Raw genomic sequence first — 435811 nt, forward strand, 5'->3', positions numbered from 1 at the left:
CTAGGGTGTGGGATTTTCGCTTCGTCTAAGCCCGCCACCGCAGGAACCTCGCCTCTGAGGGAAGAGCCGGAGCGGGGGGGCGGGAGGGGGTGTCGGGGCACAGAAACACGCACGTCCCAGGCCCGCCGGGCTCACCGGGGGCCAGGCGAGACCCCCCCATCCGCCCGGGCTCACCCGCTGGTAACGGTCGCGCTAACGGTCGCGGCGGCGCGCGAGGGCAGGGCGAGCCTGCTCGAGACACCGCCCCGCCCCGCCCCGCCAGGTGCGCGGGACAACGACCGCCACGCCGGGGCGGGAGGGCGCGCTCCGGGAACGCGGTGCAAGCGGCGGGCAGGGCCCAGGGGGAGGCCGCCCGGCTCCCGCCTTTGTGTGAGGCGGAGGGGGTGTGGAGCTCGGGGCGGGGAGGGGGGACGACGAACAACGACTGGCACCGGCCCCGCCGCCGCCGCAAGTGATCTCCTCGCTCCGCTTCCTCGGCCCGGCCTGCCGCGCGTCACCGCCGCCGCCGCCGCCAATGGGCGCACGCAGCCGCCCCGGTGGGGCGGGGAGAAGGAGGGGTGGGGCGGCGAGGCAGCCAATAGGCTCTGAGGATGTTTCCTGGAGGCGAAGCCGCCGCCGCCCCTCCTCCGCCGCGCCGCTCCGGCTGGGGGCTCGCCGGGCGGGAGAGTTTCGGTAGCCGGGCGGGAGATGCGGCGCGGGCTCCTTCTCCTCACAGGTAACGCCGCGGGGGGCTGGGAGGACGGCTTGGCCTCGCCCTCGCCCCGCTTGTTGGCAGGAGCGCTGGCGGAACTGGCCCGCACGGCGCGGCGGTGGGGCTGAGGGCCGGGGCGGGACGGGACGGGACACACACACACCCCCCCCCCCCACACACACACCCCCCACGGCTCGGCGGGTCCGCCGCCAGGACAAAAGGGGAGCGGTGAGTGAGGCAGGGGCCACCGCGAAACTCCCGGCGGGGTTCGCCCGCCCCGCAGCCTCGCCCTTGTTTTGCCGGGCGGGTTCCTTCCCCGGTACCGGCCGGCCGGGACGCCCTCAAGTTTGCGGGGCTCCGCGTAACGGCCGTTGTGACCCTTGGTGCGAGCCTGCCCGCGGCGCCGGCTCTCTCCGGTGGGACACACGGTGCCGGAGCCGTGCCCCCCCTCACACACCACCGCCACCACCACCCTCTCTCCGCGGGGGTGTCCGCGGTGGGTCGGTACCGGGCGGTGGGGGGGGGTGGGGGGTGGGCAAGTCGCCTGTGGGCCGGTCGGTAAGGGGAGAGAGCCCTTCGGGGGGTGGCGGTCCCTCGTGGGTGCCCAGCCCGCCTGGGCGGTTAACGAGTTGCCCGGGTAAGGCAGCCCCCCCCCCCCCCGGACTGGCCTGCTCAGGAGATGTGCATCGGATAAACAGAACGAGCGTAATGGGAGAAACTTTAAAGGCAAAATGAATTTTGAGTAGATCGAACGTTTTAATAGGGTAGCGGGCATTGCTGCTGTATCGGTGCTGTTAGGAGCAACGCCGTACGCTTCCTTCTGATTAACAGCCTTGCTTTTTAGTCTTTGTTTTCGTCAAACTAAGAGCGCAGGGGTGAATTACTGTGAGGAAAGGTTTTGCTCGGAAAGTGGCTGGTCTGCTTTGCTCTGCTGAGGAGCTCCATTCTCTCTCAGGTTGCGCAGCTCCGTGTTACTGACTTTATCCGAATTTGGGAGCACCGCTATGTAGTCCCCAAAGCAAGAAGGGGCACTGGTGTGACAGGGAGTACTGCCTGTCCGTGTGCATGTGTGTGTACAGGGATTGGGAATACTTGGAGACTGGAATTTAGCGTTGCAAACGGAAAGCTACAAAGCAATTGCCTTAGCAGCTCTATTGGTCAGGTCTGTTCAAGAAGCCGAACGACTGGAGCTTTTTCCTAGATTGTGTGAAGACATTAAATGCGATATTTTCAGCGGTGCAGCCGTCGATTTAAGAAGCCAATAAATAAGAAGAAAGTGTGAAGCTGGGCTACTATATGTGCCTATCATTCTGGGGGCTTACAAATAAAAACTTTGTATTCTGCCCTGCTTTTACTGTAGTTTTCCATTTGTAACCTCCTCCCCCTGCCATTTATAGCAGCACTTGATAATAAGACCACTCACAATACTGTCAGAGCACCAGAGAAGCAGAGGCAGAATTGGTGTCCAGGCAGAGGGCTGGCTTTGGAGCATCAGAAGAGACCCCTCCAAGTAAAGGTGACTCACGGGTAAACTTCTAGCCTTGGTACCTCCACACTGATGTATCACTCCATGCTGTTGGATTGCATGGCCTTCTTCATCTACCTCAACAACCTCATAAGCCCATGAATACAGCAGTGGAATTTAGCCTATACTGTGCTTGCGGTGTGCAGAATGAACAAAGTAGTGAACACTACTTTGGTCTTAATTGTATGCGTCTTGTTGTCTCATTGTTTGAATTGTTGAGATTTAGGGCCTAGTCCATTAACTGCTGCCTGTATATGTCTACCTGTGATGTTTGTATGAATTCCCTATATGGGCTATATGTAAGACTAGATCCTTTAATTCGATTAACAGAAGAGAGTTCAGCTCTTTCCGCAATTGATGGTGTTTGTTTTTCACACTCAGAAGGAAATTATAGTGCTTATCATTCTCTTAAGAACTTTATAAATGCTCCACAGTCCCAATGGTGCCCCTGTTTGTTACACTTGAAAAGAATAGTAAGAAACAGAAAAACAGTGATTTGCTCAAGGTTTTAGAATTTACCAGTGCCAACGCTTTAACTTAGAATCTAAGAATTTCTTGGCTTTACCTCTGTGCTCTGACCATGAGAAACTGTGCCTTTCTTCCACATTTGAAGTACAAAATTATGTTTAGATCTGTTCCAGTAATTATGAAATGCACCGAGAGAAAAAAATGATAGGTTGTATGAAACTTCATTCTCCTCTCCCAACACAACTCTCCATTTTTAAATTCTTTTTTAGTGAAGTGCAACTATGACCGTGCATTTGTATGTTTTTCTTTCAGATCTGCAACCAACATAATGCTGAAGCTCCCAACTCGGAACAAGCATTTCACAGAATGGCACAAACAGAGCCTAATCTGGACCATGACGTATCATGGTTCCTGCTTCCATCATACTGGGCTAAAATGGTTGTGGCATTAATTTCCTTCCTCTGTTTTGCTAACAGCTATGATGGAGATTTTGTCTTTGATGATTCTGAAGCCATCATCAATAATAAGGTTTGTCTCTCTTCTTTCCCCCCACGCCCTTTGACATAAATGGTCATAGGAAAAGAAATAATGACAAGAGTTGATCCAAGTAAGCCCAAAATAGTCATCCTAGTGAAGAGCTTCCTTCTGATATTCCTCTTTTTGAACTTCATTTTTCTGTTTTGTTTTATTGTTTTTTTTAAAGTAAGCCTTATTTAAGGTTGGCAAACAAGCTGTTCAGCAGTACTCTACCAAAAAGCTAGAAGCATAAGTATGCTTAACAGAATCTTATTCCTAAAGCTATTTAAATAACATGACTTGGGTGCTAATACATAAACAACAGAGTGAACAAATTAAACAGCTTTTTTTTTTTTTTCTCCTCAGAATGTGTCCCTTTCCATTCTTTTGCAACTGAGATGCTCTGCTTAACAAGTGTTGATATGTGGTCGAGGGGAAGGGAGCTCTTTTTGCCATACCAAATGGACTTTGTCTGCTTGTCGTCTAAGAAAGCATTATCTAGGGTTGCAGCAAATTTGGATGTGATGTTTAGTAACGCTTATTCACAGGGTACCTGTACATCAAGACTGTCTATAGATTTAATGTTATGCTCATTTCTAAGTCAGCGAGAGTATGCAGTAGACTTCTCTAATACCCGTTGATGTTAATAGGAGATTTTTTCATTATCTTCTCAGGGTGACAGATGAATAAGCCCAATGAATAAACTTACTCTGCTTCCAAGATACATAATGCATCACTAAGCGATTGTAGGGTGCAAGGGTTCTCCAGCTGTGGTTTATATCATGAAAATGTTACAGGAGCAAGGAAAGCTTCCTTTTCCTATGTGCCTTCCCCACTTAAAAGTTCCTGTGACAACAGTATTTTTTTGAAATAGATGCAGAGTATTCTTGTGCTGTATTTAAAAACTTGATCATACATGCAATGAACAATCCTTGAAATGCTTAGAAATTAACATGTGACTCAAACCTCTAGCTGAGATTCTTCTGACTTTGAGAAGCTGAGTGTCTTTAATTGCTGAGACACTTCATAGAATCACATGTAGCAGTTAGTGAGCCTGTGCTCATGGGTGGGTCTTGCTGTTACAGCTCTTATGCTGTTCTAGAAGATACTTAAGTGTTTGGAAAGAGAAGAACAGGGTAAAAAGAATTGCCCCCATCTGTTGGTTCTGTTTTCCTGAAGCCATGGGGTTACAAGGAGGGTAATCTGGAGACTCGTACTGCTAGAAGAACACAACTCACTTTTTTTTGCCTTGCACAAGACTTAGAGGCAACTTACCGCAATGTGCCTTTTAGAATCCCACAGAATTACTGTTTCCTCAGACAAATTTGTATTATGCTTGTGTAAGTCATCGTATCTTGAGTTATAAATGGGGGGGGGGGGGGGAGTGAATACATCTGCTAAATTGGAAATAAATCTCAAAGCTTCTAAGAGAATACTATAGACAAATTAAGAACCTACAGTGATTTTTTTTTTTTTAATTTTTTTTTTTTAAGAAGCATTATATTTTAAGTTACACAGCTCCTGGCAATATTTCGTTCTGCAAAGTTTTATTTGGGGCACAATTATAATAACCTCCTGAAAGAATGAACAAAAGACTGATGTTGAAACAAGGCAGGCTGTTTTGTTCATGTGCAATTGCCACGCTTGTGATACTTCTTCATTTCTTTCAGTCTTTACTTTCAAAATGTTTCAATTTATCTATACAACACAACAACCTGCACCAGGATTATAGCTGTTGGCAATGCTGAGAAATTCAGCCAACTGCTTAAATAGATTAATTCATACCTACTCTGCATGTTTGGAAAACTGTGAGGCTTACTTTATTTTGCACATCAAAATCCTCTATTATTCCCTAGAAATTAAATGAGTTTTTTGTGACAGTATCATTTTAACACAGGGGTCGTGTGGATTTTTTTATTCCCATATATTCATAAGAAAAATGCAGAGACAGAGTTTACCAGTTTAATGGGGAGGGAGAGCATCTAGCAAAGGCACAGTTTATTAAAGTGTAGCATATTTTATTCCTATTCAATAGGAGAGACAGCAGGTGAAGTAATTCTGTAGATTTACTGAGCATTACTATACCAGTATTTTCTTGGGTACCACACAGTGACCTTTTTGTTAATTTACTAGTTTCCCCCCACCACATCGCAATCTTTCAATATTTTACTTATTTATTTATTTAGCAAAAGATACACTGTTAGTTGACACCATGCCTACTGTATTGTGGAACATTCTGTTATTAGATTTTATTGGGGTTCAAGGCTGTTTTCCACATGCTTCATTGTCATTTTAGGCAGCATTTTAACTGGTACACAACAGTGACTTTTTATTTATTTACTAGCTTGGCAAGACAAGCAGTTGGATTAGGAGGAGCTTCAGACACAATGTCATTTCCATAAGCCTTTATATAGAAAAACTGACCTTTCTTAAAGTATTGAACTCTGCTGTCTGTAATCTGCTGCTAATCAAATCTTTAGATATTCTTTGATATCTACTTTCAGTTCTTGAAGACAAAATCATACATAACTTTTAAACAGCTGTGTCTCTTAGAGCAAACCATTCCTGTTTTAGGGTAAGTCCACTGAGTGGGAAAATTAATGTAAGAAACTTTTTCTCACAGAACTTGGATACAAGAGCAAGATACATGACTGAAGGTCTTTTAGGTCATATGGAAGTATAATCTAATCACTCAATAATTCCAGGTATTTAGCTTTTCCTGCATTCTTCCTATGGAAGACAAAAGAAGACTGATTCTAGTGGGAAGGGAAATCTAGCCTTGCACATCTCAATATATTTCCCATCTCAAGTTATTGAAGACCATCTGTTACATAGAAGATACAATTTTAAAATTTTAATACTAAAAAAGAAGTCTCTCTTTCATAGTCCCTTTCTTTGGCAAATGTACATAAGGAGCAGTGCTGTTGGTTGGAAAAACAGTCTGAGGGCCACAACACCCACTAACAGCTGTCCCCTGCAGAGTACAAAGACTTCAGTAGATGTTGGTGTACAATCCAGTCCCAACTTGCCCCTGGAAAAGCAAGCTATATTGATTTAGTGGGCTGCTGGTTGAGTGCACTCCTGCTCTGAGAGTCAAATTATGACCTTTAGGGTTTGTGCATACCAGTGAGGAATGGAACTGGAATTTAGGTGCCTAAGGCCAAAATTGGAGTCCTGGGAGAAGAAAGACATTTGTAGCTCTTGCTTGGCTGTAGAAACATCTGTGAGAGTGAAGAAATTTCGCACCTTGATAATTCTTAAGCCCAAATAGCATCCCTCATGAGTCTTGATTTCTTAAGATTTGTCCCTGAGAATGCCTTAATTGACAGCTGCAGTATAGGACTTTTCAAAGACTACGGTGTTAGCCCTGCTCTCTTTTCTGCGTATTGATTAGGAACCTGTTAGAGCATGCTTCACTTCATTTGACAGTGTGCTAGGATTTTTAGCCTACTTCCCCTTCCTGATTTTTTTTTTTTTTTTAACCAGTTGTCTAATACTGGCCAAGTTTGATCAAGTGATAGAAAGAAATCTCTTCCTGCATTTTTTTTGATGGATGAAAGTCAGAATGTGTTAAGAGGGAAGCAAGAAAAATTAAGTTATTTTAAGTTCAGTTTCTCAGCAGCCAGGTAGCGTGGCCCAGACATTTGGCTGTACTTTGGCAGGCCAAAAATGCTAGCTAAGAATGAGATGGAAGGTACTGGAGACCACAGGAGGTGCTCAAGATACTGTAGAAGCAAGTGAGATGGTAGCAGCATTTGAGAGGAACTGGAGTTAGTGAACCAAGGGTATTGTAATGAGGGAATCTTGTACGTAGATGGAGATATGGGAGGAATAAGACATAGGACCCCAGGCTTTGTAAGACTTTTCATGGATTTAGCAACCCGGTTTGTCTGGTTACTTGTGTTTGTATTGGCTTGTTAATTTGCTTTGGTTCGTTGGTCTCTTGAACAATTTCAGGGGAGAAGGTGGGGGTAGAGTAACTTGTGGTTGATTGCAGGTGTAATACCAGCATTTGTATGAAAGCTATTCATTTGCTAGTACAATTTTGTTCTTAGCTTCTGTCTTAAGTGTATTTAACCTGCACATTTGCCATAGCATAAATTGGTATTTAATTGCCCCAGGGAAGCAGGGGAAGAGGAGCAAGTAGAAGATGAATATGTTAGTTTGAGCTTCCCAGCTTGTCCTCACAGAAAACTGAGGTGGGTGCTACCAAGGTCCTTTTTTTTTTTCATCACCAAAGGGTATGTTTTCCCTTCAACAGTCTAGGTTATTTGGATTTTTTCATTATCAGCATGGCTTTAAGATAAAAGGAAAGAGGGGACTTTTCCTTTGCAGTGTTTTTTAATATTGCCCTACCCCACCTGAAATTAAAATAATGCATTACTTTTCTGTCTTCCCCATTAATCTTTTAGAGCAGTATATAGAGATATTGATTCTTGGTTTCATGTATTAAGAATTTAAAAAAAAAAAAAAAAAAAAGAAAAGCTATTTGAATAGTGTCCTGTGTGAAGTAAGGCTTCAAAACCAGCTAATTGTTGTTTTCTATCTTTAGTCTCCTTGCTTTCATGCTTTCATTGGTAGGTGTGCTACTGACACTGGTAGAAAAATAGCTATTTGTAGCAGTTTGTAGTTGGTCTCCTTCACAAGATAACCTAGACCTAAAATCAAAGACTTTTTCCAAAACTATAAGGTAAAGGGGTTTTTTATGTGTTTCATATCTCAGCCATTGACCAGGTCATCAACTGATATGAATACGCCTATCTCTAGTAAATTCCATGTAGTTATGCCTACTTACAGAATCCAAGCATCTTGGCCTTTATGACAACAGGCATCGAAGGTGTGACCTTCATTGCAAACTTGGGTACCTTGTCAAATGTCCGTAGTGAGCCAACAAAACACCTGCTATGTCCGTGTTGGCATGAGCTAGTATTAGTTACAACTTGTTTGTGGTTTAGCTGCTTTGAACAAAACAGAAATGTTAAGAATCTGATAATTTATGATGTTTCGTTTCAGGACCTCAGGGCAGAAACCCCACTTGGTGACCTGTGGCATCATGACTTTTGGGGTAGCAAACTCAGCAGCAATACCAGTCATAAGTCATATCGACCACTAACTGTCCTAACTTTCAGGTGAGACTTGTCTTTTTGCTTGAGGTCTGAATTTTTTTAACATATATTGGCTCAATTGATTATAGGGAGGAGGCAACAGAAAAGGAGAGAGACAAAATATTTGGAGGGTAGCTGGATGCCTTTCCTGAGTATGATTTTCCTGCTCACTACCTTAATCTCAAATTGAGTTTTAATTTTCAAATTGTTTCTTTCCCAAAGTATACATTATTTTGACATTCTGTATTTCAATGTACCTTTCAGAGATTGCATCTTATGGTTTCATATACCTTGGTACTAGGGGCAGTATGGTTCAGTATGTAGGTCCCATCATCAAAGAACTAGGAGGTGTACGTTCCCATTATTTAGCCACACTGCCACTTATACTGCTATTGTAGTTTCTATTCTCTGCTTTCCTGGTCACCTGTCAAATGATTTTTTATAAATAGCATCGATCTCCTGTGGCCTTTTGCCACTAGGTCACTGAATAATCTTCCCACCTCTTCCCCCCTGATACTTAAGATGAGTGTTTGTGTCCGAGAATCCTAGTGAGAGAGGTGTCTGCCTGTATATATGACTTGCTGGTTTTCTCAAATAACTAAAAGTTTATGAGGATTACTTCTGTAGATGCTTAGCTCATGTTTTTTTGCACAAAGGTTTGAGCAAGTAGTAGACCATGTACAAACTGGGCACAGTAATGCAGAGAATCTTTGAGGACTCAGTCTTAAGCTTCTTTATTTTCCTTGTGCAAGTCAGTGTTGTGGATGGGCACCTGGCACTGGTTCTGCAGTTGTGTCCAGTCTAAGCCAGGGACTAAGTGATTGTGAAGAAGTACTCCCACTCATAGTCCTCATATTCAAGCAAAAACTTTGACTCTTGACTGCAGTGTCAGTGTTTTAAGTACTTAGTGCTGTGGATTTCACTGTCTGTTGGGCTTTCTTCACATTTTCATCAAGGAAAATACACAACTGAATAGAATGTGTCAGAGTCTTACACCTATTAAAGCTTTCAATGCGTTACACAGCACATGCTTTCCTTTCTTTTCAAGGTCTCTGTGGTATATTATTCTCTAGTAACATCCTGGTTAGTTTAAAGGTCGAACTGGGATACAGTCACTACTATATCTGAAAATATAGACGAGCATGTGGAGGTGGTCCATAAAATGCTATTTTCACAAGTAAGAAGTGGTTTTCTTAATTTCCCTAAGCTCCAATTTTTATGTGTATCACATTTATAACAGGTTAGGGTTTTTTTAATAGATTTCACTTAAGCCAGATGCAGACTGACCAAATGAACTATATGAAATCCCCTATCCAAACTGAGTTTCTGTATATCTCACCTACTGATAAAAGTGTATGGATAATAACAAGATGTTTCTCCCTTTTCTCCTCCCTCACCGTTTTACCGCAGAGTTCCTATCTGGAATAGGGTTTTAGACTGAATTTTCACTTACACTTCCTTCTGGTTCTAATACTTGCATGAAACCTCTCTCTAACCAGTCTCACAAATTGGTTACTAAGATGTGCTGACTGACTACTTTCTGGATTGATACTGATTGTACCCAGATGGTTTCCACATTGTCAGTCAAAATGCTAGGATGCTTTTCAGCTAGAATGTCAGTGTAAATCATAGTCTCAGTGCATATTAGTTTCCTCACTGTGTGGTTTTAATTAAAATAATTTCGTCAGGTTGGTTTTGGACAGAGTTCCTGTTAAGGCTAACGGTATCCCCCCAGTAGGCTGGGTTGTTTATCTGCAGGATGCTCCTGCATTGTAACATTGAAGTTATGTTGCTGACCAAAAGCCAGTTCTGAGTAAGCATAGGTATGATTAACATAATAGCATTAACATATGTCTTTGGAGAAGACAGATATTATGCTGACTATGGTATCCCATATGAATACCTTTGAGAAAAGATCAGGACATTGTTTCTAGCTGACTGTGGTGGCTAAGTGGTAATACCATGCATGCTGGGATTTGCTGGTATTTTTCAGCCTTTTTTTTGTGGGGGGGGGTCTAGTATGATCTAGCTATGGGGTTGTTTAGGTTTTGTGTTTGCATCTCTCTAACCATTGATTTAAGTCCTAGCCTTAATGTTTTTGTTTCTATATAGAATTAATTACCTTTTTGCTGGAGGCTTCTATCCAGTTGGTTTCCATGTCATCAATATAATACTGCATTGTACTATCTCAGTGTTGATGGTTGATGTGTTCTCGATATTATTGGGTGGACTGCAATTCAGTAATAAAGGAAGAAGGCTAAACCTGGCTCCAAAGACATCTCTTCTAGCTGCTTTGCTGTTTGCTGTACATCCAGTGCACACTGAATGTGTAAGTACTGAATAACTAGCTCCAACGATTTATATCTTAGAAGTTCTTGACCACCTTGACTAATTAATTTTGACATAGCCTTATACTCTACACATTGCTTTTATATATTATTAACGCTTCTCTTGGCACATGTCTTACGAGAACAATCAAATATTATGGTTAGTACCAAAAGCTTGTAATTCCACAGGGCTGGACCTTATTAAGGAAGATAAATTAAATCATTTAAGTACAATAACTAAAGAAGGATAGCCCTAAACTACAGAGTTTCCCTAATTACTGGATTAAGAATTCATTACTAGAAACATTAGCTCACGAGCAGCCAAGGAGAATGGAAGATAAACTGAATGCAAACACATAACCACTTTTCATTTCCATTTGCTTTGATAAAAAAACAAAGAGATAGAAAATTGGAGTAGGGGCATTATATGAACTCTGTATGTGACTGGATTAGAATACTGCATCCAGTTTTGAATCCATGCTGCAAGGAGGACACGGGGAGAAATGGAGGGGGCTCAGAAGAGCCATGAAAATGATTAAAGGACTGGAAATCATCCTGTGTCATGAGAGATTGAATTCTATGGGTTTATATTTTTAATATGAAGGAGAAGATTAAAGGATGTTGTTTTTTATCACAGTCTATAATTATGTACATGGGGAACACAAATTTGATAGTAGTGGGCCCTTTAATAGTGCAGATAAAAGCATAACAGCGGCTAGAAGTTGAAGCTGTAAAGATGCAGAATAGAAACATGGCACGTGCGTAGCAACCAATTAAAATACCTGACCAAAGATCAAAGTCCTTGTGTGGAAATTCTAGTGGAGAGAAGATGGTTTTCTTAGAAAGCTCTTTTGCACTCATAACTAACAAAATCTTATGGCCTTATGCCAGTGGGCTTGCTGGATGTGATCCCTGATGGCTCGATCTTGTAATAATGAATAAATGAAATATAAAATAATTACAATGCAGGAATAATTTTTTTTTAGAGTTTCAAAGGACTGAGCTACTGAAAAAGTGCTGACTTTAACTTTGATCTTTGTGCTAGTTTGAACACTGAATCCTCAGTGCACCTTGTTCTATATATGTGGCACTGATATTTATTTATTCACAATATGCTATGGTTTGGGCTTTTTTCATTTGCTTTGCACGTGACTGATGGGGAAGAGGTTATGGAAAGCTATGCCTCTCAGTTGACTGGGGACCCTGCCTATATTGGAAACCTAGACACAGTGCAAAGTTAGGTATTAGTAATTTGGCACCTTTTTGGGCAGTATGGCTAAAACATCCTGCCAGTCATTCTCTGGTGTTTGCTCACCTGCAGAATAACTTTGTGAGAGCACATTGTGCTAGTGTCAGAAGGGCCCCTTGTATTTGTTCTCCAAAACCAGTTCTAGATGTCAAAGTGAAGTAAAACAAGTCCTCAGTGCTTTTGATGTTCTGACATGTAAAGAGAAATCTCACTTGAGTCTTAACTTTTTAATAGACCTACTATTGTCTCCTTTATCAATATCCATAATTTTATTCTTCATTCCATTTGACTCTCAAAATATATTTAAATCAGCAGCCAAATGTTAATAAGACCTTGGTCATGTCAAATAAATTACAAGTGATGTGGTCTGCGAGGTTTGAAGACTTGCATATGCTTTGGGCAAACATTGGAAGAAGAGGAAAAAAGTAGCATGCTTACATACTATGTCTCTTCTAAGATCCAGGAGTGAACAAAGGCCTCTAATCATTTACACAGTGAATAATAAATCTTGCTGCACTGAAGCAGTCACGATACTGCTGTGCTTCTAGTATGAGTGTGTGTCAGGCAGCATCTCCTCGAAAAACATTCCTCATGATTTTAAAGCTGTGAGTTTTAAGTATCATGACATCCTGGTTTTGAAATGAGATGACATATTTTGACATAAAATTGTGAAGAATCTGTCTGCTGCTTTGGATTTTGGTATATACAGCACAAAACAAACTGTCATGTAAAACAGATCTTGAAAAGTTTAATGCTTTCAGTACCTATGTAAGAAAAATATCTGTCATTATAATTTTTCTACCTACAAGTAAACACTCTTGTGGTGTAGTTCTCTCCTCTAAAAAATGCTTAATTTTTTTAACGCTTGAGTGATGAAATACTAAATGAAATGCAGACATAAGAATATACCTGATACTAATTTAAAACTATTTTTTGTTTACCTTGTTACCAGACATTATAGGCCTGATCCTGCATTTGAGGTAACATTGTACTGTTGGAGTCATCTGAGGCCATATGTGTGTTATTAGCCCTTTAATCTCTTTGTTGTAACAAGTTGGCATCTATTTTCAAAATTGTGTCAGTTCACCTTTACTTTTATCTCATTAGCTGAGAGCAGCTCCCGAAACAGAATGACACTTCATTATTTTCACCTTTCAAAGTACTCCACAGCTATCGAGTTAATTCTCATAATTCCTTTATAAGATAGAAGAAGAAGCAGGAAAGTTAGATGCCTGGCTTTGGATAAATCAAGAAGTTTTTCTGAACCGAATTTAGGAGTCCAACAGTTTCTCCTTTTACAGTGCTTGAGTGAAGCTGAGGGGGGAAAGTGGGAGGGAGTCTCTTCAGTGGATTCAGTCCTACTCTCATGCCTCTACACTTCTCTTTCTCTCTCTAATGTTCTTTAGAAAGAGTTGTTCCATCATGTCAGACTGACACAAAAAAATGCCCTTTTCCTAAGAGAGGGTTAGCAGGTGCCTTTAAACAAAATGAAGATGCAATTTATCTCTTTACTTTCCTCTTTCTGTTCCACTCACAAAATGGGACAACTGGTATACTACACAGGAACCAAAGTTTCTGCTTTTGTCCCTGAAACATCACCTCAAAAAGTGGATTAAAAAAAAACAAACCTGTAGCTCTTCTGCCCTGCTTCAGAAAGGCCTCTGTGTACACCTTCCCCTGGAAACATGGAACCCAGGACTCCAGGAAGCAGAGGTAGACTGAAAAGTAAGGGGTGTTTCTATGATCCTTGCTCTGGGTGTATGTTCTAGTGAGGTGCCAACATCAGAGCCTATACAGTTCCCTGCCAACCCCCTGTGTCGTGATTTCAACAAAAAATTCATGGTGTATCCCAACACTTCTGTAATTGAGGAATGAAGATCCAAAAATATGTCATGCTGTGTCTCAGCAAGTTATTGTAAATACAGTTTAAGGGCTTGAACCAAAGCTTGTTGATGGCCCTGAGAATGCTCTTGATTTAAGTAGGTTGGCACAAATCCAGAGTACAGAGGTCCCAGAATGCGCTTCTCGTTTTCTTTTGTGTTAGTACAGCTTCTGTTACAAGATGTGTTTGGAGGTACCTCTAATAAAATCAATTAATATAACACAAGAAACTGCTGGAGGGGTGGGGTTTTTTTTCCTGTTTTTGCAGGCTGGAAACTATTTGTCCATTCTAAGTGTTCAGACTGAAATTTGAAGGCTGGCTTGTCTTCTGGAAGTGGACAGTCTTGATTTGCATTTCAGCAGAGCTGCCAATTTTGTTGGATTTCAGGATGTTTGCTAAGCGTTCTACTGAAAGGCAACCTGATCCAAAAAACAGACAGAATTGGGCAGAGTCTACATTTTATTCAGTGAGGTCCTTCTTCACTTCTTAAAACAGCAGTTTTTCATAAATTAAAGCCAAATCATTTACCTAGTTGATACTAAGCAATACCCAATCAAAATTAGGGTGCAGCTTAGAAAACTGGGTGTCAATAATCCAGTAAACCAGGTTAAAAAAAAGAAGTGGTAGTGATACAGCGATATTCTTCGACAAATTTCACTTTGTATATGTGTGTGTACCTGTATCTCAGGTGTTCTAAGAATAAAATCTGGTAATCTGAAACTTTTTTCTTTTTTTTCTTTTTTTTTTTCTTTTTTTTTTTAAGGTTGCTGGGATTGTTGGCAGAGCAGACCTACTGTGTGCCCTGTTCTTTTTGTTGTCATTCCTTGGCTACTGTAAAGCATTTAGAGAAAGTAAGCATTCTGATTGCCCCTTTCATTTTATATTGTGTATGTTTTCTGCATTCATACATTTCAGTGAAGTATAGCAAAACTAAAAATGTCAGCTTGATGTGGTTTGAATTTATTAACGTTTATAACCTCATAAGATATTAAAAAAAACCCCAACACCCAAACCCCCCAAAAAACCTGCTTTAGCTGGTTGTTGTTAGAAGAGCTGGAAGAGTTGCTGTCCCTAATTCCCGTTAAACACTAAGAATTTATTTTAAGAGAAGTCTGTTTTATAATAGGCTTATTTGTTAAATGTTTTATTGCTTAGAAGCATAAAGAAATATTTTAATAAGTATTTTAGAAATCAAACCTATAAATGTATATTCTTAAATATTTTAGTACACTTCATGCCCTGATGTTGGGATGGCTTAAATGGGAGCGAACTTTAGGAACCTTACTTGTATTTTTAATGAATTGTAAAGAATTATTCATATGAGTAAGCCCTCTAAATTCCTGCAATATGCAAGTGCTGGCATATACATGCTGAATATAGTGTTACTCATAGAGTTTTTGTAAGACAGCTGTATTTAACATGAACATTTCCTTTCGTAGATGTTTTTTCAAGTGAGCTTTTAGATCTGTTGTATTATTTGATCTGAATGCAGGTTGGCAGTTCAGATACAGTTCTGGAGAAATTATCTTGGGGCTCTGTTAAAGAAACACACAAGAATACATGAATTCATGATTATGAAGAACTTTACAGGACATGCAATCTGGTATCTGAATGTGCCCCACCACAGGAAATATGGGAATCATTTGGTGAACTCATGAGGAGGTGTGTTGTGAAGAGCTTGTATAATATCAGTTCAATAGGCATGGCCTGTAATGTTTAACTAGAGTTGGCAGTGTATTACAGAGGTAAATACACCTGAGCTGGCTTTAGGTGATCTAGCTTAACAACATAGTCATGGCATCATAGAGCTTAGCGTAGGCTGAGAGGGGTAAGTTAGTCCACAGTGAGCTCTAAGATGCTGTGAATAGCTCCTGCTAATTGAGTTTAGATTGTTTAGAACTATTTTGCATATTTCTATAGCTAATACAATAAGTTTAACTTAATCTTCACCACTTAAAATGATACTTCCGGTGATTCCTGTTCACTTTTGATATTTCTCCTGCCCTTTGAGTAGGTTTCATTTCTTTCAACTGAACTAATAATTTCTTGATGAAAATTGGCCTTGGGATCTTGCTTGCTCATTTATTCTTTTCTCACCTTTTTTACTGGGTATGATTGTGCTTTGATGTTTCTTCTGTTAGTGCCAGAGTAAATTAGATAAACCAAAATATCGGCTCTGTGCTTTCCAGTTTATTGATACAGGCAGGGTAATAATCTTTGCTTGAAGAACTCCGGAGCCAAATTCTTAGGATGACCATTGGAGACTTTTATGTAGGACTCTATAATTATTTTGTTATAGAGGACATCTCAGGGATGATTAAGAATGTGATGTGTACTCTGTTTAGGGATATTCTGAGTGCTTGTACAACTTGCAAAGGCCAATTTGGTAGCTTTTTAGAAGTCAGTGTCATTTTAATAGTATTCTTGTACTGAAATTCTCATCATTGAGAGAGAGGAAGGAAAACATTGTGAAGACAAGATACTAAGCAGCACTTGGTATTTTTTATTGGGCATTACATCATAATAGGGTCAGAGCTGTGTCTCTTAAGCAGATTTGCCAAGGAAAACTGTAGTCTGCCAGCATAGTTGTGCCTTTTGTCTTTCAAATCAGTTTTCAGTCTTTACTGTCACCTTCACTGCCTGCTTTTCCCTCAGTGACTTATTAAAGAAATGTAGACTTTCTTTGTACTCAAGAATTTGTATCCAAGTTACATACTTGAGTCTCTCCCAACAGTTTCCTCAAAATGGGTAGCTTGGTGACAATTTCAGGTTCTTGCAGATCCTATCTGGCACGTCCTAAACGAGAGATTGAAAAGTTATTTCCAGCACTGTGGAGAGCAGTAGTACGTTCTTTAGCAGATCTTGCATGGAGCCTGAAGGGAGGAGCTCAAGCTTCACAGTATTTCTTTCGTCTGAACCTTAGATGATCTGGTGCAGGCTGATGAGCAATGTGCCAAAACCCAGATATTTCAGAGTCAAGGTTTCAGGTCAGAATGGTTCTGGTCTGAAACCTGATTTTGAAATGCCTAGGTGAGATTCATTGCTCCTCCTGGATGTGCCTTGCTGTGAAAATCACTCATTTGTAAATGGAAAGGTGGGTGAGATAGGATAAAATAGACTACTACAGTTGGAAGGGACTTACAAGGATCATCTAGTCCAACTGCCTGACCAATTCAGGGCTGACCAGAAGTTAAAGCATGCTGTAAGGGCATTGTCCAAATGCCTCTTAAACACTGACAGGCTTGGGGCATTGACCACCACTCTAGGAAGCCTGTTCCAGTGTTTGACCACCCTCTTGGTAAAGAAATGCTTCCTAATGTCCAGTCCGAACTTCCTCTGATGCAGCTTTGAACCACTCCCGTGCGTCCTACCACTGGGTACCAGGGAGAAGAGATCAGCACCTCCCTCTCCTCCTCCCTGCCTCAGGAAGCTCTAGAGAGCAATGAGGTCACCCCTCAGCCTTCTTTTCTCCAAACTAGACAAGCCTATGAGGTCCTTAGCTGCTCCTCATAGGACGTTTCTTCCAGCCCTTTCACCAGCTTTGTTGCCCTCCTCTGGATGCATTCAGGGACCTTAACATCCTTCTTAAATTGTGGGGCCCAGAACTACACACAGTACTCCCGGTGAGGCCGCACCAATGCTGAATACAGCGGGATAATCGCCTCTTTTGACCGGCTGGTCAGCTGTGTTTGATGCCCCCAGGATGGGGTTTGCCCTCCTGGCTGCCAGGGCACACAACTGACTTGCACTGAGCCTGCTGTCGACCAGCACCCCCAGATCCCTTTCTGCAGGGCGGCTCGCCAGCCACTCCTTTCCCAATTCATGCTTGTGCCTGGCATTACTCTGTCCTAGGTGCAGAATTGGACATTTCGACTTGCTAAATTTCATCCCATTAGTCATAGCCCAATGCTCCAATCTATCTACTTCCCTCTGCAAGGCTTCCTGTCCCTCAAGAGAGTCAACAGCACCTCCCAGTTTGGTATCATCAGTAAGCTTGCTAATGGTGCATTCAACTCCTGCATCTACATCATTGATAAAGATATTGAACAGGACTGGCCCTAGAATTGAGCCCTGAGGTGCTGGTGACCGGTCGCCAGCCAGGTGTAGCCCCATTCACTACAACCCTTTGAAATGCCCTTCAGCCAGTTTTTCACCCAGCACACTGTGAACCTGCTCATCCCACAGTTGGACAACTTGTCCAGAGGGATGCTGTGAGGGACAGTATCAAAAGCCTTACTAAAATCCAGAAAAACTATATCCACCACCTTCTCTTCATCAGCTAGGGGGGTGACCTTATTGTATAAGGATATCAAATTAGTTAAACAGGACTTGCCCTTTATGAATCCATGCTGACTGTGCCTGATGATTGCATTATTCTTTCAATGCCTTTCAGTAGTACTCAGTATAATCTTCTCCATAATTTTTCCAGGAACTGAGGTTAGACTAACAGGTCTGTAGTTCCCTGGGTTGTCCCTCACATAGTTTTTGTAGATTGGAATAACATTGGCTAGCTTCCAGTCAGCAGGAACCTCCCTAGACTCCCAAGACCTTTAGCAGATGATCGAGAGGGGTCCTGCAATAACATCTGCTAACTCCTTCAGTACTCTGGGATGAATCCCAGGTTGTCTCTACCACCAGTATCCCTACAAACTTGACCTCCAGCCTCATAAGCCAGCTGCGTTTTGCCTTATGTCCGTTACGTATGTGGTATTCTCAGGCTTTACCGGCCGAACCTTCAGGAGATTTGCCTACTTTGTCACCTTACGTATCTAACTTGGGCATGCAACTTAAGCCTTTTCTCCCTGCTCCCCTTCTGTGTAGTCACTGCTAAGACACAGACTTCTTTTGATGGCCAGTCAGAGAAATAGCTTATCTTAGGCACTTGCAGTCATCTTCTAGAGGTACCAAAATCTCTCAGTTGTGTAGAAGCTTAGGGAGACTAGGCTTGTAACTTAGGGTGCATTTCCATTGTCATTTCAATTAGGCAGAAGTGCAAGTGGCTGCTAAAATGGAGCAATCTAGCCTCCTTTTACCATAGATCATAGAGCGAATTAGGTCTGAAGGAGACTCTGGAGGTCATCGTTAGTCCAACAGTTTAAAGCAGAGTTAACTTCATAGATCACATTGCTCGGGGCCTTAGCCAGGTGAGTTGCAAAAATCTTCAAGGATGGCGGGGGGGTGACACATGACCAGTTCGCCTCAGCCTCTTTTCCTATGTTACATTCTTCAGCCTCCTAACCATCTTAGTGGTTCTTTACTGGACTTCCAGGTTATTGATGTGTTTCTTGTATTGGACACCACGTTGAACACAGTACTCCTGATGTGGCCTCATAAGAGCTGAGTAGAGAGGAGCAACCGCTTTCTCTGACCTGCTGGGTATGCTGTAGCTAGTACAGCCCAGCGTGCATTTAACCTTCATTGCTGCAAAGGCACACTACTGACTCATCTTCAACTTGTCAGCCAGGAACTCCAGATCCTTTTCTGCAGAGCTGCTGCCTAGGCAGTCCCCAGCCTGGACTGTTGCATGGTGCTGTCTTTGATTTTCATGAGGCTTCTGCCAGCCCATTCCTCCAGCTTGTCATGGTCCCTCCAAATGGCAATCCTGTTCTCCACTGTACCCACTTATCCTCTAGCTGAACCCCACCACAGTTTTACTTTCTGCCCTTGCTATAATTTTTTTCCTTTGGGAGGGGAGGTTGGTCCAACCCATCAGGCAGCTGTTTGAACATCAGTGTCTGTATAGGAAAGGGTAGTGTCTGTATTGGAAAAGGCAGCTACAAAGAGAATGGAGGCTCCTCTCTGCACAAGGAGCCACATGGAGAAGACAAGGGGCAATGGGTACAAGTTGCACTGGGAGAGGTTTCACCTTGATATAAGGAAGAAATTATTTACAGTGAGAACAATTAATCACTGGAACAACCTCTCCAGAGATGTGGCAGAGTCCCCATCGCTGGAGGTTTTCAAGACACAATTGGACAGGGTGCTAGGTAATCTCATCTAGGCTCCCTTACCCACAAAAGGTTGGACCAGGTGATATTTGGCGGCCCCTTCCAACCTGGGCTGTTTTGTGATTCTGTGTTTGTATGAAAGGCTTTAGGAAAAGGTAACCAAATACACGGAAGTGGCTTTCTTCTCTCAAAATGTTTTCCTTCTGCTGGCAAATCCACAAGATCCAGAAAGTCTGTGATACCACCAGTGCACATTGATAGCTCTAGTCCAAGTTAAGGGTTGGTATTGCATCACTTGCTAGTCGGATCAAGATGGTAATTTATCTTTGTGGAATAATCTTAGTAAGAAAGAGGGGGAGAAAACCAAAAAACCCTCTGTGCATTCCATTGCATCAGGCTTATGTTTCTAGTCAAATATAGCTGCTTTATGATTATCCTACAGAAAAGTTGGATCTACCAGGTTGTTCTAACATCCTATTTCCTTTTGTCCTGCTAGATTTTTATATATTAAGGCAAGCATGACCCAAAACCCTAGGTCAACTGTATGTGTCCTTGTTTCTGGATTTGGCTGTCACATGTATATAGCACTTAGGTCACCAGCTTTTTATAAACAGTAGGAGAACTATCGAAGGTGGATTTTTAAAATTGTTATTAATAGATGCATGGTAGCATGACTCTTGCAGTACTTAAAAGAGGGTACAACTCTAAGGCCTTCAGGATTTGTGGACTGCATTTGTACTGTCTTTCGAATACAGTTACCAAAACATGTTTGATGCCAGTTCACTTTTACTGATGAACTTTGAGTGAACGTCAGAGTAAAACGAACATTGAAAAGCCTGAGTTGATGCTACTGTTATGGTTGTGTCCTCAGTAACAAACACTGTTTAGTCACCAGCAACATCCCAATGCTACTACCAGACAGATTATCTAAGTCTTCATAAAGAACCTGACTATTCTTGCAGCAAGGCAATGTGAGATTTGTGTACAGCTGAGTTACAGAAATCTGTTTGTGTTTCCCTAGCGTAGACATAGTTGTTGAACTGTCTTTCTTGTCTTGGTCTTCTCTAAAGGAGACAGAAGTCATAGAAGAGAGACTGGTTAGTGCTTGTTTTCACCTGATGTCTAAGTGAATGAATGTAGGAATATTTTTTTTTTGCTTGGGAGTAAGGACTCATAAAATGTCTGAGGAGGATTTGGGGGTACTGTGGGGAAAGTATATATAATACTGAAAACGATCAGGAGATCAGAAAAATACCAGTGTAAGACTGGAAAACTTCCAAAGGAAATAAATGGTTTTTGTAAAGCTCAAGATATACTGCAGCTTGTTTGCCTGATGTGGTTTATTTGTGGGTTTGGTGGATTTTTGGGTAGACAGCTTCTTTTAGCCAGAATCTGTAGCATTATTATATATTTTTTTAAAGTATAAGCATTTAACACGCTATGTGGGCTATAATTATGTCTTACTGAATTTCTACAATTCTGTTACTTTTTTCCCAATATACATTTTTTGATGTTACCATCTTTGATAGGATACATTTATACTTGCAAGGAACTAATCTGTTGTTCTCATTCTGTCCTGCTGTTTTAAAACACAACTGTGGGGACAAATCTACTGCATAGGCTTTGGAGACAGCAAGAGCTGACAACCTAGGTATGTTCTGAAGGGAATTGTGGGTTATTAACTTTGTTGAATTTTAATGCAGCTTCCCTGGGAATTCATAAGGCGATTTAAAACGGCTGTAGTATTCATTTTGCCTTCCTTTGTCTTCAACTTTGACAGTGATCCAGTTGCATGTATTTGCCATCTGCATTGGCGATCTCCGAGTGATGTAAAATGATGAGTTCATGATTTGCTTCATGTGAATAATATTGGCCTGGATATTAAATAGGGGATCATCTGTCTGTTCATATGCTATGACTTCTAAAAATGATTTTGTTCTGGTTGTGTGTTTCTGTTTTGTTCTGTTCTGTGTAGTTGCCCGTTAATCATCTACTAGTTCATTGCTAATTTAATAAAGCATGTGAAGTAGACTGTAGTGATGAGTTTTGTGAATATTGGAGGTTTGTATTATGGAGGTTTTCCTATAGATTGGAAATGTTTAAGTCTCCTGTGTGAAAGAGATTGTTGTGAAGATATGGAGAATTTGTTAGCTATTTTGCAAATGGTCAAGAGGTATTTACCATTATTAAACATGTGGACCCTGATTTTTCAACTGTGTGCTCTACTGTTCATATTTGAACACACTGGAAAGAAATAGTTGTATGTGGAAAACCTAACAATTTTATTATTTTAGTGGGCAGGGGAGAAACAATAACCTTTTTTGTAGAATTAGTGCTAACTTTGGCTTGTCCAAGATGATGTAATTCAGGGATGGATGACCCCCTTGCTGTAGCCTATATGTGATGAGTTTGAGATGCTTGGATATATTTAGGAATGGCATTTGCTATTGTAATTTCATTATTAAGTGAAACACTGAGCTGAGCTGCAGTAGTATGTACATTTGGAGATACACAAGGAGATCTCAGGCTTAAGTTAATTCTAACAGTGGTTTCTTACGTGATCCTTTAAGACTAGGTAATTCTTCCCCCTTTGCTTAGCAATTCACAAGCAGGGAAATCTTAGAGCTTGGTTAGATGAGTATTTGTAGTAGTTTAGTTGGAAGATACCATCCCTGCAGGCAAGGCACATCAATGGAATATATGAGCGTTTGTGATCTATTTCAGTTAAAAATTAAAACTTCCTGCAGAAGCAAAACATAATTTACTTTGCTTCAACTTTCAAAGGAGTAGGTGCTTTCACAGAATCAATTACTGAGTTTCACTTGAAGATGGTGACTTCTTAAACTGCTCCAAGCTGTCACCTGGCTGAGCCCTAAGTTGCCCAGTTAGCTTTGAAGAAGGAGATGCCAAATGCCTAAATGTCTGACTTGGTAATAATTGTTTGGGATATTGTTAGTTTGACTTTAGAGTAAGACTGAGCTTGGTACTCTAAATGTAGTATTTTCTTCATATCCTTAACTTCTAAGGAATTTGTTTTCATTGACTTGTGGATTTAGGACACTGCAAAATAAATAACTCGAAAAAAACCCACCTCGAAATAGAATTAGCATTTAGGAAGACAGAATTGAGGTGTAGTGTCAATGTGCTGCCCATAAATTTAGGATCAGTCAATTCCACACTGTAAAACACTTTGTGTATGCATCCTTGCTCTAGGAATGCTTATACTTAAGTCTAGCAGCCTAAATGGAGGAGGCCTCATGGCTTGTTTATGGTTTATATAGGTATTTCATTGAATCCCCTCAACTTTCAGACTTAATGTACTCCTAAAGAGGGACCATCTGAGCAACCCTATTTGGTTTTGTATAGAAACACTATATTTTTCTAGCTTAAAAAAAAAAAGCAGCAAGTACTCTGTTTCTTTGGCATGCTTACAATTTTGTCCATCTGTTAGAGTGGCACAATGCCCACTCACAATATGGTGTACCAGTTTCAACCAGGCACAGGTGCCAATGAAAGATTGGTTTCGTTTTCTGACACAAGATTTTTCTGGTGGGAAGCAGCACAGTATTAGGGGAATGTGCTTTGTTCGACTGATTACTTCTGTTGGCATGTGTGTATCGCATAGTAATAATTAGCACTTATGCAGTGCTTTACATTTTCAAATCACTGTTAAAGAAAAAAAAAAAGATTGAAGGCATTGCTGAATGACAGTCTTTTGTATCTGTTTTTCCAGCCTAGTTTACTGAGATTTCTGCAGGCGGGGGGGTGTTGTGCATATTGACCCAGAAACAAGCATAAGATAAAATGTTCCTTAATTGAAATTCTTTCTCTTTTAAGTTTAATCACTGATGAATTTTCATAATATTACAATTCTATGTATGACTGTATTGACCTTTTGAGGCTTCAAAAGAAAACAAAGGAACAGAGATTATGGTTTTCAGGAGGAGATCTTGATACCAGGATCACAGAATGGTTGAGGTTGGAAGGGACCTCTGGATGTCACCTGAGCTGGATTCTCATGTGTTTTTCATGATTTCTCAGCGGTAACAGTTGAGGTTACTCTGGGTTGTATAGGACCTGTTGGAGTAAATTTAACCAATCATTGTAATTTAAAGCAGATTAACTTCTCTATAAATTCTGTGTCTTGTAGTTCACTATTTTTGCTTTTGTTCTTGCTCTCTTTCTGCTCGTGTTGTGCTTGCCATCTGATTGCAGCTGACCTCTTTGTGAAAAAATGAAGCAAAAAGGCACAGAACACTTCTGTTTTCTTGGCATTTTCCATTTTCTTTCCCACTGAGTATTGGAATAACTCCTTCCTTGTTGCTGTTCTTATTAATATACCTATGGAATTATGGGGTTTGTTCTTTACATACATTACCTTTTCTTGTTTTGTGATGTGACCTTTCTGAGTTTGTTTCTGTATGAGTGTGCTGCTTTTACACTTGTCCTTGATAATTTGACCTAGTTCCTTTTTTCCTATTACTCTTACGTTTTGAGTCATCAAAGCATTTGTGAATCGCCAGCTGGTCTCTTACTATATATACTTCCCATTGTCTTCCGTGTTAAGATAGTTTGTATTCGAGTACTGAATATTGCTTCTCTGAGCGGTGCTTAGTTGTCCGGACTTCTCTCCACCAGAATTTGATTCTGGGAAGCAGAAAACTCTCACTAGAAGAAAGTATACTTCAGTAAACTCAGTGAAGTCCATTGGCTTTGTTCACAGTTCTCCCTTTTACACTTACCAAGAACGACTGATCGTTATTTTCTGAACACAGTCAATTACTTTGCCTTCCATCTTTGCATTCTCTCAGCTCATTTATTTCTACATTTAAAAAAAAAAAACCAAACCAATACTGAATTTCAAGAACTGGCTGAACAGTCTGTTGTATTGCAGAGTCTGAAGAGTTGAAGAGCTCCTTCAAGGGATGTATTTAGGACAGATTCCTTTTATTCTTAGCAATACTCTTAGAACGAATTTTGAAGCCCCTTCCTCCATGAATTGCAACACTCAGTTGTTGTTCTGTATAATTGATGTGAGCTGCAGTCTCCTCATTGCATTTTTTTTTCTTTTAGTTGCAATATTTCTTTAGTTTAGTCATTATGTATTTTGTATTTCTATGTTTTGTTTTGGTATTATTGAGATGCGTATGATTTCTTTCCTTCAGAAGGCTTTCTTTTCACTTCATAATATCTGCACCTCTGATGTTAAGTCTTACCTGTGAGGACATAATTTGGAGTGGAGGGAGAAGGAATGAATGCCTACTAGGTATTGCAATGATGAATCTAAAACATACTAATATTTGCTCTGTTGAAGCTTTAAGTCTTAAGTAAGAAAGGAGTACTAGAAGCAACCTCAAAACCTGTTCTTCCACATATTTTTATGAAAACTTCTGCTCTCTGCCACAAAAGAAGTAGTCTGCTTCAAAATGAGAGAGGAGGCCCATGTCAGCAGATCCTTTTTACACTTGAGGTTATGGTTTATATCTGACCCAACAACATCTGAGCTAGTATACTAGTTTCCCTTTATAATCAGTTAAGAGAGCAAGCTACTTCTCTGAAAGGTGGACAACTGCATTTAATTAGGTAACTTAATCCCTAAAGGTGTCCCCTTCTTTCAGCCAGTTAGAAAGGAAGCCTAGTATACTAGCTTAGGTGTAGGTGCCTACTTCTGGTGAAATTAATCTTAATTCTGCCATTTACCCTTTCCATAGACCATTATTGCAGTTCTGTTTAAGTACTGAGGGTCAAACCTGCATTAGCAGTAGGGAAGAACTGCTCTAGAGATCAAAGAAAGTAGGAAAGGGATTCAGTCAATTAATGTGGAGTTCAACTTTGTTTTTTCACGTGCCAAGTCAAAGATTGATTCTTGTGATGCTTGTAGAGGCCATGTTGCTTGAATCAAGAAACTGCCTCTGAATGAGCAGTGTGCCTCCCTCTGTTGCTTGCACCTGTGGAGTAGAGGTTGTGACAGATATGTTTTTATGTGAAGTACCCGTGTACTCTGTGTGTGATAGTACCTTGGTTGAAGTAGGGCTTATTGTTATATTAATCTCAGAAATGCCTGCTTGTAGTACCCAAAATCAGCTATATGGGCAGTCTTTAAAGACTCTTTGAGTAGAAGCTGTAGTTACTCTTGATCTCTTAACCCCAGATTTCCTCACCCTGCTGTAAAACTGCTTCCTGAGTGCAAGAACTAACTGCTTTTCTGCTCAGATGCTGAAATTTTTGAGCTCCATGCTATTCCATTGCTGTGCTAATGAAATGACATGAGGTACTCGCTAAATGCAGCAGCCCTGGAGAAGCCGCTCATTGTGCCTTTGTAGATTAGACTACAGTTAAAACAGTTTGCATGTGTGACACTTCATGTGTAACCATTAGAAAGAATTTCTTGTTCTTACGGTAGCTTGGAAGAGAGTGGCCAGTAATGACAGAGCTCTAGCTAAGGATAATAAATGTGTCTAAATATTGGGAATTAACCTTTGCAGATAATGAATTGTGGAAACTATGTGAGGCTTCTGCCATTCTAATTAATCTGGCTAAAACGTCTAGCAAATAGGGAGATTTCTAATGTCTCTGAGAATAGAAAATGACTGCAATAAAGGGACAAATGCCAGCATATTGCAGGAGGTGCCCTATGCTTTTTAAGTCTGTGTATCCAGATCTTGACTGATAGAAAAGATTGTGATTAAATGCTGTATATTTTAAAAATTCTAATTTTAATTTCAATTCTAACTTTATCTTTAAATGTATAAACCTAATGTTATGGCATGCTTTATTTTGACAGATAAGGAAGGACATAATTTTTCTATATTCTGGGTGCTGGTGAGTGTTATCCTAGGTGCGATAGCCATGCTATGCAAAGAACAAGGAATTACAATACTGGTAAGAATCCTCTTATTGACTGAATTTTGACCTCAGCATCTGTCAGGTGCAGTTGTAAAGCCTACAAAGATTAATCTTCTCCACAGCTAATTGCATGCACGCCTTTTTGTCCTGTTCAGAAAACTAGTTAATGTTGACAAAAAGCAGTATTCTAGTAGATCTGTCTTGATTGTATCCTTGCCAATCTGTTGGAATTCTTCATTTTATCTTTTGAAAGCAGGTTGCATGTATATGTTAATTTTTTGCAAAATTTAAAAAGATTTAGGGTGTTAGTTTCAATGCATATCATGTTCATTGGCCTTGGTTTTGAATTTAGTTGTTGAGATAGCAGGCCTACAAACCTCTTGTTGAAGGCTTATGAAAAAAGATATAACTGGAGGAGAGCATTTTTAAAAGCTCCACCCTCTTGCTTTTGTGAACAGTGTAATTAGAAGTAGGGCCATTGTTCATGCATTTCTAATACTGAATCTCTTCCTTCTGTCCCTTATTTAAGGATCTGTCTATCCAAACAGATACAGTTAGTGTTCATGTTCATTGTGCTCTTGCTTTTTATTGCTTCAGTGAAGACATTCTATTTTGGGTGACCAAATCAGCCACCTGAAGTGCTACATCTGTGATTTTTACCTTTTATGTAGCCATATATCTTTATAAATAAATCCGACTTATAGCTTTAACTGACATAGATAAAGCAACAGAATCAGAAGAATTCTTTGCAGCAAGGACCCTCTTGTCCTTGCTAGAAAAAAAGGGAGAAGAAATTACAGAAAACTTCTTGCTTTAAGACATTATTTTTGGATAGATGTTTGTAGAGTGATGTATTTTTCAAAGATGTCTGTAAGGAAAACATAAGGAATTCTCTTAAAACATGGTGTGATTATTTCCTTTAGTGGTATGAAATAATTATTTGAGCTAGCAGACACAGAATTGTTATTGGATCTGGGTTTTTTATTTGTTTGCTGTTGCATTGCTAGGACAACTATATTTATTGTTGTGCTGAGGGGCACGGGTCAGAGGGATGAAGGGGTAAATCACACATTAAAAAGATTGCTTGTAGGCTGAATGTATTTTTCAGCAGGATTCTTGCCTTCCTGTGTCCATGCAAGTGAGCCAAAAGCCTTTTAGCTGCCAGGTGGCGTTTCTACGTAGAACTCTCCACTCTCTAACCTATTTTCTGTCTTCTCCCTTTGACTGTTAGAAAGAGACTTGTGGCCTCCCAGTGTACTAACTCTTTGCCTCACCTGGAACTATTTTTACTGTCTTTTTTCCATTTAGAACATTGAGGTAATTTCCAAAGTTATTAGGATATAGGATAAATATTCAAGGATTGTCATGGCTGGTGATTGCTGAAACGTTGAAGGGAAAAGGTTGAAGTTGGATTTTGCTGGTCATCTCAACAGAATTACCCCGGATATATTTTGGTTGCTTGCTTGGGGTAGTATGTGCAAGTGTAGTCCCGCAAAGCACTGAATATGCTCTAGTTTTATGTGTAGTGGCTGATGTCACGTAGAGCTTTACTTTTTTTCTTTTTTCCCCAGCAACTTCCACTGTGTATACTGGTATAATTGCAAGAAAAGCAAGCCTGATATCTCTGCTAAATTTTTTGGAGCCTTTGTTTGTTGTGACAATTTATATACCCTTTAAAAACAGTATTTCTGAAACCTGACAGTCAAAAGATACCATGCTGCACAGCAAAAAATAAGGAGAAGGCTTAAAGAAACTCCACCTTACTGACAGAAGCCTTACCTTTTGACTGCAGCATTTATGCTGTGGAACATTTGGGAAAGAAGATGGAGAGCAGAATACTGTTGTGACCATGCATATGGGGTCTAGCTTGCTGGTACATGGTATTCCCCGAAGGGTTATTCCATGTAGCAGAAGAATCCCCATTACAGTAACATGATATTCTACTCATCTGAGCTCAGGTTCTCAATTTACCATTCTGCCATCATTACTACCAATGTATCTCTCTACTTGTTTGGAATCAGAATTAAGATGTACAATAACTCATGGTAGAAGTAAATTTAAGATGTATTTAAAAAAAAAATATTTGTGGATAGCTGCTCCATCTTATGCTCTTAATTTTCTCTTGGTTGCTTAGGGTTTGAATGCAGTGTTTGATGCACTGGTGATAAACAAGCTAAATGTTTTGGAGCTTATTCAAAAGTTACTACATAAGGACAAGTCATTGGAGGTGAGTCCTCAGAGGTTTTGTTCATTCTGGCCATTCAGACAGTCATGTACTAAAAGACAAAGATAGAACTTCTGACAATTTTGTTGTTGTTGAGAATTAAAAAAAAAAAAATAGATGTATTTACACTCAGCCTAATAAGGCAACGTGCTATGACATCTTTGCAGCAACATGAGTCGTAATGGGATAGCATTAGAATTGCATTGGATAGTGAAATCCATTCCACACTTCTCTCAACAGTACGTTAAAAATATGGTATGGAAGAGCTGACTGCTTGATGCAAGAAGTTCTCCAGGGTCAGTAGCTATATGCCTGAAAGGGTTGTTTAGCACGGTTTGGTCAGAGTAAAGAGAGAGAGAGATTTATGCAGATTCTCAAATTAGTCATTTGAAAAAGTACATTAAAAAAATTATTATGTCTACTTTGCCAATCCCACTAAAAGTATTACACTGTTTTTTTCAGAATACAAATTACCAAACAGGAGACAGTTCCTAGTAGCTTGGGAGTTTAAAAGAAAAAATATGTAAGCACACATAGTCACTAAAGATCGAATTTCTGACTTTTGTTGATATTGCTTTATCTAATATTGGCTCAAGTGGAATCTGGCACCTAGTATTTGCACTGGCAAACAAATCACAGAAACAATCAGCTTCGGGTGAATGATTGATAGCAGCCAAATAGACTAACAGCCTACTAGAATGTCACTACTGTTCAAGAGCTACATCATTTGCCTCTCATCCAAGGTTCAGCACGGCAAAGGAATATTCATTGTACTTTGCATCGATCAGTGGTTTCACTGCAGAGAAGCCTTGCTCATGTTTCTGAGTAGCACAAGTCCTATGGGGCTTTTAAATTCCTTTGCAAAGAGTGAAGTGAGGAGCTTCAGAGGAAGATCAGTGAAAGGGGAATCTCTAGAACTGAAACAGTAGATTTGACCAAGAATGGCTAAGTGAGGGGAGCAGGAGTATTTCAGGCAACAAATAGGAATGCTGGAGAGTTTTGCTGTATAATGAGAGTAATGTCAACTAGCATATGACAAGGAAAGAGTCTGGAGCTGTAGGGGACTAAAGCAGAGCCAGTTCAGAATTAAAGTGATGGAAATAAAAGGTAATAAGGAGGACGCTGTGAATAAGTGGTTGGTCAGCCTCACATCAGTGCCTGGTAAGGTCATGGAACAGATCCTCCTGGTAGTTATGTCAAAATATATGAAAGACAGGGAGATAATTAGAGACAGCCAACATGGCTTCACCAAGGGCAGATCGTGCCTGACTAATCTAGTGGCCTTCTGTGATGGAGTGACTGCATCAGTGTACAAGAGAAGAGCTGCTGATGTCATCTACCTGGATTTCTGTAAGGCCTCCCACAACATTTTGCCACTAAAATGGAGAGATGGGGGTTTGACTGATGGACTGTTAGATGGGTAAGGAATTGGCTGGATGTCTGCATCCAAAGAATTACAATGGCTCGATGTCCCTGTGGAAACCACAATGAGTGGTGTCGTCAAGGGTCCATACTTGGACCAATACTATTTAATATCTTCATCAATGACATAGTGGAATTGAGTGCACCCTCAGCAAGTTTGCAGATTACACTAAACAGAGCGGTGCAGTTGAGGGAAGGGATGCCATCCAGAGGGACCTTAGCAAGCTTGAGAAGTGGGCCCATGTGAACCTCATGAAGTTCAAGGCCAAGTGCAAGGTCCTGCACCTGGGTCAGGGCAATCTCCAGTATCAGTACAGACTGGGGGATGAATGGATTGAGAGCAGCCCTGTGGAGAAGGACTTGGGAGTACTGGTGGACAAAAGGCTGGACATGAGCTGGCAATGTGCACTCGCAGCCCGGAAGGCCAACTGTATCCTGGACTGTATCAAAAGAAGTGTGGCCAGCAGGTCGAAGGAGGTGATTCTACCCTTCTACTTCATTCTGGTGAGACCCTACCTGGAGTACTGCATCCAACTCTGGGGTGGATGGAAGATGTGGCCCTGTTAGAGTGAGTCCCCAGAAGGGTGACAAAATGGTCGGGGCTGGAGCACCTCTCCTATGAAGAAGGGCTGAGTTGGGGTTGTTCAGCCTGGAGAAGAGAAGGCTCCAAGGAGACCTTGTTTTGTGGCCTTTCAATATATAAAAGGGTCTTATAAGAAAGATGGAGAGAGACTTTTTACCAGGGCCTGTAGTTACAGGACAAGGGGCAATGGTTTTAAAGGTATATTTAGATAGAATAGAATAGAATATTTGCACTCGGAAGGGACCTACAACAATCATCTAGTCCAACTGCCTGACCACTTCAGAGCTGACTACAAGTTAAAGCATGTTATTGAGGGTATTGTCCAAATACCTCTTAAACACTGACAGGCTTGGGGCATCGACCACCTCTCTAGGAAGCCAGTTCCAGTGTTTGGCCAGTAATAAATTCTTTGCAATGAGGGTGGTGAGACACTGGAACAGACTGCCCTGGGAAGCTGTGGATGCCCCATCCCTGGCAGTGTTCGAGGCCAGGTTGGATGGGGCTTTGAGCAACCTGGTCTAGTGGAAGGTGTCCCTGCCCGTGGCAGGGGGGATTGGACTAAATGAAGTTTAAAGATCCCATCCAACTCAAACCATTCTATGATTCTGTGAAATGTGTCAAAGTCAAACGTTTTTGGAGGATTACCCTTTAAGCATGAAGAGCTCAAAGCATTACGCTTCTGTCTTGTGACTTTTAAACAGTTCTGTCTGGATGAAGGAAACATCAAATGTGCCTTTTTCTTCTTCTTTTAATAGAAATAATTCATTTTAGCTCCTGCCACCTACAAAAATCTGTTCTGCTCTTTTCATGGAAGTGTATCTCTGTTTGTTTTGTTTTCTTTTGTTGAAATGCAGATCTTAAATTCTCTTACTTGCAGGTTTTTTTCTTCTCAACTGAGACAGGTTTCAGTTTCGTGACAGATTTCAGTTAACTCTAAATCAAAGATGATACGATAACACTTCTTCCACTTTTAAAATTCTGCCTACTAAGAGATTTTGTGGCGATTTGTGAAATCTGGCCTTTAAGAAGCTGCATGTACTGTTAAATGAAATGAAGCCTGATATAAGAGGTTTTGTGTAGTTAATCTGTCATAAGGCAGTTATAAATTGTCACTATATGGTTTTCCTTCATAGCATAATTCTCTTCCAAAAACAGGTTTTAGGAATGATTTTCCTGTAATCCTCATTGTAATGACTTTGGTTACTGAGATAAGTAAGTCAGAAGTAAACGTTTGAGCACAAAGGTTAACATGTAAAATCAATGTTACAAACTTCTTTATCCTTAGGCATTCAGCTACATATTTTATGACGACTCTGTTGTCAACTACAAATATTAAAAACCCATCTGAATATTGCTTTTAAACTTAACTTTTCCATCATTTTAGAGAATAAATATCTTCAGTCAGGGTCCTGTTGGATGTGTCTTTGTGCAGCAAGCCTACTATTTTTTTTTTAATCTTCAGAAATAACTAATATTGATCTCCTAAATAATTGTGGTGGTGCTTGCTAATCAGCATATTGCAATAATAGGTAATAATAATAATCAGTGTGCCAGCTCCCATGGAGGACATAGAACTGATCACGTATAACTATCAGGTAGGTTTTTAAAGGTAATAGAAGCATATCAGACTAAGGGAGGAAGGTAGGAATAAAGGAAACCTAATACTGGAGATCGCATGACCGTATTTTTTAGGATCCAGTCAACGCTTCCATGTAAAAATCCATAGTTTACTGAAAATTTCATCTTCAGTTGTGTAGAATGGAAAGAGAAGGGGCCCAAATGATCTCTCATTTCAGAGAAACTCTCGTCTTCCATCTTTTGCTTCTCTAATGACTTGTTGAGGCTGCATAGAATAATTTCAGTCATCAGAGAGCTCTAAGGCAGCCCTACAGCACTGTAACATAGGGGGTCAGAGAGAAGCTATGTCCTTCATATGTCCTGAGTTACTATTTGCTAGCTGGGTAGGGTGTTGGGAGCTTGGATTTGCATCTCAAAGCTGTGACAGGGATATCATTATAGTTACTGATGATTATGTTTCCAGTCTCTACTGGTGAAGCTTGAAGAATCTCTACAGTATACAGTGTTTTTCTTTTCATTTATGAAACTGATGTGTGCTTGGAGAAAATGTGTTATACTTTAGGGAGGAAAAAATGGAAAAGTCTGTCAAATTTAGCTTCTATGACATCACTTCTCTATGTTTTACGTGAATTGCCTTCTTTAGACCCTAAAGTGTATATTATAAAACATGTGATGTAAATCAACTGAGTTAATGTAGATAAAACACAATTTTTTTTAGATCTTGGGTAATTTTAGCCTGACCGAAGTTATTTGAGTGCCTGTCTGTCATTAACTTTTTAATTACGTTAGCGATTGTGAAAATTTTAATTCAGTTTCTAATTCTTCCCAGTTTCTAACTCTGCAGTTTTCTTTTGTATGCATGTAATTTTACCTCTAAAGAGACCTAAGTGGACAAAAACTTTCCGTGATAAGCAGTCAACTGGATATAGCTATTTAAAACAAAGTTCACAAAGTAACCATTCTCCATTTTAAAAAAACAAGATAGATCAATTTAATATGCTGTATATTAAAGGCTGTATACTGCTCAAATTCCCTATCAGAAATTGCTGTGTAAAAAATTACATCAGCTATAGAGTTACTGAGGATTTGTAGAAGAAAGACTTCTGGAATAAAAAAAGTTTTCTGATTGAGAAGGAAATGAAAATGTTTGCAAAAAATATTTTGCAACTAGTCAATGAAAGCATAGTGAAGTTTGAGAGCTTTCTAGTAACAGCAAAAATAATAACAATGTCAACTCTAATAGCAAAAATGCACAGGAATAGCCTCTTCTGTCTGAGGTAGTGGTGAAAAGAATGTGAATGTAGTGGGGAAGAGAACAAAATAATGGTTTTTATATGAGGGGGTTTTTTCTTTCTTTCCTGTAGAATGCTGTGCTGTTAAGAAAGGGGCTGCTTTTCAGGATAACTCTTCTGATGTCTGGAGGGGCCAGTATACTTTATATACGCTGGAGGATTATGGGCACAGGGCCACCGGCTTTCACTGAAGTAGACAACCCAGCTTCATTTGCAGACAGTCTGTTTGTGAGAGTAAGTTATGAAGTGGCTTTTTTCTGGCTAGCTCAGAACATTTGTCTTTGTCATCAAATTGAATTTTCTTTTCTGTGCTTCAAAGAAACAGTAAAGTGGGCAGTCTTTGTGTTTCAAGATGTGTGATGAGTCACCGTCACTTGTGCTGCTGTGATGATTTTCTGCAATTTTTTAAAATAGTATACCTTGTATATTCTTTGCATTCAATTTAGCGTGCACTGCACACATGGAAGCACATTTCCACTTACTATTTTTCCCATGCATTCAAGGATTTAGCTTTTGCTGGGTTTCATCCCTTCTCCACATACTGTGCTTGACTTTTCATCTGTTCTTTCACAATTGAAGAAAACAGCATAAAGTTCTGGTCTGGTGCATTTGGAGTATGTCTTGGCTTTATATCTCTGACTGCATTAAGGCTCTTTCTGGAGATGGAGAAAGAAGGGCAAAGACAGTAGGTGCTGTCTTTTGACATTTTCTCCTATTGTAGGCGATTATTCTTTTTACAGGTGGATATTGGTTGGACAGCACAGAACTGCATTTCCCTGCTCTGAATAGGAGACCCACTTAGCTATGTTTAAAAAAAAAATTAAAAATTAATTTCACAGCTGTAAAATAAATGGATATGTAACTAGTTGTAGTATAACAGTGTTTAAGGCCTTTTTATTGTATGAGATGTATTTTGTGATAAGAGAAATGATAGCAGAGAGAAGAACTAAAGTTGCCTCCCCCCCCTTAAGTTTAGTCTCAAATAAATGTTTGTTTTCTTTTTGACTGACAGGCTATAAACTATAATTACTACTATTCCTTGAATGCATGGTTGCTGTTGTGTCCCTGGTGGCTGTGTTTTGATTGGTCAATGGGCTGCATACCCCTCATTAAATCCGTCAGTGACTGGAGGATAATTGCACTAGCAGCACTCTGGTTCTGCCTAATTGGTCTGATATGCCAAGCTCTGTGCTCAGAAGACAGCCATAAGAGAAGGTAAGAGACAGTGATGAATTTTAAATGCCTGGCCAACTTGAGTACAGTATTATTTTGTTAAATCCACTACTGATAATTTTAACAATTCAGTGCAACCAGTGTCTAGCAAATGCAGTTCAAATAAATATTTATAGCTGTCATTACAGTTTTATCCCAATTTGGGCCCATCACTGTACACTGACTAGTGGGAAACAGAGTTGGAGGAGGAGGAGGAAGTATGGATGGCTGCTTTATTTTTCTCCTGAAATGGCATTTTGAGATCCTTAACACTGTAGGCGGTAAAAAGTAGTATGTGCTCAGAACAGAGTAGGAAATTATGTGTGTTGTTGCCCCTATTTCTTACAAGTCATCATCTCCTTTAATCTTCTCCTAATAATGAAAGAGGGAGGAGATGTGCCTTGAAAGGAGGTAGATAGAAATGCTGGCCATGGCCATACAATTAAAAAGTAAAATGCTGACCCATAGTATCTACTGAGGAAAGAACTTGTACTTTACCCAAAGGAACTAAAACATTCATTGTAAACTATTCTGGCTCACTAAGGGCTTCCGTTTAATTTTTCAGGTTCTGTTCCCATGGATTTTATGTAGAATTAATTTCTTAGTTCTTTAAAATTTTTCAACAGTTCAATCACAACAAGGTCATTCTGTTGTTCAGTGCTGAATATTTTCTTTTTCTTTTCTGTGGTATTCTGTAATTTCATCTCTTCCCCCTCCTCCCCTCCAATGTTAACACCCCACCTGCCTTCCTTTCTGCTGTTCCTGTACTCATTTGCACAGATAAAATCATTTTGCAGAGGGGCTGAATTCTTGCTACAAGTGATGTCATACTTTCTAGTAAAAACACACTCAGTAAGCTTATATTGCTGAACAGCTTTTTTAGTAAAGACAAAAAGTATAGTGAAGGCTAGGACTCTTGGGTATGAGAAAAGACTAAAAGGACATGTCTACATTAAAGTATAGAGATTTATTTGTAATAAATTAGAGTAGAAGACTACCATGCCTGTGGCCTTTATAACAAACACCTGACACAGACCTGGAGTTCTTGTTCCCTTACGTCAGCTCTGTAAAGGTAAGGTACCTCGTCTCAGTTGTCTAAGCTCTGTCAATAGAGAGTTCCCTGTTGAGGATTACTCATCCTCACATAGATACCTAAACCAAGGAAGACAAACTGCCCTCGAGAAGTGCCTCTTTCAGCTGACTGTAGAAACAGTGTAGATTACTAACTTTCAAGTGGTTAATCACAATGGATTCTACTATTGATGTATTTGTTAGGAAAACATGCTCTCAGTAGGATGTATACCTAAGTTTCTTCTTTAACAGTGACCTATATTTTTCCCCTGTTATTGTCTTACTAGTTCCAAAACCAGACAGGCAGCTTTTACCATTACCTTTCCTGCCTGTGTATTTTCAATAGGAATTATGTAATTAATGTGTAATTGGGATATTTGCTGGCCTGGAAGCATGAACATTGCTTTTCTGGAAATTATAGCTAGGGTTTTAAAAGTGCCTGATGGAATGAAGTGTCACTGGAATTTAACCTGATTAGCTCTCAAAGGCTGCTTTTGAATGCCCTGTTCCATACTCACATCTTTCTACGATGTGTAAATAAAGTTTATATGTTAAGTGGAAAAAGGTACTTTTGTTCAAATTTGTGGTTAATTTGAGAATCTGTTTCTTGTTTGCAGAATTCTTACACTGGGACTTGGATTTCTTATTATCCCTTTTCTTCCTGCAAGTAATCTGTTCTTCCGAGTAGGATTTGTTATTGCAGAGAGAGTCATCTACCTCCCCAGTATTGGATATTGTATTCTGTTTACATATGGATTTAGTCTCTTGAGTAAGCAAGCGAAGAAAAAGGTAACATCAAAACAATCAGAAAAGTTGATGATGAAGTGCTTCAACTGAATGGTTTGTTTCTTAACTTGTCTCTCTTTCCTTAAGAAAATTCTTGCTGTGGCAGTACTTGGAATCTTGTTGATAAATGTTATGCGCTGTGCACTCCGCAGCAGTCAGTGGAGGACAGAAGAACAGCTTTTTAGGAGTGCACTGTCAGTGTGCCCTCTGAATGCAAAAGTAAGTCACTCGTGGACTTTTAATCTTTTTTTTTCTTTTTTTTTTAAGTGTTTTGAAATTTGGGATAGAGGAGGTGTTACGCATAGTTAATATATTGTGGTACAGTGTTATTGACAGTCTTGCCTGGTGCAAGAATATGACATTGACATGCCGGACACCTAAATTACAGTGGTAGCATAGTCAAAATACCAGACAGTGCAAATTACAATATTGTAATTCAGAACTTGGGGGTGGGAGTGGGAAGGGGAGGGAGAAAGAGGAATACACTTCAGGAAAGGCATCCAGCCAAACTGGATGTACTGCTAATAAAATCCGCTAGAACAATTGTGTGTATAGTCATAGAATGGTTTGGGTCGGAAGGGACCTTAAAGACCATCTAGTTCCAACCCCCCTGCCATGGGCAGGGACACCTTCCACTAGACCAGGTTGCTCAAAACAAGTTATTACAACAAAATATTGAAAAGAAAGTACGGAAGCTGTAGCAATGTATTCACCTGAACACCTAGCTATGTTTTTAGAATCCTTTTTGTGTACCTTCCAGTGGTATATATAGCCAACACAACTAAGGGACAAAGCAGCATATCATCAGTGTAATCACATCTGCTCTTTTACAGTGGCTGAATGGGCTAGAGTCTTCGGGCATGGGCACTGAGGAAAACTGCAATATTCCCTGCAAGGCTTAGTGAGGGAACAAGTAAGAGGGTGGAACTGGATAGGATGTTTCACTGAGCTGAACACCAGCGTTTGGCATAGCAGACTGAATCTAGCCTGCCAATAGAGGTGACCTCCACAGCAGTCCTTTGGTAGCTGAGAGCGTGATCTGTTGGAGCATACCGCAGAGCCCTGATGTTGTCTGAATTTTAGCAGAGGCTCTCTTTGAAGACCCTAGGAATAGGAATGCACAGCTTGTCAATAAAAATACATTGATGTTTTAAAAGATTAGATTTCTGTCATCTAGAGTGGTATCTAGACAGTACAGATCAAGACACAGAGTTTAAAAAGGAACCTGTGAATGCTCAACTTTGCAAAGAGAATGATAAACTTAGCATCTACTGGAATACAAATATGCAGGAGTGAGCTGTAAAAAACATTTATGGCCGATATTTACAACATGGTGATGCCTTTCAATAATCTCAGATTTCAATACATAGAAAAAGAGCTGTTGTATTTTATTGTGTGGCAGTGGTCGGCAACCACCTTCTTTTTAATGATGACCTCAGTATAGCTTGTCTTCTGGATGACAAGCACATACTATAAATGGAGCAAATGCAATCTGTTTCTTTGTGTGTAACTCCATCCATCTGCCATGGTAAGAGTGCTTTAGACAGATCCACACTCTTTGCCTGTGCTCCAAGCTCCTTGGACTCAAGCCATGTCTGGGAAGCTGTGTAGCTGTGTTCACACAGTGCTGTGCTTGAGCCGATAGGCTGTGTGCGAGCTACTGAACTAATGCAGCTGGTTCAAAGCCAATGAGTGTACAGGGAAAATGAGCTTGTGTTTGTCAACATTGGGTCGTGTAGACACGCCTGAGCTGTATTGCTGCTAGTGACAGCTCGCGCAAATGGAAAGCCTGGTGATGTGAACAGGGAGGGTTTTGTAGGCTCATGTTCCAATTTTGCTGAAGGAGTAACTTTGAAATCACAGTAGTAGGGAACTTTTCTAGGCAACAGCATTAGAGAGTCCATGTGTGAGAGCCAATCTGTTTTTTTCTTTACGGACTCAGCTATATTTATTCAATTTTGACAAAGGTAAATGTAAAAATTGGAACTAGGTTCTGTTCTGATCTTCTGTTGTTGTCTTGAAATTGCAGGCTTCCTTTAAAAATGACTCCACAGGACTTTCTTTCAGTGGTCCATTTATTTCAGTGGGAGCCTGATGCAGGCCAAAAGATGGATCACAGATAATAGCTTTTTCTTGTTGTTCTTGGAACATCTTTAATACGTGTAATGTGGTCATGCTTTACTTCCCTTATGTAGCAGGGTCCCAGAATCTCCAGGTGTCTCCCAACCAGCAACAAAAGCTGCAGCTCCTAGTTCATGTTTTGTGATACAGCTCTACAGCTCTTTTCAATTCCAGATCGTCTGTATGTGAGCAGTGTAGAGTTAACTTAATGCTGAGTAACAAGTAGCTACAGCAGTGTTTTCTCTAATTTCAAGACTCATCTTTAACCATCTCTTTCGATAGAGGTGTGGAAACTGCATTAAATCAGATTGTCTGGCACAGTAGTGAATCTACCCCCTTGAGTGATGGATGCACCTGGTTCAAGAGGACGAAATTTAGGATCAACTTTGATACATGTTGCCCAGTGATTTTAAAATTTATTGGAAATAATCAGGTACCATAATGAAGTTACAAAGATTTTTACTTTAAAAAAAAAAGTTCACAATACAGGTTTTTAAACATTTTAAATATCTTAAAATTTATTTAAAATGTTTAAAATATTTTAAATATCTATGTTATATATATTATATAGACTTTTTTTTTTTTTTCCCAAGAGAGAGAAAGAAACGTTACAGATCTTGGTTAAACATGCCTAGGAGTATGTCACACATTTGAACTTGCACAGTCCTGCACTTAAGTTGGTTTCAAAGGTTGTTAGACTGAAACAGTATACATTTTGAATACACTTTGAATACATTTGGCAGTATTTTTCTTGGCTGAACAGAAGGTGCCTATATATTGATTCCATTTCCTCTTACCACCTTTTTTCATACCATATAGATTGACTTAATTCATGGAGGTCAGTGGTGATATACACTAGTATGAGTTAGAACCAGGCCTGTGTTGTTTCTGCTAAAGCAAATTTTGTGAGCAGTTATAGAGACTGTTTTCTCCTGATGTGTTGGTTATATGTTACAGGTAGTTTATAAATTTGGAATATTTCAGTGCTACTAGCTTAAAAGGCTCACTGGATCCAATTTGGCATCTTTTCATTTGATGGCATTACGTTGCAAGTTTATCCTGGAGTGCTTTGTTTAAGTACTAGAATATCTAATGACAGGTTATGATAAAAGCATAACTACTGTTTCACCATATCAGACTACTGGCTTGGATTTATCTCCTTAGCTTTGGACATCTACATCTGAGCGAGTCAGCCAGGCTCCCTTTATAACTGGGGAGGAGAAACCGTCCCTTTTACCACGTGGTTCATCATCACCTTGGACTAAATGACTGACTTAGGCCAGAAGGACTGCACCCTAGATCTGTGTGTTTCTCTCCACTGATGATAAAAGAAGTCCTGACAACTAGAGCAGATGTGGATACAGAAGGTTATGTGAGATTTTGCCCTTGCCCTACTGCTGTTCACTATTTCTAGACATTGCTGTATTGCTCTTCACCTTCTGAGGTCATTAAACATAGTTTCTTTTAATTTTAAAGATTATTCCCAAAATTGCTCATCTTACTGCCTTTTTTTGCCATGTGATAAGTTACTGTTGGAAGTGCTGAGTTACTTTTTCTCAGCTTTTAGCAAAGCCATGGCAGTTTTTAAAAATCCAGAGATGGTCTTTTTCTGGATTACTTCCTCTAATTGATTATCTAAATAAAGTTTTCAATTGCATTGTTAAATACATGGGAAATAGCCACCATTTTTCTTTTCCTAGATTTGAAATAACTGAATTGAAATGATTGTAAATTGTTAATATTCTGTATGTAATCTCTACATTCTCCTTGCTACTGGCTTTTCTTTAAAGCATAGAAATTAATAAACATAATTTTTAAAAAGCCACTTCAGTAGCAACTTTTCTGCAGTAAAATAAGCAAGGAAGTTATGATACTCACAACAGAATGTGTTACTAACCAGTGTGCCTTGACATACTAAGGGTAGTAACTTCGTACTTAATGCTTTATGCAAACTGTAATTATTATAGGTACCAGTTTGTCAAAGACAAGCTATGCTAATACTGAAAATGTACAACAGAATTTGGGAGATTGCTTTCTATACTTTCTTAAAAGGTCTTGTAAAACCTCTTTGTGACAGAACAAGATTTAGTGCTGTTTAAAGATTTATGAAACTGATCTAGAGAGCATTTCCTTCAGATATTGAGAATTTTTTTCTAGGCTATATATTAAAAGGGGATTATCTTCTGTAGAATTTACCTTAAGTGGTGTGGGCTATGTTTATAGGGGCTATCTGCAGTGTTTTGCCACATAGATACCATTTTAGATGTCAATTTTTTTTGTATATAAGCTCAGTCATGCAGAAGAATCTTTAGACAACATTAGCTGCACAAACAAAATGTGAAGATCAAAAAGGCTTTATTATTAATTTGAAAACAATTTCAGTAGTAGAGAGAAGAGTGTTTGATGAAAGAAGTTGGCATTGAACAGAAGCATCTGCATGTTTCTGTAGAAATTTTGACATCTGTGCTTTGCTTCCATCCTTTTCAGCAAATGTTCATATTTGCTGAAAAGATGATTATAAACAGCTAGGGAGAGAGAGTAAAAAAGTTGGTAATAGGGGTGCTCCAGCTGAGGGAGTATACCTCCTAGAAGATGCTACTACGTTTCAATTTCTTCCTACACTGCTTTGACAAAAACAAACAAACAAACAAACAAAAAGTCAGTTTGACAGTAATTTTGGTTTTGTACAGGAAAATATAATTTTTTTTTCTCTTCCTCATTTAAATGTGTGTGCACATTTAATCACTTAAATAAGAGTTCAAGCACTATGTGTGTCTAACATACAATAATACACAGTGCTTTTGCTTTTCTATACTGGCTTCTTAGGCCAATCGAGGTATTGCGAACAGACAAACACATGGAGCCAATTCTTTGGCTAGGCTGTGGTGCCATGGTTGTGTTAACTGTAAACAACGCATGCCTGTGGAGATCAACTAGGTTCCACCCTAGGGTATTTTTACCTAATTGCCCTGATTTCGGAGAATACTGGGTTGTTACGGATCCCTGAGAAATGTTCCCTTTAGAGCTATGACTGTAAAGTGATTACCTGTTTAAGATTGATAGAGGAGCAGGTGGGCTTAATGTAATACGTCATTTCCAGTTAGTATCTATCTTTAATCATTTAATAACAAAATGCTATGTCTGCTCTTAAATGCTTAATCAGGAAGGGAAAATCCTCCCTCCCAGGCTGGCATGCACAGTATCTGTTAAAGGCAGAAGAACCACATCCCCAGAGATGAAATTTAAACCATCACACTAGCTCCTCATTTTTAAAGGCCAGATTCTTCCTGCCCACTGGTATATAGAAAGTACTTGTGTCCCCGTGTTGTGCAGGTAGGGCTCATAGGAGAAGTCAAGGGGAGTTACAGCCTTGTGCTTGGCGGAGGGCAGGTGGTTATTGTAGGCTTGGTTTGGGGGAGTAGAGCTGAAGGCTGATCTTGGCAGCTCTCTGTCATGGCCAGTGAAGTGAGAGACATGGCTGTATGGCAAAAGTCACCTGCACCTCCCAAATGAGTGGGTATGCCTGGAAACCTCTTGCTGACTCTGTTCTTAAGAGCAGGATCTGTTATAATCCATTGTAGAGCCGGTTTTGTCACTGGATAATTACAGTAGGCTGAGAAGTTCTTTCGGTATGTTTGTTTTAGTTTTTCTTCGCTTCGCTTCTCTGTCGCCGCCATATTAAGGGGAACTAAAGCTACAATTTCGCTTGAAGGAAAATTGGGAAACTGACATATAACGAGAAGCTCTTCCTTTTCAGCGGTATTGTATAGAAACATCATTTCCTTTCACACGGAAGCTATATCTGAGGACAGAAGAAATACACCATCGAAAATGCTAATAGTTTATTTAAATAGTTTTCCTATCAGTTTTAATAAACTATAGTACATCTTTTTAGTTCAGTTCACAAAACATACATGTACACTTAATATTTCATTTGATGTTTTGACTTGAGGGAATTGATATCTCTCAGGTTTCTGCAGTCTGCGCAGTTCTGTTTACATGAGAAAAATATTCTTTCTGCTGCTGCTTTTGAGATAGAAATGCATATGAAGAAGTTACATGTTTCAGAAAACAGCTGACGTGAAATACTGAGTGGTTGGTGTATACCAAGTTTTTTCTCATATGCTCTGTCCCCAGTCTTTAATCAAAATTTCTTTTTTCAGTAATGCTTATGACTTTTGTAAAACATTAAAAAAAAAAAAAAATCAACACTTTTCTAAAGCTTCTTAAAGAAAAAAATTGAATCACGTTAAATGTAATCTTGTTTTGCTGATATTGAAATGTGAAGTCAGGTATTTTAAGGGCTAATATACATTATTGCGTGAAATCTTTCCATATGTCTTCTGTTTTGCCACAGTTTATCTTTTATCTGGAAACACAGCAAAGTTTAATAACCTAATTTACTCTGAATAAATTTTGAGTCTGTAAACTTCAGCATATATAATCAGAGCAATCCAGTTTGGTAAGAATGTTATCATAGTGTGCTGAAAAATTTCTGGAAGAGATATACAAATAGAATTCAGTCCTAAGAAACATCTTTCAGGGTATATCATTTGCTTGAATGACTCCTGGGAAAACAATGCTATTCTGTCTTTTTTTTTTTTTTTTGACACCGTCAACTGATCTTTATGAATGGCTATGTCTTGATATAAAGGTACCATTCCATTGCTTCTTTGGTGTGGGCCTTGTCGTATTTTTATGAATGTACAACAGAAGTGCCTGGATTTTTTTTTCCTGGAAGCTGTGCCAGAATTGTTTTTATGGGATGCTGAATTTGTGTGCTATTTTATATCTTGCAGCCTGAGGAGCTGCTTCTGTGTATGCTTAGTAAGCTTTATAGCATCTTTCTCACTGTAAAACCAGTGAAACTACTTTTTTGCTCATTCTAGAAAGCACGGAAAACGCTTTTAACTGTATTTGTTGATGGTATGTTACTGCATAGTCACAATCATCTAGAGATGGAATTCAACAATTAAATATCATAACAATTAGGTTCAAACATAATTGTGTGTGCTGGATCAATAGGTCCCAAGTATTGTGCCAAATGCAATTAGGATTTTTTCCTTTGATGGACACGTCAGATAAAATCCTTTTTTGAATGTAGAAAGTGAATTAGAGTTATCTAAATGCATTACAAACCTATCTTTTTGTACTTCAATCTGAAGTAATTCCTGCATAGTGTTTTTGAAAAGATTTAATTTAGATTTTCAAAGTATGGAAGAAATTACAATGTGTGTTTGTTTTAGATGAAGTATATACAATTTGATTTCAAATAGGTAATTTAAATAATGAGTTCTGATCTAGTTGCTGAGAAGTCTGTTTTCAGGAGTCAGTACTCACAGTACTTTTCTGTTATTTCTAAACTTGATTCTTCCCTTTGACCAGGTAATGTAGTCTTCTGAGTTTTCTCTTAAAGCAGGATTTGAGATATCTTCCAACTCAGATTTGTCCTGAAATACATTTATTCCTATCTAGTCCTTGCCATAAGTTCAGATGACGCATCTTCTTCCCTGTGGCTATATCTCAAAGCTCTAGATCCTTCCTTCATTCTCTACTTTTTAACAGGCAAGGTCTCCAACATGTTGCTATACTCGTTATTTTTATTTCAGAAATGCTCTTTGATGCATTTTTATCCCAAGACAATAACAGCATATGTCTGCATTTGTTTTTGAAATACGGAGCTTAGTTTTTCTGTTAATGTTGAGTTTCTGCTAGTTTATGCTATAGTGAAAGCAAAGTTTAATCAACACTTATATTGCTGTAGTGTTTCTTCTGCTATGGTGGATTTAATTTGAGTCAGACTTTCTCTTACTTATCTGACAAATACATGAAATGAAGAGCAGGAAGTCTCCATATAAAGAGTCTTGTGGAAAGTGTGGTGACCTCATTTATAAAATCAGGAAGTGAATAATCTTTCTTAAATAGCTGGAACAGGTAAACTGATTTATTAATTTATTCCTCAGATTTTGTCTTGCTCTCTTCATTGTATGTATTGTCCAGTCTTAAGTATCTGCCTCCAGCAAAAGTCAGCAGTGAATGACGCAAGTGCTGACTGTTTCTATTTGGAGTAAGAATTTTTAGCAACTTGGCTCCACAAAATATCTGACTGTATAGCATCTGGTAGAATGTTTATCTGTTTTCAGGTGCACTACAATGTTGGCAAAAACCTGGCTGACAAAGGAAATCAAAGTGCTGCAATCAAATACTACAGAGAAGCTGTAAGGTATTAGGAATTTTACTGCTTTAATGAACTGTCCTAAAATTGCTTTCATGTTTAACATGAAGAAAATGCTTAGGTATTCATTTTCATGATCTGCAGCATTGCAGAGCTAGCAATTTGCATATAGTAATACATGTCCCATACATAATAATCATCTCTTAAATTTTAAATTTTAGGTTGAATCCTAAATATGTACATGCCATGAACAACCTTGGAAATATTCTGAAAGAAAGAAATGAGCTCCAAGAAGCAGAGGAGTTGCTGTCCTTAGCTGTACAAATACAGTATGTTTAGAACAATGCTAAACCAAGTTTTGCACCATCTGAGCAGAAATGATACAAAAGGATCCTGTGTTCCAAATGCTCAATTGTCCTCTCTCTTGTTTTTTTTCCCAATTTGCCCAGACCTGATTTTGCTGCTGCTTGGATGAATCTAGGAATAGTACAGAACAGTTTAAGAAGGTTTGAAGAGGCAGAGCAAAGCTACTGGACAGCAATTAAACACAGGAAAAAATATCCAGATTGTTACTACAATTTAGGGCGGTTGGTAAGTGCTTTTGAATAAATGATAGCTGTGACAGGAATCTGTGTGTGTGTGTGTGCGTGTATATATAATTCCACTGTACTGTTAAATGCTGAGAGTTATTCCAGTTTGCTTGATTTGTAGTTCAGGGTGATTTCATATTTTTCGTCGCTTTTCCTGTTGCTTTCCCAGTATACTTCCTTCCATACAACCTGTGGTAGTCCTACTTTTTCCTATAAAGAGGTATAAACAAAAATATAGATTGTGGTCTTTTGTTCAAAAGATATTAATCATTTCCCAATATTAGACTGTTTTAGCAGTCATTAGTATATTGTTAGGTAGTAGAACTATGCCAAAAAATTTCCATTTAGATTCTTGGAAATATTGATATTAAATATTTACTTATTCTCCTGTGTAGATTTCTAAATTGTATGCTGGTTTTCTTCCCTATCCTATTGGTACATGCATATTTGAAAACAAGCCTGGCTCCCAGAGAAAAGCAGGGTAAAATTAGTATATAGCACTCTATCTTCCATACTACCATAGTATTCTCTTCGCATTTCTGATTTTTGTCTATAAAAACAAGTTCTACTAGAATAGAGTGAGACATTAACAACTCTTCAGTGGTTTTAGTGCATGATAGAAAAGTAAAGCCTATCAGAGTGAAACTACTGGGTTTTTCTTTCTTTTTAGTATGCAGATTTGAATCGCCATGTAGATGCATTGAATGCATGGAGGAATGCTACAGTTCTGAAACCAGAGCATAGTTTGGCTTGGAACAATATGATTATATTGCTTGATAACACAGGTATAAGCCTATTTGAATGTTTTAATGAATAATTCAGTGTCTAGCAATACTTAAAGCTTTATCTGTATTTATGTAAAAGGAGTTCTGCCTCTTCTTTGGCTACCCAGACACTGTAAAAATAAAAGAATACCTTCTGACTCAGTGGTTTTAAAGCATCACTTGAAATCTAGCCCATAAATTGAATTTCTGATACTTACTTGAAATGCCATCATTGTGCAAGCATGTTTGTATTATAGACCAAACTTCAGAACTTTTGAATCTGTGCTTTGTTGTTCTTCTGAAGGTGTTATCTGTTAAAAACAAAATGGAGGTTTTCTATTGTCTTATTCTGCGGGATTTTACATTTGTGTGTGTGTGATGCCTGGTTTTCTTTAAAAATGCATGTAATCAGCTATTCATACAATATGCGTGCTTGCAGCATGTAAAGTAACTAATAAAGCTGTGTTAAAAGATGCCTTCTCTTTTTCTACTGCATGGGCTCCCAGGCAATCTAGCTCAAGCAGAAGCAGTTGGAAGAGAGGCCCTGGAATTAATACCTAATGATCATTCCCTCATGTTTTCGTTGGCAAATGTACTGGGGAAATCGCAAAAATACAAGGTAGGTAACTAGAGCTTTCTGAGTGTTGCATTTTGAGTTTGGTTGGGTTTTTTCCTGTTTAAACTCTGTGTAAGTTTTTTGTAGAAACTGTTTGAGGAGGTCATTGTGGACTGTGACTTTGATACAGGTTTCAATGCCCATTTCTGTCACAGTATTGCTGTGTGATTCTGGCCTAAGTTCATCCCACCTTACATTAGGTGGGTTACGAATGTTGCTGCCCTCAACTATGTCAGTGGTCAGTGGAGGGAAATAGGCTCTTAAGCACACTAGAGGGCAGTTAGGGTCTTGTATTGCTTCACTGTCGACACAAAGAGCCAGCTCTCATTTAGAGGCCTTGGTTCAGGAACTAAAATTAGATGTGACCTGCTAGTCCTTGTGCTTTTGCTATGTAAAGGAAGCAAGATTTACCATTACCTGATATGAGTTCTAACCTCTTTGCCTCAGACGCTATCTAAAATAGAGATGCAATGCGCAGCTTTGCCAATTCCAGATTGAGGATGGGATACCTGGGTAATCCCAGAATATTATGAGAAAAAGTCCATACACTGAGCAATGTACTGAACTTTCTCTTAGATGCAGTGGACCAGCCTGTGAGTGGTACCTCAACATTAGCTACTTATATTTACAAGTAGTAAATGTAGTGGAACAGATGAGAACGAGTTATTTTCTAAAAGGAATCATATGAGCTGACAGAGAATAAATCATACACAGTTAATATATTTGGTTGTTTTAATTGACTCCGTAGTCACTGATTTATGCATGTGATATGGACAAATTAATAATAAAGGAAGTTTGGGTATTCCTCAGAAAAACATCATTTCCTGAACTATGGCTTTTGGGGGTTTTGATGGCTTTTTCATAGTGATTATGTTAGCAGTACTGAAGGAACATGCTCAGTATATGCAAAATAAGAAGATTTTATGATGTGAAACTTATCAGAATAGAAACATTTTTCCGCCAATTACTGTGTCCACTTAAATTTCTACAGTCTTGGTCAGCTGTGGAGTCATGACCTGTCCACATGTGAAGCCAGGGCCTGTGACAGCCCAGCGCTTGCTTTTGTTTGTGTTAGTGATGCTGTTAGGCACCCCATTACTGTTTCTCTAGACTGGCTGGGTTTTTTTCTGTACACTGTATTTCTTTTCTCTCTCCACCTGAGACTGTTATAAAATATGTGGTTTAGGTTACTTTAACAAAGTTCCAGAAGGATACAAATTAACATCCAGAATGTATAAGGGATGAGATTATGGAGGAGGTAATTGCTAGGATTATTTTGGTGAGTCATGACTGTGAAAGAATAGAGTGTATAGTTATTCATCAAGAAGAGTATGCAGCATGACAGAATAAAGAGCATTTATAATGAAATAAGTGGAAAAAATAAGTTGAAAACAAGCTAGAAAACTTCTCCAGGTGTAGGAGAAACAAGTCTGTCTTACTGGATTTAAAAAATAAAAAAAGGAGGTAGTGATTTTGATTGCTAGCTCTGAAAGGTCATTATGCTGCAGGGGAATGTGTTGGAGGCAAAGTAGAAATGATAGTGGGGAAAAATGAAGCTTTCGAGTCAGCATCCTGAATAAAGCAAAAGGAGCAGTGGAGCCCAGGGAAGAAAGCAGGGGACCCAGTGAGTGTTTTAATAGTTCAATATGGAGTAGTAGGTTTGCGTAGAGCAAAAAACTTAACTAGTCACTTGAAATTGATGGGTTGTAACAGGGAGAGCAAATTAAGGGTTTGATCTCAGCAGCTGTATTTTGCATCACCTAGAAGGAGGAGATACAGGGGTTTTTTTTAAGTGGGAGATTGCTAAATGACAATAAAAAGCATGGAAAATTCAGATTTCTTGTCCACCCCCTCACCATGTAAAAACAGAGAAGTGGATGGCTCTTTAAGGATTTTTATTGAGTATTTGGGATGGGAGGCGAGGAGGGGGGGATGGAGACCATCAAGGTGATGGAGGTAATTTTCAGAGGGCTGCCTGGCTGTGTCTGATGTGTTGTATAACCTCAGGCATTTCATTTATTAGGTTACTTGTTATGTGTCTGTATAAAAGTTGTTACTGTATTGGCTCTGTTGCTGTAAAGTAAGATTAGTTCTAGGATTTTTTGTTATCTCTTATTTTAAAAGACATTAAGTCAAAAAGGTTTTACTATGTTATGAGACATTTCCTTCCAATAAGCACACAATATTCTCCTTCAGTTTCAAATGCACTTTGATTTTCAGCAGAAGATGGTTTTCCTAAGCGACCAAAAAAAACCCCAAACCTTTATGATTTCTGTTTGTATCTAGTCATGAATGATTTATTGTTCCAGAAACAATAGCGCATAAAGGATGAGCTGTTTTGGTGGTTTGGTTTTGTTTTTTAATTAACATCTGTTATACCAAGTTAGAGTTCTCCTTTAAATGCTCGTTCTTGTCACAATGGGTGAAGAGCCAAGCTATCTTTAGTTCATTGAAAAATATGTATGCTGTATTTTTGTTATGTATAAATCTATGCTTTTTCTGTAAAAAGTAAAATAAATTGAAACCATTCAGCATTTTTTGTATTTGAAATAAAGCCAGGCTACAGTTTTGTGCTGTGGCCTTGGCAGCAGATGGAATGCAGTGTGCTTACCCAAAGCCTCTGCTATATGCAGTGTGCAAGTTTCTTGGCAACACTTGAAGATTTGGCAAGATAGAGCAATTTGAAATATCACCGATGTATATTTACTCCATATATCTACAGTAATATGAATATGATGCACCTTAAATAGCCTTTAATCAGCCAGTATGCTTCTACTAGCTGCTGAGCAAAGTAGTGGTGATTAAAATGTTTTCAGCATGCAGTTGAAGATGTATGGTAATGGCAGCCAACTCTGAGAATCTGTTTTATTAAATTTTCTGGGAACGCATTGCACATGTCCCATTGTGCTTCAGCAGTGAAAGCATGAGTCCATACATTAGGCGCTTCTCTATGTAGGTGGCAAATTTTAGGCATAAGACTGAATTAACTGGTCAGCCCATCTTTCTCTTTGCTGTTAACCTGCTGTCGTGGTTTAACCACCTGCCCAGTGAAGAAAGCAGAGATTTACTTATTAGACCAAAATACTAAAATTTGCAGTGGAAAAAAATACAACTTTGTGGGGCTTCTGATTACTAAATGCTTTCAAGTGGCAATCCACTGTTGATTTTTTTAGGCTTGGATGGTTATATGAAAAGAGGAGGTTGTCTTGCAACACCACTAGACTTGCCAAATGTTTGAGTCTCAGTATGTTTCTCAGGTGACTGAGTTAAAATCATAGAATAATTTTGACTGGAAGGGACATCCAGAGGTCATCTAGTCCAACTGCTGACCCAAACCAGGGCCATCTCCAGTTGAATCTTGAACACTTCTATGGATGGAGATTCTAAAACCTCTCTGGACAGCACCTTCCACTGCTTGACCATCCTTATGATAAAAAAAAAAATTGTTTCCTTTTATCTAATTGGAATTTCCCATATGCCAGCTTGCATCCACTGCGTCTCATCTCGTCTCACAGACTTGTGAAAAGAGTCTGTCTCCATCTTCTCTGTATCATCTGATCAGATAGTTGTAGATAGCAATAAGGTTTCCCCTTCGTCTTCTCTTCTGAAGAGATCCAGTTCTTTCAGCTGCTCCTTGTATGTCTTGTGCTCCAGCCCCTAACTATCTTGGTGGCTCTCTGCTGGACTCACTAAAGTATTTCCATGTCTGTCTTGTAATGGAGAGCCCCAACCTGAACACATACTCCAGATGTGGTCTCGCAAGTGCCAAGAGAGGAGAAGGATTACTTCCCTGGACCTGCTGGCTGTACTTCTACTTAATACAGCCCAGGATGTGTTTGCTTATCTTTCTGTGAGGGTACACTGATGGCTTTTATTCAATTTGCTGTCTACCAGGCCTACCAGATTAATTTCTGTAGAGCTGTTTCCTAGACAGTTGCCTCCCAACCTGTACTTCTGCATGGGGTTATCCCATCCCAGATGCAGGACTTTGCATTTACTCTTGTTGAACTTCATGAAATTCCTGCAGTCCAATCCTGTTCAACGTCTTCATTATTGATCTGGATGATGGGGCAGCGTGCACCCTCGGCAAGTTTGCAAATGAGACAAAACTGGGAGGAGTGGCTGATATGCCATAGTGTCATGATGCCATCCCGAGGGACCTCGGCAGGCTGGAGAAATGGGCTGGTAGGAAGCTCACACAGTTCAACAAGGGGAAGTGCAAAGCCTTGCAGCTGGAGAGGCACAGTACATGCTGGGAGCCACTCAGCTGGAAAACAGCTTGGCAGAAAAGCACCTGAGGGTGCCGGTGGACACCAGATTGATTGAACATGAGCCAGCAATGTGCCCTTGTGGCAAAGAAGGCTAACAATATCTTGGGTTGTGGTAGGAGTGTTGCCAGCAGGTTGAAGGAGGTGATCCTTCCTCTCTAATAGTGGGGCCACACTGTAGTCCTGTGTCCAGTTCCCAGAGAGCCATGGACATACTGGAGAGAGTCCAGCAAAGGGCCACAAAGATGATGAAGGGACTGGAGCATCTTTCCTATGGGGAAAGGTTGAGCCTGGAGAAGAGAAGTCTCAGGCGGAGGATCTCAATGTATATAAATACCCGAAGGGAGGGTGCAAAGAAGATGGAGCCAGGCTCTTTTCAGTGGTGCTGAATGACAGGATAAGAAGCAATGGGCCCAAACCAAAACAAGGGATGTTCCCTCTGAACATCAGGAAATGCTTTTTTACTGTGACTGTGACCAAACACTGGCACAGGTTGCCCAGAGAGGTTGTGGAGTCTCCGTCCTTGGAGATGCTGCCTGGACATGGTCCTGGGCAGCTGGCCCTGCTTGAGCAGGGAGGGTGGACCAGCTGACTTCCAGAGGTCCGCTCCAACCTCAACCATTCTGTGATTCCTGCTAGTCCATTTCTCTGTCCTGTCCAGGACCCTCTGAATAGCAGCTCTCCCCTCCAGTGTATTGACCACTCCCTCCTCTTAGGTGCTATCTGTAAAGTTTTTGAAAGTGCTTTCAGTGCCATCATCCAAAACATTCACGAAGACACTAAATAGTATGGGTTTCAGAGACCAATGCATCCAGGAACTTTAATAGACTGGGTATGAGAATGCTCGAGGTGCTGCTTATGCCAGGGAAAAGCAATGCTAAAACTTGCACTATGGAGTCATATACTCCCTAAATTTCCAGACATCTGGGTCCCTTGTTCACTCCTATCCAAGAATTTCTTCTCCTGAAACAAGATGCCCTGCAAACGGATTTGTCAAGAACCCTAGGGTTCGTACTTTCCTTGACCTGAGAAGATGAAGGCACTTTCTGCATCAGTCTCTCTTGGCTTGAGAGTGGCAGCCTGAGCTGTGCTCAGCAATGTTTTGAAAGGAGCATGTAGTTTGGGTTTGAATTTGGATATACTGGGAAGCTCTTAAGACACTCAAAGTTGAGTGACTCAATCTTGACATCAGAAATTTCTTGTCCCCTGAGGGACCCTTACAGAGACTTATTTCATGCTTCACATGAGAAGATGGTGGAACCAAAAATCTGGCTGACAGGTTTTCTTTTTCAGTAGAGCCTGTGTTGTGCTTTGTGGATATAAGTAATAAAAGCTTAGCGCAAAGGAAAGGTCTTTTCCCCAGGTTATTGTTCTCACATACCTCAGACAGCAAGTATGTGCATTCAGACGGAAGCCTACCACATTGAGGTAATTTTATCTTCAGGTCATTTGCATTGAAACTGAATGGGCAACTTTCCCTAAAACACAGCGCAGCATAGAACTCTATGTAAAATTCACTCTCTTAAAATATCTAAACTTGCATGCAAGTGAGTAAATATGCACCATTTGGATTGGGGGGGGTGTATCTTTTTAAACGTCTGCAAGAAATATGCTCTGGAACAGAAGTATCTATATTAGCAGCTAGTCTGGGAAAATAAAAATGTTTGAATTAGAGAATAAATTTAGCTGTAAATTGTTCTCTGAATATTTGGTGAGGGAGCTCAGGTTTTCTAAGTAGTACTCAGATATCAACAGTCCTGAGAATACACACCGCAAATGGGAATATGGAAAAGATAACTTGTGAGGAAATGTGAGGAATATTTCAGTTGGCTTGATTTTTTTTAAGTAACAGGCACTCACCTACTCTTCATTGAGAACCATGTTGAAACATCTGTTTGAAAGGGGTTTACGGGAATGCCCCCATTTTAAATGCTAAAAACTATTTTAAAGGGAAAGGTGTCTAAAAGCAGTCTGTTCAGATACTGAATTATATTATCCCTAAATTGATTGAATAACTGTGGAAAACTTCAGTAGTAATGTTTGAAAATATTGTAACTATGCAAAAAAAAAAAAATTTTAAGTAAACTGCTTTGCAAACTTCACTAGTGCTTAATAGCTCTCTGCTAAAATAACAGCAGCCTGTGAAAGCATGGCAATTATTTGTAGCATTATTACTGTTTTCTGGAGGCTGTAGCCACCTGAGATACAGGATCACGCAGACTTAGAATATATATATGGTGGTATCATATAGATATGGCATAATTTGGGAGGGTTTTGAATTACAATCGTGGGTAAGTTTTGCATTATTTCATATACTGCAAGAGTAGACTGTCCTGTTGACTTGTTCTTCTAAATTATTCAGGAATCTGAAGCTTTGTTCCTCAAGGCAATTAAAGCCAATCCAAATGCTGCCAGTTATCATGGTAATTTGGGTAAGAGCCTTTCTAACTCTTATCAGCTGTATTGTTTGTTTGCTTCACATTCATTGTGTGTAAAAAGAAAAAGCAATCTTTTGAGCCTTCTTCCTGCTGGGCAGGTTCCTATTTTACTTGGTAGAAAAACTGCCAGCCAGAAGAACAGGGCACTAAACCAGAAAAGCTGTCACATGGTATGACAGATCAAGAGGGCTGCACAATCCAGCCCAGAGGTAGCTGCACTTCAGTGTCTGCAAATTGGTTCATTTATGCTATGCTTGTAACCCGCAATGAGCTCACCAGATAAGAGCTGCCATTTATGGCTGCAATGTAATTCATTCCTTCATCATTCCCATGCCAGTTCTGCTCCCAGGCTTTGCTCGTGCATTTGGCAACAGAACAAGCAGCTACTGTGCCACCAGCCAGCAAGAGACCCTCACTGGAAACAAATGCTTTAATGTTGTTTTCCAAGTGATTGGCAAGATTGCACGTTATTCAACAATATTGCTAATGAAATTCCTTATTGATGTTCCAGCTGTGCTTTATCATCGCTGGGGAAATCTTGACTTAGCAAAGAAGCACTATGAAGTCTCTCTGAAGCTTGATCCTATGGCACCCGGGACCAAGGAAAACTACAACCTCTTAAGGCGAAAACTGGAGCAATTGCAAAAGAAAGGCAGTGCCTGATGTTTCTTTTCAGGTTGTCCGTGCATGCTGTTTACGATTAATGTTACATGGGTACTTTTGGCCATGTAAAGGATTCAGTCATTATTTCTCAAAAATACCACCACCACCAGCACTGCACGCTTGAATGTCCAATTATGCCCTCCCACAGATCCCAACATTTCAGCTTGAGGGTTCACTTTATTTTTACTCTTGAACTGCTTTTAAAGTCCCCTAGAACATTTTTATAGGTATATGAAAGCAATGCAGGTGGAATTTCACAGCTTTCACTTGTAATTTGATATCTTCATCTGACTTTTTAGTAGCAGGATGGGTATCAGAAGGCAGTTTTATTTCTGAAAGCGATTCTTAAAAAAGTGCAATTTCCTGTTTAAATCCTGATCTTTTTAAGTATGAAGAATATCTATCCACTTCAGTTTTATTACTGCCTTCTACTGCCCGTCCTGCAGAGCCAGTGGAAGAATGGATTCTCTGCAGCACGTCAGTCTACTCCTGTAATTTGGGTTATGCCCTTGTCCTTGTTTCTGGCCCCACCCTGTGAAGTGTCAGATTTGTACAGGAGTAAATGAGGACAAGGATTTGACCATATGTGTTTGTCAGCCAGTGTACTGCTTGAGGTATGCTTGAGTGGAGCAAATACTCCTAGACTAAGACAGAGATTTTAGTAATCAGCAAAGGGAAAAGAAGTGTGAGGCGATAGAGGAGTCAGCTAGAGTTTCTGTTCTTGCAGGCAGCCTCATCTACCATAGACAACTTGGCCAACAAGTCAGAATTGCTTTAGCTCCTGCAGCAGGTCAGTGGTCTGAGTACAGTGTAGCATTTACAGGACCTAATTCCTGTGTTCTCAGGCATTTCAGTGCTTTCTGGTTGAGGACATTACACCTTTCAGCTCCTATAGTGTTGGTGAATAAGGAGAGAATTTCTGTGAAAAAGTAACTGGGCAGAGGACCTGACCTTGGCTGTTCATGTATTAACTGGAAGGAACTCAACTTCACCTTTGTCTCCTGTGGCTCATGTGTTTGCTGAAGTGGCAGTTAAATAAGCATAGCTGTTAATACATAAACTGATCACATTGACCTGGGATGATTCAGATACAGTGTCACTTTTCAAAATATGCTATGCTTTAATACATGTTTAGACTCTGGCTGTCCAGAGTTGTTTTTCTTGTGCTAATATTTACATTCCTGCTTCAGGAAGTAGTCACATGTCTATTTATTTGTTGGGGTTTTTTGTTGTGTGGTTTTTTTTTTTAATTGGAAGATTGCTATTGGATGTGAAAACTGAGGAACTTTACCTCTCTTTTCATATTTCTTTATTCTTTCTGACTGTGTCCCCCAATTGATCAGTGCAGTATTTGCAGCTTTCCTAATTTGTCCAATGATTATTGTATGGGAGATTGTGTAATGTTCTCCGTACACAACTCATCGATGTGTGGAGCCATTTAAAGTGTCGGGGGAATGCCTGCCATAGGACAGGATGTTGCATGACCTTGCCATCTGACCACCATGTAACCCTTCTACACCTATACTATGTTTTGAACCTAGAGAGGCTACTTTTACATTATAAATTTGCTTGGAAATGACAGTTGTTTCAAGAACCAAGTGTGTCTACAGAGCACATTGCAATACTGCAGAGCTACCAAAGCATCCTCTGACAAAGCTAGTTTGGGTAGTACAAGTAGTGCAGCTACTTTAATGTAATGTTCTTGCCAGACTATAACTGTAAATCTAGCCAGCAAGGCTGTGGCAGTGTGGTGCTGTCCACAAATTTGGCTTTGGATGAATTAATATGCCTACATTATATAGGGTGTTGCCATACTGATTTTAGTTGAGGTACCAGAGGCACATATTTGTGCTAGTGCAGTGCTCCTCTCCTCCAAATACAGCCTTTTTCTCAGCAGGACAAATTAGTTCTGATAGGGTACTAAGTTGATGCAATTGTTTCCATTTCTTCTGGTTTCTGGAGAAAATCTTCAGAAACTAGTTTCTGAATATATTTGCAGGATATAAACATGCTCTTTGATAAGTATCTGTACTGATCCAGCAGAACACTGGACCAGTATGGCTAGTCATCTTCTGATAACCAGCATAGTTTAGTCAGTACCAACTTTTGTATCGGAAACATGCTGAAATAGATACACCCTTCGGTACAAACAGCAGACTTTTTAAGGCTTTCCATACATAGCCTATTATTCATCAGATATAGAGAACACTTAGCTACGTCAGTCATGAGGTATGAAAGAGTTGGGATCTGGCTGGATGAGCTAGTTTATAGCAGAAGATAAATGTGTTTAATATAATCAGGTCTTTTCTGTATATTTGGAATATGACATACTGAGTTTAAATTATTATTCTCATCATGAAGTTCACATGCATTGTTTTCCCTGTTGCCTGCCATATTAGCTTTACAGAAATCCACTAGATCAATACTATATATGGAGTATGAATTCTCTCTAGGTCATTATAAACCAAAGTTGTAGGAATTCCTGTGTGGAAGTCAGTTTGTCCTACTCAAGAATCTTAGATGGAAGAGACATGCCAACAAATTGGATGTTTTGTTGGTATTTGAAAATGGTGTTTACTCTTCAATACAGACAACATAACTTCTTGATTAGTTTTCTGGCTACCTGTATATATTTTGTGAAGGTTTATTTGTTTTGTATCATTTTCAGTGCTACAGAAATTCAATGTGATTACCTGTATGATGGTAATAAGAAGGATACACTTATGTTGAGCGTAATGTTGAGGCAGAATTGGGTTCAAAAGAAGCAACAAACAAGACAGCTTTTTTAATAAATTCCTTAAGACTTTCAAGAATGTTAAATATTTTTTTACTTTATTTTCCAAAATACTTTGAGAGTGCAAATAATACAGTGAGTTTTATTAAAATGGTTATAATGTTAACCTTTTGCTTGTTTTTTCATACCTCATAACTGACTCCTGGAATAGTACAGAACACCCAACCTGGAAGAGAGAAAGGCGAAGAAAAAGTGGTTTTGTACGTAACTGTTGTTACAAACATTGTCTGGCTTTCCAGCGTGATGGATTTTTTTCCCCACATTACTTTTCTACCATTGCTAATTACAGAAGATTAAAGTTTCCTGCTTATCAGATGGCCTGCTTGATTCTGTAGTGAAATTAAGAAACCTGGATACATTTTTTTTCAAAGATTGCTTGTTCAAATACAGTTCTGAGGAGAGAATTACAGAATGATTCAATGCACAGAATGGAGTCAGAAAAATATTCACAATGACTGCTACGGGTGACAGTCTCTTTTCGCCAAAAACTTCCAAGGGAGTTCCCTAACTGTATGTTTCTCTCATGTTTAGACCAATGCCATGTGCATGCATTTTCCTGTTACTTAATCTCATACTTTGGATTTAAATTTTAGAGATGTGGGTTGCGTGTGTGTGTTTATGAGCACTCCAGAAATAAAAATCTTCAATACTTTTGAATGGTTTGTTAAAAATACTGGGCTTATTCACTGGGAACTTCTTTCCTTCATATTTGAGATACCTGCATCTGAGCTATTTGTCCTAGTTTCTCTGTATAGTCACAGGGGAAAAAAACAGATAATCTGAAACATGATTCATCGCCTAAAGAAAGCACCTTTAGGATGTGAGGCATCATGTACTTGAAGCAGGTATTCCTCTTCGCTAACTTCAAAGGGTAACTAAGGTGATCAGCTCATATATATGAAGAAAATCTCACTGCTGCTTTCAGTTTAAGTAATCGGGTCCCATAACTCCTCTATCATTCTCGTACGTTATCTGCACCAAGAATATTAAAAGACTGCCATAGAAGCAAATTGGCGGGTACTTGCCTTGAGAGTCAGAGAGTTATAGGAGCTGGATGAGGGAGTGGGATGAGACAAGAGAGCTTTGGTTTCTGTGGGTAGTTAAATTTATAAAGCATCCAAATGTCAAATCTCTGCCTACAGAAACAGAATGTTCAGGTCATTTGATCCATTGTTAGCTTGTCTATGATCAGAATAACTGGTAACAACTTGGTATTGAATTGACTTTTGGAGTCCTTCACTTTGTTTTAAAAGCAATCTAAAGCAACTGTAAATTTGCAAAGGTGAGATTTTTTTCTTAAATTGAAGTTGCTATTTCAAGCTCTAGCTGTTAGAATGTTAAGTGTGATAGCATACCCTGTTTCTACATGGTGGGAGTTTTTTAGTTTAAATATCTTTATATTTATTTGCTGGTTCCTGCTTGTGTTCCACATTTCATGTGAGCATAGGTACATTTACATACCTGTCATTACCTGTAGATTCCCACGTGATTCTTGATTTGCCCTTTCACTGCATAGTGCTTCCTTCCACAGCTCTTGATATGTCTCTTATCAAGTACGTGTTTATGGGGGCATGGTTAACTGGAAAAAGACTAAAAGTTGCTAGAAACAAAAGTGAGATCACAGGGTTGGATTTCTGTGACGTGAATGCTGAGGGACCCAAACGTCTGTCATGTACCACCATGAGCAGCAGGTACCACTAGTAATGGCCACTTCAGACTGCGTGCTGGGCCCCACGATGATGTGAAGCGGTTGTACGTAGGTGTAATGTTATAAACACAGCAACTGGGATCCGATGCTTTAAGGAAAAAGGACCATACAGCCACTCCGAAGAAGAGGATGCGCGTAGCTGCGTGGGCTCTTGAGCACTGGAGGACTGATGACCTTCGTATTAGAAAGCTGCGCTGCGGTGTTGTGGCATGGGTGTTCGGTGTGTGTCAGTGACGATACGTCGAGTGGTTCAGGGCTTTTTAAAATAAGTATTTTTGTTAGAAAAAAATCCCTACAGATACTGAAATTGGTAGCTTGTGATTGCGGAGTTGAACAGTTTTTTAATGTAGTGTTGAATCATTTAGATTGCCAGTGGTATGTTCCAGTTTATTTTCAGCTAAGCAAGAAGTAAATACATTTGTAATGGAGCCATGTAATAAATCTGCATTTTGCTATCTTTTTGCATAGATTTTAATTGTGATACTGGTGTTTGTTTTTGCACTGAGTTTTTTATTCAGGGTTCTCCTATAAGCTAGGAAGGAAATCTAATGGGTGTGGTAGACTGGTACTGTGAAGGCATTCTTGCCCTTTGAGTAACCGTTCAAAATCTTGATTCTGCACAAGTGTATCGATGTTGAATGCATATGCCTAAAAAGAAAAGCAGCACTTGAGTAAACTGATGGAATACCTAACTAGTTAATTCAACCTCTAAAACAATAAACTATAGAACGAAAAGCAGGAGCTACTGCCTCGAACTGAGCACTCTTACCCTGCTTTAGAGCTGGAATAGAATTATTGAATGCTAATTGTGTAAGAAAGGGAATAAACAGTTGTGTAACGGATGCAACCCGGCTTCCAACTTGCTGACCGGTCAAGGAGGAGGGACCGAAACCCAAACATTACTTGCTGTCCCCATAACCCGGCTACAGAATGGTGCTTACGTGCTCCAGATAACCCCGTACCGAACTGTTCAGCGTCAAACGGAGCATAAGGGTATCTTACTCCTACCCGTGCACTTTTAAAGTTTTTTAAAAGTTCTCTAAAAGCCCGATTTGCTGCCCGGGGTTGCGTTGCTCGATGGGCGTTTGTTACGGCCGCCAGGACGGAAGGCAGGACCCCGGGGCTGCCGCTGTGGGGTTTGGCCGGGCTCCCCGCAAGTCCCTCCCGCAGCCGGGGCGGCTCGGGCGAACGACCCCAGCTCACCCCCGGCCCGGCCCGTTCCTCCGCGGACCCCCTCCCCGGCCGCCGGGGGAAAAGGAGAGCGGGAGGGCGCTGAGGGGAGGCTCCGCCCCCGCCCCGCCGCCCCGCCCCGCCGCCTAACTCCCCGGAGAGGCGCCCCGGCCCGGGCAGAAGGCGGCGGGTGCAGGCGGAAGCGAAGGCGCGGAGACCCCGGCAGCGCTGGCGGGTGAGCGAGTGCGTACGTGCCGCGGGGGGGGGGGGGGGGGGGGGGGGGGGGGTAGGCGCTAGGACCCGCGCCGCCGGGGCGGGGCGACCCGCCCTCGCCGCCACGTGACGCGGCGGCCCCGCGCGGTTCGAGCGGCAGGTGCCCCTCCGCGCGCTACCCCCCCCCCCCCCCCCCCCGCCCGCCATCGTCCGGCGGCGGCCGTTGGGCTGAGGCGTTCTCCGGGCGCCCGCGCTGCGTTTTACCGGAGAGCCGCGGGTTCAGCCGGGGCCCCTTCCGCGGAGCTCTGGCGGGAGGAACCGGGCCCCGCTGGCGCTGGCGGAGAGTACCCGGCAGCGCTGGCCGGCACTCCGCCTCCCCCCGCACACACACCACCCCCGTCTAGCCGCCGGTGGGCCGCGGGGCCGGTGTGTGTGGGTCGGCGGCGGTGTGAGGTGAGGGAGCTCCGTCCGCCTCGCCGGCCTGCCTGCCTTCCCCCGCCGCGGGCCTTCTCCTGGTATCCAGGTGCTTAGAGCGTCCTCCGAGGAAAAGTGTTGATCGTGACCCAAACACGCGGTTTAGTGGCCTTTACGCTGTAAGGATTAGTGACGTGGATTTGAAGAACGAGTGTCTAAGCTGGAGGGAGAACAGAAAGAAAATAGTTCAGGTATCATAGGTGAAGCTGTGACAGCCGCTACCTGTATCCTTACAAGATAAAGAACATTCATCTTTTTGCCTGCGTTGTTTAGACCGGATCGTTTTGGGGTTTTTTATTTTATTGTTTTATCCTCCTAAGGATTTCTTTTCACTATCTTTTCATTTTCTGCTTTTTCTGTATCCTTTTCCATTTTAGAGTTACGTAAACCTTTTGCTTTTGAGTTAAGGCTCATTTAACATGTGTTAACTCCAGACAATTAACTTCTTCATTTTTTGCTCCAGCGCTTTTTTTCATTTGCTATTTCTGTAACTTTTGCCATGCTCTGAAAATATCAAGGTAGCAACCTACCTAGAGGTTAACATACAGAGGCACAACTATAAATATCTCCATGACCAAGTTGTTTCGTGTAGGGCTGTGTGAAGAGTGGACTTGGTTTATATACACTAGTTTAAGCAAGCAGTCAGCCTGGAAAGGCAATTTCTTGACAGTTAAAATTGTTCATTGTGTGACATAGGCCATTAAGAGAGGCTTTAAATTTTGCATGTCTGAATGAAAAATGGGCATATTTCCATCTTTCTTCTCCCCTCCCCCTGAGAAAAGCCTTAAAAACCTAGCCTGTGTCTGTAAAGCGTATGTATCCTCAGCTAGCACTCATCTCCTGCCCTTGCTCCATCATAGCCATCAAAGCCATATGAAAACTAACACGTCTTTTTACCTCAGCCTGTTAACAGCGTTCTATTGCCATCGGTAAATAAAAGCTAAACAGAACAGATATCTCTGTTACTGTCTGTCTCAAAACACGAATTGTCAAGGGCGTTAACATGTTAAACAAAAAAAACAGACTTCCCATACATTGCTGATGTTTTAAAATCTTCACCCTATTGCTGACAAATATTAACCACTTAATATGTGTGTCATACTTCATTTTGCTGGGGTTCTTGCAGCCCGTTCGCTCCTCACTTTCCAAATTACTGTGGTGTTCTGCATCAGTTTTGCAAGCAAGTTTCCTTGAGCTTGTTCATGAGTTTGTTTTGAGACCGCTGGAATATTGAATGAAGCTTTGCTTGGCCATGGAAGAGAGTGTGTCATGTTGTTGATGTCATCTGCACCTTATAATTTTTCTTTTGGTGACTTCTTCGTATGTGTGATCAGTTTTTTGCTGATCATTTTCTCATACCAATTCAGGGTAGAAATACTGCTTTGAATGCTTCCTTTACTGCAGTGTCTGCTTTTTATCCTTTAGGAAGGATCATCATGTCAGTTTATGCTTTCCATAGCAGATTTTTGGTGTGGAAAGCTAGGTGCCTCCAGAGAGTACAGAGCACAAACCAGGCCTGGTTTTGCACCAGCCATCCCGCTGTCTCTCCCACCCACTGTTAACGCTGAGCACAGCCTCTTCACTTGAAAAAAGTGTCGTCTAGCGTTGGCTTTAGCCCTGCTCTGAGGGGGAGGCTGGGCTAGGTGACCTTCAAAGGTCCCTTCCAACCAACATTCTTCTGACTCTGTCTATATGTTTTCATGACTCCCAATAGTAATCCAACTACCTATTTCAAAAGAAGTTTCCTCTTGAAAACGACTTTCATCTGACTGCTGATGTAACCATGATTTTTGCCTGTTCTGTTGTTCGTATAGTTGCGTTTGTTCTTGGGGAACTTTTGGGAAGTAAGGTTTACGTGACTGCCTTACCTATGTTTTGAATTTGTGAGTGTAGGTACAGGCACAAAGGTGTGGTCATGAGGGCGTTGTGAAATGCAGTAAGAGAATAATAAATTCCAGAGGTATGTTGTGGCATTTGCCTTCTGGTACTAGCTCTGGTATGCTTTTACTCTTTGATGGATTAGCCGGATTATTTTTCTGTGTGATCATAAGCAGCATTAATAGTTACTGTTAGTAGCAAAAAATACACTACATTTCACTGTAGTTTTTGTTACCTCTTTTTTGGAGCAATGTACTCTTTTTCTATTCCTATTCAAGTCTTGTTGTATGGTTATAATGCTCTAAAAACATATGCTCTTTGAACTTGAACCTGGTCAAATAATTTTCGTAATTCTCTTGATTTAAGTAGAATTGAATGTGAAACTTGCATGACGTTTTAAGTGACATGAACTGCTTAAGCAGAGAACATGTGCCATGATAGGATGCATTTTCTATATGAACTGATGCTACCTTTCTTTTTCCCATCTTTCAAAATATCTTTTGCAGCATTCTGACAGAGAGGGTAAGTATTACATAAATAATTTAGTAAGAGACAGGGGAAATGTATGGATGTAGTCATATCACTGAGTTTGCTGATGTAATACCTTTTTCATTCTGTCTCTCTAAAGAGTGTGCTTAATACCTTTTTTCTCAAAAAACAGAACCATTCAAGCAGTAGTAGATCACTGTTCTTAAACGAAAATCTGTAGCTATTTAGAATTTTCTTTTTCTTTTCTTTTTCTTTTTCACTCCAGAAGTTTAATTACACTTTATGGACTATGTCAGGTACAGCTCTCTTTTCCTCACATCCAAAAATCAATTAATGCTAAAGAAGGACAGATCGTACCAGGATAATACAATATTCTATTGATTTACCATTACAGTGTTTTTCAAGAATGCCCTTTACATTAAGATTTTTGGCCGTTGTGATTTCTTTAAGCGTGTCAGCTGTTTTGCTCTTAACGTCTTGGGAAAGCATATTGAGTATCACTGTCACTCCTGATTTCTCTGTCTAACAAGACCTCTTTTCCTTTGGAATTACCTGTATAACCACCTCCCTCTGCAGTGTTTCGACTGTAATTGCTCATGTCCTTTACTAACAGCTGGAGATACCATCATATTGCTGATGTTCTGACAGAAGTTCTTGGCCACATAGAATCGCTTTTTTCTAATCCCTTCCCTGAAGCATTGCCTTTTTCCAGTGCTGTGTGTTACTGCTATAACTGTAAGGGATATCATCCCACCTGGGCAGGGCTTCAGCTGTGCCAGAGTATCTGTCTCAGGACAATACTGCAATTTTAAATGTATGTGCTATCAAATAACACCAGAGTAATTACAAGTCTATTTTTCTTTATCTTCTTTCCCTCCACTCATTTTGTCTAGCCTGATACAGTCCCACAACTTTTACCATAGTATAATTCAGGTTGGAAGGGACCTGGGGAGTCTCTAGTCCAACCTCCTTATTCAAAGCACCTGTGTGGGCAGACCAGGCTTTATCCAATGTGTCTTGAAAACGTACAGGGATAGAGACTACACAACCCCTCTGGGCAGCTTGCTTCGATGTTTGTCTGCATCGTGAAAACCCTTTTCCTTGAATCAAGTCAGGGCCTTTCTCTTACTCTGGTTTATACCTGTTGTTTCTCCAACTCCCAGGTGCACCACTGTGAAAAGCCTAGCTGCGTTTTCTGGGTAACTTCCTCATAGGTGTGGGAAGACTGCTCTTAGGTCACCCCAAAGCCATCTCTTCGCAAGTTGAACAGGCCCAGTTTTCTGAGCATCTTTTCACGGAGCAAGCATTCCTGCTCCATGACCATCTGAACTCACTGCAGTTTATCAAGATCTTCCTTGTATTGGGGGGCCCGGAACTAGATGCAGTGTTGTAGGTGTGGTCTAATGAGCATCAAGTAAAGGTAGATCATCCCTCACTCTGCTGGTTGTGCTCCTGTTAATACAGTGCAAGGTGCTCACCTTCTTTGCTGCTTTCTTTGTTCAGCAAGATGTATTCATGAGTCTTAAGGTAAGGATGAGGAAGGTAAATCATTGAGACATCAGAGGAAATGATGTCCCGGCTAGCATCATTTTGACTGCTGTGCTGCACTTATAGCTGAGTGCTGGCTCTCCAGCAATAGTCAGGGTTTAGCTTTCCTGTTAGTGGGGAAGGAGATGTAGATGTTCGTTTCTCATCACCGGTCTAAAACTCTCACTGTTACTTATATTTTCCACAAGTCTCAGGAATACTTGTTGGCACTATGTTACTTTCTGGTAACAGTATCATGGACAATTCAAATAGTATTTTGGAATGGTAGTATAAAAGACTTCTCTTTTTCTCCGAAATGTATTTTTGCTCTTGATCTGGACTCAGTCTGCTATAGTTTTGCTCTTTTTATCTCTCCATATCCTGGGTATCAACCTGTACCTCTGCTGCTGCCTTCTGCATCACGGGGACTGAAAGTTGTGTACAAATCTAGTGAAATAAGTCATTTAATACATTTTGCCTTCTTGTAGGCAGACCAGTTTGTGTGCAGGACTTTAAATAATTAAGGTTTTATTGCTTCTACTGACACACAGTACTGATAAGAACTGTGGGTTTGTACCTTACCACTGCCCCCGTCTTTCATCTGCTTCTTTAGATGACAGACTTGCATTTGAAACGTGAGTTTCATTTGTAGCTGGCGGTGAGAGATTCAGCTCATATCTCTTTACATCAACTGGTGAAGCCTGAATGACCAGCCTAGATTCCAAACTTTAGGAAATTAAAGTTAAGTGAGATGAATATCCTCTGGTTCATAAGAAGTTATTAATAGCATTCTTTCTGAATTCTTTTACATCGAACCCAAGTGTTTGTTGTTTAATTGCTTATTAAACAGGCTACATACAGTATGGACACTGACTTTTAGCACTAAAATCAGTATGTAATTTTAATTATGCCTATGGATTCTATCCACTGTAAGTTCTGTAAATAACAGTTTTGTTGTTGCTTGGATTTCAGAATGTGTGAATTTCTCTAGAAATGAAAAGTAACAGGTTAGATTATTTCCTATCAGGAGAGGCACAGTCCACATATACAATAATATTGAAAGCTAGAAGGAAAATAGAAATAAACCAATTTTCTTCAAAACATTGCTGAGAAAAATGATACTGGAAGTGAGACTAAGTAGTGAGTGAGAAATAAGGGTCTTGTTTTGGTTTTGTGTTGGAAGACTGGTGATTGTGGTGGTTTTGAGTGACATTTAGACCTAATGATGAACAGGGGATTCATGTTAGTTGTGATATAAGAGTAAGGCTATGACAGAATTTCATTAGCTAATAGCATCCTTAGAAGAAATAATGAGTTGTTTTAATGTAGAGGGAAATGGTAGGTAGGTAGGCAGGCCGAAGTACATAAAGGGCCCCACTTGAAGCTGTAATCCTCTTGTCTTTAATTTTCTTTTTATCCTCTAAATTAACTCTTTTAATTCTTTTGTTGTCTTTGTCTTTTTTAAGCTAATTTAACTAATTGCATGACCTGCAATTCACTGCAGGTGCTGGAGTAAAACATTTCAGATTCTGGTAGCACATAGTGTGCGCTTCAAGATCGAAGGCAAGTGATTAAGGCTGTTTAATGGTTGATTTAAGAGCTATAGTTGCAATTCCTAAACTAGAAGTTACAAAATAATTGGTATCACAAGAAGGCAAACTTGCAGGCTCAAGTGGTTTGCAAGTCCAGAAGTGCGATTGGAAGGTGTTGCCCAGTAAAGTAACTGGTTCTGTGTCAACATCTTTACAAGTGTCCAGTGAAGGGATATTGGCCCCTTCTTTGGGATCTCCCTAACTTCAGCTTGTAAGACACAGTGTGATTGCTCTTCCCTGCGCAGTCCATCTCCATGCTGCTAGGCACCAGCCTTCTGTTAGTCCTCCTGCGTAACTCCTGCCTCCCTTTTGTGATGACATTCTTCTGGCCTCTTTTTTATTTATTTTCCTGTGCTCAAGGGGTTACGGGGCTGTATGCTGGCAATATGTGGAACGAGTGCCAGAATATGCTCTCTTGTATGGATTTACCCAACCTAGCTCACCTGGACCGAGAGGACGTTGTTCTACAGCGAGGCAACAGGTTCTTGTCAGTGTTTCAGTCTGGGGAAAAATGGGAATCGTTCATGGGTTTTGTGAAAAGCTCATGGAAAAGGAAGAGAAATGTTGAGAGGCTAGAGAAGGGGATTAATAACATAAGCATCCATAGTAACAAATTGAAGAGAAAATTAATGGATTCAGAATTTTTTATTACTGAGATAAGATTTAAGCTTGCCATAGGACTTGTTCAGAGATGATCTGTTATCAGAATACGTGCCTGGAAAAATTAGAGACAACTGAAGAAAGGAGTTTTAAGCAATAGCAGTTGGGTACAGATAATCAGATGAGGGATGAAAAAAAAAAAATTACTTGCCATGGTTGTCAGGTGAGATGTGATGGTCTTGGGTTTATAGACAGGAGTAGAAGAAGAATATAGGTATTAGGTTTCCATATTCCCCTGACTGCAGGTGCTCAAGGGAGATTGTGGTCTGAAGAACAGCTTAGGCCCAAACTTATTCTGGGCAAAGGAAAAACTCTAAAGAGGATGCAACAACCCTACAGAGATTAGAAAAGTGAGGGGGAAAGATTACTAGATATTACTACGTGGAAAATATAATCTTTGAGTGAATGTCAGCCTTTAAATATGTTCAAGAGTGTATATCAATTGCTATTGATTTTCTTTGAGGCTATAGCTTAGAGAAGCCAACAAAACTTAGATTTTTCTGTAGAATGAGTAAGCGAGACTGAGCTCAATGTTGCATAATATTTTCGCTGAAAGGGGATGGAGTACAGCAGATGTACGGAGTGTGGCACGTGTACTTTGAAGGAATGCTTTAAAACTACATCACTTTGCAGAACGTTAAGTACTGCTTTGTCTTGTGTTGCCTGTGAGGTGTGGAGATACTGTTTGGGAAGTATTATGTTTGGATGTGGGCACAGGAGAATAACTAAATCAAATTTAGATGGGATTGCACAGAGCTAAGCCTGCACTATATTAGGAAAATGTATAAATAACTGAGAGAGTATATGAATGAGAGAAATGTTCAACACACTTTATGGAATGGAGCCCCAGGCTTAATTTTGCCTTAGCTGAAAATTACGTAGGGAATAAATCCCAGCAGGACAGTTATCATACACATACATGTTTCACACATCAAACCACTAACCTGCTCCAAGCTGCACTGCTTGCTGTGATGTAGTTCAAATATACTGGCTGTGAAAACTTTCAGAATATGAATCCAGCCACTGGCCAAATCTTACTGAGGCTTTCTGAAGTTCATTTCAAACATGAAAAGTAACACAAAGTTATATGCTTAGGAACTTTGTCTGGTCAAGAAGAGTGTCTTTGGGGAAGGTGATATGAAGGACTCTGAAGGAAGAATCTCTGCTTTCTGTGGACTCTGTAGATAGAAACCTGTTCTCTTATCTCTAACAGGAGTCAAATTCAAGAGAGAATGAGCTTAAAAGAAAATAAACATTTAAGAGATTTAAATTATATTTTAGGTTAATGATTTATTTCTTTTGATTAAACTGTCCTAAGGCAGTGGGCCTTATTTCATGATTGTGGTTCCAGACATAATAAATTTCTCAGTAATGTGATTATTTATGTAGTTATGTGAAGTTTTAGGAAACCTGCTTAGCAGAAACAAAACATCTTGGAGAAGACAAACAGGTGCAGTCAAGAGAATAAAGAGGTTGTTGGTGTTTTTTCATCTTTCTAGTATGGGGCTTCTTAATGAGATGTACTGGCTGACTGTTTCTTCCTCTCCCTTCTATTCTTGTTTATATTTACCTTTATCTTGTCGAAATATCAAGAAATTTAGGTCAAAATATATCTGGATCCATCTGCTCATCTAGTCTGTTCTTTTACTGCTAGTAGTTGTTACATCTTTTAATTAAGTATGCTTAATGACAGTTTACTACATTAATGGGTGGCATCAAGTATCTTTAATTTTGTACGTGATGAACTTACTAATGCAGAGAAGGTGGTTTTTTTTCTAATTTCTATATATCAAAACAATTATTTAATCTCTTTAATTTGTCAAATTGTAGTCTACATGTCTTACCTGTAACTTCCGTTTCACTGTTGTTTTAGGTGAAAACTCAACTAAGCTCTAATTTAGCTGCCTTTACCAGAGGTATATTATTACCACAGTCACATTATGAATACAGGAAATGTTTATTCATTGACCCAGTGATCCATTTCAGTTTTGAATCTTGTTAATTATTGTTATTCTTTTGGTATAAGAACTTTGTGCTCTAAATCGTAACAACAGACTTAAAAAATTACGAAGTCCATGACTGACCTTTCAATTCTATGTTCATCAAATATGTTTAAATTTTTAATTTTTATTTTGTTTTGGGGGGTTGACCATCAACGTTGATGTAACCTGATTTTAAGCAGGGTCTGCAGTGTGATGCAGCGGATGCTTGACCTGGTAGGTGTGATACTAGAAGGAAGGAGCAGATGATATTGCCTTTAGGATAACTTGCCTTTCATGACCCTGCCAAATCAGGTAATGTGGTTTCACAAATTATGTGAATTTGACCTGACGACAGGTCAAAAATGAATCTATTGGGCTGATTTTTGAGATTATATATGGGATGGATCATTTCTTTGACATTCTTCCCCACCCCTCTCCAGTTCTCTACGCTAGCCCACTAGGCCCATCAGCCCAACTACATTATCAGCTGGATTTTTACTTTAGGTAGTAGTGATGCTTTGGGAGTGCATTTAGGGAAAAGCGTTAGGAAATATTTTCAGTGACAGTGGAGCAGACAGTCTTAAGATTAATGATTTTTATGTCTTAGGGGAATAAAGTCCCCAGTAATCTTGTACTTTTGTGATCTGTAAAAACTCTGCCGTATTAACAGCATGTGTGAATTTAGTATTTACTTAGACAGCTCTTCTTGGATCCCAGCACTGATTATTTCTGTGTTGTGGGCAGCACTGCTGCAGATGTAACTTTTGTAGCATGTTGTCCCAGCTAGCACAATATAATCCCTTAACTATCTTTCTAAGAAACATGTATTAGCTTACATTGTTCTTTTTGATAAAACCTATGGCATTGCTTTGGATTACACCTGTATGCATGTGTAACAATTCACCTGTGAATCTCCAGTGAGATCACATATGCCGAAAACAGTCTGTGAATAAATGTGTGTGCAAGACTGTTTCCTGTATGTCTAGAAAAATAGTAGTATATCTTGGCTACAGTTGCCACATCGACAGCTTGGAGGAAAACTGCATGAGGGTATAGATTTTCAATTATTCTGTATCAAAGTGATTTATCTCACCAGCTTGCTATCGATAGAACAAATAAAATAAAGCATATGCCTATAAACAAAATATATTTTATATTTTAAAAATCTGTAATAAATAGCAATTATTTCAGAACTATTTGGGATTAAAAAGTCTCATATCTGTGATCTCAAAACAGTGTTTGTGAAGAAAAATAGACAAAACTAAGAGAAGGCTTGGTTTTTAGATACAGATTTATAGCTGCCTTTACGTACAGTACGTAAAACAGGATGGCCGTCTTGGAAACCCTGAAGGGCACAAGTGGGCGTAGCTTTCTACCCGAGAAGCAGAAGCTTCAGAGAGGGAATGGTAGCAGTGAACTGGGCAGCTATTCTTGAGGCTGTGGCGGTGCAGTCCTGGGTTGTTCTCGCACTTTGCCTTCTTTCAGTGCTTTTATCGGCCAAAGATGTACAGCTGGTCTGGCACTGCTGCCTTTGAGCCAGCCATACCTTGTGAGTGCCAGATCCGACCAAAGCCAGCTTCAGGACTAACAACAGCCTTTGACTGTGCCACCTCCTAGAAAGTAGAAAAATTAGATTCATGCCCTCTGTCCCAAGGGCTCTAACCCATGTCCCTTAGGAGCTTTTGGTCTTGTTTGGCCTTTTGAAGCTGGATCACAGTGCAGAAAGCAATGCAGGATTTGTGGGGTCAGAGAGAGTTCAATGTAGCGCCTCGGGATTGTATCTTTGTATTTGGGAAGCACTGTGTGGAGTGGGAATGGGTGGGAATCCAACACTTCATTCTCTCTTTCTAGGAGGTTTATTTGGGAAAATAAACGTCAGAAATCACATAATTGCTTAATGTACCATCTGTAAATAGGCAGGGAGTGGGATCTAGAAATCTCCGCTTGAGGTAGCAGGAATCTAATGACTGGAGCACAGAATCAGTCTCTTGCAGACTCTCTCTCTCTCTTAGTCTAGCATTACTTTCCATGCATAGCATATGAATCAAACTGCCTTTTAGTTTTACTTTTTAAAGGAGACCTAAAAGATTGTCTCATCCAGTTCCTTGGCAAAGGGCAAGTTTGGCAGTAGTAGTGTTATTTCTGATAGGGATTTGACTGACTTGCTGTTGAGGATAGTCAGCAGTGAAGGATTCCCAGCCTTCCTGGATGGTCTAGGCTCTTCTGGGTATTGTGCTTACCAGTAGATGGTTAGTCTTTCCTAATGTCCATCTTTGGAATTTAAGCTCATTGGGTCTTCTGTCCAAGTAGATGCAGAATGAAGCTTACTGCCTCTCTTTTTCTATTACAGTATGTTTTCATATACTTAAAGGCATGACCCTATTTTCTCTAAAATAAGAGACAGTACAGTCTCTTCTGCCCCCCACCACAGATTGTGATTTCATGACCTATGATTGCTCTCTCTTCTTTCTGTCCAACTGATCACATTTCTCTAGAAGTATGGTGCTCAAAACTGGACATACTACTCAATTTGTGACCAGATCACAGCAGGAGATTATGTTCACCTGTCTTACTAGTGATGTGCTTATTTTTACGTAAACATTAGGGTTTTTTTTTCCCAAGAGTACCACATTGTTGACTCATGTTGAGTTCATGATCACTATAACTGCCAAATCTCTTTCTACAGAACTGCTGTTATGCTAATCTTTTCCCAGATTTTGCTTATGCAGTTGATTATTCATGGCTAATCTTAGAACTCTGCACTGGCCTTACTCGAATGGCTGCTGCAGAGCAGCAGTTGTACAGGGGCTTGCAACTGTCTTGTCACCCTTGTGCACAACCTTTTGTGTTGTGGTATTGCCTGCATCTTTCACACCTTTGAGTATTTTCATTACCGGTATTTCCCTGCTGCTGGAATGCTGTACGTATGTCCAGTTTGAGATGAACCTCTGATAAATATTAAACATCTTTCTAAACAGATTTTTACCTAAGTACCAACAGTTCTTGTTAAATCTTGTTTTTCTAGCTTGCTGGTGGGAATATCATGAGCAACAGTGTCAAAAGTTCTACCAAGGTCAAGATAAATAACTAGTATAGATCAAGGTAGATGATTGTTTTTCAGCATCCATGCATCTTACCAGCTCTAGAGGTAGGACACTACCTCTGTGTGTATTCTAAATACTGGGTTTTATTACTAGAAGGTCTGCATCCCTTCTTTCTTCCATAGGAGCTGACACTGGAAATAGTGGGTGTCTCCTAGGTCTGTCTCGGCAGTCTTTTCCTGATCAGCCTCTCCTGCTGAGCGCAGGTCGGGCAGGAGATGTCAGGCTACTCTGCTGAGCATCTCTAGACAGACCTTTTTGACCTGTATATTACTTTACCAGTTGTACTTCTGCTCCTGTTCATGTCAAGTTTAAGCACATTCTGATTCAGTGACCACTGAATATTTTTATCTTTTGGGAGAAAGCAGTCCTTAAAGACCTGGGATTTTTAGTATTTTCCCTTTTAAAAAGGCATGAGGGGCTAGGGAGTCCTAAAATAATTGACACTTTGTTTTACAGAAAACTTCTGGTATTTGTTTTATTTTTTTGTTGTTGGGGGTTTTTTGTTCTGAAATGCTGAAGAAGCTGGAGAGAACAAGTGGTGTTGGTATGCTAAATAAATCATGCATGTAAAACCTGTCTGAACTCCATTAGCCCACCAGACTTAGGTAGTCTCTTTTAAAAATTATTTGTTTATGTTAACATCTGTTTAAATCAAGCAATTGGGAGAAAAGCTCATTTTTATTAATGACTCAGCATCCCTTTTCTCAGGCTTCAGCTCTTTTTTCCTGCTTTCCATAACTTTTTTTTCTTTATTTGGGGTTTATATGGGGTTATGTTACCTGATAACAGTATTCAAGGTTGCATTCCTTGCCTGTCTTCCTTTTAGGTGATTTGATCTTCTATCATCAAAAAGCTGTCCCCCCATAAATCAGTTGAGAGGTAGTAAGTGCCTTGCTGGAGCATAGGGATCTCCTCCAAACATTGTCTATGGATCCTAGATATGTGTTCACCTGAAAATAATTTGTATTTCAGTGTTAGCCTTTTTATTCTAGCTTTACAATCCACAATGGTTGGACTAAAAGCTGAAAGCCCCATACTTAATAGAAGTCCTTATATCTTACTGAAAAAATATTGAAAGACAATATGACTTTTGGAAAATCTGCTGTAGAAAACTAACGCATAATTAGTGGAAGGGAAGCGTCAGTCTGAATATGTTTTTACAAAATGAATTACAAATATCTTGACTACATCTTCCTCTGGTTTTTTTTGATACAGAATTTTCTTCCAAAATAGACTTCAGAACCTTTTGATTTTGTATAACAAGCTTATGACTCTTCTTTCAAAAGTTCAGGATTCTTTCATTAACTTATTTGAAAAGCTCTATTTTAAAAAAACGTAGCACAACTTATATCAGTTGATCTAACTGCCTGCCCTAATTCTATTTGCGTTTTGAAATAACCACCAAAAGCTGAGAAAGCTTTCATTCTCTTACGCCCATTATCTAAAGTTTAAAGCAAATAAATACATGTACTTTCTCATTATTTTAATGAAATACAGGTCACCAATTCTGACTCTTTGCATCTTCCATGAATTTGTCAATTTTTTTATTGGCACTCTCTTGCTGATGGAGTGGAAGGAAGAAGAGACTGAGATTAATTAAATCTTCTTTGATATTTAATTTTTTATTTAGTGTCTTGGAGATCCAAGGAGTTCCAAACAATAATCAATCAAAATCACTCCCCTCTGTCTATTTTCAGTGGAACTGTCATAATAACCAATTAATACAGCCCTAGACTGGGCAGAAAAGTAGTGATTAGCCAGTACAAAAATTGATTGTAATTAGCTAAATATTGGTGTAGAAGTCACCAGTTAAAACCTTTTTGTAAAACAGGTGTAGGATTTAGCTTGCTCAAAGTACGGAGATACAGCAGAATTTTTGCTTTGGTTCAGGCCTTTTTTGACTTGGACTAAGGGATGAAGGCTTTTAGACACCTTGAGTTTCATTTTTAAAATGACCTGTCATTGTCAGTTAACTGATGATGTATCAGTTACACACAGATGATTTTTGTGGTTATCCCTTCCCGTAATTTTCCATGGTTCCACTTCTTTTGAAGTATTACTGCCCTAAAATCAAAGCGCACACACACAACTGCAGAGCATTTTAGAAATATACGGCGTTATTCTGGTGACACCAGGTGTTGAAAGTAAAAAATGTAATGCATTATGTATTCACAAGCACGCCTTTATTAATTGATAGTTATCCTGGGGTAAACAGTGAACTAGTGAAGGTTTGTAATTTGAAAATAATTTGAGTTACCTACTTTAAAAAAAAAATGTTCACGTGCTGAAAATAAGAAGTGATTTTTTCATAACCTGTCTTTTTAAGCCATATAAAAAAGACAAAATGAAATTCTTGTAGTTTCTCTTCTTCCTATGGATTAAGTAATGCAGTGTTTCTTGATTTACATCTAGTGTAACTCTCACTAATTTTATTATTTAATTTTTCTTTAGTTAATTAGCATCACTAAGTAAGTATTTGCTTAAAGAATGCTGAAGTAAAATTAACTGGCATTTCCAAATGTCCCTTGATACTGTTTGTCAAATCTGGGAGAAACGGTGTTCAGAATAATAACATATTCCTGTATTTGGGGATTGGGGGTTACCAGAGACTGCCATACTACATGATATTTGGGTGGCAGGAGTGGCATTGGGAGGGCAGTGATTGATTTGCTCAAGAGCTGAAGTGTAACTTTCTACAGCCAAGTTGCACTATGCAGTTTATTTAAATAATGGTTTGTGCATTTTCAACATTGAATGGATAATGTTTATCTTCAAAATTTTCAGTTAACATCATCTTAAGGCCAAAAATGTGGTATTTGATTAATCTGTAAAATCATCCCTTCTTATCTGAGCTTTCCATTGTGAAATGTATTTGATGTGAGGGTGTACAAGTGTTTACCCAGAACTACCTTTTGAAATTCCCAGGCCATAGTTGCTATAAGCCAAGACCTTTTGGTGGAAGCAATCTGTTTTTAAAAGCATGGTGCTGACTTCTCCATGGTATTTAGTGAAGGTTCTTCTCTTTAGTTGTGGCGTAAAAATAAATTATAAATGGTGATTACAAATTTGCTTTAAATTAGGAGGAAAGTTGCTAACAAGAAGAGCAGTTGGTTTTATATCATATATCAGTTTGTGCTGAGGGGAGGTGTGTGTTGAAAATGTCTGTTGATCCCAATGCAAGAAGTTTTCACTTAGAAGGATAGAGAAGTCTCAGGACTTGCTATTCCTGTCCTACTCATCCTGTTCACTGACACTGAAATTGGAAAAAGTAAAGCATAAGGAAGTGAATTGGAGGATATTCTATATACTACTGGGTATTTGGGACCTATTTGGAAAGGTGGGATCTCAGTAAAGCAGAGAAATAAATAAAGCCCATTGCAGCAGGTATGAATTGCTTTCTCGTTTCCAGAGCAAACCCTGGAAAAGGGTGAATATCGTGTTTCCATTGTCACTTCTGCCTTGCGTCCCATGGTATAGGCAGTGGATACTAGTTTGGCAGTTACCCTTTTCATGCTGAAATCTGTGCATCCCCTTTGGTCTGCTCTGTTGACTGCTAATGTAGCCAGTTTAGCCATGCTCTTTTCTCATAAATTTGTCCCATGTTTGGGGGGTGTGAGGAGGCTGTTGTGGGGAGATACTAAAGCTAATTGGAGGATATGCTAATTTATACTTGAGGCTTAATGACCTTTGCTTGGGATCTGTTCCAGTCCTAAACTGGCTACATCTTAAGATCTAGCTTGAGGCATTCAGAACATTTTATATTGTAATATTGCCTTGTCTTCTCTCCATGCCTCTTTTCCCAACACAAAGTCTAGATTGATGGATAGGTGTAGTTGGACACTCTCCTAGATATTTGAATGCCTTAAGGTATGTGAGTTTGCTCTGATGTGCACCCAAAGTAAGTTTGAAGACTTATGTCCCTAGAATGCTCTTTTTATCAGAAGAAGAAATGCTTTTTCAGCTACTTTGTATGTTGTCATGATGGAGGAACGTATTGCAGGTGGAAACCGCGTGGTTTGTAGAAGTAAAATCCTTCACGAAATTACCTGGCACTGGAAATATGAAACTTTTAGGCACATAGGACCACCTTTGAGTCATTAAATACAGATATCCATAACTGCAGAAAAAGAAGCAATAGATGCTTGCCCTAAGATAATGCAGCTCGCACAACTGTGAAATACACAGTCTGTATTTGCAAGTCTAAGCCATTCCATCTCTTTGGTTTTAACCCTTTAAAATAGATTGATCAAGGAAACGAACAGCTTTCCCATCTGTGTACTTGTTGAACCTTTCTTTGATGTTTCTGATGAGGTCACTCTCTTGTGATTTTTCTAAATGAGATTTTACTGATACCTTTTCTGATGTCTCCAGTGTTTCCTTGAAATACTTGTTCCAGTTGTGCTGCCCTCTTACAACCATGTCATCTTGGTAGCTGGCTGGCACAGGTGTCTCTTGTAGCTGATGAAGACGATGTCCTGTGCTGGTATTTACTTCCAACATCCATGTCTTAATTCATGTGAGAAGAGGGAGATCTCTGAATGGGATTGGTTGAAAAATGAGCATGTGAATTTGAGGACTGCAAAACACACGATTCTTCTTGACTATTATTGTCTCCTGGCCTACAGCTTGGTTTTGTTCATTCATCATTCCACAATTTACCAAAATATACAGGAGTATTTCCTTTTATGACAAGGTCACCCATCTAGTTGACCAAGGGAAGCCAGCAGATGTGGTGGGTTTGGATTTTAGCAAAGCTTTTGATACTGTCTCTCGCAGTATCCTTCTGGATAAACCAGCCAGCAGACAGCTAGACAAGTCCATAATACATCGGGTGAGCAATTGGCGGATGGGTCGGGCTCCGAGAGTTACAGTAAATGGGGTTACATCAGGCTGGTGGCCTGTGGGATTCCCCAGGGCTCAATTTTAGGGCCAGTGCTCTTTAATGTTTCTATAAATGACCTGGACACAGGAATCGAATGTACATTAAGTTTGCTGATGATACTAAACTAGGAGTAGCTGTGGACTCCCACAAGGGTAGCAAGGCCTTACAGAGAAATCTGGGTAGACTAGAGAGCTGGGCAATCTCCATCTATATGAAATTTAACAAGAGCAAGTGCCAGATTCCCCACCTGGGACAGGGTAATCCTGGTTATACATACAAACTGGGAGACGAGAGGCTGGAGAGCAGCCGTGGGGAAAGAGATCTGGGGGTTTGGGTTGATAGCAAGTTGAATACGAGTCAACAGTGTGTCCTGGCAGCCAAAAGGGCCAACTGTGTCCTGGGGTGCATCAAGCACAGCATCGCTAGCCAGTTGAGGGAGGTGACTGTCCCACTCTACACCACACTGGTGCGGCCTCACCTCGACTCCTATGTGCAGTTTTGGGTGCCTCAATATAAGAAGGACATCAAACTATTAGAGTGTGTCCAGAGGGCAACCAAGGTGGTGAAAGGTCTTGAGGGCAAGACTTAACAAGGAGTGGCTGAGGTCACTTAGTTTGTTCACCTTGGACAAGAGAAGGCTGAGGGGTGACCTCATCGCAGTCCACAACTTCCTCAAGGCGGGCAGCGGAGCAGGAGGTGCTGATCTCCTCTCTCTGGTGACCAGTGATAGGACACAAGGAAATGGAATGAAGCTGCATCAGGGGAAGTTCAGACTGGACATTAGGAAAAAGTTCTTCACCAAGAGGGTGGTCAGTCACTGTAACAGGCTTCTCGGGGAACTGGTCACAACACCAAGCCTGTCAGAGTTCAAGGAGCGTCTGGATGATGCTCTTAGTCATATTGTTTAGTTTTAGGTAGTCCTGCAAGGAGCAGGGAGTTGGACTCCATGATCCTTATGGGTCCCTTCCGACTCGAGATATTCTACGATTCCTTCATTGCCTTCAAGTGGTGAGTCCCCAGAGGTTCTTGTCAGTGGTCCCTAAGCATATGTTTCTGCACTTTGTATCATTAAAAGCCATCTTATTTCAATTACGCAGTTCATAGGTCATCTAATATGTCTGTAGCATGAACCAGTCCTCCTCAGGATGCATCACGCACAGTTGTGGTAGGCACACAACTACTTGCTGTAGCAAGACCACTAATAAATAACATCAGTTCTTGAGGAATATGACCAGTAACTTCTGTCTGTGCTTATTACTCCTTATTTTAATGTAGTCCATTGTAGTCTTCCTTTAACTCCTTATTCATATACAGTTCTTCCCTATGACTTGGTCTGGAGATATTTTCACTGCATATTAAATAAAGTATTTACTCGACTCCAAGTCCACTGCATTATCCTTGTGGAAGGAGGTTGTTTTAATGACATTGGTCTGGCTTTTTTGCATTCGGAACCATGTTGCAAATTATTCCCCTTCTCATTTACTTCCAGTACTTGATTCTGTTCTTCCTTTATCAAGTTAGTAACAGAAATTCCTTCTCAAAGGTCACTGAAAAGAGGCTACACAGCATGTATAAAGCTATTTTCAATTATATAAATATTTTATTTTAAATAATTCTCGTATAAATGTGTTTATAATTCAGATGAATATTACATAACGTTTTCCTATTACAGCCATACCTCTGGTTTAAGATGCCTTTCATTAAGGCTTCCTTCCAGGCATCCTGGACACTGCCAAGAAGACCTTCAATTAGAGTAAATTCTACATGCCATTGTAAAACTAAAATAGCTTTTTTTGCAATTGCAAATATATATCTAAGTAGAGAGAGGGGATTATTTCCATCAGTATTTCTTGTGAGCCTCTTGTGGCTCCAGGAGAAGATGTAAGGGCTTGTGTAGCTTGTTTTCCTCATTCTTCAGTAAATACAGACCTGTGTTAAATTTTGCATCAGACTATAGAACCCATTTCTGCATCAGAGACCAAACCACTCCTTACCTGAAAGTAAACATTTCATTCAACGCATCCTTATAGGACACACACAAACAAATTGGGGAATTTCTTGTCTTCTTGCTTATCTTTGACTCTACCAGGCAGGAGGATATTTGGGATTCTGGTCAGTATGTTTTCAGGATCTGAAAGCAATTACTCCAGTGCCTTGCTGAGTGCCATTTCAGGCTTTTTTGGATGCCCCCAGAATACATATTTGTTTCTTCTGTGTAGAAGATAGCAGGCCAGTAAATGTATTTACTCTGAGATAAGGATGCTTTCCCAGTTGATGAAGGAGGTGAGGTATGTTTCAGATTTCATTGCGGGACTTTGCAAGTCTTTCTTGGAGAACAAATATCAAGACGAGGACAGTCGAAATAACTCATTAGTCTTCGTTTCATGATGATCTGTGACTTTTTATCTTTTCTGTAGTAAACTTGGTACTAATTTCTAAACAGAAGTGATATGCCTCGGTGGGACTGAAATAATTATATACATCTGTTCATGGTTCATTGTAGTTTTGATTTTGTGTTCTGGTTTGGTTTGTATTTTCTTACCTTTTATTACATTAGAAAATGGTGGAAGAGATTTGTTGCTGAGATATGGATTGGGTTTTTGTTTCTGACTTGTATGGAGCTACAAGCTGAAATTCACTTTAAAAAAGTCTCTTAAATAAAACTACCTGCATAGCTTATCAAAGTAACACTTGCATATACATTTAATTAATTAGGCAAATAAAATAATGGCAGTTAGTGAATTAGAATAGACTAGAATCATAGAATCATTTAGGCTGGAAAAGACCCTTAAGATCATCAAGTCCAACCATAAACCTAACACTGCCAAATCTACCATGTCCCTGAGCGCCATGTCTATACATCTTTTAAATACCTCCAGGGATGGTGACTCAAACACTTCCCTGGGCAGCCTGTTGAGCTGATTTGTTTTGTTACCAGTATGTTGCATGTTAAGTATTATGCTTTTCCACAAATTTGATTCATAGACTGAAAGGATGGTACAAGCCTCCTCTTTTTTTTTTTTTTTTTTTTTTAAGAAGAAGGAAAAAAAACCCAAAACAAACCATAATCAGCTTCTTAGCTTTAAAAAACTTGACCTGAATAAATTAAATAAAGTGGAAGGAAAATATTTCTGTGTGTCACAGAAAGATGATCTGTTGAAATTTTTTCATCTTTTCACATTTTCCACTGTTTGTCCTATGGCTGTCTCCAGACCAGTGGTTTGACTTGCTTCAGAGATGTAGCTGCAAACCAGTGATTCTACAATTCTCCCTTATTATTATATGAATACTCCACTTTTGCTTTTGTGCACCCTTAGTAACCTCAGTTGTGGTCCTCCAAATGTCAAGAAGGGCCTGTCCTTCTTCCACTGCTACCTAGTGGCATATGTACAAATAAAAAAGCATTAATATTAGTATATCTTCTATGACGACACTTATACCTTATTATCCACTACCCCTTACGAACCTCACAAAATCTGTATGACCCTGCTTCCAAGCAAACATGCTTGGCTATTACCCCATGCTGTCTTTACCCTTCCTGGTTGAATATTTAAAATATTTTTTGTGTTTAAATGTGGTGGTTTTTCTAGTACAGCTGGTTTTAATCTTCCTCTCTCCTTTTCCGTGGGTGACTAACACTTTACAAGCAAAGCATGGCTCTGTGTAGAAAATCCTTGTGTGTACACATGGATGCTGTAAATGCATATGAATTACCTTTCCTTGGCCCTTAAAAGCAGCCTGTAGTTTCCTAGGGAATCACGGGCTGAAAAAACCAGTCTGTTGGGGTTTCCTGACGCTTCATTTCTGCCACATTGGTTAAAGGTTTGTGTTTCAGTAGCCGGTCCACGCTGGGGTAGGTAGGTGGTTTCTGGAGGAAAAGTAGCGCAGCATTATGCGACACTGTTCCCAGATTTATACCTGGATTTTCTGTTTGGCCCATTTAGCAGAGCAGATTTTTGTTCCCTGAACATCTGCACTTTCATTTGTTTTTTAGCGAGGTTTGAGGAGCATCATGTTTCAGCGACACCTCTGTGTGGTGCTCCGAGGCTCTGGCACCTCAGCTCATCCCGGTGAGCCATCCTGCTGCCGCTGTCCGGAGCGGCTTCCCGCTATTGGATCGGGATGTCCGGCTGCTGTCTGGCCCGGCCAGCCGCACGGCGAGGCCCGAGAGCACTGCCGGGCGCTCACGGGGCTGCTGGGTCTCGCCAGCAGCCCCACGCTGTGGCACCTCACGCTGGCTGGAGCAAAGGCGTAAGATGGCCTCCAGAGCCACGGGCTCCTTCTGTTGGGAGGCTGCTGTCACTGAATGATGGGGTTTTATTTAACACCCCCTTTCCAGGCTCAGTCATGCGCCCGAGGGACGAGGGGACGGTGCTGTGCAATGACCTGAGCACCTCTCCCCTCTTTACAGAGCATCGCTGTGCAGCCGTTCCTCCATTTCCCTTGTGGAAAGGCACCTCGCGATCTCGCACAAGACCCCATCTTTTCTTTCTTTCCCCTTCTCTCTCTCGCCATCTTTTCAGCACAGAAAAATACATTCCCGTGCTTAGGTACTCAAAGTGTTTGCCGTGTTTTGCAGGCCGGGATGCTCTTCTCGGTCCAAAACTGCGAACTGACCGCTCCGGGTATTGGCATGTAAATCAGTGTGCTGACCTCGCGGGGAACCCGTCCAAGCTGCAGGCTGTGTCCTGAGTTTCAGGATGTCGGCGGTTTGAAACCCTGGGCTATGCTCTGCATGTCAATGACGGAAACCACTTCAAATTCACGGTAGCATCCGAAACGGTACCAGGAGCAGGGCTGGCATAGCAGGACTGCCCTATCAAAAGTGGTTTTCTACTTTTTTTTCCCTAACAGCAATCTGACATTTAAAGTTAATGCTCCATTTTGGTTTTTTTTTTCCTTTTGTGTAGATATAACCATTTAAGTATCTATGCTAAAGGTGCAAAGATGAGACATTTCAATGTATGTAACTTAAATTAATTGTCATGTACTTGAAACAGCATCATAAGGACCCACCACGCTGAGTGGGATTTTGAGAAGCCATCTAGTCTGCTACCTTTCCTTAAGGCAAGATTAACTGTAGCATCCATGACAGTTTGGAGAAATACCTGTTTTCAAGAGTTGCAGTTTTCAAGGCTTCCACACTGTTGGATTTTCAGTAAACACTTCACACCCTGGCTGGCACTCAAGAATAAGATGCTTGAGGTATCGCTGTGTTCTTTTGAAACATCAGTCCATTGCTCAATAGCACTCAAAAAGGCATTGGGGGAAAAGAGTGTGAACAAAACAGGAGGCATGATTTATATCCCTGTATAAATGCATGGTTTATCCACTCTCAAATATTTCAGTTCCGGTTTCCCTATCTCAAAAAACTATAGGAGAACCAGAAATGTTAGAGGAAGAAGTGGTAAAGATGATTGCAGGTAAGGAGTGTTTTCTGTTCTGTTAAATACACGTGGACTTGTCAGCCTGGAAGAGAGCAAGAGCTGAAGTATTTGGTGGCACTGAAGAGGTGCACAGAGATCCTGGACTCGGAGGAAAAGCCATCAGATGAAGCAAGCAGTCAGCAGGGAAAAACCCTAAAGCAATTTGCATCTCATGCACTCGAGTGGAGTCAAGGCATGGGGCTGCCTGCCGCACACTGCTGCCCTCGCTGACCGTTCACAAAAAGCGGTCCTGCGAGCTCACAGGAGGAAAAGGCCTTTAGGCACCACAGTGCTCATCGCCACTGGCTTAGGAAGGGTCTGGACCCAAGTCTGGAAACGCATCGCTGTTGCCTTGCCCTGTTCTTGCGCTCTTGCTGAGATATCTGCTGTTGACCACCCTCAGAGAGGGGACCCTGGGCTCACAGGACTTTTTGTGGTGACTTACTATGGTTGTTCTTAGGCCCTGTCTGTTCTTACGGTTAGAAAGCAGTTCTATCCATGTTAACTATTCTGTGTAGAAATTTTGCCTGGCTGTGTGTTCATGTATGTGGAGAACCAATTGCTCTTCTATAAAACCTTTACCTGTATTTGTAGGTGATCATGCCCCATCTCGTCAGCTCCTGTTTAAGCTCCTGCTTGTTCAGTCTGTGCCCCCAAAAAAACAGTCCTGGACTCAGTGCTCTGCCCTGAGCTCTTTCTAACTACTTTTGTAGTCCACAGGTTACTGAATTGTGGCAGCAAGACCTTGATATGATACTCTGTCTGGGGCTCATACAATATTACTTAATATTAGGACAAAACAGTCAATACTTAATAATACTGACACAATATTCTCCTGGGGGGACAACTTCCTCCCCCAACTCAATTTGTCCACATCCATTGACTTTCCATTTTCTTCATCTTCCTTTTCTTGTCCTCCTAATGTACTGGCAATCCCCTCCTGTCTGTGCACTGTCTAGAAATTTAGTCTGTTGGCCAGTCTAACGGCATGTCCAGCATGTTTCTGCATTGCATCCCTAGCATCTTATTGCACGTGGTGGTTTTATCTGTTTGTCTCTTACAGGCCTCTGTAGCTGCTCCTAACAGTCACTTTGGGAATGAAACTCTTTCTGGTAGTAGTAAAAATTAATCTAACAAAGTTTCTCTGTGCAGTAGAGTTGAAAGTGATTTGAAACAGTTTCAAACAGACAACAGGCAAATGTTTGCTGTGATGCTGAATAGGTGCAAGGCACACCAGCAATGCTGTGATTGATGCTTGTCCCAAGGGAGGGCATCCTCACTCTGCCTCCTAGCAGATACTCCGATATACCTCCAAGATACTCCAGCTTAAGCGCAGGCGTATTTGTTGGTTTGGGGCTGTAAACCATCCAAGGGTGAAGTGAAAGTTAATCTGCAAAGCAGGTTAAGTGGTGTTTCAGGTAGTGCCTGGTAGCATCCAGCGTGGCACTGGTTACTCTAATACTCTTGTTTATTTTCACAAACCAGCACCTCACAGTTTCTGAGCGGACGACTGCTGCGAGGAGACCGTAACCTCTTGATTTCAAAGGAGCCATCGTTTTGCTGGTGCCTCTGTGGTTAATGTAAGAAAGGTGTCTTGCCATAAACTTTTTCCGAGGTATTCAGCAAGGTTGGAAAGGGGTCGGCCCAGGCAGGAAGCCCTTGTCTGTGCCATAAAGAAAATAGCAAGCAACAAAATGAAAGCATCAAAGGACCAACAGGATGCGGTCCCAGGAGTCCTCTCTGGCATGTTAGTCTGTCTTGAAAGTTAGCATTGAGTGAAGAGTGACCTTAAAACTCGCTTCATTCAAAGAGACTGGGCTCAAGTTTAAAGTTCAAGGCATTTTGTTTTTTCACCTGTTTCCTACAGTTTTAAGAAACTTCTGAGGAATTAACGTGTAACTATATCTGGTCACCGAGCCAACACGGAGAATTTTTCTCAAGGGAAAATAATGTTACTGTATGGAGCAAAAGAAATGGATACTTTCTGAGTTGGGAGAAAAAGTTTCAACAGAATAAAACACAAACCCACGGCTACCGTGATCACAGACAGCCCTGGAGCCAGCATAATGCATGTGCTATTTCTTACTTTATTTTCTAAAGAAGCTGGTAGGATCCTGTAATTGTCTGAATCGTGGTGAAAGGATGTTTTTTGTTGAAGCTGCCGCTGCTTGGGAAGCGAGGTCTTGTTTTGGGCACAACCTAGGAGCAAAGAGCCTGGTCGCAGCAGTTCAGCTTCATCTGCGAGTGCGCGCTGCCTGAGCCAGCAACTGGCCCCATGGCCACCCATCCCTCTCGCCACGCTGGAGCTGTTGGGCCTTGAGAGGGAAGACTAAAGTCCTGACCCGAAACTTGTTGATAGGCAAGGGCAGATGTGGATACAGCGATGCAGCACTACCACCGCTAATGCCAAGTGGCAACCTGGGCTGCTGGATGGTGCCAGTTACAAGCCACTTCTTTTATTTTCACCTAACAGCATCTTCTACCTGCGTGATCCTGAAATACTTACTTTTATTTTCTGATCTTTGCATCTCATGTAACAAAGCAACCAGTAATTGATCATGCGAGCGGTTTGGCAGGTCGTCTTTCGTAGCTAAAAGAAATAGTTTGAAGAGATGACATACATGTTTCGCTCACGTTTCCCCATGCCATTAAATTTTAATGATTCTGGCATGAATATTTCATGAAAGTACCTTCTGAATGGGTTTGTTTTGCCCTGGCAGCTAATACTCAGTAGAGAGTCGGGGGGGGGGGGGGTGTTTGTTTTTTGGTGGGTTTTCTTTTCCTCTTAGGTGGTTTAGTGTAGGTAAGAAGTGTCAAACTGGATTAAGTGAGAAAAGGCAACTTCTTGTTGGTGATTCAGTGAAGGGATGCCATCTATAAGTCTTTTCAGCTGCTGAGTGGAAGTCTGTGAAATGACCCTCAAATAAAATTCTGCTCTTTACTCTCCTGCCACAAGGTGGCTAAAAACGTTTTGCAAGCCCACAATAGGCGAGTGCTAGAAATTAATGCCAGTATGTCTAACAGCCTTTCTGCAACGCAACACACGGTGCACAAGAGACCAGATTTATTGCACAGAAAATTGTGTATGTCTTATTTATATGGAGCAAAGTTCAGAAAATGTTTTTACCAAGTTCATTTCAATCACGACTCACCTGGGGTTGTCTGGGCTTGGCTTTGGTTTGTTGGGGTGTTTTTTAATAGAAGAAGTCATTGCGCCCATCCCACCCCCTGTGAGGGACAGAGCCGCTGTGGACCGCAGCAGTGTGATGGGGAACTCGACGGCCGCCTGCTCGCAAAGCCACAGCTGTATCAGTACATCAGCTTCATGGCTTTACACAAACTGTGGCTGAAACATCAGATTCCCACTCCATCTCCATTTATACTGCCTGCTGAATCCATCGACTCAAATGCTAAATAGTGTGATGCACTTAGCCGAACCTGGGTGAGCAAGTTCTTTTGTTGTTGTTGTTCAATTTTGTGGGTCCTGCACTAGGATGACGGGTGCCTTTCTCTAAATCAGTAACATTTTTGAATAGCTGGCTGCTGCGCCATCAGAAATGTGTACTTTGTTTTCACTGATTTCAGGAGTGGTAACACTCTTCCCTGCAAACTTTTTGGAAGCTTATCTCCAGCTGTACAGTAGGGATAGAGCTTTTGTTTAATGGAAATGAAGTGTATCTTTTTCTTACAGATGCACCACTCACTATTGAGCTTTTTATGTGTTTTATGTTTCCCTTTTTATTTTTTAACTTATTAACTCTGACAAGTAACCTCTTGGTTGTGAACAATTTAATTCACAATTCATTTTTCTGATTCAAAGTGAACACGAGTGCCCTAATCCCCTAATGGGAATTAATTGCATGTTTCAGTGCTTAACTCTGATCCTTTCTCAATCCCCACTGGGACAAGTTTCTTCCTGAAGGATCTGTGTTTGTTATTCAAAACACAATCTGAAAGGTAATGATTTTTCTTATAAAAGGGAGTCAGACCGACTGAATATTAATGCTCTTTTTATTGTGAGGGAATGAGCTGCGTCCAAAAAAAAAAAAAAAACTCGTTTATGTCATGAAGGATAAATTAAGCTGAAATATATCTGATAAAATAAGGGGGGGGGTGGAAATCAGCATGGTCTTTTTTCCTTAAGTGAAAGCGGTTTGCCAGTAAATAAGGGCACACACTGTTTTTGCTTGGAAAACTGTATTCTGCTACAGAGAAAAACTGTTTACTTCACCAAGGGGAAAATTGCTTTGCTACTGAGTATTTTAAATGACACTGCTCCTGGCCAGCAACATACCCTTTTGGATAACCCACCTGATCTAAGTTTACTAAAATAAGAGTAAATAGCAGAAAATAGATTAAGCTTCTACTTCCTGTCTGTTATTAAAGATTTTTTTCCAAACTTGAAATGCATTGTTTAATGACCCTCTTTCCAAAAGGAGCTGCATGTGCTCCTCTGATGCTGGGTGCCTGGCCCAGCCAGAGGACTGGGGGGGAGGCAGGCTCTGCCCAGTTGGTGACGGAGGGCAAAACGTGGGAAACCATCAAACAGTGCAAGAACTGCTTCTGTCCTACAGAAACAATGGGGGATAAACGGGACGCAGCGTGAAAAATAACTCGGGAACTATGAAGGTACCTTTTTTCCCCCTACCTTTCAGTAAAGCCAGCCTTTTATCCCATTTAAACCAATTTTGAGTGGTTTATGCTCACATATAAAACAAATGTTGAACAACATCAGTCAGGGTCTGTATTCAAGAGAGGGCTAGCACATGTGCAGATTGGCTACTTCAGGTTGCTTAGCACTTTGGGGTATTTGGAGAAGAGGGGAGGAGCACGGTGTTACCCCAGCTTGCTTTTCAGCATCAGTCAGTCAGCAAGCGGGACCTCGGCGCTGGGGTTACTGAAAATCCTTCAGCTTGTCTGTGAAATGACTCAACGCCAGGTTAAACTTGCCCTGCTGCCGCGCCGGCGTGCCTCATTGTCCTTGTAAGGTCTGACGTTGAAGCCTTTTCATCCCTCTTCGTGACAGACAGGTCCTCTGTTCGGCTCGGTGATGTCCCAGTTTGTACATAGTTAGCTTGCTGCAGTCACGAGCATTGTGCTGCTTGCTTTTCTTCTCCCCTTTTTTTTTTTAAGACTTTTTTTTGAAAAAATACCATCAAATGCATGCAGCTGCAGCACAACAGGACTAGAAGTTTGAATGTGTTAATTTGCTTTTGGATAATTAATGCCACTGTGCTTTATTTTACCATGAAACAAGAAGACACTCAAACTTCCAAACTGCCACCAGGCTCTTCTATCACCGAATAAAATGTTGTTTCTCAAATTGTGAGTGTGGCCACAGTGAAAGGAGAGCCTGAAAGCAGAGGGAAAGAGGAGCTTCCCTGGGTGTGCAATGCTGGGTGTCCCAGGTAGTGTGTGACCAAGTCCATCACCTCAGGCTTTAAAAAAAAAAAAAACCACCACCCTGCTCCAACAAGGGAAAACAAACTAACGTGGCTTCACTTCTGCAAGTTTTAGTAACTGGGCTTGACCTGGACTATTTAAACTATAAATGCAGTGGAGCAGCATAGGAAGGTGCCTGTGTAGCTGAGCTGAACCATGATTTTTTCAATTTTTTTTTTTTTTCTCCTCCCCCCCCCCCAAAGGATGTGCTAAGTGTAGTGTGTTTCCATCACAGGGATGGCTCCCTGGGTTGCTCTTGGGTTGTTACTGAGCATGACATCACATTACTTACTGCAGCATGGCTCCCATAATGGCGAGAAGGAAAAAAATTGAGCTTTGGAGCTTTTCCCAAGGCTCAGGGATGCATTGGCTGATGTTGGGGATTCCTTAGAGAAACCATGGGCTGTAATTCAATTACAGCAAAGAACTGCAAGGGTGACTTTCTCCTGGTGTCTGTTATTCACTGTTACAGTTTTTGACTGAAAAGTTTAGAGATACTTGAATTTCGTATGATATTTAAATGAGGTGTAGGACTACGAGACCACTTTTGCACACGCCCGAACAGTCTTGCACGTACAACATGGCATGGCTGCGGTTCTCCAGAGTGTTGGCCAAAGCAGCCATGTGGGTAACGTACACCTTTGTCTTTCAGCTGTTTTTGCAGGTACAATGGCTCGTGTCTTCGTCTACGGCACGCTGAAGAAGGGCCAGCCCAACTACAAGCACATGATCAATACGGCCAAGGGGCTAGCGAAATTCCAAGGAAGGGGCCGCACAGTGGAGAAGTACCCACTGGTGATTGCAGGAAAATACAACATTCCTTACATGCTGAACATCCCGGGGACAGGACATCACGTTGCTGGAGAGATTTACTCGGTTGACGACCAGATGCTGCAGTTCCTGGATGAGTTTGAAGGCTGCCCAGACATGTACCAGCGTACCCTGATGAGAATCGAGGTGGTGGAGTGGGAAGGGAAGGGCAGCGTGGGCGAGGCGCGGGCAGCTGCCGAGGGCATCGTGGAGTGCTTCGTGTACAGCACAACGACGTACCCACCCGAGTGGGTTGGCCTCCCCTACCATGACAGTTACGACTCCTCGGGGAAACACGGCCTGTCCTACGTCCTACGCGAAAGCCGGGATTAGAAACGGGAGATGACACAGCCCGGCCGAAGACGTAGTACTAAGCACGTGTCGATTGGTAACCCTTCCAGGAAAGCTGTAATACCTTTTTATTAAAAAACAGGTAACCTTCCCAACCCAGGAGCCGTGGCGCTAGTGTTGAAGTCTTGTAGGCCCAGAGATGGGGACTCGTCCCTGGCTAGTCAGTGTCCTCCTCCCCCCCGCTAACCTGCTGACAGTAACTGGGTTTGCATGAGGTGTAAAAGAACTGTATCTATCTGTGTACATTGGTTTTGGGGTCTAATTATTTTCTCAATTCCTCCCCCTTTGCCTCAGTGCATGACTGAGGTCAGTGAAAGGCAGAGAAACAGACTAATTTTTTTTTTTTTTTAAACCTGAATTGACAAATTTGCTTGTGTAGTGCTCCAAGGTGGGTGGAATAACGATGATACTATTGCACTAATAGCTGAAACTGATTTAAAAAAACTCATGTCTGCAACAAAGTAAAGCACAACTTGCATTTAATATTGACTTGTAATCATGTTCGGTAGGTTACTGAATGTAAAGAGGGAGAAGTGACCATATAGGTACTATGTGCTTAAGACAAATATGAAATGGCTGGAGAAATAGAAAAATTTTAGACTATTCTTACTGTGTATTGCAATGTTTTTCTGAACTGGAAAGGAGTATTTTTAAAACATGTTTAGTTTTATGAGGTACTGTGAAGAAATAAGAGAATTACATTTAAAATCATATTTTTAATTTAGCATTCTAAGCACTTTTGGTACTGCTTCAGTTCACTGAGTGACTGTAGGATTTGGGGGGGAGGGGGTGCATGTTGGGGACCAGGAAAAGCAAACCTGATTTCAGCTGCCCACCATGCTACAGCGGATGCAGCTGTTGTGAGCACTTACTATCAAGGTGACTTTTTGCCAAGCACTTTAATGCAGAACTTGCAACCATATGCAAAGTGAATTTCCTATCGGGGAAACATTTTATATACATTATAAAAAATATCCAAAGGACCTGTATTTTGATTATTGCAACATTTAAACTGGAGAAAAAAAAAAAGATGGAAAGACGACTATTGTCCCCCTGACCCAACCAACTGTGCCGGTTTTTGTACAATCTGGGAAAATCGTGGCTTTCTGTTGTTATGCTCCTGTGCCTTCTACTTTCCTTCAACAGCAATGTTTGGTAGATATAGATTGTACAGTATACAAAGCTGCCAAAGGGATGTGAGCAGGGAGTGTATGCCATGCAGTGAACCAAAGTACGATTAAATGTAAATGTACTAAGGATACCATTAAGAACAATATTGTACTTTTGCTTCACTGCCAGTAGCCCTGTGAGGGCTGGAGGAGATCTGGGGTAGGGAATCAGCCCAGGGATCCAGGGTAAGGAATCGGCCTAAACTTTATCAGTAGTAGGCACTGCTGCATCTCATTTAGAACAGACAGAAAGCTTGTGTTGCTGCAGTAAGCAAATTAAGTAATTTTAAAGTAGAATACTTGTGTCTCTTTACTTGTTTTTTGTTTAGGGCAACCTGCAGAAGCTGAACTGTGCTCCTTTTGGAAGGGGCAAGATGGCATTAAGGAGATCTGTAGGAAGATCCTCAGGGTGTCTGCCTCATTTTCTCCAACTGCAAAAGCATTAATTTTCCTGGAGGGCAGGTACTACCCAAACACTCTCCTTACTCATCTTGATGGGTTTCGTAAACTAATTAACAATGCAGATCCTTGTACTACATTATTCTGTATTGGCTATGTGATTTAGTTGGCAGCTTCTCAGTAACATGACAAATGCCTCTTCAGTCAGAAGTTTCAAGCAGAATCGTGAACCTTTCTGGTTGAACATGAGTCACCGGCCCTGTCACAGCCTGATTTTGTCCTTCGCCTTCTGGGAAAGGGCCCAGGCGCCTCTGGCCAGAGGGGTTTTTCTGGGAAGTGGCATGACTGCACATCCTAGGCAAGAAAATGAGAGCAGGCCCCCTCCTCTCTGGGGCGGTGGTAAAGGCACAGCAGGAAGGGTGACTTAGAGGTATGTAAAAAAAAAACAGCTGTAGGAGGTGAGACCAAAGGCAGGAGTAGCCCAGTGTCCTGGCCCAGCAGTGGGCAGCAGCAGAGGCCTAGGCAAGAGCACAGGGACAGAGATGATGCTTACAGCGTGCAGGGACTGGGGAGGTATCACTGTGTCCGGTGAGCTGCAGCTGCTGACTTAGCAAGATTAATTAAAGGAAGGAAGAGCCTCTGTTAACCACACACTAACTTTTTGAACCCAGCAAACTTCTGGTATCTACACCATCCTGGGGCACGGAGTGCCTGAGTGAGGAGGAAAAAAAAATACATCATCTTACCTGTTCTGACCAAGTCATCAGCCTTCTCACTTCTGTTCAAGTCTCTTAAATCTTCCTCCTCCGCAGGCCCTCTCTGGTTTCCCACACTGGATACACAGCTCTTCCAGCAGGATCTAGCCTTGTATTATGAACAGTCCTAGTTCTTCCCCCAGTCTTTTAGCAAGTGCCTCCAGCAGTACCTTGGGGTGGCTAAGGGGATTCAAGGACAGTGCCAGCTCCTTCTGTCAAGACTTGCATCCAGTAATCAACAGAAGATAAAGGGGGGGAAATTTGAGTATGGAGTCTGAATAAAAGAAGAAAAGTCCCTTACAACTGTAAATGAAAATGCATGGGGAAAGTCTGCACTAGCACAATAAAACATCTAACCTGTAATTTAAATCTAGGCTATACAAAGGCTTCAAAATATTACAATAAATCTGATCAGAATTTAAGCCGTCAGCAGTACTTGTTCAGCACTTACACAGAGTGTAGCGAAACTGCTCAGTTAGCCACTGAGTGGTTCATTTTTCACTCTTACCAACCATTCTGTACAATTTGGCTGGGCCCTCAAACCAGTGATATTGCCATGGAGAAGATGAATCAGATTCAGGCTTTTGTTGTGTTTTCTTTTTTAAAAAAGAGGCTTTTCCTGTTTTAAAGCAGAAATGGTATTTTATTGATTTTATTTGATCCTGAAAAATCAAAGAATTACAAAGATTATGTACAAGTATTTCTGGAAGTAAAAATCTGGGATCTGTTGCCAAGGTTTAACATCTGTGTTTGCTGTCTTAACCACTGATACAATAAATATGACTGTATAAAATCTCGCGCATAGGACTGTCCATCTTCTGTGTTGAATTGCCTTAATCTTAATTTACGGATGAAAAAATAAAGGCTTAGCTAACTCAACAGTGTGGAGGCAACCTTTCATTCCAGTTCCACCAGCAGATCTCCTTCTCCAACAGTATCACCAGCTTTGCAGTGCACAGCTTTCACCTACAGTACAGAAACAGAAATAATTTCCAATCTTCCTCAATAGCATGGTTAAATAAATGGTTTGCTTGACATTGCTTACATGGAGCATCACATCTGCGTGCACAGGGTAAATGGCCACTATACAGCACCGTGACGGCCACGGGGATCACAGGCTCCTGTATGTTGGAGGGGCCCTGAGCTGTTGCCAGCCTGACCTCCGACGCTCAGAGTCCAGCTGAGTTCTGGGTATCGCTGAGGATGGAGACGCCACCACCTCTGGGCAGCCTGCTGCAGTGCTTGACCAAATCGTGTCCCAACTCCACCAGGGTATTTAGGCACCTGCCACTTGCTGGTTTTCTTATTACCTAGGCGCTTGAAGATCTGAACGTCAGATCAAGGTGGCACTTCTAAAAATTAAAAAGCACATTTCTTCCACCTAAACAGTGGACTGCTATTCATTTACTACTAACATTTTAAGTCTTTTAGATGGCAGGCTGACTCTTCAACACCCACGCTTGCACGTTTCAATGAAATATGCCAGTATCTCTTGCATTACAGATTTTAACTGAATTTTGGGACTGCAGCCATGAAGTGGGTTTCCCTCAGTCCCCAGGCAGCTGAGATAGATTGATTCAAATCTGAATTTGGATCCTTTAACATAACTGAACTTGGCAAAGGGCTACCACTGTCAAATAAATGCAACTACATCTGTAGATGAGTTACATACTCACGTGCAGATTCCCGAATTTTAAAACACAAACATCGTATACTAGTCCCTTATTTCCTCTATAAAAGGCTGTAACGTGTCTGAATTCCCTTTCGGCACATGGAGCTCCAGAAAATAGAGTTTGATTTCACTATTAACTCAGAGCTCACACTAACATGCCCCAATCCTTGATCAAAACCTTGTTCAGCACTTGGCTCAGTTAGTCATCCAAATGTTACCTTGGGCTCCTAAAGGAAACCTGCAGCACACCCAAAATACCAGGCTACTACGGCCACGCTATTGCCCGCGTCCAAGTTTGATAGCCTAAGGCCACATGAGCTGTAAGCGCATCTCTGGCTCTGTAGCACAGGCACATTCACAAGCACTGCTCAAGAAATGAAGCTGAACACTGCAGACGGGCAAAGACACCGCGAGATGTACAAAAAAAGGGCTTTATTTCTAAATCAATAGCTAGGCAGCCTACCCGATTCTCGAGTCTCAATCTTTTCAGAGATGAAAGCAGTGTGAAAAATATTCTCCTCCTTTCTTTTCTTTGTCTACAAAGCCAAGGTTCAGCAAACATTGTAGCTGACTAGTGTTTCAAAACTCCCCAGTGATTTTTGACAGGCGGTGGGGCCAGCTCCCCATTCTGACCCACGCGCAGCTGTCCCGTAGGAGACAGGAGGCACACACCAGTTCCTCTCCATCTTTCCCTCATTTTTAAACCACCTGCAGCTGGAGTAAACTCAAAGTAGATAACAACAAGCCACTTTTCTCACAATTACAAACAGGAAGATGGGGTTTGATGCAGAAAAAGAATTCAGCCGGGAATGAAAATGGGAATGTCTTCCGGCTGAAGGCAAACGAACTGAGTTTCAAAACACGGCTTCAAAGCCTCAAAACGTGGACTAACAGCCAGTGCCAAACATCCCATTCCTGTGGAGGGGCCAAGCTGTTTTAGCACTCAGAGACATGACTTCGCACCACAGAACAGGATGAATTCTATTTAGCAGCTTCATTTCTACACAGCCCAAAACTTTTTTGCTTTCTCAAATTCTTAAAATTCTAAAGAATCAAATAATTTGCTTATTATTAAAATGGAGACGACAAGGGGACATTACAAGATGCACATCGGGCACACTGAATGGCCTGTGCACCATTCAAATCCCACTTTGAAGGATTAATAAGCCAAACGTGGGGTTTACATGGCATCTGTAGAGAGCGAGCGGGAGCTACTTATTGCTGGGAGAAGTACAAGCAGGATTTTAAGGAACAGACCCACGGGTTACAGCACACCTTGGTGGGAAAGGGAAGGTTAAAGTAAAAAATAAAAGGGGGTGGGTGGCAGAGGGAATAGCATTTTAATTACAAATACTCACTAGTTAAAAACAGGATGCAAAGAGCAGCAATAAGGGGTTAAACGAAGCAAAGATGAAAAACTGGGAAATATTAATCAAGTGAGAAATTATATAGGAATTAATGCATGAAATAAAATAATAAAGTGGCAACGTTAGAGCAACAGGAGCAGTTATGTTCTCCCTCTCTCTGCAATTTTTTTTCCTCGAGACCCAGTTTTGCACTAGCCGCACTGGAAGAGGCAAGCCCTGGGTCCCAGCCTCAGGGGCGATTTTAGTGCTGTGCCAACTAAGCCTTTCTTGTAAACACACAAACAGTCCTTGGCATACAGACCCGTCTTGAGATCTCAGCAAATCTTGCCAGTGGCTAACCTCGTCCCTGCCCTGGAGAGTCAGGCTCCTTGCTGCCTCCCTCTGGGCTAAGGGATCTTGCAGTGGGGTTTGTTTTGTTATTTTTAAGAGCAAAATGGCAGCGCTTCAGGGAGAGCGGAGGGGCTTGTCCCCAGGCAGAGAAGGGCTAGGACGGGCTGGGAAACACGAGACAGAAGAGAATACACGATCCACATCCAGACTCTGCTCTCCCTTTGGAAAGGATGGATCAGGGGCCCACGCCTAGGTGATGGTTTCAGGCTGTGAATTATAATCTGGCACAGGGATGCTCTGAGGCCCTGCCTTGGGGGCTGACGGTCCCCAAACCAGATGGGGTTTAAGGCATGTCCTTGTCACATAAGCTTAACCAGTTCCCTGCCCAGAGCGCTGGTTTTGGTACATCCCGCACTGCAGGAGAGTCCCAGCTCAGGGGCTGCAACACTGATCCCTCAGAAGAAAGATATCACAATGCACAGCCTTGCAAAGCTTAACGCATGTGCAGATCTAGGCTTTGTATTTAGCAGTCACAATAATAAAAAAAATTGCTTTTCTCATCTTCCTGCAAAAGCACTTTCTATGCCTTGTTCCGAGTGGTTTTTTTTAATGTCAAATTGTTTGCCATTAATGAATTAACTGGCAGAGAGATCCCTCTTCTTCAGTTGGTCTCTGGAAAGATGGAATTTGGAGAAACACTCTGCAACACCTTTCAATTCAACTTGGCATTGTAACGTCATAGAAAACAAATCATTTAGGAGAAGAAGAGTTATGTGAATTTCTGAAGCCAGTAAAACTATTTCCTGCTGTGCTATCTAAGGCTTGGAACTACTTAACAGCATTCACAGCAGATGCAAATGTTAAAAATTAAAGACACCTCACTTCGAAAGACTTACAACAATCAGACTTAATTCCTTAACAACCAGAATCCTCCTTTTTTCCTTCTTAAATTCTATCCTATTTGACAAGTTGCATATGGTTTTAAGTGACCCAAGGTAGCTTACCTTGCCTGTTTTAGCAGCAATCATACTGTTCTGCATTTTCATTGCTTCAATTACACAAATCTCTTGACCTTCTGAAACCTGGAAAAATTAAAGCAGTACAAAATGAGGATAGAGGATTTTAAACGCTCTAAGTGCGTATGATTTTTCTGCTGTAAAGACTTTCATGGCACAAGTCAAGTCAGCCAGCTACACAGTCACGACACAAACCACAGTCACAAATTGCAGTTGCTTTTGACAAAACTGGAAGCAAAATGGGGAAAAAGGAATCACCTACTTAAAACTATCACCCCAGACAAACCTGAAAGGCTCCTCTCCCATCCCATCCATTCGGGTCCAACTTCTACAGTTCACATTTCACACCCACCACAGTTCGACATCAATTAAATCCAGAGCAAAGTATAATTTGTGCGGTTTTGGCCAGGGAGCCCAAGCCTGATTCAGAAGCCAAAAGTTTCTTGGCACGTGTCCGGAGGAGCCTGGGCTGGAAGCTCCGGCAATACCCCACGGGCTAATGCTGAGCAGAAAGTCACACCTCTGCACGTGGCAGCATCTGGATGGCGGCTCGTGACTTCGGACTGATGGAAGGGAGCACGCCTGTGAGGAACCACCACCTCTCATCCACAGCGGAGGCATCACGGAGGCAAAACCATCGTTTTCACCACAGCTGATGGCTCTTAAAAGGAAACATTCAAGTTCCCTCTTTCTGCTTGTTTGCACTCTGCTAACAGGCATGCGCGAGCTCAAGGTCCCCAGTAACGCACTGGGCTGCTCTGCTGGGCTCCCTGTCCCTCCCAGTCAGATCCCCCCTCCGACACCTTGGACCACGCTGCGCAGAAGAAACAACCGCTCGAGGCTTTACAGTGGGCGGGGCGGGGGGGCTGCTTATACATGAGGGGAAAAACCCGGGATTTAGAATTTATCCCTCGTGTAAGCCAGTGATCAGCCAGTCATCCCACAAAGACGATGTACGCCAGAGAGGGAAGGGAGCTAGACCCTACATCCCGGTATCTAGGACCTGAACACCCCTCTGGGATGCCCAGCTCCGAGTGCCCACTGCAAGTCTTTTCATTAGGCTCTTCTACAGATGCAGTCTGCCATTCACTCATTATCTCAGCAAATTTGGGATACTTCCACTCCGAGGTCAAAGTTTCATTGAAGAGGGTGATTTGAGACCTGCAGAGATCTGGTTTATGCGTTGTTACACGTGCCAGTGCTGTCAAAATGTGTTTGTTTATACACATACATGTATACACATAGATATATTTCTCTAAATATATGTAAAATGAACAATACGTATTTAAGGACAAGCATGTCCCACTTTGGAGGAATATACTGTCTAACAGACAGGTGTGAAGTCAGAGATCAAATGCACACTGCATTAAATACATTCTGAAAATTTAAATAAAGCGTTTTTTCTAAAGTGTGCACTAGCAATGACTGAAAAGCACTGATGTCTGCCTATGGATTCTGAGCTAGACAGAAGAAAAGACATTAGGTTAAAAGGTGCTTACACACCCTTTCTCCAACAGACTGCCAACAGCAACATGACAGGCTTTGGGGGATAAATAAGGAAAGCGTTTGCAATGGGAACACGGTGTACTAACCGGATACAGAGAATAACCACCACCCAACACTTCACCTGCAGAAATTCCATCCTGAGCTTCAGGCAAGCATTTAAGTCATTAGCAGTGTCAAATTCGGTGAATAGTACCAAAGACTTGTTCTTTGTCCCCAGTTACTTCCCCTCTATTCCCTTTCCCCCTCTTTTGTCTCCATCCTTCCACACCTGCTACTCTGCCTGTAGCCTTGTCCCAGCAGCTCGCTCTTTTCTTCCTTTTTCTTTTCCTCTTTTTCTCCCTATCTCACTGCTCAGCTTTTCTTCCATCTGCTCTGAACTTTCCAGACATTGCTGAGGTTAAGAGGAAGCTATGAATATCTACTTCTGGTTGGAAGGGGCAGGGGGGGAAGGCAAGAATGTTTGTTGGAGGGGGGGGTTTATAGCATATTTCAGAAACAAATTTGCCCACCCTCTGGTTAAACTCAGCTATCACAGCACCAAGAACACAGGCCTCTAAAGGCTGCTGAAGATTGAGATGCTAAGGAGCGCAGGTCTGAATTGGGTGGCCTAATTTCAAGGGCACAAGAAACTCTTCTCTTGAGCCCCAGTGCAATTCAGCTCTAACGTGGCTTCATCAGGTAGATGGCATGCAAATGAACCACTTAGCAATTATCTAAACAGAGTTCTGGAAATACATCTACTGGAAAAGTACAGAAGCGGTGTCTGGGAAGGAAATAACCCCCCCAACCCAGAAAATATATAGACAAATTACCCAGTTAACATCTAGTCTTACTAGCTGGGAAGGAAGGAGGCACTTGCAGCAGGTACCACCTGTGAAAATGCTGTGTCAGTACTTGTGATGATCTGCAATTTGTTGAAAATTACCTTGGTGAAAGTGTCACTTAAGCACAGAAGTTTAATTACTGCTCTTATGTTAAACCTTTACAGCTCCACTCATTGTGTTGCAAAGCGACAAATCCTAAAATTAGGCACTTGTATCTCTCTTTTCTCTTTTTCAGTCTTTTGGGCATTGTCCAATTTCTTTCATTCCATAATTGCACATATCCTTTTGCCTGTTATTTAGCCCGCAAATGAAAACCGCAGCGATGTGTACAAGTTCTTGCTTTCTAACTTATTTAAGGATTTATCGGGACCATTTTTAATGTTGCATTTTCATCGTATAATTTATTTCTTTCAGTGGATGGTAAACCAATGTCAACCACCATCTTTACATTTTGATTTAGAGAGGCCTCAGCGATGACCCAAATCTGTCAAAACAGGAAAATAAAATCAAACAAAAAATCTGATTGATTGGAACCAAGTAAAATAAAAGGGCTCCTTTCCTTAAAAGAAATTAAACTCGGGTATCTTTCTCACAGAGTTGCACTACAGACAAATCTACCTTTACATTGCTTGGAATATCAAAATAAATGAGTGATTGACTGTTAGACCCACAGTCTGTATTTTAGTAGTTTATTTCTGCACGGCGCAGTTCAAAGTAGCTGTTCAGTTTTGTTCGCCACAGAGTGAAAAGGAAAAAGAAGAAAGAAAAAAAAAAAGAAGAAAAAAATCATTGAAGAGGAGGGTACTTAACATCTCGACATTGCCAACAATTCTGATGTGAATTTGGGAACAGTCAACAGCACTGGCTGAGTAACTCGGGGACTGCACGACGGTTGTTATCTCCTCTGGCCGAAAGGTTGCACACAGGACAGGGAACTGTCTCCACTCATTTCCCGAGCAAGCGACTCACGACACGGGGTGGAAGCTGAATTTGAGAAGCAGCAACCCCGAGCGGTTTTCGTCGCACCTACAGGAGGACCACAAAGACTAATTGCACTTACAGATAGGTCTCCTTAAAACTCAGAAACACAAAAAGACGGTGCACACCCGAGGGCATTGCTACCACGGGATCTTTGTGAATACGGTAGACTTTCCTCGGACTTTTGTGCGTCATCTGATAAAAGACTTAACGATTGTGACAGGACGTCTTCAATGTTAGGCTTACAAAATGGTCACAAGCCCCACAAGTCTTTCTGATAAACCCAATCGGCACTGATGTATTTCCCTGCTCTCTGTCTAATTGGTGTAAAGTTTGCAGCTCTGAATCCCCTATCTTTTATCCAGCTTGCTGCGTCCTCTCCTTTGACGTGAGGTCAGGGTTCACATTCGCATCCGATTATCGAAGTGGCACTCATTAACCGGCAGCCTGCCTCGCACCAAAATGAGTTCGCTGGAAGGGGAACTCGGCCCATTTACTCAGCAGATTTTAGCATTTTAAGGAGGCCTGAATGTCACACAGTATTGCTACGTTTTGAGGAGTTTCAGACATCTCCAGCTGATGATTAATTGTGAGTGATGGGAAATAAAATCCAGTAAAGCCAGCTGCTTGCCATGGTCGGCAAAATTACTATAATGGATATAGGCTGCCAATTTTCCAGTTTTACTGGCAAGTCTTCCAAGTGTAATTAAGGGAAGTTATAAATGATATGGAAATCTATCAAGTCCCATTTATTTTCAGAGGACTCTTTCCCCTGAGACTTTTATCTTCAAGCTTATAGTTTGCTTTGTTGTGCTAATGATTTAAACCACTTCTTATTTCTGATTAAAGCCCCCAATATCCTTCATAAGAAGTTAGATCCACTTTATTCAGAAGGATTTAAAGAAACAGAAACCTTTTTAAAGTTGTGTTTGTTAACTGTGCTGAGGTCTCGCTTCCTCTGTGGAGTCACAACAGAGCGTCCTCCATCTTAGGCACCTCACTACCATCTGGACTTCTGCTTCCGACAAATTCTGAGGATTCAGAAAGATCTGGGGGGAGGGGGAGGGAAAAGAGGGAATAAAAAAAATAAAATAAAAAAAATCCACCATCAACAAACCCCCAACTTCCCTCCAAATCCTAAATCCTCCAAAAACAAAGATCGTTAGGTGCTGCCTTAGAGGCTAGACATTTAGCGCAGGGTGGTGTTGCTCACTAATGTTGTTTGATTTGGAATAAAAGCATGAAAATTATGTGCAAAGGCCTAAAATTGGAGATGTAAAGGATGACTGCACAGTATTCCATTTCTCAATTTCATCCTTCAGAGCCACAAAATGGGGGTGATACAGTTACTGGATGAGATTTACAGTAACAGCTGTGGTCTTCCCACACAAGGGAGGACCTTCTAATGGGCTAAGGTCTGTTTTGAACAGACGGGGACTAGCAAAACAAGGTTCCCTATTAAGGGTGTGCAGTAATATTCCTGATAAAGAAAATGAGTAGTGGTAGTCAGATTGCTTTAAAAGACCTAAATCTCCTTTCGCTGTTTTTTTCTTTAAAAAAAAAAAAAAAAAAAAAAGAAGAGCTATTTTAGAAAGTGCTAACTGCTAAATAAATGAAAGACATGTAAATGTAAGGGTTTGGCTTTTTTCTTAATCTCCTCGCTACGAACTGTAAAGAATGCATAGGAACCAGTGCCAGGGGCATATGGCTTTCTCCTGTGCTGAACATTCATACAAAAGACAGGTTCATCAGTCATTGGAGTATCTGGATAAAAAATTAGCTCCTGATGGATGGTATTTAGAGCTTACCTGCTGCTAGTACATTACCAGAGAAACACAGGTTTTGAAACCCACATGACATTAGAAACTGCAGACCATGAAATACCCCACGTGCAAGCGCACTCATAATGTACGCCAGGTTATACAAAATAAGAAATAAGCTATTTAAAGCCTCTGCCTAAAATTGGGCCCGCTGCAAGGAACCCTGGGTCAGCCCTACACAGGCCAATTAATGCACAGCATCTGCTGTATAGAAGCCGTGCATGAAGCACTTCCGAATGATTTCAGCAATTAAAAGAAAACTGTTTCCTGCCTGTTCTGACAGCAACTGTTTCAATGCAAGAGTGAGCACCAAATCATTGTGTGCAGCTGAAAAAATTAAGTCTTTTTTTTTTTTTTCCCTACATCTTGTGAAAGGGGGGTGGGAGGGATGAAGATTTCTTACGGAATCGTATCGTTCTTTTGTTGTCCGACATTCTGTGTTTTTCTGCCAAATTAGACAGAAGGCTCCGAGGGTTTACGGGGCCCTCTACAGTATCACCTTCTGGTGCACTGTGGCTCCCTAAAAAGATGGATCAATATCAACCCTGCTGATTTGCCTACAAAAGTGAAAATCCCTCAATCACATTTTTAAGACCATTATATTTAGAACAGAGGTGCTCTGATAGGTAACATTTTTAAGGCTCTTGGAGCTGAAGGGGAAAAAACAATGACAGCCCTACGTAAAAACTATCTTAGATTTGGTTAAAAGTGAAGTGAGAATTGGATTTTATTGATATCTCCTTTCCCAGCTTTGGGAAGACACCAGTAAATATCCCTTGCAATTTCCACTATGCTGCGACTTGTGTCCCGATTGAGCCTTGTTAAGTAAGAAGGGACAATGCAAGACGGTGCCATACAAAATCCAGTTACCCTCTCTCGTAGCCTTCAGCAAAATAATTACAAACATCTTGTTTATGCTTGTACAAAACCGCTGAACAGTGAATTAAGTATGCATTCACTATCTAAAACCGTTATGAAGATACTGGGATTTCTGTTTGTTTATTTGTTGTTTAAACTTAGTCCATGCCGGTATCATTCCCTTCTCAGATTTTTTTTCTCTCTGACTTGTTGGCAATCTGGCAGCAAGCATCCAACAAGAAAACAAATCAAGAGGAATTGGATGAGCAGCAATTGAAATTCCTTGACATTGTCCATTACCATGTAAAATAATTAGTGCAGGTTTTCCCATCTTTCCAAATTAACTTTGAAACCGGAGCTACAGAGCTGCAAATATCATTAGCAGCAATTAATAGTACTTGACAAATCATTATTAAACTTTTTTTGCCACACTCCTTTAACGAATGAACCCGAAGATAGCACATCCCAAATTTTGTGACCTCTGACTAACCAAAGGTCAGTGACGTCCCCCTGACAGCAATCAGCACTGGTCATTGCACTCCCACTTATCCAAAACACGCTTCCCCGACTGCTGCTGAGGTCCCAGCGTGCTGGGGAAGTGATACGCAGGCAGAGCGCTTCTGCGGCCGAGTCTCGTGTACTCAGCCCAAGGCCAGGCTCAGCTGCCATCACACCAAGCTTTAGCAGTCAACTTCTTAAGTAACGGCTAAAAAGTTGCTTATCATTTGAAAAGGCAAAGCACTCCAATAAAAAAAAAAATAAAATTTTCTCTGAACTCTTTTCAAAGGACAGTAGCATTTTTCCCCACGGAGGAAACTCTAATAATATTGACTATTTGTACCTCATCATCGGAATAGGATTTCAATCTTAATTACACCGTCCTTGAACGCAAATCATAAGACTGTGCAATTGCATAAAGATATAGAAGAAAAATCTGTTCCAGTCAAATATAAAAAAATGACATAAATACGTTATGAGCAACTACTATAGCTACGGGGTTTTTTAATGTAACCACAATTATTACTTGAAGCCTGAGGTTATAAGAATGGTGAAATATTTGAATCCTTTTACTCTTGAAATTTCACAACTGTGAAAATGCTTTCATTTCCTGTTTACCAATAGTTTTTTCCCCCCACAAAAATACACCACAAAAAAATTATTTAATACACAAAATCATAAAAACTACATGAGGTTTGTGACCACATTTGGTCAAGTTTGCAAACTCCCTTTAACTGAAAAAATGCAGTTTATATTTGCTCTGGGATCACTGAAGAACAGGAGGGAGGAAAGGAGGTAAAGGGAAAGAAAAAGGAAAAACAACAATAAAAAAAAAGGTTCACACACAAGAGAAAAATCTTATCTGAATTTAAGAATAACTTACTAAATTATTGATACCATATTCACCTAAATGAAATGTGAAACTATTACTAAAGCAAATACATTTTTACTGTTTTTCCTGGGGGTTTTTTCTGTTATGAATTCCAACAAGTATAAGAAAGGGGAAATTTTTTTTTTTTTGAGGTATGAATGGCAAATATGATTTCAAGTAACACACAGCTGGCTGACGGCAACAGGTAAACTTTATAACTCTACCTTTTCTTTCACGAGAACAAACAATCTAGTGAGAAACAGAATCTAGGAAGCTGTTTTGGTTTGGGTTTTGGCAGTGAGCATTTCAGCAGTAGAGGTCAAGCAAAACATATCTTTTCCCATAGTAAGAACTTTCCAAGGCTTGTGAAATGGAAAATTATGGAGAAAGTTTTTTTTCTTAAACTATTCTTCTAAAGAATAACAAGAGAAATTGAACTAACGTGCACACAACTGAACTGGAAGAGGAACGCAGTTTAAAAGAATTGGAATGCAGTTTAAAACATCTTCCTTGGTTGTTCTGAAAACATGGGATCATTGACAGTAATGTGTTTTTTAAATTATACAACTAAAAGAGCAGGCTTCAAATTACCCGATTTTGAAATTACTGAGATATTAGCATATACATATAATAGCTGACATCTTGGTAGAAAAAATCATCCCATACAGTATCAATACCCATGGCTACACTAGCATCAATGTGAAATCATAAGAAATATTGATATGAAAAAAGTCCATTTAAAGAGTGGTTTGAATGGTGATAACTTCTAAAACCTGGGGTAATCTGGAATTGCTGGAAAGAAGAGAGGAAATTTAGAAACTTAGGTCAAAATAATTATCTGTCCTCTTCTTTTGGCCGTAGTCCTACCAAGATTCAGTAACGCTGGGGTGTTTACCCAGAGGTGCTTTCCTTTTACATATTTATGGCTGGGGTAATCATTAAAGCGATGTAGGCTACCAGCACTGGTGTTAGCTTATTGACTAATGCTTGTCTTAGTAATGCCACCTGTTCTGCCTAATTTACTTAAAAAAGAAAAACAACAAACAGAAACATACAGCTAAAAGAAAGACATCTTTGCATTCCTGACAGATAGAAAACTGAAAAAGCAAAAGCTATATTCATAGGTGAAAATATAGCAAAGGCTACAGGGCAATCAAGACAGTTAAGATCTTTTTTTGTTGCTGTGGACAGTTCAGGCTACCGAAGCCGGAATCAGTTGTGGAAGCACTTTGGGTGGCTTGCTTTGAACGAGGTATGACAACATTGCTTTACCTGTTCAACCATTAGGATATCTCGGGCTTTCCCTGCTCCTGCAGTTTCAGTGCATGGAATCCTACATCCACAAAGATCAAGCCAAGCAACTCAAGATGAAGAAGAAAATATTCGCAAGTGCCTGCCTATTTCCTGCCCTCTGAGCAAAGCACTGAATTTGTGCAGCTTTAGCAGTTTTTATGGTGCTGTATTTGTGGTCGTTGTGGTGAGATTAAAACCACGTGCAGTGCCGTCTCCACGCTCTGGCATAAAAATACTGCTGTGTGCTAGCAGGGCTGGCTTGTGCTGCCATCGGTGTCAGCAGAAACAGAGCGAGTCCCTTGCCTGGACTCTGGAAGCCCAGTGGTTTCTCTGGCCCTTGGCACCATGGGGAACCAAAAAGTAACTCTCCCCAAAGCAAATTTCACCCTAATGCACACTCGTCATTAACAATCTACTTATAAAATAAACACACAAACACCCTCACCCCGCAAACCAGACATTTCCTATATAATGTGACTGTTATCATGAGGAATGTATGCTAAATTCAAATCTTCTTTCCCTAAATAATATTAACCTCCTTTCCAGTCAGCCAGATTTCAAATTGTTTTGTTGTTTATGTTGCTTTCTGCTTCTGAGTGCCTTCATTGTGTTTCCAGGAATAATTGAGTGACAACTAATTACAGTCTTCTGATCACATGAAGGAAAATAAAGAAAGTAGAAAGTAACTAAAAAGCTAAAAAAACCAGCAACATCACAAGTTCTGCTTCTCTCTAAATGACAAACAGCACTTCCCCACTGTGTTACTAAAACTTATAGATCATCTTACAGACAAAAGAAAATAAATTCCTTGCATATGCAATATCTTTTGGCAAAAAAATGAATTGAAACTGCTCATCAGACCAGCTGGATAGAGGATGCTCACACAATCTTCTATCGGGCTTCATCAGGCCAAAGTATTCTTCAGCAACAGCAGCCAACTGAGAACACTACGCTTCAAGGAAAAACAATGACACATCGAGTGGGGAAAACTAACGCAGAGATTGGCGTCGCCTTCTCATTTGGCTAAGGACGCACAGGGAGGGACTAACAAACACCATATGCTTTACCTGACCGGGCATGATGCCCTATAGCCGAACCGCAGGCAATAAACACGAGTTTGCCAGCGCGGCCATTCAGACAAAGACGAGACGTCCCGCTCTAGGAGTTTCTTCACCATTTGTAAAGTTACACCTGAAGGAGGGGTACCGCAGCCCGGCTCCCCGTGCTCCTGACCGCTCGGAGAGCATCTCTCCGTGAGCACAGCACTGTTGCAGGGACTGCGCTGCACTAACGCTATTTAGCATAGACCACAGGTTCGGAGAAAACAATCTCGGAGTAGCTAATAACCAGACAGCGTTATTGTGAGCAGCAGCAACACCTGAGTGGAAGGATGGACGACTACCATGCGGCTCTCCCATTTTCCAGCTGTGCCGTTTTCACCCGCTGTGCAAATTCGAGCTGCCAAACCCAGTTGCAAACAGAGAATAGGAGCTACTTAAATTCCCATTTCTCCAGCACGCTAAAGAAATCAGACTTTTCCCAAGCAGTGCAACAAAAAGAGCTGTATTTATCAGGGAGCTACAGTTCCCTGCCCATCATGCCTTGAACAGCTGTAGTGAGTGAGCTGGTTTCTGACGGACAGCCAAGACATGTAATCTGAATCACACCATCCCACTGCTTATTCAGTGCCGATAGCTGGATGCTACCCTCATCTCGCTCGCTGGCTCGCTTTTTTTTAACGTTTTGACACTAGTCCTGAAAAGGAAGGATTTAAGTTAAACCCTTTTCAATAACGCAAATGTGTTTTTGCAATTAAAGCCACACAATTAGCATTGACAAGCTCAGGTCAGCAGAACATAGATTATGCCGTTCAAATGCTCTGCCACTCAGTGCCTCCAGCAAAAAGCTGCAAGAGAGGCAAAGAAGAAAAAAAAAATCTCCACACATTATTTAACAACTTGTGCTCTGACGCACTGCACCACTTGTGGATTTGTGGAGGGAGGTTCATTTATTTATTTACTTCAAATCTCTTTGGCTCTGGCCTCCTTCTCCACTGCTTCTATTCCTTCAAGACAACAAGAAATATTCTTCAGGGCAAGAAGGCTGGTAACGTTTAGCAGAATTAACTTCTCAAAAAAATCTCAAACAAATTAAAAAAGGTTCAAAATCCTTGCCTTAAAAATGTTTCCCTTCATTCTTCGCCAAAAAAGTATTTGCTTAACATCTCCCTCGCTCAGCCACTCTTACTGCCTAGACACAGAAATCCCAGATTTCTCTATCCATGTGATGACACAGTGATTAATTTTAATTGAATACTGCTGATTTTAAAGGTGTAAAAAGTGTGTGCACACGTATAGATCACAATACCAGAAAGCTAAGTGTAAAAGCTAAAAGAATTTCTCTTGCTAGTTTCTACTCAGCTGTACTTAGTTGTTTTCTCAGAAATGTCTTTATTTCATTAATATAAACATTTGCACCTACAGATCTTTAATATTAACATGATTACTCCCTTCTCTCTGTAAATAGTCAGAAATACCCATATATTCTAAAAACAAAAGTGGCATCATAGCAAAACATAAGCAAACAAATCACTTTACCAGCACAATTGATGACCGTCACATCATAAGTGCACTGCTGATTTTGGACTTGGGATCTTGATCCCATTTCTACATCATCTCTCAAGAAAACCTAGGTTTCATTGCTATAAATTATGAAGACTGCAACTGAAGCTTTCTGTTTGTATCTAAGTGCCACATATATGTTTATGTCATCATTTGACTGACAATAGTACTTTAAAATTAATCTGCACAATCTGATTCAAATATTCCTGGTCTGCATCACTCTATTGCTTTCAATGGTTATGAGAAATAATGGCCCTGACCTTGGAAATAACATATGATACAGTGTGATAGAATTTCATATAAAGCTGAGTTCAAGTGAGTATTTATATGTAAGTCTAAAACACCCTATTTACATTCGTTTCCAGCACAATGTGAGGTAAGAAGCACTGGAAATCCCCGGGACAGCAATGGCACGTTCTGTTGCCCTTCTCTATGTCAAGTTTATTCCTTCTGCAGGACAAAAGGATTCCCATAAGAGACTGGGAATTCCCAGATTGGAATTCCCAATTCAGGAAACCCATGTGTCTTGCAAAATGCTAACACAGGATTCTTAAAAAAAATAAAAGCGGGGGTGGGTGGATAAGAAAGTTAAATATCTATCTGACGTCCCTTGTGTTTAGTAATACGTTCACTGCTTCAGGGCAGAAAATCAACAGTCCCCTCCTGCTAGCACTAACAGCACATATATACTTACGTATATTTACACGCACATATACACACACAGTTTTTTTCCCTCCTGCCAAGGCACTTGTGATACAAAACCAAGCTATTTGTTGAGTTTCAGCTGTGGACTTGTACCCAGCTGAAAATTTTCTTTTTAAAGCCCGTTTAATTTGAATTGTGCTTCCTTATTAGTTTTTATAATTCAACTGAAAAGCAGCACACATTATTCAGCACACTTTATTCTACAGGTGACGTTAAAAAAAAAATAAAAACCCACACCAAACCTGTGACCTGTAGTTTCAGTTGCACCAAGGAGAAATTTGTGTGGAATATATAATGAAAATGCAGATATATAGATGACATTTCTTACCATGTCCCCAGGCTTGACAGAAACTGCCACCACTGCTCCAGGCATGGGAGATCTCAAAATGCTGGAGGTGTCCTCTGCTGCTTTCTCTGGCATGTACTTGCTCAGCTCTGCAGCAACCTTCGTCAGTATTTGTAATTTGTACTAAAGAATAGGAAGAGGAATGTTTTAGAAAACTGCACCTTGGTGAATTCCAGTCAATAATCTGCACTATTTTACGACGTGTTTTTATATAATACATCTGTTATCTGTTCTTCACAGGAGTGTCTGAAAATCACTGTTTGACATCTTTATTCAGAGTTTCATTTTTAGAATGCAGAAAGAAAAATATGCAACCGCAATCTGCAGCAATGAGCACATAAAAGGAAAAAATCAACTACAGTAAAGAAATGTCAGATACATTTAAAAATTGGGGGTAGAGAGGGGAGATACAAATTTAAAAAACAGAAATATCCTTACACTTGCTGCACATTATCTTCAGTGGATAAGGAATATTGAGGGATTTGCTTCCAGTGCTGTCCTGAATTTGAAAATGACCTTTTGGGGAAGTCTGCCAGATTTTTCAATTACATGATTGATTTTAAACATTGTTTACTTTTTAAACACTTCTTTTTATCATGTATTTAATGTTTGAAGTTAATAACTTGCTTAGGTTTTGTGATTAAAACATATTAAACAATTTAAATTCCTTTTTTTTTTTTCCATGCACAGGCAGACTGATGTTGTATTGAATATACTTTATCTGTAATAAAAACTGTTCGGCAGCTGTTACCTACCCTGAGAAAAAAGAATGGTTTTGCTAGTGTGTTTTATAGCAATTAGAAATGGAAAAGAATATGATGACCCTCGAGCGTCTGAGAGCACCCCTTTAAACAAAACCTTGCTGAAAACATAGATGTGCGTACCCTCATTTCAGCTCCAGGCTTTTAGTTTTTAAAAACTTGTAATCCCTTTGACAGATAATTCATTGCACTTAGACAGATGGCCTTCACATTTGTCCTAGTGCACTTGAAAATGAATACAAAAAGCCAGTAGATGGCAGCAGGTCTCTGCAGGAAACTCCTGCCTCACCAAGGCCAGCCCCACACTTCATCAATAATTTAAACAAAGGTTTTAATAATAAGCATTGGGTGAACGGCATTTACAATTCAAATGTGTATTTTGCTGATGTAAAGTTCAACACCTTGCTTTGAACAGTATGTTTTCCTCCAAAACAATTAGCTATTGTTTTATTAGCAATAGAACGTCTTTACTTTTCATTTTTACACAGACAGAAAAAATCCGATATCCTTATGGTGAAGGTAAAGGGGGACTCTACCTTCTGCTTCTGTAGAGAGTAGAACAAGGTATTTAGAAATACATGCAAAAGGTGATTAATTCTGCAATGACATCTTTTAAAAAGCAGCTTTCAAAGCCAAATTAAAAAGACACAACAAAGGATTATCATCCTCCATAAATGGCGTTTGGACACGCAAGATTACGTGCAATGAACAGTGCGGCCGTTCAGTTAGAAATACTTGCTTCTAATCAGAAATACCAGCAAATGGTTAAACGAACCAATCCCCCACCACCGCCCCAGTAAATGCAATAAAATGCCACAGCAATACTCCCTGAAGCTGTAAGTGGCACCCAAAGATTTGAGAACCCCTTCCCAAACATGTGCCTTGGTTAGAATTGATATGGCACAGAGAAACCAGCACCATTTCGTATGCAAAAAGCTGCTTTAAACTCCAAGCCTCCTGCAGGCATCATCATGACAATTAAGACTGTGGCACTCACATTTTCCAACCCAAAATACAGCTAGTTCTCTCCCGGCAGAAGCAACTACGTTCAATGCGGTGTGCTCCTTGCAGTTTCTTTTCCTAAAAGTAAAGTGTACGTGCGCGTGCATACGCATGCACGTATGCACGCTTGCATGTATGCTGTAGGGAGAGGGGAGGTGATGCCTATAGGAGATTTGATGACATAAGCCGCAAACAGAATTGCAGCAGTGTGACAAGTCAAATAATAACATCTTATGCGTGTTTCTTTACTCTTGAGTGTCTGTTTTGCAATCAAGACATACAAGTGTCTGCCAGTTTCTGAAGGATATGATCCTTAAGTGAAATTACTGTGCAAATAAAAGCTTTTTACTCCTATTAAAATTCATCTGAGTCATAAGTGGCAAGGAAAAAAAGCTTGCAGAGTGTATTCTGCTGTCAATCTAATAAACATTCTGTGCAGAGGGACTATTTATCAAAGATAAATTGTACTTAAAAGTCCTTCATTAAATCTATGGGGGGGAATATAATTACACCAAATTGCACAGTTTCAGTATCCATGGTTAGTGTCGTCTTTGTACTCAGAGTTTGAAAATAAAAAATAAAAAAGGGAAAAAAGGAAGAACACAGAAATAAGTTAGATTTGTGGACTGTATTGTTGCCTCTCGCAAAAGACTATTTTGTTATGATTTCAAAGGATTAGATTTAGATGCCATTTAGTTTTTTAAGGCACATATAACACTTCCGAGCTGCCCAATTTCAAAATTTAAACTTAAAATGAGAGCTAGTCCTTCTGCATTCATCTAGGTTACGGTATTTCACAGGGACTGAAATACGAAATTCCCTATGCGCTCCATAACGTACAGCCGTGGGGGAAAAACCATGTTCCTCAGTATGCTGCACTTTAAAGCTCAGTTCTCCACACCAAGTTAAAATATCCCTACCAAACATTGTTTTTACTATCTTTACAATTTTCATATCTTTTAGATTCCTTTCTCTGCAGGATTCCTGCTTTGCTTGGAGTGAGATGTAAGAGTCAGTACACTCAAAGCTTTAAAACGCGGGTCTTTGTTATTGATGAGCTGTTCCTTTTCCTTTTGTATTTGTTTATTGTTCTTTAGTCTGTTTGGGGGATAAGCAAGTTACTGTAATCAAAAAAGTAAAAAATAACAACAGTAAACTTCTGGGGAAAGGCCTTTTTTGGCACAGTTGGTTCACAAACGACCTTTCAGAATATAAAAAGACAAAGCCGCAAAGAAAGGTTCCTTCTTTAAGATTACCTTTGATGTATTTCTGCTGCTGGCCCCCACTAAATACCCACAAAAGTGTCCCTTTGTAAGGCTGTGTCTTATGTGCAGGGGGCTGTTCACCTAACCAAGGTGCAGCCTGCAGCTCAGCCAGAGCCACAAGACTCTGGAAGACCACGTCAAACAACGCCGGCCAGTGCTGCTGCAACAAAGACAATTAAGAATACACCACCTTTTTTCATTACATGATTCACACTGCTGCTATGCCTTTGATTTAGCAAGCACAATGCTGAACATACGAAGCAGAAGTTTTGATATGCTACTAACAGAGCGCAGTCACGTTTTCTTCCTCTATCCTCAGGAGGAGGAGGGAGATGGGAGAAAGAAGGGGCGTAAATTGGAGACGTTTGGGTTATAAATAGAGAGCAGAAGGCTTCCACTGGCCTAAACCAGAAGACACATCCGTGGGAGTCATAAATAGATCGCGAGTGGACTCTCGGAACACGAAAATCTGCTAGCCATCAGATCTGCGCTGATGAGTAGTTGTCACCAGCCACTGCTCTGCTCCGCAGGGTTCCAGAGCCTAATTCTGCCAGCCAAAGTCAAGTCAATAAAGAGGTAGCCGAAAGGAGCCACACAGCTGTTGATGGCACAGAAAACAGGGGTTGCTTTTCCACAAGACTGTTGGGAGTCCACAATCAGTCGACAAAAGTTACAGTAGGGAAAAGTGATGTTACTTCAGTTTTCCAAGGGTAACAGTATCCTGTCTTACCTTGCCCACTAAACGAATTGTAATACAAAACTGCCTCTTGCAACCAAATCTCCGTGACAAAAAAGAAGAAAACAAAAAGGTGTAACAATAGCAGTGCAAAGGGGGGGGGGGGGGGGGGGGGCAAATACAGTGAAAATTATACCTTGGGTTTTGTGGATGGTTTTTGTAGATCTATTCCGTACTGATCCCCCAAGTCAGTAGACAAGTAGTAGACCAGCTGCTACAAAAAAGTTGGCCAGGGCACATCTGACCCCATCTTTGCATAAAACCAAGTTCAGTAGTTTGCACAGATATGGTTCCCTTGCCGTGTAAAACAGAATATTGTAAACCTTCAGTAAAATGCTCAAAAACTGCACTCTGTTACATCTCACATTAGTTTATTAAATATGATCTTCCCTGTACACCTGAAACTCATGTCCCTAGAAGCTGTAAATGTTCAAACTCCATTGGAGATTTTATAGAGCAATCTAATGTATCGCTACCCATATGTTACTTACGGTAGTGTTTGGACTGCTGACCAGATGTGGATTTTCAGTACGCCTTACCTAAATGTTCAACCACGTTTTCCAAACGTCTGTCATTCTTGCGGTCAGAAGGCTGAAAATCTTAGGTAGCTCAGATTTCAGTAGAGAAACTGTCTGCTGTGCGTCTTCATTATTTTCACTAACCTTACAGTCTCATTTTTGGACTCAGTGAAATTTAGTAACTGTGGTCACATAATTTCCCTTTAACATTCCTAATCCGCATCCTGCCTCAGGTCACTTAACTGTTGTCACCTGTGCTTTGACCATCATAGATTCACAAGTAGTACGTTATTCAGTATTCATTCAAAGCAATACTAAGCAACGTTCCAGCGCCGAACACAATGAGCACGCTGCCTTTTTTATTAACCGTTATACATTTTAACATCGTGACCATACCCTCGCCTAGATTTCCACCGCGGCATCTGAACAGGAGAATGATGTATTTATTCTGTATTACTTGAGGGCGTCAGGCACCACCTTCTTTCAGAGTCAAGGATTTCTTACTCAACAAGGAGATAAATGACATTCTGTAAATCACACAGGCTTTTTTCGGAGCTCTGAGTTCTAGAGCTAATTTACTTCCACAGGCTGGTGGTGAGGACTGGCATTAACACCTGCACAAAATAACAGCACTTTTAGTCTAACGGAGGAGCACACACTCAACACGCTACGGAGACGGTTTAAAAAAAAAAAAAAATTTTTTTTAAAACCCCAACCCAAACCCAACTAAAAAACCAACAAAACGGAAGAGCCACAAAACCCACGAGCCTTTAGCAGCAGCACAAGGGAAAGAAAAAAAGAGAAGCCTCACCACCACATAGCACACACTCCAGCAGCAGAAACTTAATTAGACCTGTAATTCAGCCACACTTCCCACTTGCCAGTCCTCGCGTGATACACAATTAACACTCTAGAGAAACCTAACGAGGGTTAAAGCCGTGCAAAAACACATGCCCTCCGCTCCGGGCTGAGGCCGAACCGGCAGAACGAAAACGGTCCAGCCTGAGAAGCGAGGCGATGTCCTTCCCGGAGCCAGCCCGCAGCCGAGCGAGGTGGGCAGCGGGGAGGGAGCCGGGCGAGCGGAGGAGCCGGCTGCGGCTGCCGCCGGCGGAGCAGCCTGTTCGCGTAATGCTGTGACAACTCCATCAGCGCAGTCTCAAGGTAGCTGTCAATCAGGATGCATCATTTAATACAACAGCACACTGAGGATTTTCTCCTGCAACCCACATGACAGCGCAGCTACAGCTCTATTTATATCAGCGCCCGGTTGTGTTTACAAGGCTGGTGTAATTAGAAAAGATGCAACAGGCAGCGATATTATTCAGATTCCCATTTTGCCGTGCCGCCGCGGCAAGTGCGGTCTTGCTGCACGGAGTCACGCTAAATGACAAAAGCGCTATTTTCTTCAGTCTCTGTGCTCAGACAGCACTTCATTTGCAGCTATCTATAATTAGATTAATGGTGTAGTGCCGTACAAAGCGGGCCCACTTCACATCAGATAGCATATGAATTAGGACAAACACTTATTTCAATTCCAGGCAGAGAAAGCAGTGACTGGGGTATTTAGCATACCCTTTATGGTGGAATGAGATGTTAATTGTGTACCATTACCTCTAAACTGCTTGCTTGTTGTATAAATCACTGTGCTAATTGATGCAGAGATAGAAACGTAGCCACAGGCAAGAAAGCAACGGAATGAGAGCTGAAGATGGTGGATAAAGGATTATCGAGTAAAACCATATGGAGATGAGGTTCCTTTGAAACCTGCCCACAAGCACTACTACTATAAACTACAGGGAAAAAACGTGCTGCACTGACGCCTAAGGAAAAAAAAAATATATATATATATATTTTACATCATCGTTTCGGAACAGAATCTTAGTAGCGAATCCGAGCCAAGCAGAAAACTGAAGAATGAATGTGTGTAATGAACCTCAACACACGCTTCCGAAAGACAAGTAGCAGGGTAGGGATGCCTTGGGAATAGTCACCACACTGCCCAGATTTTGGGGGCCTGAGTTGATAAGTAACACTTGAAAACTATCCAGAGCAGATGTTCCCCTGACCCATCTGCGGACTAGAAATGCAGAGTCTTTAAGCAGAAACTGTGCCTGTGTCTCAAAAAAAACCAAACCTCACCCCATTCAAGTGGCTACCAGTAAGTTAAATGTCCTACTAAGGAGGAGAAAGGGAAGCAGCTTCACTCCCCCATAGCAACAACCACACTGATTCTGGCCCGTGCACATACAGAGACAAGAAAATCCCCGAAAATCCCTCTCCACCTACTGTGGAAGCAGAAGAGGAGAATCTCTCAGAAAGAACGAGTAGCTGTGTCAACACCAGGACAAACAAAGCCTGCTTTCTCACGGACAGGTTTTGGAGTTGTCGGTCATCTCTAAAACAGCGTTAGAGCCTCAGGGGCATTCGTAACTGCACAGAGCTGCAGCCTTCTCCTCTAGCTGGACACCTTTTATTCACAAAATAGGTTGGACCATAATGCTTTTAGGACCCTTCCCCCTCTGTTACATTCGGCCGAAGTTGATCAACTAAGTCAAAGTTACTGGGAAGTCGGGGGACAGGCACACGACGGACATCCAGTGTGCCTGCCAGAGCCTTGGTTTCTTGGTGAAGGTGGCTAAAAATAGCATTACAAAAGGAAGATGAGCTACAGTGCCATCTTGACCCCCGCATTCAAGGACGAGCCAACTGGGTGACACACTCACCTTCCAGCCATGCTTCTTCCCCTACAGACAATGCAAATCTGCTTGGCCTAAATATTCTACAGAAGAGTGGCTCTAGTATACAAGCCGGAGCCAACACCACTGCACTCTAAATCTTCTCTCCTCTGCTCCCAAATTATCATATAAACTTTTTTCTTAAGCTTCTTGTTCAGAAAACTTGGTTGAACTTGCACACAACTAAGGCTTAGCTTCATACTTTGATCACTAACAAAATGCCAAGACAAAATGCTAGCAACTGAAATACTACTCAATGTCCTGATCTAAGAAAATATATTCCCCTTGCTCACAACACGATACTTAAGAGCAAATACTGACTTTCAGCCACAAGCTCTAAGGTCCTAGCACAGTGAAAGAAACTTCTGAAAAATACAAGGTATCTTCCCTTTGAGTGTTCAACCTTATTGCCTTAGCTTAAAAGAGCAAAGAGAATGCATTATATTTACTAGATATCTCACTGTCCTAAGGTTCATTAAAAAGAGCGAGATACGGCATTTTCCAACCTTGTTTTTAATTTTCTTTTTGAACTACTTGTTTTTCCTACATATGGCAGCTAATTGTTACTTGGGGGGGTGGGGTGTGTAAGGTGTTGCAGTAGTGTTTATCGACCTCAGCTCCCAAAGAAATACACATAACAAATATGTATGTTTATGTGTATCCATGTATTTAAGGGAGAGCTTGGGGGTGGACAGTTACCCATTAGAAACAAGCAGTACTAATGTACAAATTACTGCTTGCTGCAAAATCAAGTGAATAGCAGAAGAGAATCACCTATGGGCTGACGAAGTGCTTCAATTACTTTGAGAGGAACCTTTAAATTATTTTCAACACAATACACCAAACAGGAGTAAGTAGAGTGATGTTAAAGACAGCAGTCACTGTTTTGAAATGACAGTCGAGTTCAACAGTTTAGATTTTGGTCACCAGACATACAAAGCCTGTGGATTATCCTCCTTTATCACTGAAGCTTACAACTTTAAGGAAACACTAGCTATAACTGGCCAAGCAAAGGGAACTATGAAATAGAGACAAATGGCAGTAGAAAAAAGCCCTGTGTTGACTACTTTGAAATAACACCTCCCAAGTGTGCGGCTAGTTGACATAAATGGAAACGCGTTGAGGAAAAGAGCTGTGAAGCTGTGTAACAGTCCTGCTCCTAATCATTAATCACTTTTTTTAGACCATTTAAACTAGCCCATTAGAGCCTGCAGCAAAATGCCAACACTCCCATCACCTGCATGTCAGCAGTGCTGGTGTTAACAGGAGAAAATATATGGTTTCTATGACTGTGCCCCAGTTCTACAGCATTTGCTACCTTTAATTGAAAAAGGCAGTTAAACACAAGGTAAATCATTCAGTTAGCTAAGCTGTTTAATAACACATAATTGATAATGTCAGTATGTTACAGTGACATAATGCATCACTTTCATCACTCTTATGCTTCAAATACGGTCAACTTATACTTCAAACATTTACTTTATATCTGCTATTTAATGAAAAAGCCAGGGAGAACCGCCTTGAGTACCACGTGTGGAACATACGTACAACACACACTGCTGCCTCAACTCATCTGCGGGTTGGTTAGAAACAGGTTCCTGCCACAACGCTTGCAACTTTGTGCAAATGGTTTAGTTATGTCATTAGCAACTGGCTTTTTGGCTCAAAACACCAGAAGCTCCTACTGGAATAATAGATATTTCTCTGATAAGATCTGTTGGAAAAGAGCATGAAAAAATCTGCATAAGAAAAAGCAACTACTTGTTTTCCAAAATGCATCCCAATCCTGCAGCCTTTTGCCTAACTTTTCACATGTAACCAGGCCAACAGTAGCCATCAGGACTTGGGTGTTAGTGTAAGGCCAATCACATGCCTAAGTGTTTACAAAATCATACCCCCTAAATATGGAATATGATCTGGGGTAGGAAAAATATACCTTAGCAGCTACGTACAGATAGTGTGGCTAAACATGACTAACCCCATTATACAATACAGTGAGTTTTAACATGTATTAATTAAAAAACCCCATTTTATTTCTACAGGTATTTTAAATGGGCAAGAACATTTCACCTGTTTATTATATAACAGTAAGAATGTAACCACTGACGAGAACCATGCAATTCGCTCTTCATCGTGTAGCAGAGAACAAGCAAATGGTTGCAAAATGGGACAGGGTTTTTGTTTTGTTTTTTCAAAAAAATAGACACACAGACCCAAAAAAACCCAAACCAAAGAAAAACACCCCACAAAACCAACCAGAAAAAAAAAAAAAGCACAACTTTTAGTGACCACTGTTACAGGACGCATGCAGGAAAAGAAGATGATGGAGCAGACTCTGTGGTAGCAGGCAAGACAAAATGTGCTGCCACTTTGAACCTCCATTTCCTACATATAACTATAATATTTGTTTGCCCTGAGATTTCAATTGTATCATGGACAAAATGGCTAGGAAGGCTCAGTATACTGAAAATAAAAATATGCTGCTTCCTAAGTAGCCGCTTGCCCTCCTCCTGTTCTTATAATTGGAAAGTAGCTGCAGGAAGTGGTAATGATATCACTACGACCAAGTCTTCAATCATCTTTCAGAGAGAAGTTTGGTTCAACTGTCCTGGAGTTCACTGTCCGAGGAGAAGAGTTACGCAGATGTCCAACTAATAAAGGTTGCAATGAATTGCACTGACCACAGTTACAACCAAGTTGTCCGTATGTCTTGCTAAGTTAACTTTGTCAGAGTAACGGATGCTCCCAAGCATAAAAAGGAAGCCCATTGATCATGACCCGCGCAAGGCTCACAACCAACCTGTAGACTATGGTCTGACTAGAGACCTGAGTGATGTGTATAAGGTAACGACCTATAAAAAGGGAAAAGCCAACAAAGATGTGTAAAACTATAGTACCAATTATACAGCAACCCAATGCCTGTAGGATACTTACTATTTTTCAGCCTTGTTCGTTTTGGTTAACTACAAATTTGTAAGTTATTCAGTAAAGTTCAGCAAGAAAGTACTTTTTGAAAAGTACTATCTGATTTGAGGCACAACACATCCCCCTCTAGAAAAAAAAAAACAACTACTGAGTTGAATTGATTTACAAAAATGTCAAGCAAATGCCGCTTAATTTCTAAACACTGATGTTTTTCCCCCTCTGGGTAGCCATGGAATAATAAATGTTTGACTTGACTTCCCTTCAAGCTCTGCACTGCTTTTGGCACTCACTTAAGCTGCAGAAAAAGCAGATCACAGAGGCCTTTCATTCACTGTGAGGCTACCTACAACCATACAGAACATTTAGATAGATCTTATTTTCCACTGACTGCAAAAATGGTTTTAGTCTGTACGTTTCATAGGGAGAAAATTGCAGAGCAAACTGCGTTCTTTCACAGCTAACAAAGTTTTCTAACGGTTGGGCAAGCACTGGTTAGAGCTTGGTCTGTTAATTTGCCTCGGAGTACTTCCAAATACTACTTGGTTAAACCACAGCATCTTTCTGGTTTGTTTTGTACAGCAGGTAGCACAATGACACCTACAACTGGAGAAAAATGTGTCTAGGAAGCCAAGGCCTTTTTACAGAGATTTGATTCAGTTTACAAAGCCCTCTGGATTGAAACATGGATTTAGGGAAGTTCACATGTGAAGCCCCTTGAACGCGGGCAAGTCCAGATGCATTTGTAAGGCTGTTGCAAACTCAAAATTCAAAGCACGAGGCCTAGCTGGTCATGAGGGGAAGCTGTGAGAAAGGAGTGACTACATGTATGAGAACTCAGTTTTTATTTCAGATGCAATAAAATTAATGAAAAAGACTGATGGTAAGATTATGAAAATCCACAAAAACTCTATAAATTTTATGATATGTAATAAAACAGTTTTTAATTATGTTTCTTAATTATTCTGGATACTAAATCATCGTGAAAGTCTCAGCAATAGTGCAGCTACAGCACCAGTATTACACCTGTTTCCTACGGTTAAATTTCCAGGGATCATTTCATGGCATTAGGATGGATATCTACATTAGCAATGGATGCACATTCTCTAATCTTTGTAATTCAGAAGTATATGCTGCTGCATCTATGAATACTAGCAACACTATTCATGTAGGACTTAAAATGCTCTTTTACGTTACAAACTAGTGCTTTTATAATTCAAACCTTACATGACAATCTTTGCTAATATCTAAGGGCTAGATCCAATAAAAGACTTACATACAAAAAGCAGGACACTTGGGCAGAATTGAAGCACCTAAATCCAAAACGGCAATACAAACCCCTGATCATCTGTCACTTAACACTGAAGGTACTTATATTCCATCCTCCTCCCTAGTTCAAAATACACATTTAGAGTTCTGCTGCTGCACCCCCTCAGAACCAAGTAATACAGCTACTTCATTCTTCAAGCCTAGATGTGACCCAGAAGTTAGGAAAGCAGGGTCCAGTTCTGCTCCAGGGACCATTTTGACATTTTTCTTTCAACTGACATTGCATATCATACATGAAATCTTGCAGAGCAGACAGAAAAAAGAAAATAGAAAATTTGAGATCAAATGGATAGCAAAAACTGAAGAAAAAAACCCCAAACCTCTCAAAGACTAGCCTCTTATTTTCAGCTTTAAGCACTCATGTAGTCAAACACATCCCTTATGTGTGCTGATGAATTGGAGCAGCTATTTCAAAACCAGGCTTATATTTATAAATATTTCACTCACACACATACAAAGTTAATAATTGCCAAATACACATTAGACAATTTATGACTGAGCTGTCTTAGCCCAAAGCCATAACACTCACATAAGAGGCTCAGGTAAGAAGTGAGTCCTGGGAGTCATTTACCAATGAACAGCAACATTATTCAGTGGATTTGGGACTGGAGATGAAGTGATGAACATTACTGTATGCAATTACGCTTGATAAGGCAGTAGAATGCAATCACCCAAGCGAAGATTGGACTAGAGCACCTCAGTTAACAACTCGTAACCACCCCCCCAAAGTTATTAGTGTGTGAGCTTTGGCCACTACTTCATAATTGATTTAACCTCTGTCCTCAGGGCAATATTTTGAAGTTGTTGGTTAAAGTGATTTAGTATTTATTTCTTTAATTAGACTAAGGTTTTGTGAGGCATTCAGAGCACGAAGTGTATTGATCTCCGTATTTTCATCTCTGCTCCTGACTCAATTTTTGACATCACAATTAAAGGATTGCGTGAAACTGTTTCAGACGATCCTAATGAAAGCAGTGAAGAAAGCAAGCTAGGAATATTTCTTTACATGCAAATGAAACTCAAAGATAACGGACTTTGAATAAATATTTTATCAGTCCTACTCTTCACTTCACTGAACAATCATTTTTTTATGCCATGGGAAATATATTTGCAATTGCCGTTTTAGGATTTCTTTTAGAGATGCATGCATTTTATACATTTCTTCTCTCTTATTATGTATCTAAACTATGTTTATTTCTCACACCAGCATTTTTCTGAGTGTAATCCAACAGAATGATTGCTCAGACAACCTACAGTAGATCCGGACTATTACACTTGCAGCTGCTACTGGTTTAGGCCCAAGAGCTATTTTCCAGGGTCACCAGGCTAAGTTCTCTGCTGGTTTAAAAGGTGAAATGCAATTTGTAGCGCACTTATTTCAATCACTAGAGAACTTGGTCGTGTTCTTTAACTGTGGTTCCTTGCTTCAAAAAACCAAACCCACTATTCACAAGAAACCTGAACTCATTCTCAAGTCTGTTGTTAATCATACAGTGAATTTCTCTACCCCAGAAGAAGACTAGGAGTGATCCACTGGTCATGAGGTGAAAACCAGTCAACTGGAAAGAATTTTAGCAGTGATAACATGGTAGGGTAACACATCCATAGTTACATACCTATTTTCAACATACCAGTTTATCGCACTTGGCATAAATAGCAACCAGAATGAGTCTGTGTATTGATAATAATATAAACCTGGTGTGGGACCTGGAAAAGAAACTAGGAACAACAAAGAACGCTGCTGAGAAATAAAAATTCCTGAGCATTGCTGCGTAAAGTAAAATGAGGATGAAGAGAAGGAAAGGGTTGTAAGACTGGAAATAACTAATACTGATTTTATCCATCACAATACTCTCACTATTCAGTATAATGTTAGGAAGAAACATGCAGGTTATCCCAATGCTTTAAAGCTTCCCAGTTTGTCAAATTTGCGGAAATAGAACTGAGATGTTCCACAGTTGAACAGATCAAAGTTGAATCAAAGTTGAACAGGTCAGTCTTATTATTTACGAATAAAATTTTAAAGTGAGACACACTGAAACAAGAAAAAAATTTTTTTTCTTTTCTTTTCTCTTTTTTTTAAGCTTAAGTGTATCCAACATGGCTGGAATTTGGCTGACAAGGCAATCCTGCTCTGGGTGCTAAAGGAGGACTTCATCAGTAGATGACTAAAACTGCAACACATGTGACCGAGCAGGGTAGATATATTGAAAGGACAATCAAGAATCAAGATCAAGAATCCATACTTCAAAATGGACTCAGTAATCTAAATATTTACAAATTAACTACAGGGTGCTCAAAGAAGACTGCTCCTGCTACGTAAGGCAGGCCGTTACGTAGTCACGGGTGGAGAAAGGGGACAAGGAAGGAACAAAACTGCTTTTGTGGCTTAAAGGCTAAGGAACTCAGCTGAGGAGAGGAGAAAACTGCCTTCTGGTCTCTGTTCCCAGAGTTACCCAGCTGCCTAGTTTGACACAGGGAAATGGTTCTGGAAATGGGGACCAGAATCTGCTTTCCCAGCAGAATGGCTTGAGCACTAGGTTTCTCCCTCTACCCCCCTAAGACTTGGCAACTACAGTATACTGCAGGGACAGAGCAGATTTTAATTCTGTCATGTGGAAGTCGGCACAGAACCCCTATCTCCAGCCTTCTAGGCGAGCGCTCTCAGCAGCAAGGGGAGCTGCAAAAAGTGAGCATCTCTACCTTCTACCGCTATGAGTTTTGAAAAATGTGGCCACAGCTGCTAGGCTTTGGGTTGAACTCAACGCTGCCCACTCATGCTAGATGTTTTCTGAAGACTATTCTCCCAGGAGACTTGAAATGAGTTTAAGTACTTTGTTTCAGCAGCACAGTGAAGTGAACATTTGATAGTTAGTTCCCCAGAGCAGGGTTGCTGAGAAGATGGAGGTACCTTTAGACAGACAGCTGTGAAACCTATTTTAGGTGTCCTGAGGACACTTAGAAGGTTACTGGATCTTAAGCTTCCTGGATCACTTTCTTTGACTCGGACACCTAAATTGTAATTTAATTTTGCTGTAGGTGCCAAAATAGGCACTCGAGGCCCTCTGGACCTTTAAGCCCAATGCCTAAAGACATCTGAATATATGATACTGAGATACTGTTGTCAAAAAACAGCATATATGATCATACTGATGCTTATGTCAATTTCTGTAACATTGATTAGTGATAATTATTCATCTACCTTCATTTCTCTATAGATTACTTTCTACAGACAAAATTCACTCAAGATGAAACTGTATCCATCAGTTATAGTCACATGGCTCACCACCTCTGCCTCTTTTTCAAATACAGACAACTGTTTTTATTCCTCCAGCTCTTTTGACCTCAATACTGCTTCCAAAAGTGTTGAATTCTGGATAGCTGTTCAACTGGCTACAACTTGGTTGCACATTATTTGATCTTATCTTAAATATTTAAAATGAGACAAGGGTCACAAGGCACTGGCAGAATTCTCAGTGTCTCCTGTTCTCTTCATACGGTATACGATAATCGATAACTTACTTTCTCATATACTAAGACTTCAAGATTAACTGTACAGCCTATAAAAACAATGTTTGGGGTATACGATCGATGACTAAATCTCAGTTGCATGGTTGCCTGTAATCCAAGAAGGGGTCTGTGTTTCAGAGTTTCATTGCTTTAGCTGCTGCTGTTTAACAACTTTACTGTAATACAGTTAATTATTGTTATAGGGCAATAGATGCAAAGAGCAATTGCGAAGCTGCCTCCATGGCTTATTCATGTTTGTGGTAGTTGTGCTTATTGCACTTGTCCTTCCTTGCTACTCTTTCCAATAGCTTGAAAGATGATCAAGCAAAAAGGTATAATCAACACAACTCCCTTCTCCCATTCCTGATTATTTGCTTATCTTGGAAGATAAGGAGTTTTGACAGCAGAGTACATTAGTCAGAATAATATTTAAAGCTTCAAAACCTGCTGACCTACAACATAACCAGGGACCTGGTTTGCTTCAGTCAGTGAAGACTATAGTTCCACCTACAGAGCATCAGAGGATTTGGTACCAATTGGGATCCTACTTTAAGATCGATTACAGGCATTGGATTTCTCTTCCTCCTTTAATACAAAATAAAACCAAAATGTGTTTACCGCCATTATGGAGGGGTAACCTCGCTAAAGCTTGCAGCTGTAACTTGCTTCATGATATCATATTATTACATTACCTTCACTGTTTATATAGTCGATAGAACATAATTAAATGACTTCATAGAATCAAATTAATTTCTCCTATGCTGTATTCATTTTAAAATAGAATCAATATTATTTACCCTACCTGACAATAATGCCCCGTGCTTCACATAAGATTGATTCAATACCAGCAGGTAGTTATCAATGAATGCACTTTGCTGTGGTAAATGAACACAATCAATACTCAGAAATGTGAGTTTTCTAGCATATGACTGAATTGTAACTGAAGTGAAGGCTGAGTTTTGTTCAGGTCTTTTTACTTCTTCTTTTAGGTTTCATATAAGGCAAATCTGAATTTCATAGACAGTAACCATCCAGGCAGCACCGCTGCACATTGAACATCATTATCCTCTGACAAAGTTATGCCACATGAGATAGCAGACAGAAAAAAAGGAAAACTCAAGAAAGAAATATCAGAGATTCTCAGCATTTCTTGAAAAACATGATTATTTGAACTCTTAAGCATCACACAAGTATCATGTGAAAGACAACTCTGTATTGTGTAGGGCACATTGCATGAATTCCAATTTGTTCTGTTCAAAACAGAGTAAGAAAGAAAAGCTATAGTTCTTGGAAGGATATCCGAAGACATGAGTTTTCATTTCAAAAAAATGTATGAATGTAGTATCAGCTAATATAAGCTAAGAATCATTTTAAGTTACATTACATAAATTAAAAACAAAACATGTCAACGAGATTGACATAACTTCTCTGTTAACTTCAAAATGAACTAAAAATAGGGACTTTGGCAAAGTCATTTCTATTTATGGCAATTTTAAAGTAAAACATGTGAAAAGGAGATTTTAGAAGACATTAAAGATATGAGTGTGTGTGACCACTCCCTTACAGCGGGAGCTGGTCTTCCGGTTGCTCTTTCTCCCTTATAAAAATGTGTCCTTGAATCCCAAAATCCTTCAGCTTTTTAATCTTTTAAGTCAGTCCCCATTTTTTCCTAGAGTAACTTAACCTAGCTTGCACTACTTCTGATGTCATGCCGCACCAGTCATTTTCCCAGCTACCAAGGTCCCGCTCCTTCTTTCTAGCAAGTTCCTCAACTTTACAGGTACTGAGCAATCCTGCTTTTACTTTATAGAAAATTCTAGGAAATACACTGAAGAAAAGCATTTCCATAGCACACTTGATCTCATGTTTTACTACTGATTTAGTATTCACATATTCTTTGTGTAAGAGCCAAGAAAACAAAAGCAGAATGCTTTAGAATAACATTGGCACATTTTTATATATTTACTGAGAGAGTAAATGGCAATTTTAAATACAAACAGGCTTTATAGTTCACATCTTTCAGAAATCAACTACAACTTCATGGCTTTTTTATACATGCATGTTAAGACTGAAGTTGGCTTTCTTGGAAAAAACTGTGAAATCATGAAAATCTAAAGTAGCTCCTTTCCTTAAAAAAAAAAAAAAAAATCTGATCATATATAACATCTATCATTGTTTTGATGTCGGCTTACAAAAAATACGGCAAGCCAGCATGTGTCATCCATCTTTCCTCCCCATTACCTGCGTTTCATAAAAACATCCTTATGTCAACCATAATCTACCACAATTCTCTCAAAAATAGCACAAATGTTATATCTAGCTTCACAGAATAAAGATGAAACTGAATCACAATTAACATTCTACGCTTAAAATTATTTCCCCTAAAATATTAAACCACAAGCAGAAGAAAAGCTTCCGTAATTTACATTTCAAGTGCCCATAATGACAAACAGTAATCAATACAACATATGTTCAATGCAGAAGAGCTACTGTAACTGCTGGAGTCCACAAAACTGAAGGTTTGCCAGTGGGGCAGAGAGGCAATTTAACATGTAGCAGTCAACAACCACCACCAAGGAATTCTTTTTCTTTTCTCTTTGTGTCTACTCCTCCCAGCCTCATTTTCCCAACGTTTGACTATTTAATTTGAAATACTAGTTATTACCTGGCTTTATAATTCCACTAATAAAGTTACATACAGGAGAAAAAAAACAAATTAAGCTTCCCTATCACAGGCAGAACCTTACTACCCAAACACACAAAGTGCAATCATCATCTGATTCACTTATATTTACATTAAACTGTTTCCTTTTTATCACCTAAATTTAATTATTATAAATAATATTTATATGTAATATAAGCATAAAAATCTACACTGTGTATGTAAAAACTATATATACGTATTTACATAAGTAGATATACATGTAAGAATTTATTCTGTTCTGGCATTTATAAAACCTTTTCTCTTACAGTTATAAGAGTTCTTTCCTGTGCAAGAATGTATTTAGGGGGAGTTAAAAGGAGGGGGGGTTATTATGATCAGCAACATGAAACATGGAACTAAACAAGGCATTTTCTTATTCTGATGCATTTTGAAAGGCATCCTAAAGGAAGTCTTGTTCATGCATTAAAGAGAAACTCTGTTGGTAATGCTCCTGGTAAACTCTAGGCTCTAACAGAAACTTCCTGTAACATCTCACCCAGCTTTATGGGTTCAGGTACCATTGCCATTCTGGATGCTTTAAGGTGTCCCATCTGGCTTCTGCATGCTGCTCTAGAGAACTACAGGGCACCTGTAGGTCCTGCATTATAGCTGTCAGCTCCCTATAGATGTCTTGGGTAAATTACACGCATGAAAGTTAGATACCAAAGTTTGAACACGGGAACTTCATCCCCTTTACAGACCAAGCGGAGAAGCACATGGAAGAGAATCACCCCTGGAAGTACCTGATTGTCTCTACTGACCGAGTAATCTCAGATTGCGATGTATGATTTTTGGCTGCTTCCATTAGGGCAAGCGGAAGTCAGACTGCTCTTCTTTTCGATTCTGGAAAATGCTGTCCCTGATTCAGGAAACATTAGCAAAAGACACACGGGACAGAAAAACACAACTACACTCTCCTTTAAAAGGAATCACAGCTATGTAGTTTTATCACAGCGGGATAAAGGGAACAACCCCTTCACAAAAGGCCCTTCTGTGAAAAAAACAGAAATGAGGTGAGTTACTGTTTCATAAATTTGCTGGTGGATGGTTGGGAGGAAGTTTCGTGGCTTTCCTCCACGGCAGCTGAGTTTGCTTAAGAGAAAATACAAATAGCTTCCCCATTTTCTACAGGCAATTTATCTAAAGGAAGACATTACTGGACCTGGAATGTGGAAAGGACCCCGGACTGTGAGGCCGGCAGATAAGGACTCATCCACAAGGTATACACCACAGACTTTTGCAGAAGAGCTTGTAGGAGTAGGGCAGGAGCTTGGCAGAATGTGAGCATGTGCACACATGGGGAAGGAGAACAGGGCTGAAAGGTGTTTACGAGGCGTGATTTTCCTCAAGCTTCTTGGCAGTCCTGGTCATCACCGCAGTATACGTCCTCTCCTTTCAAACAACTGGTTGACGTGCAGAGGATTTGTCTGAGCGGCATGGTAGCATAAACGCACAAGTGGCCATATATTATTTCTGATTCGAGCAATACATCATTTACTCCCTGCTTAATGTGGAATTCCAAACAGGCAAGTTTAATCATTTTAATTTCCAGTTATTTTACCCACTTTACTAATTACCATTACAGCACTGATTAGTTTGTAATAGTTATTCATTAGCTGTAAGTTGAACAAGAGCTGATTTGAGGTAATTGCTTCCTTGACACATTCTGGGGACTAAGTACTTCATAGTCATCAGATAACGACTCTGAGGAAACGCAGGTCAATAGCAAAGACTCAGACAATCAGTCGTGAAGCTCTCAAATATTTTCAGAATCTCCACTACTTTCCTGCGTGCGGATTATTTGGTAAAACCAGCTTTCCTCCAGCCAGAGTAGCCAAGGATGTTACTGTAGATCATACATTATGGAACAGAAAAACAGACTTTGAGACAGCTCAGTATTATGCCTAACGTACTTTGTCTTGGAGAAAGACTGTATTTTGCCTACCTGAGGTCCTCCTTACAGGTCATTACAGTATCTTGTTTCTGAAGAACTGTTGTTTGTCCTTGCACTCAGCCATCTCCTCCTTATCCCATTGATCCTCAGTGACAAAAACGTCTTCTTGATAGACAAAATCACGCATAAGGAGAATATTTCTTGTTTCATTGGCTTGGAATTGTCATGGCTGGAAATACAGGGTATTTCATGGGGAAGACATTGAAAACAGGGCCAGAGGATGTGTCTCTGAGACATCCCCAGGCATCTTCCTCCCCCCCCCGGCACATTTACATGTTTAGTTTTCTCTTGCCATTTTGTTGGGGGCTGCGTTTTGGATCTCATCTTGAGGAAGCATTGATCAAGCCCCATCATTCTTACTACCTACCATTTAACTGGAAAGCAAATGCAGGATACAACAAGAGATAAGCTCCTAGAGACAGGGTATTGATGCCTTTTTCCACTGAGCAGTAATTTGTTATCCACGGGATATTCTTTTATCCACTTGTGGAAACTCATGGAAATTTCTGACTTTGATGTGGCCAAGTAAACGGGGTGTGCAGCCCTCGGACTCATCCCAATAAATCTCCATTCGGAGCAAGCTGCTCTAGTGGCTATGTTCCAGATCTTAAATACCAGATGTGATCTCAGGAAAATGTGTTACTGGGGAGGAGTGAGTTAAACCCTGATGAAAACTGTCCAGGCTAAATCATCTAAGAGCATGGGTGAAGTGAAGGTACCTCCAGCAGAATTTCCTTGCTTTTATTGCTCAGCTCTCTTCAAAGTCCTGTCACAGTTTTGGCTACAATGGGCTACAAATTGAAGACTGGAACTTTGCAATTCTGTTTCATGATCCTTACCTTAGAGACTGAATGGGTTTGTTTTCAGATCCAGACTGTGCCCCCAAAGATGGGAACTCACAGTGAGGGACAAACATGAGGCTTGGAAGGATGGCAGCAACATAACACTACTCCCTCAAATGATTTGAAATGACTCAGAATTAAAAACAATGGAAGAAAACAAAACAGTAGCTTAGTTCATATGCCCAGAACTAGAAAACCTGAGATGTAATTATTTGGGAAACACCCAAGCCTTTTCCTTTAAGCCTTGAGTCATTTCTTTACTCGATGGAACAGAAATACAAAGCACAACATTTAGCAGAAACAAAACAATACAGAAATACCGAAATGGATACAGAACAGGTCAGAACAACTTCAAAAGGGAATGGGTTTTGTTATAGCTAATCATGACACTGAGGGCAGATCAAATGACCTCCCAATGTATGTTGTACTCTATGAAACTCTAACAACGCTTGAAAAAAAGTATGTGGTGGGGGAAGATGGAAGTGAAGAATTTACTTTAGATGCCTTTCTTAGCAACTTCTATTTTTACACGATCTGATCTGTCGCCTTTGCTCATCCCCCAAAATAATACCGACACCCTTCTTCCCCTACCAAAGTCACCCCTCCAAGTTCCACAATGAGTTCCATTGATTTTTGAGACATATTGTCAACTACCTAATAATTTAACTGGTGGCACGGCTCTTTCGGTTGAAGCTTCAGTTTCCCAAACAAAAGCTAACCACCTGAGACCACAGAGGACAGGATATGAGCTACTTATAGCAACACTGGACCAGTGAACAAGAATAGCAGGAAAGCTGCTTATTTTATTTTTTTTTTTCTCCAGCAAAGGCCTTTGAAGTAAACTATTTATTAAACATTATAATACTCGAAACAAAAATCTTTGAAGGCAGGTTATCCTCCTCTGCACCATGTCCCGTTGTGAATGAATTGCTTCCTTTTCCTTTTTGGATTTTTTTCACTTGTGAAACTGACACTCAAATTGTTCTCTTAAGCTACTTGGGTGAGCCCTTGCCTTTGCCGAGAGGAATAATCCATCCATCAACAAAGGGATCATTAAAAATATTTATAACTCAAACTACTTCAATATCACCGCACTGTAAGCAGCCACCCTGTTCATCAGGCAGTGTTATATAAATACAATAAATAAGTCCATTGTGCACAGAAAAATAGTATCGATTAATAAGTAATGATGCAGCCAGATCAGTTGAAACAGAAACAAGCGATTTAACAGCAAGACTTAATTTTTCACTTTTTTAATTAAAAAAAAGTAAATTCTCCCCACTAACACTGTTACTGATGAGTACACATGGGTTTTCTTTGTTCTTCTGATTAAAACATTTGTCTCTCTCCCTCTCTGTTGTTGAAAGAACTCATTTTTCTCTATAGTATCACCAAGATCATTGGCAGTTTCAAAACCACACTTAGAGAATTGCCTTTTCAAATACACTTATTTGAGCTGCAGAGACAGAACTGTCACACATTATACTGCATTTGCATCTTTGAAAATGTGGCACTGATGTGCAGTGAAGAAGGGGATTGCTCTGAAACAATCACTCAGAACCATCTGAGCCTGAGAAATTCTCTGGCCAAAGCCTGGGAAATAATCAGAAGTGAACTGAAACTCCCACTGGGCCACCATGCATGCCTGCATAGTAAAGATGACACTGGCGAGCTACAGACAAATTCACATTAAAAAAGGTCTTAATAATCCTCCACTGAGAGAAATAACCTACTCCAAATAAGAGACAGTGGAGAAACCTAAACTATTGACATCCTGTTTTCTGAAAGATGGAAGAATTTGCAACTTCCACTGATTTGCATGGAAGTAATAGTGATCTACCACCTCTGAAAATCTAATCACAAGAATATGACTCAGAGTTCCTCAGTATTTTCTTAACGAAGGAGCAGACCCAGCCTTATGCACGCAAAATAAGGCACCCTTCACCAAGTAGGCACATTTTCTCCATTTGTTCTGCCTTCTGCTTTCAGGTGCAACCTGGCACGTATACAAGTCATGATCAAGCACTAAGAATTTTGAATCATTTTCTTCCCCATCTCTGAAACATTCATCCATCTGACAATATATTTCCATTATGTATCATATTGTTGCATTTCACCTTCCACAAACATCTATGAGCAATTTTTAAAACATGTATAAGGAGTTTGGGGGGGTGGGAGGGGGGTGCGGTAATCAAAGCAAAGCTCTCCTTACACAAAAAAAAAGTAGAGCTAGCCTCCAATAAAATGCTTTTTTGGGTATGGAAGTATTCTAGATGCCTCCTACTTGATGTCTGTCACTGCTAACTAGCCTTAATTTATCTGCACTATGTATAAATGTAATAGATTTATACTAGTGAGCAAGTAACTCACTTTGTATTCCCACCAGGCTAAGCTGAAATTCAGTAGACTTACTCAACTCCACGGCACTGACTTTTGACGAACAAAGCATCCATTCTTTAACCATTTTTCTTGCTACTGGAGGGCATCAACATGCCTGTAGCCACGTTATTGTCTCTACCAGAAGGACATAGTGTCAAGAAGCTGGATAAATGACACACACTTGTAAAATTTGTACCAGTGGCAATCACTAAGTTCTGGAGAACTTGGAGGAGGATTCTCTCTGGTGGGGAAAAACAGAGTGTAAGCTCATAATTTGCTGGAGATTTTACAGGCTTTCAATGGAACTGAAGTGCAGACAGGGCTCTGAAAATAAACTGTCATAAATGAAGAAAGATTCCTTGGGCATTCATAATTCTATTACTTACGAACCCTTATTCCCATGCAAATTACTGGGAAAAGCAGTACATAAACTGGAGGGTGTGTCCTGTTTTCCTCTGACTAATTGAGCTCACTGAAATAGGTTTTGAGTAGGGAACAAAAACTATAATGACCATACCTAAATGATGGATCAAGATAAAAAAGTCTATACAGATCTCAGCTCATAAAAGCAGTCAGTATTTTAAGTGCTCTTTAAGTACATTTAAAGTGCTTTCAAGGATAAGGACACGCCGAATCACACACTTTAGCACTTTCATAAGGGCCTTAAACGTGTCAGCAGCCCCTAGTTCTTTCTACCAGCTCTAAGGTGTAGTTGACAGTCTGGAGTCACTCTTCTGAATGGACAACTTCAGTGGTTCCATTCCCAAATCTTTTGGAGAAATTGCTGATTTATTTTGAGTGATGTCAGGAACAGTGATAAGATTAAAACTCTTCAGTTCCTCTGTCAAATTGCTTCGCTTCAAAATTCAGTAAGACTTATGAGTCAAAGGGAGGAGGAGGTGGCTGTAGGCTGTTAACTTCCCCAGGACTCTTCCTAGCTGAAGATTTTTCAGCAGTTTCCCTTCACACCTCCAAGTAGAATTGGATCTCATTCATGAATTCCCCCATAACATGCCCCATTTGTTCCAACTGTTTAAATCTGAGCCTGAATTTCAGAGTCAACTCACCCTCTGGCAACACAGGCACAAAGTGAATAAGGACCTTGCAGGGTAAAATGAAGAAATTAATAAAAGATTTCCATGGCATACTCCTTGAGAAGCTGGCGTCTCGTGGCCTGGATAAGTGCACTATTCACTGGGTGAAAAACTGGCTGGATGGCCGAGCCCAGAGGGTCGTGGTGAATGGGGTGAAATCCAGCTGGCGGCGGGTCACGAGTGGTGTTCCCCAGGGCTCGGTGTTGGGCCCTGTTCTGTTTAATATCTTTATCGATGATTTGGATGAGGGGATTGAGTGCACCCTCAGCAAGTTTGCAGACGACACCAAGTTGGGAGGCAGGGTCGATCTGCTGGAGGGTAGGAAGGCTCTACAGAGAGATCTGGACAGGCTGGATCGATGGGCTGAGGCAAATCATATGAAGTTTAACACGGCCAAGTGCCGGGTCCTGCACTTCGGTCACGGCAGCCCCATGCAGCGCTACAGGCTTGGGGAAGAGTGGCTGGAAAGCTGCCCGGCAGAGAAAGACCTGGGGGTGCTGGTCGACAGCCGGCTGGATGTGAGCCAGCAGTGTGCCCAGGTGGCCAAGGCGGCCCACGGCATCCTGGCCTGTATCAGAAATGGTGCGGCCAGCAGGAGCAGGGAGGTGATCGTCCCCTGTACTGGGCACTGGTGAGGCCGCACCTCGAGTCCTCTGTTCAGTTTTGGGCCCCTCACTACAAGACAGACATGGAGGGGCTGGAGCGTGTCCAGAGAAGGGCAACCGAGCTGGTGAGGGGCCTGGAGCACAAGTCTGATGAGGAGCGGCTGAGGGAGCTGGGGCTGTTTAGTCTGGAGAAGAGGAGGCTGAGGGGAGACCTGATCGCTCTCTACAACTGCCTGAAAGGGGGTTGTGGTGAGGTGGGTGCTGGTCTCTTCTGTCAGGGGGCTGGAGATAGGACAAGAGGAAATGGCCTCAAGTTGAGGCAAGGGAGATTTAGGTTAGATATTAGGAAAAATTTTTGTACTGAGAGGGTTGTCAAACATTGGAATGGGCTGCCCAGGGAAGTGGTTGAGTCACCATCCCTGGAGGTATTCAAAAAGCGAGTGGACAGGGTACTCCAGGGCATGGTTTAGGGGGCATGGTTAATGGTTGGACTTGATGATCTTGAAGGTCTTTTCCAACCAAAATGATTCTATGATTCTATGATTCTATGATTTCTCCAAGATCATTCAATTAAGTTTCACAGCAAATTAACTAAATGTTGTATTTGCATAGCAGATTTCAATATATTTTTCATTTAGAATGCTGAATTAACTTTTAAAACTTTTTTTGTGTTTCATTTTTGTTACAGAATAAACAAAAAGGTTTTGGCTACTACTTTAAAAAACACTTTTCCAGCCATGCGTTGAGCTGCCAACAAGAGCTGCAGTTTACTTAGCTCATATATTGTATTCCTCCGCACTGCACATTCTGCACTTCTTCAACACCACAAATAGTGGTATGTGTCCTCACATATCAAAACTTTAAATAAGTTTTGCTCATCTTTCCGATTTTTTTGCAATCCTCACTGAATCAGCTGCAAAGCCAGTGCATGTTCAATAACCACGGTCTGGAACTGCAGTGGTGAGGAAGAAGGCATTCAGGGAAAATCAGAGGGCAAACTGGAGACCAGGCAAATGTAATTTGCAATTAATAAAGTAGCTACTGGAAAGAAGTTTCATTCATACTTTTAGCTTTGTTGGTTAGATCAATTAGAGATACCCTCCTAGTAATGTAAGCAGAATCTGGGCCTCAATATGCATACACCTTTGCAAAATCCTTTCAAGTGTATGAAAAAGAGCTTTGAAAGAAAGGCAAAACCAGCTCATTACATCATTTTCAGACACCATTTATATCAGCTAGTGCCATCTCCAAGATTCATAATAGCATGATTTTATTAATTCTCATAAAGCCTGATTTTGCATTCAGGCAGTCAACATGATTTTAAGTGCCAATATCTCAACTTGAAAGTCAGCAAAATATAAAATAACATCAGTAGAATATTAAAATCTCCCACTGAGATAAATAGAAATACGAAGTTTCAGACAGAGCCAAATAGATTAGTGCTCGCTTCCTACTCATTATGTGCTTTCAGCTAGCACAGTACAGTTTTATAATTTGATGGAAAAAAATTATACTTTTTAGCTATTTTCCAGACTGACTTTCTAAGGCTGCTCCTCCCTCTAAAAATGGCATATTATTATTACCCATAAAACAAAACTATGCCTACACAACAAGCTCAGTTCAATGATGTCCATGTTGCTGCGATATATATTCTTTTCTCAAAACAAGTCTTGGGAGGAACACTGAAACCCGGGGGGGGGCGGGGGAAAGTGGGGGGAGGGAAGGGGAAATTGTTCTTTGACATCCTCCTTACTTCAGAACTCATTTGTAGTTCAGAACAGAGTCAAATGTCGTATCAGCAATTAAACTTTGACTTCTGCTAGAGCAATATTAATGTAGAGCGAGTCCCAGAGCAGCATTGCCCAGCCCCGCGCTCGGGGTTAGCGCCAGTGCTAAACAGCACGTTGCTGACCGACACAGGAAATCCCTCTCCTGTTCCTTGAGTTGAACCGAAGGGCTGGCATAAAGAAAACGTCCAAAGTATTAACAGCAACAAAAAATACAGGCTCGGAGCCAGATTTCAAAGGCATTTAGGTGCCTAACTTGCATTAATTTTAGTGGGACTAAGTTGCCTCTCAAAATCTGGCCTTCAGTCTTCACTTTTCTTAAGCCACTCCAGATCCTGCAGTTCTGTCAAGATGTAGAAGCAATTACATTTCACAACTTTGAATCCAACAATATATTTTGGAAATCATTCAAAGTACAGTGCTTTTTTAACATGAAGTTTCCTTGTCCAATAAAACACACTGGAATTTTATATACTTGGTATTTGCAGGTCTCACTCCTTTTTATTTAGATTGAGGCCAGAAGCTAGTAGTATGTTGAAACCGCTAACATCCAAATAAACTCTGCTTTCTTCCTTTAGGTGGGAGAAGTGTTTAATGGATACCAGTGCTTTGACAAATACTTTATAAAGAGTAAAATATACAATTTCAGCTTTACTGAACACTAATGTAATTGCTCCTGAACAAAACCATTGCCTAAAGAATGCTAATCCCGAAAGAAATAATGTAGGTGTTATAGTGCGTATAAAAATCAGAAATTAGCATTTGAGGTGTCCATTCCCATACAACTCCAAAATGAACTCAGCCAAACAAATACCAGCTAGGCTTGTAAAGGAATCCAGCGTAATGAAACACATCGAAAATGAGAAAACCAAATCCTCATTTTGATTCACAAGGCAGATGTGCACACACTTGAGCTAACAAAGTCGATCTGAGAATATTTTAATAAAAATAAACACAGGTAGCTGTAATATCTAAACACAGGTAGCTGTAATATCTGTTAATGCCAGGCCATTTCATGAGATGATGCTCACACTGCACCGACAGATCACGCTACGCTGCCTCTTCAGAGCAGAAACTGCAAGCCCTCTCCTCACCCGTGACTGGTTTTGTCCCTTGCACTGGTTCCAGCTCCCCAACACCAAGGTACAGGGATGGACCTTGTAAAAACGTCTCAGACAAAACTTTATCCCCCTTCCCCACTGAAGCTGCAGCAGGGAACAGGTGAAGAACATGGGTGCTGCCTTCTCCGCCCCAACATCATCAGTTGGTCTAAGAAAAGAAGCTGTTTTCCTCTGTGGAACTTGCCTCTCTAGTTTATCCCAGTCAGTTGTTTTCCTTTCAGCTTTTAATAACTAGTGATATTATACAAAGAAAACACACTGACAATACATATATTAGTTCTTTAAACACTCCTTTTTCCCCAACAGAAGAGGGTCTGTGGGCTAGTGCATTAACCTCCTTCATGGTACAATGCACGTTGCCTCTCACAGGGAAGAGCAGAAATCTTGCTGTCTCCCAAGAGCACACTACTTTCTCTCTGACCCTACGAGGCAGTATCCTTCTCTTCCCCAATAGAGCTTCTTCCTCGCTGGCCCCTCAGACCTTCTTCTAGCTGGCTCGCACACTCCTGAAAATCACTCCTTAAGAGAATAACCCACCTCCCTTTAAGCACCTGCTTGAGTAATTTCAGGAAATTTGTTCCTGACTCAGGCTAATCCTTCCTGGCTAGTCATCTTCCCTTTCCTTCCCAACTCACTATTATCCTTTAATTGTTGATTTGATCCCTCATGTCCCAAGTCATCAGGCTCCTTCCCTACTCCTGTGCAGGACTGGTTCAGCAGGAATCCCTAAGATGGTTAACACCTGGTCAGGCCCATGTCAGTTTATGAGGAAACCTCATTTCAACTAGAAACGGAAGGCAGCAGTTTTGGCATAGTGATGACAAGGTTTTACTCTTTTTTTAACACCGTACCCTAATAGTTAATCAGGGTTTTTACTCCTTTGCCCTGGTTTAACCTTAGATATGAAACCTGTTGGGGGATGAAACTAAAAAAAAGTAAAGTAGCTGCATTTTCTTTCATCTTTCTTCTGGAACTCAAACAAAACTACCGCTGATGAACGGCCATTTGTAGCACAGATGTTAATGCAATGCTAAATGAGACAAAAATCACCAATGCAGTTTGCAAGCCTCCCTGTGATGTACAGTCATCAGGCAACACTGAGACCAGCACTAACGTAAACTGGCTTTGCATATGCAACCAATACATGTTTCATTATTAATTTCAATGTTCTTATCACACACAGTTGGGTTAACTGAATGTAACAATGATCACCTTCCCCCAACCTGTACCAAAAATATAAACGGTCTTTAAAGCCTACACTAGCAACATACAAAGGAAACACTCGAGATGCTTTCATAGATAATTTTACAACCTGTACCTGCAAGGTGAAGTACCTGTTACTGGCAGAACGTATGGAGAGGCTGTCCAGCATATTAAAAAGAACAGTTTAAGCCATCATTTGGCTCAATTCACAACACATTCCAGGAACCCCATAAACAAAGACAACATGTGCAATGCTAACTTTCTCTTTTATGCTGACAGCTTTTTTCTCCCATATAATGACCTTCCTGCACAGTGTGTGTTACCATAAAAAGAAACAGAGCCCAGTAAAATTAGAGGAACTGCTTAATATCAAAACGTTTTATCTGAGGAAGACACCACCGCCAGTGTAAATATAAAAAGCACAAGAATTAAAAAGTATTTGTTTTGCTGTCTCTTCTTTAAGTTTAGATTGTTCAAACAAAGCTAGCTAGAGTTTTCAGTTACTCTGCACTAGACAGTCCACCCAAAGGCTGAAACAGTACTCCAGAGTATGTGAACTTGGCTCCAATTTCAGACAATTTTCATCTTCTTTTTTCGACAAAGAGAAAAGTATTTGAATGCTTTGTCTGTAGCCAAGAATTTGGATATGAAAGACACGCCAGTAAACAAGTCACCAAAATGGGCCACCACTACACAGACTGTAGTGCATGCTTGTTTTTAAAAAAAAACAAACTTCTCTGGCCCAAAGGACACTGTTTTATTTTACAAGCAGAATGCTAATGTGAAATTTTAGTTAGAGATTATCTCTCTCATCTAAGTACAAAAGAAAAGCTACATGCATTTTTGATAGAGCCTAAGTTTGCTATTTTGTTTGTACAAAGAAAAGTAAAAAGGAAGATAAAACAAGAACCTCACAGCTAGCTGGCTTGGTAAAATGCTGCACCAAACTGAATTACTTTTTTGCCGTTTTATTTGAACTACTACAGACAGCCAACAACCCTTATTCATAGCATTTGTCTTTCTATCAGCATTCCCAGAATGAAAACTGAAACTTTAAAAACATCACTGCTTTGTACCAAACGCACACTAGCTTCCACCATGGCAACTACCCCACAAAACTCAGGCAAGGCTACTCCCAGTTCCCTAGGTCTATTATCTTTTATATCAGGGAGGCGTTCAAAACCACTATGGCTGCCTGGCAGCTAAGACAGATACTGTCCTCGCCCAAAAGAGTTTTAATTTTATCCTCGTACATTTGGCGAAAATACATTTCTGAAAATCAGAGAACACTCCAGGCAAAAGCTCGCACCAGCGCCAGTACGGAGCTTCTTGCTCCGCAAAGTGGCATATATGAGAACTGAGCAATAGCTGGGCGATGCCAGGGAGACTTCACTGAACGTGCCAGTAAAGTCTCCCTAAGCCGGCCAGAAACCCAAGGGAAGGAAATGAGAGTGATTATATACAGCTGAGCAAGCACAGTACAGAGACTCCTAAATCAGTGATATGGTGTTCGCTGCTGGTGTTCTGTGGTAAAAATGTTTACCATCTGTGTTACTCTCTCTTTGTTATGGACACTAATGGAGCCTTCAAACATAAAAGCATGGGGGTGGGGAACAAAAACACAATTAAGCCAAAGTACTTGAAAATCACTTTTAGCTGTATATTACATAAGGAAATCCTGGCACTAAATGAAAAATGGATTGAAACCTAAACAGAGCAGTTTCAGGCTAAGCTCAGGAGGGCTGCACAGAGCTGGGTTACTCTGCCCTGGAGGTCTAGTTCTGAGCTATCAGGCACAGACAAATCCTTTAGGTGCTGAGAAGTGGCTCGATTTTGGACACAAGAGAGCGAGGTATACTCCAATAGCTGCTAGGCCTTTCAGCCCCTTCCTTACACTGAGCATGCCTGTGGCAGTGAGTTTCCTAGGAAGCAGCTGCATTTGTACAAAGCTTTTCTGCAGGGGAACTTCGCTGCTCATCCCCTGCTGCTGAGAAGCCACGATGGCCTGGAGAGCACGACAGTCTGTAGCGAAGCCAAAAACTAATATACGCCATTCAGTTTGCAGTCGGTGCATAAAACCAAGCATCTGACTCGCTTGTGCTAGACATCTCACACTGCCGTACATGAAAATAAGTGGAAATCACAGCCTGACTTCCATCTCAGACATTTTTTACTCTGCTCATCAAAATTTATGTAAGGGAAAGGAGTTCCAACGACCTAATATCTCCACTACAACCTCAAGTAGTTGCCTCACCGTGTCTTTTCACAGTCCCTTCCTCCCTCACTACCCAGCATGACACTGCAGGGCATCTATGGCAACAGGAGTCCACCCTGCTTCCTTCAAGCCCAAGGAAGAGAGCTTGGCTCAGGCTCCCCTACTTCCACTCCACACCACTAGCTATCGGGGTGCCTATTCTCCAACCCCAGCACATCCAAATTCTTTGGCAGCCAGCGCCCCGTTTCAACCGAGCTGTCAGTAATTTGAGGCTAACTACTGAATTCAGCACGTGCACACACAGCCCAGCCTCACCACGACATAAGATCATCTGTCAGCGAGAAGAATGCTTTTTCAGATGAGGCGTTTCAGGTAAGTTGTTCAATCATTCATGTTACTGATGCCGGTTTAAATGGAGTTCTAGCAGAACAGGAGTGGACTTCATGAACCACAAACCAAGCCAGGAAGAAGAAAATCAGAAGTGGAATAGCAGTTTGTTTTCTCTACAGCTGGAGGGGCCCCCCAGCAGCCTCACAATGCTGGAAGTAGTTTTGGAACCAATTGGTGCCACCTGGAACATGACCAAAACTGAAACACCACACTGGTTTGAAAAATGCTTCGAGAGCTGGCACGAAGTTGGAGAGCTTCCCCAGAGCAGACAGACACCTGAATCAGTCCCAGGCTCAAGTCACCACTGCTAATGCATGGCCTCAGCAGATGAACCACTGAGGGTGGATCATTCAGTGACGTGCTCGTGAAAACTCCCTCCTGAATTCCAGGGAACTCATGACTTTTGGTTCCTATGCCTCTCAACAAGTACTCTAGGATTAGAGTTAAAAGAAAAGGGAGAAGGGTAAGACACTGTTTGCCGCAAGTAGAGCTGTTTCTGGAGCGCAGCAAGTAACAATGTAGGGAAACCTGCGTAGAAATGAGCCAGCAATCATAATCCTAATAATAAAGGAAAACTCCATAAACAAAAAAGCAAAGAACAAACCACCGACCCTTCAGATCATGGAGGGAAATTAATCAGACAGCTTTGATACCATTTTCCTACTTAACTTCCCAGTGAACCCTCATGTTATTAAGGCATGCACCTAAGATTCTCAAAGTCACACACTTTTTCTCCTTCTAATAATTTATCTACCATTTCAAAGAAAAGTGGCGAACTTACACACATCTACAAAAAACATGCATTTACTTTTTAACGTTTAACACTGACATGATTATAAAGTATTTACTGGGCGGGCAGGTGGGGAAAGTCCTCCGTTTTGTACACAGATTCCCTTTGCTTGACACTTTGCCTCTGATGCTCTGTTTCCTGTGTACCCTACGGATGTTTCTATTAAAATCTTTATTCCTTCACGACACTAATGGTACACTGAGAGTTCAATTCATCTCTGGTGATAATCTCTTCTTAACCTTCTCTACAGCTTCCATCATCGCCTTCTAGATGGGTTTTGACAGGTTAAGAGGCATCAGCCTGCCAAAGCTCTCTACTCATCTTAAAACCTCTACAACACCACCAGTGCATTCTGCTACGTGCCTATGACTCCACCGCAAGCATCCAGACTTTTTCGGATTAGAAGTGGAGCTTCTGACCTCTCCTCAACTGGGTACTTCTCAGTGCAGTCATACAAGCTCTGGTAAAGAATGATTATTCCCTTTTACACTCAGCATTACTGCAGACCTGGAATTGCTTGTCCTGATTTTCTCCATCTATATTACTTTTGTGTCACTGCCCTGTAAAGCCTTCAGGGACACCCAAGAATTTGCAAAATCACTGAATACACTGTCAAGATGTGGAGTTTGTAAAGATACTCAAAAGCCAACTGGATGCAGCCCTGATGAGCCTGCTCTAATTGACCCTGCTTTGAAGGGCTGGGGGGGCGCTTCCAACCTCAAATATTCTATGGCTATGAGAGTCTTCTCTGGCCTCTCCGACAGTGTGAGCGTGTCTGAACAGCTACTTCACATGCAACATTGCATTTCAATTTGGCTATTTAAGATAAATTAGGAAACAGTAACATTCTGGGTTTTCATCTTGCCTGCAGCGTGGTGAAAAACATTTTAAGGGTGGAGAAACTCACTGCCTCTCTCGCACCTTGGGATGCTTCCTAACTTCTTGAAAGCATCTTCTGCTTTACAGGAAACTTGAGTACAGTTTGCGCCTTGTCAAAGCCACCGCTTGATGCCATAAACAAGGATATTTCCATTATCACATACTCCTTTTCTAAGTCAATGTGTCAAAAACAGGCTGTGGGACAGATACCTTTCAGAATGTAGCTGTGATCTTCTTGATGCAGTGTCCTGATCTGGCTTAGGTACAGCAACCACATTGGGTTGTTCTGCTTGCTGAGTATTTGTTAAATGTTAACAGTGGGCTTGGAACTTACAAGGCTAAGGGAGGGCTTCCCTGCAGCTCTTTTATAACTATAAGATAAACCTAGGGAGAAAAAAACAAAATAACACAAAACGCTCACAAAAAAACAAGGAACGCCCGAAGACTTGTAACAGAACACTAATGTAAGTATTTTAAAACTCAAACATCTTTGTTTTTCCTCATATGAAGACTGACATCAAAGAAAGCAGTAAGCGAGAGTTGGTTCTGAGGGCATGTGAGGAGAAATCGCTCTGAAGTAGGGAGGAGGAGGAGGTAGCAGTGGAAACACAGGACATCACCACAGCTTTCCTACCCACAGGGCTTTTTGGCCTCGATGGAATATTCCCGTGTCCCGCTCAGCGCTGCCGTGTCATACGCGCTGAAGCTCTTTGGCACAGGGGCAGTTTGTTTTCACTGTCCTTACAATAGTGCGGGCCTTTCCTTTTCATCCGCGTTGCCCTGACCTCCCTTTTCTCCCTCCCTCCCCCCAATCAAACAATTATCATCAGATGCAGGAAGAACCTTGTTGTGTTTCTGCCGTTCATAACACGATTTGCTATGCGAATACTTCCTGTGCACCCTGCCAACATGGCACCTCTCCAAGACATAAGACTGGTGTTTGGGAGATGGTCGCACAAGCATGATACTTCCTACTACAACCGCTCTGCCCTTCACCTTCCTCCGCCTTGCTACGGGCAAGGGCTATAAATATCAAATGGCATGAATGAAATGAAGATGGAGGCTGCCTGTTTGTACCAGTAGGAGCGTTTGCAGCAGTGTGGACTGCTGTCCTTCAGATCAGCAGGGATGCACAAGACCTTTGTTAAAACGTCGGTAACATAATTTTCAACGTACTTTACACAGAAGAGAATTTACATGAAACTTTAGTTTCATAAGAAGTGAAATAAACTGTCTTTTTCTGCGTGGTAAATTCCCCTGTTATTTCCGTAGAGCCTCGTATGAACACTGGGAAAAATTTGCAGAGCTTCAAAATATCAACTGAAGGCTAATACAAGATTTTACATGCAGTGAATAAACTGGACCCAGACACTGTAAGATACACAACTGGGACATAGGGGACACTTTTGTCTTACAAGAGTCCCTGGTGTTCCCTGTCTGTAATACTTATATGTTAACTCCAGTAGCTGTATGACTTGCTGATGCACAGCAATTTTTCCTATAGTTTATTCTTATCCTCACGCTTCTCCTAAATGCTACTTACAGAAAAACATAAAGGTTAATGTCAGATTAATAGTAATACCTTTCTTCTTGACCCATGTGTCTTTCTAGCAAAAAGACAAGCATGTCTAAAAAAACCCTGACACAGGAAATGCACAAGAGAAGCAATCTGAGAAAAGATGGAGAAGATAAATATGGCAGAAAAATCAAAGAAAGGATGACTAGAAAGAAGAAATGAAATATCAGGAGAAAAGATTTGACATGGCATACGACAAAGTAATATAAGGCTTTGGTGATGAAGACAGGAGGACTGAACTTCAAGTATAAGGCAATAAATTCTATCAAAAGAGACAACACAGCAGCAGACCATTTTAAAGACAGCATGGTTGAACACGTATTTTGGAGTCCATGAAAGGCATCCAGAAAGAGGAACTGAAACCAGTTTTAGCTGAGACAAATGCACAGGCAAGGGTTTCAGTTGTGGGAACAAAAAGTATGGAAGGCAAGTAAAAGCCAACTGAGCGCATGATGACAGCACTTAAGGGCCCCACACTGGCTTCCTACCTGCTTCAAAGCACCGTGCAGCGTGTTAAGTTTGACCTCTGACATGGTCTGAGAGTTGGCCTTTCCCTCAGTGATGGTCCTAGCTGTAGAGATATTTGAGCTCATAGACAGCCAAAATGCAGTGAAACGGAAAAGTCAAAAAATTAAGAGTTATTTCATCCGTTGGTGAACTTAGTTACATATCCTACTGTTTACTCATCTTTTGTCATGTATTCCGGTGCTTTAACAATGGGAAAACAAAATTCATTAAGGTAATTTACAGGAATCTCTTTATCTGCACTTAGGATATAACCCACAATAATTATGAGCAGTGTGTGGCAATATTTTCACTATTTAGGAGAGGAAGTGAAAAATACCAAACACATCTAAAATTGCATTAGGGATTTGTGCAGACAGAAGGTAATTACACAAAGTGGACTTTGGCCAAGACTCTCAGAATATGAAGCGATCTCAGAACCTTGTGGAAATTACCATGGGATCTTTAATGATAACTGGGCTAAATCTTCGTTTAAATTGTCCTAAAAAAGATGCCTTCTCTAACAGCACATTGTCCCTTTGCTACACAGATTGACAGCACCATCGTACTCCAAAATTAGATGGCACGTCCAAAACTACAGCACACAAGTGGAAAAACAAAAACAAATAAAGAAAAAAAACCCCAAAGCACAGTCATTTAAAAAACAGACCAGGAGTAGACATCTCAAGTGTTTCAGATGCACAGAATTACTTGCTTCCCCCTCTGTCTAATTTATTTCAGATTAGTAAGAGATTCCTTATTTTAGGTCAGTGCTATGACAATAGAAGTATGCCAACGTAACCTTCATTTTATTAATTAGCATTTAACAAGAAGTTTGTCCTCCTCTAGAAATATTTCCTTCCATAAAGAAGAATAACCTTGAACAGAAGAGAAAACTAAGCCAAGGAGAGGAGAAAAATGAAACTGAAGCTCCCGATATATTTATATGCCTTTAAAATATATTTATTTACGTACCCTTAAAATGTAAATAAAATAGAACTGAGTAAAAAATGACTTCATCTCCCAGAAGCAAGCACAGCACTGTATCTGTATTCATAACTACTCCAGGGAAAACCAACCACAAAGAAAGTCCCTCTTTTACACATGCTTCCTACCATGGACCATGTGCTCATGCAACTCATTGTTTATCTAGTCTGGAAACAAAAATGCCACGAAAAAGCAATCACAAGGCAGATGGCTGGTTTCACTAATCTGACCCTATTTCTTCCAAGTAAATCTAGTCTACAATAGTGATGCCCCAAATAATCCACCATTCCTATAATACTTAGATTTGCATATTTAGGTTAGAAATGCCCGGCATTGCTGGATTAAGATTTTCCCCCAGTAAAACAATGCTTTGTCATAAATTCTGCTCCAGGGACCATGCCGATTCTTAAACCAGACGTGTCCACACACTGAAGTGGAAGCACGTTCGCAAAACATTCTTACCAACGCTCACCTCTATAGCTGAAACGTGTTTGGAAGTTTCCTTTTACTCTACTTAAACGCGACCGTAAAGAGTGACAAACGCAAAGATTCTCTCTGTACCCGCCCCCATGATAACAGATGACAAGATGCAGCACAAGCTTCATCTCTTGCTAATTAAACGAATCAATTAAGAGACTATTGTTGCAACTGTGTAACTGCTGTTCTATAGTGGCAATAACAACCCCACGGGGAGGTCTTTTACTACATTAAAATGCTGTCCTCCACAACTCCATTTGATATTATTAGAAACAGTTATTTGCGTCTTGCTGTCATATTAGTAGCAAAGGCAAATTATGGAAATACGCAGACCAGAATGGTCCCAGTATGAGATCAGGTTTGGTTTTCAGCCTCCAAGGGAACAATTGCTGAAATTCCAAAGTTCCCTAAAGTTCTTTAATGGAACTGATAAATCTATCAGCACAGCATCCATTTAGATTCTAGGTAAGGGTCACATATTTGCATACTTTCCTGCTAAGCTGATACAATTCAACTAGATAAATTATCATATTAAGTTTACCCTCCTGAGTTAAACTGATGGAGTTCAAAATTGTTTTCGATGGTTGTCATTAATCGCTGTTACATCCTAAATGCTCACTTTGAAATCTAATTGTGCTGGTGTACCAAGGGTCATATTAATAGCATTTTTAATGTTAAATCTTTGTAAAACATGTTTATTTTACTGATATTACCACTGAAGCCTAGAAGACTAATGAGAAACAAAGTATATTTATTATCAATAAAAACTTCATTTAAAATTTACATTCAGAGACTTAAATTAGCTTTACTAACTTCATCATGCCTTTGTTTCATTAAGGTTCCTGGTTAAGCTTTAAAGCCATATAAATTAATACCTCCTAAACAGTTCTTGGGTATATGCCAGAGTTGCAGCCATCAAAAAGCTGTTTAAAAATGTGGGCTACACGTATGTTTATTACTTGGCAGTAGACATCATCTTCAGAAGAAAACACTAGATCTTCACTATGAGGTAACAGTCTTGATACAGTTTAAAAAAGCCCCAACAATACTTCTTTGGCCAAACAAAGCAACTAATAATTATTTCAACATTAGTGAATCTTAGTCTAGTGAAGGAAATCACTTGAGTTACCTTTGGGTAACCTGTCCACTTGTGTTCCAAGAAGTAACAGGCTAACCAAGCAAGTTCAGTCCTTGTCCTTAAAGCATTACTGAGCTCAACAAGAAAGAAACTTGTCAAATGAAGTATGGAAAATCAGAAATCCTTATTTTTCCATTTGCTTATTTCCAAGGGATAAAGGGCATAATTTATTACAAGCAAAGACTACTACATAACAGATAGCACACGCACTACAAAATCCACCAACATTAAGGACGTTCATGGGAATTCTGACCTGCTTATGATGTCACCACACATCTTTTTCTCTGCAAATTAAAACTTTAATTAAAAACAGAAGAAAAGGCCAAGATTAAAAATGAAAAAAATAAAAAGGAAAACATTAGAATCTAAATGTAATAGCCCATTTCCAGTCTGGTTTTGTAAGAAAGCAAGGCTTGCAATCCAGATTTCTGCCTCTCATTCCCCATCCCCAACTCATTCCATCCAATTATCCCATTTGCACCCACAGACACTATTTTAACCCGCTGATCAATTTCAAACAAATTTGAAGAAAAGGTAGGTAAGTCCAACTACCTATAAGTATCGTAGGAACCATAACTATGTTTCCACAAATCTTCTGAAGAGCACTGGCTATGTTAAGGAAACAAGAGACCTAAACCCATACTCCAGCTGAGGGAAATTTGGCCGCAGCCAGTCGGCCAGCCAGCACGTTCACACTGGCCACCCAACAAGCACATACGGAGCTTCAGCTTCACCTTGACACCACCACCTCTTGCTCAAGGAGGTCTCAGGCAAAGACTACAAGAAGTTGTTCTGTGGGAACTTGTGGCACTTCTGGTTTCTTTTAAGTCACAGAAGCAAAATTCAGAAAGAACTCCGAGCGCTTTCTTGTTTCTTTTTCCAAAGGAATCCTGAGCAAGATTCCCAAAATAGTCTAACTGATTTTAGGACGTGGCTTTTGGGAACACCGGTATTTCTAGATCTCTCAGGAGCTTTTCAGTTTGCCCCCAATGGACAGCTTTAATATCTTCGCTATACCTTCTGCTTTAAAAGATATAAATATATAACACAATTGAAATGAGAACAGCCTATGTAACTGTGTGACTGCGCCCAATCATCCACGTCACGTGAGCTGGAACAATTCTCGCTGCCAAGTCCTAATGACGGGCTGAAGTATCACTACTTTCACAAGTGAAATCCTTGGTGCATGAATTATCCACTTCCTGCAGAATACTGCACCAGCTTGTAGCCAGTCTCTGGATTCTCACCGCCCGTGTTCAAAAGGGACTTGCAGAAGTTAATGCTTCCAGAAGCAACTGCCCATTTTTCCTAGTGACACATTCTGCACTACTGAAATGCCACTGACGAGAGCTCTACTACTAGAAACACTGTGGTTCACAGTGCCTCTGAAACTGGGTGAAAAGAAAAAAGTCTATACAACAGTAGAACTCCCTTTAGATCAGCAGGAACCCTAATCTTAAGACTTGTGAAAAGGAAGAGTAAAAAAAAAACATTTAAAAAAGACGACACTATCTTGCAAAATAAACACCTACTGGACTATATTTATTTTCTTGTGGTTAATACTCTACATACTCCAATAAATACAACTTTTGTAACCTCTGCAGGTTTTCAACCAATGTTTGAAAGTCTGCATAAATCTTCAGTATCTAGTTTCAGAAGTGCCACATACAGAAAGAAAAAGCGGAAAGCAAGAAAACTTGTTAAGAACTGCAATGATTTGTAAGGGTGAAAGAAGCAGGTTGTTAAACATTTGTCATTGTGAGCTAAATCAGACTCACACAGTCAAAGCTTCCATCTTTATTGCTATTTAATTGGTCTTTGTAAGAATGCAGGGAGAAAGAAAAAAGGAGGAGGAAGTTGTCTGGAAGCTGATGAGATTATATACAGACTGAAAAGTTCCAGGACAATCTGTAAGCCTCAATAATGTACAGAAAGTTGGAAGTTTGCTGTTGAAGCAAAAGCAGACAAGTCACGGCAGGAAGGAGCAGAAAGGGAAATCAGCAGTGAGAAGTAACGTTAGTATACTGACCTGTAGCTCCTAGGATTACCTTAGATACATAAATGATGAATATGCAATAAGCCAGGAAGCCAAGGCAAAGATTTTGAGGAATGCCTCTATGTAAAGCTCTCCATTTCTGACCAACTTCATAAACAACATACGTAACTAATAACCCTGATTGTGTATCTATCTGGAAGTAGCTACAGAACAATCAAAAAGTCATTAATATTGAGTGATCACTACTGTACGAGAACGTATGCCAATTATGCTAAAAAGCATGGCCAGGGCTTGACAGAGACTAGTTTTCCTAAATCCAGTGTTCTCAACCTGGAGTTTGCAGATGTAGTCACGGCGGTGGGTCTCTGGACTATTTTAAACGGGTCTGCAAAAAGGCTGAAGAACAGCAAGCGTAGCATTAACAAGGCTAATAGCAAACATAAGAGAGCATAAGCCTCCATAGCAAAACTTCAAATGTTTTGTAAATCAAAGGTGCCAAAAGCACTCCATCAGGGATGAGACTGAAGCAATGGCAAAACCTCCAGTGAGAAAGCTGAACCAAGAAAATTGTGCCATGAAACTCAGAAGCACCAAAAGATGGCTTGATTCTTAGGTCAGAGCAATTCCACTCTGTTCCACGTGGGTTCCTATATTGTGTTCACCACTGAAGGAACATTGTCAAGTAATACACTGAGCAACATGACTAATATCTGTCACATATATGTTCTTTCATCCTTCCCCAGGGGAAAGAAGTAACTGTTTTCCTCTATATCGCTGCTCTGATGTTAGAGAACAGAAGATCAAAGAAATGGCATGAATAATGAGCAGAGGATAGTGAAATTTTCCACTGTGGCTGGGGACTCTTCGCTGTCTGGGACTGTCTCTTTTGAGGAAAGCGTTCCACTGAGCCAGCAGAGTATCGCTGTCAAGCACGGCCTGCAGCCCAACGCTGACAATGACGTTACAGATGCAGCAGAGCCAGGCCACTCACTAGCTGAGCAAACAGACAATATTTCTTTATCCAAAACTCTACACAGAGGCCATTACGCACAGTCTAGAATAAGTTTAATGCTTCCATAATAATCTGTAGTTCTCTATATACTTGTAGCCTTCTTAGTGCTAAAGGTTGTCTGCCCAGACATATTTCATTGCTGAAGTCCTGCTGACAGAGGCGTGAATAACCAGCAAATGATTGGGACCATCAGCAGGCCAACAGAAAACATTCCTCTCACGTAAGAGAACAGAAGGTGGAACGAAGAGACAAGAGACACGACAGAAACTGGAGGCTAACTAGAAAGAGAGGAATGAAGGGTGGACTTTGGTCCTCCGAAAAGACTGCTCAAACATACAGGCTTTTGAACTGCAGAGGCTGAAGCAGAAGCTCTGTGTATAGATTTTAGTATTTTTCTATAGATCTTCATGTTTCGATTTCATGTAGATCTTTATGTCTAGAGAACAAGTCTTATAAGGAGCGGCTGAGGGAACCGGGGTTGTTTAGCCTGGAGAAAAGGAGGCTGAGGAGAGACCTTGTCAGTCTCTTCTCTCAAGTACAAGTGATGGGACGAGAGAAAACTGCCTCAAGTTGTGCCAGGGGAGGTTTATATTGGATATTAGGAAAAATTTCTTCACCGAAAGGGTTATCAAGCACTGGAACAGGCTGCCCAGGGAAGCGGTTGAGTCACCATCCCTGGAGGTATTTAAAAGACATGTAGATGTGGTGCTTAAGGACATGGTTTAGTGGTGGACTTGGCAGTGGTAGGTTATTGGTTGGACTGGATGATTTTAAAGGTCTTTTCCAACCTAAACGATTCTATGATTCTATGTTTGTTACAAACCTATTTCTGTGAGCTGCCTAGACCCAGGAGACAACCCATAAAGGACTGCCTCCTTGTTTTTCCTGCTTTTGGGCATGGTCTTGGACATTAATGTGAAGCATGTATTACCCTGTTTCCTTTTTCTTTGTACAATATATAGCACAATAAGATTCCTTGGTGTTACAGTAATGCTATTAATAAATATACTATCTGAATAATTCTAGTGTAAAGCCACAGAATAGAAGGACTCCATCAGCACATGATATCTAGTCATCTTCAGTAGAGAGGAAAAATGAGTAAAAACTCATGTAAAATCTCAATTATGGCAATAACCCATGATCTGTTCTGAAATAATTTAATCAGGACTCAAAATGTTATCATACCAAGAAAATTAAACCAAATCAGTGTAGCCTCCTGTTCAACAACTACTTCTTACAGCTAAAAGTTGCTTGCTCCTCAGGCAGAAATACCCTTGTACATCCTCCAATAGCATGAGCAATATCAGATCTGAGACTTATAACCCTCTGCCAAAAAACAATTTAGTGAAAATAAACTATCTAACGCCACTACAATTTGAAGAGAAGAGAAACGCTCAAGCAGCAAAGAATTTCTACTCGTGATCAGAAATAAACAAGAGTATTAATACAAATCCATGTAGACCCCCAAACGATGCTAACAGTGTGCACTCAAAGCTATGATTTCCCTGGGGAAAGCAACATGATTTTTCCTGCTTTCCTCCAAAACAACAGAAATATGCTGCTACACTAACAGAAACATTTGTCCTACTGTCCACACATTTACCATATGTTATGCAGCAGAATTCATATTAAACTGTTGTCTTTCTGCTGCAATGTAGTTTTCTCTGTCCTTCACCTTGCTAACTGGGACAGCGAGGATGGTTCTAATAGAGAAGCATACCTTTCACTTCTCCTCAGAGTGTCAGCTGGCTTCCTGAGGCAGGGGCTTGTATTTTATCCAAAACCAGTAGCAGAATTGTTTCTACCATCCAATGTCAAAAAATCAAGTGAAGCCATTTATCGAAGCTGATGCCCTCCTGACAAGCCAGGGAGCTGTGCTCCTGATCAGCTGGTTCTAAAAATACGTTCTGATGGACAGGTCAGCGGTGTGTACGCTCAGTAGCACCACGCTGCCTGCCACCACTGAAGTGCCATCAACATTTGCCCCCATCAAAAGTAACACAGAATGCTCAAAGCTATCCCTAATGTTTTCTACTATGAAAAAAAGAGCAGAGCAATAATTTCACAAGCTGTTTATTATGTTGATAAAAATACATTATAATAATAATGAGCAATCAAGACTTTCTTGCTGCTAAATATTCCTTTCAAACACTTACTATCTTGACTGCACTTCTATTGTTAGCAAAGTTTTAGTAAGAGATACGTAATGGTGAGCCCCAAACGTATTTCTAGCACCTTCATTAAGATGATATTCTTTTCTTTGTTTGAACATTTACATTTGTGTATGCGTACACATACACACGCAGCTACACACATAGAGACTGTGTACCTATAAATGCAGGCAATTTGTAGGGGATATCATTGTAAGGAAAATCCATCCTTCCGCCCCATTACCTAAGCCGAGTGCATTAAGTTGAAATCAGAAGAGTACAAGGATGTTAAAGGAGCAAGGGGCAAATTAAATACAGGGACTTAGGGGAAAGGAGAAGAACAGTAGGCTAGAGGAACTGATAGGAACAGAGGTGCAGACTCTGGCTTGGATTCTGTGGGAGAACTGGTATCGGAGCAAACCCTGGGAAGCAGACTTCATTACTGCTTCTCTACCCTGCTCGCTGAAGTTCTCTCTCTGGGTTTGATCAGCAAGACATGTGCATAATTTACATTAAATAAAAAATCATGGACAGAGTACTACAGGCTTTTCTGTCCAGTCCTCTTGAGAATTTTAGTTATAATCACATACTTAATTTCCCAAAATAACTAGGATCCAATAAGCACACATGAGCTAGTCAGTAAGATCTGATATATATTACAATCCATTAGCTGTTTCATCATCAATTTTTTAAAGCTTAAAGCACATCAATACTGTACCCTCTTTTGTCTTCTTTTGCTGTCGCACAAGGCCCAGCACAAGAGTTCTAGTCTCTAAGTGAGACTCCGGGGCACTTCTAACATATTAATACGAACTGTTTTCATACCCGACTTAACAACAAATTTAATTTTTAATGTCACTAAATACACACTTAATCAGAATTTTCTCTGCTACAGCACCCACTTACAGGGGATTGATTAAAATCTTTTCAGTATTATCTTATCAAATTGCATTTGCATTTATATCTTATCTACTTGGAGCAATTATTTTCTTCTCACAGAAGAACTATCAGATCAGTCAGCTAGCAGCAATCTCGCATATGCAGGATGCAACACCAGAGCTGAAGCATCTTTACAAATACAATAGTGCAGAACAAAACTTCTATTTTATGACTTATTTGTAACTGCTGCTCTGCCTGATATTGAACAAGACAAATAAAATGTATATGCATGTACAGAGATATGTTTATAGAAGCAAAAAAATATTAGGGGCACTTTTCATCTCTAAAAAACAACATGCAAGTCTACAGGTATTCTTGTTAAGTTTACTCTTACCACGTTATACCTCCCAAAAAATGGCTTCATAGGACTCTTAGAAGAACTAATCACAAGCAAGTAGAATGAAAGCATTATCATATGCAATCTTAATCTACTTTTGTCCAAAACATATAGTGCACAGAGACATTAGGACTAAATTCTAAAGGGAACATTTCATTCCTAGGCTTTTGACTGTTAATGTCACTGAGGAAAACCCGTTGGCAGCAATCAGGACAACTCACTTTAGAGGATACTTCAATTTTATCTCATTTTCAGAACTATTTTTAGGTGCATAAGGAACTTGGAAAAATTCACTGACTGCATTTTAATCATCCAAATCATGGAATTGGAAGCTGCTTCAATCACATATATGTTTATAAGCATCCATCACCTAACACAAAACTTTAGTTTCTATAGTATACATGACTGCTCCAGATAATAGCAGATGAAAAAAATCTATTTTATTGAGTAAATTCTGTCTAATGGTATAAAATCTGATCAGCATTTCAGGCATACTTCTCTCCAGCAAACAAAATCTGGGAGAACTACACAGCTATGACATTTGGTTAGAGTGAGAAAAGGACAGAACACTTTGCATTACTAAATAGTCTTTTCATAAGGTACTCACCCACCTCTGGGATGTGAGGGTACGTGGCACGGGTGAAGCAACAGAGGTCAGAAAGTGGAGGTGGTGGGGAAGAGTGGGTTTGATGCTGGCGTGGACCAAACCCAAGTATGTTGCAGTAAGTTTACAAGTCTACAACCAGTTACTCTTAAATCCCTTGTAAATGCAACAGAGGCAGACTTGAATCAATTGACATGTGGAATGCAGATACTGTGCACTGTGCCATGAAAGTTAGCTTCAGAAATTTGCCTCGATTCACCTGTTAAGCTCAGAATATTTACACATAATACTAACCTCCACAAACACAAGTGTCAAATGTGCTGCCAGTGTAATTTGCCTATTTTCTGTTTACATTATATTCTTCTACCAACATAACTCTTGGTAATTGTTATACATACTTACCACTGTGCCTAGAAACTGAATGCTTGTATCTCCATAGGCATTCCGAGAAAGCCGCTGAAAAAAAGAGACATAAAAACTGATTAGAAGTGTCTCCGGAATTTGAAACCATTCTTTTTTCTGTATCACATCACATGTAAAGTAATGAAAACTAATTGAGTACACAAATTATACATAAAACAGATAAAATAAAACCCTTTCCTTCAACAGCTTCAGTACTAGAAGTCCAATTCGTACTTCTGCTCAGATTTTGGGTTTGTTTCAGTCAACTCAATAACATTTATTTTTGAAGAACAATGAAAACAAATATGGCCAAGTACAACACAGAACAACCTTGGACTTGCAGAAAGACAAATTGTCATGAATAATGAGGCTTCTGCCATCTCTAAATGTCTGTGATTCTGTATTCCTGTTACTCACATTTAGTATTATCTTCATTCTCTCCTAATGAGAGACATTTTAATCTCTTTTTAAAATGCAAACCTCCAATGATGTTACTTTGAAAACAGAAGAAAAAAAAAATGACCTTATGAAATGTCTGGTCACCTACTGTGGTTCAGGAGTTGATTGAAGTTATTAAGCAGTCTTCAAATATTACATTGTCAGTAAGCCACAAGACAATGCAAAAGACAATATGTTATTGATTTAACACAGTATTATCCATAATCTAAATATGCAAAATGCATAAAGAATTCTTTCTTCTTGTGAATCGTCTCCTTCAACGTGAAAAGTTTTTTTTCTCCCTTTTATTTCCTGCTGTTAAATTATGGCACATATAGACCCAAAATCAGGGCCCTAGTCACGAAACACAGGCCTAATACTTACACAGTGCCAGACGTACATACGAGTATAGAAGCACAGATTTGAGAAGGTGAGTATAAATTGCAAACAAAGAGCTGCATGGAGATCTTCAGCATTTTAAAGACAAGGAATCCTAGGAATAGGGCTGCAAATTATTTTGAGAGATCTTCTAGTACCCCCAGCAGAGTCAAAACACACCTGTGTCACTCCCAAACAATGTGTCTAACCCATTCTTAAAGTCTTTCAATTGCAGAGATTTCACAGTCTCCCTAAGCAATTTATCCCAGTGTTCAGCATCCTTATCATTAGGAAGTTTTTTCCTAATATCTGACTAAAATAACCCTTACTGCAACCGCAGCACATTAATTATCCTCTTTTTCATCACAGACAAGAAACACAGATTACTCCCTTTCTTTTTACAGCTACCTACGGGTATGTGAAGAGCCATTATCACAGCTCGCTTTAGTCTTGTCTTCTCTAGACTGAGAAAGTGCTATACAACAATAGCTAGATATCCCCCAAAACAATTTTAATAGCAATAAATTAAATCCTGGTCCCTTTTCAATAATGGCGCATGTTCCTCAGCTACGCTTTATGAAGTAATAATTACTACGGCCCGAACATGCTTATTTTTTGACTTAACAGGTCACACACTGACACTGCAATCTGTACGATCATATGAAAACAAAGGATGATGTGCCAAAGCCTGACATATTTCAACAATAATGATTAATGGAATGGAAAATATGGGAAATAAAATTTCATACAAAACCTGACGTTTACTTTTATAAAGGAAACAGGAATATACACTTTTCCCACAGTCTAGGATAAACACAATCAGGTTTTGGAAACCACAAAGAAGAACAAAGTACCGGCTGCCTACAATGAATGAACCGCATGCCAAAACAAACAAGTCCCAACCACTTGATAAGCTGTCAGAAAATGGCAAGCCGAAAAAAATTAAAGGATTTAATTTCTTTTTTTCCTGGAATGCCCTCCACCCTCGTTAGAGTTCTGTCACTTATTGTGCTACCCTTTTGTGCGCTTTCAAGGGTCATTAGAGACCTTTTCATGTCCTAATAAAAATTCCATTTTTTTGGCTAATCTCCCCGTCACACAGAAAAACACAACCTAAAAAACAAAACAAAACAAAAAAAGAAAAATAGAGCCCTTTTGTCATTTTCTTTAAAGGCTTTCAAAGTAAAGCCAGGTATCTTGACAACTTGACTTATTTTTCACAACTGAAAACCAAATCATTAAAGTATTTCCTCACACAGAGTCTCTTTACTCACAACTAAATAAGCTAGCATAGCAATTACTAAGCCCTTTCAAAAATAATTTAATAACCAATTTAATAAAGCCAAATATATACATGTATCAAGAAGGCACCTTCTAAAGCCACAGTCTCAAGACAAGACAAAGATATAAGCAGCCACCTTCCTGCTCTGATGCTGTTGAAGTGCCCTGGTATCACACTATAGTAAATCCTCACTGCTACTGTTTGCTGTGTCCAAAATAAAAAGCATTACATTCAGTTGTCTGTAGCATTAAGTCAGTTAAAGCACTAAAATCCATCTCTTGAATTAACCGGCAGTGAGGGGAAAAAAAAAAAAAAAATAATGGGGAAGGTGAGGAAAATAGTTAACAAACAGAGGAGAAAAAGAAATTTCCCTTCTGGGTATATTTCAAAAAACAAAAACAAGAAAGAAAGGTAGAGAAATTCTCCAAGTCACGAAACATATGTTACATCAAGACCAAAAAGAGAACTGCCAGGCTTTTGAGAACCATGTTACAAAAGAAGTCAGCACATTATCATAATTAATGTTTCAAATTACAGTTGTAAATAAATTTCAGCTGTTAGATGTGATTAGATTTTTTGAAGCATATTGAAAGGAGTTATTTCTGTTCCGCTGGTGGGCTTGTGTTTCTGGGATTTGTAAATGTAATTGATGTTTTCAAGAAAATGAAAGGACATGGTTAACAATTATTCTTTTATTTTACACCTCTTTAGAAAAAGGACCAGTCTCCAGTTTCTCTTGTAAAGTTAGATATTTACATATTCTATACCTCATAATAGATGGTTTCATATTGCATGTGATAGCAGGAAAGTAATCAAATAGAGGTAACAAAAAAGAATAGCTAATTATATGCATTGTCATTGTTTTCCTAATAAATTGCAAATTAGGTACTAGGAGGTTTACACCAAAAAGCAAGGGAAGTCTACCATTTGAACAAAGACAAAACATCGCTATGTTTACCTGCCAATACAGTAAAATTACATTGTTGGCATCAATTACATGATCTTAGACATAACCAATGCTCTTCTGGTTGATTCAACTGATAGAGCTTCAGACTAACTTTATTAGCATCATTTGAGTTAAAAGTATAGTTTTTCTTCCTTATGAGAAAGTAACAAGATAAATCAAATCTGAAAAAAAAAAAATCACAACTTCAAAAAATCCATCTGCAGTCTCAAAGCTGTCAAATGAGTGTGTTACATAAATATTATAAGTATTTTTACACACAGGTTACAGCATGCTATACTGCATATGCTATGTATATACAAACAAAACGCTTATGCACGTAGGTAAAAATAGACAAGCGTATATAATCATACAAATGCGTTTGATCTTCTTCCTCTATCTTAAGTGTATGCTATACCACAGCCATTTCACAAATAATCGTTTTAATCTGTAAATCCCAGTAAATTACCAGAGGTTAGTGTGATATGACTTTAAATTCTTCTGCTTTGCCATAGAAAATTATTTCCACTTAGTTGGGTACCAATGATCTGTTCATCATAAGATGCAGTAGGGTTACAATCAGCTTTGCATTAAGCCTGCAGTAGATGAGCACTTGCAGATAAAAATGGTAACAACCTTTACATGAAGAAGGATAAAGAAGCTCAGCCAAACATAAAATATATATTGTTGAAAGAGATTCTAAACCGACACAGACATTATTAGACAACAACAAGATCTCAGAGTATTTTCCACAAATCTTCTGGTATCTTGGGCTCTCCAAGCTGGAGGGGAGCAGCTGCAGGGAAGGAATGATACCAAAACAAAGAAACTCCAACAGACCCAAAGCAATTTTTTTGCTTTGCTTACAAATGGAAAAGTAATGTGTCAAGTCAAAATGAATATGAACTGGCAAAGGAAATCATACATGTAAGTTTCTCAAACACATTTACCTTGAACTACTATCTACCACCTTTATTTGTTGAAAGTAAAGCTGGAGACCATTTGTTACAGAAAATGTACAGATTGTCACTTGGCCAGCATTTTTTCAACTTTTTCAAGCTGTGGCATGACTACGTTAACAGTCAGACAACATGTATCAGCCTATACAGAACAAAAAAAAAAAAACCCCAAGCCCAGAAAACCTATAGATAGACTATAGACAAAATTTTGAGTGAAACACTGTGTAGTTTCCCAGCATGATGCTGTTTTTCAGAATGCAGAAGTTCTTGCAGCCCCTATTGCTTCATTTCAACTGCCCACTACCAGAAATTCTGAACATCTTATGCCATGAATTTCAAATGGAGAATGCTATCCACTTTTTGGCCAATATTTATAAATTCTTGAAAATTCAACCTGGCAAAATACAGGCCAGAATCATCCCCAGACAGGTCTAATTAAAAAACAATTATTCCCACAATAGGGAAGTCAGGGGAAAAAACCACAGTATTTTACCTCGTAAAGTTATAGCAGATTCATCTGCTAGTACCTCATCTATGAGGTTTTGTGTACATGAGGGTGCTTGGACATCTGGAAAGCTCCATCATCCAGCTATGTCACTCCATCTTTGGAGTCCCATAGTTGGGTCAGAGAGGAGGAGAAAGCTGCAGAAATAGCTGTGACGCCATGAAGTCATCGTCTTGTCAAAACGTGAGGATTGGTTTGGCTTTATCAATCTCCTTTTCCCTCTCCTCCTGGAATCTTTGCAGAAAGCAGAATTTAATTTCAGCACTCCCCTTCCACTGTGCAAAATCCCCAGCTAAGGATGTGATCCCAGACTACCAGCGTGACCAAGCTTTCTTATATGTTGGAGACTGTCTACGTTGCGCTATATGTTCAGACTCGTGCAGCCTCACAAGCATTTCCACTTAGAGGATCAGTCTACTTTTGTCACAACTTAGTGTTCTCCACTGGTGGTGCCATCATTTCCTCCCCTTAGTGCATTAAAGTACAAATGGAAACTTAGCCCAGTTTTGTGCGCTGCTCTACCCTTAGCCATTATCAGTTTCAGATCGCACTTTAGAGCAAATGGAGCCTCAGTTAGCTGTTCTTCCTCAGGGCACATCCACATTTTCCAGGTTCTTACAAGGGCAGCAGTCACCCAGTGGGGAACGAGATGATCAAGCCCTGCTGCGTATGAAGCATTTTGACATGCAAAAGATGTCCAAGACTGGCGTAAATGGTACTACGCTGAAATAGTCCTTCCCTTTAAAAGGAATCCTACCAGTCTGCCAACTAAGATACTGGCCTCCGCCAGCACCTATTGCAAGTCCTCTTCCAGGGACTAAATGGAATCTATTCCCGAACAGTACAAATACAGATGTGAAACATAGCAATAATGGCTTACAGGGCATCAATCCACACAGATAAAGGTGCAGGGGAAGTTTCTAAGAGGCTGAGGCACCATATTATCACTTTTAAAAGAACCGTTCTCCTAGTGCCTGTAGATGGCTTGGGAATTTCTGTCCTCCCATAAACAGACAAATGGAAACACAGATCCTTCACAGTATTTCTGTAGGTGGTATCCAATGTTAATGTCACTTGTTACTTCTTTTTACCAAGCTTTACACATGCAAATGTTTAATATTAATACCACTGCAATATTGCTATTACATATACAGAGAGCACCCTCCAAGCATGTCCATGTGCTCCTTTAACCCTCTGAGATAAGTAGGCGTTAAAAAGCAGTGGATGAGAGGCTTTAAAACAAATAAACAAAAAACCCCAACACCACCAACATCCCCCCCACCTCCCAGAAAGACCGCTTATTTGGTGTTGGTAAAGAATGAATCTAAACCAGATTTACTCCAGCCCAACAATTCCAGCTATTTACAATTATTTACAACAATGAAGAGTTTAGTCCTCCCTGTGAACTTCTAAATTTTTGCTGTTCTTATGTTAAATCACAAAATGACTAAAACTTTTAGAAACCTTACCCTTGTTTTGACATGCCATAATATGTTTTGCTCTTACAGGGGGACAGTGCGCAGGTAACAAGCTGCCACGTGATTCTAGATCTGGTAACGTTTATGACTGCTCCGAGACAGACCCTTTGCAGGATCCATAGTCCTTTCTCGCTCTTTGATGCCTCTCCTCTTCCTTCCCCTTTGCTCTCTGAATGTGTTACCATGTTTGGGAGAACCATTCCTTGTCTTTCAAGGTTTCGACATCATAAAACTACAATGTCTGTCAACAACTGAATACAATGCTTTGGCCTTTGGACACAAACAGAATCCTTATAGTTATTCATCCTGAATAGTGTCTGTCATTAAAATTTATAGCTCCTTTGGAAAAAGATGTAGCATAAGATACTGTGACAACTAACATTATTTGATTAACCCCTAGAGTAGCACAGGATATAACTAATCCCATTAGGTTAAAGAAAGGGAGAAGTTTGTTGTTTGTAGACAGAACTTTGTGGGAGACCTCTCTGAAAAGTGGACAATAAATTCCAAAGGGATTGATTGGGCATAGCAGTTGACCACTCATTTCCTTCCTGATTTAAAAAAAAAAAAAAAAAATCATTTTCATGAAAGAATTGGGGGTGTGAAAAGGGGGGTGTTGTGTACTTTTTGCTTCTGCTGCTCAATGAAAAAAAAAAAATTAAAAAAGGCAGCAGTAACCTGTAATTTCATGATCTTTTATTTCCTTGAATTTTCCCCTTCCCTTCACACATTCTCCATTTGAACAACGGACAAGACTGTGGAGTCAGCCTTCAGTTAAACTGATGTCACACAAGTTGCAGACCGCTCATGAGATTTGGGTACTTGCTATTTAAAGTAGACATTAACACAAATACTCCGGTATGACGGTGAAGGATATCCAATATTTTTAAAGGCTTCATGACTCAGGAGCTGGCCATACTGTTGTTGTATAGGCTATAAGTATATTCAAGGCTCATTTTAAAAAGTAATAATTTTAACAATTTTGGCAAACACCCATGTCGACGAAGCCATAATAGTAATATTTGTTTTAATATGCATCACTGGCAATTACAGCAAGCAGCACCAAAAAGGCCAGCTTTCATACACTTTCCCTTTCCCTACAACCTTTGGAAATAAAGGAAGTCTCAGTCAGTTCTTAGATCACCCATGATCAAACGATGAAACCTAAGTGGTACAATTACTTATTTTCTTGTACAGAATCTTTCACAAACTCAACAAGTTGAATTATCTAATAATTATCTAAAGCAGATCACTCAGGTCTTTCCAAGCACACCAAGGAGATATGCACTGAATCATGCATGCTGATGAAGTTTCAGAATTTCTTCTAACTATGACTTTTCTCTGCTTCTGTGTCTGGTCCTTTGGGAAGGATCCACCTCCACCCACAAAAACAGCTAAGTTGTTTGCCAAGGGTGACACCAGGACATCAATATCTGTGCTCTAGAACACTGCACAGCTTCAAAGTTTCCTGGCAAAATCTCCTTGTCACGAGTTTTATCTTCCTTGCCCACCCCAGCCATTACCAATCAGAAGCGATAATTCACTAGGAACATCAGCTCCGTGCTTGGTTTTGGTTACAGAAGCCAAAGGAAATATTTGAAATTTATAATGAGAACAGATAACAAATCAGTGCACACTATTTAGTTATGGTAGAAGTCTAGGTTTTGCCCATGTTTTTAACACAGCACAGTTCTGGTCCCCACAGCTCAGAAAGGAGATAACAGAAATGGAAGATGTTCAGAGAGCAACATAGACGTAAAGACAGGCTTCTCCGCAAGGAACAGCTCTGCAGCACCGAAAAGGGGCAACTGAGTGAGGATGAGGATACAAGCAGCATGGACACAGTGGGTAGGGATCAACTGCTCACGCTCTCTTCCATAGAGGGACTAGGAGGAATTCAAATGAAGCGAAAGGACACTGCCACAGCAATTATTAGGCAATGATAAGACTGCAGTAAGCAACTTGCCAAAATCTAACATTCTCTTTGTGCAACTGCAGGGAAAGAAGTAACAACAAGAACAGTGCCCTGACCAACACATACTAATACTTTCAAAAAAATTTTAAAAGTCTGAAACACAGCAAGGCATACTACACTGTATGCCACAGGCTTTTGTAGTTGTCTTTTACCTGGGATATGAGAGCTTGTTTGTACTTCTCTCAAATGCTAAGAGAGCATCAAGTGAGGAGATAAAGATCAGTTTCTGTGTATCACATCCACAGATCACTTCTGGAGTTTCAAGGCTGAGCTCAGTTTTCTCAGATGACTGTGGCTGGATGAGCAAACAGGAAAACACAGGCAGCCTGTGTTTCTATACTGCTGAATAAAGGAGAGCCATGGACTGATGCCTGGTCCCAAAGCCAAATGGCAATGCTGTCTCAGTCCCACTGCTTAGGTCTACACAGCATGGCATAAATCTGTACCAGGTTTGTCTAGGTCAGCCATAACTGGAACAGGCTGAGACAAAGCCAGGCAGTGAGCTACCAATTAATCAATATGGGCCATCAGGAATCCAGTGCTGGGGCTCACACTCTAGCTTTTCTTTACCCAACAGTATAGCTATTTGGATATAGTACATCCAAATGCCTGCCCCTGTTTGCAAATCATTGTGTCCCTCTTCTAGAGACAACCTAGGAAAAATAATTCTGAAATCGTGGGTAAATGACAACAGCAGAGTGTGCACAGTAATTGCACAGCACTAAAGAATGGACTGTTGAGCAGTCTTCACGCACACTGCTCACTACAGCTTCCCAAAATCATTTTCAGGGTTTAAGAAAATGAGTGTGCTGAAGTAATGGTACTTTAGACCTGAAACCTGTATAATATATCATTATCACAGATTACATCTGAGATCTCAAAACAGTAAAATCTATAAATGTATATATGGGTAATTTTTCAAAAAAAAATTACACGTATGTTTGAAAAAAGTCTCCACAGGGTTGAAGGAAATGAATATTAGGGCACGGGCTTTGTTCTCCTGTCAGACATTTCCCAGAATGTCAGACATTTCCCAGGAACAAAGGCTTCATAACCTACAGCATTTTCATTTTTTCTGTTATTATAGACCAAAATAATAACCAAAAGAAACATGGTATCAGAGAAGCACTTAAATATGTCATGTCCCAGGATGTAGAATATACTCCTCCTGCTGCAATTGTTGATGCAATAAATAAATTAAATGAAAAAATAATAAGTGATGCCATGATTGAATTCTCCATAACACTGTAAATAGAGAAAACTCCACTGATACATCTTCATGTATTTCATTCACAAAAATACTTGAAGCTTGAGACTGATGATTTCAGCTTTACAGGATCATGTTCTTGTTTACTAACTCCATTACTCTCTTAATTACACCTTGCTGTGACTGATAAAGACCTTTTTACCACAGAGTTTGGGACATCCGACAGAGTCACAGAACAGTTAGGCTGGAAGGGACCTCTGAAAATCGGGTAGTCATATTCCCTGTTCAAAGCAAGGCTAATGTCAAAGTAATATTGAGCTGCTCAGGACCTTGTCCAATTGAGTTCTGTCTATGACCTACAGAGCTTCAGTTCAGCAGAGACCAATCCTCTGAAAGCCAGGAAATTCAAAGAGAAGGCATCACAAGTGCCATTGTAAAATTGCTTTGCCAAAGCTGCCAAAAGCCACCAAGAGTTTTCCAGGCTCCAGGCAGAATGCCTGCACTACCTTTAGAGGGTGGAAGGTTTCATTACATAAACTAGCAGAGCTGTGAAACCAATGGGAGCTGACAATATGCCAGTGGAAAGGCTGGGTGCATATGATACGACGAAGAGGTACAAAAGTGTAGGCAAAAGGTGGTGACAATTTATTCTGGCTCAGAATCCTTTTGCTATAGGGAACTGTCTGCAAGTACATGGTATATAAGGATGGGTTGAGCCTTTGATGATGGGATCGATGAAAGCAGAGCATTTAACAGCACTAAGGAGTTGTAAAATTTGTCCATGTGGTGTTGCTATAGAGCAGCCTCAGCATTTGGATGGTCGGTGGGGTGGTTTTTGAGAACTTGCCCAAATACAAGTAGTGCCAAAGCAAAGAGGGTTTGAAGATCTCCTACATGTATTTTTTTTCTTGGGCAACCTGCTCTCTCTGCAGATACCTGATCTTCCTGCGCAATGTCCCACTAGAAGGCGGTTACTTGCAACCTGACTGTAGTAAGGACAGACTTGCAGTTAGGTTCAAGTCCATCTGCTAGACTTCATGGATTCATTGATTTATCTTGAGGTCCCCTTAGATTCTGGTTCACATGAGGGAATAAAAGGAGATGTTCAGCTCTATGGAAAAGGCAGCTTATTCTTCCCTTCTCCCCTTCCACCCGCTCCCCGGTTCATATTTACAGGGAGAAGGAAGAGGTCATAGATGATGACTTCTGCAGGCACAGGGCTCACTGAAATCCAGGTTACTTGTACATGGGAGCAGAGACAGAGGGATAAAAACGGCCTCATTGTCCCAAAATATGCCTGCTGCCTATCTTCCAACTGTCGTTACTTTCCAGGATACCATTCTGAACCACTATTCTCCCTTCCAGTTTCAACTGGAGTACTTACGGTTCTTTTCCACAACTCAACCAACCTCCTCTTTTCCACTCACTCTTCACAGGAATCATTAAGCACCTCATTTATTTATTTTTACTCTAAATATTGCCTGAAAGGCTATATCATATTCAAATCATATTTTTTACATAAATGTATTTTAAATATGTATTTTCAATTAAGTAACAGCCAATCCTTTCAAATCTGAATCCTCAGGAAGACATTGTAACCACATGCCTCTAGTTACTTCTCTGATTGTCAGCAAAGGCACGGTCCAAATTCACAATAACTAGGTCTAAGTCGAATTCTGAGCCACTAACGTCTTTGGAAACAGGTAGGGGAAACCGTTTTGGCAAAGTATTTCTGCACACAAAAATTTCATTTGCTTGGTGAACAAAATCCTACACTCCACAACGCGTTAAATTCAGCCTCCCCAAATGAGAGGTAGAGTCTAGTCGTAAGTGGAGAAAATGCTGAGAAACTAGGATTAGCCAAGGAACTACTAAAAAACAACAACAACAAAAAACCATGACGGAATCTGTGTACTTCAAGGAATGCTATGAGGTCTGCCCACACCCTCATCCCTGAAAACTGTATCTCAGAAACCTCCTGCTCAAACGATTCCAAGTTTTCATCGGTTCATCGCTTTGTGTAGCATCCTACGGATTTCACAGTAATCCAAAGCAGCACAAAGATTTCAGAGCCCTTGTGCTGCAGGCAAACGGACCTGCAGTATCCCCCAGGGTTCTGGTCCCTCTATCATCTGGGGACCTGGCCAGGCACTCTGCAGCGCCCATCTGCTGCACACAGATGGGCTTCCTCGCAAAGGAAACAAAAGTGGGAGGGAGGGGGCTGCCACGCATCCTACTTGTGCCCTGATATGCCCTAGACAGACTGTGACCAGGGCATACACCTCTCCTCAGGCACTCAGATGTATTCCCGCATCCCGTACTCTACAAATAGTCTCAGAAAACCTGGTTTTTAAACTCATAGGCCTTCTTAACTCTGTGGCAGAGTTGGCGCTCTGCTCTAATACACATTGAGCCTTCGGCAGAGGAGTGGAAATACGGCAGCACGCTTAATTACTTATTTTTAAGTGTGCGACAGATATGCAACAATTTGAATGTCTAGACTATAATTTACATAAATACATTTTAAACCAAAACATTTTAAAATTATTTATTTCCTGCTTCTATGCTTAAGTGCTTTGCTGGATTGGGGCCAGACTGCAGGATCGAGCCGAAGGTGCATAAATCAAACCTTCAAAGAAATATAATGTTCACAAAGACTGTATTTGGTTGAGCAAATTTAGAAGAATGAAACCAACTATGAAGAGAAATTAGATTGGCTGAAAATTAATAAAGCACAGCTGGAATTATTCGATTCATCCATATTTGTTGCTTAAATGGCTCTAGGGCTAAGTCTTGCTGAAAGAAGATACTTCAAGACTCAGGGGTCAATTGCTTTTGGAGACAAATTGACCTATAGGAATACACTTGTCTAATTTGGTTCTTGCAGTGGGGCAAGTCTGCAGAAATATATAACCAAAAAACCAATTTAGATTCCAGTGAGTGGATATCAGAGGTCAAGTTTAAGGTTCCCATAAATTTACATATATACACTAAAAGATTAATAACTTTTCAAGCTACTGGGTTTCTTTGCTAAAAGCAAAGACTTACAGATAAAATCTGAGAAAGAAACAACATATGTGCTTACTCCACATTCTGTTGGATAGATAGCATGCAGCCAGATTATTGCTTGTTGCTGTGGCTAGCCCTGCAGTATTTCATACAGTTTGGTCATACTCAGGGAGTGCAAGTAACACTATTGCTGGCTCAGCTCCTAGAAGAAAGCATGTGCAGCTCTCATGATCATTAATTTTTAAACTAATTTTATGTGCCAGTTCTAATATTACACTTTTAGTTAACTGGTCTTACTACTATTAGTTATACTCCAAGATCTGTATCCAGCCATAAAGTTGTTATATAGTTTGCAATGAGGCCTTCTGAATATGGTTATCCATTCTAAATATAATGCTTTTCTCCTAGGCAGATTTTATGTATTCATACATCAGTATTGTCTCCTACTCAAAATTAGGAATGTACTTTATAAAACAGCACCAAAATGGACCAGTATTAAAATATAAAAATACACTTTAAAATAAAAAATTATTTTAGATATACACAAGCCCTGAGGCTGGCATTAACCTTCCAAGCAATCTACAAAACTTAAGTCTGTAATTTACCTGGGCACATAATGAATATTTCACTCTCGGTCAACACTAACCTTGAAAGATACAATATTTTTTATTTTCAAGTTGCAGTCTTATAATTCAGTCAAAGCAAAGACAGTATTTCCAGTTGGGTAATTTACCAGGAGTGAAAATGAAAAAATAAATTCACACATTTCACTGTAAATTATCAGAAGTCTGACCACTGTATCACTGATAAATGTATAGGAAAGGAGATATTGTTGTATGAAGAAAGATATTTTCAATAACTCCACAAGTTTTGATTATTTTTTTTTCTCCTTTCAGTATTACCAGGATCAATAGATATTTATAAATAAAGGATTTGTCAACAAATATATAAATCCTGACTGGCATTGCCTTCAGAAAATTTACAAGGCCGTTAAAGGCACGCCTTTTTGTTTGGAGTTGATTTCAAACACATTAGTGGCCAGAAGGAAAGAATATACAACTACATTAATCTTTTTGGTCCTCTTTTCTTAGAGCCACACAAGTTTGGGTGTTTTCTACATTTTTCTTCTCAAATCATGGAACTAATCATATTTCATAAAAGCATATAAAAAAACACATTACATGGGAGATGCACTGTCCTGTGACATTCAAATTGCAAAGGCCCAAAAGTGGAAAAACATCACAGGATCCGAACACGAGGAATAATTTTACTGCAGGACCCCACATGGGTTTTGGTTGGTTTTTCGGGTCTATTTGTTTTTTGGTTTGGTTTTGGGGGTTTTTTTTGCAGTAATCCATTCTTTATTTCTTAAGTGATTAAGAAACTATATCTCCTCACAGCCATTAAGTAAAGAGATCCTAGAAACCGGGGTAAATTTCTGTCTAAAACAAGCAAGTTCTCTTTAAAAGAAAGATATTCCAAACTCTAGATAAGTAACTTTGAGACAAGTTCACTCCACTGAAGCTAAGGATGTATTCAAAGCAGAAAGATTATGTTATTCACACAACGTCACATTATTTTTAGGATGCAGCAAGTTTAGACCCCACATATCAGTATTATTTGGATACCCAAAGGCTTGTGGTTATCTCAGCTCTACAAATGAAGTGTTGGTGAGTTTACCTGTATAGTCCTCTGAGTGCCATCAATGGTGACAGACAATAAGGGTGAAGCCAGGTTCCACTCGCTGGTCACGTTTAGTTTCATCCCATCAACTTCCACCTGTTGTGACACCAAACAAGGCTGTTACTATGAAGACAGACAGAAAACTGATCTCAAGTTCATTACTGCATACAAAGCAGCAACCATTTTAAAACAGATGGCTCCCAAACAACCTGTCATGTTTACTGCTTCTGCCATAAAAGACAGGGTCCAACAACAGAGTCTTCCAGCTATCTCTGGGGAGAGGTGAAGGACCTGTGAACAGCTGCCTCCGAGTAGCAAGGTTTCAAGTGATTTCCAGCAAGTAACAAACAGCCATCCAACTTTTAAACCTATCTGGACATGCTACATTTACTGCAATTAGACAAGTAATGCATATAAATTCCAGTGACACCTTGCAACCCACACAACAGGGCTTGCATATAATATTCTCTCCAAGGACCAAGGAAGAACTTTTCCTATGCTTCTAATGAAGGGTTTTGCATTGTTATCTTAATTAATACGAGGCAGTAATTAATTCTTTGGTGCTTTGCCTCAAAGTCTAGAAAAACTTTGCAAATTCTGTCATGTTTTCTTCCAATATACAGCTGATCAGAGGAATACAATTTCTGATTTAAATGCCAGTATGTTTATCCAGAAAGAATTTTTTTTTTAAAGAATCATCCCATAATCTTTATACAAAAATATTTCTAGGTGAAGAGCAAAAATTCTGAGTTCTGAAGAAAGTGTAGATCAGAGTAGCTGTAATGACACTTCTGACATTCTTCTATGTATAATACTGTTTAAAAATACACATCACGCATTCAACACTGTAAGAGCCTCAGAGGAAGAGCTGGATTATGGAAAAAAAAATACTATACATGGACTAATATAATTAATCATTAATATTTGTGGCTTGTTTTGAACACTCATCATGCTATCCAAGGTAGGTAAATATGATTTCGGTTACATATTTTACTATAAACAGAAGAAAAATCATCATGGTTGGCTGATTTCCTTCCTCTCTCAAAACCTCCAAAATATTTTCAATCAGTAAATTACAGACAATATTGATAATGACACAAATATTGCATACATTCTCAGTAAACTAGAGGAAAATTACTGCATTTAGAATAAAAGCTGAGCCCACATTCTGCAGAATAAAACTTACAAAGCCTACTCTCTTAGATCTCAGGCTAATCATTATTTCATCTTATAATAAGAACAGGCAACTGTAATCCTAGTGTAACTTAAAAGAAATCCATAACACAGAAGTGCAGAGGAGCAATGTGTAATCTGACAATTTTATTTCAGTTAAGAAGAAAAAGCTCTGGCTTAAAAAACCTCTAGTTTTATAGACTTTAGTTTAGAACTCAAAATCTGTCTTAGTGATACAATCTACTCAATTTCTACGGGCTTTAACTATAAATAAAGTTACATGTAAAGAACAAGAAGAAAAACAAGTCATTTATAATGGTTCAGCAATAGGCCGGATTAGCTGGCATGCTTTAGGTACTTTACACTGCTCCAGTGATGCAAACCAGCCATAAACCTGGCTTGAGTTAAACCAGACCTGCAGCTGGTTTGCATTGCCAGAGCACCGCAAAGCAGCTGGAACACGGCGGTGAACCTCGCCCGCTCTCAGCAAACCTGAATCAGCAAATACTGTCTTTATTGAGAACAGCAGAAACATCTGAAAAAGACTTTCCAAATGGAGAAAAGCAATTCCAGTGCTCTGTCTCAGCCCTCTTTGATTACCAATTGAACTTTCGTAAGGCAATTATTTAAAAAGCTGTCTGTCACTATCGCTATAACCAAAGAAAGACTGTCTGCACTGGAGCCTCGGTCTGAAAACATCATTTACCATGTTTCTCCAGGAAGAAGGGGAGATGGTATGAAAGCATACCAGGCTCCTGACCACCAAAAAAAACTTCAAATGTACACTGTGCTTGTTGCACCACGGGATTTACACGCAGCCTTACAGAAAATCTATAGTCGATATCTATATTCCTAGTGAAGGGTGTTCCAGTGGCAAGATGCAAGTCAATACCTCCACAACAAACTCAATTTAATCATTAGCTCTTTTGTCACTGTACAGATGAACAAAAGAGAAGTAAACCAAGTGTGTCACAGTGGTAAATAACCTGTTAAAAATCCCTCACAAAGGTCTATACAAGTCTAGCCATCATTGATTCCAGATTACGTTAGTATCGAAAAATTTCTGATGGAAACCACCCTGAAAGAAGAGATGCAAGCAGCCAGATGGTAGGTCTAAACAAACCGTGGCACTCTAGGAACACTATGGCTGCTCACACGCAATAGAAAAACCAGCAGACAATATATTGCCTCGACTATGTTTTCCCCATTCAAGAAAGAATAAAGGGCTAGAGCGGCGTGGGTGGTGTTATTTGAACCAATGCATACCCCAGTAAACTGCAGCAGTCTTCTCACAGAATGGAGCTACAGGTTCTTAGCTGCTTTCACCTGGGTCTCACCATGGTATGTGCAACTGGGGAAGACGATGTGAAGCCAAGAGGATCACAAAGAAGTTGGCTATCTCTGCTCCAATAGGTAGGATGACAAAACCAGGAGGTCAAGCCATCAGAGAAAATTAACAAGAACTGAGGGTAAGAGATTTACCATGTAGTGGGCATGTTACTTTCACTACAAACAAGCGGAAAGCAGGCAGGGGGGGAACAAAAAAAAAAAAACCCAAACACCAGTTGGGGGTTGAAATCAAACCAGTGTTTTACCTAATAGAGCAAATCTTCCTTCCACAGCTTGGCAGCCAACAGCCTAGTAAGGTTAGTTGGCAGAGGCAGGGGAATAGATAAGATGTTCGAAGGACTTGTCAGAAGCTTGCATTTGCCTTCATTCCTCCTTTAGCAATGGATATGATAATAGAAGCTAACAAATACTGCAATAAAACCAGGGCCTTTTTGCTTTAGTCTTGGGGGGGTGGGGGGGTGTGAAGGGGGACACGAGGACGACTACTAAAGAATTATGTTGACTATTTCCTGTTTTATTTTGTTTCTGGGCTCATAAGACAGCCAGGAATGAATCAGCACTCAACGGATACCAACACTTCAACTGCAGGGAGGAGATCCCAGTCCAATCACTCACGCAGCGGGCCACATTGTACTTTACACCACAGCTATATAGTCTACCTTGTAGTAGCTAGTAGTCCTCAGCTACTCGGCTCCAAGTGTATGCATGTGTGCGTATGCATGCATACGCACATCATGTTGTGTTGCATGGGGGAATTATTCTATAGTAACTATGGTTGTTTAAACCATTGCTACAATACGTCAACGTGGTGTGGTGGTCGTGGATTTTTATTTTTTTTTTTAAATAGGATTGTTTGTCCCTGTGTAAGGGCATAAAAGATAAAAGCAGCCGTGGTCCTCCTTTACAATTATTTCCAATTCAAAAGCTATTGTAAATTAGGTCTCAGAAAGAAGAATGACAAGTCCAAGGCACGATGCTAGAAAAAGGTCAACGGCTTACTCTACTGTCACAACTTTGCAGACTTTCGCTGGCATGCACCTGAACTACACAAGTAGCAGCCCCTTCACCTCTTGTGGACTGAGCTCCTGATGTTCAGCATGATAGGTACCAGCTAACCAATAGTGCAAAGAGCTGCAAAGCATAATCTGCATTCAGTTTCCTTTAGAGAACATCATTTGGCATTCTATATGCATGTCAGGCAATTAAAGGAGGCAGCACAAGCCTGAGTGTTATAGCCCTGTTAATTTACTAATGCAGAGTCTCGCATACATCTGGCACATGTCACTACTTTTCTCCTGGAAATGAAGGTGGTTTTCCAGGAGACTGGAGGGCAGCTCAAGCATTTGTTTCCTGCCTGATGCTTCAAAATATTATGCCTGAAGTTCCTCATGCCAGCCTTGAGACTGACTAACTTAAGTCTGCTGACTTAATCCCATAGTTCCAATTTTGCCTTCCAGCATGGTGTTTAACTTGATGCTTTTGGTTTAACTCCTGGCCTAAAGAGTCCTGGCCCTAACTACTGGTTATGCCACCCCTACCCTAATTCCTTACAACCCTTAATTCTACCTCTTGCTATAAGAGAACTGATGGCATTCCCTAGTCGATCAGATCAATCAAATGAAAAGTCATCCTCTGCAGACCTGCCTTGCTGAAATCTTTGTCTGGTCAAGACAGCTGCCCATGAAGATGCTACCTTTCAGGAAAACAGACATTACTATTCACCAGAGACTTATGAATATTCAGTGTCATAGACTCCAATCCCTTCAACTGGCATTAATTTAGCTGTAAATCTAAGGCACATCCAGTGGGCAGCAAGGCTCTACAAACTGAAACCTTAAAATCATCCTGCAAGGAACGAACAATGGCAGCAAGCATCGCTGTCGTAAACATGAGGTAGCATACATGTTTAAGGACTTTACTCAAGCCTACACAAAGTAAAGATGGCCTCTTCTCTGGGAAAAGTAACTGTCTCGGGCAGAAGCCTCTTCACCTCCATTACTGCTAAACACCACCACCCATGCCAAAACAGCAAGGAGATTCTTTTCATTTTTATGAGTCAGATAAGGGATAGGTATCGCTTCTTGTGCAGAAGAGGGGGCGGGCGGAGGATTCATAGCATGGTGTGGTAATAGAAGGTCCAGCTGTAGGCAGCAGTATTCACTAACAGTTAGTCCACAGCGATCTCAGACTAAGCCAAACTGAGTTGGACAAAGCGGGTTTTGGTTCCTAAACAGTTTTCACAAAATTCCTGAAATACCCATCTAATCTACTGTCCAGCTAATGGAGCAGCACATGGAATAGAAAAGGCAAGTGAAGACTGTCCTGTGCCAAAGCTATGATCCCTTACCTTTTGCAGTCCCATGTATGCTTAGGAATGAGAGCAAAGTCTTTATGGGGCAGCTCATGAGTCTAAGGCTTCCTTTAGAAGCGCGACGCATGAAACCCCAGGCATTTTGTAAAATATTTTGCTAGTCCTCAATGTTAAAAAAAAAAAAAACCTCTTTCCCAGTCAGCAGGAGAGCTCAAACACTATCTTGCATCTCTCTATATTCCCAAAGCTAATCATCACAACACACTTCCTTATCATGAAAATTACCAGCCACCTGGAGCGTGTAAGCACTCGTGGTCATTTGCAGAGTTCTCTTGGCAATTATTGGGTCTTCTTATACAATTTTATCCAACTCCCCCACATTGTTTTTAAGTACCTTGAATAAAAAAGGAGTCATATCTGCTACATTAGGAAATAGTATCAACCAAATAGCACTTCACATGTTGTCATTCAAAGAAATGTGATGCAAATGTCACAGATGCAAAGAAATGTCATGGAAAGAAACCCATAAAGATTTCCCATGTAGGTTCTTACTAGTTAAGCTCCTTCTTCTTGTATATGCTTTTTCTCCTGTTCTTTGGACTGTATTTGCCAGTGACCCAAGGTCTGACTACCCATTAAGAGTTTGACATTTTTCAGGGTCATGTCATGGAAGAGGTAACAGAGTGTACTCTTGTCAAGCTTACAGACGGCACAAAACTGGGGCAAACAGTTAACACACTCTAGGGCAGGGCTGCCATCCAGAGGGGCCTAGACAGGCAAGAGGAAGGGGCTAATGGAAACTGTGAAATTCAAGACAAATTGTTAAGTCCAGCACGTGGGAAGGAAAAGCCCATTGCAATGATACAGGCTGGGACCTGACTGGCTGGGGAGCAGCTCTGTGGAGAAGGACTTGGAGATCAGACATGTCCGCTGGACATGAATGAGTCAACAGCATGCCCTGGCAGCAAAGATGGCTAACAGTGTCCTGTGGTCTGTTAACAAAAGTATAGTCTGCTGATAGAGGGAAGTGATTAGACCCCTCAGCTCAAAACTCAGACCACATCTAGATACTGTGTCCACGAGAAAGACATTGACTTTGTTTAGTTATACAAAGTTCCCATTAGCCCATTCCTCTTGCCTGTCTAGGTCCCACTGGGTGGCAGCATTGCCTGTGACTGTAATGAGCAGCTTCCCCAGTTCTATGTCTTCTGTAAATTTTATGACCATGCATCCCCATTGCCTCCTCCAGGTCATTGATGAGGTTGTTGAACAGGACTGGTCACAATACAGACCCTTGCAGACCCCTGGTGACTTCTGAGTAGAGTACAACCCATTAAACATGACTCACTGAGCCTGATCACTCAACTGGCCTTTTATTCATCTGGTTGTGCAAGATGGTGTCAAAAAACTCACTAAAGTCAAGGTAAATGACATTCACTGCTCTCCCCCAGTCCACAAATCCTGTCAATTGATCATAGAAGGCTGTCAGGTTGATCAGCCCTCAGTAAATTCACACTGGCTGTTACCTATCACCTTCTTTATGTGCCCAGAAATGTGCTCCAAGAGGACTCACCTTATGAACTTCCCAGGGATTGGAGTGAGGCTGACCAGGCTGTAGTTCCATGGGATTTGCTTTTGGCCTTTTCTGAAGACTGGTGCAACATTTGCTTTTCTCCAGTAAAGAGGGACCTCCCTCAACCTTCATGACATGACCTTTCAAAGGTACAGAGTGCAGGCTCGCTACCACATCAGTCAGCTCTCTCGGCACTCTTGGATGCAGTCTGTCTGATTCCATGCATTTCCATGCGTTTCCAACTCTCCCAATCACCAACTTGATCTGCTTCTGCCTCCTCCCTAAACTCTTTCACTAATAACAGAGGTCTGGGAGACCTTCCTGATGAAGAGTGAAGCAAAGAAGTCACTAGATGTCTCGGGTTTACCTGCGTCTGTTGTTACCAAATCACTTGTAATCCCTTCGTTGATGCAGCATTTCCCCTTTTCAGCTTTTTATAATTAATGCCGCAGTAGAAGCTCTTCTTGTTTGCTCCTAACATTCCTTGCAACTGTCAAGGTAAGCTCTGGCTTTCCTAACACCAACCCTCCATGCCTGGACAATTTTTCTAAATTCCTCCTTTGCATCCTGTCTCTGCTTCCACCTCTCAGATACTGCCTTTTTGCACTGGAGCTCTGCCATTATACCTGTTCTTAATGAAGCGTTTTTCCTGCTCAAGGTGCTTATTTTCCAGAGTATTCTTGCACTTAGAGGATGCTGTCCTTAAAGACCTGCCAGCTTTTCTGAGCTCTTTTGCTCTTCAGAACTGTCTCCCATGGAACTCTCCCTACCTGCTAAATAAAGAATAACCTGAAGTCCACTAGCCTGAAGTCCGGGGTCTGCACCCTGCTAATCTTGTTCCTCACCTCCTTCAGGATCCTGAACGCCAACCCTTTATTTCGTGGTTGCCACAGCCCAGGCAGTCATTATCATATCTTCAACCTTGACACGGAATAGCAGATCTGGCTGCATCAACACCAGTTCACCCATCCAGTACCAGCATCAACCAGTTATCCCAAACACCCTTCAGAAACCTTCCTCCTTGCATCCCACCATGTTGCCCTTCCAGAAGATGTCAAGGTCCCCTATGAGGACCACGTTCTGTGACACAGAGATTTCCTCCAGTTGTTTAAAGAAGTCTTGTCTACTTCTTCACCTAGATCAGGTGGTCTGTAACATACTCCCACCATGCTATTTTACATTTTTTTAACTGATCAAGTCAGTAGCCTTCACCTGCCCAAGTGATTTCATAGTCCAGACACTTGGCTGTCAGCTTCTCTGTAGGCACAGAATGATTTGCCTCTCCCAAAACCCATGGCAAACCTATAAACATAGATGGTCTTCTCCTCACTCTGGTGAAGGATCCTTCTGGCCCCCAAGCACTCACAGTCATATCTCTGCTTCTTAAGCTCTGCCCAGTCATATTTGCACGCAACATACTTGTTGGTGCTGGTCCTTGTGCTAGCTGTGGTGCATACACACACTAGCATGTATCTGAAGACACTGACTGGATTAACATCCACACCAGCAACATGCGCCAGTCCCTTTGCCGTCATCACCGCCCTGGCCTGCACGCAACACTGCCACTAAAACCCCAATTTTACATGCACAGGTCATACAGGCTTTTTTAGGGAAATCCACATTGACACCACCTTCAGGATGACTGGCCTCATCTCAATGAAAAAAGAAGCAAAGCTGAAAATGCCATAAAAAGGGAGGCTTGTTCCTTTTGTTTCCATAGATAACTATTTCTTCTGCTTTCTTCTGAGAATGCCACATGAAGAAACTTGGTAGGTGGATGCTTCCTTTAGCACACTAAAATGTCTTAAAAGTTTTGCTTATCACAATTAGCAATAGTCTAAAAACCTGCAAGATTAGCTGTGAAAAAAGTGCATGAAAGAGCAAATAGGACAGAGAGACCCTGTGGCCAACAATGCAGTGTATCGACAAACTCATAAAAATGTCATAAAGAGAGGAAAAGTTCCTTTAAGCCCGAAACAGCGGCTTTCAAATAAAAACTGAATTCACCGATGCTTCTATGACAGCAATTTCTTTGATTCAGATTAACCAGTTGTTTTAGCTTGCATTTTCAGCTTGTAGTTATTGACAATATATTCACATCAGATTAATGGACTGACGTTTTTTCTTCTTTACTTCAAGTGACTGTAAGGTTAGCTTTTTGGACTTTTGAAGTGGTTGGCCAGATGCTTTCAAAAGGAAGTTAAAGTATGTGAATTTCAATCTCATTAAAAAGGCCACCTTTTTTTTTTTTTTAAACAAACTTTCCTTTTGTTCATATCAGCACTTACTTTTTTAAAAGACCCCAAGAGAGAGAGTTCCAGTCTATAGATCACTTGTCCTGAAGAAAGCTCTGTTAACTATTTATAGATCATGTCCTTTTGTACCAAACTAGATCAAGCAATTTATTCAGTGCATGACTGCGGGAGAGAAATTCGTTTGCTCTAAGTGTCATCAAGGCAGCCTTTTACCTGCTATGAACAAGACCAGAAGATCTGAATTGCTGGGCTTTTACTTCAAATGCACATTTTGACATTGTGTGGGGTGCCATCATTTCTTTCAAGTTTTCAAAGTATTAAGTACATTCATAGAATGGGCAGTCCTTAATCACAAGAAGAGCAAATAGCCCATAAGCACTAGAATAAAGCAAACACATGTGCACACATTCAAATTATCTCTCTTTTCTGTAAAGTAGCACTTATAGATGCAAATTATCATTAGCTCTTTTGGTATATCTCACTTTAGAAATGGGAGCATGCCAGCCTAGAGACTGAGGAGAGGAGCACACAACAGGCATCAGCTCCTCAGCTTAACAACAAGAGAATCAAAACAAAACAAGAGAGAGAAGTGGTGGCCTTCATCACCTCTAATCAGCAAGAGCTTTCTTCAAGCATTCACCAGGGAAGTGATCCTCTTTGTAAAACCTAGTAGAGAGGCTGAACGCAACAAAAACACTCCACTGTGGCAAACGCTTTGTTTTACTACTTCAGTTTTCTTTGTGGAGTCATTACTAAGATGACATCCCATATTTGTAACCTGCCTGAGCCTGCTAAAGTTTAAAAAAAAAAAAAAAAGAAAAAGAAATTAAAAATAGAGCAAGAAAATAAATTAGCTATTAAAAAAATCATTGACATCTGCTGGCAACAGCTTCAGACACAAAAACCACGGCTGGTTTAGGAAATATGTGTGTCTATCGTTATCAGACCAGTGTGGAAGAGAAGAAGAAAGAACATGCCTTGCCTTCCTTTTCCAGTTGCTCTACCGAGACAAACGCCACAGCTCTGCCGAGCTAAATACACTCCAGCCTGGCTACAGGTATTGCTCCTAGGTGGCTGGAAAATGGTGCAGGTGGTTCAAACAGTATTGCTACTATTATGTGCATACAGGGCACTTTCAAAGTTGCACTGCGCTCCAACTTTCCTTGGCCGATAGGATAATGTGTTGGGGATATTCTCGTTTTGTCTTGAAAAAGGGGTCTAGCATAGAGACCAATGACAGATTCTGGGTCATTAAGAGCATTATGCTGGGAGTTAAAAATACATTGGTAAAATAAATTGTGATAAGGCAGACACTGCTGTTTTAGTAGCTTTTGAGTCATGATTCATGCCTATATACTGAAATCACTAAGCAAGCCTAATTCCTAAATGACTTTCAGCTGCAGAGTTTCCATTCTTTCACTTCAGAGGCACACAGGGATCCCAAGCCCTATCCCACTTGACAGTATAACTTCTCAAAGAGTAGAATGACGTTATCATACCAAAGTGCCACTACAAAACACAACAGACTAAACCTCATACTAACGTTTTAGACAAAGAACACATTTTGGAATATATATATATATAAAAATTTTTAAGCATTCATCTAATACATATATTCATTTAGTGAAAGTTATGCAATAAGGATACACAAGCTAAGAACAGATTTATATATATTTTTTAATAGAGAGACCATATCACCAGAAACTGGATCTCAAGCTTAGAGTCAAGAATTAATAAATTCCTGCCTTGACTCCCAATGTGCTGCTGACAAGTCATACATAACTCTCAAGACTCTAATTTTTGTCGTCTTAATTGGGAGAGAGGGGTGGGAATTAATACTGGCTATCAAGGAACTACCCAGTACCACTACCCAGTAATATCTATTTGGAAAAATATCATCAGAGAATATAAATTAGGAAGATTATTTTTAAAAGAAAACTTAAAAAAAAAAAAAGAAGAGACAGGCAGACCAACATATGCACATACATCCCCATTTAAAAAAAAAAAAAAATTAGTTCCTACTGGCGTCCCTTTCTATCTCCTTTCTAAAGTGAGAATTATGCCTTAGGTAGACTTCTGTGCCTGGTCTAAACAAAGCATACTACAGCAATTTGAAGAGGATTTGAAAGCATGAGGACCATATCCATCAACTGAGAAGTGTTTTATTTCACACACCATTTACAACTTGATACAGAGATCCAACAAAATCAGCAGGCTCCAAAATGGCTAGTGAGAAAGAAAAGCATCACTTCATTACATTTGGAAGTTGTACTCTACCTCGGCCTAGTTATGTAGGGTGGATGCTCAAACTGGACACAGTCTGCCACTGTTTGCAATTACTTTTCCCATTGTACTACCATGGCAGCAGGGCTATCTTCTCTTCGAATTAGTAAACAGCTAGAATAAGCAACAGTTTAAAAAAAAAAAAAAAAAAAGGAAAAAAGTGTCTTTGACTTGACATTGTGTAGTGACAAGAAGAAAATACAGTGGGCAACTGGGTATGGATTTCATCCAGCAGTTCCAACCTGCTGCTCTCAGCTGTCACAACAAGATATAGGTCAGCACTAGTCCTTCGAATATCCCCAGCCCAAGGTTATTCACCACTTAAACTAAAAGCTTTACATGCAGAATATCTGCTGTTGCGTATCTTGCCCTAACTGCCCCACATGCTTCAGGACAATAAGTGTATCATAGAATCAAGCCTGATTCTTTTTAAAGCCAAATCTATTTTGATATCATCTGCGATCCAATGTATGCCCTTCAATCAAATAGCCAAAGGGAACACTTCTGTATGCTGTATCAATCCACTGGATTAAGGAAAAAAATAAAATGATAACAGCTAGACTAGCTATATGGTTTCCCACATATAAGAAAAACAGTGGTTGTAGGAGACCTTTTCTTTCTTACAGCCAGAAGATAAAGAAGCTACTTTCATTTTTTAAATAAAAATAAGCATTGAGGAAGAGGAGACTACATGCAGTAAAAAATACCTGTAAACCTATTCCCATTGTTTGGTTCGTTTCCAAGTTTAATAACTTTAAAATCAAAGCAAGTGTTTTCTAACTGATGACTTTCAAGAAGCTGGTCAGAAGTAATAGCATCATCAGATGCTTACCAAATCCATTCCACCATTCTCTGCTCCCCAACCCACATACTTGAATCATCTCTAGCGGGCATGTTTGACCAGTATCAAGACAATACTCATTTTTATCAAAACACACCAGCCATCTTGCAGAGAGAAGAAAGAACTGTAAGGAATTACCAGGAGTAATAGTAGGCATACTCCCTCTTTAGAAACCCCTCCTCTAGCTTTTAAAATAAGCCCAAAAAAGGGAGTAAGAACATCACCGCTCCAGAGGTGTCAGCGATAAAACAGAAAAGGGAAGAACACAGGCTGGTGCACAAGGATGCAAAGCTGATGCAGCAGGAAGAAGATGAGATATCAGAAGAGTCATAAGCCACTTATACAAAAGAGGAAATGCTAAAAAGTTTTGAAGCGTTTCCATAAACAGAACAAATCAAGTCATGTAGCAATGTAAAAAAGATGTTTACATCTAATGCTATTTACCTTAGCCGTTAATGGGATTGCACTATTTATGTTAAACTGATTACCATGAATTCACTCAAAAGGCATAAAAGTACTGTTTGTGAATAGACACCTCTTTGAATTCAGTATTTCCTCATGGTTCCACCTACTTACATTTCAACAGGGGACAGTGGCTTGCTACTGACTTTTACCAGGATAAACTCAAATTCACCATGCTAATAGAACCAGTTAAATAAGAAACAGTATTTCCTTCAAAAACACCATATAAATTAAATTCCAGTTCTTTTTTATGTTTGGGTTGAACAATCTTAATTACATTTTTAGCACATAAAAGTTGGTATGGAAACTGTTCCAGAAGTTGTTTGGAACATTCAGTTTTCCAATCTACGTAAATGTAGGGGAAAAAGTGAAGTGCACACCCTGAAATAATTTGGCATTAGAGACAGATTACCTACATCCTTTAGCATTAAACAAAGATAATTTCCTCAACAGAGACACCTCATGAAGTGATTACAATACTGTAACTACAAAATTGCAGTCAGCACCTGCTAAACAACCTCTTTATTTTAATCACCTATAAATATTCAGACTTTGGGCAAATAAAAAAATATACATCTTTGTAACAGTTGTCAACAAGAACAGAATAAGTTTTCCACTGTCCTAAATAAAACATGCAATCGCCACACATTAAGCTGCATATTTCTACAACACTGAAATTCTGGCGGTATGAATTAGGTATCAGTTAGATACTAGTTTAGAAGAAAATGCACAGAGAATGCAAAACAATCATGAGATCTGCTTCTCAGGCAGCAACGAAAGGGGCATCCTGACACTACAGCTTCTATTGCCTTTGCCAGTTTAAATACCACAGGAAATGTATAGACTTCTTTTTTGAAGGTTTTGTCACAAAAGGCTTATCTTTCATAGAGTTGTACTGTGGTGCTATCTCTGAACACATTTTGGGACCTTTCAGAAACTCCGTTACTATCTCTCAACCTAATTTTTCTATCAGCTTTTTGTAAAAACTTAGAAGACAAGACAGAATATTTCAGCCTAATAGCCATCATTTCATACTCTCCAATGCAGCCACAAAACATCAGTGAAATTACAAAGATGGGAAAATGCGGGAAGTTTACCTGTGAATCATAACGCTTCCATGTTCAAAGCCCTAGCAGTCCCCAGAGATACTAACATTTTCCTACTTTCCCCTAACACTTTTAAACAAGGGCCCAAATCCTGAGCCCAGTAAACCCGGCTAGGCTCTGTCTAACATGCATTGCACAAAACATCTCATATAGCAGACAGGGACCCTCATACACTCATATCAAGACTGCGCTATCCCAGTCATTTAAAACGGTCCCCACGCCAGAACACAGAGATGCTCCAGCCAGTGCTCAAAGAACAAGAAAATCTCTGTAAGAGAAGTTCCTTCTTCTCTTAAGACACAGGAGAAGAGAAGAGCTCAATGCAAGGAATGCAATGCTCCTGAACTAATTCTGCTCCTGTTTTCCCAGTAAACTCTCTGCCAGGGGCATCCCTGCTCTTAAAGTGATAAGCCAGTCCAAATCATTTGACCATGTACTACAAAGACAGTATATGCACATGGTGTAGATACAATTGGAGTTTACCTTCAGTGACATGATATAGGGCAGCAATCAACTGATGATCTTAATTTCTTTTATGAAGTGTGAAATTCCTTCTCTCTCACTAAGAAGTAAGATTTAATTTTGACGTTGTAACAGCAAGAAGTAGTCGGAAGCATCGCAGAGATTGGAAGGTACAGGACAAAAGTTCACATGAAAGATTGTGCTCTGTACAAGCTTTAATTCAGAAAATAAGAGTAAGCATCACTGCACAAGGCATTCTTTAGAGCACCAGGGCTCTCAGCAGGCTGCACCTAAAATCCAAAGAATCAATGCAGCTCACGTGGGAAATTTCCGAGACAGTCAATGAAACAAAGCAAAGCCAAAACAAAAACGTTAAGACTTTCCTAATATTTTCAAAGAGCTTAAGAGAGGTTCTATGCAAGTATATCAACAGGAAACGTAATACAGTACTAGTGCAAAACCAGGTAAAATGAAAAATGAAGTAGACGGAAAGTGTTTAAAAGTTTAACATTTTCCAAAAAATTCCAAAAGCAAGTTAGAAACATTGGAGGGAAACCCCAGTAAAGTTACAAGAAAACACCAGCAAACGAAAAATGAATTTGGGATTCAATAAAAAGCCAAAATAGCTAGTGCAACCCCAGATCAAAAAGGCAAGGGACATGATCTCAGAGCAGGGAAATCATAGTCCCTGCCTATATAGGGGCCCTTCCTAGAAAACCATGTTAACAAAGCTAACTTCACACATTAAAAATCAAACATATCGTAAGTGGTAGGGAGAGGACTATAAAGAGCCTGGTACAATCATGTATCCATAATTCAAGGCCTCGTCAATTCAAAAGGTGGTGAGGAATCAAGGATAGCACAGGAAAAGCAACAAGGACTGAAGGTGGGCTTGAATATACTGTTGTGAAAAACAGCAAAAAGTTGAAAGGGTCAACGTTCAAATTATTAGTGACAGACCTACATACTACCCCACCATCCCACTTGCATCCCTCTCAACACCACCATGTCCAATGCTTTGACTTACAGATAGACTTTGGCAAACAGAGGACCGGCAGGAATAACAATAACGATTTGAAAATCTCCTACAGGTGTAATCATCATAGCTCTTGACTGGAGTGACTAATAGGATAAAATTAAGGAGAAAAATTAGTATGAGTCAGGAAGAATCTTTTAAGCCAATGAACAAGAAACTTCCCCTGGGAACAAATGCCACCTCCACCTCGCTGGTCACAGCTTACCCTACTAGCTGTGGGATAAAGACCCAAGAAAGAAGGTAGCACTGTCCCTTCAGATTTTCCTCCACTGTCCTTCCCAAGCACAAGGATACAGATATTTTGCAGCACTACTGCTGCTCTGTGAGGGCCTGGGATGACCCTGAGACGAGGACAGCCACGAAGCACAACACCAGCCCAGTCCTGACCCTTCCCAAAGTACTCCTCGTAATGGAGCTGTGCATCAGCCTTATGCACAGTTTTGGAAGATAGGCTTTCCTTAACCCTAAAACATTACTAACAGCATTTAGCATGCTTAAAAAGAGAGATAATTTTTGCCTTAACAATACTTTCAGTTTATCCTGTATTTTAGGAGCTTTCAGAGTAAGTTGCAGAACTTTCCATTGCACATTATCAGTCGTACCACGTAATGAGCTGTGTCTGTAAACACTCCTTTAAGCAAGCTTGTTAACCTAACGTTGCAAGTACAAAGGGTCAGCAGATGTGAATGGAAGATTTGGCTGGCTTCAAATATTTTAAATAAAATTGTTATCTGGACCTAAACAATGTTGAATGATGCTAGCATGGTATTTTAACTTCCAAAAGAATCCAATAAGCTTTTGTGAATGCCACTGATAGAACGGCACATGACACTACAAGAACTATTAGGAAGCTCCTTCTTGGAAATGAATGATAGCACAAATCACAGACAAGCCCTAGTTTTCATATGGCCATTAAATACACGCCATTTTCAACTTGCCACTACTTGCACCTCCTGTAACAATTATTCTCAATTTCTTTTCATCTGTCCCATAAAAAATGATTGCTTCTGCTTTACTTAATCCTCCACTTACATCAACCCTATTGTTCGTTTCCTTCCCTTTCATCTTCTCCACATTAATTCCCCACATCGCTTTTGATCTAGCTTTTTGTTTCCTTTTTTCCCCTACAGATTCTTCCTGATGAAGAATTTACAGCCATAATGTTCATCTGATGTGCATGGTGATATTTTATTGATTCGCTACTCTGTCTATTAGTTGTGTATAATGAATAGCATTATACAAAACACAAGATGGGTTGCCTATGCCTATATCTTGGATCTTAAAAATCAATTTAACTGAACTTGAAAAATGCTTCATTTTATCGGTAAATATTCATATTTAATTATAATTGGAGCAGCATATGCAAGGAGCAGCCAGAGAAAACAAACATTTCCTCCTCACAGTCCAAAGAATTACTCTTTGCCATAGTGGCAAGCCAAGTAAATAGAATAATTGCAATTTTCACTGCTGCTAAATAAGAAATAGAAAACCTCTCCAGGAACTGTTCTGTGTGGCTGTAATAAATGCCCACAGAAACAATCTAACCTACATTATTCATCCCCCTGCAGAAAGGATGGTCCTTTTAGAACTGGAAAGACTGCAAGAAGTGGAGCAGCTGATTTTAGCTCATATAAACCATAAGTTTTATTTTAAACAGATGCTATATTTAATTTTTAAGAAAAAAAATGGCATTTAGTTCAGGCAATTCTTAAAACTTAATGCTGAACAAGTGCAAGTTTTATGTTCATAAATTAACAGCAATACCCAAGTATATAAACCCCTCAAAAATGATTTTACTTACCATACTACATTTCACTTACTGCAAGATCATATAACCTAAGCTAAATTTTGTGTTTACTCAGTTGTGTCAAAACCAGTCACTGGATAAAATCTCTGAGCAGTCCCAGAACTAGAAGCCAGTACCGAGGCTCCCTTTCTTTCAGCCTCGCAGCCCCACGGCCACCCTGCAACTATATTCCTCCTCAGACATTCGGTCTCTGGCCTCATGAATCTCGTATTCCTCGCTGTACTAGTAGAGTGTAAAAAAAAAAAAAAAAAAAAAAAGGGGGGGGGGGCTTTAATCACTCCCCACTACACCAGACGGGCAGACGAGAGAGTGGCTGCTAGCTCGCATACTGAACTCAACGCTAGTAGTGTTTGTTAGTCCACAGCGGGCAGTGCCAGTGTATGACCTTCAAAGGAGGCAGGTGCAGAAACACCCAATCCATCGTGTGTCAGCAGCAACAGGCAGGAAAGCGATGCCAACGCTTCAGCCCAGGCAAGATACTGGAAACTCCAGGCATGTGCAAGTACCAACCCCCTGTGCAGTTGTACTGGCAAAAAAAAAAAATTAAGCACCTGAAGTCTTTCAGATACATTAAAGCCTGATCCTGGATTTCGATGAAGGCATCCCAGGAATTAAAGATCAACGTACCACCTGCATACAACACCGAGTTCTTCTACAGACCTAGACTGGTTTTTCAGTATGCACAGTGAATCATTTGTCACGTTCATCAACACACAGTCACCTAAGATTAAGGCGATACTGGGCAAGTTTAGAGAACTAAGCTCAACTGTCCTCCCTCTGCCCCCCCTCCTTCTGGCTGGGGACAGTCAAACACTCTTTCTTTAAGGAAAACTGAAAAATACTTCACTAATGGAAAAAGATCCAAAATACAGGTTTTAGGTCTCCTCACCTTTTCTTTTACCTGCTGGGGTTGTTTTCATGAAAACAGAGCCTTTGCACTTGGCCATACCCATCACCTCTCCTAATGCACAAATTAAGCTCTCCCCATAACACGAACATTTCATCTCTGCCTGTACAAGATGACGACTTGGCAAGGGCACCATTTGATACGATAGACACCGGCCACAGCACGGTTGTTGCCTAACCTCTGGCTCAGTGTTTTGCAGGCATCCTAACAGAAAAGCTTTGGAAGGGGACTGGAGAAGCAGAAGAGGGTAACTTTGTAATGGGTAAATTGAAATTAATGTCTGTTGTCTTTCTAAGCAATAGATGGTAGAATGGAAAACCTAAGTACCCTAGAATGGAAAACTTAAGTATCCCTGGGCTTACTGATTTACATTAAGAAACAATAACTAACAGGAAAAATCCTTCAGCAGAGACAACTGAAGTTGACAAAAAAAGCCTATTTTTTCTGCTCTTAAGAAAACTTTTCTGTCTACCTATCTACACCAATTTTAAAAGCAATCATACTCATTACTGCCAGCTATGAAGACTGACACACATACACACCTTTGACAGTTCACAGGTGAAGTATCTTGGAAAGGTCAAAATACCTAGAACAATCAACAAGACCTGCTGTCAAAGCCCTAAACGCATAATGAAATGCTAAAATTCTAACACTGAATTTTTATAACTACAAAATGATGACACGATAAAGCAAAACATATGTATTTTATCTATTGATTTTCTCATCTGTCTTCAAAAACTTTTGGCACATTCCTGAATAATAATTCTACGAAAACTGAATTCAGACAGGCCCATTCTGCGACAACAGACCCCATGAGCTAGAGCACCCATCATTCGGGTTTACTGTTAACTCCTGTTCTCTACAATGAATGATCTCCACTTTTTCCACAGGGAGTTTAAAATCTGAGAATTTTTTTTTAAAGTTAAGGAAGCCCTCTATTTTGCATTACAGCACATATTGACTACAAAAATAATCAAAGCTTGTTAACATACATATAAAATGTCATTACCTGGCTGTGCATTGATCTTCACTGTGGGGAGTTTCCTTGTTATAACCACAACAAAGGTAGTGTCTAATGGTAAATGGCAAGTATGACTGGGAAAAATGAATATTCAGAATTATATGATTAATGAAAAGAAACTCTCAAAATCCCTGGAGCTTGACAAACTTTTTATCCAAGAAGCTGCCAGTTACTGCATTATGTTTACAGGTCTTCTGTTTGTTAACAATTGCAACATTTGATCATTTTGTAGCTTTGCACATCTCTTTATAGGAATCTAATATCTTCCTGCCCATGAAGTGGGTATTGTTTGGGTTGAATTAGCTTTGATGCCATTAAGAGTGAGGCCCTGGGCCTTTGTATCACTTTGCAGAATTTCAGCCACCTCAGAATGGAAACTTTTCATAGATTTTTCCTCTGCGCAGCCAGATAATGTAAAACAAAGAGGGATCTCTCTTTTCAAATTCTCCAATTCCTTCAAGGTATCAAGCTATTACACTACTTGCTACTTAGAAAAAAAATCACAATATAGATACATTAGTATTACATTTCATATCAAATATGTGCCAATTTTTTCTTCTTCACACATTTTGTTTCCAAACAAAAGGCAGCAGAACTGCCTTATAAGTGATAAAAACTGAATATACTTTCAGTACAGACACATATTCTGTATCTGTACTCTTGCTGAAGGCGTTAGTTCAGTTACTAAAGCTCAAACTTGCAAAATCCTCCTTACCATTATGTTATGTAGAAAGGAACCTTATGTCTTCAGAAGCAGAGAAATACTGAATAAAGCAGCTCAACTAAGCAGAAAATAGAGGTCTGAAGTACTTGACTCACCTAGTTAAGTTAGTTGTGAATTAGGAGAATATCAAGAGGGAGCTGTGTCAATAGGAACCCTGGTTTAACTGCTTTTACTTTATCTGTTGCTGTGACTTTGACATGTGAGGAAATGGGGACTATTTGGAATTAATCCTTTTATGTAATTCCAAACTCTGTATGTCAAACACACACCTATTTATTGATTTTTTTTTTCCTTGAGGTGCATCCCGCTTTATTATAGCCCTAGAAATGAAACCTATGTTTTATACAGTTTGCTCATTGTAGCACCTATGCAGCCAAACACAGTTGAACTGAGACTTGCATCAACAGGTGTCTGCTGGGACATAAGCTATAATAGGTTAGTTCAACTTTAAGTTTAGGCAGTCACAAAACTACAGTAGTAGTTTTAGGAGAAAGTGTTTGTGGGTCTTATGAGTTGTTGCCAGAATTACAGGGATAGCAAAAGACAGTACCACTACTGTCAAAGAGTAAATTTTTACTCCATTTCCCAGATCTTCTACTAGAAATAAAATATATTTCTTTTATCTTGACAGCAAATGCTTTAATGGTAACTTTCACAGTTACAATACCATTTGCAGCAAAGGAGTCTGCCAGTCCTTGGTGCCCCTGGAAACAAAGTGCTCTCTCTTGTCAAGCTTCCAAAGGCTTAAGATTTTCCTGAATGCGGCCACAAAACTGTCCCAGTCCCTTTAATCCACCTTCCCAGTGCAGAGTCCGTTTGCCTGGGAGATCTGCCTACTTCTGGTGTGACTAGTTCATAGGCAAAGATTTCTCTCCACGAGAAGGTGCCATTTGTCCTTTCTTGAAACGACACGACTGTGCCATTTACATAGATGCTGCTGCTGTGTTGTCGATCACAATAAGGGCATGCTTTTCCTCAAAAAAAGGTTTCTGAGACTTGATAATGACAGTGTGGTATCCTTCAGCCTAAACCAGGTAAAGCTCCCTTTCTGATCCAGCATGAACCACGCTCTCTGTGCAGGGCTGCCTGCCGGCAGGCTCCTTAATGTGAAAACCTGGTAACTGTTGGTACACATTCACTCTACTTTCAGCCCTAGATGACAAAAAGAATCTCCAATAAACTCACTACTAAGAAAGCCGGAAGAGGAAAAGAAGGAGTTTTCAACTTACACCTACTCTGACAGAACCCATTTCTTCTTGCTCCCTGGACTCAACCCAGACCCGAGCCAGGGGTGTCAAGCGCAATGTGCTCTTCATACTCAGCGGGGTCTTTGCTTTTATACACGCAGAGTGATGATGTATGGATGCTGACATTAGGCACACAGACACCAGCCACCAGAAGAGCTCTTTCAGCGATGAGGATGGATCTCATCTTTGGCATGGAGACAGCAAAGTACACTACCTACAAGCAATTTAAAATATTAAAATAGACTTTCTTTTCATTGTCACCCAGGAATCTGGGGAGAACTGAAAAAAGATGGCAACTCTGGCATGCTTTAAGTAAGGTAGCATTGTATATACTTTTCGATATGGAGTTGTACAGTTCCTACAAGACCTTGCATGTTGAAGCACTTGGGGGAAAAAAACAGTTTGTTTCTGTGGAAAGAAACCTTGGGCAGGCTTTTCCTACAAGACAAGCACGCTTCTGATCCATGAAGTAACAAGTGTGAGACAACCAGCAGTTCCTCAGTGAGAAGAGAAAGATTTTGGTATCCTTAGAATCCTTTCACCAATTAGCAACCAATGACCAATTAAAAGAACATTTAAATACTTTCTCATGCAATTAAAACCATTCATCGCCTATTTCCAGTAAAATGGATAATGAAATTATAAAGCTGTGTGTACCATGAAGTTTCGGTAACAGTGCAAGAATTTTAGAGCTTCCATGATCCTAATAAGCCATTTCATTGCATTAGATCTGATACCTAAACTGTCAACAGCCCACATCTGTAAAAGCCCCATTTCCTCTGTCATGCAACATAAAGCAGAACAATTTAATAAAACCATATTACCCTTAAATTTACAGAAACAAAAACCTCAAGCCCAGAATAATAAAAAATTTTATGTGTTATCCCTAGTGTTGCAAAAATCACTTCTTTTAAAGTAAGACATAGTCCAACAAATATTTCTTAGCCTTGGATGCATGCAATCAAAATGGAGATTATCCCTACTATTTTAAATAGAGATACCTTACATTGGAACAAGGAGAAAAAACATCTTGGTTTTCCACAGCAGGCTGTGCTGATGATAAGGTTTCCATATAAGTTAAAGGACAGCATGCAACTCAGGGCAGAACTCCTACTGCACTGAAGCTCAAGGTTATCTAAACCCAAGAGACTGTTTACACAAAACATATTTCCTTAGAAAAGCCAAAAGGTGCAACCAGGGAAAGAAGAAAGAAAAGAATGCAAAAAATGGTAGTTCTCCCTGACTGAGAGATTTAAGATACTATGAAACAGTAATAATGCTATGCTTTTTCATTAATATGCTAAAATATGATTAAATAGGATATTTATAGAAATGTGCACTTAAACACATACAGCAAAAATTTAAAGACAAAAATACAAATGTGAATATCTATGTAAAAATCGTACAAGAAGTATCAGTGTACAATATAGGCACAAACAGAATGATCCCTGTCATTCCTTTCTTGCAAGTCACATATCTTTATCATCAGCAAAAAACTAAATGACTTTGCATTTAAAAGAAGCCAGACAGTTCCATCATGCCCTAATGATCACCACATAAAGAAACCTTTCATTAAAAGAGTTGTTGTCTACATAACCCATTTCATTCCTTCAAATCAAACGGTGCAAGCCAAGATGACTACTTGTATAGGTGATAACCACCCACAGATGTGCACCATAAAGCCATACCAAAGCTATATGTAGAACTCTCCTTGCATGTGTTTGCTTTAGCAGAAAATAATGAATACCCTCTTTGTAGATAACAGTTATATGAAAAGCATCATAGCAGATAGGCCTTAACTCTGTATTTACAACGTCCTTAAACTTGGGAATAGACATTTTATTTTCGTTAATGCTCCCTTAAATTAATTTTTTCTAAAAGCAAGTATATGCCAGTTAAATGAATGTGTCTTTATTTGTTTGCTTAAGCCAAACAAATATTTAAAGCCTTTGGTGGGAGAGGATAACAGACTAATACATGATATTGGCATTACAGGAGTCATTCAAAGTATAAAGGGCAGTGTGGAAAAAAATATCAAGATACCTGTTGGGGAAGATGACAAATAGCATTAAAGGCCGGCATACTCAGCTGGAGATAAAGGGTATCTTACAGGTGAAAGGCTCAGACATCTCTTTTCTTCCCAATGTTAATTAATCTTCTACGTGCTTTGCACAGATTGTTTTTTAATGCCGTTACTTAACAAGACAAATATTTAATGTAGTAAGACATACTCAGAGATTATCCCAAGTCATGAAGCTGTATCTAAATCTTATTGTTCTCAAAGTTACCTGTGCTTTTGATTTACTCTTCAGACATATCTCAGGGATAAGACCAAATTGCAAAATTTGCATTGGGCTTTCGTCAGTACTGGCACCAATGACAGGCACCACTGATACAGGTTCGGAGCTGGACCGCTATGTTCCAGTTCAAACATAACACGGGTTAGTATTGTTTTAACAAAAACAGAAAAACCAAAAATGAACAATATTTAATTGAAAAAAATCCACAAAACTATGTCATGTGGATTAGAACAATTCTTGATTTAATATTTTAAAGAGATAATTAAGCCTAAATGAGAGAGAAAATACAACATTACCAGATTTCGAAGAAATAATGTAACATGTCAGCCCATGTTGTTTTTAATTCTGATCTAGAGAAGATGAATAATACATGCTTTAAAATTCTAATTTTAAGTACTGAAATATGCTGGTAATTAGGAAGGCATACAACAGAGATGAAATATAACCTAGAAGACCAAATGAGAATTTACACTCTGAAGTCATTTCATCTGTTAATCACTCCAGCTAACTGTACCAGAAGTAAACTTGCTAAAACGATAAACTAAGGGAGACCATTAAAAAATTCCAGCTGAAGAATTAAAAAAAAACCTAGCACATATCCACAGAAAGAGCTAGGCAGATCTAATAAAGCGGATTAAGAGTTCCAAATGACTGAAAAATGCCAGAGTTGTGTGTAACATTGAACATATTTCCTACTGCCATTTTCAAAATAATTTCCCACCTATTCTGGAAAGCATTACTAATGTTGAACTTTCTGGGGCACACCCTTCACTATTGAAACAGCTTCTGTTGGGAATGTGAATCGTTCAACAGATTCAAAAGATCCCACTCGGTAATGCTCCTAAAAGCATTCATTTGTAAGGCCATTTAGCACTTCAGCTGTTTCCAGCACATTTTTACAAAGCAAAACCACAAATTGTGAATTGGGAATTATGATATAAATTACAATAAAACAAGTAATGAGTATTTGTACTCCGCAGGGTCAGCCTGAACAACTTTAAGTCGCCTTTGGTTCACTTTGGACTCCAGATGTAGTCCACATAATGGGCCAACACAATTTGATCTCACCACGGACTTTGGCTGGGTAGACTGACAGACAGATTGATTGTAACTGACAATGACCATCCCTTGGCCCTTTCTCCTCCATTCCTATTAACTCACCTATTTCAGAAAGTTTTCCTTTGCCAAGGCCAGGAAAAATCCATCAGCTGTGTAAGGGAGAGGGTCTATTTCTCTCTCTTATCTTAATAGTTGCTGCTGTCTTCTTCATGGGCATCCTATTCTGGCTGGTTTTGTTCTCGGCCTGTTTAACTGTTGAACAAAGGAAACCTAGGCTCTCAGTGTCCTGAGATTTGGATATACTATCTATCTCTATTCTCAGGTTGGATGGGGCTTTGAGCAACCTGGTCTAGTGAAAGATGTCCCTGCCCATGGCAGGGGGGTTGGACTAGATGATCTTTAAAGGTCTCTTCCAAACCAAACCATTCTGTGTTTCTACTATGCTGATTGGCCATCAATGTAGCTTTCCTTTGAGAGTTTAGATGATAAAACTAATATGAAAGACCCTAAATTACTCAAAAGTATGTTCATTATAAATTAACAATAAGCAAAGCTCACCATCATCAAAATAAAGATGCCAGTTTAAGCATATGCACTTTTCATTAAACTATTTCCCTCCTCCCCTATCAGCTAGGAGAAAATATTAAATTAGAACGTGATAAACTGTGCATGCAAACTAGTCTGTTACCGTCAAACAGCTGGGCTGCTCCAACAGTGACAAAGAGGTCACTGTGTGAAAATACACAGCGATTAGGGCAATAAAGGAAACAGCTGATAGAGGTTAGATGGTGGAAACAAGAGGGCAGCCACAACAGAAAGACAAGGTTGGAATGAAGACAGAAGGAGCACAGGAGGAGCAGAGGAAGGGCCTGCCAAAAGGGTCTGGGACACGGAGCTACAGCATGAGGGGGAAGAGCCTTAGTGCCAAAGTTGTACAACTCCTCCCATCATCACACAGTATTTTCAGTTTCTTACAACTCAGGTGAACTCTGTTTAGGCTGAACAGTCATTTAGATGTGACTTCAGAAAGTGGAAATTTCTAGAAGACACTTCCGTGTATTTAACACATACCAGCCCAGGGCTGAACGCAGCTTACCCCGAAATCATGGTTTTGGCTTGCAGAATACCAGGTCAAGTATAAATCTAGTAAGACTGTCACCTCTGTGATTTCAGTGCTTACTCCTGCTAGGGCTGAGCACCAAAGGAAGAAGCAGCAGTATAAACAACACAGAAGCAACAAAAACTGGACACCGACAGCCCCATGATGGAGAAAGCAGAATGGAACAAAGACTGGAAGCGTCAGTGAAGGAGATGCAAAAAAGATGGAGAGGAGAATTTGGAGTAAGTAGTAAGGTGTGGGGGATTCATTGAGCAAGACTAAAAATGGAGGAAGGAAATAGAAGTGGTAACAGAAACACATGAAACCTAATTCAGAGAATGGAAGAGATGGAAGCATGCACTGATTGTGCAAGGAAGAAGGGGCTAGAAGCGTAGGATGAAGGAAGAGAGGGAACTATCTAAGGAGTGAGAGAGTGATCTTAGAGAAAGGACTAGCCAGACAAATAGTAAGGTAGAAGAAATGGGACAAGAAAAAACAATGCTGAGGCCCTGGGAAAGGAAAATGGAAATGAGAACCAATGCATGGGTGAAAGCCTGGAGGCCTATAGAGCAGGACACAGCGACATGGGAGAAGGTCCTGTAGAAGAGAACCAAGACTGACTGCTAAGTGACGTGGAAGTCCAAAGGGGAGACTCAGACTGGCCAGACAATGAGCATGGACCCGGCGAGAAGACTGAGGGGTGGAAAGTAGGACTAGTCAGAAGAATGAAACCAGAACAAAGAGACAAGCTGGGAAGAGGCAGGACTTGAAAAACGACACGTTAGTAGCAGTGAGCAAAAAGAAGCAAACATGCAGAAGGCACAACCTTTGAATGCTTGACCACCCTTCAGAAATGGAGCCTGGAATAAAACTCAAATTCCTGACCTTTACTGTTCATTGCTATTACTGTGCTGCGCAGAAAATGGCAGTCTTACCAGCAATTACGCTCAGCTAACTGCAGAAGTCCGTGCAATGACCTTAATGGATCTAACCCAGCTTAGAAATCCTCGGAGTATCAGCATTACATTACAAAGCAAACTGGGGTGGGGGGAGACGGGGGACGGACTGTTACACAAGAACGTAGGGAGTTCTGTCTCGCACACACGCACACACACAGAATTGCTAAATTCAGACACAACTTTACATGATTGTGAATATCACGAACTGATAAAATTTGAGATATGAAGCACTACCTGGCTTCATCTCCTTTGTATACATATTTTAAACAGATTCAAGTGCTGTGGACACATTACTGAACAATATTCATTAATTAAACTAGTCTCCAAATTGTTCAGGTGGGCTTACTGCAAGCTACTCAAGTCTTAGTCCACAGTTAGAAGTACTGTCTTCATCATACTTTTCATGTCTCCCTTAGCACATAGTATTTCACTCTTTCACATTAGAGAAACGTCCATTTATTTTCACCACATTCCCATCATCTCACACCAACCACTAGAGGTGAGCCATCAGCAGATTACAGTTTAAAAAGACCATACCAAATAGATGATGCACATGAAACCTGATACTGCAGAGTACTTTGCTTTGTAACTTTAAATATTCTGATAGCAGCGATCTCCCCAGCAGCTGTAAGTATTCAGTGTTTCCATGACTGATTCTAGTGCAAAGTTTGAGGCCCAGAGAATGAAGACCATACAGAACTGCCTGCATTTAGAAAGCATGGTTTCAAAGATTTGGCTAGCACCTCTGACAAACTTTGGCAGAGGCAGGGATAGAAGTCAGCACACAGACCCCTTTAACGGCAAGACTGACCCTTCTCTTCCTTTCCTACTGTCCCCTGGTACATTGCCTCTCTTTACATTTCCATAACAAATGAAACAAAGGTCTATAGACAACAGTCCCCATCACTACACAAGCTATGGGAAACGCCCAGAGCTGGCCTATAACACACTGAACAGCGAAGGGATTCTGTGTTCAGTCACATAGTTAACACTATTGCAAAATGCACACCTGACATCTGGCATTCCTTAAATCTAAGTGATTTTGGAACTGCAACAGCAACCTTTGAAACAAAGACTGGTGCATACAATATTACCTGAAATAATTCTAGAATTACGGAGCTATAGGTCTGTTTTGGTTTCCAGTTGATTTCAATTTATTGTATGTCCTTGAGATCCACAGATTTTCTCTGGAAAATGAAATAAACCATTGGCAGTAGATTACAACTTCTTAATCAGGTTCCTTTTTTATTCTCTATATGAGCCACAGACAGTGATGCAATTCATTTTTAATAATTTAAAATCATTTCCCTCCTCCTGCATTCAGAACAACCTTGTTCTCTTTCTTAACCCTTTCAATAACAGTACCCTTAGCCTGATCTCAAAGGAAAAAAAGGTTAACAAAATGCACCGTCTATTTGTCAGTCCCTCCTCTAAATCCCCACCACACACTCAACTTCTGAACCCACTGACTGGTCAGTATTAACCAAGCGTGTTAAGTTTTATGAGAATGAGAAGCTGCACAGAGAACAAAACGAGTGCCCCCATTCAGCTCTTGGACAGCCAAGGACAATTCGGTTGTCACCCAGCAGCTGGGCTGGCCAACCTGTATGTGAGCGACTGCACAGCAAACCCAGACCTGCTTTCTGGCAGGACAAACGGGGAACATGCAGCCGCCTGCATGTGGACAAGCAGAGTTTTTAAGAACGGAGGGTGATGTGGTAAGAGGCAAATGGAGGCAATGACTGGGTGAGACTAGGGGCAGGAAAAGTATTGCAGCGAGAGTTTCCTAGCACACACGCAAGCTTGCTGGAGTTACTGACGTGGACAAGTAACAGGGACCCGAGAGACAGTCCTGCAGACCCGCCAGTTCCACTAATGCCAGACTGCTCACAGCCCACCACATCACCCTGCCCTCTCTTATCAACGTGTCCCAGGTGCCGGCATCTGAGGCAGCTGGGCTGGACTGCCCTTCCTTTGACGGGGAAGGGAAGAGGTGAATGGCAATCGCCAGAGGCAAAACCAGCTCAGCTACATTGCTGGGAAGCCAAGAAGTAAAGCCAGCACCATCAGCCTGTTTCTGCAGACTAACTCCCCTTAGTCTAAAGGACATCATGGCTGCAAAGCAGCCAGTGGGGAATAGACACGGGCAGAGCATCTGTCACCTTGCCTTCCTTCCACTCATTTTCCTTAAGCATCAACCATAGCAGTACCCAAGTATCACTCACTGAATATTTTACACTGATCAAACAGACACTTATCACTGCAGCTTTCATGATACGCTTTGTTGTAGAGGTGTCACGACATGGCACAACACAGTGCCACATGGAGTTGCGCGTGCCAGCTCTAGACAAGTTCGTTCAGCTAGGAGCAGTACAGCTGCATTAATGCAGCACTGCCCAAACTACGTTACTCAGCATAGGTTCCTTTGTACTGTACTAAACTGGGCCATGTAAACATATCCTAAATGGGCAACAGTACAGAGTACAATGTCTCTTTGGTGACTACTGTATATAAATAATAAACAGGACTGCTATCCATTGATGAGCATGATCATTTGTACCTCTAATCTTAATTTTTGTCCTCCCACAACCCAGGTTCCCTGGTTTTATTAGAACATCCTGCTTGCATTCAAATCTTCCTTACAACGAGCTTAATAGCCAGACGTACAGCTGTCCCACTAGTCTCGTATAGCAAGATCTATTCCACAGATCCCCGACTTCTACCAATAGCCAACATTGATACCGAATGAACTCTCATGAACAAAGCTATGTTTTCTTAATAATAACAGTTGTATAAACATAAGGTCTTCTGAGTTAAAGGGAAACCAACATCAAAAAGCAGTAAAACATGGAACCCTAAACCCTTCTTTCTTTGAAGAAACATGTTTGAAGCGAGGTGTTTCTAGTTATGGGTGAATGAAATGAGAATTCAGCTGCAACAAACGGACATCCAGTCCGTATGAAAGACTAATTAGATCCATCTGAGAAGCTGTGTCTAAAACTGCTTCACATATTTCAAAGGAAAGCTCTTCTAGTCTATCTTTTGAGAAGACTACATCAAAACATTTAGTCGCAGCTGACGCACATCTATCCACTACAGCAGCATTATTTTTCATAAGCCATAAAAGCTACATTAAAGTAATGTTAATAGTCTGGCTTACTTAAAAATTAAATTAAAGGGGGAAAAAAACGCAGCAAAGAAATTTAGAGCTAAGAAAGCAACTCAAAGCAGCGACCTTATAGTTCCCCCCTATGCCAAAGCATCAAGAGATCCCAAAGTAGAGTGTCATACTGAATATTAAATGTGTTGAGATTTGCTCAGAGAACAGAATTAAAGATGAAACACCATCCAGGAGCTGCAGAGTTAACTATGGCTTTTGTGGCAATAAGCTAGGCTCTTAACATTGCATTAGCATGCTTTTAAATGTTACTATTGCTACTGCTGAACCAGCAGGAGGAGCTCACAACATTTTTTAATCTATTCATTCTACAAAATTTGGGGACAGGGGTTGGGAAGTTGGAGGGGTCTTTGAGGGCAGGGAGGAGTTTGTTGGGCTTTTTCTTTCCGGTTTTGTTGGATGCAAAAATCAATGGTAAAGAAATGCATCCAAGTGATGCTCATGTTAAGGCTTGTTTTTTGAAACTAGAAAATAATGATATGAATATTCTGCTGCAGGATCTGAAGTGTGCATGGCACACAAATGAATTGAAGACAACACCCGTGCCCCAGGGAGCTTTCAGTCTTACACCAAAAGACGACAGGAGGACTGGAAAGGTGGCAGGACACATTAAATGCTGTTATGCCAGAAAAAAAGACTTTCTGAAGAAAGACAATGGTATGTTATTGCTCTGTATCGCTACAGATATTTAATTTATATTTCAGTTTATTGTTCACTGGAATTCCTGGAATCATTGGATCATGACCCATGGCAGAACATAGTGTCCATTTTCATACCACAGGAATTCATCCTATGAAGCCACCTGTGTGGGTAAAACTCTTCATCAGGTAATTTAGAATTAATCATTGTAAAAACCCAGCTCCTTCTCTGCCTTCTAAGAACTATGCTTTAAAACAATGAAGAGAAGTCTGATTCTAACACAAGAAAAATAAATATCCAAACAGACTATGCTTGCTTTTAAAATATTTTACATTTTGGCATTTCAGACCTTTCATTGCATTTTCTTTTTAAACATTTCTTGTAGGCTACATACCAGTGCCAGACCATATGTTACTGTGAGTTTTGCAGCAGAACCACAGATCTCCAAAAACTACTATAACCAAGCTATTAAACTGCCCTGACACAGAGGGGCGAGTATATTTAAAACCACACCATTAATTCATTACTTTTCATGTCATTTTTAGTTCTCAACCTTGTAGATAATTTCTCTATACGCTTATGGAGTACTGTGTGAATAAACTAATCCAAGATACACAAACCCACACCAACAATCTCTCTTTACGAAGCAAACATGCACCTATTGTACCAGTCCCTTACACATACTTACTGCTAAACTGGCATGGTATTTAAAAAAACATGCAATCCAGACACACTCTGCTTCTCTTTTTGCTTAGCACACAAGCACACCTAATACAAGTACATTCAAATATTGTATGAGTATGCTTAATATTTACCTAAGCATTTTTACCTCTATCTCACCTAACGTGTCCCAGCATCTAAATGCTCTGAGAGACTCAAGGCAGCAGAGTGGAAATATACACCAGAAACACTGAGGTCACACCAAGATACTGAGGCCAAGGCCACTTTCATTTAAAAAACACAATGTCAGCAGCCACAGAAACGTAGCAATTAAAGCACCTGCCCAGAGAGTCAGAACGCAAGGATCAATGCTCTCCTCAGACTGAAGGATTCAAGAGCACAGTGCTTGCCTCACAGGAGAAACTGTCCCCACCCCATCAGGATAGGTTAGGGCAGCCTCTACCCTTCCAGTAAATCTGCCACTGTACAGAAAGGAACGCAGGATCTGTAAAGCCACAGAGTCAGCCAACAGGCCGGCTGTTACCACTAGAGCCCAGTGATAACGGTCGTGCTTTTTGCAAGGGTGGGAATCATGGGTTCTGCTCTCGCCACAGGGCTAGCGTATGCATACCGCGTTAAAATGCCATTATACAAAACACCTAAGTCTTACAAACAGAAAACGCTCTGGATTTGAACCTGAATTAGAAGAGTAAATCTAGGTACACAACCTCCAGAACAATAAATTCTATAGGTACACAACCTATAGAACTTGGTAATCAAGAGTTTTGTTTGCACAACTGCACATGTACTGCATTGGAGAATTTGTGTGCTACTCTGCAAGTAAAATATAAACCGCTTGGAAAAAGGCAGAAAAAGTTTTCTGCTTACGGCTGTAAGGATTGTCTAACTGATCTGCTCCCTCCACTTGTGCCTTTACACATGCACTTTCCCTTCATTCAAACTAATACAGGACATTGGAGTAACAGTTTATTTTATTCCATGCATATAACAATATAACATATATAACATTCTGATAACAACATATATTTAGAACTAGACTAACCAGAAAATCATTTACTGCTCCTGGGGATATATGTTAATTTGTATCTCTACTGGCAACCCCTCTTATTGTTTTAATTCCTACAGGTATTTGCTTTTCATCCCTATTAATACAGCCCTCATATTTCTTTCGTATGACCAATTAGTTATATATTATGTGCCTGAAGCATACCAGAAATGCAAAATACTAGTAATAATAATAATTCTCATATTTTATTGATTCTCTTAAGATTATTAATTTTATACTGATAGAGCTGGGCAATGTTATTCTTCTACATGGACTACTGGAAAGACAGAATTTAATATGCACTGAATTATGATCCCGCTCCATTCACATTTATGTTTAAGGACTTAAATGTGGACTAAGTTTGCTTACAGCAACTTTCTGTATCATTGCTCTGATTTTACATTACACTGTTCCTTTTTACACTTGATGCTTTGCATACTTCAGCTGCATCTAGTTTGATTTTGGGGTGATATTTTTCTTAAGCATTTTTTCCTGAAGTAATTTTAAAATCAACTTACCCCTCATTCGTAAAATTTACAGCAAATGAATACAGCAGAGTTCTTCTAATTAAATGTTTATTACATTTTAATTTGAAGTCAAAGCTTAATCGTAACTAGATATACATGAATTCACTAACTAAATTAAAGCATACAGATAACTACTTATCCACTCCATGCTGATGATACAGGATGTATTCAAATAACAATGATGGTAATGCCTTAGATTTGTATTTTTATGCTCTCATTTGTGTACTATACAATAGGTTTTCTCTTGCAAATATTAAGAGGCACACAGGCCAATTTTCCACCTACACAGATACCTAATAAATTCTTTACTTCTCATGAAAAAGATAGGGAAAAAACATTGCTTTTTCCTAAAAATTACTAAAACCAGTCATTAAACAATCTCTCACTGCACTGAACAGTCTTCACAAATTTTTCAGAGATTTCATGTCTGTACTATATTTACCTGTTCTTAAATTTGAATTTAGGAAGTGATCCAATATTTTGTGAAAATGGTAGCCCATTCTAGTAGCAATCTGAAAAAAGTAATTAAGCTTGCTCTACTCCTTTTATTCAGCATTTGACCTATACAGGTCCCTCTGGAAATATATCAAATTTCCATTGAGGCTCAAAGTAACTTCTGAACTATTTCACCTTACGCTTTTAAAAAAAAAAAAACAAACAACTTTCATTCACCACAACTTCAATGATAAGAAGCTACTTTGTAACTGAAAACATCTGGAAATTCTTTGTCAACTGAACAGATGAGAAGATGTGGCTAAGTAGTCTGGGAAGGTATGCATCTACTACAGAGATGAAGAACCCTAACAGAAAGGGCTGTTTTCAAACATGAAAAAGGAGAATAAACAACAATTAATTGCAGAGAAATCACGCAAATTAGCGATAAAGAATTCTCAATACAGAGGATTCCTATACTATAGCAAAGAATCAGAAAATGGGTTATGCTAAAAAGGTTTTCAAAAGAATGCAGTTTATTGCATAAAATACAGGTACAAACTCCTTGCTGAACTAAAATTAGGTCCTCAACCTACGCATATAGCAACGAACTTCAAACAAAAAGAAACCTGACTGTATCTCCTAAAGTGTAATTACTTACTGCTGGTATTCATCACTTGAGCCATCTCTTTTCTACCACTTCCTTCGCCACAAGGATATTAATACAAAATGTTCTTTAGTTGTCTAATTCGAGTAACATTCATAACAGAAAAATAAAACTGGAGAATATTGAAGGAAGTAAGGAAGGTGGGTTATAGCAGTGAAAAGATTGCACTACAGTCACATAATTACTTATCTTTCATTCCTTCGTTGAATGAAAATTATACAGTGGTGGATCCAATAAATTGAACCTTCTTATTGGATACCTGGTCCAACGTATTTATGTTCTCCCTTGCTTAGGCCACTTACATTCTTCGCTATTATTTTTATTACACATTTTAAGCGTATTACCTACACGAAATCCATCCACATTGGAGAAGGCTGGTTCATGGCTGTCTGTGACACCAAAGTCCTACACACACCAGTGGCTAAGGGGCTGCTCAGAATACGGCTGGGGAGGGCAGCTCCCATCCAGCACACCACCAGCAAAGGGACTCCACACTGGCTGTGAGCAGCCAGGAGTGGAACTCTGCAAATAGGCAACAAAGCCACCATCACACGGATCCCGAGCATCCTTGGTGGCTGACATCTGGCTTTGAAGGGTCAATTTAGCACGTACGGTGCAGGGAAACCACACAGCTACCAGGTTTGCTCACTATATGTAGGTTCCCCCATTTGCTTTTGTCTCTCCCACCTTTTGGTACTCTGCAGAACACTCAAGCTTTGTAAAGAAAGAACAGACTCCAACCTTCATCAGCAAAACTGGATCAAGTCTTTGTACCACTGAAATCATAAAATAAACATTTCGTAGCCAGACTGGCAATTGAAAATGGCAAGATGAAAAAGATTCCTGTCTGAAACGGAACTAAACAAAAGATTCCAGAGTTTGGTGGTGGGATGCTTCTGGGCTGTTTGTTGCTGTTTTACATTAGTCTCATGTAAAGGAGCGTATTCTTCCTTCAAATTCTATTCTAGCAGTAATCTTGATTTTAAGATCTTTAACTCCATTGATGAGAGGAAAAATTTTAAGCATAAGAAGAATACTAACCAAAGCCCAGAATCTGACCATCTGTCCTCCAAAGAACTAAATGGATATATATGACAAGCAGTTAGCTTAAAGATTCTTCTAGCAATTAATATATAGGAAAAAGAACAAAAGAAAAAGAATAAATTACATTTACATTAATTTAGTTGGTGAGTTCTTGGTACACAAGCAAGCAGATCTCACCAAAGTTGCTAAATTTTAATTCTCAAGATAGGTCATTAGAATCTGTTAATTGTGAAAGTGTTTGTTGTTATGTTGATAGGGCTATCACCAGAAACAACTGTCTGAAACTGAAAATTCTCATACACTAATTTTATACAAACTTAAGGATCAGCGTATATGTTGCTGGCTTCAGAATAACAACAGAGCTACTTCTATTTCCAAAGAAAAAATATCAAATTAGGATTCTCAAAATTTTTAACCTTTACTGGAAACAAGAAAACTAATGTTTTTGTTTGCACTGCTTCAGGCAAACAGTATTGCTTACACTTGACCACTTATCTTTTAAGTCCTTCAGTTTGGGGAAGCAAGGCCTCTCACGTGGCCTAAAGCCAGCTTGCATCAAGGACCTCTGTTACAAATAAAGTGGTTAAAAACAGATGGTTACAAAACTCAAAATCCTGAAAAAAATAAAGAGCAGTTAGTTAACACTGCACAATTCATTAAGATTCTCACGATAAAGGAAGAAAACCACAGATGACCCATAGACCGAGATGCTGACGAATGATCTGCTCACGAACAGCGGGAAGCATGGAGAAGCCTGCTGCTCACACTCCCTGCGCAGAAAGCAAAGCACTGCACACTGTGAGGTGGTGAGGTTTCGGCTGGCGAGAGTAGAAAAGTTAAGGAAAAAAAAGAAAGGAGTCACTGTTGGAAGAGTCCCAGTGGTAAACAAAGTAAATCAGGATGCGAACGCTGCTGCTGCAATGCACAGTTTTCAGCGGCAGTAAACTTCTGAAGGGGAGTGTGAAGGCGGCCCTCCCACTGGGCTAGCTAACTGCACCATGGATTCAGCTATCTTTGTCACAAGCCACAAGGGGACACAACCCACAAAGTCAGGAGCCCGTGTCACACCAACTTAATAGCAAAAAGTAAGTGCAGAAGTTCAAAAAGTGACACTTGTGTTTCTGACAGCAAAGTTAATAAAGAAAGCTTTGAATTTCCCCAGGTTTTTTCTGATGGTATGTTATACCTCCTGATCAGAAACAAGATTTCTCGTTCCTAGTCTTTGACTTTTCTTCTTTGAAGTTTTAAGGCAATTGTTTCTCCATTGTAAAGCTTTGAATAATAATCCAGAAGATTTTTGACTGTGCTGTATTTACTATATTCTCTTGTCTGTAGCACAATCACAGGAGAACCCCAGCAAAAAGAAAATTATTAAGAAAGAATAACATGTCCTCTGATATTTATCTAGTAACAATGAAAAGTAAGTGTAACTCTAAACAACCCTGGTATTAAAAACCACTTACCTGCTTTTTACAAACGCAAGCTCAGGAGTTAATTTTAATACATTATACCTTAAGGTTTAACTGAGATAGACCTCTGGTCACAGTGAAATAGACCTACAGTGATTTATTTCACCAGCTAAGGCATTTTCCACATACAAATAAATAAGGATTTCTCTCTCCCCAAGTATACAGGCTTGGTTAGGGCAGAATCAGAATGCAAAAGCTTGTCGCCAGTCCCTCTAGCCCAACCTTTAGGGCACTACCTGACCCCCCTACTTCCTCCCTATTGCTTTTGCATCCCTTCCCTCATGACACTGGGGGGGTGCTCAGCTCCCCAGCGGTGCTCCTGCCTCCTTACCTAGCGCTGGAAGGTAACAGCAGTAGCACACTGCAGGGACACAAGGACACGAGCAGGAACCTCCACATTTGTTATTTGTTATTGTTTGAATAACAAACCGAAGGACTAGACATCAGACTCCGTATATGCCTTGTTAAACCGGGCTTATACTAGCTGTAACGCTCATACTGCTGTAAGACGTCAGAACTCTTTAGCCGTCTCATTTAAACTGAGACACAGGTTTGGACTGTGGTATAGGTCAGAATGATTTTCTGTATGTTAAAATGATAAACCAGCAGCAACAGCATTACACGTTCAGCATCCTTTCTCAGAGTTCGTACCTCCTGGAGAGACACAGTGCAGTTTACAACTCAGCTGCAAGCGCAATCTAGGACTGACTCACATACAAGCTTGTATGTTCAGTTACCTTCACAATCAATAGAGACAAAAGCATGAAAGGATGCTTAGGCCTCCTCTGTCTGCAAACCTTCCTCGGTCTGATTTAAAGGTGTATATTTATTTAATTACGTAAGCAAGTATAAGCAAGAGCGTAGGTAACTAAGTGAAACTGATGTAAATCTCTCAAAAAACACGTGTCCATAGGCACACAGATGCATGCCTGTGTAATTAGTTGTGCTAAACAAACCGCCAGTTATAGGAATTAGATTTCTGAGCTCACAGCAGAAAGGGCCTATGCAACACCCACAGTGACCAGCAGCCACCCTGTATCTTCCTCACAGCCGCAGGCAGCTCCAGGCTGACCGCTGCTAGATAGCAACGTTGCAACACAAAGGTGGAAAGGCTGGGGGCAATGACTACTCCTGGGAAGGGCTATCTCTGTTACACAAGCCAGTGCCAGTCCAACTCTAAATTGGGCTGAAATCTGGCAGAGATGTTTTGTTGTTTGAGCAACAGGTTGCATCCAAGTTCATGGGATGCCTGTTAGGGCCATTATATAAATTTAATTCAGTAAAAAGCTGCATGCAGACATGGCCTTCACTCCTGAAGCACCATTCCACAAGTAGGGTGAGTGTCACTGCCATGGAGCAACACTATATATTAGGTACTGAGTAAACAGTTGTTCAACACCTCCTAGAATTCTTTCTAGAAGAAATAACTACAACTAAAATGACCACCTTCTTTCACACTTAAAGTAGTACACTTGACAGAGAAAACTTTTAAAGGTGCTGACCACAACGACTGATCTTCTCCGTATCTTTCTTACAGTGCACCTATGATCCACATGGAACAGAAAGTATCGCTGCTCTCTATTCATACTCTCACATTCATCATGAGTATATGTAAAATAGTGTGACAGAGGTAAAGGTAGTGTTAAAAAAGTATATTGGTTAGGCATCTTCTTGCCCCAGTTAGGCCAACAAAAAGACTTTAAAAAAAAAAAAGGCAGCTAGGTTTTCATTACCTCAATTCACGTAAATGAAAATAACCACCTAAAAAGATGACCAGTTTCAACTGAAAATCATGTCTTTTACATTGAAATTTCAGTAGAGCAAAGCAAAAGTGAATCACTGAGACAATACTGTCTTCATTGTAAGAAATATTAAATGTCCTTTTTCAAAGAAATCTCATGATTCTGAATGTAATATGGGTGTGAACATCATTACTATAAAAAATGTCATGGGGCAGATGTTGCAGAAGTTTCTTCAATGAAGACACACAAGAAGAGTAAACAGCTGTCAGAGGTAAACTAGAGGATTTCTGGGATTCCTCATAGTCCTGCTTTTCAATGATTCTAAAAACACTGACTTCTTCAGACCCTTTTGAATACTTTTGCCCAAGAGTCAACAGATACTATGCAAGTCAACTGTCTATTTAAAAAAAAAAAATATATATATATACACACACCTCAGTTTGGTTGTGGAATTACCGTTAACAGACTTAAAAAGTAGTTCTCTCTATAAATCTACCTTCTCAATACTCCAACCAGCTTGTCTTGACTTTATTCTGCTGAACAGCTGAACTACTGAACACAGCATCACCGTTCTTATACTGTCACGGCCCGTCTTTCTGCCTCTCATGCTGACAACATTCAGTGCTTAAGTAATTATCTTAGAATATTTGTAAAAATAATAGTTTATACACATTCATCTGAAGTGACCTAGGCACATCTTGAAACGCTGGCATTTTGCTATGACCACATACAGTTTTACCACTGAGGTGCTGAATAATTCCATTCCAGTATGATTACGCATTCAATTTGCTTGGTTCTTTGATTTGTTTTTTAATCACTAACTTAAGCTTCTGTAATTTTTGTTGACATTGCACTTATTTTCTTGCTCTCACATATCTACACTAGACCATAAGACCTTACTTCTAAACAAGACACTAAACAGGGTCATTAATTAGAAAACTAATTTAATAAACAAGTAGATACAAAAATGTGCCACAGGCATGAGCAGAGAAAAATCTTTGTATGCTGGCACTATTTAATTAACATAGAGAGTCTTGTTTTGTAATTCACAGCAATGCCTACCCAAGGCAAAACAAACATCTATGTTTGGTCACTGACAGAGAATTTTAGTAGGTATGTAAGATAATCCACATTGACTCAATACATTGAATTTCTTAGAAAATGAGCAGAACTTACAGAAAATGATGAGCCATCCTTTGAAACTGCAACTGGGTAAATTCCATCTCCTAGACGTACAGAGAGCTGCCAGCTACTTTGCTTTGATTTAGCAATAGGAATTCTAAAAAAGAAACAGACGGAAGAAGAATTTTTAACAGAGATTTCATGCTTCTCCCATTTTAACCAGAAGCACTTGCCTCATAGGATGGTCATAAAGGACATAAAATACCATTAATCTATAGACACAGTTGGAAACCATACTTGAAAAAAAATTACTAAATACCTTTTTTCTGTCAAATGGCATATAAGGAGAAAATACACTCTACTTTCTTTCTAGATTGCCTTGACGCACTGGGTATGCTGATAAAGTTATAGGAGGCTCTTGAATACAGCCAGTGCTTGCTGCAGAATTAGCTCAAACAGGATGAAAAGCAGCTGAGAAAGTGGGTTGGCAGGAGAATAGCAACTGTGATAGCTGGAGCATTCTTTTTAAGGGCAAAATATAATCACTATTTCTTTCATCTCATTCTCAGTAAACCTTCATTAAAGGCCAATTACAGACAAAAGACTCAGCCAAACAAGTAATACAAGTAATTTTATACTTAATATATATTTTAGAGTATCTCATCTACAGAGCCCTTCAAGCAAACTGAAAAAATAATGATGTATCATCACAGCCCACATGCAGGATACCTATTCCTGCAGCATTCTGTGGCTGCACCAGTTACCAGGTAATACAAGAAACCTCAATCTTTTCAACTTTAGCTTAAAGAAGCACACCTGACAGCAAAAGAATGAGACCTGAGTCTTCATTCTTGGAAATTCAGCATGAAACAAGTGATTTTCAGCTATTTTATTTAAATGTATATTCGATTTCAGTTTCCTCATCCTAACTTCTCAAGTCTCTTCCACTCTGTTGTAACAACTGGTGTCCAAAGGTATGTTACAACTTTTCTGATGTGTGGTTGTCATATATTAGCATCAGCAAGCACCACACAGCCTAAAGAGAAGGTACGAAGGTGGAGTTTACACTCCATTAAAACAAAGACACATTATTTTGGTATAGCTTTTCTTCCACACTGACTCTTACACGTGTTCAGATTCTCTGTAGGAAATCTAAAGAGATATTAAGTTCATCACCTTTAGGTCTCCTCTGAAGGATAATTTCTGCTATGATGTTCATCTATTGTACATTATAGAGCTTACTACGCCATGTTACTGCAGCCTTCAGAGTCTTAAAACTTGGAAACACATCTTTTTGTGTTATTGCCACATGCATCCTCCTGAGGATTCAGTTGCCCAGTGAACCACATCTCCCCAAAGGGAGTGCTCAGGTTCCCTGTGGAATCAACAGGGAGAAGCACCTGTGAGGCCTCCAGAGGCCACAGGAGGAGAAACTATCTGCCTGAGCCAAGGATAACACACTGACTTGCTAAGGATTTTGACAATTATTTTAAGAAGATTGGGTTTTTAGACACCTGAAATCTAAGCAAGTACAAGTTCAGGTACCTAATTAGGCAAGGAGTTTCCAAAAACTGTGCCTTGCAACGTGCCTGCAAAGAGGAAATGGAAACACTAAACATACTAGCTAGACAAATAGATGCATAGTTATCATTACTTACTTCTGGATCCACGCAAAGTAAGGCCTACAACAGATTTCACCAAACATCTTAGCTCACCTCTAACTATCGCTACCCATAAAGTTCATGAAAACAGATATTGAAAATAACCTGTTCCCATACTAACAATGCCAAGTGTTACTTTTCGCATTTAATATACCGTGACAAGTGTCAAAACAACAAATCTGAGGAAATATCTATGGCTCATTGGGTGCAATGACATTTCTCAGCACCTCATCTTGAAATTCCTGTATGTGACCAAGACGTTTAGACTGGCTGATAGGAAACACGGCAGACACGGGAGTTCCTGAAGAAGAGGAACAGGAATTTCCTGCACAGGTAGCAGGCAGCAAGCTGAGCGATGTTTTCATTGCACTTCCTCGTATCAGAGCACCAGTCAGGAGGAATGTAGTAGGGTTTTGGCAGAGCCTGGCTAAATTCTCCACGGCACTCCCCTGCAGCAGCCAAGAGGATTTAGTGGTTTATAGCAACTTCATATTTCTTGTATAAGAGGCAAGACCTCATCTCAAACGTAGCTTAGGAGACCGCTTCACTGGTGGCACGAGATTCCTTACAACCTTGCTGGCACGGCCAGGCTTCATATTGCATTTGACTGGAAGTGACCTCACGAATCTGGCTGCTGGCCATCAAAGGAAAGACAGTCTTGTTCTCCAGCAGGGATTATTTTTGTTCGGTCCTGTCTTGCTGAGCTTTGTCAAGTGTATCTCCAAACAGGATGCATGCCTCTTGAAAGGCATGACTATGATCACTGCTTCGCCTGGGTTTCAAACAGCCACACAGGCATATAATTCCTCTCTCTACAACACTGGTGGTCAGGAGGGCAAGGTCCAGAGCTGCATCTAATACCAAGCACGCGGCAAGTTGTACTTCCCTCCTGGAATTGCTAGATCCATTTGCACAGGGACATTTTTCAGCTTTGCTAATCAAGCGCCTGTGACTTTGTAACTGTAACCTACAGTTACACTGGCCAAGACAGATACTTACATTAGCTCATAAGAATCCTACTTTTTCTTCATTAAATCAAATTCCTTTCAAATAAATTATCTTGTAGTAGACTCCATTTTGATGGGATTCAGAGGGTGGGGGTTTTTTTCATATTAGTAAGGATCACAAAGTCCAAAACTAAGGATCAAAGTCCAAGTTCCTTGGATATGAAAGGAAGTTGCTCAAGTCTGTGAACTACTTTAGAAAAGCGGAAGTTTCTATCAGGCTAAGAAAGGGGCTTTTTGGTGGGTTTTTTTGTTGTTGTTTTGTGGGTTGTTTTTTTTTTAATGTCTGAGAAGTCCCAGTGCATGGGAAATAATCTCTTTGTTCTTGGCCAAGCTTGCTTCCTTAGCTGAGAACTCTTCTAAGTCCTCCAAAGGGAAAACATCTGGACTTCTGAATGTATTTTCCATGAGTTCATGGAAAACTCCCCAAACTTCTGGCTATTTTCAAAAATGTGTAGCTTTTAAAATTCTACATACTGGGCTGAAATCTGACATATTCTATTTACAGCAAAAAAAAAAAACAAAACTGAAAGAAAAAATAATGTCATTTTTACCATCATAAAAGATACAAAAACTTAAGGCACTTCCCCTCCAACCCTAGATTCAGAATCCACCTAATATGTCTTTCATAGGGTTCAACACTCCTTCCCTTCCTTCTCCCAGTTTTGGCAAATGACATATCATCAAAAAAATTACTTTCTTTACATATAAAGATCACCGGCTGCAGGAAGAAACTCAAGTTTAGCAGCAAGATGAGTGCCAGGTGAATGGGAAGCAGGGCCACAGAGAGCTGTGCGCTGTTGTCCCTTGCCAGCAGTATTGCACACAAAGAGAAGGAGAGAGCAAAGGCAGCACCGCAGCCACAATGACGGAAGGCGGGTGGAGAAGGGTGTTATGAACTCCCTCCATACAGAAATGGGCACTTCTGAACCTCTCTACTCCATACTGCCTTCTAAAAGGACTTATCACAAGCAATAGGGGCACAGGTGAAGAGTATGGTCGTAGCCTGGCTCTAAGTCATCAAGGCATTACTCTAAAGCATCAAAGTTATAAAAACATGTAAATGGTGCAAGAATAAAAACAGCAGTGTTTGCCTGCTTAGTTATTTATTTATTTTCAACCTCTTTCGCTGTTTTTGCAACTACAGGTGATGTCATGGTCCCATAATTTATTTCATACATTGCACAGTGTATTATGTCCTTTTTACCCCCAACTGCCGTGATAGAGAGAGAGGGAGATACTGTAAAATAATGCAGCAATTACAGCCCCTGCTTGCTTTGCAAGTTTTCAGTGAGGAAAGCAGACAACTGCTAAAAATTTTAGATCAACACACACTTACTGTGCTCATGGAAAACAGAGGCTAGTTAAACTATTATCTATTCTAGTCAAAAACAAGTAAAGAAAGAAAACAGACATTCACAAAAGCAAGTCAAGTAATAACTCTGCCCCGGCCCGTCCATTTTGATTGTCATCAACCAATCAGATAGAAGGAACTCAATAAAACTACCATTTTCTGCAGTTTGTGGCAAATAAACTCCCCTCTCCTGATGACTGTTGATGATATAATGAGCTATGATAAATGTCACCAGCTCCTAAAGGGTCAGGAAATTGAGTATAGATTTTTTTTACTTCCAATTCAAAATGTGAGTTCTAACACTGGGGGAAAAAACTTACAAATTCTCTTTACTTCTGATATATTTGCTGCATAATACTTTACGTAAACACAGACAAATCCTGAACTATCATAACAAATTCTCCCGTTATGAAAGATTACAAGCATTTGAAAACCACATTATATGACACTCCGTAAAGCTGTTTTTCAATTGTGCAATTACCTATTCAGCAGTTAAATAAAAGTGAAATATTGACTTAAAACAATGTTAATGGTCAAAGAATCATTAAGAAATCCTTCATCATAACTTTCACAGCAGGTGGCCTGTAAAATGATCAAGAATAATGTGCTGGATTCTGTAGCCACCAAGGTCAGTTTCTGCATACAAATCTTTGCAGGGGGAGGGAAAAAAAAGACCTTCAGAAAGTGGGCCATTCATCTGAACCAAGTTCAGAGAATTTCCAGCACTGTGAAAAGATATGTTATGCAAGCACATAGATGTATTCAGTGGGGGTAGACTGAACCAGCTACATGGAGACTACAAAGGAGCCCTCCCATGGCTCATGAATAAGTCGAGGAAATGATCAGAAAAAAATGGAGAGATGTTTAGACAGATGGCCCACTTAAAATGCCTGGGACAGGGCATAAGCAATTTTAATGAAACTTTAGATCTACCATATAAATTGTTTCTTATTTTCTCTGCCCCCCCCCCCCCAAAAACTCAAGAAAGGCAAATAGAAATTTAGCAACTCAAACAAGAGCCTATCTTATGATGTAAAAAAAGGAAAAAAGGAAGTAAATCTCATGTTTTTAAGCATTATTGGTTTAATAAGTTCATATACAAAGAAATATCCTTCACAGAACCTTCAACTATCAGATGAATATAAAAGCAGGGACTGGATAGATTAAAAGAATTCTAAACAGAAGTGTACTGCCAAACAAAACAAAAATCTAAGCTTTACTATCTGAATACTTTCAACACTTTCCAACATAGAAGTTCATCGTTGCACAGAAAAGACAAAAGCAGCACTTTCACAGGATTATTTTAAGAACTAAAAATTATGTGAAAGGAACCTAAGAATCTGGGAATATTTTATTCAGCAATTTGAAATATTTTCTACATCTATTCACACACATTTTCTACATATATTCAGATTGATCCATCTATACATATCATGTGCACTTTTACATAAAAATGGGGTTTCCTTCTGCTCTATGTGTGCATATGTATACATATAACCCTTTCACCGAGAGTATAAAAATACACCATCATTAGAGTAAATTATAGTTCTGCGTATCATACAAAATAATAACCTCTACTAGCCTGTATGCCAGCTGATCAGACAAAGGCTGAAAGAATTACTCAATGGTTATGTCAAAATGGTTTTACATTACATTGTCTTACATATTACATTTAGATCAGTAACAAATATGCATATTTATAGCCATGTACTCTATCTGAACAGTGACCACAGGAAAAAATTAAATTACATGGAAGGTAAACTACAAAATACAAAGCACTGCTTTAAAAGGATGCTATGGAGTGCACTGTGCTTTCATTCAAACCAGCATACATCTGGATGCTTCCTTTTCCTTTAACAGAAGCCTTTTGGGTGATTTGCATTGACATAAGGGCCTGCAGTCTAGTGCCCAATGAACACCTCCAGTGCCTTCACCGCTGATCAAGGCCAAATAAAGAAACAGTAGATCTTACAAATCTAGGGTGAATTTAGCTACCCAGATCTAAGTGTGTGGCTCAACCCCTTTCATCTTCATTTAACTGATAAGTAACCCTGCAGACAACCTGAGCTCACCCTGGCTCGCCCTCTTCCACTCTGAAGGTCTCTAAGCACGCAGGGGTCGGGTCCTGCAAAGAGAGTCACCCTAACCCAACCGCTTTGCAGCTACCTTCCTCGGCAGCCTGGCAGGGGGGCAGGAACTAGGGGCTCCTCTGCCAAAGCTGTCTCCATAGCCTTAAGGAGAATGTGCCCTCCAAGCATGCAGGCAAGTATCAACAATTCTAAGCCTCTTGAAAAATCTTTTATGGCTCTTTTAGCTTTAAGGCTATCAGGCAAAGGAAGTAGGATTGCTGTTATTGCCCAACTTACCGTAACGAATTCATGCTTGCAGCACATACATCCAGAGAATGAAAGATTTGGTTTATCAGCCTCCCTCAGCCTGTGAGGGTTCACATCTACCTCCCAATCTCTCAAGAGGAAGAGCCAGGGCCCAGGTAGACATTAGGGGACTCACCATCCTACACCCTGCTGATGGTAGGAAGGAATGAGAGATTCATGGAAACTCAGAGAATGCAGCTTTGCAGCCTGATGATGCATCCTCTGGGACAAAGTCTTGGCCTTTTGTCCTATGCCAGGAAATTTCTATGCACTTTGCATTTAACAAACTGGACGAAACACAAAGCAAACCTATGAGCTTCAACTACAGCCCAAGATCTCTCAATTTCAGGAGAGGGTCAGACTGCCCAGTCCTTCAGCAGATGCCAGCATACCTTGAAAATTACAAATAAATAAATGTACAACATGGTATCTGAAACTCATTTCCTCTCCTATGACATGTCAGGGTCTACTTTAACATTCAGTTTCTCTTGGAAAAAGGAAACATCACAAGCATTAATGCTGGATAAGAGATGTTGCTCCTTGTCTCATTGCAAGCATTTGTGAGATGAGAAGCAAGGAAGATTCAAATCATGTGTTCACAAGTACAGAGAAAAGACATTTATTTTCCATATAATTTACAAGTCTGTGCTTCTGATCTGTTCTTTCAAACCATCTGTCCTAAATCAGCACAACTATTTACCAAAGAAAAAACTACTTGCAAGCAGGTGTTTTTAATCAGAACAGTCAACAATATTGACTTGTGCATGCTGACAATTGTTACAGAAAAATCTGAAAAACTCTTCGTCATCAAATAATAGTGTTGCACTATCTCTCCTCCATTAAAGTATTTAATTTCACAACTTTGCTCTCTCTAACACCCTTTATTTTTAATAAGAGTTTACTTTGGGCAGTTGGAAAAACTTGTAATAGTAATACACTCCACAAAAGGAAAATGACAAACTCCTTTTACTGTACAAATTTTCCTGTATTTCCTTGAACAAGGAAACTTACTAATTCTCTTATTGTGCAGATATATAGGAATAGTCTTACAATAATTATCTCATTCTTTTAATGCTCAAAGAGCTTCAGAACAAATCACTGTGATGCAGTAAGGTAAAAGCTACAGCTCTTCTGTTAGCATCATCCAGTAGCAGTTATATCCCAGGGAACTACAGCCAGTCAGTCTCACCTCTGTGCCCGGCAAGATCATGGAGCAGATCCTCCTGGAAACTATGCTAAGGCACATGGAAAAGAAGGAGGTCATTGGTGACAGCCAACATGGCTTCACTAAGGGCAAATTGTGCCTGACAAATTTGGTGGCCTTCTACAACGGGGTTACAGCATTGGTGGATAAGGGAAGAGCAACTGACATCATCTACCTGGACTTGTGCAAAGCATTTGACACTGCCCCGCACAACATCTCTGTCTCTAAATTGGAGAGACATGCATTTGACAGATGGACCGCTCGGTGGATAAGGAATCGGCTGGATGGTCACACTCAAAGGGTTGCGGTCAATGGCTCAGTGTCCAAGTGGAGACCAGTGACGAGTGACGTTCCTCAGGGGTTGGTATTGGGACTGGCACTGCTTAACATCTTTGTCGGTGACATGGATGGTGGGACTGAGCACACCCTCAGCAAGTTTGCTGATGACGCCAAGCTGTGTGGTGCGGTCAACAGGCTGGAGGGAAGGGATGCCATCCAGAGGGACCTTGATAGGCTTGAGAGGTGGGCCTGTGTGAACCTCCTGAAGTTCAACAAGGCCAAGTGCAAGGTCCTGCACACGGGTCAGGGCAATCCCAAGCACAAATACAGGCTGGGTGGAGAATGGATTGAGAGCAGCCCTGAGGAGAAGGACTTGGGGGTGTTGGTTGACAAGAAGCTCAACATGACTCAGCAATGTGCGCTTCCAGCCCAGAATGCCAACCATATCCTGGGCTGTATCAGAAGAAGCATGACCAGCAGGTCAAGGGAGATGATTCTCCCCCTCTACTCCGCTCTGGTGAGACACCACGTGCAGTACTGCGTCCAGCTCTGGGGCCCCCAACAGAAGAAGGACATGGACCTGTTGGAGCGAGTCCAGAGCAGGGCCACAAAGATGATCAGAGGGCTGGAGCACCTCTCCTATGAAGAAGGGCTGAGAGAGTTGGGGTTGTTCAGCCTGGAGAAGAGAAGGCTCCAGGGAGACCTTATAGCAGCCTTCCAGTACCTAAAGGGGGCCTACAAGAAAGCCAGAGAGGGACTTTTTACAAGGGCATGTGATGATAGGGCAAGGGGTAATCATTTTAAACTGAAAGAGAGTAGATTTAGATCAAGATGCAAGGAAGAAGTTCTTTACTGTGAGAGTGGTGAGGCACTGGAACAGGTTGCCCAGAGAGGTGGTAGATGCCCCATCCCTGGAAACATTCAGGGTCAGGTTGGATGGGGCTTTGGGCAACCTGGTCTAGTGGAAGGTGTCCCTGCCATGATTAGATGATCTTTAAGATCCCTTCCAACCCAAACCATTCTATGATTTTATGTAATAGTCATTCAGTTTTACATCTGCATATAAGACTATCCATACTCAATTATTTTTTGAAACATCCAGGCAAACCCCGTGTTAGGCTTGCTGTATTCATCCCAGTAGTGAAATCTGCCTGACTTGTAGCCTACTAATCTCAAACTAAATTGCCGCTAACCACTGTAAACCTGAATTCAAAATACATTTGCTGCTTTAATCCGTTATCTCTTTTGTCAGAATTTAGAATTTCAGTTATTCACCCACTTTTTCCATAGAAGTTCTGGAGAGTGTGATATCTCAGAAGTAATCAAGACAACATACAGTGGGTGTGAGAACATCAGTGTTTTAGTTCAGATCAGGAGTAGTTCTCAAAGCAAATTAACCCAGTCATCTGCACTTAACGCTGCTTTGGATCACATTGCAGAACACACTTCGGACACGGGAACCAGGTTCCTATCTGATGCAAGACATAACAAATCCAGGCTTCAGAACTGCACCCAGCACACTCCAGCCACAAATGGGCATTCAGTTCACAGGACCAGACTAGAACTAATCAAAAGTGAAATGCATACAGTGAGAGTAACAGCTCCTCATCATGAGCTGGAAATCAACTTGTACTGGTACACACTCTAATTACATATTCAAGAATCCTTTATTCACATAAAGAGATTTTGACCCTAATGACAATTTCTGCAATTGCACTCCCTCAAAACCATAAGCTCAAAATTTAGTTTAGATATTGGGCCATAGTTTAAAAGGTAAACAAAAAACTGATACTTCCATTCAGGCTCAAAGCCCCTTATTTAGTTGCCCCAGTAAAAAACAGTTAAGAAGTGCTTAGCACCTGCCAGCTCCTCTCAGTTGAAAGCAATGAGAATACTGTACAGTGCAGCACATTTGAAAAATCATTCTTCCAATTTGGAGGACAAAATACATATATTAGAATGAAATTTAAGACTTCCATTTTGAAAAAAAACCTTGACCTGACATTCCAGTATTGCCTCTATCCTGTTATACAATATCTTCTCAAACACATCACCGTTTCTCCAACTATCAGTAATTTACAAGGGTAATCCCCAAAAAACACCTTCATCTATCTCTTTCTTATTCAGAGATACACATCTTCACCCATAGACTGTCATATCCACCATTACAGGCTGTAACATCTGACTGAAATGCAACATTTCTTTAAAGAATAAAGTTTATAAGACCAAATACAGTGAAATCTGGCAGCACCTGTTCAACTTAATAAATGAAGCACTGATCAGGAGTGAGAGACAACTACTACAGTCAAGGGAAAAGGAAAGACATCAGAATAAGGCAACTTCTGAGGAGATTTGGCAACAGCACTGGGAGTAAGAACATCAGCCTGCTTCAAGGCCCACAGGGAACATGGTGTGCAAATTAATGAAAAATTATAAATTTTATTAAGCTAACAAAAAAAACCCCCAACAAACTGTCCTAGAGCCAAACTGAAAATACTTTCTTATAGGACACCACCTCCAAATATCTTTTTGAGGTTGTTGTCAAGAACTGTGTATTGAATGCTGTCTTTCCTGTGTTTAATGGTTTCATTTAGGTCTCTCACCTAAGCATTACTACAGTCCCCTTTTGATCTGTCAGTCTCCTCAGAACTAACCAGATCATATTGCCAGAAGTATGGAATTTCTGCCACACTTTGTAGTACCATAATTTGACTTGGTCTCTCTGAAGCCTGTCACATATGCAATATCCCAAAGGTCATTATTTAGAACAGTATTCTACTCATTTTTTTGTGCATCTTGGAAAACACAATGCTTGCCCCAGATTTCAGTAGGGTTCCACAGTATTGTCAGAGTTCACCCATCACACAGAGCTTACCACCTCCTGCAAACTTGGTTGCAGCAGAACCGAAAGAGTACATCCAAGAGCTTAACCATCTCATGCCAATGAGATCAGTTTTCTAATACAGCTGTACTGATCATATTTGTTTTGTTGCGATTTCTCCTCTATATGAGACTTAATTCAGGAAAGACACAGAATGCACATTCAGGATGGCAAGAAGTCCCAGAAAAGGATGGTCAGTTTCTCCCTTACTAGCCATCCTATGTGCTATAGTGTAAGAAACAGAAGCTGGCCAAGAACAGTGATTAATTTGCAACAATATATTCTCTTAGACAGTGGCTGGTTTTTCAGAAAGATGCTTCTTTACTGCATGCACAAGAACTAGTGCTGGGTGACAGCACACATATCAATGACGTATCTACCAAACCACAGACAAATGGGATTAGAGTGTTTGACTAGAGGTACTCAAACCAGTTTCTGACAGGCAACGTGACAGCTACTTCCTCTCCCTAACAGGTAAAAAATGTGGCACGTTTCACAGATTCTAAAGCTTTGTTCTCTACTTCTTCTGCAATAGCATCCTATGAACAAATTAATGCCACTAATTCTGTTAAAGAGAAAAAAATAGCAGATGAGAAAAAACCCCAAGAGTTCATTAAAAATTATATTAGATAACATAAAACATGCATATCTTCAATAAGTACTAATTCCTCATGTCTAGACAATTATAGCATATAGCAGAGCTCCACTGACTCACATTACCTTCAATAGATCTTCTGCACTTTCAGCTTACATCCAGAGTTCACACCACTGAGCTTTCGCCACCTGATATTAACCATCTTTTCCCTTTATAACTAATGGAAAGGGAAAGGTACCTCTCCACAATGAGTTAGACCTTAGATAGGCTGAACTACCTTTAGGTGACACTTACCTGTATTTATTACATTACTCGGGCACTATGAATCTGGGCCACAGAAACCCAGGCTCAAATCATTACTTAACAAAGTCACATGTATTCAAAAGAAGGTAAATCTCTATTGCGCTCCATATATTTTCATCCTTTTAATAGGACACCTGCCATTGTTCATATTATGGTCTCACAAGTAAAGAGAAGAAAGCCAATAAGAAAAAAATTGTGTGTAGGTTTCCTGCTTAGCTGAAGTTATACGCATCAGATGTGAATGAAAGAATTTCAGAATAAGTTAGTAGTTAAACTAGGAATGATTGTGAAGGACAAAAAATTTGTAACAGCTCATGCCTCATGCTCAGTATTAGTAAAAGAGACTTTTACTAATACTGAGTTAGCACTAATCTTTCTGCTAACTAAGGTTGAAATAGAGAAGCCAGGCTGTGTAGGTGGGATGGACCCAAGGAGTGGCAGTAACACAACTGCACATAAAGTTTAACACAAAGTGGGTCTTCTACTTAGATTTCCTTTGCTTCTTTTGGGAGAATCATGATCAATATAGCACGGGAACATAAAAATGGCCATATTCGGTGGCCCAAATATCCATCTAGTCCAATATTCAATGATCAATAGCAGACAGTTAAATAAGGTATAAGAACAGTACAAGAATGTAGTCACACTTTTACGATGTACTTAACTAGAAGTTCCTTCTCCTTCCTTGCCTTTCAGCAAGACAATTAGCAGTAATTAAAGTAGTTTGGTAATTCACAAAGCAAAGAAATACATTTCCTAAGTATAAAACATTTTTCACATACACACATAATTTATATAAATAACATGACCCATATATAATATATGCCATATAGGTACATTTTTATATGCTATAGAAAACACATTTTTCTTTAAACATGATTTCTTATGCATCCAGTTAGTATTTAATGAATATGATTACACATTGTTAAAAAGATGGTGGTGTTCCTCTTTCTTAATAAGAGAATATGTAAAACTATATTTTTCTGTGAATATTCCTATTCTATAAACGACCATGAGCAAACAACTTGTCTGTGGTCAAGAGGATGTTCAAAAAGAACATCAAGACTATTTTTTCTGACACAGAGAAAGCAGACACATTTTGAACAGAAAATGTAAAGTAAAACAGTTGCACAAACGTGACATGACGTATATTACCTAACTGGCTTTGATCCAGTGTCTGCAACTATGCCCACTGGTATCTCCTGAAAATTTAGATGGAAAACTACCAATCGTCAGTAAAGAAACAAACAAATAGCAAGGGAAGAGACAAAGTATTTTCAAAATACACCTTCAGAAGTAGCATATGGCAGCTGAGAGAAGATACCTTAGGAAGATGTTCAGAAACGGTTCTCACAACTTTGCCTTCAACCCCAACCCTTCCTTTGTGCTCTCCTGCTCCTGCTGAGGGAATCCATACACAACAGCCATGCCATGTTCTCTCTAAGCCCAAATTCTCCTCATCCATATCCAACATGATTTCTCTAAAAGGCAAATAATTGCAGCCCCTTCTGGGCCTTCCTGTGAGACCAGCCAGCCTTGCCTCCGAAGAGTTGTGCTCCACCTTTTACAGGCTGTGAACATGACAATTTCTCATGGCAATCCAACTTTTTTAAACTGTGAAACAGGAAAATGCTATCAGTGCTCACTAACCCTTGCTTCTGGGAAGACGCATACGAATGACTGAAAGCTGAGGAACTCGAAGAGAAGAGAGTTGTGGAATGGTGCTGCAATGCCCAATGTAAGGAGTCTGAAGCTTAAATGGCCATAAGACCACCATGATTTCGGAAATCATTGGAATAGAGATTCACTCTATTCACTCAGAAGGGTTCACTTAAAATAGATGTTAAGACTTGGGAAAAGGAAGCCTGTGGTAGAGGCAGACATGCAATGTCCGAGATCAAAGAGTGGAAAAGTCACAGCTAACAGAGAAATAAGGTGGACTTAATGTTAGTAAACATCTTAAAATTATTGTGATTTGCCTGAGGATATAAGTAACAAGAAAAAGGGATTTTCTGGAGGGGGGTGTGGGGAAAATGTAGGATTTAGAAGAGAAGTGCTCACACTAGTTCAAGGAAAAGAACAGAGAAAAGCTGTTGGTTTATGGCATCTCCCTCATCTAAGGGCATTAAGGGCTGGGTGCAGCCAGATGAGGAGCTGCTTTAAATGTCAGTGTCTGGTAGAAAAATGGGCAGCAGGGCCTGGAGAAAATCATTACTGTGTGACCAAGGTGTATCAGATCACCACCCATGGCAGAGAGAGGAGCCTCAGAAACATGTACCACAACACTGGGGTAAAGACAGAAGCTTAAAGCCTCGGAAGGATAAAATCTAACAAATACCCCAGAGTTTTTGAAGTGCTTTTTAAATCTGGAATTCAATAGGCAAATAAATTATTTGTATCATCCTACTAACTGCAGCAAGACTAATTTTACTAAGCACCACAGAGACAGGATAAAGACCTGTCATCATCTCCTTTCTAAGTCAATGGGTAAACATCCCTGGTTTCAAAAGAACCGGGTCCTGCGCCGTTCTTTCCTGCTCAGTCTCTCTCACACTACGGGCTTTGAAGACACATGTTAAAGGGAAGCCACAGCCAAAACAAACTCCAAGCACCACATCTAATTACACAGAGAAGTAAACCACTAAAGAATGGTCTGTGAACAATATTAAAGCATCAGCCATAATCACAAAAGGTAAAGTCACCTGAGCAGCCTCAACACAGATGCAAGGAAAAATACCCAGGCCTTTGAATACTTACTACGAGCCAAGAGAAATTAGGATTTTTTTTATTTAAGGCACCACCTACCCCAAGTACCCCATCTGAAATATGATGACATATCCAACATATAAGATTCACAACACCACCAGGTTATAAAGACAAAAATATACAGCATCTAAGGCAGAACAAAGAGGGCTACCTCAAATGCAGGTAGCAGATCACTCATTTTGAGTTGTGCAATTCTCAGGCATGAGATTCAACTCCAAGATAGTGAATAGCGGCACAATTAGCAATGTTACCTCTCAAATACTTCTCCCATTAGAATTACACAAATCTACATTGTCACAAAGCAACAAATGGGCCTGTGGTCTTATGTATAAAGAAATGAAAAATGTTCTTTTTTTATTATCACTTGGTAATGCACATAGCAGGAAATATCTTAACAAGAAAGTGAAGAAAGAGCTCTCCAAGACTTCTGAGACAAAGGCAGAACTCATTTTTTTCGTGAAAATGTTTCTTCAATATTTTCACTTACACACACACACACACACTAAAACTATGCTGAAGTGACCTGCCTCTCTAAAAGCTGAAAGGAAAGAAGTATTACCTCAATTGTTTATGTTTACACTTTTAATCTCACCCTTAAACAAGACTGAATTGAGCATAACCGCACTGAAGGTCAGCTTCTATACTGGCATATCAAATTTCAAGCCAACAGCTCTTTTATTTAAAATATGTTAGATAAAAAGGTAATATGCTCTCTGTAAGAGTTCCCTTGAGGTTAGAAGAACCAATAAATTAACTGTTACCATATGTTTGGCTCCTTTTGGCAAAATTCAGTAACAAAACACTGCCAAACCTCTTTTGGCAGGTAATAATATTTGGTAGCTTATAGTACAACTTGGGAAAAAAAGAAACTGGACAGAAAGCTTGGAAATTAATAGAAGAAACTGTATTTCTATCCTTGTATAGTTAGCTATACGCTGTTGAAAGAAAAATTCTAACAAAAGTCAACTCTATGGGTCTGATCTATAATAAGCAGCTGTCTCCTCAAAAAGAGCTGCATCAAATGCAAACCCAAACACTCCAGCTAGTACAGTAATGCAAATATTCTGCATTTGTTTGTTTTGTAAATAATGCTAGATACGTATGATCTATTTTGCAAATAAGAAGCTTTGTAAAATTAGTATTCCTAAGTGTTAAAATGCATATTATTAGTGCTTTCATTATAGTGGTTTTATTTCACTATAAATGAGCAAAGTCTGGGCTTATTTGCAATGCCATGTTCTTAAGTTTCACTTACGTTAAATTAAATACTTCCCCCCCCCGACATCTTTTATACCTACATAATTGAGACTAGAACATGACAGATAAAAAGCCTTTAACACTACACCTCTAATTATAATTATAGACATAGGATATGAAATTCTGGGTATTTTAAGGACATCTATTACAGACTTTTTTTAAATTCCAGCTAAAGAGGTGAGGGAAAACCTAGATGGTCCTATTCGTTTATGAAGGCAAGCAGGACTTGCTCTGTAAGGTCACAGTTATAAGCAATCAATGCTTTTTCAAATATGAAAATGTCCATTTTATTTTTGTAATCATCTATGATAGCGTACTCTAAATTCAATATTATTCTCATTTCCTACAAGGTGGACATAGCCTGTTGTTCATGCCATGATGGTTTACATGTACAGGAAAAACTGACACTTAAAAATTCCGTATTTCTTCAATCAATTGCATCATCCCATTAAAATCTAATTTTTATGTATATAAATCACTTGCTGTTCAGCTTACAGTTCCACACACATATCTGGCAAGCCGTCTGAAGCAGGTTGACAGGTATAGGCCAGACATTTCACTTCTTAAAGTCATGTTATCGCATGGTTAATTCTATATTTGCATTAATTTGATTACAAGCACTTACAGGTAAAAGTAATCCAAAAGTGTAGGTCTAAAGATTATAGTATAAGCTTCTGGAAGGTTTTTTCCAGAAGAAAAATATTTTTGCCATTCTATGGATGCTTGTCTCATTCAGCCATTTGGGATTTTATTAATAATCTTCTCATTACTATATTTATCTTCTGATTTCTTATTTTTTATTTTAAGTAAGGCAGTTTCTGTGAAGACTTGACACTGAAATCAGAGACTTCATTACCCTGCAAAATATATCCACAGTTCAAAGTATTTAAGAGGGTTAAACAGAATGCAAACATTTAATGCAACATTAAGCACGTGAAATAAAAACTTGATTGCCTAAAGAAAGCATGCTATGCTGTTACCCTGGTGACAGGTTAAAAAAGGATTGTGAGCTGAATGGCTGTATGATATGAAATTAAAATGTTTCACATTGAACAATCCAAAATGAATTGGGAAAGGTTAGAGCAGAGGAGAGAGAAATCAATTCTCCAATGGCAATGGTGAATGGAAGTGAAGTCTGAATAGGATTTGCCAGTGGGGTGCAACAGCTGCCAAATATCCTGCAGCCAAAGAATTACAATAATACTGATGAAGTGTGCAAGAGCTTTTGGAATCATTGCAGGGAACAGAGAAATACTCCTACAATAATGAGGCCATTCTGTGTCCCATCCCACTTTCGCAGTTGAATCAAAGGAAAAAGAAACGGTTGAAAATTGTAATACTCAATAACAAAGGTATAAATGAATTATCTATCCCTTCAATCAATATCTTACATTTAACTACAGCCTTTGTGAACCATGAAGCAAGCATGCTAAAGAATGGACAAATCAAGACACATACATGTAAAAGTATGCAGACAATATTGACTAACAGACTTTTTCTTCCCATATATTTTGTTGACAACATTTCTACTGCAACAGCATCCAGAATAAGCTATACACTACACAAACAGCAGGACACAACCAGTGCCTCAAGGAACTTCACAAGGTAAGGTGCTGATGTTCGTGCTTATCTTTATGTTAATAATCCTAGGAAAGAAACATCAGTAAAACTTCTCACATGAATGCAGTTACACATGCATTTACTAAGCTTAGAGTCCCGCAAAGTCAAGAAAAACTTTGCCCTTCCATAAAAACCTCCAACACAACTTCATTTATGCCCTTCGAAACTCCAAATAAAATACACAGATGGAGAGGAAAAACCATGCTAAAAATAGCTCTAAAAAGACCAGAGAGCACATGGCAATTAGCATGCATCTTGTTAGTTCTACAGTTTCATGCATACACTTTTTACACACCGACAGATATTAAAGAACATGTTTAGGAGGTGTAAACCTGCATGAGAGGAAAGAATTCTTGGGCTTATAAAAGGGATCAAAGGAAAGAGAGAGAGGCCTTGTGGTAAAGAGAGGATCTTGCAGTAGAAGAGGTTGTAAGCAAAGCATGGATGAGAAAAGGGCCAGATTCACAACTAAAAAAGCCAGGAATATGGCAGCACAACAGAAAACATTCACGTATGTATACTACATATATTCAAGTTTCAACATTAAGTGAACAGTAGCCACAGAAGCTATAAAGCTCCTATAGCAGCTGCTGTTTTCCCAGCAGACATGGTGAAAATAAAAAATAAACACAGGGACTTAGCCAGGTCCATTTACTTTGATGAACAGCTTTCCCACCAGCAATCACCTCAGCAAGATGCATGCCGCTGCTTTGGGGATCTTCCCAAGAGATGCTCAGCGAGGTTCAAACTTTTCATAATGATTATCTTCGTAATGATTTCATAATGGTTATCAACTCTAAAAATTGAGCAAGAGTGGATTCCTGAGTGCCCAGGACACCTTTTTCCCTACCAATGACATAGGGATGACAGGCTATGAAAATTTCCCATAACAGACCGTTCTGTTTCTGCAATATTTGTTCATAAATCATATGGAACAATGGCTGTGCTTTCGAACGACTATATAAATACCTGGTATTACTTATGTTATCAATTCTGCTTCCATTAATTTAATCCAATTAAGGAAAAAATGATATATACATTCTGTAGAAGCAGTCATAAATGCTGCCTTGAAATGTCCTATTTCAACTTTTGTACTTTACATAAAAGTTCATTTCCACTGGCTAAAAGTACCTGTTTCATGTATTTGCATCTACTTGTTTGTCTCTAGCACATTAATCCTCTTTCCATGATAAGCTAATGAACAATGTAGAAGGGTAAATAATACCAGATTTTAAAGACAGCTAGAATATTATATAGGGCAGGGGGTTTAGCAGTGCTTAAGCAAGATTACCCAAAAAAGTAATTATTTATGAGAGGTCAAAAGAACAACATTAAGTAAGACCTAAAGAGACAAGACAGAATTGTCACAACCAGAAGAGCCCATTATAAACATGGATATCGCATGAAAAAAGTGAGAACAGAGTCTTAGTACCTTGCTAGTCTATGGGGAAAGAAAAAAACCACAGTGGAATAATGGTCTGAAGCTGCAGTAGTTACATAAACATATAGAGGACTTTCAAAGGCATAACTGTAAATCATGAAAAGAATGTTTGACTTGTTGACCAGAGGACCAGAACAGTAAGGATAAGACGGTGTTATTTTCATGAGCTAAGGATGACTGTGTAACTCCAAAGTGAGGGAATGAAGAAAGCCACAAGTGGGCTGGACTTAGTCATCCTTACCAAATGAAAACAAAGTGTTTTATCTTTATATCACACTAGAGGGTATTTGTAGGGTAAGGCAAAGTATAAATATTTAGCTGTACTTGCAGTAACTGTTCATGTTATTACTGTGGTTCGGGGGCGTGGAATAAAAATCACGTAATGCAACTGAGACAATTCAGCAGCGCCTGTGACTGTGCTGCAAGGAAGAACTCTCCCTCTTTTCAAGCGGCCAGTTCGAATGACTCCAGTGAACTTTCCTGACATCATCTTCCTTCTTCTTAAAATTAATGTAACATAACCTTATTTTGTGCTGCTCCAGCAGTGCAGCAGAGCCAGAAAGCTCTCCTGTCAGGCAGCTGACCATCCTTCCATATGGGGAAGCCCTAGGCTGGCAAAGAGCTGGCTCTGTCCCAGACTCCAGCAGGGTAATAGGTGTAGTCTATGTGAAAGCAAGCATGCCCAAGAGGTGCGGGGCTTCACCGCTCTCCCAGCGGTTCCCTCGCTGCCCTAATCATGCAATGGCAAAGCAAAGCAGGCATCCGAACAGTCATTACTAAGTGTACCTGAGGATTTACGTCAATATATCTATACCAAATCAACCCAGACGTGAACCTACAATAATTCATTAAATAAAAAGCTAAATATATCCATTTCTGTTCTTGCAGTTCACCAGTTGTATTATGTCCACTGCACTGGACCCCTGAATTTTCAGAATTTTAGAACATTCAAAAATTCAGCCCAGCTACTTCAGAACTTGACAAAAACTTGCTTGTATTTTATCTGTAATTTCTCAGTATACACTTACCCGTCCTGTGAAAGTATTATTTTATGCTTAGAAAGCATCATCCACTTTAGGTCTCAAAATACTTTATACATGTTGATAAATAAATATTTACAAAACCTCAATAATGCAGTAAAGTATGAAGGCCATTTTGCCTTTTTGTAAACTGAGGCCCAACCCAACTGACTTCTCTAAGGTCCCACAAGAACAGTTAGGAGTTTAACTCAAGACTCCCTAATCCCAGTCTTCTATATTAAACACACAAGCAAGAAAAACCTTCAGGGTTTTTTTGCTAGCAATATAGAATATTTTCCAATGTGTTACCATCTTTTTGCATGTAGTATCAGGTAATATGGGCATGCAGCCTCACTGTTTTTTTCCAAGTCATAAATGATGAAAGGGTAAAACCCATAGAAAAATTAGGAAAATATACTTAGCAGCCAACACAAGCAACGCATAGGAAGTGCTGTAGGCAATTGGGTTTAGAAGTATAAACATCACATTAGTAGACCCATGAGATAGCATGATGTAGCCACACCTGGAGAGTCACTCTCCTATTCCCCTCCCAACCCACTAATGAAAACAAGCCTGAAGCCAAAATGTGAAGATTCAACTGTACAACATCGTTTTTGGTCTCAAAGGCTAACTATATCAAACAGACGTAAAATAAGCTGGATTCACTTCAGCCAAAATATGTTTCCACTTGAAACAAGATCGAGTTCTGTCTAGAAGACCTTGGGATTTTACTAGATGCTGTAAATCTGTTCAGCAGCTGTGGGTGGCACCAGTTTCACAATAAACTGGACTATGGAGTAAGTCGGAAAAGTCCTAGGTAAAATAACTGAAAGCTGAACAATGAAACAATCATCAATCATTCATGGCTCTTTCCTGTAGGAAACATGGGCCCCTATTATCTGGATGTAACAGTGAAATATTCACATTAGCATCTGGCTCACAAAATACCAAGATTTTCATTAGCTAATCATCTTTCAAAAAAACAAAACAAAAAAACCCAAAACAAAACACAACAACACACCCCACAACAACATTCTTCCCAAGAAAACTGGCTGAATAACAACCAGTTAAACTAAAAAAAGACACACAGAAAAAGCTCTAAATATTCATTGCATAACAAAGTAAATGTCTGTATTCCTGTAACTCTGAGCATGCACAGGTCTCCAGCAGCTGCTCTAGCTAAAGGTTGGCGAATTACTCCTAGGAGACTGTTGGTGAGACCAGGGGCACACAGCAATGCAGACAGTGGAAACTCACCTGTGAGTGCTCCACCCAAATCATAATACAATTTATTCTAACACAGGAAAGGCAAACCAGCCTTCACCTTGTGGCCTCTATTAACCTCCACAACACACAAACTACTGCAACAAAGAATCCCACTACAGGGGCCACATCTAATTGACACTAGCTGAAGAAAGTTGGGTGTTTGATCCTTAACGAGGCAACAGCTCGCTGATCATCAGAGCACGTTCCAGCAAGAACCTTACAGTTGATGATTCAGTCACCCAGGGCACTGCAAAACATGTATTTCCCAGTCACATCCCCGCAAATATCATCGACTGTAGAGGAGAACCCCCATCATGAGACTGCTACTAGTCTGATCTGTGGCACAGAGCTAAGGCCCACCTCTGCACCCCTTTTATGAGCCATCCTCTGCTCACCTCCTCCTCCTTGCTACACATTCCCACTCTTGTAGCTCTTCCAGAATAATTTCACTTGTCATGAGTACTTAACCTAGTTCTGTCAGAATGATCTAAAGTATTATAAAACTGTTTCTATACTAATACAGGTCATTTTAGCAGAACCAGAGTAGAAAGCAACTACACACATGATCACACCTGTGTACCTAGGGAAGGAGGAGGAAAGGCAGAGACCAAGGGAGAAGCAGGCTGGGACAACAATTCCTTAATCTGGCTCAGCTGCCTTTCATCTGATTACAGTCTCAGTAGCCCTGACAGTGAAAGGTGGAGCTTCTGTGAAGACTTCAAGCATGGTTCTTTCTGTCTATATGACTAGAATAACAATCCTGAGCTTGGGCTGAATAAATCATGGGGAAAAAAGGGAACCCAAAATACCCCTACAGTTCTGAAAAGAACGCATATTACAAATATGGCTCCCAAAAGGGAAAAGAAAACAAACAAAAACCAAAGAAAAGCATATAACTCAAGTTCAGCAGAAAACTGTCTATTTGACAGCTGTAACAAGTTTAGAAGAAATAATGCATGATTTCAAAATACTACTTTTCAATGCAATTCCTTACACAAAAATTCCTCAATTGCTTTCAGTGCATGCAAAAGAAAAAAAATGCTGTCAACATAAATAGTGCCAGAGAGCTGACATTTTTAAGATGATGATCAACATGTCAATGTACTTTTCCAAACCATTAGGACAATGTTATGGATCAACTTTGGAACTTGCAGTCTGTCTAATCTGCTTACATGCTCCAACATGGATTTAAAATTCACACAGACTCCAAACACCCAATTCTGCCACAGTGAACCGCATCCAAGATTACAACTGGCCCTTTTGGTTTGTTGCCAGTAGCACAGGTTCCTACTCTGCACTTTTTGTTTACTAGTATTTTTCAAACAGATTGCAGTCATACCAATAAAGATGTGCTTTCTGTAGCCACAATCCTGCTCCCTAAAAAGTACCCATGACATGGAACACCTTCAAAAACAAGTCAGATGCAGTTTCAGTAAGCTGAGGACATGCCGTGAAGGAGCCTTGATGGGACTGCAGTAACTTGTATGCTCCACAGTCCTCAGTCCCCTCTAGAGGGAGTCCACTAGCTGCTCTAAGGAATGGAGAACACTGTCCAGGACACTGCACAATCCTTTGACCTCATTCTGCCTTCGTTTCTTTGACTGTTCCTCTGAAGGAGCTGCATGATTTTGAGGAAAGGGTATCATTATCAGGTTTGGTTTGCTTCAGAAGTTACTTACCAGTAAGCCTTTTTGCATTATCTTGTCCTTACTTGGCCTTAAACAGGCAGCTTTACTATCATTAAAACAAGTAGATCTAACAATATACATGGATTGAAACTGTGACCTATTCAATAAGAACTACACTTGGCCACCACTTGGAGAAAATTTTAAAGCTCAGCATCTGAAGCATTCATTCCAGATCTGCATATGCCTCAACAGACAGAAAAGACCATCCTTTGAAAGCTGAGCTGAACGTAAGTACACCCCATCACGGCAAGAGAAAGTGATCTTCCCTGTACTGAAAAGATTTGTTAGCTTCACCATTTAAAATCTGAAAAATCAGACCTTAATCTAGTCTTAGAAATTTCATGTAGTCAGACTCTGCTGCCTTCTCTGCTCATGGTGGAGGAATATATGTTAGGGAGTTGAGACTCCAAAAATAAGCTAATTTTTTACAAAGCAGGGGTCTATATTTTTTCCCCTAATGCAGCACAAAAAGAGATGAATGACCATGCCTGATTGCTCAATGCAATACTTCATTTGCATATCTGATATCTCAGTTAAAATAGTTGTATATGTTTTTTCTATTAAGATGCAGAAACACCTAGTACTGAAAGAAAATACTTGCAATAGAAAGAAAACATAAAAGATTCTTCAAAAATTGGAGTCCTGTCCTTTTCTTCTTAGCAAGTAAGAACATTTTACAGGCCAGAGGAAAAAAATCTCCAATCAGAGCAGGGAATACAATAGCAGTTTGAGAATCACAACTCAAATCAACAATTCCTATCCTTTCTCTAAGTACAAAGTAATCCATTACTTCTCTATAGCAGTACCAGACTACTGAACTTCCTATGCTTGCCAGTAAAAACTACAATCAAAGCTCCTCCTCGTTTTCCCTCATTCATCTTTTATTTAGGGAACAGTGGCCTTCGAGTGTCTGTTCTTCTCCTTATGCCATTTGGTATGGAAGATATAACTCTTGGAAGGAAATAAAAAGGTGCTTTATTTTCCCCTAAAGGTGCATAAGGCAAGCAATGACCTAGCCCTACATATGCTATATATTACAAAGCCGTTATGCTCGCCCTAAGTCTCTCTTTTTTTTTTTCTTTTTTTTTTTTTTTTTTTACACCATATGGTACTATTTATCTTTGTGGGTACAAATAAAAATAAAGACTTCTTGAAACCACATTTGATTTATTCCTGACCACTGTAAAATCAGTAATAGAATACACTGTCAAACCACTGGCATGGAATGTGAATAATGTCTATCCTGCATTCTGACTTCCCTCTCACACAAACACACATACACGCAACTACATTAAAGAATGTGAGGCAAGAAGAAAGTCATGCTGAAGTTAGGATTCACTGTTGCAACCACTGCAAAAACCAACTACCCAACCAAGTTTCACAAATTCAATTGTTCTAATAGAAGGTCTCAAGGCATCGACAATGATGGGCCAGAGGACAACGAAAGCTCAAAACATGCTAGAGGAAAGAAGCATATTCTTCCAAAAAGCCGAAGAAGTGAGTTAGTATTTTGACACAAGGTGCTGCAATGGCTGGCCAGTTAACAGTACTACCTAGGTTACTAGCAGCTACTATCCAAAAGAATGAGGGAGTGGGGAAACAAGAACACCAAAAAACATACTTAAAGCAAGGTGCTGACTCTTCCAGCATTTACCAGTCAGAAGTGGTTTTAGAGTTAGACCCTAAACTATTAAGGTTCTTCGTCAAGGTAGCAAATTACTCGTGAATCCACAATATTTTAAAGCTCTGTAGCTGAATATTCATATTATCCCAGAGTGCTTAGATCGCTTCAAATGGGCACATGGGAAATTTGTGATGCTCAATTTGTGGTTAGTTACTAATGCAGCAACATTTTGCATTAATGAAACTCCTGATGTGCATTAATTACTGTACTGGCTTGTAACACATTTTTGCGCCTATTAGTTTGCTAATATGTAGAATAAAAATAATCATGTATGACTTGTGTGAGTAGGGAAATGTGAGCCACAACTCATTTGAATTTAGAAAAAACAGACTATATTAAGAAACCATGCAGTTTCTCACCAGTGTCTCTCATGCATGAGAAGATGCCATTAAAAAAACACATCAGCACATCTGAGTTCCTAGAAACAAACTTACCTTGGAGTCCCTAGAAATCGCTGCGATCTCAGTTGTTCAGCCACGTACAAAGACGCTGCTGTTGCCAGTAGTTCTCTTCGTTCAAGATCCGTCAACTTGTGTCCTAGTTTTCAGAAAGCAGTTAAAAAAAAAAATAAAATTAGGTACCGCAGACACAGAAAGTAACAACTACCAGTGATGACACTGCTCAGTCCTTATACATGAAACCTACATTTTTCCCTCTGAATTAAGATGAGGCTTAGCAGAGCAGACGCTCTGCATTTCAGAGTTTAAATTGCATGTTTTCATACAGACCAAGCCCTACTGCTAACACTGGTATCTCTGTTAAAAACAATTTGACAACTGAAAGAAAAAAAACTGAACGATACTGCAGCATCTTGTTTTCGTTACTGAAATGTCACTGGTTGACATATTGTGCCTCATGCTGGTAAGGAATCCATCTGTACATTAGAACTTACTCAAAATATACAGCATTCTTTCTCAGTACTTTACCTTGCAAAGGCTACAGATCTTCCAAGCAAAAGGGATAACGCAACAGTATAAACCCCAGAAATAAATGGGGATAAAACTACTTGTCAGCCTTGGGTCATTTAGTGCCATTTGTGTAATCATCAGTTTGCAACTAATAGAGTCAAAGTCATGTTTGGCACTTCGTAAGCAGAAAAATAGCTCAAAGTAGCCTACAATCTGAAGGCAGGCAAGCTAATAAAGATTTGGACAAAAAGGTACAAAGCAGGGTGATTGGAAGCAGGTTTTCTCCCAACCTGGTCTTGTTGCAGAAAGTGAAGGTTAATTAGAAGTTCAATTGTCCATTCAGCAGGCTAAAAGACAGAGCACAGTGACAGAACTTTGCCCTCCCCATCTTTAGGTTAAAAACCACACAACACAGATTTGGTATGAAAAGCTGGCAAATAGGTGGCCAAGACTGGTGTCACCAGAGAAGTAAAACAGTCAAAACTGATGTGAGAAGGAGCAAAAGGACAAGTAAAATACTCAGTCTATAAGGCAGTAGCAGGAAGTTAAAGATGATGTAGAATCATAGAATCATAGAATCATTTCGGTTGGAAAAGACCTTCAAGATCATCAAGTCCACCCATTAACCATGCCCCCTAAACCATGCCCTGGAGTACCCTGTCCACTCGCTTTTTGAATACCTCCAGGGATGGTGACTCAACCACTTCCCTGGGCAGCCCATTCCAATGTTTGACAACCCTCTCAGTACAAAAATTTTTCCTAATATCTAACCTAAATCTCCCTTGCCTCAACTTGAGGCCATTTCCTCTTGTCCTATCTCCAGACACCTGACAGAAGAGACCAGCACCCACCTCACTACAACCCCCTTTCAGGTAGTTGTAGAGAGCGATAAGGTCTCCCCTCAGCCTCCTCTTCTCCAGACTGAACAACCCCAGATCCCTCAGCCGCACCTCATGTAGAAGAGGACAAGAAGTGCAAAGCTGAATTGTCATGGAGAAAAAGAGGCAAACTTTACTCTCAGGAGAGAGATTTTTGCACAGATGAAAGCAAGAGTGTTTCAAAAAGCCATGGGGAAGGATAACACAATAAATAAAGTTAAAAATAGATAAAGGTTAAGACTGAAAGACTTAGCTGAACTCAGGTACAACACAGCTCTCAAAAAGTGCTTTACATGTATGTATCACAACCAATGCCATCATCCATGGCAAGTATGGATTTCACATGAAGGGATGGGGGAAGAGGGAGGGGAAGGGGTTTAGAAGGCTGTATCTCCCTGAGCAACTCTACCCAGGGGGGGGCACGTTCACTTCCAGTCCTGCAGCAGAGAAACAGTTACACAGCTCCCTTCTACATCTCCACTCTCCCATCACCTCAGCACTACTGCATGTAATGCTAATTCACATGCCCCAGTACCGGTCACTAGCAAGTGACAATTTCTATCAGCAGCATAAAACAAGACTAATACAATCCTCAAGAAAACCCAGAATGGAGGCCTCTGAAGAGGACTGGAGCAGACTTCACAGTAACAAGTGCACGATTTCAAAACAGGATGTCTTCTGCACAGGACCCATCACTCCACTGGGCTTATTAAATATGAATAGGGAAAGAGGCTGCTTGGAGTCCACCTCAGCAATGCAATCATGCCATGGTGATGGAAACACACTCATTACAGGTCTGGCCAACAGTAAAAAAGGAGCTGTCACAGGCCAGAAAATTTAAAAATAACAAAAGCCAGCAATTCTGCATCAATCTATTTTTAATTTAGTCCACGTTAACGTATTCTGGCTAAAGATTACTGTAACTTCCTTTGCTCAGTATTTATTATTTTTTATCTGCCTTGAAATGGAAACTCTTCACTTTAACAAATGCATGCAGAAATTCAAATGCTGAAAGGTTGAGGAACTGGCTTGAGAAACAAACTTGATCCTTCCTTTGCCAGTTACTAGAAAAACTGATTGCAAAGCTAAAGTCAAAAAATGCTGAACTTCTGTACTATTTGTGTATATATACACACACACACACGTGTATATATAAGCCTTAAATAATTATACAATGCAATGACATCAACTATCTGGCTCTGAAATGTGCTGATTTTCCAATTGTTTACACACAGTGAAGCAACTCTGAGATCATTTTTCCAAAATGCTATATCTAAAATTGATTATTTGTTTACATGCCTCAGCTAAAGATACATCAGGAATCTATCCTAAAACCTTTGCTTTTCAGTCACCCTGCCTAACACCCATGACAAGTCCGAGTGACCAAAACTGCATGTTCCCACCTGCTCCAACACACGCTGCGGCTGGTATCAACTCATATAAAGGAACAAGGTAAAACTAGAAAGATCCCAGTTTGAAGGTTTTATTGCATGACCTTCATCTTGGATGAAATCAATAACTGCTTTTGCACTTGCTGTGCTGCAAAAACTATTTTCTCCCTGTATCTTCAATAAAAATCAAACTCCAAACAGTGAACAAAGGTCAATAATTTAAAACAGGTTAACAACTGATCAAGAGTTACATTCACCACCTCATTATCACAAACATGAAAAAAATATTTATCCACTTTCTCTATTTGTCACTATTTGCATTAGTTGCGGCATAGATGTGGCAAGCAGAAAAACCCGTCATGACTGTAGTATCCAATGTGGGATTTCTGGGAGATAATATAAACTGTTAACAAGAACATACCAAAACTAGGTTTTGGTCTTTGGCAGTAAATATACAATCCTACCACAGAATGTCCTTAGCATAACTTTGGAGGCATACCTCGAAAGCTTGATTAAAGGCTGCTTCCTAAGGATGGCAATTTACCTTTATTACACAAGACTGACTGCTGTCAGTCCTGCGTAGTTCTCTGAACTCCAGTCCCATTTTCCCTTGCCTTCTGCTCTTGCTCTGCTGCTATGCTCAGCAGAATTTTAAACACTTTTGAAGTTAAGCTTTCAATTACATTACTTTATTTGGAAATACACAAACGATCCTGATAGTGATACCTTTGTTTCACTTCAAGTATTATTTTACTTTAGAAGCCACCCCTCAGGATTTCAACTGGGTGTCTTGAGGTACAAGTTAATATTCACCATCAATAAAGATATAACAATGCAGCATTTCACATTCACCACGCAGAAGATTGATCTGAAAAGTAACAAAGCTACCTCTGGGGCATTTCTCCAAGTGCTGCCTTCATAGGGAGTGAAATGAGTAAGTAGCAACGGTTCCCCAGCTTCCAACGTGGGAAGTTCTGCCGTTGCTCTTTCCTACTGTCATCACTGCAGACTCCTGGGCTACACAGAGATTTCATCTCCACCATAAAATGTAAATCAGCTCCCAAATCTCTCTGCTCAACCTGGGATATACTTCTCCATTATCACTATCATCACTGAGCTGAATTATATAAGGTGAACGTAAAACCGGATTAATGGCTATAAAATTAAGTCACAGCTAAAGGAGTGGAAACACTGTTGTTCATATTATTTAAAACTAGACCGCACGCATCTATTACTACTAAATGACAGAACCCTGTTCAGAAGGAAGACAAGGAAAAAGTATTTCTCTCTCATTTCCCTGATGTTATGATTGCTTAAATCAATATTATCCCAGTATCCCCCAAGCTGAGTCAAAAAGGTTCATGCAATTACTTTACATAACCAACTTCAAATTAAATTACATAAAAGGTCATTTTTCCCATAACAGCCTCATTTGCATTTTGTCCTAGAAATGTGTTTCCTACTATCAATTACCGGAAAAAAAACAAACAAAACAAACAAGCCCTGGTTATGCGCCCCAGTCTGTTACTTAATACTTGAAAAGTGACTGTTTTCTGATTGGGAAGAACAAAAATTTAAAACAAAATGGGTAAGATAGAAAGTGCAATGCATAATTCAGATCCACACCAATGCAGGCAATGTTTATATCATTCCTAGGTTCTGTTTTGGCTCGAGTTTTTCCCCAATGGATTTTGAAGTTGACCATTACAGACAGCATGTATACCAAGCAGGCTGAGGCAGAACACAAAGTTGGATTTTATTAAAGGGTTTAATTTCTTCTGAAGTCCAGCAGAGCTTTGCTCCACCCAAATGGTCATGGTAAAAGACAGACAATATTGTCTGCATATGCAATCTCAAACCATTCAGAATAGTGAAGAAGTACGTCTCTCAGAGAGCTCATGATAACTTCTAAGATGGATGCTACAGCACAGAGAAAGGAAACCTCTGTTTTGAATTCTAAAGGGATTAGTGACAGTCCAAGAAACGTTTCTTGGCTTCATCTGCCAGAAAGAAGAAAGTCAAGTAAGATGTTAAGTCAATTTTTGTAATCCAGTAGCTTCATAAAATGAAGACAAAGATTAGATTCCAGTGTGGAGAAGATGAATAGAATTAACAGCAACCATCCTCTCCCTTCCTTCTAACACTAACACAGCCAGGGGAAGCTGCATTCCCCCCTCCAACTGAAAACAAAAGTCTCCAGACTTAAATTTAAAAGTCATAGCTACAGTCCCAATTCATCTAAAAAGCACATTCGTTCATAACAGAATCATGGAATGACTGAGCTTGAAGGGTCCTTGGGAGGTCTTTAGTGTATTCAGTGCACCCCCCCACTCCACCAAGCAATCTCAACACCAAATTCAGACCAGGTTGCTCAGAGGTTTGTGCAGTCAGGTTTTGAGTATCTCCAATTTATGACCACTATCTTGCTCTGCTGCTGTGCAACTCACTGAAGAGCCTGGCTTCATCTTCTCGGGAACCCCTCAGAGGTACGAGAAGGCTGCCATTAGGCCCACCCTAAGCTTTCGTACTTCCAGGCTAAACAAGCCTTGTTCTCCCAGCCGCTCCTCGCAGGTCCTCTGGGCCAACCCCGCCACCACACTGGTGGCTCTTCACTAGACTTACTCAAGTTTATTGACATCCTTCTTATATGCGTGAGGGGGTTAAAACTGGACACAGTATGCTAGAGGTGGTTTAGTAAGTGTTGAGTAAAGTGGATTAATCACTTCCACCAACCCATATAATTGTAACAAACACAGTGTACCTAAAAGCCTTCACCTCACACACAGTCTCTGGAGCCAATACACAATTGCAGGAGGAAGAGGTCCTTCCTCCTTCTTCCTTTCTGTATTAGAAATCAGTTAACATAAAGGATTGTCCATCAGAACTTCTGCTCTTCCTCACCACCCAAATGAAGTAAACATGCTAGAAGAGGGGAAGTAAAGGATTCTTTTTCCTTTTTTCCCTGTGTTGTGGTATGACTTTTGTGATAACCTCTTGGAAAATGCCCCATTTCTCATTTGTGCAGCTTATCTCTCCAAAAGTGACTGACCAAGCTGGTTTGGGTTTGAGTGGCGGGGTTTTGGTAGCAGGTGAGGGTCCGCAGGGCCGGCTCCTGCTGGAAGCTGCTGGAATCTTCCCCCGTTGGGAGCCGGACCCGCCGCTGGCCCAGGCCGAGCCCCTCAGCGACGGCGGCAGCGCCTCTGGGAGAACAGATTCCAGAGGGGAAACCTGCCGGGAGTCGGGGGATCGGGATGGGAGAGGATCCCCTGTGCGGATCCCGAGGTCGGGGAGGAAGGAGGGGATGCCCCCACAGCCCGTGGGGAGACCAGGCGGCAGGCTGTCCCCCCCCAGCCCACGGAGGGGAGCGGGGGAGCAGATGCCCGCCTGCAGCCCGGGGAGAGAGGAGCCCACGGCGGAGCAGGGGCCGAGCGCGGAGTCCTCCTCCCCCTGAGGAGGAAGGAGCGGCAGAGGCCAGGGGTGAGGAACCGACCCCAGCCCCTGTCCCCTGCTCCCCTGGGGAGAGAGAACCGGGAGTGGGGCTGAGGCGGGAAGGCGGGAGGGTGGGGGGGAAGCTCTCCTCGGGTTGGGGTTTACTTCCCAATATCCTTGTTTTGTTTTGATCAGTAGCAAATTAAATTGATTTTGTTTCTTCCCCAAGTTGAGCCTGTCGTCTGCCTGTGACCATAAGTGGGGGAGTGATCCCTCCCTGTCCTCGTCTCGACCCACGAGCCTGCCTTTATATTTTCTCCTCATCCCACCAGGGCCGGGGGGAGGAGTGAGCGAGCAGCTGCGTGGTGCTTTGTTACCGGCTGGGTTTAAACCACATCTCAAATGCTTGTGTCGTCATTTAATAACCAGGAAGAGCGGACCACTAAAAAAAAAAAAAAATCTCAGTATTATAACAGATATCCAGGAAAAACTTAACTGTGAAACAGACTGACCCACAAAGAATGAACCAATGAATAGGATACTAACCTTAGGATACTAACCTAAGGATCCTGGAGTTTAATTTGTTCTTTGTCAAAGACTCCTCTTGGATCTTTGTGAAAACAGAGATACTTTCTGTGCCTACAAAATAGGGATAATAGATAGTATATTCCTTTCTCACCATGCAGGAGGTGCAGAGGAAGGAACAGAGACATCCCAGGCTGCTTGGAAGCTGTAGAAGGACAGCTCATCTGACAATACTCTTATCTGGTAGTATGGGCTACTCCTGCATGCTTGGCAAACATTTCTATTCTGTGAGCAAAGTGCTTGGAGGCCACTCTAAGACAGATGTATTTGTGTCACCTGACCTAATCAGGGTTGCTGCACGCACCCTCAGATCCACACTCCTCCCAAAGCACGCATATGTGCTCAGAGCAATGACCCACTCCAGCTGACCCACTGCCAGCCGGCATTCTAGCCATCCATCCCTCGTACAGACAACAAAAGGGTATGGCAGCAGCTGTTTTCCCACACTAATCATACCCTGAGCAAGGTTACTTTCAGCACAGCAATATTTTAAAATAACTTGCAATAAACAAATTGGTTTTGTTAATGAGTGCTTATTTAAAGAAGGGAAGAAAAAGAGTTAAACCCTAATCATGAAAATTACTAAACATTCCCATTCTAGATGTAATTTGAAGTGGGCATCACAGGTTAATGGAAAAGCTGCCAAGATATTTCTAATAATTAATTTTTTCTTAACTTATAGTAAAAGCCTTCTAATAAAGGACTTATAATGAAACCCCTGAAAATGAGGCTGGAAAACAAAGCATCTCTTACTTTACTCTTAAGTAAGACTAAAGTTAATATTTATATTTGAAGAAAAATGCACATTAAGAAATGGGCCAGTACTTCATGCAGTCACCAGAAAGAACACAGCTGACATTCATTACTTGCCATCAATGTAGGCCAACAGTGGCAATTGTGTAGTTTATAAAAGAAACACACTGGACTGTGCTCAAGCATTAATATAGCACACATCCTCATTGAAATATTTATGTCTTCAGTCTTCCAAATTTAAAACACTTCTGGTATGGATTCCTACTGTTAACAGCAGCACCTATTTCTAGGTATTTCCAAATCCACTTTGGCTACACATTGGTCTAATTTTTCAGATTATCCCTGATTTTTTTACAGCTACATGTCTTTTATAAACAATATTAAGATATATGAAGCTACTTAATTTTCAAATCCTCCTAGCAAAGTTTACCCTGGGTACTTATATTAAAAAGTTACTTGAAGTGAGTAGAGTTAATTTGAATTGATAGAGTTAATCACATAAGTTAATTTGCCTTTGTTTCTCTTGCTGAGCTTCTACCTACCATCAACCCACCACCCTTGCTTGCCTTCAACAGTTCCCATTAGAGCCTTTGCATTTGCAGAAATATTTTTCAATACGTACTTAAAAAACTACCCTCTAATTCAACTCACTGATTTTTTTTTTAAGCCAGAAGGGTCTGATCCAGAGCAAACTACATCATTAAAAGGGCTCTCAATTACTTCAGTGAGCTTTGAATCAGTACTCTTGACTTGAAATACAAATGCTTTGTAATAATGATATCTGCATTTTTTTATCATTAAGAAGGCTAATGTATGCTTGTATTTGATGTATGGAAGAAAAGCAAGACTTTTCATACAGCAGGACCAGGGTCTAGTCATTTCATGTGTGCCATTCATTAGTTTCTATTATGAACTGTCACAATATCTCTTCTTGTGTCTTCTGGTGTCTAGAGCAAGAGCTTATCTTTAAGACCTTGTTAATACAATATTACTGTTTACCTCAGACTGCAACAGTAATCAGCCATTTGCATCAGTATGTATGTGCACACAAATATGTGCATACACAGTTCAAGTCAAATGACCCCAAAACAAATTTCTTGTCATCCTGCAATTTGTGGACCAACAAGTAATTAACTTATGATATACAGGTTAACATTCCAATATAAAATATTAAAACAAGAACAAAAGACAAGAGTGCCTTTCCATGGCAGAGCAAGAGGTCTCCTCCTGGGTCAGCAAAACCTGTCCCAGCTTCTTACAAGTGACCCAGGGCCCCACCAGATACATTATCACAAATAAGGGTAGAATGGTTTCTGTTTTTATTGTTCCCAGCTGTGTGTGAGGTGAGGCTGCCTTTTCACAACATGGGGTAAACCTATCTAACACCTTGCATCCTCGCCTTTCTCCCCCATTCCCTTCTCCCCACTCTTAGCCTGCCGCTCACTTTGCACATCCGCTGAAGTTCACCAGATTCCTTCATGAGCTAAGTCAACCCAAGAACTCTCAAAAAACTACCCCAACAAAAACAGCAACAATAAAAAAAATGCAGGTTTATGGTGGTCTAAGGAACTGAATCCACTGAGGAAAAGGACTGAAAAGTCCCAGAACCATCAAAAAGACAGGACATGGGATTCTGTATTAAAGTGTCAGGGGAGGGAGACAGACCAGCTAATCAGCAGCACTGAGCCTTCGGAGCAGATCAGAGTACCCTCAAGTCTACGCCAGGTGAAAGCCAGCTGAGTTACCTGAAGATTAGTTAAGTACACCTTAGCAAAGACGACAAAGGAACATTTGAGCTCCAACCATCACAAGCTTACTGCCACCCAAGGTGACTAAATCCTATTGCTTTGGTCACAGTCCGGAGCCAATAACAAGCTGGATGCATTAATCCCACGTGTAGGACTGTAGCACACAGAATTGCCAGTTACATCAAGTAGTTCTGTGGATGAACATTCTTTGCACCAAACTCACACACTGACTCCTGAGGTAAGGAAAAATCTGTTCTGCTCCTTAATGAGACTAGAATTTGGCAAGATGCCAGTCATGTCCAGTGACTGCCAATCTGGCAGTGTCATCTCCAAAGTGGGGTGAGGATTCTGCCACATTGGATTAATGATGAATGGGGGAGAAAGGAATCTCCATGGGATTCATAAAGGACCTATGAATGATGAGCTATAAACATTGTCTTTTTTTTTTTAATAAGGGAGAAGTTCTGCCTGACGAATGTCAGCTGAGGTGTGAGGTCTGTGTAGAACGACCGAGTCTCTGACCACACAGGTCAAGAAAGTGTCTACAGCAGGTTGGCTGAGAGAGAAGACAACCTTTTAACATTTGATCCTTGTGAAAGGAAAGCAATCTATTAGTTTACTTACATTTCTCTACCAACCGTCGTTATACATTTTTGCAACTGAGTGGTTGTAAAGAAACATTTGCATATGTGTTTATGTTAACCTAGTGTATGAGTTAATAATTTCAAGGTGATGCCCATTACTGTGTGTAATGAGTATTAAGACCAGGTTACTGAAATACTCTGATAAAATGCCAGATCCTCCAGACAATGCTACAGTGAATACAAAGGGTGCCAAAAGCGATTCTAAAGACGCAGCAGAAACTCACTGGAGAAGCAACAGTGTTGAGTAAAGAGAAATCTTATTTTCAGTTAATAGTAGGAGCATTGTCTGTAATGAAGCACAATAGCATGGTAGCATTGAATCGATATTTATTTTACATATTTCATATCACCTACAAATTGTTTTTCTTGACTTTGGATGTACTTCATTTACTATTTTGTCACTACAAGTATGTATTTTGCCTCCTTGAAAGTAAAGTAACTGTTTCAATTATATTATGCATTATTTAAAAACTCTAATTGCGTGTATGCACAGATACATTTGAGGAAAAAATAGTAAAGACTGATTGGGGAACCTGTCAGTCTATAAATGTAAAGGAACAATAATCAGAAACAACACCTCTCAAGAAAAAAAGAAACATTCCCAAATGGAACAAACCTTTAAAACCATCAGGATAGACTTCAGGAAGGAATTTAGTGCTGATGTCTCCTTGAACAAAGCGTGGATGGATGATCACTTCTCGCAGTAAAGAAATATTGTGAGCCACACCTGAAAACAAAGAATCAATACAAAATCAGGTAAACATATTAATCACAAATTACAGTAGGAGAGAACTTGTAAAAATACAAGCTCTCATCTTCGTAGAATAAATACTTGTTCACAACTTAGAGACCATAGAACTGATGTAATCAATGCAGATATACCACGTTTGTTCCACTCCTGCCTCAAGATACCCTCCTTAAACACTCAGTTTAATTAAGTAAACCTTCCAAACTTTCACCTCGGCAAGCCTAACTCAAACACCTAGTTAAGTCAATGACAGCAAGCACAACCAAGAGACTTTTGGTTCAGTCCTAGCAGATGTAGGCAAGACCAGAGCCATCCCCTTGAAATGACAGATTAGTCATGACCATAAGTGTCAGCGCAATTTGAGTGAACCCTGGTCCACCTTGTCATCCTGCCACCTTACATACACACACTCCTGTGGAAGATATGCACCATGCTACACTCCAGTCACGGTAATGAAAGAGAGTAAAAAGTTTTATCACTTATACATAATTTTATAACATTTTTATCATTTATAAGTCACAAGAAACTCCTATGCAACTTACAAAACAAAGAAATATATTGCTTGCTCTGTATATACATTTATCCAACCTTGCCTGGCCAATTCTTTTATCGAATGCCCTGTTCCCCCTTTAGCACCATTCCATGACCCTGTTAGGCAAAAAGCATGCCCCTTGACACCTCCAAAAATTTTCCTTAATTAAAAAATTACTTATCATAGAGCCCTTATAGCCACCCTTGTACTTCAATTCTTTGACTATACTTTTTTCTGAATTTCTTCATTGCCTTTCATTCCACTTCACAGCCTGCCTCCTCTCTTTCTTTTTTTCATATTTTTCTTTCCCTTCTTTTCCCCTACTTTTTCTGCCAACAAAGAAAGACAACTTCTAACAAACGTAATCTAAAGCTACGCAGTTCAAAGGATGCTGCCAGTGTCAGTCTGGTACTTGCACACAACACAAAGTCCTCTGCCCCTTCCTCACAGATGAGTAAAAGATTAACTTCTCTTCTCAGCGAGGAAAAGAATAAACTATATCCCATTTCCAGTGTAGGCTGGAAAAAAAAGTAATCAGGAGTAGATGTCAGCACAAGATACGTACTAAGGATAGTTAACACTGGAAAAAGATTGCCTAGGGAAAGATTCTGGAGTCAGTGAAAACGTTTAAAAACAGGTTAAAGAAACACCTGTCAGGATGGAGGTATAGTTGGTATGCCTTAGTTCAGGCAGTGGGACTAGATGACTTTCTGAAATCCTTCAAGCTTTATTTTTCTTCCAATTTAATGTGGCAGTGTAACCAAGATAGTAACTTCATGCTAAACTGCACTTTGCCAGAAGCACTTCCAGTTTAGCACTGAATATGATGGTCATTAAAAGTCATTTCACTGAAATTTTAAATACAAAGAAGTCTTCAAAGGAGGTGGGAGAGGAAAGGAGGTGCAAAAAAATCCCTGAGAAATAAATCCCCAGATAATAATTTAAATTATCTTCTGCCTACTGCACTCCAAACAGTTTTCAAAGAGAAGATACTTCCTCTTTTGAGAGTAGCACACAGGTCATCTCTGGAAAGGAAAGTTTAAGAGAAAAAACACTATCTTTATCTCAACTCTCTTCTCAATTTTGGAAAGAGATTGTAACAGAAAATTTCAAGGGCCATGACAGTTCAATCCCAACACGACTAGAGAATAACACTGCCTCATAAACATTAACATTGCTTAAGAGAAGCTGAAATAGACATGCAATTCAGGAGCATAAACTGTAAATTTATGCAGCTGTTGCATCTATTCCAGGTATGGATAAATGAGGAAGCTGCTATAGGAAAGAGGTTATCCAACCTCAGGGTGTGCACATTCTCACCCTTCAGGAAATCCAAAGTAATTCACATTCTTTCCTCTCAGCGTCAGAGGGACAGGCCCTTCAAATCACATTGCATTTGCCAGGTCACATGAACTTTGGTGTTAGGTGCACACCATGAAGTATAAAATGCAGAGCACATCACAAACTAGTTTATCTTGTAAAAACTTGTCTGTGCACCCATAACTCTTGTAACGCACAAGATTCTGAACTTTAAATTTAGGTACGTTTACTTACAAGTTATTATGATTAATACAGTGAGGACATGACTCTGAAAGTTATTTGCAGATTTTTTCTAATAGCTCTAGTTTAAAATAACTTGAATAAGGATTCATTGCAAAATCAGGTCTCTCAACTGCAAATTAGGCTACTTGGATTTTTTTCCCCTATCAAGAATCTCACCAAAGCAAAGACACTAGCAGTACAGCAACTGCGAATTGCTGGGGCTACAGAAGGAGATTCTTTTGCGCTCCCATCTTCTCCCTTTGTGTTTTTCCAGTTTAGAAGCATGAATAACATTCTTGTTATTTTATATGCAGACCAGTTCAAACAGTTTTAAAGCTTTTTTTCCCCTACAGTCTACTGCTGGTGTGAATTTTCAAGCTCTCTGTGTGGCCGTCACTGAAACCACTTTCAACAGAGTCAGACTCAGCCTCACTGAATCATGAAGTCATAGCTTTAAAGATTAGTTCATGAGCCATTAAGTAGCACATTACACAACCAGTTCAATGGTGACAAGATAAAAATTTGACCATTTGATTAGAATAGGATCAGCCTCCTTGCTGTCTGTGACCTAGATAGTCATTCATGGACCCTGATTTCATAAACACTGAATGAAACTCACATTGTATCTCCACTAAACAAAAAAAATTAAAAAAAAAAATCTTATGCTAAATGACTATAACTTGGAAACAAATAAAGTCCTTCTTTGGCTACTACAAAATCCCCCCACATTTTCCCATTTGAACAGTAAGTTGAAATATCACAGAGATTTTCATCTATTAAGTACAGCTTCAGGACTATAATTAGAAGACAAAAGAGGAGCTCTTCAATGCTCCCCGACTTTGACTGAATCCAGGATTTAAACACACTACAATGTGTAACCAGATCATCTCATGTTTTTCTTTCCTAAACTGCTATAAGATCCCTGGTGAGATGATGGCTGATGACAGCTGACAGAGAGCTTGGTGTTTCAACTGACTGCCCCAAAAGACCTGAAATCAAAAAAAATACTATGAGTATCTTAATTATTTCCAACTCATATGCATCAGAAAAATCAGAGGCTTCTGCAATGCTTTAAGCTCCAAAATTCCTTTAACAAGTTCAATAGAGCAGACAAGCCTAGGCGTTTGGGAAGCAATATAACATACATATTTTACATATGTAAATTAAAATTTTAATATGCAACAGTTTTCCTTTAAAGTATCATAAAAGGCTATCTTTATCAGTCTCCATGATCATTATGTGAGCGATGACTGTGTGGCTGATCTACTTTTCAAAACTGAGTTGATACCTTTAGTACTGTTCCCAATCCTATGGCTTTAAAAAAAAAAAAAAAAAGTATCAGTGTAATCCTTCAGAAGTCTAGAAGTTTTAGATTTGCAATTTAGCGTGACCTCTGTCAAAGTTCATAAGGTCTCCATCTGTGTGTGAGTAACTGCTAGGCTACAGAAATATGGACCCCTAGAGCAGCTTGCTCCTGACTACCTGCTGCTTCCAAAACACTGGCCAGACATTAGCCCCGCACTCTCACAGGATCAAACAGAGGCTAACAGGCAGTGCTTATTTCATGCAAAGTTAGACACTAAACTGAAGTATATTGTATTTATGTTGCAGTGGTTTTCAGGGAATTTTTCTTTTTCTTGACCAGGTCTGCAGTCTGCCAGGAACAAAATCACATTTGTTAACCTGACAAGCCATGACATTTCCAACAAACAAACAAAATCCTCAACTATATCAATTTATTTCCCCTCCAGAAAACAAAATTTCACTTCAGCATCATTTTTTTTTTACACTGTTAAGACTGATGCAGAACCGCAGTTACAGTTATATTCTTCATTTCTCTAAGTCAAAATATAATAAAAAATAATAATCAATGTTCCTTGTACCTCTTTTTTTTTTTTTCATTCGCTTGGCTGTATTCTTCATACAATATTACATCAGTAGAAGCTCAGTTTAAGATGTACTTCTTGGATTTCAATTTTGACACACTATTTTCCAGAATACATTTGTAAAAGAGAGCAGACTAGCAATTAACTTCTGGAGATCTAATGAAATTTTAAACAATTATATATTTATGTGTTTTATATAAAACAAACACATATTCCTGAGGTTCAATTAATCTTCCAGTTAAACTGTAGTTATTGCCTAACGAATACATGAGCACACCAAACAATCACATTGTTGACCAGAGATGATTAGTAACGACTATTTGAAGCAGCTCTCATTAAAAAAAATAAAATGTTATCTTGCCTCCTTCCCTTCCTCATTCTCTGGATTACATCTGCCTTAAAACCTTGCTAAATATACCAGATTTTTTATTAACTTACAAGCTGTAGCCTAACTCCTAACCTGTCTTCCCAAGAAAACACAAAGAAGAAAAAGACAATAAAATTAATTTTATAGAAAACAAAAATTTTATAGCAGGTTTATAAACAGGATATCACACCACATTTTTACTCACTAAAAATCAGAACTTGGAATGCCAACGCACAAAACCATAGGCAATGTTTTCACTATAAATATTTACTGACACTAAACATATTCAGTGTTGATTAGCCTTTTTACAGTATTAAGCTTCTGTCATCTTGACGTCTGCAAACACAAATCTGCATTTATCCATGTAAACTTAATTGGAGTCCTACATGCCTCTCTGTAGATAAGCAGCTGAATATACTTAACTTGCTGATAATTTCAAATTGTGCTAAGTGGAATAGAAAGAACTTTATCTGCATACTTACTGATTGCGAAAACGTGTGGAGTACAGTACTAGAGGTTTTTCTTTTTAAAAAAAAATAGCAAAGCTAAATTATCACCAATCAATTTAAATGCTGAATAAGAATAAATGCTATGAAGTTTAGGAGGCATCCCAGTTGATTTCTCTAACCAAAAAATAATAAAGTATTAACGAAGCTCTGCACTGAGCATTATGAAACTGATTATGTTACTTTCCACTTAAAACAAGAACATTAGCATAGATTTGCACAGACTACGAAAACATCACTTTCAACAAATGAACTTTTCAAAGTTCATGATTGCTACCCAGCTAGCCTCCATGTTTGCAAATCCAAAAGTTGCCACAATATTCCCTAAAACCCTCAACATTCAACTGTGTAATTGTCTTTCAAAGCTTGTGTTTTGCTTCAATTCACTTCAGAGCAGGCTATCTGCATACAAAGTCCCATCCCAAAGTGAGAAGAAAGGCTTTTTTAGCTTTGTAATTTCAATACACAAACATCCACACAAAGTTCTCACACGGGATCAAGTACACCACTGACCCTCAGAGCTGAACATGTATTTCAATTAAAACATTAATTCTTCTAGATATTAAAAGTCTTGAGCTCACAGAACTCCTAGACCAGAATAAAGGGGGAAAAGAATGGGGAGAAAAAAGTAGATAATATATGGTAATATCCTACTGTAAAAATCATTAGTTCAAATGGAAACTAAATTTTGTACTGCATGCACTTCTGAACCTCTTAATAAGATTAAGTAGTCCATTATTTATGGTGTTAGCAAACACATATGAATGCTTGAATCAGTACAATAATTGGAAGCAGAAGTTAAGCAGGCTTTGTCAAAAACAAGTGAAATAAAATGGATGGCCATCCTGCCATCCACCCTCTCCCCAGCCACCCCTCCACGCTGAAGAAGGGGAACGGAACAGCAGGACAACGTTATATCTAAGGGGCATAACTAGAGATAACGGCACTTGTCTTTCAATGCCTCCTCAATCTGGCACACCGCATTTCTTGTAGTTTTTCACTGCCTCAAGTTTGGGGTTTTTTTTAATTAAAACACTCCTCTGACCAAAAAAAAAAAAAAAAACCCACAAAAAAAGAACACCTTACTTCCTTTCTACAGCATCAATAACATTGCCTTCATCTTTTACCTGATCAGCCTGTACTCCGACTGCCCTTCCCTCTTTCTCCCCCATAGTGCAGTGGTCTATGAGACTTCCTAAACTACCCGCCGACTTGAGAAAAAAAGCAGAGGAGAAACAGGAGAATCTGCCCTCATGCCAGCATCTCTGCTCCAAGCTGATTTTACCGAGCATCCTGCAATGGTCTCTTCTTGTGGTTTTGAACTGAGTTTGTTGCTTTCCCTTCCCCAATTTCGGTTTCCACACTGACACACTTGGGAACCAGCTGGTCCCTGTTGCAAAGGGCCAGAGAACACAGAGACTCTTGCAGAATTCCCAGCCCCTCTTCCCTCTGCTACACAAAGGGGAGAATCCACAGTTCAGTTGTACGACCCGTTGCAGCGCTTTTTTTAAAGCACAACCAGGAAAACGAGGCCTGTTGCATTCTTTTTTAAGAACAAACTGACACTATATGCTGGTTTTCCAGGAAAACTGGTTTACACACAAAGATTGTTTTGTTTATAATACCAATGAGTGTACTGGCATACCTGCACAGGATCAGAATACAAGAGAGTATAAAACTTACAAGCATCACTGCCGTTGAGAAGTATCTTTTAAGTTAATATATAAAAGACAAAATCATTCAGTAATGGATGACATTTGGATTTAATTAAAGTTTATTGTGAAAACCTTTGTACCTGAAAATTAATTTATTTGAAATATAGGTATGATAAAATACTAAAATTAAAGTGAGGGCTTTTGTTGGGTGCTTTTTCTTGGAAAGCCAAGGCCTTCTCCACAACACTAAGCGCAGTACTTTTTCCTCCCAATTAGTGTGTTTACAGCTGCAAAAACTCAGACAACAGTTTCTGCTGCCACTGTTCTGGCAGGTCTCCATTCATATCAGAGGGTTCACTTCTATATTCCCATTCCCCCCAAACATTCACCACAGTTATTTACCACTTTTCCATTTTCTTTTCTTTGCTTGCTCTTTTATCCCATGCTGGAAGATTCCACCCCACCCCAGTTGGTGGCTCCCTTATTTCCCCCTCATTTCTACTCCTTCTTGCTCTATCTGCTGCTTACTCTTTCCTCAGATGCTCCTTTTTCCATTCTTCTTTCTCCCAAATGTGCTACTATATTCCTCTCTCCGCACAGCAAGCAGGATCTCAACAGAGACCAGTTGACTTTACACAAAGACTGTTAATTTCATGTTACTGCTTTATGTTTGAATCAGCAGGGAAGATAAAAAGTAAACAGGTTGAAGGCAAGATTAAAGGAATCTCTGCCCTCAAGGATATGAGCTATCTGCCCAATCAGACCTCTGGTGAACTGATAATCAGTTCTACTTGCTGCATAAGTATGTCCATTTCTTTTATTTAAATAGATAAAAAAAATTTTCACCCATAAACTTTCCAGAACTTCATACTGGGTTTTATATACACCTTTAAAAAATGAACAGGTTATTCAGCATCATAAGTTATATGACAAACACATGCTAAAATCTTACAGAAACTGAGAAGAGGGAAAACCCACATCATGTTTACACATATAGCAGACACACTGAAAGGCATTCTTCCAATACCCTATTTCTGTTGTTCAAATTAAAAAGAAACAAAACCTTAAGTTTCTGAAGAAAAGTGGCATAAAACAAGAGAAAGATGAACTACTAACAGTGCAAGCTCACAGGAAACATCTCGTGCCTCATCCCGATAAGCAACAGTGCCTCTATACTCGACTGGTGTCTTGAACTTTTCAGTATTCACAAATTCTCCAGTAACCACTGGGTAAAACGAAAAGTGTATCTGCTTGAGACAAGTCTGGGTTAGACCCTAAACATTAATCATCCCTGAACTATACCGGAAGACCCACAGATAAAAATGTCACCTAATTAGACTCTTCCTCATTCAGAAGTCTCAATTGAGATTTTGAGTTCAGATCAGTTCTCAATGGAGGAGTCGGTTCCTATCAGAATAATTTAGACCATAAAGGACCTCAAGAGATCATTTAATCCAATCCATCACTCAAAGTGCTATCCTAGACTTTCATCTGCTCCCATTAATAACAATGTAGATATTACACAGGAAATAAGATGCAGATTACATTCCCATGACCACATTGAACGTATCTTGAGTTAGTCACACTGTTGGCATCTACCCATGAACAGACTGTAGGATTTCTTATTTCAGTGTGTGCAACTTGTCACCAGCCCAAACTGCAATAAAATGTTAAGGCAATAGGCATTTTCAGAGTATAGCATTGTTGCAAATATCACATTTCGATTTATTCAGCATTTATAATCAAGATAGTCCTATTACAGGCACTATATGATGCAGTCTTCGTTGCTTAAAATAACATTTACTCAAATTTTGCATAAGTCTACTTTCTTTCAAAATTTTTTTTAAAATTTAATTAATTTCATTTCTTTCGTGATGTTGTCAGGCAGATTTAACTGGGAGGGACAGCTGAACCATTGATTCAACACCAGGTACTATCTGGTCCTAGAAAACAAGTCAGTGAAGACTGTAGTCTGAGGACTTGTTCCCTGTAAGTGGAATGGAGCTAAAAGGGAATGGGGTAACTCTTGGATATCCTAAAGCCGCAGCAGAAGAAATTGAATGTCTGCTCATACAGCCAGTAGACGAGGAGCAGCAGAGTAAGTCCTTGCACTTCACACTGTCGGCATGCCTCAACCCAGCCTGGAAGAGTGACCTCCTGGAGGGTCACTGTGCTGCTTCAGTCCCTGGATTCTCTGCCAGGATTGCTGTGAATGACATTATATGGTGGCATTTGTTCCAAGAGGACATTTGTCTTCTAGGAACTGGATAAAGACCGCTGATTTCATGCAGGTCAGCAAGCAACCATCAAAATATTAGTGACTAAAAGTCCTTACCAACTTTTGCCTGCTTTGAACTGGTGACACAGAAGTGATGGGAAAGACTCCATCTTCCATTAGCAGTCCCTAAGCTATCCATTAGATGGTCCTTGAGCTGTTACCCAGTCACCCCATCCCACTCCCACCCTATATGAGTGAACAAGCATTTTTGTTTACAGAAATGTTGCAGTTCTTGGGAATTCAAATCTAAATTCTCACAGTGTGTATTATCAGTACAATTCACACTGACTTCAGCTGGTATTGCTTAGCTAAAATGCTTTGTAACTCAGAAGAGACTTGTTACTTACAGGGAAAAAAACACACTGTCTCTAAAACACAAAGCAAACATAAAAGCTGCTTCCAAGGAAATTGGGAAGCAGGGGTGCTGTGTTCAGAAATAAGAATATGGAGCACACTATTGAGGAAGACTATGGTAAATCTAAATAGTTATGTACGGGCTCACTATTCAAATATAAAACCATGTAACTTCAAAATTAGGTAAAAAACTCTTCTGTATCTTTTACAACTGAAAACTGATAACTCAGTTATGGAGAAGGCTTGATGTGAGGCACTTTCACGTAAGATCAAGGTGGTTTAATGTTGCTTTATATAGCACCCAACATTTTAAAGCAAAAATATACACAATCGTTTTAGAACAAAAAAATGCATGAAATTGCTTTTACTTTTTGGATGTTTTATTATTTTTGTCCATTTAAATACCAATATATTACTACTACTTCATCATCTCTTAAATTTACTTGAACTTAGAGACAACTCCTCTGAACAAGGAGGAGTTCTGCACATGTCAATGCAGTTCAGAGCATTACAGATAGGAGAGTTTCTACAGACTGCCCTATTAGGCATCATTCACACTAGGCAAGAGAAGAGACACTTTAGTATCCATGAATGTTCCATTTTAAATAAACCCTGAGAAGAAACTACCAGCTGTGTAAAACTAAACAAAAATCCTGTTGGTTTTCAGATGGGAACCACTGGCCACTGCAACTAAAAATGTGTTCTGGAAATTCATCTACTTTTGAAACCTGTGGTAAATTAAAATTTGTCTTTTGTAATACTTTACAAAAAAAAAAAAAAGGCATTCCCCCCATAGTTCATTTATTACCTCTTTCAATGTTTTTAATAGATTAAGAGCTTTTTCACAGGTAGAAATACTACGGACATATCAGGTATGAACACTTAAATGCATAGATGCATACTAATAAAAGACTGTAAAAACAAAATCAAGAATGCAAATTAGTAATTTTCAGATGTAAGGTGTCATATCCTTTGTAGGTATTTATATATCTGGAACTGTTGTTAGGTACATACACATCTGTGCAAAACACCTAAGAACAAACAACCAGGTTCCACCCTGTATTATAGCACACAATAAAAGATGATGTTTCACACACAATTCCAATATTGTCATTAAATATAATCCTTCTAGCATCAGTTGCTATTATATAACCGAGTTTGAATCCAGAGCCTGTCTCCATTAAAAACAACAAAAAAACAAAAAACCCAACAAATCCCACCTCACATCAGTCTAGCTATAGCAGTATAAATTTCTCTCTCATATAAATTTACTCAGCTGTTATACAGCAGGGGTTTACATCAGCACATTGTACTGCAATAGTCTAATGGCTCAAGTTGCACCAGTATAAATCCACATTAGAGTTACCAGTTCATTTACAATGGCTAATCCTACCACCTATCTAGCTACACTGTGGTAGAAGGATGCTCATTTTCCCCTAGATAGATAAACCTTTCTAGTCTGACATGGCATCTGTAGTATTCAGCATACAGCATTAAAGCCAAACCAAGTTTTACAGAAACTCTCATATGATTGTCTACTATATCAGGTCTCTCCTGCTCCTCCTCCCAGCCATTCAGAGGAGGAATTAAGTAAGTGTTCCAAGTCTTCCTCCCATCTGAAACCACTGAACAACCTGTCCAGCAACCAAAACAAGGATCAAAGACAGTAAATCCTCCAACAGTTGCCTCCTGACCTATCCTGGTTCTTCAAGTATACTGACTAGTAATGAAAAAAATAACTCCCCCAAACACCCACACAGTTAAGGGGTAAAATGAAGCTTTTTGCCACATTACAGTTCCTTTCTCTAATCACCTCCATGAAAAAAAAGGATGAGAAATCCAATTTTTCCCTCCCCTATCCTGAGTTGTCCTTCCTATCCCCAACAAGACTCTAAGAGGAAGATCTAAAGATTTCTCCCACACAAACCATGACTTCCCTCTCTAAAACTTATAAGGTGTTAAAGTGGTCATGGCTGATTCACCCCTCCTGCTTGGAAAGGCTGGAAGAACGACTGCATCTCCTAGGCAGTCAGTCAGCAAGAGCTGAAACACATTCTGATCATCAGCCTCCATCTGTATTTGCCCAATCCTAAACAATTACCTTGAAAAGTAAGGAAAAAAATATATATACAATCAAATACTGTCATGTGATATTATCTGACCACAACCAATGTATTAAACTGCTATAAAATGGCAACTATTTTACATTTCTTACAGTGCAGTGGCCTTTTTTTCCCCTCTACGACATAATAAATTAATTATATGCTACCATTCTGTGAAAACTCTTTATGAGTTTAAGGAAATGATTTAAATATTTATCTCATAATATTCAAGCAAAAGCAGTGGAGAAAAAAATGAAGTCTCTTTAGATTTGATGTATCTTCTCAGCTTAATTAACACAAGCTTTTCCTGTTTTAATTTGCACTTAAGAAGCGGGAACTTTACTCAATTTGCTAATTACTACATTTTCAAGCTGTTTTCTTGAAATAGATGGCAGCCTATCACACTAGGAACCCAAATTTCTGTAGTTACCTCGAATTACGTAATTGTCCAGAGCCTCTTCCATTCTTTTCAGTGCTTCAGCTCTATTAGAGCCATAGGTAATCAGCTAAAAAAAAAAAAAGGGGGGGGGGGGGGAAGGAAAGGTATTTAAGTTACCTAGAAATGAGATAACGTTTGTCTCTAGAATCTGAATAGCATTTAAAATGAAAATGGTTTGTAAAACTTCTGCAGTCACAAAAACATTTCTCGCACATTACTGTATCTGTTCTTCAGAGACTCTCTAAAACATCAAAAGAAAACTAAGATCTCTTAACCCATTCAATGAAAGAAGGCCAATCACTTTTCCGTTATAAAACTTAAAGCATCTAAACAAGCTCTCTCTTCTTCTTTAGGCACACAGAAAATTAGAGCAGAGGTTCAATATCTAGTTGACTCTCCTGACTTGTAATGCCCAACAGACTTCTAAGATTTAAGTGTGGGGGTTTTTTTGGTTTTTTGGTTTGTTTTTTTTTTTTACAACTGAACTCTGACTATAATGTCATACTTTAATTTTACCAGTATGTTACTGATGAATAAGAACTAATACTAAGAGACACTATCAACCACTTCTTTCACTGCTGCTTTTTGGAAGCCAGAATTATCGACATTTTAGTTCTGGCTAGGTTATGTTAAGAAAGATAGATTGGTATCATCTAAGGCTGAAAGTAATGGCTTCTGTTTAAATCAGAATTCTTTTAATAATCAGAAACCACAAGACAAATAATTATGGTGTCAAAAGATAAAAAAAATTTTTGTTTACAAGTGACAGTAAATCTCCTCTATTCCACATCTTCCTTCACTTCTTTCATATTCCCTTGAGGCATGTTATGCCTAGCACCTTTAAAATAGTGATTTACCAATCCTTTAATATACTATCCCCCATTTAAAAGATCCATGTATAAAATTAGTGGTTCGTACCTTTAGAATATTGAAAAATAATCATCAACTCACTTTTGAGATCATAGGATCATAATAAATGCTGATATCACTTCCTTGTTGTATGCCACTGTCAACACGTACCTTCAAAAAATAAGAAGCAAAAACAATTATATATTGGAAAAAAAAAAATATTTCAACATGAGGATCAAATCTACCCAGCAGGCTTAAAACATAACACCCATGCAGCTTATCACGTACATTTTTTCCCCTTGAAGAACTAGAATTATTTGTTTTCAAAGAAGATGGGAGGGGGGGAGGGGAGCATTTTCCTCCACCAGGAAAAATACTTGCAAGTTACTCTCTGCTTTGAAAGAAACACAACTGCAATCTTCAGTTGATAGTCAAAATTTTCTTTTGTTCTCCTAGAATGCACAGTAAATTTGATGTAACAATTTAGGTTGTGTTACACACTCTAAACTTCAACTCTGAACGTATCCAATTCCGATTTAATCCCTGTAATAAAACAGAGTTGTAATTATTTTTCTGACTGACACCTGGCATGAAGGATGCCCCTTACAATCACATCCTTTCTGTATCTATATGTAATCACATCCCCCATGTGCCTCTACAGCCCTTCTGAGGGCTCCAATAGGAATACAAGTAGGGAGCATTCAGCAGGAACTTTGGAGCTCTGCTTATCAGCTCCATAGGAATACTGATCCTGTGGTTTTCATGTCTGTAACACTTTCCTTCTCTGCCTCACCCTCTCAACTGTAAAACATTTTTTTTCTGTTGCTGCTGTTCCCCTGAGGCTTTAATGTTTACACAGCTTTTTCCATGGCTTTGCTTTGTAAGGACACAGCCCCAATTAAAGCTCTGATTCTGCAATATTCATGGAAAAAAAAAACACAAGCTCAAAAATTTCTTTTGAAGAGGCTGATTGCTGTTAACCAGCCAACAAGTTAGTTAGTATATTGCTGATTCTTGTTTTCATCTCTCAGTTTGATTTCATCGCTGTAGCAATGAGGTTAGCCATATAAAACTTTTCAAATGAGCAATTTCTGGGGAATAAATATTTATTAAATTGCTGCTTTTGAGCACTAGAATCTGAAATATTTTTTAAAAACTAATCAAAATAACTCGAGAGTGACAATCGCATTCTGGGGATCATAAGGATGGAGGGCTCTAATCAAAGCTGTTGAAGCAGCAGGGCTCCGATATACTGCATTGTAAAGGAGGTGGGAAAGAGGGTCCTGGAATCTCACTTAAATCTTCACCTGTGGGAAGGAACCTTTGTAATAAACAGCAGCTCATCTGTCTGCAGCAAGGCAGAAAAAGGTCAACGCAACGGCTGTTAGGCCTTTAATATTTTAATTTAGGCAATTATCAAGAGACCACATGTAGAACCTCTTGTCTACAGAATCCACATGAGGGCATGATGATGACTTTATTATCCAAATGACACAAAAAGATACCCTAGCAGGTGTACTCACTTTCTTCACTAAGAAACACTGACTAGTTTTTATGATATTATATTCTTTTTATTTTTTAAAAAATGTACTTATTCATATATTTGTGTTTATATATTTATACTTACATATTTATACATTACTTCTTATATACTTATGTTTATTTGCATAGCATATTTATTCATAGGTAAAGGCAGTAGCACTTCTGTAGCATTTTTATCGCATCTTATCCAAATGTGCTCTACCTATGCTTAACTAGGCCCCCCACTACCCATATCAGGTACATTTAACATTAGCTACTGATGAGAAGGTAGTTCAGACATGTCATGATTACAGAAAAAACATGCAGCGCATTTCCCAGCTACCCTTCTTGTAACTGCTAAACCGTCCTTCCTCCCAGCATGTCTGCCTATGTATGAAGTCAATGCATATGTTCTCACATTCAAATCAGAAAGAATTCATTTACCTACTCAGTCCCAGATAAATCCCTTGCCCATTGTATTTTTTGTAATACTCAATAAATACGTATATCAGACATGAAGGTATGACATACATACTCCACAGATACTTGAATTATATCACGACTTTTGTCTCCAAAGTAGCACCTACAAAGTGATTACGTACAAGCGTTCAGGAGTGCTTTATATACGCATACGTGTGCATGTAAGTATTGATATAACATATTTTGACAAAGAAAAAAACATACAAAAGGTGCATAATTCAGACCCACACTAAGCAGGTTAGTCAGACCTTAAAGTTAATGTAAGGATTCCGAGGCTACCGACTACATGTTCCACCTGCTCTGTGTTTCTGTTCGTATACAACACATACCACTACATAATATACACTTTTTCCTAAGTACAAGGTCCTAAAAAATGAAAAAGTTACAGTAAGAATTTAAAACTCTTAAAACTAAACTGCATAATTTCCCTTTTTAAAAAAATCTAGAGTCCTCTGTAGAAGTTTAATTTTCATAAAATAAGATGACTAAAAAAATGACAGCAGAAAAGAAATACATTTAGCATCTTCAATTCTCTCTGTGGTGCTTACATTTTCAGAGCCTGGTAACAGTAGGTGATTTTATAAACTATATGGTGTGACAGAACTTAATGAATATTGGATGAAAAAGAATTCCTAATTCAACAGATACTCGCTATAATGTGCACAACTTGCTAAACTATAGCAATACTTATTAGACCTCCAGCATTTACTTCTGCTTAATATATTTCCTTTCTTTTACTTGGTATTTAAAATACCAAAGAAAGATCCTATTGTACCCTACAGCTCATTGGTATTACAGCCCCAACACTTTTATTGCTGTTGTACTACCATTACATGTTATTACACTAGGACAACAGTAGACTGAAAGATTTTAAAAAAGCTTAAGAGGAAAAAAAAAAGCACAATCTACGTGCCAGTCCTGCAATGAACTATTAGTGCATCAAATTCCACCTACCAATACATCCAGGTTCTAGTATTTTTCAATTCTTTGCCACATCAAAGTCTTAAAGAGTTTTCTCTTTCTGGTAAGAGTCACTGAAAGACCAGACTGCTGATCACACTGGCAAAGAGCAATGCTGGAGCTCTTCAGATACGGCAGTACATTTGCTATGGTGTGTAAGAGCACTGAACGTGAACGCTCACTATCGTAATTAGTGGTTTTGTGGTTACCTATCTTAAGCTTCGTTATCAAATACGGAAAAAAAAAATTGGTATTTACAAGTACCATGTTCTAAGGAAATTACAGACTACACGACACAAAAATAGCCAGTATATTCCTATCTGTGGCTAACAAAAAAACCTCCCACACAGCCATGCACACCAGTTCCGCCAGCTTGAGCAGCTGACACACAAGCACAGGTAGACAATCAGAGCTAACTTCAGACACAGAAGAAATGAATTAAAAAAGCATCTGGCAATACACTACTCATAAGATGAACTCTGTGACACACCACAAGTCTCCGCTAATCTTTTTTTAAGCCAACTCGTTGACAATTCTAAAATCTAAAATGCAGAAAACAAACACTGTTGCACAATGGGCCTGTAACGCTGAACTTTTTTACTCATATTAATTTTGTTCTTAGCGGCATGACATTCTCAGGAGAGAAATTAGTTTCACAGTGGCAGAAAATATGTATGAAGACACCAAACGATGAGTGTCTACATAAAAATAGCTGTTCTATTTTTAATACGACAATAGAAGTAAACAGAAAGAGAACAGCCTAGACACTCCATATGAGTTCCTCAAGCCATTGCTCTGAAGCCTCCAGCGTAATTAAAATTTCTTTCTTTGGTACCACGATGGACCACGTGAAGCAATCAGGCATCTCCCACCCTTCATTTTCAATTCACCTCTCCCCCTAAGCACAACTCCCAGCCCACCCCATCTACCTGACAAGTGACAGCCCAATCTGATTAAATGCTTGCAAGGGAGGGGACTCATGGGCCTCCATGACAGGCCAAAAGTGATCACCATGGAGATACATAATTACAGCTGTCAACGCGTCTACTGTCCTGCTGGCATCAATTTGATTGCTCCCAGCAATAATGATAGACAAAGCTTAGTGTGCACTCTCCTGCACCCAATCACTTTATCTATTCCGTGGTCCATTTAGCTGACATGCAACATTCACACAAGCAAATAACAGCAGTAAGCAGAACATTTAAGGCATTTTAATTGTTTTTTCTTTGTATGGATGGCTCACAAGCGCAAATGTTATTACATAAAACTCCTGCTGCAGCATTAATTGAAGAAAGATTTGGTGGGACAAAGACTGTAGGGGGTATAGTTTGTCCATTATCACTTGTACTTTCAACAGGTCTCACGTTTGGAAAATTGCAAATTGCAAAAACTTGCAAGGGCAAAATGTTTGACATCCTGTTAGCTATTACAACGTGGTGAAAACTTCTAACAACCAGCGGAGTATTCATTATAAATTCTTATTAAATACACTCTTTGTTTCATTAAAAAAAAAAGTTTAGATACATCCAATGATACCTTTTTCCCTCATCTCCTCTTTAAGATCACATAATGCCTTTTAGATCTTCACAATTTTTTTCTGCTTTCAGGCTTTGAACACAGCATGAAGCCTTAAAGACCAGAAAGGGTCAGGTCCCTTCGGAAAGTACACGGGCAAAAACAATTTAAGCAGCAAAATAAATCATATATCCAATAACATCTCCACACTTAAGATTCCTCCTGTACTCTTTCACTATTATCCATGCAAGCAATCAGACTGAATAATCGTATTCACAGATGGTACAGCCTCATCATTCTGCTGACATAGTGTCATGTATATGTGCACTTACGACTTAGACTACCTTGATTTTACAGGAAGGCTGTGTCCTCGTTCTTTACACATAGCAGAAAACACTGTTTGTTAAACAGCCATTCCATATAGTTAGACTGTATCCTGAAACATGTAATAATCGCTGTAACAAATTTCCTCTTTAAAGTCTACAAAGCTAAACAGAAAGCACCAGCAGTTTCTCCCTGGTGTACCCAGTTCTCTGTGCTTAAAGAGCCAACTCAATATTTCACTGTCCTTTCTAATCACCACGGTACTTTTACTAAAGCTGTGTTTGAAAAACTTAAGCTGAAAGTTATAAAACGTAACAAAATATTTCAACATATAATGGTTTCCTGTTATACCCAATCTGAACATTTTAAACCCAGTTTGGAACTGTACATTTTTAAGCAGTTTTTCAGGCTGCACAAATAAGTATTGCCATGTCCTGTCCGCCACCCCCTCCCCCCTGGCAAAAAACTGGAAAACAGGCCCGATTTACAAAGCTGCTGAGCACATATAGTCTCTGTCTATAAAAGAGACACTCAGCACCTATGAAAACCAGAACCAAGTTACTTACACTTGGCACATGCAATGGTTCCTGATACTGAGACAGTTTACCAACGGATGGCAGGCCAAAAGATTTGTAGGGGTCCTGAAATAAAATTCAACACGAGAAAGCATTAAGCTTTTACAGATGCAGAGAAGATAATGTTAAAAAGCTTGAAGTCTAACAGAAACCTCTGCTGGAATAACTTTATTTTCTTCCCCAGAATTACTTGTGTTGAAGTACAGTTCTTCATCCACCTACCCCTGCAACTCCAAATAAAGAACTGGAAGCATATAAATTCTCTTGCATTGCAGTCAAAAAGCAGAAAAGAAGTGCTCTGCACACAGCTACAGTACACCACCAAAATATACAAAGATGACGTTTTCATTTGCTACACTGTGCCTTGGAAGAAGGATGGGAAAGTAGGATGGGTAGAGTTGAAAAGAGAGTATAAGGAAAAAAATTTCAGATATAAAAAGGGCAGTTAAGAAATCAAACTGACCTTTATGCCTTTGGAAATCTCCTACATAATGCAATACCAATATTAATTTAATAGGACAGCAAATAAATATATGGCCTACAGAATAACCAAATTCATGGCTAAGTAGTTGGATCCATTACTTAATGTGAGGGAATCTGAGCTGAACAAAAAAAAAAAAGCCCAAGCATCAGTTACTCCAGGGTAAAGCCTACTCATACTCAGAATAGCTTCCATGCCAATCACAAGGCAAATATTTATTCTTTATCAAAATAGTTCATATAACTGGTAATCAGTAGAGCAAGCTGAAGATTCTGTACATGTCACAAAGAGAAAGAAAAAAGCAAAATAAAGATGCCCTGGGTCACAAAAGTCTCAATAGTTAAGCGACGGAAAAAACATCTCAAGGTGCTGAATTACGTTTGAAAAGCACAGTTAGCTACAACACTCCTAAAACAAAATGAACAAAGCTAGGCATAATTTTTTTAATTAACAAATCTTGATTTTCATGTATCAAAAATGACAGCAAAAAGATGTTACCTTGAAACGTCCCAAACATGCTTGAAAATGGGTTTTATATTTTAGTAAGCTTTTTTAAGGTGAGATAGAGAGTTGTACCATAATTATAAAGTTATTGTCTTGGAAGGCACTTTGAAAGTTTGTCCTATAAACTGTAGTTTCAGAAGACATGTAACTTGCTTTTTCAATGACCTATTAAAATGTTTTAGTACAACAACAAAAATTATGTAAGCCATTGAATTTCAACTGTCTTTTTAAGTCAACAAGTTTTAAGCACACAAGTTAAACCTGGAAACGCTAGTTAACTGTTAGCAAATAACTCCACCGCTTCATCATTAAATGCGAACAGAACATATAGCAAATGTCCTTAGAAATAAACCTTAGCTATCTCTTTTACCCTTTTTAATTTTGATTTTTGGAAAAAAGCTATGTTGAAATACAAACTGTATTTTTATATGAAAAAATAAAAATTCTACAAAAGCTCATTAACCATTTGTGTTACATACACTAAATCGTGACTTTCATATGATATTCCTTGACTTTACCTTGGCATCCATCCACACCTGGGTATTACTACTCCACAATTCAACCACCTACCCTCCTCCCCATTACCACTCATTTACCTCAGCATAAACTCGACATTCAACCGCCCAGCCGTTGATGGGAATATCAGCCTGTTTGTGCCTGAGAGGGTAACCCTTAGCAACACGGATCATTTCTTGGACTAAGTCCAGGCCCGTAATGCATTCTGTGACGGGATGTTCAACCTGCAAGGTCAAGAACTGTCAGTCAGTAGGTAACAAAAACAACAAAACAAAACAACAACAACAACAACAAAAACCCCTCCCTCTCCATAAACAAACACAGATAAACAAGAAATTAGACCAGCCACAGAAAAGACAAAGAATGCATTCCCACCTTGGTCTTTCTCCCCAAAAGATTTCTACTTGACAAACTCCAGCAACCACCTTCTTTGCAGGGAAGCCCCCCAAAATAAAATAATTAGCAGATCACAGTAACTAAGAGCAGCATACAAAAGGAGGACTATAGAGAACACCTAGGAGAGTTTGGGGTTTTGCAGGGTTGGTTTGGGGTTTGGTCTTTTTTTTTTTTTTTCATTTCTTTTACAAATTCAAATGCACCTAGAGACGAGTTAATTTTTCTTAATTCAGAAGCTTTTCCCATTTGATTTTGTTTTGAAAGGACTCGCGCTGTAGCCAGAAATATATTTTAACTGAAAATCTCAAAGTAGCTGATAATCAACCCGTTCTGCTACACTTAACACGGCACGTACAGGAGCTGCTTACATTTTCCATGGAACTAGCCTACCCTGAATCTCACCCATTCGCCTGCTTTCACTAACCTGTCCTGACAAGCGACCAGATTAGCGTAATCTTGCATCAGCGCAGTGTAGCAGAAATGAGCAGATGGATCCTTCAATTTTTTTTTCCCCCTCCAGACTTATCTGTTTAGTGCTTAGCATGCACAATAGCTGGGCTGGACCAGCAGAGTCACTCTGCGCTCTCAGCAAATTGCTGCTAACGGCTTTGGATGATGCTGCCATGGGAATACCCGTCGTTCACACTAACCCAGCATGTGCGTACAAGCATGCACACATGTGCGCGCATATGCACATACACACACGCATTTTTCTTTGAAATGGGGATATAAACAGAGACATTTACAAACTTTAAGAAAATCTTTAACTAGACATAGTACAGTAAAAAAGCACCCAAAGATAGGAGGGCGCACCATATAGATGAAGTAAAAGACAGGCATGTTAAAAGCATGTTCTATCACACTGAGACAGCTGTTAAGAATTTCCATATAGAATGTATGACAGAACTGCCATTTTTATTACAAAATGTTTGTGTTCCAAGGGCCAAAATACCTTAAGAAAATACATTTCACAATGGTTTCTCTATCACAAGATGTCATACCACGTACATTTTGTGACACAGGAAAAGGTCGGTGACCAAACCACTTGCCTTTCTTCCTTCAAGTACACTAGTATTAAGGAAAACATTGTCATTATAATAATCTCGTGGCTTATCAGAACAAGAAGATGCTTTGGTCTTTAAGAAAAAAGCTTTGTAAAAATAAACAGATGGCATCCATAATTAGCCCTGTGTGTGCTGTGAGTTTGTTTAGAGTTTCAACAACATTTTAAGACGTTTTGACATAATTTTAATGACAAATCATCACTGAAACAAGCATCTATTCTTTGAAGGATAAAAGTGACATTGAAATGGGAATCTGATTATACAGTTTAAGGATGTACCTTTGGGATTCAATCTTGATTCTGCCTAACACATGATATTCTCCAGCATGTCAAGCTTAATAACAGTATTTGGAGAATCTATGAAACATCTCAGTGTCTATCCTGCAGTGTTAAATTGAAGCAATTCAATTTCTATTAAGACTTGAAGTTTCTATTAAAACTCCCTAAGTTTTAATAGAAAGTTACTTATCACACATTCATATTTGGACAACAGATCTTTTTCTCTTATTTTGGAATTTAAATTTTAAAAAATTACCTTCAAGTTTAGAACACATTTGGAATTCTAACATTCCAGATAATTAAAATACAATATTTCTTCTTTTTTTTTCCCCTCAAAGACATCTGCATTATTTAGTTATACTGTCATTTTTCTTGGATAGCAATTGGCATTCCAGATTCAATAGCTTCATTGTTGTTTTCAGATTTATTGTTGATGATCAAAATAGGATGGAATGTTTCTGGAAAGAAAAATATTTTTGTTGTTTGATTCTTACGACTCACAAACATTTATTTAATCCATTCTTCAGTACAGATCTTTGACTTGGTCAATATTTTCTTCTGTTTCTTCAAAATACTCCCTTTGTGTCTGCACAAAAAACAGCATTCAGAAAATATGACGAGGAAAATTTTTTGAGGTTTTTTTGGGGGGGTGGGAAGAAGTTGTTCTGCTTTCTTTTAGGACTGTGCTTCAACTAGTGCTATTTAGGCATAATGTAGACAGTACCAATCATATCACTAATTTTGGGGAACCAAATACATTTAAAATGCATTTTAGTATATATTAAGACCATCAGATGACCAAAATGGGGTAGAAGAGAATTTTAACCTTGAAATCGTAGTTGACTTATTTGTAACTTTAACCTTTCACGGAGGTGCACAGCTCAAACCGCACTTGTTTTAGCATTTCCAGTTTTCTTTCGGCAAGGGGAGGGCAGGAGGGGGTCAGTATTTTTAGCATTATAGAGAATATGCTTCAGCGTACAGTACAAAAGGACACTAACAAAGCAGTAATGCCATATCCTCGTTCAACAAGCACCCTACAACAAGGTTTTGGAGGTGCAAGAATCCACCCACAGAGAGATACATGCAGGATCTCAAATTAAAGCTCTAATCTTTTACAAAGTAAGGAAGGATGGGGGATAGGAGAAGCGAAGAAATCAGAACCCTCTTCTCCTTCCCCTCCCAAAAAAAGAAAACACAGAAATCATCACTCCCTCCTTATGAAAGCTCTACAGTAACTGTTGCAGCTATTTGACTAAGGTAATTGCCGTATCTATTTTTAAATCACTTTAAAAGCTAGGCTTTAAATGCCTTCCTCTTACTTTTCAGCCTTCTACTTCAGGCGTCCCTCCTGTTTTGCCTGCCTGTTGTATTTTCTTCTATTAATTTTATGCTATACCTCTGCTCCATCAACAGCCTTTACTTGCAATTTCATGGATGCTAAGTCAAGGACTAAATTTTTAGAGATGAATGCAAGTATGCTCACAAACAGAGCTGAATCACACTCAATTGATCAACTCTTTTAGCTTTGGACCATACTCAATTTTGTAGTCAGCTGGTCCAAGATCTTGCCAGTGAAGCCCTAGTCAATAAGGTAAGAGCCATTGGTGGTACGGTTATATCATAGCGGGTAAATTCACACATTATCTCTGTCCTTTAACACAAAGGGCAAAACCAGACATGTCTGCAGCAAGCAATCTACAGATCATAGCTATATCGAGGCAGCTGTACCTTATTCTCAACAGGACAAGCAGAAAAATTGATCACCAATAACTCTCAATTAGCTGCCGAAAGTATCACCTTTACTACCAGTTCCTTTACTTATACCAAGTCTGGTCATAAACAATTTAAAACAAGTCATCATTTCAATGCATGTAAGTACAATACATACCTCCTTTAAAAAGTCTTACTCCCCACTTTGTGATCCACACACACCTCTTTCTCTGAAAAATGCTACTTATATTCCTGCTTTCAAGTCCACAAAGCCATACCTGTTATGGCCAGCAATCTCCATATGGGGTAAAGGGAAAGTGCTTCCCCTTCATATTGGATCTGCTCTTCTTCTGACATCTCACAGCAATCAGATTCCCTGTCAGCATTACAAGTGTTTTTGCTTCCCTAGCCTTTTCCACTTTATACAACAAGAGACACTAGTGGTAAAGCCTGTAAGAAAATAATACCTAAGTCCCAGTTTACAGATGGTGAAGCAGGTACAAAAGAGCTAGAGGAGCCTAACAACATCGCAGTCCAGTTAGCATCCATCCCCAAAACAGTATGGAGAGGCTGCTAATTCTCCTGCTGTTCTGTGACTGCCAATGGTCTGAAAGCTTTACCATACTGGGGTTCATCCACAGCTACAAAGACAGTCATGCAGTTTTTATGAATAGTGGGAGCTAAGAGTTAAATTAGCAATGACTGCTCCCATTACATTCAGGGGAATAATTTCAGGACGCATTTTTCTCAAGACCATCAAGGTACTCAGATCTAATAGCAAACACTTCTGGATACTCTCTCAGATTGCTCTCTTACCTCTGTATGCATAAGGTATCAAGTTACTCACACACCAGTTGGAGCAGTCAAGCAGACCACAGTGGCCAAGAAAATCTAAATTTCAGTAGACTTAAAACTACAGCCTATGTCACCCCTACTACTGTAAGTCCCTAGCTGGTGTCATGTACTCCTTTACATTCAGATAAATAATCTCAAAACTAACTTTCAACATACACCTCAGCTTCCAGGAAACATGATTCACCTGGAGTCCCACGCGCTTTTCTGCTGCAGTCAAATCCAGCATCAATTGACCCAAACCCACCAACTTACAGATGCTCTTCAACCCCCTTTATTTTGGTAAGCCTGGTTTCTATTTCAGAGAACTGAACAGCAACAGAGGTGCACGCATGTTCTGCTCTTCAGGCATGCCAGCTTCCTGACTACTATGAGCAGGAGCACTCTGGGGTCACATCTTCTTTCTGCAAAATAGTTCACATGCATATGGGGTTTGGGAGCACATAGTAAAAAACAGCTTTTCAGAAAGGCTGCTGGAGAACAGACGATGTTTGGATTAACGTACAGAATGAATGGAAAGCACACAGGAATACATAACAGGCAATCTCCTGTGTTGTCCTTTTCTATAGACATAGTATATAATAACAGTTGCTGTTTATTTTCTGATTTATTAGTATGTGATCAAAGAACTGAGTGCAATCAGAACTACAAAAATTTCCATCAACTAAGATGCTCAGGTAGACTTCTTTTATTGTTTCCTAAGTAAGATGTTGCAGAAATAAGAAGTACTGCACAGACATTTGGTACCAACTAATTTTTTAATTATAGCGTATAATAACTTTGAAAAAATATTTAAACCACTTCCTCATAGGAATCTATCTTCCAATAATCATTGATTCAATTTTCTCAAGTTTCTTTGCAAGGATTTGTTTCTTTATTGTACTGGACAGATGCGGGTAAGAAATCACTTACGCAGCCTATGAATACCGAATCTGTCTTTTCTGTGTTTTAAACAAGCAGCATACACCTTATATCAACCAGTTATTTAGCTCACAATTTCAACATAACTTTCTCAATTAACATCCTGCACTTCAAAAAAAAAACCAAAAAAAAACCTCGCAATCCAGTAATTCTACACAATTTCCTTTCTCCTAAATACTCCATGTAAGAAAATACAGAAACTCGCACCCACAAAACCTACACTTTCTTTCCTAAAGATGCAATTCCTGCTTTCGCTGTATTAGCAGCAGTGTTAAAGCCCTCTCAGAGTACTTCGTTCAAGGTGGCTCTGGTCACACTGCAGCCATTCTTGGGTTTTCTTTACATCAAATTCACCAAAGGAAAGAAACTAACGTACCCTGTGAAGAATGACCTTTTGTTTCTCTACTTATTAAAAAAGGAGGGGAGCCTCCTTTTTCTCTACTTTTTAAATAGTATTCTATGATAGTTATGTGGTAATGTTGTCTCTAAGATATCACTCCGTGCCCTGGCAGCACTGTTAATGGCATCTTTCAGATTCAATGACTTACACAAACAATGTCGGTCTCTTCTGTCAACAACAATTAGCAATGCTTTTCTGTAGTTCTTTTAGGAAGCCTGAAAAGCAGACAACCAGTAGCTACATAATGGAAGTTGCATTAGGAGGCAAGAATGTGGCAAAAATCTGGTTAACTGTTGTCGGCTGACCCTCTTGTGTGAAGAAGTGTTGTTTGGCAGCAAAATCACCTTTTCTTTCGGTTCTAAAAATGGCCATGAACAGCTGGTATAAACTGTGTGCAGAATGGATTCTGGTGGGCTTAGGGGATTGGTAATGGGATAAGAGACCTTTCACCTTTAGGTCAGTAGTTCAAATCCAGCCCAGGTTAGCAGCAATTGAAAGTCTTTACCATCTGACACTGTTCGTTAGCCTATTTAAAATGACTGAAGCAAAGTGTCACAGTAAAACAAGATTCCAGTATTAAGAAATACGAAGAGTCTCGGCAAACAGCAGAAACAGTCGCTTGAGACTTTACTTTGAAATTCCGCCATTCAGACTTTGCAGAAATCTACTCCTCCAACTCCTGACAGCCCCTTTCACTGCCACCACACTCCTGCCCACCTATCACCATTCATCCTCCGGGCAGTTATGCACACCAAGACAACAAAACCGCCTCTTGCCGTCCCATGGGTCTGCTACGGATACCAAAAGTCACCACCTCTCCGCGGTTTTAGCTGGCAATCCAGACTCAGCTCATCACTTCGCTATTTATATTTTGCTGCTACTGTTTATATAGTGCAGCTGCAATATTTTCCAGCACTTCTCTCCTTCACTGAGCAAACGTGTAGCAGGTGCTGCCTAATGATGTGCAACAGAATACAGATACCATTAAGAGACTGTTAGAACCAGGAGTTTATTAAGCAGTGGAGCTCCACACAATCACCAACAGGATTTCTACATACTTCTAGACATTTCCCACCTGTGCTTTTTATACTTTCATGAGTGGACAAATAGATGAAAAGGGGGGTAGAAAGAGACGTGTTGCATGTAAAAATTCTTCCTCTGTCTTTTACACTAGGCACAGCCCATTTCGTACAAAGACAAAGCTCTGGGATATAATATTTTCGAGAGGTCAGTAAAATCTGATGAAACCACTGAAAGCGATGAACAAAAATCTTAACGTTGGCTAGTGTTTTATTTGTGTATGGAAATTTATTTACATTCACCTTATGCCTTAGACTCAAACTACTTTCAAAGAACTTGAAAACATTTACGTAAAACAAATACTCTCACTACAATTAATTGTAAAATAAAAACATACAGATATGCCATTCACTTGCAATAAATCTCTTATAAACACATCAGAGTGTTCTATAAAATTAACTTTCATCCCCTAAAAAGTTATGACAAAAATATTCAGTCACATGAGGAGAAAACACACTGCTACTCAAATTACTATATTTCTCAACTCCACTATGCTGAATACAGTCCATAAAAATGATCTTTTCAATCAGATTACTCTAAGGAAATTTGGTCATGTTTTGAAAAGGGAGTGCTCACTTGTTATTTAAATCACACGAGTGAGGGAGACAGAAGGTTACGAGCAGACCTGAGCCAGACAGACAAACTGTATTTAGGGTAAGTACCCTCCTCACACTGCTCACTGCACTTTTTTGCTTCTCCTCAAGCCAACAAGAGATGCTTCTCATTTCAAGGTACTGCAAACCTCTAGAATATGTAATATTCTCCCTTTGCTGTCACCAACTGATTCACATGTAAGAAGCTTAGCCACACTGCACACCCATATGCTAACAGGTATTTTTTATTTACAGACTGTAGACTCTATTCATGTAGAGTCAAAAAGGAACATTTCTAGTCTTCCAGTGAAAAGCAGAAGAGACTTTCCTGGTGAAAGCCAGCATTTCTGATGGTAGTGTGATAAGGAGATTTTGACACAATTTGGAAATTAAAAATGCTATCAACCTAAGGGGTCAGAAACTTTTTACTTATTTCAAAGCTCTTGTTTGGCTATTTTGGACTATGACTGCCTTTGATTAGGCTGATGACAACTAGGTAACACAAAGCACGATGCAGGGTGAGCAGCTATAAAGAATCAGATATTCAACATCTGGTCTGCCTCAACACTCCTAACAGTGCTAGCTGCCTGAAAACCACTCCCAAAGTGCCCTAAATGACAACGTACAGAAGTTCTCTTGTAGCTGCTAGGGCAGATGTTTCTTGCTTTTCACAAGAAAACATAGAATAACTAGTTTTGCTAAACAATTACTCAATCTCATGTCTCATACTTATCAGCTAGCCTCTAAAAGATGGTAGAGCAGCAGATACAACAAAAAGAACGTTGCCAACAGCAAATAAATTATTCTAGCTGAATCACTTGGAGGGAGTGAAACATCTGTAACAGATTTGTGTAGCATACAAGGGACACAATGGAACTGATTCACCAAGTTTTTTCACTTTCGAACCTCATATTGTATTGCAGCAACACTTAACACAAAAATGAAATAAAATATAAACTTCCTGTAAGGTGCTACTTACACTTTTTTGCAGAATTATATAGCAGAAAAGGTATATTCCCAAAGAGTTCCCCAAAAAGACAGCCAAATAATAATACAACTCTCAATTACTGCAAAATAATTTACAAAAAACACTGGAAGATATCTGACAGATACACCAAAGGGAGGGAAAGGAGAAATCAGCAGGCAGTGCAAAGTATTGGACACGGTTTAGTTAGCTTTACAGAAGTATCTTCTGAAGTCTGGATCTAAAGTAAAAAGGCTACAGTGATGCGATTAGAGATAGCCGAGATGTTAAAACAGACACAGGAAATTGCATAATTTAGTAGACATGTTCTGATGATGCTGACAGGTAGCTGTGTCTGTAATGCACACTGACAAAGACCTTAGGAGCATCATTTAGGAAAGTTCTTCCAACCGTGGAGTGTTCAGCAAAAACAAGGCAAGTGAGCCTGTTAGCCACTGTTCACAGTTAGCAGATGCAAAAGGAAAAGGCTGAAGCAATATAGGGACATCTGGAGACTTTCCTAGTTCGGCAGTTAAATCTAGACAAGCTTCATTAGAATTTCTATGTTTGGCTCTCAATAGAAGGGAGCAAGAATGAGATAGTTGCACAACCGTTAGCTGAACAGAAAGTAAAGCTTGAGACCTGGGAGAAGTGACAGATCAATCGGGTAAGCCTGGGGAAGAATCAGAGAAAATTACTACTCTCCAGCCTCAAGCTGAAATGCTAATTAGAGACAATACACAGTCAGGATAGAGGAATTAGAGAATATCTACACAAGTACTGTAATTTAAGATTAGTAAATTTCTTTAAGAGTTGGAAAGAATGAGTCTGCTATTATAGGGGATTGTCAAACTGCTTAGGTGATATTTCAAAAGGAGTCTTTAAAGATGGAATTGTGAAAGCTTTCTTACCATGTACGTGGAGACCTCTACAACTAAGCAAGCTTGAGGTTTGGGACTTCGAACACCTACCACTACGCATTGCGGGGGGAAGACACCACAATGCAGCAAAGATAACATCTTAAAAACAAATTGCAAAAAGAATCACCTCCAAGGATACTCCATCACTAATTCCACTTAGGAATTGATGGACAATAACATACTACAGCAAGGAAATGGTTTTGAATGTCTGGTGAGTTATGCAGAAAACCATAAATTAATTTTCTTCTATGTAAACAAGAATGTGGAAAGTCACTAAAAAGTGTTCTCTCAAAAACTGTAAGATTGGGAAAAGTGTAAATAATATGACCAAAGAGACAGAAATTCTTCATAATATTTTAATGAACTATGCATTGCCATTCACCACCACCCTCTCTAACTGAATCTAAGGTAGACCAGACTGCACCTAGCAAACTCCTAGCAAAACCATGTGAAGTATAACTATCATGACTAATTCCAAAAACACTGCTGCCCTGCAAGGCAAGACAAATTTTACCAGCAGTCTTCCCCTGATACAGGGGAAGATTGCCACACTCTCATTCTCCATTCCTACCCCAAATCCTCTCTCACTTCTTTACCCAAAGGATGAATTTACCCAGCCGTTATACAAAGTCATGCAAAGACATCAGAATTACGAGGATCTCATTATGCTCTATCACTGCCCACGTGTACAAGCAGCAGGCAGGACACATCCCTAACAAAATGTAGCTAAAACAGAATAAGAAGCTAATCACTTTGTTGCTTGACTCTACATTTCAGTCTTTCTGGCATTATTTAACAAAGTGAGAAAAGGAGGATAAGGATGATGGAATTGACCTTCTTACAAGTTGAATTTTCTTCCCATCTTTGAGAATGATATCCAGACTTCAAGTTATATACCTGTTTTCTTAGATTATGACCAGAAATGCATTATAACAGTCAAATAGGTAGAATGGGTTTTCCATAAAACACTGTTTGTCCATTCATTTGCAGTATACATTATAACATCTACTACTGACCGTATGAGTTGTTACAAAAATCCTACACCATGTCAGCATGCTTTTTACACAGCTGCATTCCAGTCACAATTTCAATCATATGCAGATTGCTAGTGTTTTTATTGCTAATATACACGTATAGTTTTAATCATCCTCCTAGAGAAATTCAGCAAACGATCAAAGTATAAAAAATAAAAAAAAGAAACTTCAGGGACCAGTGGGGAAAAGCATCAGAGCACAGTCGCTAGCCACTTACTGTGAACTCACAGTGGCACTTAACAGTGACCTCTTGCAAGGTCTTTAGGTCAAGTGTAACAAAGAGCAAAAGCTCTGAACGTTTACTTGAGTGCTGTGCAAGGGCTCACTGCTGTAAAGTCTTGTATACGCAGGCTTATTTAAGTGAGTAGATCTTTTAAGTTCAGTGGGAAGTGCTCACATGCATCAAGTTAGTTATGCGTAAGTCTTTGCAGGAGCAGACCTGCAAAGTATGGAAGGAGGTTATGTTCTGTTTTTTTAAATAACACTTTTCTGAATCTGTAGAGCTGTTTTTCTTACCTGAAGTCTAGTATTCATTTCCAAGAAGTAGAAATTCTTACTGGAGTCCACAAGGAATTCTACTGTTCCAGCAGAGGAATATTTTACTGCTTTGGCAAGAGCTACTGCTTGCTCTCCCATTGCTCTTCGAGTTTCAGGGTCTAGAAAAGTGCTACAATACAAAAAAAATGCCTTCCTTTAGTTAAAAAAAAAAAAAAAATCATTTCATCTTCTGCTTAAACTACAAACAAAAGAGCACAGCATCATTGTTTAAGTTATGAAAACATGTCAAGACTGCAAAGTATGCCTTTACATTTATATTGATCCTAAATAGATATACTGCATGCTTCGCAATTACTGCTAATGTACAAGAAATTTAGGATAAATAACAGTATTCTCTAAAACATAAAATAGCAGAACACAACTTTTTTAGAACACTGAGATCTATAATAATGCAAGTTAAATGAAAATAAATACATACAAACCCATGATATTTTAGAAGGCATATCTATTTGCAAAAAAACCTGTAACTAAAAAATCCATCCTATGGAAATATGAATGTCAAAATACAAGGCAGGAGGTCTAAGGGGAGTTTGTTTTCTGCCTCTGAATTAAAACAGCGTGGCCGTTTCGTTGATACCCTATACAATAAAGAAGTTTTGGAAATTAATGAAATATTTATTCAGGCTTCTTATGTGAGATTTCAGTGAAGAAAATTTGGATGTTCATAATATTTAACTAAAACACCGTCAACGACATCATGACTTAAACCTTCATATCCTGTATTTCCTCTCTCAGCTTTACTTGTAAGCTGAAGACTAGTTATCTGTCTTTGTTAATTGCAATTCATTCTTTTCCACAAACCCTAGACAAACCCAAGGGCACCCAAAGAGCAGCTCAGCTACCACCTTGGGAGCCACTGTGAAAACTGCTCAAATGCCTTCTCATTCTAGGAGAGCAACATGCCACTTCCACTGGTCCAGTGAATCGAAAGACTTAGGAAGGTACATATCCTGCTTGTTACTCTCTACTGCAAATTCAGATTTAGATTAACCTATGCAGATTGTTAATTTAGGGCTAGAGAAATTTCTGTGGCTTTCCATCAAAGCTGTGAAACTGGTCACCCCTCACCCTGATATACTGACCTGCAGTGAAAGACAACATGTAGCTGTTCATCTTCTACGAGCTTATAAATATGCTTATTATATTTCTGCGGTGACTTACATTAGGCACATAACTCAGTTATCATCTTAAAAGTACTTTTTTAAGGGAATAGGAAGTCATTTCTACCTTACCTCTAAGTTACTGTTTAAAATGAAAATACCAAACGTTATGTACTTCTTGAGATGTCCTCAAGAGCGAGTCCTAATTCTGCAAAGGAGCAATCAGGAGCCACCACGTATCTGAAGTGGCCCCATCAAAGTCAGTGAAGCTCCATCTGGGGCCCAGGACTGCACTCAGACAGACACCAGTGTTGGGTCAGGACTTATCTTGCAGTATTTCCTATGGGGTTTTTCACTGAGACCTAAACTCGGAGAAGAGCTAGAGACTTCGGCCACAACAAACCATATCTGACATGACACAAAAAGTGAGGAAATATCTAGGCAAACTGGGAGACAATGGAATCCTTTTCATTACAGGAAAAGTGCTACTTAGCACTTCCATCTTTCCGATGCCCACAGGGGCAGATTCTGATGGATGGTAGGGCAGGCATTTTCAGAATTTAGGGAAAAATGTCTTTCTTGGTAGACAACGGGATCAACAGGAAAAGGAAGTCAAGTCTGATCCCAGGAAAGCTATCGGATCCTACACCAGATCAAAGGGAAAAACAGAAGATGTGCAAAAGTGTGTTATACCTATCAAAAATAGGCACTGGTAATGTAAGAGAGTTTCATAGTATTTCTTATTTTGATTCAATAAGAGGATAATACATTACACAAAATCAACAATCTATAATTCCATTTGGGGTTTCTGCAGGGCTTTGATCACGAAAGGTCAATAACTGGCTGGCTTTTAAAGAACATAACCTTTTCAATATCCGCTTCATACTCTACTTCTAGAATAACCATTATCACTTCTCATATGGATGAAAGACGGTTACTCCCCTTTATTACAGTGGTATCTTCCCTATGTTTGTTAAATGTAGGTTTGAGACCTCTCTGTTCACCTCCTGCTGTGGAGTGGAATGGAACAGAGGTGTCACAATGCCAAACTTGATCTCTGCCCCATGGTTAAGCTTTATGCTCTAAAATGACTGGATCATCCCTCCAATCAGCTAGGTTAATCAACCAAAGTTTTCCTATTCCCCTCCGCTGCTTTACCTTTCGTATACATTGTTTCTCCCTTCTTTAACAATGCACCTTTTACAACTGAAATAACTCTTCTCCAATCTAATTAGGCATCACTTGAAAACACAGCATTTTAAACCTCACTTCAAATCTTTTTCTCACACATATCCCTGTTATTCTTTTGACCAAGTAGCTCCTATGGCAGCATGAAGGTTGCACGATAAAAAGGATTTGCAAGATAAAAGCACCAAAAAGAAAAAATAAGATCAGACCTGACATTTCACTCATAAGACCTTCTTCAAGCTGTTGTAAAGTTGATCAAAGACAATACAATTGGTTTGTGCCATTGTTTCTACAGTTAGAGAGATGAACCACACGGGCAAGATGTTAACTCTCCACTTCTAGTTCATCAGATAATGTTTCCCAAAGTATCTCCATCACCTTCACTCACAGATAAGGTTGAGATTTTGAAAAGTACAGACAGTTACACTCAGTGGAAATTTACTGCTCAGCTTAGACACCACCCCCCCTCCCTGCCGCCACCCCACCCTCCCCCCCCCCCCCCCCCCCCAAAAGTCATCGATAGCATTTACCCTTTCTCTGAAGATACCACTGCACTGGGAGAGAATAGTACCTTCATTTTCTAAATGTCAAGGTCAGCTTTCCTGCTCTAGGAAGTAGTTAGGCATACTGTTTGTTTAAAAGAAATTACTTACCTACAAAAACCATTCTCCTTTGAGATATCTATTATGTACTACCACACCGCGGGCATAAATACGCTAAAGTATTTGAGAACAGTTTTGCCTCTACATCTAAACTGTGTCCAACCTATGAATCACACACAGAGTCACAAACATAACAGGCTCACTGTTTCTCTTAACCCCAAATCCTTCAAGGATTTCTAGACAGAGTGATAGGAAATGTGGAGTCTCGTATACATACATGCAGCACAACTCTAAGGAGAACTTGTACATAGAGTCTAGTTCAGTAACACACCTTTTTGCTAAGTTCTTGCCTATATACCTTCATTCAAATTTTCAGTGGCTTCAAGCAGCACCTTGGCAGTTAATCTGGAATATGATCCTGAAATACTTGGCATCATACTGAGATCTTTCAGAGAGAGCTTAGTGCTTGGAGAAAGTGAAAGAAGTTGCTCTCTGTGCACCTTCCAAGGACAGAAACATTCCTGAGAGAAGCTAACAATGGAGCATGCAAAAAAGGTCACAAAAATAGTTTAATTGTTTCACTTGCATTCTAATGCAGTCACTTAGTGGTAAACTAGCCTCTCTTAAATCTCCTGCCTCTTAGATCTTTGTCACCAACAGAAACAGAAACATTTTTCTCCTTTGAACTGAAACTGAAATAACATCTTTCTAGAAAGACACCGCAAAACTAACATCTAGGATAGATAAGGCAATCTCAACTCTGAATGTATGCAGCTAGGAATAAAAAAAATAAAAAAATAAAAAAAACATAATAAACAAATGATTTCCTGCCTGAGATGAAACTCAGGAAAATTTCAGGAAACTGTTGAGAGACTGTCCTAAGAATCACCTTATTCTGAAAGTCTTAGATGCTAAGATTTAACCCAAAGGACACGGAATCACTGGAGAAAAGTAGAGACAACAAAGGAGAAGAAGCCAGCAGCTAGCAAGTCCTAAGGACTTGCTCACTGAGGATGCTGATACGGATCTTGCCTGCTAGTACACAATACAACAGCAAGGCACTGTTCCATCACTACTTGCCCAGGAAAGGCCCGAAAACGTAGAGAGAAGGTTTAACACCCTGTGTCCTGAGGCTCAGGATTTTGAGATATGATAGTTAGAGACCACACCATAAATACCATGTTCAGTTTTGGGCCCCTCACTACAAGACAGACATTGAGGTGCTGGAGCGTGTCCAGAGAAGGGCAACCAAGTTGGTGAGGGGCCTGGAGCACAAGTCCTATGAGGAGCGGCTGAGGGAGCTGGGGTTGTTCAGTCTGGAGAAGAGGAGGCTGAGGGGAGACCTTATCGCTCTCTACAACTGCCTGAAAGGAGGGTGTAGTGAGGTGGGTGTTGGTCTCTTCTGTCAGGTGGCTGGAGATAGGATGAGAGGAAATGGCCTCAAGTTGCTCCAGCAGAGGTTTAGATTGGATATTAGGAAAAATTTCTTCACCAAAAGGGCTGTCAAGCATTGGAACAGGCTGCCCAGGGAAGTGGTCTGAGTTGCCATCCCTGGAGGTATTTAAAAGATGTGTAGACGTGGGGCTTAGGGACATGGTTTAGTGCTGGACTTGACAGTGTAAGGCTAAAGGTTGGACTCTGAGACCTTGAAACTCTTTTTCAACCTAAATGATTCTATGATTCTAAACGGTATTCCGCAGAGGATCAAATGTTTTATCTCTTTGGCTGCTACAGCAAAGGATAGTGCTGGATGATCACAGTGAGTGGAAGGGCCTTTGTGTGGCACTTCTCCATAACAACATTCCAAAAATCTTAACTTTGGGCATCAAATAATACAGATAGCCAAGTGCCTCTGAACAGCTGGACATTCCTTCACCCAAGTGGTGAGGCAAAAGTTAAAGTGCTCTAAAAAGCTTCTAACAGGTTCTGAAATGGTTAGATAGGACACCTGCTCTCACCAAAGTGAAGTTTAAGAGCACTCCTTCAAGCTCCAGTTATTGAATAGGAAGTCAGCTACGACTCTTGTATATTTATTGTCCATTGGTCCATTTACTTTACATTAATCCAAAGGATCAATGGATTTTCTGATGAGCTTATGGGCATTGTTTCTCCAAGTGGGGAAGAACCCCTTATTAATCACCCTAGCAGACAGGAAAATACAACCACACCCTTGCATTTTTTCTTACCAAAGTACACTGTCTCATAGCAACTGTCTCTGAAAATGAACAGAGAAGAGTTTGGGTAAAAGAGGAACAAAATCTGAACTAAGGAACAACAGGCTACTAAATGTTACTCATCTGTTTAAATCTCAGCCTCTGTGGTGAATGAGAAGCAAACAGCATCTTCCGAAAAGGTGTGAAGCTAGAAGCAAAGAAAATTACTGTAAATCACTGGAAATTTTACGAAGCACTTATTTTGCCCAGCACTAACTAAAAAACTGGCCATGCTCAGATGTGTCTTATTGTCTGTGTTTCCCAAAACAGAGCAGGACAACTGACTATGTTAAAAGAGTATAAGCAAAGTCTGTTGGTCTCCTGCTTGAAACCAGGGGATTGGCCACCATGAAAACCAGGTCTCCCCTGAATACTGTAACCTCATCAGGGTGTGAACTAAAGAGCTTTCTCTCCTCAAAAGAGAGATTTCTTTTTATTTTTTTTTTTTTCACAAGAGACTGAATTTCTCTAGGAAAACTGGACATTCAAACAGGAAATGATCCCATAAGGATAAGTTCAACAGCTGCAAACTTCGCTTTAAAGAAAATCATAGAAACTATTCTCAAAGCCAAAAGGCCCTCAACAATCAACCTCTTAAACTAGATACTTAAGAAAACATCATCACAGGAAAAAAGTAAATTAAAAGAGACTTGAGAAGAGGCCAGAGTCAAAAGCCCTAAATTGTACAAAAGCCAAATAAACATTTTAGCCCATAGCATCCCCATCTCCTGGGCTTCATGAAAGAAAGGAAAAAAAAAAAAAGCAGCTTCAACCTATCTCAGAGCTCTTAATGGCAGCTACCATTTAAAATAGGCCAAAAAAAAAAAAAAGGAATACTGAGGACTTTGTATTTCCTCCACCCAGCCATATAAGAAAAGGTGTTTCCAGGAGTCACTAATCAATGAGACTAACTGAAACAGCACTCACAAGGGCTAACTTCAGGCTTTAGGGTCTCTATGGTGTCTCACAGAAGTTAGTGCCCTGCTTATCTGCAACAGTCTTGCAACCCTTTGCAAATAAATGGATTCTGCAGCCAACTGCAAGTGGTTGTAAGGCACATAAGGCTTCCAAAGCTGTCTGTAAAAGTCTGGCAGAGTCTAAAACATTCAACAAGAAGGAAGAAAAGTTTTCATGCCAAATTTTGGAAGGTATTGACTTGCCCACGCTGTTTTGTAGAGTTATAGGAAGGGATGTGAAAACTTACTGGCAACTCCAACAGAGAAGCCCAAGAAAGTTAAAAGGCTGATACTTCTGATGAAAGAAAACACTCTGTTCACGGTTGGTGAGAGAAAGACATATCACTCCCTTTAATTGACCACAGGCATGAAGAATGAGCAGGCAGCAGTGGCAGACAGCGCTTTACATGTACTCCTGAGGCAAAAGACACTCCTCTCGAGTGCTTAGGTGCATATATATATATGCACACACACATTATCAGGACCTGAAGCCTTCATATTTCAGAAACAAAAACATAGTAAGATCTCTAGGTATAAGGCTTCCGAGAAATCCACAAGCACTACAGGAAGCAACAACAGCTATTTAAGCATTTATTAGTGAGTTTGTATCCTTAGATTTAAACTTTGGTTTTTAATTTAAAATCTAGGTCAAACAGTGTCAGTCCCACAATTATGATCCACCGTTAACTTATATGCTGCTGCCTATAAATAAACATCATTTGAATTATGTGCTTTTCCTCATATCCTAAATTGATGCATCACATACTTCTGTGCTATAAAATAATGGCAAACCCATCCCTGCTGGTGAACACATAACACTGGGAATTCCCATGGGTAGTGATATACCTGTATCTGGTTTTCTGAAATCAGAACTTCCTTCTCTGCCCTTTTTTCTACTTATATTCTCTGATGAATGCAATGCAACAGAACACACAGCAAGACCATACCTTGCACAGCAGCAATGTATTTCAGCTCATTTGAAATCAGGATTAAGATCATTTAGTACGTTTGAGTTACTGGACACCTACCATCTATAGTTCACTACCATGAATGGTACTAAAAGTGGCGCAGAGTATTTAGTACTTCATGTTCCACTTCAAATAGAAATAAACAGTATTATCTGGCCCTCTCACAATTACTATAACATAGTCAGATATCTATATCTGTGGTAAAATGAATACTTATTCCATGTTTTATTTTAGTCTTAAAGCCAAAAGTTGAATGGCAAAGAAAAAGAAAAATATCTCAGATATATATGGTTTATGAGATGGTTTTCTTAATGTATTTGATTTATAAGATCCATATTGATTTTATACAAGATCATGAAAAAAATTAACACCACAACACCTGTTCTCTTCTTACAGAAAGACATTATGAAGCAGGATCAAAACACCCTCAAGTACAACATCAAAATTGCATTACAGTCAAATAACTATAACTTAAAAATCTATTTATTTTCTTTGTGGTTTTTAATAGAATAAAATTTGCTTGCACTTGTACAATAAACAAAATCAGCAGCTTTCCAAAAGTGCTTTCAGTAACTATGAAGCTGCATGAAGAGTCTCGTATACATACCTCGGTGCTTCCTCCACAACTTTTTGGTTTCTCCTTTGAATGGAGCACTCTCTTTCATTCAACCACAAGGCATTACCATGTTTATCTGCCAAAACCTGAAACAATAACACACTGCTATTAAACAGATGTATGCATATGGCCTTTAGACATTATACTGTTATGTAGCATTAAGTTAATTTAAAAACAATTTCTTTCCAATCTAGAAATAAGGTTGGGAAAAAAATGCTAGTGTAGAAAATTAATTGTATATGAAATACTAATTGAATGCTCCTTCAAATTCTGAACAGGATTATTTTAAAGCCTCTATATAGAGTCTATATATGGCAAAAACCCACTCACTCCAAAACTGGGAGAAGCTCCCAAAAGTTCAGAAATCAGAAATCAAAAGACTGAAATAAGATTAAAAACACATTTTCAAGCACTTAAAATTGTATTGCATAATGAAATTACTGAGAAGCACATTGTTAAGCAATATCTTGTGTCAACGAAGGAGACAAAAATCTCAAAGAATACCAAATTTTGCTGCTGAATTACACATAAAGTTTTCAGAAACAACGGCTAACGGAGCTTTCTCCATAGCCAAACCACAGCACCCTGTCTTTAATAAAGAAGAAAAAGTCTTCAGAAACTTTGCGATCTTTTTTATTAAGAAGAATAAAATTTGCTACTTCCTCAATACTTTCAATGGAAATTAAAGCAGTAGTTTCAAGGAATTTCTCAGAACTCAGGTGTCAGTTACAGTTCTTGGCTGCAGCTTCAGTTCATGGAAGAGTTAAACAGACAGTCAAGCATCTAGATCCACCTACCTAAATTACACGTTAGAAAAAACACAAGTTCAGCATAACAGAACTCTCAATCGATTCTGCGACTTAGAACTGGAAGGAAAAGAAAGAAAAGGAACTCTATCCCTTTATGAAATCAACTGTACGGTACAGTCATTTCCAATAGTGGGATACTGGATTTGAGGATTCAAGTAGACTTCTTCCAATCTTATGAAGTTATACTCTACACTTATTCTTGGAACAATTTCTTTCATTGCAGAACACACCTGCTCCCTTTCTTCCTTATAAAATTTTCCCTCTAATCCATTTTTTTTCCATCTTCCTGCTCTGATCTGCAGGAACCTGTGCCAATATTCATGCTTCATTCTTTAATAGTGCAGTTCTACACTGAAAACAGACAAGATAAAAAAGAAGACAATCTTCCTCAAACTGTGTGAACTCAACCATATCTACTCATATTTGTGACAACAAATCTGTATTATTTATTATTCCTTTTAGCAGTACAGAGCGAGTATGGCACTAAGCAAGATGAATTCTTGCATCTATGACACCAATGTTTGCTGATGCGTGAATAATCTGGGTAGATGCGACTGAAAACGAGGCAGTGATCTCATGAAGATGACTTGCACACACTGTGCAGCATCAGACCCAGAGTGCTCTGTGCACTGTAGGATCAGACTTACCTTTTTCCTCAGAAATTCTGTTGCATTCCCATAAATTTATGGAGCTTTCTAGGGGAAAAATCCCCTCCAAGAGTTCTACAAGATCAATGACTTTGGGAGTTCCTAAACTACAGCTTGTCCCAGAACCCTCCTCCCTGCCCAGGAGGAGGTTTAGCAGCAGCAGCACCAGGGTGCTCAAGCCAACCACTAGATTCTGTAACAGGTGACTCAGTACAAAGCCAAAAAAAACCCGCAGCAGTGTCTAAAGCAACTTCCTACCAGAGTCCTAACTCATCCAATCCAGAACTAAACATCACAGAGCTCTACGGAAACCAATTTGAGAAGACCAAAGATTTTCGAGGCGGGGGGAGGGGGTGTCTTTTTTTAATATTAAAACAGTACCTCTAGGGCATAGCATGGTACTCGATGGAAAAAACGCTGTCCTATAAGTAGAATGATTCCTTGTGAGCACTTCTGTTTCATTGCTAGAAAGCCTACAACTTTCCACAGAATTCAGCCTCACCAAAACAAACCAAGCAAAAAGTCCTGGAATATTTCAATAAAAATGAATTCCTATGCTTGCTTCGCTTCTCTCTCTTTATTTTCCTCAAAGGGATAATAAAATATTTTTCAAGCCAACTAGTAAATATTTTCTTTCACTTCAGGACATTTCTTGTATCCTACTTAATTTCTGCAACCTGGATCTTAAAATAAATGTTTTTCCATTATCAGTTAACATGGCTCAAAAAGAGACATGCATGAACATTTGCTACGAAAACATAATTATAAATTGAATAAGCCAAACAACATCTAGTGTTAGGCTTTTACTTTCATTTTGGATCCACTGTTTTCATTATCAGAAACTAAAGAACATACATACTTCATAAAACAATTATATTTCAGAAGACATTTACAGAATGTTGAAATCATCATCTCTAAGACGATGTGAGATTCCAGTACACATCTCACTAAAAAAAGCATATCACAGCTACAACTTTTTTTCTAAATATCTCAATATTCCTAAGACAAAATGTCCTGTTTTGTGGGATTAGATGATTAGGACATTAGTACATGCTACGTACACCTATATACCAAAACAATTAAATAGAATGTATCGCAACCTCTCCTAATTCAGCTAAATTCTATTTCCAGTTGTAGGATTGCTATTTAGCCAAGTAATAGTTAGACATTCCATGTACTCTTACTTTAAACTCAGGTCTCTCATATCAGATATTTCAGGAGAACAAGACTTCAAATCAGTTCAAGCATAAAGTCTATTTGGACTCTATTTTCCTGTTAATTGTTTTAGTCTTTTCTCATGTTTTACAAAGTGATTGTTTCATAGCTAGACACAGGAAACCCCTTATTTAACAATTTTAAGTACCAATGCTTTGGAGCTATATGAGAATGTTAAAAAAAGTTCTATTTAAAAGTTACTGCTAAATTAATAAATATTTGGCATCTGGTCTCAAATTGTTTGTATATTTAGCAGTTTGAAAATGAACCAAGGTCAACGTCCTAAAGCTGATTAGAACATGAAGTTAAAATGATATGTTATGATATTGTTAAAAGGTACCATCAAAGTGTTTGTGTAAGGAAAACAACATTCATTGTACACTTTTTATAAATAAAACTATAAATTATTAATGGCAAAACTATTTTGTTTAATCTAGGTGAAATTATTCGATTGTTCTTAAATGCAGTACTACCTGATTTTTTCGAGGTAACCTTTTTTAAACCTAAAGGAATCAAGACAACGTAAAATCTGCCTTCAACTCATGAAAGTACAGAGGAATCAATGTCATCTAACTTTAGTCATCAAAGAGTCAGTAGGAACCTGCTGAAGCTCCCAAATCTACAAGCACTGAAAGGAACAGATCTTTAAGATGTACTGATTTGCATACCAAAAAAAGACAGACAGACATAAGTAGCCAAAAATTATTAACCATGGCAAGAGAATATAGGAAGATGCTCTAGCAGTCTGACCTCTCTTGTAACCTAAGATCAATGCTGAAACTAAACGTTTCCTATATACCTTTCTGTGACCCTTCAAAAGAGAACAGGTTAAGGCTTAAACGTCATTTTTACTGACTGTTTCTTCATTTCACTGTTTCTTCTTCACTTCTGCCCCTCTACTCCGCTCTGGTGAGACCCCACCTGGAGTACTGCTTCCAGCTCTGGGGTCCTCAGCACAAGAAAGACACGGACCTGTCGGAGCGGGTCCAGAGGAGGGCCACAAAGATGATCAGAGGGCTGGAGCACCTCTCCTATGAAGACAGGCTGAGAGAGTTGGGGTTGTTCAGCCTGGAGAAGAGAAGGCTCCAAGGAGACCTTATAGCAGCCTTCCAGTATCTAAAGGGGGCTTATAAGACAGATGGGGACAAACTTTTTAGCAGGGCCTGAAGCAATAGGACAAGGGGTAATGGTTTTAAACTAAAAAAGGGTGGATTTAGACTAGATATAAGGAAGAAATTTTTTACAATAAGGGTGGTGAAACACTGGCACAGGTTGCCCAGAGATGCGGTAGATGCCCCATCCCTGGAAACACTCAGGGTCAGGTTGGACGGGGCTCTGAGCAACCTGATCTAGTTGAAGATGTCCCTGCTTGTTGCAGGGGAGTTGGACTAGATGACTTTTAAAGGTCCCTTCCAACCCAAACCATTCTATGATATGCAATAAATTAGCCTATGCACATAAAATAAAATAAAAAAAAAAAAAAACCAAAAAAAACCAACATAGGAAATATCAGGTTGTGGGCACATAACTGGCGGAGTAAAAAATGTTAAATATTTCTCTCTTACAAATCATTCCACATTATCAAATTTATTGTTATTGTTGTTTCATTCAGTTATTGAGCTACTGTCAAAATACTTCAGGCTCTCACTGTTAAAAAAAGGAAAAAAAAATCAAACCAAGCACAACTTAGGACGAGTTTATATTTTGGACAAAAACAAATGAAATTTCTGTTGAGGAAACAGACATACTCTATATAGATTTCTTGTCCAGAAAGATTATTTCAAGGCTATTGACAAACCCAATTTAGTTGCCTACGTAAGATCAAACACGTCACAAATTTTAAAAATATAATTTTGTTAAAGAGTCTGTCCAAAACAAACAAGTCTTGTTTTGCATTAGCACATCTGGCTTAACACTAGATCCAGTAAAAGATATAAATGGTCACAATCCAGAAGTTAAGGAGAATACACCTGATTTTGAACCACAAACTGCCCAAAATGGGACACAAATCTCCCTCGGTTCCCAAGGGAGCATTAGATACTTTAGAACAAAATCCAAAATACTGACAAAGCCACCTAGAGCTTCCAAGAAAAATGTTAAGCATGGCAGTACTTGAACTCCTACATCCTCTGCTGCGCTCAAGCACTGCAATCAGGACCCAGAGTTCAAGCTCCAGCCCTGAGGACAGATGCCTACAACTTCCCCCCCCCCCCCAATGAACTGAGCACAGTTCATTGTCTTCCTGCTAAAGAAAGGCTAGAGAATAAAAACAGGAAGGCTGTATTGTGCATGATAGCCATGGAGTTTGAGCAATGGCCCAAGACACAGGAAAACACAAGACTCCAGGCCTTTTTTAGCGGAGTGTTTGAAACGTTTTGAACTTTGATTAATTTATGAGTTCAAACCTTATTAAATAAACAAACAAACAATAATTAATAGTAGTAATAATAATAATACAAACCTGGATTTCTATGTGACGAGGGTTATCAATGAACTTTTCTATCAGTAAGCGATCATCACCAAAACTTGAAGCAGCTTCTTGAGACGAAAACCTAAAACCTTCCCTTAAATAAGGAAAACAAAAAGAATAATCCATATTTAAAAGCTTAAGTCAAGTTCTGAAGTATACAAGGTGAAGGAACACTTATTCATTCCAGACATCTGGCAGTCTTCATCAATCAACACACACATCCAAAAACCAAGTTTTACCATTTGCATTTGATTCTCTAATGAGTATCCCTTTTTAATTTCTTTTCTTACAAAGACCAAAAAAAAAAAAAAAGCACCAAAAAAACCCAACAACCATTCTCAAAGCACAGAGAATTTTTGTGTGTTTAACAAGTCTGGGCATTTATGACAATTACTTGTACGAATTTTCTTTGTTGGCATTTTGTTCTGCAAAAGTAATAAAATAATTGAATTTTAAAAACCAGTAATTACAAAGTACTTGTTATACAGAAGTAAAGGTGAAGCTCACCATTATTTAAGGTACACAGCCCTCTTAATATCCAATAGCAGCAAAGGTTAGTTGCACATTAATTAGATGAAAGAACTGCAGATGTAATATTGCAGACCTTGTAAATTCAATCACTGAACACACAGCCTGAAGATGCAATATTTTACTTTATAGAGCATACCAGCTGTACTACTGGTTCTTCCCTGCATTAAAGTATAACTGAGTGTTATACTAGGCATTCCATATACTTTCCTCTGTTTTCTCTTTTACATATGTAATTACTCAAAGATTGTAAGATACTGTATCTATTAACTTATTTTTCATGGCAGAAAGATTACTCCTATGGGGCATAACTACTGACAACTCCATGTACAGCTTTCTTAAGGTGAAATGTACCATAATGCAGGGACCCAGAGGCTCCACAGAAGTTTTCTACGGGCTCTTTTAACTGGCATATTAGTCCCATTCGTGTTGATGCATATGGAAAGTTTGGGGCAAATTTCTGTGGGATTGACTACTGAAATGCAGCAGCCCTGATATTCATGCCCAGAATAAGAACTACGGCACAACTGAGTAGAAGTTTCCTTGCTTTCCATCTCCTGAATTTAGTTCAATTCCACAAACAAACCCTAGACAATAGAAACGTGAGACAGGTACATTCACGTATAGAGATGCGTATATTTAAAGGTATTTCCTTACCTTCTTTCAAGATTGTGGAGTAATATATGCTATAATTTTGAGAGATTATACTCAATGTACAATCTTTCCTAAATTCATATTTAACTTCAACATATTGAATTACTTAATAAAGAGAAAAAGGTACATCAAAATTTGTGATTCTGTACACTACCTGATCTGTCCAAAAAACCTAAGTGAGGTAACAAACAGCCATACACAGTGTTTCTTACTGAAACAGATTTAGAGCTATTTTAACTCCTATATCAAAAGCTCTGTTTCCTTTTGTAAACATTCCATCAGACAGTTTTATGCACAATTGACTATTTTTCCTTCATTGAAGTATGTGCTAATTAGAAATCTAAACTGCAATACTTGTTAAAAAAAAAAAAGGTGCCTAATTAACTAATCCATATATCTGTAAATCTTTTTAAATTATATATAACAGGAATGACTATCTCAGGTATTCTGACCTTGTTTGCATCTTACAAAACTGTGCAGTTGCATTTGTTCAGCGATAAAAATTACTATAAATACACTTCACCTTCCTTAAAGAGATCATACTAACCAAATGGAGATGGGTCTGAGCCTCTTTATGAATATTTTTAAAAAAAAAGAAAAAAAAAAGCTCTTTAGGCTAGAGGAGAATTTGTATTTGGATCATTTGCTTTCAACAAGCAACAGCCCTACAGAGCCTCACTGCAAGGAAGACGCTCCCCACACAGCAAAACTGTACCGATATGTGCGACCAAGTCCAAAACTTTCCTGCCCACGCTAACCCCAGAAGAGAAGTGGTGGGGAACTTGGGACAGCAAGACCTGAGCTTAGTGCCCCTGTCTAGGCCCAGGTACAGTTTTCCACACAAGCAACATGCTGTCTGCAGCCTAATCAAGCTCTGATGTTTGACGTGACACAATCATTCAGGCTGATGTACCACACCTATATGAAGACAATCGTTAATACCTCTACGCTATGACTCAAAGTAGAGAGACACTCCGGTCAGAGTTTGCTCTGCGCAAACCCACAATCCAATCATTAACCACCTACTAACACGGCTTTCTCCAGCCTTCTGGTGCCAGCCACCGGTGCTAGAGCAAGGGGCAGGGAGTCGGAAGATAATTATTGTCCAATTGTCCATTAGACAACATTGGGCACCCCACCCTACAGGGACACCAGCTGAGCCGGTATGCAAGGAGGACAGCAAACAGAAGCAGCTAAGACAGGCTTTGGCAGGAGATACTTTTGGTAGTTTCTCCTAAGGAGGAGTGGGGGGCAGGTGGCATTTTGGTTGCAAGTTATTTATTTATTCAGGCAAGATTTTCTGTTGATTTAAGGTTTTTTCTTAGGTTCTCTGTAACTCTTAGTGGCAGTTTTCTTTTTTTTTTTCCTATATGCACATTTGCTGCTTTCAGGTGCTTCCATTAGCTTCTGCTAGCTGTTTCCCAATTTGTAGATTGATAGACTGGTTCATGATGAAAAGGGACCCCTAGCTGCCTGCTGCGAGGATGACTCACGCTCCAGGTCAGCCACCTGAAGACAGGCACAGCCAGGGAGCCGGTAAGCTGGAGCACTGCTAACCATATGGCACCATGCGGTACACATGGTGACTCCGCAGAGTACCCATCACACCCATCAGATACCTTGACCCAAGTTGGGCTTGGAGCAGGGGGGGGCTGAAAGGCCACCACAGCCCACACCTAAGGTGGGCAGGGAAACACCACTGCCTCTCCTCAGGGGCAGGGTGGGTTATGCTGGTGGGAGCTGCACACTAGTCAAAGGCTGGAAGCATCAAAGGAAAACTCAAAAGAGGTCCACCTCAAGCAGCTGTACGTAAAGGCATGTGGCCAACGAAACAAGCAGGAGCTGGAGCCTGCACGCAGACACAGAACTGCAGCATCCTTAGAATAACTGACACGGTAGGACAGGTCACACAACTGCAGTGCTGCAATGAATGGCTACCCAAGCTTTAAGACAGACAGCAGGACGGGCTTGCCCTTTTTATGAAAGGGCAGGTCAAATACATGGATCTCTTCTTGGGAAAGGGCAAGAGGGCGAGAACTAGAAGGTCAAGGATCTGGATCATGAGGCCAGTAAGGGTAATACTGCAGTGCAAATTTGTTATCAGCTCACCTGCTCAAGCTGACAAAGCAGACAAATTCTTCTTTAAGCAATCTAAGTCTCCAAGACCTTGAGTGTTTGTGTGATTTTTGTTTTGGGGTTTTGGGGCTGTGGGCTGGTTAGAGGGGTGGTGGTGGTGTTTTTTTGATTTGTTAGTGGGTTGGGGGGTGGTTGTTGGTTTGGGGGTTTTTTTAACAGGAAACTAAACTCTCTGACATCTATTGGAAAAGCAATACAGAAGACCACAAGCAAGCTGGGAGGTTTCTGATGGATGTTGGGGACAACTTCTCAAGACAGACATTAGATGGGCTGAAGAAGAGGAATTACCAGTAGCAGAAGAGGAATCAAGGATCTCTGGAGAAATCAACCCACATAAGTCAGTAAGACCAGGTGGGATGCTAAGAGAGGTAGCTTATGTCATTGTGAGACTGCTCTGTCATCTTTGAAAGGCTTTGGAGGTCAGGAGAGATTCCTGATAACTGGAGGAAGACAAACATTGCACCCATCTTTGAGAAAAGCATGAAAGAATCAGGAGAACTACAAGCTGCTCAGCCTCGCTTTAATTCCAGGGAAGAGTCATGCAGCAAGGTTTCCTGAAAGCTATTTCTAGACACACGAGAAAGTGACTGAGAACAGACTGACTTTACCAATAGTATCATGCTTGACCAATCTACTTGTCTTTTATGACTACACCTATGAATTACAAGAGAACAGTAGACATGTCCCTCAACTTTAGCAAGACCTTAATTGTCTCCCACAGCATCATTGTTTCCAAGGTGGAATGTTAGTCTACACAGGTGCACAACTGGATGGGTGAAAAACGTGCTAGATCATTGGGCTCAACATTAGCAGCTTGTCCTCTACCTCGAATCCAATACAAGGGAATTTCCCCAGGAATTTATTACTCTGGAACCAGTTTAACCTCTTTATCATTGACCTGGAATGCACCACCACCAGTCTGTGGACCACGCTAAAACGGGGTCATCAATATACTCAAGGGCAAGGCTGCATTTCAGAGAGACCTAGACAGTCTGGAGGAATAGGCTCACAAGCATCTTACAAGTTTCCACAGGAACAAATGCAGAGTCCTGTACCTAGCACAGCCTAAGCCCCTGGCATCAGTACAGGCTGTGGAACTGACTGGCTGCTTAAGATGACTTGGAGGTCCTGGTGGATAACAGGCTGTGATGCAAGTGAGCAATGCACCCTGACAGTAATGAAGGCTAATTGAATAGTGGGTTGTATCAACTGCAGCACCACTAGTAGACCAACAGCAGCAATCACTCCCCTTTAACTCAGCAGCTGTTAGACCACATTTGAAACACTGCATCCAGTTTTGGACACTCCTAGTACTCAAAGATGCTGATAAGCTCAAGTAAGATGGTCAGAGGGCACCAGGACTGACACAGTCAGGTAGGCTTGTTGAACCTGAAAGACAGCAAGGCTTTAGTGGACATCTGATAGCAGCCTTCCAGCACTTAAAGAGGATTTTACTAAGACAACAGAGCCAAGCACTTTATGGCAGTGCACAGCAGAAAAACAAGAGTGGCCATAAATTGAAGTGGGGAATTTCCAACCGGATGTAAGGAAAAGAAAATTACTGGAAAGAACTGAGAAATGGGGGAGGCTGTTTGGAGAGGCTGTGGAATCTCAACGCAAGACCCAACTGGGCCAAGCTCAAAGCAACCAGCTTCAAATTGAGTGCTGATTCTATTCCAAGGATGAAGCTGGATGAGATGATGTCCCTAGGTCCCTTCAAACATGCACAATTCTATAAGGAGAAGAACAGGATGTCTTTAAAGGTCCCCATCCCCCCCAATACTTTTATTCACACTGAAGTTGTACAAAAGCATTTATTGATCTCGCCACAAGCTGTCTTGCAGCTGTCTGAAGTGAGATAGCCCATGCAAACTTTCTGCCTCCAGCTCCAAGATCAGCATTGCTGCTTTAATTAAAACAACCACTTTCTTTGGAGGCAGCCAGACACTAACAAAAGACTGCAGTCATTATGTAATATTTCAGTTTCCAATATCAGGAAACAGTAAAAGAAAATAGTCTTTTCTTGTCAAGGCCAGAATTGGAAAGGCCATCTAGTTAAAAACAGATGTTTGATAACTATTAGTACAGTAGAATCCCTCTAAAACCATGACTAGTAAGTTAAATAACCAATAAATACTCAAATGTTGCTTGATTTTGCACTCAAAGCTAATATCCATTGCTTCAGCTTGACTCCAAATTTTAAAAAAATAAAATTATCTAGTCACAGCACATTACATATGTTTACACATGTAGCTAGCATGCAAATCTGTGTTTAAAAAAAGCAGGTTTTAGGAAACACTGTTCTTCACACATCCAGTTGATTCCTTCCCCTTACCTGAACACTTCTACAGCACATACTTGTGCAGGACAGCCCAAGGATACCAAACCCATACACTCCTATTTTTGCAGAGCAGTCTGACAGGCCAAATGCACTGCTTTGGGAAGGTAATGAAACTCAATGTACAGGCTTGTATTAAGGAATCCTGTTCAGTTTTTTAAAGCACTGTCCTCGCACACTTCATATTTCCTTTGCCTCGGGAGGTAGGGGACTCAGAATGATTTGTTACATATTATTCCATTTCAACTTCTTCCAGTTCCACTGCTCATTCCTTCAGAGCCATTGGAAGATTACAACATGAGGAAAAAAACTTCAACACATGTTTCTGAAGGAAGGTGGGAAACTGCAGAAAATTATTGCAGACTACAAAAACAAATTTGCTAGTAGTTGTCCCACATATCCTGTTGTACCATCCCAATGAAGAGCAACAACTGTGGAACAGCAGAAGTAAACACAGCATGGTACCACAGGACCGCAGAAGAGAAATTATACGGTGTTGTTGGAATTTGAGAGCATTTGTTTAGCTTACGTTCATAAAATTGGCATTAGCACCCAGAAAGAGTTTCAGTAACAGGACAATTAATGTTTTCCTGTCATTATAAGTTAAAAGGCAAAATCTTTCATCTCTAAGTATCTGTTGCTGGAAGCTGCTTTGTTGAAAGCTTTCAAAACAGACACTCAGTAAGCTTGCAAGATTTCAATATCTAGGAAAAGTTACAGAAGTTGGGGGGGTGGGAATTAGCACAAAGCTCCAAATTTCTCAAAAGGGAATTGTTAGAAGATAATTCAGTACAAACTTCCAACTTAGAGATTATGTTTGCAGCTGAAACTACTAACTAGAGAAACTAATTTCTATCTGCAAATCCACAGAGTTTAAAACAAGGGCCAGTAGCTCCGGTAGGATACTGAACCCACACATCAGTAAGCATCTGTGTGTTCAAAGATCCATCACAATCTCTGCCAGAAAATTTAAGTCTTTGGAGAGAATAGGGTCCTCAAGTGAATTCCTTTTCAGAGCTGCCAGCAAACAGTTTGAAGCCATGAAGCCTAAAGACTTAGTTACAATTGTTATAAGTGTACTGAAAGCAAGAGAGCCTTCAGTTTCTCCACAATCAAAGAAGGAATGATACAGAAAATTTCTAGATATTCAGACACCTACCCTAGTCATGTTTTGTTGAACTTCATAATGAACTATATTTGGAAAGCACTTTTGGATCAGGCTCTCTGGGATGCAAGCACAGAGGCTCTTCCTATACAAGACCAGAGCTGGGATGGATCAACTACACTAAGACAGAAGTACTTTTAGATACATACAGCAGCAGAACTTTCTCAGGCTGTGAAGAACCTACAAACCTGAATTCAACGTAAACCGCTCTCCAGAAATCTGCACTTCATTTTCAATATAATTTCAAGTGGGTATCTATTATGTGTAGAAAGGGCATCCTAAATTCTACTTGTTCAGACCAAGACAACTGACTAGGGATTACATTAGAGTGAAAAGAGAGTTATTTTAATTTCATATGTGGGTTAGTGGCTTGAACTGTACACAAAACTCCACACTAGAACTTGACCAAAATTTGGAAAAAACAATAGAAGTGAGAGTTAGGAGGGATTCATATCTGAAGAAATATAACAGCAGCCCTACCCAGATAAAGAGGCAGGGGGCAACATGGCAGCCTTCCACAGTCACATGCACATGAAGTGCTATTTCAAGAAGAAAAAAAAAAAAATAAATCTAACAGTGGTAAAACTATTCTAGTATTTCTAGTTAGAAATACTAGCTGAAAGTTACAGAAATCTTAGCTATAGCTGGAATAATATCATAATATTTAAAGATTCTAACAAAATTTTAATCATGGGGGATATTTACAAGATGTGAAAGATGAAGCACCAGTAAGTTACCACAGCGAATAATTCTGTAAGAGTAGCAATTAAGTCGTTCAGATGGGTCTTTACCATTTCCAGTGGCTATTTCCATGTCACACCACACAATATATTTAAGCCTTCTTTTAATATTATGCGTAGCCAGTTGAGACGAGAAATTTTCAACTATCCTGAAAATCCAAAAGTATGTTTCAAACAAAATTAGTTTATACAAGGGCTTTTTTTTCAAATAGCATTTAGAATTAATCCCATGACAAAGCCAAAACAAGTTTACAAATCAAAATGTTATCAACAATTCTTCACGCTCATCTGGCATCTATGAACCCTGAAATACAAAAGGCCATTCAGATACTGGCTTTTCAGATTCTGCCAATAGCTGAAAATTAGTTTATTTTTAGGATTACATGGATTTGATGCACCAAGACAATACATGAGGTCAACCACTTTTTATGTATTATTAAAATGATCAGATACATTGTTTTGTCAGTAACAAGTCGAGTCACCTTCAAAACACTCAGTCGGATGTTCTTCAGACACAAAAAGGAACAATCTTAGTTCCATAAGACAATTAATGGACACATACAACAAATCTTTTACAACCTCATAAGTATTTCTTCAAGACAGACTATAATAGAAACCCAAATACTCCATATGTAAATGAAAAGTAAATCTGTTTCTATCTTCAGTTCTCTTAATCTCACTTTAACTTCCTGCAACAAGTATTTTGCCAAGTTAATTTTGCCTTCATTGCTGCTTACCCATAAATGTTAGAATAAGCATTTCTCCTCGATATAGTATCAGTAACTAGCGTTGATCTGTGACTCAGTCTAGGTGTTCTTTCTCTTAGCACCTTTTAGATACTACTTTATAAAATTACACTGTAAAGACAAGGCTTGCATAACTAACCAAAAGGATTATTATAAGGACACCACTGGCAAATAATAAGGAGCTGAATGGTACTTCAAAGGCTTTCCACAAACAAGGCAAGCATCTCAAACTAGTATAATTAAATATCACTGGGTCAAAGTAATATCACTAAATTAATTTTTTATGCAAATGTACAAAAAAGAACATCCCTAGCTAGTTTCTGTTGATATCAATCAGCTCTATCAGGTGACTTTCTAAACAGTAACCACAACTTTTCTCCAAAACAAATTAGCAGTCATGACTTTAGATCATTTTCAATTTTTAAACAGTTACTTTAATCGAGTTCCTTTGCTCCATTCTGAGCAAAACAAGAAATGAATGCCTGCCTTTCAAGTCCAACAGATGCAATTGCTGCCTGAACAAGATCAAGGCAGTAATTTTGGATTTTAAAGCAGTGAGAACAAAGCATCCTTATAAGCACACAGGTTATTCTAGATTTTCATTCTAATGCACAAAACCTTATTTTCCTATTTAGATTTGAATATAAATGGGCTAGAGGTAGCAAGGTACACAAAAAAAAACCAACCCCATGTTTTCTTTAAATCCAAAATTTAACTGCCAGCCATTCATTGTCCTTTTTTTCCCGTTACTAGGTTTGGAGAAACAGAAAAATATGACAGGGAAATCTTGCAGGTGACTAAATTGAACTGATGAAAATTTGAGTTGTACTTTGAGTTGATTCTAGCATGCGTGCTGCGCTCTCTGTGTGGAAAGGAAAACATTTAGAAGGTTATCTAATTTTGGATCAAATAGGCTTTTTGTTACAAGTCTTTGAAAAAATCCCAGAACACATTTTTCTGTAACATCAGTGGCACATGTGGTGGAAACCAGGCTCCTCACCGCCATAATATCAGCAGAGAATGGACTGTAAAACTTCAAGTCAGTAACATTGCATCGTGAAGTGTTCAAGATTCAGACAACCATTAAGAGACATGAAAATGTCTGTGTGTTTAAACAAACATTGTTTCAAACAAGCAAAAGCACAATAGTTTGCTGAGACAAATGTTTTAAATGCAGAAGTATGCAATTTATTAGAGCACATTCTGGAAACACCGTATGCGTTTCCACACACGAATAATCAAATAATCAGTCTCATCAACTTTAACAGAACTAATGGCATGCATTAACGTTTGAGAATCAGGGCCAATAAATATTCTACCTAACACACAGACAATACATCAGCATTCTGAAAGGCATACAGCAAAATGTTACTTACAGTCTAAATTTACAGCCTATCATTGGACTAAAGGCAGTTTTAACTGATGGGTTTTTACTCAAATTAATGGACCATGTTTTGTAAGGTTTATGCAAACATTAATTTTAAATAGACACACGCAAACTCCCAAAGTATACCACTCACTATACGAAAGGGAAAAAACCAAATAATATCCAATTTCTCTGTCTAACATTTCATATATGCTCAACTGTCAGCTCACAGTGGCTTAATAGGACTTCAGTAACTGCAGCATTCATCAAGGCAAGCTTTCGGACAGCATCTCACCTGGTCTCTTCATCATCCCAAGCGATTCTCATGCCTTTCCCACCACCACCTGCTGAGGCCTTGATCATGACAGGGTAGCCTAACAGCGGGGAACAATTAGACAGAAGTTCAAACTTTGTTCAGTTGGTCAGAGGAACATGACAACTGACCACATGTCCAATAATGCCAGTAGACAATAACTTCGTTTATTAAAACACTTTGTTTGGACGGAGAGGAGAGATTTTTCTTTTCAAGACTTAGCTGTCAGTGCAGTGATTTGTGAAGCCAAGAAAGGTTGTCTTCTCCATTTCATTTGTACCAAAAAAGCACGAAATGAATTATTCCCAAGTAACAAAGTGATTTATGAATAAAGACATTTGACCTTTTTAAACTCACATTTCTTTAGGAACAAAATTTTCTTCCTTTGTTACTGCTGAAATAAGCTATAGCTGTAATATTTTTTTTCAAAAAATTACTAGCAAAAATAAGCAGCAGATCTTCATAAACTATTAGCCAGGAGATTCAGTAAGCAAAGCTGTATCTTACCAAGGAAAAGGATTTTCCCCGAACTGACAAGTAGTAAGAAAAAGTGAGCAGTATAAGTCTGACAGCATTGTGCATAACTGGTAATATTTTACTCTCAGAACAAGATGCCTTAATATGGGTATGAGTCAGGACCTTAGTTTTCTGAAAGCTAGAAAAGTACAGTAACAAAGTATGCAGTTTAAAAGCAGATTTAGTAATGATTGTTTATCTTGTAGTACAGTATTTTATTTCAAAGCAACTTCCTAAAACAATTTCTTATTCATATCAGTGAACTCCACCTTTCTCCCACATGAATGTACAGAAATTTGAAAATTAAGGAGCTGATTAGAAAGTTTTTGACATTTCCAGGATAGCAGAAGATTCTTCAAGCCTTTGGTCTCATATGTTTAATGAAAATCATAACATTAAGCCAAATAGCAGACCAGCTGATATTGTCTGGCAAGAAGAGTTCATCAGTCCTTGCAAATTGAAGATACATTCTATAAAAGGCTTTGATCTGGGGACAGAAACGGACATTTGAATATGGTTCCCAGTAGAAATGATCAAGTTTGCTATCATATGTGTAACTAATGTTTACAGTTTCTTTCTGGAATGTTGGTCTACTCTTGCTCTGTCAAGTGACAGCAATACAGTATGCCCACCTCCTCCCCAAAGTCATTTAATTGAAAGAAGGTTCAGGAGAAGATAATTAAAACCACCAAGATTGGGGGGGGGGGGGGGGGGGGGGCGGCGCATAATGCAAGCATAAGAAACAGAGTAGTGTTGATTGGAAGGCAGGAAAGCAGTAACAGTACAAGAGAACACTAAATTAACAAAGAAACAGCAAAAATCAATAAAATAGTTTCCAACATAACATGTTATTAGACAGTGAAACCCCATGCTACAGAGTATTCATGTGGCTGAAAGCTGTAGAGAGGTAATAGATAAGCATATGTAGAGCACAAATCAAGTTCCTGTAGGCAGGGATGACCAAAAGGCTATAAATTGTCATGCTTTAGAGCGCAAAGTAATCTCTAATTACTAGGTATAAGGGCAAGACCAAACAGAGCCATACAAATAAGCTTGCTCAAGTGTCTCTTATGTCTTCCTATGAAATATCTGATGCTGCCCACAGAGGGGTATGGGGTAGGTCACACAGTAACAATGGGTTCGATCCAGAACTATACCAAGTATTTTCAAGGCCTCTACAATTCCAGAGATAAAAGGGCATGCGCAAAATAGCTCTAGATTGCATTCAGCAAACAGTGAAGTTCAACTTATTTTCATGAAATGCAGCATACGCAATATCTACACGAGTACAATTTATCTACACTGTACCTGCTTTTCCAGATCCCTGGCAACTGCCAGGCTCCTAGACAAGTCACTGGCTATCTTGAAATAAAGGAAAAAGCACATCTCATGTGATTTTCATGCAAGAAGCGAGATTTAACTGGGTAACACTAGCGAACTTACACCTCTGGCAACACTATCACCAGCCGGAGACTCTCTCCAACTCAAGAGGCTGCAAGTCTGAAATTCTGAAATAAGCATTGTTTTATGCCTTATTAAGACAAACTCACTATAGCAATTTCCATCACCTAATCTATCTTATTCAGTGTTACATGTACTTGAAAAAATCATCATCAATTATGCTAACAATTTCAGTCTAACAGTCTCTTGAATGGCTTGCTGATTTTAATTCTGTAAGCAGAGTGTAGTCCTAATTTACTGTTCTTTCGTTTCAACAGCAAAATAGGCATGTTGGCAGTGAGCCTTGGTGAGTCTTTCCATGCTACAGAATATTAAAGTTCATATATCACAATTCAAATGGTTAAATTATCAGACAGGATGCATGGGTTACTGGTATCACTCACCAAGCGTAGGACCACTTTGCTTCCCCCGCCTTTTACGTATACTGATTACACATCAACCACCCTTGTATACAAGGCAGTTAAAGATTCCAGAGAGCCGCAATATAGTTAAAAATAAAAAAAGTAAGGCCTGTTTTGAAAAGATACACACAACTTTTTAGGTTGAGAAGGAAAAATTCTTTGCAACAGACCTCTGCAAGCTAGGATGACGATTAGGCAGTCCCCTGAAAATAAGGGCATTTGAACTTTTGCTCAAATATGCCTTGACACATTCCTCGCTCTCTGGGGCGCTGAACTAAGCTAAACAGCAGTTCTTCGGCCAATACCAAAGACTGATGTGCGCTAAAACAAGGAAGACTTTGTAGAATCTAAGTTTTGTGTACATATTGGGTACAGGATGCTGGGATCAGGATGCGTCACTCGTCATTCTCCTAACCACTTTTGCACTATTCAGCAGCAATCAAGATTGCTGAAGTATGCTCATATGGATTGCTTGGATTAGTTGTGGGAAGGGACAGGTATGCAAACAATTTCTAACAGCATTTATAAGGACTCATGACAACAGCAATGAATAGTCTCACAAAGCAGGCACATTTTTGAGTAGGTGTTAGGTTTTCAGCCCTTCCCTCAAATTAGATGCCAATTTACATGAAATTAAAATTGCATGTAAGAACAAAAACTACTCTTGTTCTATAGTTTTACATTCTTGTGACACATCTGAAGGATGGGTCTAAAAAGATCTTAGAAGGCAAGAAGGTAAAAAGCTGTCAAATCTGAAGATCATCAGGTATACTTTTGCTGTTAAACAGGTACTATTAAGTTAGGACTGCTTTGTTTCCAGGGCCCTTGCTATTCTGAGAATCTGAATGGTAAAAGGAGTAAAACTTCTGGTGTCCCACAGCTGTTAGTTCCCACCCTTTGCCACGATAGTTTTAGATGTCATTTAACCATTTTTATAAAGTTGCAGGTAGTAGACCACAGACTGCATTGTGCAGTATCAGTTTGAGCAACGTTGCATGTGGCAATACCAGATTCTTTTCAATATGCATTATTGGAAAGCTAGTACCAACTAAACCCATGTCAAATGAAACATGACAAAAACATGGTTTTCACCTCTTCAGTTTGGTACAGACTTTGATTTAGTTAACTGCTTGCACTTCATAGTTGTTCAATCCTTCCAAACTGAAGCGTAAAACTTTCTGGAGTTACATCGATGCTTCAGAAATCAAGAAGCCAGCAGTTCTTAATGTACAACTTACAAACAGACTTAAAAGTAGCATGGGAAAACAGCCAATGGGATTAAGCACTACAGAAGGGATCACAATAGAACAGCCCACAGAGACAAACAGAGAAGAGAGACTATAGAAAGAAGCCTATACATCAATTTGTGCCTGAACTTCTTCCAAATCCTGATTTAGCCTAATATATCTGTCACATTCTCTCTTGACAACTTGGGAGAGCACATCTCAAATGAGGGGCAAAAGGTAGGTTTTACTCCCATACTGACAAAATTTGTATCCCGAAATAATAGTCACTGAAACAGGTAAAGGCAGTGTCTCAACCCTTAAGTGCCATGTTCTACTACTACTGGATCTTTGGACAGAACATAGCAGGGAGAAGCAGGAAAAAATGCAGGCAGCATGAGAACATTATACAATGTTTTAGAGTTTTAAGTGCTGACCCACAATTAGTTGGTTTTTTTTTTAGTAATTACTTAAACATTCTTGGAAGACTGATGCTCTGGATAAGTGAAATTAAAAATAATCTGAAAGTATTCAATTGCATATCAAGTGCATTATACATGAAGACAAATGCATTAAATACATAAGAGACTTCAATTTCATCCTATTTTAGATCCTTTGACATTAAAAATCATTGGGTTTTATTCTGATCAGTGGTCATGATTAGACAGAAGCTTAACCAAACTGATCAACTGGTCGAAACATGGGTGGGGAAAAAACTAGAAAGGACATTTTTCTTTCACTACATGCCATCATAGTACAAACCTTTTTTGTATCAAAATGGTTTAAGAATTTGCCATCTAGATAAAGCACCACCCAGCTGTCTGTAATTGACTTTAATATCTACAGATTTAAGACTGCCTTGATATAATGACCTCCAAAGTGCTACTGATATCAAAGACAGGAACCAGTCAACAGAACACCAGAAGAACTCAGAAGAAAATTAAGCACGAATACATTTTAAAGGTTATCTAGGAAGCCACTGAATGCCTTCCGACTTACATTAATCAAAACTGCTTTAAAAATACTTGCAGGAAATCTTTAAAAAACAAGAGCATGAAAGACTATTGAAATGAAACTGAACTGAAATAAAGTCATAATACTATGTCTTTTTTAAGGACTAAAATCAATTTTATTTACAGCTTTCGTCCGAATGTTCCAATTTGGTCGATAACCTCTTCCTTTCGTTTCTGCTCCCATGACAGTGATCAGTAATCACTTGATTTCCCAACAGGGACATAAAGACTGACCCACAGAAAAGCTGACTTCAGTTATGTCAGCCTAAAAGCCAGCCAGGCCTATGCCAAGGGGGTTCAGGGCAGTTACCCAGTGCAGGGTAAAAAAAAAACTAACTTAAACTCAAAGGGGAATGGTGTTACACAGATGAAAAGTCATCTGCAGCAGTGCAAGTCCCAATTTCTATTTGGCACATAAGGCACAGCCATAGCTTTTGACACAGGTGAGATATATTTGTAGCTAGATCAGTAAGAGAAGCTTCAAATGCAGATACATCCTTTGAATTATGTACCTGTGATGTACCTAAATAGCTTCTCATGGCTACTGTGTCTTAAAATGAAAATGAAAAAAAAAACAAGAAAAACCTCTTACTGCATTAGATTCTTCTTCTAGAAAGCATTTAAGAACATGTGTAATTTCAAGCATATGGTTTAATATTTTCCCTAATATTAAGCTTTAGTAAATAAAAGCCAAAACTCATTAAGCACATATTACGCTTAACCTTCATCAAAATGAGTCCCAGACAGTTTGCTGGTTGCTCTTTTCACCATTCCGTAAGACATTCAGAAGCTGAACAGTGACTTTATTCCAGAAAGCACAGAAGAAAGGCTGGCGCTCTGCATGATATTCAAGCTAACTGTAGTCCACAGAGTGAAGAAGGATGAAGATCATAACATCACTGGTGTCAGCCTCCATATAAAGAGAAGTGTACCATGCCTAACTTCTGACTATAGTGTCCAATTGCAGATATACTTTGAAATAACTCCTTCAGCGAGCTACTCATTACTGTATATTACATGCATTCCACAAATCATGGCTGCACTTGTTCTGTAAAGTCCAGTTTGTAAAGCTAAAATGTGATGATTTAAGAGACAGGGCATTAACGCCTAGATTCTTCCAGCCCTATAGGCAACAGGGAACTTAAAAACTATTAAAACATTATTTGTTCTATAGGGATTACTTATTACACATTCAATTTAGTCAACCATGTCTGCTGAGAGGCACACAAATCCCACCATAGCTAATTTAAGAACTTACCAATTTCCCTTGCAATTCTGACAGCTTCATCTGCATCCTGTAAAAGCAGGAAATGAGACCCAATGTTAATCCCATCAGCCATTGCACTATGTCCTGAGGGCAGTCATATATTGCACTACTGTCTCCTCTGATTCATTTAATGTTTGATTTTACAACCTTCTGACCCTTTTCAGCCAGAGGAATGTAAAATTAATACCATAAGTGGAATGTAAATTCTACCTCATCATTAGTATACTGAGAAACTCAAAGCAACGAGGAATCAGCTGACAGGAAACACAACCAGGATCACAAAATTATTTTCTGCAGTTGTAGGAATTTAATGCTAGAATTTAGAAGTTTACAATCAATAATGGACCATAAATCAGATCGTTAAAGTTTGTCCACTGCCAGCTTGTTTCTGTCCTCACAGGTATTTCTTGTGTTTTCCTGGTTGTTGTCAGTAGGGGGAGTTGATTCTCTATTGTTTGGGAGTGATTCACGTTCAGAAAAAATCTTGCAGAACTTCTTTAAAGATAAATTTTTTTTGTCTACTGAAGAAAGAACACAAGCATTTCACTTTCGTAAGGTCTTCATTCTAAAGACAGAATAAACATTTAAATGCATCATTTTAAACTGTATCTGAAATGAGAAGATTCACATAATTGTTTCCACTTAAGAGTCTGCACATTACTAGTGTATGACAATTAGAAAAATCCTTTTGTTGATGCCACCTATTGCTTCAGCTGACTCATACTACTATAGCCTGGTACAGAAAAAAGTACTAGGAAACCCGGGGGGGGCAGGGGGGAGTACCTGAATTGCTTACATTTAATAACCAAAGCTCTTCTCCTGCAGTAGTTAATTCTGGTTTCTTCTACTGATAACAATGTATTTCCATTATACAATACTAGAAAGAAAAAGGGTTAAATCACAGTGGCATGGGTTAAGTTTGAAAATTCCATCCAAATTTGCTAATATTTATACTATTCCGTGACATGCATTAAAAAATTTGTATGGAAGGCAGTAATGTCTGGAAACCACCAGCTGCTAAGTGTGTCTGAAACTATGGGGGCTGACTTATGAACATTAAAATGAAACCTGATATTTTTAAAGCTTTCAAGGCAATCCGTTTTAAAAGCACCCAGGTCAGAACTTTAAAAAAATACATAAGAAATGTTCATACCTGGTTCATTTATGTCCGATAATAAAACAAAATCCTCTTTAAAAGTCTTCAGTACCTAGTAACAGCCCCATGAAGAATAAGGGGGCTGGCAGGGGAAGTTGTCAGAAAATTTAATTTCCTTTCATTAGCTAGTCTGCTCCACAAATCGGTGCTTGTTAAGTTCAAAGCAGTCCTGAAAGCAACATCAGTTTTAAGTCTTTTTACTCCAGTCACATCTGTTAATGAGATTTTTCCAAATAACAATTGTTTTTAAGTCAAGAGATAAATCTAGCAAAAAAACCTCCACACACACCCCCTCCCCAAAAAAATCAGGGTTTACTGTTTTATTACACCTTGCTGCTTTCTATGACCCTGCACCCTCCAAATTTTAGCTTAAAGGGATAAAATGCATGAAAAGGGTCATTTAAGAATGTTAGTGGTTTCCACACATTGAGTTTGAAGGTTCTTTGTTCCTGCCTGTGACAGTTATGCGAGAATACTTCCCCTTAATAGCCTCTCTGTCAGGAAGTGTTAAACCTGCCAAATGCAGACAATTAGAGCCTCTTGAACAAAATGCAGGAAGAGTGATGACTGACGAAGAGCCATGATTATAGTCGAGAAGGAAACTTTTACATTTCTTTTCGCTTGCAAATTCACTCATATATTTGCAAAATAGAATTAAGAGGGGGGAAGCAAACAGGGTAATTTTTTTTCACTTAGTTACCTGCAAACAAGTGGCTAACTGATACGTTGCAGTCCACGGAAAGACAAGCTGCAAATCATTATAGGGGAACTTTTCACTGCCACTGTATTTTTATACATGCATACAACAACTTTAAGTAATAAACGGCATCGGACCAGCAGCACTAATTGTCTCAGTTCTGGCTTGAATAGACTGAAGTCATCTGCCTAGCAGTTATTAATTTACACTGTTTCAACATCTGTTTCTTTTACAGTTCTAATATATTAGAACCCAAACTCTTAAGATAAAAAAAAAAAACTATGCATATCCAAATTCTTTAGCCTTCAAAGACCATTTCTGAAATAAAAAAAAATATGCTGTGCTTTAAAGAGAAAAACTAATAAACAAAAATTAATAAAGAACTGACATATTGAAATCTCTGGTAAGTCTTTTGATCTTTTTCCCTAAGAAAGTATGTTTTAGTATCATGTATTTCACTTGCAGATTACATAAATATAGCAGCAGTTTGAGTACTCATAAGTTAGGACAATTATTTCAGATTTTTGGTGCAAAGAACTTATGATACTTGCCATAATAGGGCAAAAAAATGAATGCTATGACACTGCATAACACACAAGTCCACATGTGCAAAATACACAAAACCACACTGGTATTAAAAGCATTTTGAATTATTTTTTAAAAGCAAAAGTCCTCAATGATTTACTGCTGTTTCCTCCAAAAACACATTAGCTACACTACCATTTTCCCAAAATAAACTGGAGATTGTAAAGAAATATATAATTTTAGCACCACCTTTTATTGTACAAATAAAATTTTCAAGTAATGGTACAAGTTTATAAAAATCCTAAGAGTTATAAAATGATGTCACAGTGTTTTTACAAATGGCTGATTTCATTAAGTTAAAAAGACATAAAATACTCATTTAGCATAAGAATTTCTAACCTCTTAACTTCATGTACTTGCCTCTCTGCCAGGTACCAGCAGGTGGAGACAAAAAAGCAAAACTATTCTGATGTAGAGGAATGCCAAGATAAAGCTGTTTAAGAGACTCCTAGAGCTGTAAAACACTGTATTAATTATGAAGAACTACATAATAGTTTTCATGGCTGAGGGTGCTGGGCTTAGAGAACCTCCAGTTCATATCTAGTCTCCAACACCCTCTCCAGCAATACAGTGATCATTTAATACCAATGTCAATACCCCAATGCAGGAATACAGCCAAAACAGATACCTGAAACTTAAAATACAGTAAATTCATAGTCTTGCTGAAAACCTTCAACGTGTCTACTGACATCAGTGAAATTAAGTAGACACCCAGAGACATTAATCTTCTGGGTCTACATCCAGCTGTGTTCTACCAGCCATAAAACCAAACTGGCTGTACAGGACAAAACAATATTTAAAAAAAAAAAAATCTTTCTTCCCCTGCCATTCCTTTGCCAGTTTTCCACCACAGCATCTCCTTATACTCATTACTCAGCCTCCACTTTCTTCTTGTCACTTATTCCTCTTTACTCATTTACAGACAATACATCTTCTCAGCTCTAACTTCAGTATAGCCATTGCTCATGTGAATTAACACTAATTCTTTTGATTAAGGCTATTTACCACTATCTCTCCCAATCAGGTTTTAGGAAACTAATTGTAATTAACTACCTTTGAATGCTTTTGTTGGCTCTCTAGTTGACAGCACCAGACTCAGGTTCGTTACATGTGTAGACTGGACAACCCTTGCCTCAGCCAACTGAGAAATTGAATCAAGGATGAGAAAAAAATTTCCCTTTGTCCACTCTCGCTCCACATCTTTGCATTCTCAGTTTCATATTTGCTACAGTGTTTGCCTATATAAGAATAGTTAGTTGTGTGTGTTATACCAAGCATCCTCCTCTTCAATCCTTCCAGGTTCTTAAATATGCTGTTGAAGGGCTTCCTTGTCTTAAATTTCTAATTTAATTTCTACCCACTGGGAATTTTTCTGCATGCAACTTCTCCAAGATGTTATTACAAAAGCTTAGCAACTCCAGCGTCTGCTATGTGTAAGAGCTAAGCAACATAGATAAGAGGAGGAAAACACCCTTTATTCATGAAGGACTTCTGTATCTGCAGCACTATTTAACAAGTGCTGGATAAAGACAATTCTTCAAGTAACAAAGATTTTCAGTGCAGTCCTGAGTTGAATAACAAAGTGCTAGAAGTTGTTACCCTATGTTTGCTTTCACTATTCATCCACAAAGAATATGTGCAACTGATCTTTCTTAACTTCTGGTATTGTCAGAGGCATGAATGCTGTTTTCTTCCAGCTTTATTAGACTCCACCAGAAAGATGAAGCCACCTCTAATCACCTCAAGTATCAAATAGACACTTAACTCCTCCCTAGGACCTTTAAAAGTTTTGTTTCTCAAGAAAAAAGAGCCCTCAAAGATTTTTGAAAGCTTTGTAAGTCTGTGACCAAAACAAGTCTCCTACAGAATGGCAGAAATCATATACAGTCTGCAATTCCTTGTGTGTTGCTCTTCTGATTGTATCTGGTATCACAAAGCTTTGCCCTTCCTATCTTAGTCTGAATTGGCAAAAAAGTACATCAAGCTCTAACCAAAGATCAGGCATCCTGTATGACCTAATTACTCAGTTATTCATCCTAGTAAAAGACACATTATCACAGGAAGGAGATCAGAGGACAAACACAGGCACATATTTAGATCCATAGAGAGGATGAGAATATCAATTATCAATTGATTGAATTATCAATCTTCAGATAATCAGAACTAGTGCAAGGCTGAGGAATGTGAAATTGATATGATATGGACACTTCAGGATTAAGTGACTACTGCATAGTTCCTTTCAATAGCTGAGGATTGGAGTTGTCAACTCAATCCTACATTCCAGTTCATTCAGTGTTAAGACTATCATTGCATATAGCCAATTGCCAACCGGATCACTTATGTTCTTTCATTTTGTGTCAGAACTTTAGATAATTGTCAAAAAACAGTGCAATTAAAGGTCTTAAACAAGTGCATACAGGTAAGTAGCTCAGTTTCACTGGTTATAGGGCTATCTGTTCATTAACCACTATCCTATGTTGCCAGGTTCGTTTCTTTATATTAGCAGAATAACAGACCCTTACATAAGTTTTAACTTGATACAGTGATAAAACCAGCATTTTGAGTATTTGATTCTGCATTAGAAAGTTTTGTGGGGTTTAGATGAGTAATTCAAAGTTATCTCCTAATTAGAGGTTTTTCTAGAAGTTATTTTCAGGATTTCTAGAAGAATATACAGGATATCAGACAGAACAGAGGATCTTATGCACAATAGCTTGGCTGCTGTTAAATCTTATAAACACTAAAGGACCACATACACAAAGACTGCTAAAACATGCAACAAAAACCTGAAGGAATGCTGTGTTCAACTTATCACTGCCAATCTTCAGCATTGGCACAAATGCCAGCCTAACATTCATATGGAGCCCTCCAGAAGAGAAACAAGTCTGGGCTTTTTACTTGTCGCAGCATATCCCACTGCCAGGCATTACACACCCAGCATTTCCATCACAAGTACTGAGGAATTCTCTTGTGCATTTTTGACCTCAGCTATTTCATGATTTTATCGTTCTCTCTCACTCGCCCAGTTCTCCAGGCATCCTCATCAGAACAGACAATTTTGTGGAGGCTTAGCCCCTTTGCACTCTATTCACCTTTCTCATTCAGTTGGGTTTGGTTTTTTTTCCTCCTAATAGAGTTCAAAAATCCAACTTAGCTGACATGATGCTGAACACCATTGCCCTAGTATATGTTGCTCCTTAAAATACAGTCTGCATTCCATCAATATATTCAGTTGTTCCCAGTTATCTTGACATTTCCTATTTCATCATGTAAATAAGATTTATGATGATCAGAAGTCAATATCAATTGTCATACATAAAATCTGAAAAGCTTTCCCTTCACTGCATTGAAGTGCTGTTGAAACAAACTTCTCACTTTTTCATGCAACTCAAAGTTTTACTCAAAGTTTATTTGAAAAAATCTAACTTGACATGTCTAGCATGAAAAATTTCAACCCAGGAGGTCAACATTTTATAACACACCAAAGTTTCAGGCGTATACGACAAAGGTTTTAAAGGAAAAAGCTTATTTACCTTCATTAACACAGACAATATGTAAAGACACACAGGAAAACTTAATACTTATTCACTATAGCAGAAAATAAACCAAAACTAAGACATACTTTATTTCACCTTGCAAAATAAAAAGTAACAACCAAAATGCTTTTAAAAAACTGTTGGAAGTCATTCCTTCTAAAACCCCAGGAAGAACACTAGATGTAGATTCGGACAAAGAGCCACCAAATTCCCCCCTCATCCTCACCCCGAGTTTTGCAACACATGGAAATCTACACCATCAGCACAGATCGTAAAATGGAAGCTTCGTACAGTGTAACAAACTTCACTGTTAACTTAGGGCTGTCAAGATCTCGGCCAACAAGAAGTAAAGACGTAAAGATATGTGCAGATAGTCAAATCCACACCTGATATTTAACACATTTACCTGCCTTCATGTTAAATTTAAAGCAAAACATTTTTAGAGACTTAGAAGGAAATAGAAGCAGTCCTTAATACATTATTTATTATGAAGGACTTTCTCTTCTTCTCCAAAGCGCTCTCACTAGTAAAAATCTGTACCCCATTTTTAATTACATCTTATTGAAAAAGAAGTTGAAATTATAATTACATTCCACATCAGACCTTCAATAGGTGTACTTCGATTTAGACACTGTTCCTACAGTGGGCAGACAGTAATTAAATGATTTCTCACCTTGACTACTCCATCAAAGCCAGGGATCGTGTTGACCTTTGCATTCTTGGCTAACAATTTGCTTTCAATCTTGTCTCCCATAGCTTGAATAGCATGTGTGTCAGGTCCAATGAAGGTGACGCCTTCTGATGCCTGCAAAGACAATGAAGATATAACTTTAGGAGACGAAACTAAAAATCTGCTTTACACTGGTGTTGCTATTATTTTTTTTTCCTCTCTTTTTGAACTGATTAATGAAACAACGTTTAGAAGACATAGTGATCTGTTTATCTAACAACCTAGCAATACATAAGCAGCATTTCAGCCAGTTCATTAAAAATGTGTATGACCTTGTGAAACTATGTATACACACAAATTCAAAGCCCCTATAATTAGCATTTGTATAAATCAAAGCCAGGCCAAAGAAAAATAGCTGAAAGTGGAAGTACTCCAGCTTGAAAGTTAGAAATATCCCTTGAGAAAACAGAGGCTAGTTAACTCGCCATTGAAATAGCCACAAATTATTTACAAAGATATGCTTGCTAAACTGTAATGCAGTTGAAAATTTCATTATGCATTCTGAAAAACAAACCTTGATGAAACATCAAAATGAAAGTGCAGTGTCTTACTCAACATATTTAAAGATCTTGAAAATAAGGTAATAAGTGAAATAATGTTTCTCCAATTCTTTCAGGCAACTCTTTTCCACTACTAATGTGGATATAGGTTAACATAAAATACATTAATACTTGAACTTTAATACTTTAACATATAGGTAGAACACTGAATTGTGTTTTTCCTCCTCCTCCTGTTTCTCTATGCCAGCAATAGACTTCAGTGATCAAGTACACAGACATTTTTTTCAAACTGCTCCAGGGTCAGTACTATACTGAGCTAAGGGCAATTCTATCAGGGCTGTTTCAGTGAAAGTTACTGATGCATCAGTGAGTACATGCATGTTTCAAGCAACTTAACATCTTTTGTACCATAGGAAGAAAACATCAAAAGAATAAGCATACTAGCCCTGCACAATTTTTTTTTTTTTCGCCCAATTCTAAGACACCTGTAAAATGCTTAAAAACTTGTTTCCAGCCAATGGGCAGTTTACTGAATACCAATGCTAACACAATGGCAAACATTTTATTTCTTGTATCAGAATTTGTGTCTTAATATTTTGTCTGACATACACTTGTGCTGCATATGTTAGGGTTGCCAGATAGTTATAATCACTAATAATAAAAAGTAATTTGCTGAAGCTTTGTGTATTTATGTAACAGTAGCACATGACCACAGAACAGACACAGGAAAAATATGGGTTTTAAGATGGGGAGCAATGTCCTCCTATTCACAATCTTATAAGAGCTGACAGTTCCCAATGTGCTTGGGAGTCACTGTTTTCACTATCAGCAGCTTCCTAGCAGGAAGACTATAATAGCAGAAGCTCTATGTAGACAACTTCCTATCATCCTAGCTAACAGGGTGCTACAGATAACAGAGAAAAAGATCAGGTAACTATTACAGACACACTAGGAAGCTCACTGCAAAGACACCCAAACCAAATGCAGAGCATCAGTTCAGCCACATCAAAGGCTTGTTAGCTTCAACTCACAATGAACCATCTACTCCGCTCCGGTGAGACCCCGCCTGGAGTACTGCATTCAGCTCTGGGGCCCCCAACAGAAGAAGGACGTGGACCTGTTGGAGCGAGTCCAGAGGAGGGCCACGAAGATGATCAGAGGGCTGGAACACCTCTCCTATGAAGACAGGCCGAGACAGTTAGGGTTATTCAGCCTGGAGAAGAGAAGGCTCCGGGGAGACCCTATAGTAGCCTTCCAGTACCTAGAGGGAGCCTACAAGAAAACTGGAGAAGGACTTTTCACAAGGGCATGTAGTGATAGGACAAGAGGTAACAGCTTTAAACTGAAAGAAAGTAGATTTAGATTAGATGCAATGAAGAAATTCTTCACTGAGAGTGGTGAGGCACTGGAACAGGTTGCCCAGAGAAGCTGTGAATGCCCCATCCCTGGCAGTGTTCGAGGCCAGGTTGGATGGGGCTTTGAGCAACCTGGTCCAGTGGAAGGTGTCCCTGCCCGTGGCAGGGGGGTTGGAACTAGGTGATCTTTAAGTTCCCTTCCAACCCAAACCATTCTATATGATTCTATGATCTGGGTTTTTATCTCAGCCTACCTCTTCTCTACTACAGTAGGCTTATTAGCTCAGGAACTCAGTAATATTGACTTGATGAATAGCTGTCATACAAAGAAAGTTGGGAAGACTGCAATAGGAGGGAGGAAGGGGTAGGAAGACCAACACAAGGGTACAAATCTATTAATATTATAGTGCCAAAGGATCCAAACACTAAAGGAATTCACTTTTTAAAGGAGAAGGGAAACAAGAAGCAAGGAGTTGATGCTTGAAACCATAGTGACACAAAGTTTGACCATTTCAGAAACAGCACGTTACAACCTGAAAACTGATACTTCGTTCCCTCTTAACAAGAGAGTTTTAAATAGGCGCCTGCATACACCTGGAGGTACGGCAGAGTTCCCTTCTGTCAGACTGTATTCTAATCTCAAAAAGCTTTGTGAAAAAGGTCCATTTACATACTTAGCAACTGGAGGTTATGCTGTCCCTCTTGTATTGCTCCTAACATGGAACTACCTTGTTTCTACAGTTTCTGCCATAACGTTGGCATTTGCATCCTCATCAATGCCACTTCAAACTTTACCATGTATTACTTCCTCTCCCTACTCTCTTCCCAAAGCCTACCATCAAAAACATGGGATCTCCAGAGATCAAGGTAGGGGGTCCAAAACTTTTGCTGCCCTGACAGACCATCCAAGACTTCCAGCTTGCAGCCTACTTCCAATACTCTACTCTTATACTATTTCTCTTCCTCCTCTTTCTTCTCCCAGAAAATAAGAAAACCTTCATTCAAACTGGACATCACAGGAGAGGATGGGAATTACATTCATGGCACCAGCAAGTATGTACCTTTCCAGTGAAAGGCATACAGGGGACTTCTGGCTTGACTTACTGTCTCCACTCACTGAGTTGTGGCATGGACTTTCAAATGCCACTTTCCCTGCTCCTGTCCAAGCAGGTAGTTGGATAAGAAGAGAACAGCACCATTCAGGAGAGATTCACGAACCACCTGAGAAGGAACACTCCAGGCCATTTCAAGAAATTAATCTGCTGCATCCAGTGTATTTGTTACATGAATCTTGTAGAGCTGTAATATTTCACATGGATACAAACAATACTACTTACTAAAAATTAAGTATTAGATGATGTGCAGCAGATTCACTTTACTCTAATGTAAATACCACCTGGTGCAACCTGTATCTCTGTCTTTTTTTTAGATGTATACTTTTTATGTCCAGAATTTACAAACTGCACTTGTCTACACATGGACCTCTTGGCTTTAACTGCTCTGAACCTTTGTACCTTACACAGAACTGCTCTTTAATTGTGAACAAGCAGCAGTTGTGAACAGTACCACCAGCTGTTCCCCTATATGGTTAGTCAACTGGGTCAGTCATCACATCCAGTTATTTCCCAGCAACAAAGTCTGACACAAAATATTTTAACTCAATGTGGTATCACAAGATACCTGAAACCACATAACTTGGCATGCTGTAACATCCATAAATCAAAAATAAGTTAACGAACCAAGGGGGATCCACTGGTTTCCAGCCAGTATGTCAAATCATCTCTTACACAGAAAAGGTGTATATTCTCTGACATGACTTGCAACTCACTTTAGCTAAGCTCACAAAAAAGACTTTGTCAGCTTAAGGTACTACTAGACAAACTCTTGCATGTCTTGCTACAATAACTTAAGTCCCCATCACTCGAAGATGCTTGCTCAAGCCCTCTGCCAAAGCTTCTCAGCTCATCACCAGAAGAGTGCCCCAGCTTCTTCATTGCCAATACGCACACATAATGTACTAAATGACCTGTTCAAAACTCTAGTGCCCGATACTGAAAATGCCAAAAACAGACCATAAGAAAGAATGTGGCAGTAACATCTTCAGCTCCCAACAAGATTTATCAGCACTCATCCATTAGCACCCTTAGTTTATGAAACACACAGAAGTGGTGAAACTGTGCAAGAAAAACTTCCAGTGCCTGATGACAGTCTGTCCACACACAGATTTGCCAGTGTAGCAGCAAGCACTAGAACCTCTGCTGTACATACACAAGCTTACACACTGCATATCAAACAAGTTCTTCTGAAAGTTCTGTCACTCCTCTACACGTTCAGCAGCATACTTCAGCCTTGAAGGCTAATTATCTGGCTACAGGAAATACATCAGGTTTCACCATAAACATGCACCAGCATTTGCTTTAGAAACATACCTGTGACACCTGTGTACCACTGCTCTACTTTGCATAGTCAAAGGTACAGACAAACAATAAGGAATATTTTATAAAAGAATAATTTCAGAATACATTCCATGCCAAGAAAGTTAGTTCTTTCTTTGTCTAAGTAGTAGACATTGAAGAGTTTTCCCCAACACCCCTCTATTTTTAAGAGCAGCAATAGTTGGTTTAATTGCAGTGCCATAAGAATCACAAGCAGTTCATTCTCTCTCTCCCCACTCCCCCAGCTTTTTTTTTTTTTTTTTTTTTTTTTTTTAAAGCCAGACAAAAGCCTTATTCTACCCTCAGGGAATGCAGGACCCCAAACATAGCAAAAACTAAACAATGTCAAAGTAGGACAAGCAAAGGCAAGATTTGGAAAATCCATTTGGGAAGTCTGTAGTTGAGCTGTATGTGACCTTCGCAGTCTGTCAACCATGTCTGCTCTGGGAACTGAGTGGGCCAAACAGACCTATGCTAGTGTAAATTGCCATACTCCCAATGCTTGGAAAGGACCTGTCCGTCTGAAGAGTCTGATCCTAGAAAAGGAGATTCCATTGTCTGTCCTCCTGGAAATTACGAATGCAGAGATTCACAATTACTGTATTACACAGTCAGTAGTGGATTCAGCCTCAGTGACAGCATAAGCAGAACTAAAGATAGAAAGCATGAAGGAGGGAAAACAGCATAATAAACTTTTATACACACTAGCTCCCTTGGCAACATATACTCTTCTGTGGGCTTATGGGTATGTGGCAAACCAGCCAACTCACTGCCAGGCCTCCCAGTGCTGCAGGAAATGACTGAACAGTTCCAACCCTGCTTTAGACAAAACAAGTGATACTAAAACTTTTCCTCTGTCTTTTACCACGTTAGTTATGGACAATTAAACACACTTTTTGGTGTCCTCATTCGAGCCAAGATATTTGAATCTGCACGTAACACCAGTTTAACAGGAGCAGCTCCAAGCAACAAGGAGGTATGCCATGTAAAAAAACACAGCTATCAAGAATCTCGTGTTTTCTCTTTCAGGATCATTTGGTTAGGGAATTCTTCCACTCACAGGACGCTGATGTGGCAAAACACACTCCAAGTGCCCAGCTGCTTCCAGGTGCAAGAGCCCCTATAATTATCTTACCACACAGAAGCAATGGCAATAATACAGGCTTTGTGCTTGTTGGTTCCCTGGTACCTGAAATGGCTAGTTGTAGGCACATGTTTCCCATTGCTGAGAAAGAAAAGGCTGAGAGGATGGAGAGATCTCAGGAGCGATTGTAGCTGCTCTACCCTTATTGAAAATAAATTTCCCTATGTAAACACAGAGCTGGTTTTAAACAAGCTCATGAAATTTACAGGAGACCCCGAACAATCTGATGCATACAGTTATTGAATCATATGTTCTCAAACTCAGACTTACATATGGTGTTTTCAAGATCATCCAAACTCAGGGTGCTACTTATTAGAAGACAGTAACAGTAATTCACTCAGGAGAAAAGGGCTTAACCCCAGCACCACTGGCTGCGTAGGCTCAGAGCCTGCCATCTGTCAGGAGTGACCAGAGAAGTAACTGAGCCAATCTAGCTGCTTTTCCCCCATTCTTGCTCCTTCCTCTCCTGCACATCCCTTTCCACAGTCCTATCTATCCCCCTTCTCTAGGGCAGGCTCTGGCACTCCTCAGACCAACATGGCAGATGATGGCCTAGGGGTTTTTGTGAGTTAAAATTAGCTAAACAGAGAAGCTTAATGGGCATTGGAGGAAGGACCACGTAAGCTGCTGGAGCATGCAACTGGGAACAAGAACCTTCTTTTGGGGGGAAGGCACATCCCCAAACTCTCAGGTGTGCAGGGGGGGACCACATGCTACCATATCAGCCTGCTTTTGTGTTCTGAGTCTGCATTTCTGTTTTAAGGCTTGTTTTAAAATAAAGCATGTTGTTGCTTCTTTGAGGAACACTGCCTGAATCACAGAATGGCTGAAGTTTGAAGCATCAAAGCCACTGCTTGAACCAGCTCTTTGACATGTGCTGTCAAGTAGTGGAACAACTTAGCGGCAGAAGAGAAGCAGAAGCAGAAGGAAGATTCTCTTGCAGTGAGAAAACAGCAAGATCAGCAAGTGTGGGTAACAACTTACCATACTTACTCAAGAACTTATTGGTGAATGAGATTATGAAGGAAGGTCCACAGATAAGAATTCCAGTAGAAACTGTTATCATAGGTCTGGTTTTCAAAGTGGTTTTGTCCCAACCCTCAAATTTTCTTCACAGGAAAATCTGGAAAAGGTTTCCATGAAATACTTGCATGCAGCTGATGAATTCTTTCACTATTGTACTGGGGAACGACTGCCTTGATTTCTCTGCCTCTTGACACACAGCCAGTCAAGGAGGCAGATCCAATGGGGAAAGGAAGGGGCATAAGTAGTCTGGTAATCATGAACAGTTCCAGAAAAATTGTCATCTTCCACAAATACAGTCTCCCATCTACAGCTCATAACTCACCAGAAGGAAACAGACCTGTATATGCAGCTGCCTGCAGCCATGTACAAAGCAGAGCAGATAAGCAGCACAGCTCAAGGATGACTGGAATAGCTAGCTGGGCTAAAAAGCCTCTAAATCACACGGGCTAAATACAGGGTGAGAAGCAGAGCTGACAGCAAAAGGAAGGTCCAACACAGGTTTAAACAACCTAGAAAATAACCAAGCAGAACAGAAAAATCCTGTTGAAGTGGCCAGGTAAAACATCGAAAGACAGACAAGATTCAGGAGTCCTACCAGGAAAAAAAAAAAAAAAAAAAAAAACCAACAGGCACACTGACGTCTGTTGAAAGAGGTAGGGACTTAACAGATCACCTCGCAATACAAGAACTGTCCATTCAACACTGGGAAGGAACTCCCCTAGGAAATATACTGTGAGAACATATTATAAGAAGCATCCACTCAATAACCTAGAAAATACTGAACTCGTAAAATGCTCTACAACAGAATGTGGTCGACGTGCAAGAACACCTTGAAGCTTTCTGCTAGACACAGAAACAACCTATCAGCTCAAACAAGTGGGCCCTGTTGCTGCTATCCTGAAGGCCCAGAATAAAGAACATATACAGGAGTGGTCCACGACCTGCCCAGGCATCAACCTGTAAATTTAGAACTAACAAATAGAGAACTTCATCCTATGCAGACTTATTTTAAGCTGGAAAAGGCTTAAAACAGCAACATGCCTAGGTATTGTCATGGATCACAAAAGTAGTAACTCTCCAGCAGTTCAGCAAGTAAGAGTTCCTCCAACCGTATTTAGAATGAAATAAGCAGAACTTTTGAAGCCAAAAGATCTTAAGAATATGCACACAAAAGAGAGAAAAGACAACACTTAGAGGTACAGTAGCATCCTTCATTAGAACAAATATTTTTAAAAACGAGCCATGCTGAAGAAAAGCAAACTACAGCCTTCTGTACAGGCTTACAGCAGAATAGCATAGCACCTCTTAAGTGAATACAGTACGTGATACAAGCAGATGGATAAATATGCTAGAGGGGGAAAGGCTGTAGCATTCCACTTTTCTCTCACTACACCTGCCTTAGGCTACTGTAGTTATTTCTGGAGGTCTGGCTTTTGTTTTGTTTGAGGGTTTGGGAAGGAGACAGAGTATTACGATCACCTTGAGTTGCATTAGCAGCAGGCAGGTAGACTGTGATAGCAACTAGCCTCAGAAGTAAAAGGTTAATTGGCTATTGGGAAAGCAACAGAGCCAGATGCAACTCACTAGAAGAAGGACATGGTGGTGGTGAAGAACTGTGCTGCCCAGCCTGCCAGACCTCATCGCTTGTTCCAAGTTCTACTTCAAAATAAAAACTTACTGTTACTTGGCTCCAAAACACACTGCATTTTAGAGGCCAGACCCACCACACAAGCTATGTCACCCCCTGTGACACTATACTGTGCCATTTTAAATATCTGTACTCACTATATCAAATAGGAGCACATACTGTAAAAGAAAGTGATACATTGGAAGTGTTTCTTTAGAAAAGGAAAAGCTACCAGAATAAAAAAGCCTTACCTGAAACTGAACACAACTGCAAGAAGTTTGTCTCACTTCTTAAAACTTAATTTAAAGAACCCTAAAGCATCTTCACAACCACTAGTTAGGTAAGGAAAAAGATGATTGCTGGGCACCAATACCAAAAAACTGAAAACTAGAATACACTAATTCACTTGGAAATAAACCAACAGAGATGCCAGTTTCCACGTTTAACCTTTGGCATGGGGAGGGAGATATGTTAAACTCCCTTTAAGCCATTATTCTAAGAAATGTTATCCGATTTTTTTAATCTGGCTATGAATCTGTTCACACTGGTCTCCAAAGTATAGTTTAAACTATGCAGAGCCCTGAAAATGCATTAATCGATTACCAGTATGACCAGACAAACTTCCGAAGGACCAAATGAAAACAGGCCTTATCCAGGCCCCAAATATGCCTTCTCTAAAGCAGGCTAGGAATAGAATGCGGGAACAGCATATACCTATATATTAGAGAGAGAGAGAGAGGCATATTTATGTTTTTCAAAATGTAGTATATGTGTATTCAAATATTGGGGGTGGGAAGAGAAAAATCAGTCTGTTAGACTACTCTAAAGCTCAGCTTAAACAAAAGGCACAGTTGCTGAACCAGTTTAAACACAATCTAAGGCTACCTAAACACCACTGTCCCAAAAAAGTGTGCCCCTCTCAGAAAAGGTGCATGACCTCCTGCATAAACACCAGGGAGCAGCCAGAATAAATCTAGATGGTCAGCATCACCTTAAGCACAAATGCTGCATAGAAAATAGTTTTTAAGTAAACTTTAAAGTCATCTCCTCTTTAATTCCACAGAGGTGGTAAATTTACAAAGTCAAAACTGTAAGAATCAGGCTAATCTGTAGACGTCTTCCTTAACAAGATAGAGGTTGTGAACTCGTACTATCATAGATTATATGTACAAAGGGTAAATGTGCTTGTATCGATTTAATTCTGCATTTTAAAATTTTAAAAAGTCTCATTAACCAAACATTTCAGAGCGTATATTATACTTCTAAGTGGAAAAAAATGGTATTCAGCTTCCAGGTCATATCATTGCAAGTGAAAAGAAGCACAGAAGCAGCTTTTTCCAAGGACTCAAAGCTACAAGACACTGTGAGAAGGACAAGTACCACCTCTGGGGCTCTATACTTACAAGTTTTCACGTTGGATCTGATCATCAAGCCGAAGTTTTACTTGATAATTTCACTTTGAAACAGTTTAAAGCTTTAGATGGTGTACATATTATTTTGTGTCTTTGTCCAGAACCCAAATGCAATAGAGCTACCCAAATTTTTAGAAGCATTTCTCAAATATAAACTATAAAACTTGAACATACAGTAGTTTATACGACATGCCACTGTCAATGATGAATTGCTTCATCACTTACAAAACATTCCCCACACACACACATCACCCAATACACAGGCACAGGAACTTAGCCCTGCTGTGTTGCAAAAAGTTTGAGTATTTGACTATATCAGTAGTAATGAATACTCAGAAAATTTAGGGAGAAACAAACTAAACTTAAGAATTTTCCCTGGATGGTTTCCATATTGCTTTTCTTCACTTCATGGCATTGAAACCACCCTTGATTTTTACATGAGAAAAGAAATCTGTGGAACTAATCCTAGAAACCTCTTTCTGTTTCCTTGCTTAACACCTCCAGGCGACAGAAAAGACAAAATGCTTCATTTGCATCCTTAAACATTAGAAACTGCGAATGAGTCTTTTCAGCTGCAAATGTTATTGCATCTACATTTCCAGAAGAGAAAGAAGGTTAAACAGCCTACTCAGGTTTATGTTAACTCATCTCTTTTTAGCACCAGGAGCAGCACAAAGAGCAGAGAATGTGGAAGCTTAACAGCCCAACCTCTTTCTTCGTTACGTTCAATTAGATCCTGGAAATGGATATAGCTGCTGATTACACGAAGATAAAGAGAAGAAATCAGGTATGCACAAAGGAAATGGCAAACACTAACAAGTGTAATCTTAGTCTTCCCAATCATCTAACCTCATGAAGACAATTTCATTTTTCATGCAACACAAAAAAGTTCTACCAGTCGCATGACCACAGAAGATTTTGATGTAAAAGCAGCATTTCTTTAATCATTACTACAAACTCTTAGTTTAAAATGTAATGTGCCAGTGTTGCACAAGGCCATCCTGAACATGTTAGTAAGGTAAGAAAGATCCCTTGCTTGATGCGCTACATAGTACTCCATCTTACCAATTAAAGAATAACTTTGAGCCACAGTCAAATAGGCAAACAACACTATTAAGCTACTTTATTACACAATACAATTAAGTACAATTTATTCTTCAAGAATACTAGATCTCCTAACTGACAACATTTTTTTTTAAATTAGGATTCAACCTACATGGTATTTTTAATTTGTTTGGAGTGAAAAAAAGCACTTGGAATTATTGTACTGAATTCAGTAGAGAAAGTTAGCAGCACTTTATTTTCTAGGCCATTTGGCTTTCAGTCTGGAAAAAAAGTCTTCAGCTTGGCAGAGAACACTCAATGAGATGTTTAACACAAAATATACATTACTCTAAATGAAAACCAGGCACTCACAGAGAAAAAGCAGGACAGAATGATGAGAGGGAGAAACAGGGGAGCATCCTTCTAGCCAAACAAATACCTCACATTACCAAGGACGCAAGTTTATGACATACAAAATTCTCTATATCAAACTGAAAGTTCAGTAGGGAAGTCAAATGGAATAATATAAACAGTTAAAAAACCTGAATGTTAGAGCAGATGAAGAAAATGCATGGGCACAAGACATATTCTTTATACAGCCATACTTTTTTTCCTGTCCTAAAGATGCATGTGAAGCTTTGCAAATGAATACAGAACACAAGCATATAGCCTGATTAGTAAGTACCCTTTGCAATGCCTTAGTTTGTGTTTTTCGGGGCGGGGGTGGGGATGAGAATACATTTAGAAGTCAACAAGTAATGAAAATTTAGCACCGTGTTATTGACATGTTACATTGAGCTTGCAGTCAAAGGATATTAATTGTATACCTGCAAAAAAACCCACTTAAATCAGAACCTGGAGAGAAAAAATTCCTGTTGAAAAAAGTCTGTCTGGTATTTTTGCAGACATGCTACAATGCTGGCAGAGTTAAGTGACTATCATTATATTTTTACTGTATATTCAGAAACCAAATTAAAACTTAAGATGACTGTCCAAGCTCACACCACCCTGTATTTACTGACGAGTTAAGCATCAGGAACCCTGGTATTGATAGCCAGGAAGATAAGTAACCCTAAAATCATCTTCCTAATAACCACTCTGCATATTGAGAAACGGAGTTGAGCAAAGCACACAACTACATCGAAAAGTGTCATTTCTCAAACACTGAAAGAGACAAAGACACCGAATAAGCAACACTCTTCAAAAAACAAGACTGTTAAGCTCACTGCCCTGACCAAATTCTAACATTAATAACTCCATTCTACCCACCTACAGCTCCCTTTTCTCAGCTGGCTGGTGTAGTTTCGGATCCTCCCTGTCCTCACATGAAGGCTACTACTAATTTACTTCCTGCCAAATAGCTGCCACCACTGCTATCAAGACAAGGTGGTATTTCTTTGATAGACATAGCCATCCTTAAATGTTTGATAAAGACTGTTTTGAAGACCTTCAGAGAGAGTTTATAAAGATGCCAGAAACTACATTACAAGATGCAGAGCAGACTAGTAACTTCACTTCAGAAAACTGGAAGCGTCTGCAGCTTTCTGGTAAACTGGAGCTATTTTCCGACATGAAGAGAGCCATTAAACGGCATTAGATATAATTTCTGACATTCAAAAAACATCATCATATGATAAATAGGCATATTTATTCAAAAATAAATATCAATGTCAATCACATTAATAAACATTAGTTAAGAGCTAAACAAGCAGTAAATCAATCATATCAGCAACAAAAACATGCATGTGCACACATTTGTTTGTTCGGGTTGGTCTGTGGTTTAGTTTCTTCTTTCCCCTCCAAACTAGGTTTAATCCACTGAACCAACACGCTGTCTTCTACCAAAGCCAGCATATACTGACCCTGCAGTTATTAAAAAAACCCACACAAGTGTAAAGGAAGGATAGGACTCAGGCAACAGTTGCTCAAGATTAAAGCCATTAGAAAACCCCGAGGACAGGATGCTGTCCCATAGGTCATAGTAAACTGTCACAGAGTAGGGACCCAAAAAGACAGTACCCCCACCCCAGGTCTAATTCCCCCTGTCTCTCACACCGCAAGCAGCATCCGTGCAGCTGCGCAGCCATCAGTTCAGGAACCATATCAGCTAAAAACAGCTAAAGGGGCCAGGGGATTCTGAGGGACAGTCCCTAGAAGGGATGGTGGCACTAGTGACAACTGTCAACAATTACACTGTCACCAGACATATAATGAGGTATATAGGGGAAAGCGTGCAGAAAAAGTATCAACAGGACTGAACAAGGCAGGATGACTGAAAATGACATTTGTGGCCACAAATGCCTGCGGCAGAGTCACTAACAGGAAAGAACTGGGGGTTACAGAGGTACTGCCATGGCAATAGTGATGAGGTGATTAACACATGAGGTGGCTGCAATCTATAATGGCAAGCGATACTGGAAGAAGGTGGTCAAACACAGGAATGGGGAGGCCAGAGAGGCTGTGGAGTCTCCATCCTTGGAGATACTCCAAACCCAACTGGATATGGCCCTAAGCAACCTGTTGCAGTTGATCCTGCTTTGAGAAAGGGACTAGGTTTCCAGAGATCCTCTCCAAAGTCATGCACTCTATAGCCCTAAGTGAAGAACATCAGGAAGATTATCATCTCTGGCCAGGTAAGGAAGGTTACAGCAACCAACAATATAGGAAACTTGGCACAATCCTTGTTAAAAAACAAGACCAGGCCCTCTTTGATTGTCTGAGATAAAGGGTTATGGATCTGCCAACTGAATCTCACAACATTCATTTCTTTAAGAGAAAGCAGAGCCTTGTCATACTGATCTTTCTTTTCTAGTAATTGGCAGTGCTGCTGTCTCTAGCCATTTATTTCTACATCTGTATGAAAGTATGCTATTCCTTTAGTTTTACAGACAAAAGCAATACCCATTAGCTCAATGAAATAATTGTTTTAAAACAAAAGAATTCCATCCAAAGGTTCCCATCCCAGAGACAAGCTCATCCAATTGTATTATGAGGTCACCACAGGATACAGCGCAGTGCTGGGAAGACACAGCTGGAGGCAAGCAGGGACAAGAGGGGACTCCCTACACCAGCACCGGTATGGAAGCACTTGGGAGAAGCAGCTACAGTCAGAGTGAGTGAGGATGGTAAAGTAGTTTTTCTGCGATGCCCTCTCATCAGTTGAGCAAGCACTAGTGTACGTATGGGGTAACAACATCAGACAACACAGCCATAGTAAAACACACCACAGAATTCTGTTAAGTGCTACTGTCTTATCTCCTTCACTATTTATTTGTAAAAGGATGCATGTAGTAGTACTAATAGAAGATGTTCGTATTTAAATCTTACATACAGTTCCTTGGAGAAAACTGTGGACTAATTACGCTGTAATGAAAGATAACTAGCTCTTACAGCTGCCCACTGAGAGAAGTCCAATACACTGCATTTAAGTAAATGAAAAATGCATTGATTCCCTCCCCCCCCACACCTTTGGAAAGCGTTCTAAGAAAATTGAGGTTTTTTCTGTATGTTCTAACAAGTCAACATACATAGCTCTCCCACAGATTTCTATTTATGCTCAACTTACATGACGTTTACATTAGACATTATGGGCAGAGATGTGTGTGATTGTGTTGTCCTTTTAAATGTGGATGTTCAAACAAAATTAAGAAAAAAGGCTCAGGTGCTTTTGTAGCCAAACTTAACAGAAAAATATTATTCTAATCTTATTATCTTTAAGTAATGAGACTTGTATATGCAAATTTGGATTTTTCACCAAGCCCTGTTCTTACTCTCACATATTTTTGCATGAATCAAACACGCAGATTTGGCCCTTTGCCTTCAGTTTAAAAATAAAAACAAATAACTACATGTGATCATAAACATCACCAAATATTATAAAACATTTAAACTATTTTAAAAGTATATGTATATTATACATCTTGGCTAGCACAAGGAAATAACAGTGGAATTGGGAATATTTAGATCTATTGAACAAAATGTGATGGACTAGCAGTATTACAACACTCATAATGCTACAGCTTTGGGATAAGCACCTCTCACGCAGTGTCAAAAATAAAACAAGTCAATAATATGTATTAATATGTAGCACTAGAGAATATATAGGCACTTAACAGTGAAGCAATCCATGAGATATCCTTGTGGCCCTTCTCCCTATGAACCACAACCATTTTGAGCTCAGAATAATGTACTATGACACAAGTATCTACCATGTATTCCTGAAAGCCACTGCCTCTGGATCTGAAAGATAAATTTCATCTGGTGGCTAAGGGTGGAACAGCTTTTTGGAACATACACAATCAAGTTCCTCCCTCCCCCTCCGAACAGATGGGCCTGAGAGTTGGACAGTCTGGCTTCACTGGTGCTGTAAAGTAATTAGACAAACAAATCTGGATCCTGTAAATAAGCATGTGCTTGAAATTAAGCATGCTTAAACAGTTGCAGGATGAGGGCCTAAATTTCAAAGTTTTAGCCTGTAGAGAAAATCAGCCCATTAAATGATGGCAATCTTTCTGAAAAGTTGACATTTTTTTCTTTTCAAAGGTCCCCACAGAAATGGGGATGGCAAGGGGGGAAAGAAACTTAGAAACCTGGGTAAACAGGGACTAGTCAACTATCAACTTTTTTTTTTTTTTTTTAAATGCAAACTGACATCTCAGGAGTGCTTAAGACAATCAGTAAGACCACAGCACCCTGGAAAACTTTTTCTTTTTTAGTATTTCAGCTAAGTTATATGAAAATGGTGAAATGCAACAGAAATTCTGGAAGTCCAACTTCTAATTTATCCACTGGGCTAGAATTACTTGGAAATTCTTGGCAAACCGGATTTTCACTCGTGAATTGGATGTTGAAAAGTATCTGCAACTAGATGATGTTCCTCAACGCTACAGAAAAACCAATTCTTAAAATTGAAGGCAGAATGTACTGAGACATTAGCAGTGAAAAAGCAACCACAGGTATATACAAAAGGCTACATTTAAAGAAAGTGACTTTGTAACTTTATCTGGAGCATCAAATACACCAAAAAAGTTTCTTATCTTGCTTTTTTTATACCCAACAACAGCATATAGGACATCTGTAAAGGACACGTCTTGGACTTAGAGCCTTTTCAGAATCTGCCACCTCCTCTTGCTCACCACCTACCTCCTGCACCCAAGAAGACATGAAATCAGACAAGGAGAGACCACAACATTAGTAACCGAGAACTGCATCATGGCACAGATGCACAGAGGGAACAAATGCAGGATGCCAGAGCAACTCTAACCCCAACATGCTGCAATTCCCAAAAGCCCAATTTTACAGTCTCAAAGTCCCTTTAACATCCTTGTGGTCACCTACTAACAATATAACAGGTGGCAGCAAGAGGCTTGATCTGATGGGCTCAGCCAAAGAGGGAACGAATGGGAAATTTAATCGCTAACAGCTACAAGTGCTGTACCATGATAACTAAGTCAATCCAGTGCACATTCTGCCACAAAAGAGTGGGGTCCCGACCTCTAGGCTTTTCATTTTTCACACCTAGTTCATTGCATTTAGCTGTTGCTAGCACTAACTTCTCTTTCTGGATTACTTTTAAACTTGCTCTAGATGACTACATAAATAGTCAGTAATCCCAGCACAAGGGAGACAGCAGGAACATGTGACCAAGGCCAACATCTCCTTGCAACAGCAGGAAAACTTTAGCTTAAGGAGACTGTGAAACTGCACCTTTGCACAAATATCCACAAGACAGAAGACAGTATCATGGCTCCAATTCCTTGCTTTGCAGGAGCAACCCAGGCACCACTGGCAGCATGAGCTACAGCAGGACTTGAAACATTCACTCTTGAGTCCCAGGAGGAGGAAAGGCTAGAATAGAAAGGAATTTGCCATGCAAGCTCTGTATCATCTTCCTAAGTAGTAATTGGTCCCATCATAGAAATATCTAGAACGATTACCACTGCCTGTTAATCACTTGCTAAAAGAAAGTTCTTCTCCCAGTTCCCAGACAAGGATGCCTTTCATCAGATGAAAGGTAGGAGGGACCTGCTCCAAATTAGACATTTTGAGAAGCTTCAGAGCTATTGCTGAAAAACATTTCTGCATCAGCAGAACTCCTTCCCCAAGCCTCATCCTTAAGGCACTACCTAAATCTTCACTGAAAGTTGACATACAAAAAGTCTCGAATGGATGCAAAGTAAGCATGATATTCTGAATGTAAAGGATTAGCTTGGCAAAGTTTTAAAACAAGAATCACCACATCTAGTGGGAAATATTTAGTTATTTTAAACATGGTGCCATGATGAGCTCTCTACATTATCTTAATACAGGATTTCATTAACTGCTCAGAGGCAAGTTAAATTTATTCCTTCCCCATGCCAAAATTGCAGTCTGTGTATATTTTTGAACCAAAACACAATCTGAAGAGTGTATTTATTAGCCTGTGTGTATAAAATTGACATTCATCCTCTTGCCAACAAATCAGAAATTCAAAAACAAAAATAAAAAAACTAAATAAGTACTGACAAGAGAGCTAGAGATACCAGCTATGCAAAAAAAAAAAAAAGCGCTAATCTGACAGAAGATACTCACATACAGAAAACAGCTTATGAATTAGAGCTGGTGCTAAAGATGGACATTTTGGGGAGAGAATGAACAAAGATCCTGGCTACCAAGATTTTCAATACAGGAAAGAAATGTAAAAATAAGGAACTCATTAACTCATGTCTGGAATAAATAATCTTTTTCACTCTGAATATAAATACATTTCAAAAGAATTCAAAAATATTATGTATAGGAAGGGTAAGTTCCAAAGTTACAGAAACCAGGACCAATACTGTCATTCTTTCCTAGCCAACTAAGCCCTCTAATTTTAAGGGCTACAGTTCAGATACCAGGTCCTTAATCCTGTAGGTTTTTATGAATTAATATCAAGAGCTTATCCTTTAAGAAAACAAAATAAAAGCTACATTAAGTAGTCTCTTAAGCTTATATTGCATCATAAATATTTAACTATTTAAAGTTACAAAGTTCTTGCCCTTTATTGCTCACGATTTAAGCAAGGTTTCTGCTGAAAAATTACTATAAATGAAGTCCACAAGACTCTTTCCATTGGAGAAGCTTGACAGGTAACTTGGAAAAGAGGTAAAACAAATGCCCATATCTTTGAATACTGCTTTGCCTGGCCACAAGAACTGCTTGCATTTCTTCATTTTCAAAAGAATGGTAGGGGTTATGACTTTTTCATGGGTGCAGGGATAAAGGTTTCCCCATGTAGAGCCCCAGGCCTTCCTTCCCCATTTATTTTTAGCGTACTCCTTTTTATTTTCCTTCAGATGCTAACAGAACTGCAGGAAGGGGGAAAAGGCATAAACCAGCTTTTCACTACACATGTGCATATGACATCTAGCACAATGGGGATTTGGTGACCATAATTAGGTTCTTGGATTCTGCTCTAATACAGATAAAGTCAGCAACAGACACCAGTGATACTGTAATATAATTACATTTACTATATTTTGCAATATCAACCATTACACACTTAAAATGGAGCATCATTTAAGTGTTAAAACAGTCAAAAATGTGATTGATGTTACAATCTAGTTGTTTCTATCTTTGCTCTTTCAAGCAATTTTTTGTTCAGCTCCAGGACTATGTTTTCACTGCTATTTATTCTTCAGCATTACATCAGAAAACACGTATAGCAATCTTTGTGCAAAGAGCAAATCTCTTCATTGCAGATGTTTGGTTGATGTTTCTATGAATGGTTCATACAAGAGTTCTTGCTGTTCACAAAATCAGAACTACATTCAATCTATAGATCTCAAGCTCTTCTTCCAATGTATTATATTTCAAGCAGTTTATGTAAGCATATGTGTTTTTAAAGGTATTTTACACTTTTGCTGGTTTATGATGATTCTGTCATTGGTCCATTTACCACACCTTTTCATGAATGGGCTGAATACACTGGTGAAAGCACAGCTTCTGTTTTACTTGCTCATACAGAGCTCCAATTCCACAATAAATCTGGAACCCGTGGTTTTAACCTCTGAAGAAAAATTAATTTGACAATGCTTAGTATATTAAATGTTCTTCTCTTGGTCTGAGTACATATACCATTTGCACATATTATGATATGCCTTTGTAATCCATAGAGGAGTATATAGATCTCCTCACATACTTTCTAATAGCCAGTTTAATTTTTAAAAAAGGCATGGAGAATTAAGACCCTTAACTATTGTACAGAAACAACACTATTATCCAGCAAATGCCAGCTGCCTTAGTAATGGAAAGTTACAGTATATAAATAGCTCAAACTTTGGGGGTTTTTTTTGTTGGTTTTTTTTTTTTTAAATCACCATGACACACTTGAGCAGTTTCAAAACCCCCTGGAAGATCACACTGGATCCTTGTTTTAAGAAACTGTCTCCATTATTGGCTATTACAATGCAGATAATGTAGCTGAATGCTGAATTCTTTAAAGTACGCAATTCAAAAAAGCAACGAGACATACCAACTGCTTCATGCCTAACAGCATTTCCTTTCCTGCCTACCGAAGAAAGGTCTCAGTTATTTTCCATTCTTTAAAAAAATAACTGCTCAAAAGTCGACCTCAAAGTCATCATCCCAGAGCTTCGTGACAATTTTGGGCTCAGGTTTTTGCAATTGTACAGCATACCTGGCCAATCTCAGTTTTGGCATAATGAACGTAGAGTTACTACATTAAAATAATACCTGTGGTTTTGACTGTAATCTTCAGAATATGGTCCAATGTGCACATGAAACTTTAGGCTGTAAGACAGTAACAAAGGCCAAACTCCAGCTATCTTCTCATTTATGGGAATACAAGATCAAAACACGTCTCTTATAATCAAATAGGAAAGTAAGCAATCAAAAGTTAAATTTAAACTCTTAATAGTAACATTAATTATTTTACTTCACTCATATAACAATGGCATTCAACTATCACAGGAACACAGTCTACAAAATTTTGTTTATCTGTGCTGAAGTCTAATCATTATCTAGCTTTTTCTTTTGCCAAGTTCCACCTCCATTTCAACTCCTCTAACTTATTTCTGTAGTAGCTTTTCTGTCCAAATATTTTAGGAAGGTTTGTCATTCCTAGCATGGAATCCAATCATCAGATTTTACTGCACTCTAACAGAGCAAGATAAAAACACATTACACTAGAAACTCCTTAAAAGGGAATAATATTTTATCATTCAAAAAGGCTCTGTCTTCTTCCACTACTTTTTAGAGGCAGTTGTGATGACTGCATTTTTATAGTATTGTGTATCAAGACTGAAGTGCCATTACACGACACTGAGAATACCTGGCACTATAAATATTTCATTCACGGAGTCACGCATTCAGTAGGAAACCATTCCTGCACTGAATGATAATGCAGACTTTACAGAAATTAGCTGGACTGGAATCTTAACAGACAGACAAGAACTTTCAGGGGGGGTGGGGTTTTTTCCTATTCTTCTGCTGCTCTTTACCTGGTTTTAAATTTTGGCCACAAATTTCCTAGTCTCCAGTTCTGTGGAACATTGGGGCTGGGGTGGGGCGGACATCACCAAAAAACCCACCAACAGGCTCAAAGGGGAGAAGGAAAGATAACATTTGGGTTTAACTGCAAGAAGAATGCCTGGTGTTGGAGTCCTCATGAACAATACTTTTTCCACAGAAATGTAGCAGAATGCTAAATGATTCAAAGTGGTATAGCTTTCAGTTCACACATGAACATACTGCAGATACTTTATCCCTCCTACTTCAATTTTAGGCTATAATGGAAAATTGAAATTGTAAATTCAAAGAAAAATAGTTCTGTAGTTTTCCGGCAGTTGGCACTAGAACAATAGCCTGAATTATATTCAAAACATAAATATGTAATAACACCACTTCCATGGATACAATATCTATACTCAATTCTTTAAGCTGTCCCTTATGGACTTTTTGTGCTGTGAGGGATGCAGTGTGTCAGATTTTTATCTTTTATTTTTGAAACAACAGCAAATATTTTAGCATCAAGTATTTTACATTAGAAGAACAGATACTGTACTTAACACATTTAAGTTACATTTGAGAGGAAAAGCACTCACAAAAGCAACAGGCAAATCACCAGAAATAAGCAAAGCAAAAATACACTAAGAAACCAAATACAAATTTATTTTCAAGAGAATCTTTAGCTTCTTGCCATAGGAGCTGTTTGAACCTCCCATCCCTTTAATTGTGGAGGCTACTTAAGAAATTCTGTCAGTCAGGACCAACACTGAAATACAACTATAGTAGTCCACTTTCAAAATTCTTGAAAACCCATTTAAGGATATCAGTAGGGGGTAAATTAAAGCTGTATGCATTAGGAAGCTAATAATTTGAAAAATGTACAGGGGCAATGAACCCTGAAGTTATCAAGCACTGAAATGACTAGAAAAGTGTTTTGTATAGTTGGAAGTAACTAAATACAATAAAGCTGTTGTAAAAAAAAAATTTACAACTATAATCTACTACACAACCTAACATAATATTAACCTTTGAAGTGTAACAAAATCTTGTAGATAAAACATTAATTTCTTATCATACACACTTTTTGGTGTAGGTATAGTGGAGAGGCAAAGCTAGCCTATATGATAGCAGAACTCAGAGTGCCCTTTAGTCATTCTTCATAAACACTGTTACTTGAATATACTTTTGTCAAATTCTAAATTTCATTGGACTCAAGTCTTCCACTCCAAGCATTTCTTGCACAAGAATTTCTCTAAGCATCTCCAAAAGGCTAGAACTTTCAGTGAAAAAATTAAGAGAAAGAACAGCTGTAATACTGTTTAAATTGTTATTTAAAATGAGGTGAAAAGGAGTTTCATATGGAAACTGGCAGACTGGAATCAACAACTCCCAAATCAGAACGGAAGCCGTGCTGTATCATGCTAAGCATGATATAAACAATACCTTTACCATTCTCATGAAAAAGTTACCCATATTTCAGTTCGTAAGCCACTGAAAACCTCAATTTGCACAACCTTCTAGGGAATTTTGGAGACTCTGGCTGTCAGGTACTATGAAAACTCATTACAACCAGAGCACACTCCACCCACTGGACACAGGATCCAAACAGGACTATCTGAAACTGCTCCTTGCACTTGGAAGTAACTGAAAATAAGGCCACTTATCTCCTCAGCTCCCTATGCTTTCTAGATGAAAAAGCCAAGACATTCTTGAATATAGAAAGACAAGAAAGAAGGAGAACATGCAAGGAAGTAGCAAGACATGAGCTGAGCAGGAAGGGATCAAGATCAGCAAGATGTTTTGAGAAGAAATGCATCAACATGTATAAAATTTACAAATATGCTACACATGAAGGAAGTTTTCCAGCTAAATTAAATATACACGTGCCCAATGCAAGGCTTAAATATTGTCTGAAGCCAAACACTGAAGCATGAACACAAAGAAATACTGAGCCTCAGAGCAAGGCAAGGGTCCCATGGAAACAACCAAGCAACTATGTAATGCAAAACTGTGTCAATGCCTACACACAGGAAGACCCAAATGAAAGCAATCTTCATTTGGGCATTTCTACCTTTTGGGTAATCTGCTTTTAAAGAGCCTGATGTTATTTTAGCATGGTGGCTTTGAATTTAATACCATAAGATTAAGCACAGCTCGCCAGCAAGATGCCTTGCCCAAAAATCTGGGCAGGAAACTTATTCTTTCTAAATTCCAGCCAGAGCAAATTAAGCTGAACTCCTCTGGGTGGGACAGGTGGAAGCACCACCCTGCAGCACACCTGCTGCCTGCCTTTGAGAAGCAAATTTACACACTGGATTCCTGAGCAGCTCTTTTGTGCTAAGAAGAATGTTCTACATATACAGATATACATATACTTTCAGCTTTTGTACATGCAAAAGATCAGACAGTGTTTGGGTAGCCCGCTACAAAGACAGACAGTCATTTGCCAAGAGGCCGCAGTTGTATAATATGGCTGCTCTGGGAATTATTTATCTAGATTATTAAAACAGAATCCATGAATAAAAGTAAGTGTCTTACAAAACTGAAGTGTTTCAGTTGGGTACCACCTTAAAATAACATGTTCTTTCTGCAAGCAGAATAAAAATATGCACTGAAATAAAGTAAGATATTGCAGTACCCCTTACAAATGTTACTCTCCGGCTTCCTAAAAGATGCAGAAAGTCATGTATACTTACTGTCCTCCTAAAGACTAAAAAATTTTTCATTAAGTTTTGGGACACAAAAATTAACGTCTGAAGTACCACATGTGTCACAATACCTATTAGTTAAATTGAACAACTTGAGAAGTATCCCTTGAACATTGCAGCATGGGCTGCATCAGTGCTGAATTCACTAGATGCCGGCTACCAAAAATCTCCTTGAAGACAGATATGGTTACAGACTACATTAATTTGGCTGACAAGAGCCTGCCTCTCACTCCATAAAAAACCAATTCAAGATTTAGACTAAGAAAACAAACAACTCTCTCCCAAAAAAACCCAACACAATCAATGTGTTGGAACATCTTCTACATTTTCTAGTCAGATCCTGTTCCAAAGATCAAAGAATCATTAATCTATTCAGAGCTACCTTTGGTGCAGTAACAGCTTTGCCGGAGCATTCAGTTATAAGCCATTCCTACCAGATCACACACAGGTAGCTACAAACCACAACTCTTGCTCAATCAAGAAAAGGATCAAAGCACCAAAAAGCCACAAGATCCAGACAGCAAACAGTTCACCTGCCTTTAAGAACTGCACGACCCTGCACACAACTACATACAGTAGACAGTGCCTTAGAGGACAACCTAATCTTAGATGACAAGGGCAGCGGCACATGCACACAAAAGCCACCATTTGTTTAGTTAGCCATCAGGAAGCACATTCAGCCAGGCAGCAGGAGGTCAGAGCTAGAGGACCTATTCAGTAGAGACTAAGGTCCCATCCCAGAAGCCTGTCCCTCCATAAATCTACAAGAGGGAATCTTAACTGAAAGCACTCTTCACCCCTTCCCTATGTGATCCATTCAGAACCAGAGTCCAGCACTAAGACATGAAGCTGCAAATATTTTATGACAGTTGCCACTGCAAAAAGAAACCAAAACCATTGTAAGTTTAAAGCGTAAAATGTTCTCCCCACTCTTGTGCAAGCTCCACTTGGGCATCCTCTTGACTGTTTTTTTGCTGGTCTCAATGTCTCTTTTCCATGCTTAGCTATGAGTATCTCCAGCTTTTTGAGAGAGCAAAGAACATGCAAGCATCCTAACCACAAGGCAAAGTATCTGACACAAGTTTATCCAGGGAAAAAAAAAACCACCATAATTTTGCCCCGTTTTTTATTATGAGACATGAAAAAAGTCTTGGCTTATAATCAAAAAATGTCTTTCCAACAACATCTATAAATATGTCACTACCTGTTAGCTGATAAACTACTAGTTGTTGTCTAGTCACAGTCTCCACCAGCTGAGGTTCTAAATTACCACTTCAGACTCCTTCTACAAGTTAGCTAAAGGCATTGCTCTTCCCAGACAATCCAAAAAGTAGCTATTTTGCAAATTAACAATAGGAATTCCAAATTTGACCAAGGCAGCTATGAAAATATTTCTAGCGTGTGAAAAATATTCAAATGACTCTACTTTCTGCAAACATTCTCATTTAAATATATGCACCTAATGTTCAGATAGGCTAATAAAAGGGTTCACAAGTTCTTACACAATGAACTGGCAGGTTTTATTCACAAGAATGTTCTGGAATATCTTTTGCTGTTTTTCCCCCATTCTAAATGTTTAATGCATTCCCCATCCCCAAACTGTATAATAAGTAGCTTGAATATAAACAGTGTTCACAATACCTTAGAGAGAGAGTGGGAAAGAGTAAGCACCAGCGCTCTTTTGCTAGAGTTCTGAAGAACATGTCAGTATGATCCTAACGGGCATCTGGAATAAAAATGCTTAGTTGTCCGTGTACATATGTAAATTTAGCAATACCTATCCTTTCGGACAGAAAATATATGCAGGACTCTCTACAAAGGAAAGTATAATTTCACAGTATAAGTTTCCACATAGTGCTCTGAAAATAGTCAGAGTAGCTTGGAAAAAGCAGAAATATCACTCCATCAAGAATACATTTAGTTAATCATATGGTTTTATTACCAAACTAAGCTGTTGCCACATGAAAGCATCAATTTTCCCCCAAAAGCTAGCAACCTTTGTCTTGCATCTCAATTGCCAACCACAATGCTACTGCATCCCAACACACATATATTTGCCATTACAGCAGTGAACCACACACATCTTCAAGCCAAGACAAGTCAGTAACAGATGAGGCAAAGGAAAGAAAAAAGGATGAGGGCAAATATTCACAGAGATCCCTATCATCATAATCTGATAGCAGGAAACTGTACAGCCCATAAGATCATTTGTTTCTAGGACATACTGCACAAGTATTACTTTCCTGTGCCACCTCTGAATGAGTAAGTAACCTGGTTGGGATGTCTATCTAATGTACCACATTCTCTGATTAAAAGAAGGCCTGCCAAGAGAGGAATTTTGAGGAGAATGACCGTGAAGGTAGTTACAACGAAAGAGGGGTTTGACAGTAAAACCTACCTGAAGTAACCTTTCTAGGCATCATCTTTGCATTTTCCTGCTGCTCCATGCATTACTAATCAGTGACCCACTGGAAACTTCAGCACCCATTGAAAAGCCTGGCAGGGTATTTGGCTTTCAATTCTTCTACTCAGTTTATTCCCAACACAAGTATATTCATCAGGCTTAGAAACAACTCTTGAACAAGGGCAGCCACTCAGCAATGAAATGTAAATTACTGACATGTGCTAAAACCTGGACTTGCCACTGCTAATGAGCACATTAAAGGAAAAAAGCTCACTAGATATTACTGCAACCTTTTCACTTAACCCTGTGTGTACTGAAAGCTGCAATTTAGCATCAATTAAAGAACCCATCTCTAAACAGTGAGACACTGTTCAGCAGGTGTATGCTTCCTACACAATTCTGATGTAAAAATTATGAAGATGGACAAACATGTGAAACACCCAATCAGAAATACGTGCACACTGATAGCAGCCTTATTTTTAATCTAAGTTTCACAAAACTGTCCAAAAGATCAGTTAAAAAAAAAAATCATACACACATCCCAACATACCTAAATCTCTAAGTTTAAAAAAATTAACAGTGTCAAATCTTAGGTCATAAAATAAAACGTGATTTGCTATCAACAAGCCCCAAGGTTAGAAGTCAACTTGCAGCAACTTTTCCCTTCCTATTATACTCACAGGGGGATGCAGACCCTGAGAAAAATCTTCTCCAAACAGTAGTGGCCTGCAGAGTCAGGGAAAACAGCACCTTTGCCTTGACAGCATCTGTGCAATGTAAGTCCCACCAAATATACAGTCACTCCAAATTTCAAAGCTTTTAATAATTCAGACTAGCAATGCTGCAAGAAACAACTGTAAACTTACATGCTGGAGAAGGAGGAGAGACAATGTTTGGTGAAAACCATGTCCCCCACCCCCTTTGTGTTTTGGGGGATGAAGGAAATTATTTAAAGATTATTTGGTTAATTAAGTTCTTGAAATACTTCTATTACATAACATTTTTAATAAGCATATATCATAAACAGAAGTCACACAGAACTGATTTTCAAAACCTAAATCAAGTACCTAAATCAGCCTAAATTAAGTATCCTGACGGTTCTGTCAAATACTAATTCAGCTATAAACAGGTTTAAAGGTTATCACTTTCAGTTGCTTATTTTTTCCTCTTATTCCCTATACCCCTCTCCCAAGCTACCACCCCTTTGAGTTTTCCTCCATTTCGAGTCAGGCAGAAACTCCTTAACTTGATTCTGCCAGAATCATCTGTATTAGCTTAAAGACTTTAATAGGGGAGTTGGGAGCAGGGGTGAGGTATGTGTTTAAACAAAGATAATTTTAACAGAACAGGGCTATGGAATGACCACACATACCGTCATTCCAGCACATCCAAGGAGGGCAATAACCCCTCATGGGGACAGACAGCAACAAACCACTGGGAGCAGTAATCTCTTCAGGCAGCTTGGTCACAGTCAGAACAGCAGTCTGACCACAGGCTAGTAACCTGATCTTCAGGAGCTGAACATATGGGTCGGCATTCAGGGAGCAAGTGAGAAGCAGATGCTAGGTTCTACACAAAACACATCACCTTACTTTAGGAAATAAGTTTTAGTATTTGTGTTAATTCAAAACTTCATTGCTGAAGACAATCCAGCCGCCAAGTATTTTAACTATTTTCCCCAAAAATACATGCGTAACAACTCTAGCAGGAATTGTTCAGTCAACCCAGTACTCTTAAGTTATCAGTGTTATTGATCACTATCATTCAGTCTGAAATAGAAATGAATGAAACATGCTGTGCAAATAGACAAAGCTTATTTGTAAGCCAACCTTCAAATAGAATTAAATATAAAATGAAAAGGCAAGTGCATTCATAATAATGAGTAGGAAGTCTTTTAAAAAAGTTCCAGGGAATTATTTAAAAGATTTGCAAAATAAACCACTAAACACAATTGGGCAGCTGCAAGTAATCTATTAAATTCTTACCCTTACCTGGGAGTCATCATTCCTGTTGCATGGGCTGAAGGCCTTCACTGACAAAAATAGACAAACCAGGTAAGTTACTATCAAATAGTGCTTATGTTGGTACATGTTCATAGATTTTGTTTGTTTGTTTGAGCATCTCTCCTATGAGGAAATGCTGAGAGAGCTGGGACTGTTCAGCCTGGAGAAGAGGAGGCTCAGGGGGATCTCATCAATGTATATAAATACCTGAAGGGAGGGTGCAAAGAGGACAGAGCCAGGCTCTGCTCAGTGGTGCCCAGTGACAGGACAATGGCAATGGGCACAAACTGAAACACGGGAGGTTCCCTTTGAACATCAGGAAACACTTTTTTTTTTATTGTGAGGGTGGTCAAGCACTGGCACAGGTTGCCCAGGGAGGTTGTGGAGTCTCCATCCTTGGAGACAGTCAAAAGCCGACTAGCCACAGTGCTGGCTGGCCCTGGGTGGCCCTGCTTGAGCAGAGGGATTGGACCAGATGACCCCCAGAGGTCCCCTCCAACCTCAAGCATTCTGTGAAATAAAGATTGTATTTGATATCTAAAGCAGAAATCAGGTCCAACTGCATTACGCATTCTACAACCACACAGTAAAAATATGCAACCAGCCTGAAGATATTGTAACAGAGCAGAAGATACTAACTGAATGGCTAAGAAGTTATCAAGTGACGTTAAACAGTTTAAATACTGCAAAACTTTAACTCTGACATGCCTGAACATAGCTTGCCCTGTATCCTTTACAGCTTCCACTGTTGCTATAACTGGTGGATCTATGCAACAGTAAAAAATCAAATTGAACTTTTCCCATGTTTCAATGCACTTGCAGTAACCAACCATATCTGGCATATTAGCAGCAATCCCCTCAAGATGCAGAGGTAACTGGAACAGTTCTCAGAGACCACAGAAAACAATGACCCCAGAGAGGCTAGATGACAACCTCCTCCCCAGGAAGCAATTCTGAAACGAGTGAATCCACAAGTGATCCTGTGGTATACTGAACAAACAAGTAGGTTAAGTCTTGTTGCTGTAGAAACTATTTAGAATATTTGAGCACTTTACAGCAGCAACATAACATACTGTACTGGTATTAAATACCTATAGAAAAGTTTTAATCAAGACAGATACAACAATATAAAAGGAACCAAGCTGCAGCATAAAATAAACCCTAAGTTTACAGAGCTTAAGATGAAGTTCTAATAATCCAACATGATCTTAAGTATTAACTTCAAGAAAATACTTCCTGAAGTAAGATTACAGTTAAAATACATACTTTGAAAAACAAAGCCCCCCCCCAAAAGAGTCTGCCCAGTCCAGGATAATAGGTGATCTTTAGAAGCATGTTAATCAAAAACCTTTCAGCTAACATCTTTTTCCACAGCTAATATAAAAATCGCTCAAATGCCTTTGAAAGAGTTGCCAGTCATGATTCTCCCTTCACGAAGCTCATTCCTGGTCTCAGTAAATCTATGAGGCGTCATGTATCAGAAAGTGATCTACCTTCTGATGCTTTTAGGAGACATTACTCCCCTAAAACTCAAACCAGAAAAACCAGCTAAAGGAGGGTGTGAATTCAGAATGAAGACTCAGCAGGGCATCTTCATTCTTAGAGAGGAAGACACAAATACATAGTATCACTTACTGCAACTTATAAGTGTCTTCAAGCTAAACACACTTCTACAAGTAAACAGAGAAACCTTTCCCCTTCCCTCAAAAGTAATTACCTCCTAGCCTAGAAAGACATTTAGTATGTTCATATCCCTCCTCATGTAACACATCAATATCAGTAACAAAAGCCCTTGTGTATGAAGATTTAAGAAGATATCTTTCTTGGCTAGTAAAGAGTAACTTCAGTAGACAGATTTTGGTTCATAACTTGCTGCAATTAGTTTTCAACTACAGAAGAGAACAGAGGAGAAAATAGAACTGGGAGAGGGAAAATGGTTCTATCACACATATCATCACTTCAATATATTTCAACTCTGTAGTAGTACACAAAAAAATCCATCCCACCACTAAGTTGCATTCATCTTTAAAGTCAGAATTAATTTTCTTGATATGCGTATTTTAGGAAGAATATATAGAAACCCTTCAGTATTCAATCTGCAATGTAAAACTACTGAACACAGATCATCCATCACTACAAAATACATTCTTTCTTAAAATGCAGGCAGAAAACAGAAGTGATTATTAAAGAAGCATTGTTTTTGTTGAATTCTAATCTGAAGCTTCATCTGCCTTGCCACAAAAGTAAATTAAAATCCACAAGGCAACAGGAGTTCTTATTTCAAAGACATATCATCTTTTAACTGTTTGGGTCTAATCCAACTCCATTGGTATCAATGGGACATTTAAAACTGATTTGGAAACAGAGAAGGAAATCACATTTTCAAGGTTACCACACTAGCTTACATCAATTATACTAGAATAGGTCAAATTAACAAGTCACCTTAGCTCAGAATGGACAGAGTTTGCCACAAGCAGACAAGCTTGTCTGCATTGCTGCAAATCAATAGTAGAATAAAAAGGCAGAAAGTGAAAGGAAACAGTAAAAAAAGAATTACTATCATTATGCTTGCAAGCCTTCTGTTATTGCAATGAGGAAAAACACAGGTATATACAGTTGTTAATATAATTGCAATTGTGGAAACAGAGCAAGAAGTTTTTATTCTCACAACCAGACATGGCAACAGTGAAAAAAGAAGACAGAACAAAGCATTTCAGAAGCAACGTGAAGGATTCCTGTAAGCCCGGAAATAAATGCTATTGCAGTGACACTGCATGTCAAGAAATAATGAATTTTTACAAATCAGGATTCCACAAATCCATTCATCTGCAGAACCACACACCCTAATAAGCGTGCCAAAGTGCTGCTGTTGAAAGGCATCTCATGGGAAGTATTAAATGACTTATGATAGTCCAGATAGGCAAAAATCACTCTAATATATTCTTTAATCACATGCACAGCATTAAATCATTCCAGAAGTCATGCAAGCCCACAGTTCATCCACTGAGAGTCTCAAGTTGCCAGACATTACTATTTAAATCAAGAGGTTTCATGTTTGTGTTTTTTCTGAGAACAGTTGCACATGTTAAAGCTTTCAACCTAATCCACTTTAAGAAAATACGTAGCTTTAAAAGAAACACAAGTTACAAATAAAGGCTTACTCTAACTGAAAAACAAATACAAATAGGTCAAGACTGCCATGTCAGAGGAAGTTGCCTAATCAGAAGATCAAGAAAAAACCACACTAAGATTATGGAGTTTAGGCAAAAGACTCAAAAGGAAGGAGAGCATTTTTGTCACAAACACCACAAATCTTTGGCAAAATGCTACCCCGTGTCTTTAAATACACGCATATAGGTTATACACATGTATATCCACAAGACCTGTGGATACGTACACTGAGACTTCTTTTTTTTTTTCCTTAGTTTAGACATAAGCCTGCACTTGAAAAAAGTACTCTAGCTATATACAGCAGTTGCTCAAGATACAGATTTGGAAGTTGCAATAGAGTAGAACTGGCATCAATTTGCTCTGTAGCGTTGGCAATCTTAAACAGGACACTGATGGCACAACGTAAGCCATCATATGCTTTTAGCAAAGGTCTATGAAGTTTTCTACAGTAAAGGAATAATACAGTCTTCCTACTTTCACACTAGGAAGTGTCTAAGCAGAGAGTTCGGATGACTCAATTTCATTTTCCTAGCTCACATGCACTAGCAGAGCACTAGTAATGTCTGACAAATACTGCCCATGATTTAATACGTGCACTATTTGTCCCTCCCATGGATTTCACACAACCTGATACTGACGATGATTTAATTCTTTTTTCTATGAAAAAAGTTTACTTGGGATTAAATACAAGAATACAAGTAACATTCAGAAGCATTCTGCCTCAGAACGGTAAGTAGTCACCCATCAACATTACAGGCTCATAGGCAGAGCTTTTCTGGGGGGCAAATTGCTGACCTGTTGACCTAGATGAGTACATTGCCTAACCTTTATTACCCAATAAGAGCATAGTCTCCAGTCTCCATCAAACAAAGCACCTTAAGCCATCACAGACAGTGGTGGTAGGCACTTTGCTGCTTTGGTAGGCAATGACATACTATGCATTGCAGGACAGAGTAAGAAACCCACATTAACAGCTCTGTCTGCCCCACTCCTTGAAGGATACAATCTCTGTCATAAGCAGCTTCTTGACACCAAGCTTCCAAAGCTGCCTTTTTTCAACCACCACTTTGCAGTCTGGAAAGCACAAATGCTAACCAGTCACATGAATTGCCAGGTAGGAAGCCAATGCATGTGAGAACAGCATGAGAATCATACCAAATGCTTCTCAAAAATGTAACATCCATTGAATCATGATAAAGGAACTTCACAATTTGCTTACAAATAACAGCGCCATGCACAACAATTGTAAGGAAATACTGCTGCCATTAAGAGTTTACATTTTGAAGGGTGACAATCCCATAATTAGCTGTGCATAGGGCCACGGATCCACTTGCACAAAGTTCTTCACAGGTCAGACATTTGTCACCTTACGGAAGATGACATATGTTACTTGTTCTACCTTTTCCATCTCAAACTTAACAGCCATTTACAAACATGTGATCAACCATTTCCATATATATTGTTTACCCATTTATTTCAGACAATACATTGTTGGGTTTTTTTAATTCCACCAAGAATGTTAATCTTGCTTCAAAGGTAAAGAGAAATAGCGCTGGCTGCTTTGTTCTCCCCTTAGTCATGCCAAACAGTAGTTGCCAAAGGGGCACAAAAGATGTATAAAACCAGGTTCCAGTAGGAACTCCGAAAAGGTCCATATCTTATTCCAAAATTGAATCCTTTTGTCCCACCCTTTTTACGGCTTCTATTGCAAGGAGGGCATTTTGGCAGAAGGTAGTGGCTGGCTTTTTTTGCATCAAGAAACAGAGCATCAGGATAGTATTGTCAAGGCTGCATTCAAAAGAAGAATATTCCAGATAAAGGTTGCATTTATAACCTTAACTCATCATTTTGAGATTATTTTATGCACAAATTCCATAGGTTTCTTGGGGAAAATACACCACAATGCACCACCTATGAGCTCTATCATATACATACATACAAGAGACCAAAATACACTGAAGATACAAATCCTGCAAACTGGTATTTTTCATACTACACTTTGCAAAGGAATAGCGTTCATTTAGCTGGGTTTTTTTAAAGCAGTAACTTCCCAAGGGACTTTTGTGGCAGAAGAGGAAGGGGAAGTTCACTTGTGTTTTTCTTTTAATTAAAAAGGGGGAAACCGATCCCATTATGAGCAACTGCAACACTGAGACACCATGCATCAAGGTTTAAGCTTCTAACCATTATCAGGAAGCAAGAACATATATAACCTCAACTACAGGAGTAAGACTCCTACTTGCTGCTAACATCAGCTAGACCACAGGAAGAAGCACTGACTCTGGAATAATGACTGTGCAACCCAGTCGCATGCTTGCTTTCTCTCACTCTTTCCTCCCCCATTCCCTTCTTCACCCTGGTAAGAAAAGGAGGAAATAGTCACTGGTACCACGGGCCAATCCCAAAGTATTTGACATGTGAAGAGACCTGACTCAGCGCTCCCACCCTCCACCACAACAGCTGCCCTGGAGTTTTGCAAGGAAGGAAAGGAAAATGGCAATTTCAGAAAAGTGTATCTTTCAACAACTGCCCAACCAAAAGGCTCATCTTAGTCTCAGGGCTTTCTCCCTGCCAAATTTCAAAGGCCTGCCACAGACAACTGAGGCAATAGAGATTCTCAGAAAGGGTCTGCTTTAATTTTATAGAATGGGAAACATCAAGCAAGCTAACCTAAATACAGAGGTCACTAGCAAATTTTTCTAAAATATGAAGGAACAAATTGTTCTTGTAGCTCTGATATTAGCAATTTATTTTTTTTCAATGTGGCAATAGATTTTAACTGCACCTTTTGATTTACGTCAATACTGAATATTATAGAATTATTCCTTGAAGGAAGCAAACTACTTACATGCAAATATATTTGCATGCATAAACTACAAGTAACAACTTATGTACTGAATTTTACAACTTCAATGTACAGATCATTTTTATATGGCACTGTAAGAGTTCCAAGTTGGATAGCTCAAATTTCTGAATGAAAAATCAGAATGCAAAGTAAGATTCTAAAGAACTACATTCACTTGCACAAACCCATGTTTTGTTATTCTACATAATAACTAATGTTATCAGCATTATCTTAAAAGTTTTTCAAAAGATTTCATACTAAAATACAAATCTTTAAGAAATTGACCTTAGGGCTTAAGAAATCTTTGACAGACTCACTTGATATAAATGCCATGGATCCCTTTTCTGTCAGCCATCAATATAAATGCCATGGATCCCTTGTCTGTCAGCCATCAACAGCAACCAGAATAGATACACACGAAGAGGGGACTGAATGCACCAACTTTTTTATTGGATCACAATGAACAACATGCCAGATATTCACCCACTGATTGTTTTTTGGAAATTTTGTTTTGGAAACAACAGACCATTTACTTGGGCTCTCCCCCATTCTAAGAGAGAACAAAATTAAGTCTCTAAAGAGGAAAAAAATAAAGACTGGTCATTTTCAATACTCTAAATGTATCTATCAAATTCTTCACAAGGACTGTCTGTATCTGTGTGCTATTCCATGAATCATTTAGGCAATAATGAACAAAAAGACATGCTTTTGTTCAAATCACGCACAGTGGGATTACATGTGAACTGACCCTCCATGTGTTAATTGAAGACAAAGCTTTGCTTTCAGCTCATTACCACTCTTACAGACAGATTGGCAAGTTTAGAAAGTTTAGTGTATTTCTGTTTCCGAATCTAGGTAGTTTGTTTTAAAAGTACAGATGCGTACCAGGAAATAAACCCAGGTTTCACAAGTTTCATCACTACTTTCACGGAAAAAGAACAAAATAGTGTATGTGCAAGGAAAGGGATAAGGAGAAAGAAAACAGAACAAAAACACATCTTTGGCAACTTCACAACAGTTTTGTAACATTTGTTACAGGCTTTAATAAAGAAAAGAAACAGCAGGCAAGTTTTCCTCCTAAATATATTAATCAGGGGGTCTTGAAAAAATATAAGCAGCCCTCAGTGAAAGAGGGACAGATCATTTCACCAATTCTCACTAGGGGTTTGATATTCTAGAGCCACTGACATGAAGGGAAGCATGATTATGTCTTAATTGAGACTTTAAATAGTGCATTTCAGAAAGCAAAGTAGAACTACCTTGTTTTATTATATTTTTAGAGAACAGAACACACCAGGTTTCCAAAACATAATTAAAAGCTATTTTGAAACTGTAGCACTAACCCAAACTTGAACATGCTTCTAGTCACCACATTTCAGGAATTCACTGTTCCAAGGATTTGAGTGAAAAGATGAGAAATAGGAAGGGGGAGGGGATTTACAGGAATGTTTGTACTTCTTCCATTTCTGCTTAATCCTGCCAAAAAAAGTGTTCAGGATTGTCATGTCACCAATATTGTAATTTACATCACCAAATAATAACCAGATTACTAGGAAATGTGCCCAGTTTAGAGTAATAGCTATCAAATTTCAAAGTCGGGCACCAAAATATAGAGCAAAATAGCATGAGCGAGCACTTCTGTTTCATTAATTTTTTTGTTATTAAAAAAACAGCAATTGCCAACTAAAGCCAGTTATCCTACTGGTCCAATCCAATGGGAACACAGTTTGTTATAAATTAAGCCAGGAATCTTCCCTCTAAAAAGAGGCTCTGGTACATGAAGCAGAACAGTGATAAAAGCAAGCTGCTAAACTGCATGAAAATAACATGTAAGAGATTACCCCAGATTTGGTAAATCCTGGCAAACACCAAGTGTTTAGAATTCCTTTCAACTTTAACATCACCACCACCCAGCAACCAGCAGGATGCATTCAGCATCACAGAGAACCTGGACCTGTTTTTATCTGGGGACTTTTAAAAAAGCACAGCAACTGCAAAGTATAAAAAAATTGAGATTTCATTCCCAAATAGTCTCCTTAATGAGCAGGTGGTATTCTCTCACACCAAATAACCAACTAAATAGTAACGGTCTGTAGTACAATCAGAACTCAAGCCAAAAGAGACATAGTCAAGGAAGAGATGTGGAAGCAAGAGCTAGTCCACAAATGCTAAGAACAAAAGAGCTATCATTTTATAGAATCACACTCCTCATCTGTGTTTTCTACTCTGAATCAAAAAGGTGAAAATTACTCTCAAAACCAGCAACGAATTTATCTTACTGCCTGTAAAACAAGGTGTTTTTCAGCTATATGGTTCGATTACTCCGTAACAAAGTTGGTAGCTGCAACAGCTTTTCACTGGAAATTTCAGCATATGTGCTTTTCCTTATTCTCAGCGAAACCAATAAACTGTGACACATGATCTGCAGTGACTACACATACTGCATCCACTCAGGACTTTGCTCAAACATTGTGCATGTAACTTTCTCCTAGCACTGTTCAAATTTATAAGCAGCTGCATGAAAGTTTTTGGAAAAAAAAAAATAAATCAGTAAAAAAAAGGCCACATATCCGTTTCTGTGATATACGAAAACCCCACTGAAGTAAAGAGGTTGTGAATAATAATTTTTATAAATTCAGACATGAAGTGAAAACAGCACCCTCTTGACTCTCTTTGGTCCTTTCAGAGAATGCAGTTCCACAATACATGACCACCAGCAGAGAAGCCAGTTTTTAAACAGCTTTCTATTCCCATCCTGAAAGTGCAGTTCAGCACCTTCTCAGGGCTGCTGATACAGCTGTTCACCAGCTGTGCTACGAATCACCAAAATGATCACTTAAAAACAGATACTGTTAACCTAGATCATTTCAGTGACCCAGTTTTACAGAGCAGCCTCACAAACAGTACAGGCACAAGTGAAAATGCCAAAAGGTTCTTACATCCTTGGTAAAGTTCTCACCAGCAGGCACCTCCCCTTCTCCCAAAAGAAAACACAGGCTGCAATTACACCCTCAAAATGCAAGAAATCCACATGCACAGAAAGCACTCTGAAGTCTCCTATCTTAAGGTATCTTTTAGATCTGCCTTGAATTGGTATCTTGATTTCCTCGTATACCTTGGAATGAATATATGCCACCTAGTGCATCATTCACAGCCAAGCAAATAGAAATAACTTACCAAACGCCTCGCAAATTCTTTATTTTCTGAGAGAAATCCATATCCTGGGTGTACCTTAAAAAAAAAAAAAAATTTCAAGCTGATTGAGTTCCGAAGCCAGACACCAAATTCCCTGCACCCTTTCAGATTCTGGTCAATGTGAAGTAGACCACTAAGCATTTGAATTAGTTGAATACCTTAAGAAACTGTCTTAACACACTGATTTATCTGTCCTAAGTCAAGCTGTAAAGACTCACTGGTTGAACTGCTATTTCTGAAACAAACATTCCTTACTTAACGAGGGAGGAAGGTACTGTTTGGAGAGCAATGGACACACTCCCTTTGGTGTTTTGCCTTCTGCTCTAACTATTTTGCCACGTTTATCTCATTCCACATATATGCTCATTCACACTCTTCTCAGTAACCAGTATAAAGTATTCCTCATCCCAAAATATTTCTAGTACTGATCACAACAGTGGTCTTAAGGTCCACAGCCATAAGCCTCCTCTACCTCTAGCGACCCTTGCTGGAGAACATAGTTTACTGTCTCATTAGCCTAAACCATGCACCCTTATGTGCCTAGTTTGCTATTCACACCCCAATATACACCCAGCATAATTACTTGAGAGGAGTGTGAGAAAGAGTTTTCATTTTACTTTTTGCAGTTCGCATAAGGTTCTTGATCCAATATACTCTGAGAGACAAAGCATAAGCCATTTTATTCCCCTTTTTTAAAGAGCCTGAACAACTGGGTTCCATATTCAGAAACTCAGAGGGAACGAAGTAGGTTTTTCCTTATATGAAAGTTTTCGGCCCCTGAAAGCACTATACCAAAACATCTTCTTTGAAAGAAATTACAATGCTGATCCAAACTGTTCCAGGGTAATTAGTGTTGCTCATATACACCCATCAAATTTTATTTTAATAAATGCTTTGTGTACAGTAGCTCTGAATAATACATTTATTTCACTGACAGAACAAAGAACATTAGGCATGTGAACATGACTACACATTAGTTTTTCCAACCAATTCCTGCTAAGCTTTGAATCTCTGGCCAGTCTGGAGGGAGAAAGGCAGAATAGCCCATATTTACACATATAAGCTAACATGCATTTTGTAAACATTCTGAAACAAAAATAATTATGGGATGCACCATTTACCTTACCTTCCTGCAAATAACATTTCTATAATTTAGAAACTGATTCAAACTAAGTTTAAGCAAAAGCCTTTTTGGACACACTTTGTAAAACGTTCAAAAAAGCCATTATGGCATATAAAGGGTTAGTGCTCAAAACTAATTGGGATTTTTTTTTTTCCCCCAGCAAATTTGGAAATGAACTGAAGCTGCTCCCTGGTGTGAAAGCTGAATCCAGCAGCCACCTGCAGGATCAGCGACCAGCACTGCCAGATGCTACAAAGCCTTTGATTTCCAGTAGCGATTTCAGACACATTTAACTCATGTGACATGAACTAACTGGAATAGCATATTCAATCACTTCCCCCCCACACCTTTAAAAAAAAATACAAACTCTGGCTTTTCTGCTTTCTATATATGAAACAGCTGCAGCAGATAGACTCATTCAGACTCACAGCTTGGGCCCTGGTTTTCTTAATGACTTCCATGATGGCATCCATGTTGAGGTAGCTTTTGCTGGTGGGAGCTGGGCCAACACAGACAGCTTCGTCCGCCATTTTCACATGAACCTGAAGAGGCAATATTCTGCATTAACAGATGCTCCCAGCGAAAATAATTACCATCACCCTGAAATATGCACACAAATCTGATTGTTTCAAAGGTAATTTACATACTATAACCACTCTAAAATACACACTGAAATTACCAACATTGACATACAAGAACTCACACAATAACATTAAATCTCATTTCATTTAACTCCGAGCTTAAGTCACTGTCAAAATGTTTTATTATTCCAATAAATTACTTTGAATTTGATTAAATAAAATCATGACAAATATAATTTCAGCTTCCTATACTGATCATCTATATGTAAATTCAGACTAAAAACTACTTTGTTACATGTAACCAGGGTAGTCTAATATCTTAATACTTAATAACAAACATTCATGACCAGTTCTAAGCAGGCTCCCCAGGAAGTTGGGGATAATTAGAGTGAATTGAATGAAGGGATGCAGTGAGTGTCCCTGCACAGCATCAGGTCAGCACCATGCACAAATTAAAGCCTATGACTAAAGAGTTCAATATCACTACACGTGAACCAGAAAATCTTGAGAATTATTTAAGCAGGCTCATGTTTGATTCCTAATCCATTGTATCCTCATTTATATGCATTTGCCAAACATTTTTTAGTCAAATTGAACTATACAAAAGGGACGAGCACTTCCAACATTTTGCCGGGAATAATAAAATAGCTAGGTTTGAAGTTAGAAGTTAGGTTTAAAGTTAGAAGTCTACTTACAACTCATATGCATGCTTACCTTGAAGAAAAAGTTACTAAAGTTTAGATTGGTTTTCAACATGTTTTCAGAGTTCAGAATACTTTTCCTTTAAAGATACAGACAGACCCGAGAAACAAATCAATCATTTTTTCCTCATTCTGCTCTCCTTTTGTGAGATCCCTTTCAGTATGTATTTAAGAAAGCATGACACTGCTTAAACTGTGTAAGATTATATTAGCTATGTGCCAGTAAGACTTGTTTATACTGACAGTTTGACATTTCCAATGCTCACCCAATTTTAAAAGTTATTTTTATTAAATATTTTATATCATCTTCAGCATTTGAAACTGAGAATACATTGTTTAAAAAGGGTGTTCTTTTAGAAAATGAGTATTCACATACATGAAATTTAAAATATTTTAGTTTATGAACACAGAATTTTGTTCTTTGTGAAAAGGAATTTTATTTTCAAGTAGCATGAAGGCTGTCAAGTATGACAAGCTAAGGTTAGAAGTAATGTATCCACTGGCTCATATATATATATATACAGTATATACTACTGGCTCATTCAGAAGAAACAAGGCCAGAAAAAAAAAAATCATCTAGAAACAGTGGCCAGCAGTAATCAAACAATATTTTGAATAATACAATGAGAAATAAATATACAGGTAAGTATATCAAACGTATAACAAGGACAGGAGTCACTTATTAAGCATTTTACTTTTTTCTTCATTTTTATTGACATTTTTCTGAACTTTGCAAAAGTTAATCCTATCACCAGGAAGGAACATTAACTTGCTACCCAATTCCAAGTTTCTTTCTGGGGCCATCTCTTAAATAGCTCTGAATTTGCTGTATACTCGAGTATATGAGAGTTCGCATAACCCCCTGGAATCGCCACATTTCACATTTCAATTATTGCTTCTGTAAAGTCACAACGGTTTTATTTTACCACTACAGCATTAGCCTCACATTAAAAACAAAGCAAAACCTAAAAACCCTAAGCACTAGCACAGACAATCATGCAGCAGGATTTTAATGCTTTTTAGTAAGTACACCTCAGCAACTTAAGTCAGTAATCTATTTTGATCAAATGCTATCAAGATTAGCCTGTCTGTCATCCTTCCTGGAGCACTAAGTACAAGAAACAGCATGGCCCTTGGACATTCGCACAATCAATTTATATACTTAAAGTTGTTGTTTTGAATTCCAACATGGTTTACATGTCTAAAACAGAGTTATTCAAGCTTAAGCATAGTTAAGCATGTATGTTTTACAAAACCAAAAGCTTCCTTATAGAAAAGGACTAACTTAATATAGTTAGTTATTTTTAGGTATCAAGAGAAAAAACCCACACACGTCTCACACTGAGACACCAACAGTCCTACTAGTACCAGAAGTAGCCATAGAAGATACTGCAAAACCATTGGTTTTATACATATAAACAGTCTTGTGCGCTTTTCCCACGACATTTTCTCCTCCCTTCTGAAATGTTTCATTGTTACTTAAACTCTTTGGAGTTTTGACTCTTTCTGTCCCACGTTGCCCTGTAATCTGGCAAATCCATTTCTTCTTGTTTACCTTACTGCAAGTTGTTTGTGCCTTCTCTAATTCAGTGCCAGTTCAGCCTTGCATACACCCCAATATACCACACACGGATATAACAAAACAGCAAAACAGTAGCCATATCACGTTCATGTTACCTGATACACTGCCACAGAGCACCAAGCAAATCTCTAGAGGACAAGAAAGAAGTCTCCATTCCTCCCCACTAGTTCAAAACCTCCAGATTTTCAGGTTCCAGTGGCAGCTCTTCAATCTATGGATCCTTCTCATATCTACTTTTTTATAAATATGATTAAACCAGTCCACATATAATCTGGAAATAGAGATCTGTTTCTTCTTAGTGATTCATGATAACAATTCCCCTCTCTAAGCATTTAATTTCTTTCACAATGCACTGTAGTTCATGCAGAATACTCCAAATACCATAACACAAATACATTACAGAATTTACAGTATAGTATATAGAAACATAATTACACTACCCATAATTACTAGCAAACATTATAACAAAAGCCATCATCTGAATCTACATGACAGCTGAAACTCAGCTTACTACCAAGTGGTACACAATTCACACAGTAATTCACTAAGCCTTTTCTTCTGCAGAAGCTGACTTATAAGGCAGTATTTCTAGACAGTCCAAAGAATCTAGTAACTCCCCTTCCTCAAGCACTACAAGTTTCAAATATACTTATTTTCAAATTCAAGGGTTGCTTAAGTGCTTAAATCACACAATGCTAGGTACTCAAAACTTGTCCCTAACTTACCACAGCTAAAACTTCAGAACTTTTCCCTTCTCTGTTTTATTTTACAAAAACAACGTCAACAAAACAAAGCAGCAAGTCCCAGGAGTTTCTTGAAGGAATGCAATTCCTTCATAAATGTTGGAATTGACCCTGCAATCTCAAGCATGAATGGATAACAACAAAGGCTGGAAAAGCAGACAAACCTTAAAGTGCTTAATGGTTTATACTGCAAGTTTTAATCATATTGGGCTACCTGTGCCTCAAAAGATACATTTCAAGCAGCTACAAGGACCTGTTATGTTAGAGAATACAAACAACTAGAAATCATGAAAAGACACAGCTTATTTGTGTAAAAGCAGTTTAATTTCTGTAAAAGTTGTATATTTGAAGTAGTGTATTTCATAAGGGCTAATTATATTGCAGCAACAACAGAAATAAGACAAGAGATTCACCAAAACCTACTGAACCATCATTTTACAGAACCTCCACCTAATTCAAAAACTACAGACTAAATTTGTCATCTGAATCCCTGTATAGGTTTCTTACACCTTTGGAAATCCAAACCCAAATCAGTCACAAACACGCAACCAGCCCATCACAGCCTCTTCGGCTCTGCTTCTATGACAAATAAGCTACTAATAAGACTCTGGATTTAACAAGGAGTCCTAGCAGAAGAACATTGGAATGAATACTCTTAAATAGTGTAACTACTTTTGGATTAAGGTACAAAGACAGCTGGACACAATTTGAAGTACAACAATGATTTTATTGCACAATTCTTCATGACCACATACAGATAACAAGAACTAGCTCAAGTCCAACAAGCTTATCAATTCAGAAGCAAACCACACAAAAATGGCCACCTGTTTCCAAAGGTCGCTTAGGTCCAGGAGCCACCTTCATGGCGAGGTACCTAAACCAGTAAATCCTGCCAGATCTTTACACAGGAACACCTTTGTGTTTCTTCACTGCATTTCCAGCAAATAGGCGCGTAAAGCAAGGAGTCCATCAGGGCTGATTAGCCAGCCATTTTCGGCCTGGACTGGTTCCAAGCGCTGCTCCAGGCTGCAGCAGCTCTCAGGGTGCAGAGTGCGGTAAGGAGTAACAACAGTAGCAGTGATTGGTTTTGGAGATCCTTCTTCGACATCATGTTTCAGTATTTCAGGAGGATTTATAAACCAGGTTTGGTGCCAGAGCATGGCATCATATCCCAGAAGAGAAATATGCCCATAACCCAAAATTTTGGATATAAGCACCACAAAAATACTCAATATCCGCTTTACAGGAGATAACCCAATTTAGAAGGACTGCACTGAATCAGAGCTAGTAAGTACCCAAATTACCTACATTTTGTTAGCTCTCCTTTACCCTGGAGGGTGGCACATGTACTAATTTGACAGCAGCATGATCTCTTGCCCAGCCATACTCTGAATTTACTGAATTATCCCCTTAATCAAACCTGTATCTCAAATAATAATCATTGAGAGATCAAAATTAATAGCTTACTACCTAAAATATACATAGCACTCCTAGAGATGTTCTGTTTAACACAGCAGAATCAAGGTAACCTTCTCCAGGAGTCATTCGACTGCTGTAGATTGCTAGTTGAAATCTATATTATAAACAAGTCACATTTACATATGCATGCCCCTAAACATTTAAACACAGAAGTTTTCTTGGTATGCAAGTAGAATGTCTGAAAAATTATTTTAAGGCAAAGAACTAAACCACTTATTTTCAATGCATATGCAATGTATAAAACAATCAAAAACACTAAGATAATTTACAGATCCCTAGCATTATAATTATTCAGCTACTCCAGAGTTTTTTACCTTCTTATGGATCCGATTCATGACAGAAGTACTTTTCTCCCCAATTTGTTTTATAGTGATTCTCATCTACTAATTCCAAAAAGTAAAGGCTGACTTTGTCATGAGAGCCAACAGAGGAACAAAAAAAAAAAAACACCTACACATTTCCTAACAGAGTGCTTAGTATCACCTGCATATTTTCCACAGATGATTTTATATACTTCACCAGTTTCTGATGTTTATCATGTGACAGATGCCATTTGCTTCAGTGTAAATGCCTAATTAACACATATACACACACACGCTCACGCCCCCCACTCCTCTATCTCTGAGGAGGTGAATGTCTGGGATTCCCCAGTGTCCCAGTTTTTCCGATCAGGCCACCCTACGCATCCCCAGGTCTCAACGCAAGTTGATATTCATGCAGCAGAGACGGTTATACTGAGTTGCAGGATGCATTTTTCCCCAAATTCTTCTGTAGTGTTTCAGAATTTATATATAGGGAAACTGTTATATCTGCATATACAGTGTTAATCGAACCTAAGGAGCAATTTAAAAAACCTCAGTTAGGAGAACACTTCTGTTTGGTACACTAGATAAGATCTCGAGCATTGTTTAGACAAAGAAATCTAATCAAACAAGTCATTCTCCTTTTATAGCTCAAATCAATATTACACATTGGAACAACATCCGTTGGTGTAAGTGGATTCACTTAATTGGCCCAAACTGCATAATACCGCTCAGCAAGACAAATCACAATTAGCTCAACCCATAAAATAGGGCTAATGAGTAAATCCTTTGTAAGGTAGCTAAAAAAACCAACAACCTCGAATCTTGTCAGCACCACTGCCAAAAGAGACAGACAAAACAGAACAAAAAGCTTATGGCATTGAACAGTCTTGAATTTAAAAAAAAAAAATCAAATGGATGCAAAAAAGGTTCAAACTTATTGCTTTGCCAAAAACACATCTTTCATCTGACCTGTGTCTTTAGCAGCTTCACACTAAAATACACACACCAATAATACAGTAAATCTGTGCATATAGTGAGCGTGCGGTATTCATACAGCCTTTAAAGTGGTATCTGCAAAGAAATACTGCCACACGATTACAGCATTTAACCCTAAAATGAAATAATGGAAACATTTCTAAACCATATGAAAAGCAGAACCATGAAAGCCATAAATAGCATAACTATCCCATATATTCCCCATTTATTTTTACTCAGCATTTCAAAAACCTAAATAAAAATTTATGCAAATAAACAAGTCAACCTACAGAGTAAGCATAAGTAGATTTCTCTGCAAGCCTATTTTAAAACTTGTATTTTTTTAATTTGATGGCCCACAAATAGCTAGGTGGGGACTAAGGTAAAACAATTCTTCAGTGGCCTTCAAACAATTGGTTTGGTGAAGGGCATTTACTTACAGTCCCCTCTGAGTCTACAATGACTCTCAAAACAGCCCATCCATTTGCATCTGCAGGATTAGATCCTGGGTTAGCAGACACAAGCCAAGGGGGGGGGGAGAATATATTGGCACCCTTTCCTCTACTCCCCCGTCCTGCCCTTCGGTTTGCCAACTGGTCGAAACTTGAAGACAGCAATCACCTCACTACTAGTGGCCTCAAAAATCCACAAATTTCAACTAAAATTAAAATGGAAGGATCCAGGTTGAACTAAACAGTCTTTAAGAGAAGAGAAACACCAACCAGACAAGGAAGACTGCATTTCTAAACAAGACTTAGAGAATGCACGTTTCAACACATACAAAGATTTTCATCTGTTCACATTCTCACGTATAAACATGAATTTATTTTTGTAACCTTAAAAAGAAAAAGTAATCTCAAAATTCTCTCGCCCATGAACGAAGCTCTGGAACTTTGTTGGCTGCTAAAAAGACACACAATTTTACTTGACAAAGACCTCATCAACAGGAAAGGCCTCCCCATTGTATTTAGAGGCCTAATCACTTGTACTATGAAGAACAGACCATGCTAAGGCTGTCATGCAGTGATACTCTGAAAATGAATTCTGTTTGCTGGAACAGGCAAGGGAATGCCTCCAAAGTCCTGAAGACATCACAGATAAGAATCTAGAGGAGAGTCTTCCAGAATGCCTTTGGCTCCTAAAGCCTTTTCCTATATGCTTATTCTTTGGCAGATAACTTCCCAGTGAAGCACCGTCTAGAATACCGATGGGAAAGAAGGCTTCTCCATCAGAATTTTATCTCAAGTGCTTACTGTGTTTTACCTTCCAAAACAGTAAAGACCAGAAACCAGTAAACTTAGCATCTCATGCAAACTTCAGAGCACAGATCTGGCTAAACTTCAGTTCTGCGTAACTGAATGTTGGGAAGACCATTATTAGGCTGACTAAAACAAGCTGGTGGGTTTTTTGGCCAGACATTGAAAATTGAAGGTATGATGTTTGTCTCTATAGTATGCTCTTTTGGACCTTCTCTAGGAAAGCTTGTCTCTACAGGCTTCTATTCAGAACAATTCAATCGTTCTTAAAACAAGACTTCTTTAGCCTATCAAGTCTATCTGCAGATAGTCAACAAGTACAAATAAAAGGTTGCTTAACTTCAAGTTCAAGCAGCTTTTCTTTTTGAGAGGAAAACCTGCTTAAAGCTCTAGAAGACAAAAACCACTAGTCTGTCACAGTTAATAGCTAATAAGAGTAATTTGTTTGCTATTGAAAATTTAGCAGAATTAAATGGTTGGTTTGTATCACAACTTTCTACATGCTTTAGTCAACACCAACCAGGAACAATCAATCTTTAGTAGAATAACTTAAGTAGAAGTGGAAGAAGGTAGATCAATAGTCATCTTGTTTACTAATCTACCTTTGCATGAACTGCAGGATTAACAGAGGTAGAGGAATCAGGAGGAAAAAACCATAATGTCCCATTCTTCAACTCCAACTCATTGCCTCAATAGCAAAACACTTCTCACAATCTTGAGGGAAAAGCATTCTCCTTGTCTCCTTCCACTCATGGCTCCCTTTGATAGGCAGCCACCTTTGACAGGTGGGGCAGCTACCGAGTTTCTTCACCCAAGCGAAGACTAGAAGCAGCACAGCCACTCAAAACGACCTTTGCTGATTTAGGGGGTGCTGTGAAGAAACAGTCTGCGAGCTAGCAACTGCACTCATACCTCTGCAGACTGTTTTTACTTTGGAGTATATTATCTAGAGCAAGTGTCTAGGAGAAACGGGAGAATTTTACTTCAGAGCATACACTAACAACTTGGGAAGATACTTAAGAAATCTGTTTACCAAAGCAAAAGTCTCCATCTGTTGCAAGAGTTCAGGAATTCATCATATTTAGAGCAGTCCACTATGCTCTGTATGGATGCTAGAGTTTCATCTTTGCAGCGTATGTGACTGAACTGTTTTAGAAAAAGAATTAAGCTTTTGGCGATGTTAACAAAATAGTAGTGCCCTACAGTGTTTTTAGTAGCCTCTCTGCATTTCAAACACATCTGCACCCACATGTCAGCCTTCCCCTAATGGAATCTCAGCTTTCTAAGCACATTAGCAAAGCAATAGGACCAATCTTTCTCATGCTGTTTCTTTTTCCTGCCTCTCCCAAAAACAAGCTCACCATGGAATGCATTTGATGCATATTTCTTTGTTTTGTTTTCTAAATTGCAGAGACATGTGCGAATGGGGAAACTAGTAGTTAGGCAGGTCTAGAAAACAGCATCACATGCTAGCAAGGGTAGCCAGTTACAGAACTTCATATAGTAGAGGTTTAGCTCTTAATTGAACTAGATACCCCAGAAGACATACATGATTCAGAAAAAGTAGCTTAAACTCAGCTACGTTACAAAGCAACACATCATGTGCATTGGTAGCATGCTCCTATCTAGCATTTTCAGCTTAATTCATACGGAGTTCCTCTTTCAGGTGGGTGAACACAGTACACAACCATTCAGATGAGGTTCCTGTCTAATTTCCAAATCTGCCTGCCTACAGATGAATGGACTGCAGAAACTGCTTCTGGCATCCAAAGATGGTAGTAAAGCCAGGGATCCCTGAAACCAGCTCCAGGGTTGAGAGAACAGCCCACAGCAACAGCAAGGTAAATTCAACTAGCATTCCAACTACACAACAGTATTTAAAAGAAAGGTGGGAAGGAAAGCATAGACATCAGCTCAAGGCAACACAATCTGGAGGACAAACAAAACAAACAAACAAAAATCAGCAATGCAAGATACAGACCCTACAGTAAATTAAGTTATTCCCAACGTGGACTAACTTCTGTCCCAAAACGAACCATATATTGAGACAGTAATTACGTTTCAGAGTAAGCCTCACTCTGTGCCAATATAAGTTGCCACTCAAAGGATGATCCAACCCCTAACTCTCCTCCACATTCAGCTCTAGCAATTACAATGCTGCTGAGACAGATCAATGAACTGAACAGACCCAGCGGAAAAGTAATCTAAGGGGAGGGGAAATTAACCTTCTGTCAGATCAGCAAGTTAAACCATCTCCCAGCCACATGATCATTGGATCCAATACAGTGAAAGAATGACAAGGGACAGGAGAGCACAAACAGTCCTTTCAGAAATATTTTGGACTTAGAGAAATTTAGACAAAATATGAAACCAGATCTAAAATGTCAAATAATTAATAAAAGAAAATTTAAAAAAAAAAAAAAACAGGTTTTCTAAAACACAGAAAATATTCCTTATGTCTATGCAATATGTATATGTATCATAGAAAATATATATATGTACCTACACACACCCCTTATCCACTTTTGGGTACCTAGTGAGTGGAGTTTTTCCACTAAGGTTAAGTACTAAAGCAGTACCTACAATAAACCACAAAAACTCAGTCATGAAACCTCAAAATTATCATCATGCCCAGCGTAAGGTTGTTTTAAGAGCAATGGAATCTTCAACACTTACAAATGCCTTATTAAATACTCACTTTATTACATAACATTCACAAGAGTAGAGCATTTTTCCTTCAAATTTCCACTGATGTGAATACTCAAGATTTCTTAAAAATTATGCTTTGTTAGCTCTCCAATAAAATTTTTAGTTCTACAGTTCTACAAGATTACTTTTCTGACAGTGTATTAAAACTATTCATTACATTATAGGACAACTCTGAAGAAGATAGTCCTCTATATATAACCCATCCTAAGTTTTCTACCCTCAAAAGTCTTCTTTTGAAAGACAAGTCAGCTCTGAGATTCCAAGAAGCAGATGTCAAGATGAAGAGTATAAAAACTGTGTAACGGAGAAAAAGCACCAAGCATGCTTGCTGTGGGAACTCACAGAACACAGTAAGCCAGAAATCCCATGAAATCGACTTGTTAAATACCTTTTCAGAATAGACTTGCCCTTTTAAAAAATATGATTTTTAGCAAGAAATCACCCCTGCCCATGGCAGAAGTGTAATCACTTCTATCTGCTTGACAGCCACTCAGTCCTGTTACAACAAACATAGTAAGAAAGTACAGAGCAGCGTTTGTTATAAAATACAGTCAACCCACCACAAACCACTAGCCCTGACTTACATTTTAAAAATGGGTCTATGACTGAGCCTGTCAGTATTTGCAGCCCTGAATTCAAAGAAAGTTTAAGCCGATTTTACATAGTACTAGATAAAAGTAATCACAGAAGACCCCAAAGTCAAGTACAAAAAGAATTACGGGGCGGGGGGGGAGAGAATGTATTCTGTAAAGGAGGATCGAACTAGATAACAGCCAGGGGCAAGGACCTCCAAAGAAAAAAAATAAAAAGCAGATCAGCAGAACTAAGTTACAGGATGAAGAGTTCCAGAGTTGACTGCTAGACAATGCACAAGACTATTTTTGCTGCACAGAAAATCTTAAACTGGGCAGAAAAAGTATTCGTGTCTCAAGTTTCATCTTACGGTGTAATGCTTTTAAAAAGGTATTTATTGTTCATTAGACCATTGTACTAACCTCCATTCCATCCTTAAAGAGAATTTAGATGTTTGTATTCTACAATGCTGAACATATTACCCATACGTTAAGTAAAGAAGCGCATATCTGGTGTTACACGGTACATCCATACACTTGAAAACGGTTGTATAGACAAGCAGCTGGCTCACCAAATCTGTAAGGACTGTGCACAGTCTAACAAACAGGCAGGAATGGACAAAAAAACCTGCACTGTCTAAATACAATTTTCACACAGTTAATACCAGCACTGGACAATCCAACCATGGATGCTGACACCAGACTTCATGTGATCCCATCCTTTTCCAGATCATCTGACAAAAATATTTTCAACAAGTTATTTTTCTTACAGCCCTCAGAGTTCTGCCATAGCTACATCTCAAATTATAAAGATTTTGTTTTAGCATGCCCCTAGGAAAATCCTGCATTTGTGTTTTAGGCTATTGAGTATTTTCCCTGACAACATTTCCACCTCCCAGCTGATTTCCTATGATACACACCTTTCCATCAGAAGGTAACTCAAGGATAGCAAGCAGAATCTTAGTCTCTACTGTATTCCATTAATCTTATGGCTATTATTTCAGCACATTGAGCAGATTTAGTCTAAAAACAACGCATGTATTGAGGAAACAGATCTTGATATATAAAAGCATTCTTCACTTCATTCTTTCCACTACACAGTTCCCCCCACCAAGAGTTTAAGCACAGTTCTTGTTCCAATAAACAAAACTATAGCAACATGTCAGGTCTTCTCCCACACCTACTTAACACCCTTCCATAACAAGCTATCACTTTGGGGATTCTCTTTTTTGAGGCAAGAATTTAAGAAGTACAAAGTCAAATGCTCCTGATCTTCACCTTTGAAGACTAAATAAAAACTAGAAAATATGGGAAATAACCACTATCAGACTAGCTCAATTACAGTATCATAAATACTTATAGCCTATACATACAAATTCTAATAAATATATATTTAGATCTTAAATATAGTGCACTTGGTCAATGTTATATATAGGTATTGTGGTAAAAAGAGATAATTACATTCTATACAGGTAACACCTGCACAACACTGAAGAAAAAAACCAACCTATTTCTGTAAGGTGACAACTGTTTCCATTTTTAAGAAAAGTACAAGCTTTTGCATTCCTCACAAAATATAGATAATATTCACAGGTTTAATAAATTAGCTCAACCTTACATATAATTTTATAAGACACTGGAGTAAACTTCAATATAAATAAATTCCTGTTTTAAAAAAGCCTGGAATTAAAAAAAAAAATCTTTCCAACTTGCATGGAATCTACATAGCACAGCAACACAGACGCTCGTGCAACGGTGCCTTCTAAATCCTCTTTCCTGTTAGCATTTAGGTTTGGGTTTTTCCCCCCTCTAACCTGCTAAATAAAGTCATATTTCCTGCTGACAGCAAATGATTGGTTTACCTATAACTCCAGGGGGTTTAACTATCCGTCCTTTAAGAAGCTTTGACAGTTTAACCTGCTGAGCTCACAGCACCCAAGGGAGGGTCTTACTTGCAGTTTTACTTCTGCTGCTGCTGCTGACCACTAATACTGACTCCACAGATAATGGATTTCAATAACAACCTCCTACAGGTTAACACTTTGGGTACTAGCCATGATACTGCTTTAATTAAGTTAATACATGAAGGTTACAGTTTGGTAGAAAGTTTTATTAAATTTGGCAGTGCTTACAATAGCAGGAAAAGTGCACACGCTCACCTGTCCAGTAGCTCTGGGATGTTTGCCTACAGATATAATTCAGTTGGTTTATGGCTTTACGCAACTTTTCTTTAAGTGAGCTCAGTTTATTAGTTCCATCTCCTCTAAATATGGATTTTTCCAGCATAACTGATAATTTCATGATGGATATGAAATGGATGCTTCTAACCATGCTGGACACAGAATGTGTCTACCTGGCATATAAACAGTCCATGCCCTACAGTTAGGGGGTGTTGTGTTCAGTTTTTTATTTTGCAAGGTTTGGAGCATCCTGATGGTGGAGAAGATTAGCATTTTTGTCTCCTTGAAGCTAAGTTGCTAACATTAAAATAAATTTTATATTTTAGCAAGCTATTAATTATGTAAAAGTTTAAAGAGGTTTTTAACATCTAGTTGAAAGTGGGAAATAATTCATATTTACTGAAAGCAAACATTTGACAAAAGACAAAGAGTACAGATTGTCAAGGTGCATGTATAAATGCATTTTTCAGACTATTCACTTATTCTTTTTCAACACAGCACTTAAAAGCACATATTCACTTCAAAAATAGAGGGGGAAAGAGGTTCTTTGTTAAAAACCTGGTAATAACTTTACCTGCAAAAACATTTATTTGTTAGATTTCATTTTATTTTTGTTAAAGTACACAATCTGACAGACACTCTGTACAGAGTAATAATGAAGCAGCATGGGAGCCGTTTAATATATTTCTTGATTAACTCATTGCCTGTCCAGTTCTCATACAGACATGTGCTCACATGTCATAATCGTCATAACTCCCATCATCCCTACAGTTAACGCACAAGCTCCTTGATTAGTGCACAACTCCCAGACGAGCCATTGCTAATGCTAAATAATTCCCTTCAGCCTCCTGCGACTATACCACAGGCTCTCCAATTAAATATAATGTCTCTGATGAGCCATATTAATACGAACAAATTCCTGCCAGGGATTCTAGCCCACTCACTTTCACCAAAGAAGCAACTGAAATAAAAAGAGGAAAGCTGTATACATAAAAATTAGCCAAAAAAATAGTTTTGCCATGAGGCTTTAATTAGAAACTTTGCTGTCACAGGTATTTTATTCTTGGAGGTGTCTGGCAGCCTGGCATATTAACACAAGTTTACTGATAAATGACAAGGAGTAAATTACCATTTTAATAATTGAAAAGCAAGCATGTAAAACAGATAGCTTTTCAATCAGTTAATTACAATTAGTAATATCTAATCACATGTGATAAAATTAACTACAGAAACCCTCAGATCACTTGCTGTTGGTATGGCAATTATATTCAGCTGCTCTTGTGCATTAAGCATAATTTGAAACATTGGCATAACTGTACAAATATTTCAGTAATGACCCATGCATAAAATTTTCAAAACTTGCACCAAGAAACTACCTTGCTTGTTAATAGCCTGCTGCAGCATCACAGATTATATTGCAAAGTCCACTTATTTTAAGACATTTACATATGTACCAAGCAACATTAAAATATTTTAAGACTATAACTGAGCCAGTCATGGGTCAAATATATAGAAGCCAAATTATGGTAATTTTCCCCCTTTAAAATGGGAAGAGTCACTGGAAAACCCAACCTTTTCAGTGTACACTGGGATTCCTTAACATCATTTAACTCAAAATTGCTGCCATTAGCTGGAAATTCACTACTCGGATTTTTATGAAAATCATAAGGAGTTCCCAGTCCTTACAGCAGAGAGTCTGATGTCCTTAACCCTAGTGCTGACCCTCTCACTAGAAGAGATAACAACAAAGGACATGTAAATAGACTGTTGTAGAAGTATCCTTCAGTAGTTTAAATATTGCTTGCAACTGCACAATTTGTAAGATATTCAAATAACCCCCATGAAATTTTGATAAGCTCTTCCCCAAGGTCCTTGCACCTTCATCCTTACACTAATGTACTTCATCTTCATTTACCTGATCATTAGTTTCCAGTTTGTTCAGCTGGAAACCAACACACACTAATTACTTTGACATCACAAAGTCCTATCTGTCTTCACCACCTCCCCAGACAGCAGGGAGAAATTATCAAGGGTAGGCATGATAATATCCTGATAAATGATGATTCACATCACCTCACTGTCAATCATCCAGAAGTGCTCACGCAAGATACCACTCAATCTCATTACTGAATCCTAGGGCTAAGAGTACAATACACACCAGGAGTCATATTTCAAACAGCAGGCCACCTGGGTAAGATGCAGCTCTCAGAGATTTTCATGAATTTTGTTGGCTTTTTGTTTTAACACTGTAAATGTCAAATATTCATATATTTTACCATGTATATATAGGCTGGCAGAAAAGGACGTGCTGAAAGCAAGGCAATTCATCTTGAGGGTTCAAGTGCAAAAAAAAAAATCTAGGTTCTTTGGAGGGGAGGAAAAGGACAGGTGAGTTTCATTAATTTAAGAAGAAAATGAATAAACCCATCTAAAGTTTCAAAGTTCAGTTTCATGATTTAAGCATCCTTCCTGCTGAAACAATATAAATGCATTCAGAGCTCTGGAAGAAGTAACGCTAACTTTGAAACTCATTGACATAGCCAAAGTTTGCTTTTTGCATGACAGAAAGCAAATATTCATAAAAGCAATGTTCGTGCTTCAATAAATAGCCAATCAGTCAAGAAGCAAAATAAAAAGAGCTGCTTTCTCAGAAGAGATCACCACTTTCCTTACTTCCAAATCAGTATCATCATCCTTCCAGATCTCTCAGTCCAATTAGACACATAAATAAAGTAACCTCCAATAGATAAATGCCCAGGAGTTGCTACTTAATGCAGAATCTAGGAGTTGTTCTTTATGCTAAGGAATGAGGAGGGAACAACACACAACAGCTTCTAGGTCTGTAACACACTCAATTTTCTTACCCAACGTAGATCATTCACCATCAGTAAAGTTGCACAATGATACACCATATATTGAACAATATGATCAATCACTGATGGAACAGATGAGGGAGAAGAGAGGAAAACAAGACTGAAAGAATATGGGGGGAAAGCATGAGGGAATTCCACAACCACATGTGGTTCTACTAGTTACTGCCAGAGAGTAGAAAAACAGTCAAAACTACAGACCAAAAGAGAGCACTATAGAAACAAACAAACAAAGAGTAGACAGCAAAAAAATAAAGCAAGCATGAAGATGCACATTCTACCATTCCACTGTATTCTTCTGGCTGAAGACACTTTCAACGCTCAATGCAAGTCAGAGCGGCAGAGCGCTCTCTTGCATGTATGGATGATGCTGCTACAGGCCTGCTGGTGCAGCATCCAGCAACTGCCTGCCCACACAACGGAGCCTGAACTTGGCAGGAACCCTCACATGCACTTTCTTGCGCCTCTGCTGCCCCAGACTGTTTGAAATATAATCGTAGGCTCACAATGAAACCCTTGTCCCATTTCAAAGTACTCTCCTGTGGGGCTGCACAGGACAGGCAGCAACTTACAGGCTCCTTTTCAGATAACATTAGCATAACATTTTTCAAGGAGAAACTCAGAGGACATGTTCTAATATATATGTAAGTGCAAATATAACAGAAATGCAAAGCTCCATAAAAACCCTGAACGAAGTCATTTAGGTGTGGCTGTACTACATACCTGACATATATACTATTTGAAGTCTACCTTTCAGAGCAGCTGTGGATCACCAAGGAAGTTCAAAAGCCAAGAGCTCTTCACAAGTTCCTGTCAAAATACCCACCCTAACAAAAGCCAGCTTCTAGTCTACACATGCACACAGACTTCTCACTCCCAAGTCTGTGACCAACACTCCTCACCTCTTTGGCACAATTTACATTAAGGCTGGCTTATCAACCTTACCTATCATGCTAAATATGAGAGATAAGTGATTCTACAACAATTTGGCCCAGAAAGGTTAAACACCACATGCTTCAACAACAGAACTCAAAGCATTTTTCCCTTCAAGAACCAAAAAGTCTGAAAATAAAACATAACCTATTGTCTCTAGCACATCAACCAGGGCAAAATTATGAGCAAAAAACAGAGAACTTTTTTTTTTTTTTTTTCCACTGAATGCAACCTCAGTGCTTTCCTTCCTAGACTTAGAGAAAGGCTGCTAGGAGGAATCAAATAACTGAAATTGCTGGTTTAGTTCACAGAAGTGGAGCATTTAAGACAGAAAGGAAGCAAGCAACTCAGACCATAAAGTATCACTCCAAACATGCTTCAAAGTTAAAAAATTTATGAAATGTCATTCAATGAACTTCATCACACAAGCCTGAGAAGTTTTTATTTTAACTTAAAAACAAACAGCCACCTTCATCCCAGACTTACTGCACCACTAATTTCTTAAAGAACATATGATCAATTTGCACCTTGAGAAGGCCACTGTTGGCTTAACTGCTTGAAGTCATACAATTCAAATTCCTTCTCCAGAAAAAATATTGGTGCGGAGAATACATAGGCATGCATGCCTGCAAAATGAATTTACAACAATAGTTAATGTGTTAGCTTTAATCCCAGAAATTAGAGGGCAGAGAACTGTAGCAGCGATTGTATGCTTTAGCTCAGCTGATGGAAGTATATGACATTCTAGCAGTTGAAGACTTTCTTGAAAAGGCCTATCTTCAAATCAAAAACTTCAAATTTCTTCATGTTAGGGCTATGACAATTACTTTACAAAAAAATCTTTTAACACAGCAGTGTCACTTCTTGAATCTCATTAGCCTAATTTTAAAAATTAGCTTTCAGAACTAGTTCAACACATGAAAACACACACATACTTCTTTGTTGGCTAAGTTGTAAAAGAAAACTCTGCAGAAAAAGCAAAAGACTGGCACAGAAACAAGCTTCACTATTGGGCAAATGCTGAGTTGAACACATTAAGACATATAAAAACTACATCTTTCTTTTAAGTTACTGAAGTTAACTTGCAGTAGAACTACAGGATTTTCTCTAAAGAAAAAAAAAGTAAATGGGAAACTGCTGTCAGCAAGTGTCACTACTGCAGAGCTCACAGTCTACAAGTTTATCTGTCAATCTTCAGCTCCACACATACTGAACAAGAAGCACATGACAAAATTCAGGCTCAATTTAACCCATATTCAAGGCTGATTCTAAAAACTCTTTAAAGTAGAAATGAAATACAAATTACGCTTCAAGTGTATCACAAGAAAAATAAAAATCAGATTTACCATTAAAATTCAGGTTATTACCAAAAAAATAAATCATTCACACAGCTAAAACCTCCCCTACATTATGGTCGTAACTTTATATTTACAGAGAACACTGACATATTTAAGGTAGCTACAGACCCTCTACATACTCTTGTTTTATCAAGTAAAAGCTAACATTGATTTAAAAGATATGAAAGAACATTATCATTAAAATGACAAAATAGCAAAACCCATATTAGTACTATGGTCTTGTAAAATTAAAGCTTTGAATTCAGCATTTAACTATTGAATAAAGAATCACCAACTGCTGAATTTATCAAGTATTACATACGGCATAAAAAATGGCTTCTCAAACCAAAAGTACAGGAGATGATACAGTGGTTTCCACAGTTCTCGAAAATTTTTGCCATGCTTGACAAGGTAAACAACATAAGCAAATACGTTAATAGTTCAAAGTTTCAATCAATCTTAAAGTTATGAGCAAGAAAAGCAGTACCTTGCTGAAAGCATAAGAGAAGAAACAAAGGAACAGCTATGGTTTCTCAAGTCCCAGCAACAGGTCACTGTGGCAGACCGTGGGCTGCCCAAGCCCAACCATTCTGCATTTCATTCTCCTTTCTTTACAAAAAGGAAGGTTCAGGACACTGGGGTCTGGCCCTACCAGGCAACAGTGCTCAAAGGCAACTCCTCAACGACTGTCCCTTCCCTCCCACATACACAAGGTTTTCAGCCACTAAAGAGGTACAAGCAAGCATTACTAAGTCATCCACATTCAAAGGCGTTTGGGATCCTTTCTCACAGCATAACTGAGTGGCAGGCCCAGCCAGGCAGGCTTCCAGCACCAAGCCTTCACAGCACTAGGCAGCAGACCTGCCAGGACCCTAATGCTAGAGGAGTGTCACAGTACTTAAAAGTTCTTAGCACAGATGTTTTTTTTTTCCACCCACCCACTCCCTTTTTTTTTTTTTTTTTTTTTTTTTTTAAGCTGAAGACTGGATTCCTGTTAATCTCCAACACATTCAAAGTACCAGCTTCTCACCTCCACAGAGCACAAACATTAGCCAGGCAATACAATCGCCTTTGTTATGTTCAGGAAGAGCCTTTAAGGAAAAAAAAAAAAAAAAAAAATTCAATCTGAAACAGCAGGGAGATGCAGCCCCCAGTAGCCACCCCACACAGCACACTTGTTCTGTTAGCTCTTCTTCAGGACAAACTCCTTTGCTTATTAAGCAAAAACAAGGCAAACAAAAATCAGGCTCAGCAAATTAACTTTTTCCTGGGTTCAGAAGCATTTCTAGGAGACTGACAGTTCCAATACTGAACCAGTAGTAGCATCCAGAACAGCTAGTTAAGAGCAACAGCTGTGCACATTGGAACAAAACCATCACTCAAAAGTTGATCTGAAGAGCTTTCAAACAGCTAAACAACCATGTGCAAAACTGAAAAACATTAAGCATAAGATCAGCAAAATTATGTAGGAAAGTTTGTCCTAAACGAGCTATTATTTAGCTTTCTGGACATTATTCTTCAGATTTTACACACAACTTTTTACTAAAATTGAGAGACAACTGGAGACTTACATGTACTCTCATTATTACCTTTTTTTACCTTCTCAGAGTCACATCAGTATTTTGGTAATTGTATATGCCAAGGAAAATCCTCACTGAAATAAAGCTTCCCCAAATCTGAACCTGATAGTTCAGCCATGGGTGACAAGCAATTTAAAAAAAAAAAATCCCACAGGTAAAGAAACAAGTCATACTTCCATAATAATCATTCAAGTTATCTGTGAAGAGGCATTCCTTTTCTCATCAAATATGATGCCATAAATAGTGAAAGAGTGAGCTTCTTTCTTTCACATTGCATAGCCAAAGACTATCATGTATTTGCCCATTTGACAATATAATGCAAATTAACTTAGTCTGTTTTGCTTTTACTTGTATAAAATGGGTTCTCCCCTACCCTGTGGGTTTTTAAAAAAGCAATAAACAAAAGTGAACAATAACTGAGGTTGGATGGGACCTCTAAAGAGCTGATCTAATTTTTCCCTCACTTCGTAGTTTAGCTAGGTTGACTATCTCACAAATTCAGCTATTAAGATACTACAGGACACCAGTAAGAGCCCTGGTAAAGCCAAGGTAAGTGACATCCACTGCTCTTTTTCACCCTTCGAGCTGGTCATATCAAAAGATGGGTACCAGATTAGCCAGGCATGATTTGCCACAAACTCACATTGCTCTCAGTCATATTCTCATACTTCATGCAACAAGACATGGCTTACAAAAAAATTCACACCATAATTTTTTCCAATTACTTCCCTGTAGTTCTCTGGATCAAAGAAACAGTTACCTCCTTCCAGTCATCGGGAACCTCCCACTATACTGACATTTCAAAGATGAAAGAGAGCAGTCTCACAATGAAATCAGCTCATTCCCTCAACTCAGATGCATCCCACCCATTCCACGGACTTTCCTATGTCCAATTCACTTACACAATACCCAACCGATCTTTTCCTACTGTGAACAGGACTACACTTCGCCTGGCACTGCAACTAGACTCATGGACCTAGGAGGTCTAGGAATGGACTTTCCCAGCAAGGGCCAAAGCAAATTAGGCAGTGAGTATCTCAGAGTTTTCCATACCCTTTGCCATTATCAGGTACCTTTCCCAATGAGCCCGCATTTTCCTTTTCCCTTCTTTTGTTGCTGATATACTGAAACTTCCTGTTGCCCCTCCACATCCTTCAGTATATAGTCAACAGATATAGTCAACACCAGCTGAGCTTTGGCTTCCTTAATTATGCCCCTGCACACTCTGACAAGTCTTTCTCCCCGGTAACCCATCCCTGCCTTCACCTGCTGTATACTCACTTTCTGCATTTGAACTCTGCCTGAGTTCCCCATACAGCCCAAGAAGGCTTCTGTCACACTTTCTCAGCCTTCTCCACATCAGAACAGACAGCTCCTGTGCTTGGAAAAGACTATCCTTGAGTATCGACCAGCTCTCCTTGGCCACTTCAACTTCCAAAGCAGTCTCCCATGGGATCCTGGCAACCAAATCCTTGCTCAGGCCAAAAACCTGCCCTCCTGAAGCCCAAGGTTGTAATTCTGCTGTTTGTCTCACTCACTCCTCTTGGGAACCTAAACCTCACGACTTCAGAGCAGTCATAGGCTTCACATCCCTGATCACCTCTTCCCTCTTTGTAAGAGGTCCAGCACAGCATCTCCTCTAGTTAACTCAATCATTTGTCAAGAAATCATCCTCCACACATTTCAGAAGACTCCTCAATTGCTTTCACTCTGTCTTTCCAGCAAATATGAGGATGATTAAAACCCCACAAGAGTACTAGGGTCTGCAATCATGAGGCTTCCTCCAGTTTTCTAAAACTGGCTTCATCTCCTTCTTATTCTTGATCAGGTCTGTGGCAGACATCCACCACAACATGGCCTAGTAGCAGAAGTCACAGCCTTCCCTATATTGAGGGTCTCTATCCTCCACTTACTCAAGCATAGCCTCTTGCAAAGCTCTTGGCTCTGCAGGTTCTCTGCAAAGAACATGTCAGTCTGTCCTTCCTGATCCTGCAGTCAGCTCACCTCCTCCCTGCAGGTCCTTCACCTGCAACTCAGTACCTGGACCAGAGCAGACCTCTGTCATGAAATGGAATGGTTTGGACTGCTTAAAGAATTGCCTCCCTGTATACAGGGACCAAAAATGCAATAGGGTAAAAGAGAAATTTAAAAGGATTATGAGTATAATAATAGCCTGAGATTCATTCACAGTTGAATAAAGTTCACAACAGTAATTTAAGTATAGATTTGAAAAGCAATATTTATAATATACTTGCTGTAGAATATTCAAGTTAGTACGTACACATGCATAAAGACAGTAAGAGATATACATATAAGTAAAAGAGGTATACCTGTTAAAAATTCCCCTCGAGTTCAGTGAAAATATTGACATTGAATGCTTCGGCATCTTTCTCAACAGGCAAAGGGTTGAGTCTCAAGGAGCAGAGAGCATCAGCCCAAGTCTTGTTGGCTTTCGGCAACAGACCTCTGATCTTTGCAAACAGGAAAGTTTGCAAGCTCTGAGAGGCGTCCCACTCAGAGGGAGATGCTGGTCACAGCCCACTGCTGTCCAGGAGAGCTCAAAGGCTCTCACTTAATACCACTGTTTATAGGTTCAGGAGATGATTGGCTTCAGTCATCAGTAAATTACTGGGATTGCAGTTGCACTGGTACCATTTCACATGAGTTACAATTCAGATAAGGAAGGCTCCAAGGCTGTCAGGGAATGACTTAAGATTCAGATATGGGATGCTCCAAGGTTGTCAGAAGAGGGCTGGGATATGTCTCAAGGTTGTTAGGAGAGAACTAGTAACCTCTACTCCTGTCCCCCACCTCCACTGGGCAGCAGGAGTCCTTGAGACGGTCAGCATGACTCCCTGTCTTAGCCACGTAAGAGTTCCTGGTACAGTCAAGGGACGCTTAACCACCCGACTCATTACACTTATGCTAAGGCCTAGTGAGACTTCCCGAGAAAGTTTGTAGATCAGCCCAGAGAGGCAGAAGAAACGCACCACCACAGCCTCACACTTCTGAGGGCCCCTGGCCCCTAGTCCCAGCCTGAGGGAGAAGCACCAGGCATTTGCTACAGCCCTAGACATGGAACACCACAGCCTTGCTCCTTCCATGTACTTTAAATATTAATTCATGACTGCTGGAAAGATTTAAGATTAACACATGTTCATTCACTCAAAGCTGCTTTTCTTTTATGCTTACAATATGGCATAATAAGGAAACAATGAGTCCACAGGACAACTTTTGCAGGGAGTATCATAAGAAACCAGTCCCCAATATTTAACTAATATTACTTCCAAGGTGTCCTTTGGGAATGTAGTGTTGATACCATCAAAGAACAGACAAGTTTAACAGTTACAGTTTTGTTCAAAGAAAGAAATTGCACTACACAAACAAGTTTTAAGCTCCTCTGTCATCTTGCTAAATGCATAGAACCCCAGTTTGATGCAGGGCCCCCATCAAGGGCTGGTTACAGCTCAGAAGAGCTCTCTTGTATTCACCAAACTGGCATCTTCACCATGCTCATGTGCCCACCCCTTATAAGCACACATGCTGAGAAACAGGATCAGAGTTACCCACAGATGTTTTTATATCCATATGAGTAAGAAACAAGACAAAACCAAAAGCATTCCCTAGTGGACAGATGTTGTATTCTCTAAAAGACTAGAATGGAAACCTTCATTCAAGTTACCTTTTATACTCCACTACTGTCTTAAATCACTGGAAGAAATTAATTCCTAATAGAAATATGACAGTCAGATGCACCTGCACTGTTGAAAACAATTTTAACTTTTTATTTAAGTCAATACCAAGACATACAGATTTTCATTAACAAGCCATTAGATATTCATGTGAACAGAACTTAATACAAGCCTTTTAAGAACATCCTTCAGGATCGCCACTATTCAGCATCGTGACAGAGTATTAGGATGGATCAGTCCAAATACCAAGCACCCAGTTTCACACATCTGGAATACAATGTTTAGGACCACATGAAAAACAAAGCCACTCAATAGGAGAAACTTAAAACTGCCTTCCCCCCTGCCATTCTCAAGAGACAATCACTGCCAAGGTAAGTAAAGAAACATCACCATAATACCCTTACTAAGGCAGGTCACTCGATCTTTGAGAAAATGCCTATAAGATACTTAGGTAAGAATCTGTCATAAGAAGTGCCAACCAACAAGAGCTGGAAGATCACCTGGTCACAACTGTTCTGCAACAACACAAACCAACTGCCATCGCTGGCCACGCACCAGCATCCCAGATTGCTAACTGGGATCTTATCTCTATGCAATTCAACACAGTTGCCGCAGCTTCCGTTCACATTCCTCATTCCTTTATCATTGGACTCGATCTTAAAGGTCTTTTCCAACCTAAATGATTCTACGATTCTCTCCCACAGGGTTCTCCAACAGTTGTGTTATTGTGGGACTCAAGCTCGATGCATGTTCATTGCACTGACAGCTTCATGCACTTAAAGAGAGCTATGGAACCCGATTATAACCTGAGATTACAAAGAAAAGGCAAAGGCAAAAAGATACAAAACAAATTTATGATTTCTTAACAGGCTTTCTAGGACAGGCATTAGTGTAGACTAAGATTTTTGTATTATTGCAGAAAAGGGTCTTTGAAGATGAAAAAAGAAGAATACACAACAGCTTTAGTCAGGCAGCTCAGACTGCTCACATAGAAGAAAGCATGTGAAGAACTGTACCCCCTTTTCTTTTTCCCACTCCCCCCTTCCAAAGCACTATCGCTCACGACCCCAAACAGGTACTGAATCTGTGGTTGCTTCTCAGATTCATTTGTAATGCTTCAGGAAACTACATATAGAATAAAAAGGATGAGAACAAAATTATAAAAGGTCAGTCTTGGAGACATACCTCCTGGACAGTGATGTTGCATTACTACAGAAAGCAGAGAGGGGAGATGACATGCTTTCACAAGCAATCAGTGTGTCACAAGCTTATCAACAGCCAAGCTCACGTTAAAAACAGTTTCACTTTAAGAACTGGCAGCATTCTACCGTACAAGGTCTGTAACATTACAGGTCAACAGGTGAGCAGATATTAAACACTAGCTACAAAGGGACTGCAAGAATTCATGCAATGCTATACATCAAATTAATGTCCAGTGATGAAAGTCAGAGCATTGCCCGATTAGCACAGCAAGACAGAGGCAGAAACCAAAAAGGGTACTGTATCTAAACAGAATACATTCATCTCTATCGATCCAAGTCACCACTAAATATAGCTGTTACTTTGCACCAACTATTCAAAAACAGACTACCATTCTTCCCCTATATTAAACAAGATACACAAAGGTTTGCAGCAGCAGGGGTTGGGGTTTTTTTGTGGTTGGTTTGTTTTGGGTTTTTGTTGGGTTTTATGTTTTGGTTTGGGTTTTTGGGGGGTTGTATTGGGTTTGCAAGGGTTTGGTAGTGGGGGGGCTATAGAGGTGGCTTCTGTGAAAAGCTGCTAGAAGCTTGCCCTATGTCCAATACAGCCAATGTCCACCAGCTGGCCAAGGCTGAGCCCCCATCAGCAACAGCGGTAGCACCTCTTGGATAACATATTTAAGAAGGGAAAAAAAAAAAACTGCTGGGGAACAACAGCCAGAAGAGAGGAGTGAGAATGAGAGAAACAACTCTGCAGACACCTAGTGAAGGCTAGTGAAGAAGGAAGGGGAGGAGATGCTCCAGGCGCCAGAGCAGAGATTCCCCTGTAGCTCGTGGGGAAGACCATGGTGAGGCAGGCTGTCCCCCTGCAGCCCAGGGAGGTCCAAGGTGGAGCAGATATCCACCTGCAGCCCGGGGAGGACCCCATGCCAGAACAGGGGGATGCCCAAAGGAGGCTGTGACCCCATGGGAAGCCCACGCTGGAGCAGGCTCCTGGCAGGACCTGCGGATCTGTGGAGAGAGGAGCCCACGGAGCAGGTTTTCTGGCAGGACTTGTGACCCCGTGGGGGACCCACGCTGGAGCAGTGTGCTCCTGAAGGACTGCAGCCCGGGGAAGGGACCCACGCTGGAGCAGTTCGTGAAGAACTGCAGCCCGTGGGAAGGACCCACACTGAAGCAGGGGAAGAGTGTGAGGAGGAAGGAGCAGCTGAGACAACATGTGATGAACTGACACCAACCCCCATTCCCTGTCCCCCTGCACCACTGGAGGGAGGAGGTAGAAAAAATTGTGAGTTGAGCTGGGAAGGAAGGAGTGGTGGGGGGAAGGTGTTGTAAGATTTGGTTTTATTTCTCATTACCTTACTCTGATTTGGTTGGTAAATTAATTTAATTTCCCCAAGTCAAGTCTGGTTTGCCTGTGACAGTAACGGTTGAGTGATCTCTCCCTGTCCTTATCTCGACCCACGAGCCTTTCGTTATATTTTCTCTCCCCTGTCCAGCTGAGGAGGGGAGTGGTAGAGCAGCTTTGGTGGGCACCTGGTGTCCAGCCAAGGTCAACACCCACCACAGTCCTCCTTGGTGCCCAACATGAGGCACGAGGAATTCAAGATAAGGATAATGATTGAGAAGGCAATGGGCAAAACATGGACTGAACACAGCTAGAGAGTGAAGAGCAGAATGATTGGGGGGGATTTCTGTTGTTGTAATTGTGGTAAAGGGACAAGGGGTGGATTGTGTGTAAATTGTCCACTTTTCAGTGGTGTTGTGATGATGTTATTTTGATTTTGGTGTGGGTCATTCTTTTTGTTGATGTTAAGTGAAGTTTTTGAAGATAGTGTGATCAATGTGATGAATGTGTATTTTAATGATAATTCTTAAATATGTGATTCACAGAGGTGAGACTTGTTTTTTCACAGATGGGTTGGGGGGGGATGAAATAAACAACAGTCAAACAACCCAGTGCTACTGGGTTTTTTTGTTTTGTTTTGTTTTTTTAAACTATGTCAAGATGTAAATCCATCCTGAAAAATAATCAAGAAAGTGCCAGGGCTGTAAGCCGTTTCAGAAAAACTCCTTTTCGGAAGCAATTTCAAACATTTTTAATTGACATTATCATTTAGAAGAATTGCTATATTAATTTCCAATGAAGACCTGAAATCGGGCTTCAAGGCTGACTATACTGACCTAAAAGATTAAGCTTTAGCCTGACACTAAGAGACAAGTACTAAACTAAAAATCAGGTATGTAATAGTATTTATCACTCATGTTGGCCAAGACATGAAAAAAGTTTCAGGATAGAAAAAGTTTTATCATATCACTTGATATTTTTAAGGCCTATTACCAGCAAGAAATATAAATTCAGATCAACTCCTACATAATCTCATTTTTCACAGTCCTTGCTTATTCATGCATAATCAACAGTACTTCCTGCCAACCTATGACAGAAACCTGAGTTTCAATCAAGGCATTCATAGCAATAAACTCCATTTTAGGGAAAATTTTAATTGTGAGACATGATCAGTCTGGCTAGTAGGACAACATCCATATGTATGCAGGCATGCTAATTCAAGGAAAACAAATATGGAAGTTTCCTACTGGGGGAAAAAATGGCAGTTACTGTCTAGTTATCGAGAACATCTTGTTTCCAAGAAAAAGTGAAAGTGAAAAGTAATTGATATATGAAGCAATTGCTTAAAAATTAAGGAGTTTTTTCATAAAATTTAGATTTAAATATATTTTTGTGTCTCAGTTAATAGTTTAACACAGGCCTATAATCTCCAAATTCAACTTTGAAGAGTCCATTCATTCATTCTAAGAAATTGAATATGACAAATTGTGTCACACTCATTTCACAGCAAGAACTTGTTATCCAGAGATGACCTTTAAATGATGATTCTACTCCTGATTGCTCCCTCATCCCTGAACTAGACAAGCTTGAAGGACAAACTAAGGCTTGGTTTGGGGTTTGTTTTGGTTTGTTTTTTTTTAATTAAACCACCATCACCATGTGTTTGAAACAACTATCAAAGCATGTTAGTTGCTACCTAGAGACAATTCAGTGGTAATAAGTAAAAGGGTATCTCAAACTCATCCTTTTTAAATTATAGTGCTACCTTGTTGAAACTAAACAAGTGAAAGACAGATGCCTTTTAAGAACAAGGAAGAGTATAACCTAAAACCACAACACCCATGAAAGTGACATATGCATCCATACCTATACCTTATAACCTGCAAACTGCATTTCTTTCCTTCTCCCTACCACATCTTCACTTTGTTTCATGTCTCCAACCCTGAGTTTTTCCATCTTTCAGACACTTCATGTGTAATTCAATTCCTTGTTTAACACTACTCCCTAGAAAAAGAGCACCAGGATCCCATCCATGGAACCACAGCCTGTCAGCCACAGACCTCACAATACCCCAGCAGCTGTTTGTTGAGCTATACAGCTAACAATCAAGGAAAGTATCTGGTTTTAAATACAACCATCCTTACAAGGATCTTTTAAGATGGCTCCACTTCCTGACCCAGCTCTTCATATAATCCCATCACATATCCCACCAGTGGGGGATGTGGGGAAAAAGGGAGCAGGGAAGGAAACCAATACCAGCAATACAGGCTCACACTAACTCAAGACATGAAATCTACACTGCCTCTCAAAAGATTAATCAGGTACTCTCCTTTCTCCTGGTCCCCAACCATGTGTCCTGATGGCATTAGCTCTAGCATTCATTAACCTACGCAGGGAGTCACATCAGCTTACTGATCCACATTTCTTTCATTTTTTTCCACTGTTCACAGATAAGCAGCCTGGAACCATTTAACAAAAGGCTGCACACACAGTAGTGTCAACAAAAGTGTCAGGTACACAAAAGATAGGAAGGTAAGAAGGGGAGAGAACTACTTTTAGTAGGCAGCACAGTCTTAAATCAGTTGTAAAAGCCATTTCCCAACTACTTGTGAACATTTTTCACAGAAACTGCCTCAGCTCCATCTCTGTCTAGAAGTCGTCTTAATAGTAAGCAGCCCAGGGCCTGCTGAGCAGTGCTTACACCCACACAGACAAGAAATGAGACAGTATTACCAAACAGCATTGCTCATGAATACTGCCTGAAAATAGATCATCCTTGAATGTCCACAACCACAGCTGATAATAGCACAGCTGGGACAATATAAACCACAGAGTAAGAGATGTGAATCTGCACAATGAAACAGTTACTGCTGAGAAGCTGGGTGAAGGATAAAGTCGGAAAAAGATAGGACACTCAGAAAGCAAAGAAGGGGTCCAAGGACCTTCCGTTCTTGTGTCCAAGGGGGTGAAGCAGCAGGAAACAATGCCACTGCAGCACCTCTTTTACCAAGGAAGACGGTAAAACTATCTTTTTGGGTCACACTGACAATGTTTCATTGCATAAAAATTATTACATACAGCACTTTCCACTACCACCACTGGAGATTAACACAAGCAAAATGGACTACAATAGGTGTACACCCACTCGGTTTCTTGGGGCAACTCACTGTAATAAGCACAAGTTTGAGCCAGAATTACAGCAGCAGGAGCCACTGATCCAGAGCTGCCAATGACAGCATTTCAAGGGGTGTCCTCAGCAAACTCTCGTGGCTTCAAAAGAAGGAGCTGCTTGCTCCTCCCCTGCTGCCCAAGAGAGGCAAGTCTTCAGAACAAGTGAAGCCCAGTGACTTCAGCCCTGCTCAGCCTGTCGCCTAGACTTTAAGGTTGATCGCTGAGGTGCCTGTACATTTCTCCAAACCCCAGAGCTCTGGGTACAGTGTTGGAGCCCTGGAGCTGGCAAGGCAACAGAAGTCAGTTTAACTGATCGCTGACCTACTCCCAACTCATCTTGCTTCCATACATGGCTCCAGCATCTGTCAGACATTCCACTGAAATATTTTAATGTACTAAGTCAGTAGAAAAAATGTTAACTAACTTGACTAATAACACGTCTGCTGCATTCAGAGCACTGAAACAGCTCAGCGCAAGGTCAGAAAAGTGCCAGAGCAAGAAAAGACCCAGAAGGGCAGTATCATGCAAGCAATTAGAGCGGCTTCAGTGTACATTAGCATTTAAGTTCAAACCAGGAGTGCATTTTTTTATGTTAATCTCTCAGTCATCCCCACTTACAACACATTTGTCTCCAACACACAGCTGTCTCAAAGCACGTGAACTAGATATCTTCCAGGCAAAACTCAACCAAACAATGCAGTCCAGCAAGCACATCAAACGACCACTAGCAGGCACCGAGTCCACAGCACCAGACTGGAAACACAGATGCTAAAAGGCAGGCAGCAAGGACACCATGTCTTCAGCGTGAACCATTTCACTCTACAAATCCACTCCTGTTATTCTACCTACTGATGTAGACAGTCATCAGCACCCACAGAACCGCTGCTTCACTCTCCACAGGGCTGAGCACCTGCACATTTAAGTTGCAACTTCTCTGACTGGGCTTCCACATTTTCCTGCCCCAAGGATGATTCCGTACAACTTCTGACAACCACCACTTCTCCCAAATGAGCTTTATGCCAAGAAATGAATTTTAATGCATGCATTGATCCTTCAAATAAATCAGCTTGGTAGTTAAATAACCCTCCCCACAAAGGTCAAAAGATCTGGATTCAACTCCCTTATTTCTAACACATACTTCCCACCTCCAACGAAGTGTCCCCAAAAGGACTGCAGCATGATGCTTAAAGCCTTCTACTGTACACCCTTCCTCTCCTGCTCAGTGTTACCATTTCAACCAGAGTCCAACACAAGCCACATTTCAGCTTAGCCATCAAACTACACAAAAGGAGTCTGACCTGTTCCAAAGGTCATATATATATTTCACATCATCCTATCACTGAATAAAATGCACAGCCAGTCTTTGGAGAACAGGCTGAAACTTTAGGACTCTAGAGCTCTGATGAGCCCCCGACTTTTAAAATTGCAGATCAAGCTTTCATTGCTCCTCACAGTCAATGAGAAATTGATTATTTCCTCATCAACAGCACCCTTCACCAATCCACTCACCTTAGAAGCAATGATACAGTTTTAAAAAGAAAAAGCAGACTACACTTGGCAGGCAAGATACAATTTTGAACAAAAGCACACTCCTTCCACAGAGGTACTGGAGTCTTCACAGGATGACCACCACTGACATCTCTTATGCTACTAGTTCACTCGATAAGGCAAGGGGACAGGATAGTACCATCACTTCCACCATCTCTTGTGAAGAAATAAGCAACATGCTGTCTTGGCTTTGAATCAAAAGGTAAATTCATTGAAGGAAGAGCAGAACGCCAACTGCAAACCTGAATGTAGTGCTTCCTTGGCACAACTGATACGTTCATATTCTGCACACCTTGGAAACAACACCATTTATGAAGAGAGAATTTCTCCAGACAGTACATGGAGGCAGAGTCCATTCTATACACTCTAAACAGCGGTCTAGGAATCATGTGTTTAAACAAGGCATTAAAATACTACCATTTCCTAATATTAGAGTACCTAGAGATATTTGAACAGATCTCTCCTCAGGTTATCTGAGCACAAACTCCTGAAGTGCCACTGGGAAACAATGAGCTGTCAAAATGACTGAATTTCTAGTTTTGTAGCAGATGATGGAAGAAAGCTTTGCATATTGGATATTTTAAAGAAGTAAACAGAAAAAAAATTAGTAAATGAGAGTTTGGACAAAGTTTAAGACCTCTGTATTTGTAAGTTAGTTACAAGTAAATAAAACTCAGTTTTGCATAAAATTCCATTTTTCAATCTAGTTAAATTTTTTAGATTAAAACTTAAATGGCCAAATTCCCCCACAATATTTATTTTTGCCAACTAGATTTCTTAAGAACAAAGGAACCTGACAGCACCCCATTAAGCTATAGGGAAGTCTTCAGCAAAATTCAGATTTTTTTATTGTTTCAGTCAAAAGCTCAACTTGTTCACCCAAATTCATTCAGCTCAATACAGACTTGGTGTAGAAGCTTACAACCTTAATCAGCTTTGCAGTTCCTAAACCACATTCTCCCCAACTTCCTTTTGAAATACTGCCTCAGACTCCAAGCTTAAAAAAAAAAAAAAAGTAGGAAAGGAATATAGATCTTCCATTTCTAGGTCATTTGATTTTTTTCCATTTTCCTTCATTCTGAAGACTACAGTTTCTGGAGAACAGCTGAATTCTGTGCAATTATTTTTACATCAATAAAAGCATTTGCATCATTTTTGGTTGTGTATTATCTAGTAGAACAAGATGATCTGCAAAAGCTAAAAACATTTGGAGATGTCTATGCTTTAGGCAATTTAATACAATAGCACCTGAAGTCTTAAGTGACTGACAGAAAAAAAAAAAACTATCTTAAAGAAGTATAACTAACTGTCCACTACTCTCTAAAGTTTTAGTAGTTTACATTACTTTCCCATGGGATTTTTTCAGTCATTTATAGTTCATTGCTTCGTATGGCTATAGAATCCCTGCTGTGTTAAAAAATGCCAAATAAAATTATATCTCATTCACTGCTTTATGCTATACCTTCTTTTGTTCAGATCCAATTAGTGAAAGCTTGTTCTTCATTTATCATACTTTTAGCTGATTACATTAGGCATTACAATAGTTCTCTAGCTTTCCTTGACAATGTTTGCACCATCAGTGTTACATTTATGGTTGAGGAGGCTCTTTCATCTTAACCCTCTATTCCAATCAGTTCAGGGGGAAAAAGTACATACGATTACTCTTGTTCACCCGAAACTTCTTTGCTTGTTTTCTCATCCCAAAAATAATTCCACCAGATGTTTTAATTAAAAAATTTTCCAAATTCTATTGGTCCTTCCCCACTTTACCTATCCAAGTGTAAAGAATTAGTGTCTTGCAAGCTGAACTCTGAAGTTTTAAAACAAAAACAAACAAAAAAAAAATCAGCTTTTTGAACAGTATACAATTTCTTTCCTTTGCTTTCCCCAAAATAACAGATGTAACGAAGAGTATTAGCCAGGATTTTCAAGACCCTAAAAAGCATCCATTATGACCTACTTTTCTCAACATAATCAGTACCACATGAGCAACTGTATGCTCTATGGGGGTTTCAGAAGCCATTTTGTCAGGCTGTTTTCCCCAACCACCACAATGATTTTATTTCAGGACAGTTGTTAAAGCAGCAACTTCTCTTCTGCTGCATAAATAACTTTGGACATAATCTTTTTTCCCCCTAATTCACACCCCCTCCCACCTCTAAATGTAATCCAACCCCATTTAATACCATTTCCAGCTACCTGTAACTCTGCATTAGTACACAAGCACCCAAAAGTCTATGAAATCACCCACCTCCTTTTAAGCTTTGTTAACATTCCCTCCCTATCACCTTAACAATTTTAACCTATAGAAATCCTTCAGATCTTTGGCAATTTTTTTAATTAAGTGCACAAAACAGTATTTTTGTTCTTTGTATTTTCCTTCTTCAGGTAAGCTTAATTTGGCTCTCAGTAGGTTGTTCAATTTTTGCCACATTCATAATTTATAACAGTCCTTTCTGCTGCTTCCTGCTCATAACAGTTAGTGAAGTTTTAATTTCTTGAAATGAAAATTCCTTTGTACTGTTATAGTCTAGTTACTTCTCATTAATATGTAAAATTAGTATGTCAAAATGAATATTGCTCTACAGCATACTCAAGACATTTGCCATTGTTCCACAGAAATTAAGTCTGAAGAACAAGAAAAAGTAGTTTCATTGAAAGTCTATATGTATTTCAGCTATTCCCAGCACCTCCATTCGGCACTATAAACTCCACAAGGATTTCAGAGAATTTTAACATTTAAAAAAAAAAAAAAAGAAAAGTTGAATATTCAACAACAAAAGATTCCAAAATAAAGTTCTAGGATAAGATTATTCACTAATGAATCTTAGAGTATCTTTATTCAAAGAACAATGATTTTAAGACTATGTATACCATTCTCATCCAAACACCGGTAAAAATGCCTGCTTGGGTCATTTATGCATATGACACTGGATGGAGAATAAACTAGAAGCTATCACTGAAGAGCCTGAATTGCTAGATACCTTGTAATTTTTTTTCCCCCCCTTAAATAGTTCACAAGCACACTCAAAGAACCCTGTTTCAGTGAAATTTCAGTTCTGTTTTCAACCAGCATGACAGAAAGGAAAGCCAGAGAGATGTAACAGACTGTCTGGTTTGGCCTCCTTTTATAGTTATTTGTAAAAATGAATTAGTATCAAGAGTATCAGACTACCCATATTTCAGCAAGTAGCTACACAGGTAATGTAGTAAGGGGCTATTACTACATCCCAAAGGTTACTCTAAGTTCTAAATAGAAAATTTACCTACTGCAATTTATGTTATTCCTAAACACTTCAATCAAAAATGTTTTTGTAAGCCATCCCTACCTACTCCAGTCACTTAAAACCAGGTCCCACTATTTATAGTAAAGACAAACAGCTTTGGGATGAGCAACTAATTCAACCACATACATCTACATTTATTCCTACCTTTGGTTCAACAGCTATCATCCTCAGGGTAGCTGCCTATGATATTCATTGCCTTTGTGATATAAGTCTTAAAGGAGTGAGGAATGTCTTGCTTAATCCTGTCAAGCACAAAATAAAAAGGATATTCACAACTCTTTTACAGCATCCCACCACTGAGCAAACAGGTTTCTCCTAGCTACACTGAGGACAGAGGTTCCTTTGGCAGGTTGCATCAGCTCCTAAGTTTGATTTCAGAGTATTTGAGATTTTGCTACCACTAGTATAACCAAGAAGGTCACTGTTGATGGAACCTGAACAAAAATGAACACCACAGGGCAAACATGGTTTGTTACTTTATGGTAAGCAACACAGTCAAAGAATTTGGCCTCTGGACTCATCTATCCAGATCGTCCAAACTGACAGTCACACGCACCCCTGCAATGGTGTATTGGCTTTGTGTGGCAAGGTTTTGGTAGTGGGGTGGGGGGGGGGGGGGGTTACAGGGGTGGGTTCTGTAAGAAGCTGCTGGAAGCTTCCCCTGTGTTCAAGAGAGCCCATACCAGCCGGCTCTAAGACGGACCCGCTGCTGGCCAAGGCTGAGCCAATCAGCGATAGTGGTAACACCTCTGTGATAACATTAAGAAGGGAAAAAAAGTTGGGACAGACAGAAAACGGCAGCCGGAGAGAGGAGTGCGAACATGTAAGAGAAACAGCCCTGCAGACACCAAGGTCAGTGAAGAAGGAGGGGGAGGAGATGCTCCAGGCGCCGGAGCAGAGATTCCCCTGCAGCCCGTGGGGAAGACCACGGTGAGGCAGGCTGTCCCCCTGCAGTCCATGGAGGTCCACGGTGGAGCAGATCTCCACCTGCAGCCCGGGGAGGACCCCACACCGGAGCAGGTGGGTTCCCGAAGGAGGCTGTGACCCTGTGGGAACCCCGCACTGGAGCAGGCTCCTGGCAGGACCTGCGGATCTGTGGAGAGAGGAGCCCATGAGGCAGGTTTTCTGGCAGGACTTGTGACCCCGTGGGGAACCCACGCTGGAGCAGTGTGCTCCTGAAGGACTGCATGCCGTGGAAAGGACCCATGCTGGAGCAGTTCGTGAAGAACTGCAGCCCGTGGGAAGGACCCATGTTGGAGAAGTTCGTGGAGGACTGTCTCCCATGGGAGGGACCCCACACTGGAGCAGGGGAAGAGCATGATGAGTCCTCCCCCTGAGGAGGATGAAGCGGCAGAAAATAACGTGTGATGAACTGACCGTAAACCCCATTCCCTGTCCCCCTGTGCCGCTGGGGGGGGGTAGAGAATCCTGGAGTGAAGTTGTGCCCAGGAAGAAGGGAGGGGTGGAGGGAAGGTGTTCTGAGATCTGGTTTTATTTCTCATTACCCTACTCTGGTTGATTTGTAATAAAGTGAGTTAATTTTCCCCAAGCTGAGTCTGTTTTGCCCATGATGGTAACTGGTGAGTGATCTCTCCTGTCCTTATCTCGACCCACAAGCTCTTTGTTATATTTTCCCTCCCCTGTCCAGCGGAGGAGGGGGAGTGATAGAACAGCTTTGGTGGGCACCTGGCATCCAGCCAGGGTCAACCCACCACAAATGGCCAGTTTGTTCCCACGAACAATGAATAACTGGAGGCAACCAAGTCATTAAATGACAGATGACATTAAACTGTTTCCCAGTGCAAGCACCCAAGGTAGTGATTAAAGGATGTATGGTAGACATAAGCAACATATGTATAACTAGACCGAAAAACTAGCTTGGACTTAATACCACTACCCTATTTTTAAGCACACAGAACAGTGTTTCAAATAGCCTTTCATTTTCCTTCAAATACTTGGAGCTTCTTCAGTGCACACAGCTAATGCTTAACCTTGTACAGATAGGTTTGACTGGTCTTTAAGCAAGGATCCAAGGAGCTAAGCAGACACTATTTCACCCTTACAGCATTTGTTAGAGCTTTCTCTCTAGTCCATGAACTCAAACTGTCGGCATCTCATTCAGCACACCTAATGTTATCTTTATGAACTGTTACATTAGTGCATTTCTGAGATACCAGCTTGTATTTCCTTTCTCTTATGAACTGTTACAAATTAAAGACCCTATTCATATTTTAAAGCTAAGACAGCACTGCAGACTGAAGCAGAATAGACATATTTTCAATTTCTTCTTTGTAATGCACTATTTGTACTCCCTTCCCTAAGGTCATGAGTTGTACTTTTTCCTGTCATTCTTATTCCCTCATTATGTTCTTCAATCTTGGTTTTAACTTACTACTATCAGATTTTTTCATAGTCTCCAGCTCATAGCAGAGCCCACACAATAACCAAAGCCATCCAGAGACACTGGCGAGAAGACCAATTCATTTTCTCAAGTCTGTTGCAGACTAGTGAAAGAAAACGTTTTCTTTTTTTTAACCTATTTTCAGAATGAATTCACTCCAGTGAACAAGACTATGCAATGCTGCTAAACAGCGAATCCATTTATCCTAACAGCAGATACCATATACATAAGATGGAATACAAGTACCCATCAGCATGCTTCAGTTTTACTGGAGGGATTATAGATCACACAGAGTAGTTTGTATTCATACCCACTTAACCTTTGGTTTCCAAACGAATTAGGATTTATCATGAAGTCTGACACCTATCCATTAAGAATTCATTTCACAGTCCATTGAGCACCCACAAGCTACTATAGTCTCCCAGTTATGGTTACCAGTTAAAATCCAGACCAACTATAATTCTTTCTGAGGTGAATGAAGAGTACTTGGCAAAGAAGTCAAGCAGTAGGGCATTTGTCCTGTCTCAGAAAATCCAGTTTCAGTCCCTTGCTCTACCTACAGCCTATTTATATGAACTGAGCCGGTCATGTAGGAATAGAACCACAAAAGGACTCAGACAAAAGCACTGTCAAAGTCCAAAACTCCCACCAGTTCTCACCTTTCACTTAACTCTGAAAACACCTAAGTTCTAATTACTTTCACAAATTCCATCAACCATGCTTCAGTTTTTCAGTGTTGAGCAACCTGCCACCTATATTCACAAGTCCTGTCCTGCATAAAATAGATTTATTTTTTTTCCTGATAGCTTGTCTGAGGGACCTCTTCTATTAAATCATAACACAGGGTTTTAACTCCCTTCCACATTTCAACAAACTATCCTGGGACACAGAGGCACCCCCATTCCTTTCTCCTGTACCAGTTCTTGCAGGCAAGGAATAATATGATGTTCTTTCTAGTCAACAAGGATATGCAAGTATGACTACACTTGTTGTTATATCACAAAGGAAATTACCTTCCTATTCTTGCTACAAGTCACTTAAAATATTTCTAAAATAAAGTAGACAAAAGACTACAAGACCTGAAAATGGGCAAGTAGTTAGACAAGTACCTTACTTGTCTAGATAGCCATTTTACCACCTTCTTGCCATGCTGCTGAATATTCAAGGCACCTCAATATCCTCACCAAATGGAACAGCTCCAGTAGGCCCATTCAGCACACCTGGTGGGAGAGGTCATTCCTCTGTGAAGTGGGAAGCAATGACTTGGATTTACCAGACACAGGAACAATTTATACCAAGTTCTATACCATCTCCTAAGATCCACTTTTCATTGCCTTTTTTGTGTACATTAGCAAAACAAAATTTAGGTTCCTCTGCCACTCTTACACTTGGTGCACGTATCTACCAGGTGTTACTGCCTAGCTTAATCCAGGGAAAAAGCAAGGTAACATTTACATGTGCAAAACACAGAAGATTTCACACAAAAAACATGCTAAATACTTGTCCAATCCTCCCCGCCCTTGTCACCTCCCCCCTTTCAAGCACATGGAGAAAAAGGACATATACAAAGATACTTCAGAATTGCCAACATGCCCACCATGGTAATCAACAAGCCTGCATAACAGTTGCAAGTCTTGCTGAGTTACTAATAATCCCATCTACCATTTGAATTCAAGTAGTACTTACAGCATTGGCATCAACATCACTGTGTATGGCAACTGTTTTAATCCCCATCTTCTTACATGTTTTGATGACCTACCATATAAGAAGTGACAATTATCAATATTTAAAATACCAATAGTTTAACTACAAAAAACTTAAAAGATTACATACTTACTCGGCATGCAATCTCCCCTCTGTTCGCAATAAGGAGTTTTTCAAAAGTCTGAAGGGAAAAGAACAATAAGAATCTTGAGAGATGAACAAAACACAAGTTTTTCTCCCTTCAGAAATAAGCATTCTTTTCTCCTCCACCTCCACTAAAACCCTAGCTTATCCATGAGCTTGTAAGTCCAAGATCACCTACTTTTAAAAGGGTTCTGCTGATTTAACAATGATGATATAGCATAAACAGTATGCATGCTATACTAGATCTACCTAGCATAGGCACAGGTTCAGAAAAGTTCAGAAGAAAAAGGTGTTGACTATTCACACCAGCATTCCCTGGCTCTCCTTACCACACACTGTGCAGAAACTAGAACTCTACAGAAGCTCTAAGAGCCACCCAAGTCCAGGGAAGAGACATGCTGGCAGGTACAGTGGTCAATGCCTCTAACCAGCACAGACGACCTGGAATACAAGACTCCTCTGTTTTGCGACATCTTTAAAAGACATTCCAATCACAAGGAGGAGAGGTTCCTCCCTGACTAGAGCACAGAAGGTAAAAGACCAACACTTCTGCCCTGCACAGGCACCCTTGGAATTGTACCAGCCTTGCCCCTCCTTGCAGCTGAGCCTCATGCAAGGAACCTGGCAAAATCCTTCACTGCCATCACAACACTGCTACACACTCAATACAAAGTAGCAACCAAAATGCAACAGAATAGCAAATCAAATCTAGTACACCCCTGAAATTCACTGTCACCTTTCACACTAGAGTGAACTTGATGCTGTAAGTATACCTTCAATATCATGCCTGTAAGAAGGGGATAACAAGCTGTCAAAAGTCAATAAGCCTTACACCCTAGACAAAAACTTCCCATTAAGAAAGAGTGGTGGAGGAGCAGAGTTGCTCAGCATAAAAATCTCATTGCTGGGAGTAAAGGTTATTGCTGTCACTGGCCTTGCTACTAAATACGCAGGTGCACTTTGATACTGCACCTGCTTGGTTGTAAATACAGACTGCCACTGAAAGGGACAATCCTGCTTTACACACTGACTCCCACTGCTTTCCATGCATCAGACCTAGCAGGGATGCAGCTTCAGGACACATCAGTTCAACACACTAATCGAACAGTCCTACTCTGCCTCCCATGCTCCAAATCAAAAAACAGGTTAGGGAACCAGCAGGACTCTCCCCTTCAGGGGCAGCCTGCAGTCACACCAGATCAGGTTTATCAAAGTATACCCCAAGACTTTCGAAAGCTATTCTCCCTCCCCTACACCAAACAACTGTTTTTTATATGGACTGGGGGGAGAAGAAGTATTGCCACCGCAACACTAAAACTGTTATCCCCACAGTCATTAGTTAATCTGGGGAGGGGAAGACAGGTGTAAGAAGAGAGGAAGGAACACTGCAAAACCCCAACAGGAACTGTTATTGACAGACTAGGGTATGTATTGTTTGCTCCCCTACTCCAAACAGACATACTCAAGGTGCCCTTGACCAAATTTACTTCTTCAAAGTCAGGACTGAGCTGGCATCACATGACCAGTTTAAAAATACTACACAATAACAATCTACAGAAATTAAGCGATAAAACCTTCCACGTAAGAGCTGCAGAAAGCTTATATGGTAAATTCAGCCAAATCTGCTGAGGAAAGTGTACCACTGCCTCGTACACAGGCACGCACACCCCCCACTCAAAAGACAGATCTTAAACATCCTTAAGCAAGCTCAATTATCAGAGGTACAAATACTGTAAGAACACCACAGGAGCTAGCAATTTGTTTGGAGAGTTTTTTTTAGCTGGGGACCTGGTCTAAAACCCAGTGAAAAAACTGAAAAGTTTCCAACATGCTCACAAAAATCGGTTTCTGAATCTAAATTTCAGCATTCTAGGTACTTGAAGTTTTTTAGGCATACAAACTTGAGGGGGAATTTAAAAAAGCTCCCAAATACTTGGCATTGAAAAGTTTAATAATTCAAATACTTCATCAACTTAGTTCTTGGTATATAAGAGTTGTTTCATTAATCAAGTATGGTCACTGTGCAAGACAAGACTCTCAGTATCAAGATGTTAAGAATATTTGACGTGCACTTTAATTTTCTAATTCTGCAATAAAGACACTAACAGGAAGAGACTGGACTCTCGCTCCTGCTGTTTAAAGGCAAGTCTCAAGTCCAGCATGTAAAAAAAAAAAAATTTAAAAAAAAATCACATGCTGCTTTGAAGTAACATGCAGCATTTCTTTTTTATGTCATTTCCACTAATTAGCTCCAAAAGGTCTCATATGAAACTTTTGTCATTACAAAGACAGTGGAAGGGGCAGTGAATGGAAAAAGCAGAAAAGAGGTTAAACTATCTGTAGTAGCCACCGGTTGGAATGACATAGCTCCTAGTTAAGAGAAACCAAATACTCAATTACATTGTCTAAACATAACTATGCCTTTAGAAAAGGAAGGCAAACTTGATTAAGCAAGGACTTTAAGCATACAGATTTCTTCAGAAGACTTCTTTTTAAGCCACACAGGTTTTCCCCATTTTCTAATACTGTTTCACTCCTAGTTAATTCCTTCTATATTGGTATGTAAGGGCAAGCCTACCAGTCCTGAGTTGTCGGCATTCTTGCCCTTCAATACTAGTGTACCTTCAGCCACATTATTTTTCCAAGTGTGTTACTTCAGAGGCCATGCCAAGACAATCTCCCACAAGAAAAGTTTTTCTTGGCTTGTAACTGTAAATTGAGATGGCTGCACAAGTCCCAAGATGAGAATTTACTATTCTCTGCAGGCCCTAAAGGCCCACCTTTATCCAAGCTCTAAAGTTCTCACCCCTGTGTCAGATCATTTAACAATCATGCTGCCACTATTGCATGCTTTTGTTTCTATGAAAAGCTTTTGGTTAGTCTAGCTCCCAGGTGTTTTAACAGGCCTATACTCCCCCATGCAGAATACTAATACTTGTTTCATAATTATAACATGTTCAGGCTAGTACGTAACTTTCCCAAGCTCACAATCACTTATCCAACCTTCTAAGGTATGCACTTGAAGTAGCATCCAATCTTGACAAGTATACTGTAAAAGCAACTTCCTTTTTGGTTTAAAAAAGGAAGAAATACATGCTATTAAACTAGTGACTGTACACGGGTTATACTAGGAGAACTACCACTGTTAGTAGCAGCACAGGGGAGAGGATAGCTTTAAAAGCCAAATGTCAGTGGTACAGTAAAATGTTAAAGAGAAAACATGCACCATACTACTTACCTTTTCATTTGGATCATACACAGATGAATACAGTTTATGTGAAGTTATAAGGCACCATCTTGAACACAGTATTTCACACTACAGAAGAAAGAGGGAGTTAAACGTTTTTCTCCTGCTACAGTATTCCAGGAAGATAAAAACAGTTCACATACTAACATCTTGAGGAAACTCCTCCATATCCTTCCATTCTCTCACCAACTGGACAAAAGCTTATAAAGATCTGCCCTCCCACAAGCACACACCCAACAAACAGTAACCAAAAACAATTCAGAAGCTCTAGATATGAAGTCATTAGCTTAGGTATAAATGATTTTTAATAAGCTCGCCACTATATCACCTTCTTTCCTTCTTGTTCCAAGAAATACCTACAAAGTTCTCAAAAGAGTACGCATCCATGCGTGCTGCGAATAGGAAGAGGTCTTCGCTGCTAGGGAGCTGCTGGGAATAAGGCAGGTAACGGACTAGGCCAGTACAGAGAGCAAAAGTAGAACAGACTTTAGATGCTAGTTCAGCTCCCAGTCTTCCCTACCACAACCCCTGATGGTGGTCTGAGGAAAAGAGGCCTTTTTCTCCTTTTCTCTGAGACTTCTGCTCTGAACCAACTTCTACAAAGACAGCTCCTATAGTTTAACAATTTTGCATGACATGTCAGGAAAAAGCAGCATACACATGCTATTTCAAAGAGAACACGATAGATGATACAACAGATTTGCAGGTGTATTAAGGAGGAGATTCAGACAGGTACTTCTCAAGCAAGTCAATTCACAACATAATGGCAGCTACAGTTAACCATAAACAAAAATAATCAGACAGATAAATGACCCCACACCAAAGTTGCATCAATACAGACAGCTCTGGGAGAACTATACCTGCTCACCCAGTTGGAATAAAAAAGACTGTAAAAAGCCCTAATACTGAATATTGCCTAGTAGGAAGCATGTAACAGCAGTGACTGGCAACTGCCAGAACTCAGAACCTGTCAATTCTGTCTGAAAGAATCGTTTTCAGAAGTTGCAGAAATCTAAGTAGTAGAAAGTAAAGGCTCTCCTGTGAGAAGACTTAAAAAAAAAAAGATGAAGACTGACTACACTACACTAGAAAGGAGACCAAAAATTAAGGAGGTATATGTTGATATAAAGAGTATGAAGAGAGCGAGCCAGAGAATTCAGCTGCCCCTTCCACAACAGCAGTGAACACAAAACTTTACCAATTTTTCAATTATCTTAAGTTTACTGTAAGCTCATATTGGTTCTGAAGTACCAGTGGCTGGCAGTAACTGGAATGAGAACACTCCCTACGCAGCCCTCTAGCCTGATCTAGATACTTTTCATGTATCACAGAAAGCAGAAACCACCCCAGGACTGAGAAGGGCATCACATTTGTAATGCAGCTGACATTATAATGTTATAAAGGAAAAACAATATATTTCAACACAAGTCCTGTGATACAGAACCAAAGGAAGCCTTAGAGCACACTACCTCATGTCAGCTCAGACCAAGCTTCATGAGTAGAAAGCTGCTACAGCTTCACAGACGATTTGGATGCCAATCACTAGTGGCAGACATAGCATACACTGTCCCAGGTAATCCAGATCAACTTAATTATTCTGGAACAATTCAGATATTCTTAATTATTCTGGAACTAAAAAGTCAGTGGAAAGCAATTGTTCCACCCTGTTTCACATGCTGGGTTCTCTCCCATTCTGGTTTTTGGTTTGGTAGGGTTTTTTGCTTCTTTCATTTTTTCTCTTCGCTCTCCAAAAATAAAATCCAGAATAACAACCTGAAAGGCAAATCATTTGATGTGCTAGAATCAAAACCACCAGAGGTTTCTTTTTTTTGTAGGGGTATATTATTTTTCATCTGAGAATGTGACACTTCAAGATGTTTCAGGCATTAAAGAGGGAAGATACAGTTAAGGACAGAATTCCGCCAGCTGCAACCATACCTACCAGCTGGTTATTATCCCAAGTTTACGGCAGCACTGTTACACCTTCAGTGACTATACTGCAATTTAGATCCTGTCAGAGGGAAGAGCAAGGATAGCTATAGCAGAAGCAGCAGAGTACACTCTCCTGCTCCAGAGTACACACAGTTAAGCAAATTGAGTTCCTCTCCTGTCAAACACTATTGACAGAAGTGCTTGTGAGACCACAAATAGTCTGAAGAAGGTCATACAGGACCCCCCCCAAAAAAAAAAAACCACAAACCAAACCACACACCTCCACCGAGTTAATATTATTCATTGAAGAAAGTGCTTGTTAAGGGTCAGTGGGGCTAATCTAAATACTTGCAGTTAACTAGCGGGGGAGGGGGCAAGGGAGGAAAAGCTTCTGAATTTTCTTGTAAACACCTTTTATACAAAGCTAGTTTTGAACACATATGAGAAGCCAGAAAAGTTATGCCACAGATGGGGACTGGAAGGAAAGGCTATGATGGGAAAATTAGTTAGCATTAAGGCTTGGAATCTTAGCCATGTGCTGTCTTGAAAAAAAGCCCTGTTCAAACTTTTTATACAGAAAGAGTAAAGTTACCAAGCAATTAAAAAAACTGAAAAAGCATTAAACCACACTCAGCTCTGTTTTTACACTACAGAATTGGACAGATTTCACATAAAAATTTTGCAATAGCCTAACCTAATCATGCATCTATGTTTAAAAACTTAACTACCTCCTCTCACACACACACTAGAATCACTTAGAGAACCAGGTTCAGCCCTGAATTGAATACATGTGGGGTAATTTCCTAAAACAAATCAAGCATATTGCTCAACTCAGATGTGAAATTCCAACTCTAATCCACAGTTTTGGAAAGAAGGGGTTGTGGGGTTTTGTATGTATCTCTACCAATATACACTAAGGTTTAAGAGCTTGCTTAATCTAGAATCCACTTCAAGAAAAGTCTCTTTAGAGGTCTGCTCCTAGCCACTATGAGCAACTGAATAAGTAGTTAAAAATAAAAAGACATTTTGTAAATAATGCACAGCTAGGGCCACAAAGGAACACTGCTAAATTGCCATCTCCAAATCAACAGCTACTCAGGTGTCACCTACCCCAGGCTCCCAAGCTCCTGCTATAGGTAAGTTCATTAAAAGACACATCAAAACCCCCAAAGAACTCTCAAACCACCAACCAAGCCAAGCCAATCTAACTCTCAAGGTACATGCTTAATTGGCTGCCCCCCCAAAACCACAGATGCTCCAGGTATTATACCTCACATAAAAATTTCCTCAGAACAGAGCCCAGAGAGCTCAGCTTGACCTAGTGACTTTTTTGTATCTTGCAAAACTAGGAGAGGGCAGCAGAGTCATCAAGTATAACCTATTTTTGTCATGACTTGTTACTTCAATTTGATAAAGCTTTTGACTCTTGAAAGCCCAAGAACGCAGACTATTCATTTATGAGAGCTCAACTCTGGACTTCTGAGTTTGGCTTGGAGTTTCCCACCTCTACTGAATCCTCAAAAAACAGATAGTGTTAGAACCACATTTTGGAAAAGCACCCTGCTTTATCTATTAATTGCACAATAGCCAAGCTGAGCTCAAACCTGAATAGCTGTAACAGTTATAAAATAATTTCATATACATCACCCTACCCAGTAATTTGTAGAACCGTATGCTCATCATAACACTGATGCTTTGAGGTCTAGCTGAGAGCCTGCCTCCCAGGGACCCAATGCAGCCCTGGGAAACCTCTTCAGGTGGTTTAAGGACACAGCACACAACAGCAAAACAGAAAATTAACTTGTTATTTATAGATGGCTTACATGTGTGTTTGTAAAGGTTTATATGTCCCTCATTGAGAAAATAGATTTCCCTACCATACTGGTCATCTTGTAAACTACTCATTGATACTGAGCTTTACAGGCAGAAAAAGGTCTCAATGTTGCAATGGAGATGCAGAGTTCCAGATTCCAGGCAGGAAAAGCATCATATACCAACATTTGCTTTAAGAAGTCTAATATGGGAAGGAATGTATATTTTAGCATTACTAGAAAATACAGTAAGCAGTGCCCAATAGTAACAGCTAGAGTAGCATACTTATTTTCATTAGTCATAAATTCTACCTCTTCCTTCTGTCTTCCGCTAGCAATCTTACTAAGATTTTTGCCCCTACACTTTCAGGGATTCAAGTTTAAGACACCACGAGAATAGCCCCTTTATATTTGCAATGTATTTCCCATTAGCCATAAGTATTCCTGAGTGCTTATAAACACAAAGAAAACATAATTTTTTCCACATTTTGATTACACAGCAACTGTTTCGAAATCTTTTCTTATTTCAACTCACTTGACATGTTAATCCCCTGTTTATGGGCCTCTACTGATAGAGTATGTATAAAGCATACAGGAAACCTTCAGGTGTCTGCAAGACTTAATCTACAAGGCTGAAAATGTAGTTTATTAATACAAGATTGTACAAATCTTTTAAACATGAAAGCAAACGTAACGCTTCTGTATTTTTTTTGTCTAATGAAGCCCTTGCCCTTCCTCTTTACTCCCTCTCTGAGAGTGCTGAACAGCCAAGCACTTGTAACTGTAAGCAGATCCTCCTGAAGCCAACTGTAAACAAGATGTAGTACAAGGTTTTGTAAGGTACACTGTGCTATACGTAACAGTTCTTTCACTCTTACCAGGTTTAAGAACCACTGGTAATTCTACAAGGAAGAAGAGAAAACCCGTTTTTCATATTTGCCAACACAGCACACAAACTACAAGCAAGGAAACACTCTTCCACCTAAGGCTGTTTTTTTAAAACTAAATCATTCCTACTCCCAAGTACCTTCTCCTTTGTACCAATCCCAAAAGTTTGTATAGTCACATAGTGAACCAGACTAGGGAATACATCCAGCTGAGAAGATACTCACAAGGACTGGGAAAAATGTGTTCTCAGCCAGATTTCAGTCCAGCGTATCCACTTAGATATTCAAGCAGCAGTGCCAGCACAAGTTGGAGGGAGACAGGAGCTCACAAGGAACAGCCTATGATGAAGACCTAGCAGCTCCAGAAAGCTGGAACAGTTTCTCACGGCAGCAGCTTAAACAGCTCCAGCAAGGCTAGCGCCTGTGAAATAGATCCCAGCACTGTAACAATCGTGCAGGAACCACCAATGAAAGTTTGGGACAGACAAAATAACAAGAAAATTAAAACACACAGAGAGCGTTTCAGAACAAGACTGAGATTTTTTTACTCAATCTAAACTTTAATGAACTCTTAACTTTTTCTTCCAGAACTAAGATTTGCCCACAGCAGATGGCACAGCATGCTTTGCCTGCAGAATCCAAACAGCTGCTCCTGGGAGCAAGGAGAAAATCAGAAATCTCTACCTGTGGTATGCTTCAAGAGTGCTTGTTTGTACTAAAATCTGTAATTTACATACTAGAAACAATCACTGAACTCCAAAAGTTTAGGGCTACATTCATCTCCCTAGATTGGTGACCATTTTAACTCCCTTCCCTAATGACAGATGATACCAATCTTGCTATCCCATCAGGCTAATGCTTCTGTGCTCATAAACAAGGGGAAAAATGTTTCCCTGGAATAACCGCATGCTAAAAATAATGTCACAGAAGAGAGCAAGGAGCTCCTGCTGTAGAGATAACTTCCATGACTTAAAAATGGTGGCTGCATAGATAACAACTTATGAGGGCACAGATGGCAGAGAAATTTTCCGTACATTTAGTTCAATGGTTAGAAAACTGATCTACCCTGATAAAATCCATATCACCACTTCATTCTCGATTTCATGATGTATAGTATTTATCACTTTCTTCTACATTATTTTAAACTATCTGACAGCTCTCTCCAAAGAGTTTCAAGACTGAAAGATCACAAGCCAACTCTCATCCTCATTCTGTAACTACAGCCTTCTTTCAACATCAGATTTTCTCCCAGCTCCAGAAGTGGAAAGCACTCAAAAAGAAATTTTGGTTATATTCTAAACAGCACCAGTTCTGCATAAAAGCTAAACAGGAGTGCTAAGCATTAGATTAGAAACACGGCAATTAGTTGAATCCCCAGCTCAGTGTTTTTGTACTGTCTCTCAGGTCCTTTATTTATTCCCACACGAGAGGGGCAAAAGAAGTTAAGGACAACTCAATAGCTACTAGCCCTTGCAAAAGATGTAAGCGCTCCAAGCACATTAAAGTTTGAAGACATCAATTATATTATTCGCCTATGTTAGCAAAACATAAAAGAATCTATGCAAGTGATTCCCATGCAAATTTGTCTTATTAAATGCTTTCCAATATACTGATGTCCTGAAGGTGACTTTCATACACAGATATTAAGGGCTAGAAACCACTTCAGTTACATAAGTCACGAGTGCTATTAGGTAGCTATAAAAATATTTTGTTTTGCAAAGGTGTCACTAATGTAACTTTTCTATACTGTTTACACTGAGGCAGTCGGACCACACCCTTGAGGTGTTAGAAGGAAGGAGACAAAGTAGGCCTTTCACAGGGAGGCTCCAAAGGACTGACTGACATTAAAGTCTTTGGACTTTAGTGGGAAGAGCAGAAGTCTTCCACATCTATATACACATACACGTGTGTATGGCTACCAAAAATAAAGTCTTCAAACAGCACGAGCCCTCTGCTAATTGCAAATCATTGTCTCCAGTCAAACTTCTTTTTCTTTCCTTTTCAAGAAGCTTCTCTCATGTACACCTTAATGGCAAAACAGGTTTGCTATGCATATTTCCTAAGGAAAAATACTTGGGTAGAGCACATCCTTTCTTCCTCTTTAATCTCTTCTCAAAATGCCCTGCCCACATAAACCACCTCTTTTACATGATCCCTAGAGACATGGGAGGAGTTCTTTACAGTACTGTTATGGGGTTACATTTCTAGGGAGGAACCTATCCACACACTCAGGAGTACACAGAGCAAACATTTTCTGCAAGTCACTCCTCTCTTCTCCACTGGAACTTGCAGACCTCCACAGTCATTTTCCTTTTCGGGAAACAAAAAATGATATATTCTTCCCACTGTATGCAATTACAGGTATTTTGCACCACTTTTCCCATACACAAACTAGTTGTAGTGTCATTCAACTGTTATACAACACCATGCGCTAAAGCTGCTTGTTCTTATCCTAATCTCCTCTTTCTTTTAACACAATCTGTAGAAGTAATAGAGAAGAAAACATAGCAACCGCCTCAGTGAAGCTCCTCCATAGTCTAAGGAATAAGGCTTTCTAGAAATTTAAAGTCTTCACCAAAACCATTAGTATAGTTCTGCAATGAGTTTATTGTATTTTCATTAAAAGTAAGAAGAATGAAAAACCACAGTAAAGCTTTAAAGTGACAGCTGAAAGACCCATAAGTATCTGGGGTAAAGAGGGAGGGAGGAAAGAGACGACAGTTTCACAAAGCCGTAGCCTTTTTCTATGAGCTAAGATTTTACTACTAAAAATAGTATAAAACTACACTCTACCCCCAAGTTTTGATAAGCTCCTGTTTAACAGAGGGAGAGGGCAGGAATAAACAAGAAGTAGCCCATAACCCTCTCCGGCAGCAGAAAATTCAGTTAAAAAGACGGAAAAAAAAAAAAACCAAACCAAACAAACCACTCCTAGCACCCCACGGGTGGGATACACTGAGGAACAGGCTCTCGGATGCTGCCAGCCCGCAGCAGCCGAACCCAGGACCCAGACTGGGTTTCTTTTACGGTGTCACGACAACCACCCCCTTTCCAGCCAGCACCCGCAGACCACCGCCCACCCACCCACCCGTCCCCACGCGTGTGGGGACAGCACCCGCCCGGCGGCCCCATCCGCAGCCCCTCACAGGGGAGGGAGACCCGCCCCGGCCCTCTACACAGGACCCGCCTCAACCGCCCCGCAGAGCGGCCCCACAGCTCAGCGCCGAGCACCGCCCGGGGGAACAGCGACGAGGGAGGAAACCGCGCTCCCAGCCCCCCGGCCGGTCGGTCGGTCCGCCCCCAACGCGGCTCTCACCCTCAGCAGCGCCCGGAGCCCCCGACGGCCGCCCGCGGCCCCACAGCGTAACGCCAACGCCGCCATGTCTTAACGCCGCGGCCGCCGCTGCCCGGCCGCCCTTTCACCCGCGGCGGCGGCGGAGGGCCGGGCCGCCCGCAGCCAATCCGAGCAGCCGCCGCGGGCGCGAGGGAGCAAGCGCGGGAGGGCCGCCCGCCCGCCGCGGGGAGGGGCGCGAGGGTCCCGGCAGCTGCCTGCGGCTGCGCGTGCCTGCCTGCCTGCCTGCCTGCCGGCCGCGTGCGGCGAGGCGGGAGCGGGCGTGAGGCGATTCGGTCAGGCCCTGGGTCGCCCCGGTGAAGGGGAAGAGCGTTAACCCTGTCAGCAGAGCCCGGTCCAAGCCCCGGCGCTACGAAACGCAGGCGAGGCTGGCAGGAGGAGGGATGCCGCTGATCCTCTGTTTTCCAGTCATAGAATCATTTCGGTTGGAAAAGACCTTCAAGATCATCGAGTCCAACCATTAACCATGCCCCCTAAACCATGCCCTGGAGTACCCTGTCCACTCGCTTTTTGAATACCTCCAGGGATGGTGACTCAACCACTTCCCTGGGCAGCCCATTCCAATGTTTGACAACCCTCTCAGTACAAAAATTTTTCCTAATATCTAACCTAAATCTCCCTTGCCTCAACTTGAGGCCATTTCCTCTTGTCCTGTCTCCAGACACCTGACAGAAGAGACCAGCACCCACCTCACCACAACCCCCCTTCAGGCAGTTGTAGAGAGCGATAAGGTCTCCCCTCAGCCTCCTCTTCTCCAGACTGAACAACCCCAGCTCCCTCAGCCGCCTCTCATAAGACTTGTGCTCCAGGCCCCTCACCAGCTTGGTTGCCCTTCTCTGGACACGCTCCAGCACCTCCATGTCTTTCATCTGCAGGAGCTACTTACCGCTCGGCTCGCTGGCACACGGCGCCCCAAGTCGGCCTCTTCCGAAACGACGCGCGCAGCTGGGCTCGGGTGCGCTGCTGCAGGTATCCTGGATCTCAGCTGATGGAAGTGACAGAGTGGTGCCGAGTAAATCGTCACCCATCCCTGGAAACGCTGTGAGAGTTTTACCACGAGGAAAGTGCCTAAGAAGCATCGCTGTTCCCATCTTGGACTTTTGTTGAAATACAGCAGAGGTATAAAGCTGCCTACAACACCAAAGTGTAGAAAAGATGTGACCCGAGGCATTCAAATCAGAGTTCACAAGGCAAAGGAACAACAGTTCCTTCTTTAAATAGCGTTATTAAAACAATGGTGACATGGGAAGGGAGAGTAAACCTGAGCCTCCTCTTTATCCTCACTACAGTAGCAGAGCAAGACTACCGTTTCTGAAGCTGAAAGGCAATTATTCTTAGCTAAGGAAAGGGAGTATGTCATAGGCCATTTGCAACACACCCAAGATATGCTTTGCCACAAGATCCCCATAGGGCTAGAAGACAGCAAAAAAAAAAAAAACCCCGACACCCATAGGGAAAATGTATATGGGCAATATACATAGTTATATTAGGAATAAATCCCTCAGGCTTTAGACAGAAGCTAGGTCCTCGAGCAGGGCAAGAGGATATTTCCTACACGGTCAGATGATTGTGTAACTGCATTAATCATTGTTAGAGAGGTTTTACCAGAGTACATCACTCCTTCAACTCACACATTACATCAACCCTTACATTTTTATCCCACCTTTATAGTCCTCAGTAAACGGTACCGGTCCTGTTCAATATCTTCATATATTCAATATCTACTGGGACCAGTACTGTTCAATATCTTCATCAACGATGTAGTGGGATCGAGTGCACCCTCAGCAAGTTTGCAGATGACGCCAAGCTGAGTGGTGCAGTTGACACACCTGAGGGACGGGATGCTAGCCAGAGGGACCTGAAGAAGCTCGAGAAGCAGGCCTATGTGAACATCATGAGGTTCAACAAGGCCAAGTGCAAGGTCCTGCACCTGGGTCAGGACAGCGCTCACTATCAATACAGGCTGGGGGATGAAGGGATTGAGAGCAGCCCTGCAGAGAGGACATGGGGGTACTGGTAGATGGAAAGCTGGACATGACCCAGCAATGTGTGCTCGCAGCCCAGAAAGCCAACCGTATCCTGGGCTGCATCAAAAGAAGCATGGCCAGCAGGACGAGGGAGGTAATTCTGCCCCTCTGCTCCGCTCTGGTGAGACCCCACCTGGAGTACTGCGTCCAGTAAGAAATTTTTTACGATGAGGGTGGTGAAACACTGGCACAGGTTGCCCAGAGAGGTGGTAGATGCCCCATCCCTGGAAGCATTCAAGGTCAGGTTGGACGGGGCTTTGAGCAGCCTGATCTAGTTGAAGATGTCCCTGCTCGTTGCACAGGGGTTGGACTCTATGACCTTTAAAGGTCCCTTCCAACCCAAACCATTCCATGATTCTATGATTCTAAATTATCTCAGGCTCTGAGGATGTTCACATCCTGCAGTGAGATCCAGTATGTCCCAGAACAACTGGCATATTCCCATGCCACAGGGAGGCACAGGAGGAGAAGAAAAACTGCTGGGCAACTGGGTTCACCCAAACGTGGGTATTTTCATAGGACTCTAGCTGCACGGTCCCCGCAGTGGAACGCAAGCTCCTGCTTGCATTTACGTGTAATATTGAAAAATTTGGCCTAGTTTTATTGGGTTTTACATCACTTTAACTTCTTGTATCAGTACTTATGTTCAAAGTGAAAAGAGGTGAAAGCTGTGACAGAAAGGAGGACGCTAGGGTCACCTCTGCTGCCTGCCGAAGATACGTGAAACAACTTCTCTCCCTTTCCTCCCAAGTGAGAAGCAAAAATAAAATCAGCATTGGGTCACCTCTGTTGCATGTTTATGCGTTTGCTTTCCTGTATTAACAGTACCTACAACCGCACAGGTGGGAACAATGTAAGAAAAATGTTCTTAATATGCCTAAAGGAGGTCACTATTCGCAATTGATAGTCACAAGCAGACACCGCAGATTTTTTCAGTACACATGGAGAGTCTTGAAAGTAAAAGAGACCAAGAGCAGAAGGGAGGTACAGACCACGTTGTCCTTCACCACAGGCTTTCCATTAGATATATTAGATGCACAGAGATACACACCACAACATCATGTTATTGCATTAGAACAATATCCTGAGGCACTTGACGTCAGTTCCTCCAGCATGCATAAAGCAAACAGTCACATGGCATCACCAGGGTGTTTTCTTTTCCTCTACAGAAGAGATTCTCTTTGCAGGCCCCGGTTGAGGGATCGGCAGCCACCTACAGAGGCACATCAAAGGAGGCCCCCCACAGCTGCAAAGGGAAACTGGCTGGGATTACACAGAGACACCGCAGCAAAGAGAAACTTTGCAGCCAGCTGGGTGCATAAAGAGCCTGATACAGTGAGAAACAGCCTAATGCAAGCCCGTTTCCAAGTGAAGCTAAGGCTCCTTGCATATGGAAGGGACTGGGAAAAAACCTCGAGAATGCTAATTTTTTCTGTTTGCACATGAAGTTTTCTGCTTTTAGTATGATTTGATTTTGACCGACATGCTTTACTAACAGTCTTCTTGCCTATTCTATGTTGAAGTGGGTGCTGCACATGAATTACAAAATTTTGTTTCTGTAAGAAAAGGAAGATACCTCATGGATCAAGATTATACACAATTACTATTGAACAGTTCAAAAAACAAAGAGAGGTTAACATACATCAGCATTGCTAAAGAAATTGTAGATATACAAAAATGAAATTGCAAAAATAAAATATCTAGAATAATTAAGGGATATATGAGTTTGGATAAAAACAAAGACCCTAGTTCTGCAGTCTCTAAGCACATTCGTAATGCTGTAACTCTCACTATACACTCCTGTCTCAGTTACTAAAGCTATTAACACACACAAAGTTAAGCAGGTTTATAAGAGACTGGAATACTGGGCAACTTATTCTCTCATTATTTTGAAGGAATCTGGAACTGTAGCTTTCAATGCTGAGAATTTCCTCTATCCCTTCTCTTTACAGCAGAAAGTTACCTTTGCCTTCTAAGATAACTCCAAATTTAGACAGGAATCATAAGCTGTTGTATCATCACCTAACTTTTAAGCTGTAACTGAGGGAGAAAACTGGACTAATTGTAATCCTCCTGCCTTTATCTAATAAGGAGTATATTGTATCAGGTTTATAGAACATGAAATGCATTATGCACAAATGCCTGTGTCTGAAGAACTCAAAGCTAGAAGAACTCTTTGAAGTATCTGTTATATATTCTGTAAACAGCCTTTGCTTCTATCAGCATTCTGCTCAACACACTGTGAAAGACAGAAATTCAGCCTTAGAGTCAGCCAAGTCAATATCTCCGTACATCTCTCTGCTAAGTACCCACAGAAAAATCTTGACTCTGAGGAAAGATCCTTCATGCCAAATTCACCTAAGGGAGTCAAGAGTTGGAGGCCGGGGAGTTGTCAGAGACCCCAGAGAAGCCCCAAAGTCCAGCCACAGACACTGGGAAGCCAGGATGCGGTCCAAGCTACCAGCTTCCTACTCCTCTGGAGCACCTTGAGGTCAACCCCACACCCAGCTGCCCAGGCTTTGGGGCTTGTTGGTGCTCCTCGGGGGTGGCAGGAACACCCTTCCCCTTCTAAGGCTCCTCAGGGGTGACCCTACCACACACACACATGCTTCAGGGTGGCTTGATCCTTATCTTTGCCTCCTGGGGGGAGGCCTCATGGCCTCAGGGGTGGTTTGAAGCCCATGCATGCCATATTGCCTCTGTTTCTCCAGGTGCATGAACCTCCCAGTCAGCATCACTCACCTTCCCCAACCTCCTCCAAGGTCTCCTCAGGAAAGTCCTGAACGACCCTGGCCTCAGGAGCAACCTGAGAACCCCTGGCCCATTCTTAGGGGGGCTTCACCTCATCCTCCACCTGGCTTCAGGAGTGGCTTAATCCCCAAGCCAGTTTGGCTTGCTCTGGGACACTGTGATCCCCTTGGCCCCCAGGGACAACCTGGCCCTCTGCAACCACACAGCCTTCAAGGCTGCTTAGGACCCCCCTGGATCACCCCAGCTGTTGGGGCTGCTCAGGGAGGGCTTGAAATCCCCAGGCCCCCCTGGTTTCCCCAGGTGCCACCTCAGCCCCACTGACCAGCAGCCTCCAGTGCTCCCCAGCTTCCTAGGCTGCTCATGGGTGCCTTGATCCCCATCTCAGGGATGCCTGCTCTGCAATACCTTGATTTCACCCCTGCCCAGCTACACAGGGTCCCCCAAGGAGGCTGCATTCCCCTCCCCAACTGGTCTCCAGGGTGACTTGACATCCCTCCAGCCTTTGGGCTCTCCCCAGGGAAGGTCTGAGCCTTCACTCAGCACAGTATGGCCTCAGGGGTGATTTGATCCCTTTCCCACCCTCAAAGGCTGCTCTAGGAACCTCTGTTTTCATCCCCCAAGTCCTGCTCCCAGCCAAGGGACCATTCAGGGATGGCTTGCTTGTCCCACCCTTGCCCAGCTTCATCCCAGCTCCTGCTGTTGGTCAGCCCAGCCCCTACCTTCCACCAGCCATCCAGTCCCTAGGGCTCTCTGGGGCCAGCCTGAACTGCCCCCCCCAGAGGAGCCTCGGTGCCCAGGCAGGGGTGATTCAGGGAGCCCTTACCACCAGGACACAGTCGTGCAGGATCTGAACAGGGTGGGCAGACCCAGGTGCCGGTATCGAGGTCCATCGACAGTCCCAGACTGTTGAAGGCAAGGTGATGACTCAGGTGTAGGTCTATCCTGGGACTCCTGTCAGGGAGAGCAGCAAGAGACAGGGCTGGAGACAAAGCTGGGACAGTAGACCAAGGTCCAGCCAGGAGATAGGACTGGAGACAAGTACACCTCCAAAAATATAGCTTAAAGCAATCATAGAATCATAGAATCATTTCAGTTGGAAAAGACCTTCAAGATCATCGAGTCCAACCATTAACCATGCCCCCTAAACCATGCCCTGGAGTACCCTGTCCACTCACTTTTTTAATACCTCCAGGGATGGTGAATCAACCACTTCCCTGGGCAGCCCATTCCAATGTTTGACAAAGCAAGGCTGAGGGCTCAGGCCAGAGCTTAAATGGATGTACCGGGCCATGGGCAGAGGATGTGGGTGGAAGCCCCAGGTGAAGCTGGTCAGGGCCATTAAGGCCTATTGATGCACTCAGCGCCCCAACACCCTAGCAAAGTCGCTCACTGCAACACAGGTCTGATTGGGGAAACATGCAGGAGGTCCCGCATTAGCAGAGTGAGAGTCCCTTTGTCTTGGGGACCGTGTCTGGCTTCCTCTAGTCTGATGGTTTAGATAAGACACAACTTTTAACTTTTTCACATCCTCAGGACGTTAAAAGCCTGTTGGCAGAAGCGTGATGTAAAAACTAGGAGTTAAGCACCGCCTGCCTCAGAGCTAGCTGGAGTTCACACAGTCTGCGGCAGGGAGGGCAGGCGAAGGCGGGGAAGCAGAGCGACTTGCAGAGCATTTCAAGCAGCTGATGAGATGGAGCCCTAAATGGCAGTAGTTATCAAGGAGGGCACGTGCACATTTTGGGAAGGCATCGCACTTAGATGTGATGAAGTGATGCCGCTTCATGAAATTTCTTATGAGATTAGCACAGGAGTCACAACTGCTTTGACACCGCGGAGTGATGTCTCTGTGGGAATTGTGTTTTTCCTGTGATTTCTTGGGCTGAAAGGTTCTGCAGGACTGCATCAAAGTGGCAGAGTTCCAGACAACTGGAGAGAGTTCTTCAAGGAAGAAAAGGATGAGAATGTGAAATTCACAGAGAATGCAAAAAGAACCCAAAAATGTATTCCAGTGTAGCCTGGAGGTAAATACAACCCTAAAGAAATACTGAAAGAGACTTGTGGTCTGGGGAGGACTCAGACTGTGCCAATGTAAAGGTCTTACTTCCTCCTCAAGAGCCTTGGGGACAAGGGTGTTACAGAACCAGGTAAGCACAATGGCTCCACAGGTCTGAGCAAATATAAACTCACACTGTTGTTCACCTCATTGCACAGAAATTAGCTTTGGCTTGGAGCCTTGCTGATGAACTCCTGGAGTTGTCACACTTGTAGGACCAAGGAGGAGTTAGCACGATCGTACGACTGTTAGGATTGCTGCTCAGCACCTGTATGATGCCTCCAGAGGTTCTGCATGATTGGAGGGTCATCTGCCCAGGAAAAGGGGATGTGACTTCCAAAATCAGGGAGGTCCAGGGCACTTGCTATGTCTGAAATACATTAAAGAACTCCAGTACATGGACAAAAATTTTGCTGAGCCTCTTCTCTGTGGCATCGTTCGCATGGAGTGACAATGCACTTGACTAGTAGTTTGAAATTTACTGCCTGCTTGTAATGTGAATACAGTTTTAAATAGCTTTGGATCCTTTCTAAGGCATTAAGAGTAACCCCAAGGATTAAAAACAAATTTGTAATTCCTTTGATTAAAAAAAAAAACATGTTGTCAGGAGTAACAAAGATTTGCGCAATGGCTGGCTGGGCTGTCAAGCCCTAACAGAGTCTTGGTGAATTCCTGCTGTAGTGTTTATTGCCTGAAGGTTCACTGCTCAGTAAACAGAATGGTACATTTAAATTTAAGATTGCTTTTAGAATTTGCTACTCCTGGGCATGGACAAGCTAAAGGAGATGATGGAGTTCCTTGGAAGAGACAATAAATTCAGCAGGGCTAAATCATTTGTTTGGATTACAGCCATGGCGTGAAAGCTTGGAGCAGAGAGAGGCAAGCTGGTTTGATGGAGAGGAAAAGAAGCTTTCTTCTTGGGTATGTAGAGCAACCATCCCCCTGCGTACAGAGATGGAAATGAAAAATCAAGGGAGGAAAAGGGAACAGGCCTGAGAGAAATTATTTGCTCAGATCTGTTACTGATGGTGGCACCCAGAACTGGCAATGGAAACAATCTCGGGTGGGTCATATCTTGCCTTGCTATAACAGCAAAGACATATGTTCTTACCCATCTCCTTCTGTTTTCTGCTGGAAGCACTGGGAATTTCAAACTTGTGAAAAGGAGATCAAGAAGGCTGAATCTCGAGGTCAAGCAGCATGTTCATTTAGTCACAGCTGTGTGGATTATTCCATCCCTTTTTCCTCAGAATGATCCGTATCTTCTGTATGTGGCATGACATATGACACTTGGGTGATAATCCTCATATCAACCATGAGGATATTCCTGGCTGGTCCTCACTTGCCTGTGAAGGCTATTTAAGCCCCCGGTCTTTACAGCTTTGCTCTGGTATCAATTTCTTGGTGCCCATGGTTTCATATTCCTCCTTGGATCCAGTGATGACAAGGGAGGACAATGCATTCACCATATGGTGCTAGAAAGCACTGGATTTTGGTACTTCAAAGGGTGGTGGAGTTAACAAAGACCAGCTTTTGAGGCATTGATTTCAGGAGCCCCTGAGCACAAATAAGATGTTAAACACTGAGGGAAGAGCGCCAGCACCACTGCTTGCTCTCTCTCTGCTGTCTCTGAGGGAAACAGAGAGTTGTTATCCATTCAATCCGTGACCCAGAGAGGTGACTGAGGAAGGCTGTGCTGGGCTCCGAGGCCCTGATTGTCCTGGTCAGCCTCACCGCACCCATACCATCAGCCCATGGGCCCCATTTCAGCTCAGGTCTGGATCATCAGGCGTGATCTGAGCTGCCTGTTCCTGAATTATTGTTCAGATTTTCTGGACTGACCTTGGACCCAACTCATGACCTTGTCTCTGCCTGATGATGGTCAGATTGTCAGATTGTCATGTTGCTGTCACCATAGCAGTGGGCTGCTGTGGGACTGCCTTACCTGGGTTGTGGCCACCCTTGGCTCCTGGCTTACGTGATCCCTGAAGGTTCACCCCATTTTTCATGTCTCTCCTCCTGAGGCCTCATCACACAAACCCCATCCATTGCCAACACATTGCCTCTCCAGCAGTCATAGTGCAGGGGCAACCCGAGTACCAAGTGAAGTAAATTTTGGGCAGACTCTAAACCAGTTTGGGGGAGGCTTCAATACCTCACTAGCTGGCCAGGCTATAGATCTGAGGAGCACTCCCAGGAACCAGTTGGATTGGCCAAAATCAGAGCTTTTCACGGCAAGTACCCCTCAAAACCCAGGGTGTTGTTAGGTGCAAGGTCATACCATGATGGGAGGGAAGGCTGTGCTGGGCCCCAAGTGCCCCCATAAGCCCTAATTGTCCTGACCAGACTCCCTTGGGACCTCAACCCATACCCTCTGCCCATGCTCAGGAGCCCCATTTCAGCCCATTTGCTGGTCTGAGCTGCATCATAGGTGTGTCCGTGCCCAGTCCTATTCCCCACTGCTCCTGAATTGTTTGGATTTCCTAGATTGACCTCAAACCTGACTTGTTACGTTGCTTTTGTCTGAAGGTTGCTGGACTGTTGATAGGACCTCTTGCCATCACAACCCTTGCTCTGTTCGCCCTGCCCAGTCATGGTGGGACTGTGCCCTAACAGTGAGGGCACTGCCCTGTCTGCGCTGTGGTTGCCCTCAGCTCACCTTCCCTCACAGAGCAGCCTCATGATTGCTCCTCTCTGACAGGCTGTGGGGATTGTAGGAGAAAGGAAAGTTCTGCAAGGTTGGCTGGGAAAGAGAGGGAGATGGGAAAGGTCCGGGGAAGGTGGCAGCAGCAATGGTTCCCACTCTTTTTGGAGGTAGATATGTTCTCTTCCCATTCACCTTGTTTCTGCTGGGAGCTACCTACTTTGGAAATATTTCTGCGTGGTGGATCAGCCTCTGTTAGGGCTGAAGGAAGATCTGAAGGCAGCATCTTTTTTATTCCATGGGGAAACATCCAAATTCTGGTCACTACTGCCTCGTGAGGAGACAGATTACCCCCTTTCTTCCTCCTACCACAGCTCTGGGATGGCCTTATTGCCTCTCCCCATTTCTCCTCCTTCTTTTTTTTTTTTCTGTAAGAAGCTTGGCAAGCCCATGTGCAGGCACACACGGTTCCCGCAGCTGCACCTTGGAGAGTAGGCACCAGTGAGACTTTATCTCCTCCAGACCCAGCAGTGGGAAAAAAGAGACCCTGGTTTTGCTGTGACATTGCCAGTTCTTCAAATCCCTTTCAGAGCAGAACCTCCCGCTGCTTCTGCCCATTCTGTGGCCAGCAGCAATGCTGCAGTGGAGTCAGGAGTCATCCCCTCGCTGCTGGGACAGAGTCAGTTGATGCCCTGGCCTCAGCTCCTGTCCAGCATTTTGGAGTGTCCATTATAGTCCCCATAGGGTCATACCTGGAGGGACTGAGGAGGAGAAGGCGACAAAAGCAAAGCCTCACTGGTAGTGTTCCACCAGGTCAGAGTTTGATTAATAATTAGAAGAATGTGTACAAACAGCAGGGATATCTGTAGTTGCACAGCTAAAGGACAAATAACGTAAATACAGATCAGGGTAGAGCTTGTCCTGTGGTCCTTGAGGACACATAATATCAACCAAAGCCAGAGGAAAAGAGCAGCAGAAGAGCCTCTATTCAGCAGGGAGCACATGCAGCTGCATAAAAGACCTTCTGAGTGTGGCCGGGTTATTCACATGTTCAGAGTTAAGTGTGTACTTAGGCTGTCTCCTAAATAGAGACCCAAAGGCAGTCAGGATTTGACCCAGATCACATAATGATTTAGTGAGGCTATAGGAAATAATCTCTGGATACTCTGTCCCTCGCTCCAGCCAGTGAATCACGGTGCCTCTTTAGGCCGTCTGGCTGGCATAATCCTGGGGGGAAAAGCAGGAAAATAAAACAGGATTTCCATTTTATCAAGATAAAGCTGTAGCCATAGCTGATAACAGGTTACTTGAAAGAATGCTGGTCATGTACACTTAGTGATTGTTGCTTAATTTGTTTAAGCTGAAAAAGCCTATTTCTACAGTGGAATACAAATTAGGGTAATTATGTTGTGATGGAGTACTGCATGTATAAGATGAAAGCCTTTCTTTACAAAAGCTTCTTCGTCACTTGAGTAGAAGAAAATAAAATCCTGCTTAAACAACATGTTGTTTTCTGTATTTCCATTTGAAGAAAAGACTTTTTAAGCTTTTTTTTTCCTCTGTAATATTGCATGGCTTGGGTTTCTAAAAGTACTTTTACTTTTGACAACCTCACAGTTAAACCCTCCAACATATATTCTGATATGTAAATATAAAAGGCTGAGGTAAACATAGTAATGTATAATCGTTTCACAGCCTCCATAGGCTATTACTAGCTGGGCATCCAGGTTATATATTTTTCGCATTCTCCTGACTGCCACAGTTGCTCATAAGCTTTCTTCTATCTTAGTACTCTATATGTGTCATAAAAACACAATGTACAGTGATGTTTGTAGTAGGTTAAAATAAAGTACTGATTTTTTTTAGATAGGTTTTATGAGATACAAGCATTGTCTAGCCCCTTTGTATTTACTAGCACTATTGGGTTCTCTCAAGAGTTGAAATAGGTACAGACAGATCATCTGATCATAAATTACTCAGATACAGATCAAAAGCAATTCATTGCAGATATATATGTATCCATGATAATTATTTTTATTTCAACCTCCAGAAATCTTCATTTTCACTTTCTGTGTGAACTGCAGGTACTGTTTCGCAAGGGACATCTTCTAAAGCATCAGTATGAAATGCTTATTGCACAGGCTTATGCTTACTCGATGCACATACACACTTGCACACTTACCCAAATGATCTTATCCAGGCCATCCTTATTCACATAAGCAAATCTTCCTGTAATTAGTTCCAGTGAATTGCTGTGTGACTAAGACCTACTTGCAGAAGTAAGAATTTGCTGGATTGTGCCCTCAGTTAACATGACAGGTGAGAAAATCGATTTCCTTGTACGGGAAAAGTAGACAGTGTTAAAGTGAATACATAGGATCATTATTCATTCTCTTCACACACGAATTCAAAACCAGTATTTGAAGTTTGGGGAAATTGTCTTAATTAGGATTATTTTAAATGATGGCAATTTAAAGGCAGGCAATTTAATTACCAGGGAGACAGATCAAAGCAAATGCTTGAAATGGACATTTTAAAATGACTTATCAAGGAAGATGGAATTTAATAAAATAAAGGGGGGAAAGAGAGTAAATATGCAGATTGCCCAAGTACTCCCCTGCCAGGGAGCTGAGAAGACTCCCTCCCTGGCTTCATGTGCTTGACTGGAAAACCAGTCATACTTGTAAGAAATAGATATGTTAGACCTGGTACATGTGCAGAGAAAGACAGAGAATTGCTTCGATCTCCAAAAGAAAATGTTGTTTTCTAGCTTATTTTTGCAAAAGTAAGGCTGGTATTTACACATTCAAGTTACGTTGCTGTATTTGCAAGTGAGGTAAGGTGTCTGAATTATAGCATTTACAGCTATGATTGACTGCGATACAAGAAGGCACCTAAAAATGACAGATGTAATTGGACTTGCCACAGCACAGAGCCACCCTGACTCCCAGGAGTCTGGGCAGGGGGGCAGATTATGCCTACTCCTGCCTCCCCTTAGTAAGGTACAAACATGCCAACGGAGGCACGAGGAGGGGAACAGTCCTCATACCTCTGTGTACGGGTGCAGGGGGAGCTGAAATCCCTCAGTACCTCCTATGGGGACCTATCGCTGTTTGCTTATTCGTGTTTTGTTCTCATTGGTTGATGGTGTCTAGTAACCTGAGTTAAAACATATTCCTAGAGTCTTTAAAATTACACAGCGCAGTACATATGAGAAGCAAAAGTCACTTACTAGGTATTTATCCTTTTTGTAAGAAAATGTCTTTAGTCTATTACAACTGTGTTTGCTTTTGATACATTCAATAAATGGAAGGCCAAAACAAAAGGCGTAACAGGATTAAAAGGCAATCAAAACAATTAGCAAAGTTTTAGACTCTTAAGTGTTTAGGGAAAGTCCACTGGGACTTTGTGACTCTATGCAATAAGTGACCTTTCAGGAACAGCATTTTTATTGCCCTATTTTTTTTTTCCTTTCCTAAATGAAGAGGTTGGCAGTACAAGCTATGGAAGAAAATATTTTGATTATATTATTTGGTTAGCATTTGCATTGACCTTATCTTGTCTCCTTCTGACATCACTTGCAATATTTTTTCTGTATTCTAAAATAAAGAGCAGGTTTTCTCCATTTTAGTTCTCCAAAGTGATGGTTGCAGTCACACAGCCCATCAGGAAGCACCGTCACTTTCTTAGTATAGAGGTATCACACCTTACAGTAGAGCACGTTTTGAGGAATAATATTCAAATGTTTTGTAATAATGATGCCCTTATGTTCAGCTCTGACAAAAGAGAGAGCACGGGGTTTTATCTCTGTGGTCCAAAATAGGCCAGCTCACAGTACTGACCTAGCAGAGCTCTGGGTGACTATTATCATAACACACTTATATTTTTATGAGATTATTCTGCCCTCTGAACCTTCCACTGAGATCCCGTGGGAGTTGCCCCTGTGTATCTGACAGCTGAATTGGTCCTCGGTGAATTTTTAGCACATGGAGCTGTGCACACAACTTTGGTTAACAATAACATGTTGCTATGGGAGCTCTGTGCATGCAACTCCCTGCTTACTGTGCCGAAAATTGCGCTGGAAGGCAAATGTAAGTATGTGTAGTATTAGCCTAATTATTAAGTAGAATTAGAATCTGGTGCTCTATGAATATCAACCAGAGAAGGAGCGTAGCATGAAAAAGGATGCTCGCCAGCAGTGGCTGAGGTGCTTCTTCTGCATTCCTTTAAACGGAAATCACATCCATAGCCGGGAGACTAATTATTTTGGAACCTAAGGGAAATGCAGCCTATATAAGAGAGAGAGTGATCTGCAGTTAAGGATCAGTGAGCCAGCTAATGGCTGGTTAGTCAGGAGGGTACAACTCCAGAATGTTAATAAAACGTGTCTGAAGTCCAACACCTCAGGGAAGAGGCTGAATGCTGCGGAAGATACACGGAGACAGAGGGTCTGTTGTCTTCTACCACTGAACTACTCCTTTAAAGCAGGTTTTAAATCTGTTTCAAGACTTATTTATGAATTTCAAAATACCAGCAGGATAATAAAACAAAACTCACTGTGGCCAAAGCAAACGCAGCTTCTAAAAGCAAAATATTACTCTTTTGTGAAGTGCATAAAACAGGTTCAGTGCTTGCTGTGCAGGTGTACAGTACGGTACTCTTGTACAGTAGAGGCTTGGCTGGTTTTCATCATGCCCTCACTAATACAGATCACGACTTATTAACCAAAACAGCATGTAACATTTCAAAATATTATACAAATGCTAGCTGTTTAATCCTCACAAGAAACAACTCAGATCAATACCATAGCTTTATTTTGTGGACGGAGAGAATAAAGCAGAAATCAGTTAAAGGTTTTGATGAGAAAGCCTGTAGGAAATACCAAATTGCTACTTAAGGCATAATACATAAAATGCTTGTTATTTTATTTCACTTGATATAGTGCAGCTGTGGAATAAGCGCTGCAGACTAATATATTGATAAACACAAGAGAACACCTTGCTCCTTAAAATGCCCCCTCTCAGAGGACCAGCTGCTGTGATCCTGCGATCCCCACACCCAGGCTTGCTTGGGGCTGAGCGCCACAGGATGGATCCTGCGCACCTCGGAGACCTGAGCATCAGGGATCCTGCAGGAATAGCTCAGAGGCAGGTGAGAGCGCAGCTCCCTGGGGTGCGTCTGGAAGCGGACGCAGCTCCGTGTCATGGTGGCTCAGCCACAACAGCCTCCACCACCCCATCCCTTCATGCCGCAGCAGGAGACCCTGGCTCAAATCCCTCTGTCCGTTGCCCTCTGAGAGATTCCTGTCCAGCACGGAGCCCTTTTATAACTGTGGGAAGAGGCAGATACGTGTTTTGCAACTCTTTTGCATCTCAAACCACAGCACCAGTCGCTTTGCTTGCATGTATTTGCTGTTGGCATGTCCTGGTTTCAGCTGGGATAGAGTTAACTGTCTTCCTAGTAGCTGGTACGGTGCTATGTTTTGAGTTCAGTATGCGAAGAATGTTGATAACGCTGATGTTTTCAGTTGTTGCTCAGTAGTGTTTAGACTAATGTCAAGGATTTTTCAGCTTCTCATGCCCAGCCAGCGAGAAAGCTGGAGGGGCACAAGGAGTTGGCACAGGACACAGCCAGGGCAGCTGACCCAAACTGGCCAACGGTGTATTCCATACCATGTGACGTCCCATCCAGTATAGGAACTGGGAAGTGGGGGTGGGGAATCGCCGCTCGGGGACTGGCTGGGTGTCAGTCGGCGGGTGGTGAGCAATTGCACTGCGCATCACTTGTACATTCCAATCCTTTCATTATTGCTGTTGTCATTTTATTAGTGTTATCATTATCATTATTAGCTGCTTCTTTTCTGTTCTATTAAACCGTTCTTATCTCAACCCACGGGTTTTGCTTCTTTTCCCGATTTTCTCCCCCATCCCACTGGGTGGGGGGGAGTGAGTGAGCGGCTGCGTGGTGTTTAGTTGCTGGCTGGGGTTAAACCACGACATGGCAGAATCATAATAGTTTCCTGAATGACAGGGACAAGCATTTTTTATCTGAGAAGGGTGCTAGTGAGACTGTGGTATTGTCCCCAAGGCATTCTGTAGTGTCACCCTGATAGAAGCGGTTCTCAAGGAAAATGAAACTTTTTACATTAGACCTTGAAGATGACTACAGTCATGCTTAAAGTTATGCTGTCGACAGCAGCCTTCTGCAAATAATGCTATCACACAAGTAGTCTCTTGTAGCCTAATCTCTTCTTCTGCAAGAGTTTATAATGCATAGTCTAAACTATCTGATTACTCCACCTCCTTCTCTACTTCTGCTACCAGTTGTTGTAGTCGTGGTAGTTTCTCTTCCAAAAAATTATTTGAAAGGGAGCAAAAAGGTTTTATACCAATTACACTAGTACAAGAACTCAACTGTTATCAGTAGAGTTATTCCAATTTACAACACTCTAATTAAACTTGCTCTTGAGTTGCCTAAAGCACCCACAGGAAAGATGTGTCAGCAGGTATTTTTGTAGTTTTCAGCTTCTGAAAACTGAGATATTTTAGTACATTAGTCTTTTTACTGCCAACATATAATATTTAGATAAAATATTTTTTAGGAGTTAGAATAAATGAGTGTGTGTATATATATAACAAGGGGGTAGGAGAACTCACAAGTAGTCCAGAGCCACTGAAGGATTTCTGCTCCACTGAGAAATATTAAGTGTCCAGTTTGGAAGATTTAATAGTGGTAAGTTTTAATCCAGGAAGGAAAGCGAAGTGGTCTGACCATGGTGTCCACATTCAGATGGTGCAACGTCAGATCACATGATGAATTTGCACCTGCAAGGAACAGGGCAGTACCAGCCTCTAATGAGAACTCTTGCTAATGGCTGTGCCATTAAATGGTATCGTTGTTACCTGTTGGACATGCATTACTTGGATTGTTGGCAATTTTTAATACAGCCATTTTATCACACCCCTATAGGGATTTGAATTAAAAATGTCCAGAATATCCCTTACAACCAGCAACAGACACAGATACCAAATACACTATAGGAGCTTTAAGCAAAAGTTTATCCTTATTTCCGCATTCTTTTGCTTTCAATAAGCTCTGGCGTCTTTTTCATATTTGTAATCCCACATTAGTAGAGATGGACATAAATTTGAAACAATACTTTGGCATACTTCCCGAAAAATGAGTTCATATGATGAGAAATGGATTCTTAACAGAAATTGCATGTTTGTGATTGGTTTTGACCTGTTTTCGTTTCCACATCGTTTGTAATTTTATAACAATGAAGTTTGCAAGAAAAACTCATTGAGTGTTTACAGTGAGACCCTTCCAAAATGCAGTCAGTGTGTTTGGTATTTGAAAACACGGCCACAGCTCACGAAGCCCCAGAGTGAAAGGAAATCTGGACTGAGTTTTCAAAAGTGGAAAGTGGAGATCCGCACACAGAATTGGGTGTTGGGTTGCACAGCTGCAGCGGACTGTCCCCTGGCTGGGAACTGGAGCAACCAGGCAAAAACTGGAGCTTGCCTACATTGCTGTGCTGGTGAGGAAATATCAGCCTCCGTTATTTCAGCAATGCCATGGTGTATCCGTTATTTTGAGATGATGTAGGAGATCCTGCTTTCCTAATCATGGGGGAAATCAAAGGACTACGGGCAGTTTCTTCGCTCTCAGCCACCCATAACTTCCCTTTCTGGACCTCTTCTGGGCTGTGCTAGCAAGTGCTTGAGTGGAGGAGATGACGGCACGGCACATTTCTACTCAAGCAACAGCCCCAAAAAGTGTCTTTACCCAAAATGCTTCGAATTCCTGAGCAGACTAATGCTTCTGGTTTGACTTGGGACTTCTGCGTAAGGTCCCTGAGAGCACCCTCAAGCCCTGCCGTCCCCGAGGGGCTTCCCAGGGAGGGTGCTGGACCCTGTTTTGGCTCAGCCATGCCCCATCCCGGCCCCATCTCTGCAATCTCCCCGGCCAGAGCTGGGCCCAGCACCACGGGGAGCTTGTCTCCTGGGCTCACTGCTCCCCAAAAGCGTCAGGGGCTTTCGGTGCCCATGGGACGGCACTCATCAGGGGTCACCGCCAGCCCTGGGGTCCCTGCAGCACCCCACAAAACACCTGGTTTTTGCAACAACCCTAAATGAGCGACCATCAGTCTCACCTGAACGTAACCAACCCAAAACGACTGCGGTTTCCCACTCAGGCTGGGCACTGTACCTTCTGATCGGGAGTTTGGGGAAAAAAAGTCAGATTTGTCCTTTTCATCCCTGTGATTATGTTCACAGATGTGACTATACAGTTTCTGTGTGTCCAAGTAGTTTTCTACCATATGGAACTGCAGTTCTTTTTATGCCTGTTTTCTTTTCCACTTTTTTTCGCCCTGTTCTTCAGACTTCATTTACTGATGTGATATACACGTTTCGTTATCTCTGAAACCACGGTGCTCATAACCTAGGAACCAAACCTTCACAAGGGCCGAAGATCGCATTCCTCATAGCTTCAGTTGCTAAATCCTAACTTTTGCATGCAGTCTGATGGCTTGAGGGCTTCTATCTGAGAAGTTGACTGAGATCGGTTTGACATTTTTTTAAGAATATTAAGTTCACTATACTCTTCTCTAAACCTGGATGTTTTATTTCCTCAGCTGTTCTTATTTGCATTACATAAGGAATAGTAATGTGTCTCCAGTCTTCATTAGATATTGTTTATAGTCCACACTTCTAGCCTGCAGTAGACAAGAAAATATGTTTTCAAAGACCAAACATCAATAATGAGTTATTACAGCTGATGTAGCGGAGCTATAGCTCATGTTATCACCATTTTTTAGTCAACACAACTTCCTGGCCTATTCCACTCAAAAATCTGCTTTCTCACAGCCTGCTCAAAGGCAATTTTTATTGGATTTTTGATCAAGACAAAGCAGCAATCTTTGAGCCTCAAGACAGTGAAAAATACTTTTTTCTTTACTTAAAAAAAATTGAAAGCTGTTTTTCTCCTGTCCAATGGACAACAGGGCTGGGAGTTGAGAGGATAACATTTGACAGGGTAGTTCTTCGTTGAAAAGCATCTGTGAGTGATCCAGGGGAAGTCGGCTGAGATTTGGCTGACCTGCCAAGCCTTGAAACTCGTACCTTGTACAGGAGAGTCAATTGTTGTTCTTCATCCGCATTGAGAAAGAGTAGGCTGCCATGCATCTCACCTGCGTGGGGAATGGCTGTGTCTCCCGAGGACCACGTTGAGGGGTTCGGGGCTGCGTTACCTGCCCCACAGCAGCACTTGTGCTCGGGATGCAGCCATGCCAGGTGCCAGGTGCTTCTCCGTCACGCTGAGCACTCTGACCACTGACTCAGGTGGAAAACGAGTGAAGGTTCACATCTATTTGTAACATCTTACAGGACTAGATTGTGACTTTTATGCTCTAGCACGTTCCTGTTCAGTAGACATCAATTTAAAAACCTGCTATGCAGCATTTTCCATGCTCGTCTGTGTCAGTCTCTGCCAAGATCTTACTCTTGTCAGGAAACTTCCCCACCATTTCTGCTCCTTCTAGACTTGAATGGTGTTGCACGAGTTAACTTCTTGTTGCTTACATAGAGAATCAAATGTGTCTCAACTCCGATTCCTTTACAAATGGCCTTTTCCTCTTTGCAAGTCTCCCTGTAGATCTAATTTAGGCCCCATCTTTCCATTAATCCACCATAATTTCCATTAACTTCAGTGAAACAGTGTCAGGACGTGGCACAGGCCAATATTGTATTATTGCAGAAAATTATGGGAAATTATCTTTTTTTTTTCCAATACACTTACTACTATTGTTTTACAGACTTTTTGTAGCCTGCATAAGCCTCTGAATTTATTTAAAAACTTGTTGAAGGTCTAAGTTAATATATCTAAAACAGTTCTTGTTTTCAGAGTATTACAACTTTTAAGGACATTATAGCAATAAGATCTTTGTTCCATAATATCTGTTTACATTGTGTTTTCCTTAGTAATTTCCACATTTGATCTCTTAATAGCTTTTGCAAACTTTCTCACAGTTAGTGAGAAAGTAGTTTCCCATTCATGACTGAGTATTGTATTGCTATTTTTATGCTTCTGCCTCCACCTCTTTTCTGGGACAGATATTCAGAAATACATCACCCTCTTGCAGCAGATAAATCTGTTCATTTCCATTTCAGTCATTTTTCTTTTTTCCTCAGGTGAATATTCCTTGCCCCTTGTGACACAATGTCATTATGGGAAGAGATATTAAACTTGGCATATTTGGAAACATGTCTTAAATGTAAACATTTGGTTGCCTTTCAGTATATGCCTGGCTAAGGTCTGAAGACCACAGCTACTGACTCTTTGGAGTTAAAGGGCATGGGGGTTTCAACCTTTCTGGAAATTAATTTTGTTTAAGTCCATCCATCTATAAGGGGCAGATATGGAATATCGGCATTTATCCATATTACTTTAAAAAAAAAAGACAGAATAACCCTCCCCAACTCCAGAATGAATATTTTATTTGAATGTGTTATGGTTGTATTTCCCCCCTACCACAAATTACAGTATGTCTATGACAAGGCTTTTTTGAGTAGCTACTGCTTACCCCTACTCAGATGTTAATGCACCAGGTTCTTAGCTGAGTAGGTTCTGTATTTAACACCATGTTAATGTTAAATTAAAGAAGGTAAGTTGGCTGAATCCAAGAAACTCTCAGTATGGAGGCTAAATACACTCTCTTGGCTCTGCTTCCTCAGTGTATGTTGGCCTCTGCTTGTCAGATACGCTATATAACGAGGCAAAACTGGAATTATTTACTGCACCGTTGCACTGGGGATAAAAATGGCACAAGTACGTGATTTCAATAAAGAATTGTTCTTCATCTGGATCCCTATGCAAGGCGCAGTCAGGATGGCTGGAGGCTAAGTCTTCTGCAGGGGATGGCCAGAGCACCTCGCTGATCTAGGGTGATGACTTCAGCCTATAGCTTGGCTATAGTCCCTACCCAGTTGGAGGAGTTACCATAAGCGGATTCCTGTTTCCCTGCAGAGGGAACCATGGCCTGGAGTAGCACCCAAACTGCAACATCATCTTTAATGGGCAAGAATGGGAAACAGATGTCACACCAGGGCTTGCAGCCACTTGCCCAAGACAGGCTCCTGATTCATTATGTCTCCAAATATACATGTGTATGTATACCTGTGCACACATACATATATATATGCTACAAACATACATGTATTTGCCTAAGGTCCAGAAGAGCACTTCAGCACAGGATTTGGATGCGATTAGTGTGCCTTAATCTAAAAAGTCATGTAAAAAAGCCCTACGTAGTAACTGCAAAACATGTTGCATGCTTCTCCTCATGTCACCAGTGTCCTAGATGACCCCTGAATGTGTTTATTGCACGCAGGAGCGTGTAGTGCCGCACAAAAACATAGTCAAAGTGGTGGGACACCAGGCTGTAGGCTGTCCTTTGCCTCAAAAGATCCAGTCTCAGCTCCTTAACCACAGGCTTGCAGGCACTGGGGAGTTACTGATTTCTGCTTTGGCTTCCCAGGATTATTTATGTATTTGGCTAGGTGTCTTCCCTCTTCTGGCTGACTGCCCTACCCCCTAGGCTTTTATTTGATGTTTCTTCTTGCCTGCCTTCCTTCTGGCCTCATAACTCTTGCATTCCTGCCTCTGCCGCAACCCAGGGATAGAGGATGTGGCTCCCACTCAGCCGCTCTCCACCTACAAGGCTCCCCAGGACAGTCGTGCTGTACCCCTCGACCCTACAACAGCTCTCAGCCCACCTCACTTAAAACTTCTCCTTTATCACTCAGCCTGTCTCGGAAAACAAATTCAAACTCTCAATTCGGAGCAAATCAGGCTGCTGAAGCCCTAATGAGGGCTGAGGGCTAAAGCACAGCATTTCTGACCCAGCTGTGCTGTCCAATATTGGGGGTCTGGTAGATTGTCTTTTGAATGTAAGCATTTAATTTTAAGCATTTCACTCCATGTTTTTGGAACACCCCTATGTGGCCAGGCGCCTAATCTGCCTGTGAAACCTACTCAGGAAGCAATAAGGTGCCTTTCTGGATCACACCAGGGTTGTCAAAACCCTGCTGCATTCAGCAGCCAGCTCACCCTGCTCCCACTGCCAACACTGCGGTCCAAAACCCATTGCCAGGTGGGATGTGGTGACCGTAAAACGTTTGGCACCGAGTGCTACATGATCCCCGAGGACACTGGTTCTTGGAAGGAGAGGAGCTCCTGCCTCCTTAGAAGATTCCCCAAGGGATGGATTTTCTTTAATAGCCTCTTTTTTTTTTTTTTTTTTTTCCCCTCACTACACCTTGCAGTAGACTTTGTAGGTGCAATGTAAGGGTTTCAACATTTTTAAGGTACCATGGAGATGTTGATAAAATTTGTGATAGTCAATCTCTCTATGAGTAATATAGTCCAAGCCGCATTGTATTTCATTCATTATTTTGTAAATGTTTTGATTAAATTAACTTTTCTTTAAAACCTGCTATGTATAGAGATGTGTCTTTTTCCTACAGAGGCTACACTGTTTTTGCTTCACATAAGTAATTTTGCCTTTTCCTTTATCCTTTTCTAATTGTTGAGAAGGGGGAAAAGTGATTAAAAAATAAAACATGCAGTCAAATAGGAAATGTAATTTCATTCAGGTATAAACAGAGTTGAGGGAGAGACAAATGCCTCTCTCTCCCTCCTTACTCACAGGTAATGCAAATGATATCTGGGAAAATACATCCAAATGCTGCAATGTTCCACAGCCTGCAGTTGCTTTTCTAATAGATATGAAAAAAGCATCAGACGGTTCTTGGAAGATCTGAATGGTGATACTAGAAATATTGAAAAACTGCAGCTAAATGATGTCCTAGTACTGCAGCTGTGGAATGGGCAAATACAAAAATCCATATTGAAAAGCTGTACTGATTTCTTTTTGTTCAGGACAGTAAGTCTTAGCAAAAGGCACTACAGAAAACAAAAAATTATTTTTAATCTAAGAGTTGGTTAAAGCTAGCTTCCTAGGCAGATGTGTCTCCAGATGATCTGAGACAAGGTTGTCCAATAATGTCAACTTTTGTGGTGTGTTTGAAAAAAGTAGTCCTAAGCATAGCTTTTTCCTTAGTTGTAAATTAGCAGTTCAGGCTCACTCTTCAGAGAGAGGAGGATTTTTACCACCACATCCCAGTACCTGTCGCTCGTGTTGCTACTCATGATAACTGCCAGGTGATGTCTGTCATGGAAAGAAATACTCTTCACCCTTCCCAATTTTAGCAGCTGGTCTGCTTCTCACTCCTGCTGCTGTTGCTGCTGTCTGTCAGAGCTTTCTCAGGCATATTGGGAGTCAGGATTTAGTCCCATTTAAGGGTGAGAAAACATCTGAATTCCCAGATTTGTCCCAAAACAAAGTTTAGTTTAGTTTAGTTTCAGTTTGGTTCAGTTCGGTTTTACCCACAGTCATACCGAGCATTTATCTGTCCTGACCATCACTTTCTTAGAAAATAAGGGTCAGAGAGAAAATTGAGCTTAATCACCCTTTAAAAGGGCCACATTGCGGCCCAAGTCCTCAGCAGCACTGCAATGGGGAGAATTAATTAATTCCTCAGAGAGGAATTAAACTGAGAAGAGGGGAGAGTAGCCATCCTTATAATTTGAAAGAGATAGCCAAGTCCCTCCCAGCCTGCCCCGGTCTGTACAACCAGTATGTAGTCTCAGCTTAACAGAACTGATCTATAGAGGCAAACTTAACTGGGAATATATATCCAGTAGCCATTGTTAGAAGGTAAAACTTCACCGTTGGGTTTTTTTTTCCCCCAAAGCATAATTCATCTAGTTTGCTATATATGGAGCAGTCTATTTATTTTCCCGAAATTGTTTATGCCACTGTGACAAGTAATAGATTTTTTGTCTAAGCCCAGTCTCTAGATGGCTGAGAACACCTGAAAATACCAGTGTTACAGTGACTGAGCTCTGTTAATTCAATTTTATGCATGCCTTGCCTACCAAGATCAGGGGAGTTTCATGTTAATTTTTTATAACATGATGGAATTGTTTCTCTCTAGTTTATGTCTGAGCAAAGAATTAAACATGATAGAAACTCTTTAGGCAGCTCAGAAACCAGATTGAAATGCTGGAGGACGTTTGTATCTGTCCTTGATGCTATGTCTTTTGAGATGGGTACAGATCATGCAAATCTCACTGTAATAATTCTTGAAGTTGGCTGACTTTTGAATGCTTAATCTTTTGACCTTTATGATGCATTAATGTTTTCAACATATTTATCTAAAGTTTTAAGGAAAAGGCATCTCAAATTATGTGCAGAGGGAAAAAAACCAAAAGGAAAGAAATCTGGAACCAATAAACTTGTGGAGCTTGTAAATTCCTTCTTTCCAAGTTATTCATCCTAAAGAGGGTACGAGCTCTGCTTCTTAGAAACAAAAATGCAGACAGAGGAATGGGACACTTAATGAGCATAATATATCTGGAGGCTTCGGACTGAGGACAACCTATGCTAAGTATCTGCCTTTCCAGTCAAATCTCTTCTATTTCTTTCCCAAAATGAAAAGTTCCTACTACAAAACAGTCAAAATTAGTGAAAAATTAATCAAAATCTGACTGGAGGGCACTGGCCTTCGATGCAGGTTATGTCCATGTTAACTTTGCTGTGACTCTCAACCTTTGAGAGGTTTAGTCTATGTGGAAAACATTTTTTCTTTTTTTTTTTTTCTTTTTTTAACCATCACCACTTCAAAAGTGGATGAAAGAACATTGTAAAAAAAGACTTAGGAAAATCATTTAGGGGCAAAAACCACAGAGAGGAAATTTGAAGCCACAGAATATTTTTTTAAGAAAATTGATCACATGAAAACAGGAAAGAAGATTATTAAATTGAAAATATTTGGCAACCTTAAGTATAATAGACACCAGTAATCATTTGCTGCTGTGTTTACTGTATAAACTGTATATGAACAAGCTAAGTATACACAATACATGTCAGATTTCAGGCGTGAGCCTGGTTATGTGTGCATTGCCTTATGATTCACTGCAATGTGTGTTTTCTCATCAACGGTCCCACAAGCCTGTGAAATACGGAGACTATGGGACTGAGACCTTAAAACTGAAATATTGCAGCAATAAAGCAGGGTAAGCTACTCTAGTGTTCATGTGTCCCATCTCCTATGGGAAGTGTCATACAGCTGTGAGGCCCTGTGCTTCGTATTGGGGTCTCTCGTTCAACCTCAAGGCAGTTAGAGTGAAAAGACGTCACTGCAATAAATCAGGGGAGTGATATTACTTGTCAGTTCTATCAAAGGTTGATAATTTCATATTGCTCTGCATGAATTAAGCATCTAGATTATCTGTAGCACTTACCCCTTAAAGTGCAGAAAGAAAGGCAGTCTGCGTGCCTGGCTCTGCTGCTTCTGCTCTCTGCTCATATCCGTGAGCATAGATATAGATGGTTCTATAGGATGGTAGCATTTCATCGTTTTTAAAATAAATTTCTATAAATGAAAATAGATTTTGTTTAGCTTAGAGACAGTCAAATTTAAGATACCAGAAGGAAATACTGGAAATCCTTGTAAATGTTGGAAGACAAAAATGCTCTAACAGTTTCCCCAAGAATCGATGCCTTTGAGGTTAACTGTATCTCAGAGCGGGGGAGATTTAACCCAACTCCATGGGTCCAGTGGCTTCACAGGGATTATCTGCTGCCATCAGAGGAGAAGGGCTGTATTATTTCAGTACAGGCAGTCTCCAGCTTTTTTAAGTGACCGATCACCCACGCTCCTGAGACATGACTGAGCGTCTCACCAGTATAAGCATTTCCAAGGGGGGAAACCCCACACAGCAAAACAGGTTCATGGCACAGCATGCTTGGGGACTCTGCCTCCAAAGCCTCACGATTTTCCCATCAGCAGTCACAGCGCAGCGATTTCTGTAGGATCCGTGCAGTGAGATGCTGCCAGAGGAGTACTGCTCGTCACATCCCGCTGGTTAGGGGACGCGCAGCCGAGGGCACCCGAGAGGTCTCTGGGATCGGACAGGGAAGGCACTGAGCTCTGGATACCGCCGGGACAACGGCCCCACCTCCTCGGCAAGAAAAAGCTAAATGTTTCTCCAGTTACAGTTTCAGGTAAAAGTTAGGCAGGGACGAAAGCACCTAGGTGGAATTTGGTTGGCATCCTCAGTGTTGTAGAAAATGCCGTGAGTCCCAACGTCACTGGAGACGCAGGCGCCCAGTTCCCTTTGAAACCCCATGGCCAGGCGATGCCATCCCCGATGGAAACAGGCAGGTTCCTCTTGCGCCAAGGTGTCTTTCGAGTCCCCTACAATTTCGGTCATAAGCCTGAACCTCTGTATCTCTACAGAAAAAGGAAAGACGACCAGATCAGAGGGCTGGCAGTCAATTACCCCCGTGCTCCTCCTCCCCAGGGCAGCGCGGCATTTCAGCCCGCAGGGAAAGCAAGAGCACTTTTGGATTGTGCAGGCCAATTTAGTAGTGAGAAAATTGTGTTCCTAATGAGAAATGAGTAGTCACACTAACGCAGGAGGGTATATTGAACATCGTCACTTATTGCCAAATCTATTGTCATAAGCTTTGAATTCCAGTTATCTGTTCATGGCACACCAAACCAACCCAGTCTCCTCGTGCCACTGATTGCAGACCACAGTGCTGTGTTTGCTTTTCTCTGAAATTGGCTTGCACGTCCCCTTGTACCTCCTCAAAAACCAACTTGCTTCTAACTATCGGTTGTAAGGTGAACTATGAGCACAAACTGTTTTCAATATCCATCGCCAGTTTTCCACATTGCACTTTAATTCTCAAATTGTATGTTGGCAGTTGCAGTCAATAATGACTACAGAATTTTCTGTTACATTAACTGTAGCAAACTGAAATCTAATACCTCTGAAAATACAGAAAATATCCTGAGTGTTACAAAAATAAAACAAATATTTCTGAATGGAGCCCAGCAGCTGTCCTTTAATTACTTTAAATTTCAGTATATAGAAACTACGTTGAGTGACAAGTCAATTTATTTGCATGCTGGAAATGTTCATGTTCTAGGCATGTGTTTATATGATAACAACTTCAAGCATATGCTTTTTATTTTTCCCAAATAGACAGAGGATTTTTTTTTTCTAGAGGCACATAGTAGGTTTTCTGCTCATACGCTGCAGTTAGCACATATTTTTCCTTATTTATAGTTTTGCAGGTGTGAATCTGCTGTTCTTAGAAGATGTTGGATTGACAGTCCTGCAAGATGCTCCAACCTGCCCTGCTACTTTCCTTAATCCTGACCTGATGAAATCACCTCCTGGGGAGAGAAAGCCAGTCGCTCTTCATCCCCAGCTGGTACCTGGCTTCTTCACTGAAGGCTGCTCACAAACCTAGCAAGCAGGACCACTTCTCGCAGCACTTGGTGCGGTTTGGGCATCTGCTTGGAGGAACTTGGTTGAAGATTTATATTTGTTTACTAATCTGTTAATTCTACAGATACAGAAGCCTAAAATCCAGTTTTCTTTTGCGTACTAGGAATGAGGATATATCTCAAAGGACAGTCTTGCGCGGAGCTGAATTAGTCTTATAAAATTCAGTGTTTTATATAGATTTCTAAAAGAGCTCAAATGTCCTTGTTTTATACAAACATTTCCATTTTACTAAGACATATCCTGAAAAAAAAAAAAGTTGATTGTCTACTTCTCTGCTAAACTCCAGGTCCCTTTCACAACAATCACAATCAAGCATTCAATCATACTAGATTTAAAACTATTGGGGGGGGGGGGGTGTAGAAGGAAAACAGCCTCACAGACATGTGTAAAACCAAACTACAGCTTGGGGCTAGAATTTGATGGGGTGAGTCTTCATAAAATTCAACCTTGAGAAGATGCAGAAATACCTTCTGGAAATAAATGGCAATTGAGTGTTCTGTTCTTTACTAGATCTATGCCCATGAGATTTTTAAAACTCAGTCCCTGAGATACAGAGTGTGGCCCTTGCCTTGGCAGCAGTTCAAATCAGCTGAAATAAACCTGGAGGTTTCATTTTGTCCAGCTTGCCCGAGAGACAACTCTAATCTGTATGGAGGCTGGATATAAAGCATGTAGGCATGCAGTGACAAAAGGTGCCTACGGGCAGCAAAGGGCAAGAAATCAGGATGGGTCAGCTGAGCAAACATCAAAGACTCTCAAATAACCAACCGAAAAGTAAATATTCTCAAGCAAATGCCCATAACACTATTGAGATTTCATAGAAACCAGTCTTTGAAAACAGTTCCACTGGGGTGTCTCTATTTGTCTTTCCCATTCTGGAATATTGAATTAAAATGGTCTGTTTGCTCTTAAAGTTCATCCATTCTTGCTGCTCGCTCCCCACCACAGCCTCTTGACTCCTCAATTAGCTCTTCGGCAACTCCTGATAGTACCACGGCTGTTGGTGTTGCCCATCTGGATATTTCTAATGCACCCCACCGTGAGACTTGCTTAGCAAAATACACGCAGGTACAGAGGATAAAAGGTATTTATCCATAAAGGGACTGTGCAAAGTCTAGGAATTATTTAAAATCCACTTAATCCCTGTGAAGGCAAGAAATAATGCATTTAATAAGGATTATTATTTGAGGGTATTAAAGGAACATATTTTAAAGACAAAAATCCCCACGTGATTTCCATTGCTTCATCTCCTGCAGAAATTAGGATGAAAGATTAATTTCAATGCTCAAGCCCGTAACTTGGGCGAAACCCAGATTTTTTGCTGTTTCATTTTCTCACATAGCTTCCACTGTTCTTCGGTAATAGCAAAACTGAAATGAGCTGTATATGATGTAATCATCGCTTAATGTAATTGGCTGGTTTTTTGGTACACCAGTGTCATTCTGGCTTAGGTAGTGATATCTCAAGTGGACTGCACATGGGAGCTGATCATTTTGGCTGCACAAGGAACCACCCCAACAGCTGATTTAGTCACTCAATATCTGGCATAAGTGGTAGGATGAATGAGGTCTGCTGGAAGCTAAATCTCCTTCAACAGCTGTACCAGAAGGGAGGTTGCCAAAATCTCACGCTGCAGCCTGTGATTTCAGGCTAAGGTACAGCAACTTTCTGGAAGCACGGTGGGACAATAAAAGGTGTGCTAAACATACAAGTCCATGGAAAGCGAATAAAATACATGAGATTTTTTTTTGGCTGGTAGTTGTGGTTGGTTGCTTGCTTGGTTTTGCTCGGGAAGCAAGACCCTGAAGCTTTTTCTTTGCACATCCACCTCATCTTCTGCCCCTTCTGCTTGCTATTCCCTTCACTGGAAAGAAAACATTGCCGCTGTATAGACAAAGAAAATGGATTTTTCTGTGTAACTGTTCCAATACCAGGTTACCATTACATTTTCCAGTACCTTTTGTGCAGTGGAGCGTCGTTTTTTAATCTTACTCATGTTTTCAGCAGGTGTGGGTTTCCGCGCATGTTTTAGGACGGACAGGGCCAACAAGCCGGAGCAGAGCCCCCGCAGAGCGGGCAGTGGAGGAGCTCGCACGCCGGGTGGGTTGCTCCCGCACGGGTGCCCTTGGAAAGCCTCGAAAACGTGAGCCGTGGAAACCAAAATGAAAGGGCGTTAATGCGAAAGGGCTCGTGAATGTTATCTATATCCCCCCCCCCAAAAAAAAAGAAAGAGTGGAACAAAGACAGCTTCTTCCCTTCTCTCGCTGCCTCATAGATATGCTATAAATGTCACCGGCCACCCCCCCCCAGGACCTCCCTGAGGTTTCTTGCCCGCTGCCACTTCTTCCGACGGCGCGTACGGGACCCCGGCCGGGGGGCGGCCAGAGCCAGGAGCCCCGAGGAGCTCCCAGCACCGGGGGGGGGGCACTGCGGAGGGGGGGCTGGGGATGCCAGGGACCGGGAGGGAACCGCAGCCCTCCTTGCTCATGTCCCTCAAGAGCTGGAGGGGGCGAGCGGCCGGGTTTAACCGCGGGAGGTTCCCCCGAGGCTCCGGAGCCCGGCAGGCACATTTCACAAAGCGATGGCACGGCGTGGGCGTGTGACCCGCGTGTTTTTCCCGAGAGCTGGAGCTGGGGCAGCCTCCACACACACACACCCCCTCCCGGGGGGGGGGGATTTCTCCCCTCGTTGCCGGAGTGGCCCCGTCGGCGGGGACAGCCTCCCCCGAAAGCCCCGGGGACACCGCGTGTCCCCAGCGCGGCGGATCTTTAAAGGCCTCCACGGGTGGGTGTTTGCCGGGATGTCGGGCACGGGAAAACGCGACCCGAAATTCCCCGGTGCCCCGGAGCGGGAGGGGGCTCAGACCTCCATCACTCGGTAAACACGGCGGGTGGGAGTCCCGCGTCTCGGCCGGCAGCGAAATTCAGGGCGGCAGGTTGAAGGAGAAGCCGGGGGACGGGACGGGGAGGCCGCGGCGGGGGAGGCTCGGCGCCCCTCACCGCGGAGTCTGGGCGCTCTGCGGGGACCGTTGCCGTGCCTGCGGGGCTGCGTGTCGCCGGGCTCGGTGACCGAAGCCTGGAAGTGCCAGGGCGCACATCCCCTTCGGGACCTTGCCGAGGGGAGCCCCTTCCATGTGCTTCCCGGCGTGGGGGACAAACCGGCAAAAAAAAAAAAAAAAAAAAAAAAAAAAAAAAAGAAATGAAGCTCCGCGTCGCGTCGCAAAAAATTGCCTTCGTCGTTTTTCGGGGGCAAGAGCCGTCTCTGGCTTTTACCATTCATTCACCCCAATACCGCGGCAGCGGGGACCCCTCAGGTGGAGCGGGACCAGCCCGAAGGACTTGCCAGTCAAATCCCCTTCAGCCGCGGGAGCACCCGGGTCCCCCCCTTGCCTCAGCGACTCGTCGATGCTTTTTAATTAAAGGCAGCTCCCCGTTTTGGTTAAAACCCCGCCTAGGAGGGTTAGGCTCCCGCTTTTCGGGAGGCAGCCGGCGTGGGACGGCCGCGGAGCATCATCCCGTCTCGGGCTTTTATTTAAGAGCTGAAAACGAGAATCTCGCCTCCCCCTCACTTTTTTTTCGAGGCGGGGGAAGGAACCCGCAGCCCTCCGTCTTCGCCAGCGTAGTTTGTCCAAATCGGGGAACCCCCCCCACCCCCGGCCCGGTGCTGCCCGGCCCGGCTCTGCTGTCCCCGCCGTTCGCCGGGGCGGGCAGCGGGTGCGCCCGTCGGGCAGGTGCGGGCGGGGGGGGGGGGGGGTCAGGCAGCGGCGAAAAGGGGGAAAGCCCCCGCTCTCGCCTTCATTTTTTGGGCGCACGTCGGGCCGCGACGGCAGGCGGTCAGAGAGCCCTTGGCCCGGGGCGGGGGGTGAGCCCGGGGGACACGGGGGACACGGGGGGACGTGCAGTGGCCCCCCCTTGGCAGGCGCTGGTCCCGCTGGTCCCGCTCTCCCCCCCCCGCAGCGCAAGCACAGCCCGGGAGCGCGGTGTGGGCTCGCCGCCTGCTTCGCTCAGCGCTTCGGAGCCGCTTGGATGGGGGATAATTTGGAGGGGCGAGAGGGGGGAGCTATTTGATCTGTTTCCTAAAGCGAATGATCCTTCGCTTTGCTTTTTCTTTCCTTTTTTTTATTTTTTTCTTCTTTAAAATATTCTTCTTTCTTTTTTTTTTTTTTCCCCGTCTGTATGCGCACCAAAGATAAATAAATGCGGGCAGGTATGTCCCGCTCCCCCTGCCTCTCCCATCACTCCGAGGACGTGGGGAAAGGCTGGCGAAGGAGTGGGGGCAGATGACGGGCAACGCGAGCTCGACAGGGTACCCCCCCCGGGCCAAAAAAACCCCAGGGGATGGAAGAAGGAGGACTTGCAGCGAAGCCCCCCTCTCAAACCCAAGCAGAGTCACTGGAGGAGTACGCAGTAGGTTACCGGGAGGAGCAGAGATTAAATCTACCTTCACCCTGCTCGAAATTAAGAAGCGTCCCAGCGTCTGTGCCCCTGAGCAGCAAGGAGGTTTTTAAAACCCCGCTTTGCTGGGTAGAAATGACTCCGGGCACCTCTCCCTCCCGCAATCCCCCTCCCCTGCCGCCGCCCCCCCGCTCCCTGCCCGCACCCCGAAACCTGCGGAGGAGCACGAAATCTGCCTGGTCCTGCCGGGCACCTCCACGGAGCAGGCCTGCAGGTTTTCCTGTAATTCCGGGATTCCCTGTTGTAAGCTCTTAAACAGAATATTGAAACCATTTTCCTTATGGTGCCTGTTCTAGCCTTGTAGTGCTGGCATTAAACAAATAGGAAAAGTGTGTTAAAGGGAGGCTACGGTTACAGCGTCTTGGCCTGACATTCCCACATATAATTAAAACCATAGCCACAATAATACATAAATAAATAACAGCAAACAGAAGGATCCGTTCCTGTTCCAGTCGAAATCGACTGTTTTGGCTCCGTCACTGTATTATTTTATAGGAGCGGTCTACGCCGTTCCGTCCTAATTTTATTTTATTTTATTTTAGTAGGAGGGACAGCAGGGAAAGAAACGATGCACTTGTTTTTCTTTTAAGTCCGTGTTTAGTTTTAATTTTCCTGTATTTTAAAATAAACACGTCGGCTGGATCATGTTTGATCTTTGCAAGAAGGAAGTCTATATTGTAAAGGAATGCGCAGCAGTTTGGTATGAAAATGGGGTTGTGACTCACAGCTGCAGGCAGAAAAAAAAGGTGTTGTGGTGTCAGCCAGAGGTGTTCAGTCTAATAACTCAAGCTGTAAACTGTATCCTCTAAAATTACTTACGTAGTAAATCACTCAGGGGTTAAAAAATAGACTGGAAAGTGTAAGGGAGAAAAAAAAAATCTTTTAGAAGTTCCCTTCATGAAAATTATTTGTAATGATGGGAATTAGGAGTTTAATATCTCCCTCATTTTCTTAAAGGTCAGCCTGATACAGTTAATTGCCCCTATATAGTCGATGTTGCTTACTCCAGGTCGTCCGCGAAGCACCAGAAACTTGAACCGCGGGTTTGGGGATAGTTCTTTCATTGACTGCTTTACCCGATTTACAGCTAATTTTGACCATCTCGGAGGGAAAAAAAAAAAAAAAAAAAAAAAAAACCAACATTTCCAAGAGGCAGCCGGGGCAGCGAGTGATCCTTAACCATTTTCCATCGCGGCGAAAACCCGCCGAGGAGATCCTGCTCCGCCTGCCTGGCCGGGCTGCTCTGCCCAGGCGGGGAAATCGCTTCTGCAACGCCTCTCTCCCCGAGACAACGGCGGTTTTCCATCTCTCCTTGCCCTACCGTAGGTGTACCTAGTCTGGGAACAGTTGGGAAACTGGGGAAGTTTGGAAGAGAGAGCTCTCTTCCAGCTTAGCTGCTGGTTTTGCCGCACTTGTCCGGGAGAGGAGGAGGGGAAAAAAAAAAATAATAATACAACTCCGATGTCATCTGCAGCCTTTTGCTGCGAAGGAATGGAGCGAGTAATGAAGCAGAAAGCCGAAAGGTGGATCCCAGGTCGAGATATTGCCTTTCGGAAGAGCTTTCCCCGTTTTCAGCCCCGGTTGCCTTCTCCGCGCCGTCTCATGGAAACGAGATGCGGGCGGTGGGTTTCTGGGGGTTGCGCCTCGGCTGCTGGGGAAAGTAACTTGCTGGAAAGATTTCCAACGGGAGAGACATTCAATGATTGGGGGAAAAAAAAAAAAAAACAAAATAGGACACCGTGAGACAAAATAAAATAAAACAAAAGAAAAGGAAAGGAAAGAAAACGGGGAAATTGCCCTACAGAGGTCAGCAAATGTTTGCGGTGGAAATAAGAAGTCAACAACAATTAAAATCTGGAAGCCACGTTCATTAGTATTCAGGACGTAGGATCTAGCTTTTATGTTTATCTTTCTCCGCGGATCAATATTGTAGCAGCATGTGCCGGGAACGAGCAGAAATCTGGCCACTGCATGTGGCTGACCTTTCCCTCTCTCCCTACAGGTCAGATCGTCTTCATCAAAACAGGTCAGATCGTCTTCATAACTATCATCACCTAATGCGGCCACAGCCACGGCTCTCATTAAAACCGGTATTTAATCTAGGGGCTGTGTCTAAGAATCAAAGGAGAGGGGCTGTTCGCCCACACAGAGGAATTAGTGCTCTAGGAAGAAGAAGAAGAAGAAGACGAAGAAGAAGAAGAAGAAGAAAAAGTTGGAAGGAAAATTGCTCTTTTTTTTTTTTTTTTCTCTTTCCCCCCCGCCGCAGACTCCTGTATCTCGAACTCCAGACCAAGCCCACGCACACACGCGCAGACCCCAGTCTCCTGCGGGGGCTCCGCGGCCAAGAGCCCCCGCCGGCCGGCGGGTCGGGCCGAGCTCCGCCGTCTCTCCGGACCGAACCGGACCGAACCGGGTCCCTGCCCCCGGGCCCCCCCGCAGGACGCCCCGGCCGCGACCACCCACGCACCCGCGGTGCGGCGTGCCCCCGCCCTCCCCGTCCTCCCACGACACCCGCGGCCGGCGGAGCCCTGCGGAGCGATGTCGGGGCGGCCAAGCCTGGGCTGGGGTCCCCCCGCGGAGCCCACGGCAGCCCCCAGCCCTCTGCGAGGAGCGGTGCCTCGCGTGAAAAACACCCTCTCCATCACTTACTGCTGCTGGAGTTACTTCCCCCGCCCCTCCATCCCCCCCCTCCCCCGCTTCAGTTGCCGATTATTTTCTTTTTAACACCAAAAGAGCGTCTTTCCCCCTCCGGGATGCGACAGCCGGCTCCCACGCGTGGGGCGGCGGGGGGGACCGCCGGGAGAAGCCCTCGCTCCGCTCCGGGTCCCGTCGCTCGGCCCTGCCGGTTCCCCCCCCCCCACGGGCGTGGGACGCGGGGGAACCCGCTCGTGTTTCCTGCCCTGCGAGGAAGTGGGCTCGGCGGTGCGTTTGCTGCCGCGCTTCCTCTCCTCGGGACAAGAGCAGGGCAGGCACTTTGAAGTATTATTAAATAAAGACATGAAACCGCTGGCGAGGGTCCTCCCTCCGCCGGTCGTCTTCTTCTTCTTCTTCTTTTTTTCTTCTTTTCTTCCCCCCCCCCCCCCCAAGTATTAAAGGCAGAGAAACGCTCCAGCCTGATCGGGGCCGAAGAAAAAAAAAAAAAAAAGGAGGAGAAACCCCAAAGCAATGGGGAGGAATTGCACTTTGGGAGGGAGGGGGGGTACCGTGCCCTGCAGGGTGGGACAATAGTTTTTGCTTGCTCTGCTGGTAAAATGCGGCTCCTTCCCCGGCCGTCTGGGTCGGGGGAAAAGGAAAAAGAAAAAAAAAACAACAAAAAAAAAAAAGAAAAAAGGCGGGGCGGGGGGGGGAAGCGACGGACGAGATTAAAAAACACCAACCAAAAAAAAACCCCAAGCGTGCACGGAGATGAAAAATATACGTACCTCGCTGTGCCCGGGAGCACGTCTAGCGTGCACGTGTGGCTGGGGAGAGGTTTGGGGGAGCCTGTTATGTCTTCATAGCGGGCAGGAAACGTGTACGAGTTTCTGAAAACAAAGGGGAAACTTAAAAGGCCGTTAGGGGTTTAGGGAGGTCTGGCCAACGCCAAGCGGAGCGGCTGCAGCCCGGGCGGGGGTTTGGCCGGGCAAGGGCAGCCCCTGGCCCGCGGCGGAGCCCCGCCGGTACCGGCACCGACAGCGGCACCTCCGGGCTCGGCAAGCCGCTCGGGTTGGGGCGAGAAATGCCGTATTTTATTTTATTTCGGTTTGGGCCGTTGTCGTTTCTGTTTGTTCGGTGGGAGGTTGGTTTGCCTTTGGGTTTCCTTTTTTTGGGGGGTTGGGTTTTGGGGGTTTTTTTTTTTCTGCCACCGCCGGCTGCAACAGAAAGACACTAGAGCAGCCAAACCAGGTGAAGAAGAGGGTTTCGTTCTGTACAGGCAGCGGGGGGCAGGTGAAGGCAGGGCAGAACCCGGAGCTGCCCTCCTATTGCGGGTGCGTGGGGCAGAGCGCAACTTGGTTTATGGAGGGAGCCTCGATTTTTTGGAGCTTGGGAGGAGCGCAGGAGGAGAGAGCAATTCCCAGGGAAATCACTCCGTCTTTTCAGGGGGTCTCCAGGCAGAGTTAGGAGAGAATTTTATGATTAATAATAATACTCATAATAAAAATTAAAACCACCACTCCGCGCTGTTTTTCACCGTAGACGAAGAGTCACGCCGCCGGAGAAGAGCCGGCCAAGTGGGGCTGCCGCAGCCGGGCACGAAGTGCCGGCGGGAGGGCAGCGCCGTGCCCCCCCCCCCCCCGCCACCTCCTCGCCCACCGGCGGCGGGGGGGGGGGGACGCGGGGCCGGGGCGGCCCGGGAGCCGTCGGGGCAGCGCCGTCGGGGCGGCCGGGGCACGCCGCCCGCTGCGGCTGGGCATTGGCGGGGCTGGAGGGGGGGGGAGGTCGGGGGAGGGTCGGGGCTGCCGGGGGACCCCCCCGGCCTCCCTCCAGGTTGGTCCCCAGGTTGGCTTCAGGGCCGGGGCAGGGAGGTTTTGGAAAGCTCGGGCTCGGTGTGGGAGACAAAGGGAGAGAGATTGGGTGGGAGGGGGGGGAATTTGGGGGGGGGAGAAGGGGGGCGCGGTGGAGGAAGGAGAGGGGGCAGAGGAAGACTCCGGGGCTGGGGGTCCCTGAGCCCGGGCCACCCGCGCACAAGGCTGCGAGGCGGGTCTTGGCCGCCCTCCCCCCCGTCCCCCCCCCCCAAAAAAAACCCCAACCCCAACCAACCCAAGCCCTGAACCCGATGAATTACCGCTCTCCCTTAAGCGTGGCAGGGCCGGGCCGGGGTCAAGGCCCGGGGGAGGCGGTCGGAGAGGGGCTGGATGCGCCAAGGCCAGGGTCAAGTTCAGGGCCGGGGAGGACAGGGAAGGAGCGGGGGGAGGCTTGCTGACGGCCACGGACGCCGCGGCCCCCCTTCCCCGGGCCTGCCGGAGGAGAGACAGCCGTGACCGGAGGGAGCGGGGCTGCCCCTGCTGCCACACGACCTGCGCTTTGGGCTGGGGGGGGACGGGGACGGGACACCCCCGCTATCACCCCCTGGGGCTCCCCCAAAACCAGAAGGGCTCCGAGGGGAGGGAGAAGGGGGAGCCCAGCTCCGGGGCGCTTCTGGCCGGCCGGGGGCAGGGCTGGCCGTGCACCCCCCGGGCCCGGGAGGGGATTCGGACGAGCCGTGGCTGGCAGGGGTGGGCAGCAGAACCGGGACCCCCGTTCGGTTTTTCGGCTGCCGGGAGGCCGGCAGGACAAAGAGGGATCCTCGCAGCTCCGTTTCCCACGGATCTCTCCAAGGGGCGGGAGGCATATGCCAGTGATTTTAATAAATATTTTTTTGGCGTAATATTATTACCGAACATAAATTAGGTTTTAATAGCCGTTTGATTACCCGGAGAGCCTGCCGTGTGCGCGGGGCTGGCCGCGCTGGGAGGGGGGCGGCCGCAGAGGAGGCTCCGTCTCCGCTCCGCATCCGAACTTCGTTGGCAGCGGCGGGACGGGACGGGACGGGACGGGATGGGACAGGGGGGGTGTCTTTCCCTCCCTCCTCCCCTCCTGCTGGGTGTAGGTAACCCCCACCTCACCCCAGAAACGAGCAGGGCCCCGCGTACCCTCATTTCTCCACCTATCTATCTCCCCCACCCCGGCTCGGGACACCTCTATCGCGATTTGAACACGGGGGAGAAAGCTCGAAAAACCCAAAGCGACGACTGGCCCGGGGTGGGGGCGATGGGGTCGGCAGGGTGTGGGGAGCTCGGGGCTTTCTCCCTGCCTGCACAAGCTGCCGCTGAAGGCAGCGCAGCCACCGCAGGGCGCTCGGAGCCCGGCTCACAGCGCTTGCCTCTTCGCAGGGCGTATTTCAGTGGCTTGGCAAAGGCCGAGGTTTTTCCACCGTTTCCCGGCTGCTGTCACACTCGCCTTGGGTGTCCCGGTGCGGCGGGGGGGGGGGGTGCCCGGAGAGCCGCTGCCTGCCGGTCCCAAACGGGCGGCTCCACCGACCGGGCCCCGACGGCTCCCGCGGAGCTCAGCGCTGGGCCAGCACCCCGGGAAAGGCATCGCCCGGCGGCTCTCGGTCCCTCGTTGAACCCGTCTGACAACCCAAATCGCTCCCTGGGCTTAAAAAAAAAAAAAAAAAAAAAAAAAGAGAGAGAGAGGGAGGGGAAACAAACAAACAAAAAGCTCCAAGAGAAACGTGAGCTCTCGGGCATCGCCACTTTCTCCTCTCCAGGGCTGGATAGAGGCGACCAAAACCACGGGAGGAGCAGGAGGACACGGTTTAGGGCTGAAAGCAGCCCTGCGCAGAGCTCAGCGCCTGGCTGTCCCCCCTCCACCTTCGCCCCGGAGCACCCCGCTTCGTCCCCCGGGGGGGCAGGGAGCTCCCCAGCCCCACACGTCCCGGGAGAAGAAGGGTAAAGCCCGAGGAAGGCGAAGGAAGCTGGGCTCTTGCCGGGTAAAAAGCTCTTCCTAAAGGAGATCTTGCCTTGCAAGTCATTTGGGGAATGGGCGAACCCTTTTCTTGTAGCCCAGAGGCTTCCCAAAATGTTGGGGTTTTTTTGGTTTTGGTTTTTTGTTTTTTTTTTTTTTTTTTTTTCCTGGACGGGGAGCCCAGCTGGAAGAAATCCTCGTGTTCCAGCAACCGGCGGATTTTTTAAAGGCGTTTGTTTTGCGGCCGCCGCTCAGCCCCTCACAGGCGTTAGCGCAGGTTTCGGAGAGCCCTTGGCATAAAAAGGAAACGGCTCGTGCAGTTTCAACACGTTTTATTATATTTCTGTATGCATTACTCTCAAAACATATCACAAGAAATGATGAAACCACTTAAACCTTCAAATAAAAAATCTGAAACAGTTTATGCTCACAATTGTACATATTTATAGTTAAGAAACATTCTTTATAAATACTGTTTCCTCTGTAGCAAGTTAATACCATAATTTAATTACAAATGGATAAATATGGTAACAGGTATTTACAGGAGGAAGGGTGTTATTACGGAAAAGCTAACGGCACGACGTTTATTTTTCCTCACAATCTTCCGAACAGGAACTAACAAATTGAACTTGCAAAAGCACTAAAACATCACATGTAAACCCAGCTAACAGAAAAAATACATTCACAAGCGTTGTTTGTTCGTGTGTGTGTCCGTGAGTAACAGAATGGAGACTTTGGCACGGTATTTCTTCCCCAGTCTATAGTTGAAATGCAGTTTACAATCAAGTTGCCTCTTAAAAAGGAACACAATATTCAAGATATCACAATTACAAAAGAAACCATTTTTTCTTCCACGTTACTTTTTTTAAAGGGGGGAACTAAAAAAGGAGGAGAGAGGGGGGCGGGGAGGGGCAGCGGGAGAAAAGAAAACAAGTCCATCACTTTCTCGGGGAGGGAGGGAGGAAGAGGGGAAAAAAACCAGAAAGACGACCAAAAAAAAAAGGGGGAGGGGGGGAACCAATCCGCGGTTTACAAACGGGACGAACTTCTATACACCAAGAATCCAGGAAAACTTCGTTCCCCACCTCGCCGGAGGAAGGAGAGGGCCGCTATGTACACAGTTCGTGGGGCGGGAGGGTGCTGGCTGCTCCGGGCGGGGAGGCACAGGGGCCGGAGGAGTTCGAGTCTCTGATCTTTTGTCTGGAGGCTCCGGAGGGAGAGTTTTCTTTCCGCCGGCTTGAGAAGCTTTTTGCTGGGTGGTGCGTTGGTGGTGTTCGGGGTTGGTTGTTTTTTTTTTTTCCCCTTTCTCTCTCCCCTTTCCGTTCCTCTCTTTATTTACTCATTCTCTTACGTTTTTCAGCACGTACTTTGATAGATTGTTGTTGTTGTTGTTTTTGCTGGTTCAAAATGTTCTCAAAAAGGAGGAAAAAAAAAAAAAAAGGAGAAAAAAAAATTCCAACAAAAAAACACCCGAAGGCTGGAGGGGTGTGGGGGAGCTAAACGTCCCCCCCGTCCCCATCCTGCTCGGCCGTCATTTCGCTGCCGGCGGGTGCGGCGGCATCTCCCGGCTCGTCTCCGGCGGGCTCGCTCCCTCCTGCCCGCCGCCGCCGGGACGGGGGGGACACGGGACGGGACGGGGGGGACACGGGACGGGACGGGGGGGGGCCGCGGCGGGGCCGTGCAGAGCAGTCCGGCGGGGCCCTACACGTACCCACTCGTTGAAGTTGGAGGAGAGGCCGCTGTGGCCGCCGCCGCTGCCGCCGCCGCCGCCGCCGCCCGCCTCCGCCGCCGCCGCCGCCGCCGCCGCCGCCCCGGTGCACGGCGGACACGGCCGCCGCCGCTGCCGCCGCCGCCGCCGCCGCCGCCGCCGCCGCCGGGGGAGAGGTTGCTGGTGGTCTGCGACTCGGCGCTGGGGGACACCAGCCCCGGGGGGGTGGAGGATTCGTAGCCGGAGCTGGCGGCCGGGGAGGACTCGGAGCCTTGCGGGGACGACTCGTGGACCTGGGGGGGCAAAGGCAACACGGCCGGGTGGAGGGGGGGACGGGGAGGCCGACGACGCCCCCCGGGCCCCGCGCCCCCCGCCGCCGGCCCGGCCCGCCGCCGCCGCCGCCGCCGCAGCCCCCGGGCCCCGCGCCCCGCCGCCCGCCGCCCCGACGGGGCGCCCGGTACGGTGCGGCCGCCCTCCCGCCTCCCGCCGCCGTCTGCGGGGCCGGGTACCTTCATGTGCTTCCTCAGGGAGCTGGGGTGGGTGTAGGACTTGTCGCACATCTTGCACAGGTAGGGCTTGTCCGAGGTGTGGACGTGCATGTGCTTCTTGCGGTCGCTGCTGTTGGCGAAGCGCCGGTCGCAGCCTTCGAACTCGCACTGGAAGGGCTTCTCCCCTGCAAGAGAGCGGCGGGGCTGAGCGCGGCCGCCCCCGCGCAGCCCCCCCCCCCCCCCCGCGCCCGGCTCCCCCGGGCTTTCCCCCCTTCGGCCCCCCCGGCTCCCAGCCCCTTCGCCCAGCAGCTTCCCAAAGCAAGAGGCCGATTTTGCCCCGGCCCCCCCCCCGCCTGGTTTTCCTACCAACAGCCCCCCCCCCCCCTCAGCACACACACACACACAGCCCGGGCACCCCCGGGCCGGCATCTTGCCTGATTTCATTTCGACCGGTGCCGACACACAGCCGGCCCCGAAAGAGATTGAAGAAGAAAAGCGATTAAAAAAAAAAAAAACTCCAAGGGGGGAAAAAAAAAAAAAAAAGGCATCGAGCCGTTTCGCCTCGGTACGAAATCCGCTATCCTGTTAAACTGGAAACCATTACCGACAGATTTAAGGCCGGGCAGATTGTTTCGTGTATGGATATTCGAGATAAACGCACATCCGCTGGGAAAACTAAACGTCTGTAAAATACTTCATTTAATTTTCATAGGGATTCCTCTCGCCCGGCTGCCAGGACTCCAAATGCCGGGGAGTAATTTGGAGGTGAGAACTCCACATCCCCCCGCCTTTGGAGGGGGGAAGCATTTAACATTAAATTCCATTAGCACCTAAATTGTTTCTTAAAGACATCCGCTCAGACACAATGACTTCAGTGCGGGCATCTCATGCAAATACATTTCTCAAATTTTAAACCTTGTTAAAGCTCGTCTCGCACCTCGCATCGGGCTTAGCACTTGAGAAAACAATAGGCCTGGAGATTTTTAGCCTTTCTCCGGGTAAATATTTAGAGTGGAACTCGCTAAAATATTTGGCCGTCTTTATGAAATAGTCTGGCACGGTTCGAGCCGGCAGGAGTAGTAAATGAATAATAGATGAGGCGGGAGGATGCGTTTATTTTTGTTACCCTTCGGCTCAGGCGGTTTTCCATCGGGAAAGCCCGGGCTCCTTCGCCCCTCTTCCACCTGATTTGGGTGGAAGTTCCGAGCCTCAAATCCTCCCTTCTCTATTACATAATTTAATAAACTGTTGCAAAAAGCACCTTCAATCACCTCGAGTGAGACTTTAAAAACACTTTTTTTTCCTCGAAATGAGAAAATTTTATTGCCTTGCTCACACCATTTAAATTTAATGGAAAGCATTCCCAGAAAGGGACGTTTTGCCACTTCCAACGGGATGTTGGACTAATGACGGCTTTTGCACGTATTTACATCGTTTCTCGCTCTCGGTATCCACACACGAAAGCCACGCTCACAACCGCTGAAGTTATAGGCAAATACGTTGCGCACTGCAAATCTATAAGGCGTTTCGCGTGTGCGTGTGTGTATATACATATATATATATATACACACACATACACACGCACGTCTTCCCGTCTTTTAGCAGGACGGCAGAATTTAGTTCGCGCTGTATTTTGCGTTTCTGCGGAAAGACCCACGCCGAGCCTCGGCACCAATCTACATCGCTCACCCCGCAAATTAAAAGAAATCGGTAAAATATCCTTTCGAAATCTGGGAAGAAGAAGGGGTGTGGGGGGGGTGGGGATGCTGGTGGGGAAGAAACCAAAACAAACGCAGCCGTGTGATGGAGCGGGGAAAAAAAAAAATCTTAAACGGGATCCTTATTTTATCACTCTCGTCATTGTACATCTCTCTCTCTCTGAGCCTCTCTATCTGTTTATATATATATATATACACACACACATATAGGCACGGGCAGAGGGGGAAAATCTGCCGAAAGGAACCCGAATTACCTGTGTGCGTCCTTTTGTGAATTTTGAGGTTTTCCGATCTGGCGAAAACTTTTCCGCAGCCGGGGAAGGGGCAGGGGAAGGGCTTCTCTCCCGTGTGCACCTCGGATATGATTGACCAGTTTGTATTTCGCTTTGAAGGGCTTGCCTTCGCGGGGACACTCCTCCCAGTAGCAGACATGGTTGCTCTGCTCGGGTCCCCCAACGTGCTCCACCGAGACGTGGGTGACCAACTCGTGCATGGTGCTGAAAGTTTTATTGCAACTTTTTTTGGGGTTGTTCAGCTGCTCGGGGTCGATCCACTTGCAGATGAGCTCTTGCTTGATGCACTGCTGCCGGCATGTAGCGGAAAAAGGCACCTGGGTGGTGGTGGTGGTGGGCTGCCATGTTCATGCCCATATTCATATTCATGGGGCCGTACTGGTTGTGCAGCTGAGCCGCCGAGTAAGGGTCAGTCCTGGGGCTGGAGACCTGGCGGTACTGATCCGACCGGGCGAACACCTCCCCCGGCAAGCCCAGGCGCATCTGCCCGTTGAGGACGTTTTGGGAGGCGTGGGGGCCGTGCTGGTCGTGGATGCCCGGGAAGAGGAGGTGGCTCTGAGCGTCCGTGTGCGGGTGGTGCAGGCTGCCGGCCGCAGGGCCGAAGATGCCGTGCTGCCCGCCGGCCGGCGAGGAATCCCCGAAGCCGCGGCTGCGAAACAAGAAGTCCCGGGTGGAGTTGAAAGGCGCCC

General features: G+C 40.6%; 4 protein-coding genes across 11 annotated transcripts; 2 read left to right on the forward strand and 2 right to left on the reverse strand.

The window, feature by feature from the left end:
• Window positions 1-601: 601 nt before the first annotated feature.
• Window positions 602-59332, forward strand: TMTC4 (transmembrane O-mannosyltransferase targeting cadherins 4). 3 transcript variants are annotated; one of them, XM_052785693.1, is made up of 18 exons: window positions 602-715; window positions 2997-3212; window positions 8214-8329; window positions 10418-10634; window positions 14527-14614; window positions 26496-26593; window positions 28692-28784; window positions 33729-33890; window positions 34669-34871; window positions 36557-36728; window positions 36813-36944; window positions 44990-45069; window positions 45243-45350; window positions 45471-45612; window positions 46282-46396; window positions 46882-46994; window positions 53622-53691; window positions 54209-59332. In XM_052785693.1, exons 2-18 carry the CDS (start codon window positions 3051-3053, stop codon window positions 54358-54360), a joined length of 2223 nt encoding a protein of 740 aa, XP_052641653.1. In that variant the 5' UTR covers window positions 602-715; window positions 2997-3050; the 3' UTR covers window positions 54361-59332. The 3 variants fall into 3 exon arrangements, with proteins under 3 accessions (XP_052641653.1, XP_052641652.1, XP_052641651.1); XM_052785692.1 differs by lacking the exon at window positions 602-715 and having other exon boundaries at window positions 2982-3212; window positions 54209-54373; window positions 57306-59332; XM_052785691.1 differs by lacking the exon at window positions 602-715 and having other exon boundaries at window positions 2982-3212.
• Window positions 59333-60159: 827 nt separating this feature from the next.
• Window positions 60160-89900, forward strand: GGACT (gamma-glutamylamine cyclotransferase). Of its 3 annotated transcripts, XM_052785700.1 has the most exons (3): window positions 60206-60267; window positions 86696-86888; window positions 88354-89900. In XM_052785700.1, the coding sequence occupies exon 3, from the start codon at window positions 88371-88373 to the stop codon at window positions 88842-88844; it is 474 nt and encodes a 157-aa protein (XP_052641660.1). In that variant the 5' UTR covers window positions 60206-60267; window positions 86696-86888; window positions 88354-88370; the 3' UTR covers window positions 88845-89900. The 3 variants fall into 3 exon arrangements, with proteins under 3 accessions (XP_052641658.1, XP_052641660.1, XP_052641659.1); XM_052785698.1 differs by lacking the exon at window positions 86696-86888 and having other exon boundaries at window positions 60160-60267; XM_052785699.1 differs by lacking the exons at window positions 60206-60267; window positions 86696-86888 and adding an exon at window positions 60769-60910.
• A 1907-nt stretch (window positions 89901-91807) lies between these two features.
• On the reverse strand, window positions 91808-393214 carry PCCA (propionyl-CoA carboxylase subunit alpha). 4 transcript variants are annotated; one of them, XM_052785694.1, is made up of 24 exons: window positions 393095-393214; window positions 385140-385217; window positions 381891-381938; window positions 381740-381808; window positions 344033-344146; window positions 342464-342517; window positions 306070-306201; window positions 299414-299450; window positions 293524-293602; window positions 283547-283649; window positions 278406-278500; window positions 270730-270880; window positions 260079-260222; window positions 258489-258563; window positions 253225-253293; window positions 252265-252340; window positions 240481-240591; window positions 229963-230065; window positions 205186-205288; window positions 166608-166706; window positions 152754-152807; window positions 107873-108013; window positions 95559-95636; window positions 91808-92151 (listed from the first exon to the last, which is right to left on the reverse strand). In XM_052785694.1, exons 1-24 carry the CDS (start codon window positions 393158-393160, stop codon window positions 92083-92085), a joined length of 2148 nt encoding a protein of 715 aa, XP_052641654.1. In that variant the 5' UTR covers window positions 393161-393214; the 3' UTR covers window positions 91808-92082. The 4 variants fall into 4 exon arrangements, with proteins under 4 accessions (XP_052641654.1, XP_052641655.1, XP_052641657.1 ...); XM_052785696.1 differs by lacking the exons at window positions 91808-92151; window positions 95559-95636; window positions 107873-108013 and adding an exon at window positions 145590-145610; XM_052785695.1 differs by lacking the exons at window positions 381740-381808; window positions 381891-381938; window positions 385140-385217 and having other exon boundaries at window positions 393095-393196.
• A 38016-nt stretch (window positions 393215-431230) lies between these two features.
• Window positions 431231-435806, reverse strand: ZIC2 (Zic family member 2; the record flags this gene model as incomplete). Its single annotated transcript, XM_052785621.1, is given in 7 exon segments — window positions 431231-432693; window positions 432695-432792; window positions 432794-432916; window positions 433133-433296; window positions 435084-435183; window positions 435185-435418; window positions 435420-435806. Coding segments are annotated over 7 exon segments (1353 nt in total), but the record flags the coding sequence as incomplete, so codon positions are not given.
• Between the last annotated feature and the right edge of the window lie 5 nt (window positions 435807-435811).

This window comes from Harpia harpyja, chromosome 4 (assembly GCF_026419915.1).
Source record: "Harpia harpyja isolate bHarHar1 chromosome 4, bHarHar1 primary haplotype, whole genome shotgun sequence".
In the NCBI taxonomy this organism is placed as follows: Eukaryota; Metazoa; Chordata; class Aves; order Accipitriformes; family Accipitridae; genus Harpia; species Harpia harpyja.

Bases quoted from the DNA above. Each gene is read 5' to 3' on its own strand.
- GGACT (XM_052785698.1), top strand. From the start codon at position 88,371: ATGGCTCGTGTCTTCGTCTACGGCACGCTGAAGAAGGGCCAGCCCAAC.
- PCCA (XM_052785694.1), bottom strand. From the start codon at position 393,160: ATGGCGGCGTTGGCGTTACGCTGTGGGGCCGCGGGCGGCCGTCGGGGG. The intron at 344,147-381,739 runs GTAAGTACTACT...TTGCCTCTTCAG, and splicing joins GTGATGTTGATGCCAATGCT to GTTCATGTGAAAATGGCGGA. The intron at 166,707-205,185 runs GTAAGTTCTGCT...GTGTCACAACAG, and splicing joins AGGATGGCTCATCATTTTCT to GTGGAAGTTGATGGGATGAA.
- TMTC4 (XM_052785691.1), top strand. From the start codon at position 2,982: ATGTTTTTCTTTCAGATCTGCAACCAACATAATGCTGAAGCTCCCAAC. The intron at 3,213-8,213 runs GTTTGTCTCTCT...GTTTCGTTTCAG, and splicing joins AAGCCATCATCAATAATAAG to GACCTCAGGGCAGAAACCCC. The intron at 45,613-46,281 runs GTAAGTGCTTTT...CTTTCTTTTTAG, and splicing joins ACTACAATTTAGGGCGGTTG to TATGCAGATTTGAATCGCCA.